The 576,716-nt window shown below is 38.3% G+C and overlaps 6 protein-coding genes and 1 pseudogene across 9 annotated transcripts in view; 4 read left to right on the forward strand and 3 right to left on the reverse strand.

Moving 5' to 3' along the window:
• Positions 1 to 8,317, reverse strand: part of Tmem64 (transmembrane protein 64) — a 21,820-nt gene extending 13,503 nt beyond the window's left edge. For both annotated transcript variants that reach the window (XM_045144208.1, XM_004656923.2), the window contains exon 1: positions 7,520 to 8,317. In XM_045144208.1, coding sequence (XP_045000143.1) covers positions 7,520 to 8,317 — 798 coding nt within the window. The remainder of the gene's footprint in view (positions 1 to 7,519) is intronic.
• A 136,739-nt stretch (positions 8,318 to 145,056) lies between these two features.
• Positions 145,057 to 310,659, forward strand: Necab1 (N-terminal EF-hand calcium binding protein 1). The gene is made up of 13 exons (XM_004656924.2): positions 145,057 to 145,224; positions 157,907 to 157,931; positions 185,058 to 185,166; positions 229,466 to 229,491; positions 237,870 to 237,967; positions 273,540 to 273,676; positions 281,784 to 281,905; positions 283,037 to 283,113; positions 286,559 to 286,612; positions 297,078 to 297,190; positions 302,418 to 302,495; positions 305,016 to 305,107; positions 309,212 to 310,659. The coding sequence occupies exons 1-13, from the start codon at positions 145,126 to 145,128 to the stop codon at positions 309,238 to 309,240; spliced, it is 1,059 nt and encodes a 352-aa protein (XP_004656981.1). The 5' UTR covers positions 145,057 to 145,125; the 3' UTR covers positions 309,241 to 310,659.
• LOC105943921 lies at positions 255,900 to 256,674 on the forward strand (annotated as a pseudogene).
• A 57-nt stretch (positions 310,660 to 310,716) lies between the features above and the next one.
• On the reverse strand, positions 310,717 to 335,382 carry C2H8orf88 (chromosome 2 C8orf88 homolog). Its single transcript, XM_004656925.2, has 6 exons — positions 335,283 to 335,382; positions 328,300 to 328,398; positions 325,498 to 325,571; positions 322,512 to 322,587; positions 316,847 to 316,953; positions 310,717 to 312,586 (listed from the first exon to the last, which is right to left on the reverse strand). The coding sequence occupies exons 2-6, from the start codon at positions 328,376 to 328,378 to the stop codon at positions 312,563 to 312,565; spliced, it is 360 nt and encodes a 119-aa protein (XP_004656982.2). The 5' UTR covers positions 328,379 to 328,398; positions 335,283 to 335,382; the 3' UTR covers positions 310,717 to 312,562.
• A 12,810-nt stretch (positions 335,383 to 348,192) lies between these two features.
• Positions 348,193 to 413,644, reverse strand: Pip4p2 (phosphatidylinositol-4,5-bisphosphate 4-phosphatase 2). The gene is made up of 7 exons (XM_004656926.2): positions 413,435 to 413,644; positions 385,675 to 385,823; positions 381,217 to 381,323; positions 380,028 to 380,151; positions 362,253 to 362,305; positions 351,397 to 351,487; positions 348,193 to 349,729 (listed from the first exon to the last, which is right to left on the reverse strand). Exons 1-7 carry the CDS (start codon positions 413,538 to 413,540, stop codon positions 349,586 to 349,588), a joined length of 774 nt encoding a protein of 257 aa, XP_004656983.1. The 5' UTR covers positions 413,541 to 413,644; the 3' UTR covers positions 348,193 to 349,585.
• Positions 413,645 to 441,216: 27,572 nt separating this feature from the next.
• On the forward strand, positions 441,217 to 459,994 carry Otud6b (OTU deubiquitinase 6B). 3 transcript variants are annotated; one of them, XM_012948453.2, is made up of 7 exons: positions 441,217 to 441,363; positions 442,271 to 442,422; positions 444,907 to 444,987; positions 450,967 to 451,279; positions 452,634 to 452,695; positions 456,870 to 456,976; positions 457,682 to 459,994. In XM_012948453.2, exons 1-7 carry the CDS (start codon positions 441,282 to 441,284, stop codon positions 457,764 to 457,766), a joined length of 882 nt encoding a protein of 293 aa, XP_012803907.2. In that variant the 5' UTR covers positions 441,217 to 441,281; the 3' UTR covers positions 457,767 to 459,994. The 3 variants fall into 3 exon arrangements, with proteins under 3 accessions (XP_012803907.2, XP_045000706.1, XP_045000707.1); XM_045144771.1 differs by having other exon boundaries at positions 452,637 to 452,695; XM_045144772.1 differs by lacking the exons at positions 441,217 to 441,363; positions 442,271 to 442,422; positions 444,907 to 444,987 and adding an exon at positions 448,049 to 448,233.
• A 19,618-nt stretch (positions 459,995 to 479,612) lies between these two features.
• Positions 479,613 to 564,818, forward strand: Lrrc69 (leucine rich repeat containing 69). Its single transcript, XM_004657027.2, has 8 exons — positions 479,613 to 479,795; positions 491,118 to 491,244; positions 495,088 to 495,160; positions 499,569 to 499,764; positions 500,745 to 500,816; positions 544,544 to 544,645; positions 549,285 to 549,464; positions 564,708 to 564,818. Exons 1-8 carry the CDS (start codon positions 479,613 to 479,615, stop codon positions 564,816 to 564,818), a joined length of 1,044 nt encoding a protein of 347 aa, XP_004657084.1.
• Positions 564,819 to 576,716: the final 11,898 nt, after the last annotated feature.

Raw genomic sequence — 576,716 nt, forward strand, 5'->3', positions numbered from 1 at the left:
CTGCTGTGAGCTACAGATAGAGACTTGTGAATTTTAGGCCTAAATTTGACAATGAGAAACCACAAAAGCAGATGAGATAACTTTAGAGCCAAGGGGGGAAATGGTTTCAAGAAAATAACTAATAGTATTCAGTGAGGAAGTGGGCTCAGATGACAGTTCTCAACTTGCTCATCCTATCAAGCCCTTCACTTGATAGACTGATTCAATGACAAGAATTATGACCCACTATCTTTATGTCAATCTGTGGATATAATACACAGAAAAAGCATTTTTACAAACCATACTATCACTTAGCTGCTTAGAAAAAAAGGCAACAATAAAGCATTTTTCAAAACATTTGCCTTTTAAAATTTTTTAAATTTTTATTTATTAGTGTCAGAAAGAAAGAGTGAGAGAGAATGGGCACGCCAGGGCTTCCAGCTACTGCAAAGGAACTCCAGACATGTGATCCCCCTTGTGCATCTGTCTAATGTGGATCCTGGGGAATTGAACCTGGGTCCTCTGGCTTCACGGGCAAGGACCTTAACTGCTAAGCCATCCCTTCAACCCAATATTTGCCTTTTAAAAAGCAAATTCTAGCACCTAGACTAACTCTTCCCATTTTACAAATAAGAACATAAGAGGCCAGACTCACTAAGTGACTTCATCACAGCCACCACGGTAGCTGACAGAGAACTGGAAGTCCGCAGAGCCCTCAAGCTAAGACTTCATCATACTATGACCTTACTCTCACTTGTCAAAAACCTTTTAATTAGTGGTAATAAACTTTAGTTCAATTCCGAATAAAATTACTAAAAGTAACAACTTCTTAATAGCTCAATCCTAACTCTAAGAAAATTTACTCAAGAGCAGTTATTTCTGCTTTAAGACAGAGCATCTTCAACTGTTGATACCTGAGTCAGTGCTAGTCTCGTACTCCTTAGCCCCTCACCCAAAATCAAACATAAAAACCTTTCTCCTGTTGCCTCTAACCTATTGGGGATTCATGCAAATAACCAAAGCTGGTAGCAGCAATTCTTACAGTGGATCTGCAGAGATCAGAGCTAGGGTGACAGGGGAGACCCTGCACTTTTATTTTTATTTGGCTTGCACTTCATACACAGTACACATGTGCTAGTTCAGATTTAAAATTTTTTGTTCAGAATATATGTGTCAGCTTTACTATGTATGGCAGGAGCTCAGGTTTTATGGTTATTTTGTTGTAGGAGGCACACTTTTTCCATGAAGCATAAGGCAGTAAATATTTAGGCTTTGCAGGATAAGGTCTGTCTCTACTGAACTATGGTACTTTACTTCAAAAGCTACAGATGACATGAGCATAACAGTGACATCATGATTTACAGATTCCAACATTTGACTTTCATATAATATTCATGTGCATGAACAAATCCTCTTCTGATATGTTTTCATAACCATTTGAAAATGTAACTATAAGAAAAGAAAAAACTCCTTAGCTTATATACTCCGTAACACTGGACTCTTACCCTTTTTGACAGCTAACCCAAACACAGAACCCTATACAGCTCCTGACAAGGGAGATCTGGGGCAATGCTTGATACATAGGTGCCCAAGACAAGTATTCAAATGGAACCAGCTGTTCGAGGACCAGCACTGCATGTGGATAAGTTACTGTCACTGATCATTTACTAACCATGTGATATTGGGCAAGTAACTTCAAGATTTTTTTATCTCCATTATTTCAACTTCATGAGGATTAAGGCTGGTTGTTATGAGTATTAAATAAATATGTTCCTGACAGAATAGTGCCCTGTCTGGCACTTAGTATGGGCAATGTATATATTTATTAATTTTTTAATTGAGCTTCAAAGCCCCCCCCCCCTTTTGGAATGCAGAGAATGGGAAGGAACACTTTAAACAGTGAGCAAACTACTTTATCACAACTTGACAACTGATGATATTGAATACAATTTACAACAGGAAGTATGGCTCAGAGAGTAACTACAGTACTAGGAATGGGATACCTTCCAGTGAGTTGCTGGCCAGGGGGGTCCCTGATGCCCCCAAAACATGATAGGCCATGGCCAATGCCCTTGGTTTCCCACCAGGAATAGATGGTAAGACCCTACTGCTTAAGACTCCACATACTTGGGCTACAAGGCCACTGAGAAATCCTGCTAGAAATGAGCTGATAACTTCCTCCATGTAGACCAGCTGACAGAAAGCTGGAAGAAGCCATTCTGCACGCAGTTCAATGGGAGAGAGAGAAATTATCAGTGAAGATATTCAACAGTGGACACTGCAAGCCTTATGATTGGCCAGCCAGGGCAAATGAGCCAACAGGTGCAATAGCAGCACTCTTATCATGGTGGAAACCAACTGCCCTCTAATTGGACTGGAGGCCCACTACATGGGATGGAATACATGCCTGTTATTGAAAACGTAAAACAGGTAGTAGTGAACCTCAGGGGTGTAACATCTGCTGTTGTCTGGCTAAATGTGTATACTATGCTTATCAAACTGCCCAGTAAGCACTTCTCTTAATGTTGATACCCTTATATTAATTCTACTCTCACTTTGGTAGAGAATCTTCTCTTTTTAGATGGCAGTGACCTTGGGATAACTCAGAAGGCATCATGGTGCTGGAAAGAAGTGATAGGAGTGCTCAGTACTCTCTATCACGCCTTCCAAGGCTCAGGGTCTATTGTGGAAGAGGTGATGGAAGGAATGTAAGAGCCAAAGAAAGGGTGGACTCCTTACAACGTGCTCCCCCCAGATACAAAATGGCCTGGATATCCATGACCTCACAGTTACTGACACTACCTACATAAGATCATCATAATAGGAGGAAAAGATCATGACATCAATATAAGAGAGAAACTGATTGAGAGGGGGAGGGGATATGATGGAGAATGGAGTTTCAAAGGGGAAAGTGGGGAGAAGGAGGGCATTACCATGGAGTACTTTTTGTAATCATGGAAGTTGTTAATAAAAAAAAAAAATTAAAGGAAAAAAAAAGAGGAACTACAACTACCTCAAGATAATGAAATAAATGTGAGAATCAACTCTGATTTAAAGAGGTATTTGTTTTCTATATAACTCTGCCACTTGAGACTGATACAGACTCAAAAGGAGCATGATGAGGGCACACATAAAGCTGCCTGCAAGTCACAAAGCAGTGTACATTACATGACAACGGGGACTTAGATACTGTCGTTTGGGCTGGTATTTTTAGTTTCAACAATTTAGAGTTGATGAAAATAAACTTACCATGTTTATTTGCTTAAGAAGGAATATGCCATATTTTATAAGTTTTTTTAAAATATGAATGTCATGACCTATATAACCATATTCTATTTTCAGATCAAAAAACATTTTACTGAATGTAACTTTACAATACAGTTCTCCAAGGGAGCATCACCTAGTGGACTTTACAAGGATGTTTTAATGAGCACTAAACACAGGGTGAGGTGTTACTTTTGTGAATGTTTCAATTGTTAACAAATTTCAAAAAATTTCTTTTAGATGTCTCTACTCTTTAAGTATGCCATCTTGTATACCCATGTCAGCAGTCTTTCCTTAGTGATTCAGAATTAGCTTTTCCCAGACACTGATAAAAAGTGAAACCTGACTTTTCAGACTACTTACAGGATTTCATTTGTACATTTAAGTCAAAAATATCATGCCTGGGCTGGAGAGATGGCTTAGCGGTTAAGTGCTTGCCTGTGAAGCCTAAGGACCCCGGTTCGAGGCTCGGTTCCCCAGGTCCCACGTTAGCCAGATGCACAAGGGGGCGCAGGCGTCTGGAGTTCGTTTGCAGAGGCTGGAAAGCCCTGGTGCGCCCATTCTCTCTCTCTCCCTCTATCTGTCTTTCCTTCTGTGTCTGTCGCTCTCAAATAAATAAATTAAAAAAAATAAAAATTAAAAAAAATATATCATGCCTATGTCTTGGGGTGCTGAGGAATGAATAAATTAATGGAACAAAGGACATATAGCAATTAATCATGGATTGGCAAGAAAGGAAGTACAGGAGTGGATGGAATCTATCCTGAAGGAAAAAGAAAATCCATCTGAGGATTTCATGCAAGGGAATAATAAAACCACATGTATATTTAAAGATCTGTTTTGGAGAAAGATGGGAGAGCTTAGGCCTGGAGGAGGGGGCAGGGAGGTTGAGGTGCCTGAACTAGGGCTGTTGGGTATGACTAATGTGTTCAGGTGGAAGAATCTACAGGTCTCAGGCAATGGTTCTACCCGAGGTTTGAGAGAGAGGGGTTGTCAAATGCCAAAAGTCACTAAGACTGCACCAAGTGTTTCACTTCCCTCTCTTTCTTGACATATTAATCACTCCTCTGAGGTTAATTATGGCCATGTAACTTGTTCAGGTCAGTAAAAAATGGGATGGCCTACAGGGGAAAGCTTCAAAAGCTAGTGTACAACTCACAATGTAATCAAGAGCAAGATGGTGGCTCTGTGAGCCTAGATCACAGAGTACAAAACACAGCCCTTCCCTCAAATGAAGTTTGGTCTATACCTGTATCAAGCAGAAGAAATCTTTGCTTTTCACCCACTGAGACTTGGGTGGTGTTGCTGCAGCATACTTGAGCCTATCTGGAATAATCTTGTATGAAAACAGTAACACTTGTCTTAGAGATGGGTTGGTTAAGAACAGTACACAGACCCTATGAGTTTAGAAACCCACTGTAATGGGCAGCAAGACATGTAGATACAAGATTTCACCAAGGACATTAAAGCAAAGGAAAGCTTTATCTATTTTCCAGAATAAATGATGGAAGTAGAAAATATAAATACATATATGAGAAATTATATTGCTTATGGATTTAGAAGCAATACTACAGTGTTATTTTCTGTTCTGTGAGTTTCAAAAATGGAGTTTCACATAAGACAGAAATAAAGAATTATAGTTAAGAATAGATTAGAAGCAAGGAGAAGCCACCTTCCTTCTTCCACATATTCAACTTTTACAATCAGCTCTTGCTACAAGAATGTAAACATCACTATACAGACCATTAACAAGAGTAGCTGGTAATTATTAAGAAGTGACTATGTGCCAAACAAAACAATGCCTTCACTGCATTACTCTATTTAGCACTCACAACTACTATGCTTTACAAATGAAGAAATATGCAGGTCATACAGCAGGAACCAAGCCTGGGACTATCTTCAAAGCTTATGTTTACCATATCCCCTGTACCTAACTTCCTCTTTGAGGTTAATTTTTGATTTGTGGAAACTGAGAAAATGCACTTTCATTAGGGAATGGGTAATAGGAAGATAATCCAAAGATTCAAAGACAGGGAAGACTATAGAAAACAAAAGTATGCCTGGATAAGGGGCAGCTGTGGGTACACAAAAGAGAAGAAGTAGAGAGGGTAGAGGTGGAATGAAATTCTGGGAGATAAAAGGAAAAAAAAACAGACTAAAACCAGTATCACCCTCAACTATACTTTCATTTTTTTCACATATTTTGGGAAAATTCAGGTAACTGTTTTTGTTGAAAGGGCCTCTTCTATAAGGAGAGAGTTTAACAGATTGAAGACACAACAGGCCATATCCAATGTCTTCACCAACCACTCCGCTTATGGCTATGCGTAATTCTGTAGTAACATGCACCATGTCCATTGATGACAGGATCAAACTCAAGTTCATTGGTGGTTGTAAATTAAATTTCTGGTTGATAATACCTACTTCAATACATTTTCCCTTTTTTTCTAGCCATCGAATACCAAATGAAAGTTGACTGTCCCTTGTCAAGCTCAATTTTAAGTATGTATCCAAAGTTCTTAAATAATTTCCAAGTACAAAGTACAGCTTGTTATAGATCTACTAGGTAAGAGATATTACAGAAAGAAGAGTAAATTTACTGTCAGTCAACAATATCTTACCAAATATCTATGTACTAAATATACCTCAAAGAAACAGAAGGGCTACTGGTTGAGGCCCCACCACCAGGTCACAGTTCAAAGTTTGACTCAACAGTTTACTTACTACCTACATGACCTTGGGCATTAACAGAAAGAACAAACATTGGACAAATAAAGACAAAGCTGAGTTTCTGCAAGCCAGATTCTGTTCATATAACTATCTTATAAAATCATCTCAGCAAGTTTCCAGGCCTGTTCCACTACTTTACACACAGAAACCAAACCACCAGAACGGGGTGGGGGTGGGGCACAACACTTTGACGACTTGACCAGGTCACCATATTCTACAACAGCAATACTCCATAGCACCAGCCTGTGCTCCCAACTAGTAGACAGCAGTCTACCAGAAGATGTGCCTAATCTTCTCTGCAGGGCTGACTCAAGGATTACAAATGATATGGGGAAACAGCCTAGGATAGCTGTTGGCACACAAAGGGTGGGCAAGAAAAGACACAAGTTAAACCACAGGAAAAACCTATTAGAATGAATCCATTCAGGTTTCTTAGCCCCAAGCATTTCTCAGTCTTAGGACACTTTATTAGTAACAAACTACTATTATAAGGTTTGGTCAAAATTCATGTTTATATTTCAACTGTGAACAGCTAAAAGTTTAAAAGCTGAGACCAAACTACACCTCCAACTACTGGTGGATACAGTTCCATACACAATTGTCTTGTGGTTGAAGGGTTGAATTCCTAGGAATCTCTATATGAACTTTACAGTTTAGAATTACTGAACTTGGGAAACTCAAGTCATCTAGCTCATTCATTTTGGAAAACTCAAGTGAGGTAAGTTTAGTAATTTGTTCAGTCACAATGTTTGTAAAGACCAGAACCCGTTCTTCCAATGGGATGGTCACCTTCTCTCTGGCAGGGTTTCTATCCTTAATTCAGCTACACGAAGATGCACACTAGCTAGCGAACCTTCCCAGTCAGCAGAACATGTGCAGAGGCAGAAAAGGGTCTAGGGAAGGTGTGTTTCAAAGAATAAAGAAAACAGATGCCCTATGAGCAAAAGGTTATCTGTCCTACTGTTTTGTTTACTTCCCAATTATTTCAAAGTCAAGTTCCTCTAAAGAAAGATACACAGTAAGATCTTCTCCTGTATGTCATATTACAGCAAATTACTTGAAGGAAAACGACCTATTACAAATTTAGGAAACTCCAAGTTCTGGGATCTACGGTTGTCCCTTCTAATGTTAAAGCCAAGAAGTGTCTCTTCAGTCCCAATGTTGCTAGAAATTCGAATGAAAACCCTGGGTGTATTTATGCAGGGTGCAGAGAAATCTCTGGATGTGAAGCCGTCAAAGCTGCTTCAGAAATAAGATGGAAAACATTTTCATTCGTGCACCCTCCCAAGTTAAAAAAGACTCATTTTTAATCAAATCCATATCCCACCCGGCCCTAAAAAAAAGGGGGAGGTTCTGCCAATCACCATATGTACTGAGAAGCCATCTCAAATTCATTCGTTGGATAGTATGAAAAGCCATTATAACTCCTATTGTCAATGTCACTTCCCTGCCTGCTATTTATCTGATGGAGCGCCCTCCCGGGGCCGTCACAAGACCTCTCAAAAGCAGATTTGGAGAGGGCTAGGCCAGCAGGACACACACTTACCGAAAACACTGCATTCTGAAGCCCAAAAGGTATGGGGGTGAGTCGGGCCAGGGCCACCACCTTCAGCCCGCTTCCTCCCTCCACGACGCGGATGACAGCGCTCAGCTTGTCGCTGCTCTGGATCCGGGCGGCCACCCAGGCGGTGAGCAGCCTCTTGCAGACCACATGGGCGATGAAGGTGCCGATGAGGACGCCCACCACCATGAGACCCATGCCCAGCACGAAGCCGTATAGGTAGCCGGCGGCCACGTTGAGCACGATGTATCCCCAGCCGCAGGGAAAGGAGACGACGATGAAACCCACGACGAAGAGCAGGACCCCGAGCAGCGAGTCGAGGCTCTCCACCCAGAGCAGGAGGTGCTGCAGGTAGCGGCGGACCAGGGCCAGGGAAGCGAAGCACAGGGCGGCCAGCACGCACACCAGCACGGCGCTCCGGCACCAACAGGTGCTGCCGAAGCAGCAGCAGCAGCGCCAGTTTCTCACCTCGGCCACGCCGACCACCGCGCCGCCGCCGCCGCTCCCGGGGCCGCCCGCCGCCGGCAACTCCGACGCCGAGGACGAGGCCGCGGGCGCTCCGGGGCGCTCCAGATAGGCTCCGAGCAGGGCGCCCGAGGCCGCAGCCGCCGCCGCCGCCGCCGCCGCGCTCGCCCCGCCCCCGCGAGGGAGGCGGTCCTCCGGGCCAGCCCCGCCCGCCGCCGACACCGCCCCGGCCGGGGCCCAGCGGCCCGGCAACTCCCGGACGGCGTAGTGCAGGACGCGGGGCAGCGCCTGGAGCAGGCAGCCGCCGGGACTCCGCATGCTTCCCGGGACGCCGCCTCAGCCAGCCAGCCAGTCCTCGGCCGCCGCCGCGACCGCCCGGAGACCGCCTTCCATGGCGCTGCCGCCCGCCCGGCCTCCACTTCCGGAGCGGGCCCGAGCAGCGCGCAGAGCCAAGATCCAGCTCCACGTCCCGCCACGGCGGGGGAGACTCTGGACCCCGCGCGGCCTGAGCCACGCCCCCTTCGGACACTGGGGCGGGGCGGGGGCGGGGCCTGAGCTCGCCGCGGCGCTGGGAGGGGCGGGGCCTGAGCTCGCCGCGGCGCTGGGAGGGGCGGGGCCTGGGGCGCGATGGGCGGGGTCAAAGTCCACCGGCCCCGCCCCGCGCGGCGCGCAGCCCTCGGGGCTGAGGGACCGCGTCGTCCTCGCGCGGGGGTTATCCGCGACCTGAGGCGGCTGACGGCGACCTCCGGGAGAACGCCCACGCGCGGGAGGAAGGCGGGAGAGGCCAGACCTAAGACCCGGGGCTGCGCGCTCCCGGCCTTCCACACACACGGGCGCGCGCGCGGGCCTGCGCGTCGCTCACCAGACCCCAGGGCAAGCTTCTGCAGGTTTCCGCCGTGGCCTCGGATGGGTCGGGCCGCTCCGGAACCCCGGCGTCCGCCGCTGGTCCGGATGATGTTATAGGAAAGAGCGCCTGGACAGTCAGGGAGTAGATAGACTTGCCTCCCCACTACGAAAGGGCTCCCGCTGGAGTTTTTAGGTAACTTGATCTTGTAGAAACCAGAGAAGTTGGATGTGAGGAGCCCCTCTTGGGGAGATGGCCGTTTCTCACTCCTGAGGTCCTTTATTGAATGCCAGGTGCACTGCTAGAGGCACGGGGAAAGATTCGTGGATAAGACATTTGTTTAGGGCCCCCGCTAATCATCTCTTGCCTTTCACTGCCTGGTTTTAGTTTTTGTGGTTACTGTTAGTGTTCCCCAGGTCCCCCCTTAGCCTGTGGACATATCCAGGTGTAATCTCTGTAGATTCCTTAAAATTGAGCATATCTTGATACAGGTACCTTGGCATCTGGCACAGAACAGGTTTTGCAACTATATAACCCACTGGTCACTAATCTCACTTTGTTTGAATGAAGCTAATAGTACCATTTTCTTTTTCTTTTAACTTAGTGCGTAAGTGTTCTAAGGAGTAAATAAAACAATACACATATACATATATTTTAACTGAGCAGGCACTGGTCAGTGAAAGGCAATGAAAGAAGTACAGCTTTGCTCCTCAGACATAGGGAACTGTTGATGGGCCAGGTGGGTGGCCAACTGGGTAGCAGGATACTGAGTTAAGGATAATATCTGGGGTTCTGATTTGAAATAGTAGTAGATGGATAGTGGAGCCATTGATTAAGAGAGACAATATGAAAACTGAAAAAGGACTTAGTCTTGGTGCTTAAGATTTCAGCTGTCTGTACTATCATCCAAATGTGACATTCCATTAGATGGTTGAAAATATGCATATGGCAATAAAATGGGTCATTACTCCTAGAAACTTTGACATTGATTTTAAGCCGCAAATGAAATTATGAAAGAGTGAATGGTGGTAGATGGGCCAAATACTTCCTTTTGTCTCTCAGGAAGTAAGTAGACTAGTGTGCCCTGGCTTCCTTATATTTGGATTCAACTAGGTGGCACATTTTCTCAAAGATTTGTGAGTATAGCTTTTAATTGCTGATGCAAGACCTTCCAGAACCTTCTATTCTTTGCCATGGCAATCATCAGTATTCCAGAGTATGTACTCTGTCATTCTTGGTCGTGGGATGAAAGATAATGCAGAATAAAATCCCAGTTATTTCATGATGGACATGGCAAATGAGTGAGAAGGAACCTTTACTTTTTTTTTTTTTTCAGCCATTGAACTTTGTATTTTTCACACTAAAGCACATCCTTGTCTCTTCAAACTGGAGTGACTGAAGACAAACCATATGTTTGACAATCAGACTAGAGTGACAGAAGACAAACAGAAGGATGAAACCTTGGACATCAAGGTGCTTCTTAGACTCTGTAAGGAGACTCCCAGAGACTGCCTAAATTAGAAGGAGGAACAAGCATTTCTATGTAATGATTATGAATCCAGGCACCTCTAAGGAATGAGCAATAAGCCACTCATATCTCATTGGTCTTGTTCTCTTGAGTCTGTTCCCACACTACCAGCTGCCTAGTCATTCCTTATCTTCCACATTTCAGAGGAGTATAACCCAGGTGCAGCGCCCTTAGCTTCAAACCACCTCATGGGCTGGCATCCAATTTGTGGGTGGGCCATTCTTGGCTCAGAAGCTCACCTTACTCTAAAGTGTCATGCCTACCCAATATACAGTGTATCTCCTTCAGGCATAAAGCTCCGGCCAGGGTAGATTAAACTACAGTGAGATATTCCCATTCTTGTCCCACTATATTCTGTACAGAAATGTGAAATATTTACAATTGGAAATGAGATATATTTCCATGGACAATTTTAAACGTGCATGCACTGGTTTAATTAGAGTCCCCTCCCATTACTTTCCCTTGACTCCCCTCTTCATTCCTCTTCCACTAGCCCCTTCCTATTTCCAAATAGTCCCACTATATTTTTGTTTTTTGTTTTTTGAGGTAGCGTTTCACTCTGGCCCAGGCTAACCTGGAATTAACTATGTAGTCTCAAGGTGGCCTCGAACTCACAGTAATCCTGCTACCTCTGCCTCCTGAGTGCTGGGAGTAAAGACGTGTGCCACCACTCCGGGCTCTAATCCCACTATACTTTTTTTACTGTGTCTCTGTTCTTCTCTCCCCCCCGCCAGTCTATTCTCATAACACACCAACTGGTTAGTTACTACTCATCTTGCTTTCCAGGCTGTATTTCTACTTAGATATCTTGTTTTCTTGTGTTTGGCTGTGACTCACTTGGGTTTAATTCGGGTTGTCTCTATGTGTGGGATTGTTAACCAGGGCACACAGGCCCTATCAGTGGCTATACCATTATGAAGATAATGAGACATATCTTTTTTTTGTCTTTGGTTTTTCAAGGTAGGGTTTTACTCTAGCTCAGGTGACCTGGAATTCACTATGTATTCTCAGGGTAGCCTCGAACTCATGGCGACCCTCCTACCTCTGCCTCCTGAGTTTTGGATTAAAGGCATGCACCACCACGCCCAGTTTTTGAGACATATCTTAACACACACACCAGCCTACTATGATCAGCCTAAAACTCTTTACCTCTTCACCTGGCTACAAAGTCTTTTTATGATCTCACTTCCTGCTGGCATTGCTACCTCACCACTTGCCCCCTGCTCTTTCACACACTGCAGACCCCAGGCCTCCTGTTTTTCTATAGCCTGAGCAAGTTTCCATATTATGATTTTATACTCTGGTTTTTGTACTCTTGTGTGTACAGTCTTTCATTGTCTCTCAGAAAACCCAGTTTCTCTCTTATTCATTTTAAGTTCTGCTATCCTCAGTGATGGCATCTTTAATTACCTTCATCTAAATGACTGCCTTGTCTACATCAGAGTTGTGGCACTCCTTGTTTTCTTTATAGCACTTACCACCCCTAATAGTGTGTTTCATATTGAATCCTTTACTGTCTCTTCCAAGTAGAAAGCACTATGAAAGTAGGGCTCTTTATCATCTTGTGAACCCCTGTATCACTGCTCTCTAGAATACCTGACATTTTTTCATTAATTCCTTAAGCTAACATACAAATAAATGGCCTTACAATCACATTTTCATACATACTTGGTTTATATTTGTTCCCCTCACCTTCACTTCTCTCTGACCCCTCTTACTGGTCCCTTTGCTCATCTCCACAGTTGCTACCATCTGCTTTCATGTCACAGGTCATGTATTCCATTACACTCTTTTTCCCCCTCCTCTTTCCCTAGAGAGCTATCCTCCCCTATTCGTAGCCTCCTTTCCAGCTTCATGACCTGCCCTTCCATGTGTGTGCGCACAAGCGTGCATGAACATGCTCACACAAGCTTATTTTAATCAGTTCCAAATACTGAAGAGCATGCGTTATTTGTCAATCTGAGTCTGGTTTATTTTACTTAACATAATTATTGCCAATTTAAAGCATGTTTCTGAAATGCCACAAATTCATTTCTACAGGCTGAATAAAATTCCATTATGTATATGAATCATATTTTCTTTACTCATAATCTGTTCATGTACACCAAGCTGGTTTCATTTCTTAGTTCTTGTGAATAGCACAGCATCAAACATGGATGTGCAAGTTACCACTGCATACATAAACCAGGCGTGGTATACATGGATCATACAGTAGTTTTATTTTTTGTTTAACTGTTTGTTTTTAACAGAAATTTCTTATATTAGTTATATTTCTTATTGTTGTGACAAAATAACTGATTAAGCAAAATTTGGCTGGCAGTTTGAGGATACGGTCCATCATGGTGAGGAAGGCATTGGGGTGGAGAAGCAGGCCACATCGCATCTGCAGCAAGGAATGAGAAAGCCGTGAATGCTAGTGCTCAGCTAGCTTTCTCCTCTTTATGTAGTCCAGGACTGCAGGATGCGTCTTTCTAGGTCAGTTAACCAAATCTAGAAAATCCTTCACCGACATGCCCAGAGATTTGTTTTAATTCTAAATCCTGTCAAGTTGACAACCAGGCTTAACCACAACACTTCCATAAATCCACAAAGGCTGAGTGAGATAGAATCTCAAAGCAGTTTTAGTTTGTAATTCACTGACAGTTAAGGATATTAATCCTTTTTCTGGCTATGTATGGCCACTTGAATGTTTTGAATTTGGAGAACTGTCTATTCAGATTATGAGTTCATTTTCTTTTGTTAGAAAGTGTAATTCATGTTTTTGGTATTTAATTTTTACAGTTCCTTACATATTATAGATATTAGCCTTCTGTGTGATGCAGTTTTCAAATATTTTTTTCTCTACTCTGTAGACTATCTTTTCATTCTACTACATGATTTCTTTGCTGTGCAGCAGTTTGTAAATTTTATGTAATACCATTTGTCAGATCTTGGGATTATTTCTTGTATTACTGGAGTCCTTTTTGGAAAGTTCATGTCTAAGCCTATAATTGAAATTTTACCTATGTTTTCCTCTAGCAGTTTTTTTTTTAATTTTATTTATTTATTTGAGAGCAACAGACACAGAGAGAAAGACAGATAGAGGGAGAGAGAGAGAATGGGCGCGCCAGGGCTTCCAGCCTCTGTAAACGAACTCCAGACGCGTGCGCCCCCTTGTGCATCTGGCTAACGTGGGACCTGGGGAACCGAGCCTCGAACCGGGGTCCTTAGGCTTCACAGGCAAGCGCTTAACCGCTAAGCCATCTCTCCAGCCTCTCCTCTAGCAGTTTTAAAATTTCAGATCTCATATCAATTATTTTTGTTTGTTTGTTTTTAGGCAGAATAAGGAAGAGAAATCTAATTTCATAGCTCATTTTCCCAGCACCATTTGTTGAAGAGGGTGTCATATTTTGGAGATATATATATATATATATATATATATATATATATATATATATATATATATATAAATATTGGTTTTTCGATGTAGTATCTCACTCTAGCTTAGGCTGATCTGGAATTCATTCTGTAGTCTCAGGGTGGCCTTGAACTCATGGCCACCCTGAGACAACATTCACTTGCTCTCAAATAAATAAAGAAAAATGAAAAAAATTTAAAAAAATATGTAGATCACTATTGGTAATATAGCTACTTTCACAGTATTAATTCTGTCAAAGTGTGAGCATGGGAAATTTGCTCCTAATATCTTCAATTTCTTTCTTCAGTATTTTAAAGTACAGATCTTTCACCTCCTTGGTTAGGTTTATTCCTAGGTATATTGTTAAGCTTTAAAAAAAAAAATAACTCCTTTCCTAACTTTTTTTTTACTCATATATAGGAAAGCTACTAATTGTATTGCGTTAATTTTGTATCCTGTTACTTTGCTGAAAGTGTTTAACAGATCTGTTTTCTGATGGAATCTTTAGGGTCTTTTAAATATAGGATTATGTTATGTGTAAATAAGGATAATTTGATTATTCTTTTCATTTTATTTGTATCCTCCTTATTACTTTCTTTTGCTTTCTTGCTCCGAGACTTCCAGCATTATACTAAAAATAGTGTAGAGATTATGCACCCTATCTCATTCCAGGTTTAATAAAAAAGTTTATATATTTAATATAAATATTAAATATTATTTGACTACAAATTTGTCAGTTATAGCTTTTATTATGCTGAAATGTATTCCTTATATTCTTAATTTCTTCTGAATTTTTATTATGCAGAAATGTTGAACTTTGTCAAATGCCTTTTTGTGCATATTGAGATGATCATATGATTTCTGTCCTTAAGTGTTGTATTATAAATTTATTATTTGCATATGTTGAATCAACCTGTGTCTCTGAGGTGATACCAATTTTGTCATGGAGGATGAATTCTGTGATTTGAATTTAAAAATAGAATCATTTTTTGACCACTTTTTCCCCTAACCTGTGGTGTTATTTGGAAAGGTTGTGAAACCTTTAGGAAGTGGGACCTCGCTGGAGGGAGTGTGTTACTGGCAGCAGGCCTTGAGGCGCTATGGCCTGGCCTCATTTGCTGTCTGCTTTCTGCTTCCAGATTGGGATAATAACGTGACCACCTCTGTTCACCAGCCTGCCAGGCTTTTCCTTCTGTGATGGGTGCTACTCTCAGAAACTGTAAGCCAAGATAAACTTCCATAAAGTTGCTTTTGGTCAAGGTGTTTTTTCACTGCAATGAGAAAGTAACAGATACAATGATTTTTGAGTTGGGGGTGGAGGGGTGGGGAGAGAATGGACTCCCCTGCACCTTTCAGGAGCTCTGAACGAACTCAAGATGCATGCGCCCCCTTGTGGACATGTGTGACATTGTATGTTTGTGTCACTATTGTGTCTGCCTATACTAGGATCTGGAGGATTCGAACAGTTCTTAGGCTTCACAGGCAAGCATCTTAACCACTAAACCGTCTCTCCAGCCCTTTAATTTTCTTAAATTCAGTTCTCAAGAATTTATTTCAGAACTTTTGCATGTATATTCATCAGGGAAGTGAGTCTATATAGCAGTACTCTTTCAATAGTATGCCTATCTAGTTTTGATTATCAGGGTAAAAATGGGCTTTGTAGAATGATTTTTTTCAGTGGGTCTTCCATTCATATTTTATGAAACAGTTTGGGAAATATTGGCATTATTTCTTAAGGTTTTGTAGAATTAAGCAGTGAATCTGGCTGACCTTGGGCTTTTCTTGTGGATAGACTTAATTATTGCATCATTCTTGTTATTTGTTAAGGGACTGATTAAGTAATTTAAATGATTAATTTCACTTTTCTACCAAGGTCATAACTGTTTAGGAATTTATATCTTAGGAATTATAATTTCCATCTTTTGGAATTCAAGTTTTTAATATATTTCCAAAGGATTCTCTTGATTTCAGTGAAGTCTGTTGTATCATCCCCCTTCCATCTTTAGTTTTGTTAATTTGAGTCTTCTTTTTCTTTATTTTTATTTTCTTTATTTTTATTTATTTGAGAGAAAGGCAGAGAGAGAAGAAGGGAGAAAGAAAGGATGAGAGAATGGGTGTGGCAGGGTCTCTAGCCACTGCAAACAAACTCCAGATGCATGCGCCACTTTGGGCATCTGATTTACATGGGTCCTAGGGAATTGAACTATGGTCATTTGGCTTTGCAGGTGAGCATCTCTAACCACTAAGTCATCTATCTAGCCCCTATCTCTTTCTTTTGGGTAGTTTAGTTAGAGATTTGTCAATGTTGTTTATCTTTTCAAAGAATCAACTCTTTGATTGATTCTATATATTATTCTTTTAGTCCAAATTTCATATTATTTATGCTGTTACATTGTAATATCATTGTTTTTGTAAATATGTGTATATAAGTTCAGATTGATGTGTGTGTGTACAGGTATGCATGTGCATGCATGCACGTGTGTGTGTGTGTGTATGTGTGTGTGTGTGTGTGTGTGTGAAGGCCAGAGGACAGGGTATCATCCTCAGAAATATCATCACCTCTTTCCTATTTTTAAAGACAGGGTCTGTTATTGGCCTGGAGCTCACCAATTAGGCTGGTCAGGGAGTCCCAGAGATTCTCCTTTCTCCATCTTCCCAGAGCTAAGATGAGAAGCATGAACTTCCATGGCCAGAATTTTTATAAGTGTACTGGGGATCTTTTAGGTCATCCTGCTTATTAGGTAAGAACTTTACCAATTGAACTGCTTTCTGGGCCCTAATATTTACTGTTGCTGCTGGTGGGTTATGGGTTGATCTTATTTTGGGTATGAGTTGATCTTGTTTTCATAAGACTATGAGTACATCATTAGATTATTCATTCAGGATCTGAGTTTTAAAAATGTGAGCACTTATAGCTATACTTTTACTCTTAGAACTATCTCAGTCATATCCCTGAGACTAGTTTTGTAGTTTCTGTGTGCTTTCTCTTACTATTCCACTATGATCTGTTAAAATACAAGAGAGTATTTTGATTCATTTGTATTTATTAAAGTTTGCTTTATAGTCTATAATATTAATTTTAGAGAAGGTTCCATGGACTGCTGACAAGGATCTTTATTCTATATCAGTTAAATCCAATTGATCAATGGTCTAGTTTAGCTCCTGAAGTTTCTCTGTTGATATTCACTTTGGGAGGTATATCTAAAGTTGATATTGAAGTATTAAAGTCATCTATTATTGTTGTGTTCAGATCTATTTGACCTTCCATGTCTTTTACTGTGTGTTTTATAAAACTGGGTGTCTAGCATTCGGTGCATACAGATTTGTGATTGGTATAGATTCTTGATGAACTATTTCCTTTATTCCTTTGCATAGGAATGTAATGGTCTTCTACATCTCTAATGATTACTTTAAGTCTGAAGTTTGTCAGACATCAGACTACCTATGCCAGCTTGTTTTCAGTTTCTGTGTGCTTAATAGAATGCCTTCATTCTTTGACTCCAAGTTTGTGGGCATCTTTGTTAGTGAGGTATGTTTCTCACAAATATCAGATGCTTGGATTTTGTTCTTTAATCCAGTCCTTTAGTCCTCATCTTTTAAATAGTGTGTTGAGACTACATACATTTGTGGTTACTAATGAGATTTATAATTCCTGTGGTTTTGTTTTCCTGGTTTACTGTGTTAAAGTTCTTTTTCTCATACCCTATTAGAATTAAGTGTTTGCCCATCTACTGTGTTGGAAATGGTAGATTCCTTCCTGCTTCTCCTTTGCTCAACACCTTCCTTCCTTCCTTCCTTTAACTTTTTTCCTGATCTCTTCTAAACAAGACTATCCTTTTCCTTTCTGTAAAGCATTCCTTTAAATATTCTCTGGATAGCCATTTCACTGTTGTGGATTGCCTTAATTTGTGCCTGTCTTATCAAATCACGTGTTGCCGATTTTAAACACTAGCTTTTTAAGATATAACCATCCTAGTTGCCATTAACTTATTTTTAGGGCTTGAAATGTATCATCCCATGTTTTCTTGGCTTTGGGCTGCTAAGGAGAGACCTGATGTGCTTGTAATGCATTTGCCTTTGTTAGTGAAGCACAATTTCTCCTTTGTAACATTTAATATTGGTTATTTTTTTATATTTTTGAAATCTTGACTATGATATGTCATGGAGTGGTTCTTTGTCTTTTCTACTTCAGGTTCTAAATATCCCCTGTGTTTCAATGTCCATTTCTTTCTCTAGGTCTGGGGAGTTTTTTATAATATCACTGAGTTGCCTGTGCCTTTGTACTTTATCTGAGCTCCTCCTTCCACGCCATGAATTCTTACTTAGGTTTGCTTTCGTAGATATGTCCAAAAGTTCTTTAAAGTCTTGGTCCTGTTCATTTTTCTTTATATATGTCTGAATGTATTATTGGCTCAACTACATTGTCAAGCCCTGGTATCCTTTCTTCTGCTTGGTTTTACCTTTGTGTTTATGCTATCTGCTGAGCTTTTTGATTGATAAACTTTCATTTTTAATATTTCTGTTTGGTTCTTTTTTAGTCTTAATTTCCTTTCTTCATTTTTCATCTTTACTCTTTATTTCTCCTCCAAAATACAAGATTTTCACCCACATTGCTGGATTTCTTAACCAGGTCTTGAATTTTTTACTTCCTTCAATTGCATATTTTATTCTTCTGTGTGTTCAGAATCCCTCTGGAGGATACTGAAACCCTTCTCTAGATTTCAGCTGTCTTACCATTGCTATTTTCACATACCAGGTGGTTTGAGCTTGTGGAAGTGACACAATGGTTTGTATCCTGTGTGTGTGTGTGTGTGTGTGTGTGTGTGTGTGTGTGTGTGTGTGTTGAGATTATTATGTTTGGCACATCAGTTGGGAGGGATGTGTCCTCCTCTTTTTATTTTTCTCTGTTTCACAATCTTTTCTGAAGACATTTTTAAGTGAGACCTCTTGATGAGTTACTGTCACCTGGGTATATATCTTACTACTATTTAGTGGGCTAGTCAATGACATGAGCATAACAATGATTTGACAGCAGCTCTGTTATCTTGTAGATGATACTTATGTACTTTACTTTTGTTGTGATAGGATTCAGAGACAATAGTCTTAGTATACTCATTGGGAAAAAAAAAGTTATTTATAGTTATCTTAGAGAGAGGGATATTGGTAATTGAGAAGCAAATGAATGAAGAAGGGGGAAAGCAGGAATAAAGTAAAAATTAGCAGAAAAATATATGGGTTAGAGTTATGAAACAGTCATAAAAATGGACTCAGGCCAGGCATATCGGTACACACCTTAGGAGGAATACCATGAGTTCAAGGCCACCCTGAAACTACATAATGAATTCCAGGTCAGCCTCAGCTAAAGTGACACCCTATCTAGAAAAAACAAAAAAACAAACAAGCAAAAAACCTATTCAGATGAGATACAATGTAGATCAGAACAAGTAAACACCTGAAGCATAAAATTAGATATATAGAAATCATAAAGACAAAAATAAAAATAAATAGAAAATATTTTTACTTCAATCATCAGGTCTCTTATAGTTGAGATGAATGTGAGTTCTCTTGCTCCTTCGGTTCTTATAGGAGGCTGAGGATGTGTTGCTAGATTTAGTTTTTCAAACAAGTTAAACTAGAATCGTTTTCTCCTATAGGAGTTATTGAGGAACTCCAGTTCCTGTAGGAATTCCCTAGTCAGAGACCCTTCTCCATGCCAGACATCACATTGTCTCTGGTATACAGGCATCATACTTTTCACACTGGGCTTTCTGGGACCCAGGCTCCACGGCCCACACACATTTGTATTTACCTTTGTCACTGGTGTTCTTTTCCTGGCTGTGCCTATCTCATCTTCTCTCTCTGTCACTTGCCCAAGCACTGGGCCATGGTGAAGTGTTCCCAGGCTACTCACTCTGAGGTCCTCCAGGAGAATCAGCCTCAGGTTCCCAGGCTGCTCATTTCCTGCAGTCTCCAAGGTAGCACTGGTCTGGCAGGCTCTCTGCCCATCATATAGCCAACCTCTGGTTTTATCTTCAGTCACATAGTTCCTCTTCATTCCCTGTTCTTATGATGACCATATCCAGGAGGCCGTAGTACTTTCCTGGCTGCCACCACTGAGGTTAGCTCTGTGGGAGCAGTGTGGAGGCAGATGAGTTCCAACTGGCCATGGCTTCTGGTTGTTTTTCCACAGAAGATTTTGCAGATTTTCCCTCAGCTTCCTCAGCTTCTTTTTGGATTTTTTGGTTGGGATTAAATGTGCTTTTTCAAATTCTGACTCTTCTTATCCAGAAGCATTTTCTTAATCATCTCTCCTGGAAGTAGCACACTGAATATTTTAAGTACATAAAGGAGGTGAGCAGTATGCTCATGTGCTGTCCGTTCTCTGGTGGCCCTCCACGCAGGTTCATTCTCTACCCTTGCCTGCCCTACTGTGTCTCTCAGTGGGTAGGCCTGTAGAGCATCAGCCAGTCTGTATCTCCCTCTCCATTTCCATGTAGGACTGAGTAGTAAGAGGCATCAGCAGAAGATGGGAGGAGAGCAGGATTGAAGGTAATAAAGATGCTTACCTCTTCATAATCCATTTTCTCTGTAGTTCCCAAGTTTCTAGCTCACTCCTAACTCGTGTAATGGTTTCCTCATGTTTCACCATCCTTGTAATACTTCCTTCATTGTTTTTTTTTTTTTTTTTTTTTGTATTAGTTAGGATTCCCCAGTGGAACAGAACCAATAGAATATGTGTAGGAGGATATATTAGACTAACTTATATAATCAGAGGCTAAGTAGACCCAGTTGGTTCTCTGCCAAGGAAGCCTGGAGAGACTTAGAAACCAGGAGTTGCTCAGTCCAAGAAGCTGGAAGCCCCTAAACAAGAGAGATGATGGTACAGTCCCAATCTAAGGGATCTTTAGCCTGATTTCCTCTGGGAACAGCAGCAGGAAAACCAGACAAGATCAAAGGGTTGTTGTTCCAGGGTTGAGTGTGCACATGTGCAGAATTCCCTCTTCTTGAGCATTGACCAAGTACATGTATGAACTTTCTTTCTGTCTACGCTGCAGCTGATGGGGTGGTACTCCCCACATTCAGAGTGGATCTTCCCTACACACCTGGCTGTCTCACATGCCAATCCTTTCTGCAAGCACCTTCATAGACATACCTAAAAGAAGCCTTACCACTTTTCTAGGCACCTCTCAATTCAGTTCAACTGACATTAATGATCATAACTGTACTGTTGCTTCTGTTGCCTACTGATACCCTGTCTGACTGAGAGAGGCATGTCAGTAGCTGGTAAGGCCAGTATAATCAGAACTTGTTTTCCACATAACTTACCCAAGGCGACTCAGACCAATTAGTAGAATCAGGTATCCACTTAAAACTAAACTCAGGAACTAAAAGAAAATCAAGAACCCTTCTGTTATGCTTAAAGCACAGGGAAAGAGAAGGCATTGTCCAAAGCAACAGAATGTTCAAAGTAAGAAAAGGACCAATGAAAACTAAGGCTGTTTCTCTCTATCTTTTTGAATTTTTAATTTTTTTTTAAATTTTTGACATTTTTATATGTGTATGTAATGTATTTTAATCTTAGTCTTCCCAATTATTCTGTCATCTTCCACTAACATCTTTCTTCTTCCCACTAATATCCCACCTTACTTTCATACTGTGTTTCTTAAACTGTTGAATTAAATTAGGGTTGCTTGCTTACATGATTGTGGGTGAAATTTTATTTGCTGGTGGCTTTAATAAAGGATAAATTTGAATGATTTGAGAGTGAATAAGATATAAATATAAGAGTGAATTCTAAAAACCCTTTTCATCATGTTGATTAGAAAGGGAGAATGACAGCTTAAAGATAATACAGAATGTGAAAGATAGGGGATACTATTAAGATACCCCAGTTGTTTATAATTTGAGGTTAAACAGCCAGTGGAGAAGACATGGTAAAGGGACCAATGGGAAGAAATAAATTAATAAGCCACATTCAAAAGGAGAAAATGGGACTCAGTTATGAGGAAAGAATTAGATGTGAGAGGGAAGATACTTCCTCTTGAGGTTCAAAGAAAGAATGAAAAGTGAAGGCAGTTTTCCAATGCCTGTATTTAATTGTATTGGGTTCTGTCATTTGAGGTTTCAGGAAATATGGTGAAAGGGAATGCAGATAGCTTTTTTCTCCTGTGAAAACCTGGTGCAGTGTTTCCATGAATTTTCAGCTCTTTCACTTGTCTGTCATACACTGGGTGAATGCTTCCTGCCTTCTTGATGGAGACTGTGCTGCACCTCAAATATGGTTCTTACTTTGTCAGCAACTGTGAAGAATAGGAAGGAGATGGAAGAAGGGAATCCAATCAAGCATTCTTAACTAAGCATATTGAAGTGCAAAACAAGAAGTTTCTGCAAAAAAAACCCACCAAATTCAATGGCAATTACTCTGCAAGCTCTACATTCTCTACTTCATGAATATGGATTCTATATACACTATTGCCTTTCATTAAATTTTAGTAAATCCATAATGATAGCTACATGTGCATATGTAAATATTGAAGCTAACTGTTGAAATCAGTTTCCTGTGATTTAGGGTTACTCAGCAAGTTGTTCTTCAAGCAACATAAGGAGGAGCTCCCTTCTTTTGGATTGATGGCATGCAAGTGTTTTCTTTCCTTTGCTGACCTTTAAAATGTTTGATTAGAGGAAATGTTAGGCTTTAAGGCTCAATTTCAAGGAAATTACAATCTGGCATATTTTATAGTAGGGTTCCAGCAACTTTGAATTCCTTAGCAATCTCTATATCAAATAAATACACAGGCCAGGTATCCCTGCCTTACTGCTTCTGTAGGCAGGGAAAGTTCAAAACACTGCATCAGATGGTAGCCTCTCAAGCCCAGTGCCACTCTTCAATGGCTCTCCAGCTCACAAGTTTTGTGCATTTTACAGAAGACAAGCACCCTTTCTTTTAAGGCTCAAGCTATATAATTTAAATAAGTGCTCCTGGACTCTGCACAAAGCTGCCTTCTGTGTTAGCAACTAATTCTTTCTGAGTGATGGATATTCAGTTTATTTGTTCAACAATAATATATTGAAGATATATGCTCTGGCAGACTTCTCTGGGACCAGAAAGATGAATTATAGGTACCTCTAACTTTTGTGTGGTGCAGTCCAATTATGAAAATGAGAACAGTGACTCCCCTGAAAAGTCCAAGTGATGAGAGCACCAGAGTGCTGCAGAAGGGCTTAGAATGCCAGACATGAGGGGTGTGAGGGGATGGGCCAGTTCAAATAGTGCTCTCAGGCCTGCTCCTTGTCTGTGTTTAGTAGGCACTTCAAATGGAAGGTTCTCTTCAGAGCGCAAACTAACTGAAGACAACCAGTCTTTAATAACTGCCGTCACTCATGTTACAGTGGTATAGGAACTACTGGAACTTCAGCCTTGATCTGCTGTCATTGTTTCCAAGCCTGCCCATGGTTGGCCAAGCATGTAACTTCCTGATGAGTATCTCCATCTCCTTCTTCCTACACTGGCCTCCACTACCTGTTGGACCCAAAAGAAGTAGACCTTGATGGAGATGACAGATAACTCATATCAGCTAAGTAAATGTTTGCCTAATGAATGAAAAACTACAGGTTTGACTCTAAAGATATAACTTCTAGTCCAGAAGAATCATGTGACTTGTTTTCAGATTCGATTGCTCTCAACTATGTGTAAAGCAGTACTTCAGGATTTCCTAACTAATATTGTTAAGACATTTCTGTTCTGTTCTGTTATGTTGTTATGTTATAACATTTATGACCATGGATGAAAATGCCAAATCTTTCAGTTATTTTAATCCTGCTACCATATAAGTGAGTTCATGTTCATACAAAGTGTTGTTTATTCTAGCCACAACATATTAAAATAAACACAAAATATTTCCTTTAAATTTTGTTTAAAGACATAAGTAAAAAGGGGTCAGATTATTCTAGTACAGATAAGAATTTGTTTCCTAGTATAGAAAACAAGATTGAGACTGATAAGAATAATTTCCACAGAAAAAATCCATCATGTTTTCACAATATATACAAAAGCAAAATTATAAATTTTTCAACTTATGATGTGCTTTTCAAGCTTCTCCAAATTGAAATAAATACCATAAGATTTAAGAAAAATTTTAAGGATGTGAACTTGATTGTTTCATTTATTACATATGAGTTAGAGATAAGGTGAACTCTGTTCTCTAGGTTTGATGTGGCTGATCTTAGTGACAGTTTTCACCTCATCTCTTCATGACATTATCCTTTAAATCTGTACTGTCCATTGAAGAAGAAGGGAACCTTCTCAGAGAGGACTTATCTTCAGTGAAAATAAAGAGGAGGAAAAGTAAGCACGAGAATATTAAATGGGACTGCCTATTATACCACCATACAAAATTTTATTCATTCATTTCTTCTAAGAGTTTGTACTATGGTCCTAGCACTTTAAAGGTGACTTTGGGGATGACACTCAAGAACTCATTTTCCATAAGATAAAACAACTATAGCACAAAGTGTTTATTAAGTGCAGCAACAATACAAACAAGAATAAATAACTGGAGCTAGAGAGACAACTTACCATTAAGACATTTGCCTGTAAGGCCTAATGACCCAGGTTCAGTTCTCCAGTACCCACATAAAGCCAGATACACGGGGTGGCACATGTATCTGGAGTTCATTTGTAGTGGCTGAAGGCTCCAGCATGCCCATTCTCTTTCTCTCCCTCCCTCATAAACAAAATACTTTTAAAAAAAGAATGAATGAATGAATGATTCTGGGAATCAGAGTTTTTCAGAAAGGTGATTATTGGGCTGAGCATTGAAGGAGGAGCATAAATACTAATTTGGACTCTACTTAAAGATTTTTGTGCCTTCTAGGATTTGACCACATAGGAGCAGAATACTATGTCAGACATAGAAAGTGCCAAAGTATGGAAGCATAAAGATGGGCCTGAGAAGTGATAAGATGTTCTGAGGCCAGATTCAAAGTATACCCATGAGCCTGGAGGACAAGAGATGAACTATTCTTAGCAGTAGTTTTCAAACTTGAGTATGCATCAGAATCCCCTGGAGAGATGGCCTCATCTCTAGAGATGTTGGTTCAGCTGGCTTACAGCTGTGGGAAGGGGATAAGAATGTGCATGGCTCACAAATTCCCTAATGATGTTGGTGCACCTGGCCCTAAGACCACATTTGTAGAACCACTTCTGAGCTGCTCAACTATATCCCACAGTTAATTAGGATTACATGGAATTTGTACAATTTAAGAAAGAACTGAATTACTTTTGATTTCAAAATTTTAGTGGAAGCAATGAGGAAAATCAGGAGAGAAAACTATGTCTAAGAGAAAGTAAATGAACCTGAGCCCATCTGTGGAAAGATAAAATGGACTTGAGAATTTCTTTAACCACATGAAAAGGACAAAGAAGCAAATGAGTGAAACAAAAATGTTAATTCTCTTTTGAGAAAGTAGATGGAAAGTACCCATTAGAATAAGAACTAAGTAATAACTCCCTGATGCCAGCTAGTCTTCTGAATAACCATCCAGAGGAAATGTTTGAGACTGCAGAGACACCCACTGCCTTAGACCAATAGCTGTCACCTACGTACCGGATTATTCATTTCACCACTGTGTAGAGGAGTAAGGTAGAGGGCAAGGAATCACGATAAACATTTCCTCATGGAAATAAGCAGATAAATTACTCAAGACAGATAGGTTATATAAAAGAATAGTAATGATAATTATAAGAAAATAATGACTTGCAATATCCTCTCTAAACAACAATTTCTGGAGTACATATAAAAAATATTTTCTCCCTTTATGGTAGTTAGTGGCAAACAGTACATTTTAAATGTTAGGGGACTATTTTCCAGGAAGTAAAGTTGAGTTGTGAAGTAATCAGATGCATAACTTAAATTGACCTCACCTATGACATAACTTAAATTGATCTCACCTATGACATATTTAATCTTAGAAAGCTACACAAAAAAGGTTTGAAAAGCTATCATATACTGTTACTATACCCCCTAATCAATTTCACCATAGTGTATAGTGTGGATTTTTTTTTTCTGGATATACCTAACTAGAGGCACTGCTGCCCAGCCTGACCTGCAGCTGGAGGATGGCACATGCACATGTTCTCACCAATGTACTGGCAGGTTTGAAGTGACGCATACACTTCAACCTGCATTGTGTACAAGGAATTTTCTTGTTCCTCACCATCTTTTTCTTACTGAACTGAGATAATGACATGCAGAGCTGGTGACCAGCCTAGCCTGAGTAGCTGCACAATGACAGAAATAAACGTTTAATCAGGCCACTAGTTATTTTGGATTTCTCTTGCTTCCTTCCTTATATCCCTCATTCCTTTTCCTTTCCTTCCCTTCCTGCCTGCTTGTCTCCATTCCCTTGCTACGTCCCCAAAGTTCCTTTTTGTATAAGCATGGCATTTTTATTGTACAATTATTCATAGTTTTTAAAAAGAGATTTGTTAAAATAGTCAATAGAGAGGATGAGGGCATATTTCAGATGTAGAGCACTTGCCTAGCATGCATGAGGCCATAGATTCAATCCCTACAAAACAAAAAAGAAAGGAGATAGATGAAAAAAAAAATCAACAGAAAGAAATCTGTAGCATTCTGTGCCAGATGAAATGGTGTTCCCTGAAGATGCCTACTAAGAAACTGAATTTGAAATTATTTGGAAAAAAGTTTATAGATATAATTAGATGAGCATCTTTAGTTAATATCATACTGGGTTTACCAGGTGGGCCATAAACGTAATAACACATAATTTAATTTTAATAAACAGAAGATAAGGATCTCCAGTTGACATTATAATGGATTATCCAGGTGGGCCATAAATCTAGTAACTCATAATGTTAGTAAACAGATGTAGAGAAGACAGAGCATAGAAGGCAGTATGTGAAGTAGGAAGCAGAGATGAAAGAAATGTACTCACAAGTTAATGAATGCTTAGAGGCACCAGAAGGTGGATGAATCAAGGAAGCATTGGATTTTGGAGCATCAAAGAAATTCTGAATTTTAGACTCCTGGACTTCATAACTATTAGAAGTAAATTTTTGTTGCTTTTTTTTTTTTTTCCTGATTTTTCAAGGTAGGATTTTGCTCTAGGCCAGGCTGACCAGGAATTTACTATGTAGTCTCAGGGTAGCCTGGAACTCATGGTGATCCTCCTACCTCTGCCTCCTGAGTGCTGGGATTAAAGGCATAAGCCACCACATCCGGCTAAATTGTGTTGCTTTTTAAGCCACACTGTTTATGGTGATTTGTGATGGCAGTCTTAGGAAAATAATATATTTTAAAAGGTGATAATAAAATGAAATAGCTGAGCATGGAGAAATAAAAAGAGAAATGTTCTTGTTTTCTGTGAATCACTGACAAGGGCACAGAACACATATAATATGCCAGTGACTGACTGGCAGAGGGCATGGAAAGATGCAGACACATTCCCAATCCTAACAGGCCCATCATCATCTTGAACACAGTGGCACAAACACTGATTCATTAAATGAAAGGAACTGCAACATTTCATGTAAGCACTAGAGGCTATTTGATCAACAGAAAATAATCTATAGAATTTGACAAACAAGTTTGACTAAGAAAATCAGCTATGCAATGTACCCTCAGTGATATTACTGGCTGATAACAAATACTGTGGGTTTTCTTTTAAATTAATGTATGTATGTATGTGTTTGAGAAAGAGAGGCATCAGGCCTGCAAATGAACTCCAGACACATGTGCCACATTTTGAATCTGTATGTGGATACTGGGAAATTGAACCCAAGCTAGTAGACTTTTAACCTTGAACCATCTCCCTAGCTTATGTATATTTCTAAAGATATTCACTTTATGAAAGAATTTTTAAAAATAAAATTCACAGGTTTAGGTCAATGCTTACAACAGTTAGTTGAGAAATAAACTAAAAAGAAAATAATTTGAAAGCTTAATTCCTTGGCAGTGATAAATATTTATCAAATGGGTCAAAATAGGATTATTGTTAAATATGCAAATTAGAGGAACTTTCTTAAAGGAATGAAAATTTTGTATAAATTTTAGTAATACCCATGATATTGAGTTAATGTGATTTTTGTGAATTCCTCGATGTTCATTAGATAAATGATATTATAAAAACTGATAAGAATGTGGCTTGAATGAGTTAGTAAGTAAAAAATAATATTTTAAACAAAAATTAGGTTAGTATTAAAAATACTATAGCTAAACATTTTTCTTCAGTTGGCCTCAAATAATCTGTCTAATTTCCTTTTCATATTTAATACACGTGAAGGAAAGTCAGTATTATTATGGATCAGGGCTCATGTTTCTGTGTCTTAATGTTTTGTAAGGGAGGTGATGAAATAATGTTCCCTGCTACTCAGTGAAAATGTCCAATCTGGAGCACATTTGAAAATCCATTTAGTAAATAGAAACTTCTAGATTAGTATTTGAGCATAATTCTTCCTCATATATGTAATTTCAAAACATTAAAAAAATTTTTGGCAGCCTATAAATTAAGCACCTATTTCAAAACTACCTTTGCACTAGACCTACTTCTCAATCAAAAAGCCAAAAAAACAAAAAAAATCCTGGTTCTGGGACCACACAGAAATTATGTATTATTCCTTGTAATGTATTATTCCTTGTAATGTATTATTCCTTGCAATACACTATGACTTTGGGATGAATAATCCAGTATTGTTACTGAGATTTATTCCATGTTGGTGCTGGACACTACAGCAATGCCCCGAAGAGCGTGTTTTCTGATACCACAGCTAAAATACAAAAGAGTGTGAATCTATTGTTTATGTTACCATAAGCACTATCCTAAAACCCCAAGCTTTAGCTGAATTCTCTCATTGTAAAGCGACATGTATTTTCAGACAACTTGAATGACTTTCCTCCTACTGAAATAATTTTGATATTATGCTACATATTAAAATCAAATGATAAATAGTGCAAGAGTAGACAAATGCTAAAGTAAAACATCTCTGAGAAGTAATCTTGGATAGATACTTTCATTTGTGTAAGTATTACATCTGAGTTTATGCCGAGGGGTCTGTTAATTCAATGGGATTAAGCATTCATACATTTCTAACTAGAATAAGGGGTTTTAGTGGTTTCCAAAGCACATAAGGCCCTTTATGACTTATCTTGAGCAGAGATTCCTGTTTCCTTGTCCTACTTCTCTGATGACTTAATTTTTTGAGATTTAATTTCATAAAAATGAGAGCATGATCACTATTTCTGTTGTAAAGCTTATCAGGTACTTTGAATATTTACATATTAGCAGATCACCAGATAACCTAAAGTCCTGTTTTGATAATGTCTGTGTACACATGCCATCTCTGAGAGGGCTAATACCTGCCACCATTCAACCCACGAGGGACTCTTGCATGGGTCATGCCTCTAGAAAATCATCTTGTGGGACTTGCTTAATGGTTTGTTTGACTGATTTTGGTGGGGAGGGGGGGTGGATGTTAAAGAACAAAAATAATTTGGGATAAAAAAAAAAAAACCACTATGGGGGATAGAGAGAAGGATCAGCAGTTACGGTGCCTGCCTACAAACCTAATAGTCAAGGTTTCAGTCCCCAGTACCCATGCATCTGCAGTTTGTTTGCAGTGGCTGGAGGCCCTGGTGCACCCATTCTCATCTCATCTCCTGTCCTGTCCTGTCCTGTCCTCTCCTCTCCTCTCCTCTCCTCTCCTCTCCTCTCCTCTCCTCTCCTCTCTTTTCCTCTCCTCTCCTCTCCTCTCCTCTCCTCTCCTCTCCTCTCCTCTCCTCTCCTCTCCTCTCCTCTCCTCTCCTCTCCTCTCTTTTCCTCTTCTCCCTTTTCCTCCCTCCCTTCTCCTCCTCTTCTTCCTCTCTCTCTCTCTCTTTTTCTCCTTGCAGATAAAAATACCTTATACAACTGTGTGGAGCTGGAGAGATGGCTCAGCAGTTAAGTCGCTTGCCTACAAAGCCCGAGGACCCAGGTTTGGTTCCCCAGTACCCATGTAAAGTCAGATGCACAAAGACCCACATGCATCTGGAATTCATTTGCAGTGGCTTGAAGCCTTAGCACACCCATTATCTCTGTCTCTCTTCTCTATTTCATTTTGCTTGCAAATAAGTAAATAAAATATAAAAAAATATGTTACCTTTCACAAACAAAAAAATGTGTTATGAAGCAGCAGTTTTAACACATCAGACTTGATGGGGGCCATCTGCTTTGGTGTCCACATAACCTGCCTTCTTTTTAGCTTGACTTTTTGAGTATGCTGCTGAAGAAACAGCCCATAACACTGGCCTCATTCATGGCTGGTGGCAACATGAGTCAAACAGGAATATTTTTCATTGAGTTGCTAAACAAATAAATATACAACTCAGAAGATGAAAAAGAAGTACAGCCTAGAGATACAAAAGTTAGGGAGTACCAGTATTTTGATATTTGCTCAAGTCGTGGTAATAAATGATATTTTCTAAGGACTAGGAATACGGTGGCTGGGGATATAGTTCAAGGGTAGTACACTGGCTTAACATGTACAAGGTCCCCAACTCTATCACAAGGAAACAGGGATATAGCATTTTTATCAGGTAGGTAAAACTGATGCACCTTTGAACAAAATAGCATCCTTTCCCACATCGTTATGGACAAAGCCTCAGCAGCTACATTGTTCCAGCTTTTATTTTTGTAATTTATAGTTCAGTTTCTTAAGCCACACATCATAACCTCATGGGGTGAAAGCCTACAAACATCAAAAATTAACTCATAGTCAAGTGTATAATGAATCCAGGGTGTTTCTGACAGCACTCATCTTTGTTTTATTACACGACTTCACTGTAGCCTTGGTTCTGAACACACAATGCGCACATGCTGCACTGCACCTGCCATGTAACACGAACAAACTGCCAGAAACACCTCAGGTGATATGAATTGCAGTCATTTTTCCATACACATAAAAGTTTTCTGTCTTTATAGAAACATTGGTTTAATTACAGAAAAGAATGACAATATTTTCCTATCAACATTGCCTCTGCATGTGTCTAATTAGTTATTTTGGATTGTATTGTGCTATAATATTTGATTTTTACAAATTGCTGTTTGAGTTGCTGACTTGAGTTTCACACACACAAAAAAATTACTAAATGAACTTTGGCATGGGATTAGGACAGCATTCCCAACAATTTCTGAAGTTGCCCTAAATATGCTGGTGACATTTTGTTCTATGTCCTTTTGTACTATGTATTCATGCAAGGTGATGATCCCAGTATTGACAATTATAAAACAAAAATACTGATCAACTCTAAAAACTGTTAAAGATACTGCAGTATCAAATATTCAGCCAAGATTTAATTCTTTATTCAAAAATTAAAATGTACATCCATCTCATTAATATGCAAATTGCATTAGTCTTTAATAGTAATTTTACATGTATAACAAATAATTATTTTAAAGTAAATTTCTCTATTATTTAGTAATAATAAATGTTTGATATTTGTAGTGATTTTATATACTTTTTTTGTAGTTCCCTACTCATTTCTGGAACAAACCACCTGACCAAAAGCAGCTACTGTCAGGGAAGATTTTAGTTTGGCTTCCAGTCTCAAGGGGAAGCTTCATGTGGCAAGAGAGAGCATGGCATAAGCATAGTCTGTACATCACTTCTGGCCACAGCAAGTGGAAGATAGCAGCAAGAGAAAGCTGAGCTAAACCCATACACAATAACATACCTCCTCCAGTAAGACTCCAAAATTTCCTCCACCTGAGGACCAAGCATTCAAAACACATGAGTTTATATGAGAAATCTGATTGATACCACTACATTCCATTCTTACCCCCATAACTTCACAACTGTCTTGATGTCAAATTCTTTGAGTCAAACTTTAAAAGTACCCATAATTTTTAAATCCCAACATGTCAAGCATCCTCATAGTGTAAAGTCTCTTAACTACGGTCTGTAAAACCAAAACACAAATTACATAACCATAATGTCACAAAGTAAACATTCACATGACAAAAGATGACACAACAAGAAAAGACTGAAGCAATGCAAGACCTAAAACAAACAGGACAACTACCAAGTCCTGCAGTTCTATATCCTTCTGGAACCTACAGTGGTGTCTCTGTGGTTCTAATTCCACCCCTCCAGTTGGGCCACCCATAGCCTGGAAAAAAACTATCCTGAGCAGGCAGCTTTTCGTGTTGTTTACAGCTCTAACATCACCAAAATCCTAGGGTTTCCACTGTATAATCCACGGTTCCATGACATAGCCTCAATTCAGACTTTGACCCAGGAACCATCTCCAAAACACCGCATTGCCACTCTAATAATGCCTTCCTTCCTACATTTGTTATAGTTCCCACTGTACCAGATGAGTTGAGGGGAAAGAAAGCTGGCTTTTAAAATATGAAAACTCAAGCCAGGCATGGTGATGCATGCCTTTAATCCCAGCACTCGGGAGGTAGAGGTAGGAGGATCGCCAAGAGTTCGGGGCCACCCTGAGACTACATAGTGAATTCCAGGTCAGCCTGAGCTAGAGTGAGACCCTACTTTAAAAAACCAAAAAAAAAAAAAAAAAAAAAAAAAGATATGAAAACTCCTTTAGCATTCTTCCTACTGTCCCAGTGCAGACCAACTATCCCAATGTCAATGGCAGTAATTTCTCAATTGCAGCTGAAGCTGGCTATAGTCTCCACCACAAAACTTCCATTTCTTTCTGTGCCATACCCTTCTGTGCACACCAATCTATTTCTTCTAAACTCAACCCTGCTCACTTTCTTAGGACAGGCAGAACACAGGAGGTCTCTCACACAAACTGCTTCTAACCCAGTCTGGTTAAAGCTCTTCCCAGCCTAAGACAAGCCTCACAGTCCACAGTTATTTTTGCATTTCTGTCTTTAACTCTTATAAGAATGGTCCATTGAACTCTGCTTAGAGCACTGCAAGGTGTCTCTTATTCCAAGGTTGAAAATCCTTCCACATTCTACAAATCAGCTCCAAAAGACCAGAAGCCACAGTCAGGTTTCTAGTAGAAATGATCCCATTCCTCTGGTACAAATTTTTAGTTGCAGTTGCCTTCACATTGCTGGGACAAAACACCTGGCCAAAAGCAGCTAACACCAGGAAAGATAATTTTGGTTTACAGTCTCAAGGGGAAGCTCCATGATGGCAGGAGAAAGCATGATATGAGCAGAGGCTAGACATTGCTCATGGCCATAGCAGGAGGAAGATAGCAACAAGAATGAGCCAAGCTCTGGCAAAGGGGAACTGGTGATAACACCCCAAAGCCCACCTCAATTAACACACCTCCTACACATCCCAAATTGCTATCAGTTGGGGATCAAGCATTCAGAACATTTGAGTTTATGGGAACTCATTCAAACCAACATAACTTAAATGAGGTTTTATAAAAATTTCTTAGATGAAAGGAGTCACAAGTAAAGAAAGTTAAGCTGTGGTCCATTATAAAACAAATTTTTTGGGTTTTTGGCTTCAATTTCAATCACAGTCAAGTGCAGCATAGTTATGTTTGAGTCAGTGGTGGACCATGTATATAACAGTGGTTTCCTAAAATTATAATGGGGCTGAAACACTTCGGTTACCCCATGGCTTCATTATACAACTCATGACTCACCTATATACAACAATGCAGATGTCAACACACCCACTGCATTGACAGTAACATAAAAGAATAGCACATATAATTATGTATAGTACATAAGACTTGGTAATGGTTATAAATGATGATGTTGCTGGTTTATATGGTTACTAAACTATACTTTTAATTATTATCTTAGTGTATTCTCTCTCTGCTAATAAAAGTTTACCATATAATGTGTCACATCAGCAGTGGCTGCATACACCTTGTGTTTTCTGTGTCCCTTGATCATGTCAAGAGGCCATGTTCACTGGTTGACCTATTGACCATCTAGATTTGTGCAAGAGCACTTTAAAATATTGGAACAAGACTTGTCTAACAATGCTTTTCTTCCAATGTACCTCAAATATTATGTGACATGTGACTTTACTGAAAACTTTAATATATATTTTCAATGATGCATGCAAGCCCCTAATGAATAAGAAAGAGTGACCCTGTGAACATGGGAAGTCTTCACAGGGGATAATCATAATGCCCTGCCCAATATAAAGGACATCTCAAAGCACCAAACAAAACCATGTAGGCAGAGATCTTTGAGACTCAGTATACAAAGCCAGAATTTATATGCTGCTTTGCTTGGAAACAAATACTTCTAAATATGTACAATAGAAGTCATTATACAATCATTTGCTCTGAGAAACTAAACATTATAAATTACCATCCTTGGTTCTGTTCACTGCCCCCATGGTTATAATGTGACTCATGGCAGATATATTTTCTTACCAGTGGTAGGATTTAGGAGAAAGGGAGCCCCCATTTTGTGTGCAGTTACTGAGGGTTAAATGAACAAAAATACCTTGACAAAGTAACATCCCGTGGAAATATCCTGTTGGGACAGCCCACAGTCAAGACAAAGACTCCAGATCCCCAAATGGAATCTCCTGAGAAGGAGGCTGTGGGAGGGCCACTTGCCAGCCCTGGATAAGGAAAATCTAGGAATGCAGATTATTTTGGGCAACAAAGATGACTACCTCTCATTCAGTGTGATATCTGCAAGGAGAAAAGGGATTAAAAAAATCCAGATCTAAAAAGAGGACCCTATCCTGACTGGTGAGGTCATCTTTAGGCCAATCAGACTAATTTCTTTGTTCTCCAACATATAACACAAAGAAGGTCTCCATGTAGGCAACCCTGTTTCTGTTTCTGAGGCCCTTTCTATCTCAGAGAGCTGTTACTTTTCCTTCTTCAGTAAAATTTTGCCTATTTGCCCTTCTTTTGTCTGAATTTGACATTCTTCACAATTGTAAGGCATGAATTCAACCACAGATGGAAAATTCGTGACATATTGTGGAGGGCCCAGTGAAATCTGAAGAAGGGTGGGGTAAACTTCTTTAAGTTTCTTAAACTTCTTCAGCCTTCAATCTTTTTTTTTTTTTCCTCTAGTCTCAGATTCTAAGTAGTTCCCTAAAACCTATCACTAGAATCCTGTACTCTGTTAGCCAGATAAAAGTGATTAGGATGGCTGCCAGGTTTTAAACTGCAGGGGCCATACTTACTGAGAAGGCCTGAATTGAGCACCCCACCACCACCACCACACAGTGCCTGTGGTGTTGGGAACATTGGTTCTGTACTAATTCAGTATCTTTTCATGGAGACCTGTCTGTTTCATGAAATTGGGGAATATTCTTAAGGTATCTGAGAGTTTCAGGCTAAGGCTACTCTCCAGTGCATTTTGGAGGCTTTCTGACATAACTCCATTTCTTTCTTAATTTCTTTTTTTTAAATTTAATTTATTAGTTTTCTTTTCAGCAAATACAGGCAATTTGGTACCATTTTTTAGGTTCATCCATGATCTACCCCCTCCCAATGGACCCTCCTTATTGATGTAAATGGGTCGTGCATTGTGGAGTTAGCCCACAGTTATTGGTACAATAAATGTCTCTGCATATCATGACCCAACATGTGACTCTGACATTCTTTCCGCCCCCTCTTCCACAAAAGTTTCCTGAGCCATGTTGGGTTCATGTTGGTCTGCTTCAGTGCTGAGGTGTTGGGGGCATCTGAGGCTCTGGCTCTCTGATTTGGTATGAGTTGATTTTTCTCTGTGTTGGTCTGCTTCCCCTTTGTGCTGGTATCTGGTTCATCAGGAAAACAGCACCCTTCCTTGTTTTACCAATTATCCTTAGTTTCAGTCAGGCCCCTTTTGAGGTATGTTGGGGCAGCTCTCTCCTTAGGATCTGCATCTATCTGAACAAGAGAAGCAGATTCTCCAATGGAGAGTAAGTTAGCACATGGAAAATTGAGATAACACTTACTTTCTTGATAAAGAGTTTAATAGGTGTATGCCCTCTTGTACCCCATGATTGATAGTAGCTTGATATTGGAGAGTGGGATTATGTTTGGGTATGGTTCTGAGTTGTTTCCCAGTTCCAGCTATGGGTCTCCTTCCACTGAGGGAATCAGTTAGCCAAATCAAGAGCAGTTGGTTACCCACCATGGCTGTGTGCCACTATTGCACTTGTGTGGGCATCACATCAGGTTATTTGTTGCTAATTAGGTTAGACCATGAGTTACTTAGACAGATATTGGTCATTTCCCCCAGTCACCCATGTAGCACCTTTTGGTACTAGACACGTTGACTGTCTGGGGACTGACTCTCTCCTGACTTCCAGCCATGCCGTTCCAATTTACGTGTCAGCTGTGTCTTCAGTAATAGGGTCTTACCACTGGACCTTTGGTGGGTCATCAAGTACTCTGACAGAAATCTGTCATTGTTTTGGGAAACCTTGTAGGTTTCTCTGATCAAAAGCTCATTGTGGGTGATAGCACTAATCTGGTACTGGGGGTTACAGGTCAGTGCCCACTAAGAAATTGAGGAAAAACATACCACATCTTAGTTATCCATTCTTCTAGTGATGGACATCTGGGTTGATTCCAGCTTTTAGCTATTACGAATTGAGCTGCTACAAACATGGTTGAGCAAATCTCTCTGGCCTGTGGTTTAAAGGTTTTAGGGTAGATGCCCAGTAAGGGTATAATTGGGTCTGTTGGTATCTCTATAGTCAGCTTTTTCAGGAGTCTACATATTGCTTTCCAAAGTGGTTGTACCATCCTACATTCCCACCAACAGTGAATGAGTGTTCCTGCTTCTCCACATCCTCGCAAGCATTTATTTTCATTTGATTTTTTGATGTTGGCTATTCTTATTGGGGTAAGGTGGAATCTCATAGTTATTTTAATTTGCATTTCTCTGATGATTATGGATGATGAACATTTTCTTAAGTGTGTGTTTGCCATTCGCATATCTTCCTCTGTGAACTGCCTGTTCAACTCTGCACCCCATTTTGTGAGTGGGGTATTTGTCTTCTTATTGTTTAGACTTTGAGTTGTTTGAAGATTCTAGAGATTAGGCCTCTATCAGTTGGATAAACCACAAATATTTTCTCCCATTCTGTGGGTATTCTATTGGCTTTGCTTATTATATGCTTGTCTGTAAAGAAACTCTTCAGCTTCATATGATCCCATTGGTTGAGTGACTGTTTAAGAACTTGAGCCACTGGGGTTTTGTTCAGGAAGTCTTTTTCCATTCCTATATCATGGAAAGTACTTCCTAAGTTTTCTTCCAGTAGTATTTGAGTTTCTGGTCTTATGTTGAGGTCTTTGGTCCATTTGGATTTGAGTATAGTGCATGGTGAAATGTGTGGATCAAGTTTTAGTTTCCTGCATATGGTTATCCAGTTTGTCCAGCACCATTTGTTGAAGATGCTATCTTTTTTCCAGCCTATATTGTTCGGGCCTTTGTCGAATATCAAGTAGCTATAGTTGCTTGACCCAAAATCCGGGTCCTCAAGTCTATTCCATTGGTTTATACTCCTGTTTTTATGCCAGTACCATGCTGTTTTTATTACTATGGCTTTGTAGTATAGCTTTAGATCAGGTATGGTGATGCCACCAGAGGTATTTCTTTTGCTGAGGATATGTTTGGATATGCAAGGCCTTCTGCCTTTCCATATGAAATTTGAGATCATTTTTTCTATCATGAAGTGATGTTGTATCTTGTCAAAGGCCTTTTATGCATGTATCGAAATGATCATGTGGTTTTTATGTTTAAGCTTGTTTATGCGGTGTATTACATTGACAGATTTTCATATGTTGAACCACCCTTGTCTTCCTGGGATAAATCCCACTTGGTCAAGGTGGATAATGCTTTTGATGTGTTGTTGGATTCTGTTTGCAAGTATTTTGTTCACGATCTTTGCATCTATGTTCATTAGGGAAATAGGCCGCTAGTTTTCTTTTCTTGTGGCATCTCTGCCTGGTTTGGGGATTAGGGTGATACTATGTTCATAGAAGGAGTTGGGTAACTTTCCCTGTTCTTCAATTGTGTGGCACAGTTTTAGAAAGATTAGTTTGAATTCTTCCATGAAGGTTTGATAAAATTCGGCTGGGAATCCATCTGGTCTTGGACTCTTCTTTTTTGGAAGGTTTTTTTTATTACTTTTTCAACCTCCATGAGTGTGATGGGTTCATTGAGGTGATTAATCTGCTCTGAGTTTAGCTTTGGTAGATGATATGTGTCCAGAAATTTATCCATCTCCTCCACATTTTCCAGTTTTGTGGAATAAAGATTTATGAAATAAGTCCTGATGATTCTCCAAATTTCACTTATGTCTGTTGTGATCTCTCTTTTGTCATTTTGAATTTTGTTAATTTGGAGTCTCTCCTTTTTTTGCTTGATCAAATTGGCCAGAGGTTTGTCAATCTTGTTTATTTTTTCAAAGAACCAGCTCTTTGGTTTGTCAATTGCCTTAATTGCTTCCTTGGTTTCCAATTCATTAATTTTTGCTCTGATTTTAATTAGTTCTTTTTTTTCTGGAGCTCTTTGGGTTGGATTTTTCTTGTTTTTCCAGTGCCTTTAGGCGGACGGTTAGGCAATTAATTTGGGATCTTTCTGTCTTTTTTATGAAGGCACTGTGTGCTATGAATTTTCCCCTGAGGACTGCCTTCATTGTGTCCCATAAGTTTTGGTATGATGTGTTTTCATTGTCATTCAATTCCAGGATGCACGATCGGAGCACAGCCGCTTGGGGCGTGGGGTACGGTGGCTCTATGGGGGGGGGTAGACTACCCGAGGGGATCCGCAATTCCCTGTTTTTCCCCACTTTGTGCCCTCCCACTGGCAAGAAGACCCTGATAACCCTTAATTTCTTGCCTTTCTTTCCCCTGTATTTGCAGCGCATTAAGCGGTCGCCATCTTGGCCGGAAGTCTCCATAACTCTATTTCTGACAGCCAAATTCAGTGTCAAAGAAATCCTACTGTTTTGGACCTTCTGGGGTGACCTGTTTGTCATGGTAGGTCAGACAAAGGCCTTATAGTCTCTAGTGTCTAACTGGAGCTTACAACACCAGTATTGCTCAAGGACTGATTGACCCCAAATCCACATACCATAGCCTGAATGAAAGGCAAATAGAAGTCTCATTATCTCTGACACTGACTTGCTGTTTCCAGGGCCTCTTTCCCTGTATAGCAGCAATGGCTGCCCTGTCCCTTCCCTCAGAGTTCTTCCATGCTTTGGTGAGAAGACCTTTTTCATTTCTAGGTTCTACCAGGTACCACGCTGTCTTTCAGGACGGCAAATTTCTCATTTTGACCTGCCTCTTCTTACTAATGATTTAAAAAATACATATTTATGTAGTTACTTATTGGAAGAGAGAGAAGATAGGTGTGCCAAGGCCTACTGGCACTGCCAAGGAACTCGAGACACATGCACCACTTTATGCATCTGTCTTTATGTGGGTACTGGGGAATCAAACTAGGACCATCAGTCTTTGCAAGCAAATGCATCTAGCTTCTGAGCAAACTCTCCAGTTCCTGATTCCTTCTTAGTCACTGGTCTTTCTATCAGTGTTTTCTGTCTCTGTGCTTCGTTGGCTCACCAACTGGATATTCATTTTCTAAGAGAATGGGGCTCCTGCATGGCTTGCAATCATATTCACAATGGGAACCGAATTCTCCATTTAGCAATTAGAGAGATGCTAGGAGGCTTGAGATGAATGGTGGTATTTGGGAGACACTAGTAGAGCCACCCCCATACCTATCCCCATTTGACAGGTTTGTGAAAGTCCTTCTGGTTAGAACCTAGGAATTGGCTCCCAAGAATAGAAACACAATCTCACCATCCTGCCTGGGATAAAGACCTGGTTAGAATATATACCTTCTCTGGCTTTTCTAATTTTAAAACATAGATAAGAAGGTTATTCTTTGTGGTAGTTTGAATAGATGACCCCCTAGATATTCAGTGTTTTATTAGTTTGTAGTTTGTATCTGCAGCCATCGGGCTGGAGGAGGTGGATCTTAGGGTCCAACCCTAAGGTGTGGTGGTGGATTTGAGATTCCAATCTAAAGATATGCAAAGTGCTTGAATTCCTCCTGGAGTTCCTGAAGGGTGCTGTGTGGCTTTTAGCTTTTGGCTTATAGCCTTTTTCTCTCACTGCTTGGACCTGTGAAAGCAGGCCAGTTTCTTCTGCCATTATGGAACTTCCCATGGATCTGTAAGCTTCAATAAATCCCTTCCTCCACAACTCTGCCTGTCTGGAAGTTCATCTTAGCCAACCTGAAGCTGTCTGCTACAGTCTCCAAGTTTAATTACTACTTCTTTAAGTACCTGCAATTATTCTCTAGCCAAATGTGTTAGGCATCCCAGTGTTGGCAGATTAATCATGGTGCAAGGGATTTAGAAAGGACAAAGCAAGTTTTAAGGCAAGGGTAAAAAAATGTCAGGCAACATTGCACCTGGATGCCCTGGTTTGTTTTTCTTCTTGAGTCACTAATGATTGCCAGGCATGCATCAGTTCATGGGCCCCAAAAGATAATAGAGAGCAGGTACTCACAGAGTGTCTCTTGTTGCCTCCCCTGTTTTTCAGTACAGATAATAAGGCCTCAGCAGCATGTACACATCTAGAGTGCAGCCTGAGAAACTGAACTCATCTGATGCCCAGAGACTAAAAAAAAGTATGTAATCTTTCTCTGTTCTATCACTTGGCCTGTCTTACAAATGAGAAGATGGGGAGACATGGACACCTGAGAAAAGTATAAAGTACAGCACTATTTTATACCTAGTTCTGTTCTGTCATACCAATATTGGTAAATGGTCAGAAGTCCCACATGTGCAAACCTTTTCCACTTTTAGAAAAAAAACAAGTCTTTGTCAAAACTGTAAGGTGAACTTGGCCCTGCTGGCCACCATGACTACAGCATGTACATGTCCCTTGAGGACAGGGCCTCTTCCAAAAGTACAAGACTATTTCCCATACCTCTAGGGCCACCTTGTAACCTTACCCAGAGTTAGAGCCTTCCTCTCTTCTTCTATTTCCTCCTTTAGGACCTCCTCCATCTGCAACCTCTCCATAAGAAGTGCTAGACTCTCTGCACCCTTTCTAAGAGATAGCAGGAGAACAATGGCCAATCAAAGTCCATGACCCACTCCAATTAGAGGACTACAAACAGATGAACAGACATAGGAGAGTTCGCTGATGACCACTACATTGAAACACTTCAGAATTTGACTGAAATCTATAGATTAACATGGGAAGGCAATTATACTGCTCCTAAGTTAGACCTTAACAATAACTGAGAAACATAATGCCCTATAGGCAGATGTAGATAAACAACATTCTTGGGATCTATGTGTGTTTTCTCTCTTGCTTTTTCTTGCTATGTTGTGGTAAAAAGTGTTGACATATAAAAAGCAGTGGTCCTTGTGTGTCCTCTCTCTTGCCTATAGTTATTTGCATGATAACTCAGCATCCAAAGTCACAAAAGTTCTGCTGTCTCTTGCTAAAATGTAGTTCTCAGAATTTTGTAAGACAGAATACAGCCACGTGTGTGTGCATGTGTGTGTGTGTGTGTGTGTGTGTGTGTGTGTACAACTAGGTCTGCCTAAGACAGCAGAAGGAGCTTTATAGGTTAATAACATTGAATAGGTAATCTTAATTTGTCATATAATGTTATAAATGTAATTCATATGGGTCTCTTTATTTGTTTATTTATTTGTTTGAGACAGAGAGAGAGAGAAAGAGAGAGAGAGAGAGAGAGAGAGAATGGGCGTGCAGAGCCTCTAGCCACTGCAAACAAACTCCAGATGCATGCATAATTATGCAGATGTACCTCTTTTCAATAAGTTGATAAATATGCTCATGTTGCCATGTCTCATGCTATTAAGGTTAAAATTCAGCTCACTGATACTGATCTGTTCATGATAATATTTACAAGAATTGAACTTAAAATGCTCAGAATCAAGATAACTTGCTTTCTCCTATGTCTGTCAGGTTTTTGAGTACTTGAGAAACTGAGTTTTAACAAAATCAAGACTAATTTGAACTATTTGTTTTCTTGTCTAAGCAGATAAAACTATCCTTCTGGGTGTTCAATCACCAAACCTTGGCAGCCAATACTAATGAGGATATAGAGTTCTAAAAGGACAGAAAATAGTTTGTTTCTTGCTCACCAAGGTCAGCCAGGACTCAGGGGATAATGAGACCTCTATCCAGGAGCTCTGCTACTTTGGTGAATTACCTATCCATTTGATTGGGAAAACCATGGAAACTCCAAAGATTAGACTCTTAGCTCTTACCTGTGCACATGCTGCAGATAGAGAGGTAAATTTTCCCTATGCTTCTGCAGGGAGTCATATGGTCAGCAAGACCCTGACACATTGTTGCAGGTGGCACAACTGATAGAATAAAACTGAAGGAGTCATGAGCCTCTAACTAACCCTTAAGGAGCCTCTGCTACCTTCAATAATAAAAGCAGCCCATTTCTGACTGTCTGAATGGCCTCAAACCGCCAAAAGCAACTAGAGCCAAAAGACATAATACTCCTAAAAGCAATCAGACAGGTCACCAGAACAAATGACTCTTCCCGAGAAAAAAATTCTTCAAGCATAAAGATTGAATCCATATAAAATGTTACATGTGTGGCCATTTATCACTGGTGATTTTCTTCATGACAAGGAAACTTCTGCTCAAATGGAGACATATCATACTGTTGTGATTACAACCAACAACACCTACACAGGGACTGCTACTGAGAATCAGAACCACTGCTGTTCCATCATAGAGATCACATAAATCAATTGCTGTTCAAATCTTTCTCATTTCTCTCTTAGAACCCAGCTGAGAGGGAACTCAAACTGCAATTTTAGCCACTCCAATGGGCCACCAAGGTACCTGTTTATGTCAAACCTTAAGCCTATAGCAAAACCCGGTAGGTCAGACACAAATAGGTGCTGCAGGCGCTCCTATGAGCCTGCTCAGGGACTGAAAGTTCCTCTTCAAAAAACACATAACTGGAGCCGGGCGTGGTGGCGCACGCCTTTAATCCCAGCACTCAGGAGGCAGAGGTAGGAGGATCACCATGAGTTCAAGGCCACCCTGAGACTACAGAGTTAATTCCAGGTCAGCCTGGACCAGAGTGAGACTCTACCTTGAAAAACCAAAAAAAAAAAAAAAAAAAAAAAAAAAACACATAACTGGGCTGGAGAGATAGCCTAGCAGTTAAGGCACATGCCCATGAATTCTAAGGACCCATGTTCCACTTTCCAGGTCCCACGTAAGCCAGACACACAAGGTGATGCAAGTACACAAGGAGGCACTTGCAAAGTGTTAAGTTGGGACAAAATGGAGTCATCAAAGACAGCAGGATGGCAAAAGACACAAGGAAGTGGGTCATCCCACTTTCATTCCTCAAATTCCTCAAAAAAATCCAGCCATTGTCCCTTCCTTGCCTAACAATGCCCCAGGTCTTGGTTTCCTGCCCCCTTATCTCCCAGGTCACCTAATCACAGTTCTGGTCTCCCAACCTAGCTAAGGGAAATGGCTAAAGTAAAGAACAAAGGAGTTCTTTTCCCTTCCTCACCTTCCCCCAACTGAAGACCTCTATATAGACTGCTATCTGCAATCTCAAACTTGACTGTGCTCCACTCTTGACAGTCAGTCCTGGCAGCTTGTGCTTTTCCAAATAAAAGCTTCCATCTTTGCCTCAGGGTGGTCTCTATGGTCTTGGTCACTCCTGAAGCTTACACACACAAGGTGGCATACGCATCTAGTTTGATGTGTATGTGTGTGGCTGGAGGCTCTGGTATGACAATTTTCTCTCTCTCATAAAAAATTACAAAAACAAACAAAAACCAGATAAGACATTGAATGTGACACTTTAAAACACACCTCTTGCTGGCTTCTTTTGGTCCTATGCTTAGGATTCATAATACTAAGTTTTTACTTAAACTTATGCCTGCTCCCATTGGTATATGGGCTGGATTGAGTTAGGTGTTCCCCATAAACTCATGTGTTTTGAATTCTTGGTTCCAGCTACTGGTAATTTTTGAGGCAAAACCTTGCTAGATGAGGTGTGTTGTCAGGGGCGAGCTTAGGGATCTTATATCAGGCTTCCCCTTGCTAGAACTTGGCTCATTCTCCTGCTGCTATTTTCCACCTGATATGGCAAAGGTGATGTCCAGCTTCCTGATCGTCCCATCTTTTGTCCATCATCATGGAGCTTTTCCTTACAAGTGTAAGCCAAAATTAATACTTTTCTTCCATAAGCTGCTTTTGGTTGAAGGTTTTGCACCAGCAACAAGAAGGTAACTACAACAGCACAGAATCATCTCCTACTGTCCACATAGCAATCATAATGTTCATACAATTTATTTTTTTGTGAAAGAAACCTTGGGTTGAAAAGAAAAGGACCAAAATCGTTGGGGAGGGAGTGCCTGCACACAGATGTTGAGAAGACCATTTTCACAAGAGAAAATGGAAAAGCCTTTCTGTCAAAGTCCTCTAGGAAGACTCCCTCCAAGGGAACACTAACTGCCACAATCTGTGACCCTATTGAACTTGAAGAGGTTACAGTGGTCATTACCTCATTTCCCTAAGTGGTAAGCAGGGTAACCTCTGAAGAGGGTGAAATTATAGGAATAAGGAGCCAAGCAACCCCCATTTCATGTACAATAAATCCAGGTCATAGGCCCAAATTCTGTGGAAATGTTCTAGAAAGATCACTCTAATGCCAGAATGAGTGAAAGTGGAGGAGTTTATTACCCAGGGCCTGGAGATTTTATTTCCATTTTATAGTTTTCATAACCATAGGGAGGGGGTAAGTAAACAAATAAGATGTGGCAATTTGCCTATCAGTCATTTCTGTAGTCAGGCCACCTTAACAATAAATCTTATTTTACTTTGTTTTAGCCTAAACTGTCTTTTTTTTTTTTTTTAAATCATACCTTTGGGCCATTTCTGGACAATTGCTTCTTTGTGATTTTTTCCATATGTTGACAAAGATAAGTTTTAGATCCTCAACAATGAATTCTTATAGTAACTCAGTAAATCAATTCAACTTTTAGCTTATTTTCTGCCACAAATGAGCAAAAATATCCCCATGCCTGACAAACACTATTAACATACCTTGGGCCAGACTGCAGTTAGTACACTGACCCAGGACTCCCAGCTGGAATCTCCTGAGAAGGAGGTCCTGGACACCACCTGCCTCAGGAATACAGACTACTTTAGGAAACACAGCTGACCCACTTCCTCCCTTTCAGTGTGATGCCTGAACTGGGGGGGGGGGGGTAGTGATGGAAAAAAACTCCAGACCTAATTGAGAGTCTTTCCCACACTGGAGGGCTCTCCTTTACACTAGTCAAACTACTTTTTTTTTTTTTTTAATTGTCCAACACATAAAAGCTCTCAATAAGATCTCTATCTTGGCAACCCAGTTTTGGGTTCCCTTTCTGTCTCAGAGAGTTGTTACTTTTCTTTCTTTAATAAAACTCTGCTTGCTTGCCCTTCTTCTGTGTTTAACAACTGTCACTTCTTCATGATTATATGACAAGAAGTTAATGACAAGAACTCAGCTGGAGGCACAAAATCAGTAATACCAGCATTCAAATAATTTCATTCTTCCAGTGTTCAGCGTTTTTCTAATTCCAAGCCTTGCAAATAAAGTGGAGTTGCAACAGTATATGCATCTTTTGATCAAGGTTGTGTTGTGCTCCACAGACTGGTTCTAAGAATCTTGCTTCTCTGTATACTGTACAGTTTACAGTCAATGTGGGGGTCTTTCCTGATGCCAAGATCAATACAAGATATTGTACTGTACGGGAATGGGGATCCTCAATCAGAATAGCTTCTCTTAGACCCTCTCCCTGGAGTGCTACACAGTCTCGGGAGACAGAGGTGCAACAGCTAGGGAGATTGAAGGAGAACTCTCCTACTCCTGGGACTATAGGATTAACTATAGATGACAAGAAAAGGCTGTGGATGACCCAGATGAACTGGAGTCATCTGGACAGGGGGGCATACACTAGAGATAAGTTTGAATTAGAGCAGTCACCCCCAAGTACAACTGACCAGCTCTCTGAGTTAAACTTTTAAATAACCAGGGACAGTCATAACTCCCCCTTTATACTGCCTTAGAAACTTGTAGCCCACCAACGATGTAAAAGACCCAAGGTGATGTCAATCTGCCTGCCAGAAAGTCTGTAAGGACACGGGCTTATCCTGATTTGTCATGGAAGACCTCTGAGAACATGGAGCTCACTTTAGCCCAGCAGTGTAAATAAATACTGAATTCTCCATCTCTCCAAGTGATGCTTAAATTTCTCACTGACTTGAACCCAGGTTTTTCTGAAACACTGCAAACAAAATCATTTATACTGTTTTCACACTTTTTTGCCTATGTACATAAGATTGAGATACTTCTTAAAGGTGATTTTTCTGGGAGTGCAAAGACTATCTCTCGACTTGCTTTAACTAACTATCTCCTCCTCCCTGGAGACCACTAAGAAGGAAAGTCTCACAAAGTGGGAGAAAAAAAAGCCAACAATGGTATCAACTTTATTGGCTAGGAATGTGGCTCCCAGCCACAGCACAAAGCTCTAGTAAACCTTGTTCACTACATGAAAGACTTGTTTTTCTTCAGCCTGTTGGCCTCAGGCTGAAGCATGCTTTTAAGATTCCTTTATCATCACTTAATATATTGCTGACTGTGACTCCAGGAGCCCCAAACAGAAATGGAGACAAAGACCAGTAAGAAACCCCTTGAGCTCTCCTGGGTTAGGCTGTAGTGGCCAAAACTGTGCTCCTATCTTAGCAAAAGGAACATCAGTCCTCTACCCCATTCATCACCTCCAACATACCCTTCTAGGCAGCTGGTGGGAAGGGAGGGAGGAGGTAGGGCTGCAGAGCTCTCTCTTGGCGGTGGAGTGGGGTGAGGGGGAAAGCTAGGTCCTCAGCAAAGGGAGCCTAACCAACACCCTGTGAGGTACCTAGCAAGCCTCCCTGAACTGGCAAGAAGTGTGGATGTGCAGTGGAGCTCTGTATTGTAAGGAGCAACACAAACATATTTCAAGGATTTGGGTTCATCTGCTAAAGAAAATGTAGATCTTGTTTCCTGTTTGGAAAGGAAAGGCTTTGTTGGAAAACACACATCCTTTTGATTCCTTGGACATTTTGAAAGAGGCTGAATGCACAACACATTCTTCACAGGATGTCTCTGGAGCTAAACCAGAGCCCTACTGAGCAAGGCTGAGTCCTGGAGTTCAACAAACATTCCTCTTCTACCCTTGGACCAAGGCCTGAAAGCAAAGAAAGCAGAGCTTTGACTCTTCTGCCCTACGCGCAAACTCTAGCTTTTGCTTTTACAATTTTGCTGCTCAAAAGTTAAAATTTAGAAAAAGAGAGAGGAACAAAAAGGTATTACTAGTTAAAACATCATTTCTCCTTTATACATAGAATTGATGAGTTACAGTCATTGGACATTGGTTTGGTTGGGGGCATGAAGAGAATTATAATATTAAAAATCAAGTGAAAGGTCACATTCTATGTGAGACGAAGAATAGAAAAGTCAGATCTCCAAATCATCATGTCAACACTGCATACTTATCTACTGATCTCCTGGAAACCGACAGCCAATGGCTGATCAGCTGAGCTTCCTTAGTGTGTCTCTCTTCAGCTTCTGGGTTTCCCTTCTTGAGCTATGTATCACCCTTTGTATTCTCCAGCTGCTGATTCTTACTGGAATGGCAGTTCCCCAAGGACTAACACATGCCTGTCTTCTTGCTCAGCCCTTAGCAGGCCCTCAGTAAAATTTTCTCCTTGAATGACGTTTCATCTTGCCCTGGACTAGAACCTTTATTTAGAATACCACTGGGGAGAGACAGCCTTTGGAAAGAGAGCATCTTCACTTCTCCCAAAGTACAGAGGAGTGTTTAGGCAGCATTAACTCTAGAAATATTTATTTTTCAACTACTTTTATCTATTCCTAGCTCTACTGATATCTTCTTTCACTAAGCATTATAAGGTCTTCCTAGGAGCCTATATTTCAGCTAACTGTAAACTACAGGAGTGTGGGTGGTATGATCCTAGCTGGATTCCTGGGGCCCACCACCCAGTTTAGCATATGCTGGCTGTTTAATACGCATTAATTAAGTGGATGAATGAAACATTCTTGAAGCCGGGAGTGGTGGCGCATGCCTTTAATCCCAGCACTCAGGAGGCAGAGGTAGGAGAATCGCCGTGAGTTCAAGGCCACCCTGAGACTACAGAGTTAATTCCAGGTCAACCCTACCTCAAAAACCAAAAAAAAAAAAAAAAAAAAAAAAAAGAAACCTTCGGCAGACAGTGATCATTAAGTGTAAAACTACTTTGCTCATTTGGCTCCCTCATGCTTTCATTCAAAGGTCATTAAAGGACAAATGTTCCTGGCTCCCAAGGAAATGACTGCAGATATTCACATTCAGTTTTAAGCTTATGCCTCAGTGATCTCTGACTCTACTAGAAAGGCAAAAAGGAAATAGTAGTGTTATTATGCTACCATATCTGAGATAAATTTAAGAACACATCTGAAATTTAACTTTAAAACACATTTTTCTAATTTCTTGAGATTATAAAAATGATACACATACCTACACATATCAGAGATGTACAATATAATTTTCTCTGCATCAAGTTCTGTATGTGCATTTATATGTAATTAAAAAACTACAAACAAGATCCATTTTTCTTTTCTTTTTGTGAGTGCTAAGAATAATCCATTTTTTGACTTTGTATTTACACATGTCTATAAGTAATTCTCTGTCCACAACAATGCCTGTGTTCATCCTTTCAATTCCACTTATTTAATTTGCCTTACATTGGGCAAGGTTCTTTTTTTTTTTTCGAAGCAAACCAACAGACTGGCCTTTTTTTTTAATGTGGTATTTGTGTGTGTGTGTGTGTGTGTTTGTGTGTGTGTGTGTGTGAGAGAGAGAGAGAGAGAGAGAGAGAGAGAGAGAGAGAGAGAGAAGAGGAGAGGAGAGGAGAGGAGAGGAGAGGAGAGGAGAGGAGAGGAGAGGAGAGGAGAGGGGAGGGGAGGAGAGGAGAGGAGAGGAGAGGAGAGAATTGGCATACCAGAGCCTCTAGCCATGACAATCAAACTCCAGACACATGCACCATCTTTCATGCACGTATGCAACCTTGTGTGCTTGCATCACCTTGTGCATCTGGCTTATATGAGATCTGAAGAGTCGAACATGGGTCCTTAGACTTTGCAGGCAAGTGCCTCAACCACTAAGCCATCTCTCCAGCCCTAGGAAAGTTTTAATATTTCACCTAAAGATAGGTACCAATAATGACTCTTCATTTCCTGAGTTACTGCATTTCCAACAGAGTATACCTTACATTTATATCTTTAAAAATTAAACAAAACTTAAAAAGCTAATTATAGATGCCAACTGATACCTAATAAGGAACACATTTTTCTTTATTCAAGTGGAAAATGAAGAAAGTAGACAACAGTGTCAAAAATCTTATTTACAGGAGCTGGAGAGATGGCTTGGCAGTTAAGGTGCTTGCCTGCTAAGCCTAAGGGCCCAGATTTGATTCCCCAGGTAAGCCAGATGCACAAGGTGGAACATGTTTCTGGAGTTTTTTTTTTTCAGTGGCTGGAGGTCCTTGCATGCCCATTCTCTCTATCAGCCTCTTCTCTCTCTCACTCTCTCCAATAAATAAATAAACAAAATATTTTAAAATTTTTATTTACAACCTATGTGCTTTTTATTCTTTTTATTTTGTTTATTGGGGCATGTGTGAGTGTAGGTGCATGCATGCCAAGGCTAGAGTGTTGAGGTCAGAGGACAACTTTCAGGTTGGTTCTCTCCTTCCTTGAGAGGGGCAGGGTCTTGCACTGTTGCTCGCTACTCTGCTCACGAGCTTCTGGAAAATTCAGCTTTCTCTGCCTCCCATCCACATGCTGAAATTAATGCAGCCTGCTGGAGTTTCCAGCTTACACATGAAGTCTGGAGATCCAAACTCAGGTACCCAGAGTTGTATAGCAAACACTTTATCCATTAAGCCATCTTCCCAGACGTTTATGTGATTTTCAAAAGAGAACTTCTATTTTTTTTTTGTTAGATATCTTTTAACTAACAGCATTAAATGAATAAGTTCTTTGGAAGTCAAAGCCATTCAGAGCAGTTTTGTTCTGAGAAACATTTTAAAACACAGAATTAAAATTCAGCTATTCAAATATATATATATATAAAATAAATATTTGAACAATTTTATTTCAATGATGAAACAGCTTTATAGAACAGCTTTATGGAGGAGGAATGACAAGTAGGATAAGGAAGAAAGAAACTATAACCTCCCCCCAAATCAGTACAAGTTTATACAAAATCAAAGCAATGGGAGGTGAGAAATAGATGTAAGTATTCTTCTGACAGCTTCTTACTTGTCAGTCACTTGTGCTGTAAGATGCAGCATATAGCACATCCAGTGTCCTTTAGACTATTTATTCCATGATTAAGTACCCTTAACCTTGATACTGGAAGTCCCTTAAGCTTTCATTTGATAGTAATTCATGGGACTTAGACTTTATACTATAGAGCTACAGAGATGACTAATTTTTTTTAAAGGAAAACACAGCAAATTAAAGGAGACTAACAGGTAACTGCAGCATCTACCATAGTCTAAAATGTTCAAAGTACTGATTTTTGTTTCTTTCCTTTGTGACAAAAACATGTTAAGAAAATGTGCTAAAATCTAATTTTAAAAGTCTCATATGTCAATACTGAACTCACATAGGCCTGGGTGACACAGAACATTATAGACAGAGCAGATGGAAGGGCAAGGCTGTTCTCATGGTGTCCAGGAAGGAGGGACTGTGTGAGGAAGGGACCGGGGCAAATTACAACCTTGGAAGACACATAACCTAGTGAAGTGCATCCTCCAACTAGGCCCTACATTTATTTTAATTAGCCATTAAGTTATGAATTTATCAGTGGAGATCAGATTCAGAAAGCTGAGGAAGAACAGAAAATGACATGAATTCACATAGTTTCTTTCAAGAAATTTATGGACAAATAATTCTATAGGAAGAAAAGGTCAGGGTTAAAGTAAGGAAAATTTTCTTTAAGATGGGAAAGATTTAACAATTTTTACTTGTGGAGGAGAAAACAGTGGAGAAAGATAAAAGAAAGGGGGAAACCAGATACAAAAGAAATTAGTGCAAACCAAGAGAGTATGTGTAGGTATCTAGAAGCATTGGTGAAGGGATTAGCTTTAGACTGGAAGGAAGGGCTGCTGGAAAATGTAAGATTTCAGATGCATTGTTCCTCATGGCTTGATTTCAGCCATGTACTTGACTTACTCATCCTTACACTTAGTAGGGGAAGGCATGCCTGGCTATCTCCTTCACTCACACCACCTCAGGAGAAAAGGAATAGATGCCTTGTTTGGTCAATTTGATTACACTGATTGAGCATCACTGAGTTTCAGCTATCCTTCCTTTTGGGAGCAATCTGCTGACACACAGCAAACGCTCTGTTTCCAAGGGCAAGCTCTTTCCAACCACACAGGAAGACTTACCTTGGTCCAGTGCTGCCTTGCCTTTGATTATATTTGTCTTATTCTGAGACTTAGTTTTAGGTTCTTGTGACCAGCAAACATAAAACCATGTCCTCTTTTAGTTTCCCCATTAGATCCATATTGGATGAGAGAGGGGAGTGTCATCGTGTATGTAAGTAGATCATTTATTCAAATGTAGCATCAATTATGAGGGCAAGGTAGATTGCATGTGTGCATGTGGGTTCCCAAAATCTGTCAGTTATTGATATACAGAGATTATATTCTTTAGCCTCCTTGCACAAAAGAAGTTGTCATGTGATGAGTGAAGCTTCTATCTCACTAGCTTAAAAGGAAGGTACTTTCTCTCTTCTTCCTGTGTACCAGGCCATGGATACGACTACAAGCTTGTCTGACTAAGCAGAAGATAAGTGAGTTCCTGGGTGACTAGTGCAGAAACATGCCAGTAATCTGCATTACTGAAAGTCCTAAAACAGCACTCGTAGTTACTAGGCTACCTGCACTACATGTAACAGAGAAATCTTTATGTCATCTAAGTCACTGGGCATTTGACATTCTTTATTGTATCAGCTTAGACTACCTGTGAAAAGCCAGGACTGAGTTGGCTTGGCCTTAAATAATCAATAAGATCTAACAAGTAGATGGAATTTGACTCACTAAAGTCTTAAGCCTAAAAACTAGACTTGTGGGTTATCATTATTATTTCTTAAAGCAATGAATGCTGTGTTTTGTAACATGAAAAGAAAGTGATGTTCATGGGCATATTATTAAGACACTGCAGGAAAAGTAAAAGAGGAAACTCCAGCATGATAAATAAACACAGGCTAACTTTAATCATGTTTACTTGAACCAGTTAGTTTTCAATTACCTCAAGAAAGCTTCACTGAGAACTTTTCTTAGGGCTCTTAGGAGAGGACGGTAAGCAGACAGGGACTAAGCTTATAATAAACTTGGCATGTTGGAGAGTCAAGGAGAGCTGGAAACCTAATATACAGTGGGCAGAGTGGGTGACAAAGAGTGACGGGAAATGACCTTGGGACAGAGGGCATTGATTTGATTAGGTAGGTTCTTCTAAATCAGAATTACAGGTATGATAAAAAGCCATTAGAGGGCTGGAGAGATGGCTTAGCGGTTAAGCGCTTGCATGTGAAGCCTAAGGACCCTGGTTCAAGGCTTGATTCCCCAGGACCCTCATAGCCAGATGCACAAGGGGGCACTCACATCTGGAGTTCGTTTGCAGTGGCTGGAGGCCCTGGCATGCCCATTCTCTCTATCTATCTGTCTCTTTCTCTCTGTCTGTTGCTCTCAAAAAAATAAATAAGAATAAACAAAAAAACTTTTTTTAAGCCATTGGAAACATTTAGGCAGCAGAATGAACCTGCCTTTCAATACCACTCCATATAAACATGGATGCAATGAATAAATAAATAAATAAATAAAAGTGGAGCAACTTACCCAGAGATTCTACAACATCCCAGGCACAGAGTATAGTGAGTGAATGATTTGTACCAGTATTCAGACCTTTTAGACATTTTGGAATTTATAAAAAAGTTCCCTAATTAATAAATATATTGGTTGAAGCTAAAGGAGGAATTAAAATATTAAAGTTTTTCTTTCAACTCGCACTCATCATTCAGATCATTCCTTCACTCTGAAGTTTTGATTCTACCCACAACTATCCAGATATGCCTTTGTTGTCTAAGAATGAACTTGTCTCAACTTAGCCAACCAGACCAGGGGCAGTCCTCAACCGCAGCTGCTTGTTTATGAGATCGTGGTCAGCAAAATGGATGTCACGATTTTAATCAAATCAAATTCTGGCTAGGACTTTTGGTTTAAGGCTTCCAAAGTACTAGTGCCAATCTCATTCAATATTCTTAGCTGTTTTTGACAGAGACTGTTTGACTCTCATGAAAATTTTACCCGCAAGGATACAGCCAACTCACAGATGGGAGAGTGCTCTATATTAGCTGATCCAATGTGTTAGTAGAAAGAAGATAACAAAATTGGCAAGTGACGGGTGTCTTCTGATTAGCATGGAAATGAAGCACAAGGAAACTGAAGCAGATGAGAAACTGGAGAAGATGAAGATGACTTAAAACTGTGGAAATTGGTAGTAGGTTGTTTCTTTTCTCTTGTAGAGCTAGTTTCCTCTCTCTAATCTTTATATCTGCTGCAAATTGGCCAACTCCTTGGGATATGGGAGCTCTAGCACCTGGGGTGCTCCAGCAGAACCCAGCGATGGACCAACAAGAAAACGGTGCCCTCCCCCATCATTTCAAAAGAAATGGCATATTCCATCCTAACTCTACTATTTCAAGACAAGTTATCTCAAACCAAGGAAAAATTATATTTATGTTCAGACATTCTCCCAATGAGAAGTTGTACATTTAATCTAGCTATGAATTTCAAGTTTGTGATCTCAGTGTCTGTGTCTGTCTGTCTGTGAATGGGCGACTGCCAGCAAAATTGTTGAGAATGAAGGCAGTAGAGAGGTGTCAAAGATTTTGAGTAGTAGGCTATTGAAATGCTGCTATAAGTGGCTGGAGAGGCAGCTGACCCAACATGTGAAAGAGCTGAAGGGTGATCCTGAGCACCCAGCTGAGGTGAGAAAACAAAACTGGAGAGATAGAATCTGTACTGTTTTATGATTTCTTCCACAGCACTCTGTAGTCCTGTGATAAGGCAAGAGAAAGCACGTGGTTGTTGTTATAGTTTAGATCTGAAATGTCCCCCAGCCTAATGAATTGAATGTTGTGTAAACTTTAAGAAGTGGGGCCTGTCTGCTGGGTATAGATCACTAGGGGAAAACTTTTATTGAAATTTTTAATAATTTATTTATTTACAAGCAGAGACAGAGAAAAAGAGAGAGATGGAGAGAATGGACACACCAGGGCCTCTAGCAACTGCAAACAAACTCCAGATGTATGTACCACCCTATGGACTCTTTTGAAAGGAGCTAACCAAAAGGAAGGAACCTGCTCTTCAAGGTCACAATTCATTTTGTCCCTGAATTAAGAACATGGGTGTGTCCTGTGCACCTGATATTGGTTTCAGGATCATGAAAAATGCATGGCATGGGTCATGAAGTACACATGGATGCAAAAGCTACTGCTGAGACTCAGCAAGTGATGCAGTATGTGATGACCCTAATGGGCCAGCAAAGTTATTGGAAGATGGGCCATGGTTTGCATGGAGACCAAGGATGTGTAGATATACTAGGACTGTGCAAGACCTACAATGGAACACTGTTGGCTTGAGATGGAAGTTTTCCCTGACTACTCAGCCCAGCTGCAGGGGTGTAATTGGAAAATCTAGAGACTGCGTTACTGGTTATGATATATATTTAAGTTCCCTTCATAACTTTCCCATGGGTTGATAGCTCGTGTCTTTCAGTAAGTAGTTAATAGTATTTCTTTATCTGCATGAATCAGTTTATCTATTCACCTATATCTTTATTGCTTCAAATTTTGACAATTGCAAATAAAGTTGGTGCAAATATCTGAATGCAAGTGTTTGTATGGGAATAAGTTTTTAACACCCTTAGGTAGATAAATATTACGAAACACAGTTGGTGGATCATTTGATAATCTCCATGCAACTTTCCGGTCATTAACTCCCAGTATATAGGAAGCAGCCTTCTGCAGTATGTCACAAAAACTCTTGGAGACAGAAATGAGCAGGTGTTACCACCCACTGAAGGAGCTTATCATGTCCAACAAGGGTTTAGTCAAGCATTACAAGAGGAAAACCTAGAATAGACACTAAGTATTTCTTGCCTATGGAAACTGGCAGGCTAGAATGCCAGGTAGGTTATGGGATCTCCTCCATGAATAATTAAGGGAGTTTCTTTTATTCCCTACTATTAAGTCATCACTTATAGGTTGACTCTAAATATCCTCCTCACTTATAAAATTTTGGGGCTGGAGAGATGGCTTAGCAGTTGAGTGCTTGCCTGTGAAGACTAAGGGGCGCACGCATCTGGAGTTCGTTTGCAGTGGCTGGAAGCCCTGACACGCCCATTCTCTCTCTCTCTCTCTCTCTCTCTCTCTCTCTCTCTCCCTCTGTCACTCTCAAATAAATAAATAAATAAATATAGACAAAAAAATTGGGTAACTCTTGATTTTGTGTACTGCAGAAAAGCATGGTGTGGTGAGAGAATGAGCTCTGTAGTAACATGAAGGTCTTACAGAGAACAAGTGTGGAGGGTGACAAGAGCTTCAAACAGAGCAAAGAGCAAGAATGGAAATCTTTGTGCCAATCCCAAGATGGGAAGTTATTTAGCCAAATCTCTAAAGTTGAATTTTCGCATCAATCTTATGAATAATGTGTGCATATCCGAGGGACACTGCCAAGAATGTATCAGTTAAAGAATGCATGGCCCTGGGGCAGGACTGCATGGTGAGGACCAACATCTTCCTCCATCAGAGTCACTTTTGTTTGCTATTTTTTTTTCTCTCTTGGTGTATGTAATATTGATGGTGTGTGTGTGCATGTGTGCGCGCACATATGCGTAGGTGTTTGTGCACTGTGCCTCGTTTTTCTTTGTTGCTTTTCTGCCATGTTTCCCTGAGACAGAGTCTCTCACAGAACCTGGAGCTTTCCCATTTGGTTAGACTAACTTGTGAGCCCTAGCAATAATCCTGTCTCTGCCCCTGCTCCCCAGTGCTACACTTAACAGGATTTTGACATGGATACTGGGGATCAAACTCAGGCCCTAATGTTTGCATATCAAGTGCTCCTACCCACTGAGCCATGGCCCCCATCCTCTCCATCATTGTCTTATTATTTGTATTGTGGGTGTAAACATACTTGTTTCCCCTGACTCACTTCATTTACATGCTCAGTCCTTTAGCAGTTAAATATTTAAATCGGAACATGTTTCCATTAAATGTTTTTGAATGCATTAGGTCATGTAGTAGGTGAGCTTGATAAAAGAGGAATAAATTAAAAGTTGATGTTCATAATTTTGTGAAGATAGAAAAAAAAAATCACAAGAGTTTTATCTCTGATTTTGTTGATAAGGAGGAAGAGGGTCCCAGTCAAAGAACGCTGAAGATTTTGGCAATAATAGTCACTACAAATTATGTTTGTGCTTTGAGTAGAAAGTTTCATTGTATGTTTTCACAACTCATATATGAAACAAAATGGGTAAGGTAGAAGCCACTATACTTGAATCAGTTTCAAGAATCACATTTCTGGTATGTGCCTAACTAGTGTGATCAAAGAACTTCCACATTCTTCAAAATGTGCTCACCATTCTGACTAGATGCCACACCTCCAATCACACTCAATGCCTTTAGGTACTATTTCCTGATTTTCCTCTGCTATTCTTTCCAGAGTTCGCTCTCTCTTTTTCTTTTTCTACTTTTTGTCATCTCAGGCTGCACTCCTGGTGAGGTGCATTCCAACTGCTTATTAGATTCCAATGGGGAATATAAAAACAAATAAAGTAAACCAAAGCAACAAAGGACCACCGCATAACTTCTGATCATTAAATAGAAACATGTTTGATGATGTGGCTTACCTTCTCATTGTAGACTCTTGCTTTGTGCTTGGAATCCACCCATGACATGGAAAAGAGAACTGATGCTTGAAGGGGGGATTATGAACGGGTACTGAGGATGACCTTTAAAATAGCAATTAAGGGTTGGAGAGATGGTTTAGCAGTTAAGGCATTTGCTTTTGAAGCCTAAGTACCCAGGTTCAATTCCCTAGATTCCATGTAAGCCAGATGCACATGGTGGCACATGCATCTGGAGTTCGTTTTCAATCGCTAGAGGCCCCGTTGTGCCCATTCTTTCTCTCTCTCTGTAATAAGTAAAAAAAAAAAAAAAAAATTGAAAGCAGCAATTAAAACAGCTTTCTTTTCTTAATCTCTTTATTCTAAGCTTTATTAACAATAAATCTAGAAAGCACACCCATAATTTTACTACTTCCAATGAAAAGAGAGAAATGGACATAGTGAGCCAAAAGAATCAATTCAGCTTATAAACAAAGTTTGAACAATTTCTTATATACAGACAATTATATCTTTGTGTGTATATATATAGTGTGTGTGTACACATGTGTGTGTATGTTCATGTGTATGAGTAGAGGCACACCCATGCTATGGATGTCAGAGGAAAACCTCCATTGTCTGTCCTCATCTTCCACCTTGTTTGAAGCAGGACTTCTCTTCACTGTTGGCTGTGTATGCCAAATTAGTTTTCCTGTGAACTTCTGGGAATTCTCCTGTCTCTACCTCTCTTCTTTCCACAGGAGGATACTATAACAGACTCTTACCACTGCATCCAGCCTACATGGATTCTGGAGATCTGATCTCAGGTCCTTATGCTTGCACAGCAATAATTTTTATTCTCAAGCCCAATAAAGAGTAGTTTTGACATTATATTAAATAATGTAGGCTTTCCTCTCTCTTTCTCCCTCTATTAAGTAACAAAATTGTAATATGTTAATGAAATTGACTATAACGATGACTATGAGAACACAAATTTGTAGAAATTAAAGCTCTTGAGTGATGCTCAGTTATAGACAAAACACCTGAAAGAATATTTCAGTACTATGCTAGAGAGTAAACTTTGACTTGCAGAGATCAAAACAATATGAGAAGAAATAATACAGAACAGCATGGTTTCCTCCCCTACTTGAGGCCAGCTTTAGCTTAATAGATGTCAGTGAACGTAAACCCGAAAGACGGGAAATAAATGGGGTGAAAAGCAAAGGTAATTCTAGAAATAAATGACACAGGAGTAATATACTGAAGCAAAAACAACTCCCTCCTCATTTTCCTTCAACACTCAAATGATAGTTATCTCAAAAAGAAGCTTGAAATGTGGGAAAAGAGAGACAGATACTGATATTATAAGAATTGGGGGCTGGAGAGATGGCTTAGTGGTTAAGCGCTTGTCTGTGAAGCCTAAGGACCTCGGTTCAAGGCTCGATTCCCCAGGACCCACATTAGCCAGATGCACAAGGGGGTGCATGCATCTGGAGTTCATTTGCAGTGGCTGGAAGCCCTGGCGCACCCATTCTCTCTCTCTCTCTCTCTCTCTCTCTCTCTCTCTCCCTCTTTCTCTATCTCACTCTCAAATAAATAAATAAAAATGAACAAAAAAATTCAAAAATATAAAAAAAAAAGAATTGGGTGTAAGTCAACTTGCTTCTATTTAGCAGGTTTAGGAAAGAAAGGCATACTTATTTCTTTAACAAATTCATTGATAGTTTTAATACATACCTAATTAATTTTTTTAGTAATATTATCTATTTCAATTAACAGATAAGCCCCATATCTTGCTTCTAACATACCATCTATCATCTATCTATCTATCATCTATCTATCTATCTATCTATCTATCTATCTATCTATCTATCTATCTATCTAATGTATATGTGCATTATATTTTATATCTATTGAATATAAACTCTGGTATGCTTAGTTATTTTCATCTATCACTATAGAATTAAGAATCTTAAATATTTCTTTAAAAATTACTTTGACAATTTTATCCATATATAATGTAATTTGATCAAATATGCCTCCGTTGCCCTCATATCCCTCTCCGACTCCCACTGTACCCCTTATTATCCTTCCATCACATGCTAGTGGATATATCCTTAAAGAGAATATACCTCCCTCTCACCCTGTAGCTATTAACTACCAATAACTCCTCAGGGAGAGGTGGGAACTCATAAGCCCTTTCCCCACCCATGACAGTATGGTGACTGGTATTATGGGTCTTTCACAGGTAACTGAAGCTTGCTGTAAGTTTATGAGTGCTACTCTCTAGCTCTTACTTTCTTTCTGCCCTCACTTCCACAATGTCCCCTGAGCCTTGAGGAAGAATGCAATAGCTGTCGCATATGGGGATGTGCACACAGCAGTCACTTATTTGCAGTACTTAGAGCACTTAGGAGATTCTGCCTTAACCACAGCCCACGAAAACAGCAAGCTTTTCCACGTAAGGTTGCAAGCAGCGCTAATCTCTGAGTATAACATGAATATTTAGAGGGTAGTTTAACAACACATCTGCTTTAAAACAACAGTAGTTTGCTCTCCCCAAGGACCTTTGACCTTTCATTTCAAAGGCTTTTGGCCTGGTTTACAGTATCAGAAATAAAGTCACTTTTGCGAAATAAGTCTCAAATCAAACCATAAAGCTGCTGGTTACCCTCGGGGTAGTTGTGCTGCTATAGTACCAATGATCACCTTTTGCCTGGCGGGTCAGTCGTGTACCACACACAGTCTACGGCTGGGTGAGGCCATTGGTGACTTTTCTCCCCCAGCAGATTCTACAGAACCTTCTGGCACTATGAGAGCTAGCTGGTAGGAGGATGTTTCTGGTCACTTTCAGCTACATTTCTCTATATCCTCTAACCAGAGCATATGGAGTCTTTAGCAACGGGGTCTTAATGTTCAGTCCTGGTGGGCAAACAAGAGCAATGCTAATAGCCTGGATTGGTTTTTTTTTGGGGGGGGGAACCTCTTTTCCAACAGTTATCTCTATTTCAAAAGACTGTATAATAATGTTATTTTATAAGTTGTTAAATCATAATTATTTTATAATTGATTCACAATTATTTCATATTTTAAAAATTTATCTATAAATTATTATATTTGTAATAATTATCATTGTATAATCTATTAAATTATTTTATAATTTTATTTTATTATAGTTATTATTTTATAATTTATTTAAAGTATTTTATAATTTATTGAGGCTTTATCTAAAGTACGACATTCATATTTGCTTTAGCACAAGGAGGAGGGAGATGAGAGTAGAATTAATATAATTTTTTACTTCTATATAATTATTTCTCATGTTTATGTGGAACTGATGGGGTTGGAGGTGGTTGGTTTACTTCTAGTCCCAATATTCATATAAATGGACAGTTGAAAACAAAACAAACAAAACTTTTGTTTTGGATTTTTGTTTTTCCAGGTAGAGTTTCATTCTAGTCTAAGCTGACATGGAATTAGCTCTGTATTCTCAGGGTGGCCTCGAACTCATGGCAATCCTCCTACCTCTGCCTCCTGAGTGCTGGGATTAAAGGCATGAGCAAAAATTTTAATTTAAATTTGGTCAGCAAAAAATTTCCCATTAGCCAACAAGTCAACAACTAAAAATAGCCAAATTTGAGAATGGGATTTCAACAATGTGTTGTCTGGTGTTTATTCCTAAACAATCTTCTAATTTTAACTAATATATATACTATTTCAAATATCCTTCCTTTTTAGAGTATTTGCTTTAAGTGTTAGGAAAAGTTTGTAGATATTCAAACTATGCGAAATATTGATGTTTTAAAATTTCATGCTGACACAAATGGACTCTGAATTATTTTGGCTAGAACACTTAGGTGAAGAAATTGCTTATCAACATTCCTGCCAAACTCTTCCCACACGTCCTCGTAGGCAGGGTTCTTACAGCTAAAAGAAGAAAATTCCAGCTTTTCATACCTCCAACTTTTCATTCTCACCCTTCTTTCTTGACTGGTTCCAATATGAAACATTACAACAGGGGGGTATTCTATGTTGGGATATGGTAACCATATTGAGAGAACAATAGTAGCCACAAGAATGACACTTTAAAAATGTTCCCCTCAATGTCCACAACATGCATGAAGTGTAGGGCTGCATCTGAAAGCCGGTGAAAGTAAGTTTTTTTTACACATAGAGTATTCTAACTGTTCTGGAATCTGCTTAGATATTAGAGAGCCCCCCCCCCCCGCCGCCACTCTCTGTGTGTGTATGGATGGATGGATGTGTATGATGCATGCATATGTGAACCATAGCACACATGTGTTTTCTCTTTCCTTTCTGCTTGAGACAGGGTCTCCCTTGTTATTTATTTATTTAATTTAAATTATGAGAGAGAGAAAAAATGGTCATGTCAGGGCCTCTTGCCACTGCAAACAAACTCCAGAAGCATGTACTACCTTGTGCATCTGTCTTTACATGAGTACTAGGGAATCAAACCCTGATCCTTAAGTTTTGCAGGCAAGCACCTTAACCACTCAGTGATTTCTCCAGTCATCCCTTGTTATCTTATATCCTCTCTCTTCAAATCCCATTTCTCTGACAGTCATCTTCAGTGAGGGTATTCACACTGTTGGTGACCATTATTTCCTAGCAGCTCAGATAGCACTATGAGGGTGTGGTGGCTTAAATAAGGTGTCCCCCATAAACTCATATCTTCTGAATGCTAGGTCCCTAGCTGATGGCAATTTGGAAATTAGAGCCTTCCAGATGACATGTGCTGTTGCAGAGGGGTAGGGGTTATAGCCAGCTTCCCCTTGCCAGTGTTTGGCACACTCTCCTGCTGCTGTTGTCCTTCTAATGTTGGCCAGGAGATGATGTCCAGCCTTTGCCTGTGTCATTCTTTCCCCTTGCCATCATGGACCTTCCCCTCCAGCCTGTAAGCCAAAAGAAACTTTTTCCTCCAACAAGCTGATTTGATTGGGTGCTTTGTGCCAGGAATGAGAAGGTAACTATAACAAAGAGCTAGCTAGCAGGGAGCTGGCTTCCTTCTAAGTTCTAGCATGATCTCTTGATGTACTGCTACAAACATCATTGAATAAAAAGTACAGAGTAGCTTGGCATTGTGGCCCACGCCTTTAATCCCAGCACTCGGGAGGCAGAGGTACGCGGATCACTGTGAGTTCGAGGCCACCCTGAGACTACATGGTCAGCCTGAGTAAGAGTTCGAGACCCTACCTCGAAAAACAAACAAACAAATGTGCAGAATAAGACTAGTGAGATGTGGGCACCCATGGTTTGGGGTAGGTTATTTGAATGTGTTTCAGAAAACAATAATCATCTAGATTCATTGAAAGGGATGATATTCTTAAACAATAATGAAGCAACTGTTGAATCTTTTTATAACTTGGCTATAGCCTTTTGCACTGACAAATAAAGACCAACGGCAGGAAATGGGAACAGAGGAGGGTTCATTAACTACAGCCTGGATAAATGATTCACCAGAGCCCGATGGAAAGGAAGCATTGAAAAGCTATTTCTGGGAGAGGCGGCATCCTACAATACCATTTTGAAGAGAAAAAGAACAGTAACATAATTAGGTTCTCTTCCTGTATTAAAAGATTCTTTTTCATTTTTCATTATTATAATTAGATATTAATTCTTTTCAAATAAGTACGAAGACTAAGGCAGTTTAAATATGAATATTGTATAATCTCAATTATGCATGTAATAATAATAAAAGTCCAAAATGTCATGATTTAAAAAATTTTTCTTTTGTTCATTTTAATTTACTTATTTAAGAGAGGGAGAGAAAAAGAGAAAAATGCAGATATATATATATATAGAAAGAATGGGAGTGCCAGGGCCTCCAACCACTGCAAACGAACTCCAGACGCGTGTACCCCCTTGTGCCTCTGGCTAACGTGGGTCCTGGGGAATCAAGCCTTGAACTAGGGTCCTTAGGCTTCACAGGCAAGCCCTTAACTGCTAACCCATCTCTCCAGTCCCTGTCATGATATTTTAACTTTAGAATGGTGTTTAATGCATAAAAATTCACAAGAACAGATGATTCCTGTAAATTTTATTTAGCCAAGATTAGTAGTGAAGTGTGTTTATATTTTTAAAAACACAAAGCAGGCATTCAAAAGATATTCTGGGGTGGGAGTTCAAAATACTGTTTTTAGGGAAAGATCAAAACAAAAATACTTTAAAGCTTTTCCCTGGAAAATAAACCCAAAAACTGAAAACCTAACAATTATACAAATGTGCAATAAGCACATTTAAAACGTATTGTTCTATTCCCTTTATTCATCACTTTCCAAGTACACACACTACTTGATAATCTTCCCAGAAAATAAAGGGATACAAAAGATATAAAATAGGTACTGGGGAGATTGCTCAATGGCTATAGGCACTTGTTTGCCAAGCATGCTGATTCAATTCTCTGTTACCAGTATAAACCCAGATGTAAAAAATAGTGCATACATCTGGAGTTCATTTACAGTAGCAAGAGACCCTGGAGCACCTATGTATTCTCTGTCTGTGTGTGCTCACAATAAATAAATAAAGATATTTTACCTGTGGGTGGTGGCACACTCCTTTAATCTCAGCACTCGGGAGGCAGAAGTAGAAGGATTACCATGAGTTTGAGAACACCCTGAGACTACATAGTAAATTCCAGATTAGCCTGGGCTAGAGCAAGACCTTACCTTGAAAAATGAATATGTATGTATTTAATATTTTATATATTTAAATATATAAAATGGTAAAGATTGAAATTAAAATCAATAAAATCATGAATAGTGAACTGATAGTATGCCCTTAAATCAAGGTGAATTATCTGAGCTATGAAATATTAAATGACTATCTAGGGAATTGAGTCCTAAAGGTGTTCCAAGATTTTTTGTTCCTTGAGTGTTTTTTTTTATGCTAATGAAAAGTAAATTGAAAATTTAAGTGGAAGAATGGCATAATCTCTTTTTGAACAGAGTTCTTCTACTGCTCCTTCTCAGCCAGCACTGGACTTGTAACTGCCTTTCTCCCTCACACAAAGGGAGCTCTGAAATTGTCAGTGGTAAGTACCAACTGAGGGGAGAGTTCAATCACATGGCCCATAACAAAACACTTTGAACATCTTCTCAGTTTCTTTCCCTGAGATGCCATTCACCTAGCTATGCCAAAATATTTTTTTGCCACTCTGTTCAATAACTTTCTTGTACAAAATTCCAAATGTGCTTGCATACCACACTAATCTAGGCAAAAACCAAGCAAAGTGGCACCAACCCAGATCCACAGACACCTGTCATCTCTCCAAGCCTGTGAGCTTGGAGGCTCCATTTACCCTGTTACCTAACACAAAATCCCAAACACACTGAAGGGAAGCAGTTGTTTCCCAAGCATCAGATACAAAGTAAAATGTTCTTCTCCCTTTCCCCTGCCCCATTCTATAACCAGCATTTCTTCCCTTTCTGTATTCATTTCACTTTCATGATTTGCCATAAGGTCACATACCACTCTATGTGTAACATTTTTTTTAATATGGAAAAGTATGTACCCACCAGCTGACTGACTACCCAAGAATCATTTTCACAGGTGCTGTGGAAAAATGAGGATCTAAATTTATAGGTCATAGATTCAGAAACTAGTTTGACTTGGAGTCAGTGTGTACACAGTTTGGAATTTTTATTATTATATAAATGTTTATTCAGCTGATGATCAGAAGATACTTCAGCAACAGCTGTTGGCAGTTGAAAAGCTTGTTTTGGAGAGAGCTGTGGGTTACCAGTGCAAATACTGTGCACAGTTCATAAGCGAAGGTGTAGTGTGATGCATGTGTAAAGAAAGGGTTCATGAATTTCAAATGTCTTCTTTTCTGTTTTTATAGCTGAATATTAAAAAAAATTCTCTGCTATTTTATTTTTTAAACATTTTTATTATTATGTATTAATTATATATAATAATAGATTTTGCTGGGGCAGAGAAAACTTTACTCTGAAGCCATGTGTTGTAGCAGGTGAGTAGTAATACAAGATAAGTCAATTCCCGACAGTGCGCTGTTAGTCAAGGAGGTCAATGAGGCTCCCTAAACAAAGCAGGCCATTGCCAAAGAACTGGTTCTTAACCAGAATGAGATGGTAAGATCCTGTTGCTGAAGATACTATGGCTGTGGTCACAAGACACTGAGACATCAAGCTGGGACTGAGATAGAAGCCACCTTCCTGCTGGATGGCTGCCATAGTTCTGGAAGGCGATGTGAGCTGCTTGGGGGAGAAAAGTCATCTACATCTGAACAAGCAGTGAATCCTGCAAGCTACAACATCACAACCATTCAGAGTCACAATCACCAGGATTCTCAGGATATGGATGGCAGGGGAGGAGGATAAGCAATAGATAAAGTGTTAGGCTATTAAAGTTTTCAGTTAAAAATGGGTTTCATTGTGACATTTTCATACATTCATACATGATGTACTTTTGTTCATATTCCCCAAACATTTTTTTGTCTCCTTTCCTTCCACCTCTCCATGATCCCTTTCCTCTTCCCATCTAGCTCCTCATGTCTTTGTGTGTGTGTGTGGGGGGGGTGGTGGGTGTGGTTTTTCGAGGTAGGGTCTCACTCTAGTCCAGCCTGACCTGGAATTCACTATGTAGTCTCAGGGTGGCCTCGAACTCATGGCATTCCTCCTACCTCTGCCTCCCTAGTGCTGGGAATAAATGTGTGCACCACCACGCCCTACTGCTCATGTCTTTTTATTTTAATTTTTTGTGACCCAATGAGCTTAACTAGGGTTTCTTCTATGAGCATGGATGGGGAGGTATTTATAGGAACATAGGCAACTTAGCAATGGCTACCCCACCGCATAAAATATCTTTTCCCTACCCCTAGCAACCATTAGCTGCCAGTCAACCTTCAGGGAGGGGTGAAGTGTTATGAACCTCTTATACACATTAATCACAGCTGCTGTTAGTTCCCGAATGCAAGGACCATGTCATGTGCAGGAATGAAAGTTCCACAGCATTCCCCTTTTCTTTAGCTCATCCATTCTCTCTGCATCCACTTCCATGATGTTCCCTGAACCTTGGGGGAGGGAGAAATGACATAGATGTCCCATATAGGGTTGAGTACTCAGTAGTCATTTATTCTTATGACTCTGACCAGTTATAAGACTCTACAGTAACTACCAACCACTATAAAAAAGATGCATCTCTGACTAAAGCGGACAGAAGCACTAATACATGGACATGAGTAGAAATATTTAGAAGCCATCATGACAGGTACTTCATGTCCATTTAGCAAAACAATAGCAGTAGTTTCCCCAATAGGGCCTATGGCTTCCTCAAACCTGGGCTTTTACAGTTTTAGGTTTAAATTCCCTCCTATGGGTGGATATCAAATCTTATCAGAGAGTGGTTGGTTACCATAATCATAGTCATGCCAATATCTTGCCTGATAGTGTCCACAATAGCTGAGTAAGACAAGTGATTAGTATTCTCTCCACTCTCTGTAGTACTTCCATCACTGTGAAAGCTAACCAGCAGGGAGGACACAGAATACCATTTGTGTTTAGGTGACAAACAACAAAGATATAGCAAAAATAAAAATGACATCAAATCACTTCAAATGTAAAATGGAGTTCAACTAAAATTAGTAGACATCTTACAATGTGAGCTTAGTTAATTGCTATGAAAACCAGTAAATTGATGAAATAATGTTATACTTACCAGTTATTATAAATGAATTAGTTTTGTGACAGAAATATTTGACCTTTAGTTAACACAATTATTCTTGGAAGAATATATTCTTGCCCTACTTTATTGTGATACTTGGTCTTTTAAGACAATACTGTCAGGGATCATTTCTATAGTCTGATACTTGAATGAAAGCAATTCCTACTAGTTTATAAGCACAGAGGACAAGAACTCACTTGCCAAGTACATCACAGAGCAGAGCCTTACATATAGCAGGCACAATAAAAATGTTTCTGAATCAACAATTATGTAGGCTATTTGTAGATGTGGCCTTCCCTGATCTGAAGGACCTTATAAATGTGCAATAATGAATAGCTGTGATTCACTGAATTCCTTCTTTAAGTCCGAAAGTGCACATAATTTACACATAATGTTCACATTTCATTTAGTCTAAGGTGTATAATTGTTACCTATTTATAAAGAGAAAACTGAGCTAAAGAGTTCAGACTAAACTCTATCCAGTGCAGCCTGATTTTAATGCCTTATCCCCTTCCTTCATCCCTCCCCTCCTCCCTTCCTCCCTTCCTTCCTTCCTTTCTTCCTTCTTTCCTTCCTTTCTTTCTTTCCTTCTTTATTTCTTTCTCTCTTTCTTTCTTTCTAGCAGGGTATTACTCTAGCACAGGCTGACCTAGAACTCACTCTGTAGTCTGGTCTAGCCTCAAACTCATGATAATCCTTCTAACTCAGCCATGTGTCATTACTCCCAGCTAGGCCTCAACTTTTTATTGAGCTTCTAGTGAACTCATTATGAGCATTGTGAACATAGAACTAGGTTAAGTACAATGGATTAGAAGCAATATGTGCTTATTATTAAAGACACTGTTAAATTTAAAGAACTATGTTGGAGGTAGTGGAAGACCAATTTGTAAGATTATTGGTATAGAAAAGAATTGCTATAATTTTTTAAAATTTTTATTTATTTATTTGTGAGAGGCAGATAGAGAAAGAGACAATTAGAGAGAAAGAGAATGGGCGCACCAGGGCCTCCAGCCACTACTTAAGAACTCCAGACACGTGCACCCCCTTATGCATCTGGCTAACATGGATCCTGGGGAATTGGGCCTTGAACCAGGGTCTTTAAGCTTCACAGGCAAGCGCTTAACCACTAAGCCATCTCTCCAGCCCAGAATTTCCATAAATTTCAGAGGGGAAAGAATTACAGTGTCTTACAGAACTTTGAAAAGTGCATCATGCAAAGGAACCTAAGACTGGATATCAAAATGTGATTAAAATTTGAATGGGAAGAAAGTGAGGGAAGAGATGTAAACTAAGTGTAGAAGCAAGGACACAGACCATACTTAGAAAACACCAGAGAGTCCACCATGGTTAGGCAACCTAGGGGACAGCATTCTCCTAGGAAAATTCTTGGTTCATAAATGCTAATATGTTGAATTAAAACATCTGAAATTTGCCTGAAAACTACAAGTTGTTCTAATAGTATCTTAATTAAATTTTTTAAATTTTCTATTTTAAAATCTTTTCGCACCTTGAATACTTTAGTTATCTTCTCACCATTCTTATTTCCATAAAGATATGCAGTATGTTGTGGTCACTTTCTGTATAATTTGGCACGCAATATATCAAAGTCAAAGTTGAGTCCATATCTCAGTAGTAGATGTGCCTCAGGAATCTTGGTCCAGGCCCTGAACATTTGAGTCAGCAGTGCACAGGTTCACAGCTCGTGGCTCACACTCATGTGCTCCAGCAAATGCTCTTCAGTGGAGGGCTTCATGAGGAAGTTCTAGAACTCCTGGGCTCCTAAAGGGCATCCCATAGTCTGCTACAGGGCAGAGGAGGGCTAAATCCTGCAGCACAGACCCTTTCCTCTCCTTCTTCACTACTGTGACATCGCATCTCGATGGTTATTCCACTCAACTTCCAACCACATTTTCACTGGAAAAATTAATTCTGCTGATAAAGTACAATTGGTGGAAATGTTTGCTTCCTGACAAGCACAACATTGGACCACCACTGCACGTTGCACAACCAAGCACACACTCCACAGGGACTGGCAGCCCATGTTCTGGCTTAATGCTTATGCTTTCTTATCTGCCTTCCTTATAGCTTTGGGGTTTTGATCACTGGTGAATTTCTAAACTATGGTGCATTCAAGTCTGATTTTTCCATTGTGATTTGTTCCTAAACTCTCCTTGGAGAAAATCCTTTCACTGGCAGGAGAAATGTCACCCATAAGTTCCATGAATTTGTGTGGCATCTTTTGTTCCCTGCCCTCTAAATTTAACTTCAATCTGTGTGAAAAACATTTAGAATACAATGTGAGGGCAACCATTTCACCTGTGTTGTTTGTTGAATAATTCATTTTAATCTTCATTCATGTGAGTAATTTGCTAACAAAGGCGTTTTCTTTTTTTAAATGCGGTATCCATTGAGTTTTATCAACCACTTTCTCATTGTTTATTTTGCTCACAGTGGTATCTGTCATACCTGTCCATAAATCTGTTTTGTAGAAAATAGCTTGCTGTTCCATTTTGTCTTTTCTTCAAATGAGTTTACTAATCAAATTGAAGTCTCTCAACTCTTATCTCTATCTCTGTCAGAGACTCAAGGTTGTGTTTTAGAAAAACAAGGAACTGCTTTGACACTTATGTGGAGGTTAGATCAGTGTGAGGAAAGTGGAGGAACAGTTATCTAGGTGTAGGATATGGGAACCTCCTTTTTAGGCAAGATTTTCAGGGTTTAAAAGTGCTAGTGGGGAGCTACAGGTATAAGTTGAGGATATTTCACACTCTAGACATAGAACAATAGCTGCTAAACAAAAGAGGTCCCAGTAACTCTATTCTCTCTCTCACTAAAAGAAAGAAAGAAATAAACAGGCAGGTATAATCTAGTTCAATTGCAGGTTTGAGAGTGGTTGTTTCAGATATTTATTTCTTTTGAGGTTGAAATTGAAAGCTTGGCCAAAAGAAGTGCCACTGTGATAATGGAAATATCAAATTGTCGATATGTCAGATATAATGAACTGTTAGGATTTCCAATCGTAAGTATCTACAAAATAGGTAATAATTTCACTTAGGTGAGAGAAGGCTGTAAGCAACAGAAGAACAGGGCTGGAGGAGGGGTTATTGGAGTGAAGTTGCAAACAGAGTTTGCCCTCACTGGTAACAGGGGCATGGGAGCAATGATGCATCCAGCTTTTCTTCTTACCAGCTAAGTCCTCTAAGCTTGTTTCATTCCATACTCACAGATGGGTGGTGGAAGCAGTGGCTGCTTGCGCAATGAAGAACCTGTTGGCTAGGATCATTTCTCCAATGGTGAGAGGAAAGAATGGAAAACAGAAGACAAAGGAGAGAGTCCTGAGACACACCCCCTAGAAAGGGTGGTAGAACATAGAGAAAGTGCCATAGGAATTGGAGAATGTGAATTTGGAAAACAGTAGTCTAGACTTACTAGTCCCCTCATCTCAGTTCCCTCCCAAACTGGGCTGTCTCAGAGCACAGGACTCCTTTAAATGTCATCCCTGGACAAAGTCCTGAGATGCTCTGGCTGAAATGGGAGCCACAAGCTGGGGGAGAGCAGGACCCAGGGCATTTATCTCCTCCCCTATCCCCCACAAGAAGAGCTCAGGATGGAGCACCAGGCAGTAGAGTGTAGTCAATGGAATCTCACTTTCTCTATAGAATAGCAAGCTGAACGGTAGTATACAAAACAGCCAGGAGGGAAGCTGATCTTGGGTGTGTTAGAGTCTGAGCTAGAGGGCTTGACAAAGCTGAGTTTGAAAGTCACAGCTTTGTGTCTGCTTTAAGTGCTTCAGGTGCTGAAACCACTTCACTGCACTTTACCACCAGTGAAAAAATGAGTTTGACTTAGTGCATTTATATCTTGCAAATGATAAAACATCATGGATAGTCATGCTATTTAATTAAAGTATTCATTATTCCAGTACTTTAGACAGTTGATTATAAAGGCCATGGAGAGAAATACAAGGCAAGAGCAAGTATTATAGAGGCACGTAGGAAGATTGTGGGAGTTTATCTTTTATGGCTCATTATATCTTTCTTTTCCACTTATCTACTACTTTGAGAAGAAATTCAAAATTTGACTAATGTATATTTTAAATATCTGCCAACATAATTTCTATTTCTATTTTGACGACTAGCTTTGATTGTTCCTTTGCTTCTGCATGGCTGCTCGTATTCTGAATTCTACTTCAGAAACACTTCTCCCATGGCTGAAAAAGATAACAATACAACCAACAATTTCCCTTTTAAGATTGATTCTGGCTTTTATGTTCTGGTCTCTTGAGGGCTGAAATTAGATTGCAAATTACTTTAATGAAGGGTGTGCAATCCTGCTAGGCAATAGCAACTTTCTGCAATTTTCTGAGACATAAGGATCATGTTGTATAATTGACATAGAAGGTCATATATTTTCTTGGCAAAATGAATACATTTAAAACTTGTGACACTGTGAAGTAGTTTTCCTAAGTATCAAGTTGTGCTTCTCAAATATTTGTGTGGATATCAGCCATGAAGGCCACCAATTAAAAGACAAATCCCCTGCCTGCCCCATCTGACATTTTGATTTTAGTAGGTATGGCATAGGGGCCAGGGTTCAGCCTTTAAAGAACTCCTCCAGGCGCCTCTTCTACATTTGTCCTCAGATCACCCTAAGAAATGCTGCAGTTGGAATGAATGAGGTTTGTGCCAAGGAAATTTTTTGAGGGGAACACTTGTTAGGTGTCAGGCAAATAGCTAAACTAAGGAAAATTTCCAGAACCCTTGCATTTTACACAGATGTAATGATCAACAATGTCAGATGGTGAGTGGGTGTAGTAGACTCACTTAAGTGGGGAATGAGGAAGTAAATAATTAGCAACAATATGATCCTACCATAGTTATTCAAGCTATACTATTGGAAAGTTTTGGTTATGCCTCCATGCTACAGTGTCCTCTGATGGTATCTTAACCAGCTCTCAGAAGACATGCTGACTCTTCTTTGAGTTTCATACTTTGGTTTATAATAAACAACAAGTTCTGAAACCCCACATGTTCAGAGGTATGTGTGTGTGTGAGAGAGATATATGGCAAACATGAAATATATATCATGTTTACCAAGCACAATACCAAGTAACCATGCTCCCTATTTTAATCACAGAAACTTCTTTTCATCATCAGCTGTTCCTTCAACAAATCACCACATGTTGAAATTTCCCTTCCAAGTATACTGAAAAAAATATAGCAAAGTTGTTTGAGTTTGAAACACCTTTTAAAATTATAAGAGCTTCTCTTGTAATGCTCAAACATAGACTTGCTTATGGAAAAGATTTTTAGACAGAAAACTGTAAAGAAAACATTATTGCTGCATTGGCCTCCATATAACTAGGAAAGTAGAAAGGCTTCCCTTTTCTTTCATTGATCTTAAATTGCCCATGACCCTAACCACTAGTTGTGATCAGTGAGTATTGCTGAAAAACACTGTCAAAAACTACAGTGCTGGTATCAGTATTTCTTAATGAAAAAACCAGAATAATTAGTGTGTCACTTTCTTCTGTTTCTGTTATTTCATCTTCCTTTGTTTGCTAAGTCAATCAATACATTTTGTTTCAGCTACTATATACTACATCCAGTACATTTTGTTTTATACCTCTATGTGCTAGAAGTATGCATGGAGACAAGAGTAGATAGAGTGACTTTGTTCTATTCTTTGGATATGATCCTTGAATTAATGGATGCATACAAAGTGATATCCAAATGTAAATTACGATTATATGTAGTGGTGATATTGGTTTTCCACTCATCTGTGGTAAACTGGATCCAAGTCCATTCTGAAACAAGTTCCCAGAATGCTTTAAGCAAAAGTCATTAACTTAAGTCATCAATAATACAAAAGTTCCATCCAATGTTTCTTTTCCCTAAGAATGTGTAGATGAATGTGAGAGTATGGGAACAGGCTTTTAATTCTATCACCAGAAATTGTAGCAATTGTCCAATCCATAACAGTCTGAAAATGCTAAAAGCAAAAACATGGTGTTCTATTTCAGATTGTAATTTTAAACAAGAACTGGTAGGACCTGAAGTACGAACTGGAATTAAAAAAATTTTTTTTAATTTATTTATGGAGAAGAATAGAAAGGGGGGAAACTTCTTTTCATTTCAAATGAAATCTAGATGCACCCATCCACTTTGTGTATCTGGCTTTATATTGAGCCATGAAATCTAATCCTAGGGCAGTAGACTTTGCAAGCAAGCAACTTTAATGGCTCAGCCATCGTCCAGCCCCAGGTACTGGGATTGTTGAGGTTATGGTTTCAGGATGAGTTTGGTTGCCAGGAAATATTGAGCTCAAAGCCAACAAGAGAATGATGAGTACAGACCATATCAAGAATCATTCATCAAAAGTCAGCAGAGTCCAAATTAATTTCCTTGTGAGATAAAAGTTTAAGAAACCAGAAAGAGGATTGGAGGGATGGATTAGTGGTTAAGGCATTTGCCTGCAAAGCAAAAGGACCCAGGTTCAATTCCTCAGCGTCCATGTTAGCCAGATGCACAAGGGGGCACATGCTTCTGGAGTTTGTCAGCAGTGGCTGGAGGCCCTGCCATGCCCATTCACTCTCTCCCTCTTTCTCTGTCAAATAAATGTTTAAAAAATCAGAAAGACATTCTGCATTTAAACATATAAAGGATGTGTCATAAATTATACCATCATTTCCCAATTTTCTCCATGCTTCCTATAAGAAGTTGTAATGCTGTGAATAGGCAGGTGTCTTATAGAAGTGATTTTCCTAAAGGGCGGATAGACTTCATCCCCATTTATATCAAGTTTTCCTAGTGACTTGCTGTGGTCAGGGGAACAGAGATGCCTGAGCAGAGGCTTGAGAGTGATCATGTAGTTTTGCCAAAGCTTGCTTTCCTATCTGCTTCTAGGTTGATATGTACCAACGAGAAACTGTGTTCAGCCTGGTATCTGGGAGAAGATTCTGAAAAAAAAAAAGTCCTTATCCCATAAAAAAGATTTGGTTGGTATAAGCAGGAAGATTTAAGAGGTGTTTGCTACTAGAGAAAAGCCCAGTGGAACTTGATTGATACAAAATGGTAAGTTGACCAGCCAGCTTGCTAGGGGAAAATTAAAAGTGAGGAAAGGTAGCAAAACCCAAACAACCCATTCCAGCAGTGTATCTGCCTTGGCCTGAGTGAAGAAGTTGGTGACCAGTGAGCAGCCAATTCAGGCATCTCACCTGTAGGCCAAACTGTCTCTGTCTTTCACCTCTGGATTTGTACAGGTGAACATCTGGAGCTCAGAACATGTTGAACCATCTGTATGACAGTCATCAAAGGGCTGTTATATGAGAGTGGATTTGGATTCCATGAGTCCCTGTGTAGAGGAAATAGATGTATTAAAGGCCAATATGAATAGCATTGGCAGGCTTCAGAGGCCACCTTCTTAGTATAGCCTGGGGATAGTTCACTCTTGTGAAAGTCATGAGACCTCAGGTTGTTGGAAACAAGTAGTACTTTGATATGTATCAAGAAAGAGACAGACAGTAAATAATTTAGGTTTTCTGAATTGCTCCATTTCTTTCACAACCACTCAACTACATTCCATTGAACTACATAGCAGTCACAGGTGATATGACATGAATTGTGTTGTCTTTATTCCAAGAACACTTAAAAAAATAAAACAAGGAGGGATGGATTTGGCCTGCAGGTCGTATCTTGTTGACCCTTGATCTAGAAAATAAATTGGAAATTCTTCCACCTATTCCATATTCAGGAATTTGATACCAAGGAAGTTGTATAGGTGTACACACTTCAGCCTTCACATGACCATTCTTATTCAAAGAGCCATCATGACTGTGAGGGGAATTGCCTTGAGAACTATTTAGAAAGATCAATGGCAAATGCTGTATCACTGAACCTAATAAAGGGTCGTTGGCATAGCTGATCCACAGACATGGAGTTTAAGGACTGTAGAAGTGTCCTATGAGAGGGTGAAGCAAACAGGGCAACTGCAAGTGCAGACTGAGTGCACAGAAAGGCAGTAGCTGAGGAATAAATGTCGCCAGGAAGTCATTACCCGGCTGTGCTTCACAGTGCAATGGGGACACCGATTCTGCATTGGGCTCCTCAGAGGGAACATGGGCTGTGAGTACCTAGCAGGAGAGTCACTGTACACTGATTTAGGAAAGGAACACAAAAACAGGGAGGGGTTTTTGTTGTTGTTTTTCCTTTCTTAGGGAAAAAAAAAACATTAAATATTTTAGGTAATTATTGTTATTTACTGAACTTTAAATCAATTTTAATATTTGGTTTCCTTTCCTCAAAGTCTAAAACATTCAAATGTAAGTTTCCTATAGAGCTTTGATTATGAGGTTTGTTGTAATGATATACAGAACTTTCTCCTTGGCCTCTACATAGAAAAGCCATTCTGATTCCTGGTGGGTGTGATATCCTGCCTATAATGCCAGCATGAAAGGCCAGAGATGCCCAAGCAAGCTGGCCAAAAACTAGCAGAATCAGAGAGTTTAAATGAGAGACTGATCGAGAGGGGGAGGGGATATGATGACAAGAGGAGTTTCAAAGGGGAAAGTGGGGGGAGGGAGGGAATTATCATGGGATATTGTTTACAATACGGAAGTTGTCAATAAAAAATAAAGAAATGAGAGACACTGTCTCAATAAGTAAAGAGGAGAGTGTGATAGAGAAAGACACCCAACATCAACCTCCGGTGTCCACATGGACATGCATATGCACACATGACCACATATACACATGCACACCCCACCACACACATACATATACCAAAAAGAATGCCAGTCTCTTGAATAAGGTAGTTGTCTTACGTTACTGCTATGAGATGAATGATGAACTAAGAAGTATTCAGATTGTGAAAAACAAATGCATAGGCTATAGAAATTTTGTTAATTCTGAGGTATGGCTCATTAATAATCACTTTTACTAAAAGTGGCACCTGGCAATGGAATGCAGGTAGGGGTGGGCCCTCCTTATTGTATGTGGTGGCAGCTCTGGGACAAAATGTGAACCACTGCTGAATTTCAGGTTCAAAAATCCCATAGCAACAGGATATACACCACTCACTTATTTGGCAGATTTTATGATCCCCCAGGGACCAAAACCATCATATTTAATTCAAGCAATTCTATTCATATGAGTACACATAAATAAATAAAGCAGGACATATTTTCCCAATTCATGTTGTAATAAAAAATTGTTTTAATGGAAATGCAATACCTCACAGGGATAGAGGTTATTTTCTAAGGGCATTTTTAATTAGAACTTTAGTGTATAAACATTGCAAATTGGTCATATTCCCATCAGGTTATACTTTTATGTTCCCTCTTCTCCTCCCTTATTCCACACAGGGCCCGCTTCAGTGGAATTATTGGTCTTCACCGTGGAGTCATGAGTGCACCAGTCTTTGTGAGTGGAACAATGCCTCAGAATACACCTTCCGTCCTGTAGCTCTTTATATTCTTCCCAACACTTCTTCTACAATGTTCCCTTAGCCTTGGAAGGTATCATAGGTGCCCATCAGTGTTTAGCTCTCAGCAGCCTCCATCTTTCTGCTTCAGTGAGTTTTGAATCTCCTCAGCATCCACTGTCATTTCCCTGGAGTGAACTAGCAGTGAGAACAGCATTACATATAATCTGCCACTTCCTCTGTAATGTTTCCTGGGCCCAGAAAGGTGTGATAGAAATGACTTGTCTCATGCTAGGAAGGCAGCTTTCCTTTCCTGTTGTACTTACTGGTCTTGGGTCCCCCAGTATTTGTTGCCATCTATAAAAAAGCCAAGAATAAGAACAGCATGGATCAATGGGGATAAACATACATGTAGAAAGCTTTTTGATGGGCATAACCTCTCCTTTTAGCCAAAGAACAGTGGAAGCTTCCCTCTGGGGTCTGTGAACTAAGCCATGGGCTTCTGTCTTCATTTTTAGTACCAGGTATGAGCTCTTTCCCACTGCACAGACCTCTTGTATAATCAGGGAGCAGTTGATTCTTCCCACAGTCTGTGTGCCACTATTTCCCTGGTGTGTACGTCTTGCCTGGCTAATTGATTTTGTTGCTTGCAGGATCCACTGCTTGTTGGCACTGTTGGTGATTATTATCTCCCAGCAGTTCACATGGTACTTTCCAGTTCTATGATGTTCTAGCCAGCAGGGAGCTGGTTTCCATCTCAGTTCTAGCATGATCTCTCAATATTCCATGACCACAGCCTGTGGTGTCTTTAGCAATAGGGTCTTACTCAGCTCTGGTGGGTAGCCAAGTGCTTGACAATGGCCTGCATTGTTTTGAGGGCTTCATAGGTCTCCCTGATCAACATCTCACTGTAGGGGTAACCCAATTCTGGCACTGGAAATTATCAGCAAAAGCCTATGGCTTTAGAGTAAAGCTTCTGTCTAAACTAACCCCCACTCTTATTCAGTTATATCTTTTAATTAGATAACCAAGAGGAAGGATTCTATGGTACTGATTCATGCATCATTGGTTTTGTGTATCTTCCTCCTCCTCTCCATTCCTTAGACCAGCCCTTCCAGACCCTTTGACTCTGTATTCTTTACTTCCACTTGCCTGTCAAGTATGCCCTCCTCTCCTCTCTCCCTGCTTCTCTTCTCTCCAGGCATCATTGTAGCTTTGTTACTAGTACTGCTGATGCTTACCACAAATTATAAAGAAATTATATTATTCCACATTATGATCCACATCTGAGAGAGATGTGATATTTGTCTTTCTGAGTCTGTGTAATCTCTCTTAGTATGATTTTTTTTCCAGTTCCACCCATTTTCCTGCCAATTTTATAATTCCTTACTGCTGAGTAGAATTCCATTGTGTACATATACCACATCTTCATTATTCATTCATCAGTTGATGGGCATCTTGGCTGATTCCTTTTACTAGCTATTATGAATAAAACAGCAACAAACATAGCTGAGTAAGTATCTCAGTAGTAGAGTCTTTAGGATATATGCTCAGGAACAGTATAGTTGGATCAAATAGTAGATCTGTTTTTATATTTGAGGAACCTCCATGCTGATTTCCAAAATGTATATGTAGGTACAACCCCCATACCCTGGCCAGCATTTGTTGTCATTTCATTAATTAATTAATTTATTTTTATTGTTTTATTTGGAGGTAGGGTGTCACTCTAGCCCAGGCTGACCTAGAATTCACTATATAGTCTCAGGATGGCCTTGAACTCACAGCAAACCTTGTACCTCTGCCTCCCAAATGCTGGGATTAAAGGCATGTGCCACCATGCCTGACCCATTTCATTTTTTGATGATAGCCATTCTGACCAGAGTAAGATGGAGTCTCAAAGTAACTTAATTTATAATTTCCTATTGTCTAAAGGTGTTGAATATAGTTTTACTTGTTCAAATGCTCAGTGGTTAAGGCACTCGCCTGCAAAGCCTAAGGACCCATGTTAAACTCTCCAGATCCCACATAAGCCAGAGGCACAAAGGTGAGGCAAGCACAAGGTCACACATGGCCACTAAGTGGTGCAAGCAACTGGAGCTCTATTACAGTGGCTGAGGCCCTGGCACGCCTCTCTCTCTCTTTCTCTCTCTCTTTCTCTCTCTCTCAAAAAAAAAAAAAAAAGAATTATTTATTTGAGAGACATAGGAAGAAGGGGGATGTGGTGGTTTGAATAGATGGCCCCCAATATATTCAGTTGTTTGTTTGTAGTTTGCATCTGTAGCCACCTGCTGGAGGCAATGTCACTGGGTGATCTTAAGGTGTGGTGGTGGGTTTCAGATTTCAATCTAAAGATATGCAAAGTATGCCTAGCTGGAGTTCCTGAAGTGTGCTGTGGCTTTTGATCTTTAGGCTTGTACTTTTTTCTCTCCACTTGGACCTGTGAAGGCAGGCCAGCTTCTTCTGCCATTATGGAACTTCCCCTGGATCTGTAAGCTTCAATAAATCCCTTCTTCTATAACTGTGCCTGGTCTGGAAGTTCATCTCAGTGAACCTAAATCTGTCTGATACAGGGGATATAGTTGCAGTAGGGCCTCCTGCAAACAAATTGAAAACTCATTTGACACTCTGTACATGGATTTATGCAGGTACTGGGGAATTAAACCTGGACCAGCAGGCTTTGCAAGCAAGTGCCATTAACCTCTGGTCCTTTCTTGAGTCTTTGAACATCTTTTAAGATGTTTCCTGGCCATTTGTGTTTCTTCTTTTGAGAAGTCTGTGTTCTGTTCAGTTCCAAAATTGAAGATATCAAAAAAATTTGAGTTATTAACATAAATGGTCTCTATGTCAAGAAAGGAAAAATATTTATTCCCAATGCATCTATGAGAAAGTCAGTTATGTGGAAAGGCCCAGAAAAACGAAGCATCAGATAGGTGGATCTTCCATTTGGTTTTGCTACTCAATGTGGCCTTCCTTAGGTCAGCTGTCTTCTCTGAGCTTCATGGCCCTCCTTTGTAAGGTAGGAAGAAAACTATCCACCATACTGAGTAGTCATAAGAATAGAACCAAACCATGTGCTAACTTGACAGTATAGAGATTGAGCCTGTCCATTTCAGTCCCTTAACATGACTAATATTATGCCTGAACTATGAACAGGAATGATTTTTCATTTGCTTTGGGAATTTAGAGATTTTATATCCCTTTCAGCAGTATTTTTCTCTAACAGTACATTTGTTTCTAGTAGATGAGAAAAGTCATATTCATTAAAATATTTTACTGCTACCTCAAGTCCTAATATTGAATGGAAATTAGCTATGCCTTACACTAAACATTTAACCAAATTAGATTTTTTTTGTTTTCGTGCAAATTTAAAGGTTAGTCTTTAGAATTACTTTGCTTTCATGAATATGAGAACAAAAATCAATTTACTACCTCAGTTCTGCAGCCTAGGTGAAATGAAATAGATACTTTTTTTGTTTTTTAAACTGTAACCACTTTTTATATTAACATTATGTATGCATTGTAATACCAGCAAAATCTAAAAATCATCATTTGCATTTTGATGCGAATTCTTTAAGACATCTTTTTATCTACATGGTTATATAAATAATAGCTTTTGAACCCTCTAAAGTAAATGAGGCCATTTCAGAATTAAATATATAATGAAACTGTTTTTCTCTAGCTAAAAAGTTCAAGCAACTGGTAATGAGGTATAGAAGTTGACTAGAGGCTAATATCACCTGAGGGTAATTGTGATTTCTCACATTCCCAAGCCTTCAGGCTTGTGAAATTAGGTGGGTGGTAGATCAAACTCTGCAGATACCTGTCTGCGATGAAATTCACTGCTAGATACTACAAGAACTCTGAGGCTCCAGCAGACTGTTTGTCATCTGCAAGCTCATCCTTCAGCAGGGTGTTTAATACTCAGCAGATCTTGAAAGCACAAAGGCAGGACTACCTCTACAGATTATGATGCTGTGGCTTTTTCCTCACTCTCAACACACTTTGGAGGTAACTCCTAGTTAAACTTTATGCCTAAGGGCCACTAGAGCATGGAACAATATGCAAGGCCTACAGATTACAAAGCTAAGTGTGGTGAGCAAGATCCCTTGGTACTCAAAGAACGGAAGCTGCTAAAATGATGATGTGTCTGGTGAACATATGACACTTGTCCAGTAAAATCCAATACCAGCATGAATCAGAAAAGATGAGTCTATAATTTCAACTGACATAACAACCCCCAACATCCACCTGTCAGATTCCCATTTTAGAGGACCCAGAAGAAGCCACCCCAATAATTTCTTTTTCTTTCTTCACTATACTTTAAGTAGCATCTTGACTATATCTTATTTTAAAAGGACTATTATGTTTTTTTCCTCTTTTTATATTTATCTAATTTTTGATTTATTTTTATTAGATATGGACATATTTAGTATGTAAACAACACATGTTGGTACCATCCTTTTCCTCCTCCCTGCCCTTTTTCTGAAGATGCCTTCCTCATTGGGGATGCAAGTCAACCCCATGGGGATTGTGGGTCATACAATATGGGGGCAGCAGCCAGCTATGGGGGAGAAGCAATGTCTCTGTGTTATCTTATTTTTTTAATATATTTTTTTCCCGGTGGGCAATGTTTTGTTTTAAATCTCTGCTCTTTCTTCTATCTCTTTATAACATTTTTTCCTAATTTTCCTTTTCCTGTTCTTTTATTTAAGCTTGCCTTTTCTCTCTATTTTCCATTACTCCTTGGTTTGTCTCGTTTATTTTACTATTTCTCCATTCACCTGAAATAATTGTCAACTTCATAGCACACACTATAATATCTGTTCTCTCATGCCAAGAGATTGATAATATTTTAGTATTTACATTCTTGGGCTACTTCTTCCCTGGAACTTGCTTTTCAGGTCTCTAGCTAAACCTTTTACTCTTTGACTTGACCTTTTAAATATGCATTCACTGGATACTAACATGGCTAGATGCCAGGTGAATAGCAATCAGGTAACAGAGCTAGCTTCTGTCCTCAGGGAGTTTACCGTCTTAGAGAGGATCCACCTTCTCTCACTACTGTATGTCCCCTAAACATTGATGGTTACAGTTAACGCAAACATACATCTACAACTGTCATACAATGCTAAATACCATGGAGATATAAGTACATGGAAGCAGCAAGGACACACAAATACTGAGGGGTGTATCTTCTGAACTGGGGACATCAAAGGACAACCTAATAATGAGGTGACATTTGAAATTCATCTGCAATAGGTAGACATATTGTAAGTAGATTGGTAAAAGAACATCATTGTCCCTCTCATGAGTGATGATGAAAAAACTAAAGTGAGAACATGGGTTCTGGTTCTACTTCTCCATCTTTACACACATTGGTCTAGTTTTGTCCTATATAAATAAGACACGTAGTACTGCCCTTACATTTCAGCAGAGCTGTGAGCTCAACATAAGGGCTTAAACTGTGTGGTGGTTTGATTCAGGTGTCCCCCATAAACTTAGGTGTTCTGAATGCTAGGTTCCCAGCTGATGGATATTTGGGAATTAATGCCTCCTGGAGGGAGTGTATTGTTGGGGGCGGGCTTAAGGGCTTTATAGCCAGTTTCCCCATGCCAGTGTTTGGCACACCCTCCTGTTGCTGTGTTCCACCTTAAGTTGGCCAGGGGGTGATGTCCACCCTCTGTTCATGCCATCGTTTTTCCCTGCCATCGTGGAGCTTCCCCTCGAGCCTGTAAGCCAAATAAACCTCTTTTTCCCAGAAGCTGCTCTTGGTTGGGTGATTTCTACCAGCAATGCGAACCGGACTGCAACAAACTGAAATATCTTTTATTTTATGGTTTATAGGTAATACTTTTATATCCCCTCTGCCCCACTCTCATTCCATTGAGAGCCGTATGCAGTGGGGTTATTGGTATCCACTTCAAGAGGTCTTGAAGGCTTCTGTCAGACTATGTGGGACTGGACTGTGTCTCGGGATATTCCTACGCACTCTATAACTATTACAATCTTTCCACCCCCACTTCTGCAATGTTCCATGAGACTTGGCAGGCTTGTTAGATTTAGTATTTGAGCTCTATGCAGCCTTTGGATTTCTGCTTTGATGAATCTTCAGTGACCATAGAATCTGTCAACATCTCCACAGAACTGGTTGTTTGGCTAAAAGCGAGAGCAGTACTTATAATAAGTGAAATATCTTTAAATTACGCAAAGGTTTGTTACTGTAAGAAACTAGATGTTAGTGGTAGCATTTTAGGAATTAAGGTAGTCATTCACAATGTTTAATTCTACCCCAATTGAAAAATAATATAGACAATAAAATATGCTATGATAAAATGACTTAATATAAGTGTAACTATTACCAAGTACTTTTTCAAAGAGAATGTTTGGAACAGTTTTTATTTATTGGTATAAATTATACTGCTAAGAATATAGCCTCATCAATGTATCTAGTACAGAAATAGATATTTAACATGTATTATTTCATTAATTCTTGTCCAAACTCAATAACTAGACCAGTCTACCCTTTTTATAGATAAGTGTATTAAGCCTTAGGAAAATGATAGGACTTTCTTAACTATATGCAACTGGTAAGTAACAAAATGAGAATTTAAAAACAAAGTTCAGTGACCTTGGTATGACTCAGAAGGCACCATGGTGCTAAGAAGAAGTGATAGAGGAGTGCTCAACACTGAAATATCTCTAGCACACCTTCCAAGTTCAGGGTCTATTGCAGAAGAGGTAGCAGAAAGAAAGTAAGAGGCAAAGGAAGGGTAAGAATTCTTACAACTTGCTCCTCCAGATACAAAATGGCCTGGATATCCATGACCTCACAGTGCCTGACACTACCTACACAAGACCATCATAATGGGAGGAAAAGATCATGACATTAAAATAAGAGATACTGATTGAGAGGGGGAAATTATATGATGGAGAGTGGAGTTCCAAAGGGGAAAGTGGGGGGGGGGGGGAGTTACCATGGGATATTGCTTACAATCATGGAAGTTGTCAATAACATAAATAAATAAATAAATAACAAAGCTCTAACAAAATATTTTAAAATGTACAAAATCTAATTTACAAACAGTACTCCATCTAATCATTTGTTTCCATCCTTTAAGAGCTATTTTATGCTAATGTTAGTGATTCAGATGTTGTGTTGACTACAGTGTTGAAGCTAGAAGAACTAAATAGATCCCCAAGGTTTCTATTACTGCCTAACACACTAACTTTAAGTTTATGACTGGAAACACTGATTTTATTTTGCTGTTTAGGGGTCAGGAATTTAGAAAGAATCTGTCTGGGTGTTGTGTCTCTGATTCACATATTGTTTGGGCCCATTGGGCTGGAGAAAACACTTTCAAGAGTTCTTTATTGCATGGCTGGCACTTGTTTCTTTGACCTAGCTCCTTCTCCATGTGATGCCCTGCCCTCCATGCTTGGTCTTGCCATTTGAGGTTCACATAGCACGCTAATTTCAGAATATTGCACTTCTTAAATAGCAGGTGCTCCACAGGACAAAAATAGGAATGCCAAGCCAATTAAGAGAATACCTGAGACAGGCATAACATCACTTCTTAGATTCCCTATTGATCACATGGTTAAGAGGCCCATAAATATTCAGGACTAGAGTTGTGAACTCCACCTTGTGGTGGGTTATGGCAAACTCATGACACTAAAGAAAACAAAGTTATCTTTGGGAAATAGTCTAACACACATACCTAATTTGTAGCTTGAGACCAGGTATCTAAAATCATAGAACAAGTTTTTTATACTTTTATTAACTGGAAACCTTGATGGCATATGAAGGCAATGGTCAATATCCTTTTTCCAAAAAAAAAAAAAAATCATTGATTAAGACATACTTCTGTTAATCAACTGGAATTAACATCTCCATTATTCTCCTTGGAATACAAATTCTTTTAAATATTTTATTTATTCATTTAAGAAAAAGAAATAGGTACATCAGGCCCTCTAGCCACTGCAAATGAGCTCCACATGCATGCACTACCTTGTGCATGTGACTTACATGTGTACGGGAGACTTGAACCTGAGTTTTCAGGCTTTGAAAACAAGCACTTTAACTGCTAAACCATCTCTCCAGCCTAGAAGAGAAGGTTTCTATGTCATTGAATAAGCTATGTTTCTATTACCACTTACTTGAAGTCTTGGTCTATGACTTTGTCGTTCCCTTTCTTTCCCCTTTCTTTCTCCCTCTCTTTTCATTTCTTCTCTTTTCCTTTACCCTTTCTTTCTTATTTATTTTCTTTTCTTTTCTTTTCTTCTGGTCCTGAGAATTGAACTCAGGGTCTGTGCATATAATGTACAGATTCTGCCCCTGGGTTACACACCCAGCCTTCTATGGAATTACTTTTAACCCTTGGAATTTTATATATTCTCCATAGTTATGGGACCTAATAACTCCCAAAACCTGGTTATAAAAGTTGGTTTTCTACTTAATAGCTATTTTTCTACCATCTATTTAAAGTCATACAATGAACAGAGTTGGAAAATGTGAAAAGAACTAATTCTCCTGTCATTTGTATATGTTAAATAATTTTAAGCTTAACTTCAAAAGCATACACACTATTCATATTGAAAAGGCTGAAAAGTAAAGTAGTATCTAAAACAGACACAATATAGCTATGCTTCTTGTTTCTTCAAAAGCATTAAAATAGCAGCATAATTCCAGTTTTATAATGATGATTTAATTCTTGATTCTTGAACTTTTGCCCTCCATGATATATACTTCAGTTCACATAAAGCCTGAATTCTGTTATTCATAAAGTATTTCCTGGATGCCTATCTGGTAAGATGCCAGATTTAGCAAACAAAATAAATAAAAGTTTAATATAAGTATAGTCTGTGAAATAGTTGGTGTAGACTTATTGTAAATATTGTTCAACATTTATGGCATTTGATTTATGACATTCAACTTCAAGCAGACATCTTTATTATGTCAATGCCAAAATCATGGTATAGGTCCTAGATGAAATGAAATGCTGAGACTATTATGAGTAAGTTGTATTTACAGACTCTTATACCCTTAAAAATTTGTGAAATAACATACCTAAGGGGCAATAGGGAAGACTGGGAGAAGTATCAGAAGAGTTGGAAGTAAAGGCTGGCAGGTAAGTTAAGGCTAGCTAGAACATGAGCTTTTTTTTTTTTTTTTTTTTTTGAGGTAGGGTCTCACTCTGGCCCAGGCTGACCTGGAATTCACTATGTAGTCTCAGGGTGGCCTTGAACTCATGGTGATGCTCCTACCTCTGCTTCGCAGGTGCTAGGATTAAAGGCATTAACCACCACATCCAGCGAATGACCTTTTTTTTTTTTAAATCGAGATTTTAGAAGACAATTTCTATTTACACATCCAAATTTTATGTGTAAATGTGTGTGGTGTGCATAGGTGTATGCATTTGAGCTAGACATACATTGAACATAAGCATATGCTCATATGTGTATGGAGGCCACAGGTAGACATCAGTAGTTTTCCTTAATTACCGTCCACCTTGTTTTCACTATTGTTTATATCTTCTCCTAATTGTTCTTTAACTTTTTGTTTGACTCGTGGACTATTTAGACATGTGCTGCTTAATTTATAAAGTTTGGGAATTTTTCCCCTTTAATTATATTATGGTTTTTTCTTCTATGTGTATAGATAGCAGGATTGGCATTGCTATTTCTTAAAACAAATAATATAACAAATAAAAATTTTACTTTAGAGTTGCTTTGGTTTACATAAATATCCCCCAAAGACCTATGTTTTAAGGACTGATCCCTAAATGAAAGTGTTGGAACCTTTAGGAGGTAGGACCTTTAAATCAGTCCTTGTAAGCATGATTTTCCAATGGTTATAGTATCCTGGTCTGTGTCTTCCCTGATAAATGAGGTGAATAGTTGATTGGATTGCATGATCCTCCCATGTGGTATTGCCCTTTCTAGAGGCCTAAAACACTGGAGACACTTGATCTTGAATTAGAACCTCCAAAACCATGAGCCAAAAGACGTCTTTCCTCTTTACAAGTTAATCACCTCACATATTTTATTGTGTCAAAACACTGACTGATAGGTGGTCGAACTGTCTGTGACTGTTCAATTCCTATTGCCAACTTAATCTAGTCAGGAAGCAAGTAAAAGACATACCTCTTGGGGAGGTCTGTGAGGGCATTTCCAGGATGAATTAACTCAGGAAAGCAGACACAGATGGGCAGTCCTTTTGGCAGCAGCCTATATAGAAAGAGTTTCTTGGAAAAAGCGCTGTGTTTTGCCTAGCTGTCCTTGCTGTTTACTGTTGAGTGCACCTGGCCAGTTGCTGTCTTCCTTTGTGTATACTGGAATCCAGCTTCTTCAGCCTTCCAATGTGGACTGAAGATCAGGGGATCCTCCAGGCATATTCCAGGCCTTCAACAATAAATTGTGACCATTGAGGCATCTACCATTGTGGACTAAGCAGCTAATGGGTTCACAGACTCTCCAGATTGCAGACAGCCATTGTTGGACTGTCCACATTGTGTAAGCCAATCTAATAAATCCCCATTATGATACATACTTATTTTGCAAGTTCTATTTATCAAGAAAACCCTGATAACACTCTGTCATTCTCACAACAACCCAAATCTGCTTTTGTAACAACTGTATTAGCTACTTGTCTCATCATTGTGACAAAAGCCCTTACAAGAAGCAACTTAAGAGAGAAGGATTTGTTTTGGTTCACATTTTCATCACAGCAGGAAAGGCATTGGTAGCAGGAGTGGCTCAGGCTGTGGTGGAAGGAGCATGCAGACAGCTGCTTGGTCAGATTTCAGGTAAACCATGAAGCAGAGAAAGAATAGGAAATAGGGCTTGTACGTATACTTCAAGGTGCAACACCAGTCACCCACAACCCCACATAAGGTTTCACTTTTTAAAGGTTTGGCAGTATCTCAAAATAATGCCTTTGGTTGGCAGGCATGTTTTAAACACATGAGTCTATGGATGGCATTTAATTCACATAAATGATATGTAAGCAAGTAAACATAGCTATGATCTCACAAAAATCTTAAAAAGAAACAGTAATGTACATGTTATATTTATTAGGTCTTTCCTACAGGTTATATTTGTTAGGTCTTGACATAGGACTAGTAGACCATTTTGTTGAATATAATTTTATCATTACAGAATTATCTTTAGTGTATTCCCTTTAGTTAAGTCTACATTAATTTGTTAATATAACTACTTCTTTCTGATGCATAAAGTTTTTCTGATATTTTGCATTCAGAATATCTGCATGTATATAGTTAAACTGCTTCCTTGTAAATGGCATGTAGCTGAGCATTGCTCTTATTCTCCCTTCACTTTCTCTTCTTATTAGTTGGTATATAAAGTTCATTTACCTTTAATATGATTTTCACCATGGTTGGATTCAAGAAAATTTTGTTTTTTATTCTTTGTTTGTCATATCTGTTCTCATCAATATCCATTATCCATTATTCCAACCTCTTTTTCCACCATCTTTCAGTAATCTAATTTTAGCTCTTTTTTTTTAAAAATTATGTATTTATTTGAGAGGGAGAAAGAGAGAAACTATGAGCATGCCAGGGTCTCAAGGTGCTGGAAACAAATTCCAGATGCATGCAACACCTTGTGCATCTGGCTTATATGAGTCTTGGGGAATTGAACCTGGGTCATATGGCTTTGCAGGCAAGCGCCTTAACCCCTAAGCCATCCCTCCAACCTTGTAAAAATATCTTAGGGCTGGAGAGATGGTTTGGATGCTAAGGTGCTTGCCTGCAGAGCTTAGGGACCCAGGTTTGATTCTTCAGGTCCCACTTAAGCCAGATGCATGAGGTGGAACATGTGTCTGGAGTTCATTTGCAGTGGCTAGAGGCCATGGAGTGCCCATTCTCTCTCTCTGTCAGTCTCAAATAAATAAATAAAATTTAAAAACTCTTTTAAAAAGCTACTAATAGTCCTATAGTTGTTACTCTTTTTATTATAGTAGTTTTCATTAATATATCATAGTATATTTAAAATGAGTGTTATAATACTTTCTTAATACGTAAGAATCTTCTAAATCATACTTTGATTTTTACTCTTTCTGAATTATGTGCAATTATTGTGATCTATTTAACATTTCCATATGACATAAACACTACAAAACATTGTTCATGTTGATGCTTTAAGCAGTGTATGCCTAAAATGTCACTGAATGTTCTGAACATTTCTTATATTATCTGTTGTTTCCCCTGGTTTCCATAACATTATTTTGTCTGTCTGTGTGCCTGATCTGTTCAGTTCACTGCCAGTTGTTACATATGAGAAATTATAGAGGCAATTTGATAAAGTTATCTTTATCCCTAATAAGACTGACATTTGTTTCTGCAGACTGCTGGGGCCAAAGAAACACTGGATAAACTTAATTCAATCACATACTGAGGTGATTAAAAAATTATCTTTAGTCTGTGTGAGAGCTGGGCTATGCCAGGTTTTTAACTATCGTGTGCGCAGCCCTGGAAAATGTCAGGGGCTCCTCTTGTGATGGCTTTAAATTTACTCTCTTAGACTCATAGTGCTGCTGGGAGTTCAGAGTTTTGTTTTTTTTTGTTTTTGTTTTTGTTTTTCTGTTTTTGCCTCTGAACTATTTCTTTTGCAACTTCTAATCAAAGGAAATGGTCTAAACACCAGGCTTGCTTTCCTGAATTTTTATCCCTGGAAATTTTTATCCAAGGAATTATATCTACATTGAAAGTTTTCCAGTGCTCATGTCTGTCTATCATCTATCTATCTATCTATCTATCTATCTATCTATCTATCTATCTATCTATCTTCATCATCATCATCACTTATAATCTATCTATCTATCATCCACCTATCTCTCTATCATCTGTTTACCTATTTTTCTATTTATTTATTTGTGTGTGTATGTGTGTGTGTGTGTGTGTGTGTGTGTGTATGTGCCCCAGGGTTTCTTGCTGCTGCAAATGAATGCCTATCCAGCTTTATGTGGGTGGCTGGGGAATTGAGCCAAGACCAGCGGCCTTTGTTAGTAAGCTCTTTTAATTGCTGAGCCATTTCCCCAGGCTATAATACTCACATATTTTAATCTAAATTTTCTAGTTCTTAACTGTAATGTTGGCTTAAATAAACTAATTAACTAAGCAAAGCACATATTTTCATCATTTAAAATTTGTTTATTATGCCTTGCTTGGGTTATACTTGCAATTAATTTTACACCTGACTATGCTTATTATAATATTAGTTTTGATTTTTTTCAAATTGTAAAACATGATTCTTTTGGAAAAAACTCATAGAACATATAAATTCAACTAATTATTATGAATTGGATATTCAATATAATTTTCACCAAGGCAAAGAGTTTTAAGAAAAATATGTGCCTCTAGAAATTTTGTTGCTGTTCTCAACAATGATTTTTATAAATCAACTACAGCACTCTTGATGAAAGACATATAAATTGCATAGGTGCTACATATGAAAATGTAACTCTGAGCTGGAGAAATGACTCAATAGTTAAAGGTGCTTGCTGAGTAAACCTTACAGATTTCAGATTTCCAGAATCTATATAAAGCCAGATGTAAATGGTGCACTTGTCTATAATTCCTGTGTCGCTACAGAAATGAGTCCAAAAACGGGAGAATCCCAGAGCTCATGAGCCAGCCACTCTGGTATTCACTATGGAAAAGAACAAGAGAGATCCTATCTCAAAACAAGGTGTATCCGGGCATGAAGGCACATGCCTGTACTACCAGCACTCAGGAAGCAGTGGTAGATCACTGTGAGTTTGAATTCACCCTGCGACTATATAGTGTATTCCAGGTCAGCCTGGGCTAGAATGAGACCCTATCCCCAACAACAACAACAAAAAAACAAGGTGTAAAGTGAAGACCAAACCCTGAGGTTGTCCTTTGACCTCCACATACATGCACATACCATATGCACATTCTCACAAATAAATAATAATAATAATAAAGGGGTACATTAATTTAAGACAGTTAAAAATTACAAGTAAAGTATGAAATTTTAGCTGAAGCAAAATAAGACTGTCCAAAAATTAACGAAGACTTAAAGTAAGCACATTTATGAATAATTTTAATAAGTGAGAAATTGATACTATTTTCCCACCAAAATTGAGGGTTTGCATAATACAATGTTGACCATTCTAAAGCACCTTTGAGTAGTAAATACCACTCATTAATTTCATATGTTCAAATTTTAATTTATCTGTGTGTGGCAATGAACAATAATCTTCTAACAATGTGGATTTATAACAGAATTACAAGGATAGGATAATGTGATAGGAAGAAACATAGTTATTTTTTTCATAGAAAGATGAGAATTAAGTGTAGTCTCATGAGGTGAGTCATAGTTATCCAGTACCTTGAGAAATTGATGTATTGAATATTATATAGATAAGACTAGGGAAACATGACTAGGGGAAAGAATAGAAATCCCTAAATAACTAAATGAAGAAATACAGGGAGGAAAGACATAGGAAGAAAGACTGATGATGAAGGAAAAGACCTAATGATACTGATTAAGATATATCACCGCATAATTAATGGGAAGCTGTTCAATGATTGAAAGCTAGACAGTGATAAAATTAGCTGGACTTTAGAAAGATTGTTCTAGTGTCAATGAGGAAGATGAGTTAGAAAGGGTTAACCTAAATCTAGGAAAAAGTATTAGAGGATATTGCAAACCTCCAGGGAGAAAATTATGACTGTCTAAGTTAAAGTAGTCATAACTACTTTATGTAATGATTAATTAGATATTGAAAATGAGAAAGAAAATTTCAGAGATATTCTTTTGGAATACAGTGAGGAAGGGTTTCACAAGTCACCCAGGAGATTATAAGGAATATTGGTCACTCAGGTTTTGAATGTGTTTTATTTGTGATGAGTATGGTACCATGAATGGAGCTGCATAACAGTCAATAAACTATACAGACTAGAGGTGTAAGAAAGAGGTCTGGACTAGAGAAATAAGATTATCACCATGGAGTTTCAGTAATGATCAAATTAACTTGATCTGTGAAAAAAATATATGGTGGAGGCGGGGGAGGGAAGAAACATGGATAAAGATGAATTATGGATAGTCAATAGATAGTAGATTATGTAGTAGACAGCTCCACAATGCTAAGGCATGTATTCCTTTCCTTGGAGGAGGCCTGATGGAGTCAGGTTCGCATTGCTGGTAGAAATCACCCAACCAAGAGCAGCTTGTGGGAAAAAAAAGAGGTTTATTTTGGTGTACAGGCACAAGAAGCTCCACAATGTCAGGGAAAATGATGGCATGAGCTGAGGTTGGACATTATCCCCATAAGTTTATGGAGGACACCTGAATCAAACCACCACAAGGCCTCCAGTACAATTAGAGTGTGGTTTATTTCACATAACAGACATGCCACTATTATACCTGTTGGCTCATTTGACCTGGCTGGCCAAACTTAAGGCTTACAGTGTCTACTGTTGTTTATCTCCACTGATGATTTCTCTGTCTCCCATAAAGATCCATACATCATAGCTTTTTCAAGCTTTCTGTCAGCTGGTCTACATTGAGGAGGTTCTCAGCTCAATCCAGCAAGATTTCTCAGTGAGCTTGCAGTACAAGCGTGTAGAGTCTTCAGAACTAGGGTCTTATCATCTATTCCTGGTGGGAAACTAAGAGCCTTGGCAATTGCTTATAAGGTTTTGGGGGCATCAGAGACCTCCATGGCCACCAACTCACTGAAACATATCCCATCCCTGGCACTGAAATTTTTCTAGTAATGATCCATGGCTTCTAGGTGCACCATTGGCCAAAAAAGTAGGTTTTCATATGTTTTATTCACACCCTCTTAGATTTTGATTAACCCTTCCCCATCCTTACTTTACTCAATTTCTTTCCCTCAACTCACTTAGGTCATCCCACTCCCAGTAATCTGTTCATCTACTTACATATATACAATATCATCCCCTTAAGTTCATCCCTCTTCTCCCTCCCTTGTAGCTCCTTTCTAACTTACTGGTTTCTGCTCCTGAGTTTTATTCAAAATCACATACAAGGCTAAAACATTTGTAGTTGGGATCCACATATGAGAGAGAACATGTGGCACTTGGCTTTCTGGGCCTGGGTTATCTCTAAGTATAATCCTTGCTAAATCCATCTATTTCCCTGCAATTTCATAATTTTGTTTTTCTTTCTTTTTAATTTTTTTAAATTTATTTTTATTTACTTATTTGAGAGTGACAGAGAGACAAAGAGGGAGAAAGAGAGAGAGAGAGAGAGAGAGAGAGAGAGAGAGAGAGAGAGAGAGAGAGAGAATGAGTGTGCCAGGGCCTCCAGCCACTTCAGATGAACTCCAGATGTATGTGCCTCCTTGTGCATCTGGCTAACTTGGGTCCTGGGGAATTGAGCCTTGAACTGGGGTCCTTAGGCTTCACAGACAAGTGTTTAACAGCTAAGCCATCTCTCCAGCCCAATTTTGTTTTTCTTTACCACTGAATAGAACTACATTGTATAAATGTACCACATCTTCATTATCCACTCATTCGTCTAGGAACATCTAGGCTGGTTCCATTTCCTAGCTATTGTGAATAAAGCATCAATAAACATGGATGTTCATTGGAATATTTTAACATATCAGCAAAGGTAGCCAATGTGAGAGGGTGTATACAGGTCTTAAGGGATGATAGTTTTATGAAATGCTTCTCAAAGTATCTTTCACAAATCACAAAGAAAATATTTTACCTTTCTGTTTTTCACACACAGAAAGAAGGGATTCATTTTTTATTTAGGAAAAAGTGGTGTTATTTATTATAATATGGGACTTTTTTCAAGATAGGGTCTTGCACTAGTCCAGGCTGACATGGAATTCACTATGTAATCTCAGAACACCTTAAACTTATGGTGCTCCTCCTACCTCTACCTCCCTAGTGCTGAGATTGAAGGTGTGTAACACCATGCCCACCTAAATAAGGGATTTATGACATAATTTGATCATTTTTAAATATCATCAAAGTAACTTCCAGCAGTAATAGTTATGGGTAATTCACAGAGGAGTATAGAAACACTTTGCCTTTTCAGTAATTACTCATTGAATAATGATAATCCATCTATAGTTTGTGGGCCTCTACAGCCATGGAGAAGGAAATATGGAGCCCAGAATAAAAGCTGCAAGAACTCTGGCCTGAAGAGGACAATGTGCAATAGAATGCTAAGAAGGTCTAGAACGCTAATTAAAGCACTAGGTTTAGGAAAGATACCACTTGTATGACTTGCCAGTTAACTTAAGCACTGCTAGATAAATCTGTGCTGGTACCCAGTTAAGCAAGTAATTCTTGCCTTTTTACCCCTACAGATTGTCTAAATAGTTCTATTTAATTGCTATAGAAATGAACTTACCTGGATACAGGTGGACTAGACCCTTGTTATAGGCTGGTACCATTATGATTATTTGCAAAGATTTCAGTTTGAAATGGATTTGATTCTATGCTTTATTGAAATCTACAAGTGATATGCCTTAAACATTTAAAAACACTAATCATTAATATGGTTATTTAATCTGATGACTTTTCAAGAAGTTCCTATCCTTTAGTCTATAGTTACTTATATAACTTTCAAAAAGTACTTTGGTTCATGTAGCATTTCAATTGAATGGACACATATGACACACATACAAGCACACACACATGTTTTAATTTTCCTCTAATGACAATTAAAACCTGGATTAAATTTAAGTCCTATTTCTTTGTTCAACAAATAATTAGTAAGTATTTATAACATATTGGAAATCCATGTTATAAAGCAGTTCAGAGCTAGAGGGATGGCTTAGTGGTCATGATGCTTGCCTTAAAAGCCAAAAGGCCAAAGGACCCAGATTTGATTCCCCAAGACTAACTTAAGCCAGATGCACAAGGGAGCTCATGCATTTGGAATTCATTTTCAGTGGCTAGAGGCCCTGGCATGTCCATTCTTGAGTTCTCTCTCTCTATCTATATCTCTCAATAATAATAAATAAAAATAATAAATAAACAAAAAATAAAAATAAAGTAGTTCAAAGTGTAGCTTTTAGGTTATGGAAATAAGATCTAATTAAGAAATTGTCATGGGAAACAGAAAAATAATGTGTGACATAGACATTCAGACCAATTTCCAATCTCTGGATCTAGAAGCATTAGAAGTAACAGAAGTATCACATGAAATCCTATCAGTTTCCTTATTGATGAGAATTATTGGTTCTCAGTGAAGGAATACCAAGAGTACAACTTTTGTCTTATGCGATCTATCAGTGCTAATAGTAGGTAGGGCTCATATTTGGAACAATTAGGATAAATTATGCAGGCTTTTAACAATATATTTATGTTGAATGAAATAAGTTTGATGTACATAGTGCCCAGGCATTACAAAAGGTGAACTGTCTGGGGTTCTCAAGAATATTCTAAGCAGGAGAAAACAGAATGTGGAAATATAGGAACAAATGAAAGAGAGAATGGGAAGAGAATGTGTGAGGGATATAGCATAGGTAGTAAGAAGTAATTCAATTAAATAGATAAAAATGGAGTACATCATTCAAACTCATTTATTTTTGTTTATTATGTATTCTACTTTCAAATATTGACAGGACATATCAGAGAAATCCACTTTATAAAAGTCTTGAAGTTAGAAGATCACAGCTATGGTGTGATGAAAATTTAAGAAGTCTCACATTCATCAGTAGTAATTAAAATGGCCAATGTTTATTAAGTGTTTATACTGTACAAAGAATTATGATTTTATCTTCTTTCTTTCTTTCTTTCTTTCTTTCTTTCTTTCTTTCTTGCTTTCTTTCTTTCTTTATTTCTCTTTGTATTATTTTTTAGAGGTAGCATCTCACTCTAGCCTGGCTGACCTGAAATTCACTATGTAGTCTCAAGGTGGCTTTGAACTCATGGTGATCCTCCTACCTCTGCCTCCTGAGTGCTAGGGTTAAAAGCATGTGCTACCATGTTCAGGTGCAAGAATTATTTTATTTTATTTATTTTATTTTATTTTTATTTGTTTTACAGAGAAAGGGAGACAGAGTGAGAGAATGGGTGTGCCCGGGCCTCCAGCCACTGCAAACAAACTCCAGATGTGTGCACCCCCTTCTGCATCTGGCTAATGTGGGTCCTGGGGAATCGAACCAAGGTCCTTTGGCTTTGCAGGCAAATGCCTTAACTGTTAAGCCATCCCTCCAGCCCTGTAAGAATTATTTTAAATATGATGAATCATTTTTATTTCAAAAATAAGAAACAACCTATCTGAGGAAGATGAGGGGCTTTCTCAAGTTCTCTGAGCTAGTCAGTGGTAGGGCTGGGATTAGAACATGGATAATCATTCCTGGGAATCCACATGATTCATGAACCTATAAGCAAAGCTCCCTTCCATTTGAAACAGAAAGTGTGTTAGTTGAAAGCAGCAGCTTACTGTCAGAGGCTTGAAAACTGCAAGTAGACAAGCGGCAGGAAAAGGATATATTTCTTAATTATTCTGACTGCACATACATTAATGGCTTCTATGTGCACACACAGCTCTTGTACAATTTTTATTTAAAAAATTAACATAGTTAGATATCAGGAGAATCTGTACTTGCCTAGTCACATCTACTGTTCCTTGTAACTAATCATATGAAGTGTTAAAACATTTGTTATACCCACACATTTATAAAAATAAACATTTTTATTTTGTAAACATCCATTATAATTTAGCATTTTTCAACAAGAAAAAGATGCTACTAACCTAAAAGATTTAGAAAATTAGTATAGTCATCATCATTTTCACTTCAGTGGTTTAAAAATCACTGTTCCATTCGGGAAATATTCCTTCATGCTTTGATGTATTTTTAATACAGAGTAGACTATGACATGAAAAGAATGAAAAATCGAGCCCTCAGTTTTGAAGTCATGGGCACACCAACCAAATGACTAGCTGAACATGAAAACTTTCAACTTCCTTCCTTCTCTCTCCTCTTCTATGAAGTCATTAAAATAATTTTTTTGTGAAGCTCTTAAAATCTTTAGTAAAAGTTAGTGGACTCCATGTGCTAAGAGTGTCCTTGATTCTTACATTTGGTTCTTGTTTCTTGGCTTCCACCTTCAACTCAACTTATCTGAGCAGGTTGCTTAGCCAACTTGGCATCAGTATCTGGAAAATATTCGTGTTCTTGAGTATCATTTCTGCCCAGTTCCTGGGGTTGTCTATCAGTATAAAGCCAAGCAAGGGAAGCAACTCTTTACTTCCCTTAGATACATGAGGCTTGTATTTGTCCTAAGTAAAGAATCAAAGGTAAGCCAAGCATGGTGACTTGTGTCTTTAATCCCAACACTCAGGAGGCTGAGGTAGGAAGATCACTGTGAGTTTGAGGCCACCCTGAGCCTACATAGTGAATTCCAGGTCAGCCTAGGCTGGAGTGAGACCCTACCTTAGAAAAACAAAACAAACAACAAACAGGAAGGGGTTAAAAATCAACATAAAGAAATAAGTAGGCATTATCATTGTGTAGGGCAGTTTGAACTCCTCAATAAGATGATACTTTCTAGTTATAAGCATGGAAAATAAAAGTGGAAATTATGGATAATCAGGTATAATAATAATATCAATCTTGAATTGAATTGGAAATATCTAACTTTTGGAAATTAATACTTTGCATATTTAGTAACTTGCTGTTTCTAATACTTCTTTTTGGGGGGCGATGCAATTTTATAGTCATTGAAGGAAATTCAGCAATTTGTGTAAACATCTAACAAAAGAACAGAAGATTGGAGACTTCTCAGAAAGATGATGGATTAGAAGCTGCATCTATGTGATTTTTTTTTTAAAAAAAGCTTAAGATAACAATGCAGTGAATCCTATTCATACAAGAAAAAGAAAATAGACATGCTGATGTGGGAATTCTCTGCAAAGGCTCCAAGCTGCCTGTGCCCAGCTGTAACTCATAACTCTGGCTAGCCAGAAACAACAGAAAGTGAATGAGTAGATGTCATGCGAGCCAGAAAGAGACACCAGCTGTGGACATGCAACCAGGGACTAGATAGACATGCACAGTGATGGGATCATGTGGTTCAGGTACCTGATCCCAAGACCAGAATCTTTGCCAGAAAAGATGATACCCTCTCTCCCACCACTGCTTGAGAGAACTGCAGGGGATAGCAGGAAGTGTGCTGATATCTCCATGGTGTACAGAGGTAAATTCTGGTGAGTGGGGGAGTTCTCTACACTCTCAGAACCACAATCATAGAAGCCCTGTATATGGAAATCCCTAAATCATCCCAATGTTGTAACTTGCAGATTGGAGAGGAGAGAGTGAACACAGGGGATTTCAGGCACCAAATAGTCTTTGGTCAAATCCTTCTCATTTGGAGACACATTGACTTAATTTATTGGATTTACTAAGAATAGAATTTACTAAGAATTTACTAAGAATAATAAGAATAATAATAATAAGATAATAATAATAATAATAATAATAATAATAAGAATAAGAATAAGAATAATAAGAATAGAATTTACTAAGAATTTACTAAGAATAGCAACCCTTCCCCAGCCTGAGTAGGTATTGTAAGAGCCTCTGAGATTATCAAGAAAGACAATCCTCTAGGTGTGGTGGCACACACATTTAATACCAGCACTTGGGCAACAGAGGTAGGAGGGTCACTGAGAGTTTGAGGCCACCCTGAGACTACATAGTGAATTCCAGATCAGCCTGGCTAAAGCAAGATCCTACCAATAAATAAATAAAGAAAGAAAATAAAGAAAGAAAGAAACCCATGGGGAGGGATAAACCAACCACATCACTCCAGTGAGGAATGAATACTGACTGGGGACATGATACCATTTATTTCATTTTACTGCTAATTTGAATTGTATTTTATGTTTTACTATTTTTTTAATTATTTATTTGCAAGGACACACACACACACACACACACACACACGGAGAGAGAGAGAGAGAGAGAGAGGGAACCAACTCCTCTAGCTGCTAAAAACTAATTCCAGATGCATGCACCACACTTTGTACAGTTGGCTTTATGTGCATACTGTGGAATTGAACCCAGGCCATTAGGCTTTGCAATCAGGCACATTGGCATGTTAACCACTGGGCTATTCTCCAGTTCTCATATTTTGTTAAAGCCAGGGTCTCACTCCAGCCCAGGCTAACCTGGAACATACTCTATAGCTCCAAGTTGGCCTCAAACTCATGTTGATTCTCCTACCTCAGCCTCCAAAGTGCTTAGATTAAAGACATGCATCACCACAAATGGTTACTAATTTTTTTTTATATTTGTTAGGTTGTTGTATTTGAACTAGCATCTTGTTAGAACAACTTTTCTTTTCTTTTCCTACACCTAACATATTTTGTCTGAACCTACAATAGTTTCTCTACTATTTCTCATATGTCTAACCCATATGTTTTTGTTCTCACTAGCACTTCAGTCCCTCTTCCCAACTTTTCCTATTCTTTTCTCATTTTGCTACTTAAATACTGATACCCTTAACTTTAAGAACTGTAACTTCCCCCCAGTATCCTAGTTCCACTAATGTGAACTTTACAGGGATGCAAGTTAAGTGCTCTGATGGCTTCTCTTTCAATCCAGGATTGGAGAAGCTGTTAAGCCATATCTGCTGCTTTAGCCATCTGCCCCTAAACCATAGCATGGAGCATAAGTCCATGTGAAGGAACCCAACAAGAACTTATATAAAACAAAACAAACATGAATAGGGGGAAATGGTACAATGTATAAAAACTGACCAGAAGATGTGTATGGAAAACAGACTGGGTGAATTTGGGATAAAGTAAGTTGACCCAAAGGAAAGTACTAAAATGACTCAAACTCTAATCATCCTATCTTAGCTTCATGTCTAATTCTCTCCTAATTGTCCCTTATTTTATTATCATATTGTAGCTCTTTACCTGTGAAATATCATCACTAAGGACATGGATACTCTAAAGAAATGATACTTCATTGATATCAAAAGACATTATTGAGCTTTAAGGATGGCTTAGTCATTAAGGTGTTTGCCTGCAAAGCCAAAGGATCCCAGTTCAATTCCTCTGGACCCGTGTAAGCAAGATGCACAAGGGGGCACATGTCTCTGGAGTTCATTTGCAGTGGCTGGAGGTATTGGCACACCCATTGTCTCTCTGTGTCTCTCTCTCTCTCACTCTCTCAAATAAATAAAAATATGTTTAAAAAGACATTATTATCTGGGTGCCCCTTCCAAAAAAAAGACATTATTTAAAAAAGCATTTTTATATAGCCTTTAACACAGGACAGCTAATAAAAGTAATGTGGTTTTACCAATTTTCTTCATATATCTTAAACAGAGACAGAAGGCATTTTATCACCATGACTTCCTTATTAAAGAGAATTTGGAAACATCTGAGGATCTTATTTAAATATTTTTTTTAAATTGTGTATATGCATGATGTGTGTGTGTCTATATTTATATGTGTTAATGTGGGCATGCATGTGCAAACACACATGAGGTCAGAGAACAACATGAGGTGTCAGTCCTCACATTCTTCTTGTTTAGTGCTGTGTATACCAGGTTAGCTGATCTTCAAACTTACAGGATTCTCCTGCCTCTCTCTATCTCACCATAGTAGTGCTGGGATTACAAATGCTGGTACTACTCCATTTGGCTTTATACAGGTTCTAGGGATCCAGTCTCAGGATATCACTCATGTGAGCCTTCTCATCAACCTCAGGATAGCATTTGTTATCCATGTAATATTACAGACATATAATACTTATTTAAAATCAAACTATTCCTAATGAATAATAATATAAAAGATACTTTCAGTGAGAAAATAAGATATAGCTGTATTCTATATAGATAGTTAGGTATTGTATTTTCAAAAATATATTTCTGAAAGATAAGTATCCATGAAAGCATTAAGCATAAGTGATTTTCTTATGTTTTATTAAGTAATTATTTCTGTCATTAGTTTATTATTTTAGCTATTATTTTAGGTTAGCATGGTCATGGCATCTTTATAATATGTATTATTATACTCTGTTCTCATTCTCCCACCTTCTCCTATTTTCCTATTACTTGTATTCCATTACAACCTCTGTTTCTGACTATAGGAGGATAGGAGAAAGCTAGCTTTTTTTAAAGTTGGTTTTTCGAGGTGGGTTTCACTCTAGACCAGGCTGACCTGGAATTCACTATGTAGTCTCAGGGTGGCCTTGAACTCATGATAATCCTACCTCTGCCTCCCAAGTGCTGAAATTAAAGGCGTGTACCACCGGGCCTGGCAAAAGCTGGCTTTCTTTAAGGAAGTTTCAATTAGAGATTGAGGCCTAAAGAGAACCAGGAAGATGCCACCTCACTTGCCAACTTGCCCTGGCATAAGAAATGAACTCTGCAGGAATAGAACTCCTATCTGACGGAGACTGATCTACAGCACCCGCTGCTGTCCACAGTCTAGCACACTAAATAAAATGGCCCAGGTGGGCTGGGTCTGAGATTCACTTTCTAAATTTACAAACCACCTGGGTCTTCCCCATGCATACCTGAATCTGATACTACAAAGGCTGCTGCCTTCCAGGCCCCGCCCTCTATCTTGATATGACCCTTGGTGTGTGTGTATGGGTCTTTCTGGATTACCTCTCATCTCTACTCAGACACAGTTTGGCCTCTACCCCCATGCAACCTGGTTAGGTTGTGGTGGGAGAGATTAACATTGTTTCTTGATCTGAACTTTTCTGCTTGCCTCTACTTTACAGTTTAGGGTAACTTCCCACTTGAATTACACTTTTGATTTTTCCTCTGGCTTCTAAATCTATCATGTGCATAGTTTCTTTACACTCCAGATCTGCCACGTGGCTTCTCTCACAACTCAAGCTCCTAAATTCTACTTTTAAAAAATTATTTATTTGTTTGGGGGGGGGGAGAGGAAGAAGAAGAAGGAGGAGGAGGAGGAAGAGGAGGAGGAGGAGAAGAAGAAGGAGAAGAAGCAGAGAGAATGAGAGAATGGGCGTGCCAGGGCCTCTAGCCACTGCAAACCAACTCCAGACGCATGTGTCTTCTTGTGCATCCGGCTAACGTGGGTCCTGGGGAACCGAATTGGGATCCTTAGGCTTCACAGACAAATGCCTTCACTGTTAAGCCATTTCCCCAGCCCAGATTTTACTTTTCATGTGCCAGCAGCTTTACCCTAATATCTCTTTAAAGGCCTCAGTTTCTCTTAAATCCCAATCCTCTAAATAAAGTCCCAAATTTGTGATTTTTCCCCTAATAAACTTAATAATTCATAGTTTATCTTTCTTGAGTTCATCTTTATTAATTCTTTCTTAAAGAAAGGAGAGACCCCAAACTTGAGGTACATAGGTTCTGGGAGACCCCTCCTAGCTCCCCAAATCCTGCATCACTACCACCTTTAAGATATTTTCTTACTCTCTTATGATGCTTTCTAGTTTTATGACATATACACATACACATGTAAATATATTACCATATATATATATATATATATATATATATATATATATATATATATTATACCATATATATCTGAATATGAGAGAAATATAATATTTGTCTTTAAGAGTCTGGCTTGTTTAACATAATGATTTTTAGTTGCACTCTATTTGTAGTTACCTTTGTGTTGATAAAACAAAACACCTGACCAAAAGTAGCTGATGGGAGAAAAGTATTTATTTTGGCTTAAAGTCTCAAGGGGAAGCTTCATGATGGGAGGGAAAATCATGGCATGAGCACAGGCTAGACATCACCTCTGTCACAAAAGGTGGAAAACAGCAGCAAGAGAGTGAGGTGAACTGACACTGGCAAGCTAGGGGCTAATAAACCTCAAGTTTCACCCCCAGTGACACACCTCCTTCAGAAATTCTCCACCTCCCAAGCTGCCATCAGCTGAGGATGAAGCATTCAGAACACATGAGTTTATGGAGGACATTGGACTCAAAGCACCACATCCCTTTTCTTTTTTCTTTTTTTTTTTTAACTCTTATATGTATTTATTGTAGCTTTTCTTTTTTTTAAAATTTAATTTATTAGTTTTCTTTTCAGTAAATACAGGCAGTTTGGTACCATTATTTAGGTTCATCTGTGATCTACCCCCTCCCATTGGACCCTCCTTGTTAATGAAAATGGGTCGTGCATTGTGGAGTTAGCCCCCAGTTATTGGTATGATAAATGTCTCTGCAAATCATGACCCAACATGTGACTCTGACATTCTTTCCACCCCCTCTTCCGCAAGATTTCCCTGAGCCATGTTGGGTTCATTTTTGGTCTGCTTCAGTGCTGAGGTGTTGGGGGCCTCTGAGGCTCTGGTTCTCTGATTTGGTAGGAGTTGATTTTTCTCTGCGTTGATCTCCTTACCCTTTGTGCTGGTATCCGGTTCACAGGAAAACATCACCCTTGCTTATTTCGCCAGTTGTCCTTAATTTCAGTTGAGCCCCTTTTGAGGTATGTTGGGGCAGCTCTCTTCTTAGGATCTGCATCTATCTGGAAAAGAGAAGCAGATTCTCCAACTGAGAGTAAGTTAGCATCTGGAAAATTGAGATAACACTTACTTTTTTGATAGTCAGTATGATAGGTTTAGGCGCTCTTATACCCCGTGATTGATGGTAGCTTGATATTGTAGAGTGGGCTTGTGTTTGGGTATGGTTCTGACTTGTTTCCCATCTCCAGCTATGGGTCTAGTACCACTGAGTGGATCAGTTAGCCAAATCAAGAGCAATTGATTCCTCACCATGGCTGTGTACCACTATTGCACTTGTGTGGGCATCACATCTGGTTTTTTGTTGCTAATTAGGTTAAACAACGTGTTGCTTGGACACATCTTGGTCATTTCCCCCAGTCGCCTATGTAGCGCCTTCTGGCACTAGACATGCTGACTGTCTGGGGTCTGACTCTCTCCTGGTTTCCAGCCATGTCATTCCATTTTGTCAGCTGCGTATGGAGTCTTTAGCAATAGGGTGTTACCACTGGCCTTTGGTGGGTCATCAAGTACTCTGACAGAAGTCTGTCATTGTTTTGGGAAACCTTGTAGGTTTCTCTGATCAAAAGCTCATTGTGAATGGTAGGCCCAAGCTGGAAGTAGGGGTTACAGGTCAGTGTCCACTAAGAAATTGAGGAAAAAGATAACTAATATACAAGAGTTAGAGAGGAGAGAGATAGAGGGGAGAGGAGGAGAGGGAGGGAGGGAAGATGTAGGAGATTTAGGTCAGCCTTGACCTTACCCTCTCCAGTGTCTTGTGGTTCAGGTGTTTCCTGTAAGGGTCTATTGAAGGTTCAGCCATTTGGTCTGTCTTTTAGGAAGTAGAATTTTATGGTACCATTGCCGTTTGGGTCCGGATTACTGTTTTCCACCCTTTGATTCCCTCCCCGCCCTCCCATCCATCTTATTATCTAGTCCATGAGGTGCTTGCTGAGTATGTAAGGCATCTTGGGCAGATTCAGGTTAGGTGTTGCAGATGAGTGAGACTATGTGTCAATTTTTTTTCTGACCACATCCCTTTTCTATGAATGTCATGGTTTCATTTTTTATGACTGCATAGAATTTGTGTATATATAACACATTCTCTTTGCCCATTTATCTGGTGATGAACATCTAGGCTGGTTCTATTTCCTGACTACTGTGTGTACTGCATCCATAAATAAGGATGTGCAAGCATTTCTGTGATATGTTAAATTAGATCCTTCAAGTATATACCCATAGATGTAGGCATATACTCATGAATGCATATTTAAACTCTAGGTTGCCAAGTGACTTTCAACAACTGTTTTCTACTATGGAAATATATCAGATTATCTTTTTATTTTTAATTTGTAGTGTGTATATGCACATATATGACATATGCTTTATTTTTAGTGTATGTATGACATGTATGTGCATGTGATGTGTGTGTATTTGTGTGTGTGAGAGTGGGTTCACATGTTTGTGGGCACATGTGTGTCTCTGCATGCCTGTGGAGGTTATAGGACAAATTTCCAGGGTTGATCCTCATCCTTCCACCTTATCTTGAGGCAATGTTTCTCATTGTCATTGTTCACTGCTACCACTACCTTTGCCATACTAGTTGTGAGCTTCTGGGAAATTCTCTTGTCACTGGCTCCTGTCTCATTGTCAATGTGCTAGGATTAAAGAAGCCTACCACAGCTTTGGGCTTTATTACATGAAGCTGGGGGATATGAACGAAGGTACTCAGGCTTGCATGGTAAGCACTTTATCCACTGAGTCCCGAAGCTAAGATATCTTCTTATATCGTTATTGTACAGCCAGAAATATATTCTAATTTACAGGATTTTAGAAATTCAAAAATAATGAAGGAAAATAGTTTGAGGTCATTAAAAAAGGCAGACATGATAATTTTCATTAAATAGTGATGCAATACAGTAAATAAAAAGATAAAATTAGCTTATGAAGATTATAGAATAAATTAGCAGCTAAGATGAAATTATAACCTGGACTATGATTCCAAGTCCTATGATTTACTATAATTCACCTAAACCACTGTTTAGAACTGCCTTAATATTGTATTTTATATCTATGTTGATTTAATCAAGAATGTTTTTTCCTCAGTCTACTTATGATGTTACATATTGGTAAGATTTGCCAATGTTTTCTTCTTGTTACCCTATACCTTGCTTTGCATAATCACAAAATTTTAAGTTTCCAACTTAAGTATTTATACTATGTTTAATATGCAAAGAGAAAGAGATGTTATGAAGCAGACAAAATAAGTGAGCCATCTGAAGTAGCAGAAAAGTACAAACCACTGGTGCCAGACATTCTCAAATCACTGGATTATATTTAGACCAGAAGATGGCATAAGAGGTATAGCAATAGAACATTGCACACAATGGACTATGGATATCTTTAAGCTTTGCATTGTAAGCCAGGGCTGATATTATATAATTCCTTTTATTCTGGTAAAATAAGCCTCCATACCCCTGCAGGAATGTTTTTCTCTAAACTTACATAATAATTGCAAAAAATAACACACATGCCTAACACAAAGCTAAAATTAAAATATCTAAATTTCACAATCTACAGACAACAGAACTAATAACGTGATGTTTATATATCCACACATCAGCTAATAGGATCAACTGTATAAACTTCTATGTGAATGGCCACTTCCACTTAGAACACCAGGGCCTCTGGAGTTAATATTGTTTAAATAACCACTACCTGGTAGCAGTGCTTCAGTGCACTCTGAGCCGTGTTCATTTCATTTCATTACTCCTCTGTTATGAGGTCAATAAACTCCAGGATGTTACTTGATACGGACTTTGTAATAAAGATCCTTGAATACATATCACCTTACTCACCTTCCTTAACTAAATATCCTGTGATTTATTCTAGAAGCAAAATGGCTAGAAGATTGGAGTTTTAACGTATTTTTGATGTGCCATTAAATGTTTCCAAGAGCTTTATGAACCTCGGCTTTTCTCATAAGTCTTACATATTTATTAGTGTAATAAAATACTTGAGTTAGCCTAGCTGTATATAAAAGATGTTTCGTAAGTTCTTGATTTTGGAGACTCAAAGGCATGATAACAGTATTATCTTGATTTGATAAGGACCTTACAGTTAATGGGAAGAAAACAGGGAAACTGTGAGGAAGAGAGATTATATGAGATAGGAAACAAGGGAGAGGTTTTGAGGTTGGACTTACTTTTATACTAAGATATTTTCTAAAATTTATTTATCCATTTATTTGCACATCTGTGTGCATGCCTGAGTCTCTTGTTATAGCAAATGAATGCCTGCCCATGTTTATGTGGATGGTTGGAAAATTGAACTCTGTCCAGTAGGCTTTGCAAGAAAGCATCTTTCACAACTGAGCAATCTTCCCAGGTCCAACGACTTGTTCTTGACAATTATTCAATCATCTCTGATGCTGAGGACAGCATTCTTAGTGAGCTCAGGACCTTCCAGTAGACCTCTTAAAGGGAATACAACCTCTTACCATGACACTCTCAGAACAAAACTTCCAACATATAAATTCATGGTAAATAGACTAAACCATTTCAAAACATCACCCTGATACCAATTTCTAAAAAAGTAATTTATTATAGAGCTTCTAACATAATTCACTTCTCTATGGCTATACATGAAAGTAGAGAACAATATATTCTTACGAATGATGATTAAACACTTTTCTCATACTAATGGATAAGGAATTTTGGGATTAATAAAACTGGAGCTCTATGTGTGTTAACTTGTTCATTTTATGAATGAAAGATTACGTTCATAAGTTACTCAGAAATACGAAAGAAACACAAATAGTATTTCCAAGGGCTTACTCTGAATGAGGCATTGTTATAACAGCATTGCCCAAATTTGCTTATCAATTCCATTTTTTTGTAAAGTCTTTAAATTAATTTTTTTTCTGGCTGAAAGTTGTTTTTTTCTTTTTTATATTAATTACTTTTGTACTCAGAAAATACAGTCAATTTGGTACCATTATTAGGCTCATTCATTACTTATCCCCTCCACTTGGCATCTCCTTGTTGAAGTATATGGATCATGCATTGTGGAGTTACCCCACAGATATGGGTAGAATAAATGTGTGCATATCATGACCCAACATGTGGCTCTGACATTCTTTATGCCCCCTCTTCCACAAAATTTCCCTAAGCCATGTTGGGTTTCATTTTTGGTCTGCTTCAGTGATGAGATGTTGGGGGACTCTGGGTTTCTGGCTCTTTGATTTGGTAGGAGTTGATTTTTCTCTGTGTTGATCTCCTTCACCCTTGTGCTGGTACCTGGTTCACCAAGAAAACAGCACCCTTGCTTGTTTCTCCAATTGTTGTTAGTTTCAGCTGGGGCCCTTTTGAGCTATGATGGGGTGGCTCTCCCCTTAGGATCTACATCTATCTGAAAAAAAGTAAGCACATTCTCCAATGGAGAGGGAGTTAGCACCAGACAAATGAGATAACCCTTACTTTTTTGTAGAGAATTTAATAGGTGTAGGCCCTATTGTAGCCCATGATTTGTGGTTGCTTGATAGTGGAGAGCAGCCTTATGTTTGGATATGGTTCTGACTTGTTTCCCAGATCCAGATATGGGTCCTGTACCACTGAGGGGGTCAGTAAGCTAAATCAAGAGCAGTTGGTTTCCCACCATGGCTGTGCACCACTATTGCACTTGTGTGAGCATCACTACAGGTTATTTGCTGATAAGTAGGTGAGACCATGAGTTGCTTGGACAGATATTGGTCATTTTGCTCCATTTTCCCATGTAGCACCTTCTGGCACTAGATGCACTGACTGGGGACTGACTTTCTTTCAGCTTCCATCCATGCCATTACATTTTGTGGGTCAACAGCATAAGGTGTCTTCAGCAATAGGGTCTTACCACTAACCTTTGGTGGGTCATCAAGTACTCTGACAGAAATCAGTCATTTTTTTAGGGAATTTTGTAGGTCTCTCTGATCAAAAGCTCATTGTGGATGATAGCCACATGCTGGTACTGGGAGTTGCAGATCAGTCCCCACTAAGAAAAGGAAGAAAAAGATAACTAATATAAAAGAGATAGAGAGAAGAGAGAGAGAGAGACTGTAGAAGATTAAGGTCAGTCTTCATCATACCTTCTCCAGTGTCTTATGGTTCAGATGTTCCCTCTAAGGGCCTGGTGAAGGTTCAGCCATTTGGTCTGCCTTTTAGGTTGTAGAATTTTCTGGTACCATTGCCATGTGGGTCCAGATATGTGTTTCCCACCCCTTCCCTTCCCTCCCCACTCATCCTATTGTCTAGTCCATGAGAAGCTTGCTGGGTATGTAAGGCATCTTGGGTAGATTCAGGTTAGGTGCTGTAGATGAGTGAGACTATGTGGCGATTTTTTTTTTCTTCTGTGATTGGGTAAGTTCACTAAGAATGATATGTTCTAAGTTCAACCATTTTTCCTCAAATTTCATTGTGTCATTTTTTCTTACTGCTTTATAGAATTCCATTATGTAGATATACCACATCTTAGTTATCCATTCTTCTAGTGATGGACATCTGGGTTGATTCCAGCTCTTAGCTATTATGAATTGAGCCACTACAAACATGATTGAGCAAATCTCTCTAGCTTGCAGTTTAAAGATTTTAGGGTAGAAGCCCAGTAAGGGAATAACTGGGTCTGTGGGTATCTCTATAGTCAGCTTTTTCAGGAGTCTCCAGATTGCTTTAAAAAGTGGTTGTACCATCTTACATTCCCACCAACAGTGGATGAGTGTTCCTACTTCTCCACATCCTCATCAGCATTTATTTTCATTCGATTTTTTTGATGTTTGCTATCCTTACTTGGGTAAGGTGGATTCTCATTGTTGTTTTTAGTTACATTTCCCTGATGAATAGCGATGATGAACATTTTCTTAAGTGTGTGTTTGCCATTTGTATTTCTTCCTCTGTGAACAGCCTGTTGAGCTTTTTGGCCCATTTTGTGAGTGGGGTGTATGACTTGTGACTGCTTAGAATTTTGAGTTCTTTGTAGATTCTAAGGATTAGGCCTCTGTCAGTTGGATAACCAGCAAATATTTTTTTTTCCCATTCTGTGGATAATCTATTGCCTTTGCTTATTGTATGCTTGTCTGTAAAGAAACTCTTCAGCTTCATGTGATCCCATTGGTTGAGTGACTGTTTAAGATCATGAGCTACTGGGGTTTTGTTCAGGAAGTCTTTTTCCATTCCTATATCATGGAAAGTACTTCCTAAATTTCTTTCCAGTAGTTTTCGAGTTTCTGGCCTAATGTTGAGATCTTTGATCCATTTGGACTTGAGTGTAGTGCATGGCGAAATGTGTGGATCAAGTTTCAATTTCCTGCATATGGTTATCCAGTTTGTCCAGCACCATTTGTTGAAGATTCTCTTTTTTCCAGCCTATATTGTTAGGGCCTTTGTCAAATATGCCCTCAAGCCTATTCCACTGGTCTATACTCCTGTTTTTATGCCAATACCATGCTGTTTTTATTACTATGGTTTGTAATATAGCTTTAGATCATGTATGGTGATGCCTCCAGAGGTTTTTCTTTTGCTGAGAATATGTCTGGATATACAAGGCCTTCTGCCTTTCCATATGAAATTTGAGATCATTTTTTCTATCTCTGTGAAGAATACCATTGGGATTTTAATTGGAATGGTCTTAAATCTGTATATTGCCTTTGGTAGGATTGCCATCTTCAGAATGTGAATTTTGCTGATCCAGAAGCATGGAAGGTCTTTCCATTTTCTCAAGTCCTTCTCAATTTCTTTTTTGAGTGTTTTTATGTTTCCATTGTATAGATCTTTCATTTCCTTGGATAACATTATTCCAAGGTATTTTATCTTTTTGTTGCTATTGAAAAATGGGACCATTTTCCTTATTTCTTTCTCTGTATCTTTGTCATTTGCATATAGAAAGGCTACTGATTTTTGTGCATTGTTTTTGTATCCTGCTACTTTGCTATAGGAGTTAATCACCTTCAGGAGTTTTGGGATGGAGTCTCTCAGATCTCTTACATATACAATCATGTCATTAGCGAATAGAGCTAACTTAACTTCTCCTTTTATTTCCTTCTCCTGTCTAATTGCTTGAGCAAGGACTTCCAGTACTATATTGACAAGCAGAGGTGAGAGTAGACAACCCTGTCTTGTTCCTGATCTTAATGGGAATTCCTCCAGTCTCTCTCCATTAAGTATTATCTGGGCCTTTGGAGCTTTGTATATTGCCCTTATTATTTTAAGATATGAACTAACCATGCCAATTCTCTCCAATGTTTTGATCAGGAAGTGATGTTGTATCTTGTCAAAGACCTTTTCAGCATCTATTGAAATGATCATGTGGTTTTTATGTTTAACCATGTTTATGTGGTGTATTACATTGACAGATTTCCATATGTTGAACCACCCCTGTGTTCCTAGGATGAATCCCACTTGGTCAAGGTGGATAATGCTTTTGATGTGTTGTTGGATTTGGTTTGTGAGGATTTAGTGCAGGATCTTTGCATCTAAGTTCATTAGGGAAATAGGTCGGTAGTTTTCTTTTCTTGTGGCATCTCTGCCTGGTATTGTAATAATTAGGGTGATGCTAGCTTCACATACGCAAATCTATAAATGTAATACATTACATAAATGGGTTGAAGGACAAAAATCACATGATCATCTCATTAGACGCAGAGAAAGCATTTGACAAAATCCAACATCCCTTCATGATAAAAATCCTATAGAGACTGGGAATAGAAGGAACATATCTCAATATAATAAAGGCTATTTATGACAAGCCTACAGCCAACATATTAATAAATGGAGAAAAACTGGAAGCTTTTCCACTAAAATCAGGAACAAGACAAGGGTGTCCACTGTCCCCACTTTTATTTAATATAGTTTTGGAAGTCTTAGCCATAGCAATAAGGCAAGAGACACACATAAAAGGATACAAACTGGAAGGGAAGAGATCAAGTTATCATTATTTGCATATGACATGATTCTATACATAAAGGACCCTAAAGACTCTACTAGCAAACTGTTAGAGCTGATCAAAACCTACAGCAATGTAGCAGGATACAAAATAAATACACAGAAATCAGTAGCCTTCATATATGCTAACAACAAACACACAGAGGATGAAATCAGAGAATCATTCCCATTCACAATTGCATCAAAAAAAAAAATAAATAAAGTACCTTGGAATAAACCTAACCAAGGAAGTAAAGAATCTCTACAATGAGAACTTTAAAACACTCATGCGAGAAATTGCAGAAGACACTAGAAAGTGGAGAAACATCCCTTGTTCCTGGATTGGAAGAATCAATATTGTGAAAATGGCAATCTTACCTAAAGCAATCTACACATTTAATGCAATCCCTATCAAAATTCCAAAGGCTTTCTTCATGGAAATAGAAAAAACAGTCCAAAAATTCATTTGGAATCACAAAAAACCTCGAATATCTAAAATAATACTGAGCAACAAAAATGAGGCTGGTGGTATCACCATACCTGATTTTAACCTATACTACAGATCCATAGTAACAAAAACAGCATGGTACTGGCACAAAAACAGACATGTAGATCAGCGGGACAGAATAGAGGACCCAGATGTAAGCCCAAGTAGCTATAGCCACCAGATATTCAATAAAAATGCTTAAAATACTCATTGGAGAAGAGACAGCCTCTTCAGCAAATGATGTTTTGAAAACTGGATATATATCTGCAGAAGGATGAAAATAGATTCTTCTCTCTCTCCATGCACAAGAATTAAGTCCAAATGGATTAAAGACCTTAATATCAGACCTAAAACTCTGAAACCGCTAGAGGAAAAAGTAGGGGAAACCCTTCAACATATTGGTCTTGGCAAAGACTTTCTGAATACAACCCCAATTGGTCAGGCAATAAAACCACAGATTAATCACTGGGACCTCATGAAATTACCAAGATTTTGCGCTGCAAAGGACACAGTAAAAAAAGCAAAGAGGCAGCCTACAGAATGGGAAAAAATCATCGCCAGCTATATATCTGATAGAGGATTAATATCTAGGATATACAAAGAACTCAAAAAGTTAAATAATAAGGAATCAAACAAGCCAAACAAAAATGGGCTATGGAGCTAAATAGAGCATTCTCAAAGGAAGAAATCCAAAAGGCATATAAGCATCTAAAAAAAGGTTCTACGTCACTAGTCATCAGGGAAATGCAGATTAAAACTACATTGAGATTCCATCTCTCTCCTGTCAGATTGTCCACCATCATGAAAACAAATGATCATAAATGTTGGCGGGGATGTGGAAAAAAAGAAACCCTTCTACACTGCTGGTGGGAATGCAATCTGGTCCAGCCATTGTGGAAAACAGTGTGGAGGTTCCTAAAACAGCTAAAGATTGATCTTCCATATGACCCAGCTATAGCACTCCTAGGCATATATCCAAAAGACTCATCTCATTTCCTTAGAAGTACATGCTCAACCATGTTTATTGCTGCTCAATTTATAATAGCTGGGAAATGGAACCAGACTAGATGTCCCTCAACAGATGAGTGGAAAATGAAGATGTGGCACATTTATACAATGGAGTTATACTCAGTGGTAAAGATAAATGAAGTTATGAAATTTGCAGAAAAATGGACAGACCTGGAAAGGATTATACTAATCTTAATGATTGTGATAGGTTCATTTAGGTGATTAATCTGCTCTGAGTTTAGCTTTGATAGATGGTATGCATCCAGGAATTTATTCACCTCCTCCACATTATCCAGTTTTGTGGAGTAGAGGTTTTGAAATAAGTCCTGATGATTCTTCCAATTTCACTTATGTCTGTTGTGATCTCTCCTTTTTCATCTTGAATTTTGTTAATTTGAAGCTTCTCCTTTTTTTTGCTTGATCGAATTGGCTAGAGAATGGTCAATCTTGTTTATTTTTTTCAAAGAACCAGCTCTTTGTTTTTTCAATTGTCTTAATTGTTTTCTTAGTTTCCAATTCATTAATTTCTGCTCTGATTTTAATTATTTCTTTCCTTCTGGAGCTCTTTGGGTTGGACTTTTCTTGCTTTTCCAGTGCCTTTAGGTGAATGGTTAGGTTATTGATTTGGGATCTCTCTGTCTTTTTTAGGAAGTCATTGAGTGCTATGAACTTTCCCCTGAGGACCACTGTTGCAGTCCGGTTCGCATTGCTGGTAGAAATCACCCAACCAAAAGCAGCTTCTGGGAAAAAGAGATTTATTTTGGCTTACAGGCTCGAGGGGAAGCTCCACGATGGCAGGGAAAAATGATGGCATGAGCAGAGGGTGGACATCACCCCCTGGCCAACAGAAGGTGGACCACAGCAACAGGAGGGTGTGCCAAACACTGGCATGGGGAAACTGGCTATAAAGCCCATAAGCCCACCCCCAACAAAACACTCCCTCCAGGAGGCCTTCATTCCCAAATATCCATTACCTGGGAACCTAGCATTCAGAACACCTAAGTTTATGGGGGACACCTGAATCAAACCACCACAACCACCTTTATTGTGTCCCATAAGTTTTGGTACAATGTGTTCTCATCATCATTCAGTTCTAGAAATTTTGCAATTTCATTTTTCATTTCATCCACTATTCATTTATTGTTTAAAAGTATGCTGTTCAGTATCCATGTATGTTGGGATTCCTGGTGGATCTTTTGTTGTTAATTTCTAGCAATATAGCATTGTGATCTGATATCATTCAAGGAAATATGTCAATCCTCCTAAATATGTGGAGGCAGGCTTTGTGACCCAGTATATGGTCTATTTTAGAGAATGTTCCATGGGCTGCTGAGAAGAATGTGTAGTCTGTGGATTTGGGATGGAAGTTCTGTAGATGTCCATTAGGTCTAAGTGATCTATTGTTTTGTTGAGCTCTCTTACTTCCCTGTTTGGATAATCTGTCTATTTCTGATAATGGTGTATTGAAATCCCCAACTATGATGGTGTTGGTTCTTATTTCTGTTTTATTGTCAAATAGGTTTTAGTTTATGAACTGTGGTGCCCCTGTCTTTGGTGCATACAGATTTATGATTGTAATATCCTCTTGAGGGATCTTTCCCTTGATAAGAAGGAAGTGGCCTTCTTTGTCTTTTTTGATTATTTTTGGTTTGAAGTATATTTTATCCAATATTAATATAGCTACAGCTGCTTGCTTCTTATTCCTATTTGCTTGGAATGTTGTTTTCTACCCTTTTACCCTGAGGAGGTGTCTGTCTTTAGTGGTGAGGTGGGTTTCTTGAAGACAACATATTGAGGTGTCTAATTTTTTGATCCATCCTGTTAGCTTATGTCTCTTGATGGGTGAAGTAAGACCATTGATATTTAGGGTAATAACTGTGAGATTTGATTTGATCCCTGCCATATTGTGATGATATATGTGGTTGGTGGTTTCTTGGACTTTGAAGTTTTTTGTGCCTATTCTGTGTTTGGTTATTGTGATCTGCTTCTTGTAGGCATTTGAGGTTGATTATTTGTTTTGTCTCTCTCAAGAATTTACTGAAATACTCTGTGGGTTAGGTTTTGTGTTCATGTAATTGTAAAGCTGAGTTTGTCATGGAAAGTTTTTCTTTTGCCATCTATTATGAGGGATACTTTTGCTGGGTAGATTAGTTTGTGTTGGAAGCCATAGATTCTTATACTTTGCAGTGTTTCATACCAGGCCCTTCTTGCTTTTAGGGTTTCCATTGAGAAGTCTGGAGTAATTCTGATGGGGTTACCTTTGAAAGCGTTGTGCTGTTTTTCCCTAGCTGCTTTTATGATTTTATCTTTGATGTCAATGTTTAGAGTCTTAATGACAATATGTTTTGGAGAGTTTCTTCTTTGGTCCAGTCTGTTTGGAGTTCTGTTAGCTGCTTGCATCTTGATGGGCCTTTCTTTTAAGAGACTGGGGAAGAAGTTTTCTTCAATTATTTTGTTAAATAAGTTCTCCATGCCTTTAGTCTGAATTTCTTCTCCTTCTGGTATTCCAATGATCGTAATATTTGGACTTTTAAGTGTATCCCACAATTCCCTCATGTTCTGTTCACAGGAACTTTTGAACTTAATGAAATTTTTGAACTCTCGAACTATTTCTTCCATCTTGTGTTCTAGATCAGAGTTTCTATCCTCCACATGGCTAACTCTATTCTTGAGAGCTTCTAGAGAGTTTTGGACTTGTTCGATTAGGTTTGCATGTTCTACTACTTTTCTATGTATGAGTTCCATCCCTCTTTCAAGCTCCCTTTTCACATCATTTTATGATTTTCTTGATGCTTCTTGGAATTCATCCTTGCATTTCTTTATGTCTTCATTTAGTCTCACCAGCTGATTTTTGAGGACTTCTTTTTTTTCACTTGCCTTCATAGCTCTTAACTGTCCTTAAACTCTTCCATTTTCTTATCTATTTGGTCTAGTATAATGATGGCAGCACCCTCATGATTATTGGTCCTTTGTTGCTTTTCTGCATGTTCTACCAGTAGCTTAGTCAGGGTGGCATTGCTCATAGCTTCACTTTGGTGTTTTGATCCTAGTGACTCTTCTATGTTTTGATTAGAGATGTTCATTGTAGGACTGGGTGATCTAACTGGATTTTCTTGCATTTGATTTCTCATGTTATTTCTTGACTGTGGTCTTCCCATTGCAGTGTATGGGCATGTAGGTGGGTGGAACAGGCTTTGGCCCTCACTTGATAAAGCTGCCTGGCCGGGGCACCAATGTTGCTTGAGCTCTCATGGGGTAATGTGCCAAAGCTGCCTGCACTCACACTGGCAGGGACACAGAGGCACCAACACTGAAGCAGCCCAAACTCTGGTATGGCAGAACACTGGGATCTGTAAGCAGTCTATGCTCTCCTGCAACAGGACAATGGTGGTCGGCCAGTGTAGGAGACAGGTAGTGGATGGCACCTGAGCTAGCGTAAGCAATAGACACAGTCTGAGCTCATGTTTAGAGTTGGAAATTGGCCTGGGCTTGTGCGTGTGAATGTGAGGCAGCCAGAACAGTAAGTGGGAAAGTGGGCAGGGCAGACTAAACTTCCACAAGTGGGATCAGAGCGGTGGTGGGTGCCATTTAAGTTGATCAAGTGATCCTGAGCTCCAATGGGCCAGCAAGCATATCCTGGCCAAGGTCACTTGTGGGCAGAGGTAGCAGGGTGATTGCCCCTGTGCAGTGAGGCAAGTGGAAATAGGTTAGCCTTGGACCCTTTTCCTGCAGTAAGTGCAGGAGTTTCCTGAAGCTGGGAGTGGGAATGGCAGCTGCTTGGGGAAAGGGGTGGGCTACCCATCTACCTGCGAGGGAATCAGCAATTCCCTACTTTTTACCCTCTGTGCCCTCCCACTGGCAATCTATTGGAGATTTCTCTTCCCAGAAAGACCCAGGGAACCCTTAAAAGATCCAGTGAACCCTTAATGTCTTGCCTTTCTTACCCGAGAATGTGCTGCACAGTTAGGCAGTAGCCATCTTGGCCAGAAGTCTTTAAATCAATTTTTAAACAGCATATGACATTATGGGTCTCATTGTGGCATTTTTACACATATATGTTGTAATAATTTTTTAATTTGTATTTATCTTACACACACACACACACAGAGAGAGAGAGAGAGAGAGAGAGAGAGAGAGGGAGAGAGGGAGAAAGTGAGTATGGGTACACTAGGGCCATTTGCTGCTATAAACAGACTCCAGACAAATGTGACACTTTGTGTGTCTGGCTTTACATGGGTACTAGGGAATTGAAACTAGGCCACAGTATTTGCAAGCATGTGCCTTTATCCACTGAACCATGTCCCAGACCAGTATAATTTCTTTTAAAAAAACACATTATAAGAAAAAAAATTTCTTAAAACCCACAAAATTTTGCCTAGTTGTGTTTATTCATCTTTCTCTCTCTCCTTCCCCCCTTATACACACAAACACATGAATTTTCCTATGTTGCAAGCAAGCTACTCATGTTACTTCTACCATGGTGCCACCTAATATTCTGTTTTTCCTTCCATTATGGCCTTACTCTATCCAAACTAGGTCTAAAATAAATCCTTCCTCCTTTAAGTTGCTTCTTGTCAGTTCCTTATTTTGTCATGGAGATTACAATGAGGAAAGAAAGGAAAACTCCATATTTTATAGGTTTGTTTCTATACCATCAAGTCCAGGGTTCAAAGCCACATTTATTCCTGAATGTTTAGTATACAATATTGGGTCAACATTTTCATGATTGAAACTACAGTCCATATTTGGATTTTCTAGTTTTATCATGATGCATGTCTGAGGAAGCCAACTTCTAGGACTTCAATGAATGCATGGAGATTTAGTCTCCTTCTATAGTGGACACAGTTCCAGGCTAGAAGTCTAAGACCAAATAACTAGAACATTCATCTTTACTGAGGTCTCTTCCCCTGACTTGAGGTCTGGGGATGGAACTCATGTACAGGTGCATGTTTGGGAAGTGCTGTGCCTCTGAGTTCTAGCCCCAGACCTTGTCTTAGAGACAGGATCTCACTAGGTAGCTCAGGCATGGCCAGATGTTCCTGCATCTTCCTCCATGTGCTGAGATTATAGGAGTACACCTGGTGTTCTCTCTTCCTAGTTTAAAAATTAACCTTTGTTTTTTTCTTTACTGTGCTCTCTGTGTGGGCATGCAGGTAAAAGCACACAGAGACATTTTGGTGTTTTTCTTCTTATAAGGATATTAGTCTTATGAGATTAGAGCACCACCTTAAGATCATCATATAATTTTAATGATATCCTTAAAGGCTCTATCTCTAAAATATAGCTAAATTGGTGTTTGAATTTCAATAAATGAATTTTGAGGGTTACAAAATATATAGGGTGGCATTTATCATTTTGGGGCAGCAGTTTCTAGGTTTTGGAGCCAATGCCTGTGACAGATATAGCAGTTGCTATATTTGGAATCCCAGATTTCAGGAATTATCTGTCCACATTTAATGTTTATAACCCACACTTGAAGCACTCCATACTTGGAAGTTGGCATTTTAGATATATGAAGTCAGCTTCTGAATTTTCAAGGCTGTATTCCACTAATTTCCTGGTCCAAAATACTGCATTCTATATAAAAAGAGCCAAAAGTCTATGAAAAACACTGGCTCATAGATCTTGGGTGATAAGATGCTGTGAGGTTTGTGTTTGGAGATTGAGAATCTATACCTGTAATTCCAATATATATCTGTAGAAGGGAGGCTCAGTTTGCCCATGGAAACTATATATGTCATATTTATAATTTATATGTGTATATTAATAACAGGATAACATATATAAAAGAAAGCAGCAAATAATATAAAAATATAAAGGAAATTACCTTTAATATAAACCAGTTATATGCTTTCTTCTAGTCTTTCTGTGCATATAAATATGTTAGTAATATATATAGTTTTGAAATATTGTATGTTACTTTAAATTTTTTATTTGATCTTTTTAATACCTTAAGCATTTTACTCTTATTAAATATGTTAAAATTCCAATGTTAGTAGTTACATAATACCCTATTATGTGAGTACCCCTGATTAACTGTTCCCATATTATCCAAACAAAAAATGAGTCCATGACTAGAAGACCGATTGTTAAGATTTTAGAGAGCTCCTGTGTATGACTTAATTATACTTATATATGTGAAGCATCATGACCAATATTTATGGAGCCAAGTTCCATGATTATTTTGACATTCCATATAAGAAACACCAGGTCCTAAGCTTGAGAAACCCTCCTTTTGCAAAAATTTGACAATGTACATAAAGAAAACTAAATGCTATGTTCATTTGGCCTGTTTCCATGTTTGTGTATTGATCATGCATTAATGTAGAACTTCTGTGCCTCAGAGATATGGAACCACATCTGAGAGATACAACTTCTCTTACTCAGATTATAAGCCTGGGAAACTTTATTTACCCTAGATAAACCCATATTAACCTCATGGAGATTCAGGAACCATATAATAAATGCCAAATCACACATTTGTAGGGCCAGGATTTATGGCTGGAGATTATGTTTCCACATGGAGTGAAATGTAGGGCGACATACTCTGAAACTGAGATTCCATACATGACAAATTTCATGATGATAGTGCAATGCTACATGTTGGATAATGAAATTACATATATGTAGTGCAAAGCAGAAGAGGTTCCTTGTGTCTGATAATCAACATCTGCCTATGGCCATATAACCCTGAATGTGCCTGATAGTCAACATCTATTCCACATCTACGTGTCTGAGTCACATGGATTCTCCCAAGTTCTACACTTACAGGGCCAACTTTAGGCTTGGATAATCAGGATTTGCATTTTATGCCATTTTCTATATCTGGGAAGCTTTATTCCATACTTACATGGCAGTATATTTGAAGAGACACATTCCATACACAGAGAGCCCAGATTTCCTTGCCTGAAGGGCTACTTGCTACCCTTGGAGGTTGAGATCCATGTTAATCAGGCCAAACCCTAAGGGAAAAAATAGATTTTGTATCTGAACAGATTCATATATAAACAACACCAACAACAAGGTCTGAAGGATGAAATTTTGCACTTGGTGGATCAGGTTAAATTCCCTTTAGCCCATGTTTCATAGCTGTAGTTAAAGTTCCTCATTCATGGGCTCATACTCTATGCTTACAGCCATTCCTGATTGCCAAGATTCATATATGGATGATTATCTTTTATGCCACAACATCCGGTCAATGTATTTGTCCATTTTTCATTACTATAATGAAATAACAAAGGATAGATACTTATAAATACTCAAAACTTTAGAAACTGAAAGCCAAGGTAGCATGATTTTGGCTCTTATATTGCCTCATAGTGGATGATAACACAATGGTAGGAACATGTGTGAAAGAGAGATTATGTGGCCAGACAGGAAGCTAAAGAGCAGGAGGAACCTCTTTTAAAACCAACCCCTGTTTTTTGGAATCCTATGAAAAGTACCTTAATCTTATTTTGAGGACAGCACCCCTAATAAGTTCCCACAACCAAACTCTAAAAAGCACTACATTGAGAAATAAGCTTTAAGCAGATTAACCATTGGGTGATAAACTACTTCCATGCTATATCTCTGGGTTATGTGTCTGGTGTTCTAACATGCAATCAAGCACCATCATTGCATAGAACAAAGTTAAGTTATATGACATCAGCAACATCAAGGCATCTTTTCCTACTTGGAGGAACAGGTTTCATTCCCGGGTGACAGAGTCCATGTCAGGAGGGTGTGTTCCACCATTGTTAACAAGCTTCTATGTCTGGATGGTCCATTTCTATTCTGGGGAGTTACATTCAATCCAAAAACCAGGTATCATGCCTAGAGTGGGAGTACTCATTCCATGATTTCATGCCTCCAGAACCAGGTTCCTGTACATGGAAATCCATTTTCAAGCCTGATAAAAGCTGAAGTCTAGATTGCCTAGTCTCATGGCTATAAGGCTAAAGCCCATTCTCACATTACATTTATGCTCTAGCTGTGATAGATGACTTACCTCCAAACTCATTGATACAGAACTGACTGTTCTAATTGCCATATTGTAACTACATTGTAACATAAGTGACTCAAAAGTAGGCTGAAGAATTATGAGTTCTGTGGATGCAATGGTACAGTCAAAAAGTGTCTGTGATGGACAAATTTCAGGTGAGTAGTTGGAGACAAAATAAATTATGTTGGATACACACTGGCAGTTACTGAGTACCAACGATAAAGTAACTACTTTGCTAATTCTCCATCTATGCTGTGTGATTTAATTCCACAGGCTATCACATTATTTGACAAATGAGAGTTTTACTGGTTTCTCAAAGACTCCTTCTATAGTTAATGCATTTTAAATAATGATAAGCTATGTCTATGTTATTAAGTGAGCCCCAAATGAGAACTAGTGCAAATTGCTTGAGTGATCATCCAGATTCAGTTGGCTCTCTGATCTTGAACTCACAAACCTAGATTTTGCACTGCAAAGTAATCTAAGTGGTATAAGAAAGCTGCAGTGTATCAATTCCAGCAAATATTCCTTATGCCAATTGCAAACAAATTCCACTCAACTTCAGAGGTATGAATTTATAGCATGAACACTTTGTAATATTCATAATTAGTTTGTGTAAAGAAATTTCATCCATAAAGCATTTTATCAAATTAGCTAATTCATCTTCACCATATCCTATTGAGAGAGATAACTGCATCCTGTCTACAAAGAGGCTCTGACATGGAACTCAAAATGCTTTCTGAATATTATCCATAGTGATAAACAGGCTCCAGGCTCTTTGTGAACCACAGACACTGATGTTGAGGGTATTAGGATTCATTCTGGTACTGCAAAAATGGGAATATACAAGCATGGTGCCCATGTCCTTAGCAAGGAGATATTTTCTGCCTGACTAAATGCAGTAGAGTATATGAGGGTAGGGCCACGAATCCCTCTTGACTTCCTTAACCCAAGTGTAAAATTTATCATGAAGGTATTTCACCCAAGGTCAGAGGATTTTTGTTCCTCCTACTCATGTTTTCTAGTCTAAAGGGGTTATTTGGCTCAGATGGAGAATACAGATTGCTATGAAATTGTAGTGCAACACACCAGTCTTTGTATTCTGCACTCTTCATAGATAGTAATACTTCACACTGCCCCACCTTCCTGTTTGTTTTTAGCTCTGTTCTTGTCCACAGCACCATCCCAAATTTAGTCTGAAAGAACAAGGGATGCCCAGCCCAGATTCTGAGGTATTTAATATTCAATCATCTGAAACGTTACCTAGCACCAGATTTCCAAGGCTCTGTTGAAAACCAGACTTGTTCCTTTAGTTTCCACATGTCTACCAGGAGGCATTTTTGCAAAAGATTTATAGAGTAAATGGTCTTTGGAGAAATGAGCCAGGGGTTGAGAAATTCAGCATACTACACAGGACAGAGCTATGTAGTTAGAGAAGAAACCTGATCTCATCCTGGTCTCCTGGCCTCATTCTGGAGGTGAGGGGATATGCCACGTGGTTTTTGGTTACTGTGATAAGCTTCTAGAAAAAATTAAATGAGGAAAGACATATTGGTTTATGGTTTCAGTCCATCGTCATCTGGTTCCATTGGTTCTCGGCCTCTGTGAGGTAGGACGTCATGGCAGAAAGTTATTGCAGAGCAAAGTTGCTCACTGCATGGTGACCAGGAAGCAGAACAAGACAGAAGAAAGAGTTGGCACCAACATATGGCCCCTGTGGATATTGACATGTTTTATGGACATACTTCCTCCAGTTAGGCTTTACCTCTGAACATTTCTACCACCTTGTAGTAAGGCCATCAAATTCTTAACCCACCTATTATTGATAAGTGTTGCAGTCAGGTTTGTATTGCTGGCAGAAATCATGTGACCAAGAGCAGCTTTTGGGGAAATAAGAAGGGTTTATTTTGGCTTATAGACTCGAGGTTCCCCTCCATGATGTCTGGGAAAATGATGGCATGTGCAGAGGGTGGACATGACTCCCTGGCCTACATAAGGTGGACAACAGGAACAGAAGAGTATGCCAAACACTGGCAAGGGGAAATTAGCTATAATACCTATAATCCCACTCCTAATGACACACTACCTCCAGGAAGCATTAATTCCCAAATTTCCATCAGCTGGGACCCTAGCATTAAGAACACCTAATCTTATGGGGGAAACCTGAATCAAACCACCACATTGTGCCTCTGGCCTCCATAAACTGATAACCATACGTAATGTAACATGCAATACATTCATCCAACTTTAAAAGTCCCCACAGTATTTATTATTTCCAATGATGTTCATACATACCCATAGTCCAAGATCTTTTTTTTAAATTTTTTTATTCATTTTTTATTTATTTATTTGAGAGCGACAGACACAGAGAGAAAGACAGATAGAGGGAGAGGGAGAGAATGGGCGCACCAGGGCAAATGAACTCCAGATGCGTGTGCCCCTTGTGCATCTGGCTAACGTGGGACCTGGGGAACCGAGCCTCGAACCGGAGTCCTTAGGCTTCACAGGCAAGCACTTAACCGCTAAGCCATCTCTCCAGCCCAGTCCAAGATCTTTTAACTGAGCCATAATACCAAAAATTCCCCCCAAATCCCATAATGGCCCAGAATAAACATTCACACTGCAAAAGATGGCATTGGACATAGCAAAAAAATATCCATCCAATACAAAATTTAAAACCAGGGCAAACATCAAAGTCTGTAGCTTCAAGTCCAACAATACTAGTCAGTGACAAATCTCTAAGTCTGATAATCCTAACCAGCAACAGGTCTCTCGTGTTACAATTTCGCCCCTCCAGCTAGGCTACTCAAAGTCCTGGAAAACTTCATTTGGGCCTGGCAGCTGTCCTCAGCAGCCATCTTGTGGTCCCACCATCTCCACTGGATCTCCAGTGCAAGTCACAGTTCATCCTCATGGTTCCATGGGGTCTCCAGGTAGGTGTCCAGCAAACCTGCTTCACATTGCTCATGCTGTTTCCAAAACCTAGGACTGTGTTGCAAATTCAATGACCCTCTCTCTCCTGCATGTCGTATACTCCACAATACCAGGCAGGGTTCCAGTTTGTTAACACAGAGGGGAATAAAGCAGACTTTGATGAACATAACACTCCTTGAGCACTCAGGCCCTTCTACATTCTTCCTGTTGCCCGAGTGCAGGTCATCTGGCCCAATCTCAAAGGTTGTAATATCTCATATAATTGCAGGTAAAGGGGCAGAAGTTCCAGTGCAAAGATTTCATTTCTATGTCATATCCTTCTGATCATACCAGTCCATTTCTACACAATGCAACCATGCACAACTTCTCAGGACATGGCCATGAACAGCAAGCCTCTAGACTGCCTCGAGCCTACTCCAGGCAAAGAACTCACCTTCACAAGCCAAACCTCACAGTCCATAGTTCTTATTGCATTCAGATCTTTTAACTCTGACCAGAATAGTCCATCAAGGTGTACTTATAGCACTGCAGGGCATCTCTTAGGCCAAGATTTCAAATCCTTCCACATTCCTCTTGAAAATCAACTCCAAAAGGCAAAAGCCACACAGTCAGGTGTCTAGCAGTAATCCTCCTCCTCGGTACCAACATTACTGTTGCAGTCAGGTTCACATTGCTGGTATAAATCTCCCATCCAAGAGAAGCTTGTGGGATAAAGAGCTTTATTTTGGCTTACAGGCTTGAGGGGAAGCTCCATGCTGGTAGGGAAAGCAATGGCATGAGCAGAGGGTGGACATCACCCCATAGCCAATGTAAGATGGACAATAGCAACAGGAGAGTGTGCCCAACACTGGCAAGGGGAAGCTAGCTATAATACTCATAAGCTTGCCCCCAACAATACACTGTCTCCAGGAAGCATTAATTCCCTAATCTCCATCAACTGGGAACCTAGCATTCAGAACACCTAAATTTATGGGGGACACTTGAATCAACCCACCACAGTAATCTAGAAAAGCTATCTTCATGATTCAGTCACTCCTCATTGATTTAACCCATCAACTAGGGACCAAAACTACTACACTTGAGCCTTGATGTGCAATTGAAGAAGAGCATTCTCTATATCCAAACTGTACCATAACAGGAAGGTTTTCCATTATATAGCCATGGTGTCAGTCATTGGATATGAGTTACTTTGGATGAGAGAATAGGTTTGCAACAGAGACATCTCTAGGTGAAGGTTTTTCATGAATGGAGCTTGTCAACATTAACACCGATGGTACCTGGGACACAGGTGCCCTCATATGGTAAGGGGAATCTGTTACATACACAACTGTGACTGTAGCTCACCTTTTACCATTCAGACCTTTTCCTTATATGATTTGCTGGGCACCCTCACAGCTTCTTCTGGCCTTTATTTAGTTGCAATTTCTGGATAAACTTGCAAGCAGAAGTTGAGTGAGACAAACTACACAGCCTTGTTGATTCTGTTGGTCCTAAAAAAATCAGCTGGAACTCATTCTCACCCTTTTATACCACTATTTCTCATTACCTCATGTCAGCTTACTCTTCTAATGGTCTAGGTGGCTTGCCTGCCAGCTAACATAGTCTCACATCCCCAGTGGCTCTGACCCTTTGATTACCATGTCTCTTTCAGGCCATAGTTGGATTTTTACATTTTAATTAAAATTTGACATGGGACTATTCCTAGAGGATAAGGTATGTCCTTAGCATATTTCTTCTTGCCTCTATTATAAAATAACAGCCCTATCTCTTCTCAATTATTGACACATTATCTCTTTTTGTCTACTATTTCATAAGGGTAATGCTTATGGAAACCTTTGGTAGAGCATTTTCCTATATGAGATCTAAGACCTTTATGCCCACATAACCTAGTTGCAGAGATAGGAGACACAAATTTCCATGCAAGTCATTGGTAATGATTGCAACTAGGGTTATTTCTTCTTCTGGGCCTTAGTTCCTAAACTTGTGTGTTCTGTTTGCTGGGAATACAATATCATAAAAGTAATGTTGGTTTAGTACCTACATTGGATCCTGAATAAATGTGCTGCACATCAGCAGAATGCCATATTTATAAGATGATATGTTTCAGGAGCCTGGATTCTTATCATCAATAGCCCACTGCACCTCCTTAACTGCACAGTGAGCCTTGTGGTTGAGGTAATGTCATGTAGCATCCCACCAGAACTACAGTCTTCTTGTAACAGTGCTGATTAAGACACTGTTTTATACAAATGTAAGCCTCTACTGCTGCCTCATAATATATACCGTTCAGTGGCAAAAATTATATAATCAACTTACTACAAAGTCTTTTTAAGGTTATATAAATATCCAGAGCTCAAGAAAAATTAATCTTCTATGTTTATATTCATGTGTTTATATATGTATGTGTGAGGGCATGTTCATGTGAACATGTATGTTCATATACATGTGTGTGCAGGTATGCATATCATGTGCACTACTATGTGTAGATGTGTCATCATTAGGCATGCTGATCACCATTTTGGAGACAGGATCTCTCAACGGGCTGGAGCCCACCAATTAAATTAGTTTAGCTAGCCACTGATCTCCAGAGATCCTGTTTTCTCTGCTTCCCAGTGCCAGGATTACAGGTGCATACAATTATACCTGGCATTTAAAAATTTTTTGTTTATTTTTTAAAATTTATTTATTTGAGAGATACAGGCAGAGAGAGAAAGAGTCAGAGAGAGAGAGAATGGGCATGGCAGGGCTTCCAGCCACTGCAAATGAACTCTAGATGCATGCACCCCCTTGTGCATCTGGCTAACGTGGGTCCTGGGGAATCAAGCCTCGAACCAGGGTCCTTAGGCTTCACAGGCAGGTGCTTAACTGCTAAGCCATCTCTCCAGCCCATACCTGGCATTTTAGATGGGTACTGGGTATTGAATTTGGGTTCTCATCTTATAAAAGCAATTTTCTGACTGAGCTATTTTATTTCCACAGTGCCCTAAATATCTTATTATACAAATATTTAGTAATGACATTAATTACTTCAGCCATAAGGAATAGGACACTGTGTTTTCTAGCTCATGAATGTTCTCTGCTTTTACAACCATTACTAATCCGCTGATGAGCCCAGTGTACAAGCACAACAATGGGCAAGGAGAAGGGCCAAGAGGAAAGCTAGCTTCTCTGCTTGGTTGTTAATGTTTTATCTGCACTAAATGACTTCAGGTGGCCATCAGTGTAGATAAAAATATATTCACACTTACCCACTTGTCTAGGCCTTTCCCTGAGCCTCTTTCCTAGACAGTCTTGCCTATAATCTCATTTGCTTCTCTTAGGCTTCTGACTAATCAATCAAACCATTCCCCACTACTTAAATTGTATACATAATCATTTTCTTAATTCAGTTCTATTTTCTTTATATATAAATAGAAAACAAGACTCTGGCACACTCATTCTCTCACTCACTCTGTATGCCTCTTTCTCTCCCTCACTGTCTCTCAAATAAATACTAAAAAATAAAAATAAATAACAAAATATTTTTAAAAGTACCTCACCACTATCTTTCAAGGTAATCTTTGAGTTAGGATAATCATTGGCACACCTTTAACCAACAGACCACATGGAGCCCTCAACTGTGAACCCAGCTTGAAGTTTTCTCTTTCATTATTTGACTTTGGAGCCCCATTAATCTGTAGAAGGAGTGAGCATCAGGTATTGGCACAATAGTGCTTGGAACTGTTCTTATAAATTATTCTTGCCTCTGCATGTGCTAAACCCAACCCCACTTCCACTTTATGATGTATGGTTTTTTTTTTTTTTTTTTTTTTTTTTTTTACTCATGTGAAATGAGTTTGATAGAGCATATCATATATTAGATAGTTCTAAGTATACTTATTTAATTTTTCATGATTGAAAGCTTCATACTCACTAGTGTCCATGAAGCATGCCAAAAGGTACAGTCATTTTGTTATATATGCCTCTCCTTTGTATAACTTGGACTTCTTACCAGCACTCTGCTTCTACTTTTTGATGCTTGGAGGAAGATGCACTTGTCACATCAATAGCCATGTATTATGTGTGAGAAGCTACATAGGTTTCTCTTAGCAATGACTGTATTGTACACAGATGGTTATTTGTCTACAATTTCAGTACATCTCTTTCCACCATAATTTATTCAGCTCTTACAGGCACTAGCCTGATGAAATAAATGGAGATATGATGTACTCCACAATTTTGTATGCTTTAAGTCTTTGTTAATACTAATCTCTGTCATTATGACTCATGTGATATTGCTTGTGGTTTATTATTTTGGTATAAAGAGGGAACTGTTCAAGAATTGCTCTAGGTCTGTCCCATTCCAATAAATCTTCTTCTTTAGGACAAGTAACTGATGTGAAGATTCTGTAAGCTTCTAAACACATTATTTCTTATTTTACCCTGAGGAGTTGTACAAATGACCACTGGTCGTGTTTATAGACCCATTAGTCCAACCATGACCCTTTGCAAGACATTTATCTGTTTATTATCTGACTCAGAATTCATTGATGCTGCAATGTCAGCAGAGGGAAATATGATCTCACTTAGAGTCTCCATGTGTCAAAGTCAGCTCAGAGTCAATGTCAAACAACCCTCAGAAGATATAAGTGCCTTTAGTATTCAATTACACCATAGCCATTTGTCAGACTCTGAGGGAAGATTGGAAGTGGTGACTTTCAATGGCATTATTGGGTTCTTTATTCAAGAAGACTCTTTTAATGGCTTCTGAGAGCTGTCACAGTCTAAAAACTGGACAACGATCATATATTTCCATTTGTGCAGTGTGTGTGTGTGTGTGTGTGTGTGTGTGTGTGTACGCACACTCACACTCACAGGCACAAATTCCCGTGTATACTGTAGATTATGTAAAAACATGCACTTCTTTTGATTCCTGCCTAGTCTGCTCCAAGTATTCTTAACTACTATATCATCAAACCTCTTTAGCAACTCTTTAAGCTTTACATTGGCATTTAGTACAGCAGAGGGATGACATGTGATTTAAAGTGTCCTAATTGGTTTGGTCAGGTTCATAAACTTGGAGTCATATGTAAATGCTGTTTCTGGAACATGCCCATGATCCTCTGACCTGGTGCCCTTTACCAGGCTGTGTGCCAGATACTCAACTTCTGTGGTACTTGGCTGCTTTTGGTAAAACTAGAATCCTTACTAGAGAATTTCTCTGGCTGAGGGAAACCACTTTTCTACCTTATCTCTCCTCTGAACCCTATAAGCAGTGATTATCTACTGAGGAGTATTACAATATGGTCACATCTCCATAGGGATGACTGACAAAGCCACAGAGAGAGAGTGTGGGGCTGCACCTGAGAGTACTTCTGGAGCTTCTGGCTGTGGGAAAAATATGAAGGAAAAACTAGATTAGAATAATTTGTTTATATGGAGAACTATTTCAATAGGCATGTGTTCTAATATGCCCCTGAGATAGTGCTCAAGAGCTTGGAAATAGCAGTGGCTTACATTAAATCCAACAGAGAGCAGAATCACTGTGGCTGCAATTACCAAGCCTCTTATATGTTGTACAAACTGGAGATTAGTTAAATTTTTGAGTCTCAATTTCATCATAAATATAGATAATAATGATATTGACCTCATAGTATATGAGTGGTACATGCATTTTGAGAAATACAATTTGTTGTGAATAGTAATTTCTATTGTTTTTAACTGTAATTTGATGTGAGATGTTGACTTGGACCTCTGACATAGCCTCTTTTAACATTCTCCACTGATTTCCTCAACTGTCATGTTGGGAAATAGTAATTTCCTACCTCAACCCTACTTGACATTGGTGTCCCCTGACATGAGATACTTCATGCTTCCTGGATGCCCAGTTAATGGCTTCCATTTCCAGTGGACAGATCTTGTGCCAAATTCTGGCCCCTTTGATCTGCTTCTCGCTTCTACACAGTAGGTGTTGGCTGAAATGCTCTTGCCCCGGAGAAGTACCACTGGGTATGCTGTGCTTTCTGTGCTTTGGGACTGCTGTAGTTAGGATCTTGAATACCTCCCAAAGGTCCATATGCTGATTGCTTGAACACCACCCTGCAGTGCTATTCATAGATAGTAGAACATATAAGGGTTGGTACCTAGTGGAAGGAAGTTAGGCCACTGAGAGCATGTCCTTGAAAAGGACTTAGGGAGGGGTCTTAGCCTCTTCCTTTCCCTCTTTGATTTCTGGCTGTCATGAATCAGGAAGTTCATCTGCCATTTACTTCTGCCACAATGCACTGTGCAACAGTACCCAGAGACCATGAGGCTAAATCACCATAGACAGAAACCACATAACCTAGGAGTCAGATAAATCTTTCTTAGTTTATTTGATTACCTCTGCTGCAGTAATAGAAAACTAACACTGAAATGAATAGATACCAGAGCTGGCTTAAGAGTAAGAGTCTTCAAAACCACTATGTTATATAATTTCTTCAAATTTTGGGCTTTGGAATATCTTTTTATTATCTCACTATTTCTTTTTGAAACTTATCATTTTCAAGGCTGTTGCTGTCTCAGAACATGAAAAAAGTGTTCATTTAGAACTGCAGACCCTGCAATTCATGCTTTATGCAAGGAAATTAAATTTCTCTTTTAGACTGTTGACAATATTTAATGGTATGAATTCTATTGAATTTTGATAAAGAACACATGAATTTTAAGAATCATAGTAAGTTGCAAAATGTGTCCATTGATCTGTAAATGTTTTAGAGAAAGGATGACATGTAATATTAATATCATCAAGATTCATAGGTGCAGACGCAGATAAGAGAAAGCAGACAAAAGGGATACTAGAGAAGTGGTGGAGTGAGAAAAGTCTAAGAATGAGGAAGGACGAGACTAGTGAAAGGAAGACTTACTGATAGCTTTATTTTATTTATTTATTCATTTATTAGAGAAAGAGAGAGAGAGAAAGAGAGGGAGAGAGAAGAAAAGAAAGAAAATCGACATGCCAGTACCTCTTACCACTGCAAACAAACTCCAAATGCATGTGCCAGTGTGTGTCTGGCTTTATGTGGGTACTGGAGAGTCAAACATGGGTCCTTAAGCTTTGCAGGCAGGCACCTTAACCACTGAGACATCTCTCCAGCCCAACTTACTGATACATTTTAATGCAGATGTTCATGATATGTGGAGGGTAGGGTGTAGAAGGGAAACTGACTAAGAAAAGGTGTGAGTGGAAAGTGCTTTCTTCACTCAAGAGTATTCCCTCAGTGCAGTGGAATTGCATAGTTGACCAATGACGTCTTGTATGATGCAGTGATAACTACAATTTCCTATAAAAAATGTGACCATCTGGATAGGTATGCTTTTCTCCTTTTTCCTTCATGGATTCACCTTTTAATTCATTTTTTCTTCTTTGGCTCTATCCATCATCTATCTATCTATTATCTGTCTATCTATCTATCTATCTATCTATCTATCTATCTATCTATCTATCTATCTATCTACATACCTATCTACCTATCTATCCCAATGAAGCTTTACCATGAAAATTTTGCCTCAATCTCCATTCCTAGGAAATATGGACTAAGACATCACCTCTGAAGTTTTTGCTTAGCTCCTTAGAGAAAGACCTAGAAATAAAACCGTTGGGCCAAAGGGCCTAAATTTAACATAAACTTCTGCATGGGTTTGTTCAAAGCTTAATTTATTCCCTTTCTACCCACCAACTAGATGCTGATTTCTCTTTGATACAGAAAATGATAAACTCTGAAATAAATTCTTCTGTGTTCACTCTTAGTCTAGTTATTTTTGCTATTGAAAAACATTTGTGGCTGGGTAAAAAAAGTTACAAAGAGATTTATTTGTATTCATGGCCTTGTAAGCAGGGAAGGCACTGGTATCTTCCTAGCTTCTGGTGAGGACTGCATGCTGCTTCAACTCATGACAGAAAGGCAAGAATACAAACAGGTAAGTGGGTAAGGTAGGTGTGTGTGTGTGTGTGTGTGTGTGTTTGTGCATTTTCACATGCATGCAGCAGAGACTCAAGGGATGTTCCTGGATCACTTTGTAGCAATCTGTGTTCATAATAACCACTCCCATGAGAACTATGTAGTTTCAAGAAAACTAACAAACTTTTGAGGGAATTATATTAATCACTTCATGAAGATAGAGGCCCCATAAAGCTCCTACTGCCTTTCAATACCACCACACTGGTAATTAAACTTCACTGAGTTTTGGCAGAATATATAATACACATAGCATTCAACTTTAATGCTTTTGGTCTTTTATTCAAACTAACATTAAATTAATAATTGCTTCTGAGAACAAATTTAATTATCTCACTACATTTTAGCCAAGGGAAAATTGTTTAATGCTACGTCAAAGCATTTAGTTTGTAAGGTTTTCTCATGCATTGTTCCCATGAAACAAACTACTGTATAGATCACCCATTCCTGTTTCTATTGATACTTATTTGATTAATACTGATTTGCTGAATTTAAGTTTCTAAGAGGAGAGTATGAATACAGTAATTTCTAAAGTAAGAGATGTTTTTCTTCCACATTGCTTGCCAAGCCACTACAACAAATCATATGCTTAATACACAGTAGAAAGATTGCAAGGAACACCAACTTCTGCCTTTCTAATACTGTAGTCCACAGATGTGACAACAGATAGTTCAAGTGTTTTTTTTAAAACATTTATTAATTTATTTATGAGAAGGAAAGAGAAAGAGAGAGAGAATATAGGTATATCAGGACCACCAGCCACTGTAAACGAACTCCAGATGCATGTGGCCCCTTGTGCATCTGGCTTACGTGGGTCCTGGAGAATAGAACCAGGGTCCATTGGCTTTGCAGCCAGATGCTGGAACCACTAAGCCATGTCTCCAGCCCAGTTCAAGTGTTTTGACAGGAACAGAATGGAGTCTAGAAAGGGCTTCCTGGAGCTTCCCAGAAGAAACAAGCTTCAATCTAACATATAAAGAATGAATGGAAATTGGAGTGATAAGCCATGAGGTAAAGAACTGAAGTAGGCATGTGTATGTTTAAGTGTCTGTGCACATAAATGTATGTGCAGATAGATGATAGATAGATAGATATATAGATAGATAGATAGAAGGCTTTGGTATCTTCCTAGCTTCTGGTGAGGACTTCATGCTGCTTTAACTCATGACAGAAAGGCAAGAAGACAAACATATCTATATCTATATCTATATCTATATCTATATCTATATCTATATCTATATCTATATCTATATCTATATCTATAGCTATAGCTATATCTATCTATATCATCTCTATCTCTATCTCTATCTCTATCTATCAATCTATCAATCTATCTATCTATCTATCTATCTATCTATCTATCTATCTATCTATCTATCTAACTATCTATCTATCTACATGTGAAGGCAAGCAGGGTGTAAGTAGGGGTATAAGGATGCATTTGCATGTATATGTCTGGAAGGTAGGCTCAAGCAGGAGAGATGAAGCTGGATTTTAGAGATTCTTGGAGCATTACAAAGAGTATTTGTACTCACAGCTATGCTGGTCCATACCATTTGTAAAAAAGGAAAGTTTTCAAGGTCTATGTTCTTAATGGATTCAAGCATGGATAGAGAATGTGAATAAGAAAATATAAGCATTGAGTATCCCACAAAGAGGAGATAGTACCAGAGATGAGCTAGAACAGAAAGACAGACACTTTCAGAATTATTTATGTGTCAGAATTCACAAGACCTGGTGGATCACTGGATTTGTTGAGAGGTATATAGGGGTAGTCTTATTCTTTAAAAAGAAAACTTAAAATGTTCAATCAGAGCATGTCTTGTTCAGGAAATTTCTTATAGTATACATTAATGATAGCTTTATTGAGCAATCACTTTGAACCAGAAATGAGATGCTTCACTCGCAACCCTCCCTGAGGTAAGTGCTGTTATCATTGCTGTTTCAGATGCAGGCACCAAGGCACAAATAGGCTAAGCAATGCAGCACATAGTTTGTGTATGCTCTCTATTCCTCTCCATCTTCTCTCTCTCCTCCTTCCTCTCTACCTCTCAGTGCCACACATAAATATAATGACTTTTATTACCCATGCGCTTCCAAATTCATATAGCCTCAACTCCTAGCATTACTGAGTTGGAGGCAGAGTCCATGGGGGAGGTTGGGTGAGTCATAAGGGTTAGCACTTTATTTGAAAGAGCTGAGGTCTTTATCAGAAGAGGAGACACAACAGGTTTTCTCTTTGCATGAATGTTGAGGCAGTGCCATGTAAGTATACAGTAAGACACAATTCTCTACAAGACAGAGAGAGCTCTCTGGGAAAAAAAAACTGGCCATCACTTACTCAGCATGTGCTATTTTTTAAATATATATGTGAAATTGTATTTATTTATGAAAGAGGCAGAGGCAGATAGATAGAAACATAGAAACATAGATAGATAGATAGATGATATGTAGATGATAGATGGATGGATAAATAGATAGGTAGATAGGTGGATAGATAGATAGATAGATAGAAGGATGATAGAAAATGTGAATACCAGGGTCTCCTAGCCACTGCAAACGAACTGCAGACACATATGCCACCTTTTGCGTCTACCTTTATATGGATACTGGGGAATCGAACATGGGTTCCTTGGCTTTGCCAGCAAGCACAGCAAACACTTTAACTCCTAAACCATCTCTCCAGCCAAGTATGTAATATTTTGGTATGGCATCTGGAACTAGTATAATGACTTTGAATAGATAGTCCATTGAAGTAAGGGAATTCTTTTAGATCTACAGCAATTTTGCCAATTAGAAGATGGGCAACTCAGTAAAAAAAAATTAGTGGGCTGTGGAGATAGCTCAGCAAGTAAAAGGCACTTGCTTGCAAAGCTTGCCACCTTGGGTTCAATTCCCCAGTACCCATGTAAAACCATATGCACAAAGTGGTTCATACATCTGGAGTTCATTCACAGTTTTTTTTTAATTTTTTTTAATTTTTTATTTATTTGAGAGCGACAGACACAGAGAGAAAGACAGATGGAGAGAGAATGGGCGCGCCAGGGCTTCCAGCCTCTGCAAACGAACTCCAGACGCGTGCGCCCCCTTGTGCATCTGGCTAACGTGGGACCTGGAGAACCGAGCCTCGAACCGGGGTCCTTAGGCTTCACAGGCAAGCACTTAACCGCTAAGCCATCTCTCCAGCCCTCATTCACAGTTTTAAGAGGCCCTGCCACACCCATACTTTCTCCCTCTATTCGTCAAATGATGAATACATAAATAAATAAATATTTAAAACATTAAAAGCTGAGTGTTTTTTTTATAAATTAGATGTTAAACAGTGCTATTATAATAGAAATTTAAAACTTTTACTATTTCTTTTCTTTTGAAATGATGACCATTGCCGATTTTAAGGTGATTGTCCTTGGCTAATTTGTATTTTAGCTTTGGTGTGTATCTATTGTATGTATATTTTGAATGATGCATGTCTGTGTTTTCATGCTCATATGTGCTTCCACCTCCTGCGAGGTAGAGTCTCATATGACTGTTCACTGCTGTTTTTTCTCCAGGCTAGCTTGGGTTCTGAACTTGAGCATCCATGTATGCACAGCATGCCCTTGATCAATTGAACCATCTCCCCAGCACTAGTGATTGTACTTTAATAAGCCTATTCTTGCCATCTTGCCATGCTTTAGAGCTAGGAAAGAAACTGGAAGAAAGATATCATACTTGTTGTTAAACTATAAGAATTTTCCCAAGTGTAATTGGGTTTGGAAATTTCTACTATAAATTTAGACTCCTTTGAAAAATTCCCCTAAGAGGAAATAAAATGGCTTGTTTTACATGGTACTTATGTAGGATTGAAAGTCCTTACCTCAAGATTGTACTATGATCTAAAGTACTAGTTTATTTTCATTAAAAATATTATAAGAGGCTTTTGTTGTGGGTTCTGAAATGTCTGCCAGAAAAACATAGTTGACTGGTTAGAATATGGCTTCCAAATTTTGTGCAGTGAAAAGTAGCTTAATTTAAAAAAACAGCATAATATCACTTTTGAAAAGTTGTTTAAGATGTCACTAAATAACGTATTTTAACTTTAGGCCATTGTGGTTAGAATAACTCCTAAGTGGCTGAGCCATATCTTTAGCCCCAACTTATACTTTATATTTTTATATTTATTTGACAGATAAATAGAAAGAGAGAGAGAGAGAGAGAGAGAGAGAGAGAGAGAGAGAGAGAGAGATTGATTAATGGGCATGCCAGGGCCTCCAGCCACTGCAAATGAATTCCAGACATGTACGGGCCCCTTGTGCATCTGGCTAACATGGGTCCTGGGGAACCAAACCTGGGTCCTTTGGCTCTATAGGTAAACACCATAGCTGCTAAGCCTCCAGCTCCCAACTTACATTTTAAATGCACTGCAAAATACCCCTTTCATACACAAAGGAGCAACCAACATGCAACATGCTAGGCACAGCGCAACTGGGTCCATTTGCCCTTCTATGGTGGCAGGTATATTGTGGAAGTCATTGCTTTAACAGTATTTGCCAGGTGAGCAGGGGGCACATTCATAGCACTCACACTATTATGCATCTTCTTCTTGTCATGTCTTTTTTCAGTGAATTAAGCTTGAAGTGTTGACATATGATGATATGATGATGACCCTACAATGCACTGTTCTGATTGGTCAATCAGCATTCACCAAAACAGCTAGAGGTGCAACTATGAGCAAAACAGACAGGGATTGCCCTTCAGGTTCCCATAGCCAAATCTGTTTTTTCTTAATAATCTGATAAAAATCTTGTGAAGTGATTCTATATGATCCTTAGAGATGAGAAAGTTAAGGGTTGGGTGAGTGGTTTGCATGCACTGTCATAGCCAGTGAGTCTCTAGTAAATCTTCCTTCAGATGCTGAGCCCTTCTGTTTTGCTGTGTATCTTTGCATCATCAATGCATGGAACTGAACACTAAAAAGGAGTCAGTTATCACTTATTCTACCACTTTCATTACTACAGTCAGGAGGAGATTTATTTAGTCTTTCTTACTCATTCATTATTTCACAATAGTTGAGTGTCTATCATGTGTGTAGCAATTTGCCAGGAACAGCATACAGATGAAAAAATAGAATGCCTACTCTCTGGCATCTCCAGATTAGCTGAGAATATAGTAAAATCTGAATTTTTGAAGATGTAATTAGGGACATGAGCTGGGTCTTAACTGAAAGCTATAGAAAAAGGAAAGAGAGCTCAACCATTCCATAGACACTGGTGGAGTTGGGGGTAGGAAACTCTTTTGGAGAGGAAATGGTGTCTGGAACAGCTTTAACTCTCAACTAAATGATTGGTAAGCTGATTAAGGGAGACATGTATTATAGGCAAGTAATAAAAAAGGCAATGGTCCATGGGGAAGCAATACAAATTTAGGTATTTGCACATCATGATAAATGGTACCTTTTTTCATGCCATTATTTTTGTGCAAGTTACCATGCTGTCTTCACGCATTATTTAACTGAATCCTTGTATAAACTCCATGCAGTAGGTATCATTCCTATTTTCATTTGAGAGTTGAGAAAAATAGAAATAGAAATAAATTACATGCTTTGGTATTATTCAATGATAATAATAAACTAAGCTGGGCTTTGAGCCCAGCTCATTTGGATATCATAACCCATCTTCTTTGCACTCTGCTGCACTCCAGAAATCCTATGTGGCCAGAATCACTGTGAGTCTAGGGAGGATGTGTCAGGGGAGGGATGGTTGATGCAGTAAGGTGGTTTTATTTTACAGGCTCCAGCTAGCCTCTGAAGGATTTTAAGCAGATGTACATATGCTTAGATATGCATTATAAAAATCCTCAGTCTGGAAAGTATGAAACATAGATTGAAATGTCAGATTGGTGACAAGGAAACCATGCAGGTAACAAAGAAGTTGCTCCCTGGTGAGAGATTACAGGCTTGGATTGCATGCAGTCGTGCAGAGATGGAGATGAGAGAGAGTAGATCTCAAAGATGACTCCTTTACCTGACTGGATGGGTAAAGATTGGGTAGAGATAGGGTGAAAAAAGTGAAGGAAGTAGTCTAAGATGACTCCTGGTTTTCATTTAGATGAATTGGTGAAGGATAGTATTCTTCAACAAAAGATGGAATCTAATATAATTAGGAGAAAATGATGAATTTAATTTCAAACATTCTGAATTCAAGAATGTGTAAAAAACATGCATTAGTAGATGCTACCCTTGCCAGGCTGAAATATGAATCTACATATCCATCAGCCTAGAGACCTGTGGGAATTTTGTGGTTGACACTATTAGCATGTGGAGGAAAGAAAGAGTAAGAACTAGGGCAAGAGGGTAGAAACAATGAAGCAGGAACACAATTTAGAAAACATTTAGAAGGCTAGATGAACCAGTGAGTTCTGTGATGAAGGCTGAGAAGAACAACAGAAACATGACCAGAAAGCCAGGCTCAAAGTTTGAAGAGGGAGGCAGGAAGAATAGTGTTTGAGGTCACAGACAAAAATATCACGGTAGCAGACCATGGTAAGCAGTGCTTATTGGATTCTGAGTGCAGAAACTACGTGGAAAGTTTTATGTAACCTTTCATTTGTCTTTACAATGTAGTTGAGGGATTAGTAGTGACTAACTTTGTTGAACACTTTAAGACTAATGTCTGTGGAACCTTGATTACACAATACCTCACCTTTGCTTCTATGGATGACAGACCTTGCCAATCTGGCATGCTTAATCTCTTTATGATAGAATTTGTTGTACTCAATTCTTGATGCTTTCTGAAAAAGGAAAATAGATTTTCCAATGAAGAGTGAGATCATCATAGGTTAAAGTGGATAGGCATTGTTACTTTAGAGATATTTTGATGAGTGTAGCATCCCTTTGGCCAAAGACTAGTAGGAGCTTCTTAATGGAGTCCATAATCTTTCTCTCCATAGGATTCTGACTTGGTTCCCAGTTCCAGTTATGAGTTCCTTTCCACTGAGCAGATGTCAAATATATATATATATATGATTTTTAAAAATATTCTCTTTTTATTTACTTATTTATTTGACAGAGAGAAAGAGGGGGGTAGAGAGAGACAAAGAGAATGGGCATGCCAGGGCCTCTAGCCACAGCAAACAAATTTAAGATGCATGCCCCATCTTGTGCATCTGGTTAAAGTGGGTTCTGGGGAATCAAACCTGTGTCCTTTGGCTTTGCAGGCAAGTGCCTTAACCACTAAGCAATCCCTCCAGCACAAGGTAAATTACTTTTTTGAGGTAGGGTCTTGCTCTAGTCTAGGCTGACCTGGAATTCACTATGTAGTCTCAGAGTGTCCTTAAACTCATGGTGACCCTCCTAATTCTGCCTCCCAAGTTCTGGGATTAAATGCATGTGCCACTATGCCCATTCCAACGTTTTTAATTCTTGAAGCTAGTATACAAAGTAAGAGATTCCATCATGCACTTTCACATATATGTGTCATATTTTGTTTGAATTCATCCCTCTCCCCCATTACCCTCCTCTTGCTGCTCCCCTTCTTACCTCTAAAGAGTCCCCTCTTTATTTTTGATGTTGCATCTCTTCCATTACTGTTAGTCTTTCCCCCATCTCCTGTAAGATTTCCTCCTCTTTCATAGTCCATTTTCAAGTTTCTTCACATGCACCTACATATATGTACAGACACACACACACACACACACACACACACACACACACCATACCACACCACACATAGGCTCTTCATGTGAAAGAAAACATGCAGTATTTATCTTCCCAAATCTGGCTTATTTTGTTTGACATAATGATTTCCAGTTCCACCATTTCCATGAAAATGTCATAGTTTCATTTTGTTTTACGGCTGAATTAAATTACAATATCCATATGTGCAATTTCTTTATTCATCTATTGATAAGTATCTAGGCTAGTTCAATTGCTAAGCTCTTGTACATAACATAGCAGTAAACATGAGTAGACAAGTATCTGTATGCTGATTTATAGACCTTCATGGTTGAACCCAGAACCAGGGTAGTTCAGCTGGGCCATATGGTGGTTATGGTATGAATTAGGGACAAGGAATATTTTTCCTGATAGACAGTTAACTAGCCCACAGAAACAGGGGTGCTGCCTTGCCTACCCTGACAGGAGGAGAATCATATCTGATTCAGTCTCATTTAAGATAGTTGAAGGCAACAACTTCCTGTTTCTTCCCCAAATTTGTGGGCCTATCCTCAGTGAGTGATCCTTTGTAAGTAAACATTCCTCTGGGGCTACCAGCCAATCAGGTCTCTGGCTACACACTTAAGCCTTGTGATGAAAATCATTATATTTGGATATATGGTTCACATAAATGCACCTGAAACACATGTGTAAGCTTCTCTTCCTCCCTTCCCCTAGAAGCTTGAGAGGGCAGTTCTGCACTAGTCTTTTTCTCTCCCCTCTGGACAATGCTGGGAGGGGAGGAATTCCTCTTTCCTAATTTTTCTGCTGGCCTGTTTCCACACCATTGTTAAATTTTCATAATCTACCCTTTTCTGTGTCCATGTTTTTCGGTTCTTCAATAACCTGGACCTAAATTTGGAGCTGAGGAGTTTCCTGAATCTATACAGGGTTCTAATCCCTCACAAGATTCCAAACCCACTTTATTTATTTATTTATTTATTTACTTATTTATTTATTTGTCTGTTTGTTTGTTTGTTTCGAGGGATCTCAATACTGATTCCTGTGATGGCTACACAAATTTATATTCCCATTAGCAGCGAATAAGGATTCTGCTTTCCCTAGATCTTCACTAGCATTTCTTATCATCTGTTTTCTCAATGATAGCCATTATGACTTGGATGAAATGGAATTAACAGAAGTTTCAATTTGTATTTCTCTGATGACCAAAGATGTTGAACTCTTTTTCAAATACGTATTGGGCTTTTTAATTTTTTTGACAACTGTCTAGTCATTTCATTAATCTTTTGTATTGACTAGAGGTGTGGCTTTATGATGTTACAATTTTTGTAGCTGTTTGTATAGGCTAGATATTAGTCCTCTGCTGTACTTTTTGGCCCATTCTGTAGACTGCTTCTTTAGTCCAGAAATTGTTTCCATTGCCATACAGACACCTTGTAATTTCATGGAATTCCTTTACTCAATTCTTGGACTTGTTTTCTGTGCTAGCATAGTCCTTTTGAGAAAGTCCATGCCTGTGCCTATACCTTGAAGTATTTTACATGTTTTCCTCTAGCAGTTTCAGGTGTCATATTAAGGTGTTTGATCCTCTGTCAATTAATTTTGTGCAGGGTGTGATATATGAATCTAGTTTTAATCTACTAAATATGGTTATCCAGTTTTCCAAGCATGATTTATTTGTATTGCAATATGTTTGTGACAAGTTTGTTAAAAATTAAGTGACTATAGCAGTGTAGGTTTAATTCTGATTTCTCTATTTCATTCCATACGTCCATATGTTGATTTTGTGTCAAATCATGCTGTTTTTATCGTCACTATTGCTCTAAAATATAATTTGAGGTATTGTATTTGAGGTATCAGGTATTGTGATACTTTCAGCATGCCTTTTCTACTTAAGATTGTTTTGGCTATTTGCGGTCTTTTATGCTTCACTTTATATAAGTTTTAGAATAGTTTTCTGTTATTTGAATTCTGTGAAGCATGTCATTGGCATTTTAACAAAGATGGCACTAAAGCTGTAATTCTGCTAAACCATCAGCATGAGAGTCACATTTCAGTATCCAGTTTATTTCTTCAGTATTTAAAATTTTGTTGTAAAGGTCTTTTATTTACTTGGTTTGGTTGATTTCTAGATACTGAATCTTTTAAACTTTCATGAAAGAACATTATCAAACCCCTAGCCAAACTACCTTGAAGAAAGGGAGAAGATGCTTTCTTTAGGGAGTTTGGCTTGGTGCTTAAGGGCACTTACTTGTAAAGCTTGCTGGTCTAGGTTAAATTATCTAGTATGAATGTAAAACCAGATGCACAAAGAGGCACATATGCTTGGAATTCATTTAAGCATGAAGAGGCTATGGTGTACCCATACTCATCTCTCTCTGTACTCTATCATAAAAACATCTAAAGGTAAATACATGAAATTGTAGATAAAAAGGGATTATTACAAGATAGTCTAATGAAATTCAGAGTAACATTAGGGAATTCTTTGAAAACTTATATTCCAAAACGTGAAAAAGCTAGAATTGATTAAATTCATAGATATACATAACCTACCAAGATTAATTCAAGAGGATATAAACAACTTAAACAGGTTGATACCAAACTACAAGAGCCACAAAATTGGAGCAATAATTAAAAGTATCCCAGCTAACAAAAGCACAGGACTGGGTAGATTCTACTGTACCTTTAAAGAAAAGCCAATACTTTTAAGATGATTCCACAAAAAAGGGAAGAAATACTACAAAATTCATTCTATGAAGCCAGTATTACTAGATATTAAAATAGGGTAAAAAACAACAGATAAAGGAAACTATAGACCAATTTTTATGATAAACATAGACGTGAAAATTCCCAATTAAGTCCTGTCAATTTGTACTCAAGAATACATTAAAAAGGTCATACAATATGACCAAGTTAATTTAATCTCAAGGATACAAGGATGATTCAATCTATGCAAATTCATTAATATAATATAGCACATAAATAGTTAATGATACAAATCACTTGATCATCACAATAGGTGGAAAAGGTTTTTATCAAAGGTCACTATTCCTTTTTATTTTTAAAATATGTTATTTGTTTATTTGAGAAAGAGGCAGAGAGAGAGAGAGAGAGAGAGAGAGAGAGAGAGAGAGAGAGAGAGGGAGAGAATGAGCATTGCAGGGTCTGTAGCCACTGCAAGCTAACTCCAGATGCATGTGCCACCTTGTGGATAAGGCTTGCATGGGTACTGAGGAATTGGACCTGGGTACATAGGTTTTGAAGGTAAGTGCCTTAAGCTCTCAGCCATCTCTCCAGCCTGTCATTATCCTTTCTTGATGGAACACTTAAAAAAATTAGGAATAAAATAGGCATTCCTCAACATAATAAAGCTATATATGAACTGCTGCATAGTAAAACCATCATACTAAATACAGAAAAGGTGAAAGAATTTGTTTCTAAAGATAATGCTTGAAGTCTTAACTAGAGCAATAAGGCAAAAGTAAGAAATAGGATTTGAAGACAAACTATCACTTTGTAAATGACATGACCCTATATTTACAAAATCCCAATGACTCCATTATAAAACTCTTAGACTTGGTTAACACATTCACCAAAACAGTGGGATACTAAATCCACACAGTAAAATGAATAAATTTGCTGTATACAAATAATTCACTTACCACAAAGGAATTCAGCTAACAAAACAGCAAAAACAAACAAACAGAAAAGTCTGTGCACAACGTTTCTTTTTTGAATTGCTTGGGTTATCTGCAGGAGCTGCAAGTGTCCACTGGCATATGGGCACTCCACATTCCCTCCTGTGTGGCCACCTCTATTAACAAATGTCTCTTCCTGCTTTACATACAGATTTAAGTATCCTGTTCACTAAGCCTAAATCTCAGGCTATGCTCTAGGTACTACAGTATACTGGTAGTGGAACCATATTCCTTTGCACAAATGAGGTGGATCCTGCCTGTATTTAGAACATACATCCCGGTAACAGACTCCAGAGAAAGAAGAAAAGGGCTTGGATCTGATGTTACCAAAGCAACAGAAACCTGACTGAAAGGATTCTGAGTCATTACTCTCAAGGGCACCTCCCCCCGCTACACATTTGAATTTATATAAATAAGACAGATTCCTGGCTGTCTGAAATGATTTAGATAATAGTTCCTCCATGAAGATGTGATGGATTGGAATCCAGTCCATTCCCACAAGGCTATCATCTCCTGAAATGCTACAAACACTTCCTCATCAGTCTTATCATAAGATGTCTGGGAGCTGTAATCTACAACCACTTTTCTTTCTTGCTTTCCAGGCCTTCACTACAAATAAGTTGGTAAGATGTATTTCCTCCCTCTAGTCAGCTGTCTCCTGTTTGCAACTGATACTATACACAGCAATATGGCATCTGTGTTCCAGGGAAACGATGTGTGAAAAGTTTTGAAAAAATTCATGCTGTCTAGATAAAAAGAAAACTAAAAATATGTCTGGTTACCACTTTGTAGAGTCTGTGGAATTTGGCTGTGAATGAGAATCTAATTGTCATCCATTTCTAGTGGAACTTTCCATAAACATTACGTTTCTATCATGAAAATTATAACATCATGGGGTTCATGCAGAATTGATTGAAAAGAAATAATGAGCAGGAGATTGCTTAATACTTTACATTATTTTTCTTGACAGACCATTAGAAGAAATAAACAAAGATGCAGGTATAGAAAATGGCATGCACTGTCAGTAAAGGGAAAAGGAATGCTTTCATTGGAGTGTTACAAATACCTCCCTAGTTTTGAATGATGACTGCTGATTATTTTCCTGTTCTTTGTTTATTATCGAACAAAGCCTTCTTTATCACCTGTGTGTGTTACCATGGGAGTAGCATTAAAAGAAATGTCACCACCACTAATCTTCAGGGCTGAGGAAGTCACACAGGTTGGAACAGCAAAACTTAATCTGCACTTGTTACCAAACGTGTATTCCTCAGTCAATAGTGAGAGCAAATATGACATTTTTGTAAACTCAGTACCATTTATGATCTGCACTCCTCTTGCTTCTCTCTGATCTCAATGACAGGTACCCATTTAATGCATTGACCAGTCTTTTAAACAATTTTTGTTTTTATTTTCATGATCAAATGTTAAAGCTGTCCAGATAAAGAAACTTGCAGGTGCTATAATAAACATACACCAATATACAAGAATAACTGTCCCTAAGGCACAGCTACAATCAGTGTCCCTCTGGTCAAGTCTAATGTCTGTAACCCTTTACCTAATGGAGCTGGGCATTCTGTCTCTGGACTTCACTGGTCTTCATTTGCGAGACACTGCCTATCTTCGGAAATCTTACTCTACTTTTCTCCTCTGCCATATTTATATGGTGGCTCACTGCTTCGTAGTCCTGCATACATGAGAATTATACACTCAGGGACTATCTTAAGTCCAGGACTGAAGCATAAATATTAATTTATTGTTCTAATTTTGTGAGGACTTTTTATTTCAGTTACCTGCTGTTATAAATCAAACCCCAAAACTTATTTGTATAGAGCAGTGAACATTTTACTATGCTCCCAATTCCTGTAGAGCAAAATTTCTAACAGGAACCACCAGCAGTCATCTTGGGAACCATTCACGTATCTAGGATAGATCTTGGCTGGGGCAATTCATATGGGTAAAGGTGATACAAGGAGTTGGGGGCTGGAATGAACTCAGTGCTTCTTCACGGATATTACTTCTAGTCATGCTAGGATGATGTAAAGGTCCTACTCAGCTAGACCTGTCAGCCAGGCGCCTGCTTGTATGGGGCCTCAAGGGCATCAAACTTCCTCTTTAGAAGTTTTCAACCCCAGAAGCAAATAACTATAACGTGGGAAAAGGTGCGGTAGTAAGGCTTGTTATGTACCCAGTCTCAGAAAGTGCAGTTTTGTGATTTAAGGATGGAGAGATTTCCCCTAAACGAAGAGCGGCGCTGAATTTGTGGCAACATTTTAAAAGTTGACACATCAGTGTGCAGCAAGAGTTGAGAACGGCCAGATTCAAGCCATGGCTGGGGATTGGGGAAGAAAGGGAGGCTTAGGATGTATAACGTAAGAATGTAGTCACTGAGTCACTGCCAAGATTATGCACCACGTGCAGGCCATCTCCCTGCATTCTGCGGTCTGTGTGCCTGCTTTGCACTAGACACTAGACCTGGTAACACTCGGAGGTATGACCATTTCATTAAGAAGAATTGAAGTTTAAAGATTCGACAGCGTGCTAGATGACAAGATAATAAAGTAAGTAGGGCAAATCTGACAGACCCTCAAGTTCACTGCGTCAGTCCCCAAGTCACACCAGCTACTCCTTCCTTGGTGCAGTGCAGGAACCTTGGGGTGGGTCAGGCTCAGTCCCTCCTCAGCCCTGCCAGGCACAGTAGTCAAAAGTTGGATTTCTTGGGCTGCTCAGGACAAAGCCTTTGCGTATGTCTCCTTATTTGTTCTGGAGGACTGGGCCTCGGGGTTCTCTCTCCTCGGAGGTGGCTCACGACGTGCCCTGGGCACAGCCTGCCCCCGGTCGAGGGGAGCTGCTCGTTGCTAAGTGCCGCGGTGAATCCGAGCCCCTTCGCTGTGCTGGCAGTGGTGTGAAGTCGGCGGAGCCGAGCGGGGAGGAGCGAGAGGAGGAGACCCGGCGCAGCGCGGAGGGAGGCGCGGGAGCGGACGCCCACTCGCGGCCTGAGCCGGGCAGCGCTGCTCCGCGCCGCCTGGCAGCAGCTACCACCGCGCCGGGTCCCAGCGCAGCATCCGCCCAGTCCCGGTCCCACCCGCCCGCCGGAGTCCAGGCTTGTGAGGATGGAGGAGTCCCAGGAGACGTCGCCGTCCTCCAACAACTCCACTGAAGAGCTCAGCTCTGCCCTGCAGCTATCCAAGGGCATGTCGATCTTCCTCGACGTAAGTACAGACGGAGTTAGGTGGGCACCCTCCAGCATCCCTCCTCTTCCTCGGCGGGGGTGGGGGTGGGGTCGAGTCCTGTCCCAGCCAGCCCCTGATCTGCCTTCATCTCCATCGCAACTACCTGCTATGCCCTAGTCCCCAGACCACCCCAGCAGATGCAGAAGAGGGGACTCCACTCAACTTGTAAAGAAGGCTGCCTTAGACCCTTAAGGAAATCCTGAAATTGGTTATGACTTCCCAGCAGCCAGGGTTTCTCCGTTGGTTGGACTGGAAATGCAGAGGTCTTCACTGAGCTGTGTAAGGCGTTTTTTAAAGAGGTGTCATTCAGGACCCATCCCTTCCTGCCCTATTTGTTGATAGGCAACCTCGCTCAGACCCAGCACCGGTGGAAGCCACAGAAATTGTGATGCCCTCCTAGCTCTCTCCGAAAATAATTACTTTGAAATCATTTGCTTCTCATTTTACAGCGGTGGCCAAAAATCTCTTTTATGAGCATTCTTTTTTTTCCACTTTCTATTGTTTCTTTCATTTCTCCCCTCCCATTTCCCATTACTCTAAGCCTCCTCTGTGCCTCTTCAAGGTGCAATTGCTGTCATTATCTTCAATTCCAACTTATGATTGTTTCCCCTGTGGTCTGGTCCCTTGCTTCATCATTGACTTTTTCCCCTTGGTGTTTCTGCTATGGTCGTTCTTTTTCGGGTGTGCTGTTTTCCTGTCCTCACGGTGTGGCTTCTATCTTTATAGCAGCTTAGATCTTACTGCCTTTTTTTTTGAATTCTGCTTCCCTGTTTCACCCTGCTGTTCAGCTTCTCTTTATTTCTCACCCTGTTCCCCAGCTCTCACTGCCCTTTTAGGTTTCATGGTGCTCCTCTCCACGATTCCTGTCCCTCTCCCCTGTCGCCTCTCTGAGGGGCTATGGCTCTCAGTTGTCACATTCATGTTGTTCCCCAAGGTAAGGTCTGGCTCAGTGGGGACAGCTTGAATTGCTGCTTGTTTAGCCTGATGGGAAAAATAGACAAAGCACATCAACAATTTCCCTCGTAGCCATCACTTCTTATTATCATCTAAGCAAGTCTGAGGTGGGCCAGAGGCCAAATACATTTATTTGTGAGAAGATGAGAATATGAGGAAATCCAATGACTAGCATAATAATGGTGAGGCAGAGACAATGGAGATATGGGGAGGAGTCCTTCTGACTTCTGATTAGATTACTTGGGTTCTTTACTTGGTAGAGCAAGTTCTAGTGATAATTAAAACTCTTACAAGGCCCTTGATAGAGATATTCAACCTGGTGTCCTGGGCAGCCTTGCCCTTTATCAATGTGTAGCTACAACTGGGGATTCAGGCTGGTGGGGCCAACCATTTTCTTCTCACCAAGACATTAAATAGCTGATTCTTACTCATTTGCTCCATCAGAGTATAGCATACCTTCCTGTAAAATCATCTTTGCACAGTTTAGGATAATCATATGATATTACTGGTGCTAACATTTTAGCTAATATTATTTCTTCATGCTCTGACATCCAGGACTACATAGTCTTTGATGAATGGAACAGTGGAAAAGGAAAGAGAAGACAGCACACCTAGGAGGGGATTCTTTGGGTCAGAAGGAAGTCAGTATCCCTGTACATCATGGCAGTTACAAGGATAGAAACTAGGCTGCCAAAAAGTTAACTTAAAGGATAAAAGTGGTCTCCATTTATTCTGGCCTGGTGTGTACTCTGCTCACAAAAGATAACTGCATGCTCCCTTGGTTTTAGTGTTGGGATGACAAGGAATGTACTGAAAGTATATTAATGGAAAGTTAGCCATCCAGAGAGATACTTCAACCTTGGCTCAAGTGTTCAAATGCAATTTTTAAAAGCAGCACTGAAATCTCACTTGTTATATATGCACAGTTGTTTCCAAGTTCTATAAGCAAACAACATAAGGTCTCTGCCCTGAAAGAATTTGTCATCTATGAACAGGACTCCCTTGACTTTTTACATCTATTTCTAGAACTTAAAAATAAAAATATGAAACTGATTCTACATAAGAGGTGTTGACATGCTTGTTTTTGAGTGAAATGTAGAGTCTCCTAAAAATATAACTGCAGTTGGATTTTGTATCACATAGAAAATATGGTGTTTACACATTTCTGAGTTATTTTGTAAAAAAAATTAACACTCTGATGAATTATGTGACATAAAAAAGGATTTCTTATTTAGGAGTCTTTGAATCTTTCATTTCTGGATGGTGTTGCTTTTAGCAAAACAAAATGTGAAATACAAATACATCATTTTATTTGATTAGATTTAATACATTCTAGTAACACTACTAAGAATGATGCTTCTTGAATTCTATTCAGGTCATAATTAATGATAGATAAGTTGCTTATTCCACACTGGAACAGAAATAAAACCATTGGGGGCTTCTATACCTCACTAACTAATTTACAAATCAGAGGAAAACTGATTTCCAGTGTTTGCATTGTCCTATCTTTGGAATAATCAATCTTCTAAAAGAAGATTTCAACTGGTATGGAAAGTGCTGTTGATGACATAATTGTCCAGAAAATGGATTTCAGACTAGTATTATCTTTTGTCTAATTTATCTTCAAATCAGCAATACTAATGAGTCTGATTCTTACTTGCCAAAGTTGATTGTGAGTTTGTAGTGTAGAAAAATGAGGAGAAAAGGTTATGTACTATGTAAATTTGAAGTACTGTGGTTATGTCAGTATTCAATGTTCTAGAATAAATGTGTAAATAGCAGTAGCTAAGCTTACAAATTAAGATGGAGACTATATAAATCAAATCTATATGGGTTTCTTTCTTAAATGTGGCAGAATTAAGTACACTCCTAGTGGGCAAGGCTTAGAAATCCTAGTGCTGGTACACAGGCATGCTGGCACGCCAACACTGATGGGCACATTTATGCAGCACACACTTGCTTGCCACAGGATTGGTCAGGACAGGTTCAATGTGTGGTGACAAAGAAGAACTAGAAGGAGAGCAATGGCTTTCCCTGCAGTCTACTGTACTATCCTGCCTAAAGTTGCTGCATTCTAGATAACTGGGAATAAGTTCTCACTTAGAACATTAGTCCCTGGAATGTGTAGACACAAGTGAGTCATCAGTCTACTCTGCTACTGTGGCGAGAGAGAATGACACATCTTCAACTGAACTCCTAAAGCAAGAGGACACCTAAAATAAATTAGATGCATCTCCACCCATCCAATGGCACTTTGCTCTTATAGATTTCCTTTTTTTTTTTTTTTTTTTTTCCTGTGGTGGTTACCTAACTCAGGGCCTTGTGCTTTCCAGGAAGATGCTCTACCACTGAACCACACCACCCGCCATCCATTTACTATTAAATGGGAAGGAAGAGGCCATTCTCCATTTTACTAGGGAGGTGGTAGTATGGCAGGAAAATTGAAAAGGAGATACTTTACTTTTCTTTCCTTCTGCTTCCAAGTATTCAATCCCATGAACACAAGGTACATAGCCTGGACAGTCAGGAACTTGGTAGATATGGGTAATAATTTCTCCTCCAAAAGATATTTAATTGGGAATCCCCATCCATTCTCATCTGTATGAGAAGTAAGATGGTTGGAAAACAGTCTTAAGAATTTTCTGGCATCATGGTAATGCAACTGAATTCTGCTATAGCTATGCATTTCCTCTCTTTCCAAGTGGCACGTGAACTCTTGATTATTTGAGTGAGAGTATCCATTTGGCAGTAAATATTGTCATTGTCTACCCTAATTGAAAAAAAAATAAGGTGGATATTTGCTGTGTTTTTCCATATAGGACCTAGCCTAGACAAAACTGAGAAGAGACAAAGACATGCACTACTTACATATTAATCATGCACTTTCCACTGCTCATCTCCCTGCATTCTATCTGAAGGTAACCAGTTGCCTAATGCCAATCTGCCTGCTGGATCTCCAAGCCCATGCACCAGCTCACCTCTTAGCCCTTCCCTGCTGGATCGCAGTCCATGCTTTGAATGTGAGCCAGCACACCACCTTACATCCCAGCAGTCTTTACCAAGCGACCAAGTGATGATCGTATCTTGAATTTTAACCTGTGCCATAGTCTGAGGCAGTAATGAAAATATTAGTTCAGTGAATTGTGATTATACTTATTTTTTATGCTTCCAAGACAACATTTACTTTTAGTATTTACATTTAACAACTATCTTCAATAAAGTGAGGACCAAGTAATTTCAGTGAAGGCTTTCAAAGAATATTATCAAATATTGTAGGGATTTGATAACACATTGTAGTAAATATTGTATTTAAACTTTTTTGTCTCACCATAATATTTTTAAAATTTTACTGTATTTCCAGTGGTAGCAATTGTAAGCTTATCTGGTGAAGATGACTGTGTTAAAGAGCTTAATGAACTCAATTCTTATCTGCAGTGAATTTTCATTAGCTTGTGGGCTCAGAGGCAAAATTTTCAGCACAGACAGTTCTGTTCATATTTAATTACTACAATCATTCTAATAACAGAAGCTACTGAGGTAATTTCATCTCTGAGAGCCTGATTGCTACCTGTGGTTGTTCTTATTGAGATGAAATGATGGAAGTCCTGGATTCAACTCCCTGGTGTATGACTATTTCTATTCCAGTCGGTTCACATTCTTCAGGACACAATAGAACTTGAAATATAATCTAGAATGCATCAAATATAAGAGACAGATTGTCCTTCATGCTTCTTAGTTTTAGAAGAGAGAAAGTAGCTGGTCATAATGTATGCATGGCTCCTTAAAGCCCCCACAAGCAATTATCTTTAAGGGGTAAAAAGAAAGTGTGGTCATTTTGCTGTAAGCATAGCTCTAAGCATTTCTTCTTGTAATAATTAAGTGAGTTTCATAAAATGGAGGACCAATTTCTTATGCATTATGGATATAGTGATACTTCTCTGTTGCTGAGAAAGTTTCATGATAAGTTCTTTCTGTAAAAGTCTTAGAATTTTTATAGATGCACATTGTAGTGATGATTACAATTAACCATACCACATTTCTGTGACAACAACATGATGAAAGGGGGATGGTGTTCTCGTGATAATACAGTGAAATAGATAAATTAGTATGAAAACCATTGTGCATGTTTTAAGCTTGTTACTATAAACGTATCCTGATATTAATATAAGAATAGTTCTTGTTGTTTTACTGTAACTAAAAGTTACTCAGGAAAAAATTCTTCAAGAAATCTTTCCAAATATTTAAAGCTTGCTTTTGTGATATGGTACAGGGTCATTTTCTTGCTACATATGCTGCATATTTTATCATCCAGTTGATTTTCTGTCAGTATCTAAGTTATATAGCATTAATTTCATTGCAGATAATAGAAAAATGTCTTATGATTAAAAAATGTGATAATATGCTGACATCTCCTTTTCAGGGGCTTGACAAGAGAGTGCCACCTAAGTTAGATTGCTATGTGTCTCTGAACACTGCTTTCTTGGGTGATAGTTCTTTTCGAGTTTTGGATGGTATTAATTTTCAATGACTGACATAATAACTATCACAGAGTAGCTTCAACGTCAGAACTTACAAGATCTAAGAGTTCTATAGCCAGAGGATGAGGTGAAAAGTGTTGGTAGGTTATGATGCTGCAGAAGGCTGTAGACAGAAGCTCTCTTCTAGCCTCTGATGGCAGCAATCAGCCCCTGCTGTCCCTGGAATATGTTACTCTGTGATAATTCTAACTTTTTTTGGTCTGGGAAACTAATCTTTCTCTACTTCTGGATGGAGCACTTAAGACTGGAAAACAGGGCATCGCGTTCCTCTAACCTAGAGGTCAGCTGCATCACTCCAACACCTAGTTCTGTCATGTCCTCTTCCCTCCATTTCTATACCTAAATTTCTGTCTCTTTATATAATCACCAGTCACCAGATTAGCCCCACTCCAACCCAATAGAACCTCTTCATTTAATTGCACCAACAAAAGACCCATTTCCAAATAATATCACATTCATAAGTACTAAGACTAGAATTTCAATACCTTTTGCTATTGGCATGGGGGGCATTCAAACAAAAACACAATGTTCAATGGCAGCTCCATACCTATGTCTTCCCAAGCTCAAAACCAGGAGATAGGCAATAAAGAGCATCTTCTACTTAAGTGTTCAAGCATAGCTTATCATTCCTAGGCCATAATGAGCTCCTGGCTCACCAATCACCATGGGTCAGAAGGATATAACATCCTCTTTGCTAGTCATAAGTGCTCCACTCAGGAGTAGAGGAAAGATCTATGTCCCAGAAATAAAAGTGAAAATTGTTTTCACAGAATAATGGACACCTAATAGCCAAACAGTTCCTGTACATCAAAAGTGATTTAAAACAGATCCAAGGTAATATAATGGGTATATCCAAGTAAGACACGTAGGCACATAGACTCCTATTTACCACAATTTATTACTTTTCTGCTTTATTTATTTGTTTCTAAAAAATATTTTTAGTTATTTATTTGCAAGCACAGAGAGACAGAGAGAGAAAATTGGCATGCCAGAGCCTCCAGCCACTGCAAATGGATTCCAGGTGCTTGAGCCACTTTGTGAATCTGGCTGTATGTGGATACTGGGGAATTGAACCAGGGTCATTAGGCTTTGAGGGAAAATGCCTTAAACAGTGAGTAATCTCCCTAGCTTCTATTTCTCATTTTTAACACTTTACTGTTTTGTCCAATTATATTAGATAACCATAAATTTATATTAAAGTGCATTCATTTGAGATAAAAATTGTTAGGCTTTGGTATGTATGGAACCATTACCATAGTCTCCATATCCTTTCTATAACTTATCCCCATCAATCCACCCATTATTAAATCACCCTTGCTTTCTGTCATTATAGCTTATATTTTTAAATTTATTTTTATTAGATATGGACATACTTAGTATGTAAACAACACATGTTGGTGCCATCATTTCTCTCATCCTTGCTCCATTTCCAAAGAGGTCCTCCTCTTTGGGCATGTAGGTCAACCTCATGGGGATTGTGGGTCATATGTTCTGGGGCAGCAGTCAGTTATGTGGGAGAGGCAATTATTCTGCATAATGTCTCAACTTGTGGCTCTAACAATCTTTCTGCCCCCTCTTCTGCAAAATTCCCTGAGCCATGTTGGGTGCATTTTAAGTGTACTTCAGTGATGGGCTCTTAGGAGCCTATGGATCTCTGGTTTGGTAGGTGTTGAGTATTGTTGGTGTCTATCTCCTTCACCCGTGTGCTGATATCAGGTTCATAGAGAAAGTGGCACTCTTTCTCATTTCCCAGTTCCTCTGTGGCCAGGCTGAAGTGTGCTGGGTTGTTTATGTCCTCAGGTCCTGCTCCCATCTGAAAAAGAGAAGTATATTAGGTTAAATAGGATAACCATTATTAATTTAGAGAGAATTTAAAGGGTGTAGACCCTCCTATAGCCAAAGATTAGTGCGAGCTTGCAATGGAAATCAAAATCATTATCTGGATATGATTCATCCTTGTTTCCAAGTTCCAGATATGGTTTCCTTCCCAGTGAGTGATCTGTTAGCCAATACAAAAGCAGCTGGTTACCCACCGTGGCTGTGTGCTGAGTTGCCCAGACAGATGTTAGCAACTTTTCCCTGTAGCTCATGTAGTGCCTTCCAGCACTAGATGGGCTAATTGTCTGGGGACTTGATCTCTTTCTGAATTCCAACCAGGTCTCTCCATGGTCCATGACAACAGTGTATGGTGATTTTAGCAGTACAGTCTTAGCGTTAGCCTCTGATGTATAATCAAGTGCTCTGACAGAAGTCTGTCTTGTTTGTTTTGGGAGACCTTGTAGGTCTCTCCCATAAATAGCTCATTGTAGGTGTTAACTGAATCCTGGTACAGGGAATTAGTCTAGCGCCAAGGGAAAAGGAAAAAGAAAAAGACATAAAAAAAGAGAAACAGAAGAAATTTAATGTTAGGCTTTGTCTTGCCTTCTATAGCCCTTCGATTCAGGTGTTCCCCCTAAGGTTCTCCTGAGGGTTCTAGCTTTTAGTCTAACGTCCAGGATATAGGTTTCTGTAGTGCCAGTTCAATTTGGGTTCAGTTTTGAATCCTCCTTTCTCTTCCCCCAAACCCTACTCTCCCTATTGTCCAAGCCTCGAGATGGCATTCAGGTATGTCAGCAACTCAGGCTGATGCAGGTTAGGAACTGCAGAGGAGTGAGACCATGTGATGATTGTCTTTCTGTGATAGTGTAAGTTCACTTAGTATGATCTGTTCCAAGTTTGACCATTTTTCTACAAATGTCAATGTGTCATTTTTTTCTATGACTAAATAGCATTCTATCCTGTAGATATAGCACATCTTGGTTATCCATTCATCTAATGATGGGCACCTGGGTTGATTCCAGTTTTTAGCTATTATGAATTGAGCAGCTATTAACATTGTTGAGCAAATATCTCTGAACTGTGATGTGTAACTTTTAGGGAAAATGCACAGTAAGGGAATGGCAGGGTCTGTTGATAACTCTATATTCATCCTTTTCAACACTCTCCATATTGATTTCCATAGTGCATATACCAACTTACATTCCCACCAACAGTGGATGAGGGTCCCTATTTGTCCACATCCTCACCAACATTTGTTTTCATTTGATATTTTAATGCTTGCTATCTTTATTGAGGTAAGGTAGAATCTCACAGTTGTTTTAATTTGCATTTCCCTAATGGTCAGGGATGTTGAAAATTTTCTTAGGTGAGTGTTAGCCATTTGTAATTCTTCCTCTGAGAACTCCCTATTCTGTTCTCTGCCTCACTTTTTGCAGTAGATTGTTTGATTTTTTTATTGTTTAGGTTTTCTTTTTTTTTTTTTAGTTCTTTGTGGATTCTATATATTAGGCTTCTGTCTGTGGTATAGCTGGCAATGATTTTTCTGCCACTCGGTGGGCAATCTATTCTCTCTGATTATGGTATGTTTGTCTGTGCAGAAGCTTTTTGGCTTCATGAGATCCCTTTGGTTGAGTGCTTGTTTAACTTCCTGGGCTACTGGGGTTTTGTTTAGGAAGTCTTTTCCAAGTCCTGTATAATGGAGAGTACCTCCTATTTTTAATTCCAGTAGTTCAAGAGTTTCTGGTCTTATATTGAGATCTTTAACCCATTTGGACTTGGAGAAATGAGTGGGTCTAATGTCATTTTTGTATATCTGGTCATCTAATTTGTCCAACACCATTTGTTGAATATGCTGTCTTTTCTCCAGTCTACATTAATCAAACCTTTGTTAAACATCAAGCATCTGTAGTTACTTGACCTAAGGTCTGGGTCTTCAATTCTGTTCCATTGGTCTTTGTTTTTGTTTTCATTCCAGTACCATGATATTTTTGTTGCTATAGATTTGTAATATAGCTTTGTAGCTTTAGGTAAACTGTGATATCTCCAGAGGTGTGTGTGTGTGTGTGTGCGTGTGTGTGTGTGTGTGTGTGTATTGTTGTTGTTGTTGTTTTGTTTTTGCTGAGGATATGAGGCTTGCTGCTATTCTGTATGAATTTTGAGATACATTTTTCAATCTCTGTGAATTTTGTGGCAATTTTATTGGTATTGTGTTTAATCTGGATATTGCTTTTGATAGAATTGCTATTTTCAAAATATTAATTCTACCTATACAGGAGCATGGGAGGTCTTTCCTTCTCAAGTCCTCCTCAATTTCTTTCTCCAGTTATTTTTTTATGTTTTCGTTATATAGGTCTTTCACATTCTTAGTATTATTCTAAGGTATTTAATTTTCTTGTTGCTACTGAAATTGAGATGGCCTCACTGATTTCTTTCTCTGTATATTTGTCCTTTGCATATAGAAAAGCTACTAATTTTGTGCATTGATTTTATATCCTGCTAATTTAGTAAAGGAATTAATCACCTTTCGAAGTTTTGAGATGGAGACTTTCGGGTCACTTATATAGGATCATGTCATCAGCAAATTGGTCTAACTTGACTTCTTCCTTTCCAATTTTAATCCCTTTTATTTCTTTCTCCTGTCTTATTGCTTGGGCTAGTACTTCTAGTGCTATGTTGAAGAGCAGTGGTGAGAGCAGGCACTCCTGACTTGTTCCTGGTCTCATTGGTAACTTTTTGAGTTTTTCTCCATTAAATATTACTTGGACTTTAGGTATTTTATATGTAGCCTTTAATGTGTTGAGATATATACCCTCCATGCCTATTCTTTCCAGTGTTTTGATCATAAAGTGGTGTTGTATTTTGCCAAAGGCCTTCTCTGCATCAATTGAGATGATTATGTGGTTCTTATGGTTAAATTTATTTATGTAGTGTATTACATTGACCAGTTTCCATATGTTGAACCATCCCTGTATCCCTGGGATGGAGCCTAATTTTTCAAGGTGGATAATGCTTCTGATGTATTGTTAAATTTAGTTTGCAAGGGTTTTGTTAAGGTTCTTTGCATCTAAGTTCATTAGAGATATAGCCCTACAGTTTTCTTTCCTTGTTATTTCTATCCCTAGCTTTGATATTAAGGTGATGCTAGCTTCATAAAAGGAGTCAGGGAGGATTTCCTGATCTCCAATTATGTGAAACAGTCTGAAAAAAATTGGTTTCAGCTCTTCAATGAAAGTTTGATAATATTCAACTGAGAAGCCATCTGGTCCTGGACTTTTCTTTTTGGGGAGGTTTTTGGTTAACTTTTCAATTTCCATGGACATGATTGGTTTGTTTAGGAGATTAATCTGCTCTGAGCTTAGTTTTGTTAGGTGCTATGTGTCTAGGAATTCATCCATTTCTTTGAGATTATTAAGTTTTGTGGAGTTTTAGGGGTTTTGACAGTATGCCCTGATGTTTTTTCCATTCCCTCAAGTAGTCTTTGTAGGTTTGGCTTTGTGTTCATATAATCATGGAATTGACTTTTTTTTTCATGGAAAGTTTTCCTTTGAACATCTATAATGAGGGATACTTTTGGCAGGTAGAGTAGGTTGGATTAGAAGCCATAGTTTTTTGGACTTTGAAGTGTTCCATTCCAGTCCTTTCTGACATTCAGGGTTTCCGTTGAGCAATCAGACATAATTCTGATATAATTGCCTTTGTATGTTGTGAGTTGTTTCTCTCTTGCTGCTTCTAACACTCTATCTTTGTTTTCATTGTTAAGAGTTTCAACTACGGTGTGCCTTGGAGAGTTTCTTCTTTTGTCCTGTCTGTTCAGTGTTCTGTAGGCTTCTTATATCTGAATGGGGCAGATATAAAATTCAGAAAATTTTCTTTAAAAATTATGATGAATATGTTCTGTATGCATCTGGCCTGGATTTCTTCTTCTTCTAGTATACCCATGATCCAGGTATTCCATAATTCCCTTGTATTCTGTTCTCTTGATTTTTTGAAAGTAGTGAAGTTTTAGGCTTTCCAATGAACTTTTTCTGTCTTGTCTCCCAGGTCAGATGTTCTGTCTTCCATAGGAGTAATTCTGTTGGTGAGGGGTTCTAGAGAGGTTTTTATAATTTCTATTTGATTTTTGTTTTCTGTTGTGTTATTTTGCATTATGTCCATCTCCTTTTTGAGGTACAATTTCACTTCGAATTCTGATTTTTTTGATGCTTACTGCAATTCATTCTTGCATTGGATTAAGTCTTCATTAATCTTAATCAACTGGTTGTTGAAATTTTCATTTCTTGACTCATCTTTGACTCGTTCATATCTATTTTGAGGGTTTTAATGTTTTCTTCAGTTGAGTTAAGTCTACTGTCAAAAGGTGAATGCTCTAAGAGACAATTCTGTTCAATTTCATTGATATGATTGTTGTTTTTTGTATGGTTTGCTTCCAATTCAGTGACTTGTTTGATTAGGGTATCATTGGTTATTGTGTTTTCATTTTGGGAATGAATTTCTATTAATTTATCTATGATTTCATTGAAGGATTACATTGTAGGACTAGGCATCATTGGTGGAGATCACTCAGTTTTCTGACTCAGTTTTCTTTTTTTCTTTTTTTTTTGGCATTGTTGTCTGCCCAATTTAGGGAGACTCTTTATTGCACTGAGGAGGAAATAAGGTTTTGTCTTTTGTTCCATGCACCCTCTGGATCAGTTAAACAGGGACTTTGGTACCCAGTGGAAAGTCAGGATACCAGAGCATTAAGCCTGATTCCATAGCTCACACCGGGACCAGCCTTCCCCAAGCAAGGCACAATGGGACCCACCAAGACCAAGGAGTTGTGAGGAGCCAGGAAACAGGGTTCTGTCCTACTCACTCCAAGCCGTGCCCACCCACAGACTGTCTAATGCAGGGAACCTGGACCAGGACCCTGGGAGAAGCTGGAAAACAGGATTCTGGCCGACTCATTCCAGGCCTTGCCTGCCCACCATCTAACCTATAGCTTAGTTTTTACTTTAAAAAATGATATGCATGAACTTATATATTAAGTATTATTTTCTGTCTAGGTCTTCTATTCAGCTGTTCTGAAATCTATTCAAGTATTCATATGTACTGATTGCTGGCTCTTTTATAATTGTCTTTTGCATTACACCACATGGATAAATCTCAGTTGGTTTATTTGTTCACCAGTTGATTGACATTTGAGGGATTTTTAGAGTTTGGGTTATTATAAAGAATGATCTTAGTTGGAAAATATTTACTTAGAATTGGAATTTTTGTAATGATAGATGAATTGTGTATAAGTATAATTTTCATCACAATACTTACCAAAAATTAAAAGCTGATAAATTTTTTCTTTTTTTGCTTTCCAGATACTGAGGAGGGCAGACAAAAATGGTAAGACCATAATTGTTCAATTTCTATTTAATTTATTACATTTTAGATTGCCTCACTAAGAATATTGTGGCCAGGTGTGGTGGCACATGCCTTTAATCCTAGCACTTGGGAGGCAGAGGTAGGAGGATCAATGTGAGTTTGAGGCCATCCTGAGAATTTCAGGTCAGCCTGAGCTAGAGTGAGACCCTACCCTGAAAAACAAACAAACAAACAAACAAACAACAAACCAAAAAACAAAACAAAAAAAGAGAATAATGTGAAGAAGAAAGCCATAGATATTGACCTACAACATGTCAGATTTTGTGATTAGTTACAACTTTCATCAAATTTATGGCTCCAAGTATTCATGAGATGTTGGCAGAGTAATTTACATTTAACAGTAAGATAGAAATGGTGAGTGCCTTTGAAGTGAGGAGTGCAGTCATATTTGTGCTATAGTTTTCACCTCTAATACTTGAAAGAATTATAACAATGACAGGTTCAATTCATCGAGAATATTGGGCTGTGCACTTTGTCTTTATTATGTCTTATAATTCTAAGCTACAAATCCACTTAAACAAGAGTCTGTTTGGTCACAAAGTCTAGTTTCTTCACTTGTAACTTCACAGTTGCCTTGGGTGGTTACAAGGTTCTGTAGCATGGCTGTCTGGTAACCATAAAGTATACACCATCTCCTATTTGAGGTGTAGGCATGAGGAGTTATCATCTATACAGATATAGACATGATGTATGACAGGCCAAAAGTAAAACTTTGTCCTGGATGGTAAATGACAGCTGCACCAAGTGTAGTCATGAGTTCAGAAACAATATCTTTTGCTACTTTATTGCGCTAGAATATTTTTGTGTATGTATGCATGCATGTATGTGTGCATGCTCACATGCATTTGGGCATACATATGCAGTTGTATGTTCACTTGTGTGCACATATATGTGGAGGACAGAGGTTGATAATCAAATGTCTTTGTCTTTTTAAGTGTTTGTTATTAGTTATGTACACAGTGTGGATACAACCATGTTGGTACCATCATTAACCTCCTCCCTGTCCCCTCCCTGGTCACTGGAGAATGTGGGTCATGCATTGTGGATTTAGCCATAGGTTATGGGTAAAAGGCAATGTCTCTGTGCATAATGTACCAACATGTGGCTCTATCAATCCTTACATCCTTCTTCCACAAATTTCCCTGAGCCATACTGGGTTCATTTTAGGTCTACTTCAGTGATGAGGTCTTGGGAGCCTCTGTGTCTCTTAATCTCTGGTTTGGTAGGAGTTGAGTGTTTTCTGTGTCTATCACCTTTGTCCTTGTGCTGGTACCAGGTTTACCAAAAAAGCAGCACTCTTGTTCATTTCCCCAATTACTCTATGATTTCTACTGGGTCCTGATGAGGTGTGATGGCTGATTCTCTCCTCAGGCTCTGCACCCATCTGAAAAAGAGAGTGAATTCAGCACCAGATACATTGGATAACCATTATTATTTTAGAGAGAATTTAATAGATGTAGGCCCTCTTGTTGCCCACAGTTGGTGGGAGCTTGATATTGGAGAATGGGATCATTTTGGGGTATGGTTCTGACATGTTTCTCAGCTCTAGCTATGGGTTCCTTTCCACTGAGCAGATCAGCCAGCCAAATCAAGAGCAGTTGGTTACACACAATGGCTGTGTATTACTATTGCACTTGTGTGAGCATCACATTAGGTTGTTTGCTGATGAGTAGCTTAGACCACAAGTTGCTTGGACAGATGTTGGTCATTTTCCCCCAGTCACTCATGTAATACCTTCTGTCACTAGAAAAGCTAACTGTCTGGGGACTGACTCGCTTCCAGATTCCAGCCAAGTCATTTCATGTTCCATACCAACTGTATATGGTGTCTTCAGCAGTAGTGTCTTACCACTAACCCTTGGTGGGTCATCAAGTACTCTGACAGAAATCAATGTACTTTGGGGAAACCTTGTAGGTCTCTGATCAACAGCTCATTGTGGTTGTTAACCACATGCTGGTACTGGAAGTTACAGGCTGGTGTCAAGGAAAAGAAGGAAGAAAAAAGATAGGTAGTATATTTAGATATTTAGAGGAGGGGGGGAAACAAAAGAAGATTAGGGTTTGTCTTCATTATATACTTTGCCCCATTTTGTAACTGGGTTGTTGGACATTTTATTGTTTAGGTTTTTGAGTTCTTTATAGATTTTATAAATTGGGACTCTCTCAGTTGTATAGTCAGCAAAAATTTTTCTCTCATTCTGTGGGTAATCTATTGGCTCTGCTTAATGCATGTTTGTCTGTGAAGAAACATTTAAGCTTCATGAGATCCCATTGATTGAGTGATTGCTTAAGTTCCTGAGTTACTAGGGTTCTGTTCAGAGAGTCTTTTCCCATTCCTATATCATGGAAAGTTCTTCCTATTTTTTCTTCCAGTAGTAGCAGACTTCTCAGTCTTATATTGAGGTCTTTGATCCAGATGGACTTGATTTTTATGCATGGAAAGATGCATGGATCAAGTTTCATTTACCTGCATATGTTTATCCAGTGTTTCAGCACCTTTGGTTGAAGATGCTTTCTTTTTTTCCAGCCTACATTGTTAGGGCCTTTGTCAAATATCACATAGCTGTAGTTGCATGACTCAATGTTCAGGTCCTCGATTCTGTTCCATTGATCTATAGTCCTGTTTTTATGACAGTACCATGCTCCAGTTCTATGTTAAAGAGCAGAGGTGAGAGTGGACACTGCTGTCTTGTTCCTGATGTCAATGGTAATTCCTCCAGTCTCTCCCCATTAAGTATTATTTGGCCTTTAGGGGTTTTATATATAGCTTTTATTCAGATATAAACTGTCCATGCACATTCTCTCCAATGTTTTGATCATGAAATGATATTGTATTTTGTCAAAGGTCTTTTCTGATGCTATCAAGACAATCATGTGGTTTTTGTGTTTAAGCTTATATATATGGTATATTACATCAACAGATCTCCATATGTTGAACCACCCCTGCATTCCTGGGATGAAGCCTACTTGATCAAGATGGATATTGCTTTTGATGTGTTGTTAAATTTGGTTTGCAAGGATTTTGTCCAGGATCTTTGCATCTAAATTCATCAGGGAAGTAGGCCAGTAGTTTTCTTTTCTTGTGGTATCTCTGCCTGGTTTTGGTATCAGGGTGATACTAGCTTCATAGAAGGAATTGGGGAGCTTTCCCTGTTCTCTGATTGTGTGGCACAGTCTGAGAAAAATTGTTTTCAGTTTTTCCATGAAAGTTTGATAGAATTCAGCTGAGAAGCCATCTGGCCCTAGACTGTCCTTTTGGGGGAGTATTTTGATTACCTTTTCAATCTTGATGGGTGTGATAAGTATGTTTAGGAGATTAATCTGCTCTCAGGTTAGCTTTGGTAGGTGGTATATATCTAGGAATTCATCCATTTCTTCCATATTATCCAGTTTTGTGGAGTGAAGGTTTTTGAAATAAGTTCTGATGATTCTCCCAATTTCACTTATGTCTATTGTGACCTCTCCTTTTTCATTTCTAATTTTGTTAATTTGAAACATGTGTTTTTTTTTTTCTTGATCAAATTGGCCAGGGGTTTATCAATCTTGTTTATTTTTTCAAAGAACCTGTTCTTTGTTTCATCAATTTTCTGAATTGTTTTCTTAGTTTCCAATTCATTAATTTCTTTTCTGATCTTAATTATTTCTTTCTATCTAGCTTGTTGGGTTTAATTCTTTTTGCTTTTCCAGTGCCTTTAGGTGGATAGTTAGGTTGTTGATTTGGGATCTCTTGGTCTTTGTTATGAAGGCACTTAGTGCTATGAGTTTTCCTGATGATGGCCTCCATTGTGTCCCATAAGTTTTGCTATTATGTGTTCTCATTGGCATTCATTGCTAGAAATTATGCAATTTTGTGTTTTTTTTTCTAAATTTTGTCCACTACACAATTATTTTTTAAAAGTATGTTTCCCGGAGCTGATGGGATTCATGGTACATCTTTTGTTGTTAATTTCTAGCAATACAGCATTGTGATCTCATATCAAGAAGGAAATTGTGTCGTTCTTCCTAAATATATGGAGGGAGGCTTTATAACCCAGTATATGATCTATTTTTGAGAAGCTTCCATAGGCTGCTGAGAAGAATGTGTAGTCTGTGTATTTGGGGTAGAATGTTCTGGAGATGTCCATTAGATCTAATTGATCTATGGTTTTATTGAGCTCTCTCATTTCCCTGTTAATTTTCTGTTTGGATGATATATCTATTGCTCATAGTGGAGTATTGAAGACACAAGTATCATGGTGTTGGTGGTTATTTCTATTTTGTTATCAAGTAGGTTTTGTTTTATGAATTGTGGTATACCTGTGTTTGGTGCATAAAGACTGGTGATTGTGATACCCTCTTGTTGGATTGTTCCCTCGATAACTAAGAAGTGGCATTATTTATCCTTTCGATTACTTTTGGTTTGAAGTCTATTTTATCCAAAGTAAGTATAGCTATGCCTGCTTGTGTCTTATTTCCACATGCTTGGAATATTGCTTTCCACCTTTTCACCCTAAGGGGGTGTCTGTCTTTAGTGGTGAGGTGGGTTTCTTGAAAACAACAGATTTGAGGGGTCTAATTTTCTTATCTACCCTGTTAGCTTAGGTCTCTTGATGGGTGAATTAATGCCATTAATATTTAGGATAATGACTGTGAGGTTTGATTTAATCTCTATAATATTGGGGTGACATATGTGGTTTGGTGTTTTCTTGGGCTATATAGTTTTTTGCTCCTCTTTGAGTCTGATTATTGTGATCTGCTTCTTAGGCAATTGAGGTTGGTTATTTGATTCTTCTGTGTGGAGAATTCCTTGAAGTACTCTCTGGAGGTTTGGCTTTGTGTTCTTGTAGTTGTAAAGCTGAGTTTTATCGTTCAGAGGTTTTCTTTCACCATCTAGTAGGACGAGTAGTTTGTGTTGGAAGCTGTAGGTTCTCGGGCTTTGCAGCATTCCATTCCAGGCCCTTGTGGCTTTCAAGGTTTCCATTGAGAAGTCTGAAGTAATTATGATGGGGTTATCTTTATATGTAGTGAGTTATTTCTTCCTAGCTGCCTTTAGGACTTTGTCTTTGGTATTAATGTTTAGAATCTTAATGATACTATGTCTTGGAGAATTTCTCCTTTGTTCCAGTCTGTTTGGAGTTCCATTACCTTCTTGTAATTTGGTGGGACTTCCTTTTGAGAGAATGGGAAAGTTTTCTTCAATAATCTTGTTGAATAAGTTCTCCATGCCTTTTATCTAAATTTCTTTCCCATCTGGTATTCCCATGATATGAATGTTGGGACATTTAATGGTATCCCACAGTTCCCTCATGTTCTGTTCTCAAAAATTTTTGAACTTATTGAAACTTTTGGACTTACAAACTGTTTCTTTTGTTTTGTCTTCCAGTTCTGAGTTTCTATCCTCCACATGGCTGACTGTATTCTTGAGAGCTTCTGTAAAGTTTTGGGTTTGATAAATTTGTATTTTCTACTGTTTTTTTTTTTAATGTATATTTTACAACCCTCTGTCAAGTTCCCTTTTCACATCATCTTATGATTTTCTTAATGCTTCTTGGAATTCATCCTTGCATTTCTTTATGACTTGATTGAGCTTAGCCAGCTTCTTATTAAAGTCCTCTTTTCTTCAGTGCCCTTCATATTATTTAACTGTTTTTGGAACCCTTCCTTGTTCTTATCTATTAGGTCTAATCGAGTGAGGACTTCATTCATACAATTATTGGCCCTTTGTTGCTTTTCTTCTATTCTGCTATTTGTTTGGTTAGTTCTGCTATTTGCTTGGTCAGGGTTGCATATCTTCATTTTGGGGTTTTGATACTCTTGGCTCTTCTATGTTTTGATTAGAGACATCCATTGTGGTCCTGGGCAATCTTATTGTATTTACTTGTATTTGATTTAAAAAAAAATTCAATTTACTTATTTGAGAACAACAGAGAGAGAAATAGGCAGATATATATATAGAGAGAATGGGCACACCAGGGCCTCCAGCCACTGCAAACAAACTCCAGACATGTGCACCCATAATTATGCATCTGGCTAATGTGGGTCCTGGGGAATCAAGCCTCGAACCTGGGTCCTAAGGCTTCACCGGCAAGCGCTTAACTGCTAAGCTATCTCTCCAGTCCTTGTATTTGATTTTTCATGTTATTCCTTTTTTTGTTGTGGTCTGCCCATCACAGTATATGGGCCTTATTTAATTTTGGAGGAAGCTGTATTCTACCCTTGAAGTGTCTTCAGTGATTATTCCCTTTTATGTTTGTTGCCACTAGGCTCTGATGGCAATGGGGTCTGCCTGCTCAGAGGGAAGGAGCCCATGAGGCTCTGGTGGGGGCCCAGGGACCTGATGTTGGGGTTTGTTGTTCCCTTATTGAGGTACAGGACTGCGGTGATCAGGTGGCCTGAGAGGGCAGGGGGAATGGGACAAAGCAGACTGATGTTGCAGCCGGGCTGCGGGGATAGGAAGGAAGGATGGGAATGCATGGTGATTCTGCCATATTGAAGACTGAATTGATGGGACAACAGGTCCCTTGGAACCCTGCAGTGTATGGATGGGAGTGTGAGCCTTGGTCTGTGCTTGGAGGGCAGTGGATAGTGGAGGTCCCTGGGGGATGGTGGGGGAGGCGCTAGCCTGCTGACCTGGGTCCATGTAGGGAGGTGGAGGGTGGTGTGAGTGGGAAAGAGGGGAGGTTCCCTGCAGGAACACAGCCTGCTGGCCTGGTTTGGTGCACCGGGGTGAGGTATGGTGGCAGTGTGGTGGTCCAGCAGTCCCCTGGTGGAATGCTAGCCAGCTGGCCTGGGCCCGTGCACAGGGTTGGGGTTCTGTGGCAAGTGGGATGGTGTTCATGCATGGAGGTCTTTGAGGGAATGCTAGCCTGCTGGCCTGGGTCTGCATGTGGAGTGGGGTGCACTGGAGAGTGGCACAGAGTTCACAAGCATAGGGGCACTCATGGATCTATACTGGCCTGCTGGCCTGGGTCGCCTTGCTTGCAGTTAGTGCAGGAGGAACCCATGACTGGGACTATGGGTAAGACGGCTGTCTGAGGTGATTGGGGGACTGGTGAGCTACCCAAGAGTGTGGAAATAAGTGGAGTCCCTGCTTTTCTCTTCCACACCTTCCCACTGGAGGTCTGTTAGAGTCTGCTCACCCCTAAATATCTTGCCTTTTCTTCCCTGGGAGATATGGTGCAGTTTGGCAGATGCCATCTTGAATGGAAGTCCCCTCAGGTGTCTTTCTTGAACTCCACTTTATTTTAGTGAGGTAGGGTCTCTCATCTGAGCTAAGCACTAACTGATTCAGCTAGTCTATCTTGCTATCTGGAGAACCCTTGTTTCTTCCTCTGGACCACTGGGATACCAAGTGGGCTGCTATGCCCACTTCAGCAATCATGTATGTGCTGAGTGTCCAAACTCAGGTCCTTATACTTGCACACTAAACATTTTAGCTAGCACTAGGTGCTCAGGATATTTGTTTAATTCATCAATAATGCTGGAAGATGCTCTGCTCTGTGATCAGTCTCCCTTCTATCTCTCCACTCTTTTCTGTCTTTTACTCCATCTTAAATAATAGTCTGTACACCTAGTAACTCTATGGATGTCAGAAGTTCTGAATAATAAATGACATGATATGTGGAAGGCCTCCAGGGACATACTTGACACTCAGCAACAATACTGCATGCTTGAGTTGCTTTTGTACCATGATGCCTTAGCTACATGAGACAATTGGTGACATTTCAGTTATGTCTGTTATGGTGGAGAGAAAACATGCAGAACTGAAAAGAGAAAAGGAGAGTGGATTATCCAAAATAAATGAGAATAAGCAGTAGATGTCTTTCTGCACCATGTGTACATCACATTCTGTATGTGCAAATAAGCAGATGTTACATGTATTTTGATCTTTTAGTGATACATATCTGTGGTGGTTTGATTCAGGTGTCCCCCATAAACTTAGGTGTTCTGAATGCTAGGTTCCCAGCTAATGGAAATTTGGGAATTAATGCCTCCTGGAGGCAGTGTATTATTGGGGGCAGCTTATGGGTGCTATAGCCAGTTTCCCCATGCCAATATCTGGCACACTCTCCTGTTGCTATGGTCCACCTTATGTTGGTCAGGGGGTGATGTCCACCCTCTGCTCATGCCATCATTTTCCCTGCCATCATGGAGCTTACCCCTTGAGCCGGTAAGCCAAAATAAACCTCTTTTTCCTACAAGCTGCTTTTGGTTGGGTGATTTCTACTAGCACTGCGAACCTGACTGCCACAACCTTCATATGATAGGTTCTCTTGTGGATGGCTTAATTGGTGGTGGAATAATGAAAGGAATAAGTGGCAATAAAGTGGCTGAGAGTTAGCCTGCCAGAGTACAGATTTAGCATTTGGACTCTGTCTGGCATAATGAAAGAGAAACTGCTGGATAAATGGGGATGAATATATGATTACTGATTAACTACAGTAATAGTGTGTTACAGAGGTGTCTTTTTGTTTTGTTTTGTTTTTTGTTTTTTTGTCTGCTTCTTTTTAAACCACAGACTAAGATACTAGGATTGAAGATATACCTGAAAATAGTATTGTTTAGGGCAGACTCTAGTGCTTTGATCTAAAGAGCCCAGAATTAAACCCATAAGTAGAAAGCTTACATAAACATGTATTGAATAAAAATGAAAACAGAACATGGATTTTTTAATTTGCTAAGAAAATAGTTTTAACTTGTATACTTTTAAGATATTTACTAAGTAGATAAAAATTGTATCTATTCTAGGTATACAGCATGATGACTTGGAGAATATGTTCACTGTATAAGCAGTTACTAAAATCAAAGTAATTAATGCACCCATCACCATCACCACCCACATTATACAGTAGATCCCCAGAACTTACTCATTTTACAACTAGAAGCCTGTACCCTTTGAATGATATCTCCCTATTTCTCCTACCTGCAGTTCTTGGCAACCATCACTATACTCTCTTCTTCTATGAGTTTGACATTTTCCATATTCTACAGATAAGTGAGATCATAATGTTTACCTCTTTTTGGGCAATAGGTTTTCTTAGCCTTAGTGAAAGAAAAAATGGAAAGGCCCATGGTTGTGAGTATACCACTGAATTCCTTTTGTTACTTTGCACTTGTTCAAACCCTCTGCAGTTCATATCAGCAAATGAGTAGGGAGTGGGTGCATTTGTGAACTACATAACAGCTGATCTCTGACTAAACTACCCTATGAGCTAGGTCACCTTGGGCTTTGGCCACTCTAAGTCTGTGAAGGCAGAGATTTCTGATGACTGTGAAAATGAGGCAAGTGCCTGCCATGAGTTAGGTGCTCAGTAAGTCTTGATGGAGGGCATCATCAACTATTTGACCTTAAAAACTGAAGAAATCTTGGTGTGGTGGCACATGTCTTTTATTCTATCACTTTGGAGGCAGAGACTACATAGGGAATTCCAGGTCAGCCTGTACTAGAGTGAGAGCCTACCTCAAAAAACAAATAAACATACAAAACCCAAAGAAGAAACGCAGTCATATATATCAATTGCTTAAGCACACACTGTCCTATATCTTTTATTAATAACATTGGCTAAAATTTATGGAGGGTACATTTGGTCTAGTTTCAATCTTTGACTCTTAATTTGCATTGGCCTTAAACATTATGAAGTCAACAGAGTGGACTTTTTAAAACATTGAGAAGAACAAAAGATTTGAGGTCAAATGCATTCCCGTGTCCTGGCTGTGCCTCTTCCTAGTTTCTTGATATTAAACAATTTATTTACCTTTCCTATGCTTCTGTTTTCTGATCTGTGAAATGCAGGTAATGATAGTTTTGTTATAAAGTTATCTTGATAATTAAATGAAGCTATGGTTCTGAAGCATTTATTCTGATCTTATTAATAATATGTCAGTATTTATAGTTATTTTTATTACCTTTGTTTTATGAAATGGAACAGAGGAAGCTAGAAAGGTTAAGTCGCTTGCTTTGGATTGCATCCTAGGTTAATGGTATATCCAAGATTGTTCTATTTGACTCCAAACAAACTTTAGACTTTGTTCTATATGCACATATATATGTTGTATTTCAGTATATAAACACATGATTCTGGGCTGGAGAGATGGCTTAGTGGTTAAGCGCTTGCCTGCAAAGCCTAAGGACCCCGGTTCAAGGCTTGATTCCTCAGGACCCACGTTATCCAGATGCACAAGGGGGAGCACACATCTGGAGTTCATTTACAGTGGCTGGAGGACCTGTTGCGCCCATTCTCTCTCCCTCTCTCTCTCTCTGTCTCTCTGTCTCTCTGTCTCTCTCTCTCTCTCTCTCTCTCTCTCTCTCTCTCTCTCTCTGTGTGTGTGTGTGTGTGTATGTGTCCATTGCTTTCAAATAAATAAATAAAAATAAACAAAAAATTTTTAAAAACCACATGATTCTCATTTTAGTTATATCCTGAACTTATAAAGGTCTTGACCTTTTATTTCCTTATGGAAGTTACATTGATTTAATGTGTATAATGCTTCATTTGTGAAGGAATTGTGACAGAATGACGAGTACATTTCTAGAAATAATACTAGTAATGAAAATTCTTGACAGAAATAATAGTTGATTACCATTTGTGCATTTTGAGATGTTTTGAAGACTTCATTGAATTAGAATCAATGAGTATTGAATTGACTATAAGAGAATTGATTTTAAAAAGACCTTTCAACTTGTTTACCAAAGCTTTGTTTCTTCTCTTCTCATATAAAATAAGATAGCTTGATAGCTTGAGGCTGAAACAAAGGTTTGTAAGTATGACTACTTTTCTAGCAGGTTGGATTTTCCAGTAGCAATTGCAGAGTCACACAGAGGTCTATGGGATTCTATTTCCCTCACCTTGGTAATGTTGTCCTTTCATGTGAGGGTCATAACCAGTCATGTCTTGGCCACCCCTACTGGGCCCCTAAGCCTTTCCTATCTTGAAATCAGAGCTTCTGAAATAAAATGGAAGATTAGGGGGTATGACATGAAATTAAGATTATTTGCACAAGGTTGATTGTTATTTCATCATTTCCCATTATTTCTCAAAATTAGATGTGAAACTGAGAATTGGGTAACTTATTACAGCTCAGAATGGCTCCCAAATAACTCTGACTCAAAATTTATCTTGGGAATATGAAAACTCAACTTTAAACCTACCACCTAGAAAGTTAAAGCAAGCCTATTAGCAGTGACTCACTTAAAAAAATAATCTGTGCCCTAAGAAGGACCTGGTTAGGAGAGAGAGAGCAAACTGCAGTGTGTGTGGGAAACCCATGAGTGTAAATTTGACACTAGTGATTTTTTTGACAAAATAAAAGAAAAACAAATGTTCTATTTCCATAGTGCCTTTTATTCCCTAAAATGTAAAGTGGTTTCACACTCATGAATGTGTTACTTTCCTGTCAGAAGCAGAAAACTCTGAACATTCTATTCTTTACATATCTGGGCCTATTATACAAACATAAAGTCTATATTCAAACTCCTGAGTCCAATATATGACTGTTCAAGTCTCAGATATCAAGCCAGGCTCTGACAGCAGATCCTGCCGCGTACAGAGCATACATTTACCATAAGCCTGCCTCCAACCTTACCTGCTGTCTTGCACTGAGATGGATGGGTGTCAGTCTGTTCTCTCCTGTTCCTGCTCTTCAGTCAGGTCCTACACTCCTTTTGGATCTCAGAAGCATGAGGCATTGTGGATATGCTTATAACTTGGATTAACTGGATTCAACCCTGGGCATGGTGACACATGCCTTTAATCTCAGCCCTCGGGAGGTAGAGGTAGATGGATCGCCACCCTAAAAGTACATAGTGAATTCCAGGTCAGCCTAAGCAAGAGCAAGACCCTACCTTGGAAAAACACACTCACAAAAAAATTAACTGGATTCAAATCCTTGTTCTACTTTCCAGGTGACCTGTATATTTTACTTAGTTTCATTGTCTGTAAAATGGAGATAAAGAGTGCTTGTGTCAAAAGGTTCTTAAAAGATTAAATGAGACAACACACAAAAACATCTTGGTGTAGTACTGGAAACATAGAAAGTATTTAATAGCTGTTATCTATTTTTATTTTTCATTCTAACTTTTTTATTAGATATGGACATATTTTATATGTAAACATGTTGGTATCATCCTTTCCCTCTTCCTTGCCCCTTTTCTGAAGAGGGCCTCTTCATTGGGGATACAGGTCAACCCCATGGGGGTTGTGGATCATGCATTATGGGGGCAGCAATCAGTTACACAGGAGAGGCAGTGTGTGTGCCAAAGGTCCCAACCTGTGCCTCTAAAAATCTTTCCGCTCCTTCTTCCACAAAATTCCCTTAGCCCTGCTGGGAGCATTTTAAGTCTACATCAGTGAGGGACACTTAGGAGCATCTGGCTGTCTGGTTTGGTAGGTGTTGAGTGTCCTCAGTATCTTTTTTCATCACCCTTGTGCTGATATCACCCTTGTCTTTATCCTGGTCATTTAACTTTTCCAATTGTTTTCAATTAATTAATTTCAAGCAGAAAGTGATAGAAGAGAGACAGACAGAATGAGCATACCTAGGCTTTCAGCCACTGCAAATGGCCTCCAGAGGCATGCATGCATCACTTTGTGCATCTGGCTTTACATGGGTACTGGGGAATCAAACTTGTGTCATTAGGCTCTGTAGGCAAGTTCCTTAATAGTTGAGCCATCTCTCTAGCCCTAACTTTTCCTACTGTTTGCATACCAATAATTCTTATAGATAGATAGATAGATAGATAGATAGATAGATAGATAGATAGATAGACAGACAGATAGATAGATTTTTTTGGGGGGGGGCTTTTTGAGGTAGGGTCTCACTCTAGCCCAGGCTGACCTGGAATTCATTATGGAGTCTCAGGGTGGCCTCGAACTCATGGCAATCCTGCTACCTCTGCCTCCCAAGTGCTGGGATTAAAGGCATATGCCACCAGGCCAAGGTGAATAATTCTTATTTATAATGCATGCCCTTGAAGTTGATACTTTATGCCTAAAAAACACTTATGGATTTTTTGTTCTATACTGTAACCTAAAGAAATTGCATTATGGGGCTGGAGATATGGATTAGTGGTTAAGGTGCTTTCCTGTAAAGCAAAATGACTAAGTTCAATTACCCAGGACCAACATAAGCACAGGGTGGCACATGCATCTGAGGTTTGGTTGCAGCAGCTAGAGGTCCTGGCATGCCCATTCACTTTCTTTCTATCTGTTTATTTCTCTCTCTCTCTTTCAAATAAATAAATTGAATAAATGTTTAAAAAGAAATTGTATAATCTTTATTTTTTATAAATAAAAGAATTAAAGAAATGGGAAAACTGAAATATTTGATATATCATGTATTGTAAATTTATCTGGCACAAACATCAGTGCCATGTTGGATAAACTTGGTTATATTTCCACAGTACCCAAATAATCAGTGTGTTAGTATATTCTTTAAAGATAAATATATATTCACAAAATAGTTCAATCTGTCATTACACAGATCTTTTAAAATTATTGCTTAAAGTTAATGAGAACTATGCATCAATAGGGTTTAAAATGGAAAGATCTTAAATTCAAGTCTCATCCCTTTCTCCTTCCACTTTTTAAAATTTATTTATTTATTTATTTGAGATCGACAGACATAGAGAGAAAGACAGATAGAGGGAGAGAGAGAATGGGTGCGCCAGGGCCTCCAGCCACTGCAAATGAACTCCAGACGCGTGCGCCCCCTTGTGCATCTGGCTAACGTGGGACCTGGGGAACCGAGCCTCGAACCGGGGTCCTTAGGCTTCACAGGCAAGCGCTTAACCGCTACACCATCTCTCCAGCCCTCCTTCCACTTTTTTTAATGTCATAATTTTTCATCTTCTGTTATGCATTGCTATACATATACTGTGTTCCAGACCCCATGTTAGACACTAAAAATGATATAAAAAAAGAAAGCAAAATTAATGTCAAACACACACACACACGAGGAAATTGAATAGAGTTCCATTAAAATGAACTTCACACATTTAAGGCTATATGATATAAAATAATTAGATGTGAAATGTATATTGTGGTAATGCTGTGGCAGACATGTTTACTGGGTACTATAATAAGAGTAATCTTTCTGCAGTGTAAATCTGATCTTGTTACTTTATGGTCAAAATTCTTCATTTTATACCATTTCCCACAGGTAAAATCCATACTCCTCAGCTGTGTATTTCCAGTCCACCCCAACTTTCCTTTTTGGAGCTTTAGACACTGAACTCCAGATCCCCAACTGTTCTCTTTAAAGGCTCTGCTTTCAATCATAGTCATCACTCCTTGTAAGCCTTTTCTGGATTCTGATTGGCAGAGGAGTGGCTTGGGGTTGATTTTGAGATAACTTTGGAAAGCTGCTTATACACTTATGCTTACCTCATAGGACTATTGTAATTAAAATAAATGCTTCTCTTGTGACAAATATAAATTTAATAAATATTAATATCTTTGCTAGGTTACCTGACATTTATCCATATATAGCATTGTCTATACCAGACATGTAACCACATTGTACTATTTTATAGATGTGTTTCCTTAGCCTCTGTTAAGTTCTATAGTCTTTGGGGACAGGGACTATATATCTTTGTATAACTATTGGTGAGAGTAATGTCTGACCATGTCAGCTTTGTGATGCTGTCAGAAAACACCTGCCTGACCAAGAGCAGCTTGTGGGAGGAAAGGGTTTATTTTGGCTTACAGACTCAAGAGAAAGCTCCGTGATGGCAGAGGAAAGTTATGGCATGAGGAGAGGGTGGACATGACCTAAAAGTCAGCATCAGGTCAACAGTAGCAGCAGGAGTATGTGTCAGACGCTGGCAAGGGGGAGCTGGCTGTAACACCCACAGGCCCACCCCCAATAGTACACTGCATCCAGGAGACTTCAGTTCCCAAAGTGCCACCAGCTGGGGACCTAGCATTCAGAATACCTTAGTTTATGGGGGACATGTGACTCGAACCTCCACGTTCTGCCCCTAGCCTCCATAAATTGATAACCATCCATGATGTAAAATGCAATGCATTCAGTCCATCTTTAAAAGTTCCCATAGTTTTTATCAGTCCCACTGATGTTCAAGTATCCCCATAGTCCAAGCAAGGTCTTTTCACTGGTCTATAATACAAAAAAGAAAATCCTGATGCACAGAATAAACATTCACACTGAAAAATATGGCATTGGGCTAGAAAAGAAATATTCAACCAAATACAAGATTTAAAACAAACAGGGAAGACATCAAACTCTATTGCTCCAACTCTGATAACTTTAGGCAGCAGTAGGTCTCGAAATTTGATAACTCTAACTAGTGACAAGTCTCTGGAGTTCCAATTCTACCTCTCAAGCTAGGCTACTCACAGTTCTGGAAAACTTTATCTGATACTGGTAGCTGTCCTTGGTAGCCATCTAATATTTCTGGCATCTCCACTGGGTCTCCAACTGCAACCCGTGGTCCATCCCCTGGGCTCACTGGGCCTCCATGCAGGTAATCCAAAAAACCTCTCCCCCAACAATACATTGCTTCCAGGAGTTGTCAGTTCACCAGTTGCCACCAGCTGGGGACCTAGAATTCAGAACACATAAGTTAATTGGAGAAAGATGAATCAAACTACCACTCATGATTAGTATTGTAGTCAGCTCCAAGTTGCTGGGACAAACATCCAATTTGACATGTTTTATTTGAGGAAGGGATTTATTTCAATCTTATATATCCAGGGGAAGTTTTATCAATGGTGGAGGAAACTGGCTCCCTTTCATAGGTCCAAGCAGAGAGTAACCCATAAAATATACAGCAAACACCGAAAGCAGCCAGCATAAGCCACCAGAGCCCAAACTGCTCTCACATACCTTTTGGCTGGAATGAAGATCCATTCCAAGTACACCTTAGGGCTGGACTCAGATCCACTCCCCATAACATGTTCCCTTGTAATAGGAATCTGTCTGGTAGAAAGTTTAAAAAAAAATCCTGAGTCTTAAACATTAGTCACTAAATGGCTATGCAACCCTGGAGGGAGATAAGGTAATTCCAGAGAAAAGGAGACACGAGATGAAAGGTATAGAACTTGAAAAAGTAGAAGTTGAGTTTCACAATTTGTAAAAAAGTTATTGAACACTTAGCATGCTCATGTCTGGAATTTAACACCTAATCCCAGAGCCCTACCTTATTCCTCAGCAGCCATGTCTCATCCGAGGACCTAGGCCATCAGTCAGCAGTAACTCCAATCAAAAGTTTCAGACACTCCCATCTTCCTTCTCTAGAAACTCTTCATTGCAATCCATTAAGATTATTGGCTCCATTAGCAATGCATCTTCATAATGAAATCTCTTCTCACTTCCTCCAAATGTCTTACTCTAGCCCCATACCTCCTCAATATTCTTATCATACTCAGAATACTGAAAAAAAAAAACACCCAAAATAAAAGGCACAAGAGTAGAGCTACTAAAGGCATTGATAAGTCAGTAGTTGAGGGGAAAAAAATGGCAATAAGAAAGTGGATATGGTGTTTTTGATGCATAATTAATAAAGAATTGGTGATTAACTAGGGTTAGTAAGAGGGACTAGGATATTTAATGGCACATCCTGATGCACAGTGGGAGTGGGGAACAGATTTCTTTCTGGTCTGGGTAACTGGGTAAGTAACGAGAGTGTTTAGGAAAGTGTCTTACATATTAAAAGCTTAATTTGGGCTATAATATTGTTATTGTTTTCTCATGAGAAATATAAATATCTGTGATATTTCTGTGCTTTTATGATATTCTAAATCATTCCAAAATTGTTTTAAAAAACTTGAAATTTAATAGTCTGTGTATTAAGAGGTCATATATGGCCATGGTGACATTATTTAAAATCATCAAATGATAATAATTTAGTAGTAATAGTAACCTTATAAAGTATTATATTATGTCAGATGTTACACTAGACACATTCTCCTCAATTCCTATGGGAATCCACAAAGAAGATAACTGTCAGTTTTCCAATTTTATCAACCTGAATAACCTGTGACATGAGTAACTTATTCAAAGGTATGGAGGAAGTAAACAAATTTTGTAATTAGATTCCCTTTGAATGCCAGAGTACTCACACTTACCCAGGACACTTCACTTGCTACAACTCATCTCTGAACAAAGGTACTCTGCTCAGTTCTTGAAATACTGATCTTTCTATCTGAATAATACTGAGTAATTAAAAGTAATTTAAAAACAAAGTCCAAAAAATGTGAAATCATTCTGGCTGTGATAGTACTTGAAGATGTACAGTGTAATGGAGTTATGGATTCCCAAAGAGCAAGCTTTGATCTTGGCTCTGCTCTTTTGCATTCATTCATTCACCAGATATTTTATGTATGCCCTTGGCCTATCCAATCCTATGCTAGGCACAGGAAAGTATATAGAAACTACAGGGTACATTTACTAGAGTGTAGTCTTGGATGAATTAATCTTTCTAATCTTTCTTCATTGCTTTTTAAGTAGGAATAATAAGGCTTAATTTGCAAGGTAACCGAAAAGGACGAGCAAGGTAAATGTACATAACCCCCCAAGGGTGGTGGTTAGCCATACTAGCAAAATCAAAGCATGTGAGCTTTCTCCACTAGGTCCTAAAAATACGGCTTGTTCATTTGTGGATTTTTTTTGTGAGGCACTGACTGTGCAAACTGTGGGCTCTTGCCAGGTTTTTTCATCCTTGAGCCCATTATGTATTTGTGAAGCAAACAGAACTCCCCTTTAATTTTTACACATAAATCTGAGGAAATCTGGGCTGGAGAGATGGCTTAGCGGTTAAGCGCTTGCCTGTGAAGCCTAAGGACCCCGGTTCGAGGCTCGGTTCCCCAGGTCCCACGTTAGCCAGATGCACAAGGGGGTGCACACGTCTGGAGTTCGTTTGCAGAGGCTGGAAGCCCTGGCGCGCCCATTCTCTCTCTCTCCCTACCTGTCTTTCTCTCTCAAATAAATAAATAAAAAATTTAAAAAAAAAATCTGAGGAAATCTAAGCCACTCTAAACTCCTAAGACTTGAGAAAAGGATGAACATTAGATGATGGTATGCCACAGGAATGTTATATTATTGATGAATTTATCATGAGCACAGAGAAAATTGAATATTAATAATCTCAACAATATAAGAGATATCCTAAAGCTAAAATGAATAATAAACATAGTAAAGAGAGAAATCAAGACACTAGGGATTGAGGTGGCCTAGGAAGGCTCATGGAGTAATTGCTCTCCATTAAATCTCTGAGAAAGCAAGAAAAGTCAGAAAGCAAAAACAAACAAAAAGAGATGGGTATAAATCAGTTTAAATTACAAAAAGAGCATATTTGACCAGTTTAAATAAAGTTGAAAATCTGCCTATTCTTATCATTGAAATACTAAAGAATTGGTATAGTTTCAGGCATAACTGTATCCAGGTGTTTAGAATTCATCTATATCCTTCCTTATCTCTACTTCTCAGCTGTGGCTTTCCTCTGGTTCATTTTCTGTTTAGGAAGGCTCTCTTACAAGGGCAATAAGATAGCTCCTGGAGCACATGCTATCAGTTCAATAGGTCAGAAAAAGAAAACTTTCTCTTTCACAACAATTTTGCAAAAAAACTCTCGATTTTCTCCAATTTACTAACTAGTCTCATGCTCACCAATGTTCACATTTGAAACAATGATACTATATAATCCACTATTTTTTGAGCTTGAACTTTACACATACACACACACACACACACACACACACACACACACACAAACATACACACAGAGTGAGATAGAGTTAGACAATGCTGTGTCTGAAAGATTCAGAGTCAGAAAAAGCAGATAGTCTTGGAGGGAAAATAATGATTATGTGCTGGAAATGAAGATTCAGAGGTGGGGGAAAGAAAACAATTCAATTATGGATCACAGTTCTGTGTTTCTAATGCCTGTGCAAAAATTTTAGCTTTCATTATCAGTGAAATGTCCCTATAAATGCAGTGTTTGAATCTATGTCCACCACACATAACTGAATGTTCCTCTAGTGGATGTTACCTCTCTCATGGTGTGAAAGTCTCAGTACCTGGGGATGTAATTTTGTTGCTTTAGCTTATAGAATCCTCTCATTTCCTAGGTCTCTTTTGGTATTCACAAATCCATCATTGAATTTTCTGAAATTTTAAATGATTTTTTAAACTAATTTTTATAAATTAAAATCCATTTTAGTGTGCACATCCATGCTTTAAAGTTGTAAGATAAACTTCACGTGCTAAAGTCATATATCCACATACTGCATCATCCATATGAAATAGTTTCCTCATCCTAAAAAGTCCCCTGTGCTTTTCCTATTCGTCCTTTCTTCTGACCTGTTGAAATACCTGTAAACTACCTGAATTTTTTGTTCTTTATGAATTTTTATTCCCTAACATGCATTATTAGATTGCTATAATAATACCACTATAGGGTGGAGTTTGTTCTAAATTCTTTTCTCACTTCTATAAGCTTTGCCTTATGTGTTTTGATTTTGTTATTAAGTGCAAAAAAGTTTAGGACTGTTGTCTTCTGAGAGAACTTACTTCACAAGTAAATAATGCTGTTCTTTATCCTTGATAAGTTTCCTATGTATTGAAATCCTTTAAAAATATTTACTTACTTATTTATTTTTATTAAAAAATTATTGACAACTTCCATAATTTTAGACAATAATCTATGGTAATTCCTTCCTTTCCCCCACTTTCCCCTTTGAAACTCCACTCTCCATCATATCCCCTCCCCTTCTCAATCAATCTTTTATTTTGATGCCATTATCTTTTCCTGCTTTTTGATGGTCTTGTGTGGGTAGTGTTAGGCACTGTGAGGTCATAGATATCCAGGCTATTTTGTTTCTGGAGGTCCACCTTGTATGGAGTTCTACCCTTCCTTTAGCTCTTACATTCTTTCCGCCACCTTGTCGTCAAAGGACCCTGAACCTTAGAAGGTGTGACAGAGATATTTCCGTGCTGAACACACTTCTATCACTTCTTTTCAGCCCCATCATGTCTTCTGAGTCATTCCAAGGTCATTTCCATCTGAAAACAGAAGCTTCTCCAACCAAAAGTGAGAGTAACATTAATATGGATATTAACATTAAGAGAAGTTCTAACCAGGCAGCTTGGTGAACATAGTATGTACATTTAACCAGACACCAGCAGACATTATACCCGCAGGACTCATGACTACTCCTGTTGTAGGTTTCCAGTGTTAGGGATGAATTCCCTCCTATGGAGTAGGCCTCCAGTCCAATTAGAGAGTTGTTGTTTCCCCCATAACAGACATGCCACTGTTGCACCCATTGTCTCTTTTGTCCTGGCTGGCCAAATTTAAGTCTTGCAGTGTGCACTATTGTTTATCTCCACTGGTGATTTATCTTTGTCCCATTGAACTACACGCAGCATAGCTTTTTCCAGCTTTCTGTAAGCTGGTGTACATGGAGGAGGTTTTCAGCTCAGCTCCAGTAAGATTTCTCAGTGACCATGCAGACTAAGTATGTGGAGTCTTCAGCAGTAGAGTCTTACCATCTATTCCTGGTGGGAAATCAGGACCCTCGGTAAAGGCCTGTAATGGTTTAGGGCATCAGTGACCGCCCTGGCCAACAACTCACTGGAAGGTATTCCATCCCTGGCACTGAAAATTTTCTAGTAACAATCTATAGCTTCTGGGTGTTTCATTGTCAAAAAAGTAGGCTTCTATGTGACTTATTTATATTCTCTTAGATTAAATATTTTTTAAGTAACATTGCTACATTACCCTTATTTTCATCAGCATTGTTATGGCATATTTGTCTCCATCCCTTTAGATTTAATCAATCCTAGTGTATGCATTTAAAGTGGATTTCTTATAGACAACACATAAGTTACCTGTTTACTTTTTATTTTATTTTATTTTTTTTAATTTTTTTTTAAATTTATTTATTTGAGAGCAACAGACACAGAGAGAAAGACAGATAGAGGGAGAGAGAGAGAATGGGCGTGCCAGGGCTTCCAGCCTCTGCAAACGAACTCCAGACGTGTGCGCCCCCTTGTGCATCTGGCTAACGTGGGACCTGGGGAACCGAGCCTCAAACCAGGGTCCTTAGGCTTCACAGGCAAGCGCTTAACCGCTAAGCCATCTCTCCAGCCCTTACTTTTTATCTTAATTTGCTCTGTCACTCTCTATCTCTTGTTTATGTACACACTTGTGTAAAGTGTTCATTGATATTGTTAATGGTGTTAATAATACATTTATCATTATTTTCTAATGATTGCATGTGTTCTTTCTACTTTTGTACTTTAATCTATGTTTTATATTTATATTTTATCACTTTCTCTAATAAATTATTTTGTATTTCTTTTTTTTTTTAATTTTTTATGTTTTATTTTTATTTATTTGAGCAGGATAGAGAGAGAGAGAGAGAGAGAGAGAGAGAGAGAGGGAAAGAGGCAGAGAGCGATGGGCGTGCGAGGGCTTCCAGCCACTGCAAAGGAGCACCAGACGCGTGCGTTTCCTTGTGCGTATGGCTAACGTGGGTCCTGGGGAATCAAGCCTCGAACCAAGGTCCTTAGGCTTCACAGGCAAGTGCTTAACCGCTAAGCCATCTCTCCAGCCCCCTTGTATTTCTTTTTTGAAAATATTTGTCAGCCATATATATTTTTAACTAAGAAAAGTTTGCAATATACAATTTCATTTATTTTTGTATCTTTGAGTCAGGGTTTCATGTAGCCTAGGCTGGTCTTGAATTTCTCATACTCCTGCTTCCCCCTCCCAAGTGCTGGGATTATAGGACAGGCATTTCCTGACAAACTTGGATTGTAATATACACTTAAAAATAATCTAAATCTGCATTCACTCTACCTCTATCATTTCTTGCAGGGTAGCTCTGCTGATAATAAATTCCTTCAGTTTTGTTTGTCTGAGAAAAATCTTTATTTTACCTTCACTCTTGAAGAGTGATTTCTGTAAAAACTTGAATATTTCCCATGCATATATTATTGCTTGAATGGCTGTTGTCAAGTCTGCCATTCTGTAATTCTTGCCTTTCATTCTTGGAAGACATATTTTCATTATTTTCTTTCCTCTCCTTTATATATTCTGCAATAAGTATGATATGCCTCTGAGTGAGTTATGATTTTGTTTTTTTAGAGGACTGGGTTGGGGGTGGGTGGAATTTATCTTTCATATTCGCTCATCATCCTGAATCTGTGGTATGGTTTCGGTCATGGATTTGTAAAATCTTGGCTGTTATAATTTCAAATATTTCCTCTGCAGTGGACTTTCTTTCTTGTTCTGATAAACTAATTATGTATAAATAACACATTTTGAAATTTGCCCAACTTCATGGAAATTCTGTTCTATTCTATTCTCAGTTTGGGTTTCATTACTTTCTCCTCCATACAATGTTGTTTCAGAAAAAAACATTTTGAAGGGATAAACATTTGAAGAGTCTCATGCTCAACTGACTAAGCCAGTTGGGCACTGTAAGGAAAAGTTTTTTTTTTAATTTTTTTTATATTCATTGTTTATTTATTTATTTGAGAGCGAGAGACACAGAGAGAAAGACAGATAGAGGGAGAGAGAGAGAATGGGCGTGCCAGGGCTTCCAGCCTCTGCAAACGAACTCCAGACGTGTGCGCCCCCTTGTGCATCTGGCTAACGTGGGACCTGGGGAACCGAGCCTCGAACCGGGATCCTTAGGCTTCACAGGCAAGCGCTTAACCGCTAAGCCATCTCTCCAGCCCCCCCCCTTTTTTTTTTAAGGTAGGATCTCCCTCTAGCCCAGGCTGATCTGAAATTCACTATGTAGTCTCTGGGTGGACTTTATGGACCCTCCTACCCCTGTCCCCCAAGTGCTGGGATTAAAGGCATGTGCCACCACACCTGGCAGGAAAATTATTTCCACTGAGGAAGAGACTGCTGGTGTTTCTTTTGATCTGTCCTTTATTCCATGAGCCTTACCTCAGCTATGGATGGTCCACTGATGAGCTCTAAGTGGCGTCCTTCATTTCCGTTAGTTTTTTTAATGTCTAGAATTTCTGTTATTTTCTTCTTAAAATTTTTATTTGTCTTTTTTCCTTCTTGTATTTTCTGCCATTAAAGCCCTTAACACATTAATTTTAACTATATTTATGGTTTGTTTATTCCAATATCTGGATCATATCTTCATCTGTTCCTAATGTGGCTTTGTCTCCTCTGATTGTGCTGCTTCTTGCATTTTAACATAGCCTGTAGAAGGTCAGACATGATATATCAGGTAATCAGAACTGAGATTTGAAAAGGCCTACATTAGTGTGAGAACTTATGTTAGTCTTACTAGGATTCAGGTTGTGCTTAATATTTGCTCTAGCTGTAGGCATAGATACTTCAAATTCCCGTGTGTGTGTGTGTGTGTGTGTGTGTGTGTGCGCGCGTGTGTGTGTGTGTGTGTGTGTCCTGGATCTGGCATTTGTAAGCTACTATCTCATAGGAAAGTCCTAGTAAAAGGAGGGGTGCATGAAACAGATACATTCCATAATCTATGATTAAATTTCAGTCCTTTAATGGGTCTATATCCCTAGGCTGAAACCTTTGCATGTGTTTCTTAGCTCTCCCCACCCTTAATTGAGATAGGAAGTTTTATGGGAAGGGTAGAGTAATTGCCTTTCTTCTGGGTACATAGGGTTGTGGGAAATCCTTCGCCCAGGAAAGTGAACTTTGCTATGGAGAACATCTGATGTATTTCATGATTACTTTCTCTCCACCTGCCAGAGCCACAGAGATATTTCTGTCTTGATTCCTCATTGTGAGGAACCACTGAAACAAAATTCATCCAGATTTGGAGGCTTCACCAAGACTGATGCCCAAGGGGGTGGCACTCTCAGGACAGTCCACCGCAGCCTTCTTCCACTCTTAGCCATTGTTTCCCTTCAAGTAGATTCTGTTCCCTGTAAGCAGATTCCAGCTGTGTTTTCCTGCTTCCTCCCACCTCCAGTTCTTGGATAGCAGTTTGCCTCATGATCTCAGTTCTCTGCTGGGTCCATGAAAAATCAATGAATTTCAGTTTGTCCAAACTTTTATTCTGAGGAGAGGAATGAAACTATCTAAAGTGTTTACATGTTTGCTCTTTGACTCTAAAGGGTTTCTTTTTAATTTTATTGATTTTTATCTACATACAGCTGTTGAAATACTTTAAGAGGAGTTCAGAAGACAAAGGGGTTTTCACTTGGTAATAAAGAGGTTGATGTATGGTGACATTCACTATTCTTATATCATATGACCTATTTGATAGAAAGTGTTTATTTAAGTTAATAAGTTTTGAATATTTATTACTATTATTTGAATTTAAAACCTAACTTCACTTCAGAAACAAGGTTGCTGCTTTTTTTATTGATTTATGCTTCTACAATTTGCAATCTCAAGCAGTGCATAACTACTCCTTTTGGAATAGGGCCCGGCATGCTTTCCAGGTGTTTATTTTATAGCAACGCTTCAGTTCTTATTGACAATTATCATGTGTTGGCGTGTTGACTGTGATGAACTATAGTATTTAAAGTCTTCAAAATGTTAAAGTACCACATGAATGAAAAGCCAGTATTATGGAAGCATAATCATTTTCAAAGCTCATAGAAACTAGAATTAAATTACCACAGAGGAGCTATAATACTGAGCTGAGGTGCCATCATTGGCATGTTTGTGAATGCAATTTAAAGGAGGCACTGAATAACTGTTTAAATAACTTTTTTGGTAAAAGATAAATCATTTTGGTAAAGCACCAGTTTTTAAATGTATAATACCTGGGTGTTTAAGAAATCGATCATGTGAAATAACCATTTTCTACCTGTACTAAATAAGTACTTTTCAAACAACAGTAAAATATGATCATTAAAGTCACACACACAATCCTCCATTATCCTTATCAAGACTGAATTCTTAAAGCCTTATCTACCTGCATGAAGTATTTCCTAAGTAGTCTCACAATTAGTTCTGGTAATAATAGTGTAGCATTTATGAAATATGGAATTTAGAGAATTTATCTCTCCTTTCCAAAGTCTGTTCTGGGCCCTTTGCTTTACTACTGCTGGCAATCTCAGACTAACTTACCCCCGGACCCCCAGTTACAATGTGTCAGTAACTCTCAAGGCTCAGCCTTTCCTTATCCTTCCTGGAGCCATATGATCCTTTTGTCCACCAATGTCTCTGGCTTAATCCACAGGCACTTCTAACTTCAACATGTCCATGAGATTGCTTTACCTTCACCATGATTTCTGTCTACTATTCTCCATTGTAGTGAACAAGATAAACTCTCTTTCATAGAAAAATATAAAGAAGAACAGTATTTTTTCAAAATGCTACATTCTTTGCAGCAATACTCTGCTTCTTCCCCTTCAAAATTAATAGAATGGAGAATACAAGGACAGGATCATTAAAAATAAGCATTCAGTGACCAAATACATATAGGAAATACTTTAAGATCAAGCATTCAGCTCTAATAGAAAAGTTTAAAAGCCCTTTATGCATCGGTGGTAAAAGTTAAGATTTATATCTCCATGGGTAATCAGACCTCATAAAATTTGTCTATTCTGTGAGCCAAGCCAATATAAATCTGGATTTGACTGTACTGTTCCAGTGCAAAAAAAAAAAAAAAATACCAGCAGGAAAGTTGAAGTTGAAATGTAATAACAACAATTATAATTTCTTTAGTACTATAGAATTATGCTACAAAGAAAATATGTTCACCCTTTCTGTTAAAAAATGTAGAACTTTTGTTTAACATTTCAGCACTCACTACAATTCAAAAGAAACCCTTTGCAATGACTTGCTCAAAAGTATGACAGCCTGACAAAAAGACTTTTAGGAATGCTGCATGTGGTAAAAACACCCTTCAACCAAACCAGGGTTGTAATTCAGGACTTACTTTCTCTTTTCATATTTTTTCTACTAAGAATTTTAGAATTTTACTTTTTCTTGTTTAATCAGAGCACTTGCTGGCCAATGCTTTGATTTGGTAGCATGTGCATTATTTCTTAAATCCTTTACCATAATGATAAAGCAGAATTACAGAGATGTGCCTTGTCCACAGGTGCACAGGCTGCCACAGTTCTACAACAGCATTATTCAGCTAAACTCAGAACTATTCAATGAATAGGAACATGCATGTAAACAGTACTGCATGCAATCTGTACCATCTTATGAGAAGAAAATGCTCTAAATAATCTTGAGGGTCTAATTCTATTAAATAATGCATTCTCCTACTCAAAGAAAAAAATCTGTTTTGTTCCTATAGTATTTTTAGTACAACCACATTATAGGAGTTTTGTGAGCCTGGGTAAATTCATTCTTATAGCTGAGTGCCCACTTTGTAAATAAAGGCTCATTATATATTACTTGGAGACCTTTAGAAGTGCATCTGAGAAAACTGACTGCACACACCCTTTCATGCCTGTAGTGCCACTTCTGTGCCTTCAAACATGTGATTCTGCTATATACACTTATCCGGAGCTTTTGTTCAAAGCTAGGTGTAAATGCTACTGAACCCCTTCATTCTCTTAAATGCAAAGAATCTATTACCCAAATTCCTACACATGTGCTGAAGCTACTGTTTCTAACTGTATATAATTTTTACACCTATGTTCATATACTCTATCTGACTCTAATTGTACCCCAAATAAGGAAAATGTGTTTGACTTTAAAACTTCTCACTAGGGCTGGAGAGATGGTTTAGCGGATAAGTCTAGGTCATTAGGCTTTTTAAGCAAGAGCCTTTGACTGCTAAACCATCTCTCTAGCCCAGGGAGTGTGTGTGTATGTGTGTGTATATATATATATATATATATATATATCTGTCTGTCTATCTGTCTGTCTGTCTGTCTGTCTGTCTGGGTAAATGACTCCTTAAATATTAATATTTTCATGGATCCAAATGAACAAAAATATTTTAAACTGTATGGAGTTTCATTTCATCAACATGTAATAACTGGCTTTTCTATGTCCAGTAAAGATACCTTATTTTTCATTATTAATGCTTTAAATTTGTCTTTCTTTTTAAATATGCATGTGTCACATACACAGTTAAGCAAGACCAGACATTATGATGAAGTTTAAAAAGTCAAATGATAAACCAATGTAGAAAATTGAAGTATCTGTCTTCCATTTGTGTTGTCATTTCAGATGATGGAAAATTATCCTTTGAGGAATTCAAAGCATATTTTGCAGATGGAGTTCTCAGTGGAGAAGAACTGCACGAGCTCTTCCACACCATTGATACGCACAACACTAAGTAAGGAGTCTCTCCTATCTGTAGACTCTAAATGAGGTAAAGAGAGTGAGAATGTGTGAATGAGTACCCACTCATGAAGAAGTAGAGTATGCGCTATAATTCTCACTATGGTTAATTCTGAGATACCATTTCTGTAAAAGTTGAAATGTTCTGGAAAATGGAATGATCTTTAAAGAGTTTTTTTTCTATATAAATTTTAGATTATGATCTTTTTATAGCATGTAAAATAGAGCATACATAGTTCTAATCTTGTCATTAATAAGCAAGTATAGTTTGCCTTCTTACTTTGGTTTAACATGAATTTTCTTTGCTTTAAAATGTTATTAGATAATTCTTTTATTAGTATGTTGAAATGATTCTGAAATAGATGGATAATTTGGTATGCTAACCTGAATATCCCTGTTACTTAAGAAAGACAAGCACTGTAGGGTAAAGAATTAACTCTGAATAGTTGATGTATCTAGTAATCTATGGATTTTAGTTATTTTACATATGGAGATCTCTGTTTTGCATTAGTAGAACTTTTTGAGAATTATACTTATATTCCCACTGTGCTCAAAAGTGTAAGCTAATAGGGCTTTGAGGGTCTAAATGCATGTGCTGCTTGTTTAGGGTTATTGAACCAAATCACATTATTTGTGACAGTCACAATTATAACATGCTCATGTGCCTGAGCACTGTTTCAGACATGCTTGGAGATCCACCACTGTGCCTACTACCTGAAAAATTACTAGTCTGCTTTAGGTAAAGGATTGACATGGTTCCTGGCAGTAAGCCAGCACATTAAGAAAATGCTCTTGGGCTATATATATGAACCGAGCCTTGAGGCAAATTATCAAGAAAAAATTAAATTCACTTTACTCAAGTGCTAGATGATTTTTACCTCAGTAAGTTTTTAAATTTCTCAAACCCAGCCAAGTTTTACATTGTATAGGCAATAGATTCAGGATTTCTTTTTTTTGTCAAAATTAAACTAATGGGTTCTTAATCAGAAAATTCCATTCTGTTCATTAGATCTAGCATAGTGAGTCTCTGGTAGGCATTGGGGGTATGAAGAGTCAGTTTATGCTCCAGTGGAGAACCTATATTCACTAAGAGGTAATTTCAATGAGCATCAAAAAGGCTGTGATAGATTTTTGTGACATTTTGGAATTACAAAGGAGGGCATTTTGGCACAGGTTGGAAAGCTCAAAGACTGTTCACAGAGACTAAGTGGAAATTGCTTAAGTGAAGAAAGGCAAGGAGAGTGGAGCAGGGAGAAGTACATTATAGCCAGGAGATAGCATGGGGCAAGTTCTGGATGCATAAGGTGAATAGGAGTGATAAGTACTTTCTAATTCTGAAAGGGTCAACTATAAGGGGGAAAAAGGGAAGGGGGATTATTTGGAGAGTAAATAATGTGTTGTTCATGAGAGAAATTACATTCTGTGCTTACAAAAATGCTGTAACTTTATCCTATAGGGCAGGGACTATTATTCTATTAAAGAGCCTGAGCAGCATCTTTGTAGCCCATTGTGGTTCCAGTGAAGGACAAGTTGAAAGTAGAGATGGGGGAAGATTATACGAAATTGTAGTTAAATCCTTATTGCTACTGGGGTATGATGATCATGCATGGAAGGAAGCAATGCTCTACCATTCTGAGAAATGATACTCCATAGAAGACAGGACAGGGGCTCCGTCTGTGGCTCAAGGGTTGAGAGCTGGGTGCTAACATTTTACCAGTATGCTGATTATTTCCTCCGTTATATTCATTAGGGAAGTTTTAGCAGTATTTTAATTTACATCATTCCTAGTTTAAATTTTATCATGAAAATTTTTTATTACATATCTCTAATGTTGATGAAAAAATAGTTTTCCATTGATCTTACTGGCTTGATTTGCGATTTTATTTCATAGTCAGGATTACCTCCTGTAAGTTTAAGGTTACTTAGTACTAAAAATATATATGTAACGACTTATGTAGTAAGTGTAAATGAATAATTATTTCTAGTATTTACTCTCAGTTATACTAGTAACAACACTATGTACTTTCTGACATAATGGGACTCACTTTGAAGTGAAAACATGGGAGACTTCTGAATTATATTCACGAAATTCCTTGTTAATAAACATTGTCAGTGTTTGATCTTTTATGAAGGTCAATTCCACTTTGACAAAGAAATCTGAGAGCTTTATTTGAGGCAAGTATTAACTTTTACCTTTGTATGATCCCAAGATTTAATTATTTTAATGATTTGACTATGTATGTCAATTATATTCCTTTCCACACACATCCTGAGAATGTATGCTACTCTCCCCAATCCTGCCACTGCTCAACATCCCCAGCCACTCTTATCAAGAGCTCAGCTTGATCAATAGGACCAATTCAAATGTAGATAGGATAAAACAAATAAAATTTCCTGCCTCTCCATGCATCACAGATGTCTGGTTTGCTACCTTTTCTAATGACTGGGTTTATCTATACCCTGGAGTTCACTAAATCAGTATCTGCTCTATATATTACATTTTCTTGAGTTTAGTTGAGTAATAGTCCATTTGGGAGTAGGGAGGTAGCTGAATGCATAAAGCACTTGCCAGACAAGCATGAGGGCCTGTGTGCAGATTCCCCAGTACCTACATAAATGCCAGGAGGGCATGGCAAACAACTTGCTGGCCCAGCCCTCCAGAGGCAAGACAAGAGCTCCCCTGAGTGAGCCAGTTACCAAGACTAGCTGAAACAGAATCTCTGATTTCAAGTAAGAGATCCTGCTTCAGTAGGTTAATGGGAGAAACTGAGGAAAGCATCCATCATTAGCTTCTTACCTCCATACACATGCAGCCTCACCTTTCCCCACACATATATAATCACATATATATAAACACACATATATGCAGACACAACACACACAAAAATATGCACCTATAAACACATACAAATGAGTATATTCTTGCAAAACATATATTTGAACACCATTCTACCTCAGCTCACTTCTGTCATTTGTGGAAATCCAAGTCATTTTGCTATAGGCATTACACTTTTCATGTTTTGAAAGTAATATATACAGGCCAGGTGTGGTGGTGCACATATTTAATGCCAACCCTTGGGAGGCAAAGGTAGGAGGATTGCCATGAGTTCAAAGCCAGCCTGAGACTACATAGTGAATTCCAGGTCAACCTGAGCTAGAGTAAGACCATACCTCCAAAAACAAAACAAAACTAAACAAAAAAGTAGTATTCAAATTATCAAAATATTTATAGAAAGAAGGGAAATACTGATAACATGAGTTTCTAATTAAATTTTCTTCTTTTGCATAATGAAGAATATTCTTAGAATATTTATTTGGTCATAAGAAGCAGTATTTTTCAGAAGTTTAATCATGGGTGGTGTGTACAATGAAGTGTAATTAAAGTATATTAAATATCAAAATTAAGAAAGTTATTCTTTACAAAATGACAAAAACCATCCAGTGATCCTTTCTTATAGGTAGCTTTTCAATGAACAAAGGGTAAGTATAATCACTGTTGTATTTTAAACGTTTCCTTTCCACAAATACGGATGTTTGAAATCTCAACTTCCATACCCAACTCCACTGTTCTTTAATTTGTTTATTCATTTTAAAACCATGAGTGTCACCATTGGAGACATTATCCTGAAGACTTCCTTGCAGCCTTCATTTTCTATGCTCTGGGGATACTGGTATGATTTTTATCTTCGTCATTTTTTTTTTCACTGAAACAAGAAAACTAAAGCAAGCAGAAAAACCAAACCACATCTGTCTATACTATAAAGATTTCTGTAAATGAATATAACCATGGTTGAAAACATCTCAAATATGAAGAAAGAGAATGTTTTCAGTGTGTTTCAAAACCTAATTGCCCTACCATGAAGGAGAATGTCTCAATGACCCTCCAACCTATGTGGCACATGCATGAGCTCAATATACAGAAAAATAAAAACACCAAAATCTCATCCTCAGGAGAATTTCAAGTACCATTCTTCTTGTCTGAGGTGATATTAGTCTTAGTACTGTGAATGACTTATCAAAAATCTGCTAATCTATGCAATACGAACATTTTTTTTTCAAGGGAATGGCTCTAAAAGTGAAAAGAACCCTTACTGAAGGAGGAAAAATTTGAAGGTCTCTCAACACTAACTTTCTATCACTTTTTAAAATTATTATTTTACTAGATCTTTTCCATTATGTGTAGGCACTTGGGATGTTTTCCTAAGGGGTCATTTTCCCCCTTTTTTTGTATAGAGTAATTGACTGAGAGTGGGGGGGAAAAGTTTGGTTTATTTCTGTATGTGATATTTGAAATATATAAGGTGGCGAAAGAGAAGATGATGAAATATATATATATGTTAACCAAGAAAAACATTTTTGGAAATTTTAAACTTTAAAGCAACTGTAAATAAGTCAGTATTTTAGAATAGTCTGAAAATGTCATGTCCATCTGTATTAGTTATTTTACTCATTCATATGACTAAATACCTAACAATAAGCAACTTAAGATAGGAAAATTTTATTTTGACTTACTATTCCAGGGTATATATTTTATTTTATTTGCTTATTTACTTATTTATTTGAGAGAGATGGGGGAGAGAGAAAGAGAGAGACAGAGAAATATGAGTGCATACCCCAGAGCTTCTTGCCACTTCACTTGCAAAAGAACTCAAGGTACACACACCACTCTGTGCATCTGGCTTTACATAGGTCCTGTCAATCAATCCTGTTTCATCAGGCTTTGCAAGCATGCATCTTTAACTGCTGAGCTATCTCTCCATCACCCCAGGGAATACATCTCATCTTAGAAGAGAAGGAATAATAGCAGGAGCAAGACAGTTGGTCACATTGCACTAGCAGTCAACAAGCAGACAGGGAAAAAGAAGTGGGGCTAGGCTATAACACCTCAAAGCAAGTCTCCAGAAGTCTCCAGTGCGGGGCTCAACCTCCTAAAGGTTCGACCATCTTCTCAGTCGTGCTGCTAGCTGTGTACCAGATCCTCAAAACATGAGCCTATATGGGACATTTCATTTTCAAACCACACCACCATCTTACTAAAGCTCCTATTATGTTAATGTCAATACCTCATCATAATACTATTTCTGGTCCAAATATTCCTACTCTTTTATTATTTAAAAATTAAAATGAGAGCTGTCATATCTTCTAGTCACTCTAGTTAATCTTCTTCATTGCAGATCTTCAAGTTCCATTAAAGGTCTCTCACATATATTTTTCCTTCAACTTTTGTAAATTACTTTTCTGAAAAGAATACTTAGAGCTATTATGAGTTCAGTTTGTATCTAAAATAATACTGAGCAACAAAAATAAGGCTGGTGCTATCACTATACCTGATTTTAACCTATACTACAGATCCATAGCAACAAAAACAGCGTGGTAGTGGCACAAAAGTAGACATGTAGATCAGTGGAACAGAATAGAGGACCCAGTTGTAAGTCCAGGTAGCTATAGCCACCTGATATTCGATAAAAATGCCAAAAATACTCACGGGAGAAAAGACAGCCTCTTCAGCAAATGGTGTTGGGAAAACTGGATATGTATCTGCAGAAGGATGAAAATAGATTCTTCTCTCTCTCCATGCACAAGAATTAAGTCCAAATGGATTAAAAACCTTCACATCAGACCTGAAACTCTGAAACTGCTAGAGGAAAAAGTAGGGGAAACCTTTCAACATATTGGTCTTGACAAATACTTTCTGAATACAACCCCAATTGCTCAGGCAATAAAACCACAGATTAATCACTGGGACCTCATGAAATTACAAAGATTTTACACTGCAAAGGACACCGTGAATAAAGCAAACAGGCAACCTACAGGATGGGAAAAAAAAATCTTCACTAGCTATGGATCTGATAGAGGATTAATATCTAGGATATACAAAGGACTCAAAAAGTTAAATAATAAGGAAGCATAAAAGCCAATCAAAAAATGGGCTATGGAGCTAAATAGAGAGTTCTCAAAGGAATAAATATGAATGGCATATAAGCGTCTAAAAAAATGTTCTACGTCATTAGTTATCAGGGAAATGCAGATTAAAACTACATTGAGAGTCCATCTCACTCCTGTCAGATTGGCTACCATCATGAAAACAAATGATCATAAATGTTGGCAGGGATGTGGAAAAAGAGGAATCCTTCTACACTGTTGGAGGGAATGCAATCTGGTCCAGCCATTGTGGAAATCAGTGTGGAGGTTCCTAAAACAGCTAAAGCTTGATCTACCATATGACCCAGCTATAGCACTCCTAGGCATATATCCTAAGGACTCATCTCATTTCCTTAGAAGTATGTGCTCAACCATGTTTATTGCTGCTCAATTTATTATAGCTGGGAAATGGAACCTGCCTAGATATCCCTCAACTGATGAGTGGATAATGAAGATTTGGCACATTTATACAATGGAGTTATACTCAGCGGTAAAGAAAAATGAAGTTATGAAATTTGCAAGAAAATGGATGGATCTGGAAAGGATTATACTAAGTGAGGTAACCCAGGCCCAGAAAGCCAAGCACCACATGTTCTCCCTCATATGTGGATCCTAGCTTCAGATGATTGGGCTTCTGTGTGAGAAGGAAAAAACTCAGTAGCAGAGGTCAGTAAGTTAACAAGGAGATATAAAGGGAAGAGAAAGGAAGGGAAGAGGGTACTCAATAGGTTGGTACTGTGTATATGTAAGTAGAATGATTGAGATGGGGAGGGGATATGATGGAGATGGAATTTCAAAGGGGAAGGTGGGGGGAAGGGTATTACCATGGGATATTTTTTATTTATTTATTTTTTTCATGGGATATTTTTTATAGTTACGGAAATTGTTAATGAAAATTGAGGAAAAAAAAGAGTTCAGTTTTGAGCTGGGCATGGTGGCACACACCTTTAATCACAGCACTTTGGAAGCAGAGGTAGGAGGTTCTCCATGAGTTCAAGGCCACTCTAAGACTACATAGTGAATTCCAGGTCAGCCTGGGCTACAGTGAAACCCTACTTTGAAAACCCAAAGGGAAAAGAAGGCCTAAGTTTTTGGGCAGGGTGTGGAAATACTAGCAAAAATTAAATCTACAGTTAGGTAGATCACAAAGGGGATCACCATAACAGTAAAAAAATGAGACTAGAGGTAGGTTCATTAGGTCAACAGTAAACTTTCCTATCTCATAGAAAGCAATTACACTCTTTAGAAAGCCATCCATATACATTTTTCAGCATGTTCCTGGCAAGCACGAACATTTTAGCATAAGTCCTTATGCTATTAATCATAGCAGAGGCATAGGGGGGTGGGGAAATCCCTAGCAATCCAAAGTCATTCTACTACTGTGCTGCAGTTGGGAGATCCAGATTGCAGGGTAGACCAAATGGTCAACCAGATGGCAGTTTAACTCATAGGGGTAAGAGTGAATATACAGAAATGTGTTCCAGGACTCACGAAGCAGGAAGGGGTGACTAGAACCTTATGAAACCAAATCAAGTGATTTTTTTTTTTTTTGGTTCCAGACTAAAATAATATTTTGAGTGCTGAGTAAAGAGATTTCAACCCCATGATTTTTAAGTCATCTAAGCTCACTACAGTAACAGAAATATCATCATCTACTTCAAAGAGGCATCCCTAGAAGTTGAAAAAGTTCTTTCCTCTAGAAACTGGAATTTTCTCCTTCTAAATTTCCACTTAGTTTTGCTCCTTAGGCCCATTCAGAATATGAATATTTTATGACATATTTCTTGAATATTTCAAGACAGTATTCATGCACCAATGATGAGAAAAATATCCCTTAGTAATTGGAGAGTAATTATATCAGAGGATTTGTTTCAGATGGCAAAGTTTTGCTCTTTTGAAATAGGAAAGTTGTTTATCCTATATTTGTGCATGACAGCTAATTCCTAAAGCATGATGAGTTGGTTGATACAGCTACTTTTTCCTTGAGTTATTCATCAACAAAGTTGACAGATGTTGTGAACAGAGGGGAAATATGGCAAGGTTACAATCATCCAAAAAGTATTAAGTTAGTCAGAAGAGAATACCATGTAGTCTGTATGGCACTGTAACTAAAAGTTTGCAGTAAGATAGATCTCCCTATTAACATATACCATACCATATTTAATTAGAACTAAAGATGTGGGAAATAATGCTAAGAATTTGGTGGCTGGAAAATATAGCTTGCTAAAATTCCATACATCAGTTAAACAACTTTAGCATGTTTGAAAATTAGATAAGCAAGAAATCAGACAGTGGGAAGTGGTATAGCTTTATGCCATGAGAGCAAATGAACATCAAAGTCCACAGTACATCTGGTTAAAGTGAGGTAGTTTGTGAGGGTTGTTTCAATAATTCAGACTTGGCTGAATAGCCCTGGAAGAGGACAACTCAAGACCCAAATTGGCCATGAGGATCTAACAGCAGTCCCCAAAACATACCTCTTTCTACTAATAACCAAAACTTCCTATAGAAACTAAGCAGAGAGCTGAATTTTGAACTTTGTCCAAACTTGAAGTAGCCTCTTTGGAACAAGCTAACAAAGGGCAATGTAAGATAGAAGTTGCAATGTCCATCTTACAATGTAAGATGTAAGCAAGAGAAAAAAGATGTTTTCAGAATGCTTTGTATGAGAGATAGAGGCAGAGTATATTCAAAGGTTCAGAGTTTGAGAAAAACATTTTTGACAGATTTTCTTGACTTTTCCTTGGCTCACCTTGGCAAAAATATGGAAAATAATACCACAGAAGATGGACTTTGTGATTTACAGAAACATTTTAAACTGACTTAGGAAAATATATTTGCTAAAACAATGGGTTTGTGGTGGTTTGATTCAGGTGCCCCCCCCCCATAAACTTAGGTGTGCTGAATGCTAGATTCCCAGCTGATAGAGAGTTGGGAATTAATGCCTTCTGGAAGGAGTGTATTGTTGGGGGCGGACTTATGGGTGTTATACCCAGTTTCCCCTTGCCAGTGTTTGGCACACTCTCCTTTTGCTATTGTCCACCTTACGTTGGCCAGGGGTGATGTCCACCCTCTGCCCATGCGATAGTTTTCCCCTGACATCATGGAGCTTCCCCTTGAGCCTGTAAGCCAAAATAAATCTTTTTTTTTTTTTTTTTTCCCAGAGCTGCTCTTGGTTGGGTGATTTATACCAACAATGTGAACCAGACTGCAACAGGGTTGCTATTAGGTGTGTTGGGACCACTTACTAAAATGATGGTGCTGGGAATCTGCCTTCTGTCATTCACCTCTTCTTTTCTGTCTGTTTGCTCTGCTCTTGTGAGGATCCTCTTATTGAGAGGTCAAGAGAGATACTAAAAGTTCAAAGCTTATATTGTCAATAGCCTAGAAAAAATGCCAGAGATTACTTTTCTTTTTCAATGGTCATAGCAAAATCCTAACCTTGAATTTTGTTAGCTTCTATTTCTCTTCTTAGATCCATGAACATGTCACCGCTCCAAGGAAAACAGTGTAAAATGAAACCAAGATGCTGTTTCCGAAAAAAAAAAAAAAAAAAAAAGGTAGATTTGGCTTCACTACCATTTTTAGCAGAGAAAATTGGTGCCAATTTATTTTCTCTATCTATGAGTCTCTCACAGATCAAAGAATTGCTTTCTTTGCCTCAAACACCTTTACCATCTCATGTTTCAGTGAAAGGTAATATTTCCTTTGGAAGAGTATAAGAGACATGGTAGAGTTTGAATTCCAGAGCACTCTCTTTGAGAGTGAGATCTATAGGAAAATCTGAAGTTACCTGAAATAGAAAATTCTAAAGTGAGGAAGATCTTTTTGTTCTAATGTATCCTGGTCCTAGTGAGTTGTCCAAGGACATAGTTCCTCCACACTCCCTTTCCTGCACATTTTCATAGTGTCCAGCCTGTAGCTGTGCTTTGCATAATCTAATAACTTGAACCATTGTGGCATCATGTCTGTATCATCAGGAATTGCCAAAATTTAGACTTAGAAACACCTGTTATTTACTTGTGTGGCCCTTATTTGACCATTCCTTCTGTGGTAGTTCCTGAATTTTATATTAACTTTATTTCTTAAGAATTTAACAAGTAGGGTTGAGAAGATGTCTCAATGGGTAAAGGGTTTTCATACAAGAATATGGACCTAAGCTCAGAACCGCAGTAGCCACATAAATGCTCGATGTGGCAGTGCATGCTGTAATCCCAGCACTGGGGAAGTAGAGACAAGAGGATCCTGAAGATTTTCTGGGTTAGGTGAGAGGTCCTGCCTCCAAAAAGAAAAAAAAAACAAACAAACAAACAGGTAGAATAGTGATTAATGAAGACATATGATGGTGACCTCTGGGCAACACACACACATACACACATGTGTATATGTACATGCATATATACCTCTACAAACACTTGTACCTGTACACATTTGAACACATATACACACATGTGCTTGCACCCCATACATATATACACATATAAAATGAAAATATTCACATATATAGATAAGAGAAACACTTAAACCACAATTTTAGAAGCTGAAAATCATGATTCTAAGTCACTGCCAAGTCTTCAGATACGTGTCTTAGAACTAGCCTTATCCACGTTCAGATTTATTTTTCACTTTCCCTCTTACTTACATGAAAAATTGTTTTCTTAGTTCACAAAGATAGAAAGAAAGTAAATGTGCTTTCCGAGAGCTACTTTTTAAAAAACATTTTTTGTTCCTATGTGGGTAGCTTATTGGCACTATCACCATTCTTCCTAAATCAAGCAAGTCCACACTCTGAGGTGCAAAAGGAGCAGAGGTACTTCCCTGGGAAGAGCTTGTGAAATCAACAAAAACAACATTCTGTTTTATCATTAAGTTTAACATCATAAATGAGAAACCTTTAAGGATTATTTTTACAAATGCCTTGAAAATGATTTTTCCTAAATAACAGTTTTAGAAAATAAATTTTAGAAATAAATTGGGCTGGGGAAATGGCTTAGTGGTTAAGGTGTTTGCCTGTGAGGCCTAAGGACACCGGTTCAATTCCTCAGGACCCACATAAGCCAGATGCACAAGGGGGTACACACATCTAGAAATAAATTGGTACCAATTTTCTCTGCTAACTATGGTAGTGAAGCCAAATGTTGTGACAAGCAAGTTCATGTAAAACTTCAAAAACCTTCTTTATGGGCTGGAGAGATGGCTTAGCAATTAAGCACTTGCCTATGAAGCCTAAAGACCTCGGTTTGAGGCTCAATTCCCCAGGATCCATGTAAGCCATATGCACAAGGTGGTGCATGCATCTGGAGTTCATTTGCAGGGGCTGTAGGCCCTGGCACACCCATTCTGTATCTGCCTCTTTTTTCTCTGTCTGTCAGTCTCAAATAAATAAATAAAAATAAACAAAAAAATTAAAGACTTCTTTATTTCTAAATGAAGTATGCAAATAATAACTAAATATAGATACATTTATTGGATGACTACAAGTTGTCTGAATCCTTTTATATAATCTTCATAAAACCATATAAGAAGGAATTGTGATTCACAGCCTGCAGCTATGCACTCTCACACAAAGCAGTAAATAATGTACCAAAGTTTCTTGGAAAGTTATGTGTAGATGCCTGGATTTCACAAGGTCTGCTTCAAAACATAACAAACTCTTAGTTGCTATGCCACTTATGCCACTTCAATGAAATTTTATACTTTGAGTTATCTATTCTGAATATCAGAAATCAAAATATTCCCAAGGCCAGTCTTAAAAAGTTATTTTATTCTGATGAAAAGATGGTTATTTCTCCCCAGACATAGAATATATTTAGATGTACAGTATAGAGGTAATTACTTTAATTGCTGCCTTTATCTCCTCTCTTTTTATATCTATTATGTAGGGATTTTACAGAGTGGGAGTTGCTACAATGTAGAAATGTTATTCTTTTCTCTGTGGACATTAATTCTATTCTCTGCGCATTTACCCTCTTTGTACCTGGAAATCATCTTCTACTTTTAGACTTTGTATCCTCATCGCCCTCCTTTCTATCTCTTTTTGTTTGCATTATTTTTCCCATTGTTCCCCATATTTCTCAGAGCACTAGTGTTTTCTTTAACCACTTGTATCAGAAGACTGTACTTTCACACTTTTTTAGTATCTTTTATTTTTACTCTTACCTGACAATTTTCTTCTGGCTGTCATCCATTCCTCCTAGAGCTTTTGGATTCTCTATTATCCTTGACTGAACTCTTTCCTCTCATCAGCCACTACCCAGTTGCTAATGATAAAATCAAATCAATCACTGCTCCAAATAAAGATCACCCACAGAGGAATGTAAACAAATCATTTATTCACATGCAGTGTGCTTTCTAATATCACCATTACCCATTAAATAGATGAAAGCAATTCAGTAAAAGTATAACACTCATCTCTTTAAGGTACATGTTACTCATTTCTTAGGAAGTTTCTCTTCCCATATCTCATGCACCAACGCATTCTGTCAAACAAACAAAAAGGCACTCCAAAAACTTCATTGCTAGAACTACATACATATAAGCTTTCTCTCATTATAATCACAACATTCTTTGTCAGAATAGTTGTAATCATCTTCCTCTAAGACTCCTCAGGATTTCCGATCTCTGAAATAAATGGAGATGTATTGTGAAACCTAAGTCATTATTTTTGATGTGAAAGTTCTCATGAAAAATAATTTTTAAGAAAATAATTTCTGCAGCAAGCATCTTCACATTTCTGTCTCTCAAAATTCATGTTGAAACATGATCTACAAGGTGAAGGTACTGGACAATAGGGCTTTAGGCAAGGGAATAGGTTATGAAGCCCCTTAAATGGGATTCAGGACCCTTTTAAGAAAGACCCAAGTGATCTTGTTGATTCCTTCAGCAAGAGAAAAACATAGAAGGTATCATCCATGAAGAACATTTCTCAACAGATACTTACCCAACTTGGACTTCACAGCTGTCAAAACTATGAGAAATAAATTTCTGTTGTCCATTATTCAGCCCAAGATATGTCTAGAGAACTGTAAAGGACAAGATACTCACCAATAATGTAATATAAATGATACTTGATTATTGTGAAAAGAATTGATACAACTAGGAAAATGCTGAGAAAAGAGATGTATATAATTAATAAAGAAAAACACTAAAATCCCCTCATCTTCAGATACTCTCCAATAGCATTTGTTCACTATAAATTCTAATGTATACTCTCTTCTCTAATCAACATCAATTTTGGCTTTATTTCTCTCTTCTACTACCTACCCTACTTCTGCTCCTTTAACCAATCAACCACCTAAAGTGAGGTCTTATGTAGCAATTCTCCCAAGTTGATGTGTTTATACACATCTCTGTGTCTTAAAAAAGTCTATGCTGACTTTCCTTTTTAGGTTACCTTTTCTCTTCTGTGTATTCATGGTAACATGAAATTTTGTCTGTAGCACATGTATCAGTGATAATGTTGTTTTTGTGCTCACCTCCCCTGGCCTAAGCTCCATAAAGATGGAGGTGAAGACTTATTTTATTTTTCATTAACTTTCCAGCATGATATCCAGCACATATTGTAAGCTCAATAAATATTTGAGACAAGAAAGGGTATAAATTCCTGCTCCCATATCCTATTCTGTTTACTTGAGTAGCCTTGCTTCTCTGCCCTGCATAGTGAATTTTCTGGGTATAGAAGTCTATCTAACTTGAGAAAGAGCAATATTGCAATGTGTGAAGAACTCATGAAAATGATAGCTTTGGGCTTAAATCTCTCCATTGTCTACTGTGAGGAGTTTGAGTCATGATTTCTCTTCACTGAATTTTAATTTGTTTTCCTGGAATTGGAACAGACATAAGAACACAGTTTTCAAAATTTCATGATATATAAATACCTGTCCCAAACAATATCAAAATAAATATTGTTAAAATGTATTTATTAACTTTTTGGGTTTCCCTGGGTCATCTGTCCTAAACTTTAAAATGATAACTTATGCCTTCTCAAGGTACTATGTGATTATGTAATATACTTGTTTCTTTGCTAATTGTTTCATTCGCTTGTTAATATTGTCTGCAAGTGTAATTATAAATTGCTTTCAATAAAGGACCATTATTTTCTATTATATCATTTTATTAAAATATTGTATTTAATAAATACTTGTTTAGTTGATTGGTTGACATAGAAATATAATATTTCTATCAGGTACAAAAAAAGCTCATAAAGGTATATTTTAATGATTTAGACTTTACATACTGGTTGACAGTATAGAAAGAGAAATGAGGGAGCCAAGCAAGGTGGCTTATACCTGGAATCCCAGCACTTGGGAATCTAAGGTAGGAAGACTGCTATGAATTCAAGGTTAGCCTGAGCTATAAAGTGAGTGTCAACCTTGGCTAGAATAAGTAAAGAACTTGTCTCAAAATCAAAAACAAACAAACAACAAAGAAGAGTGCTACCCTTGGTAGTCTATCAGGTAAAGGAGGAAGACAACTTTGAGGCTAAGGAAATGATATATTTGGTTTTAGACTCTGATAAGCTTAATGGTTTCAAAGGTTATTTGTCTTCTATTTCCATCCATTAAAACCTATGACACATAAGTTCAAATATAAATGTATATTATTTCCATATTTAGCAGACATAAAATATGTCCAAATGAATTTTATTTTGCCTAATGTAATTAGTGGCCTTACATTTATATGTAAAAATAGTTGGTATTGCTTAGTAGGGGCTTACAACATAGAATATTATATTCTCTGGTCTTAAAAGGTTTCTAGTGAGAAAATACATAGCAAGAGTTTTTAACACTTAACTCCAAATGTAATGAGAAGAAAGCTGAACTCTTGTATCAGATGAATGTCATTGTTCTTGCATTCACTAATGGGTTAATGACTTAATTTTTATTTTTAAGTTTTTCTGGAAATTTGTTTTTAATCAGCTTTAGATTAGATATGTTTGTTCAGAATAATTGAATATCAGCCTCTATTGGGACATAGGATTTGACAATTTGTAGAACTAATTTTCTCCATCTTCCCATTCTCATTGCCATCCAATTGACATGACGAGACTAGAACAAAGAATTTACTTTCCTAGCTATTTTCTTTTTTGTTATGAATAATTTCTGAGTGAAAATTCAGATTGTCAAATCTGATAACCATATTTCTAGTTAAATACAAACAGCTTCCAAGAAATTAGTCATTCATTCCTTAGCCATCCATATATTTTATTCAATAAGGATTTAATAATCACCCACAATAGATGTCATGCACCATGTGTTATGAATACATGAATAAACATTATTTGTACTCAAGGGAAGGTGACATAATGACACCCAGAAAATTGTTTCCCAGATTGTTCAAGGAGGTTGACCTTTGCCAAGGAGGACTTGGTAGCTGTTGCTTCCTGTGGCTGAGTGGCATAGGAACATGCTGTCATCCATTTCTGATTCCACGCACGCCTGCCTTTGGCCCATGATCATTACAGTATTTAATTCTTACGATAAGACATAATTTAGCATAGTTGGTTTTGCTCTCTTACAAATAATCATTACATTCAAACCTATCTTTTAACAAAAATGCTGTACAATGTGGTCACCTCAGGGAAATCACTTGCCTTACTTTGGCCAAAGGTCAAACATTTAAAAAAAAAATACACAAGGAAATAAAATCCAGTTACTTGAAAATGATCAAATCTTCTTCTATGGATATAGAAATAAATGGGGAGAGTGACCATTTATTTGAATTTAAAATTTATTTTAAATATGTAAATGGAAATTTAAAACTGTGTCTAATGTGTCAACCTCCCCCCCCCCAAATCCACATATCATTCCACAGCTTGAAGTTGATAACTTGTATGCCAGATTCACTTAAATTAGAAAAGATTGAAAAGAACTGTCCATAGTAAAATATTCTGTTGGCTGTTTAATCTAATTTCTCTTTTCATTTCTACCTATATTCTGAATTCTCCATCTTGGATTTGGGGCAATTATATTGTACTTTCAAAATCTCTGTATTGTCTTTTGTGTCTATACCCTTGTTGGTGAATGATTAAAAACTCATAGGGATTATCTCCTTACAATAGAGTATATCCAAAGAGATATGCTCCAATGAAAAGATCAAGCTATATTATTAACTCACTTTGTTCAATGCAAAAAATGTGTTTTCTTAACTTTTTTTTTTTACTTATTTGTAAGTAAAGAGAAATAGAGAGAAGAGAGACAGGGAAAATGGGCTTGTCGGGGCCTCCAGCCACTACAAACAAACTCCAGTTGTATGTGTTACTTTGTGCATCTGGCTTAACTTGGTTACTGGGGAATATAATTTGGGTTGTTAGGGTTTTGCAGGCAAGTGCCTTAACCATTGAGCAATCTGTCTAACCACACAAAATATTCATGTTCATTTTATTTTACTACAGTTTTCTTTAAGGTGCAGAAAGTAACTTGGATTTTAAACCTGGGACAGCAATATCCCTTCCACCATCATAGACTACATAGGAAATATATTCCATTTACTTATTTGTTTGTTTAAATTTTACTGACAACTGTACACATGTACATTTCTTTTGTACTTTTACAATATTAATCACCATTACTTTCTGTTGTCCCCATCCCACTCCTGCTAAGCCTTTTTCTTTTTCCAACTAGTCTCACTTCTACTTTGATACCTTCTTTTGTGACCCACTGAGTTTAAATAAGGGTTGTTTTTATGAGTATGAATGAGGCATTTACAGGAGTATGGAAAACTTACCCGTGGATATACCACTGAATAAAATATCTCCCCCTCCTCTAGAAAGCATTAACTGCCAATGGACTCTCAGAAAAGGTAAGGTCTCGGGAGCACTCCATCACCCATGAAAGAATTATCTAGAGACTTTCACACAAACTTTCTTAACCTAAGCAGCATCAATTCTGGACCTTTGCAATAAAATATAATAAATATTATATTTTTATATTTTAGTGGGAATTTAGAATGGTTTATGTGTCCTATTAGACTTTTAATATTCTATGTCCATACAGAGTAAAGACAATACCTATCTTCCAAAGCTATTATTCATCAACCTTTTATAAATCATTTTATATTAAGCCTGCTTTTGCAAAAATTGTTGAGATTCTATGTTGTAAGAGGCTGTCACAAAAGAAGTGAATTTCCTTGAAAATTCCGGAGGAGAGGATCCAAGTGATTAAGGAGAAGGAAAGTAACTTAATATGAATTTGGATGTCTAGGTTCATCAATGTCTCACTCAAACATTAGATTGCTTCTGTTTTTCCAGTACAAGCTGAGCTTAACATCCCAGTAATGGGGTATGGAGTATTTCCTATGTGCTGGATATCGTGCTAGGTACTGGGAATGAAATGATGAATAAGAGGACTATGATTTAGCAGAAAACAAACCCATGGTTTATTATGACAGAGAAAGGCAATGTCTTGCATGGTATATTGACCTACTCTAGAGAGTTAGTGAAAATGCTCATGAAGGTCCAGGGAGATGGCTCAATGTCACACAGTAAGGAACAAGATTCAGATTACCAATTTCTGCATACATGCTGAGAATTGGCAAACCCTGGGTTCAAGTGAGATACCCTGTTTCAGTAAATAATGTGTAGAACAATTGCCATTTGGTGTCAACCTCTGGACTCCAAATGCTCACAAGTACACATATACACATATGCCCACACACATACAAAAAGGTATATATACACATACATATAACCAAAAAAAAAACATCTTAGGAGATGAGATTTCATGGCTGAGTTATGAAATATTAACAAGGAAAGACATAAATATGGATATGAAAGAGATTAGAGGTCTGTTCAGTAAAAATGGAAGGCATATGTGGAAACATGAGAGTGTGGCATGTTGCGGAGATAAAAGGCACATGTCATGAGAAACATCAAGCTCAAGAAAAGTCTAGACAGAAAACAGAATGTTGACACTGAAAGACCTGAGGAATCAGTCAGTGGGACATTCAGACTTCTCTCTTTGGGCCAGTGCAAAGCACTGGAAGGCCATATATTTTTGATGATAATTATTCTGAGTTATAGGAAAATAATAATGGTTAATAATTGTGGAGCTTACTAGTTGCCCAATTTAGGCAATTTTCTTTATTAATTTATTTAATCATTTCAACCAATCTGCAATGAATCACGTCTTGCATAGGAGAACAAATGAGCCCCAGTAAGATTGATAAATTTTCCAAAGACACATAAGGAGTAGTTTTAAGGTTGGACAATATGGCTTTGCTCTTAATCCTTACCACCATCCTCCATGTAGTGCAACCTTCCCTGAATTTATTTATTTTATGCATGTACTTATTCATTTTGATGTGTTACATGTGTAATATATGTGGTGTGCATTTGGTATATGCATGTATGTTTACAGAATCATGTATCCTGTGCCCATGCATGCAGAGACCAGAGTACAACCTTGGGTTTCCTCTGTAATAATTCCATCTTATCTTGTTTCCCTGAGAAAAATCCTCTCACTGAACCTGGAACATTTTAGTTTTTGGTTAGACTAGTTGACCCACAAGCTCCAGGAGTCCTCTTGTCTCTGGTTATCTTAGCACTGAGGTTACAGGAATATGCAGGCACACCTGGCTTTTTACATGGGTTCTGGGGATTGAACTCAGGGCCTCATGCTTGCCCAGCCAGTACTCTTACCTGCTGGTCCATCTCCTCAGGATCCTCAGCCTTTTAAAAACCTACCTTTGTACACTGCCTTGCAGTCTGACAGAGCAGCTATCTTCATCCCATTTCTGGCCAAGAAAAATTTCCCATGCTTTACTATCTTTGAATATTAAGTGGAGCTAATAATATGTTCTGGAAGGAAAATTAGGAAAGCCTAGAGAAAATGTTAAGTAGCAGTTTGGTCTATCAGCCAAGGAGAGTGCTACATAAATATAAGAAGTTTGTTTAACAGAGTTAAGAACACTTGTGAGACAGAAACACATGACACCCAGATTCATAGCTCATCCCTGCTTCCTGATTCAGGATAGGGAAAGGGTCATGGCTGTAAAGTCAGATCACTTAGTTCTCTGCACACAAACTGTCCTTTGAGGGATATGACTGGTATTTGGGGGCTCACAGATCTCCTAGATCAACAGAAATCTAATGTTTCAAGAGGTGTTATCAAAATGAGAAGTGGGCTTATTGAAAAGTGACTAAGTAGTTGAAGTATATAGAAATAACCCATTTTAGGCAGAGAAGCCTTCAGGATTAGTATCTCCTTTTATAAAGGATTTACAAATGAGAAGTTCAGTGGACAGAAATTGATTTTTCCTCATTATATCCTCTGGTGCAATAGTTCATTTAAATGGATATTCATTAAAAGTAAAAATTTACATAGTAAAGCAGTGTATGAAGATTTAAGGGATCTTAACTTCATTAGAAATTTGAGAAGTCTGATGACTTCTTAAGTATCTGTATGTCCTCTGAGAAAGAGTTCAGTTTGGGATTCTGCCTCCATCTATCTCTTCTTGGTGTTTAGTTTAGCCATGATGACAACAGCATTGGGACTCATTTACAAAGACAGCAAGGAAAGAGTCACTGAGCATACTGGGTTTCATCATGGAGAGAAATATATCCCTTTTGGTATGCAAGGAGGAGGTAGTAGGTTGAGAATTGAAGAAAGTGATCCGAATCCTGGTGGAGAGGGTGGTATGGAGGCAGCTGGGCCTCTGCTGTAATATGAAGACTTAATAGTCAGGAGTTCATGCTATTCTCTAGGGATAGGCTGGGAGTTCCACAGGTTGTCCACAGGGAGTCTCCTGAAAGATCCATTTACCTTCAACCCCAATAGCCTACCTTTGTCCTGGGACTTGAATTGTATCTAGTACATATCTGCATGTCTACTAAGTAAAGTTGCTCTTTCTTCTTAAACTTTCCATTGTTTCTCATCCATTAAAGATAAGCTCTGGGTAGCAGGAGGGTGGGTTAAGCTGCATCTTACATTGAAAATGAAAACTGCAGAAGAAAATCCTCAGCAGGCTCTCAAGGGCTGGGCTGTGTGGGCGAGCTTATTGGTGGCTGTTCCCTGTTTGTTTTGTGGGGGCTGGAACAGTTTGTCTCTTAGAGATCTTTGCTCTTTAAATGAGTGCTGGGCTGTCTAGCCCTTCACTGTGGATCCTCAAGGCTTCTTTTTACCTGCACTCAGAGGTTTTTCTAAAACCCTTCAGAGTACCAAGATAACGCTGCCATTTATATGAGCAGAGGGCTCCTTTATTGTCTTTCTCATTAGCTCTCAGGACAGGGTCTTTCAGGTGTGTTATGAGTTTAATTCACCTTGATGTGGATAATGTAAGATTATGGTGGAGGGTGATTGTAGTTGCTAGGGCAGGGTGCCTTGGACTGTAACAACAAGAATTGATAGAACTGGCAAAGTTTGCTCCACAGGTGTGCAGTCCTTCCAGCATCACTCCTTTGGTTAGAATAATTACTCATGTCTTTCCTCAGTGATAGGCCACAGGGTTAAGGTTACATCCTTTCTTAGAGAAAGGGAAACGTCTCTTTGTGCTTTTCTTTCTGTTCTTTTCTTCAACTTCTGAAAGCAGCTGTGATTCGCAGGGTTACGAATGGAAGATTTTCAGGGTAGTCTGGCATGTAGCACAGAAATGCATTTCATTAGTGCTTCCCCACAGGCCTGTAGTTTATTACTAGAATTGTGACTGTATGCTCACCAGAGTACTGAGATGTAAGTAGATGGTAAGACTACAAGGTCAATGTCCACACAAACTTCTGGGATTTGCTTCATTTCACCTAAACAGATAGATGTCTACTCACCCTTGGCCGTGGGCTAGAAATGAACACATACAAAATCCAGATGAACATCAGAACTTTCTACTATATGGATGATTCCCTTTATATTTATAGACTATGGACAGGGTAGACCAAGGAAGAGAAAAGCCTTGCTTGGGAAGGAAATTTCTAGTTTAAATCATTTATTTTACATTTAAGTAAATGAGTTTAAAGAGGCAATATTACTTCAAAAATCAAAACTGACTGAGCCTAGGTGAGAAACGCTGTTATGTATTCCTCCCTCCTTCTTTCCTTTATGTTATTCTGAGATTTTATTTCTAATATAGCAGTCCATGAGACTCAGGGGCAATAAAAAATATAAAAGTTTTCCCTCTATAACATTTCTACTTTCCTCTATAACACATATAGCATAAGTACAGAGTGATAATTTAATAGGAGTTGATTCCAGGTTGCTCTCATACATGCTTGGATATTTGTACAAGTCTGGATTATTATCTCATGCAAAACCATGGGACAGGCAGCACACTTTTCTGTATCTGTGCTCAGCTCCCCACCATGCATCTACAGTGCTATCTTCATTCCTACCTGAGCTTTCACAGTAGCTCAGGCAGCTCTATACATTATTTGTTCTTATCCTCCTGCCTTTCTTGGGCCTCCCATCTCTCTGGTACTCCCACCTTCTATGAGTTCTTATAGTCTTTTAAAACCAGCTCTTGATTAAAGTAACTCTGGAAAGTTCTCTTAGATCTTCCTACCCAGACCCACTATGCAGACAGTCTACTCTTTGCCCTTCATACCACATCATGCCCATGGAGAACACAGTTGTTTTTACATAAATGGGTACATATGCCCCCTATTGCCAGATGTTCCATATTGTCTTGTCACTATATCTAAACTCTGGAGTTATACCACCTGCAGCTCCATCTCCATGACTGTTTCTACCTTATGGACTTGCTTTAGGTGAAGACCATGTGAGGGACAGAGTTTCCCTTGAATCAGACCTCTCTTTGTATCCTTGTCTCTCTCTCTTCTACTCTTGCAGCCCTTTAGTTGGAAGATTGGAACATTTGCTTACTTGGTTGTATTTTACTAAATTTTGAAATTCAAAAGTCAATAACATTGAGATTGTGCCTATATGGGAAGAGATGTGTTTTAAATAATTGGCTCATGAGTATAAAAGTTAACAAGTCCAAAACTACAAGAAGGTGGGTACTGCTAAGTTTGAGAGTTGGGAAAGGGCTGGTGTCATTTCTAGTCAGAGGACACCTGTCAGAATATTCCCTCTTATTCAGCACAAGTCAGTCTCTTTTGATGTCAGGGTTCACACTGATTGAACAAAGTACACACACATTGAGGACACTGACTGTACTCAGTCTCCTGATGAGTCTCCTGTCATCTTCACTTTTAATTTTTAAAGTATATTTTCTGAGCAAATTTTAAAAGTCAGCAGAGCAGTGCATCTTCTGGGACTGGCCGTTATAGCACAGGGTTTTACAAAATAAAGGGCCACCTGGTTCATACTAAAGTCTGTGAATCAGGGAGCTAGCTGGGTTAAGTGAATAAAAGTGGAATATCCTTAATTACCACAGAATGATACCTAATTATCTTCGTGGCAGCTTTAATGTTCCCTGAAGATAGCCAAGATGTTTCATTTTCAAGTGTGTTACATAAGACAACCTTTTAGCACTGGAACAACTCCCTCCCCACCACTACCAAAGACTCCTTGCATTTTAACAGGTATCTTATTTGGGGTGCACATGTTACCAGAGCAGAGAGCCATATTTTGGACAGTGATATGTAATGTTTTCTCTGGCTTCTTGTTCTCATAAAATGGCTATCATATTAAAATTACAGAACCAACTATTTCACTGCCTCTTTATTACTTCAAGAAGAAATTAAAAAAAATTATAGGCATGTTATTGTCATCAAGATGGAAACTGCAGTAATTATGTCATAATAGATTTAATCTGTGAACTTTACTTGATCTCTATTTTGATGAAAGTGTGATAGTTCTACAAGCTCCAAGAACTACATCATTAAGTGTTTTAAAATCAGACTTTTAGAGCAAAAGGTTCACAGGTGGAACTTTAATTTTAAGTATATTCAGTAACAAAACTTTACCACACAATAAATAAGCTTTATTGTTTTTGTTATTTCTAATCATTCTCCAGTTATTATTGAGTGTTTATTATATGTGGAACTGTCCAAAATAAGATAAACCAAGAGCTTTAAAAAGAAACTAGTTTTAATGATTTTCCTAATTTAGTATCATTACCACAGAAGATTAGAAAATAGTCAGTGCTGGGCTGGAGAGATGGCTTAGCGGTTAAGCGCTTGCCTGTGAAGCCTAAGGACCCCGGTTCGAGGCTCGGTTCCCCAGGTCCCACGTTAGCCAGATGCACAAGGGGGCGCACGCATCTGGAGTTCGTTTGCAGAGGCTGGAAGCCCTGGCGCGCCCATTCTCTCTCTCTCTCTATCTGTCTTTCTCTCTGTGTCTGTCTCTCTCAAATAAATAAATAAATAAAAATTTTACAAAAAAAAAATAGTCAGTGTATTTTGATTATCTACACTATTATTTCTAATAAAACTTTAAATTGCTTTAGTTAGTCATTGGGCTTATAATTTCCATTTTTATAATAAAATTATTTCCTTTTGTACTTGAATTGTCCAAGTCAGAAAGATAACGTACTATAGTCTAACACTACTTTAAGATGCCAAAAATTACTAAGAAGAAAATAACTGAATTTAATCCATCAGATAATTTAGAAATTAATTTTAAATCCCTTAAATATCTTTTGGTTGTCCACAAGAAACAGAGAGAGGAAGATGAAAAGGTAGGTTTGGAAAAGTGAAATTATAGGGCTAAGAGAAAAACGTATAAGGTGAAAGGTAAGGAAACTGTCTTATTTGGTTTCATGTTTTTTTTTTTAAGGCAAAGTAATAGTATTACTGATGAAGTTTTTTAGAAGTCAAAGACTATGTTATTGACAGCAATGTGCATTTGTATTCATTTCCATGATTTACAAATGGCTATGTACACCTTATTTTCCCAGTTTTATCTTATATATACAGTCAGTAAAATTAATGAAAAGCAGAAAGAAAACTTAGGAATGAAGAGGGTGAGTGGACTTAATGGCAGAGAAGCCTGGAGAGCCCACAGTCCAGAACAGATAGCAGCCTAGAGAGAAGAGGAAGACAAATCACTGTTAGAAAACATCAGTTGTCCAGAACACAAAATGCTGAGCAGTGTGCAGCACATGTACAGAGAGCCATGGGAAACAGCATAGCTTCACTGACCTTGTGGGCAGGAAGAAAGCTGGATTCAGAAATAGAAAAGGTAGGGATTGTAGTGCTTTGCCTATGTCTGTGTCTTTTTAGTATATTAAAATCTCCTTCCATTTAAATCATAAATTCTTCATGATCTTGTAGAATGATAAGAAATTTATATTGGGTTTTCATTCAAGGTTCCTAGAACAGAGTTCTGAAACCTTTCAGCATATCCTGAGAGATACAGGTGAGAGTATGATCTTTTGATATCCAGAACAACCCTCTTTCAAGCATGCTGGGGTTAATAACAAGGAAGGATTCCAGAAAAATGGGAGTTGGCTGTCAGAGGCACCACCGTGAGATCACAGGGAAGAGATTTTAGCCCAAGACTCCAGGTAGGGGAGAATGGTTGGAGATTGCCTCAATAAACAATGGTCAACGATATCAGTAATAATTTCTAAAATAGAGGCTTTCCTAGAACTCCTAATCAAATGGAGTTCAGAGAACTTCCAGGTTGGTGACTACATGGGGATTCTGCATTTCCAAGGGAGGCGGACATCAGGATAGGGCATGGAAACTATGCAATCTCCATACATTACTCTGTGAAATTTCCACTTGAGTGTTCCTGAAATATATGTCTATAATAATAAGTTAACTGGTTTCCTGAGTTCTGTGTGTCATTGTAGAAAATTATCAAACATAAGAACAGGTTGAAAGAATCTGTGTTTTCTTAGCCAAATTCAACAAAAATTGGGGATAACCTAGAAACCTACTATTTCTTACTGGCTTCTGAAATGAGAAAAGTTATACTTTTGCAGGACTGTCTTTCCTCCAGCTGTTCCATGCTAACTTCTGGTAGACAGAATCATAACTGACTCAAGTGGGACCAGGGGGTTAGATAATTGCTGAGGGGGAGGAGCTTCCCCAGGTACAAGAAGGAATAAGAAATGAGGTATGGAGGTAGAAAGATGCCCATTGATGTGAGAGAAATAATTGAAGTTTATCCTTTGAGCTTCTTGGGGAAGTTTTTAGTTTAGTTTAGTCCATTTTTATATTTTTTTGAGAAAGATCCTCAAACTCTCTATGTAACCAACAACAACTTTAAATTCTTGATTCTGCTGCCTCTATCTCTTAAGTGCAGGGAATACAGGCATGCTTCCCCCTCAGCTTCTTTGGGATTATTGAAAATTATTTATTTATGTATGTGTTTATTTTTAATTAACTAGAAACTTTGTATGGACACATCATGTGTTGGTACCATCACAGCTCTCCTCCCTACCCCATTCCTCTGAGGGCTCTTATCAGTGGCATTCTGGGAATTCACCATGGAGTGGTAGGTTATGAGTTGTGAAAGCAGCTATTGTGAATTGAGCAGCTATAAACATGGTTGAGCAAATATCTCTTCAGTGAAGAGTGAAGCCTTTAGGGTAGATAGGATTTTTTTAATTGAACATCAAGGGATAATTTTTCTGTCAGATCTTATACTCATTAATAAGTCATAAGGCTGTTAGTAAAATTTTCATTATCCTAAGATATCATTAGCCCTAGTGGTTCTACAAATTGCTTTATTTTCAATTTAAGGTAACATTCAATAGCAATCAAATACCAACGTAACTGGATCCTCAGAGTTTTTTCATATATGGTCTTAGTTAGAACTATGTATATATGAAAGAAAAATTTAAGACATACCCCTGAAATTTCTCTAGATAGTCTTGAAGCAGCCAAGATCAAGTTGATCTATTTGGTACTCCTTATAATCAGAATCTTTTCTCCTTTAAGATGATCCAACAGGACTAGCAACGATGATGCACAGTTCCATCTTTCCATTTTCTACTTAGATTTTGTAAAAACAAGTAGGCATGAAGAGTTTTCTTGGGACATAGTAAAATATAAAGACTAAAGAGAACCTCATGCTTTTATCATCTTTTTCTTATGTACAGATTACTAGTTAAAATAGACTTGTCACACTCTCCCATGCAGATGACAGGTAGCCATTCCTTAAAGTTAAGGGTAATGAAAAGGTATGGCACATAACTAAGGATTCTTCTTTATCTGATGAAGGATAATTATCTAGTGACACTTGGAATAAAAGCTCCAAACTTTGAGGTAGATATAATGGGAGGAAAACAGACATTTTACTGAAGGTGATGTTACCTTTTGAATACTATACCATGTATATTTGCTCCTTGTTCTAGCAGACAGGTACACTGTTTGGTGATGAAAACACAATTATCAATGGCAATGGTGAATACAAATAAAATATTTTATTTTAGAAACCTTAGTAACATGAGGTACTTTGTGAAGAAAACCAATAAGACAGGTCCATTTATAGTCATGGAAGGTAATGTACAGACTGTTGAAGAAATATATTGTTAAACGTGTATGCAGTCATTTGTATTTATGTTTGAATTTATGTGGCTTTTCTTTGAGGCTGGTTTTTTAAAAATATTTTTATTGATTTATTTGAGAGAGAGAGAGAGAAAATGGGCATGCCAGGGCCTCTAGCCACTTCAAGAGTACACCAGATACATGCATCACCATGTTCATTTGGCTTATGTGGGTTTGGGGGAGTCAATCCCTCGGTATAGCAGGAAAGCACCTTAACTTCTAAGCCATCTTTCCATCCTAGGACTGACTTTTTAAAATATAACATCACAATCCAGAAAGATTTTAAGTAAATAAATCAATAAGTAAAACTTCACTGATCATTTGAGATATAAATATACACAAATTCCACAGTGTTGTCACACAGTGTTTTTCTTAGATCCTCATCTCCAATTCACATACAGTTTCTGACATTTCTGAACATTTACTGTTAGTCTATAAGGAAGCTGAGATAAACAAGTAGTAATTTCCCTCTCCTTCCTTTATAATTGTCATACTGTACTCTTAAACCTTAGCAGTGCTTTAGTGTTATTACCTTGTCTTTATCCAATAACTGCCAAAAGTATGCGCACCGGGGAATTCTCCATTGCCCTTGTACCCACTACAAGAACTCAGGTGGATGGAAGTGAAAACGTGATACTTCTTTTAAAAGAAAGAGCAAAAAGGAAGAATTTATTTCTTACTGAAAATTGCTTTTTTTTCCCTGCTACATATTGGACAATTTCTGTGATGTTTTATTTGCCTTTCTTATATTGCATGCATGGTGACAAAGATTGAGTTCCCAAAGGAAACTGATATTTGAAATAAGCCACAAGATTGAATCTTGGAAATATCAGGAGAAAGAAAAATCAAGTATTTTATGACGAGTGCCAGATTCAGAATTCTACATAGCCATTTTTCATTATATGAAAATAAAAAGCATAAAAATGCTCAAAATCTCTCCTTTTCCTGCTCACCAAAGCAATCTTTTCATTTCTTAGTTCTTTTCATAATTTTGAAAAGATTTAAACACTCCTAATTATATCAAGCTTTCAAATTAGGACAATTTTCTGATGCTTTTTGTATGTTCACAAAATTGTGTGCAGTTTTCTGCCATTCATTTTTTCCATCCATCCATTTTACGGAAGCTCTTTATTAGTGAAGCATTTTCACATGGTGCTATTTCAGACTATTTTATTTAGTAGCTACATTAAATTGTAAAAGGATGGGAGAATATTTCTATCTGCCTTCTTGATATTACTTTCTAAGTCTTTAACAACAGGGCCATTAACTTTTCACTTTTTAGTTAAAATTGGTCTTTAAAACCCAGTCATTTTAGATTAGACAATAGAGATGGAAGCTATTCATGGCAGACCCAGAGATAAGAACAAGATTTTATTCTGCATTGTGCTGATGCAAATGACACTACTCAGAAATAATTCAGAGCAGGAGTATCAAAACCCACGTGAATTGCAGCCACTATCCATACGGGTGTTACTCGAAGTCTGGGCTGCTGTTATACCAGTCCGGCTACAGTAACCCTATCTACTATGAGCTAAACAGAAAACATGAGAATTTTTTAGAGACCAATTTAGAGCAATCTGTTACCACTAGGACATCCAAGTACATAATCTATTCTTGCATTTTTATGGTTTCTACAAAAATATTAGTCTAGCAGACATTGAGGATCTAAGCTATTGATCCTTCACCATAGATTTTGAGCTGCTCTGCTTGGGAGATGTTTGAGCCCCTGAAAAGCTCCAGGTAGAAAAGGATCTCTACAGAGGAAAAGGAAAAAAAATGAAGGAGGAACTTAAATGCCAAACAATAGACGCAGCTAAACCAAGTATAATGACCCCCATGAAGGAAAGAGTAATTTTTCCTTCAGTAGTACTCTTGTTGGTTATGAATTTTCTGTTTAAGTCAGCCTTCTTTCAGTCACATGTGATTCAAGTTAAACTCAAAATAGCTTGAGTAGGAGAGAAGTGAGGTGAGCAGATCACTGATTTCCTGAAGTAGAGAAAATGGAAAGCTTGTCACAGAGATTCAAGGACTTGGAGTTGCCAATGCCACCTTTCCTATTTTACATTAATTCTGCCCCATTCCCTTGCTTACCTCTCTCTCATAGCTTTTCACTTAGAATTGTTCTTTTCTATGACAGACTTATTTCTGTCATGTGGGGGCAGATGGAGAATGGATTTACAGGGAGAAATGTTTATATCATCTTACCTCAGCCACTTCAGAGGTGACAGGAGTCCTTCTCTTGGGACCATACATAAAATAACAAAGGAGTACTCAACAGACCTTACAACTGTAATGTGCCCAATTTGACACCCCTTCTCACAACCAGGGAAAAAGAACACTTCTGTGTTGTGCATAAACCTGCAGCCACGGTATGCTGGGCTGAAGTAGAATTAATTGGAAGTTATGCAGAGGTTATTGTCCATTGTCAACATGATTGGATTGAAGTGCCTAAAAGATTAGTAACTGAGTGTGTATAGAAGGTCATTTACAAAGAATTAGCTAGGAGGAGATGACCTGGCATGAATGTGGGTGGCTTGGATGGAGTAAAATGGGGTGAAGAAACAAGCTCACTAGTGCCAGTGTTCTTACTGTCTCTTACCACCCAGCCATTGTACAAGCTCATCTGCTCTAGCATGCCCTTCCTCCTATGATGGGCTGAACTCCTGAAACCAGGAGTTATTATCAAATCTCCCTTCCTTTTAAGTTGTTTATATCAGATATGCTGTCATAATGGCATAAAAATACCATCTGGATACTATGATCAGCAGTTCCACATAGTTGAGAGCAAACTACCCAAGGACAGATAGATGGTGTTTCAGAAAACTAGAAGAAGGGAGTGAGTAAAACAAGTAAGAGAGATCCACTGCACCTTAAAATATGTTTTCTCATAATAAACAAGATGTATGGGAAGTGGAAGTAGAAAAAGAGAAAGGAAGATAATGAGAAAAGTGAAAGGAGAGGAGCTCCCCAGCAGTTACTGGAAGCTGATGCAGGTCGGGTGGGAGGTATGGTGCAAACAGAAAAGAAGCAGAGGGTGGGTTCACAGAGTCGTATGTTATTTGTCCTCTGAGGACAGCATCCCTGGAACAGCTTTGTCATCTCTGGAAGAAAATAGCTGTCAATCAGCCAATTAGAGCTCAAAATTCCTCACAGAGTTACAACAGCAGTGATAAGCTAAAGTTTTCTATTATTTTCTGCTTTAGCAGCTGGATAGCCCATATTGATAAAATAGTGTCTGGTAATTTTTTTTTTCCTTGTTTCTGTCTGCTACCTCTCTACTACCAACTTACTGTGCAACTATAAACTCAGACTACTTGTTTTTGCTTTCTGAATGTGAAATAACATTATGAAAGAATTTCCTTAAGTGACATTTTACTAGCCTCAACTACAACTTTTAAACAGGTTAAACTATCAAGATGCAATGTTTAACCTTGCTCCTAGCATGCTGCTCAGCATCAAAGCCTTACAGAAAACTCCATCTTGACTTCTGGCTTAAGAAGATTCTCTCTGGCCAGGTCTGGTGGCACACACCTTTAGTCCCAGCCCTCAGGAGGCAGAGGTGAGAGGATTGCTGAGTTGGAGGCCAGCCTGAGATTACATAGTAAATAGGTCAGCCTGGGCTAGAGTGAGAAACTACCTCAGAAAAAAGAAAAAGGACTGGGCTGGAGAGATGGCTTAGCATTTAAGCGCTTGCCTATGAAGCCTAAGGACCCCGGTTCGAGGCTCGATTCCCCAGGACCCACATTAGCCAGATGCACAAGGGGGTGCACGCATCTGGAGTTTGTTTGCAGTGGCTGGAGGCCCTGGCGCATCCATTCTCTCTCTCTATCTCTGCCTCTTTCTCTGTCTGTCACTCTAAAATAAATAAAAATAACAACAAAAAAGAAAAAAGAAAAAGACGGTCCTCTCTGACAGGCTATGGGTGAATGATTGCAACTGAGGCAGGAGATGTGCAGTCTGACAAGTGGTGCTTCTACTTGAGCCAAAAATTTTAAAAAAATATTTTTTTTAAAAAAAAGGTGAGCACCTATGCACCTGTTGAAGTGTCAATCACTGCTGCTTAAACTGTGTTTCTGGAGTTAGCAGCAGTAGCAAGGGAAGCTTGAGAGAAATCCACCAATGGAGAAGCTCTGGTAGTGGGGCCAAGGAACCTCTGTCTTAACAAGCTCTCCATGTGACTCTTACATTAAGGAGGGGGGGTGCTTGTGTAAATGTTAGCATAATATTCAAGTGGCAAAGCTCAAACTGTGGTCACACAAGCTAGACCAGAGTCTGAGAGAAGACAGAACCTGAGATCAAAGATGTAAGAATTAGTGCCAGCAATTGGTACCTGAAGAAATGGGGATAGCAAACTCTAGGGGAAGAGATACCATGTTCTGTTATACAAGTCCTTAGGAGGAATTTCATAAAAGCCAGGTGTCTCTGGTAGGCATAATGCTTGCTTATAGAGCCGCAAGGTCAAATATTTATTGTCACTTAGAGACTGACCTTTTAAATAAGCAGGTTTTGTCTGACTCTGAACATGAGGTCTCCATGGAGCTCAACAGAGAAGTAACAGAGTATATTATTGTGTATATTATTATTAAACTGAGATTAACACAGAGTATATAATTATAATGAATTTAAGCTGCCACATACAGTGCAGCAAATATTCTTTACAGATTATGTTCAATTGCTAGGAAATGCTTTATTTGCCTTGAGAGAGTGCAGAGTGATAGTGTTGAGAGGTAGAGGCTGAAGAATAATATCTCCTTTTATGTTATTAAGAAATTCTTGAGCCTCACCTTGAATTTCTGAAGCATAATCTCTGAAGGGGAAATATATATACATAAATTCCCCAGGTGTTTCTTATGCTTTGCCAGATTTAGAAACCTCAAATCTAGAAAACAGGCTAAAGTACAAACAAATTAGTTTTTTGTCTTGAGAAAAATAAATTCAGAAAGAAATAGGCCTCTTCTGAGCTACATGTCTGTTTCAGGTTCCTCATATCCCATGGTCTCTCTATTGCCCTTTCCTCAAATTAGTGCCTCTTTCTCTGTATATTTTTAGTCTCATGCCTTCAGAGGTAAGAGTCTAAACCTGCCTCGCTCCCTTGTTCTTATTAGTCATACCTTATATCTAGTCTACGAGAGGCAGCACCTTTAGTGGCAAGCTCCTATATAAATACACTTTCATAGTATCCTTTGCTTGATTTCCAGCTAAACTTTATGATTCAAGCTGAGCATAGCCAAAGGCATGCTTGTGCACTTCTTGGATCTCTTAAGTATGTGTTCCATGACTATAAGCTAAGCATGCCTAAAAATCTGTCATTTTTCTTTCTTTCTTAAACTAGGATTTCAAACTAAGTATACACAGGAATATACTGCTTAACTGATGGGCTTGTTTTGCTCATAAGTAACACCAAGCAATAAATCTTTCTCTGCTTTTTTATGCCTTGGCTATACTTGTTTTGGCTTTATGCTCATTAAGATGCAGACATTGTGTTTAGCTATTTTCATGCCTCATTTCTCAGCCATGAGTATATTCCACTGGTATTTCCAAGGCTCCAAATATCAGAGAAGAATTGAAACTATTGTTTCAAAAACTGCCAAAGGGACTACATGTGAATCACAATTGTTCTTCAGGCCTTACTGTTCCTTTTCTTCAATGTTCTGAACTCTCACAGCTACCCAACTTCTGGCCATTTATACAACTTTGCAATCCTTCTCCCCCCACTTGTGTCTGAGATGGTGGATTCAATCTAAAAGAACATCATTACGTTTTCTATAGATATCAACAATCAACAGAGAAGTTTCAGAGTCCCTAGTGCCAGTTACGCTATTCGGTATTAGTTTATCCAGTTAATAACACCTACTCCCAACTCTGGGATAGTTTGTGGTTCCATGGATGCCAAGAAAATCAGAGAGTTCACTATACTAACCTTAGTAAGTCTGAAGACATGATGTTGTGGCATGAACAGCCCCAGTGAAAAAAATTTCCATTGCTCCTTCTTCATTACTACATAGCTTACTCCTGTGGCTTGAGCACCCCTTAGACTACTGACTCCAAATATCTATCCTGAAGTTTGATTTCCTATATGAGACTATAAGAAGAATTTCAGATCACCAGAACTGGGTTTGGATATTGGCCCTAAAACTTGTTGGAAGTGTGACTTCAAACAAATGACTTAACATTACTCAAGGTTTGGGTCATCAAGTCCTTGGGATTCTATTTGTTCATATTTCCCCCATAATTGACTCTGTAGGGTATTATGAGTTTTCATTATTGAATTCATTGTTGAATCCCTAAACTTTACTTGGTCTAATACAGTAAGTATAGCAACTTTGAACTTTTTTTTTAAACATTTTATTTATTTATTTGAGAGCAACAGACACAGAGAGAAAGACAGATAGAGGGAGAGAGAGAGAATGGGCGCGCCAGGGCTTCTAGCCTCTGCAAATGAACTCCAGACGCGTGAGCCCCCTTGTGCATCTGGCTAAAGTGGGACCTGGGGAACCAAGCCTCGAACTGGGGTCCTTAGGCTTCACAGGCAAGCGCTTAACTGCTAAGCCATCTCTCCAGCCCAACTTTGAACTTTTTAACCAGCTGTTTAGATTGTCAATTGCACAAAGGACAGTGAGATAACACACAACCCAAAACAAGGATGCTATTTTGTGTATATGGCTGATCAACTCTCCCACAACACATAGCAATCTACCTAACTGTGGTTTTTCAGAGCTGACATGGCAAATGCCATAAACAGGTATTTCTTTTCTAATAGCTCTTTATGCTGGAAGTAGAACATAAATATCTAGCTGGACCATGCTTTTTCCAAAGTACTCAAGGGAGAAATATATTCTTTCTAACTTCTGCTTAGAGACCACTGGGATTGCTTGGCTTGTGACAACACAATTGCAGTCTCTGCCTGCCTCTTTTAATGTCCTTCTTCTCCCTGTGTATGTGTCTCTGGATCTACATCCCCCTGTCTTTATACAGAGAGAAAGTCATGAATTAGGGCACATACTAAAGCAGCATGACCTCATTGTAACTTGATCATATCTATAATAAATCCCTATGTTGCATATTAAGCCTAAGATTAAGAAAATCCTTTGATGGGGGTGTGGGATACAAGTCAGTCCACTAAAATGTACACAGAATTTTAGTTAATATGTCATGATTGAGTAAATGAGCAACTTTTTATGTGAGAGAGCAAGAGTAACAGAGAAAATTGGTGTGCCAGGCCTCAGCCACTGCATTTGAACTCTAGATGCATACACCTCCTTTTGTACATGTGTGACCTTGCACACTTGCATCACTGTGTGTTGGCTTATGTGGGACCTGGAAAATTGAACGTGAGTCCTTAGGCTTCACAGGCAAGCACCTTAACTGCTAAGCCATCTCTCCATCCCTAAATGAGCAACTTTTAGCATAAGAACTATGTTATTTCTAATTCAAGTTTGTCTCTCATGTATAAGAAATTGTGTTCATGTGTGAAAAGTGGAGTGATTTTTATGGGTCTTGGTGTGAAGAAGGTTTATTGCTTTGCACATGAGTTTTCCAATAGTCTGTACAATTCCCACAATTCTTTAAAAGGAGAAACAACAAAGAATGTAGGAAGATCACTTCTGTGTTTATGGGATCCATAGTCCACACTGTCAACCAACTGGGGTGTCCATTTTGTCTGAATAAAGTCTCTGTAGCTCCCTTCTCCGTGTACTTGGACCATTTAGCCTGTGACTCATATGTCCTCTGGGTTTCAGGAATAACTATGGTCATCACAGAATACATACCAGGATTTACTCTTATTATGAAACCCATCAAGCCACATTGTGTCTTATAGCTGGGTACTTATCCTGATGATCAGAACCAATCTCTCTTGTGCTGACACTGGCTTTCTCACCTAATATCATGTTCAAAGTCCCTATTTGATAATCTCTATAATATCCCCATACCAAAGAAGCAAGGTCTTTACCTGTCCTACACCCTGCTGTTCAAATGAATATGCAGAGACTCTAGTGATTAAAATAATTGGTACCTGCCTGTGAGAATATCTGAATAACATCTGCTCTTACAGTCTTGTGCCCCAATGTCTATAATGTTCCCATATTCCTTGAGGTGAAATTCTCTACAGTCATAGAACTCAGCTCAGTTTTACTGGTATTTGTAACATCTTCTAATGCAAGGGGGCCTCCATTCATAAGTCTCAGCTTTTCCCACAATTGGCTCTATCCTCCTGCTTTTAATCTGATTCTTTTTTTAAAATATATTTTATTTTTCTCCACTTATTAAATTATACATTTTTTTTTCAATTAGTTTTGTATTCAGCAAATGCTGTCAGTTTGGTACCATTATTAGGCTCACCCATGACCTACCCCTCCCCTTTCGCCCCTCCTTGTTGAGGTATATGGGTTGTGCATTGTGGAGTTAGCCCACAGTTTATGGGTAAGATAGATGTCTCTGCATATCATGACCCAGCATGCGGCTCTGACATTCTTTCCTCCCCCTCTTCCACAAAATTTCCCTGAGCCATGTTGGGTTTATTTTTGGTCTGCTTCAGTGATGAGGTGTTAGGGGCCTGTGGGGCTCTGGCTCTCTGATATGATAGAAGTAGAATTTTCTCTGTGTTGGTCTCCTTCCCCTTTGTGCTGGTATCTAGTTCATCAGGAAAACATCACACTTGCTTGTTTCGCCAACTGTCCTTAGTTTCATTGGGCCCCTTTTGGGGTATGTTGGGGCAGCTCTCTCCTTATGATCTGCATCTATTTGAAAAAGAGAAGCAGATTCTCCAACGGAGAGTAAATTGGCACCCGGAAAATTGAGATAACAATTACTTTTTTGATAGAGAGTTTGATAGGTGTAGGCCCTCTTGTACCCCATGATTGATGGTAGCTTGATATTGGAGAGTGGGCTTATGTTTGGGTATGGTTCTGACTTGTTTCCCAGCTCCACTTATGGGTCCTGTACCACTGAGGGGATCAGTAAGCAAAATTAAGAGAAGTTGGTTCCCCACCATGGCTGTGTGCCACTATTGGACTTGTGTGGGCATCACAACAGGCTATTTGCTACTAAGTAGGTTAGACCATGAGTTGCTTGGGCAGATATTGGTCATTTTCCCCCAGTCGCCCATGTAGAACTTTCTGGCACTAGATGTGCTGACTGTCTGGGGACTGACTCTCTTCTAGCTTCCAGCTCTGTCATTCCATTTTACATGTCAACTGCATATGCTGTCTTCAGCAGTAGGGTCTTACCACTAACCTTTGGTGGGTCATCAAGAACTCGGACAGAAATATGTCTGTCTTTTAGGAAACCTGGTAGGTCTCTCTGATCAAAAGCTCATTGTCTAATCTGATTCTTATATGATCAGCTGAAAATATATTTCATGGAATTCAATGGTATAGAAAAAATATATATACTCTTATTCATCTAGTTTTCCTGTATTGGTCTTCATTAGTACTTTCTTGTTTGGGGTGCCTGGTCTACCTCAACACGTGTGCCCTGAGATAAATATTGTGGTAGACTATGAAATGACGAACACAGTGATGGCTGCATCTTCCCATAAACCAATGTAGCCGTTGCTACAATAATTCCATCCACACAAAAGAGCATGTTGCTCTCTGAATCAGATTCTCCTTGCTTCAAGTTCTGTTGAGAAGTAACTATGTTTGTAAGCCAAATTTAACTGGCTGTTAAGAAATCTAGCAGTATTTTCCTTTTCTATTCATTTCTTTTTAACTTTAATTTTACTATTTTTATTGGTGTATAGTCATTGTGCATAAAGATGAATTTAATAAAGATTGTCATTTAAGTATATCATGTATTTTGTTCATTTTCACCTACCATAGTCTTCCCTGATTCTCCTACAACTGCACCCCTTTGTTTCCCAGTTAGCTTCATTCCTAATGAGTTAAGGGGGGGTATAATATGCATCATATGGTTATATATGTATAGTATATGCATTGTGTGCAAATATGGGTTCATACTGTGTGAATGCCAGAGAACATCAGGTTTCTTTCTCTGTCACTCCTCTCCATTGTTTCTCTTAACGACGTGAGTTTCTCTTAATGCAGAGTTGCTATGTTCAGTCATACTGGATGACTAGTGAGACCCTGTCTCCTGTCTCCCTCCACCTCTGCAGAATAGTGGTTATAGGAGTCCATGGTCAGGTGCAGATTTCTTTTCAAGGTAGGGTTTCAAGCTATCCCAGGCTTACCTGGAATTCACTATGTAGCCTCAAACTCCTGGTGATTCTCCTACCTCTGCATCCCAAGTGCTGTGATTAAAGATGTGCACCACCATGCCCAGCTTCAGGTCCAGATTTTTATGTGGGTGCAAAACTCATGCCCTCATGCTTGCACAGCAAGCACTCTTACCTGCTGAGCCATATCCAAAGCCCTCACTTATACTTTCATCATATACATTTAAAGTTGATTTTATGGGTCTATATAAAATCAGAGATTCACAAATGAGATAAAATATGTGATATTTGTCTTTCTGAGTCTGGCTGATTTTTCTTAATATGTTCTCCAGCTGCATATATTTTTTCTGCAAGTTGCATAATTTTATTCTTTGTGGTGGAATAAAACTCCATTAGTCTATCTGTCACATTTTCTTTTTCATGCATTCATCTGTTGATAGGTACATAGGTTGATTCCATAACTTTGCTGTTGTATATATTGCTACCATAAACAAGGATGCCCAAGCATCTCTTGATGTATTACTTGGAGACCTTTGGGTATATACCCAGAAGAAATTAAGTTAAGTCTAGATATGACCATTCTTATTTTAGATTTTAAGAACCTCCATGTTGATTTGTATAGTGTCTACACTGTTACATTCCATTCTGCCAACAGAAAGGGAAAAAGATTCTTTCAGCAAGAATGTTCAGACTGGTGGATAATGATTCAGAAGCTTAATAAAACATTAGGAAAGTACCTGGGATTTAGAGATTCCAGCAAAGATAAATAATATGTGGAAATGTTAATTAAAAAAAAAGACTACAAAGGAATGAGGATAGAAGCAGCAAAGAGATTTAAAATGGTCATTTGGTAAGAAAGTCACAATTTTTTTCCTTTTGTCTATGAGCCAGAATGCATCAAAATTTGTAGAAAAAATATTTCAAAGAATGTTAACCTGAATATAAAATTGTTTTGAGTTAGCAAACTTGAATTGAGAGCTGGGTAACTTGGATTACCACCAGAGATCAGACTGCATATCCCCAATATCCTCTCTTTTCTGCATAATAAACATATTTGTTAGGATGTAAGTATGTATTCATTAGAATTTAGAGTGCCCAACACAGAAGAGTAAAGTCAAAACTGCTTCAAGTATCTCAGCATTTTAAATGAATGGTGTGACATTATGTCTGTTTTGTCAGTATTATTATATTTAAAATGTTGAAGTGGTATACTTGGGGAAAACTGAGTTCTGAGTCCAGCCAGACAGATTGAATACAACCTACACCATGCAGTTAAGTATCATGAACAAAGCAATATTAAGCTTTACTACATGTTATCCTTCCTACTTCTTCTGGTTTCATTCATGTTAACCACAAAGTTTATTTTTCCCATTAAGGGAGAAATCTAATAATTGCAGCAACACTTATTTGAAAAGTTGGTAATGGAGAGTGAACCTGCCCAAACTCCCAGCATCTGAGCAAAGAGGCTCATGACCATGGCTGCTTGTTTTCCTGATAGTTCAAACTATTAAGAACTTTGCATGCATTATGTGAATCTATACTAAAACATAATTTACTCAGCTATTCATCCAATGAACTTTTACTTTCTTCTTCTTCATTTTTTTTAGCTGTGTCCATCATGTTGCAATGAATATCCACAATCTTTCCCTTCTCTGGCAACTTAATGAGGATGTACTACTCCAGTGACATCCCTTTGGTCTTGTTTCGATAATCACATATCTGCAATTTAGTAGCAGTCTTTCTTTTTTTTATTTTTTTTTAATTTTTATTTATTTATTTGAGAGTGACAAACACAGAGAGAAAGACAGATAGAGGGAGAGAGAGAGAATGGGCATGCCAGGGCTTCCAGCCTCTGCAAGCGAACTCCAGACGCGTGCGCCCCCTTGTGCATCTGGCTAACGTGGGACCTGGGGAACTGAGCCTCGAACCGGGGTCCTTAGGCTTCACAGGCAAGCACTTAACCGCTAAGCCATCTCTCCAGCCCTAGTAGCATTCTTTCTTTTCATTTGACTCTCCTTCCTCATCTGCTGTACTCTTTTTCTCCCTCAGCTTAATATTATAGCATTGTTAAGTAATATTGTGAGGTTTTTTTTGCTTATAAACATGAAAAAATCATGGAAACCTTTTTACACAGTATAAGATATACTCCAGACTTATCTATAGCTTACTATTTCTTTAAACCCCATGTTACAACAGGACAGAATAGATCTCATGTGACATCAGTTCTACTATAATTCATCGTTGTGAATTACACTGGAAAGAGAATCATGTCTTACTACCTACCACTAGTAGCAGAGCACAGAACAACTGAATACAGGCCTGTTTGAGGCCACGGGCACCATGCAGCTCTTGACAAACAAGGCCTGTTAGTCAGGAACAAGCAGGGCTATTATGTTGCACATTGTTCTGAACTGCTATATTTCTGCTATATTCCAAATAATTTAATTTTCAATAATACACTGGGGCTGTTCATTCTTTCAGAAATTCAAAATAAATCTGATCATGAACCTGTGAACCATTCTGACGAAAATAAATACAAAATAAAGTGCTCTTTAATGTTTAAGACAGGAGTTCTATTAAAAATCCACTAAGATCTCAGGGGAAAAGCATGTATTTTAAGGAGAAAGAAATGTTTACAATGGCATTACAAATAGTCTGAGTAACGAATCATGAACATTTTAAGGTTTTATTGATTATAGCTCAAAACTGTTCACATACATATTTTATTTTTTGCTCCTCTTCCCATTTCTGCCTGTCATTAGTAAACAGAATTGTTAATGACTATACTATACTCTCTTCTTGGCTGCCATGGAAGATCTGAAAAGGTGGAAAGTGCTTTCAAGGAATATATCTTACAAGAGAATGGGTTTATAGTTTATAGAAAGGTTTATAGTCCAAATATAGGTTCATAGAATTGCTGATATATAAGTGTATTAAAATTTAATATTATAAATAGATACAAAAGTAATTTTTTATTTTTTAATTTAATTTAATTTTTTTAATTTACTTTTATTAGATGTGGACATACTTACTGTGTAAACAACACATGTTGGTACCATCCTTTCACTCTTCCCTGCCCATTTTCTTTCTTTTTTTTTGTTCATTTTTTATTTATTTATTTGAGAACAAGACACAGAGAGAAAGGCAGAGAGAGAGAATGGGTGCTCCAGGGGCTCCAGCCACTGCAAATGAACTCCAGATGTGTGCGCCCCCTTGTGCATCTGGCTAACGTGGGTCCTGGGGAATCGAGCCTTGAACTAGGGTCCTTAGGCTTCACAGGCAAGTGCTTAACCACTAAGCCATCTCTCCAGCCCATCCCTGCCCATTTTCCAAAGAAGCCATCCTCCTTGGGGATGCAGGTCAACCCCATGGAGATTGTGGGTCATGTATTGTGGAGGTCTCTGTGTATAATGTGTATAATGTCCCAACTTGTGGCTCTAACAATCTTTCCACCCCCTCTTCCTCAAAGTCCCTTGAGCCATATTGGGTGTATTTTAAGTTTACTTAGGTGATGGCCTCTTAGGATCCTCTGTATCTCTGCTTTGGTAGATGTTGAGTGTCAGTGTCTATCTCCTTCATCCTTGTGCTGATGTCAGGTTCACCAAGAAAGCAGCACTCTTCCTCATCTCCCCAATTCCTCTGTGATTTCAGCTCATGTTGAGCTGAAGTGTGACAGGTTGTTTATCTCTTCAAGTCCCATTTCTGTCTAAAAAAAAGAAGTAGATTCTGCAAGAAAGAGTGAAGTCAGCACAGGTTAAATGGTATAAGCAGTATTAATTTAGAGGGAATTCAATGGGTATAGTCCCTTTTATAGTCCAAGATTAGTGGGAACTTGATATTAGAGAGCAAAATCATTGTCTGGATATGATTCTGACTTGTTTCCCAGTTCCAGATATGGGTTTCTCTCCACTGAGTGGATCTGTTAGTCAATCAAAGAGCAGCTGGATACTCACCGTGGCAGTGTGCCACTATTGCAGTTCTATGAGCATCAAGTCAGGTTGTTTGCTTCTGAGTAGCTTAGACCTCAAGTTGCTCAGACAGATGTTAGCCACTTTCCCTTGGTATCTTGTATAGCACCTTCTGGCACTGGATGATCTAACTGCCAGGGGCTGGCACTATTTGGGTTTTAGCAAGGCCTCTTCATGTTCTGTGCCAACAACCTGTGGTGTTTTCAGCAGTAGGGTCTTTACCTCTGTTACATAGTCAAGTTCTCTGACAGAAGTCTGTCTTGTTTGGGGGGACCTTGTAGGTCTCTCCAATCAACAGCTCATTGTGGGTCTTAACTGAAACCTGGTACTGGGAGTTACAGGCAAGAGCCAAGGGAAAAGATAAAGAAAGAGAGAAAGAAAGAATGAATGAATGAACAAAAGAAAGAGAGAGAGAGAGAGAGAGAAAGGAAGGAAGGGAGGGAGGGAGGAAGGAAGGAAGGAAGAAAGAAAGAAAGAAAGAAAGAAAGAAAGAAAGAAAGAAAGAAAGAAAGAAAGAAAGAAAGAAAGAAAGAGAAGCAATATAAATTTAAGGTTACGCTTCATTCCACGCTCTCCAGGGCTCTTCTTTACAGCTGCTTCCCCCTAAGGTCCTGGTGAGGGTCAACCTTTTAGTCTAATCTCCAGAATATAGGATTCTATGGTACCAGTTCAATTTGGGTTCAGTTTCATGTCCTTCCCCATCCTACCCCTCTCCTCAAGCCCTAACCTTCCTATTGTCCAAGCCTTGCAATGCGAGTCAGATATGTCAGCAACTTGGGCTGATCCAGGATAGGAACCTCAGATGAGTGAGACCATGTGATGTTCCTCTTTCTGTGATTGTGTAAGTTCACTTAGTATGATCTGTTCCACGTTCAATCATTTTTCTACAAATTGCATTGTGTCTTTTTTTTTTTTTTGTACTGCTGAGTAGAATTCCATCAAGTAGATATCCCACATCTTAGTTATCCATTCATCCAATGATGGGCACCTGGATTGATTCCAGTTCTTAGCTATTATGAATTGAGCAGCTATTAACAGGATTGAGCAAATATCTCTGTACTGACGCATGGGTCTTTGAGGGTGAGTGCCCAGTAAGGGAATAACAGGGACTGTTGGCAATTCTATATTCATCCTTTTCAGGAATCTCCATATTGATTTCCTTAGTAGTTGTGCCAGTTTACATTTCCACCAATAGTGAATGAAGGTTCCTATTTCACTGCATCCTCACCAACATTTGTTTTCATTTGATTTCTTAATGCTTGCTAACCTTACTGGGGTAAGGTAGAATCACATAGTTGTTTTGATTTGCATTTCCCCAAGGGTTAGGGATGTTGAACATTTTCTTAAGTGTGTGTTTGCAGTTTGTATTTCTTCCTCTGAGAACTCCCTATTAAGTTCTCTGCCCCAATTTTAGAGCAGGTTGTTTGATTTTTTTATTGTGTTCTTTGTAGATTCTAGATATTAGGCTACTGTCAGTGGTATAGCTGGCAAAAATTTTCTTCCATTAGGCAGGTAATCTATTGTCTCTGCTTATGGTATGTTTGTCTGACAAAAGCTTTTTACCTTCATGAGATCCCATGCATTGAGTGTTTGTTTAATTTCCTGGGCTACTGGGGTTTTGTTTAGGAGTCTTTCCCCAGTCCTAATGTGGAATGTGCTTCCTATTTTTTCTTCTAGGAGTAAAAGAGTTTCAGGTCTTATACTGATGTCTTTAATCCATTTGGACTTGATTTGGGTATATTGAGAAATGAGTGTGTCTAATTTCATTTTTCTGCATCTGGTTATTCAATTTGTCTGACATCATTTGATGAAGATACTGTCTTTTTACTAGTCTAGATTATTGGCATCTTTGTCAAAGATTGAGTAGTTGTAGTTACTTGAGCTAATGGATCTTCAATTCTGTTCCATTGGTCTATGTTTCTGTTTTTATTCCAGTACCATGGCATATTTCTTACTATGGCATTGTAATATAGCTTTATATCAGGTATAATGATACAGCCAGAGGTTTGTGTCTGCCTGCACACCCTCAGGTGCAGGGAACTACTATTTTTTTTAATTTTTAATATTTTCTTATTTGTTTTGGGAGAGCGAGAAACACAGACAGAGAATGAATAAAGGACCACTAGGGCCTCCTGCTGCTGTAAAAAATAAATAAATAAATAAATAAATAAATAAATAAATAAATAAATAAATAAATAAATAATAAATAACTCCAGATGCATGTGCCACGTTGTGCATCTGGCTTTATGTATGTATTTTTGCATTAAACTGGGACATCAGGATTTGCAAGTGAGTTCTTTGAACCACTAAGTCATCTCTGCAAACCACTGAAAGAAATTTTTTTAAAGTTTATAATTAAATATAAATCAAGCAGAAGTGCAAATGCATCTCTCCAGCTCCCTAGCCCCTTGGTCTTGCCTACCCATTAGTTTATACACTTCATGAAGAGTAACTGGCCCAGATTAGACATTGAATACATTCATTTGACTATCAACTTTGCAATGCCATGTATCAGTGGCACTTAGAGTAACATATAAGCTAGTAATAAGTGTTTCTTGGATCAACACATGAAAATCAGTGAACTAAAACCAACAACAATGAAGACCACCCATCTGGGAAAATAGTTTCATTTCCAAAAGAGTCATTGAAGTGTGGAGATACCAGTTATCCAAGACTGAATATTAAGTGTCATATAATGAAATCTTGAGTTTAAGATTATATAACAAAGGAGTGATGGAGCTGGTAATGGAATGTTTTACCACTGTTTCTCCTGTTCAGGAATCTTTAGTAAAGAAGACTGGCTGAGGAAAGTTATTTAGACTGAATCTTTATATGACACCTTTACAGAGATTTACAAGCTGATATTAGCAGTTGATTTTAATATATGTGACAATTATCTTCAGAGGTTTATTTCTATTCCTGTTTTCTTTAAGCCTTATATATATAACATGAAAATATCAACTAAATCATTAAATTTTCATTTAGCACTGGATATTTTGAAATTTTTCCTTTCTGCTGTGATGTAATTATTTTGATTTTTAGCTAATACTGAACTATATTTTAATTCCTCTTATATAATTTCCTTGGTTAATGGCATTATACTTCTCATAAGAATTATATTACTCAGTTCTTCTCTAGGTATTTTGTATTTGTCTTCATAATAGTAATGCTTTTCTCTTGCATATACTCAATGAATTATGTAATTCTTATTATGCTTAAGAAATCATTTGAATGAAACAACTCTAACTTTGAATTTAGGTGTAAAAGTTTTAACAGTTTTACCAACCTTGAGTAACATGATAGTTACCATTTTTTTAAATGACCACTTTGTAGCAGTGATACTTTTAAATGGTTTATGTGTGCCAACTCAGGTAAACACTGTGAAGTAGAAATTATGATTATCCATATCTTGAGACAGAGATGCAAACTTAATAAGAAAAAGTACTTGGGACCACAAATAGTCAAGGCTTGAACTCAGCCATTCTGGCCCCAGAGTTTATATTCTTTGCTATTATTTATTATTTCTGTAGAGTTTGAGGAAGAAAAGCACAAATATGGAACTAGTTGTCTAAAGACAGAATCTGATAGAGTCATTTTTAGTAGCATATGACTACCTAAATAATGTAGAACTTATGAGAAATATGTTATCTGCATACAATGATATGAATTAAATGGAAACTTTTTAACATTTGAAAACTTAAATAAAGGTCTACAGCAGTAACACAGATGTATATCACTTTCTTACCATGTTTGAGGTGCTCTGGGTTCAATCCTCAGCAGAGAAAACAAGTAAAATGAAAAAATTTTAAAAAACGTAATATCTCTTTTCTCATTTTTTTTTCAGCAATCTTGACACAGAAGAACTATGTGGTAAGTTTTTAGGCATCAAACAGTACTCTTTTTAGAAGTAAAATGTCTGATATATTTCTATAAACCTTGGAATTAAAAGCTCTAGAACAAAGTAAAAGCTCAGTGAAGGTCTTCAGAGATTTATCTTTATTTATGAGTTTTTCTTAATTGTGTATTTTGCTTAAAGAGTTGGGCCTCATTAATTTTGGTCATGAAAAAATTGCTACTGTAATCAAAGCATTAGATTCATAAGAGCTAACTCTCCATTAGTTTACTATAGCAGCATTGTTTTCTTCTTGTGTCCAACCCACTAGTATTTCACAAATCTGTATCTTTGAAATGTAAAAATAATTATGTCCCATAACTGCCTAAACCATTACAGAATTTTAAATGCCACTTTGAAAACAAATGCTTCAGGTGGAAAAAGGGGAGTCTTTTCCAACACCTAGTCTAATGACTTCTCCATTTATTTCTGTTATCTTTGTGTTTGGGAACAGAAGTAAGAGATTACAAATATGGAAAAGAAAATATATCTGAAATTGAAAAGTAGAGCATTATGAGACCACTCAAATTGAAGCAGACATATTTCCCTGATTATGGGGATATTTTATATTTTGCATTTTGATACACATTTATGAAATAGCACCTTTGCTCAAGTTTGATCTTATTGTCTAGGCAATTTGAAACATTTTAATGGAGATGGGGATGTTTTTCTATAACTCCTAATTGGAAGCACACTTATTTCCTGCATATCTTATAATTCTTAATATTGTAGAGTTTATCAAAATCATCACCAAAGATATTTTAAGACTGGTGACCTTCAATTTCATAAACTGCTGGAGCAATACCTAGAGATATGATGTCAGAATAAAGTGGCAGAATACAAGGTTTCAAAGCAATTATTGAACTAAATAAGATTATCATCAACTCTGAGCTTGTACAATTTCCAATGGCCATTTCACTTGTGCTCTGTCCTGAATAATGTCCATCCTAGTTTGGAGAGAAGAATCCAACTGAAAAAGCAAGATACAACACTTAAGCAAGGTAATTTGGTATCAAAGCAAACAAAGATACAATGCAGAAGTAAGTACTATGGTATCAAAGCAGATCAAGCTTTTGTTGGTCATGAAACACCATCAGGGAAAGTCCTGTCATGCTTTCACACACAACCATAGGTTGCTCAACCTGCATGTGGTGATTACCATGCTCAGTAGTCTAAAAGGTCCATGTGAACAGTGACCCCAGGCATTTAGTAACTTGCATGAGGGTCACACTGCGTACCATTCTCATGTGTAGACTCCCCTAAGAGTGACATGGAAAGCACATGGAGAATTAGAATATTTATCTTGATAATTTCCTGATGATGGAAAATCATGTGCCTCAAATGTCCAGACATGTCAGGACAAAATGATCAGATAACTTCTTTTATAAAACTTAGCCTAGTTAGGAAGATCATATAAAAAATATAACTCTTATAAAAGTCTTTTTAATAAGCACTTAAATGTGCCCTCCTCCTTTAAAACTGCTTCAAATGTTAAAGTATCACAATGCATCTTTACTTAGTTATTTATAGTTATGTTTTTAATTTTGTTTTGTTCATTTTTTATTTATTTATTTGAGAGTAACAGAGAGAGAGAGAAAGAGGCAGAGAGAGAGAGATTGAGAACAGAGCGCCAGGGCTTCCAGCCACTGCAAATGAAATCCAGATGAGTGCACCTCCTTGTGCATCTGGCTAACGTGGGTCCTGGGGAACCAAGCCTCGAACTGGGGTCCTTAGGCTTCACAGGCAAGCGCTTAACTGCTAAGCCATCTCTCCAGCCCTATTTATAGTTATTTTTTAAAACAGTCTGTCTTTTATGATAAAGGAACTTTATTAGGAACTTGCTCTTTATTGAAATCATATTGGTATCATCAATATTCCCCAAGGGCACTTTAGTTTACATTTTTTTTCCTGCCTCATAATTTTATCTTGAGAACTGATGGCGTTTTAACTCAACAGAATGGCTTTATATATACTTTTAATTTATTTTATTTCTGTCTGCTTACATGCTCACCAAGGCCTCTTGCCACTATAAACAAACACTATAATTTTTGTACTACTTTCTCTGTCTGACACATGTGAGTGGATTTGGATTTGAACTCTGGCCAACAGGCTTTGCAAGCAACCTCCTTTAGCTACTTAGTCATCTTCTCAGACCCACTTCATGCATATTTTTAAATGTAGTGATGTATTCCTAACTGTGTGATAATCTCCCCCTTCTCTGTGCAAGAGAATGCATGTAAATTTTTATATTGTAGTTCTATTTCTCATTATTTTGTGAATACAAAATAAGTATTTTAGTTGGATTTTAATCAAATCCAATTGTTTCCATGTTAGCTAGTGAAATGTGTAGATTCACATCTCTCAGAAGTCCCTGTGTGTGTGGGCACAGTGGAGCTTGATTGGCACAGAGAAGAATTTCATGTATTTTTCCTAGAAACCAATTATAAATCCCAGGTAACTAAAATTTATATTCTCCTGCTTTTGCTTAATTCATCAGTTTACTCAAGTATGGTCCTAAAATTCAAAAACCTATTAAAATAGTAATTTTAAAAAATCTTTGCAGACTGGAGAAATGGCTTAATATGTTAAAGCATTTGACCCATAAAGACCTATGTTTGACTCTCCAGATCCCACATAAGACAGATACACAAGGTGATGCATGCTCAAAGGTCACACATGCATACAAGGGGATGCACAGGTCTAGAATTTACAGCTATTAGGGGCCCTGGCATGCCAATTCTTCCCTGTCCCGCTCTCTCTCTCTCATAAAAAAAAAATCATTGCAATTTAAACTGTGAAGGAGATATCTAACTACTATTAAAATTAAAAAAAAAAAACATGGGTCTTGGGAAATGGCTTGAAGCCTAAGGACCCCTGTTCAATTCCCCAGGACCCACGTCAGCCAGATGCACAAGGGAGCACATGCATCAGGAGTTCATTTGCAGTGGCTAGAGGCATGCCCATTCTCTTTTTCTCTACCTGCGTCTCTCTCTCTCTCTCTCTCTCTCTCTCTCTCTCTCTCTCTAATAAATAAATAAATATTAAAAAAAATAACAATATAGAATCATGTGAATATTTAAACTAAAGTGCCCTTGGGGAATATTGATGATACCAATATGATTCTGTATGGTAATTCCTTAAAGTATATTTCCTCTGTCAAGAATTTTCTAGACTGCACATGCACTGACAGTTTTTATGCATGTCAGCAAATCCTCACACATAACTGTGAATGCCTTCTTAGATGAAGTTTTTAATCACATCTTACCACTATCAGTCAATGCACACCTCAATTTTACTTTTACAATTGTGCTTAAACTCTATCATGGAGGCTTCAGTTTTAAATTTTTGCCTTCTTTAGCTGAAATCTGAAATAATTAGAGGTATAAGTATTACTTTCTCAACCATGTCCAGTTTATAACTTTACTATTACGTTAAACATTTTAATGACAACTTCTATAAATAATATAAACAATATACCATTGTCATAATCCCCTCCCACAACTCTCACTTGCCCTCATGCCAAATCTTCCCTACACTGAATTTCTTCTTCTTTCCAACTAGTTTATCTTCTATTTTGATGGCTTCATTCTTTCCTTCATATTATGCAGGTCTTGCGTAGGTAGCCTCAGCCACTGTGAGATCATGAATGTCAAGGCCATTCATTCTGTGTCTGGAAGACAGTATTGTAAGCACTCCTCTCCTTCCTTTGGCTTTTAAATTCTTCCTGCCACCTATTCTGTATTGGTCCCTGAGCTGTGGAGGGTGTGATAGAGATCTCTTTAAAGGGTTGAACACTCTACTATTGCTTTTTCAGCACTTTGATGAGCTTTGAGTCACCTCAGTAGTCACCACCATCTGAAAAGAGAAATTTCTCTAACCAAAGGTGAGAGTAGCATTGATATCTTGGCATCAACATAAGTATTTAGAGAGCAGTTTTGTGGGCACAATTTAGCCAGACAACAGTAGCAGCAGCCCTCCTGCCCCCAGAGCTTATGATCTCCTAAGCAATAGGCTTTTGATTAGGTTTTCAGTATCAGTCATGTATTCTTTCCCAGGCAGTGGGCATAAAGTCCAGTTAGAGAGCATTTGCTTTCCCCTTTAACAGATATGCCACCATTTCACCAGTTGGTACATTTAGCTTGGTTGGTCAGCCATAAAGTTTGCAGGGGCCACACCATTGATGACTTTCTCCCCCAACAGATTGCATAGGCCTTTACAGCCTCCTGACAGCTAGGATAAAGGGAGGAGGCTTTTAGCTCAGCCCAGGATTGATTTCCAGTGTCCTGCAGCCTCAGCACATGGTGTCTTCAGCAATTAGGTCTTACTTTCTAGTACTGATGGGCACCAAGACCCTTGGCAATAGCCTGTAATATTTCGTGGGCGTCAAGGGCCTCTTTGGCCAGCCACTCACTGGTATCACGGTCTTGGCACTAAAATTTTGCTAATAACAGTCTATAGCTTTTGGGCACAGCAAATCAGTTATTTCATTTCCTGTCCAGTCTATTGCTTGAGAAGTTCTACAAAGGTTCTTATTGTGAGAGTTATTTAAATTCACAAGAATACTTGTGAGATCATCTACTCTGAAATTTCTGTCATCCCTGGCTCCTTTGGTTCTGATTTGCAAATTTTTAAGGCAGACCTAAACATTCAACAACTTGGAGGATATAGTTGCAGAATAAAAACATGTCACTTGGTGATGCAACACCACTGATTAGGTACAGTAGGGAAGGGAGAAACTAACCTCTAATTAGCATTTGATTAATGAAGGTACTACATTGAATATTCATGAGGATATAACTTGCTTTCTGACAGACAACTGACTCAGTACCTCTGTCTATAAATTTCATATAGGGACTTTACCCCCTCCTGTCTACTCATGGACAGAAGCTCTTCATACTCTCTCCTCTTTCCTTCTCTTAATCTAACAATCTCTCTAAACTTTAAAAATAAATTAATCAATTGCATCTAAATCTCATTACTCCCAATGTCCAGACTACTTTTCAGATTTTTCACCTGAACTGATAAAAGCTGGTTCTAATGTTTTCACGAGTGCCCTATGACAATTTTTCCAAATACATGAAGCCCACTGTGGATTTCAGTCAAATTGGGAATCTTCTGCAGGAAGTAATTCTTGTTACCCACAGACATGATTTTTAAGAAACCAGTACTTGTTTCAAATCTATTTCTCTTTCATGACATGACTTAATGGCAAAATATATTTGTTTAGCACATAGTGGCAAGGAAGAATGTCAATCACAATAACAGGAATAAAGTATCAGCCCTAGGTTGGCGATTTCCAAAGCTGTCGCTGACCTCTCCCTCTTTGCCACGTGGTGGGTTATGCTGAACTTCTAGACTGCTGCCCTCTTTTTCTTCACATCTTAGTAGATTTACAGTGCTTGTCCTGAGATGAACCTCAAACATGTCCTCTCCCCCACCCCAAAATTGTTGCTGCCCTTGTCTCTCTAAATGGTTTCACCACCATTCTCTATGTCAATTAATTTGCATCCAAGATAATGTTCCAAAAACATGTTCTTTTAAAAATGTTTCACAGCTTCTTGTTGACTATAACAGTTTCAAATTTAATTTTCACCTCATTATCTCTTAGAGAACCTGGAGAAAATGATGATGATTCTTGGGCCCCAACCCAAAGCTTTTTATTTAATAGATGAGATCTTAATAATAATTTTAATTTCAAATGAGTATCCTAAAACAGCGTTTTCCCAAATGAAATGTACCCACATACCATGAGGATCCTTAGTAAGATGCACACTGTGATTCCTGAGGTCTGGACTGGGCCTGACATGCTATGTTCTAACAAGATCCAAGGTGAACTATCCTGCTTTGAACAGTGAGGCCCCACAGGGCTCTGAGGTGGATGGACAAGAGCACTGACTTAGGCATGAGGACAAAAGGGAGAACACCAAAGAAGCCATGATTCCAGCTCAGCTAGCTTCCTCTCTTGCCAGTGATCTTAGCATCCTATCTCCTTGCTATTACTCATCCTTCAGTACTCCCCAGTCCTGTCCTGTCTTTGTCTCTTGTCTCAGAATTATGTTCTTTGTAATCTAGTTTGCTGTTTGGAGTGTGATTGTTTCCCTGAAGTACTTAGAGAGTTGAAATGGGCAAAAGTGTGAATAAGGGACAACAAGAATGAATGAAGGGCTGGAGAGATGGCTTAGCGGTTAAGCGCTTGCCTGAGAAGCCTAAGGACCCCGGTTCAAGGCTCGGTTCCCCAGGTCCCACGTTAGCCAGATGCACAAGAGGGCGCACGCGTCTGGAGTTCGTTTGCAGAGGCTGGAAGCCCTGGCGCGCCCATTCTCTCTCTCTCCCTCTGTCTTTCTCTCTGTGTCTGTCGCTCTCAAATAAATAAATAATTAAAAAAGTATTTAAAAAAAAAAAAAAAAAAGAATGAATGAAACCCAGAGAGGTGTCAGCCTGAAGCCTCCAAGCATTGTTTTCTTGTGTTCTTTATTGGTCTGTGCCTGCACATCTAGACACACATGATTTCGGAATGGAAATGACACCATAATTTCTGTCCAGTAACGTCCTCTTATTAAGGCTTTAAAAACGCTTTTGTCATCCATTTTAAGGCTGTGCAGATATTAAATTTTAATCTTTTTTTAAAATTAAAATTTTATTTTATTTATTTGAGAGAGATAGAAAGCAGGGGGAGAGAATGAGCATACCAGGGCATTCAGCCATTGCAAATGAGCTCCAGACACATGTGCCACCTTGTGCATCTGCCTTATGTGGGTCCTGGAGAGTTGAACCTGGTTTCCTTGGCTTTGCCGGCAAAAATGCCTTAACTGCTAAGCCAACTCTCTCTCCAGCCCACGTGCAGATACTGAAATAAAAATGTACTAGCTTCCTGTTTTGCATTTTCTTTACACATTTTGTTTATTTCAATTTAATATGGACTCTGTTCTTATACATATTATTTTTATCTCATGCATATTCTACAGCAACATTAACTGCATGTTAGCTCATAAAGAGTGTTGTCCACAGGGATTATATTGATTATAAATATTCCAAAGATATGGCCAAATACCATTGTTAATGCTTTCAGAAAGTCAATAACATAACCAAGAATTAAAATGAATAAAATTAAAATGAAATTAAAAGAAATAAAATTGTTTTGAAGCAGGCAATTAGGGAGTATTTTCTTACTTATCTTTCAACTAATTCCTCCCTAAAATAATTTTTATAAGGGATATATAACACTGCAATGATTTCATAATCAAGATTGAATTTTGTTTTCTTTGGAAAAAATACATAGCTTATTTTTAACTTATGTATGCATAGGCTATATTTTAACCACAATAATCTAGACCTTTATATGGATCACCTGTTTTTATTCTTCACAGTAAAGTCTGCACATTGGCTACTTTATCAGTCAATGACACTCTATGCTTTTTATTAATATCAATATCAACAAAATTTTCTTTCCAGAGTGTTAAATATATTAATCAAGGAAATTTGCATCAAACATACTACATAGTATCCCAATGATATCAAGAGTTCTGCATATGAGTTTATATCATTTTAATATAATTTTATGAATGCTTATGGCACAATAATAGTGTACTAATAAGCATTAGCTGATCAATAGAAGACTTCACAGGTGAAAAGGATTATTGGTTTTCCACTACGTAATACATGAAAGTTCTTGCTTCTTTCAACATAGGAATTTCTGTTAAGATTGGATCATTCTCAGTTTAGAAATGAGAAAGGCAAGTAGTTATAAGGGCTTCTATTTATCTCTATTATTATATATTAACATATTAGTTTGAGACTAGTTCACTTTCCATATTTTCACTTTAGGCATCATATCTAATGCATTGTTTATTGCTAACAACTTAAAAATATGATAAAACACAACTTTGCCTCTTTGAAAATAGGTTGAAATTATTAGAATTAGTGACAATAGCAAGTTCATGAATGGGACCACAGAGGGCCTCCCTTGTGTTTTCCAGCATCTCAGTTTGTGGCTTTGGAGAAAGCGAGTGTGCCTTCCTTTAACATTTTCCAGAAGAGAAAATAGCATATTACATAGCTGTTTTTTCCAAAATTGCTCTCCTACTTGAATCTATAATGTGCTGTATTGAATCCACCTTGTTGATAGATCCAGATTCATTGTTTGTAGGAAGGAACATTGCATTGTAGATAGTAGTAATTTGCCTTTTTAAAAGTGAAATTAGAATTTTGGTACCTTAGCCTTGTTTAAAACTTTTCTAGTTTTCAGTTATAGCCAATATTTTGTTTATTAATTTATGAAGTAAATTATCAGTGAATTGTTTGTGTTATGATTACCTAAGCTCAAGTATAAATTTATTTTAATATTTTCACATTTCAGAATATTTTTCTCAGCATTTGGGCGAGTATGAAAATGTACTGGCAGCACTTGAAGACTTAAATCTCTCCATCTTGAAAGCAATGGGAAAAACAAAGAAAGTAAGAAAAGTGTGATGTTTGTTTTCTATAACAATTTATTCCTTGAAAATTATTTTTGAAAATTATACTTACATCAATGTATCATGAAATATAGATTGCTTTTGTCAGTGACAATTGACTTTTCTTGGTAGTATATGAGCTATACTATTCACTCAGTTCAACTATAAACACTTTGTGCCAGAGGCTGTGCTCTATACTGAGAAGACAAGAATACCAAAAGATTTTCAGGCAGTGCTTAGTTTGGTGGGAACTTATGATTGTTAAGTCATAAGTAGTCTGCAACAGAGAGGATCATCAGAATGTATGTCTAGTGCATGCTGGAAGAGGTGTCACCTGGGGATTTAGAAGGAAAAGAACTAACTGTAGCTCTACAAAGAAGGATACACAGGAAACGACATGTGCAGAAGGTCTGTGTCAGAAGCACTGGGCTTTCAAGGAAATAAAGCTTGACAAGACTAATGTGCAGAGACCCAAAAGATGGCACATTGTGAGAAGAAACTGGGATAGAAAAGACCACACATCCTTTTCGATGTTGTCAGCAAAGTTAAGGAATGACATTCATTAGGGTGGGGAAGTTTATAACAACAGAATGTGGAAACTAAAAAGCAGATGAGCAAGTGGTAATTGGCAAAAGTGACATTAAGCTACTTGACTGGAGGAAGCAAAACAGCTATCATTTTAGCTCAAGAAAGAAAGGTGCACATACACACATGCACACACGTAAGCACACATGCACATCACATATAACCTTGCTTATTGACATATAAAAAAGTACTAAAATCCTGTGTTTCTCTTATCAGTACCATGATGATTGTGTGATTTAAAGTGATACTAACATTTCTTTTCACCTCTTAACTTTAAGCTCTTTTCTTGGCACTGACCCTTCAGAGATATTTTATTCATGCATATCAACATACTGCTTAATCAAGAAAACATATGCCTTTGACTTTTTTTGAAACGCAAAATGAAAATCAGCAGAAAATAAAATTAGAAACAGAGTCTTACATGAGTGAAATGCAGTTTTGATGTGTTCCCAGCCACTGGTCAACTTCCATCTTCTCTATACTGTCTGGCTCCAGCACAAAGTGGTCTTGTGTGTGCGACAGCCAGAATCTCTCTTTCAGCATTTCAGTATATTTTTACTCAAATGAAAAATCCTGTCTCAGTGGGAAGAGCTGACTACCTCAGGCTTTTATGAAAAATGAAATATAAAGCCATTTGTGGTCTATCTTGTCAGGCAGTACATCTAATTGCCATGTCAGAAAATAGATAAAATGGGTTCTAACTTCTTAACTCAAACCCCAGGAAGTGACTCAGGACAGATGCAGTGTGCCATCATTATTACTGATTGCCTCCTCCCTAATCCAAACTTTCCACAGATCCTCAGGTATGGCATTGATTTACTTTGCTTATTGTCTGGAGCAAAGCACAGTAGGTCAAATCCCAAATCACTCAAAAGGCCTAAAGATAGCTAAAACCAGAACCTCATCTAATTTAGGAATTTCTCACATTTTTATATTAGGCTTCTCAATTGAATTTTCTTTTCACGGGGTAGGTGATAAGGTACCTTACATTATCAGTATGTGATGGGATTGCAACACCAAGCAAAGGTAGAATTCTGATGGTCAAGCCAAAATTCATTATGTGTTATGTTATGCTATAGAAATAAAAATGGTATTCCCTGTTGGATTATTACACAGTAAAGTGAAGAAGATTATCAATGAAATTATTATTTAGGGTTTAGTAGTCACTTTATAGAATGTAGCTATAGTAGTTTTCAAAATTAAAATATGTATATGTAATTTTTTCTCGGTTTTATTTTTCAAACATGCACATCTTACAATATATCTTCAATGACATTTAAGGATAAAGGGCTTGATTTCTACACTACAGGATCTCTATCATTCTTGGTTTTTATATTTGCCTTTGGAATCTATCTTTCTTTCTTCCTTTCCCTTACCTCTCTCTCTTTCTCTCTTTCTCGCTCGCGTGTGCGCGCGCACACACACACACACACACACACACACACACACACACACACACTTCCAAACTCCTTCATGTTAAACCTTCCTTATATTTAGTGTCTTTGCCTCTTTGGACTCTATATTTAAATTTTTCTTCTGTGTATCTTACTATAAAAAGAAAGAAATAGCAATGACTGTTACTATTTCTACATAATGAGCAATTTATTAATTACTATAACTGTATGTAGAATTTATTATGAAAAATGCCCTCCTTCCAGACAAAATATAAGAACTAAGAGATGTTACATGTACAATACTGAAATTTCCTTTTTAGGATTAAGAGAACAGATATTACATTTTTATTATACTTTCATTTTAATCCTTTAAATATTCATTAAAATAAAATGGAAAATTACTCATGGACTTCAGGGAAACCATAAGAAAATATTGTCCAAAAAGCTTACTTGACATCTCTCTATTCCTTGAAATGATCTGCCTTATGTGAGTGTGTTCAGGGAGTAGGAGATAGAGACTAGCAGTGTAGGACATTGGAGAGAAGCTTCTTGGGGTTGTAAATTCAGTCTAGTATGAGAGAATCTGTGACTGAGCCCCAAGCCTTGCATCTCTCTGTGCAGTCTTGGCTAGACTTCACCCAGTGCTTTGTCAAAAGTAAACCCTGCTCTCCAGTTACGTCTGCTCAGTTCAGTCGTGAAGGTCATGATCTACTCATAGCAGGCCCTTGCATTCCTCAAGGACTGTGTGGTGACCGCTACTCAGAAACTCAGGTCTCTTGGGTAGAGTACTATACACTCTTTGACTGGAAAAAGAGGAACCTAAACTTAAATGAGCACTCCAAACTAACATGAACTTGACTTTTGGAGTGATGTAAGGGTGAGAACTTTGATTTATGATCCCATTTATAAGGAGACATGGGTGATTAGCTCTAGTAAAGATAGCCAGCATGGTGGTGGCTGAAAAGATAGAGAATCGTCCTCATAACAAAGTCTGGACCAGTCCAGGACTTGGCATCACTCTCACCTGACAACCACACCATTGGTACTTTCCAGCCATTGCCACAAACTCTTCATACTCCTGTGTCTGGCCTGGTTTCCTCTAGCCAACTTACCTCAAAAAGCCCAGAGGCTCTTCCTTCCTGACAGCTCAGGGCTTCAATATTGTGAACAAAACAGAGATGAGGAGTAACAGTCTATACCAACTAGCATGTATGTAGTTCCTTAAGAGTTTTCCATGTTCTTTAATGTCATTTATTATTCTTTTTTATTTTTAATATATTTTTATTTATTTATGAGAGAGAGAGAGAGAGAGAGAGAGAGAGAGAGAGGGAAAGAAGCAGAGAGAGAAAGATATATAATGGATAGGCCAGGGCTTTCAGCAGCTGCAGATGAACTCCAGACATATGTGCCACTTTGTGCATCTGATTTATATGGGTCTTGGGGAATCAAACCTGGGTCCTTTGGCTTTGCAGAAAAGTGCTTCAATTGCCAACCCATCTCTCCAGTCCCTTTTCTTCTTTTTAATTAACCTTTTAAGTTGGCATAGAAGATAATGGTCTGCTTAATGACATTTAATATATATATGATGCTATTCTTGGATTGCAGCAGAAGAGTCTAGGGAAAGAGACTAAAAACTGGCTGGTGCTATACTTCTATACTTGTTAGATGTGTAAGTCATCAATTATTATTATGTGGATGTTATACTTTCTTTATTGTCTTTTTATTACAGACCAGAAACTCTAAATATTATCTGAGTATTGATTAAATTTTCCAAAGTCATTATATTAATGATACATTAGAAAATAAAATGGATGTTTGCAAAAATTCATTGTCAGTGTCCTCTGGTGCTACAGGATAAGAAAGTTCATGTCCACATACTTTTATGTGATGACACTCTTAGAATGATTCATTCAGGGACTCTCCTTTGTGTAATAACATGTGGCATGTAGCTCCTCCAACAGCAGTGAGGTGTTGTTAAATAATCTACAATTTCTGGGACATGTTTTTTGTGTCTCCTTGTTCTTGAACAAACTTGAGTTTAAATTTTAATAATGATTCCTTTTTACTTCTCAAGGCCACCAATTGTTCTGCAGGTAGCCTGTCTTCCAAATACTTGGAAAGGAAATATTGTGATTCTAAGTGTCAGAGTACTGATTAAATGTTGTTATTCTGTGAGAGCAAATATCTGCCTGGAAGATCTCAACATTCTCATTTAACATAATAATAATGATGCAAAAATATGTAACTTTTAAAAGTCATTCTTCAATTACCAAGCACACCAAGCAGTTTAATTTTGCTATAAGGTTTTGCCTCCATCTTTTATTAGGTTCTATAACCATTCCAAAAATAAATTAGATAAATCACTCTATGCCACATGGCTAAGTTGTAGATAACAATTTAAAGTTGGTGCCTGGTGAATTGCTGTCCATTGCTTTTTGGCTATAGGACCATGGATTCAAAACAATTTCTTCAGATGAAAAGAAAATATTTAGGTTGGTCAGCTGTAATGCTTATCTAATGGTTTGTAACAAAACTTCCAAAAACCTTATAGTGTCAAAAGACTAACATGAATTATTTCATACAGCTTCTTGGGGCCTAAAATCCAGAAATAGATTAAATGAATGATTCTAATAGAAATTTTCCAAGTTGCGAGTTGGGGCTCTGTTTATCAGATGGGACTTAAGGAATTGCTTAAAAATTTAGTCATGTAGCCATTGGCACATTCCAGAGGCACAGAGAGTAGACATATGGCTTCAATTTATCACCATTTGGGCCTGTTCATTTCCAAGCTCATGTGCTATGGCAACTGGTTGTCTCCATAGATGTGAGGAAGAGACAGAAAGAGACTGAAATGAGAGAAAAATATTATAACATAATTTTGGCAATAGCATCACATCTCTTCTGCCATATTTTATATAGAAGCAAGTCAAAAAGTCCATCCCACACTTAGGAATAGGGAATTAAATTCATCTTTTGGGTATAAATCTTTAAAACTATCATAGAAATCAAGTTTTATCTCTCTTCTTTCTTTCTTTTCTTCCTTCCTTCCTTCCTTCCTTCCTTCCTTCCTTCCTTCCTTCCTTCCTTTCTTTCTTTCTTTCTTATGTCTCTCTCATATTTTATTCTTAGGACTAAATTCAAACTACTTATACAATACATATGACTGATATTAGTAGAAACAAAACATATATAATAAGATATAAAATAGATTTTCCTAAGTTTAAATTCAGTTAATATTAAAGGTTCAAATTATAAAGCAAGCTTTGAAAGAAGTACTTCAGGGATATCTGCTTTCAAAGGAGGTTCCAGCTTTTCAGTGACTGGAAGTCTGTGTCCTTGAGGAAGGGTTCAATTCACTTGCTGGTTCAGTGGGATCACCAAATTAGGAAGTGAACAGGAGTGAATCTTCTGCAACTGAATACTTTGGAAAAGCTTAACATAGAAAAGGATAACAGAGGACTGTCTAAAATGATAAAATTTAATGTTTCAATGAAACATAATAAAGTAAAATAGGAAAGCATCCTTGTCCAACTAGTCTAGAAAGTTATGGAGCACAAATAAAGGAAAAATGGTTTATGAATAAGTATTTTTGAGACACAGTAAGGTTAGAAATATGTTAAAGAAAAAAGTAACAGAACATGCAAGAAACACAATGCATTTTCATGAAATTTGTGGATACAGTATACTTAAGCATGCAGCAATTTTGTAGGTGTTTATGTTGAAAGGAAAATCATCTGGGGTATTAACATTTACTATTAGGTAGCAGAGGGACAAAGAATATTTTCAACAGAAGAGCAAGAAAACATTGGTCACATGGAGATAAGGTAGAACTTTCATTTTTCTCACAGGTCCTTGCTTCTTTATTGTCACCTTTAAAGTGAGCATAATATTTATTTCTGTGATAGTGTGTATATCTCTTTTCTTTTAGAGAAAATTTATTATGCATACATTTATATATGCTATTCTAGGCATGTTCATGAATTCTAGAAAATTTTTAATTATTTTGTATCAATAATTACTTATTCTTACATAGAAATTTTTTTTTAAATGATGATATTTTCTGTAAAAACATGTCACTCTTTGCTTGATTTATTATATTCAGTTAACAGACATACAATGAACCAAGAAATACAAAGCCAAGGTTATTGCCAACTGAGTATTTCTATGTTCAAGTATCTTTTCATATAATCTGAACATAATGGATAAAACGCAAGAATTCTTGGCTTATAACAACAAATAAAATAGCATCTTTTTTTTCTTTTTTCTTTTTTTTTTTTTTTTTTTTGGTTTCTTGAGGTAAAGTTTCACTCCAGCTCAGGCTGACCTGGAATTCCTACTATGTAGTCTCAGGGTGATCTCAAACTTATGGTGATCTTCCTACCTCTGCCTCCCAAGTCCTGGAATTAAAGGCATGTACCACCATGCCTGGTTACAAAATAGCAATTTTTATAAAATGTTCAGAAACTGTTTGTATAAGGACTTTTCTCTATTTTTTAGGACATTTTGGTATACATAGCTTATCAGTATGTCTCTCATAGCAGAATCATTTTTCTATTACTCTTAATACTGGTATTTCAGTTATAGCTTATTTAACTGCATTCAATATTTACTCCTGGACATTATCTATATTTTGGAAAAGAGATATATTACTTTCTACTGTGTTTTAAATTTGAAAGGTCCCTAACAGACTCATAACATCAGCTGGTATTGCTATTTTGGAAAGTTCTGGACTCTTTAGACCCATAACATAGCAAGAAGAAGTAGGTAAATGGAAGTGGGTCTCTGAAGAATCTACTATCACTTGTTCCTTCTGGTGACATTCTCTCTGCTTGAAGGTATATCTATGATGTGAACAGCTCTACTCTGCCACTCTCTCCCCAACATGATGGACTGAAATTTATGAATCCACAGATATTTTGGTTGTAGTAATACAAAAGCTAAATGATATAGAATATGAGTACTAGAGAAGTCTAGCTTAGTGAGTCAATGAGTTTATGGTGTTAGTTACAGGAGTATGGGTGAGGGTTACTTACAGAAGCATGGACGACTCAAAGGCAACTGCATTACCAAAAGCCCACGTCTGCATGGTGATGATACACAAAGTGGATCTCTGGACTTCACTGCAGGACCTCAGACATCCATTTCCTCACTTGGTTTCATCTAGATGTTCCTTTAATATGCTTGGGGATACTAACACAGGTGGTGTAAACATATATTTTCCTTAGAAGTCTTTCTCTATATCCAACTAAGTGACGGCTATTGGCTTATAAAGCACTTCATACATATTCTCATCCTAGCTTCCTTCTGGAAAAGAACTAAATGAGATTTATTTCAAAGGCCAGGCATGGTGGCTCATGCCTTTAATCTCAGCACTTGGGAGGCAGAGGTAGAAGGATCGCTGTGAGTTCAAGGCCATCCTGAGAGCAAAGAGTGAATTCCCAGTCAGCCTGGGCTAGAGTGAGACCCTACCTCAACCCCACCCCACCCCAAAATTAAAAAGCCCTGTTGGATAGAAATAAATGTTCAAAAATTATTTCTTTGGGAAGGGGAGTACAGTCATAATTCAAAGTTGCCTCAGCCCAAAGTGAAGGGTACTCCTGCCTGACTGTTCCCAAGCAGCAATTGAAATCAAGGTGATGACCATATCAATGTCCTAACACTTTCATTTTCTGCCTGTCATCTCAATTGTCTTAACATATGCTATTGTTTAGATCTGGACTATTCCCCAAACACCTACATTTTAAACATCTGTTCCCCAGTCTGCAGTGTTTTAGGAAGTAGTGAACATAATTTTGATAAAGTGAGGCCTAGTGAGGTCTGTTGGCCATTGGCAATGCTCTTAAAGGTAATAATGGGATCCCAGCTCCTTCTTGTTCCTGCATTTTCTCTCCCAGCCAGGATCTGAGTGGCTTTGTGCCTCTGTCACCCTGTTTTTTTTTTAATATTTTGTTTTTATTTATTTATTAGAGAGAGGGAGAGATTGAAAGAAGGAGGGAGAGAATGAGAATCAATATGGCTGTGCCAGGGCCTCCAGCCACTGCAAACGAACTCCAGACACATGTGCCAACTTGTGCATCTGGCTTACATGGGTCCTGGGGAATTGAACTGGTTTCCTTTGGCTTTGCAAGCAAACACCTTAACAGCTAAGCCATATCTCCAGCCCCTCTCTTTTTTTTTTTAGTTATTGGTTTAATTTCTTGTTAAAATTATTATTACAACATATTTCATATGAGTGCATCATGTGCTGGTACCCTCTTTTCCCTCGTCTCTGCCCCCATTCCATTGGGGACACTACTCAGTGGGGCTGCAGGTATTCCCCATGGGGTTGTGGTGCTGTCCTCTTTCTGCTCCTCCCATAATGCCCTACCACCTCACCAGACACAAGTCTAGAGGCAGTGCACCTGACCAGCTATGGGCAGTAACTCTACAACTGTGAGCCAGATAAACCATTTCCCTTTCTTAGTCTAGTATCTCAAGTTTTTGTTGTAATCACTAACACAGTGTCACATCTCCTTCTATCCCAGATGATCACTGCCAGGAAAGGTAAGGCAGTCATGTCATCTTAAAAACAGACATATTGGCTTTTGAGTGAACTGATTGTGTTCTGCTGCAGACCACAAGTAACCATGCATCAGCTGGAAGGAAACAGGGGTTCAATGACCACAATGCAATTCTACTATGCAGTAAGAAGGCTGAGGAGTCAAGACTGTGTGTCAATTCCAAGGACCCACAGAAATGGCAAGAAGGGAACAGATTCATAGAATTTCTCCTAGGACAGACTGAAAGTTTTGGAATGATTGTATGGCTAGAGGAATAAAACATTCTTTCTGAATTCACCAACTCATGGAGTAAAAATTGTCTTGCCTCATCTACCTAGATCTTTCTGGTGCTGACCCCTTCAGAAGGAATGCAGTGCATTTTTTAGAGGGCTGACAAAGTCTGGGAAAAGAATGAGATTAGCAGCTTCAACTATAGCACTCATACAATTTAATATTTTTTGTGATGGATGTTATTTTAAAAATTGTAGGTCAGCATCAAGTTTTCTCACAGTTGGATTTTTCCTCAGTCTATTGTGTTGAGTTTGTCTTTGAGATGGTTTTGATGACTTCAGCCCAGGATCTTCTGTTCTAATATTTTGAGAGCTGTAACCAAGATTATAATGTGGCAGAACGTGGTAGGCACAGGTGGATGGTATTTTTAGATGCCTCATATCTTCATGCTGATAATTTAAATAGCAAAGAGAAAAAGGAGAGAGGCAATATATACATATATGTGTGTGTGTGTGTGTATGTATGTATATATATCTGAATAGATTGATATATTTACTTGTTCATTCTTACCACTGGCACACGTGTATGTGCGTAGACATGCATCTGTGGTTGCGTATGCATATGAGGCCAGAGTACAACCTTGAGTATCATTTGTCAGAGGCTATCTACTTTTTTTGAGACAGGTTTTCTCAGTGGGCTGGAACTTTTACATTTAGGCTGGAGTGGATGGTATGTGATCCCTGGTGTTCCACTGGTCTTTATCTCCCTAGTTCTTAGATTGTCTGCTTACATAACAGCCCCGTACTACTTTTCTTTTTCAATGTGGGTTCTGAGTTTGAACTCATGCTTGTGAGAAAGCACTTTACCAAGTGAACTGTCTTCCTAGCTCCTTGATTACACATTTAATTTTCCTAGGTACAAATGTTAATGATGGTGTTAAACAGCCCAATTTTCTTAGTATGTAAGGATTTTATTGCATAATGATAAAATGTACTTCCTGTCAACATCAGATCTGTATAGATTCCATCTACTATGCAGCAAAATAGGGAAAATCAGTCCCCAACAATGTAAGTAGATACATTGGATGCATGCAGAGATGGCTCTGGAAATGAGGAGTCACAATGCTGAAGGGCAATCACCACTATTATCACCTCCAGCCCACGGAGTAGCAGAGCACAAAGCAGGTGGTGGTGGTACCAGGCCCAGATAGGAGGTGCGCTGCCCTCACCAGGAGCTTAGCATCCTACTGCCGGGGGGCGAGGGGGGGAACCACAGCCGCCATCGGGGCATGAGGATGTCCGTGGGCTCCACAATGCAGCAGTGTATAAGAGTCTGAATCTGGCCTCAATGGCTACAATGGACACTACCTTCACAATTCACAAGTGGAAGCAGGAGCATCAACCTGTGGAGGAAGCAGAGCACCCAGGAGGCAGAATCTAGGGCAACTGGGTGGGCTCGTGGGGCAAGCACATGGTGGGTCTGCCCTGGAAGCATCATGTGATGTCTGGAATTTGCAGAGGTGGAAGAAGGGGCATCCTGCTACCAGACTTTCCAGGGGAGAGCCAGCTTCCTCTCCCTATCCATGTACCTGAAGAAATGAGGTGGGGGGGGGTGTCAAGGAAGCCACCCAGTGTTAGGCTACTATGCTGACCAGAAGAAAGGGAAAAACCCCTTGACAGAAGGACCAATGAGAAGAACTGGAACCAGATCCATCATTAGCATAATGGGAGGGAAGAGAGAAGTGGGTGACCCTATAAAAGCCGGATGCTAGAGTCCACTCAGATGGATTCTGAGCACTGAGGCTCCTCCATCCCTATGGGAAATTTTGCATATCAGTTTTCTCAGTGTCAGAGTTTCTGTCCATCCAATCCTTTGTCTGCCTTAATAAATGAATAGAAATAGGCCCCTTATTCATATAAAAATTGATTTAAATGTTCTTTCTGCTACTTGCTCCTTATGTATGTCCATTTCTTCCTTTGTCTGATATGGTAATTACACTCATTCAGATAATGAGATGATAAAAATGAGACAAGGTGTGTAAGAAATCTAGGGCTGCAGATAACCCTTTAATAGGCATCAAGACATACGAGTTATCTTTTTTACCTTCAAGATCACTCCAAATTTTTAGTCTTTGTAACCAGAAACAATTGCTGAACATGTATCTTGATGTTTTTATACAGACATGATGTGATGTGCTATTTCTTACAACAACCCAAATATTTTTGTTTCTACAAAGTAGAGAATTCAAAAAGCCATTAATTGCCTAAATGTTTGGAATACTGATCTTCTAGAGGGGAAAAAAATTAACTTTAAGCCAGGCATGGTGGAACATGCCTTTAATCCTAGCACTCAGTTAGGAGTTAGGAGGATCACCATGAGTTCGAGGCCACCCTGAGACTCCATAGTGAATTCCAGGTCAGCCTGGGCTAGAGTGAGACCCTACCTCAAAAAAAAAAAAAACAAACAAAAAAATAATAATTCAACTTTTCCTCTGCTGTAAAGATACATACTACAGCACCAAATCAGTAGTAGAATCATATGAGTTTATTTCTGGTGTAATAACCAGCCAGGTGAATATGTAGAGATATAAGCATTTCCTTGAGAGACTGACCAAGCTAGTACTTGGGTGCAGAGACAGAGAATTGTGTGGAGACACATATCTGTCCATAACAAATTATCAAAATTCAACACAAATTAGTTCACAAAAATATAGAGGCACCATTGAGCAGGAAACACAGCATCCTAGTCAGCCATTTTCTACTCAGGTGATCATAGCAGATCATCTGCATGGACAGAGCTATGTTCCCACGGTGCACTTGTGAGCATGTAGGTGGTAGGTGGGACAGCCTCCACAGCTACAAATAGCTCCTCAAAACAGAAGCCATTGCTTCTGAATTCCAAGAAGAAAACAGAAAAAATAATCTCAACCCTGAGAAAGCACAGGTGTCTTTTGAAAAGCAAGAAACAACCAAAGGTTGTGTATATGGAGGGTGAGTTTCCTCAAGGAGCATCAGCCATGGTGTAGTGATGCCTGTTTTCAGGCATCCAGAGATGCAGTGGTGAATAAACCTTGGCCTCTACCTTCTAATTTAATGATATGATAATAATAAAAGTGTTTTAGCAGTGGTTGCTATGCTGTCTTGATCACTTTGTTACAGCTTTTCAGCTGATACAGCAAGGGACTATCTATTTGAAGCAAAGAAACAGACTAAAAAGTTATGGGAAACTTCCCTGTCCAAGGAAGTTTAATGTAAAATGGTTGGGCCTTCCGTCTCTTTGCAGAGAGAAGCCCCAGCCAGGATCAGTATGTATGCTCCATTCCATTTATATTTTCTCATGCTAATCAACACACAGTGAAAGCTCAGTGAGCTCTGGCAAGAAGATAAATTTTACAAGCTGTTCATTGTAGACACAGTATTATGAGTTTTGTATTTTTTTTTAATTTATTTGAGAGCGACAGACAGAGAGAGTGAGAGAGAGAATGGGCACGCCAGGGCCTCCAGCCACTGCAAACAAACTCCAGACGCGTGTGCCCCCTTGTGCATCTGGCTAACGTGGGTCCTGGAGAATCGAGCCTCAAACCGGGGTCCTTAGGCTTCACAGGCAAGCGCTTAACTGCTAAGCCATCTCTCCAGCCCTAGTTCTGTATTTTATAGAGCCTAAGAACTACTTTGTGGAAGACTCTTAAACAATTAAAAGGAAGAAAGTAGCAAGAAAAATGTCCTATGTTGGACTAGAGAGATAGCTTAGCAGTTAAGGTACTTGCCGGAAAAGCCAAAGAACCCAGGTTCAATTCCCTGGTACCTATATAAAGCCAGATGTACAAGGTGGTACATGCATCTGGCGTTTATTTGCAGTGGCTACAAGCCCTTGTGGGCCCATTCTCTCTCTCTCTCTCAAATATAATATTATTTTAAAAAATTAAAATCTCCTATGTCAATTTCTTACTAAATTTTTAGCATCTCTCTAATTTCCATAATCTATATAAGTTAACTATAGTTCTACAACTCCTTATCTATAATTCCAGACTACAAAACTTCTAAACCAGTACACTTTGATTTTGCTACTGTTTAATAAACAACACTAAAATTGACTTGGCAGCAAAACCCATTTTGAGTATTTAGGATTTTGCTGCAAGAAAAAAGTCTATATAGTCATGACAGGGTACTGCAGTGCACACTGGGTGTTACCTCTGTACATCCTGAAAAATCCTAAACCTTTAAGTATATCTGGCCTCAATGATTTTTGTAAATTGAATTATAATGATCATCTCTTTTTATATGGTGTGGTAATAGATCATCTGATTGTTTTGTGTCTATGTGTGTGCAGATGTATGTATCCATGCACATGTATGAAGAGGCCAGAAGAGCATGTCAGGAGTCCTCCTGTGTCGTTCTTAAGTTTTGTTCCCTTGGCATGGAGTCTCTCAGTGAGCCTGAAGTTCACCATCTTTTGCTCAGAGTGGCTGATCTGTGAGCTCCAGAGATTTTCCTACCACAGTCTGCCTGAGGTCATAGGTGTGAATAGCCACACCTGGCTTTTTACATAGGTGATGAGAATTGAACTCAGGTCTTCAATTCTGTGCAGTATGTGATTTTACCTGTTGAGCTATCTGTCCAGACCCTTATATTTGTTTTGGGGATCATCTGGTAAAACATCTCAGCAATGAAGAAATTCAGGGCTAGCCAGTGTTTAAGAAGCAAAACAAATCAAAGAAAACTGTCAATTCTTCTAGGAACTTCATTGCATTTCAAAGAGCAGTTGAATCGCATTATGCATAGATAAGTAAAAATTAACCCCTCATCATCTGGGGAAAATATGGATGGATAAAAATGGCACTCTTATGAAACAACTAAGTATGTTCCTTGTATCTGTACTGGCATACTGCCATGTGGTGAATTAGAAAAGCTTATATTTGTAGTTTTAATTTACAAAGAGAAACCAGTTGCTGCTTCTATAAGTTATATCTGACAGATAGTTGTAAGAGCTTTGATAATAACCAATTAGCTTCAAGAATAACTTATTTTATATTTGCTGTTGCTATAGGTTAAGATTATTTATTTTCTTTGTACAAGCACTCTATATTCTATAATTCTCTATAGAAATTTGCCTAGTTTTAGCCTGTGTCTTATGAGGTAAGTAGTATGTCCTCAAAGTTGTCTCAAACTTGTAGAAAATCTATAATCCAATTATAATTAAGAAAAACTTGTCACCACATGCCTCACTAATATATGGAAACACTGCCAAGCCTAATTAATCCCTGTGAGACTAACTTCAAATAAGAAGGAAGTTAAAGCATCACTCTATGGTCCTATCTGCTCTTACCTTATACTTTTAGCCACTATAACTTGGTCCCCAATGCAAATGAAAAATATAGCCTTCCATTTGCACTTGAAGTAGGATAACTTATGGATAGATATCACTATTTTCCCATTTCACTGAGGCCAGAAATTATATTAACCATTTAAAGGCATGTATAACCACAAAGCCTAAGAAAAACAACTAAATAAATAAAAATTTTAAAATGTATATATTTGGCAACACTTAGATCTGGAAGTCTCCAACAAGTCCTAACATTTCAAAGAAAAAAATGACATTCATCAGAATTCCTGGCTGATATGCACAAACAAAGCTCCTTGGTTTGAAACTCCTGAGCTGTTCTCTGGCCTGATTGTTTATATCTTTCATGACTCTCTGTATCTTGTATCCAGATGCTTATAATTCAATATAATTATTAATACATAGAGCTGATATTTATTGAACTTTTAACACATGTCAGCCATGGAACATATATTGTCTTCATACCTTTTGGCCCAATGCCAATGATTCACCTTCCCAGTCAAGCACCTGGTATGTGGTAAGTACAGTATCAGGTTTCCTTACTTGTTTCATCATATCCACTAATATTTGACTTGTCTCATCTCAACATCTTCATTTGGCATACTGTGATGGTTTGAATGTGTGGCCCCAAAAACTCAGGCTAACAGTTTGAGTGTCTAGTGGGCAGGTCCTTACTGGGGAGATGTGTGTATCATTGGGAGCAGATTTGGTACTCCAATCCCAAGATCTGTTCAGAGCCAGGTTGAATTCTGGATCTTCTTGGTGCTGTTTTGTGGTGTTGGCTGTTGATGATGTCTCACTGCTTGGATCTGTGAAAGCGAGCCAGCTTCTTCCACCATTGATGGTGTTTCCCTGGAATTTTTAAGCCTGAAATAAACCTTTTCCTCCTATAAACTGCTTGTGGTGGGGTGTTTGTCCCAGCAACAAACTGCAACACATACCAAACATTTATGGAATTTCATGCCTGCTCAATCCCAATGGTGCACAGAAGACGATGGAAATAATGGATTTGAAGAGAAGCCTGTGGCATGGAGAGAGTAGGAAGCCAGGATCAAGACGCTTCAGACTGTGGTGCTTGTCTGCTGTCTAGAGGTAAAATGAGATGGTTGCATGGCTGAAAGGAAGTGCCTCATAGAATCTTTTGGCTAGGCCATAAGAGGAGTACTTCCTTAGGCAAAAATGATGCAGGGCCAGAAGCTCCATGTGCCTCAGTTACTGGTGAGGTTTATCTTGAAGAGAACAAAGCTTCAACCTGAATATTGAAGAGGAACCCACAGTATAGCAACTTCAGACTGTCCTTATAAGATCATGTGGCTACTTCTCTTGGGCCATTTCTGTGGCTGATGCAAATACTTATACCAGAGTGTGATTTGTCTTAAAAGGGAAAATATTCAAGAATTCTTGAAGTTTACCTTTAAAGATCCATTTCTCTTACCTCAATTTTCAGCCTTAAAAGCTTTGTCTTTATGAGTTTTTCAAAGCAAGTGTCCCTGGAAAATGAAAGAGCTGAAGTTTATTGTATAATAACTGGTCAGTCTCTCAGCTGTTTTCTATTAATATAACAAAGTATGCAAGTCTGAGTAATTTATAAAGAATAGAAGTTAACATGACTCTTATTTCTGGAGTCAAGAAGGGCTCAATGCATAGTGCCAGAAACTGTTCTATATCTGGAACAACTTTCTAGCTGCATCAGAACATAAAAGAGGGCATCAAATGGCATGGCAAAATAAGTGTGTTTCTGTGGGTCTCTCTTCCTCTTTTATAAAGTCACTAATTCCATCACAATGCCCTTGCCCCCAGAACCTCATCTAATCATAATTACCTCCCAAAGTCCCACCTCCAAATACCATAAGCCTCTGATTTTAATAATTTATCTTCTAGACTGGAGAGATGGATCAGCAGTTAAGGTACTGCTTGCAAAGTCTAAGGACCAAGGTTCATTTTCCCAACATCCATGTAAAGCAGATGCACAAGGTGGTACATGCATCTGGAGTTCATTTGCAGTGGGTAGAGGTGCTGGCATGACCCTTCTCTCTCTCTCTCTCTCTCTCTCTCTCTCTCTCTCTCTCTCTCTCTGCATAAATGAATAAAATATTTTTTTAGAGAATTAAACTTCCAACACATGAAATTCTAGGAAATACATTCAATTCATATCACAAGAGACAGATGAAAGCATGCTAAGAGTAAAAAAAAAAATGGGGCTCAAGTTTACCTGAACTGGAGGAGAGTGAGAAATTCTGGGAGAGGTATAGAAGGAAGAATAATAAACCCATTACACAGCACTTTGATGCAACCTTGCCACAGTTGGGCTATGCTCAAATCGTGTCCCTAATAAGTTAATGAAGAATCTATTGAAGGTAGTTTTGCTTATATTTGTAAAAACTTAAAATTAATAACACACACATACAACTTTGACTTTAGATATCTAGATGCTGTATCCTACTTTCATCCAGAAAGGCTTATTGCATTTTCTTCCTCATTATAGGAAACTTATTATTTAAGTGGGTTCTTATGCCTGATACTAACATTGTAATGAAGCTAAACATGATAGTTTGCATGATAGATGAACAATATATCAAAGGTATCCCAGCATTTCCTTCCTCCCTAAAGTCTGTTACACAAGTAAAGATAACAAGCATTTCTAAGTAAACACTGGGCATTTAAGGAGCTGCTAAGGGGACAATGTTATTTAATGCAGTGCCACAAAAGCATCCTCAATGTGCAAGGTAATTAGGCATTTCTCCTACTGTCCCCCAGGAGTCTATGTACTGTATCTTCATGGCTTTCTTAGAATTACCATCCTCATGTTTGTAGTGGTTTGAATGAGAGGTGCCCCATGGCCTCACATGTTTTCCATACTTGGCGCTAAGGTCAAGCCTTGCTGGAAGTGATGTGTGGCTGGGGGCAGACTTTGGGGTGTTATGGCCTAGCTTCCCCCTTGCCAGAGCTCAGCTCACTCTCTTGTTGCTTCCTGCTAGCTCCTGTGGAAAGATGTGACGCCCAGCCTCTGCTCTGCCACGACATGATGAAACTGCCCTTCAAGACTATAGGCCCAGAACTGGAGACCTACATTGCTTAGTGGTTAACACAATTGCTTGTGAAGCCAAAGGATTCAGGTCAATTCCCCAGGATCCATGTAAGCCAGATGCATAAGGTGGCACATGCATCTGGAGTTCATTTCTCTCTCTCCCAAAAGAAATAAAATACATTTTAAAAAATTAAAAAGACTATAGGCCAAAATAAACCCATTCTTTCTATATGCTATTTGTGGTCAGATGTTTTTTTTTTTTTTTTTTTTTTTTTTTTTTTTCCCAACAATGAGAAGGTTACTGCGGCAATTTCATTACAAGTAGTTGCTCAAAAGTAAAGTAGCTGACAGAGGGGTCACACATTGAAATGGGAAATTCCAAGGGTTCTGTGACATGGCAGGATGCTACAATAGAATGACCATCATTCTTTGTGATACACACACCCTTCCTTGCTGCTCTTTGGTGAAGCCCTTTAGTAGCCAGAGCAGAGTGGTTCATACTAGACAGAACAGAGTAGGTTCAGTTAAGTTTTCATAAATGGTTCTCCCCTCTCTATCCCCAAAACTCTAGTTGACCAGTGAACACAGACTCAGCTTGTGCTGGAATGAAAACTGGACCCAGTGTTCCCCTTTCATAGATTTGAGGAAACAGGCACCGAGAGACTGATAGACTTCCCTGAATTCTCCCTATGAGCTAATGGTCAAGCCCATCACCCAAATTAATATCTTCTCCCCCATGACGACCAGAAAATACTCTTCAGCACTGGATAGAAACACAGATTTTCCCGACTTTCTCTCCTTGCCCGCGTACCTGCCATGGACCAGGCTGAGGAGTCGACCTCGGGCGACAAAGGCGAAGAGGCGGGGGGAATCCGGAGAGACGACCGCTGCTCCTGGGGACCCGGCGACCACGACGAGGAGGGGATCCCGGAGGGGATCGCGGAGGAGACGGACAGGGATGGAGATGCGGACGCGAGGGAAGTGGCGGTCGAGGAAGGCGAGCTCAAGAGTCAGGATGTCTCGGATTTAACAGCAGCTGAAAGGGAAGACACATCACTACTTACTCCTGCAGCAAAAAAACTGAAAATCGATACCAAAGAAAAGAAGGAGAAGAAACAGAAAGTGGATGAAGACGAGATTCAGAAGATGCAAATCCTGGTTTCTTCCTTTTCCGAGCAGCAGCTGAACCGTTCCAAGGCTGCCATTAAAAGGCTGATCCAGTCCATCACCGGCACCTCCCGTGTCCCAGAATGTGGTGCTTGCCATGTCTGGTATTTCCAAGGTTTTCGTCAGGGAGGTGGTGGAAGAAGCCCTAGATGTGTGTGAGAAGTGGGGAGAGATGCCACCGTTGCAGCCCAAACACATGAGGGAGGCTGTCCGGAGGTTGAAGTCGGAAGGGCAAATCCCCAACTCAAAGCACAAAAAAAAAAAAAAAAAATCATCTTCTTCTATTCCCGCACCTCCGAAGGACGGTTTCACATGGAGCCTAGAATTGCTGAGACTTAGCTTGTTTCTTATCTCTGGTTTCAAGTGGAAGAAACAGCCAGAAACTATTACTAGTGATAGTCTACCGGGACAGACGCAGTGGTAACAGTAGTGGAATAAACGGTCCTGTGGACCTTGGCAAGTGATCATTCAAAAAAAAAAAAAAAAAAAAAATGAAGAAAAGAAACACAGATTTTTCTATTCCAGCCCAATCACTAATGTTGCAAGGCCTTTTCTGAGATAATGAAGATTATCATGGAAGTCTTCAACATACAGGATTACATAGCTGTTGCCATGACAAAGGAGCAAAATCTAAGCCTCTGATTAAAATAAATACTTTTGTATGAAATAATCAAGATCCCTATCAGAGATTCTTCATGGTCTCAGTTTTTTCCACTGTCCATCGTTCCCAAACCTGGAGCTCAGAGCTGGGAATACATTCTTTGTTGTTAACATAATAACAGAATTTAGTTTGTTCCATTAGTTTCTTATGTTTTTCAATAACATAAATCTTTAATCATTATGAATATTTACAATTTTTGAGTTCAGTGATAAAAAGTGGACTGGTAGAGAATAAGGGTTTAAGATACCTTTGCTTCTTTTAGGATATAAGGTTTACCTTACAACACTAATCATTTTTAGGGCTTAGTTCAGCACAGAACAAAGAAAGCCAATCTAAATTATGAAATAAGGAAGTCAAGTTATTAATGAAATATGTGGTACCCCAGAGATATTCATTTTAGCATAGATTTTGATAAATCTTTACTTAAAAGCCATAACTTTTCTGAGAGCTTCAAAGACTATTATTTATTTAAGTCTCCTCAAGAAAAAAAAAAATCAGAAATTATGCTGGCTGTCTCAGAAATTGAGTTGGAATCCAGATGATGCTTCCCTCCCATTTAATTACTCATTTTTAGCACTAGGAAGCTTTCTTTGAAGCATGCCTTTACTGTCATAGTTTTCTAGTCTTTGCCCCTCATTGCTTCATGAGACTGGAACTGCTATTTCTCCAGAAATATTTAGAAATACCTTATTTTGTGTTTCAAGCATCTTCTGAAAAAAGGCAGCAGAGAAAGGATGTCTGTCCTCTCATCCAGCGTGAGACAGCTGAGCTAGTGCCCTTCATATGCTCACTGTGGAAATGAAGAATTTGCACGCAGTTCTCCCTTCTTGCTGGTTGCATATAGAATTTAGAGACTGTTTTTCCTGCTCCTAAATTCTGATTTCCTGTTGAAGAGACTGTATGTTAGTGGCATATATGATGCCACAATAATGTTTCATTTTATAACTAATAGCATTCTATAGTAAATGAAATATGGTATTCTGACATTTTCAAAGCCCTGTAAGAACAACTTCCTGGATACTTATTATTTTGTGTACTCTGTTGGGGAGGGGCACACATGTGTGTGCAGGTGCACATGTGTGCACGTCTGTGTGGATGCTAGAGAAAAGCTTTGGATATCATTCCTCAGGTCTCAGGTGCCATGTACCTTTGTTTGAGATAGGCTCTCTCACTGGCCTGAAGCTCACCAATTAGAGTAGACTAGCTGGCCAGCAAGTCCCGGGGACCTGTCTGTGTCTGCCTTCTGGCACTGGGGTTATAAGTGCACCCCAGAATACCCAGCTTTTCTCACGTGGATTTTTCAAGTCAATCTCCTTTCCTCATGCTTGTGAGATAAGCACCTTGCCAATTGATCTATTTACCCAGCCCTCTTCTATTTACTATTTTAAGGAAGTTCATCATTCCCAGAACTTTTATTTTTGTGAATAGAAAATTAGTGAATTATATTGATATTCTATTCATAAGTGAGCCATAAAACCAAATTAAGTTAAAAAATTGTTAGTGCTCATATATATAATATACATTTTCCATACACTATGATGCATGAAAATGAGAATAATTGTTTAAAAATAATTTTCCTTTCTGTCTCAAAATTTGTTTAGATCACTGAAAAAGGAAAACTTGTTTTTTGAAAATGAAAACATTCAACATGGTATTTTAAAAATTTACTTGTCTGTAACAAATTCAGTAACTTGGACATATTAATAACATATCATATAACTGTGATTAGAACAGCAGTCTCCTGACACCTTTGCTGACTGGGAGTACATTATAAGAGACTTTTGCCCTTAGAATAGCATTTACTTCAACTCTGCCTTATATCTGTTCTGTGAGCTTAAAAAAAAAATGCTTTTTAACAAATGTGTGCTCAATGTGATATAAAAGTTGTTGAGAAACAACTTGGTGATATTTTATTTTCAAAATCAACAAATGTAAATTAAGTCCAATTTATGTAGCAATATAGCTCTGTGCAACTTACGTTGAAAAAAGAATGTGCCATTTGCTTCTGTTATACTCCAAAGAATTGCAGGCGAGCAACTGAGAAAACAGTATGTGAGGAGTGATAACAATTACTAATTTTGAAGTGTTAACACACTTTCTTGCCCTACTGCCTGCCAAGGAGTTCCATATTTTACAGTGCATATCTGTCTACTGCCACCGCTGCCTAGGCACATAGGATGGTGGTATATTTGTACCAGACTCTCCTACCTTGTCATTGTAAAATGAAGCAAAAACAGAAAAGCTGTGCTAATCAAGTAATGAGCCTCGTGATTATAAAGTAGCACTCATGAAGCAGCCCCCTGATCCAGATACCAAATGTACCAGTGACACCCAAGAGCTTCTTTTCCACATACCGTGTGTCACAGTTACAATCCAGCATTCTCTGGAACATACCAGTAGACTACTGATCCTTCTGGTCACCAATTCCTCGCATTTTACTGTGGCTTTATCTCGCAGATGGTTGTTAACTATAGAAGCTAGAGTTACAACTTACTTAATTTGCATGCTACCTCACAGGCCATTTTATTTTTTTGAATTGGCCAGCTACAGATCAGCTGAATTATGTTCACAATTCAAGTATTACTAACTCCCTAAGCAGGGCATAATTCATCATGTTCCTCTCAACTCTGTTTTAGCTGCAGATTCTCGCCAGAGTTCAGTTTCTTTGATGACTGTGCCTGGGGCAGTAGTGTTCTTTCTTTGGGGGATCACATAGTATTTGGTCATCTCTGTTTGGATATTGGCAACTTTTGACACTAGAAGCCTCAATCAAGGTGAGCAAACTCCAGCCACTGGCACAGCACTGCTAATCATCTACTTAGTATGGTCTACAAACATAGCCAGACCTTATTTTTTTTTTTAAATCTGAGAAGGTTTCAAGCCTGTTTGCTTACTCCAATGGCAGGATATGTGGCCCAAATTCACAACACCTAAACTGTGTACTCTTTAAGATATGTGCCTTACTTCCATAAACATCTTTCTCTGCTTAGAACCTAGTTCACCAGTCTGTTAAAGCCTCTAGTTATTTTGGTTGTCTATAGATCACCCTCTAATGGATCCCTAAGAATGGTTCATAGTAACATTATTTGAGTTCTACACAACTGACAACTTGAGGGAACAGAAGAAAGAGGCATTTCCACCTTAAAAAATCATGTTTTCAGGTGGCTTACCAGCTAAAGTGCTTGCCTGTGAAGCCTAAAGAGCCCATGCTTGACTCTCCCAATCCCATGTAAGCCAGACACACAAGGTGATGCAAGTGCAAGGCTGCAAATGAGCACATGCATCTGAAGTTTAGTTGCAGTGGATGGAGCCCTGGTGTAACAATTGTCTCTCTCATAAAATAATTAAGAAAAGAAAAACAAGGGCTGGGAGAATTGCTTAGTAGCTAAGGCGTTTGCCTGTGAAGCCTAAGGACCCTGGTTTGATTCCCCAGGATCCACATAAGCCAGATGCAGAAGGTGGCACATGCGTCTGGAGTTTGTTTGCAGTGGCTAGAGGGCCTGGTACACCCATTCTGTATTTCTCTCTGCCTTCTTTCTCTCTCTCTCTCTCTCTCTCTCTCTCTCTCTCTCTCTCTCTATGTCTCTTAAGTAAATAAAAACATTACTAAAATATTTAAAGAAAAAAATTAAAATTAATTTTCTGATATAAAATCTTGGATCCGCCGGGCATGGTGGCGCACGCCTTTAATCCCAGCACTCGGGAGGCAGAGGTAGGAGGATAGCCATGAGTTCGAGGCCACCCTGAGACTCTATAGTGAATTCCAGGTCAGCCTGGGCTAGAGTGAAACCCTACCTCGAAAAACCAAAAAAAAAAAATCTTGGATCCATTTTAATTTTAAAAGCATAAAGGTATATTCTTTCTGACATACAAGTGTTGCTTTGAGAAAATTTCGTGATTATCTACTGTTTGTTTTGCTTTGTACTTTATCTCATAAGTTATATGTCTCTATGTCTGAATACACAAAGAAGTTTTGCTTTGGGGTGTGTGTGTGTGTGTGTGTGTGTGTGTGTGTGTGTGTGTGTGTGTGACAGAATCTTGCTATGATCTACTGCTTCAGCCTCCAAAACACTTGGATTATAGGTGGGCACCATGATGACACAGCTAAAATCTGAAGGAAAAGAAGATTAAAACCAGGGGCTGGGAAGAAATTATGAAGAAACTCTGAACTATGAGGTACTATGTATAATGATACGGAGCAGAAACTCTCAGGAAGAAAACATATAGGGAACTAATCCTAAGGTTGAAAACCATAAAAGTGACTAATGAAGGCTGAAAGCTCCATATTCAGAGGATGTCAAGGCAAATTTGACAGATTTTACCTCATTGACAAGTTTTAACTTAATGAAAAGCAAATAATGAATAAAAAAAAAAAAAACCTTTTACTTAGCTTTGGCTTTGCAATTGAACTCTATATTTTAAACTTGACACTCCTAAAAGACAAGTCCATGAATCACAGTTTCAATGCAGTAGCAAATATGTAAATACAAAGGATATATTTAGAGAAATCAAGGTAGCAAATGTGTGATAGAAAATATTATGTGAGGGTTGGAGAGATTCCCTAGTGGTTAAGTTGCTTGTCTCAGCTAGCTACACATTGCTGGGATAAACTTCCAAAGCTAGTACAAATTGCAGGAAGAAGGCATTTATTGAACATCATAGACCAAGGGGAAGTTTCATAACTGCAAAAGAAGCTGGCCCTCTTTCACGGGTCCATGCAGAGAGGGAAAAACAACCACCACCAACACAAGTAAGCATACTGCAAGAACCCCACGCAGAACTCCTGTACTTTACATATATATCCTAGGTTGGACTTCAGAAGAATCTACCCACAGTGACACCTTCTCTAGCCAGGTAGCTGGAGATCTAAATTACAAGCTTTACTAAAACTTCTGAATCTATCAGGGGACATCTACTCAAACTGCCACATTCTGCTCCTGACCACTAATAGATTCATAACCATGTCACACTGTATATTGTATCTGGTCCATCTTCACAGGGCCCCATAATCTTTACCAACTTAAGATAGTCCCAAAGTCCCAAGTCTCTGAGATTTAAGACTCTTAACTGTGAGTTCTGTAAAATCAAAACAGGTTATATATTTTCCACATACAAAGACACAGAGTAAACATTTCCACTGCTATAAGGCATAACAGATACAGGACCAATGCAAATTCAATAGCCATCAAGCAAAAATAAAACATCTGCAGTTTAAGTCCAATATTATAACCAGTGACTGTCTGAAGAGTTTGTAATTCTGACCCTCCATCTGGGCTGAATAACCAGGGGAAACTTCTATCCAACCGCACTACATGGTAGCCCTTGCACAGTCATGGTATATCCAAACATCTTCAGGTCTTCACTGCAAACCATGGCCCATCTTCCAATGACTACCAGGTCATCATGTCCCACCTCATGTTGCATCTCAGCTGTGGCTCTTGGAACTGTATGCACTTCGTGACCCATTCCAGGCAATTTTCCTGCTTCTAAAACCAATACCAGGTGTGCAGGACACAGCCATATTATTAACTCAGGGACAAAATAAATCATGGCATTGAAGAGCAGATTTCTTCCTTTTAGATCTCCTTTCAAAAGAGTGCATTCCTACCATTCATTCTTTCTGGAGTGGAATCACCTGACACATCTCCTTCATTGTTTTAATGTAAAGCAGTTGGTCTATTTTCCTTACAATTGCTAATGTGTTTGACAATAGCAGCTTCAGTAACCTAAAACATGTCTCTGTGACAGTAAATTTAATTTGCTTGAGTTTTCCAGCTTTAAATCTTAAATTTCTCAGTCCCAAGTCTTTAGAGAAGTACATTAGCTCATTACTAATTTAACTTTGATCAAACTCTCTGGGCATGGGAAGAAGAACACAGTCAGCCCTTGTGCCAGTATATAAGTTCCAACAAAATTTTCTGCCACCTTTTCTCCCCATTAGAAAGTTCATAAGCCAAGTCCAACTTGATAATCCAAGCCTCCAGATACAATTCTCTCTACACTAGCATTTTCAAGCTCTCACAATAACAGTCCAAAACACTTGGATTATCACTTTGGAAGGTATCTTCCATTGAAAGTACCAAGTCCATGCCCATTCTTCCAAAACAAAAGTTTCAAAAGATCAAAATCCACATGGTCAGATTCATCATGTAGTAACACCCCAGTCTCTGTACCAGTTCTGTTGCAGTCAGCTATACATTGTTGAATAGACTTCCAAACCATGCACAAGGTATGGGAGGAAGGAAGTTATTAAAGCTTATATGTCAAGGGAATGTTCCATAATAGCTAAAGAAGCTAGCCCTCTTTCACAGGTCCATGCAGAGAAGGAAAAGCAACCACCACTAACACAAGCAAGCACATTCCAGGAACCTCAAGCAGAACTCCTCTGGCTATTTGCATACTGTAGGTTGGAATTCAGATCTGCTTTAGGTCTTGACCAAAGGATCTGCCCACAGAGATACCTCCTCCAGAAAGGTGGCTGGAGATATAAATTACAAGCTTTAATAAATTCCTGAATATATTGGGGGACATCCATTCAAACTGACACATCATCATCTCACTGTGCAAATTGTATTCAGTTCACCTTCAAAGGTCCCCTTTACCACCTTTAATATTGTCCAAAGTCAAAAGTCTCATCTGAAATTCAGAAATGTCTCATAACTATGAGCCCTGTAAGATCAAAACACAAATTACGTATTGCTAATACATAATAATAGCACAGAGTAAACATTTCTATTACAAAAGGGCCTACTAACAAGGAGAAACTGGACCAATGCAAAATAAATAACCAACAGGCAGACATCAAACAACTGAAGTTCAAGTACAACACCCATAACCAGTGACAAAACTATTTGGATTTTTCAATCCATCTGGGCTTAGAGCTGCCTTGGGAAAATTCATCTCAAGCCAGCATTGGTCTATGGCAGACATGTTCCACAATCCTCATTCACTCAAAACATGTTGGGGTATACACTGCAAACCATGGTTCTTCTTCATAGCTCCATACATTGGCCTCACTTAGCCTACACAGGGACTTCAACCTTGTTTCCCATTGCCACATCTCAGCAGAACCAATTCATCCTCATACAACAGCCTTACTGGGACTCCACACAGTGATTTAAACAACCTGCTTCACATGCAGCATCTCAGCAGCAACTTCTAGAACCATTTAACTCTTCATGACCCATTTCCCTCCATTTTTTTTCATGCTTTCAAAATCAGTACCAGGTATGCAGCATAGTCATATTTGAGAATCTGGGATGAAATAGGCTTGATTTTAAAAAGAAACTTTATTCCAATTGAATTCCTATAGAATTCTTCCTTCAAGCCTTCCTTCAAACCTTCTCCTTGTTTAAAAAAAAAAAAAAAAGTATTCCTATTAGCTTGAGCCCTCCCTGGCTTACTCTCAGTGCATTATTTCCATTGTTTCAATGCAAAAGAGTTGGCCTACCCTTAATGTTAATCATCTGCTTAACAATTGTAATATAAGCAACCTAAAAGCAGTCTCTATACCAATAATTTTAAACTCCTTAGAATCTTTCCAGTAATAAACTGTGTGGGTTTCATATCTTTGTGATTTACACCTTCTGCCAAGCATGCAAGTCCGTTAGTTTTAAATTCAACCTTGATCAAACTATCAGAGCATAAGTGGATGAATGCAGCCTACTTTTCCTCCAGTAGCTCAGTTTCAGCAAACTTTTCTCCTTTAAAAGCTCAGAAGCCAAGCCCTCACAGCCCACAATTATCTTCAAATTTAGAATGTTTACACTTTCACTAGAATAGCCCATAAAGCTCTGCTTGTAGCACTGCTTCTCCAGTCCAAAGTACCAAATCCTTTTTCCATTCATTCAACAAATGAGTCCCAAGACCAAAACCCACATGGTCAGATTCATTGCAGCAACAAACTCACTCTCAGTACCAATTTTCCTTTTGCAGTTATTTTCTTGTTTTGGGGACAAAATTAATGGAAGTTTGGGGGCTCCTTGCCAATATACCAATATGCCAGTGCACCAACAAATTTCTTGACACAGCAAAGCTGAGATGAGGGGGTTTTCATAGCAGGAACCTGGAAGTTCATAAAATGTGAAAAGCCAAAAAGAAGACTACATACCTGGTAAGCATCTACTTATAATCTTATTGTTGTAGGCTTTACCTTTAGATGCACATGAGACTGGGAGAGAGCTAATTGGTCTGGGCTCAAGGGTCTGGCTCAGAAAGAGATCAGCACACCTGAATAGGAGGTAAGATAGCTGATTGGATCAAATGCTGATTTCCAGTTCTGCTGGAGTGGGCATGCAGTGTTACATCATTTTGTTTCCCCATAATTTGCTACCTGACTAATTCCCATCCACAAACACCCAACCAGATACAGTTTATGGAATGAAAGGGTTTATTTCAAGCTTACAGAATCCAAGGGAAGCATGATCATGGTGGAAGATGCTGGCTCACTGCTGTAGATCCACACCACAAAGACACCACCAGCAGCCAGCAAGCACAAATAGCCAGAACTCTAACCAACTCTCCAACACACCTTAAGGCCAGACTTAAGATCTTCTCCCAGTGATACCTCCTCCAGCAGGCTGCTGAAGACTTAACTAGGAATCAACCTTAACCAAACACCCGTGAGTCCGAGGAGTACATCCATTAATACTCAAACCACCATAATGCCAAAAAGAAACCTGCATATTTTCTTAGCAACAATTCTGATATAGCCTATTGATGCAGGAAACAAACTCAGGTCTTATGAATTTAAGCTAATAACCTTCCTCACTTAGATTAATAGAATAAACATTTCTCAAAATTTATGACTTAGATACCACACACATACTTGGATGACACATATCATTTAATCTCTAAAGCAATCTAATATAACTATTTTCATTCACAGTTAGGAAATAAGGACTTTGAAAAGTAGAGCATTGTTTTTAAATTCACATGGCTATTAAGTGAGTAAAAGTGCATATCAGAACTCAAGTGTGACCATCATAAAGATTTGTAACTGCCACATTGTATGTGAGTAGATGTTGTGAAAGTGACTTATAATCTCGTCTGGTAGCTACTAATCAGATATGGGCTGACGCTGCAGGTGTTCCCATCCAATTCCACTTGTTTAAGGAACATTGCTTCTCAGCATCATGGAGTTACTCATTAGTCAATGAAGTCTAGGAAGTCAGAGAAAATAGAAGGTGCCAGGAAAAAGAAACCTATACAAAGTAAGTCCTTTAGTAGAAGCCTGCAATGAGCCCTTTGTAGAGGGTTCCAATACCAAACTTTGTCTTAGATCATGTAATTTATCTCCAAACTATTATCTCATTTCAAAATCTAGAATGTTTGAATAAAATTTTAATTCCCTGATTTCTTAAATGTATATGTTACACATACACATGCATGCATGCACATGGTGAGACAGACTCTCATTTAGTCCAGCCTGACTTTAAACATGCTATGTAGTTGAGGATAACCCTGAACTTCTGATCCTTCTGTCTCCACCTTCTTAGAGCTGGGACTATAGACATGGGCCACCACATCCAATTTATGTACTACTAGAGAGCAAATGCAATGCCTCCTGCATGCTAGACAAGCACTCTACAGACTGAGCTACACCTTTATTCCCAGTTTAATAATAGTTTATTCCAGAATTATAATCTTGTCTCATTCCTCATTAACCTCAGGGTATGTAATTTTCTTAATTGCTGGGAATCTATAGCCTGAAATTATTTTGTTCTCTTGTTTTGTCATCTAATATTTCCTAAGATGTGTCTGGAATTTACCTCAGTCCATTGTAAAGATACTCCATTAAGGAAGAATTCTTCATTTTTCAAGTCTTACCTTTGTTTTACAGTTCTTCAAGTTTAAAAAAGAAAGTGGTATTTTAAAAGAAAGCATATTAATACTTAAAAGAAATAAAAGTCACGTATGTCATCCAGTATTTTTTAAGTGATAGCTTGAGGAAGAGTAGAAAAATCTAAAGGATAACCTTATCCTTGCAGAGTGATTTGTTTCTGGTATGGAATCTGTTGCAGATATCTCAAATGAGTGCAGCGAGCCACAGGGACTTGGCTCAAAAGGAAGTTATAAGCAATATGCCTTGCCAAATATGATTATATCTGACCTCCTAATCCGGAAGACCCTCAGACTGCATGTCACTCACTTGATTAATTTTCAAACAGGGCAAATACAAACAAGGCAGTCTGACACTTTGATTTTTCTAATTATCTCAGATGACTTGTATAGGACTGAAAACTAAGTTATACAATCCTCTATTGTCCAGACTGGCAGAGTTCATTTATAGAAAAGTGATCTCACAATTGGGATGCACAAGCAGTCCCCTAAGAAACACCATTTTTATTTATTTATTTTTTATTTTATTTATTTATTTTTTTTTTTGGTTTTTTGAGGTAGGGTCTCACTCTGGTCCAGACTGACCTGGAATTACCTCTGTAGTCTCAGGGTGGCCTTGAACTCACGGCGATCCTCCTACCTCTGCCTCCCAAGTGCTGGGATTAAAGGCGTGCGCCACCACGCCTGGCTGAAACGCCATTTTTAAAGTAAACTTCAAATTCTCACAAACTTGATTGAATGGAAGCCCTGTTCCATCTCCACAAAAAGAAAACTGAAATGAAATGTTTGCTTTCTGACTTTCCAAAGGCAAATGCAAAAGTATTAATGGCTTTTGGTTAACAACTTCCACCTACAATTCATGTAATCGGGAATAATCAATGACTTGAAACAATGGGATCTGAGAAGTATAAAGTTAGCTTTCATTTGTGTATATATCTTTCTAATAGACACAAAGGACTACACTGTCTAAACAAGAGGAAGAATCTGAATTTTGAGTACAGTCTGCACATTCACTTCTCGGTGCTTTATTGGATCAGTAGAAGTGCTTGCCAGCCAGTGTCAAATGCTAGGCTGTGCTCAAATGAACATGTGCTGTATACCAACAGAACAATCTTCTAGAGATCTTAGAATGCAAAGACCCCTTTTTGTATCTTCCCAACCAATACATTTGTTGAGGATGAAAAGGTCCAGGCTTTGACATTTTCCAGCTTGTTATCTATTTAATTTTCCATCTGCTTCTTTTGCCACTGCCTTCCAAAGGAACATCTGCTGCCTATGTGGGAGAAGGGAAGGAAGCTGGATCTGTGCCAGCTGGGTCTGCAGTCCCAGAGCTCAAGATCCAGAGGAAGGGAAGGGAAGAAGACTAGCAAATGGCCCAGAAAATGAAATGAGGACAAACAGTCTGCTAAGAGCAAAGCTGTGTTTCCCTTTATAGCAGACCACATGGCCAGGCAAGCAGGCAGCAGGATCTACAAACAGCAAGAGTTAAATGCAGCACTAGATGGAGACTATGAGGAGCAAGAGTACCCAGGGCTCAGACATTACCTCCAGTACCTGAATCTCTATGCAGTGCGTCTTTCCATACATACCTTTGAACACTTACAGGACAGCTGCTGTGAGCCAGGCACTGGTATGGTCATTAAAGGAGACAGAGACAAAGAAGACACAGTTTTACTCCTTAAAGTCCCAGTATAATATGTAAGACAGAAAGCTAAACAAGAGATCACATTATAAAATGACAAATCCTATGCCTTAGGTATAGTAAAGATGTTATAGGAACATAGATAAGAGGAAACAATTTCACAGTACTGTGAAATACATGGTGGTTCTAAGGAATGTGAGGCAATGAAAGACCATTCTGTGAGCTGAGCCTGGGAGCATAGTAGAAATGGCAGAAAGCAACTGTTTACTTCACTTAACCAATGATTTCCAGCTATATTTGTTTCACTGCAAATGTCATGATTTTATATTTCCCCATTGCTGAATGAAATCCTACTGCATACATGGACCACATTTTTATCCATGCATCTCTTGATGGACATCTAGGCTGGTTAAACATTTTAGCTATTGTGAATAGAGCAGCAATGAACATGGATATGCAAGTATCTTTAGTGGAGTATATAGAGTCTTTTTGTATATACAGGAATTATATAGCCAGGTCACATGGAAGTTCTGTTTTAAAACAAATGAAATATCTTCTCTGTTATATGCATAACATAGATTTAAATCTGTACAAATAGGTGTGTGCATATTTGTCATTAAACTACAGAAGAGAACATAAGATGCAAGAAGAAATATTAAAGAGAAAGAATAGTAAAAAGAGAGGGTAACTGAATGCATGTGATATGAGAAGGCTACTGTACACTAAAAAAGGAACCAGTAAAAGGGAGACAAGGAGACAGAAGGAGACATCATGGGGCAATTAAGAACAAAGTATGAATAAAAATTCCATAATGAAACCCATTACTGTAGAAGGTAGCTTAAAGAATTTTCTGGTTTTTCTCTCCTTCTCCTAAGGGGTAGCATATAAAACAGCAAATTTTTGTAATTCATTTAAAATCTTAATCCTCCAAAGACTCATTCCACCTACTATCTCATTGTCAAGGCATCAACATTTATGTCAAATATATTATCCCAATTTGGTTTAATCAATTCATAATGTTATCACAAGCTCTCAGCAGAGTGAAGTGGAAGAGTGAGCCTTATAAGCATTCCTGCATTGAGATGATGTGGCAACAATGGAGCAACAATGTCATCTGATCTTAACTTCTGCTTCATTCAAGACTTAAAGAATAGCACAAGACCAAAACAATAAACTCTTAGGGTGGGAGCTTACCTGGAAAACAATTAGGTATTGAATTCATATTTTGCATTGGGCATTGCAATAGACATAGAAATATCAGACAAGAACTATATGCCTAAAAAGCCAAAAATTATAGCTAAAGATGGATTAGTAGTTAAGGCAAAAAGCCAAAAATTGTGGCTAGAGAGATGGCTTAGTAGTTAAGGTACTTGCCAGTAAAGCCTAATGACCTGGGTTTGAATCCCTAGTACCCTTGTAAAACCTGATGCACAAAGTGGCACATTCATCTAGAGTTTGCCTGCAGTGGAGCAAGGTCCTGGAGCACCCTTTCTCTATCTTTCTCTCTCTCTCGGCTTGAAAATAAATTTTAAAAAACCAAAATCAAAAGGATAGAATGTTTAAAATTGGCAACTTAAATTCTAAGTTCTCTAGTTCTGAAATGGCAATAACAAATATTTAATATTTAAATGAGACTAAAATAAGGGCAGTATTATGCTTCATGCTCAGAGAGTATATATTTCCTTAACTTTCTAGTGTTGTCTATAAACAGCTTTAACACTTTTTATCATGTTCTTTGGATTAGTCATAATGTAGACTGTGATGTAAATGTACTTGGCACAATATCTGACTTGCAATGATGTTTTGTATTCATGCTAATAAATTTCATTTTAAAAATATGTGTTGGAAAAATGGAAATAGCTGTAAGGGAAGACTCAAACACAGTCATTCTATCAACACATTTACTTTGCATCTCAAAGGAAAACTTCATGATTTACAAAAACATATTTGAAAAATAATTCAGTGAAGCCAAAAGAAAATATGATGTATTTTATATATTTTACATTTATATTTATATCTTATCTGCAGTCCTTATTATTATTATAAGCATGTAATATTTTCTTAAATAAAGTAAAATAAAAATTTAAATTTTTTATGATTTTATTTGCACATATTTATTATATATAATATGTTTAATTATGAAAGTTTTGTACATGTAATACAAGGCATTTTGATGATATTCACCCCATATGAACTCACTTGTCCACCTCCCTTTCCACTGATTCCCTTCTTCTAAACTAGCTCCACTTCTATTTTCACGTCTTTTTGTTAATGATCCAGTGAGGTTCACTGGAATTGCTTACAGGAGCATGGGTGAAGACTTACCACTGAAGAAAATCCTTCTCCCACTCATATCAACTATTAACTGCCTATAGGTCCTTAGAGAGCAGTGGAGCCACATAAGCCCCTTTGCCCCACCCATGATGGCATATTAATGTGTCCAGTCTTGTGCAAGGAATCACAGCTTCTGTGTTCAGGAGAGCAAGAGCCATGCCATGCCAGGAGGTCAGCATTCCACACGACTCCCTAACACTTTCTCTGGCTCTTACATGCTTTGCAGCCCTTCTTCCACAATGTTCCTTGACCCTTGGAGGGAGTTATACACATGTCCTATTTATGGATGACCACTCAACATGCATTTATTCTCATCACTTTGACCAGTATGAGTCCTGAAGTTACTGTTGCCCAGGGCAAAAAGAAGCTTCTCTGACTAAATCTAACAGCAGCATTGATCTGCAGGCATAAATATGGTTATTTTTAAAAGTTTGACAGATATATCATATCCACTTAGCAAAACAACAGCAGTAGCTTTAATAGGGCCTATGACTCTCCTCCAAGTCACAGGCTTTTGAGAAGGTTTACAATACCAGATGTGAAATCCTTCCTGTAGGATGGGCCTCAAAACCAATCAGAAAAGGGTTGATTAACACCTTAACAGACTTTCTACTATTACACATCTTGCCTGTAGTGTTTCATGCAGGCTCCACAGTTGAGTAATACTGTTAATGACCATTCTCCCCTAGCAGCCTGCATAGCACCTTCAGCAGTATGAGAGTACAATATTGTACTTTTTAAATAGGACTGTTAGATATGGTCAATAAGGATATTCCCTATGTTGGTCATTTATAATGAATAGGCTTTTTAAAAGGTTGATGATTGAAACCTTACACTAGATGTGGTTTTCAATGATGATCTATGGATAGAAAAAATGCACAGTAACTTATATCAGAAGATCACCAACAAGTATATTATAATTTATATTTAATAGAGTCACAGAACAGTTTTGAGTTGGAGTATATTCTAGAGTTAATTAGTCTGATATTTAAGTGAGAAAAATGATATCCAGAAAAATTAAATAACTAAATTTTGTTTTGTTTGGATTCACAATGCTCTAATTTTCCACTGAATACTATGACTTGCAGTAATATCTTGTCAGCATCATTCCTTTCAGTTTTATACCTTCAACCATGAAGAACATTTTACTCAGGAACAGAATCAACTAAATCTTTCCTTGGATGAACTAGAATATAGAATATACTCTTGTGTGGTAGCTTGAATTTATATCCCCCAACTGGCTCAAATGTTTTAGTAAAGCTTGTAACTTGGATTTCTAGTTTCTTGGGTGGGGGAGGTGTCACTGTTGGCTGATCCTTGGGTCCATACCTAAGGAGTTACTTCAGGTCAATTTCCAGCCTAAGGTATGCAGAGAATTTGAGCTCAGTCAGGGCTTCCTGGAGTGTGCTTGCTTGTAGTCCTGGTGGTGGTTTCTTTCTCTGTGTGGATTTGTGAAATGGCAACAGCTTCTTTAGCCATTATGGAACTTCCTTTGGATCTGTAAAGCTTCAAATAAATCCCTTCCTCCCATAAACTGTGTGTGGTTTGGAGGTTCATTGCAGCAGCTTGGAGCTGATGACTATACCTTCCCATCCAAATTAGGTATGTCTATATCACTATGACCCAAATTCTTTATAGAAACAACATCAGAAAAGAAAGACTTATTTTGGCACATAGATTCAAGGAAATTCATTCTATTATAGTGTTTAATAAGTTGCCATGAAGCTCAGCCCATCACAGCAAGAGCATGAGGCAATGTGATCACATCAGTGAATCAAGAAACAGAGTGGCCAGAACCAGAAGCAGAGTAAACCCTTTAAAGGTCCCCCTCAGAAACAAAGTTCTTTTGGCTTGGTCTTTTACCATATCTCTTAAAAGTTCCACATCCTCCCAAAATAACCATGACTGCAAAACAAGCATGCAAAACATGCCTGTGAGCATGTTTTAGATTCAAACCACAACAATGTTCAAGACACCAGAAAACCAGAGTCAACTGGATGGCCTTATGATCTGAAAGGGTGATTCAGGTGCTAATTGATTTTTGCCAACCTGTTTCCCCCCGACACATGGGTCCACCCTGAGACTTTATACAATGACAGTAGCATATAGAGCTCACCCACCTACCATAAGAAGCTCAGTAAGTGCAACTACTAACTCTGAAATGACCTTGATTCATGTCAGCTGGTAGCCAGCAGCATGAGGTTGAGAAGTACCAAAACTTCAGTTGTGAACAATCTATAGGAAAAGTGACTCAGAGAGGGACATAAGAAGATTTAGTAAACTGTTTAAATATTCTAAGCCTAACATTTTCTAAATTTTAAAATAACTGCACATAATTTCCTTTGGCTTCAGCATAATTCAAATCAAGCATAATAAATGCATCATGAGGGAATTAAGTCAATTGTTGGAACATGCCTGCATTTTGTGCTAGGAAAAATTCATGATGGCATGGTCATCATTAAAATGGAACACAGAACATACTCTGAGTTAGTCATACTCCAATGTGTTTTTTTTTTTTTCTAATTTCCCAATTTGTTTTTGCTTTTCTACCAATGTCTCTCCCATAATGATGCTAGAGTTTGTGCTTTTTCCTAAACTTGAAGCAGGTGCAATGAGTATATTGTAATCAATTCTAACTTGACCTTTGGTAGGTGGATAGAGCTCTCTTCAGACCCCCCAGGCCAACACATCTCTTCTCTTCTTTTTTCTATCACTTCCTGAGATTAGTTTGACATTAAAGAGTACTTGGGAATATATTTCTGGGTATTTGTTTTGACCATATTCCTAATTGCATTTATTTTGTGACCTTTAGGACTACCAAGAAGCCTCCAACTTGGAACAATTTGTCACTCGATTTTTACTGAAGGAAACATTAAATCAGTTGCAGTCTCTCCAGAATTCTCTTGAATGTGCCATGGAAACAACTGAGGAGCAAACCCGTCAAGAAAGGTAAGTAAAAGTTTTCATATAATATTTCTATATTTATGGAGAACCCATGCCGGGTCATCTTACTTGATTTTCAAAAGCTAAAAATGAGAATTAATAGATTGAAAAAGCATGCCAGTGACTAAAATTGGGTAATTGCCTTGTTATTTGCCTCTAAGAAGACAATCTCACCATTTGTCATAACTGTCCATCATTTATTCAACAAATTTAAGTTGACAACTTAGGATGTAGGGAAGAATTTAAGGAACATATTGATGATATTAATATACATTCAACATGATATTAATCCTTAAGGAAACTAAAGTCTCTACATAAACAAAACATGGATACTAAAATAATACTACAAGGTAGAAAAGGATATAGAGAAAGGGAAAAAAAGTTGCCAATGTGTTTCAGAAGAACAAAAGATTCCATATGAACAGAGTAAAAGTCAGTCTCATGGAGCTTCTCTAAGAGATTTGACCTTAGCTTGGTAATCAGTACAATTTTAAATGAATGTAAATGTTAGGAGCCTTATAGACCTAGTGATCCTAGTTATATAGAGGAAAATTCTGCATTTAATGAGTACAATTATCTAATAAATGGGGAAAGTAAATGATGGGAAAGATTTCAAGTCCAATACCATCAGTATATATCACTGCAAAGAAAAGTAATAGTATGGGCTGGGGAGATGGCTTAGCGGTTAAGTGCTTGCCTATGAAGCCTAAGGATCCCGGTTCGAGGCTCATTCCCCAGGTCCCACGTTAGCCAGATGCACAAGGGGGCACACGTGTCTGGAGTTCGTTTGCAGAGGCTGGAAGCCCTGGTGCGCCCATTCTCTCTCTCTCCCTCCATCTGTCTTTCTCTCTCTGTCTGTCGCTCTCAAATAAATAAATAAATAAATAAATTTAAAAAAAAAAGAAAAGTAATAGTATTATAAAACTATATACATTAAGGTCATAATGATAAAAAATACTTATTTTATTAAGGTGTAAGGTATACATCAATGTAATTCTAGCCAACTAATATTCTATTGTTTTCATTGTTAATGCCTTGCAAGATAGAACAGGGCAGAACTCTTGCTCATGTGACATATTTTGGGTGATACATCATATTAAGACTATAGATATTCCTTGTCTGACATTTGCATATTTTAGACCACAAAATAAGCTTTCTAAGTAAGCTAATAATAGCCTACTCTGTGGGACCAATTTTTCTGAACAAATTGGTGAATCATAATTACCAAGATAGCATTCAATAAGAATTGTGGAATTTTCAGCTGCATGTTTATAGTGTCAAAATGAATGAGTACCACTCAGCTCTACCAAGCTATAGTTTAGAATTCAATGTGCTTGTATAACTCATGAATTTAGGGTGCAGCTGATAGACACTGGACCCCAGGTCTTCAGTGGATGTGAGCATCATTCCTCAGTGGTCGAACTTGACTTTCCCTGTGTTGATTGATTCCCTGTAAATGATAAAGTATAACAATTAACTTTATGAAAGTAAGAAACCACCTCATTTTTTGAGGGGAAGAAAATTGAATGCCTTGATGCACAGTAGAGTTGCTTTAATGATCTTAATGGGAAAATGATACCCTTTTTGTTAGTTTTGTATAGATTTTCTAGATACAAAATGAATTGTCCCTTTTTAGGATCAGTTGTTTGCCACATGAGACTTAAAGACTCTCCTCTTCCTCATCACCTGTACGTTGGGGTTGTTTTCCCTCTGTAGTTACCATCTACAATCTTGTGCTATGCCTTTACCACCATATAGTAAATGTGAAATGAACTGCTTTGGTGTGTCAAGGTTGCCTTCAATCCTATGTTGCTGCCAGTAGCTGCATGGCAGCTATGTTTAATAATAAGGAGTACAATAATGCAGAATTTAAACAAAGAAGTCTATGCTCCTGAAGGATGGATGAACTTGTGACTTCTATATTGCTAGAGCAACAGCAGCTCAAAAAAATGATGATTGCAGGTCTGACACCAGAATGGAGAGTGATGTTGAATGGAAGTTGACTAAGCAACATAGAAATGTCCATGTTTTAGCTCAACTCTGAGATGCACTTTCCTGGAAGTTTCTAAATAAATTCATTGAAAAGGAAATACAACCAGTTGTGTTGGCACACACGTTTAATCCCAGCACTTTCACTTGAGAGGCAGAGGTAGGAGAATTGCCATGAATTTGAGGCCAGCCTAGGAATACAAAGTGAGTTCCAGTTCAGCCTGGACTACTGTGAGACCCTACCTCAAAAGAAGTAAAAGAAAATAGGGGAAAAAGTGAAGTATGATGGGTTTGTGCCTGTAATACTCAGTGTGAAGTCTCTCATGATCCAAATTGAAACATGTATTATCCCCAATCGAAAGGGCTATATCTCCTTTCCCATTGCCATACTATCCTACCTGTATCACCAAAGACCAAATGGAGGAGAACCCCAAAGCCAGCTCCAGTGAAGGAAAATTACAGAGAGGAAGACTGTCTTATGATGTCAATCAAGAAGCCATTGAAAAAGTCTGTTGGAGAGACAAGACTAGAACTGGACCCTTCACGTGAATTTGAGTGGCAAAATGGTATTCTCTTAGGGATCTGTGTCTATGGCCAACCCATCCTGGCCACCTCATATATGGCTGACTTTTCTAAACTTGTTTGTTCATTCTATAATATTTTGTTTAGGAAGCCTTCAGTGCTTCCCAAGTAGGATGTCATACTTCGCATTTACTCATCAAGTATTCTCATTGTACCCACATGCCCACTTTCTTATTATGCCTATTATTCATTCTCCCCATCAGACTTCATGTTTCTAAATGGCAGGTACTTTGCACTGTTCTCCTTTACTCAGTAAAACTTCATGTTAAACATCTTCAACTGAATGAAAGAATGAATGAAAGTGAAACTTAGAGAGAAGCAGGTCATGGTGGACAGTGGGGAGGCCAGGTGACCTGGTATCTAGTGTCAAGGAAGATTTTAAAAACAAAACAGGGGCTGGGGCTCAGTGGGTAGGAGTGCTTATTGCATAAATATGAGGACGTGAGCTTAATCCCCAGCACTCACATAAAAAGCCTGGCAAGGCCATATACCCTTAGATTCCCAGCACTGAGGGAGGCAGAGACAGGAGGACCTTTGGGGCTTACTGATCAGCCAATCTAACCAAAACACAGCAAGCTAAAGAGACTCTGCCTCAAAGAAATAAAGCAGAAGAATGGCAGAGGAGGACACCTGAAATTCTCCTCAGGCCTCAACATATGTGTGAATGGTCCAAATGCATTTGTACACAAACATGCACATACCACATGTATTACACACTAAAACATAAACAATTAAACAGATGTAGTAGAAATTTGAATTCTATCATAGACTATTATTGGTAATAATAAACAAAAAGAGCAATATAATTAAACAAATATTTAAGAAACACTAGTCTAATAATTATACGTAGTCCATATTTGAGAAAGATTTAATAAGGAGAGGATAAATTAGTGTATCAACTCACCAGCTATAAAAGAAGATTCCACAACATCTACCCAATCCAGAATTATTAACTGCAGGCTTCACTAAAATTCCCAGGGTTGTAATAATTTGCTTTTCCTTCAACATTACTTTGGGATTTAATATTTGTGAAACCAAGGGATAAAGATTCAATGGGATAGAGTAAATCTAGAGAAAACATTTATTTCATCTATCAGCCCCAGGCAGAATCACACAGCCTCGTTCATCCTGCAGTAATAAGTGAGGCATGCTGTGTTGGGCAAAATGTCTATGTCCATTCATGTGAAAATAGCAATTTCAGATAAAGGGAATATATACAGCTGGGATGCCACTGAGGTGAGATTCTCAGATGGTATTCTATGAAATCATTGTATCTGCTTTGGCAAATTGACTAAATGGAAGCCACTTTAATTTCATGTCTTTTGAATGAACCTAACAGTAAATGACAAGAATAGTCATTATGTGATATCAAAGCTTCTCTCTTGGGAACCTCTGTCCTCCTGTGTAAGCCTCTCTTCTTCACCAACTAGATTGCTGGGAACATAGTTTAATTATATGTGGATACCCTTTGTATAATGGAGTCTTCAAGTTTGATCCATTGTCCAAGGTTCTTACATATTCAGTGATACAAATGATTCCCTTTGGGTTTGGAAGTTATCTTTTGCTTTTTGATGGATGCTATAGAAGAAAAAGGAGGCTTTAATTTCACTCCCAAGGAATTATAAAACCTCAGACAGCTTATGGTCCATTATCTTGATCATAGAGAAGTACTACCCTTGAGGTTTATATGCTATAGGAAAATCCATAGGAGAATTAGGTATTGGAGAACAGATATATCTTATTTCTTTTGATCCCTGCCTCAGCATTTCAAACACTGGCATTAGAAGTGCCTGGGTAAATATGGAAGCATTCACCCACAGAAGCAGAAGAGAAGAAAGGCCAAAGAAATGGAGACTTGAAACCTAGGAGGAAGGTGAATGTGGTTGATACTGACATATAAAATGCTGTCATGGTCTGCTTTGCCCTGCTAGAATGAACTTCTAAACCAGACACAGTTATGGGAGGAAGGGAAATTATTTGATGCTTACGGATCCATGGGAAGTTCCACAGTGGCAGAAGAAGCTGCCTCCTTTCACAGGTCCACACAGAGAGAAAAACCATGACCAGTACCATAAGCAAGCACACTCCAGGAACCCCAGGAAGAGCTCAAGCATTCTGCATAGTTAGGCTGAAATTCAGATCCACCCCCAAACACACCTTAGGGCTGAACACTAAGATCCACCCACAATGACACCTCTTCTATCCAGACCACTGGAAATCCAAGAAGCTTTAATAATACTCCTGAACCTATCGTGGTACATCCATTCAAAGTACCACAAGCCCTGACAGGCAATATAGGAGCCAAGATATGAAGCAGTGTCAGAGAACCTCCAAACCATTCAAGAAATAATTGACTGAACCATGTGCTACTACTAATAAGGCAAAAGGAGCACTAGTATGTTGTTGAAATCTGCATGCAGTACTATGTAGAGCCTGTCCCATCCCACTCTTTGAAGAACCCGAAAGGTGTGCTGTCGGGAGGAAGTGAGCAGATGTAAACCTAACACAACTGGAGGTCAGAACTCAATGCTAAAAAAGGAAAACTCCTCATTGACTAGTAAATCTAAAAGTATCCCTTGCCTACTTCCAATCATTGACAAGCATGTTCAAAGCTTCCAGGAGAGGGAAGCTTCACTGAAGTTTCTGATTCCTCTAAGAGCAAAGGGGCAATGGTACTTTGGATAGTCCCAGCTGGTCCACTCCCCACTGGAGGCTGTTATGGGGAGCTCTGCACCATGTTTGCAGAGCTTCCAACCTGCCCTATGCACAGTGGAGGCAGGAAAGGGGTGCCCAAAGGAACAAAACAAACACAGAAGAAACAGAAATAAACCAGAGAACAAAAGAAGTGTGGTGGTTTGATCTAGGAGTCCCCCATAAACTTAGGTGTTCTGAATGCTAGGTTACCAGCTGATGGAGATTTGGGAATTAACACCTTCTGGAGGCAGTGTATTGTTGAGGGTGGGCTTATGAGTTTTCTAGCCAGTGTCCCCTTGCAATGTTTGGCACACTCTCCTGCTGCTATTGTCCACCTGATGTTGGTCATAGGGTAATGTCCACTCTATGCTCATGCCATCATTTTCCCCTGCCACCATGGAGCTTCCCCTTGAGTTTGTAAGTCAAAATAAACCTCTTTTACCCACAGCTGCTCTTGGTTGGGTGATTTCTACCAGCAATGCGAACCTGACTGCAACAAGAAGACTTTTGAAAGAAAAGTACAGATCTCTCCAGAAGGTTGAAAAGACATTTATGAATGAAGGGCAATGTTATTCTAATGGAAAGAATACTCAAAGCAGACAAAAGAGTTCTTGTCCTTCAAGAATATACTTATGAGGGCAAAAATGAAATTTTATGAGCAAGATTTCAGAATAAATTTATAATGAAATTTCAACAAAGCAATGAAAAATAGAAAAGATATGAAAAAACTAGAGAGCCAATATGAGGCCTCGTAGTTGTAAAGAAAGAACAAAAGAAATTAATTATTGAAAGAATAATTCAAGAAAAATTCTCAGAATAGGAACATGAATTTCCAGTTTAGTAGTTCACACTAAGAGCCCATTGAAATGAATTTCATTTCAAAGTCCAATATTAAGGAATACCAGTCTGACATTTCAGCACACTTAAAACAAAATGTGCCAAGAAATTCCTAGAAAGGAGAAACCAGCTTATTTGAAAGCATTAAGAAATGAAATTCTGGAGCTGGAGAGATGGCTTAGCCGTTAAGCGCTTGCCTGTGAAGCCTAAGTACCCTGGTTCGAGGCTCGGTTCACCAGGTCCCATGTTAGCCAGATGCACAAGGGGGCGCACGCGTCTGGAGTTCATTTGCAGAGGCTGGAAGCCCTGGCGCACCCATTCTCTCTCTCCCTCTATCTGTCTTTCTCTCCGTGTCTGTCGCTCTCAAATAAATAAAAATTAAAAAAAAAAAAAAAACAAACAAAAACGAAGGAGTTTGGCTGGAGACACGGCTTAGTGGCTAAGGCACTTGCTTGCAAAGCCCAAGGACCAATACATGTTTGACTTTCCAGATCCCATGTAAGCCAGATGCACAAAGGTGAGGCAAGGGCAAGGTTGCACATGCACACTAGGTGGTGCAGGAATCTGGAGTTCGACTGCAGTGGCTGAGGCCCTGGTGTGCCAATTCCCCCCCCCCTTTCTTTCTCTCTTTCTTTCTAAAATAAATAAAAAGTAAAACTAATAAATAAATAAAAAACAAAGGAATTAAGAGGAAAATAGTACCCAGTTAAGCAGGAAAAGTAATTGAACACAGGAGAAAAACTAAAGATTTTTCCCTAGCTGAAAAAATAAAAATAAAATAAAGGTTTTCCCATGAATAAATAAGTATTAGATTTGTTTGCCTGTAATAGAAAACAAAAATATAGAGCAAAGTGGTTCAAACACCTAGGGGTTTTCCCCCATTAAAGAAATCTTATAGGGTGGCATGTGCGTCTGGAGTTTGTTTGCAGTGGTTGGATGTCCTGGTGTGCCCATTCTCTCTTTCTCTCTCTCTCTCTCTCTCTCTCTCTTTCTCTTGCCCTCTCTCTGACTCTAATAAATAACTTAAAAAATAAAAATAATAAAAAAATTTAAAAAAATTTAAAAAACTACATGAGACACAAAAATAGGCAGCTTAATGTACATAGTGATCCTCATCTCATCAAGCTTTGAAAATACACATAGAAATCCCAGTACTCATGAGGCAGAGGTAGGAGGATTGCCATGAGTTCGAGGCCACCCTGAGACTACATAGTGAATTCCAGGTCAGCCTGAGATAGAGTGAGACCCTACCTTGAAAAACAAAAACAAAACAAAACAAACAACAACAACAAAAACACACACACACACACACACACACAGATAGAATTGTATAATCTGGAAGTTTATAATATAAAGCTAAAAAGAGGATTTGGGGTTCCACAAAGAGGACTGTATCACACAATCAACATATACTAATTAAACAATTAACTGTCCACAGAGAAGACACATTTCACAGGCTGGCCCAAACTGGCCTGGAATTCACTATGGAGTCTCAGGGTGGCCTCAAACTCACGGTGATCCTCCTACCTCTGCCTCCTGAGTGCTAGGATTAAAGGCGTGCGCCACCATGCCCGGTTTAGGATTTTTAAAATTAACATTTTACCCCGACCAAATTATTCACCCTTTAAAGACAAGACTACCTTTAGGCAGAAGGATACAATATAACTTTTCTTTTTCCAGTATTAAAATGGCCAAGGGTGTTGTTCAAAACATTATCTGATGTGCTTTAAGTAAGTGCAATTGTAATTGGAGTAAAAATTAAATAAATATAAATAGGTTCAATAAGTAGGTCATTGCAAAAAGAAAAAGAAAAAAAAAAAAGAAATCTTACAGGGGTAGCTTAAGGCTAGTATGATGTCTCTACAGATTTACCGCAGACTGTCCCATTTTAAGTATATGTGTTCCATTCTCAAGTTTGCCACATAGTTCAATATAGCCGAGATTATAGCTATACTGTTTGCATTCCAACCAAAGATGATATTAAAGTTCAATGTTGTCTCTTTGGTTCTAGGCAGGGCCCAGCCAAACCAGAAGTCCTGTCCATCCAATGGCCTGGAAAGCGATCAAGCCGACGAGTTCAGAGACACAACAGCTTTTCTCCCAACAGCCCTCAATTTAATGTCAGCAGTCCAGGTAATTAATGTATCTTATTATGTTTCATATGAATAATTTGACAAACAGTAGCTAAGACTGTAGTAGTAATGGAACACTGTTCTTCTACCAGGTAAGTGTGAAGCAGAAGAGAGGCAGAGGACTGAACATGGGGAGGTGATGCTTCCCACCAGTCCTGTCAATAGCCTAGCAGCTGTGTCTGGTCAGCTCATAAGGAGATGGGAGGTAGGAAAGGAGAAAAACTCTCCATTGCCTATTACACAAGACATACCTAGCACTTCCTGAAACAAAGAGCTTTTCTAGACCCCATGAATTATACCTAAATTCTCTTGGGAAAAATCTTAGAATTAGTTTTGGTAGGGATTCTTGAAGCTTGTGATACAATTAATATTATCCTCATTTCAAGATATTTTGAGAAATATATATTAAATGCAACAGATACCTCTGAAGACATCTTGAGTCAGCTGAAGTGAGGACACACAGGATACCTAAATGATCATTCATGGTCTTGGGCCAAACTCTTTCCATTACACGTTTGCATAATAACAACAACAACCACAACAATAAGAATAAAACTAGCAGAGAACTTATATAGTACCTGATACTAAATACACATGTATATTCTGTATGTTTATAAATACATTTTGCAAATGAGATATATACTGTGTGTGTGTGTGTATCACATGTATTCAGCAACAGGCTCCAGTCTGTATTCTGGTCTATTATGTGCTCATGTTACTCAATGAAAAAGGCAACACCAGCTATTTTACTCTTGTGTGGTTTTTTGTATGGTAGCTATATCAGAGGTAGAATTTCACTTGCTTTTACAACTACCTAGCAGGTAAGTTTAGAAACATTAATTGATTCATTCCTGTTTTTGATGGAAAGACAACTACCTTCTAGGAGAGTAAAAATAGCTCAGCAGGATCTGATGTCTTGGGTTTCAAAGGCCTATACAGAAAGAAACATTAAAATACCAGGCCTATGGACATGAGCCCAGTGAGATATGGGAATCTCTGTTAATTAGTGACTTAGAAAGCACTTGTGGGAATACATTTTAAGAAAGTTTCTTCCTTTGGGGGAAAAGGAGAAATTACAAGCTTTCTTACATGTTTAAAAATTTAACATGCTACCTTGTAATTTTCTTCCAAGCCTTATTGGAAGAAGACAACCAGTGGATGACCCAGATAAACAGACTCCAGAAATTAATTGATAGACTAGAAAAGAAGGTAGGGGCTTCATTTTCTTTCTTTTCTTCTTTTCAGGATCTTCTGACCCAGTTTTCCTCGTTGCTTAAATATCCATAGCACATCCAAGGATAGAATAATGACCAGCACACAAGTGACCCTAGGAATGCAGCTTGGTGGCTACGTGAAGTGTTTTTTGTTTGCTTGCTTACTTGTGAAAACAAGTAGAAAAGCTCACACTGATTCTCCTCCTACTTCATCCCCACTCCTAGTCATATTTAACATAAGGCACAGGTTTGAAGATTAAATAAATCAACTGCACTTCCTGACTCTTAGGTTATGAAATTATATAGGTTGCTGAGCATTTGAACCTATAAGAGACTATGAACAGAAATAAGAAAGACAAGTGTGAAGTGCTTTCTAAGGTGAGATGAGAAAGGAAGCTGGCTTTTTAAGATATGTAATTTTCAAGGTATAATAGGACAGTAGGCAGAAATCCCACTAAGGATGTCAGTAGGAAAAAAAAAAATTCTGGCTGACAGGTTGAGGTTCAAACATTAGCACTACAAAAATGAACCTTCAAGTCCTAATATTGGGCAAGATTTCTGAAAAAGAGATACTGTAATAGAAAAGCCAAGTCAAGGGGAAGAACTCTTAGTAAATGCAGCCCCCCCCTGCCAGGATATCTTCATGTGTTCACTAGGAATGTCCTCTTTTTGCAGCAAACATGTAAACTAAGCTTGATGCAAATCAACTTCCCTTCTTTCTTCTCCAATAATGAAAACATAAGCTGGGACTAAATTGATTCATAGGAAAAATAGTAATGAAAGTTATTTGTTTCAATGTCAAAAATTCTGTAAATTCAGGATTCCTTTTCAAAAATAAAACCCTGTTAAACATACAGGCTTCACTGGTAAATTTGGATCCAATTGAAGAACATGAATACTTCTTTCTAAAGTGGGTGTAAAGTTCCTAGCAAAACTATCTCTTCTGGGGGTCAGAAATGTATGTGGTTATTTCTTAGAGAATGGCTTAAACTTTAAGAATCATTTTTTTTCCCTCAATTTTAAATCAAAGTATTGTCACATCTCCTTTTGTGTCCCTCTCCTCTGATGAAAAGGTTTCGCTGTGAGAATGGTGTCTAAACCGTTTGCTGCAAGTATGAAGCAGTGGCTTTCAACATGGGTCTCCCACTGTGTGGAGCTCAGCAGGAGCTGTCTTAACAAGTAGTGAAGCAGTGCAGGTTCTGATTTCTCCTGAAACTTACTCTGTAAGGTGCTAAAATGGGTGTTCAGAAGGAAACTACCCAATTGCCAAACAGTTGCTAAGTACATGTCATTTCAGTGCTGACTGCCCGGTTTCCTGCAGTTGTTAGCCCTAGGTTTGACCTCCCTGTTTTTAGGAAGTGTTCCTCATGAGGAACATGGGTTGTCTTTTCTGTCCATTATGTATTTCTGACAAATCCTTTCTGCACTGTCAATCAAGCCAAAATGCCTTCATGCAGGGGTGGGTGGTTAGGGAGGGATAACAATTGCAACTTCTACTAGTTTTTTTAGGTTTACTTTCTCACTTTTTCAGTCTCAGTGAGTATTTATTTATGGGAATATGCTGAAGTTATTACCATATTTTGCTTGAACCCCATAGAAAACCTGCTGTAATGTTAAACAAAACAATAAGGGCAAAAATAAAGCTTCCTCATTCTTCATGAAGGCCTCATTGCACACCCCCATTGGAAGAGGAGGAAGTAAGGATGTCACCCTCATACACTTGAAGCTTTTCTTACCTTACTTCAAAGAAGGTAGAGCTGAAAAGTGATGACAGGGAAATACGACAAGGAGATTACTAAATTATAGCTTCTATCTGTAGATTACATCTTAATATTCAATGCACACCTATATTTGTTATATAATCTTGCCTTCATGGAATAGCTATGCTTTAGACAGGCCAGCCATCCAGCCATTCATTTATTCCATATTGATTACCTTCTGCAACTCTGGCACTATGCTGGCAATGGCAATCCAATAGTAATCAAAACAGATAAAATCATTGGTCTCCAGAAAGACCAAGAAAAATCATACAAAATAAATCTAAGGAACAAAACGAAATCAGATAGTGGGAGGTACCATGGAAAAAAGTGGAGCAATGTGATTGAGATGAAAGAACTGCACACGTGAACTGAGTGGGCTTGGGAAAGTCTGTCTAGAGAGACATGTGAGTTGAGGGGTAAATGACAAGGAGCTGGAGAGAGACCTTGGAACAGAGAATTTAAACCAGAAGGGACCCTAAGGATGAACCCCAGAGAAGGGAAATGACTTGCCTCAAATCCCACCACCCAGCAGCATAGCTGGGGTACTTCATTCTGCAACCACCAGTTGTAGCAGTAACTTTTTGGTTGCTGGGACAAATCACGGGACCAGAAGCTGCTTATGGGAGAAAAAGTTTAACTCAAGCTTACAGTTTCGAAGGAAAGTTTCATCAGGGCAGAGAAAAGCGTGGCAACTGGCTCACACTTCACATCTCTATAGCAGAAAGAGAGACAGAGAGAAAGAGACAGAGAGAGAGAACAAAGAGAACAGTAAGCAAGAGCTTGCTTTGAGAACCTACTGGGGTAGGCTAGATTCATCAACCACAAGGTCTGGACCCAAGGAGCACACCTCTTCCAGTAAGACTCCATCTTCCAAAGGCTCCACCAACTGAGAAATAAGTAAGAAGCTTAGTCACAAACACCTGAGGCTGTGAGGGACAGTTTACATTCATATCACATCAATTTTATGTTATTTCACATAATCTGGATTCCTACAATCTTCAGTTAATTTCCTAGGTATTTAAGGGAATACTACACTTATTCCTCACTTGAAAGAAATGCTCAGATACCTATTCACAGATTGACATTTTTAGAGATTACCCACTTGGATTCATTAGGGAGAGTGGGTTAACTATTGATCATAGTATAAGACATCAAAAAATACTTAGACAATATTCAATTGAGAAAATATCAGTAGCATCTTCCATTACTTTTAAATTCACTTTCTTTTTAGTAAAGCAAAATTGGTGATGGAGTGTAAACATACCATAACAGTAGACTAATGTCTATAAAGGACCTCCCGAGGAACATGGAAACATGGCACTACACACAGCAAAATAAATCTGTCCATTATCCCTATTCATTCTTACTCCTGTCTTTTTTACCATTCTGCCTTCCCCTCTCTGTTTTAATGTGCCTCAATTTTCCCCTTTCACCCTAATGACATCAGTCAAGTAAGCCAGAGCAGTGACAAATTTAACATATCTTAAATGGCTCCTTAAAACCAACAAAGGGCATAAAATGTCTTTATTGGAACAGTTCAATTTCAATTTAGGATTATTTCATCTCCTTTCAAATAAGGTTGTTCAGGTTCAATTTTAGCCATGAAAAATTATATTTATTGTTTGTTTTAATTATGTAACTTACTGGATTTTTTTCTGATATTTCTTCCTACAACTGAAGGATCTGAAACTTGAACCTTTGGAAGAAGAAGTTATTGAAGAAACTACTAAACCTGTACGTATATTTCCATATCAAAGTTTTAGAGATTCATATTTTAAAACATGACATATTTTTTCAGAAAGCAGTAATACATGGGAAGTTATCTTACTTCACTAACTTTGGATTATAGAAACCTAATGCCTACTTCCCATTAGGCATTCAGCTTATTGTGGAAACATTAGTATGTAATAGGTAAAACATGAAACTTTCATGTATATGAGACAATGAGTCATTGAATAATTGAATTTGATGAGAGAATTATCCTGATTTTTATTGATCATAAATGTATTTTGTAAGCACTACTTAGCTGAGTATTGTAAAAATCTGAGCTGAAACCTAGTCATATTTATTACTGTGTTTCCAGGCTTTAGCCTAAAGCCAGGAACCTTAAAATGATCACAAGTAATTTTTCAAAGAATAAATTGTTTAGTCAAAAGGCAACATTTCCTGCCAGGCATGGTGGCACACATCTTTAATCCCAGTACTCAGGAGGCAAAAATAGGAGGATTGCCATGAGTTCAAGGCCACCCTGAGACTCCATAGTGAATTCCAGGTCAGCCTGGAGCTAGAGTGAGAGACTCTGCCTTGCAAAAAAAAAAAAAAAGGGCAACATTTTCTAAACAAAAATGGTGCCCATCCTAAAGTGGTGAAAATTTATGGAAATTGGAAGAAAACAGACAGTTTTCCTACAAGGTAAACAAAATTGCAACAACAACAACAACAACAAAAAAAAAAAACAGTGAATATATTAATTGAAAAACAGCACATAAAATGTCTTATCTTTTTATCTAAATAATACATGTTTTGGGTACAGTTTGCTTTGAGAAACTGGGTCTTTGCATTTACATTTAGTGAGAATCTGAATTTTAAAGTCTTGGATGCCTATAGATTTTAATATCTTGGGTACCCTATTTTTGTCACTATTTCACATTTACTATATACTTTTTAGATGTTGAAGGATCAGTTGTATTTACAAGAAACAAAGACAGGAAATGCCTTTCATCTCCAAACCATGTACTTGTGCCAAGGTGATGGTCACCCATATGCCAGGTCCCTGCACATCTGTTCAAACCCATAACACAAAAGGAGTTGTCAGAAGAGCCCGGGGCTCAGCAGAGTTTAATAATAACCAATGCCATTAGAATCCTGTAGCTGTGCATGCTTCCCCCATTTTAACCTTTATTTTTTTTATTAAGGCCAGCTCTTTCATTTCTCTAAAGGCAAGGCTGTGATATATGTGAGTTCATGAATAAACTCAGTTTTTTTAAAGTGGTTGACTTCAATGGGAAAGTGAGAGGACAGGGCATGGAGCCCCCATGCTAGGAATATCTGGGATTGTTAATGCTATGATCAATCTTATAGCAGTTACCATCTCTCTTGTTTGCAGGTAGGGGAAACTATCATTATGAGAGATGATTGTTTAATTTTGAATAATTTCCTAAGGTAATTATCTATGAAGGTCAAAGTCATGTCAGGGCTGTTTGTGAAAGATGGCAACCATGTCATTTGCTAGTCCACAAAAAAAGAGACAGGTCAGTGTCAATTGTCAACGATAAATGTACCCAATATCACTAATCAAATAATGAATATAAACACTTTGATAAAATAGGACTAGACAAGGTCATTTAGGTATCAAAATTGCTTAAAATAAAATATTTTCAAATGTAGAGAGGTAAAAATCATTGTTTTTTAGAGCATACAAATAATACTTGTTTTAGCCAATTCTTTTGCCTACAATTTAAAAGATATTTGTCATTAAAAGTTGGGCTTTTCACTATTTTTTTTCATTAATTTCATATAGTACTACTAATTCCTACAAAAAAATTCTTTTGTTCAGAATGAGCAAAACCATTTTCTTCACTGTTACCTTCTCTTACTCTAGTGCTTTTATACCACCATATTCCTCCCAAAACCAGTTTTGGGATTCATTGACTAATAAGGTATTTTTCCTTTTTCATCACTGAAAGCAGGAAAAGTTTGGAAAATATGCTCTATTTCAGAAATTTGTATTGCACTTTGATTTTAAAAGCTAATCTTGACTGAGTCTTCATTATCTGCCAAGTGTGAGGCCAAGCACCCATACACATACCTCACTTAACCTTCAAAATAGCCAAATAAAGGGGTGCCATCATTGGCCTTATTTCACAGGTGAATAAAACAAGATGCTGAAAGGATCAAAAGTTATATTTGAATCCACAGAAGGTAAACACCAGATCTACATTCATCACCAAACTGTCAACCCTATGTTTACCAGCTTTCACACTAAAGTGCAGTGCTTTTTCCAAGCAAAGCTGAATATTTCATCAGATTTCCTATCAGGAGAACAAAAACTAATCTGTAGATTTATATAACCACAAAAGAATTCCTGAACCCTAGACAATGCTACCTTTAGTTTCTGTGTACCAAATCATTTTAAAAATATTTTAAGCTGGGCGTGGTGGTGCACATCTTTAATCCCAGCACTCAGGAGGCAGAGGTAGAAGGATTGCCATGAGTTTGAGGCCACCCTGAGACTACATAGTTAATTCCAGGTCAATCTGGACCAGAGTGAGACGCTACCTCGAAAAAAAAAAAAAAAAAAACATATATATATATATATATATATATATATATATATATATATATATATATAATTTATTTGTGTGGGGGGGGAGTGAATGGGCACACAGGCCATCCAGCCACTGTGAACAAGCTCCAGACACATGCACCACCTTGTGAATCTGGCTTATGTAGGTCCTGGGAAACTGACCCTGGATCCTTTGGCTTTGCAGGCAAGTGTTTTAATCACTAAGCCATCTCTCTTTTATGATGAGTTCAGTATGTGATCTCTTTCCTGAAGTCAATTTCCTTTGATCAACCCAAAGTAACAAAGGTATCACTTATTGCATGGCTATCATATTAACATTTTTTATAAAATTATTCAATTTAATCTTTCTCCAAGCTCTGTGACATAAATGCTAATTTTTAAATTTTATATATCAGAAGATTTAAGGAAGATTAAAGAACTTGTTCAAAGCATCATGTAGCTCATAAGAGTAAAGCCATTTATTTTTCAATGTGTCCCTTGCTTTTGAGAAAGAAAAAGAAGGAAAGGGAAAGATGATGGAGATATTTGTTTTAAAAATAATCTGACCATGGTTCAGAGCCCTAGAGTTTTCAGTGCCATCTCAAATCTATTATGGAATGAATAAAAACATAAAATCCATTAAAAGCCTTTGTCAGCTTCACATTGCTGGGACAAACACCCAACCAGAAGAAAGTTATGGGAGAAAGGGTTTTTTTTTTTTTTTTTTCAGGTTTACAAATCTAGAAGAACATTATGAATGGTGGGAGATGCTGGCTCCCTTTCATAGCTCCAAGTAGAAAGATACCACCAATAGCCAGTACCACAAAACTGCCAGAGCTTCAGCTGCTTTCCACATAGCTAATAGGACTGCACTCAGTATCTGTCCCCAAATATAACTTTGGGTTTGACTCCAAGATCCACCCCCAGTGATACACCCCCAACAGCAGGGATCTGCCTGCTAAGTGCTCAGGTAGGAAGTTTAATCAAAAATGCCTGAGTCAGGGAGAAGAACTTAGATGTGGAAAAGCCTCATGCTCCTGATTTTCACAGCCTAGCCACAGAGAGTGATGCCTGTGTGACAAAAGCCAGGTCTGCTAAAGCCTAGGTGGAGTGCACTGTGGTGGGGCAGGATGAGGCCCCTCATGCAGCTGAACTGGACCAGGAAGAGGCTCAGGCAGTTGGGATGCTGGGTGTAAAGGATGGGACCTCTGAGGCTTTAGCAGACTCTGTCAGCTCTGAACATTAGCAGTTAAGAAAAGAAAAGAAAAGAGAATAAAAATACAGACAAACCAGCAAACAAAAAAGAACATTGCCTGAGTCAGGATGGACAGATGGCTTACCATTAGCAATTAAGGCACTTGCCTGTAAAGTCTAAGGATCCAGGTTCAATTCCCCAGGATCCACATAAGCCAGATGCACAAGGTAGTGCATGCATCTAGAATTCACTTACAGTCGTTGGATGCCCTGGAGCACCCATTCTGTTTCTCTACCTGCCTCTCTCCCTCTCCCTCTCTCTCCTTCTCTCTCAGTCTCTCTAAAATAAATAAATGTAAATGAAATATATTTTTAAATGCCTGAATCTATGAGGCCATACATTCAAACTATCACATTCTGTCCCTGACCCCCAAAGGCTCATGACCATCTCACAATACAAATTTCATTCAGTCCATATTCAAAGGTCCCATAAGCTTTACCACCTTTAGACTGTTTCAAAGTTCCAATTGCCATCTAAGATTCAAGACTATCTCTTAACTGGGAGTCCTACAAAATCAAAACAAGCTGCATACTTCTAATACATCAAACATATCCAACATATGCAGTTAAAGTCTGACATCCATAACCAGTGAAAACAGTGTCTGGATTTTCTATTCTCCTACTCCAGCTGGGCTGAGTAACTGGTAAAAACTTTCATCCTGAGCCAACAGTGCTCCATGGTAACCTTTGCACAGTCCTGGTATATCGAAACATCATCAAGTCTCCATTGCAAATCAGCTAGCTCCATATAGTAGCCTTATTTGTTATTCAATATGGGGACCTTACCCTGTTTCACAATGCTGCATCTCTGCAGCTGGTTCCTGGAAATGGTTTTCTTCATACAGTGGCCTTACATTTTCCTTATCTTGCAAATAATTGAAAAAGAAATCTCTGTGCTAGACCTGGAGAAATGGGAACTATCATATACTAAAAAGCAGGCAAAGGAAATGTAAGTAATTAAACTATAATCTATAATAAAATGAGATAATGATTACATTTGTATAGCTAGGGGATAAAATCTAATATGGTGGAATAAAGAATGCTTCCAGAATCACATATTTAAGACAATATGAGAAATAATGATGTAATAATGAGTTTAAAAATAGCAACTTTCATATATGAACACTGAATTATTCTAACATTATACTAAAAGAAAACTATCACATATTCTAAATGATGTATAACAAACATTATGAAAAATGTCAACCTTCAGAATTCAAAACTTCATTCTTACTATAATACAAACAAAAATATGTGCACATAGGGACAAATAACATAAGATCTGCATTCCAAGACCATGATGATTTTACAACCTGTTGACAATCTATGTGGATAATCAGTGGACTTCTAAGTAGCAGTAGTAGACAATGAATGAAATGTGAATTTTGAAAGGGAACATTTTACTAGAGCATACATTCACACATCCTGGGTCCAGCCAAGTGTACTGATCCATATATATATGAATATATATATATATATATATATTCATATATATATATATATATATTTGCTGGTGCTAGATGTTCTTTGTATATTAGTCTACTTAACAAAATGATCACCTTAAAGATATTTACTATATTCAAAAAGGAGTATTTAAAAATCATTATAATTTTACATATGCTTCAATACATACTTGTATTCTTTACAAAACCATGAAGTTCTTCTCAGTATGGTTGTTTATGCTGAAATAGTTTATCATGTATTCAGATTCCATAAATCTAATGTCTTCTTCTGTGCCCTCAAGCCTATGAATACTATTTTATGAAGTCAAGAAATTCTGCCTCAAGTGACTGGAAGTTTTCACCACATAATACCTTGCATCAAGGGCTATCATAACATGGTCTTTCTATGATATTTGTTTAAAAAAATAAGCTAGTGTGTACCAGAAAAGTTATATAACCTCTAAAGCCATACTTTGAACACAATTGTAAATGCAGTAAATAGAATGAGAGAACATGGAACATAAGTTGCACTCAGAAAATATCTATTATAAATGCAATCTTAGTAAACACTTGGGCTGCACTATTAACAAAACATGTCTAGGGGCTGAGAGAAAGCCACAGTAGTTAAGGGCACTTACCACAAAGCTGGCTGACCCAACTTCAATGATCTCAGAACCTTGGCAAAGCTGGACACAACACACCTGTAACATTGGGAGGAAGAGCCAGGAGACTCTGAAGCTCATAAGCCAACTACACTGGCAATCTTTTACAGGGGCAAGAAATTCTGACTCATTAGAGTAAAAGGAGCATAGACATTTTACCATTGTCCTCTGACCTCCATATCTGTACCATGAAACACACATGCAAATAATATTTTTTTAAAAGTTATCTCTCAGTCGGGCATGGTGGCACATGCCTTTAATCCCAGCACTTGGGAGGCAGAGGTAGGATTGCTGTGAGTTCGAGGCCACCCTGAGAATCCACAGTGAATTCCACTGGGCTAGAGTGACACTACCTTGAAAACAAACAAAAGAAAGTTATCTCTCCTAAAACTAAGAATGCTGACATTTCTTGAAGTGTTCCAAGAACTCAAAGGAAGATACAACTCTAGTCTAATGTCATCAGCAAGCATAATTCTGAAAATTCAGATTGACTACTCATAGGAACACAGCACTTTCTTTTAAGAAATTCCAAATATTCTACTTAAGTTCCTTGTAACCAAACCCCCATTTGGTAAACAATAGAAGTAATGTTAACTAAGCCACAGGAAAGACACAAAAATACAATACCAATGAAACAATATTCTACCATGAAAGAATGTTCTAGACTAGTTATTCATGCTGTGGGATATAAGATTTTGGTAATATTTCAGACTGTATATTGACAGAAAATACATAAAGATGCCTAGGAAATGCAAAGACATCATTTCCACCTCTCCCAATTTCATATCCCATGTTTTTAAAAATTCTACTTTCAGAAGAGTCAAATTTAGGCACATTGTACCTCATAAGTTGATTTCATCTCATCTGAGGATAGGAGAGAGAAAATATGTCTTACTTGGTTGGCAAAGTGAATCTAGAAGCCAACAGTTTAATTTTTCCAAATCACATTCACATTAATGTATTAAGTGAATAAAGCATTTGCAATTGCTTAATGACTCATCTCAAACTTCAGTGGCTTAATACAGTCACTTCAGCTTTGCAGGTAGGAAACAGGCTAGCATGGAGGGACTGGCTCTTGTGATAGCCAATGGCCTCCTTTGGGTGTCTATGGTCAGCTGCATGTCAGCTTTGCTGATCTTGGCCTAGTTTTCTCATAAATCCAGAAGTCATAGCAGTTCTATGTGGCCTTTCAGTCTCTAGCTGGGAGGCTATGCAAACACCAGCCTACCTCCTTTTTGTTTTTACACGAAGTTGTATCTGAACGCAGCCATTAATGTTTGCTCACATATCATCTGTGACTGTTTTTACACAACAACAGATTTGAGTAGTTATGACAGGAATCAGACAGCACACAAAGCTTCAATTATTTATTCTCTGTTTACAGAAATCATCTGCTGACCCCTAATCTTCTAGGTCTTGTTCACATAGAAATCTCAGGGACCTGAGTGGAAAAAAATGAAAATTAACAAGTCTCTTGGGCTCTAAACTTGAAACTGACACACTGCCACTTTTGATCTGACAGAGCCAGGCAGAGGCTAGGAAAGGTCACAAGAAAGGGAAAACAAAACCCGTGCCTTGATGACAGGGGAACAGAAGTCATAATTCAAAGGGCCTGGGTTTAGGGGGAAGTAGATGATTCTGGGCATTTTTAGTATCCAGCCTACTAGATCATGCAAGAATTGCATTTACACTGAAAGAATAACAGAATAGGTGGGCTAAGTAGGTAGCTCAAAGAACCCTTGAGATTCATCTGAATCGTCATGCATCACAGGTGCCTGACCAAGAAGTTCCCACAGATGTATGTGCAAGGTATGTACCATAATTTTATCAGATATTATTACTACTTTGCCATTAAGATAAAATCAGTTTCCAGGGAGAGTCATAGAGGGAGCCCATTGGTCATCGTAAAAACTTAGGAGATAGTCATATGTTTGAATCTTCTGATTCTTGGTCCCTGATCCAGAGAAGGAATAAAATGAAGCTCTATTTAGCTATTAAACTCAAAGTAGCTAGCTTGTGGAGATGTATTTATGAACAATGTAGAGCTCAAGAGATGGCTTAGCCCAGCTCAGGTTCAACTCTCTAGTACCCATGGAAAGCAGGTACACAAAGTGTTACATGCATCTGAAGTTTGTTTGCAGTGGCAAAATGTACTGGAGTGCCCATAATCTCTCTCCTCTCTCTCTAATAAACAATAAATATATATATTTAAAATGGATAACTGTTCCAATATAATAAAAATATGTTCTTTGTCCAGCAAACAGTCCACACAGTAATTCAGGGGCCCACTGTCCTCTTATCTTGTGACTCTCCCTTTCCTAAGGTAGGTCTTCATCCTACCAACAGAAAGAAAACAAAATGTAGATGCTTGCATCCTTCTTAAGTCTTGGCTCAAATGTAGTACCCAGTATTTCGGTTAATATCTGCTGATATGAAATCCTCAAGGAATCACACACAACTGTAAGGGAGGATGTGATCCAGAGTGTAGCCACTGGTATCCAGTGGTGTTCCTGGAAAGAAGAAGAATGAATATCTTGGGGTCTGACATAGAACACCTTCTGATCAAGACATCTTCACTTGCATTTCTCTTTATATAAATAGAGTGAAAACAGAGAGAGAGAGAGAGAGAGAGACCCCTCCACAAAGGAGATCATATAAATTTTCTATAAGTAGTGCTTTTAGCTCAAAATGTAGGATCAGTGAACATCACTCAGTTTTCCCTATAAGATTAGGAATTACTCTATTGAGGTCTGAAAAATTTAGGAATAACAAAGTAAGGAAAGAAAAAATACCATGAGAAAACTGAACCAGAATAAAAAGGTATAAATGGAGGATAGGACACAGCATTGGCTGTTTGATTGTAACAATGAAGCCAAGCTGAGAAGTATTTTTCAGTGAGGGAGTTCTGCAATTTGACATCTTGTCTCCATTCTTGGAGGAAGCCTGCCCCCATTGTTTAATGGAAAATTGTGTCCTAGTCCATTATCCTCTGTGATCATATGAAGCAGCTCATTGGAGACCACTACTTTCCTGGGGTGGAGTTATGTATTATCCATAGCTAGCTGACTGCTCATAGAGTCGTGTGGGCTCAAATCTAATTCTAAGAGTTAAACAGCCAAGCAAATTTAAGACAGAGGTCATGATTTCATTGCCAATACTGTTCCCCAAAAAATATGGTAGCCATATGATCAATTTAAATATAGTCAGCATCATTATGTGTGAGTAACCTTACCAAGGTCACCACTTAGACATAGTTTCAATACCTACACATAGTTTTTAGCCTTACTATTATAAGACTTTTTTTTTTTTTACATTATTGAATCCATGACTTTATGCATTCTAGGCAGGTACTCTACCACCAAACTACATCCCTGGCCCAAGTAGTTTACCTTAACTTGTCACTGCCTACACAGAATCCAACACCTAGTGTTTATAATTACAAAATTAAAACATTTGAGCTGGATGCGTTGGCTCACATTTTAAACTCAGCTGAGGTGGGAGGACTGTTGTGAGTTTAAAGTTGGCCTGGCTTTCAACAGAATGAGCTCTAGGTCAGCCCGGCCTAGAGTGAGACTCTCCTCAAAAAAATTAATTAATTAATTTTAAAAAGCATTTGTTGAATGTATTAACTTCCTAACACAGTGCCTCCAATGTAATCACTGTTCAATAAATCATAGCTCTTAACAGAAATTGAGAAATGTGATAATGGGGAAATTGAGCATAGATCTTATACTACATGACAATACAGAAATATTGTGAAAGTTTCTTTATATTCCAGATCATCCTTATAGTGGTATGCTTTGTTTGTTAACTTTGATGATTCTCATGCGCTTTTGGACTTTAATTTGTCTCCCAATCCTTGAAGAAGAGTAAAGGATTGACACTGATACCTAAACTTCCATAAGACACACAAAGGAAGATTTCTAGGGAAGTCTTCAAATCACAATGCTTACAATAGTAATAGGATTTATTACAAAAGCAGTTGGCAGTCAGCCCAGCATGATCATTAAGCAGTAGCAACCTTTTACACCGTGTATTACTATACAGTCTACTGTAAGCAGGTGATGTGTTTGAAAAACCACTAGTAGTTGATGCACGGTGAAAATACACCAGTGACCACATATTTTTTAAATACCATGCAGATTGACACAATATATCTAATATCACAAAATATCCAAGAAGCTGAAGCTGTGCAGGGCACAATCAGACTTCTCTTTAATACTTGGTGACTTTAGGGGAGTGACTGGGACACCATAGAGACATTTAGGAAGGTTTTGTAAGATACCAGTGCCTGAATCCCACTCCCAAGGACTGTGATATAAGTGTAATCTTCAAAGTTTCTCCCCAAATTGAACTGAATCTAGGTTTTAAAATGGGGTATGTGTCATTGACAAGGACATGCTCTTTAGCTTCTCCAGCTAGAAGCAAGAAGAATGTCCCACATATCTTGTAGCTTTTGGATAACTTTAGACTGGAATAGTCTTGGCTGCCTTCAGTGAAATTTTTGGCTGACAGTCCAGCATTTCCAAAGCAGTGAGCTCCCCTTTCCTCCACAGCACATCATGCTCGTGCAACGCCAAATGTCTGTCATAGAAGAGGACTTGGAAGAATTCCAGCTTGCTCTGAAGCACTATGTGGACAGTGCTTCCGCCCAAAGTGGATGCTTGCGGTAAGTGCTCCAGGGTAAGGCCTGAGCCAGCCCTTGGGAGCTGGTGAATTTAACCCTTTGGAAGAGGGTGCGACTCTAGGAGAGAGGTAGTCATGGATCTTCTTGTTAAATGCAGCAATCCTGCCCTCTGGGTTATGGTGTTTTCAGAGTTTATCTGGTTGTTTTCTATTTGATCCTTGAACCAGAGTTGCTTTAATCATTGAGATCATGGTGGGAAATAAAATGGAGAACTATCTGAATGAGAAGAGTTTCAAAGAGATTGAAATGTTCCCTTTTGCCCCTAGGCAATAAGCTTTCATGAGCAATCATCTCCATAGGTGAGGTGTCCACACTCAGGCAGCTAGCCTACAGCCCCATGGCCATTTCCACTATTATCAAAATTGCAGGTTCTCTGAAGTCCTGATTTCAGATCTTGATTATTTCATTAATGTAACAATGTCTGTTCCATGGCCACCACCTAGCTGAAGCTTCCATTATATAAAAGCTCCCAAAATATACTATTCCTCATCTTCACTTTACTCATTACAAATGGTCCCACAAGCAGATGCTTCAGTAGTTTTTCAGAAACAATGATAGAATCCCCTTAATGAGGATTCTGCAGGAACTAGTCTACGAGTGTCCCGTGTCCCCGTCTAGGCTGATCCTCCTGACTGTGCCTCAGTCCTGGCCATTCTCTCTTCCAGAACTGTGTACACAACTGTAGGACTCTGCCAACTCATGCACTGTCTGAAGCCCAAGCCTAGACCCAAACTCACCTGCATTCAGTAAACTTCCACAGCCCCACTCTAGCCCTTCCTTGCTACCTTGTTTCAACTATGTTTCACAATGCTCTTTGAATATGGTTACAGGAAAATTTTTTTTTCAGGAAAACTTTTTAGAGATGTGGGGTTTTGTGGCTATATGTCTGTGTGTGCCTACAAACACATGCTTCATGTCTAAGGGTTAGGCTTTTCTTCTGCTGGTGAATTATGTTTTATTAATGCTATAGCCTGTTCTTACAGCTCTAGAGCTGTAGGATTAAGCTGGGACTAAAATTAAGGTTATGTTAGCTTGGTGTTTAAAAGATTCTTATTGGTTCTGAGGCTCAGTATTCCTCAAGAACCTCACATATATAGGCATAGTGACAGAGACCTCAAATCCTTGCTAGTCAGGAAGTTAAAGCAGGAAGATCACAAGTTCAAGGCTTCTCTAGGCTACAGAATAAATTTAAGGTCACCTGGACAACTTAGTGAGACCATGTCTAATACCAAAAAAAGCTGAGAATATCTTAGAGGTAGAGTGCATGCTTAACATTCTTAAAGCTCTGGGTTCAATCTCCAATACTACCAAAAACAAAAAAGAACCCCATCAGAACCTTCTGAACATTGAGATAATCTGTGATGTGACTGCTCAGCACAGTGTCTTCTATCCACTAAAGACCATGAAATGGGAGCTCTTAGAGTCACTGTTCATGTCTTCATTCTTGCTTCCTGGCTGTAACAGTCACCTTCTCAATGCTGGTACAAAACACCTGACAAGAAGCAGTGTATGGAAAGAAAGGCTTTATTTCTGAATTACAATTTTGAAGGGAAATTTCATCATACTTGTGAGAGCATAGTAAGAACAGATAGCCAAATGTCACATTAGCTAGGAGGAAGCAGAAAGAGTGAGTTAGCTCTAGTAAGATGGGCTGGAGTATATAATCCAAAAACCTGCCCAAACTTCCTCTAGCGAGGCTCCAACTCCCAAAGGCTCCATCATCTGAGAATCAAGTACGAGGCCTGATGACAAACACATGGCTATGTGGAACACTGTACTTAAACTACCACACTGACTGACATCTCTCTGTGGTGTATTTACTTAGTATCACTGATGGCTCACATCTTCCTAGTGCTGCCCTTGTAAGAGGTGGACAGGAAATGCTGCACTCTCATGATTATATTATTGTACTTCCTATCAGGCTCAGAGGGACACAAATAAAAACTCCATTTTAATCCTTATAAGTACTAGCTAGACAGAGATTTTCCAAGATAGGAATGTATGTAGGTTTAAAAGGCTCACTGACTTAAAAATAATATCCAGCATTTGGAAAATGCAAATGGAACCTTTATGTACCTGCATAAAGTTGAACTTTTTACGAGTTAGAAAAGATATAAAGAAGATAAATTCTGCTTCGATGTATGAGAATATCTGGGGATTGGTTAGATGTTTTACATTTATTAAAAGGGCACACAATATTTTTAAGGTTCAGAAACACTAGTATAGCCAGAGAAAAAGAAGAAGGCTGTGGGAGTGTCAGAGTTTGTAGATCAAGAACTCCACTAGACAGAGTGATCCTCAGAACACACAGGTGGAACACACGTGGGAGAGACACCCATCTGCATTGTTTTTCAGATGTGCCCATTAACCCATTTCCATTCTCTACCAACATCAATTGATGAATAATCAAATGCCATTCTAGCACAAGCTGTGCTTCATGGAACCCACCACAACAACCTTGTGCTTGATTTATAAAGTTCTGTGAATTACCAAAACTTTTTGTACCTTCTCCAAAAATGTTACTAAATGCTCACCATGTTAGATACAGAATGATGCTGTCACATAATGATCTATTTTGCATCCAGTTTCTTATTTACTCTTCAAAGGAATAATTTAACACAGATATTGAATCCAACTTAGAAAGAAACAGGTTCAGACTGGTTAAGTAGCTTTGTGCAAGTTTGACTCTAACCTCATGTTTAACCTTTCTTGTCAATATTTGATGATTGTTTAATTAAATGTCCCTTGACATTTTATGACTAGCCAGAGAAGAAATGGTCAAGTTCTTTCCAATTCGAATTACAATAGTCATAACATTTTCAAATTCAGGTAACTAAATTAGAATTTTTGCCCTCTGAGCATTTGATTAGGAAATTTGGAAGTTTGAGGACTGACAAAGGTTATGCCATAGTCAATTGTGTTTAAAGAGATTAATGAGGGCTGGAGAGATGGCTGAGTGGTAAGCCAGATGCCCGTGGTGGCGCATGCATCTGAAGTTTGTTTGCAGTGTCTAGAGGCCCTGGCAGTCCATTCTAACTCTTTCTCTCTCTCTCTCTCCTCCTTTCCATCTCTAAATCACTCTCTGTGTCTCTAGTAAGTAAATAAATAAATAAATAAATAAATAAATAAATAAATAAATAAATAAAAATAAGTATTTAAAAAAATAAAGAGATTAAGGAAATACTCAAGGAGATGATTTGTGGGGATCAGTGTGTAACACACACATGATACTATTATTTACTTATTTTCAAATCACAAAGGCTCATTAATATCTGTTTGATGAAAAGAGCTACCATAAATAAACCTTGAGCGGGGTGTGGTGGCACATGCCTTTAATCCCAGCACTCAGGTGGTAGAGGTAGGAGGATCACTGTGAGTTCGAGGCTAGCCTGAGACTACATAGTGAATTCTAGGTCAGCCTGGGTTAGAGCAAGGCCCTACCTAGAAAAACTAAAAAAATAAAACTTAAAGATAAAAGGATACCTTGAGACTTCCTTAGGAACTGATTGTGAAGGTGAATTGAAGCATTAATCATTTTTAATAGGTATATAAATAAAATATACTGGTGGCTAGAAGTCTGAGTAGACGAATGTGGAAAGAGTATCTCACCTGGTCTGACTTTACTCCACTGGTTGGGCCCTATACAGGAGTTAGGAAGAATACACATGCACGGAATAAAGGAAGCTAGGTATAAGGAGAGTCCTCTCCAATCCTCAGAAAACTAGTATAGCACCAATTCACAGGCAGAAAACTAAAGTTCAGCACACAGCTAATGAACAAGTGGAGAATAAGTGCAGTTGTCTTGGGCCGTTCTTTAAACCCCTGATACATCACACTATGATATCCTTCCCCTTTAAACCTCTGCTTTAGTCCTTCAAAAGCTTGCACATTCTGCTAAAATTTCTGGTAACTTCATTGGAGGGTGCTAGGAATAAAACAAAGGTGCTTGCACAAGCTATGCCAGAGCTCTTCCACGAAGCTACACCTCCTATGCTTGATTTTTTTTTTGAGACAGCATATCTCTCCACATAGCCCAGGCTGGCTTCAAAGTCAAGATCTTCCAGTATCCACCTTCCAAATGCTGAGATTGAAAGTTTATAAGATTTTCTGGCCTAGTCCAGAAAATGGAAACTTTGGATAGTTCAGCAAGTGGTTTTTAATGTTACAAGTGAAACAAATTTGTTTGCACAGGATACTTGATGATGAGCCTTAAATGCTAGTTGAGTATTTTAAGTTTCATCTTAAAGAAAACAGACATAGGTGGAATTTGCTCTTTGCACTATCAGGTGATGTTGGGTACTACTTCCAGACAGTGGTAGAAGGTGTATAATTCTTTACATACACATGAATTTGCAGATCATTTTCTGAGATTTCTTCTCAAAGTTATCCATAAACTTCTGGGATGAGATAATTAAACTCCACTTTCCATTCAACTGCTATTCTATTGTATTATTTTACTCAGAGAAATCTAAAGTTGAGCTAATAATACTTGGTACATCATACTGAGTGCCCCAAATTATATAAACAACTATGCTAAACTCCAAATTGCAAAGAGAAAAAGGGGGAAAAAAAAATGTTGAATTTCTTTTGTGTGGTTACTGCCATCTGCTGGTCAGTCTTTTTAAATCTTTACTTTCTATTAGTTCAAAATCCATATTTTCTAATCCCTTATTTTGCTTCCTAATCTGAACTTGTCATGAAAACATGAGGCTGGACATGATTACTTTCAGAATTAAGTTCTTAAAGGGCATTTTTATTTTTGTCTGTCCTTTCATATGTCTATAAGTGCCTCTTCTTCATTCTTTTTTTTTTTTTTTCCAGTGTTGACTTGGATATTCATTATTATCTCTCACCTAAACTATTTCACTACCTTTGCCACCTTCCTTACTGTCTTGCACGACTGTCCTCCTTTCACAGCCCACACCATTAGCAGGATCTTTCAAAGAATCTTTAAAATGAATGCAGACACAACAAATGCTCAGTAAAACTTTGAAATTAAATTTTGCAAAGGTAAACTAAAATCTGTTGTAACAAACATTAAACTAGCAAGTTCTTGAGAAAGCCACTGATGTTCTGCAGGTACCATAGCTTATCTGTTTCCTACACATATTGGTAAGATTGGGTCTTCCCACACCTACAGATGGTTCGAAGAAATAGGTGGCTGCCTTAACTTCCAAGGGTTAATTATGCCTTTCGTTTTCTATTTCAGTATTTCTATACAGAAGCTGTCTAATGAATCCCGCTACATGATTTATGAGTTCTGGGAGAATAGCAGTGTGTGGAATCGGTAAGGTGTAAGGCTGATAAGGGATGTGGCAATATGCATGATGATATTTTCAGACTTTTGGAAAAAAAGATTTTGATTCTTTTTTTTTTCTTCCTTTTTTCCCTCCCCTTCTCTCCCCTCTCTTCTCCTTCCCTTCCCTCCCTCCCCTTTCTTGTCCTTCCTTCCTCCATCCCTCCCTTCCTTCCTTCCTTTCTATAAAAATTTTGGGGGGAGAGAACAGGTACACCTTGGCTCTAGCTACCATGTGCATCTGGCTTATGTGATTACTGGGGAACTGAACCTGGGTCTTTAGGCTTCAAGGGCAAGCACCTTAACTACTAAATAATTTCCCCAGCCCCTTTCCTTCCTCCCTGTCTCCCTTCTTTCCTTTCTTCCTTCCCTCCCTCTCTGATTTGGGCAGTGATGTGGCTTAAAACTCAGAGCTTCCTGCATACTAGAAAATTTGGGATAATATATTATCCTAGCTTTGTTTATTCATTTTTTGAGGCCACATCTCACTGAATTGCCCAGCCTGACCTTAAATTTAGTCCAGTTGTTATTGTTTGGGGGCCACTTGCCAATGCCAATGAACCAATAAATTTAGTGTATCCCAAATTCTTGTCTTATGAATTTAAAGAATTAACTCAATAAACTGGAGGGTAAGGCTTAAAGATATTTTATTAGATTAAGAGAATATTAAAAAATAAAAACAGTACAAACAGTTCCTGTCCTGTGGAAGGCTGGAGGGCTAGAGAGCACACACAGGACAGCAGGGACCTGGAGGTTCCTGAAAAGTAAAAAGCCAAAAAGAGGTCTACCCAACCACCTGGGTAGCATGTACTTATTATCTTATTGTGGTAGGCTCTACCCTCAGTTCAGGTGAGTTCTGGGCTAGGGGCTAGCTCCAGAGTAGGGGCGAGAGCTTACTGGATGGCTCCATCAGATGCTGAACTCTGAGAGGCAAGGTGTGTTCTTTCAGTCCTTTCTCCTGACTGGCTACCTAATCCCCCCCCCACACACACACACACACAATTAAGCCTTTAATTTGCAGTCCTCTTTCCTCAGACTGCTGGGTGGTTAGGATTACAGACATGTCTAGAGTGTTTACTTCACCGTAAAAGTTACCTTCCCTATTTTTCTGAGTCCTATGTTTTTAGGACTTGATTTCATAGATTTGAAACCACTTCCCTGTTGTAGCAGAGATGTTTTGGGTATGATCCCACTTAGTGCCTTAACCTTTTCCTGATGATTTCAGACAAGCAGAATTAGGTAGGGGTCATGTTTGTTTCAGGAAGGTGGAATAGTGGGGATATAGAGTGTTGTGATTATTAGTTTATCTTATAGTAAAACTATACACAGTGGCCAAGATCATAACATTTAAAGGACATTGTTGGGCAGCAGAGATGGCTTAGCAGTTAAGGCACTCACAGGCAAAGCCTGAGGACCCAGGTTTGATTCTCCAGAACCCATGTAAGCCAGATGCACATGGTGAATATGTGTCTGGAGTTCCTTTGTGGTGGCTAGAGGCCCTGGCATGCCCATTCTCTCTCCCTCTTTCTCTCTAATAAATAAAAGAATAAAAATAAAGTATTTTTAGAAATATTTCTTTAAAAAAGACATTGCCAAAGATTTAAAACAAGTCAACTTTGAAAGTAAAAATGATTACTAACAAATAAGTAGGCAATTCAAAACTATGGGATGAGACAACATTTTGCCCTTGATTGTATAAATACTTCATATTTTTAAATAGCACAGAAAAGAGCTCTCCAATAATTCGACATTTTTAGAGTGTAAACTATGGTAACATAACTAAGGAAACTCCTGGAAATCCAGCTAATGCATATTTGACCTTAAATGTTTATATTTGTGGCTTCAAAAGAAGGTATTTTGAGGCCCTTGGGCTTTAGCTTCATGTGATAGTGCTTGCCTGGTAGGCATGAGGCCTTCATTTCGACACCCATAGCTGTTAAATAATGGCAGCTTACTGTGCTATCAAAAAGACAAATGACTTACTCAAGCCTAGGCTTCTAGACCTACATTTTAAGGTAGATTTCTTTTTATTTCATTGCATTCTGTAGTAATGGACCATCTACACACCCTCCTCTTACCTAGCCTATATTTTAAACAACTAGGTTTCTGTGAAATTTTCTTGTTTAAACTTCTGGCCAAATTAAAGCTTGCCTCTTATGTTTTATGTCTTGTATGCATTAATGTTCTCCTGTCTCAAATGCCTTTTTTTTCCTAAATTTCTTTTAATATTTTATTTGAAAAAGAGAGTATGAGTGTGTCAGGGCCTCCCACCACTGCAAACAAACCAGATGCATGCAAGCAAGCAAGACCTTTTGCCACTGAGCCATCTCTCCAGGCTCTTTCTTCTAAATTTGTGATAATAATGATTATTCTTCAATCATCATTAAAAGGGATATGCACCCAGGCATTTCATCAAAGTCAAACAAAACCTGCTACATTCTTCTTAGAAATGTTGTAAATTAAAATGCATGAATTAAAATGTGTAACTTTAACCTGTCAACATTTACACAGCCATCTTCAGATGAATTACAGCAAGACATTCCAAAGAAGTAACGTGGATTTCTTGGAAACTCCAGAACTCACATCTACTATGCTAGTCCCTGGTAATTATCTTGGGATCAAAATGCTTCTCTATGTTTATGCTTTTTTGTGTGAGTTTTGAAAAATACTGTGTTCTTTCCCCATATTACCAGTGGTACTTTCTCTATAGTTTCTTTATATATCGTATATATTAAGGTGAAGGTATAAAGAAAGTATTTCTTCTAATGCCTTTAGTTCTCAGTTGAGTCTATTTATATTCTTGGCTATAGTAAATCTACGAGTGGTAGGTTGGCCACTTTTTAAAATTTAGTGGAATTGAAGTACAAGTAAAGTCATGATATTTCAAAAACTATTCAAATGCATTACTATAACACTGTATGCTAAATGCAGTTGAAATAAGTGACCATATGCTAGAGATTAGAATTTTGTTAGAAATGTTTATTATATTCATTGCTTAAACATTTTTAACTGAGATAAGGAAAGACATTTTAAATAAAGTTGTCTAAGAAGTCTGGCCCTAGTCATAGCTTATTTAAGAGTATTGAGAACCAAAATTCACTTGTCATCTACCCATACCCTCAGTCACTGACCATAATGATATTTACTGAGTGGTAATGTGTTTGTGTTTATCACTAGGGCTACTAGGACAAAGGCTAGTTATTGGCACGCTTCTAAATAAGTCCACAGCAGAGCACAAATTCTTCAAGACTAACTTATTATCTTTGTACATAGAATGAAGGAAAATGAGACTGGCATTTGTCTTATACCATTCCAATGCACTGTGTAGCACCAAATAGTAAATGCTTCCTAAGTGGAGGACTTAGGGCATTGACACCATAAAGTACCAGTCTTCAGTCATGAACACTTCCTAGTGTTCTATTTATAAGTTTTGTGTCTACTAAAATACACTCATTTTCAAATCCCTTACCCTAAAACCACTGTCTCAACAAGCTGAAGGATAATGTTTGCTCTTACTGGGGTCTTGAGTCTGCCAAGTCAGAATACACCTGAAAAAGTAGACTAGATAAAGAATAAAGAAGGGGATTGATGGGATAACAGCAGGGGTGGGAGGTAGGGGAAATGCCAAACGCAACCTGTCCAGTTTTCTACCCTAATCTTAAGTCCTCATTATCTTATATTGAGCTTCAGAATGCATTAGTGTCACAGTACTTGTGTAACTCCCCAACCCGCCATCATCTCTCACCATTTCCTTATTTAGAGAGAAAATATGAGCACAAATAACTGGATCAATTCTTGTTCTGTGGCCCTAAACTCAATGCAACTTGATGCTTTTTTTAATTGATGCCCTACTTTTCATTGATTCCATCACTTCTAATGTTAACAATAATAAATTGAATTTGATATGGCATAAAGAAAGGTTAGGCTTGGCTTCTAACACAACTTAAATTAACCCCAAACAAAATTATAACATTTATTGGGGCATCCCATTATACTTTAAAGTTTTATAAGCATTGTAAGAACACCTCTCTGAGCAAAAAGCCAGAATTAATATATTTATAGGTTTCACTGGCCATATAACTTTAACTTCTAGTATTTTTTTTTTTTTTTTTTTTTTTGGTTCTCTGAAGTAGGGTTTCACTCTAGCCTAGATTGACCTGGAAATGACTATGAGCTCTCAGGGTCATCTTAAGCTCACAGCAATCCTCCAACTAAGTACTACTTTTAATAAAAAAAAAAAAAGTTAAAACCTAAAAGAGAGACTGATTGAGATGGGGAGAGGATATGATGGAAAATGGAATTTCAAAGGGAAAGTTTGAGGGGGGGAATGGAGGGTATGCCATGGGATACTTTTTATAATCACGGAAAATGTTAATAAAAATTGAGAGAAAAAAAAGAATGAGCCTTCAAAGCAGAGGCCACATGGTATGCGGAGGGCGCAACATGCTGCTGCCTTCAGGCACATCTGTCCAATAGCCCATGTCCATCAATTGGGTCAGGTACCTAAGTAAGGGCCTATGTGATACTACGCAGTTCCACAGACTGTTCAGTGAGGTCACCATCCAGGGCACATTGCGAGAGGTGGCTGGAATGGAGCTGAACCCAAGTGGTATGAGTTAATAGTCTAGGGCCTGGCCATGGCATCCTCTTAAAATGGGCCTGGAATCCCACTGCAGGGCCACCTCATGGACAGAACAGCTGCTTGTTAGACTTAATGTCACCTCCCACTCCCACTGATCACCTCTGCATGAATTCTTCCACCAAGGAACCCTCAGGGCAGGCTGAAGCTTATCTGTTCCTTGGCCCTTCTTTGCTCCCAGAACTGTCAAGGTCCCCATCATTTGAATGCTTTCCTAGGGCAAGTGACAACATGCAGTCTAGGACATGCCAGTAGGACAGAAAAGAGGTTAAGTACATAGGTTCTGGGATAGAGGCAGATATTGGTCATATGATCCAGATGAGTGCTTTGGGCTTCCAGTTCACCTGTGCAAGGGGGCCATTAGTCTTCAGGGAATGCACATCAAAACCAGAAATGCCACTTCACCACCACTAGGGTGGCTGTGATGGTGAGAGACAAAGGAGAAGTAATGTGCTATGTCTGGCTGCTGTGACCTCACTTAGGGGCTGGACAATTGTGCTGCCATTTTAAATCAGACAGCCATTTTGAGTAAATAAAGAGCCCAGGAGCTGGGCGTGGTGGTGGTGCATGCCTTTAATCCCAGCACTCGGGAGGCAGAGGTAGGAGGATCGCCGAGAGTTCAAGGCCATCCTGAGACTACATAGTGAATTCCAGGTCAGCCTGAGCCAGAGTGAGACCCTACCTCGAAAAACCAAAAAAAAAAAAAAAAAAAAAAAAAAAGAGCCCAGGACCAGCTCAGATGAGGAACTAGCTGACTAATGTGCTATTTTTGCTTCTGTATCAGTACTTGCTTAGCTATAGTCCTGCCCCCTCGATTCCTGGGTAGCCTCTACCCAAGAACATTCCAGAGATACCTAGCCATGGAGGCCCTGGCCTCTTGCAAAAGATAAGGTCTGCAAACAGCTCTTGCAAAAGATAGGTTCTGCAAACAAGTTACTGACCTAAGATAAGTAGGCTGGAGTTCCCACATGTGCCCTCTTAGAACCAATCATTTTAAAAGTCGTAATATGATGTAACCTCAGTGATTGTTTTCTTTATAAACCCCTTCCCTCTGAGTGTCAGGGCTCTCTCCCATACTACCGCTGTGCCGGACTGTGTGGATGGAGCCCAGGCCTAGACTTGCAATAACGCAACCTGATGATTTAAAAAAAAAAAAAAAAACAGCTAAAACCGTGGTAAAATCCACAGTACCTTCACATATTTAGGCCTAAAATAAAATTTGAAAAAAACAAACAAACAAACACATGCTCTTATGTTAAAAAACACAGAATGAGTAAGATTTTATTTTTAATTCAAAAATTATGATTTCTAGTAAGATTATTTTTATTGAAGGAAAGTAATTTAACTGAAATACATTTTAAAGATAAAGCAATGAGGCCTGGTGCCATCTGGATATAAATATACAAACTAAAATATATTCTTATGAACTTATTAAAATACAAAAATCAGTCAAATGCAGCATACCCAAATTCAGCAAACCAGGTCCATTAACTATCATAAACCACTTAGACAGAAACAATTTAAGTGATTGGTTTATGGGGCAGAACATTCCTTTGCACAAGAAAAAGCCTATGGCTATGGAAAGGAGGGTGCATGAGAAAGCTAGATCCTACTGCCAGCAAAACACAACACTAAGGGTGAACTTTGTTCTTTTCCATTGGTCTTTCTCCCATCATTCCACCAATCACACTTCTTCATCATAGGTTTGTGAAGAGATATTATTCATTTGGAAAATTTTTCAATGTTAAAATCTAGACATACTAAAAATATTGCTTAAAAATATCCACTTACTTGAATTTAATCTTTCTAAAATCTGTATGTGGAAGTATCTAATATATTTCTTAACTACTGGTACTGGGGATTACAACAACAATATAATTTTATCATCACTATTTATAATACTTCAAAGACAAGTAGGAATAATTCATTTTCATCTCAAATAGTTTAAAATGCTGACTAGAAAAATAATTTTGCAGAGTAAATATGAGGAAAATGATCTCTTTACAATTTGAACTTTCATTGCTCTAAAAATTGTTTTCATTATATAAAAATATTTTATCTCTTTCAGCATCATGGTGGATCCTCAACAACAATTAGACATTTTCTTCATTGTTCCAAGTGAAAAACAAGTGTTTTTACCTAAACTGTTGACTAGAAAATTCTCTGTCATTGCTGATCTGCTGTATACTTCATTTAATGTATTTAAGTGTATTCTCCTAAAGTATATGCTACAAAAAGTTTCAAAGTTTGTTGATACTCTTAACATTAGACACTAATTGTTTTGCTCCATTGTAATCTAATTATTGTGGCAAAATCCTAATATGTGATAAAAGGTACATACATAAAGTAATAAAATGTGAAAATTATAGTAAGAAAAATTTAAGGTGAAACTTTTAGACTATTGCTTCATAGGACAGATTTTGTAGATCACCACATTGAATCAATGTCTTGTAATCTTTTTATTATTGTACTTTTCTGTTAATGAAATATTCTTCAATAATGTTGACTCCATTTCCATCACATGCTCCTACAACTCTTTTCTTTATATTACTTTTAAAATTAGTATATAAGCAATCCTGGATATAACCTGTAGAATCTCTATCCATATGTTAGATCATAAACTGATAAATTACAAGTGCACAATTTTGTGAATAGGTGGTGTGCCATTCACTAATGTAGCACTGTTATATCACTTAATAGCATTGTAATTCTCCATATGTAAGTTAAACATTATTAAGAAAGTTTTACTTTGGGGAAATACAACTTAAACTTCATGGCATATGGCTATGATATATGATACAGACAGCTAACTTTTCTTGTGAAAATAGAAATTTGCATTTAGGTAGATTTTAAAATACAGTACTACTTTAACAATAAAGTTTAAACCCAATGAATAAAGAGGAAACAGAAAGTAAGCACAAAACTTCAAGGCAGAAGATACCTATTTTATAGTTTTACACTTAGATAATTAATAATTTATATCTTATCTACTCTTCTCTACAAATCCATAAGCTAAATATTTTCAGTAAAAACTTCTGGTTATAGATGCTGCTATGATAATACAACACAGGTGACAGTGTGATCCATGTTATCCTCTTGTCCACATTCCTTTGAGATGCTAGGCCTTCAGGAAAAAAATGTTAAGTTTTCCTATCTTCATGTTGGAAAACTCAGGAAAAGGGTAGGATTGAATGAAATTTTTATTTCATAAATATAAGGTTTGACCTGGAATACTTTTCTCAAACCAATTTACAGAATACTAACTTTTATGAAATACGTTTTTATACTTCACTCCTCCATCAATCTAATTAAAATTCTTACAGTTTCTGTTAGACATTAAGTAGCAAATTTTAACATACATTTACACAAAAGTTATGTGTGTGTGTGTGTGTGTGTGTGTGTGTGTCCAACTTCAAAGATGCCAAGCACTAAGAAAATGTTTGGCTGAACTCTTTTAATAGAAACATATACAAAGCCAGGAGCATTGATTGAGCTGTTGTTCAGCAATTATTCTGATAATGTGTGTGTATATATATATATATATATATATATATATATATATATATATATATATATATATATATATATATATGCACGAAGCAAAGAGATAACAAAACAGTCTTGTGGGTCTCCCTGGTTATATACACCAAGAAAGAATCAAACAACTTAGGTGTCAAAAAAACTTTGACACCCAAGGGAATGTGTACATACAAACTCTTCTTGAAAATGCAGTTACAAATGTTTCAAAAAATGCAACGTATAACCAATCTAAACACTGTCTGCAGTGTTTGATTTCTGCATCCAAATCCAATGCATCTCAAGTCTTTTGGACACTAGGGAGTTTCCAAAGTACCATAGTTGGATATGTAAAGAGGGTTTCACCCAGTGACAGAGCTTGTGCAAAGGCTATCTGGATTGCCAATTAAAACAGTTGTCAACATTTTAAAATTAGAAAAACAAAAGGGCTTGAGAAAATCTAATAATTATCCAATTCTATAGTAACTGTAACCCTGGCTATTATATACATATTTTTCTGTATGTTGCTAACATACAGAAACACTTATACTGGAACCAATACTATAAAAGTGTAGAGGACAAAACATGAATGAAAAAACAGAGCTTTAAATATAAATATCTCACTTTAAGTAAACAATAAGTTTGTGCTTAATGAAGGGGTGTTTTTCCTATTTTAAAAAAGGCCTTTCTCTGAGGAACAAATTAATATCGAATAAGGTGCTAAAAGACCAAGATGGGAAACTACTATATACAAAATAAGTAAATTTGGACAAGCCCTAAAAAATAATGAATCAAATAGTGCTGGTTTTACAAATTCATATTCTGAGAAATATGAACTTCCTGCCAATTAATAGCCTTGAATGTCTTGCCAACATACCCAGGAATCGGAGAGAGCAGAAGCAGAGAGTTTATACTTATCTTTCTGTCCGTGATGCTTTTAACACTCTGCTAGATGAAACTACTTTTTTTTTTTATAATAGTAACCTCCAGAGTAAAAAACTGTAAGAGGCTTACTGTATTAAATTTCTCGTAATAAATAAAGTTAAAATCCAAAATTATTCATCCACATATGTTTCTGTTATAAGAAATTATAGAATTAAAACTTATTGCACCTCAATTATTTACAAATGCCTCAGTGGTTCCTCTTCTGAAAACAAGAAATACCAACTTTACTTTTCAGTGCTCAAGTTCTAATCATACAGTCGGATTACTGACATAAGTACAGCTACTTTTCAACTTTGGTTTCATTCAGTACCCTTGTTTTCAAATTTTTCATCTCTGCTAGTTATCATGAATGTAAAACAATGTCATTACTAAAAACCTACAGGTCAATCAACCACAAATATAAAGATAAATGTCTATTAGAAAACCTTCTCTTGCCATTGCTAACCATCCTTGGAACATTCTGAATCATTCTGCACTTCTGGAGCAGTCATAATGATCTGGTCAATGCTGGTGAAATCAGTGGGAAAAATAACAAAAACAACCTTCAATACAACAAGAAGTTATGTACTATATGTACATTGTAGCAATTTCTTTATATTTGAGAATCTTTACAGCTTACATTTCCATTCCATTATTACAAGTGATGAAAGAAGAAAACTGCAAGTAGCATGAAAAGTATAAATACAGTCCTCCCACTTCAAAAAAATTTCTACTTTTGGGTGTTGCTTCTCAATGTTTGCAGGAAACTGCCTGCAAAGCCAAAACTGATTAGAAAAATTCTTTATAGTTTAAAATATCTTTCTCACTTTATGAAAGGCCAAACAGCCAACCATCAAAATTAAAAATAAATTGAATTGTCACAGTCCATTACAGTTATTGTTCCTGATCCACTTCGTTTGCAGGTGTCCAAATATAAAATGAGTAATTCTTTATCTTCAAGTTCATCTGTTCTCAAATGCTACTTATAATTTTGGTTGTTTTCCTGTAATAAAGAAGAAAGAGCTAATTTGCCAATTAGACTAAATAAAGTTTTTACAAATTAATTTATTAAACCAAATATTGTGAACCCACTTAGATCTTAAGTGCATGTTACTATAGAATCTATTAAAGTAAATGCAGTTGTCAAATATAAAGCAGTCCTTTGTTTCAATAAGCTTATGGCTCTGTTTCTGTGGTATCCAGTTTTATAAGTGTTATAAATGCATAATGTAAAAGCTTAATTTTAATGTATTTATTCAAAATAAATTTGTCAAACACTTATTAACAAAATAAAGTATTATTAAGTTAGAAAGTCTAAAAGTGAAAAGTGATTTTATTTTTTAATTATTTATTTATTTGCAAGCAGAGAGAGAAATAGAGAGGAGAAGACAGATAGAGAGAAAATGGTCATGCCAAGGCCTCCAGCCACTGCAAAGGAACTCCAGATGCATGTGCCCCTTGTGCTTCTGACTTACATGGGTCGTGGGGAATTGAACCTGGGTTCTTTGGCTTCACAAGCAAATGCCTTAACCATTAAGACATCTCTCTAGCCCAAAAGTGATTTTATTTTAGGTAGAAGTGAAATTTATATTTATTCATACAAAGCAAGAATTATATGTTCCCAATGAGCTTAAAATGAGTGACAAAAATACAAACAGCAGGTAGATTTTTCCTTGCTAAACATAGCCTTTATAGGAGGTATTATGATAACCTTTTAATAGAAAACCTGGGCTGGAGAGATTTGTTAGTCATTAAGGCACTTGCCTGCAAAGCCAAAGGACCCAGGTTCAGTTCCCTATCACTCACGTAAGACAGATGCACAAAGGGGCATGCATCTGGAGTTCCTTTGCAGTGACTGGAGGCCCTGATGTGCCCACTGTCTCTATCTGTCTCTCTCTCTCCCTGCCTGCCTACTTCTGTATCTCTCTCTCAAATAAAAAAAAAATGTTAAAAACAAGAAAAGCTAACTGAAGCCCTCTAAGTTGTTATAAACTTTAAATATGGTATACTAATATAAACAATGATCAACATATAAATTTATAACTTATAACTGAAAATAAATGGTATGGAGTTCCAAAATTTAGAATTCCCAAACTAGAAATATACTTGAGCTTTTCTTGGCATACCAATATTTAGAGCCTCATCTTAAAATACCTGACAGACAACTTGAGGGATAGATAAGAGATATGGAAGGGTTTGGGGGATAGGAAAGCAGGAGGGAGGGGGAAGGAATACACAAAGCCAAATCCAAAATTAATTGGTGCCATATAAATCTTTGTCCTGGACAGTGGACTAAAAGATAGAACCCTCAATAGAAGCATGGAGGGGTCATCTGGTAAGAAGGGCCTTGGAGAGGGTGGGATGAAGCCTAACCCTGAAACATTTGGCTCTGACTACCAAGTCCTAGTACCAGAAATTGGTTATAATCCACATTGAGCTGTTATCTGAGAAGCCTACAAGGTCCCCAAAACAAAACAGGGTTCTATCAAAACACTTGATTACCTGCCTGAGGTAAAAGGTAAGACCCTATTACTGAAGACACCACATGCTGCTGATACAGAACATTGAGAGATCCAGCTGAATCTGTAAGGAAGCCAGTTCCCAGATGGTTAGCCTGTACAGGGCTAAAAAGTGATCCATGAGCTGCTGGGGGAAAATGGCCAACAATGTTGTGAGCAATTAGGGGGTACTGCTATACAAAAGCAACCACAGATGGACACACCTGTGAAATAGTTGTACCCAGCCTAGGTGGGTAATCAATGACTCTTTGATTGGCTATGAGATGTGCTCAGTGGAAAGGAACCCAGAACTGGAACTAGGAACCAAGTCAGAACCCTACAGAGACCAAGATAATGAACTCCATTGAGAAGCACCCACTAGTCTTTGTCCAAAAGTGAGGCAACACCCATCAAAATCTCTCTAAATTAACAATGCTTATACTCTTAACCTATCCTAATCTCACTCTCCATTGGAGAATCTGTTTTTCTTTTTAAGATAATTGAGATAATCTGTCATCAAGAAAAAATAGATAGCTGACTCCCTGGCAGAGGACGAACTACCCCTCACAAAGCAGACAGGAACCAAGTAAAACTACAGAGGAATTGGTGAGATAAGCAGGCATACTGCTTTCACAGTGAGCTTGACAACCTGGGTCAGGGTGATGGAGATAGACATTGAGGATACCCAAAATGCACCAAAGCAGAAATCTAGAAGCTGATGAGAGCTCAACACTAAAAGAGACTTAAAGACATCCAAAGCTCGTGGAATTGTGTGGAAGAGTAAGCAGAAAGAATTTAAGAGCCAATATGTGGTAGGGAATATCCACAGACATAGCTCTCCCCACAATGACGGCTGCTCTCATAATTCATAACCTACAACTCCATGGTGAATACCAGAAATCCAATTTAGGAGAAGTCTCAGAGTGGGGGCAAAGATGATCAATATAAAGTTTCTACTCAATAATAATAAAAAGGAAATATGGCTGGGGAGATGGCTTAGCAGTTAAGGCACTTGCCTGCAAAAGCCAAATGACCCAGGTTCAATTCCCCAAGACCCACATAAGCCAGATGCACAAGGTAGTGAATGCATCTGGAGCTCATTTCCAGTGGCTGAAGATCTTGGCACACCCATTCTCTCTCTCTCTCTGTCTCTCTCTCTCTAATAAATAAAATTTTAAAAATGAAATAAGGGCTGGAGAGATAGTTTAGCGGTTCAGTGCTTGCCTGTGAAGCCTAAGGACCCCGGTTCAAGGCTCAATTCCCCAGGACCCATGTTAGCCAGATGCACAAGGGGGCGCACATGTCTGGAGTTTGTTTGCAGTGGCTGGAGGCCCTGGCATGCCCATTCATATTCATTCTCTCTCTCTCTCTCTCTCTCTCTCTCTCTCTCTCTCTCTCTCTGCCCCTTTCTCTGTCTGTCACTCTCAAATAAATAAATAAATAAAAATAAACAAGAAAACTTAAAAAAAGAAGTAAAAAAATTTCTAATTGCTTTAACTTAAAACTATAAAATATAAGTCAAATGTTAGCAGAAAGCAGGAAATCACAAAATCTGAATGTATGATGACTGATAGGCACTTTCATATTATTTTATTTAGCCCAGAGGTTATTGTCATTATTTACAGTTGTAAAATAAGCTCAAGTTTAAGCAAGATGTCCAAGTTACAATATACAGAGTAGAGTTACAATTTGTATTATGTCAAAACCCATTACATTCCAATAAATATCCTAAAAGATAATAATATCATTTGTGTATATTTATTTGATGTATTTAATAGATTTACACATAAATAAGGACTACACAAGACTAAGGAGCAATGCCATGAAGACTGATAACTAGAATGGTTTGTTGGACAGTTTAACAGGAATAATTGAGTGCTAGTTTTAATTGAATGTGTATATTGTTCAGTTGAATTTTAGAATTTGCCTGTATTTTGCTCCACACTGCCTAATGGAATACTTGCATGGAAGGCAAACCCAACACCTAGGGTCACTTTTTCTGTTACTCTGAGAGTAATTTAAGAGCCACACCTGGCACCTTAAGCTCCTACCTGGAGGATATATAACATCAAACCAGTGCATCTAAGAATACTGCAGATAATTAGAAAACCCAACCATCAATATTGATATCCATGGCCTAGCACTACCTTCACAAGACTTTCATAATAGGAAGAAAAGATGATGACATCAAAATAAGACAGACTAATGGAGAGAGGGAGGGGATATGATGGAATGTGGATTTGTGAAGTAGAAAGTTGGGGGGATAGGGAATTTGCATGGTTTGTTGTCTCTTAAGTATAGAAGCTGTCAATAAAAAAATGTTTAAAAAAGAAATAATTGAACAGAATACAGAACCCCCAAATAGGACATACATACATTGCCATGGAGTGTCAGAGTACTATCCTTACCTAGGATGACTGAAGATCCATACAGCAAAAATAAAACTTAACCTCAACTTAACATCATGCAGTAAAATAAATTCTAGGTGAATTATGGAACTTAACTGACAAAAAGTAGAGCATTTTAGATTAATAGTATATTTTCACGACCTTTTACATAAAAATATTTTATAAACAAAATATAATTATTCCATGATGTCTCTTGAGTGGTGTAATAATTATTTTATAATGATGAGTTATATATTTATTTTTGAGGGTTTTTGTATTGATACTAATTTATGATATAAAATGTAAAAATCTTCAGGTACAGTTAAGAGCAAATATTTGGAATTTAATTTTCTACAACAAAGTTTGGAAACTACTTACTGGTTTTTGAAGTACAATGGGATGATCAGGCAGAAAGTCTGGCTTTTTTCTGCAGATGGAAACACTTGAGAGCTTCAACAAGAAATCTCTGCTGTATTTAATTCTCTCTGTTGGTATTACAAATTAAATATGATGTTATAAAACACAATACTTTTCTAGATCACATTTTGCTTCATTTGCCCAGATATCTTTAACTTATACTTTATTTTATAAAATGATTATTAGTATTTATAAGAGAGAAGAACTAAGAAGCTTTGAAAAATAGCTACTGCCTTAGATTTTCCTTTCATATGAAAAGAAAACCAGGTTATTAAGAAAAGGAAAAAAAGGAAGATTGTTTGAAGAAACTGATAATGCATGGCTTTTCACATCTGGTTATTAAAATCTACAAGTATGATCCAACAGTGTAAAGTATAGCCACAGTAATATCAGTAATTTCAGATCCTGCCAAAATGAAACCCTAATGAGCCTATTGAATCTCAATCATAGTACATATTAATTCTATAACCATAATTCAAGAAACATAATTCAAGACATACTATCAGAACTATATGATGGGTAATGGAAACAGTATCCAAGGCGCCTATCTTTCAAGTGAGCAACTATTTCAATGCCTCCACTTTCTAATCAGGAATGGCCATCAGAAGCTCTCACTTCTAAGATTGACTGTATTCTGGATCAGAAGACGAAGAGTATAATGTTCTTAATGTGCTAAAAGAAAAGAACAGGAAGTCTCAAACTCCATTTCCTACAGGAAATCCTACAGGAATACTACTGACATTTTTCACTGAATGAAAGCTAAGACTTCATCATCATCTGACCTGATCCACAAGAAATAATTTTAAAGGACTTATTCAAGTGGGAGGAAAAAGAAAGATGGAAACTTAACAAAAGAAACAGAAAGAGCCACAAAAGTAGAAAAGAACCCTAACCCCTTCTCTAAATTTTACTAAGGTATGTGCTGCTGTGGAAAGTAAAAACTTTAAAATGGTCTGGTATGGTTTTTAAAGTATGGATATAAAGGATGGGGAAAGAAAATGACCTGCATATGGTTCCCAAGTTGTATCATCATCACCACAAGTAAAAAGATTAGATGCTCTAATTCCTAGATTATAGCTAGGAAAGAAAAATAGATAAAATCCAATGAATAAACAAAAATGAAATCCAAAAGTATTTAAAAGAAAATAGTAAAGGGTAAAAGAAAAAATCATACAAGACCAACAGAAATCAAATAATAAAATAGTAGGCTAAATCTATCAACAGTCACTTTGAATTTTAATAATCTAAAGATCAGTAAACTTCTTTTGTACAGGGTCATATAGCAAATATTTGTTGGGTTATACAATCTATGTTACAACAATTTAATTCTGCCATACAGCACAAAAGCAGTGATAGATAATATAAAATGACAGATCGGAGCTGGAGAGGTGTCTTAGCAGTTAGGCACTTGCATGCGAAGCCTAAGAACTCATGTTCAAATCTACCAGTCTCATGTAGCCAGATACACAATGACACAAGCATGCTATGTCACACATATACCACAAGGGGGCACATGCATTTGGGGTTTGTTCACAGTAGGCTGAAGGTCCTGGCATGCCCATTCTCTCTCTCTCTCTCGAAAGATGAATAAATAAATTAGATAGAAGATAGATAGATAGATAGATAGATGGATGGATGGATGGATGGATGGATGGATAGATAGATAGATAGGAGACAGACAGATAGATGATAGATAGATAAAACAAAATTCAAACAAAATTTTTGTTTATAAAAATAGATATTGGGGTGCTGGAGATAGGGCTCACAAGTTAATGTGCTTGCTTGCAAAGCCCAAAGACCTGGGCTTGATTCCCCAGTACCCACATGAAGCCAAATGCACAAGAAAAGTTAGAATGGCTGTCTTACTGTCAGAAAAAGATAATTATCAACATGTTCTGTTTGATAACAGAATTTTTAAATAAATGAGGCAAAACTTAACAGAAACAAAGGGGGAATAAATAATTCCATAATGTCTACTAATAAAATAATTCTTCCTTCATCAACCAGTAAAATTAGACATGAAAAATCAATAGATAAATCTGAGTAATACTATCAAACACTTCAGTCAACTATAATTTTATAAATGACAAAAACTACAAAATATCTGTTCTTTTGAAGTACACTTGGTCTAGTCAACAGATAAAATGATACACTAGGCCACAATACAAGCCTTAATAAGGGCAAAGACTTAAAATCATTTAATTGTATGTGCTGATAAAATTAAATTAGAATACATAGTAATAACATGCATAGAAAAAACACATATCTTGTAAAGCAAACAGCAAATTTCAAAAAATGTATAACAGAAAATAGTAAGGGAATGAAAAGTAGCTTAAAGTGAGCAATTCAAATACATCAGGTTATAACATATCTGCAAATTAGCTTTAGGGAAGACAAATTCTGCATAAAAAGTTTAAGTCTGTTTTTTGTTGCTATATTTACTTATAGTAATCTGTAGTACATTTATTTATTTGTTATTATATTCATATATAATATACATATTTCTGGGTCATCTAGACAGAAAAAGAAAGTTTATTTGGGGCTGGAGAGATTGCTTAGTGGTTAAGCGCTTGCCTGTGAAGCCTTAGGGCCCTGGTTCGAGGCTCAATTCCCCAGGACCCAGGTTAGCCAGATGCACAAGGGGGCGCACGCGTCTGGAGTTCATTTACAGTGGCTGGAAGCCCTGGCGTGCCCACCCCCCCTCCTTCTCTCTGTTGCTCTCAAATAAATAAGTAATAATAAACAAAAAAATTAAAAAGTTTATTTGCTTATAATTCTGGTGACTAAAATCTCCAAGCAGCACAGAACCTAGCAAGGAATGTTTGGCTTCATCTTATTATGCAGGTGGCATCACACAGTGGGGGTACTTGTATTAGAGGAATTCAAGAGACGTACCAGACTCTATTGAGTAGTACTAGAGTCCATTAGGAGCTATAACTCAACCATCTTAAAAAGTTAGTCAACCCTTTTACGATTACTACATAAAATTGAGCCACAACAAATATTTTGTCAGGGATAATACACACTTGACCCATGGCAATAAGAAAATAAAATCTATAATAAAATGAAGTGGAAAGAGGGAACCAATACCCCCAGGTTATCCTCTGACTTCTGCAAGCATACTATAGGATATGTATGCCCTCAAACACATATATCCATATACACATAAATTAAACAAGTTGAGGAAAACTATTAAATTCTTTTTAGAAGTTAAGAAAATGAAAAATGAGGAAGAAATTTTAAGAGAAATAGAGAGTCGGAGCTGTGGAGATAGCTCAGTAAATAATATTCTTGCCTTACAAGTATGAAGACCTGAGTTCAATCTCTAGAAGCTGTGTAAAAGTACTAGATGTGGTGGCATTTGCTTGTTATTCTAATACCGGCAAGGCAGAGACAGGAGGACTCATGGTGTTCTTGGTCAGCTAGTCTAGCCTAATTGGCAAGCACTACAGGCCAGTGAAAGACCTTGTCTCAAAAAAAAAAAAAAAAAAGTGGATTGTTCCTTAGGAGCGACACTTGAAATTGTCCGTCCTTCACATGCATGTGCACATATGCGCACAGGTAGCCATACTCAGAAAAACGCACATGTACAAAAATGAAGTAAACTAAAAGAAAATTAAATTAAATTAGTCAATTCTAGTAAATTATGCCACCAACAACAAATTAAAATAGGAGCTTTGGGAAATGAGCAGAGGAATTCTGTATCAAAGGAAGAAACAACAAAATATTCCACATTGGACAATCCTAAGTCTTTATATAAAATATGTTTACCTTTTATTTAATTTGTTTCTATAGACTTGTCTTTTCTAGATGTTTCCTAAATTAAACTCAAAATAGGTCAAATCTTATGTCTATCTTCTTTCCCATAACATAAAATGTTTGAGGCTCATCTTCAGTTGGAAATTTCTCTGTTGTCACACTATCAATCAAGTGTGAGAATAGAATACTACACTTTCAAATAGACAAACTTGAAAAACTACTCTATACAGCATTCTTCTCTATGAATCTCCTAAAGAATACACAAGCAAAATGAAAAAGTAGATCAAGAAAGACAAAAATACAAGAATCTAAGAACAGACATGATTGATATTAGAAAATATCACTATTAGAACCAAGTAGTACAAAGAGGTGGTTTAAAAAAAATGGTAGAATTACCTTTCTGTGAACATTGTAATCCAATTAAAAGCTTACAAAAACCAGGTGTATCCTTGGTGAGAAACCGAAACCACTAAGTTTTGGGGGGAATTGTGGCACTAAACCCACACTACACTGCTATGTTGACCTTGAAGCCAACAGCCATCATCAACATATGGGCTTCCTGTCCTGAAGAGGGCAGCACAGACTAATCTCAAAGAATAAAAGTCACTTGCTTTGACATTCTGCTGGCCTCCTAACGAATCATCTCAAAGCACTTGCCCACATTCTGCCTCAGAATTTTACATGATATATAAAACACAGAAATAAACATCTGGTGTCTTCTTTATGGCAGTTAAAACAATAGAAAAGGAGGGTTAGGGAGATTGCTCAGTGGTTAAGGCACTTGCCGGCACAGCCTAATGACCTGGGTTTGATTTCCTAGTGCCAATATAAAGACAGATGCACAAAGTGGCACATGTATCTGCAGTTCATTTGCAGCGGCTAGAGGCCCTGGCGTGCACATTTTCTCTCCCTCCCTCTCTCACTCTCTGTCTCTCTTTGCTTGCAAGCTTGCCAGCTTTCAAATACCTAAATTAAAAGTATAAAAATAGACTTAAAAACAATATAAAAAATTAACCTAGGGGCTGGAGAGATGGCTTAGTGGTTAAGCCATTTGCCTACAAAGCCAAAGGAAGCCGGTTCAACTCTCCAGGACCCACGTTAGCCAGATGCACAGGGGACGCATGCATCTGGAGTTCATCTGCAGTGGCTGGAGGCCCTGGCACACTCATTTTCTCTCTCTCTCTCTCTTTTTCTCTCTCTCTCCCCCTCTCCCTCTCTCTCTCTCAAATAAACAAATAAAATATATTTTTAAAAAATTAACCTGCCAGATATGGTGTTGCATGCCTTTAATCCCAGAATTTGGGAGGCTCAGATAGGAAGATCACTGTGAGATCAAGGTCAGCCTGAGACTACATAATGAATTCAGGCCAGCCTGGACTAGAACTAGATACTACCTTGAAATCCCCAAACCCCCGCCTAAAAAAGGAAGAAACCTAAAAGAGTATGAACTGGAGAGATGGCTCAGTGGATAAGTGTTTGTCGCACAATTCTAAGTACCTGATTTCTGATCCCCAGGCCCCAAATAAAAAGCTGAAAGCTGTGGTATGATGCTATAATCCCAGTGTGCATACACAGTGAGAAGGGTGGCAGAGATAGGAGAATTTCCCAAAAATGCATGAATGGAGTTGCAAACAAAGAGACACCCTCCTTTAAAACAAGGTAGAAGGCAAGGACCAACCTGAAAGTTGTCCTCTGACCTCCACACTGCACTGTGGTATGCACATACTTGCATTCACATGCACTAACTATATAATAAAACTTAAAATAAAAATTGACTACGTACATAGCCAAGCGACAAAGTAAATTAGCCTTATATGAGTAATAAGGTACTCTGGAATAAAATCTGTCACTGATGGTAACATGTTACCTTTTTTAACTGGGGTCTGATGCTGCTGTTGTTCATTAAGACCTTGAGAAAAGGCTTGCATTCCATTCGTCTTACACTGTTAAGAAAGAAGAAAAGGCACTTTTAAACTTGAGTTTCAAACTTTTATGTAACAGATTCTTTTTACCACCCAAAGATAGTTTCCTATTAATTAAAATAACTATCAGGAATGCTTTGAACCAAAAGATAAACCACCATTGTAGTTTGCTGATTAAAAAAAAAAACAACAACAGAGGGCTGGAAAGATGGCTGGCTTATCAGTTAGGATGCTTGCTTGCAAAGTCTGATGACCAGGGTTCAATTTCCCAGTACCCACATAAAAGTCAGAAATTCACAAAGTGATTCATGCATCTGGAGTTTGTACTCAGTAGCAAAATGTTCTGGTGTGCCCATTCCCTCCCTCCCTCCCTCCCTCCCTCCCTCCCTCCCTCCCTCCCTCCCCCTTCTCCTCCTCTCCCTCCTTGCAAATAAATAAATAAAAAGATGTAAAATATTAAAATCTTATTAACAATAATGGACAACTGAAAGCTAGGTGGCATGCTGCAAGCTCATAATCTCAGTACTCAGGTGGTAGAAACAGAAGGCAAGAGGATTTCAAATTTGTCCAATATGGGCTATACAGGGAGTTCCAGGTCAGTCTTAGCTACACAGTGAGAACCTTTCTCAAGAAAAAGCATAAAAATAGTGTCTTTCAAAACAGATTCATAAACCACATATAATATTTTTTAGATTGTAACTTGTGAAAGTGATTTTGAGACCATAGATAAATCATGTGGGCCCAAAGTCACTATTTGTTTCATACATGCATGTCTGTGTGGTGTGTATGTGTGTATATGCATATGTGTACACATGCACTTGAAGGGCAAAAGACAACCTTGGATATCATTCTCAAGTATGCTATCCATCTCTGTCTAAAACAGAGTCTCTCACTGGCATGAAGCTCACTAATTAGGCTAGATTAGTTGACCAGTGAACTACAGGATCCAACTATCTCCATTTCCACAGTACTGGGATTCTATGTATATACTATCACCACATCTAATATCTCCCAAAGTCATTTTTAAATATTTTATTTTTTATTTTTTGGTTTTTCGAGGAAGGTCTTGATCTAGCCCAAGCTGACCTGGAATTCACTATGTAGTCTCAGGGTGGCCTGGAACTTAAATATTTTATTTTTATTTATATATTTACTAGAGAGAGAGAATGGCACCAAGGCTTCCAGCCATGGCAAATAAACTTCAGAAGCATGTGCCACCATGTGCTTCTGGCTTATGTGTGTTCTAGAGAATCAAACCTGGGTCCTTAGGCTTCACAGGCAAGTGCTTTTAACTACTAAGCCATCTCTCCAGCCCCCAAGGTCATTTTTAATTGCATAAAACATTTTTCATAAAAGTCTGGAAATATTACAGTATCTACTATTTAAATCTCATAAGAGGATCTATATGCCAGTTTATAAGAAAGATTATGGGCTGCTTTACCAAGCATCTGGAAAACAGAAAATCAAACTTAAGTCAAACAACAGACAAAAAAAAAAAAACTCAGAAAAACTGGCTGTCTCAATGTCCTAAAAAGGAAAATTTTACAATCTTATTCGAAGGACTATCATTTTATTGTGCAATTGGCTAAACTAATCTGATAACAGATTAGTTGAAAATTAGTTTAAGATCCATTTTTTACTCAACCTCCCTATAAGCAGAAAATATGCCAATAATGCCAATTAGAGCATCCAGTGAACAAAGCAGCAAGATTTCTCAACATCAAATGCATGGTTTTCTGATTTTATATATTAACTTCAAGAACATAATATTTTATATATTAGATTTAAGGTCATAATAAATCTAGACTTAAAAATGATCTGCTCTTGTACTGACAAAAATGAGGTTGCAAACTTAACTACCACCATAATTCACTAAAGTAGATTTCTTTGGAAAAAGCTATCTTAAAATTAATATTATTGCTAAATCAGCTGTCACTCTTTCTGAAGTTTCTATAAAAGCTACTCAGAAACATGCCTGAAGTCAGAGGGACTATCTGACTCTAGGAACAATAAAAATAAAAGCTAATTCTCCACTACAAAGACATAAAAATAAATGATCAAAAGTTCAAGTATTAGCACTTTTAAGTAGAAAGTTTTAAACATTAAAGAAAAGGTAGGAAATGTTAAAGTTTTTTCCTTTATACTGAATTAATAATAAAGCATTCAGAGAAGTATGGAAATTTCTCATATCTAAAACTTTATCAGAAGAACACTTCATTCGCTTTGTAATAAGTACTGAAATGCCAAGACCCCCCCAAAAAGTCAAAAGATGAAATTATACTTTACCATGTCTATTTATATTAAAAGTAATGTGATGATTAACTCAAACCCTTCATAACATGTGAAAGTATACTTACTAAAAGTTTTATAAAGTGATTAGTCATATATCTCATTTAGTTACAAGAATAATATCAAGGTAAATATGATCCCTAGGAATTTCTAGTTGGCTAGCCTTGATGGAGCAGCAAACTCTACAATTATTGCTGTCTCAAAAACATCGGGGGGAGAGGGACTAAAGAAGATACTTGACACTGACTTCTGGACACACATACACACACACACACACACACACACATACACTCTCACACACATTTACCCACATTTACATACCACATATGCATATATATGCAAAATATTATGACAACAAATATATAAAAATTCTTAGAGTTTTAAATGCTGGGTGAAATGGGAAATAGGCAATATAATATTTTAATATATATCTGAAATATAATTTTTTAGAAAATATATAATAAATTTATAGCAAAGGAATTTGCATGCAATACCCATCTAATAAATGATATCTCTGTGTTTTATTTATACATATAAATATGCATAAGTATGCACATATTCACACATATACATATATATTCCAGGCAAGCATGCACTGAGCTACTCCCCCAGATATGTTTTGTTTTAGTTTCAATCACTTACTCTGCCAACTCCACTTTGTAAACACTGAGTGTTGCATGGATATTCATTTTGAAAGTTGAAAGGGAACACTGGTCCTTTTAAAAGAGGAAATAGCTATTTTAAATATTCATGTGTTCAATAAATGCCATTACATCACCTAAAAAGCATACATGTATGTGATATCCTTTGCACTGCTATGTTTTATAACAGTTCATTTATTCAACAAATAATTATTCAACCCTCTGAAATATTAGCTTGTGTTAGGACATGGGTATACAATCATTAAAAAGAGTTCACAGTATACTTTTAAAGACAAACTCATACATAATGACTGTAATACAATTTTATACAGAGTAAGCTACAATCTTATGGTGACACGTGTGTGTGTGTGTGTGTGTGTGTGTGTGTGTGTTATATGCATGCGTATGTGTCCTTGTGACATCTCATGTACTTACTTGCAGCAGAATGTGCTTGCAGATGCACCTAAAGTGGCCAGAACATAATGTTGGGTGTCCTGCTCCTTAATTTTCCACCAGTTCTTATTTGAGCCAGTGTCTCTCCTGATCTTGGAGCTTGCAAGTGTTCATGAGCTATGGAGATCTTTCTAAGCTCCACAGGACAAGGGTTTCCAGACATGTCACCCAGCTGTTTGTATAGGTCCTGAGGATCAAACTTGAGTAGTCTCTCAGGACTTCTCAGCCCTCAAGCTTGCACAGGAAGTGTTCTTAACTGAGATTTTCTCTAAACTGAGATTTTGAGAAGTTACTGGGTGAAGCAGAGCTGGTTTGTGTGGGGGAGTAATATCAGGAAGGCTTCACAAAGGAAGTCATTCTGTCTTAGTACTGGAGAAAGGAAGATTCTTTCTGGAGGCCAGAGTTAGTCAGAGAGCATGAAAGTGTGTTGAGAAAGGCCAAAATTATTGTTCATTCACTAAACCTTTCTATCTAACAAACTTCTATTTTTCTGTCTACATCTTGAGAGGATCAGAACTAAATAAGAGACCAAGGTTACTTGTCCACCTTGTATCCCTCCCATTCACCTATGTGACAGCCATGGAAGGAGAGGTCAGTGAAAATGTGGACCTGCAGAAATGAAGGGAGGAGGGATGCTGGCAAAAAGCTAGTAATAGCTGACAGCTTTACATATTTCCCTTTACGATAAGATATCAGATATAACTCACCATAATTGCCACCGGGGCACTAGGACAGGGCATCCACAGTGCTAAACTGTGAACCAGGAGGGTCCATTCATATGTGTCTGCTCTAACTCCCAATGACCAATGTGCAGACACCTTCCCTTGTAGGGACCAAGCATGGGAGTAAGAACAGAGAGCAGGAATTTGTAGCATTTCTACTTTTTCTGCTTTATTTTTGTATCAATACAAGTTCTGTGTTTTCCATTTTCCATATACTCAGTTAATTCATGAAACAAATAGACTAAAGAAATTTAAGCAGGTTTATAAATGTAAGTTAAATAATAAGCCATTCTGGAAACAAGCAATGACTATGTTCAAAAGTTATTATTCCAATTTAAGAGTTAAATGTAAAATGTTTTGAGAATATATACAGATAATAATTTTGTGGACAAAAAAAAGATACTCAACTTTATTATTATTACTTTTTGTCTGGTGGTTGAACCTAGGGTCTTGCACATACTAGGAAAGCCCTCTACCACTGAGATCCTCAGCCTTTTCCTATATTTTATTTTGAGGTAGGGTCTTAAGTTGCTCAGGCTGGCTTTAATTCTCTCTGTAGCCCAGGCAGAACCTGACTTTACAATCCCCCTTCCTTAGCATCCCAATTAGCTAGATTACAGGCTTGAGCCAAGAGACCAAGCTTAATTTTAGAACTTTAGTTTGTTTAGATTTTCTGAAGTTAGACAGGTTACAGCTCAAGTACATCCACAACTTCATTTGGAGTAGAGAACAATGTAACCACCACACAGCCTGTGTCGCCTGATGTTAAAATTGTTGTTTTATGCTTTGCATGGAGGCATGTTGTTTAGAAGGCTCATTCCATAGCATGACTGCTGTGCAGTGATAATAATCACAGGCTACAACTGATATTGTGAATATCATTCTCACAAGAAGTCAGTTAATTACAAAATGTAATGAGAAATAAAATATGATTTCTCTCCATTAAGGGATACTCTTCCTACCCTTGTTGGTTGGACAGACTTTGGACTGGTGGATTACTAATAACCTTTGTTTATAGATAATATTTGTAAAGCCTTCAAATAGAAGAGGTCATTAATTTTTATTGTTTCTTTAAAACATCCAACTCAAACATGCTATATCCTACTATGAGATGCCTGTGCATCCATGTTGATTGCTGTTCTCTTCACAATAAGGAACTAGAATAACCTAAAGGTCCATTAGCAGATGATTAGATATGAAAGTGGGCACATTTGCCTAGTGGAATTTAATTCAACTATTAAAAAATGAAAGGGATGGGATGGCTCAGAAAGACATAGTGCAAGTTCTCTCTCATATGTGGAATATGTGTATTTAAGTGAGAATGTAAATCAAAGGTAGGGAACTGGAAAGGGGTCTAATGGGATAGAAAAGGGAAAGGGAGACTTAGATGGGATTAAAGGTGCAGTGGGGAAAGGGAACAGGGAGTTGGGAGGAAGAGAGGAACTATAGTTGAACATGTACATGTTCGGAATTATTTCTTCAATACTGATGTGCATATATAGTGCTTGCATTTTGTTATATATTATAGATAGAACTACAACAAATACTCTATAAAACATTTACCTTGTCAAATACTGATTAGCCATTAACAAATTAATATATAAAGAATTATACACTATGCTACTCACCTGGGGGAGAAGAGAGATGACGAACAGGTCTTGCCGGTTGAAGTGGCTTACCAATCAATTTTTTGGTTTCCATTGTCATAAAGACCTTGAGGTTCCATACTTTAATAGGGAAAAATAGTTTTATTTTTTAGATAAGATGTTTTACATTTATACGAATGACTACAACATTCACTTGAAAAAAATATGTGTGTGTGTGTGTGTAAAAACAAGTAATGATATGCAACCACTTCAGATTTCTTTGTAGCTTTGATACAGCTGTATAGTCTTCATTTAAAATATTTTCCTCCTGAAAAGATGATGACATCAAAATAAAAGAGAGACTGATTGAGATGGGGAGGAGATATGATGGAGAATAGAATTTCAAAGGGGAAAATGGGGGGAGGGAGGATATTACCATGGGATATTTTTTATAATCATGGAAAATGTTTAAAAAATTGAGAAAAAAATAAAATAAAATAAAAATTATTTTCCTCCTTTAACTGCTATAACTATTCTTTTGTCTTATTTCCTATTTCTCTGGTTGCCTTTTCTCACCACTTTAACTGATTCATCTTTTCTCTAATAACAAAGTTAGAGATTTGACTAAATTTAGCTTTAGTCTCTTAGACAATTTCATCTAGTATTAAAGCTACAACTACCTATGTACATGGATAAATATGGTGGAATATATACCTGTAGCATTCACCTCTAATCCCAGTTTTCTAATTGCCTGATATTTCAGTTGACATAGACTCGTATCCTAAGTGCTTCATTTAAATATATACAAAATGAGATTTAAAACTTAGATATTATAGACTGCCATCTTCTTGGATTCTTTAAAGCTAATATCAATTCCCTTAGACCACCCTGGTTAAAGCCAATTTGATGACTGAAAATCTAGCCACCATCAATTGGTCTCTAGTTCTTATTTATTTTTCCTCCAAAAGTTATTTCATTTACATTTTTTTCATTACCGCAATTGCTGTCTTAATTCCAAAGTGGTTCTTAATTCACATCTCTGATAACCTTTACAAATACTTCTCATCTATGATCTTGGGAACCAAGAAACACTGCACTGCATGTAGCTGTTGTATTAATTGTGAGGAGCAGGTTCTTCTTAATTAGGACACAATATCTATTCACTCTGTATCCTCTGTACCTGACATTATACATGGATTGACAATGATAGCCTTACAAATTATGACCTCTTTGCATACATTTATACTTTAAAAAGGTCAAGTTGGGCCTGTTGTTATAGGTCTATAATCACAGCTACTACACAGGCTGCGATAAGAAGATCATATAGCCAGCCTTACAAATTAGTAAGACCTTGTCTCTAAAATTAAAAAAGAAACATAAAAAGACTAAGAATATATTTTAATGATAATCCCTGACTAGCATGTGCAAGGATCTAGGTTAAAAACCCAGCATCAGCAAAAAAAAATAAAAAAGAATTTTCGTTCAACATCTCTTTATTAATACTAGAAACAGGAGCTAATATACATGGCATACATAATAAAACACATATGCACGTTACATTACTCAGGATAACTCTAGAATGAGGCACTATTAACAGAGTTCAGACATAGTGATATGAACCTGTATCTCAAGACTTGGGAAGCTAAAGCAGGAAGATTGCCAAGTTGAAGGCCAGTATAGGCTACATGGATGATGTCTAATAATAATAATAATACCTATTATTATTTTCATGTCAGCCTACTCATGTTTATATCATGGCTCTACCATCTAGTTATGTAACGATGCATAATAATAGTCTCTACTTTGTAGACTTAATATGGAGAATAAATAGCACATGTAATTTACATAAATCTTTTAGACTAACACCTGCAACATAATGAGATTTGGTAGACTTTAGTTAATATCTTCATTTTACCGACAATGCTTAGAGAATTAAGGAACTTTACATAAGTTCAAGAGTCAAGGAAATGATGAATATGCTCACGCCTATACGGATGTACAACATTCTAACATATAGCTGGTGCCTCAATCTCTCTTTCTAATTTGCATTGAGACTAACATGCCCCCCCATCTTTTTCTTTTTTTTTACTCTTATTTTATTTTATTTTTTCTCAATTTTTAAAAACATTTTCCATGATTATAAAAAATATCCCATGGTTATACCCTCCCCTTCCCCACTTTCCCCTTTGAAATTCCATTCTCCATTATATCCCCTCCCCATCTCAATAAGTCTCTCTTTTATTTTGATGTCTTGATCTTTCCCTCCTCTTACGATGGTCTTGTGTAGGTAGTGTCGGGCGCTATGAGGTCATGGATATTGAGGCCATTTTATGTCTGGAGGGAGCACATTGTTGTAAGGAGTCCAACCCTTCCTTTGGTTTAAAAGGCTTTTTACATATTCACCAAACAGCCTTGTATCCTCTCCCAACCTGGTAATTATCACCCACCTTCCAATTACCTATTAGCTGACTGTTAAATCACAATTCTCTTTCAAATATGTCTCTAGTGTGATCACAATACGTAGTAGACTTTGTATATGTTCACTATGTTGTTGAATTAATGTTATTTTGTTTCACCATGTATCTAGAAATTCAGATCCTCTGTCTAGAGTCCCCTTCTGCTCTTCTCCAGAAGAGCCTGTTCAACTTACAAAAGCAAGATCAAGCTTTTGTTACTTACTTACAAATTATCTTCATGTATCAATGGGTAGCATTAAAATAGTTTACGTAAAGCCGGTTGTGGTGGCACACGCCTTTAATCCCAGCACTTGGGAGGCAGAGGTAGGAGGATTGCCATGAGTTTGAGGCCACCATGAGACTCCATAGTGAATTCCAGGTCAGCCTGGGCTGGAGTGAGACCCTATCTCAAAAAAAATAAAATAAAATAAAATAAAATAAAAATAAATAGTTTACATAAAGTTTTCTAATTTCTAATAAGTAGTCAACAGTAAAGTGATAGTAATAGTTCCTCTTTCCTTATCTTCCTGCTTCAATGATCTTCAGTCTATTTTGTCTATATTTTTTTAAAAATATATCAAAGTAAATATAATGCATGCCCACTTAAATACCCTAAATTATATAAAGCCACAAAACCAGGTATTACTGATCTTTTTCTCATAATACTTGCAACATAACTAGTTTTTAGTTTATTTTACTAAATAAAAATCTAAGCACCTCCTCATAATATCTAAAATTTTCTGTCATGTGCACAGGAAATAATCTTTCTAAATTCTGATATACATCAAGATAAATCAAATGCAACATATCACTTAGTCTTGCATTGGTTACCCCCCAAAATTATAACCATGTAATCTTAAGAAAACTGTTTGCTGAAGAGATGGCTTAGTGGTTAAGATATTTGCCTGTGAAGCCAAAGAACCCAGGTTCAATTCCCAGAGCCCACATAAGCCAGATGCACAAGGAGTGCATGCATCTAGAATTCGTTTGCACTGGCTAGAGGCCCTGGTGTGCCCATTCTCTCTCTCTGTCTGTCTCTCTTCTATCTCTCTCTGCTTTCAAACAAATAAATGAAATTTTAAAAAGAAGATTGTTTAGTCCAAGTTACTGTTTCCTCAAGTATAAGAAATGGTTAATAACTACTTTTTAGAACCAAGAAATGCTTTCTCCTACTTAAAAACCTTTATAGATATCTAATTCAAATATCAAAATCATAAACATAATCCAAGTTAACAATGGTAACTAAGATCAGAATTACTTTTTCCTGGAATTTGGGAATAAGCCAACTAGTATTCCAAGTTAGTAACTATCTTGATTTGTAATTTCTCTCTTGACTAGTTGCACTACAAAATAGCACTTCACCCTCTAAACAAATCAATGTGTCTATAGTTATTGACAATACAACTTTGACATGAAAAAAGCAGCAACTGTTGTAAATAGTAGAAAATAGTTTCAAATGTTATTGAATATTAAATATACTCACTATATTGGCTGTGGACTGGAATTTTTAAAACAAGAGCCAGAAAAGCACACTATGTTAATTATGAATTCATTATAGTTCTAATGTCACTCTGTTTAATGTTAATCCTAAATAATTTTGATGATGACCTTAATACTAGTGCACAGTAACTTTCCATCCTGTTTCACATATGAAACTAGTGAATCAGAATACAAAAGAATAGAAAACTTTGACACACAGTTCCTTTTTTTTCATTGCTCAGCTGAAATTGAGTTGTAGATTGTAAAGTCTTTTCCAGTTGCTGAGCAAGGCAAATCCATAGTATTCAAACTGGGGATTTTCAAGAGCTAGGGAGTTACAGAACTCCATTATATGATTTTGCAAAACAAATAAATAAAATTTATAGCTTTTTCTGCTATAATCTACCAGTTGGTAGTACGAAAGAAAATAGTTATATCTTTCCATATAAAAATCCACACCAGTCAAGAAAATAAGCAAAGATGTTCCCATGCAGTGCTATTAATGTTTTTATTTTTAATTAAACTGTCTACAAAGAAATATGACATTAAAGGCAATGAGTTAGAAATTATATACTATCTATTATCATCACCTTATTTATAATAAATAATTATGAAGTTGATCTATAAGATTATAATAACACAGAGCATTACAATCCACAATCCAATTTTCCATTCAGGTAAAAATTACAAAGGCTTAACTACAAAGTCATTATATATAGTAACAAGTCCTGGGGTGGAGTGAGGGCAGCAGTTAAAGCTGCTTGCTTTCAATGCCTGATGTCCCAGGTTTTATTGCCCAGTATCCATATAAAGCCAGATGCAAAAAGTGGCACATGTGTCTGGAGCTCATGTACAGTGGCCAGAGGCCCTGGCATGCCCATTCTCTTTTCTTGTTGTTTCTCTCTTTCTCAAACAAATAAACCTTTAACATATATTTATCCTCAGAGTTTAAATTTTCTCTTGAAGCTAATACCACCTAGAGTAGATGTTTACATCATCAACTCTTACATAGGACAAAAATTGCCAAAGAAACAAAATCCCACCTATAGCAGTGTGTAGCAAGTAGAGGGACTATTAGAATGCTCTTCTAAAATTGAAATGAACAGTTTTGTAGCATAAATGTTTTTAAAAGAACAATCTGATCCAATGTTGCAAAGACACTCATTCTACTAATATATCCTGAAATGGCTGCTAAATACAGCTTATTAGTTCACCTTGAAAGTTAAATTGCTTTAGAAGGGAATACTGGCTAAGGATTTTTAGTCTGTTAGTCAAGAAACAAGCTGCAGTTTCTATTCCATATAACTATATCCTTGGTTGTTTTTTTCTGTTTTGGAAAAGTTAGCCCCATTAATTCTAAACGAACCTACAATTTTTTAATATGTTAAAATGGGGTTGGGGGGGGGGCTAGGAGAGAGCTCATCAGTTAAAATTGCTTGCTTGCAAACTCCTGCCCTGGGTTCAACTCCCCAGTGCCCATAAAAAGTCAGATGCACAAAGTGGTGCATGAATCTGGAGTATTTGTGATAGTAAGAGGCCCTAGTGCACCCATTCACTCTAACTTCTTAGAAATATCAATAAATTAAAAAAAGTTAAATATGGTAGAATGGAAAAATAAGCATAAACACAGACAAATTTGGATGCAATCAATACTGATAACAAACTTTTATTCAAAAAATTAAAACACCATTTTTTATATTCCTGCATGCTAAATACTTTACACTTATTATCTTATTTAACTTTGAGCTATTTAGCAACTGTTGGAAAAATTATTAGTCCCGCCTTACAGATGAGAAACATAGAACTCAGAAAAAAAATCAGAAACATTCCACAAAGTGTAATAGTGAGCATTATATTTCAAAGCTCCTATCCTGTCTCTAATATCGTCTATTTGGTAAGATAACTGAATCCCCACTGCTCCATGTAAGTATTTATGTATAAATGAAAATTTTAAAAAAATACCTAGGAGAAGACATATTTATGTTTAAAGTCTGATGAAAATATCTTATATATTAATACCTTCTTCCTCAATTTATTATTTTGCTTAGAATACTAAATTAGAGCATTAGGATATTCTTTCTACATCGTGGACTATAGTAATCATAGTTCACAGCATAAGAAGTAGAAAGCTGGGGATGTAGTTCGGCTGGTAGAGTGCTTGCTTAGCATGCTTGAAGCCGTGGGTTTGATCCCCAACACCACATAACACCCAGAATGGTGGCACATTTCTCTTATTCCAGTATTCAGGAGTTGGAGGCAGAAGAAATACCCTATATTGCACACAGTTCAAGGCCAGCCTGGGTTACATCAAGACACATGTGCGTGTGCACACACATAGATTTTATATATACATGCACAAGTGTGTGTGTGTATATATATATATATACATATATATGTATATGCACACACACATATATATACATATATACATACATACATACATACATACATACATACATATATAGAGAGAGAGAGAGAAAGGGGGGAAGGAGGGAGAGGGAGGGACAGAGAGAGGATGATGATGATGATTAGATATAGATGTAAGATTAGTTATATATGTATTCTCTTTATCTAATTAGACATTTGCTATTTAACCTTTTTACCTATAACCTTGACAGTGCTTTCCCTGAGAGGCGCTCAATTTAAATTCCTCAGTCACCTGTTATTTGAACATTTTACTTATAACCTTGACAACAGATATAGTGTCCCTAATAAAATACAAGTGCCCCTATAGGATTCTCTGCCTGGATCCAGTTTCCACCCTGCAAGGTAGCTGAAAGACAATTTTGTTTGAGAGATCTTTTCTTTCTACGACTCTGTCAACTTTCAAAAAAAAAAGAGAGAGAGAGAGAGGTTTTTATAAACATCGTTCCATTAAAAATCAAAACATCTGGCTGATCTGAAAGCGGCTACCTCCGTGGGGAAACGGGTTGGAGCCAGGTACCGCAGTCCGGGACAGAGACCGGCGGTACTCCCGGCGGTGGCCCGCCGCCCCCCTGCAGCGCGACCCTCCCTCGCCTCCCCACACTTCCCGGGAGGCCGTCCCGCCGCCGCGGTCCCGCTCCTCCTAGCCGCTCCTAGCGCTCCTACCGCCTCAAGATCCCGAGGGTTTCGGCCGCAGCGTCCGTCCGTCCGTCCCGGCGCTCCGCAGACTCGGTGGCCCGGCTCGGCGCCCCGCTGCCCGTCGGGGAACGGCTCCCGCGTCTCTGCTCGCGGGCCGAGGGCGGCGCCGCGGGACTGCGCGGGGCGGGGCGGGGCGGGGCGGCGGGGTCCGTCCCGAGGCGGCGCGGCCCGCGGGGGCGCAGCCGTTAAACTGGCGGCGCGAGCTCCCAGAGGCGGGGCGGGGAGCTCGCCCCGGACCGGGCGCGGGCCGCCCGCAGCCGGTTCCGAGGCCGCGGCTCCACGTGTCCCAAGTCCACCAGGCACGAGGCCGGCCAACTGCGCTGCGCGGACCTGGCGGGATCCACGCCCCCCCCCCCCGTGACAAGCACGTCGCTTCCGTGAGGGAGACCGCGTCCGCGCGACGGACGGACGGGATCCTGTGAGGAGGACCACACACGTCCGCGCGACGCACGGGGCTCGTGTGAGGAGGACCACGCACGTCCGCGCGACGCACGGGGCTCGTGTGAGGAGGACCACGCACGTCCGCGCGACGCACGGGGCTCGTGTGAGGAGGACCACGCACGTCCGCGCGACGCACGGGGCGCGTGTGAGGAGGACCACACACGTCCGCGCGACGCACGGGGCTCGTGTGAGGAGGACCACGCACGTCCGCGCGACGCACGGGGCGCGTGTGAGGAGGACCACACACGTCCGCGCGACGCACGGGGCTCTTGTGAGGAGGACCACGCACGTCCGCGCGACGCACGGGGCGCGTGTGAGGAGACCACGCACGTCCGCGCGACGCACGGGGCTCGTGTGAGGAGGACCACGCACGTCCGCGCGACGCACGGGGCGCGTGTGAGGAGACCACGCACGTCCGCGCGACGCACGGGGCTCGTGTGAGGAGGACCACGCACGTCCGCGCGACGCACGGGGCTCCGGTGTGACAGGGGCCACCTCCGCTTGATAGTCGTGTGTCCTGTGTGAGGGAAGCCACATCCATGAGAGGGGTCTCCCATGAGAGGGAGGCCACCTCCACATGACAGAGGGCTATTCCGTGTGAGCGGGGCCACCTCTGCGTGACAGAGGGGTCTCCTGTACGAGGGGGGACCACCTCCGCGTGAAAGACGGGTGTCCAATGTGAGGGAGGCCACTTCCATGTGACCAACGGGTCTTCTGTGTGAAGGAGGCCACCTCCATGTAAAAGACAGGTGTTCCATATGAGGTAGGCCACCTCCGCATGACAGACAGGACTCCTGGGGGGCGGGGCGGCTACCTCCACATAACAGACAAGTCTACCTGTTAGGAGGCCCACCTCCTCATGACAGAGGAGTCTCTCGTGTGAGGTGGGCCACCTCTGCATGACAGACAAGTCTCCCATGTGAGGGGGGCCACCTCCACGAGACAGATGGGTCTTTCATGTGAGGGCAGACACCTCTGCATGACAAACGGGTCTCCTGAGTGAGGGAGACCACCTCAGTGTGACAGAGGGGTCTCCCGTGTGAGGGACACAACCTCAGTGTGACAGAGGGGTCTCCCGTGTGAGGGGAGCCACCTCCATGTGACAGGTCGCGTCTCCTGTGTGAGGAAAGCTACCTCTGCATGACAGGCCTTCCATATGAGGGCAGCAGCTTCTGCGTGATAGATGGGTCTCTCCTGTGAGGGAGGCTCCCCTCCAAGTGACAGAGGGGTCACCTGCATGATTGGGGCTACTTCCGTGTGACAGGTCTGTCTCCTGTGTGAAGGAAGCCACCTCTGCCTGACAGATGTCCCGTGTGAAGGAGGACACCTCTGTGTGACACATGGGTCTCCCATGTGAGGGTGGCCATTTCTGCATGACAGACGGGTCTCCCGTGTGAAGGAGACCACCTCAGTGTGACACAGGTGTCTCCCTGTGTGAGGGAAGCCACCTCCAAGTGACAGAGGGGTCTTCCATGTGATGGAGGCCACCTCTGCGGAACAGGTCATGTCTCCCATGAGCGGGAAGCCACCTCCAAGTGACAGATGGGTATCCTTTGTGAGGAAGTCCGCCACCACTTGATAGATGGGTCCCCCATGTGAGGGAAATCACCTCTTGCGACAGTTGGGTCTCTGGTGTGTAGAGTGCCACCTGCGTGTGACAGGTCATATCTCCCGTGAGGAGACATGTGAGGGAGGCCACCTCCGCATGTCAGAGGGGTCTTAAGTGTGAGGGGGCCACCTTCGCATGACAATCGGGTCTCCTGTGTGAGGAAGGATACTTCCACATGACAGATGGGTGTCTTGTTTGAGGGGGGCCACCTCCACATGACAGACAGGGCTCCTGTGTGAGGGGTGCCACCTCCACTTGACAGACCAGTCTCTTGTGTGAAGGAGGCCACCTCAGTAAGGAGGAGCACCTCAGTAACCCAAGCCCCCACTATAACCACCAAATCTATTCACGGCTAGAAAGGCCTCCTGGCCTCTTGTGAGCCTTTATTGACAGTACAAGGATTCCAACTGGCAACAAAAATGGTAGTGGAGAAGCAGATAAAGCAGGAATACATAATCCCACACAGATTACAGTCTTGAAAGAAACATCATTAGTTGAAACAACTCCATATGAAACCAAACCCTTTATTTTCCACATTCATTTTTATTTTCTTAAACAGTTATTCATTGAATGTCCCCTCTGAGGACACTCATACTCAGAGCACTTCAGGAAGGCATGTGAGTGAAAAGGATAGCTCTGCCATTGCAGGGCTATAAGAGTTGCCTTCTCATTTCTGGGACAAAGACCAGGCCACAAGCAGTTTATGGGATGAAAGGGTTTATTTCAGGTATACAGTTCCAAGGGGAAGCTTCATCATGATGGAGGAGGCTGGTTCACTTCATTATACATCAACAGCAGAAAGACAATAGCCAGCATCATCAAGAATGACCTGACTCTCAACACACAGAGCCAGACCCAACTCCAAGGTTCACCCTGGTGACACACTTCCTCCAACAGGGCTCTACTAGGAGGTGACCAAGTAGGAAACTTATTGCAAAACACCTGAAGCTATAGGACATTACATTCAAAACTGCTGGCCCCATAGATTCATGACCATCTCACTATTCAAACTGCATTCATTCCAACTTGAAAAGTTCCTGTAGTTTTTGCTAATTTTAACACTGTTCAAAATTCCAAAGTCTCATCTGAGATTTAAGTCTGTATCTTACTTCCATCACATAAGGTCACTGAGTAAATATTCCCACTGGGTGGCGGGGGGAGCTTAATAGAGACAACCAATGCAAGATCAGTGGCCACCAGGCAAACATCAAATATCTGCAGTTAGAAGTCTGACATCTGTAACCCATGAAGAAGTCTCTGGGGTTCCAATTCTACCCATCCATCTGGGCTGCACACAACCTGAAGAAAACTCCACACCAAGCCCACAGCTCTTCTGGACAGCAGTCTCATAGTTCTGGCATCTCCACATTCCTTGGATACTGCCCATGGTTCATGTTCATCGTTCCATGCAATGCCCTTATGGGCCTCTCCATACAGGGATTTCACCCTGTTTCACATTACTGCATCTTAGCAGCTCCTCCTGTTGTGTGCACACCATAACCCTCTTTTCTGCATATCTCACACTTCCAGATCCAGTATCAGATGGGTGGCATAGCCAGATTTGTAAATCCCACTGGGAATGAAGCTTAATCTTAGAGCAGCACACTCCACCAATCTTTCTTCAAACCACCTCTTTTCTTTTTTATATATATATTGTTTTGTTATGGAATTATTTATTTATTTATTTGTTAATTAGTTTTGTACTCAGTGAATACAGTCAAGCTGGTACCATTGTTAGGCTCGTCCATGTCCTAACCCCCTCCCCCTGACCCCTCATTGTTGAGGTATATGGGTCATGCATTGCGGAGTTAGCCCACAGTTATGGGTAGGAGAAATGTCTCTGCATATCATGACCCAACGTGAGACTCTGACATTCTTTCCACCCCCTCTTCCACAAAATTTCCCTGAGCCATGTTGGGTTCATTTTTGGTCAGCTTCAGGGATGTTGTTAGGAGCCTCTGTGTCTCTGGATATCTGATATGGTAGGAGTTGATTGTTCTCTGTGCCGATCTCCATCACCCTTGTGCTGGTACCAGGTTCACCAAGAAAACAGCATGCTTGCTTGTTTTGCCAATTATTCTTAATTTCAGCTGGGGTCCTTTTGAGGTATGACGGAGTGGTTCTCTCCTTAGGATCTGTATCTATCTGAAAAAGAGAAGCAAATCTCCAACAGAGAGTAAACAAACCACCTCAATGGTGAGAAATTCCTTAACAGTTGCATTTTAAGTCTAAAGCCAATCTCTGTGCTGGCAACTAAACTTGCTTACACTTCTTTCTATGGTAAACCTTACATCTCGAATATCTTTCTGTTTTATACTTTCTGCTAACCATACCAGTCCATTAATTCTCAAGACATGGGCAGAATACAGCCAGCCTTTCCACCAGTAGCCAAGTACTAACAAAGTTCTTTCCTTCCCTTTTGAAAGTAATAAGCCTATCCTCCATAGTCACAATTCTCTCTGCATTTAACACTTTCCAGACTCTCACCAAATTGGCCCATTAAGCCCTGCCTGCAACACTGTAGGGTTTATACAGTCCAAAGTACCAAATCCTTCCACATTCCTCTCTCGAAACCACATAGTCAGATTCATGACAGCCACAACCCTACTTTCAGAATCAATTTCTCTATAATAGTTATGTTCTTGTTGCCAGGAGAAACAGCTTATGGGAAGAACAGGGATTATTTCAGGCTTACAGTTTCCAGGGGAAGCCTCAGCATGGTGGAAGAAGCTGGCTCACTTCATCACACATCCACAACAGAGAGTGAACTCAGCAAACATGAACTGACTGACCCTGAACACACAGGACTGTATTCAACCCAAAGGCCTTCCCCTATGGTATAAGACTTCAGAAAGCTGAGAGAAGTGCAGCCAATATATCCTTAGAACTACTAGACATTAAAAAAATATATATATGGGGACTGGAGAGATGGCTTAGCGGTTAAGTGCTTGCCTGTGAAGCCTAAGGACCCTGGTTCGAGGCTCGATTCCCCAGGACCCACGTTAGCCAGATGCACAAGGGGGTACACACATCTGGAGATCGTTTGCAGTGGCTGGAAGCCCTGGCATGCCCATTCTCGCTCTCTATCTCTCTGCGCCTCTCTCTCTCTCTCTCTCTCTCTCTCTCTCTCTCTCTCTCTCACTCACTCTCAAATAAATAAATAAAAATGAACAACAACAAAAATATATGGTAGGTGCAGGATGCAACTCAAATAAATCCAGTCAAAATAGATATTTTTCTCCTTAGGAATATAGTAAGCAACCCAATATATCTAAATTTATATGCACTTTACAGTAAAAATATTTTGTTAGTTATTGCATGAAACAATAGAAATCATTTTGACAAATTATTAATTGGAAGACAATTTCAAGTAAAACTAAAATCAGTGATTTATTAAAGATAAAATATTACATTTCAAATAGAGCTAATAGACTTCTAAATTTCTGATAACTGACAAAAAATAAACCATATAATAATGATACTGAACATTTTCTATGTGATCAATTATTTGCAATAATCTCTGTACTCAGACAAACTTGTACCTTTTTTTTGTTGTTGTTTCATGGTTTTTGTTTTTTTTTTTTTTTTCTGAGATAAGGTCTCACTTTAGCCCAAACTAACCTGGATCTCACTCTGTATAGTTCCAGACTGACTTCAGGATCTTTCTACCTCTGTCTCTTGAGTGCTGGGATTAAATACATGTGCCAACATTCCCAGTTCCTGAACGTTTCTTAAAAGGAGAAAAATATTTGCTGTTGTTGAATAGAATTAGATAATCTAAAATTTATATTTTTCTACCATAAAATTTGACAACAAACCAATGAATGAAATAACCAATTGAAAGTTTTACCATTATTCACTGCATAATAAAACTTGAAGTACACTGGGTGGGATGGCACACATCGACAATCCCAGGACTTGGGAGGCTAAGGCAGGAGATTGTAAATTTGGGCCCAGGTTGGGCTACATAGGAAGACTGTATCTCAAAAACAAAATAAAAAAACAGAGACTGAATAGATAGCTTGCCAATAAAACCTCACAAGCATGAAGACCTGAGTTCAAATTCAATCCCCACAAAAAAGTGCCAGGTGGGCTGGAGAGATGGATTAGCGGTTAAGGTGCTTGCCTGCAAAGCCAAAGGACCCATGTTCAATTCCTCAGGACACATGTAAGCCAGATGCACAAGGTGGTACATGCATCTGGAGTTCGTTTGCAGTGGTTAGAGGCCCTAGCACACCCATTCTCTCTCCCTCTTTCTCTCTGTCTCAGAATTTTTAAAAAGTTCCATGTGTGTTGGAGCACATTTGTAATCCCAGTACTGGGGAGACAAAGACAGGACTCATTAGCCAACCAGTCTAGCCTAATTGCCAATTTCCAATCCAATAAGAGAAGCTATTTTTAGCTATTTTTATTTTGTATTTTATTTTTATTTACTTGAAACTGAGAGTGACAAGAAGAGAGAGAGGGAAAGGGGAGAGAGAAAGAGAGAGAGAGAGAGAGAGAGAGAAAGAGAGAGAGAGAGAGAATGTGCATACCAGGGCTCCCAGGCATTGCAGATAAACTCCAGGTATATGTGCAACCTTGTGTATCTGGCTTACATGGGTCCTGGGGAATCAAACCTGGGTCCTTTGACTTGACAGGCAAGCTTCCTTAACCACTAAGGCATCACTCCAGTCCAAGGAAACCTATCTTAAAAGATAAAAAAACAAGGTTGTTCTCTGGCCTGCACATGCATGTGAATTATATACATACATACACACACATGTTAAAGTACTCTTACATGACACAGAGCTTATATAAGAAATAGCAGGTTTCAGTGAATTTAGCAGTATTAAGACATAACATGCCATTACAATTAACAAGCTGTAGAGCTTAAATGAACTTTTCTAAACTCACAATAATAATAATAATAAAAACCTATTCTTGCAAGAAATACCAAATTTTTCACTCTTATTATACACAATATGTTACCACCTTGCTGTGAAATGATAAAACTATAAAAAAATATATCATGGTAAGTATATAAGGAAAATCACTGTGGTTTAGGCAGTAATTAATTTTTTCTGAATTTTATTTGTAGTACTTGTCAGCATTCCAACAGAATTGTTTCTATTGGTTTTCTTTTCTAAACAAAATCTTCTTTGCTCCTTAATTTCCTAATAGGCTTAGAGAATCAGTTGCCAATAGCAAAAATAGAAATAGGAATCCAATTACATAATAATGTATAGCTAATGTGAGACTGGAAGGGCATGAGGCTGCACCTCTTCCTCATAATTACCTTTGGACCACACCACTCTGGTAAAGTGAGGGGAGTGGAGGTAGGAGTGTTTTGTTGCCAGCCATTAAGGGAAAGCTACTTCTAATGGCCAAAGGACAGAATCTGCATTCTGTCTTTGGACCTGGGTGGAGACTTGAAATCCTAAACCACTCAAAACATGAGATTACAAAGATATCCTATGGTTCTCTCCTATAAAAGTAAATCAAAGCCAGCCATGGTGGCACATGCCTTTAATCCCAGCACTCAGGAGCCAGAGGTAGGAGGATCAGGAGTTCAAAGCCTCCCTGGGACTACATAGTGAATTCCATGTCATCTTGGGCTAGAGTGAGAGCCTACCTCAAACCACCCCCCCCAAAAAAAAGAGTTAATCCAACTAAGCCTATCAAATACATGGCCCAGAGAACACCCCTCAAGCAAGCAGATACAACTGAAGACATATTGAGATAGATGGAATGGGTAGAATAATTTTCCTGTTAATGAGATAAGGCATTGCCTGGCGGGGGGTGGGGGGGGAGGCATGGTGGCACAATCCTTTAATCCCAGCACTCAGGAGGCAGAGGTAGGAGGATCACTGTGAGTTTGAGGCCACCTTGAGACTACATAGTGAATTCCAGATCAGCCTAGACTAGGGTGAAACCCTACCTTGAAAAACCAAGAAACAAACAAAAAAGAGAGAGAGAGAGAGAGAGAGAGATAAGTTATTATACCCAGAGAGGTCCCACCCTTGATACTGCTAAACCTGCCTGTTTTTCTGAGTTGTAATGCAAACAAAAAGCATAATCTTTGTTTTTTCCCCTTTCTATCTCTTAGCACACTAGCCAAAGTCCTAAGCACGCTCTATGTTCACCTAGCACTGAGAATATGCTCGTAAGCACAAACTGAGTCTAAAGTCTCAAATTTTAATTTATTAACAATGATGGTAATTTGGGTTGGAGAGATGGCCCAGCAGTTAAGGTGCTTTCCTGCAAAGCCAAAGGACATAGGTTCAACTTCCCAGTACCCACATAAAGCCAGAGGTACAAGGTGGCACATGCACCTGGAGTTCATTTGCAGTGGCTAGAGGCTCTGGTGTGCCCATTCTCACTCTCTACTTGCCTTTATCTCTCTCTCTCTCTTTCTCTCAAATAAATAATTTAAGTTGTTTTATTTATTTATTTTTTAATTGTGGCTGGAGAAATAGCTTAGCAGTTAAAGCATTTGCCTGCAAAGCCAAAGGATCCCGGTTCAATTCTCCAGGACCCACGTAAGCTAGATGCACAGGGGCCACATGTGTCTGGAGTTCCTTTGCAGTGGCTAGAGGCCCTAGTGCAGCCCCCTCCCAGCCTTTTTCTTTTCTCAAGTAAGTAAACGAATAAATAAATAAAATATTTATAAAAAAAAATCATGGTAACTTATGTAATACCATTATGCTTTAATATGTGTTTGTGAACTTTAAAACTTAAGATTTTGTCATTAAAATTTATTGGTTTGGATTTTACAAAGTTTATTAATTTTTAAAATATTTTTATTTGTGAGAAAGAGAGAGAACATATGGGCATGCCATAGCCTCTTGCCACTGCAAATGAACTCCAGAGGTATGTGCTATTTTATGCATCTGGCATTGCATGAGTACTCAAAAATTGAACCCAGGTCATCAGGTTTGCAAGAAAGATTTGTAACCACTGAGAAATCTCTCCAGAAAGAAAATTTATTTTTAAACATCAAAAACTTAAATATGGGGCTGAGTTGTTCCTTTACAGCAGCAAGAGAGCATGGTATGCAATACATGCATACAGCGCGCGTGCACACACACACACACACACACACACACACACATTTTTTGACATTTTTTAAAAAATATAAATAAAAGCATATTGACATGATATTGACATGATCACCACATAAAATTAGTATTTATTATCAAAAGGAAAACCTAAACTTTCCAACTACTAATGGCTTCAAATGTTTATTCATTTATCTATGATCATTTCATTATTAATACATACATAAAATATTTCCCCCAAAGTGGGTTATTCTGAATTATTTGTTTATGCTTTGACACATATTTTGTGAACCATTTCCCATTTAATAGATGAACATTTCATTATATTCTTAGAGACTGCTTGTTATTTAATAAGTGTGATGAGTTTGTTTTATACATACTATACTATTGTTTGGTTTTCTTTTTCTAGTCAATATTAAAAAAATGTGATAAACATCATCATGAATACTTATATGCTCCTACAGAATCACTAGTTAGAAGTTACTAGAAATAGAATTACTATGCCAAAGAATATAGGAAGGGACTACCTTGAAAGAGGAAGGCCCTCAGAGAATAAAAGGTAGGGGGAGAGGGAGGATACTAAAGAAGAAAACAGACAGGAACATGATCAAATTACTATATTCATATATTCATATATGCACATATTAAAGTTCCCAAAATTAAAAATAAAAAATACAGGAGGAAGGGAAGGAAGGAGGGATTGAGTCTCTTATCATCAAAATTATTTGGCTACATCAACATTTTGACACAGAGGACAGAGGATAACAAAGGAAATGAGAGAGAAAAAAAAAAAAGAGAAAGGACAATCCTTGAAAGAGGAAGGAGCTCAGTGGAAAGGGGCAGGGTAGAGGGGACAAAAGAAAATATCCTCCCTGGGACATGGTCAAATTATAGTAGATTCATATATTAAAGTTCTAAATCTTAATTCCTAGGATATTACTGGCCTTTTTCATTATTTCTTAATATGGTAGGTGAAAAATATGTTATAACTTACATTCTTTTCAAGTTTCATTCATTTTAAAATTACTTACATTTCCTCTTTTATGATTTATCTTGCCTCATGTTTCAAACATTATGCTTTGAACACATCTTCATTAGTTTGCCTTTGGTTTTGTTTATTATTTGTGAGGTATTTGTTTTGCTTCTAATCATACACTATATCATTTCCTTTATGAGTTTTTATGTTTTCTGCTTGGATACTGCTTTCTTAGCCTAAGATAATAATATTGATTCATATGTTCTGGCACAATATATGAAGTATTGATCCAGGTTTAAATAAGGACTAAAAATACCAATCCAATCATTTACTTATTCATGAATATTCATTTTTTTCATTCCTCATGGGCACATGCATACCAGGCAGTGCTCTAAATAGGGATAAAACTGTGAACAAGGCTGCTATGTTTTCTGCTCTTAGAGTTATATTCCTCACAAAATATTATGGGGTAGTTTTGTGCTTTGAATCAGGTGTGCCCCATAAGCTTGTGTGTTCTGAATGCTAGAGTCTCCAATTGGGGCATTTTGGAGCCTTCTGGAGGCAGTGTTCCTCTTGCCAATTTGGCACGGTCTCCTGCAGCTGTTGTCCACCTTAAGTTGGCCAGGAGGTAAGGTCAATGTTCTCTCCTGTCATCATGAAGCTCCCCATTAAGTCTATATGCCAAAACAAACCCTTTCCTCCACAAGCTGCTTTTGTTTGGGTCCTTTGTGCCAGCACTGAGAAGATGACTATACTAGCAAATTGGCATCAAGAAGTGAGGTTTGGGGCTGGAGAAATGGCTTAGTGGTTAAGCGCTTGCCTGTGAAGCCTAAGGACCCCGGTTCGAGGCTCGATTCCCCAGGACCCATGTTAGCCAGATGCACAAGGGGGCGCATGCATCTGGAGTTTGTTTGCAGTGGCTGGAAGCCCTGGCACGTCCACTCTCTCTCTTCCCCTGTCTCTCTCTCTCTCTTTCCCTCTCTCGCTCTCACTCTCAAATAAATAAATGAAGATAAAAAAAAAAAAAAAGAGGTTCTTGCTACTAGAAATCTGAGTCTGTGGCTTTGCCCTTTTGGAACTGATTTGCAGGACAAATGTGGATAGATTTGAAATCTTGGCCTAAAAGACACCTTGCAGATCTATAAGTATTGCTTCATGGACCACTTGGTCAGAAAGATCTGAATGCAATAACAACTATGAACTGTGAGGTTTGGTTTATGAAAATGAGAAACAACTTTGTAGGGACTGGTCAAGCAGCAGTTTATGTGAGAGGCTTGCTGCGTTCTGCCTGTCTGTATCCTGGGAACTTGTGCAAGGCTGCATTGTGCATAAATGGATTGGAGTAAGCAGAAGGACATAGCACACAGAAAGAAATCCTGGGCTGGAACTACTGCCTGCTCAGCTGAAATTGCTTAGATTACAACCACTGAGATTTGGCCAGCTGACCTACATTGGGAAACCAGGAAGAATGTAGGCTTCTTGAAGTAAGGGGCTAAATGCTGAAGGAGTGTTCTGCTTTGCAAAGTTGGATTTATTTTCTCCCAGTATTAGCAAGTTGGTAGCTCACCTGCTACTATGGAGTCTAACAAATGCAGGAAAGAGAGGGTCATTGAATTTGCAACATGGTTTTGGTTTTTTTGAAACAGTCATAGGCAGTGTGAAGCAGGCTTGTTGGACTACCTGCATGGAGACCCACTAGAGCCATGAGGATGAACTGTGGATTGCATCTAATGGAGATGCCAGGACTATGAGATGGCTGGCAAGGAGATCTGCTAACATTGGATGGAATATACCTTGGGGCATGAGCAGCTGAGCTCGATGGGTGTAATTGGAACTCCAGAGATCTGTAACTGGTTAGAATTATTGTACTTGCAGACGTGTTCCTGGTCACAGTTGTCAAACTTGGAGTTGGATTTTGATGTTTGCCCTATTTAAATCTTATGTTGGTTCAATCTTTCTTTGCTATATCGAATGCAATCTTTGGAAGAAGTGTGAATAGTTATTCTGGGCCATTAATGTTGGGTGCTTCCTGCCAGCAATGAGACGTTGATTACAACAGGCATAATACGAGATTTCAAATCAAAGTGGAAAAGAATGGGTTGAGAATTCATTATACAATGCTGCTGCAAATAACTCATTAAGAAACATCATTTTATATTGAACACAAGTGTACTACAAATGTACATAAAATATGAATTTTTGAAATATATCCATAGCTTTCCCTGCTGCCAACAAGTGATCCCATAACCCACCACCATGACAAAGAAGGCATTGTGCTGGAGGTACAATGCTTTATACGAGGTGTTGAAGACCACCCTAATGCACGATGGCCTAGGACAAGAACTTCGTGAAGCCACCAAAGTCTTAAACACATGCCATCCCATCTCTCTGTGTGTGTACATCATTGTGATAAGCTGATTTATATCAAGCTCGTGAAGCTCTTCATGCTGAGCACCATATCAACCTAGTTAAGGTTGATGACTACAGGAAGAAGGGGGAAAGAATGGGTAGGCATTTGAAAATTATGGAAAGGGAAACCTAGAAAAGTGTCAGTCACAGGTCTGTAGTCAGTCGTTAAGGATGGTGGCAAAAGCAGCTCAGGCCAAGGATGCCATCAGAGAATATGTCAAATGCAAGAAATGAACTCATAAAAATTTGTATTTTTTAGAAAAATATATAGCCATGGAACTAGCAGAAAAGTATAGACATTATATAAAATTACATATCTTATGTAATGCAAGCATTTTAAAACAAGATCTCAAAGAAAATTTTGGACATGACATCTTACTCTTTTAATGGAAAAGAACAAAGTAATTTTTGAATAATAACCTTTATTAGTGTACTTTCAAAGATACAGATTATCCTGAGCTACTGCATTCATACACTTATCATTTACTCTTTGAAGTTTACATGGATTTTGCTTAAACTCTCTGGTGAGCACATTTTTTACGTGAGTCAGGAACATAAGTAACTTGAGATAATTAGCCTTATTCCCAGAATTACCTATTGATTTATTCCAACCATCTCCTGATCTAATTCTGCAATGTAATAGAGTTTAGAACATTCATTCTCAAATGATTTCTTCTTCTAAAATGCAAAAAGGGCAGTGCAAAAGCTGAGTCCACAAATCCCAAGTGAATTCTCAAAAAAACTATGCTGTTCTTTGCCCTTAATCTATCTTCTTGAATCAACAGTAATTAACTGACCAGTTGAAGAATGGTGAGAATATCACTAATCTTAACATTTCAGCTATTGCAAAAAGTCATGGTTTCTGTCTACGTATATGTGGTACATCCAAATAAGAAAACTTTACCATGATCTAATGAAAAGGAGTGCAACCCAGTGCAAAGATATCTTTGATTAAATGATGAAGTATTACAAAACATGTGATCTGAAATAGACCCTCCAGTCTCTAAAGGAATACATTTAGCCAATTAGTATTAAAATTCCATAAAATCAGATTAGATTATGTAACTGGTAAATAAAAAGACAAGAACAAAAGGCAAGAAGTCCTGTGATCTCAGGGAACAGACATTTATCCAACATCTTCAACTGTGAACAAATATTTTCATTCTTATATTTTAAATTACTATCAAAATATTGTATCTTTCTACAAACAACAACAACAAAAAACAAGCATACAGTATCTATAAATGATTCTCTGACAAGAATGTCAAGATTTTGAAAGTATACTCAATTTCTTTTTTCCTGAATATGGTCACTGTAATCTTAGGTTAGAATTACTGTAAGCAGTTCAAGCAAAAATGCATATTGCTAGATTTTAAAGCAAGCAATGTTGATACTATTTAATTAAAATATAAGTATAAATGTAAAACTATTATAGAAACATTTATAAACAATTCTTGGGAATAGTCACAGATTAGCAAGTAGTGGAATAATTGAGCTGAACACAGTAACAGACTGGCATATGTAATGTTTGATGACAAATTCAAAAATATCTTTAATTGATTTAAAAGAAATAAAACACAACATTTATTATTCCAATTTTGAAAACCTAGCAGCAAAATGAGCTTGCATATAATGTAGTGCAGTGAGACTTTGTTCAGAAAAGACTCACAAAGTCTTAAAACTATGATACATAAGCAGAATGGAATCTATTAGGATATATGATTTCAAGATGTCCAGAATAGCTTATCAAGAACTGCTAGACACTTAACCCTGCATCAGTGCATCATTAGTAAACTTATGCAAAACTGTGTTCTGGGTAACTGACTCTGATGGCTCCCCAGTAACAGGCTCGGATAAGGCAGATCAAGCCTAAGAGGTAAGCAATGGCCCAGGAAACGTAGGTTGCATGAAATCTCCTTGCAAAGTCTTGGGTGCCAACCTAAAACAAAAAGCAATATAAAAATAAAACATTACAGCATGAACTGTCTGCTTGGGGATTTGTATAGGCACACATGTGTGTCTGTGTGTGTGTGTCTGTGGGTATGTGTGTGTGATTTGTCTGAAATACATCAAACTGATGTCAATAAGGTATGGGTAGCTCAGTCTCTTGAGTAAAAGTGACTGATGGTATTGCTGACTTATATTAACTACAGACTTTATGAGCTAAATAAGAAAGCACTCTGCCAGCCATGGTGGTATACTCCTTCAATCCCAGCAGTTAGAAAAAGAAGGGAGAGAGAGAAATAAAGAGAAGAAGATAGAAAGCAGAGAAGGAGTGGAAAAAAAAGGAGAGAGTAAAGAAGGGAAGGAAAGAGGAAAGGAGAAAGAAAAAAAAAGGATAAATAAAAGGAGAAAAAAAAAAGAGTCAGTTCGATGGCTCATGCCTTAAATCTCAGCATTCAGGAAGCCGAGGTAAGGAAAAAGAGAAAGTGAAGGGGAGGAAGGGGAAAGGGAGGAAGGGAAAGAGTAAAAAGAAGAATGGGGGAAAGAGGTAAAGGAAATTTAAAAATGAAAATTCATATTAAGTTACCTTTGCAAGGATTTAATCCACATGACCCCTTACCATCAAGTGTCCCAGTAATAATACAGGACTAAGTATGTTAACTCAGGAACACAGAAACAAAATAAGCTAACAACAGATAGTGATCCCCAAGTCAGCTGCTCACTGTCAATCTTTAATATGAAGCTGTCCTCCGACCAGCCATAAATCTGTTTGGCACGAATAAAGAGAATGATTTTTCAGAGCTCCATATCTGAACTAGTGTTATTTTGCATAGAGAATGCTCAGTGGCCATGCAAAATTGGTTCTGCACCACTAAACAAAAACTAGTATGGACTATGTATAAGTACAAGCATGTATGTGCCACAGCATGCATGTGAGATCAGAGGACAGCTTTGGGCGTCAGTCCCTGGCCTTCTACCTCATCTGAGATGAGGTCTCTTGTTCTTCATAGCGATGTTTGCTAACATACCTTACCTAAAAGCTTCCAAGGGATTCTCCTGTCTCTGCCTCCCATCTTGCCAAAGGTGGACAGGGATTACAGCCACTGTGCTACTGTGTCCAGCTTTATGAAGGGTTCTGAACCAGGTACTCATGCTAGCATGGCAAGCACTTTATTCACTGAGCCATCTCCCGAATGCTAAGGCTTCCATTAAATGAATGGTAAATTCATCAGGTATATCCTTTTACATGGGCAAACTCCATTAAATATATTCCATATGCAAAGACAGTGATTATTTTGTCCAATTAATATATGTTGTTAAACTCTTTTAAAAATTAACTAAGAGAAAGTATAAATCCAAGGACTGGAATTCTGATTGTCCATAGTTCTTCAAAGAATATTATGAGCCTGCCATGTTGGAAGACAGTCTTTTCAGGGATCAGGGGTGGTTGCCCCAGGTCACACCACTGATTAAAGCTAATAAAGTTGAAAGAGAAGAGACTTAGTAAAGCAGTATCCATAGTCTATGGCACAGCAGGTGCATACCTATCCTCCTTGTACTCTAAGGTCAGTTACTGCTACACAGTGAATTTGGGGCCATCCTAGGATACATGGGATGCTGTCACACACACACACACACACACACACACACAGCAATACTCACAGTTAACCCAACACCAATAAAAATGCATATCATTCCAATGGTGATGTATGCACAGCAGCGTCTTCGGGGAAGTGCACTACCTACAGAAGAGCTGGGAATTCATGAGAGCAAGAGAGAACATTATTAACATGAGGGATCTCTGTATCAGCTCCATATGTTCTTACCTATGACCCGAGTAAGCTTTTTTTACATGCTTTTATTTATTTCTTCAATATGGTAGGCAAAATGCATAAGATATCAGTTTTCAATGAGAAATAAAAATCACAATTGGTGAATTTGTAGCCTTAAATAAAGTTCAATATCTGTAAAGGCCCACTATAGTCCCTGATTGTCTTCAAACCTGAAAGTCTGTATCTAAAATGGAAAATAAATGAATGCTAGCTTACAAGTAGCATTTACCTTATATGCAATTATAACAGTTGATGTCTGTTGCAGAAATATGGATGATAAAACATGAATTTTAAAAGAAATGAAAAATTACCTATAACACCATTATCATAAAATAATCACTCAATATTTTCTCATGTCTTCTTTTGTGTGCTTACAATACAGCATGGGCATTTTTTCTGTGATAGTAAGTATTCTGAACCTGGAATTCTGATGAATAAATACAAGCCCCTCCCTACTAATATACACATAAAGTGTTTTATTATAAATAGTGCTCACTATGCACCATTGAAAAGCACTGTACCTATTTTCATCATTTTCTTCATGTTTTATAGTTAGAATTACAAAAATACAGGTGATATTTTAAGTGTTTAAAACATACACCAAAATCCTCTAAGAAATTGAGAAAAAAAAAGCATACACTGCTATTGCACTTCTCAAGACAAAAATGAGTGTTCTGATCTCAGTGTGTGAATTCTACTTCAAAAATCCATGTTATTTTTTTTCTAGCCCTCAAAACAGTGACTACCACTGAGAGGTCTTTCAGAATAGAAAGTTCCTCTAGTCACTCCACAACACAAGAGTTGTCCCACCGCAGTGATGAGACCATGACCAGGTGTGTACTGTTCAGATTACAAAACGTCTTCACACAAACCATATGCGATGCTGTATTATATAATACACAAGGCCATTTTGCATGTCAAGTGTGTAAATTAGTTCTATTCTGTGATTTGACCATGTTATTTAATCAATTTCTCTATAGGATACTTCTATTTTTATATGACAAAATATGCCAGTCCGTTTTCATAATTATCTTTAATTATATGACTGGAATGATTTCCCTATTGATATTCAGATTTCTTATTACATTTTGTTTTTTAATTATTATGAAATAATAAAAAAGATAAAGTCACATTATACATACCTTAAAAAAATAATTGATATGAACTCTAGCCATCAGGTTTGCACTGAAAGCGCTTTTAACCATTAAACCATCTTCCCCAGCCCATAGGCATCTCTTTAACTTTAATAAGTATGTCCACAGAAAAATTAATGAGCAGTATCATTGCTCCACTTATGTTCTTTTTAAAAAAAATTAATGCATTTATTGGCAAGAAGAGAGAGATAGAAAGAGAGAAAACAGGTGCTTCAAGGCCTCCAGCCACTGTATGAACTCCAGATGCATGCACCCCAGTGCATCTGGCTTTATATGGGTACTGGGGAATCAAATTCAGGTCATTAGGCTTTGTAGGCAAACACTAAAACTTCTAAGCCATCTCTCCAGCCCCTCCACCTAAGTTCTCAACAGCACATCAACATTTTGCATGGTTCTCATTTACCATGGGTGAGATAGTGCTTTTTTTTAAAATTTTTTTGAGTTAGGGTCTCACACTAGCCTTTGCTGATCTGGAACTCACTCTGTGGGTCCAGGCTGGCTTCAAACTCATGGAAATCTTCCCTCCTACCTCCATCTCCCAAGTGCTGGGATTAAAGGCACACACCACCATACCCAGCTTTATTTTGGTTTCTCTATCATCCTAGTTTCTAGAAAGTTTGAACATCTCTACAAATGCTATCCAACTAGTTAACAACCTTTCTGACTCAATGCATGTTGATCTTTGTCATGGGCTATCTTTTGCTTATGATTCCCATATCATACTTATAGGTGCTACTTCTAGCAGTTATATAGATTTTGCATATTATCTTATCAAGTTTGATTAAAAAGCATTTTAATAATACCCCTTTTTAAGGTAGGGTCTCACTCTAGTCTAAACTGGCTGAAAATTCATGGTGATTATTCTATGTCAGCCTCCTGAGTGCTAGAATTAAAGGCATGAGCCACTATGCCCACCTTTAATAACATTTTTTGATGGAGTTTGTATTAATAAATCAATATAAGATAATGCTATATAGTTAAAATTGTCAATCTTTTCCTTTAAGGGAACTAATCTTGGAAATTCTTACCCATTGTAAAAGTACATTTCTATCTTTTAAATGTATTAAAAATTACCTTTTTTCTTTATATCTTCTTCCACAAGAATACAGTCCCTACCCATTTTTGTTTTACATATTTTGAAGTTATAACATTTGGCATATAGTAGCACAAAATTTATGTTTCAGATAAAGTGATTACAATAGTATAGCCAGTTTTACACCAAACAGTATAAATTAGGACACATGCTAATAGAGCAATAGAGAAACTCAGGTCATAATAGACACATCCCAGCAACAGTAGCTTAAAAGGAAGCTTGTTTCTCTAGCACATAAAATTAAAATGTGAATGTTGTACAGAACAGGGTTGACAAACACTTCTGCTCTGTAAATAATCGGCATTGTCAGTCTGAGCATGGTAACAAGGGTCCTGCAGTTGCCTTTTTCAGTCAATTGGCAGAGGGAAAACCAAATCAAGCAATGCTGTATTTGAGGAGATATGTGGGAAGATATACACCCAACTTCTCTCCACATTCCATTAGCCCTAAACTAAATGCATGCATATCCCACCTGTGAGGAAATGGCCTCTCTAGGCAGGGCCAGTTTAACAGAGAGTATTATTACTACAAGGACAATAAGAACATCAGTTCCTGCTATTTAAACTGATAGGAATGCTGCTGTTTTTAAACTTTGCCTAGTGTAGAACTTGTATGAATTTTCCTTTGGCTAGTGTTTCATGATTTTATCTTTTTTTGTTATTTTGCTTTTATTACATGGTATCATATTGGATGATGCTTCTTCTTTAAATTTTATCTATTTTTAAATCTAGCCCAATCATTTCTGATGAATTTGACTGGCAAGGTGAGTTTGATATATAAGTTGATCACTTCCTCCATCTTAGCATGTATTTTGTAGTTTTGGTATTTTCTGTGAACGTCTATCCTGTTTTCCAGACTTCCTTGAGAATGACTACAATCTTTTATCTCATGGTCATAAGAGCGAGTATTTACTCTTTTGAAAGTTTTACAGCTGCTCCATTCATTACATGACATTTTCAATTTTAGTGTACATATCTTCTAAACACTAAAACCATCGAGAAAGTGACCTTTACACTAATACAAGGCTTTTAGAAAACTAAACCCCTAGCATTTCAACCCCTCTTACAGGTTGTCATCATTTGAATGTAAATTGTCCCCCACAGGCTCAGATGTTTAACAGCATGGTCTCGAGTTGGTGGCATGGTTTGTAGACTCTTTAGAGGGTAGAGAGATGCTACTCATCCCCTGTTTCCTGACTCTGGCTGCAATGTGATTAGCTGGCTTCCTGCTCTTGATGTCATCTGTACTTTCCCCACCATGATGGAATGTGCCCTTGCCAAACTGTGAAGACAGAATGAAACTTCTCCTTTCTTACCTCGTTCCTCTCAGGATATGGTCACAACAATGAGTACAGTAACTAATTCATATGTTATTATTCTCCAACATGTCAGGAGTGAGTGTTGAACACTTACTTATCCAAGTTTTCAATATTATATTTAATGCTGTTGTTTTTCCTATTTTATATATTCAGAGTTATCACTAAATATAAGTTTCTGGTTTACTTTTGTCTTTGGACTGCAGAAAGAAATTTCTTTTGAAAATTTTTCCCTATTTTCCTTGGTTCATCTTTTAGTGGTTTTTATAGTTAAGAGTATAAATCAAGATGGCAAGCTTTTAAAGAGTTGTTTGTTTTAACTAATCAGTTGATTTTGCATTAAAATGTTTTTATTTTACTTTCATTATTCTGTGGTGGTTCAGAAATATCTATTATACTTGCTTGAAAGTGTTTTGTAGTTTGGATTTGTTTGTTTGTCTTTTTTGTGAGACAACATCTCAGTGAGTAGCCCAGCCTGTAGCAGAACCCTTTACAAAGTTGTTGAAATATCTTTAAACTTGATTTTTCTATTAAGATGTTTGCCAACCTAAGTTATCATTTTCATGTCTTCCTTTTTGGGTGGGTTATTTTTCCCTGATTTTTTCTTGGAGAATACTACTTCAGGGACTGTGTTGGATAGAGGCAGTACTTCAGCAATTCCATTTTCTACAAAGCCAAGGATGTCTTTCCTTCTTTTTAAATTTTCCTAAAGATTTATTTTTATTTATTATAGACAAAGAGAAAGGGAGAGAGAGAGACAGAGAGAGTGGGTTCATCAGGGCCTCTTAGCTACTGCAAACAAACTCCAGATGCGGGCACCACCTTGTGCATCTGGCTTACATGGAAAAATCGAACCTGGGTCCTTAGGCTTTGTAGGCATGTGCCTTAAGTGCTAGGACATCTCTCCAGCCCAGTCTTTTTTTACCTGAACACTAAAGTATCAAGACAGCCCCAGTTATTGCTATGTCTTCATTTTGGGTCCCTGGGTACTTTTTAAATTTTCCTATCTATGGAGATATGCATTTCAGAGGTTTTGCCCTTGCTGTAGTTAGTTGTTTGTCCATATTACTAGATGGGAAATGCAAAGGCATATGAAACTCAGTTTCAAAGAAAAAAGGTCATTCAGTGTTCCCAAATAGCTACTTATTCACTTTTTTTTTTTTTTTTTTTGGTTGGTTGTTTGTTTTTCAAGGTAGCCTTTCACTCTAGCTCAGGCTCTCCTGGAATTCACTATGTAGTCTCAGGGTGGCCTCAAACTCACAGCGATCCTCCTACCTCTGCCTCCCAAGTCCTGGGATTAAAATCCATCATGCCCGACCTTATTCACTTTTAATGTTACTAACACTCCCATTCACAACACCACCTTTTGTAAAACTAGAATTATGGTGGACACTTGAAAAGTACTTGGGTGGCTAGAACTACCACATGTGTCAGGGAAAAATGCTCAGAGAGTAAAACCAGTTGTCATGCAAGTATGATAACCTGAGTATGGATCTCCAGAACACAGGTTAAGCTGGACACAGTAATGCAAGTATTTGTTATCACAGCATACCTAAAGCAAAGATAGAGGTGAAACAGGAGACTCCATGTTCAGGGGCCATAGAGTAGTGCCCAAGAAGAGAGCCTGACTCAAAATCTCCAACAAGGTAAAAGATGAGACTAAGTCCTGAAGTTGTCCTTTGATCCATGTATGTACCATGGCCAGTGCTCACCCACACACATACACATATATACATCATGCACATATATACATAGGTAAAATATATATGTGGATATGTATATGTGTGTGTGTGTGTGTGTTCCTAGCAATGTTCTTTATATTTTCATCATGAGGTAAGAGGAAAGGTGAATATTATGGTATGAATATGTTTATTCCTCTGAAGTTTATGTTGAAGGTTTTAGAAGGGTAAAAATTCAATCATAATGGTGAATAGAAGTATAATCTTTGGAAGGTGATCAGAATTAAAGTGACCTTGATTTAACTTCACAATTTTTCTGTTCATTTTTTATTTATTTATTTGAGAGCAACATACAGAGCCAGAAAGTCAGATACAGAAAGAGAGAGAGAGAGAGAATGAGTGCACCAGGGCCTCCCACCAATGGAAATGAACTCCAAATGTGTGCGCCCCCTGTGCATCTGGCTAATGTGGGTCCTGGGGAATCGAGCCTCGAACTGGGACCCTTAGGCTTCAGAGGCAAACACTTAACTGCTAAGCTATCTCTCCAGCCCTAGCTTCATAATTTTTTAAAAGAGGAATAAAGACCAGAGAGATAGACACTGTCCCTTGCATTGAGAAACTCTGTGCCATCTCCAAATACTGCCAATAAGAAGAACAGACTTTTCATTTTCTTTATAAAGCATGGTTTGTAAAGTCTTAGATGTATGAGAACAGTTATGGAAAATTAACTAATATAGTATATGTTATACTATAGTGACAGGCTGAGATGTGAACCGAAGGAAGGGTAAGTTACTTTAGCTCCTAGTAATAGCATGTCTCAAGTATGAGAAAAAAGGAACAAATAAAATGTCTGCCAAAAGGTTCCATAGGCAAACAGTAGAAGTAAAGAATATTTCAGTTAATTTGTGAAGATAAATATTTTCTACTGATGAACAAATGAGTTATCACTGGCCCTACTCAGCTGGTAATAAGGGAACGACTCAGGAAAATGAATAGTATGTTTATGGAAGCAAAAGAACTTTTATTGAGGCTCAAACTTGGAGAGTATGTATAGGCACAGAGGAAACAAAGATATGACTAGAAAAGTTCAGTAAAGACCTAAACCTGGATAATTACATATGCCTTACTAAGAAATTAGTAATCAAAACTAAGTTGTGTATTCAATAAGATATGTACATGACATATAGGTAACCTATGTTATATTAGAGAAGACTAAACCTATATTATATTAAAGAAGACTAAAATAGAAAACAATATTAGGTTATGGCATAAACATTTTAGTATGTTATACTGTCAAATTGTTCTCCAGAAAGACTTGTTATCCAGAGTGTATAATCTGCAAATGTCTTTGCCATATGGTTACTTTGCTAAATACATGTAGAACCACTATCCATACATTTTGTTCAATCCAATTTATAAAACTGACTTTTAAATATGAAAAAAAAATTCTAAAAAATCAGTAATTTGATTTTAGATTTTAGATAATGGGCCTATAGTAAACCATGTGGTGCATTTCTGCCAAAAAGCAAACAAAATTTTTTAATTTTTTTAGTTTTTATTTTTATTTATTTGAGAGAGAGAGAGAGAAAGAAAGGCAAAGAGAGGGAGAGGGAGAAAGAGAATGAGCGTGCCAGGGCCTCCAGCTACTACAAACAAACTCCAGATGCAAGTGCCCCCTTGTGCATCTGCCTTACATGGGTCCTGGGGAATCGAACCTGGGTCCTTAGGCTTCATAGGCATGCACCTTAACCGCTAAGCGATCTCCCTAGGCCCCAATCAAATACTTTTTAACATTTTAGTTTATTTTTATGTTTTTGTGTGTATGCACATGAGGGGAGGTATGGAAGCCAGACAGCTATGACAGGTGTCTTTCTCAACTGCTCTCTACTTTACTTGATGAGATAGGATGTCTCACTGAACCTGGAGCTTGCCAACAATTTGGCTAGACAAGCTAGTTAGCAACACCCAGGCATATTCCTGTCTCTACCTTTCCAGCATTAGAAATAGAAGTTGCTGTTTATCCAGCTTTTATGTGAGTACTGGAGGGTCTGAATTCAGGTCCACATGCCTACACAGCAAGCACTTTCCTAAGCCATCTTGCTAGTACCAAAATATTTTCCTCAAAACAACTTATATACCATTAAATAGTAAACCTAGGAAAACAGTACAAATGATCCATCCTTGGATGATGTAGCATGCAAACTGCAGAACTGTATGCCACAGCCAGAAATTTGTGATCTGTGGAAATATCTGAGTTTAAAATCACAAATGGACTTGCACACCATTTTTCTGGGAAATGGACTGAGAACTGCAAGCCTGGAAATGTATGTGAAAACCACTATAATGGTTTTAGTGAGAGATGCTAAATGCATGAAGCAACGTTGGAATAATGAGAATGAGAGAGAAAATAGAACATCAATACACAGACTCGATAAAATATTACCATCTCAATATGGAGACTGAAGACAAGATATATACAGTTTTCAGACTGGGTCACTGAGATAGTATCCATTCATTCATTCATATAATTCTGTGCTCTGTAACCAACACATCTGCACTGTGACTGCCTTCTGCCTTTGCATAGGCAGCTACTTCTCAGTGGGACCTCCTGCTTTCTTTGTTACAAACATCCTCTTGTCTTTCATAACTTAGGTCAGATTTTATTCATTCCTCAAATCCTTCTGTCATGGTGCTGTTATCTCCAATCTTGAAAGGAGAATGTGCTGGCCACAAAAGCACGGAAAACTTCACCGCAATTATCTGTTCTCTCACCCAATCTACCTTACTTCTAAAACAAGGTCTGTCATAGCAAGGTGTTATCTTCTATTTCAGACACCCAATACCTAGGACAGCACTATCTATTGAATGAATAAATAAGTATAAAAGATAGGACTAAAATAACAAATTGAAGGGATAGCATTTAAGAGTAAGAATTCGTCTGATATAATTTTAAATAGTAGAAGGTGATTCATAAAAGAGTATATCAATGTTAAAGAACACTAGCATTCAATGAGAATTAACGTGAACAATCAATGTCTCTATTAGTCTTGGGTCCATTGTAACCTGTGTGTGGAACTATAAAGTCCAAGTTGTATTTCAGAACACTAGAAATGAATATCCAATTGGGTGGTGGTCATATGCTGCCAATTAAAATTTAAAAAAAAATCATGTTCACTCGCTATAGGCCCATCTGCATGGATAAGGAATGAGGACCAGAGAAAAAATTTCTTTACCCATGGAATTCAGGAGGAAAATTTCCCACATAATTGTGAGAAAAATGCGTGACACACGAGTTTCATAGTAATGAGTTAGTCAAATATTACTAAAAAGGAATTTAGTATATTTATGTGTAAAGAAGTAAAAGCTTGTTTCAGAATCTTACTACAACATACTCATCATTTTGCTATAAAGAAAAACATGCAAACAGGAATCTAGGAACCAGCTAGGAGTGTTCATGTGACAACAACGTTTGCCCTCAAAGAAGTAACAAATGCTCCGTAATTTCTCCTTCCCATGGTTGGCATGTGATTCCAACTCTACAAGCCTCCCTCTTAGAAATGACGTCTAAGCTCCTTTATTCCACATGAGTCTCTAGGCATGTTCTTCTCTGAGTTACACAAGTTCTTCTCTGTATTAATACAGTCTGGGGATCTGAGAGTCAATACAATTTTATCATCAGCAAAAATGCTACCATTGTTCTAAAACAGTTAGCCAAACAAGCTTCTTACACAAATTTTGTTTTTGCATTTTTCAAGGTAGGGTCTTGCTCTAGTCCAGGGTGATCTGGAGTTCACTAGTCTCAGGCTACATAGTGAATTTTGAACTCACAGATATTCTCTGACCTCTGCCCCCTGTGCTGGGATTAAAAGTGTTCACCAAATATTTAACCTGTCTTCACAGCTTCTTGTTTGCAAATGAGGGTAATAATTTCTGCATTCTAGGCTGTTGTAAGAGTTTCAGCTTGGTGTGTGCACATGTGTAGTATAGATAATTTATAGAAATATGTATTAATCACATAACTTTTCATGTATGATAAAAGATATCTCAAATATACATTTTTTCCATGTACATTCTTGAGGTTATTCACTTTCCTTCTTCATGTACCAGATTCAATAATAGTAAGAACTTGGATGATTAATTTCATGAATTTAAAAAGGAAATATCTATTCTTTTGAAGCTAAAAATATATGATAAAGAAAATTATCCCAAGATTATATTTAACACAGATAAATGGAGACATTTCATTAATATTCTCTACTTTTCAGACACTTTAATTATTTTCTCCTAAAAACCAGTTTTAGGATTTTTCTACTCCCAAAATAGATGAAGTTAATTATATCATACCAAAGGTCATATAAATTAAAGGAAGAATCCACATTCTTGTTTTTTTTAATTAAAATGTCAAAACATTCCCTTTCATTTACTTTGCTTAAATTATAATTTGCACACCTAAGTACAGATTATTTTTCAAATTAAAATTTTGTTGTCAAAATAACTTAGCAGACTGGAGGTTACTATCTCTAAAAAGCCCTTCTTATGAGATAAGCCTTTAGCTGGTATTGGGACCTTTGGTTTTGGGAGAGTTCTCAACTGATGGGAGTGGCTTACTGGATGTAAATTGTTTGTGAACATGGCTTATTATACTGAAAACCCACTGGATGGTTCGAAAGTTGAAAAGTGTTTGAGAGGAGGTGTCTGACCAGCTATGTGTCTACACTTGGAAAGGCCTCTCCAAGCTTATGTCTGTTTTCCCCCATTTGCCTTTTTCGTTGCCTGGGTTTGCTTGGATTCTTTTGCTTCAATAAATCATATCTGTGAGTACAACTATATACTGATTCCTAATGACTCATGATAGAAAATGAATCCTGGCCTAGTCTTGAGGACACCCAACACAGATGTCATAAAATATCTTACATCAAAACAACTATTGCTATTTCTCATTTTATACCATCTTTTGTTATTTTCCTTAGATAAAACATTTAGAAATAAAGATATGCTGGCTGAATAGTTAAACCAGACAAGTGTATTAACTGTGTCTTATTAGGCAATGAGAAAAGCTAACAATAAACTAATTACAAGTTGTACAACAATTTTGGTTTTATCAGATTATAGTCCTTTTATGTACACATTAGATTACTAACAATAGATTATCATCTCTTAGAACATGTGAAAACCTTTAACAGGTAACTGAAAATTTTATCAATTTTCTTTCTTTAGAATTAATCTCTGTTTAGAGGATAATAATCAAACTGAATTATTCTGATTTCTAAATGGAATATATTAGCTTGAAGATGTCTTAGATTCAGTTTTCAATATAATAGATCTCATAAGCATACATTGATTTCATGGCATGTCATAAAGTCAAAAATCTACTTGTGAAAATTCTAAACCCTATAAATTGTTCTCAAGTACTTTTCACTAGCATTTCTGCAGTGGGGAACTTACATTTTTTTGCAGTGTGGGCATTTTGCCAGAGTGTTGAACCTCAGTTCCATCCACTGTAAAACAAATAAAGAGAGGGATTTAAAAGAAAAACAACTGAAAACTAGCCAATCTGATAAGATGTTTATTTTAGTCTAAATGTCATCAGTGATCACAGAAGAAATAATCCATTGCCTTTTCATGGTTACATGATTGTTTCACCTCCAATAATTCTCTTATCTCCTGTAAATACGGTTTGGGATCTCCACCTGAGACAGTTCCCATGACTTTTCCAAGGCTCTGATGCTATCTAGATTTGCTTTCAGTGAAAACAGAACACAATGCCATATATATGGCATCTTTGCCTTACATATGTCAGTTCACTTGCAGGGCACTTCACAAACTCTCAGTCTGCATTTTCCTTTAGGTTTTGAGGACCAATCATCTAAATATTTGAATATGTATGTTCATAAGTATAAATGTCACTATTTTTCAAGGGTGCACAAAGCTTCAAAGCACATAAATTAACTAAATGAAACGTAGGCAGAAAAATTAGGAAATAGCCTCCTGTTCCCTCATTGCTTGTATAAGGTAATGAAAACACATTACTCCCATGTAACAATTTTCCTCTCAAATTTCTTCCTTGTAAATGTAGGTAACAGAATGTGCTACCATCATCCCAAGAATGTTATTCAAATACTTAAATTGGTTTATAGATAGCAGGTTAAATTTTCTGAAAGTATGTGCATATAAATTTTAAACTTTACCAAGAAAATGTATTTTTAAAATAGGTGGGACTCAAAGTTATAATTCATGTTAAATGTGCACAGGCCCTGGGTTAAATCCTCAATATCCACCAATAATTGGCTTTCTAATCTTACCTCTTACTTTAGGTAATATAGTGGCTTATGTACTTTACAGTTTTAGGAGAATTTAAGTATATCAGTAGTTTTGGTGTCAGAGTAACTTTTCCTATATAAAATTTAATTCTCATTTAGTATTCTAGGTCACCAGTTTTTATTTTCAAAAGGTTCAAATTCTAGTAGCAGAGAGGGTTCAATAACTTAGATATATTCAAGTATTTTCCAACCACCAAAATATAATTTTTAGAAAATAACAGATATATATGTCTTTCTTCTACATTTTTTTCATGGCTACATTAAGAAAAGAAGAAATTTGGACTTCCTGGACTCCCTTTCTTCATTTTTAAGCCATACTCAATGACCTTGAGTTAATTTTTATATGCTTTGTTCAATCACAGTAGGCTATGTAGTCCCAAGGTAAATAAACTAGGAACAACACTGTCATTTGATTTCTTGATAATGGCCATTCTGACAGGAGTGAGATGGAACACCAAAGTAGTTTTAATTTGCATTGCCCTGATGAATAAGGATGTAGAACATTTTTGAGATGGTTATATCTGTAATTCTTCTTTTGAGAATGTTCTATTTATTTCCTAAGTCCATTTTTTATTGGATTGTTTGATTTCGTATTATTTAGTTTTTTGACTTCTTTGTATATCCTGGAGATAAACCCTCTGTCGGATGCATAAATAATTGCTGGCAAGGATGTGGAAAAAGAGGAACCCTTCTACACTGTTGGTAGGAAAGTAATCTGGTACAGCCATTGTGGAAATCAGGCAGGGGTTCCCGAGACAGCTAAAAACAGATTTACCATATGACCCAGGCATACCACTCCTAGGCATATATTCTATGGATTCATTGCACAACCTTAGAGATACTTGTTGAACTATGTATATTGCTGCTCTGTTCACAATTGCTAGGAAATGGAAACAGCCTAGATGTCCCTCAACTGATGAGTGGATCATGAAGATATAGCACATTTATACAATGGAGTTCTATTCAGTAGCAAAGAACAACGAAATCATGAAATTTGCAGGGAAATGGATGGATGTGGAAAGGATTATAGTTAGTGAGGTAATCCAGATCCAGAAAGCCAAGCATGTTCTCTCTCATATGCGGATCCTAACTACAAATGTTTGGAGTTATATGTGTGGTGGAATAAAATTCAGTAGCAGAGGCCCATAAGCTAGAAAGGTGGTAAAAGGGAGAGAGGAGAGGGAGGACTTAAGGGATGGTATTGTGTATATGTAAGTAGAGGAACAGATTACTGGGGTGGGAAGGCCTAAGTGAAGTCAGAGGAAGAGATTGAGTAAAAGTAGTTATTGTAGTTTAATTCAGGTGTCCCGTGTAAACCTAGGTGTTCTGAATGCTAGGTTCCCAACTGATGGCAATTTGGGAATCAATGCCTCTTGGAGGTAGTATATTGTTTGGGGTGGGCTTACAGGTATTATAGCCAGCTTCCTCTTGCCAGTGTTTTACATACTCTCCTATTGCTGTTGTCCATCTGGCCAGGAGGTATTGTTCACCTTCTGCCCATGCCATCATTTCCCCTACCATCATGGAGCTTCTCCTCGAGTTTATAAGCAAAAATAAACCATTTTTTTTCCCCACAAGCTGTTCTTGGTCAGGTGTTTTCTGCCAACAATGCAAACCTGAGAGCAACAGAAAAGGTGGGGGAGGGGGCAATCAAAATTGAAGAAGATATGAATAAGTCATATGGAAATCTGCTTTTTTGAACAATGGCAAATCCAGAAGCCATACGTTATTACTAGAAAATTTTCAGTGCCAATGATGAAATACTTTCCAGTGAGCTGCTGGCCAGGAAGGTACCTGATGCCCCCAAAACATTATAACATTATAGGCCACTGCCAAGGTTCTTGGTTTCCTACCAGGAATTGATGGCAAAATCCTACTGCTGAACACTCCACATACTCGGGCTGCAAGATCAATGAGAAATCTTGCTGGAACTGAGCTCAAAACTTCCTCCCTGTAGACCAGCTGTCAGAAAGCTGGAAAAAGTTATGCTGCATGCAGTTCCATGGGAGAGGAGTCATCAGTGGAGAAAAAAGTCAACAGTGGAAACTACAAGCCTTAAGTTAGATCAACCAGGCCAAATGAGCCAATGGGTACAATAGTGTCATTTCTGTTATGGAGGAAACCAACTGCTTTCTAAGTGGACTGGAGGCCCACTCCAGGGGAGGCAATACATGATACTGAAAAACCTATGACAGGGGAAGACATGAGCAAAAGGGGTGTAATGTCTTCTGGTATCTGGCTAAATACAAATATTATGCTCACCAAACTGCCTAGTAAGCACTTCTTTTAATGTTTATACCCATATGTTAATGTTCCTCTCACTTTTGGTTAGAGACAATTCTCTTTTCAGACGATGATGACTTCTGGAATGATTCAAAAGGCATCATAGTGCTAAGAAGTGACAGAGGAGTGCTCAGCACTGAAACATCTCTATCACACTTTCCAAGACTCACGGTCCATTGGGCAAGAGGTGGTGGAAAGAACATAGGAGCCAAAGGAAGGGTACAACTCTTTACAATACATTCTTCCAGACACAAAATGGCCGGGATATCCATGACCTTGCAGTGCCTGGCACTACAACACAATACCATTATAATAGGAGGAAAAGATGATGACATCAAAATAAAAGAGAGACTGACTGAGAGAGGGAAGGGATATGATGAAGAGTGGAGTTGCAAAGGGAAAAGTGGCAGGGAGGGAATTATGGATTGTCTATAATTACAGAAGTTGGGCTGGAGAGATGGCTTAGCAGTTAAGTGCTTGCCTGTGAAGACTAAGGACCCTGGTTCAAGGCTCGATTCCCCAGGACCCACGTCAGCCAGATGCACAAGGGGGCGCATGCGTCTGGAGTTCGTTTGCAGTGGCTAGAAGTCCTGGCGTGCCCATTCTCCTCTCTTTCTCTCTGCTTCTTTCTCACTCTGTCTGTCACTCTCAAATAAATAAATAAAGTAAACAAAAAATTAATGACAGAACTTGTAATAATAAGAAAATAAAATAAATTAGGAAAGACACTGAACATTCACTCTTTTTATTCAGTGACTTTTTTTTTTTTTTTCAACATCTGAGAATGTAAGGGCCAAGGTAAAATTCTTTAAGCAACCACAAAATATCCTCTCATTACTTAAACTTGGTAACAAGTAGGTTTACTTCAGTTACTCTAATAGACCATGGGTTTTGGGGAGGGGGAGCTAAAATTAATGTGTCATACAGAGATATACACAGATTTCTTCAGAAATTGGAAAAAATATTTTTTTAAAAAAGTGTATTGCTTGCTCTCTTATATTTTTTTTTCTTTTTTGTTTTTCTTGAGTAGGGTCTCACTGCAGCACAGAATGACCAGGATTTCACTCTGTAGTTCCAGGCTGTCCTCAACTCGCAGCAATCCTCCTACTACTGCCTCCTGAGTACTGGGATTAAAGGCAAGAACAATTACACCCAGCTGTCTGTACTATATCTTCATAATAAGATTAGAATAATTGGGCTGGAGAGATGGCTTGAATCCTAAGGACCCCGGTTCGAGGCTTGTTTCCCCAGGACCCACGTTAGCCAGATGCACAAGGGGGCGCATGTGTCTGGAGTTCGTTTGCAGTGGCTGGAGGCCCTGGCGTGCCCATTCTCTCTCTCTATCTGCCTCTTTCTCTGTCTGTTGCTGTCAAGTAAGTAAGTAAAAATAAAAAAAAATCAAAGATTAGAATAATTGATGAATTTATAATACTATTTTAAATGTTATTTGTAAATGAAAATTTTAGTTCTCTATATTTAAAGCAGGCAAAATGGCTTGAAAGGCATTTGCAAAACCCTTAAGCCAAGAGTAACTCAAAATCCAAGACTTAAAAATTTGATATAGTGATAAAGTGTATTTTAACTGACCAGCCAAAAAGGACGATTTGGGTTGGGAAAATAACTCAGTGCTTAAAGGTGCTTGCTTGCAAAGCCCATTGGCCCTGGTTCAATTCCCAAGATACCCACATAAGCAAGTTGTAAAAAGTTGTGTAAGCATCTGGTGTTCATCTGCAGCAACAAGAAGCTCTATGTCATGCCCATATACACTAGCACATACACATGTGCCAAAGTAAGTAAAATAAACTTAAAGGGATGATTTATCTCAACATTATAATTTTACAGTGTTCATTATTCCACAGGTTGTTGGTGAATTCAATTATAATAAACCTCTGAGACTTGTTTGTAAATTACACAAGTAGTAGCTAACACATCGAGCAGCGGTATTCACTCCAAATATGTCAATGAATGCAGCAAATGCCAAGCATTTATCATAAAAGTGATTCTGTCTTAATCTCCTTAATGAAGAACATAAAAGTATTTATCACGGGAAGCAGTTCTCATTTAAGCTATTTAAATCAAGGAAAATACTTTTTAAAAGAAGTTGATTTTCTATGATCTCCCTGTCTGTAATGCTGTCCCTGCACTGTGGAACTCTTTAAAAAACATTTATTTATTTACTTATTTATTTATGAGAGAGAGGGAGAGAATTGGGCACACTAGGGCCTCTAGCCACTGCAAACAAAGTACAGATGGATGCACTACCTTATATATCTGGCTTTATGGGGGCACTGGGGAATTAGTCTAGGATCCTTAGGCTTTTCAGGTAAGTACCTTAGTGGCTGAACCACCTCTCCAGCCCCACTCTTGAAATATTGATGAAATATTGATGGGGCTACTTATACCTCAGTGGACAAATTGCCTGCCTCACAAGAATTAAGACCAGAAGCCAAATCCCAATATGCACATTAAAAAAAAATGCCGTATGTTGCTGTGCATGCCTGTAATTCCAGTGACGGGCAGGTGGAGACAGGATGAACTCTGGGGCTTACTGGCTAACCAGTCTAACCTAATTGGTGTGCTTTCTGGCCAACAAGAGAGCCAATTTTAAAGAAAAAAAAAAATGAACATCCAGGTGGAATGGGAATCTCACCAATGACCTCTGGGAAGTAAAAGAGGCAAAATAATATATAATATGCTCTTTCTGGACAGGAGGCAACATAGGTAGATAAATTTATTAAGCCAGAGGAGAGCCCCATGGAAAAGCAGGGGCAGCTCTGCTGCTGCTATGCAGTTGATGAGGTCAGGCCGGCAGCCAGAAAGTGCTTCTTCCTCACAAGTGTGATATGTGACAGCATCATCAAGAGTCACAGAAAGTGCAGAGAATATGTACAACTCACCCATGTGCTCACAGGCCAATCTTACAAACTCAGAACCTGAAAGGGACACAGGTAAGATCCTCCCCAAGAACATCACCAAGGGAAGATTCCACAGTCACCTTCCCCATGCCAGCACCTGACCCCCAGCACTGCAGGAAACACTGGCTCTCACTCTTCCCCCACAAAGCTCAGACCCCAGCTGAGTCAACCCCATGCCCAACTTTTGTTGTTTGAATTTGTTGTCTCCCATAAACTCACATATTTTAAATACTTGATTGCCAGCTGAAGATAATTTGGGAGGTGGAGCCTTGATAAAGCAGCATTGTTTTGGGGGGTACGCTTATGGATGTTAACACCAGCTCCCCTTTGCCAGAACTTGGCTCACTCACTTGCAGCTGATTTTGGCAAGGAGATGATGTCCAGCCTCTGCTCATGCCATGCTTTCCATCATGGAGCCTCCCCTCAAGAATGTAAGCCAATATAAACAACTTTCCTGCTCCCATAAGCTGCTTCTGGTTAGGTGCTTTATTCCAACAACTAGCTGTTAACCACACCAGGAAACCAATGGAACCAGCCAAGACAAGCTGGAAGTACATCCAGGAGGGAATCACCTTCATAACTCAGTGTACATGAGACAATACACTCACTCTAGCCCGGGTGTGTAGCTGAGTGTGCATGGCCCTGTGTTTGATCTCTAGCTTCCCAAAATAGTAAATAAACAAATAAGAAAAGAAAGAAACTCATCCCAAAAACTAACTGGGCTTATCTACATACATACTCCAAATCTAGTACTATAGGTTTGAACTGAAAGTGTAACCACACCTCCCAGTTTGCTAAAGGAAAACTCACAAGGACAAAAAGAATTCAAAGCCATCATACCAAGGCAGAAATCAGATTTGATTTACCTCCAGTATACTTGGTATTTTTCGTCATTTGAGTGCCATGGTTAACTTTTGTCACTTTTTGACAATTTTAATCTTTTAGGGCTACTTTTAAAATCTCCTTTCTGGCTCATATACTTCATTGTGATTTTATTTGTGGTTGCACATTTCTCATTTGGATCTTAGCCTTGTACTCCTAATATTAGGCCAGACAGCTACTGTTGCAGAAATTACTACATACTTTTCAATAATAATTCTGAATATAAAGAATTTCAATTCTCTAATCAAATGACACATGCTAACAGAATGTATTAGAAGGCAGTATCTTTTTTGTCTTATGCCTCCAAGAAACAAACCTCTTCATCAAAGGTAGATGATATTATAGGGTGAAAAGATGGAAAATAATGCCAAGTAAATGGGGCTAGGAAACAAGTAGGTGTCTCTATTCTAATACCTAACAAGATATTAGAACCACCATTAGTCAGAATAGAGAAATAATGTCTCTTTATGTTGATTGTGGTAGTTTGAATACATGCCCCCCATAGAGTAAGGTATTTTATTAAAGCTTGTAACTTGGTTTCCAGCCACCTGGCTGGAAAAAGCATGAGTAGGGGAAGGTCCTGGGTGGAGACCTAAGGTGTGTTTAGGGGCAGATCTGATTTCCATCCTAAAGGGGTATCTCTCTGCTTGGATTCATGAATGGGAGCCAACTTAGTCCCCATTTGATGGGGCTTCCTCAGAATCTACAAGCTTGAAATAAACCCCTTCCTCCCCTAAACTTTGCCTGGTTTAGATGTTCATTCCAGAAATGTGAAGCTGACTACAATATTGACTAAGAGAACAACTGAGCATGAGGACTGATGCACCCAACTTCACTAAACAAACACTACTAGATATAAGGACACAGTTTGACCTCACAGCACAATATCTGTGGGAGAATCCAATGAAATAATCTCACCATTGACAGACCATCCTGGCAAAATAAATAAATAAGCATCTAGATTATATAGCATCATGAAACAAATAGAGATGGACCTAAAAGACTTCTACAGGATATTATACCCAAATACTACAGAATATACATTGTGTTCAGCAGTGTAGGCAGCTGTATCTAAAACAGATCATATATTAGGACACAAAGCAAACCTTAACAAATACAGGAAAACTGAAATAATTTCTTGTATTATATGTGACCACAATGATATAATACTACTATTCAACAGCAAGAGAGATGAGAGAACATACAACAAAATTATGAAAATTAAACAATACAATATTGAATGATGAATCTATCAATGAAAAAACCCAAGAAGTAAATTTTAAAAACTTCTAGACTCAAATGATAATGAAAATACAGCATGCCAAAACTTATGAAGTATAATTAAGGCAGTCCTAAGAAGGAATTTCATTGCTCTGAGTTCCTTTATTAAGAAAATAGAGGCCAGGAGTGGTGGCACACACTTTTTTGGTATATGTGCTGCCAAAGCAAGCACAAGTGGCACACACTTCTAATCCCAGCATGTGGGAGGTTGGGGTAGGAGGATTGCTGTGAATTCAAGGCCAGCCTGAGTCTAATTCCAGGTCAGCCTGGGTTAAAGTAAAAATGTAGCTCAAAAATACATAACTAGGGCTGGGGGGATGGTTTAGCAGTTAAGTCATTTGCCTGCAAAGCCAAAGGACTCAGGTTTGATTCCCCAGGACCCACGTTAGCCAGATGCACACAGGTCACACGTGTCTGGAGTTCGTTTGCAGTGGCTAGAGGCCCTGGGGTACCCATTCTCTCTCTTTCTCTCTCTCCCTCTTTCTCTGTCAAATAAATAAATGTAAAATATTTTTAAAAAATACTTAACAAAACAAAATGAAACAGAGAGCTCATATATTAATAACTCAATGATACACAATAGTATCTTGGAACAAGAACAAGCCAAGCCAAATATCAGTACATGTAACAATGGTCATCTTACCAAAAACAGTTTACCAATTTTAGGTAGTCTCTATCAAAACCCATTGTCATTTTTAACTAAAATAGAAAAAAAGACATAATTAATTTGGAAGTACAACAGACCTCCAATAACCAAAGAATTCCTTAATCAAAATCATAAATTAATAATAAATACATAAATAAATGTATCATCAGACCTAATTTCAAAGTATATTACAGAGGAAGATTAACAAAAACAGCACAGTATTGGCACAAAAACAGACATGTAAATCAATGGAACAGAGTAGGAGGTACAGACGTAAACCCATGCACAACAGCCACCTGATCTTACACAAAAATAGTAAAACCTAGAGAAAAGTCAGTCTCTAACAACTGATGCTAGAAAAACTGGGTATCTATATGTAGAAGAACGAAACTACATCTTTATTTTACACTGTGCACAAGGACCAACTGCCCATCCATCAAAGACCTGAAACTCTTGATACTGCTAGTGAAAACTCTGAAACTGCTAGAGGAAAAAGAAGAAAAAAAAATTCAAGATCTAGGCATAGGTTAGGATTTTCTGACTAGGACTCCAGTTGCTCAGGAAATAAGGCCATTAATCATCAAGTGAACATTAAATAAACAACAAATGAAATTAAACAGTTTTTGTACAGCAAAGGAAACTGTTAATCAAGTGATGAGGCAGGCTACAGAATGGGAGCAAAACAATTGCCAGCTACATATGAAACAGAGATCTAACATCTAGAACATACAAACAGTTTAAAACACTAAATAATAAGAAATCAAACAACACAATCAAATAATGACAATGGAACTGAACAGAGAGTTTGCAAAATAAATCTATAAATGCAAGTAAATAATAAATATTTTAAAATTTGTTCAGGATTCTTAGCCATCATATAAATGAAAATTAAAGCTATTTTTGAAATTCCATCCCACTCCAGTCAGAATGGCTATCAAGAAATCAGATGAAGGGCTGGAGAGATAGCTTAGCAGTTAAGCACTCGCCTGTGAAGCCTAAGGACCCTGGTTAGAGGTTCAATTCCCCAGGACCCACGTTAGTCAGAGGCACAAGGGGCTGCACATGTCTGGAGTTCATTTGCAGTGTCTGGAGGCCCTGGCATGCCCATTCTCTCTCTCTATCATCTGCTTCTTTATCTCTCTGTCTGCCACTTTCAAATAAATAAATAAAATAAAAAGAAAAGAAAATCAGATGAAGCCAGGTGCAGTGGTGCACATCTTTACTCCCAACACTAGGGAGGCAAAGGTAGGAAATCACTATGACTTTGAGGCCAGCCTGAGACTACATACTGAATTCCAGGTCAGACTAGGCTGGAGCGAGACCCTACCTCGAAAAACAAAATAAACAAAACACAAATGAAATCATATGGCAAAAAAAAAAAAGAAAAAAAAATGCTAAGAAGGGTGTGGGGACAGAGGGCCCTCATTTACTGCTGGTGGGAGTGAAATTGGATACAGCCATTATGAAATTAGTGTGAAGGTTTTTCAAAAAGATACATTAGGTTAAAAAAAAATGAGGGTTGGAGAGATGGCTTAGTGGTTAAGCGCTTGCCTGTGAAGCCTAAGGACCCTGGTTCGAGGCTCGGTTGCCCAGGTCCCACGTTAGCCAGATGCACAAGGGGGCGCACGTGTCTGGAGTTCGTTTGCAGTGGCTGGAAGCCCTGGCGCGCCCATTCTCTCTCTCTCCCTCTATCTGTCTTTCTCTCTGTGTCTGTCGCTCTCAAATAAATAAATAAAAAACAAAAACAAAAACCAAAAAAAAAAAAAAAAGAAACAGGATTGCCCTATGACCTCACTAAACCACTCTTGGGCATACACTCTTAAGGTCTCTATACGTTTTACTACAGTGATAGTTGCTAGCTCATGTTTATTGTTCTATTAACAATAGATGAGAAATGGAATCATCCTAGATGTCCATCAACAGATTGAAGGTGTGGTACATATAGACAATGGAGTTTTATTCACTTGTAAAGAAAGATGAAATTATGACATTCAAGGGAAAATAGATGGATTTGGATAATTTTATACTAAGTGATGTAAACCAGGTTCTGAAAGAAAGGAACTATGAGTTGTCTCTCATGTTTAGTCCTTAGGTTCAAAGTTCAAGATTTGTATTTAAGTTGGAATAAGAGTTAGTAGGGGGGGCAATAAGCTAGAAATGGTGCATAGAAGTAAGAGAGAGAGAGGAGGGCTTATGGAGAGGGGATAATAGATTTGGGTGCAAAGTGGAAATTGAAGAGGAGAATTGAGGGGAGAAGGAAGTGGAGGGAATGTTCAACAAAACCAAAGAGGTATGAACAACCATATGAAAACCTATTTCTTAGTTACCTAATTTTAAAAAGTATATGAGTTAGTAAAAATAATTTGAGCAGAAGTACTCTCCATTGGGTGGATAATGCTGCTTCCAGAAGCCCTAGGTTGTTGTAGGAAAATCTGTGTGACAGGAATGGGATTCCTCTCAGAGTTTCTGGTCAAGCAAGCTCCTAAGGCTCTTGGTTGCCCACCAAAAATAGAAAGTAGACCCCACTTTGTTGCAGGACACTGAAAAAACCAAGCGAGGACTTCATAAGGAAAATTTCTCCCTGATGCTGTCAGTCATAGTGGATGAGAAAGAACAAGTGGTGAACATCTATTCTAAGTTGAATGTGACTACTTTGGCAACAGAAAAAACCTAGATGTGTCTGTGAACAAAGTCATACAACACTGACCACACTACTTTGAGAGTGTCTTCAGGCGCAACTTGCTTTAAGACTGGAAACCATTATCAACAAGATAGTGAAAGCAGAGCCTTGAAGTGCTGGATAAAACTTATGTGGTCAAGGGAATTGTATTCCACTTTGACATCCTCCGGGTACTGGTTCTTACAGATGAAGAGAACTCCAGATGTATGTGCCACTTTGTGAATCTGGTTTTATGTGGGTACTGGGAATTGAATCCAGGTCCTTGGGCTTTTCAGGCAAACAACTTAACTACTGAGCCATCTCTCTAACCCTCGCTTTTCTCTTTGACTCACTATCTTTTCTCTCCTATATTAATGGTATCTCATAAATTCTATGCTATTCATAAGAATCACTATCATTTTTTCTAAATAATAGTAAATTATCATCTCTTCTTATACCTGTCTTTCAGTTTGGCCCTGTGTAATTCATTCTGTGCAGAGCATTCATCTACACTAACCTAAGCATAAAGTATTTCTACAGCTCTCCGTTACTCCTACCTCCGTGAAGTGCCTTCTACGTTAAGTGTTTCTGTGTGTGTTTCTACTGTTCTCTAAATCCACTTCATATGATTCTTGTTTTAATTGTCTTTCTCCTCCTATTAGATTAGAAAACTATAAAAACAGAGACCTCATTGCCTGGTACACTTAATACATGTTTTTAAATATAGTAAATCAGTTTGTGGTAGTGTGGCTACAAAGCTGATCCATGGAAGGATTTAGAATATAAAACATGAAGAAAAATGCAAGGTCACTGCAGAAGAAGAATGTCGAGGATGCTGAAAACAAATCTATTCTGCAGATTTTGAAATGGTATTACTCCCACAACTTCTTCACATATAATATAAATAACAAATGAATTTAATATATATTTAGTCTCATCAATGCATATTTATTTATTTATTTATTTATTTAAGAAAGAGAAAAAGAGGCAGAGAGAGAGTAAGAGAGAGAATGGGGCCTCTAGCTACTGCAAACAAACTTCAGAAGCATGTACCACCTGTGCGTATGGCTTTATATGGGTACTAGGGAATCAAACCTGTGTCCTTTGGCTTTGCCTGCAAGCACCTTAACTGCTAAGCCATCTCTTCAGCCCTCATCAATGCACTTTATATGTCTATTGATTCTATAGAGCATTGATCTAAATTGAATCAATATGAAGTGACTGTAAATAGAAATCTGTAGTTTATTCCACAAGTATATTCTCTGATTTATGAAGTCAATGATTTAGTCAATAAAATATAAATCTAAAAAGTGTTATATTTTGTTTGACTAGATCAGAAAAGTTCTGACTAGATACATGCGAGCAAATAAATTCCTATATCCTTCTCCAAATAAGTGAATTTAAAAATATAGGACACCATAAGGACAAGGAAAAATGACTTCCAATTTGTACACAGTAGGCAGCAGACAATGTCTTGACTTGGTGATAGATGCTCAGTGACTACAGAAAGGCATGCTAGGGCAGGCAGCAGGGGAAAGAAAGTGGGAATTAACAGGAGGGAAAAGAGCAAGGAACACAACACTCTGATGTTCACTGCAGCATTAGTCACAATAACCAAAACATGAATGAGCTTCTAAATCCACTGATAAATCAAAAAAGTATAGTACAGGGGACTTGCTTTCAAAGCTGGTGGCCTGGGTTCAAATCCACAGGACTCACATTAAAGCCAGAGCCACAAGGTGGCACAAGCATTTGGAGTTCCTTTGTAGTGACAAGAGCCCCTGGCTATCCATTCTGACCACCCCACTCAAAAAAAAAAAATTCATTCACTCTCTCTCTACTCGCAAAAACTTAAAATTAAAAAAAAAAAAATTCCGGTACAGACATGCAATAACATTATTTAGTCTTACAAAAGTAGTTAGTCCTGCCATTTGTAACAATGTAAATGTAGAGAGGACTGTGTAGTTTGAATGTATATCCCCTCTAGGAGTTTGGATAAATGTCCCTCAATAGATTCCAGAGTTTTATTAAAGCTTTTTGTGTTTCCAGCTAGCTGGCCAGAGGACAGGTCACTGGGGACAGATCTGAATTCCAGTCTAAGATATTCAAAGTGCCTGAGTTCTGCTGGGGTTTCTGAAGTCTGCTTGCTGGTATACTGGTGGTGGCTTTTTGCTTTTCTCTTCAGCCATGGACTGGTGAAAATGGGCCAGCTTCTGCCATTTTACGAACCTTCCCCTCAATTTGCAAGATTCAAATAAATTTCCTTCCTCCATTACTGTGCCTGGTTTGGAAGTTCATGTCAGCAAACTGAAGCTGTCTGCAACATCCCCCAATAGACTCAGCTGCTTTATTAAAACTTGGATTTCCATCCACTTGGCTGAAAGAGGTCACTGGGGACAGATCCTGGGGTCCAGCTTAAGGTGTGTTTGAGGGAGGATCAAATTTCCAGCCTAAAGGTATGCAGAATAAGTAGTCCAAGCTTGGCCTGGGCCCCTGTTGCTTGGATTTTGGTGTGTGCTGGCAGCAGTGGTTTCTCTCTTCTTGGATCTGTGAAAGGAGACCATTCTCTCTTGCCACTATGGAACTTACCCTGGATCTATAAGCTTCAAATGAATCCCTTCCTCCAGTAAACTGTGTCTGGTTTGCAAGTCTAACTCAGCAACATAAAAAATGACTACAACAAAGACACTATGACAAACGAAATAAGCCAAATGCAGAAAAAACAAATACTATATAATCATATTCTTATGTGAATCTAAAGCAGTCAAACTCATAAAGATAGAAAGGAGAATCACTGTTGTAGAAGATGGAAAAGGGAGAGATAAATGGGGAGATATGGACCAGAGTACAAAGTTTCAGTTCAGCAAGATGAATGAATTCTGAGATCTTACGTTTAGCATGGAAGTATAGTTAAAAATGCTGTCACATACTTAAAATTACAAACTAGATGTTTCAAGTGTTCTTACTATACATACACAAAGTCAAGCATATGAAATAATCAAAATGTTAATTAATTTAATTGTGATCATTTCATAATGTAACATGTCACAATACCAAGTCAAGGCTCTTAAATATATACAATTTCTTATTGTCAACTATATCACAACAAAACTTAAAAAAAAAAAACAAGTATTTGGTATAAACTCTCCCTTCATAGCACAAAATCAGAAATACTCCTCATCCAACACATGCAAGATAAGAGTGATTTCTTTTGAAATGAAAAGAAAGTGGGCTAGAAAGCCTGTGGCTTTGGGAACACATGACACAGAAAGGATAAGAATAAAATACTATTCTGAAAATAAAGGTGTTGAAGTCTAAGAGTGCACAGTGAGTAAACATGTTACTCTATATCACCTCTCTCAGCACCTAGAATGTTGTCCCCCAAGAGTGTTTTCATGAGAGATTAGAGGGACCTTCCCCTGAGACTTGTGGATCTTCAAAGAGAAAAGAGGAAGAGGAGGAAGAAAGGAAGTAGTGTAGCCACTATCCACATATTTAGAGATTCCTATCAGAAATTTATTGTCAAATATAAATGAACATTTGAGTAAAACTGCTATTATAAAAAAATTAAAACTGGGACAAACGAGATAAGACATAAGAACACTTCAGGAAAAATATAATATTTTCTTAAACATGTCATAAAAAAGAGAACAATATAAAAAGGAAAATGTAATTGAAACACTATAGCTCTTTGATATTAAAATTTAAGTTTTATTGCCTATTAATTAAATTTAAAAACATAGTTGGTGACTTTTTCCAGCAAATGAAACTAAAAGCCAAACTGAAAAAAAAAAAAAATTTAAAAATCAGTCGACTCAGGTGCACTAAGAAATTCTAGAGAACAAATAAACTGAAGTGAGATAAAACGGCCCACTGAGTACCAGACAATGAGCTCCAAGGAACCCGCCCGAAGAGACATCATCATGAAATTTCAGACCATGAAAGAACATGAAAGAACAGAAAGAATAATGAGAAGATGCAAATAGAAAAAATAGGTCAGATTCAAGGAACCAGAGCCATAAAAGCAACTCCTCTCATTGACAATGGTCAAAAGTATAATAGTTTCTGAAGGGGAACCTCAAATGTAACATGTGGAGAAGTCATTATGAGTTCGTCATTAGATTTAAAACTACCTAATCCATAAAAGGGCTCAAATTACTCCCTTTGCCTAAGAAAGCAAAAAGACTGTGTCCCAACACCATGAAAGGCTAAACCAGGAACCATGAAGGAGGCACAGGATCCAGACCTGCCAGGAGTGGAATGAAGTGTCAAGAGGAGGTCCCAGGATGCCAACTGCATGGCGTGAAGCTGGCACAACAGATTACCTGACATGTCTGCTTACATATACCAATCTTATAGATCTGTAAGGGTGTGGGAAGTACTAATGATTTGTACATGGAAAACTAAACAAACCTAAAACATAGGGGCAAGTATTTATGAAAACAACAAACTACTAATAACCATATGAGAAAAATGTACCACATTATTTGGCTTGGCTGACAAAACAGTTTTATTAAATAGTGTCATAACTACTGAGCACGAGGAATTCAGGACATGAATCTGAGTAGGAAAGTGGGATGAGCACTAAATTCTCATGTGTGTGTGTAGATACTCATGTGTGCGTGTGAACACGTGTAAGCGTGTGTGAGGATGCCAGAAACTGATGTTGCATATCTTCCTCTATCACTCTCTCCCTTATTTATGGAGATAGGGTCTCTCTCGTAAAACAAAGAATTCACCAATTTGGCTAGTGTAGCAAGCCAGTTTAACCCTAGAATCCCTGGGATTATAGGCAAGTGACCAAACCTGCCCTGCATTTACATGGGTCCCAGAGATATGAACTCTGGTCCTCAATTTGTACAACAAATTCTTTATTCACTGAGCTTTCATCCCACCCTTTATATTCTTAACTTTCACTTGATAAATTAGTGGCTTATGTCCAAATTTTATATATTAAAAAGACAAAAAAGATGAGTAAATACTTTGAGCACAGAAAAGTAATGTCAGCTGAATAGCTGGAAGAGTTGAAAACGTTATAGAGATGCTGATTGGTGGATCATCCAGGGGAAGAGGCTGAACTCAGATTTGAGATTTAAATGTATACATATGATTTGTTTTAATTCAAGGGAAATTTTAACAGAAAAAAAAGCAAATACACTTCTTAAGCTCAAATATTTCTTAATGACAGCATTTATTGTTTACGACATACATGTTCAGATTCTGGAAAGTATTTTTTTTAATACTGATGACCTATAGAAACTCTTTTTTTCTTATAAATGTTGCATAGCAAAAGTAAAACTTCTCTTACTCTTCCTGACAGAGCAAGTCAAAAGTCAATATGATATGATGGAGAATGGAATTTCAAAGGGGAAAGTGTGGGGGGTGAGGGAAGGAATTATCATGGGATTTTTTTTATAATCATGGAAAATGCTAATAAATTTTTAAAAAATAAATAAATAAATAAATTTTTAAAAGTCAATATGACATTAACTTTTTAAAAGTAAAAATTGTAAGGTGAAATTAGAAGTCATAAAAAATTTCTGTAACTGTGGTGATATCAAATTACTTGTACTTTATTTTTATCTAGTGCTTTATCTAATTATGGGTAACATAACTGATTTCCTTTACTGCAACAGTAACTTAAAAGTCAGAAAAAAATTCATAAACTATATTAAGATTTAGTATTGAATCTAGAAGCCACAAAGCAGGACTGAAAATGTGCACGTTGTTACTGAGTAATGATTTGCTCACCAAGTCAACTTAAAACTGAATGCACCTTTTTTTTTTTAATTTTTTTTGTACATTTTTTATTTATTTATTTGAGAGCGACAGACATAGAGAGAAAGACAGATAGAGGGAGAGAGAGAGAGAATGGGCGCGCCAGGGCTTCCAGCCTCTGCAAACGAACTCCAGACGTGTGCGCCCCCTTGTGCATCTGGCTAACGTAGGATCTGGGGAACCAAGCCTCGAACCGGGGTCCTTAGGCTTCACAGGCAAGCGCTTAACCGCTAAGCCATCTCTCCAGCCCCTGAATGCACCTTTTATATAATGCCACAGAGAATTCTGTATATGTTAGCTAGACTTCTGACTATCTCCCTAAGTAAAGCTCTCTTTTCATATATTGATCAATTTTTACTTGAACCAAACTCTAAGCCTATAAGTAGTCATCAAATCTATGAGATTGTGACCAAGATTTATAGACTGAAGTTTCATGGTCAATGGGCAATGACTTACCAGAAATGTGTTTCCACAGTGCCCACAAACCACCCTCGTTCCTTCTGGTTGGACTGGCAATGCAGGCTGAGCTGGTTGTTCTTCAGAAATCAGCATTACTGGGCCAAGGTTAATTATTCGTCTACTGTGGAAAGTAAAGCAAACAATTTCACTAACTCACAAATGGACCCAGGGCAAAAACAAAAACAAAACAAAAAAAGCTTTATAATATGGCCCCAAAGCATGAGGATGTATTAATAAAAATATATTGGACTTGATTTATGAATTAAGGAAATCAAGCATCAAATTTTGGAAAATCACAGATAGGAGCAGTAGTCTTTCAAAGGCAAGAAAATTATATTTGAAATATATAAACCATATTATTGTACAAATTCTGAGTTCAAATTAGTGACTTTGGGACCAATTTAACTGCTATATCTAAGTTTCTACAAGTTCAAATAAAAAATAGATCTTACTCATTTTCTATAAAGATAACTTGAGTTTGGGAGGAAACTGAATAAATTAAATCTTTTTCACCTAAATAAGCATGCACGAATCATGAAATGAAGCTACTCAACTGATGAGTTGCAACCCAGTTTCTCAGAGTAGTCTAGATTTCCTGGATGACTTTTTAGTCAAAGATGGAAAGAAAGTAAAATGGGAACCACCATTTTCCTTTATTCTCCAATCTATATCATCAGATAGGTCTATGATGATTCATATAATGGTCAAAACAAAAACAAACAAAAATCACAAGAAACTAAACAGTTATGTCTTTTAATATACTTGTATCTTAGCACATACATAATTGAATTTGGCAGAGAAAAGTAATTCCAAAAATTAATTGCATATGTTATGTTCACCAAAGACTAGTGTAGTTCATAATGAGATACACAGTGATAACTTCTTCTGGATTAAAATTACCTACATCAAATGTAAACTAACTCTTTATTTTTAAATAAGTTCAATGAGCCATTAATTAACTATAGTGCAGCAAGTACTAACATAAGATAAAAAAATCCACTGCTCATTCAACAATATTATATCCTATAAATACTTATGACTGTCAAGTTCTAACTATACCATAACTTTACAAACAACATAAATCTAAATGCTATAAAGGCAAACATTATCTAGAACAAATCCTGGTACACAATGTACAAAATGAGCCTTTAATAAATACTTGAATGAACAAATCTTTCTCTCTTACCAGTTGGGTCTCGGACATCCTATTCGCCGAGATGTATCCTTACAAATGAGGAGACAATTACAAGGGCATCTAACATATTTCTTCCCTGATGGGGGGGTTTTGATTGGCTAGATAAGGGAAGAAAATGCAAACACAGCAAATTAACCAAACTGTAGGTTGTTTGTGTTTAAAACAGAAATGAGTTCTTGAAAATTAAAGCACCCGCAGTGCTACTGAAGTAGAGTAAGAAAAAGTGCAAGGCAAGTGGTTTCAAACCACATACATGATGGAAAGCACTCTGAAATTTGGAGGAAGCTGTAGAAATTTGATTGGCAGGGGCATATTTCAAAATAAGTTGGTACAGGTCTGGTAACATGGGAGGAATATTTAGTGCACACCAAGAGTTGTTTCATCTTCACTTCCAAAGACAAGGTCATTACCAGCCTAGTTAGGTGCACACAAGGAGGATTCCTGCCCAATCCAGAGATAATGACTTCACCCACAGTGGGAGAAGGCAGCTTATGAGCCATTTGGCCTTTCCTTAAACTACTCAGGAGAATAAGAAATTGATCTTGTGATATTCTCTATTTAAAACTTGAAATTGCTCTTCACTCTAGCATTTCTTTAAAAAAGAACTCTACAGTAAATTTCAAAGCAAGAATAAACACCATCAAAAAAGCACTCCTTGAGCTCACTAAAAATCACCTTGAAAAGAACAGAGCATCAATTCTGAGGCACTCTGGCCATCTGTGTGGCAAGAAGTTAACTGTGAGGAACATTAAACAACCTTAGATTAGGAGACATTCTGCAAAGTACCTTACATGTGTTCTTCAACATATAAAAGGTAATTAAAAAAAAAAAAAAACTAAAAGAAAGAAAACTTTTGTTTAGAAAGCATGAGAAGGACATGGCAACCAAATGGGATGTACAATTCTGGTTTGATTCCTGAAATGTTTGTTTTTCTAAAGGACACTAATGGAACAAGTGGGGAAACATAAGTTAGGTCAAAAGACGCTGTGACAAAGTATCAACACTAGTTTCCTACATCTGATAACTATAAGACGACTAAGAATGAATGAATATAATTAAATGTGTACTGTGATAAATAAGTCAATGTCCTACTGTAGTAAAATTTACACATGTATTTTATTCCCATCTCACATTTAGCATCACTGCTTCCTTGTGATTTCTTAGAATTTCCATTAGCTTAGCCTAACAATTGCTTGTCTTTAACTTTACATTCAGTAGGTAATTCAGAATTTTGTTCACACATATACATGCACAAATAATTCTCAATTCAATCTATTTTTGAAAGAGCAATTTGATTCTTTGTTCTTTGGATTTGTTGTGTTTCTAAATCTTCACATACCTATCAGATTCCTAGCTGAGTGGCTTCCCAGGAGGACAGAGACTTGGATACCCTAGGTGACATGAGAATGAATCACAGTGAAAAGTAAAAGTATGATAACAGGGACAAAGATAGTGGGCAGAAGGAATTGCACCAGGGCCCCTAGGACATCACAGCTGCTATTTTCAATCTATATTTCCTTTGAAGGAATGCCCAGTTGCCTAACACTTTTTCCACATAAATTTAAGATCAAGTTGTAACTTTAGACATTATCAGTCATATGTGAACCCGTGCTTCAAAGACTTTTCACCTTTTTGTATCCTTTGTAATGTTCCAGATATCAGACAAGACAATATGATTATTGCCTATTAACTCTAGGGTCTTCACAAACATTCACCTGTCTTTACTCCACAGGGCAGTGATCATGTAAAAACTCAGCATAATTTCCAATATGGTCAGAAGTAGTTTTTACAGACATATCCCAATGATTTTGTATAAACTTATTATTTCTAAGTAGAAAGATTGACTATGGTTGCTAAATCTTTAGGAACCTTATGATTCCTACAAGAATCATCTAATTTGCTTTCTTTTCTTTATAACTCATGATTTTCTATTCATTAGAGAGCAATCTCCAGATATGGCAACACATTCTGGCAATACCAGCATTCCCAGGGGCTGAGGCAGGAAGAGCTTAACCTGGGCAATGGAGGAAGATAATGTCAAAAATATTACGAAGATGATGGTGGGAAAATTGGGAGGATGGCTCAATGGTTAAGAGCACTTGCTACCTTAACTGTAATAGCCTTTCCATCCAGAGACAGCCAAATTCAAATTCCCAGAACCCATAAAAAGAAGTCTGGACACGACCATGTATCTCTGTAACCACAGACCATGGGGGACAGAGACTGGAGAATCTCTAGGGCTTGCTGATGGAAAGCAACTCCAGTTGAGGAAGAGATCCTGTCTCAAGTAAATATGCATATGAATAATAAGAGAGAGAAACCTGATAATCTCTTCTGGCCTCCACACGTATGAACGCAGAGAGAGAAAATTAAATTTAAAATGGGAAAGAAAAAAAGGAAGGAAGGAAGGGAGGGAGGAAGAGAAGGAAGGAAGGAAGATAGAAAGAGAAAGGGAAGAAGGGAGGGAGCAAGGAGGAAGGATATGAATATAAAAGAATAAGAGAAAATATTAACACATCAAATGCAAGGAAACTTTTAAAGCAGTGACTTATATTTTGTGGACTTATTTGAGAGAGAAAGGAAGGGAGGGAGAAAGGGTATGGGCATGGCAAGGACTCTGCAACAGCAAACTCCAGACACATGTACCATTATGCACCTGGCTTTACATGGGCACTAGGGAATTGAACCTGGGCATGAAGGCTTTGCAAGCAAGCACCATTAACCACTGAACCATCTCCTCAGAAAAATGCAGTGCATTTTAAAGTTGATAATTTTGTCCTACCACTTTTATTTGTTTGCCAACTGTGCACATAGCACAAAAAATGTTGATGCCAATTAAGTTTATTAGCTAATTGTCAACCTACAAAGAAACTAGCTACTTTTGTAGCTATGATTAATTAACATGATATGCTGTCCCTTGTAGACAAAAAATATTTACAATGACATGTATTGCTTTATGACTTAGGTTTTTATCTTTTTACTTTCTGTACAATGTATAAAGGCCAATATAGAAAATATTAGAAATAATAATTAGAAATATAATGATTACTACTTGACTCATTTATACATTTCTAAAGAAAAGAAACTACAAACTCCAAGATTATATAAATATTTAAGGATAGATTTTGAGAGAGATTTAAATTTTAAAAAGAAGTATAACTATGAAAGTAGTAGCAACCTAGTTCATCTAAGCCAATATATGCCTTGCCAATTATTTATTTGAAACTATAAAAATTTTACTTATATTTCATTACCCTCCACACAGATCAGTCTTTAAAAGTGCTTTCCAAATTGTTTTTTATTTCACTGCATTAATTAAAAAATAAATCAGACAAATGTACTTAATGAAATGCTATGCTACTTATAAACAGTTTGGTATTGATGTCAACAATAAATTCATAACCACAAAAAAATGATATTAACATCTTGTAGACATAAAAAAGTATAGAAAGCCAGGCATGGTGGCACATGTCTTTAATCCCAGCACTCGGGAGGCAGAGGTAGGAGGATCACCGTGAGTTCAAGGTTCCCTGAGACTCCATAGTGAATTCCAGGTCAGTCTGGGCTAGAGTGAGACCCTACCAGGAAAAACAAACAAAAAACTATATAAAAATAAAATTGACATCATATATATATATATATATATATATATATAGAGAGAGAGAGAGAGAGAGAGAGAGAGAGAGAGAGAGAGAGAGAGAGAATAGCTGGGTATGGTGGTGCATGCCTTTAATCCCAGCACTCTGAAAGCAGAGAAGTAGAAAGATTGTCATGAGTTACATGCCAACCTGAGACTACATAGTGAATTCCAGGTCAGCACTGCTACAGTGAGATACTACATTGAAAAACTAACTAACAATAATAATAATAACAATAACAAAAAGGGGCTGGAGAGATGCCTTAGCAGTTAAGGCATTTGTCTGCAGAGCCAAAGGATCCCATTTCAGTTCTCCAGAACCCATGTAAGCCAGATGCATAAGGGGCACATGCATATGGAGTTCATTTGCAGTGGCTGAAGGTCCTGGCATACACATTCTCTCTCTCTCTCTCTCTCTCTCTCTCTCTCTCTCCTTCTTTCTCTCTCCCAAAAATAAATAAGTAAAATATATTTGAAAAAAAGTGTAAATAATTTCCTACATAATACTGTAAAGCAGTAAAGCTCAGTACTTTCATTTTAGTAAAAATCAAGATAGATAGACAGGGAAGGCCATTATAAATACCTTTCATTCTCATTCTCATTCAGAGCATCAAGAATACAAACACATTATATTTAAATTCAACATGAAAACATTGTAATGATGCTAGCTTTAACATGCACAGGCATAATGAGAAAGATCATCAGATCTGTCCACAGCCTACATTTGCCCTAAAGTTGCATTAAGGAAGAACTTCCTTCAGAAATAAGACACCAGATAATAATATGTACTTTTATTGAAAATTTCCACTTACCGTAGCTTCATTGCAAACTGTGCACTTAACCACATGCTGGTGAAGTTTGCCATCCAAATTGATTAGAGATTGGCACACGCTGCAGTTGATTACGGGAATACCACTGGAATCTGGACTGGCGATGGCTGTATATGGAGGTGGGAGCTCCGCTGAAATGATTTCACAGAGTTAGTGTCTCTGAGAATCTACGTGTGGCTTGTCTGAGCATAAACACAATAGAAGTCAAGTAGAAACTTTTAACATTTCCTCCCATTTTTTTTTTAATTTTTATTTATTTATTTGAGAGCGACAGACACAGAAAGAAAGACAGATAGAGGGAGAGAGAGAGAATGGACGCGCCAGGGCTTCCAGCCTCTGCAAACGAACTCCAGACGCGTGCGCCCCCTTGTGCATCTGGCTAACGTGGGACCTGGGGAACCGAGCCTCGAACCGGGGTCCTTAGGCTTCACAGGCAAGCGCTTAACTGCTAAGCCATCTCTCCAGCCCTCCTTCCATTTTTTTAAAAAATACTTTATTTATTTGACAGAGGGAGAGGGAGAGAGAGAGAATGGATGTGCCAGGGCCTCCAGCCACTGGAAATGAACTTCAGATGCATGTGCCCCCTTGTGCATCTGGCTAACACGGGGCCTGGGGAATCGAACCTGGTCCTTTGGCTTTGCAGGCAAACACCTTAACAGCTAAGCCATCCCTCCAGCTTCCATATTTATGTTTTTAAAGCTAGCTGACTTACCCATATTTCAGAGTATAAACATGCATGGGTCTATGTTGTTAATTGGAATAATTATTAACTGATATCGCTGGTATAAGTCTTCCCCAATGTGCCAGTTTCCTTTTACTAGCTGACACTCAAAATATCCACTCTATTCCTTTGTGTACACTTACCACCTATAGTAGGAGGGTGGTGCTGTATGCTTAAACTAAAGCATCTTACATTTGAACAGCTACAATTCAAGTAGGTGGCTGAAACAGTAGGATTTGATTTCAAGGTTAAGGGTAGCCTAGGACACACAAGTCAAACATAAAAGTGAAATTTCCTCACTGAAGCAGCCAGGCTAAGACTACCTGGAGTCTGATGTCAGTGACTTATGATGTCTTAGACAAATATCTGGAGCCTAACTGCTAATGATCCTTGCCCTATCCAAGTGGCTAGTCTTCAGAAAATTTGAACTACAGAATTTGACACTTGAGTTTTACCTACATTTTCTCACTTTTTTATATATACATGTAAAAACTACAAGCTAGACTCTGCATATGAAAGAGAACATGTGGTTTGGGGCTTTCTGAGTTTGGGTCACCTCCTGTAATAAAATTCTTTCCAAGTCTGTCCACTTTCTTGCAAATTTCATAATTTAATTTTTCTCTAATAATGAGTAAAGTTCTATTGTATATATGGACCCAAATTTCAAGATTCCTTTACCTATGATGGGCATCTAGGTTTGTTTCATTTTCTAGCTATTGTGAATAGAGCAACAATAATCATGGATATCTTAGTGTCTTTGTGGCAGGATACAAAATCCTTTGTGTATATTCTCCTCAGGAGCGATACACCTGGGCCACACAGAAAAACATTCTATTTTTAGCTTTTTGAGGAAACTCAACACTGATTTCAAAAGTGGCTCTACCAGTTTACATTCTCAATAACTCTGTAGAAGGGTTCCTGTTTCCTCATATACTCTAGTCACCATTTGTTGTCAGTTTTTGCAGTTAAGTCCCAAGAAAGCTACAATGGTGCCCAAAAATGTGTAATAAGAGATGAAAAAGAAGGGGAGGGGGGAATGGCAAAGGGCACATGTGACATGTAAACAGAAAAGAGGGAAGACATAAAGGGGAATAGAGGATGGTGGAGATGGGGAAATAAACTAAACAAATTGCATTTGAAAATACCCTAATTATACCTAAAATGATGTGCTAACTAAACAATAAAATAAAATAAATTTACTACTTGACAAGATAGTGAGATGCCCAATAATCAATCCATATGTGAGCCCTCAAAAATGACCCAGCAGATAAGACAAATAACATTTTTACTTGTTATTAAAAAAAAAAATCTGGGCTGGAGAGATGGCTTAGCAGTTAAGCACTTTCCTGTGAAGCCTAAGGATCCTGGTTCGAGGCTCGTTTCCCCAGGACCCACGTTAGCCAGATGCACAAGGGGGCACACGCATCTGGAGTTTGTTTGCAGTGGCTGGAAGCCCTGACACGCCCATTCCCTCTCTGTCTATTTCTCTCCCTCTCTTTCTGTCACTTTCAAATAAGTAAATAAAAAATGGACAACAACAACAAAGAAAATCCCCCACTCCCACAAGATCTCACCAGCTATCTCCTCTCAGGAAACTCACCCTGCCACTCTTGAAGTTTATTTCAGTAAACTCTTATCCTTCTCTCCTTCCTCATCCTCATCCTTCTCTCTTTCTATTTCTCCCCTTCATAAACTCTATTTTAACCCTCCCACAATAGCAGTCTTTCAGATACTGTTTCAAACAGTTACAAGGAGACTCTGACTAAAAATATAAACAATAAATAAATAAAATCCAAAGCTTGACTGACTATTAATCTAAAAAGTAAAATGATGAACAAAAGTTAAATATTAGAATCATTTACATATAGCATAAATTACATACTGTCAAGCACTTTACTCTGTGCCAGTTAACTGATTGGCTATAATAAGAATAAAAGAAGGTTTTGTAACTAGTAAAGGAGGGAGAGAAATGAACCTGGGCAAACTAAACATAACAATGGAACAAAGATGGTGATCATATTAATTTCAGACATAAATAAGATAAATTAACTTTTAGTCTCAAATGTTTACTTGTCACTAAAGACTTTTAAAGATGTCAACTATTTATAGGTCAAACAAAATGGGACTGGAGAGATGGCTTAGTGGTTAATGCATTTGCCTGCAAAGCTGAAGGGTCCAAGTTCAATTCCCCAGGACCCAAGTAAGCCTGATGCATAAAGTAGCAGATGTGTATGGAGGCTAGAGGCCCTGATGCCCCTCTTTTATCTCTCTCTATCTGCCTCTTTTCTTTCTCTCTCTCAAATAAATATATAAATACAAAATATAATTATGTGATTAAGTATTTCAACAATATTCACAACCTAAAGAATGGGGAAATGAATTATACCAGGGTAGCAATGCTGATAACTGATGAAAACAATGGTATGGAAGGACATACAGTTCATACTACTTTTGTAACCATAACCTTATACCAAGGCCCTAGCAGGGAAGTGGACATTTTAAAGAGGGACTCTTGTTATCTTATATAACAACAACAAAAAAATTTCTTTCTCTTGAACAAAAAAAGGTAGCAACTTTAAAATCCTAATTTTCCTTGGCCAGGACTTAAGTACAAAACTGACTTTGTAGCAGAAAGTAGAGATAACCTGGATCTCAGGTCCCCCTTTTCCAGGAAAGGACTAATTAGCCAATTTCTCAGTTAAATTTAGCTATGCTCGAGCCTTTTTCTCATAAGATGGTAACAAGCAAGATGAGGAGGAAATTAGACTTGTCCCCTCAATCCTTGACCAAAGTATAAATGAATCCATTTTCTTTAACCAGTTTTTGTTTCTAGATTTATTTAAAAATACAGGTAATAGGCAGCATGTTTATGGACGTAAGTATCCCCAAAAGTAACACTTTTGAAAACTTTGAAAATGTCCATAACTCAAGGACATACATAAGCGAGTACATACTATTTTTTGTTGTTTTTGAGATGTGTAAATATGACTGGATAGATAAGGGCCAATGCCTAGTTTCACAAACAAATATGATGTACTAGTAGTATAGGAAAGTATAGACAAAACAATTAGCAGAGCCTAAAAAACCCACAGAAAATCATAAAGCAGAATTTAAACAGAGAGAAAAAGAGAGAGGAAGATTAATAAAAAGGAAGAAATATGTTTAAAATGTTGGAGAAGGAGTCCTGATATCCCATTGTAGACTGAAATTTCTATAGGGAATTCTTAATCCCTTTCTGAATGTTTGTTGTTTGTTGTTGTGTTATATGCTTTGAAGATAGGTCTCTCTATATACCCTAGGCTGCCCTTGAACTTGTGATTCTCTTGCCTGAGCCTTTCAAATTTTGAGACTACAAAACTAAGCAAACACTTCGGACTCCTATGGATGGTTTGTTGTTTGCAATGCTAGGTATCAAACTATTGTGCAGCAAAGTAAACAGGATAGCACTTTGTCACTGAGCTATATCCTCTTTTGGTAGCTATCTCAATTACAGACCTAGAAAGCCCTTGCATGTCAGAAATTATCTTAGGACACTTAGAAAAGGGTCATCACCTAAAATGACTGAGTTCCACAAAGGAGAACTGAGGCTTATCTCAAGGGTTATGTAACACTGCAAAACAGAACCCCTGTAGCTACTCATGAATGAGCTATTTTTGACATAGAGGCTTTCCTAGCCACTCACTAGATCCTTGATTCTGTGATATTTCTAAAAGTGTCAGAGCATAATACATTAGAACATATTTACAATCTACTTGTTCTTGAGGGTTACTAGGTAGATTCTTTTTCAGACTGCAAAGGATTAGCATCAAGTGTTCTTCCCACCAATGATTCAAACACTGAAGATCTGCAGAAGCCAAGGTTTCAAGAAAGAGACCACTTTTAAAATAACAATTGCTTACATTTCTGGGAAATTTATACTCAAACACTGAATGTGAAAATAAGTTCATTCAGAGTATCTTAAATTCTAAAAATAATTTTAAATTCTTGAAAGAAGGTGAAGTTACTGTAGACTGACCTACAATGTATTAAGAAGACAAAAGTAGGTTCAAGGAACAATGAGTCAAGAGTACATGCTAGGCCTTGCAATTTATGAACTGCTTTATCAGATCTCAATAAAGACATTATAGGGAAAAGAATACTCACCTCACTAGAAATTCAAGATACTGCCTTGTTTTTAATATGTATTAACAAGAATATTATTTATAAAAGCTGATCTCTCTTGTCTTTCCTTTTAGTTATAAAGAGGAATTAGTTCCCCTGAATACCCAACTGTCTCTGCTTTACAAAGAATGAAGGAAAGACCTTTAAAGACAATTTCATTCATCAATCTTACCTAAAGCAATCTACACATTTAATGCAATCCCTATCAAAATTCCAAAGGCTTTCTTCATGGAAATAGAAAAAACAATCCAAAAATTCATTTGGAATCACAAAAAACCTCGAATATCTAAAATAATACTGAGCAACAAAAATAAGGCTGGTGGTATCACCATACCTGATTTTAACCTATACTACAGAGCCATAGTAACAAAAACAGTGTGGTACTGGCACAAAAACAGACATGTAGATCAGTGGAACAGAATAGAGGACCCAGATGTAAGCCCAAGTAGCTATAGCCACCTGATATTCAATAAAAATGCCAAACATACTCAGTGGAGAAGAGACAGCCTCTTCAGCAAATGGTGTTGGGAAAACTGGATATATATCTGCAGAAGGATGAAAATAGATTCTTCTCTCTTGCCGTGCACAAGAATTAAGTCCAAATAGATTAAAGACTTTAACAACAGACCTGAAATTCTGAAACTGCTAGAGGAAAAAGTAGGGGAAACCCTTCAACATACTGGTCTTGGCAAAGACTTACAACCCCAATTGCTCAGGCAATAAAACCACAGATTAATCACTGGGACCTCATGAAATTACCAAGATTTTGCACTGCAAAGGACACAGTGAAAAAAGCAAAGAGGCAACCTACAGGATGGGAAAAAAATCATCGCCAGCTATATATCTGATAGAGGATTAATATCTAGGATATACAAAGAACTCAAAAAGTTAAATAATAAGGAATCAAACAAGCCAATCAAAAAATGGGCTATGGGGCTAAATCGAGAGTTCTCAAAGGAAGAAATACGAATGGCATATAAGCATCTAAAAAAATGTTCTACGTCACTAGTCATCAGGGAAATGCAGATTAAAACTACATTGAGATTCCATCTCACTCCTGTCAGATTGGCCACCATCATGAAAACAAATGATCATAAATGTTGGTGGGGATGTGGAAAAAAGGAACCCTTCTACACTGCTGGTGGGAATGCAATCTAGTCCAGCCATTGTGGAAAACAGTGTGGAGGTTCCTAAAACAGCTAAAGATTGATCTACCATATGACCCAGCTATAGCACTCCTAGGCATATATCCAAAGGACTCATCTCATTTCCTTAGAAGTACATGCTCAACCATGTTTATTGTTGCTCAATTTATAATAGCTGGGGAATGGAACCAGCCTAGATGTCCCTCAACAGATGAGTGGATAAAGATAATTTCATTCAAAATACATGAACAAAAATGGATGGATCTAGAAAGAACCATACTACGTGAAGTGATATGAACTCAGATAGAACAAAATCACATGTTCTTTCTGATATGTAATCTTAGCTTGTATTATCTTTTAAATATTCATATGGAGGGGAGTGGATAAAACCTATGAACATAGAACTACAACCACAAGTGAATATAAAGATGACCTGGAAGACGGGGATGGACAAAAGGATAGCTGTAATATGTAAACAGAAATAAGAAAAATATAATGGAAAGGGAGCTGGAAAGATGGCTCAGTGGTTGAAGGCACTTGCTTTCGAAGCCTGATGAGCTGAGTTTGATTCCCTAGTATCTATGTGTGGTAGTTTGAATGAATCACCCCCAATATATTCAAGATTTTATTAAAGTTTGAGGTTTGTAAATTAGATCAGTAGCTACCTGGCTGAAGGAGGTGTCACTGTGGGTGTATCCAAGGGTCCAGCCCTAAGGTATGGGGGTATATTTGGAATTCCATTCTAAAGATATGCAAAGTTCTTGAGCTTTGCCTGGAGTTCCTAAAATGTGCTTGCTTGTGGTGCTGGTGATATGGCTTGTAGTGTTTTCTCTCTCCACTTGGACCTGTGAAAGTGGGTTACCTTCTTTTGCCATTAGGGAACTTCCCTTGCTTCAATAAATCTCTTCCTCCCATAACCGGAAGTTTATCCCAGCAACCTGAGCCTGACTGCTACAGAATTGGTACCAGGAGTGGAGTGTGGATGAGATGAATCTAACCATGTGATTTTGGTCTTTTGGAAGTTTTTTGTTTTTTGGAGGAATAGGCATGCAGTTGGCACTTGCATCTGAGAACACCTTCTGGAGCAGTAAGCCAAGTTTTATGGACTATTCTTGTGAGAGTCTGAAAATGCTAAGTGTACAGAAAATTGTATTTGAAGGTTTGACTTATGAACTTATGAGATTAGCTCATGAAGTTTCTAAGGCAAAGAAAAGACTGCAGAAAACCTTATTAGAACTTGGCTACTGGTATAAGGGCTGGTTTATTTCTGATGTGCAGGCCCAGAGAGTTTGATCAAGGTTAAATTTGTAATGAACTGATGTGCTTGACTAAAGATATGGGAGATTTAAGATTTTAAGTTGGAAAAATTCAAGCAAGTTTAAAAGTTACTGGCATAGGGACTGGCTTTAGATTATTGAAGTTGCTATTTTCAAATACATTAGCATTTGGAAGGAAGATGGCCCCAGTACTTGACATTACAACAATGAAAAGGATGCCTGAGGAAACACTATGATAGAAATGCCAACTCTTTTTACTCGAGAAGGAATCTGGTTTTCAAGAACACAATTTATATCATCTGTGAATTAAGAATATGGCTAGGTCCTGAACACCTGGTATTAGTTTCAGAAACATGAAAAATGTGTGGAGTGGTAATGAAGTACACACTATTTCAGGAGCTGCTGCTGAGATCAAAATCACATGTTCTTTCTGATATGTAATCTTAACTTGTAATATCTCTTAAGTATTCATATGGAGGGGAGTGGATAAAACCTATGAACATAGAACTACAACCACAAGTGAATATACAGATGACCTGGAAGTGTATAGGCAGCATATCATGACCATCATGAAGAGGCCAGCAAAGCCATTGGAAGATGGACTGTAGTTTGCATGGTGATCCAAAGATGTTTAGATATACCAGGACTATGCAAGGGCTACCATGCAGTGGTGTTGGCTCAGGATGGAAGGTTTCCCTGACTATTCAGCCCAGCTGGAGGGGAAGAATTGGACAATCCAGAGACATTTAGTCACTGGTGATATCACACTTGAACTGCAGAAGTTTGATGTTTGCTTAATGGTTATTAAGTTTGCCTTTTTACAGTCTCACCTTGTCATGCCTTATAGCAGTTGGAAATGTTTACTGTATGCCTTTATATGTTGAACATGCATAACTTGTTTGATTTTGCAAGAGTCTCACTGAAGAGATAATCTTAAATTTCATATGAGACTTAGGACTTTGGAACTATTTTAAAGTTGGTACAGACTATGGGGACCTTTGAATTTGATGATATACAAAGTGATATAGTTATGAATCTATTGGAGGCCAGGGGTGAAATGTGGCAGTTTGAATGGATGGCCCCCAATATATCCAGAATTTTATTAAAGGTTGTAATTTAGATCTGGAGCCCTCTGTCTGGTTACAGGAGGTATCACTGTGGGTGGATCCTACGGTCCAGCCCTAAGGTGTGGGACTGGAATTGGAATTCCATTCTAAAGATATTCACATTTCTTGAGCTTTGCCTAGAGTTCTTAAAGTGTGCTTGCTATGGTGTTAGTGGTGTGGCTTGTGGGTTTTTCTCTCTTTGCTTGCACTTGTGAAAGCAAGCAACCTTCTGCTGTTATTATGGAACCTACCTTGCTCTAATAAATCCCTTCCTTCCAAAACTTGCCTGATCTGGAAGTCCATCCCAGCAAACTGACCCTAACTACTACACTATGTAAAGGCAGATGCACAGAGTGGCACATTAGCAATGGCAGGAGGATTTGGTATGTCTATGCTCTCTCCTCCCCCCACTCTCTCTGAAATTAATAAAGAAATATTATTTAAGAAAGAAAATAAAGATATATGGAGGAAATGGAAACGGAACAAGAGAAGTACCCAGAATCAACCAAAAAAAAAAATTGTACTTGTAAAATATATATATATATATATATAAATTCTGGAAAACACACACATACATGCACACACACTAACAAACATGCATACATACAAAGCAAGTACACTGGTGGTCAGGGTAGGAAATGACAGTTGCAAACTATGATAATGGGCCACTCTAACAAATAGCTTATTGCTAAATGTCAATGGGTGATCTTAGGAATCATATAAGTGCATCAAGGTGTCCAAAGCCTTCAGATATACCTGCTAAGATTTGTACTACTGAATTTTGAATTTGTTCAACAAGAAGACTTTAGATGACAAAAACATTTTCAGATCAACTCTTAGATTAGAAGTTAAAAATGGAACAGACAGCAAGTTCGATGATCCCAAAGGAACTTCTGGTTTGTCCATGATGATTCCCTAGAACTCCTCATTGTGTGTGCTCTGTGACTACTGTTTACTGAATAGTTACAATGAAGAAGTGAATCACTGAAATTTATCAGATACAACTCCTCTTAGAAAAATAGCTCTGAATTTATCACTATGAATCTCCCTATTGAGGAGGATGGGATCCTTGGGAAAGAACATAACTTCTAGGGGAAAAAAATGTTCTTTTTTCATTGAAAACAGTATTTCCAAATCATATCCTGAGAGATGATATAGCCAGACAGATGGGCCTAACCCACCAAATAAATGGAATGAATCCGAGAAATCAATAGAATGACAGATGCTGTAGCCTAATTGCTCCACTAACCAGTGTTTGCAGGCCTTTCATGTCCATTACTTTAGCCCTAAGATAATTTAAAGAAGTTTCTTGTACTTTTGGACATCCTACCCATCACTCAAATTTTACCCCGACGAAATCTTGACTTACAGCTCTACCTTTACTTGTAAGGGACTTGTATTTAGTCCACAGTTTTTCCTATAATACTTCACAACTTAGATTTGTTCATTTTGTTTCTTTTGACTTTTAAAACAGTCAACAGATCACTACTAATGTTAAATTTTTGTACTAGATTTTAAAAAAGTCCACTGGTATCTCAGAATTAGAAATCATTCAAATTCTTCATTTTGTAACAGTCTTATTTATTTAACATAGAAGCATTTTCTCTCCACAATGTGTTAAATAAACAACTTTTTCTCCATGTAAGTGCTATTCACTAGGCTAGTGGTCCTTAATTCTAAAACGACAACAACAAAAAATTTAAAAATTTCCAGAAGTGTACAATGTTAGAAATGTTTAACACATTTACAAAAAAAGGTATGGGACATTCCATTATAGGAGGGGGAAACACAACATGAGCAGAAGCTGGACTTCACCTCAGCCACAGAAGGTGGCAAACACCAGCAGGAGGTAAAGTGCCAATAGAGTGAGCTGAACCCCAGCAAAGGGGAGCTGGGTATAGCATCCGTAAAGTCCTCCCCCCAGCAACACACCTCCTCCAGCAAGACTCCACTTCCTAAACTGCCATCCGCTGGAAACCAAGCATTCAACACACAAGAGTTTATGAGGGATACCTAAGTCAAATCACCACATAAACTTGGGAATTACATAATCTAGTTTCTTCATCTTATTGCAAGGAAAATTAAAGCCTGAAGATACATGCTTTTGACAGGTTATAGAGAACTTCAGCAATCTATTCTGATTCCTGGTGCAGACTGCTACACAATATGCATACACATACACATACACATGTCTTAACGTAAGGAAAAGATGAGGGACTAGTGAGGTGACAATGAGGAAACAGACAGGCCTCTCTGGAAAATCATATCTTGGTTAAATCAAACTAAGAAAAAGATAAGGGCTAGAGAGATGGCTCGGCGGTTAAGGAACTTGCCTACAAAGTGTAAGGTCAGAGGTTGATTCCCCAGTACCCACATAAAATCAGACACACAAAGTGGCACATGCATTTGGAATTTGGTTATGATGGCTAGAGGCCCTAGTGTGCCCATTCTCTCTCTCTCTCCCTCCCTCCCTCCCTCTCTCTCTCTCTCTCTCTCTCTCTCTCTTTATCTCTCTCACCCTCTGGCTCTTTCTCTCTCAAATAAATCAATTAAATAATTTTTTAAAAAAGAAAAAGATGAATCAACTTTAAGAAAATGAATCAGTATTGAAAAAATCATTTCATGATAAGAAAAAAGTTCATAAAAAACGAACCAAGACTCATAAAACGAAAGCACGTGGATCTAGAAGCATACATAATGGTGTTCCTGAAACACTCAAAAGGAAACATTATTATTCTGTAAACCCACAAGTGATCAGATTACATTTTCCCATCATAAGCATCAACATAATTTATCTATTTTATGACAAACAGCCCTTCAGTCTTGCTAATTCAGACTGGTATATGCTTCCTGTTTTGTTTTTCTTTTTTTTTTTAAATTTTTTATTTATTTATTTGAGAGCGACAGACACAGAGAGAAAGACAGATAGAGGGAGAGAGAGAGAATGGGCGCGCCAGGGCTTCCAGCCTCTGCAAACAAACTCCAGACGCGTGCGCCCCCTTGTGCATCTGGCTAATGTGGGACCTGGGGAACCGAGCCTCGAACCGGGGTCCTTAGGGTTCACAGGCAAGCGCTTAACCGCTAAGCCATCTCTCCAGCCCTGTTTTTCTTTATTTGTGCTGTGTTCATCTCAGATACATCATCCAACATTTTAAAGGTTGACACTTTTGCTGGGTGGCTCTGACCCTCACTGTCTCTAGTACTGCTTTACATATCTCATCAGTGGCAATGTCTGTCAGTTTAATTCACCTACCTCGCTTATGCGATCTTTACATCAAGCCCTACAAGCCCTTGATATAAATGTATGAACACTAAAATCTGACATCAGATTAAAATAAGAGATATTTTAGGATTCTATTTTAGAAAAAGCAGTCTGTAAGGAAGGCCTAGGTTGTTTTTTTTTTTCTTTCTTTCTCTCTCTCTTTTCTTTTTTTTTTTTTTTTTTCCCTATCCTTTAATTTACATGGGAAGGATGGATTTTCCTTTAGGATCTTTGGAAGAATTAAGGACAAAATCAGCTTGGCCACTCTGTATGGCATTACAGCTTTTAATGTCAACCCTCTCCAGTTTAGCTTAGTGCAGGGAAAAGGCATGACCACTTTCCTGTCCTGCCCTTTTCTTAAACCAAGTAATGAAACTATTTCAAGAGTCTCTTGGGGGTCTCCCAGAGCCATACATTGGAGGATGCATCTGCCACAAATTGCATTAGAATTTTAGTGGTCAGTTTCCTGACCTCGAATCCCAAGTCACCCTTCTCAGCTCTGTGCTGCAGAGCTGGAGCACTGCACAGCATGCTGACTTTGACAGTTGCAATGAGGTTTTCTGTTAACAAAGATGATGCAAAAAGCCTGTGAGGCTGGAGAAGGAAGGAGCTTATCTCATCTATGTGTTACCTGTGTGCTTCTATGAGCTCCCTATGTACCTGCTGATTTTCTAAACCATTACCCCAAAAGCACTCCTTCACCCTGACAAGAGCAGTTCTTTTCCATGGAAACAAATAATGCAGTTTTTGCCAGAACCAATTTGTATTTCCTCCTGCCAGTTAGCCACTATCCCACACTCAGATGGACAAGGTCTTTCTCCAGAGTTGAGAGAATGAAGTACCAGCAGCTTGGTGCCTCCTCAGAAGTCATGATGTTTCAGCCTTATTTCAAGACCTCCTCCTCTAAGTTGCTAAGCTTCCCAATGCCAGTCTTTCCCCCTTTGGCCCTGAGCCCTAACAGTCATAGTTGCATTTTGTTATTTCCTGGATAGCTTAGAGTAAAAATGTTTACTGTTTAAACCAGGTATGGTGGCGCATGCCTGTAATCCCAGCACTTGGGATGCAGTAGAAGGATTGCTATGAGTTTGAGGCCACCCTGAGACTACATACTGAATTCCAGGTTAGACTGGGCTAGAGCGAGACCTTGCCTTGATTAAAAAAAAAAAAAAAAAAAAATGATTTACCTTATAATTACCTAGTTAACCACTCTAGTTAGCAATTATATCTATGAAATTTTATTGAGTATTTTCATCTTCCGATGAGGTCTTGCCTGACACTCATCTAGGAAGTTACCCCAGGACGCATACGGATAGAAGTAGAGGCGCAGTTGGGCGAGCTGGGACTGGACTGGCATGTTGAGCTTCTTATCAGTGGGAAACAGGATGGCATAAGGTAGCACCCTGATGAATGGGATTAACCATTGTTTAAAGTATGGTGTTTGTGGCTAATTCACTTGATTGCTTTGGCAATAACAATCACTATTTGAACCGTGGCAGATAGATTTACGTGAATCAACTGAGCTCTTGAAGAGTAAAGTTGAGGAGAGAGAAAATAAATAAATTAAATAAATAAATAAATAAAAATCTTTGTTTGAACTCAATTCAAGTCAGAGAAGCAGAGAATGACCACAACCTTAAAACTATAATGTATTTGTAAGAAACAGATAATACTTCTAGATGTTAAACACAAAATTTCACTGTGGCACTTGTAAAAATATAATGACAGGTAAATTCAGAGCTTTACTGAAAGCCAGGGCCTTGAATGAAGAGGAATGGAATTCTGGAATGTAGCCATCTCTTTGTTCCCAAACACCTGAGAATCTTAAACCTCTGCATCTTAGAATGACTCCTTGCAAGCAAACAGCTTTCCCTCTATAGCTGCAAAGACCAGCTTTATCTCTGGAATTAGCTCATGTGAGGTAGTGGCCTCACAAGAAGATTGCCATTTTTCTGAAGGTCTACCATCAAAACTTACTGCCTCTATGGGCTGGAGAGATGGCTTAGCAGTTAAGCACTTGTCTGTGAAGCCTAAGGACCCCAGCTCAAGGCTCGATTCCCCAGGACCCACATTAGATAGATGCACAAGGGGGTGTATGCATCTGTAGTTTGTTTGCAGTGGCTAGAAGCCCTGGCGCACCCACTCTCTCTCTCTCTGTCTGTTGGTATCAAATAAATAAATAAAAATAAACAAAAAAAATTTAAAAAAACTTACTGCCTCTAGATGCAGGATAATCTCAACTGGTCCAGGAGACCAAATCCACAGAAAGCTTAAGAAAGAAGCACCATATGCATTAAGAGCACTGTAAACTGGGTGATACATACTGCACAAATATGGAAATATTTGTAACGTTTGTATAAGGGGGACAAAGCAAACAAAATGGAACTTAATGCTGAACTGGGTCAGATTTTATGGACTCCTTGCTTGTTTTAAAGACAGAGTGGCTCTAAGAATTTTCTTTTTGGTTGTTAAGTCTTGGTATATGCATTTAATGATACTGAGATGCCAAAAGAAATGTATTTCTAGTATAATTCAGAAGGAATTGCAGATTTCAAGCTGAGAATATTGGAGTGGAATTCTCATATGAAAGCTCTATACCCACACCTACATTCCCTGGGACAGCCTATATCAAGCTCCCTTCACAAAGACAACCAAAATTACCCTGTCTATAGGAAATAAGGCATCCTGCCATGGTGTTCTCCCACATACAGCAGTTATTATAAGTGATGACTCTACTGAAATGGGCTGCTGGGTGTCCATGGGATTATAAAATTACAGAATAATGTGCCAGCTATCAGCAATTCAACAGCAAAGGCAAAGTGGGTGCATCTATAATAAATGAAAGCAGTGGGTTTTAAAATACTAAAATACTTTACCCTACAAAGATATTAGTCTAGGATGGAAATGTATGAAGAATCAGCAAAATTTAAAAAAAAAAAAATACTTGGTTGTATATTAAAAACAAAAAAGTGCATCCAGATGTGGTGGAACACGCCTTTAATCCCAGCACTGGGAGGCAGAGGTAGGAGGATCACAGTGAGTTCACGACTGCCCTGAGACTACATAGTGAATTCCAGGTCAGCTAGAGTGAGATCCTACCTTGAAAACACAAACAAACAAACAAAAAATCATTTAGATATGTTAACTAGCAAAGTAATGCATAAGTACAATAGAATCTCAATGTCTCAATCAGTTCCTGACAAAAACAGGTTCAAAGAACCATAACACCTTTACAGAAGAGGTGGCTGAGGATCTTGATAAAGCATCCAGGAGCAACTGACTTGTTACCTAAGAATTCTTCCTTAGAGCCTTCTGCAAAGAAACCTGATGCCACTAACTAGTGTTCACTGGTGAAGAGAAAATTCCCTGATTTTTCACTAATTAAACTGATTTAAACAGTGCTCATATTAAAAAAAAATGGCCATCAAGTGACAGTCAATGTCTTAGGTCAGGTCTAATTAACAGTGGCTCCAGTATACCCGGAGAACATTCTGAAGTTATTTTTCCAGTTTCTGAAAACACAATTTGAGAAAACTTTCTTGGCAACCATGTAGGTGCCAACTGTGCTCTCTGGTTAAGAAGGCCACGAGGAAGTTACTGGAATTTATAAAGAAAGCAACACCATATCCCTGGGAGAATAGCAGGTCATCATGAAAAATAAAAGATGCAGGGGTGGTAATGCATGTTATAGATCTCTTAAACTCATTCATTTTAGGTTTCACTGCTGCTCAAGGGCATCCTAGTTTCTCAGCTAAAAACGTATCATAAGGAGCTGGAGATGGCTTTGCAGATAAGGGGCTGACAGTAAAACGGAATTCTGCAGTACCCGCGTAAAGCCAGATGCACAAGGTAGTCCATGCATCTGGAGTTTGTCGCAGCTAGAGGCCCTGATGTACCCATTCTGTCTATTTGCATACCCACCCCCTCTTTCAAGTAAGTAAATAAATATTTTTTAAGAAGTATGATAAAGCCTCTCCTTGAGTTCTGATGTAAGATAAAGAGAAGAAGGCTTTAGCATAGGCAGGTGAAAGACAGCCATATGCTATTGAGGATGCCTAGGAGTCAGTCAGCACCCAGGTACTCAACATGTGCTGTGTGCCCAGCCCTGTGTGGTCACATATTGAGCATACAGTGGATAATGGAGCATGTTCTTGGATTCAAAGAGCTCAGATTTCACATTCTAAAAATGTAGTAAGCCAGTGAAAGTATGATGATATTTTTGTATAAATTTCCTCATAACTTGAAACACTGGTGACTTAATGAGTGCACACATATTTTTACCTGATAAAGTAGAATGATATAAAATAAAAACACAAAAGTCAACGATTCCATGTACCAATAAGAAACAAGTGGGCTGGAGAGATGGCTTAGCGGTTAAGCGCTTGCCTGTGAAGCCTAAGGACCCCGGTTCGAGGCTCAGTTCCCCAGGTCCCACGTTAGCCAGATGCACAAGGGGGCGCACGCGTCTGGAGTTCATTTGCAGAGGCTGGAAGCCCTGGCGCGCCCATTCTCTCTCTCTCCCTCTATCTGTCTTTCTCTCTGTGTCTGTCACTCTCAAATAAATAAATAAAAATTTAAAAAAAAAAAGAATGTAAAACACTGACTTGCATAGAAATAGCAGTCATAAAAAAAAAGAAACAAGTAATAAGGAAAAAGTCACAATAGATACTTAAGACCCCTAAGGGTATGAGAAAGACCTTTAAAATGAAAACTGTAAGTCACTGAAAAATTAAATTGAAGAAGACATTAGACTAGATAATAGATGATGATAGATGATAGAAAGATTTTCCATTTATATAGATTTGCAGAACTAGTATATGAAGATGGGTGTTTTACCAAAAGAAATCTCCAGATTCAACACAATCCTCATCAAAATTCTAATGGCATTCTTCACAGAACTAAAAAAAAAAAAAAAAATCCTAAAATTTAGATGGAAATACAAAAGAGCTAACAGAAACAGCCAAAGCAAGCCTAAGCAGAAAGATCAGTGCTAGAGGTACCACAATATCTGATCTCAAGTTATACAATAGAACCATAATCATAAAAACAGTATGCTAGTGGCAAAAAGGACACATAAACCTATGGATAGAATAAAGGACCAAGAAATAAACCCACACAGCTAAAGCCAACTAATCTTTGACAAAGATTTCAAAAATATACATTAGAAAAATGATAAATGATGCTGGGAAAACTGGATAGTCACATGTAGAGGAATGGGGCTAGGTCCATGTGTTTCAGGCTACACAAACATCAATTGAAAATAAATCAAAACCTTAATGTAAGTGTTGAAACACTAACTGCTAGAGAACACCACAGGAAAAACACTTCAAGATAAGGGCATAGGCAAAAACTTAATGAAAAGTACTCTCATGGTGATGGGAGTGAAGGCTGAACTTTTAAAAATATATGTTTATTTATTTATTCATTCAAGATAGAGAAAGAAAGAGAATGGGTGCGCCAGAGCCTCTAGCTACTGCACACAAACTCCAGATGCATGGGCCACCTTGTTCATCTGGCTTACATGGGCACTAGGGAACCAAACCTGGGTCCTTAGTCTTCACAGGCAAGTACCTTAATCACTAAGCTATCTCTCCAGCCCAAAGTTAAACTTTTAGTACACTGTGCACCTGTCTGTCTCACTGGCACAGTAACAATCTAGCGCAGTAGATACATTTTATTAATCTTATATATGCTGTCTTCATATATTATCAGTTTTTCTGTCTGTTTAAGAAGATTGACATGTAGGCCACATTTTTTTTTTTTTTTGCCTCCCCTGCACACAGGACCAGCAACCCTAATTCTAACTTCTCCCTATCCTCTTTTCAGATAGGAAAAGTGCATAGTCAAGTATAAACTCCTTTGGTGATCAGCTTTTAGAAACAATCCCCAAATATACTTTCTTTGAACTCACTTATTAGTTGCCTACCTTTGGCCTACAACCTTGATAGTAGAAAGATCTGCCTTTCCTGAGATGTATTCACTTCAAATTAAGTAGCTACTGCTTCTTGAACCTCACCTACTACCTTGCAAATTACTTTTCCTAACAAAAAGACAAGCTCCCCTCTGGGTTGTGTGATTCTTGCAGCCTGGAGTTTCCAACCTGCAAGACAGCTCAAAGACAATGCTGTTTATCTGAGATCTCTTATCTGTGATTCCATAACTAGCAGCACCAGGAAATAATCCCAGGAATTGACATCTGGGACTGCATGAAATTAAAAGAAGAGTCAGAGATAGAAAGAGAGAATGGCTGTTCCAGGGCCGTCAGCTGCTGTAAACTAGCTCCAGACATGTGTGCTCCCTTGTGCACATGTGCGTCATTGCAAGCTTGTGGATTGTGGGTCTAGCTTATGTGGGACCTGAAGATTCACAACATGACTGCTTAGGCTTAGCAGGCAAGCACCTTAACCATTAAGCCATCTATCCAGCCCTAAAAAGCTTTAAGACAGCTAAGGGAACAATGACCAGAGTGAAGAAACTGCCTATAGAACAGGAGAAAAATATTTCCCTACAATTCATCCCATAGGTGATTAATATCTACAATCTACATAGAACTCCAAATATTGAAAATCCTCTTTGCAGAAGTCACTCAATCAATCAATAAAATAATACTTTGAATATACAGTTTTCAAAGGAAGAAATAAAAATGGGGGTTGGAGAGATGTCTTAGCAATTAAGGCGCTTGCCTGCAAGGCCAAGAGACCCAGGTTTCATTCTCCAGGACCGACATAAAGCCAGATGCACAAGGTAGTACATGTGTCTGAAGTTTATTTACAGTGGCTAGAGTTCCTGGTGCACCCATTCTCTTTCTATCTTCCTCTGTATATCTAATAAATAAATAAGTAAATAATTTTTAAGAAAGAAATACAAATGGTCAACAATATGTGAAAAATATTCAACATCTTTAAGCCATCAGGGTAAATTAAAATCACTTCACAATTTTTTATCTTATCCTAATGAACGGGTTATCATCAAGAAAACAAGCAACAAATGCTGGAGAGGATGTGGAGGGAAAAGTACCCTTATTCACTGCTGGTGGAAACATTAACTGATAGGTTGATTTCCAAGCAAATCAATATGGAGGTTTCTCCACAAACTAAAATTAGACCTGCCATATGATCCAATTATACCCCTCCTGAAAGTATACCTAAAGGATTAAATCAACACGCCATAGAGATACTTACACATCCATGCTTACTGCTGCACTATTCTCAACTGCTAAGTAATACATGAGCATCAACACAAGAATGTGTAAAGAAAATGTGCATGTAAATAACAGATTTTTTTCTGGCCATTAGGAATAATGAAATTATGATATTTGCAGGATAATGGAATGGGGTCAATATTAAAGTAATTGGGTTAAATAAAATAAACCAGGCTCACAAAGACAAATATCATATTTTCTCTCATATTTGGAAATTAGATTTAAATATAAATGATAATTAATAGATGACTGATAGATAAAACAGATAGACATAGCATGAAAGTAAAAAAGGGGACTAGGAGAGGGGACGAACAGGATTAAAGAATATATAAGAATATATATCACATGAAAGTAAAAGGCAAAAATGGTACTATTTGCAGGGAAGAGGAGGGCCATTATGAGCAGAGCTGGTCAGTGGGCAAACAAAGAAGAAAGTAAAATAATGTACGTGTATAAAATGCCACAAAACAACCACTACTTTACATATCACTTAAAAATAATTATTTTAAGTTTTGTATTTTAATTAATTAATTTATTTACTTGCAAAGAGACTGATTGGCTGGTGCAGAGCCTCTTGTCACTACAAATGAATTCCAGATACGTGTGCTACTCTGTATCTGGCTCTATGTGGTTACTGGGGAAATGAATCCAAGCCAGCAAACTTTGCAAGCAAGCACCTTTCACTGCTGAGCCATCTTTCAAGTACCCCCAAAAATAACTTTTATAAAATGTGGAGGCTGGGGAGAAGGATCAGTGGTTAAAGACACAACTTCAAAGCTTGCCTAATTAAGTTCAACTTCCCAGCCACCCATATAAAGCCAGATAGGCATTCATTTGCAGCATCAAGAGACCCTGATGTATGTGGGTGTGCACCCAAGAGTAAATCATTGACTACCTATCCCCACTTGAGAGGTCTCAGGCATTTAGACTATGTCAAAGAATGGCCATGTAACTGGAGAATAGACAAAAAATAGCCAATGACCATTCAGTGACTACTTCCTGGATGGTAACAGCTTCTACTCTGACTTTTCTATTTGTCTTATGGCAAGCCCTATCTTATTCTGACTGTGGTACTGGTATATATTTAAATAATGATGGTCTATAGATTATAGACTTTATATCCCTTTATTAATTACTGCATTTGTTTCTATTTTAAGGAAGTGCAAAATGTTTTGGTTTTGATTCATGTGAAATCATATGACTTATTTACTTGGCTTCATTCTTAGTGTGAGGCTTACAATACTGCTTTCAAGAACATTTACATTTCATTAAAAAAGTAGAAAGATGTTCATTTGTAGTATAGAACAAACAATTGCTTCCATGACCAAAAAAAAAAAACAAAAAAGAAACAGTAAGAAAGACCCTTATAGCCTAAGCAGTGTAAAGAATTCCCTGTTCTGCTGCTCATCTCACCCAGCTTGTTTCACTGACAATCACAAACCAAGTGCATTTTCTAAGAGAAAGCAAGATAGTCCTTTGCAAATAAGTACATATGTAGATATATATTAACTAACTCAAGTACTCATAAATAGTATAAAAGATGCGCTAGCCGGGCGTGGTGGCACACACCTTTAATCCCAGCACTCAGGAGGCAGAGGTAGGTGGATCACCGTGAGTTCGAGGCCACCCTGGACAACATAGTGAATTCCAGGTTAACCTGAGCTAAAGTGAGACCCTACCTCAAGAAAACCACAACAACAAAAAGATGCACTTCTATATGCTTGAACCCAGAACTTCTTTAATGACATTTCAGATGAGAAGATGAAATGGAGGACATGAATTCAGTAAATGGGGAGGGAAAACAGATTAATTGCATTTGCAACCTTTTATTTGCTTAAGTACATAAAACAGTATGATACAATGTTAAGGCTTGACAGTGTTAGGTGATAAAAAAGTATAAAACAGGTCTCGAAAGATTGCTTAGTGGTTATAGCATTTGTCCTCAAAGCCAAAGGACACAGGTTTGATGGCCCAGGACCCACCTAAGCCCAATGCACAAGGTGGTATATGCAAATGGAGTTCGTTTACAGAAGCTGGAAGCCCTGGTATGCCCAGTCTCTTGCCCTTTCTTTCTCTCTCTCATCCCCTGCCTCTTTCTCTCTCTCTCTCAAATATTTTTTTTTAAATGAGAGATTTATGACTTCTTTTCCCAATTCAAGCCTTAATCAAGTGTCAGTGTTCTATGTTTAATACCACCTGAGGCAGATGTGGTACACACTGGTAATCTCGGTCCTCAAGAGGTACAGGGAGGAGAATCACAATTTCCAAGCCAGCCTGGGTTACTTAAGAAGAAACTATCTCCAAACACTGACAAAAATAAGTAAGTAAAATGATGAATCCAACCATATCCCAGTGCTTCCTTCATGCCTCCCCTGGTTCTGACCACCATCATCCACAGTCCCATTCCATAATGACAAACTACTAAATACAATCATATTCGACTACTTTCTTCTTATCTTCCCTCCAGTATCCATTTTCTATTTACAAATTAGAATAATCTTTAAAAAGCAAATATTTTAGGTTTCTCCTTTGTTCCAAAAGCACCATAGCTTCTCATTACCTTCTAACATAACCCCATCTCCACACAGTGACCTATCAAGCTCCGTAATCTCTCTTAGTCAACAACTCTGACCTCTTCTACCACACTTTTCCTAATTCCTATCCTCTAGACTATGATACTCCCTGCCTTTCAAACAGCAAGTGATATATGTGCTATTCCAATTATCTGGAAAGTGCTTCCTTTCCCTAGAATTCCATTAGTGGATTCTGATTTGTGTCTCACGTCTCTGCGTAACTGTTATCCCTATGATCTCTTTCCTATTGAACATTCTGAGCATTCGTTCCTACCAGAACACATATGCTCTATCTTTGCATGCTGTTTTACATCTGAGATTACAATGCTTACTACACGTACTTCACTGGAAGGAAGGCTCCACTGCATATAGAATAGTGTAATAGTCACTCAAATATCTAAAAGGATGGCTGAACAAATGAATGGCATGTTATTTAAAAGATGCTGGATAGAGTCAGAGGAAATGTGAGAATTATAAAACAGGATAAAGGAATCCTGGAGCCTGGTGCCTATTGGTGATTTTAGTAGGAAATAAGAGTGGCATCACATGGGGAAGCTGGATGCTGATATATTTCATCAATGTTTGGGCTCTGTTTTCTTAGTACATGCCTGAGTGAAGAAAATTTAAGGACATTTTGTAAATATTCTCTTAAGTAGAGCTGATGGATTAGCTTAGCAAAAAAGTCAAGCTCCCACAAATCATGGGCTACAAGAGGGTGTACACATACTACATTCTCTCTTTTAAAAAACGGGGCAGGGGTTATACCATTTATCTGGTGCTAACTTTACCCTCCGTCAGAGAATTTGCTTCTCTTTTTCAGATAGACACAGATCCTAAGAAGAGAACCGCTCCATCATACCTTAAAAGGGCTCCAGCTGAAACTAACAATTATTGGGGAAACAAACAAGAGAGCTGTTTTTGAGGTGAAACCTGGTACCAGCACAAGGGTGAAGGAGGAAGGAGATCGACAGAGAACAAACAACTCCTACCAAACCAGAGATCCAGAGACACAGAGGCTCCCAAGACCTCATCACTGAAGCAGACCTAAAATGAACCCAGCATGGCTCAGGAAAACTTGTGGAAAAGGGGACGGAAAGAATGTCAGAGCCACATGTTGGCTCATGATACACAGAGACATTGATTCCTACCCATAAGATGGCTTACCAGTTAAGCACTTGCCTGTGAAGCCTAAGGACCCCAGTTCAAAGCTCGATTCCCCAGGACCCATGTTAGCCAGATGCACCAAGGGGCACATGCATCTGGAGTTCATTTGCAGTGGCTGGAAGCCCTGGGGTGCCCATTCTCTCCCTCTCTCTCTCTCTCTCTCTCTCTCTCTGCCTCTTTCTCTGTCTGTCACTCTTAAATAAATAAATAAAAATGAACAAAAAAAATTTTTTAAAGAATCCCAGCAGGAGTGCACCCTACCAGGCCCTGAAGAAGCTGCAGGAAACTGCATCTTTCTTGCTCATCATGAGAGTCTAGCTTTCAGTGGGTCTTTGAATCCTTGGCAAGTGAAGGGAGAATTTAAACTATCCTCACCCTGGGTTGTGCATGTGGAATGGGGATGTTCCATTTCTTGTTATCAACCCTAAACCAATCTTTAGTTCCTCAAGGCTTCAGAAATTTAAGGCTGCCAAAATATACTACAGAAGCCAGGCATGGTGGTGCATGCCTTTAATCCCAGCACTCGGGAGGCAGAAGTAGGAGGATCGCTGTGAGTTTGAGGCCATCCTGAAACTACATAGTGAATTTCAGGTCAGCCTGGGCTAGAGTGAGACCCTACCTTGGAAAACCAAATATATATATATGTATTATATACGTGTGTGTGTGTGTGTGTATGTGTGTGTGTATACACACACACACATACATACACACTACAGGAAATTTAATTCAGCAAAAATATCATCTAACATTCACCTATGGCACAATCCCTGAGCTCAGACTTTACCACATATGGGACATATGAAGGTCACTGACAAGCTGGAAGATAGTTCTGTGGTTAAAGGTGCTTGCTTGCACAGCCTGATGGCCCAGGAATCAATTCTCAAGCTACTCATGTAAACTGGATGCAAAGAGGCAGAAGTAGCTGGGTGTGGTGGTGCATCCATTTAATCATCCCAGCAGAGGATTGGGAGGTAGAGGTAGGAAGACTGCTGTGGGTTTGAGGCCACCTTGAGACTACATAGTGAATTCCAAGTAAGCTGGGCTACTGTGAGGACCTACCTTAAAAAAACAAAACAAAACAAACAAAAAAGAGGCAGAAGTATCTGATGTTTGTATTTCACAGCAAAAGACCCTGATGTGCCTTCCCCACCGCACCCACACACACAAAAGGGACCTGAATGTCTGAAAACAGTTCTTTGGAGAGGAGAGAGTCCTTGAGAACATCAACCACATCTACCTCTTCCGTCTCTTTTCATAGCACATTCCTTGAGCCTGTTTCCACATTAGTCTCATTGGATTCTACCTCCTAGAACTTATCATATTCCATCCTGCTAGATAGAGGCTTTGAAACATACCACCTTCTTTATCTAGAATGTTCATCCACTACCCTGTTTGTCTCTTTATTTCCATCCACAGATCTCTCCAGTCTCCCTTAAACAGGTTAACTCATAATACATGCTGTCAAGTAGACATGCTTCCAACATGCTCCTCATCACCATTACATTTGTATTTAGGTGGGTGATTATGCAATTTACCCTCACGATGCTGAAAATTTCCCCTCCAGCTAGAGCTTGGCTAGTACTCCAATATTTGTTTGCTGAACAGATGCAAAAAAATTTAAAAAATCTAACTGGGCAAGGGAAATGGCTCAGAGGTTAAAGGAGCTTGCTTTCAAAGCTTGCCAGCCTGTGTGTCATTCCTCAGTACCCACAGAAAGCCAGATGCACAAAATGGCACATGCAACTGGAGTTTGTTTGCACTGGTAAGAGGCTCTGGAACACCCATTCTCTCTCCATTTCTGTCTCTGTCTCTCTCTGCTCACAAATAATTATTAATTAAACAAACTAAAATAAATCTAGGGCTAAGGAGATTAAAGGTGCTTGCTTATGAAACCTGCCTGCCTAAGTTGGCCCAGATTCGATTTTCTAATACCCACATAAAGCCAGATGTAAAAAGTGCACTTACATCTGGAGGTTGTTTTTTTTTTTTTTTTAGCGGCAAGAGGACCTGGCACACCCATTCTTTCATAATTCATTTATATTCTTTCTTTCTTTGTCTCTCCTTCTCCCCTTGTAAATAAACAAATACAAATTTTAAAAATCTAACTACTTCTCTCTATGTAGCAAAGTATCTTCTTTTACATATTATAGTGAAGTATATGATTACATTCCTATCCTAGTACTGTGTATAGACAATTAGAAAACCGCAAACAGAAAACATTGTTTTCATATAGAACATTTTACAAATGGGAATGTCTTATTATTTTGCCATATCTTATCTGTAGTATTTGCAGATTTATATGGGAGTCAATTAATTTGCCTAAACCATGAAAGTGTATGATATATATTTTTTCTACTCTCCTTTCAAATGAGCTATTTTATTTTAATTTCTATGTCTAACTTCTATACATAAGCAAATTGTACATTATTTGCATATTGGTGGCACACCAAATAGAGCAGTATAATCATGAGGAAAGTTTTCCTACTCTATGGAGTTATCTAGTACTGACAGTGATGACCACAAACACTCCACTCAGAAATCCAGAGTGGACAGTTAAATGGACTACACATGATTCTTCTTGGTCAAAAACCTGACACATAATCCTACATGCTCTCCACTACTTTACCAATAACCTGCCTAAAATAAACATACCACAACTTAAATCCCAAAATGGATTAGTTCTTGTTGGGCATGGGATCTAATACTCGTGTTCCTTAGAGGGAGACACAAAGAGCAATAGGTTGGAGACAATATTCAGTATTTAAGCATTTTTCTTTTCTATTAAATTTCAAAGTATTGTGGTCAGGGTACATTGTGTATATGCAAGGATATTACCAATGTAATGTTAAAAATAAATAAATAAAAATAAAATAAGAGTGAAATTATAAATGGCATCATAAACTAAAGCTCATTATGACAACATATAACCCATTTTTGGAGTTTGAATTCCAACTATGCCGCTTACTGTTTTCAACTACTAACAACATCTGGTCTAATGACAGAAATCTTCTGAGATCCTGAACTAATTAAACTAAGAGCTTACTTATTTTTTTCTCCCCACTACAGCATGAGCTTCAAGCAGGTATGGTCTGGGTGAATCTCATGCACCTATAGTAGTGTGTGGCTCACCATAGTGCCCAATAAATTACTGACAAAAAGAACAGCAAAGGTATAAGGTTTAGATTTGGTCATTACTTAGAACATTTATGATAATGCTTACTTGTTACTAAACAAGAAATTCTGTTAAATACAAATTATATGACTTTATTTCTCTTATGCTTCTTGCTTATAAAAGTAGTTTGTAAATATCGAACCTATCTCATTCATCAGTTAAATAATTATCCCACCATAATGTTGAATGAGTTTTTTCCCTAATCACTGTATTTCTCTGGTTGTTATCAGTATTTTGTAGTGAGGGGCTGTGGAGATGGATCAGCCATTAATGACATTTTCTTTCTGGTGTCTCTATCTCTCTCAAGTAAATAAAATGACTTTTTAAAGCATTCTGTAATGAAATCCCTTTTCTTTAGGGGCTGACCTGGAACTTCCTTTGTAGGTTCAGATATAATCTGATAAAGTTAAAAAAAAAAAATCTATGGAAACAATGTAGTCTGTTTATGAGTGTCAACCATTTTTTCAATAGTTTAGCCATTGGTTGACTATAAGTAGAAAAAATGTACATCCAAGACACAGGGCATAAAATAGATTAGTTATTTAAATCCAAAGTCAACCACTTAATAAATCATCTGATATCTTTAAAAATGACTTATGACATTGAAATATCCATCACATAATTAGTGAATAAAGCTTGGATAACAGTACATATTGATATCAAATTTGCCCACGGGAGGAACTCCCCCTACTTGGTTACTGTTGATATGTTTAATTAATATTGACCAGCAAACATAACTTGTGGGTTCTCTGTGGATGAGTTTCAGTTCTATTTTGCACCTTACCTCCCAAGCTATTTATCAGTCTGAATTATTCACAGCTAAACATATTTTTCTTCTATTCTGACTCCCTGGGCTAGGATACAGATAGATGATTTCTAGGTTATAAAATATTCACAGGAAATTCTAAACACTAGACGATTTCAACCTGCTCTATGGTTATTTCAGACTTGAACTTGGAAAAAAGTTGTGTTCCCAGACACATGATTTGTTTATATTTTCAAAAACATTAACTTTGGCCTCCTTTAATGTTCAAACTTCATTCATCTTGAGCCAAAAGAGACAGAGATGCATGTAAGGGAAATCTGCAAGTGCCATATTTGATGATTTCTGCAAGCCTTGTCTCGCCTTCCCGTTAAGTGCTGGCTCCACCTTATTTCTACTCTAGTAATCATCCAAAAGGCTCAGAACAAAGACAGCTCTTTGAATAAGTTGTGTCCTTTGGTAAAGAGCCACCCCCCCCCACCGCCTTCTTTCTCCACACCCTTCAGTCAAATTTATTTTGATTCTATATTGACAAAAACTAAGTAAAAATATGTATAGCATTAACTTGTACCACTCTTTAGAAGTTAATTTTAACCTTACGCAGATATGCATACGATATCCCACCTTCCCTTTTATCAGAAGGTTCTCTTTTCACTCACTGCTGAAGTTAACCCTTCCTTACAAGTAATACACGCGGGAGGGGATTTTAGACATACTGGGAATATTGATTAACAAGATTCCTTTTGGTAAGGCACTTCCGTGATTGATCGGGGCGCTGGGGGAGGGGAGAGGCGTGAATGGAAGATGTGTATTTTTCAAGCTGAAGTCCTCTCAAGGACAGATGACAAGGTGAGCAGAAGTAGGGGTTTGTCAGCAACCAGTAAGCATTTGTGAATGACTCAAGATTTGCGCCACTTCCCAGCTGCACTCAGGGGCTGCTTTGAAACAGCAACACACAGATCGGGGAAATCCATGTCACATCCTGTAGTCCTGGCAAGAAGTACAACACACTCTCCACCACCAAGAGCCGCAGCGGCCAAGCCCCGCAGCGGAGCTACCCGGCCCGCAGGCAGTGCTCGGAAAGGCACGGTCAGCACCCTCCTCCCCCAGCCCGCGGGAGAAGCTCGCCTCCATCTCTATGCTAGAGCTCCCGGGTTTTTATCCTGCCTGGCGGAAGCAGGGAGGTCTAGCTGGCCTTACCTCTGGGGCTGCTTTCCTGCAAGTACGGCGGGGCGGTGGGAGTGACATTGCCGGAGTGGGATGCGGACAGCAGGGGCGAGCGTTCGTCCACACCATCAGCAGCCATGACTGCAGCCAGGTGGAGCAGGGCTGCGGCTTCCGAGGAGGCGGCGGCGGTGTGCGCGGCCGCTGCTGATGATGCTGCTGCTGCTGCTGCTGCTGCTGCTCCGGCCGCCGCGGCCGCTGCCTCCCGGAGGCCCAGGATGTGTCACAAGGCAGGAGGCGGGGGAGGGGAGGGTGCGGGACCGAGAGGCGGGGGAAGGGAAGCAGGCTGGGAGGCATGTTGGGGGAGGGGAGAGGGAAAGAGAGCCCAGGAGAGGGGGCGCTAGGAAGAAGTGGTGGAACCCAGCCAGTCTGAGGGGGGAAAAAAAAAAGGAACAAATTAGGAATGCCTAGGAAATGGGGGGGGGGGGGGGAGGAAGCAGCCCGGAGGAGGGGTAAAGGGGACTAGGAGGTGACAAGTGCTTTTCACTAAGGAAAAAGTAGATAAAGAGTAGCTTTGAAAGGGGGAGTAAGGAAAAGGGGCTATGACTTGATCAGACTACAGCTAACACTGATAACTAGTTCAGCCCCTCTAGGAAGGAAGAAGGTCTGACTTGGCCGTCAAACTTTGCAACAATTACACAAAGAAGGGTTATTTCTAGACTTACCAATTGCTTCCTGAAGATTTCTTCTTTGTTATGGACTGCTGTTCACTATTTGTTCTCTAAGAGGAAGTAGAGTTTTGCATGTGCATTGGAATTCTTTTCCTTGTGGTTATGAATGTTGTTATTGGAGTCTACCACTCTAGTAGGAGTTAAATGTATGTGTACATGTAGACTTTCACAAGTTTCATTTTGCAAAATAGTTTGTCATTTTAGTATGGTTTTGTGCTGTATTTCCCCGATATACATATGTACATGCATACGTACTAAGGTTTATATACAACATAAAACAATTTTTAAAACTCTTTATTTTAATAATATTTTTAAATAATTTTTACTTGTAAAAGCTAACTTGGGCTGGAGAGATGGCTTAGCGGTTAAGCGCTTGCCTGTGAAGCCTAAGGACCTCGGTTCGAGGCTGGGTTCCCCAGGTCCCACGTTAGCCAGATGCACAAGGGGGCGCACGCGTCTGGAGTTCGTTTGCAGAGGCTGGAAGCCCTGGCGCGCCCATTCTCTCTCTCTCTCTCTCTCTCTCTCTCTCTCTCTCTCTCTGTGTCTTTCTCTCTGTGTCTGTCTCTCTCAAATAAATAAATAAATAAATTTTAAAAAAAAAGATAACTTGTATTTTACTTAAAAAGCTCAGCACATTTCTTCCCTTATTTTCTGTTTATGTTTTTCTTTTTTGTTTGCTGTTTGTTCCTTTTTGGTGTTTGCCATATTATTCTAAAGTGGTTTACATGAGAATAAACAAGTCAAAGTTTTGAACATGATCAATTAAAAATGCAATAGGAAAATAGGCATGACCTAAAATAATAATTTTCCTGCAAGGACACTTTTAAATCAAGTGGGAAGTATTTATTACTCAATTACTGTGTCCACCCAGATACCTAGGACATGGTCTCTGTCTCCAAGATGCTTAAGAGGCACCCTGGTCAAAAACAAGGCATCCAGAAGGCCTGTGATTCCACTTACAGGTTTCAGTGGGTATGAACAGCAGCCTTCAGATATCAGAAAACAATGCTCCTTTTATATTAAGAAGCATCTTCATTTTGCTCTCTTAATACATATTCTTTCTTTCAGAAAATTCATTTAGGCACCAGTTAGAAATCCTAAGGGGAGACAAAAATGGTACTTTATCTCACTCAGCATGATTTAAGGGTCAGCAGCATCAGGACATAATACAATATAAAGAGCCCCACATACTATAACCCAAGGATATGGATAGGCCTCCAGGAACCTGAACCATGCAGAGTAGAAATGTAGTATTCCCTTCAAAAATGCCTACAGTTTAGTTACATACTGGAGTATATACTGTGTTAAATAAGTTGAGTTAAAGGAAATTAAAAAAAAAATATAAATGGGGCTAAAGAGATTGCTCAGTGGTTAAGACACTTACCTGCAAAGCCTAATGACTGAAATTCAGCTCCCCAGTATCTATGTAAGCCAGATGCACAAAGCACCATATGTATGTGGAGTTTGCTTGTACTGTGTGTGTGGAGGGGAAGTATTTGAGACCTTTTAGATCCATCAAAGTCCTTTTGTATATATTGAAGGAAATTTCCATTTCACAGCTTTGGTTCTCTCAGAGGTCTTCAGGTTTTCTTTCCATACTGTTTATATGAAATTTTCAACTAAATGTAAAGATTCTCTCCTTGGGGGATAAAGGAAGCTAAGCAGCCTCAGGAAGCCAACAAGCCTGGCAAAGACTGCAAGACCTCACCTTAAAGATATAAAAAGGGGGCTGGGCGTGGTGGCGCAAGCCTTTAATCCCAGCACCTGGGAGGCAGAGGTAGGAGGATCCCTGTGAGTTTGAGGCCATCCTGAGACTACATAGTGAATTCCAGGTCAGCCTGGACCAGAGCAAGATCCTACCTTGAAAAACCACAAGAAAAAAAAAGAAAGAAAGGAAGGAAGGAAGGAAGGAAGGAAGGAAGGAAGGAAGGAAGGAAGGAAGGAAGGAAAGAAAGGAAAAGAAAGGAAAGGAAAGGAAAGGAAAGGAAAGGAAAGGAAAGGAAAGGAAAGGAAAGGAAAGGAAAGGAAAGGAAAGGAAAGGAAAGGGAAGGGAAGGGAAGGGAAGGGAAGGGAAGGGAAGGGAAGGGAAGGGAAGGGAAGGAAAGGAAAGGAAAGGAAAAGATATAAAAACGGGAGAAGAACTGCTTAGGAAGAGACTTTCTGAGCAGTAAAACTGTTGTGCAGTATGCCCAGAGGTGTAGCTTCCATAAGCCATCACCTATGCTGGGTGGGCTTTTTGGTGAAACAGTTGTCTTTGAGTCATCCATGTTCCTGTAAGCATCCCCTCACCGTGCTCTATAAATAATTCCAATAAACTCATTCGTTCACCAAAACTTGTTTTGTTGTAATCATACTTTAGTCTGTCTTCTGTGCCCTATATGGGAAGAATAGATATGTGTTTGCATCACCCCGAGGAAAAAGTTCCCTCAAGGGCTCTCTAAAAACGTACACAATCTAATCTCCAGAGCATGTGAATATTTCACCTTACAAAAGGGACTTTGCACTTGTGATTCCATAATACAATCCCATGAGTAAAAAGAATGTCACAGATGTTCCATGTGAGCTTTTAAAATAGGAAAGCCTTCTCCAGCTGTGCTCAGATAGTCACAGAAGAAGAGATATGAAGTATGAGAGGACTCATCCTACCAAGATGATGGAAGATGGAAGAACAAATTGGAATATAGGGTTTGCCCTCACCAGCTACCCATATGGAAAATCTAAGGATCTTTGGTGGACGGTAGCAAGGATAGAGGCTCTATAATCACAGCAGTACCCAAATGAGCAAGAGGAGAGTTCTCCCCTCAGCCCTCTTAACATTGGATTTTATGGTGAGAGACATACTCGATTTCTGACTTTCAGACATGGGGTAAACTTGTTATTTAAATTACTAAATTCTTGGTAATTTTTAAGAGCATTAATAGGAAATGCAAAATAAAAACCTGCATACTTTCCCTTGCAATAACTTAGTAAGTGTACCTAAAAGAAGAAAATTTGTCACTTTTTATATTCCCCATGGAAATTATCTTAGTGAAACCAACCTTTTGGTCCATTTTCTGCACTCCAAGTTACCACAGGCAACAATTAACTGATATTCTGTTCTCTAGTCCTGACAGCAACTCCCCAACCCTGGCTGCTTACTATCTCCTATCCATTCCTTCAAGCCCGCTGCTCAGCCACAAAGACAGCATCATAGATTATTTGGACTTTGTTAAGAAAATACCATTTTCTGGGACATTTATCTATTAGTTTACAATTTACTTTCAATACCAACTTCTGTTAAGTTAATCTTTACTTTGTACTTCCAGTACCACATTTCTTCATGAATTGCTCTATAAGAATGTGCTGTTCTAGAACGTAACAACATATTACTATCTTAAGGACCAACCAGGTGGTTTTCTGCCCATTCTCACAGATACAGTTAGTTGGTGGTTCAGGGGGACTTGGCTCAGTTGAGACAACTGGCTGGCTAATCCTCTCTTTCCAGGTAAATTTTCATTCTAGGTTTTTCTTTCTTTCTTTTTTTTTTTTTTTAATTGCAAGGCATTCCCAGAATAGAGGTCCCTAGAGAACAAAATAACAGATGCTACAAAACCTCTGCTGTACCCAGTTCTGTTCCTGGCATGGTCATATTTTCACAAAATTATAACTGTCTGTTCAAGCAGTAAATGAAATCATAAGGTTACATTTGCCAGACTCTCAAGGTCAGAATAAATCATACAATCAGTCCATATTCAAGTGACTGAAGGATAAATTCAGTCTCTTGATGAAAGGTTTGACAGATGCACATATAGGGATACCAGTGTTGTGAGGTGTGATTAAGGGCCTAATAGTGATCTATAGCAGCTACAAATAACATTTCATGTAAGAAAGGGAAAGATTAAGGAGAGTTGTGATAGGAGATAGCAACTGGCTAGGCAGCATAGGGGTGATGGAACCCAAAGTGAATGTTTCAATTAAGGGGATATTGCTACACAACATTCCACCCCTTCCTAGGCTGGAACATTCTTTCTATCCCTTATTATAGAATGTTCCCTGAGACTTGGCAGGCTTTATGAGTATGTTCTCCCACCTATGGCTAATTATTAGGGCTTTATGCACAGCAAGATTTTTCAAGAGTTTAAAGTATTAGTCTCTGAAGGACACCCATTGTAAAAGAAAAAAAAAAAGTATCCTTCCATAATATATTGAGGCAGACACCTAAAGTAATTGATGAGCATAAACCCAAATGTTTAGAAGACAATTTGTTAGGCACATTCCATGTATTTAACAAACCATTTACCATCAGCAATGACAATGTACCCACTGAGGGCTATGACCTCTCTATCCCTGGCATACAGAGCTAAATGTATTAGTGGGACTTAAATCCAATTAGAAAGCAGCTAGTTGCACCACAACAGTTGTCCCACTACTCTGCCACTTGGCATATCTTGCTAGCCATATTAATATTGTACCACGACGATGCAGGGACCATAGCTAAGCAAGACCATCTTCCTCCAGAACCCTGCATGGTGACTTCCCGCAATATGAAGGCCAGCCAGCTGGGAGAGAATTTCCAGTTCCATCCCTGCTTGATTTCTCTCTGACCTGGTGGTTGCAATTGGTTGCATCTTGTTCTGGCAATCAACTACAACCACCACCAGCAGCAATAGACTTTATGATTTGTGAAGCCTCAGGGGCCTACCTGGCCAGCAGCTCATACAAGTTAGCCTACTGGTGGGGCAGTGGGATTTGCATCCCACAACCATATAGCTCATGTTAGTGTCCATCCCCACTCATGCAGAGTGCCTTCCTTTAGATTCCCTAACTGCTGTCTTTAGTGTCTTCAGATGCTATTACAAATCTGTAATACACTCAAGAGTTAGCATTTCACATTCCCCGATTTACTGGGACATGATGAGCATGTCTATCAGCTGCTGTCCGACCCTCCTTATCCAAATTTAAAAAATTTAAAGTATATAGTGCTAAGGAAACCCTAACCTTCGGAGACTGGCCGTGGCCAATTCCCCCTTTTTGTTTTTGCAAACATTCTTTTAAAGTCCTATTAGTTCTTTCAATGATACCTTGACCCTGTGGATTATAGGGAAGTCCATGCTTAATCTGTACTGCCATGTGTTGGCAGAAATTATTAAAGGAATGTGCAGTATAAAAAAAAAAGAGAGAGTTAGCATTTCATAAAGAGATCTTGTATAGAGGCTGGGCAGTATGGAGGGATGCCCACTTGTAAGAAATCAGAAAATGGAGCAGAATCCCACAAGTATAGTTTAGGAATCCCAAACTGCTAACTGAGGAATGTTGTAAACTGACACCACAGAGAGACAGCAAGCTTCCTGTGACCCTGGTCACCCTTTCACCTGAACTGTCCTTATTTGCAGAACCATGATGTACATGGCAGAGACTGCACAACTGGAAATTCAACTAGAACTTGTATGCACAGCAGCTTATGCAAACCTGCCAGAACTGTGCACTGGCGAATTAGAGCTACTTCACACGGTGAGAAGAAAACTGCACACAATAAAGTTCACCCTATCTGTAAAAGGACTCCTCCCGAATGGAGATTCTCAAAGCAAAACACAGCTGAGATTGAGCTAAGAATTGGTAGAGGGGAGATGGAGCCCTGTGGATTGGGAAGACTCTTGGGAGAATTCACAGTCACTATTAAGCACATCCTACCTAGAGAATACTGTCAATGTGACACAGGAATTTTGGTCTGTTTTGAGAGTGATGGAGCCTTTCTCGTCACTCAACAGTCGCATAGAACTTCCACTGAGTCAGAGGCCTCTGGATGAGTGAAATCCACAGACCAGAGGATAAGGTTCAGAAAGATTTATCAGATTATAGACCGAATTTAAGAAAAGGAAGGAATACAAAGTTCTTGCCCAGCAAGGCAAGATGGGGTTTGAGAAGCCTCCCTCAAGGCTCAGATTGGGGATTTATGTGCACCCCTTGGATGGACATCTGGTTTAGCCAATCCAGTCCTAACTGCAGTTGGGGGTCAGGGTCTTCTCAGGAGAGGGTATGGAGGGTGTATCTCAATGGTAGAGCTTTTGACAGCAGAAGAGGACAGATGTGCCACCCTCCCCCCCAGGAGGCAGAGACAAGCAAAAGCCAGATTTCCCCCCTACAGTCACTGAGGATTTATTTATTTATTTATTTATTTATTTATTTATTTATTTAATTAGGTTTTTTGTGGTAGGGTCTCACTCTAGCCCAGGCTGACCTGGAATTCATTATGGAGTCTCAGGGTGGCCTTGAACTTACGGCAATCCTCCTATGTCTGCCTCCTGAGTGCTGGGATTAAAGGTGTGCACCACCATGCCCAGCTTGAGGATTTTTTTTTTTTTTAATTTGGTGTTCCCATCACCCCTAATCAAATGGACAGTGAGCATTGGCCAAGTACTTGTTTCAAATGGCAGAAAGATAATTCAAATAGGGATATAATCTAGTATATCCATGTCTCCTCCTATGTCTTCCCATTCAAGAAGCTAGAATCTACAAGGAAGTTAGTAAGGCTAACAGGCACACTGTACTCATATACCCAATACAGGGAATGGGGAAGAGATTACAAAGAAGCTGACAGTCTTCATGCAATATCTTTCAAGCCACATTGCTCACAGATGACCAAGTGGATCTGAGTCTCATTCAGGAAATTGTGGCAACATTTCCTGGAGGACCCAGCTAATTCAGACTGCCAGAACCCACCTTCTTCTCCAGGTATTTCTCCTTTTCTTTGGGTGCATATACAAAGAAATCCAGCTATAGTGCTGGCCACATGAACCACTAAACCAGAAGAGAAACCCCTGATTCATCAGGCTTCTGAACAGAACACTGAGCCTCTCCTGAATCTCCCACCTGTGAACACATCCCCTCCTGCAACCATTCTGGGACCAGAGGTGCCAATGCCGTCCATTTCTCCAGCCCTTCTGTGGGGAGAGAACCAGGGTCTTTCTCTGCCAGCAGCACCCCCTTCCAGCTGAGAAATGGGGAAGATCCCCAAACCCAGGCCACCTAACAACTGGGGGGGGGCTGGTGCCCCTCTAGCCACTGTGTCAAATCCCAGGCCAGTCCCTCCCCAAGGCAGATGGAACTTATAAGACTGGCCCTATACAATATACCTATTGGCCCTTCACCAATACCAACCTCCTGAACTGGCATCACCATATTCCACCATACTCAGCAGCCCCAAGCCATGATATATCTTTTAGCCACTATCTTGCATAGTCCCCAGCCAACTTGGGATGATTGCCAACAGCTGCTATCCACACTATTCATCTCTGATCAGAGAAGACACATTTATCAAGCTGTCTGGGCCTGGTTGATTACTCAGCAATCCCCCCCCCCCCAACAATGCTCCACAAACCCTGAACAACTTGCAGACACTGCCTTCCCAAATGAATGCCCGAACTGGGACCCCAACACCCGAGAAGGAATAGAATCCCTCATGCAAATGAAGCAGGCTATCTTAGAAGAAGCAGGAACGGGTGCATGGGGAGCCACCAATCTGACCAAAGAGAGTGGTATGACTCAGAGTCCAAACAAGTTGCCCAGTCAATTCTATGAGACACTCTGGGATGCATACAGATCCTTCACTGCATTTGGCCCCGAGGAATGGCAGCACCCTTCTATTATAAACACAGCCTTTGTCCAGCAGTCAGCTTTAGATGTGTCCAGAAAATTACAGAAGCTAGAAGGCTTTGCTGGAATGTATATTGATCAACTCATTGATATCACAGCCAGGGTGAGAGCTACCTGGGAGAAAAATGCACACAAAGAAAAGGAGAAATACCTGGAGAAAAAGGCAAAAATTATCGCAGTAGCCCTCAGAGATGCGAGGGTCGCTGGAAGACTGAGGCTGCCATATGCCAGTAGGAGAAACCACTGCAGGTTCAAAAGAGACCACCAATGTGTGGGAGGGGTGCTATTGGAAGAGTGAGTGACCTGAGAGGGTAGAAAAACCAATGAACTCAAGGTTATGAAGAGACTAGGCCTACCACAATTGCAGTTTCCAAGCAGGCCCATCCATACAAAGTCAAAGACCCAGGGTGGAAGACTGAATCTGACTGAGGGTAACTGGGCTCAATCACAACTGGCTCCCAAGAGCCCAAGATCAAAATAAACGTGGGAGTGCCAAGCTGTGGATTTTATTTTAGAGATTGGTGCAGCTACAGTGACATCTCCCACTGGAAGGCTCACTAAGGATTCTATAGCAATTATTGGGGCTATAGGAACCACCAAAAAGTACCAATTTTGGGATTGCTTGGTACGAGGCCACGGAGTTTGCCACAGGTTCCCGTATGTGCCTGAAGCTTTGGTCCCCCTTTTAGGAAGAAACCTGATATCTAAGCTAGGCACCACAGTAACGATGGACTTGGGCTCTACCACCAACTCTGGTGCCCTGCCAGTGCTTACTTTGGAAGTCCACCCCCAGGAAAAGTGGGATGCCCTGGTGGGAAACATTAAAAGTTCAGGACAACTTAACTGCTATTTGGAGTGCTATCCCAAGGTGTAGAACATGCATAAGAAGATTGGCCTTGCTAAAAGCCAACACTTGTGATGGTGACCCTCAAGCCTAGGGATACCCCCATAAGACAAAGGCAATATCCAATCCCCCTGGAAGCATGGCTTAGGATATACCCCCACATCAAAAGGCTCAAAGGAGGAGGAATTCTGTGAGAAATTCAATCTCCATGGAACACTCCCCTGATCCCAGTAAAGAAAGAGACCAATGACTATTGGCCCGTGCAGGACCTCCACTGAGTCAGTTATGCTACTGAGGCTCTACAGCTGGTGGTCCCCAATCTATACACCCTGCCGAGCTTGATGCCTCCCACAGTGGCAGTTTTCACTTGTCTGAACTTAAAGGATGCTGTCTTCTGCTTGCAGTCAGCAGAAGCAAGTCAACCCTTGTTTGCCTTCGAGTGGGGAGATCCAGAAATGGGCACAAAAAGCCAGCTAACTTGGACAAAGATACCCCAGCATTACAAAAACTCCCTCACCATCTTTGGGGAAGCATTGACAAAAGACCAAGAGAACTGCCAACCAGCAGGGTGCACTATAGTGCAATATGTAGATGACCTGCTGCTGGCTGCCCTCTCCAGACAGACCTGTGAAAAGGGTACCAATGAACTACTGAAATTTCAACAAGAGACAAGATATAAAATATCCAAGAAGAAGACCCAAATCTACCAGGAGGACGTCATCCACTTAGGGTATCATCTTAGCTAGGGAAAGAGGAAATTGGGGAAAGGACAGAAACAGGTGGTTACCCAGTACTAAAAGGCAACTCCAGGAATTTCTGGAAGCAGCCAGGTTCCGCACGGTTTGGATTCGAGAATTTCGAGAATTCCCTGCCATAGTAGGGCCCCTCCACTGTGCCCTCCATGGATCTGCAATGGATCCCTTACAGTGGAAACAGGAAGAAGAAACCGCTTTTAGTCAACTTAAAGAAAGACTGAGTAAAGTGCTCATATTAGCCCTCCCAGACATCACCCATCCTTTCATCCTGTATGTACATGAAAAGAAGGGAATCAGCCTAGGGGTGCTGACCCAACAAATGGGATCATGGAATAGGCCGATGGCATAATTGTCCAAATAGCTGAACCCTGTGGCAGCAGGATGGCCACCCTGCTCAAAGCATTGATGATTATGGTACTGATGGTACAGGAAGCAGATAAACTGACATTAGGACAGGGCATTACAGCCAGAGTTCCCCACCACATTACTTCCCTACTCAATGGGACAGCTAACCACTGGAGGAATGGGGAGCTAGTGGCCTGATATCAGGCTATGCTGGGAGAAAATCGCCAGGTATAGATCAAGGTAGTGTGAACTCTGAATCTGGCAACATATCTACCAGAAGAGAATGGGGGGCCTTGCCATTTCTTTTCTTCCAGGCCTGATTTGAAAGATGAACCACTCCCTAACTCGCATTTAGAACTCTTTGCAGATGAGAGCCAAAATTTACAACAGGAAGAATACTGCACTAGGTATGTGGTAGTTACTGCTAATGAGATTTTGGAGGAAGGGGAAACTTCCCAATTATTGGTTGGCACACACTTACCAGAGCCCTCTTTCTTGCAGAAGTAAGTAAGCTACAATCTATACTGACCCCACACTCAATATCCACAGATCCATTTACAAGACAAGAGGACTATTAACTCTAGGGGGAAGAATTTTAAAACAGTGACCAGATCCTCCATCTTCTGGAGGCAATGTGGGTCCACAAGGCTATAGCAGTATTTCACTGCCAAGCTCACACTTGGAACCAAGATAAAGTAAGCCAAGGAAACGGGCTTGCATATTATGGAATAGGCCAGGCAGGCAAGCAGGGAGCCCTCCTTGAGAAAGTGAGTCATGGACCCTCCTTTGGGACTAAAGAAAGTGCATTTTGCCCTGTAGTCCTCCCAGGGCAGTCCAAATAATGCCCCAGGAGGAGGAAGCATTGATGGGATGAGCAACTGAAAATTCAAAGGGCTGGCTAATTGCCCAAGATGACAGAATAATAGTGCAGCACCTGGTTTAGTCAAACAGGCCCATGAGGTGACCCACCTGGGAAAAACAGCCGTACAGACCCTGCTACAGAGGCCCTTGTTGGTCCCAAGGCTAGCAATGCTAGTTAAACAAGCTTGCAGAGCATGTCTTCAAGGTGCATAGCGTAATGCCAAGCAAGGGCCCTGAGCCCCATTGCTGCCTCAGAAGCAGGGATTGTGTGTGTTCGAACATTTGGAAGTGGATTTCACAGACATTCATTTTAGTAAGGGCTACTGATACTTACTGGTCATAGCCTGCACTTTCTTGGGCTACAGAGAAAACCCTGAAAATGTCCTGTGCTCTAACCAGAGAAATCATTCCGTGCTTCGGTGACCCAATGAGTATAAGATCAGATAACGGTCCTGCTTTTGTCAGCAGAATTGTCCTGCAAATGTCAAAGGCAGTAGGGCTAACTTGGGATCTGCACCCATGGTAGCATCCCCAGTCCTCAGGCAGAGTTGAAAGGATGGACAGAACCCTGACAACTGCCATGGCTAAACACTGCCAGGAGACACACCCCGACTTGGCCAGAAATCTCATGCTGACCTTGTCCAGATGACGTGGAGATGACTCTCAGGAATCCAATCCAGCTGTGGATGACCCTGCTGATCCTGAACCTGAACTGGCTGAACAACCTCCACTCAGCCCCTCTACTGGTGCCTTGGACTCACAAGCTAGTCTGAGAGATGTCCCTGTACCATGGACTGGCACTGATCAACAAGACTAAATGTCCCCTTCAAGGCCTTGGGGCGCTTACAAAGGAAAGCTGAGGTCTGTGGGTTGGGGCATATTGGTGACATCGCAGGTTGGTCCTGTGTGGACTTTGCCATTCCAGGGGCTTGGAATGGAGCCCTTATAAACAGGGAAGGAGTTTCAGTGTCTGGTAGAAATGTCTGTCCAGAGCTAGGGAAAAGATACAGAGTAAATTGAAAACTGACTATAGAGAGGCCCCCAAAATGGGGCTCTGGAAACATTGGAATTGGTTGGTGTCTCAAAATCCATCGGCAGAGAGCTAACTCACTGGTCACAGTCAGGTTAATTACCAACCCTGCCAATATGTTGCTACCTGTGAGCAGAGTCAACACACTGGATCTCTGCCCCCCCCAACCAAACCCCAACCCAGAAGAGGAACACTAACCCTTCCTGGGTTAAACCAAGATGCCTGCTGACACAAATGCTTCAACTGGCAAACACCAGCCATGAGTTAATGAGGCAAGAAGACCCAGAGCTTGGGAAAGATTGCTGGATCTGCTTAAGAATTAGACAGATGGTCTGGAGAGATGGCTTAGCAGTTAAGCACTTGCCTGTGAAGCCTATGGAACCCTGTTCAAGGCTCAATTCCCCAGGACCCACGTTAGCCAGATGCACAAGGGGGCGCACACGTCTGGAGTTCATTTGCAGTGGCTAGAAGCCCTGGCACACCTACTCTCCTCTCTCTCTGCCTCTTTCTCTATCTGTCACTCTCAAATAAAAAAAAAAAATTAAGAATTAGACAGATGAACTACACTGGGGTAGGAATTACAACTTAACTTTGTTCAACATGACCTGAGACAATCCAGCCATCAAAGATGGCACCTTGTGGCAGGACCCTTGGTATAAACTCTGAAGGAAGCAAAGTGTGTATGAGAAAAGGACAACTGCACCACGTTGGCTCTTAAGACTAGAGTACCAGATGGTACCTCTTTTGCCTATCAGGATGGTACTTATACTTGCTACCCAGGGGGTGACTGCACCTGAGTCTCCTTTATTCCTATCTTAGAATACACCCAGGAAATGAGGTCTCCCAATACCTGTCTAGTCACTCCAGACAAAGAGGTCCCCAGTCCTGCTCTCCATCCTCCTGGCCATAACCTCAACAGAGTTAATGGCCATTGGGGCTACCTCCATAGGAGGATTAATGGTGTGGAGCAATACACATCCTTACGGACTGTGACTTTGTTAGAGGATCTGCTTGTCATACTTACTCTTTCATAAATACTCTGTGCTGTTCATCATTGAATATGTATATTGTTTACTTAAGTTTTAGAATTTGCATGTGTTTTGTCCCACCTAGCCTATAAGAATACTCACATAGCAGGAAAACCCAACACCTAGGGTCACATTTGTGACTCAGAGTCTTAAGAGACACACCTAGCACCTTAAGCTACTACCCTGAAGATGTGTAACACCAGATTGATTGATAAATATAATAATGCAGATAATTAGAAGATGCAAGCATTAAATTAATTCAAGATGCAAAAATATCTACATTATAATACAAGAAACACAAAAAAATCAGACTATGTAAATCCACCAAAAAGTAAAAACCCATCAGAAATGACCTCCAGTGAGACTGATTTAGATGAAATGCCTGAGTAAGATTTCAAAAGAATGATTATAAACATGCTCAAAGAAGTCAAAGATGAAATCAAAGAAGACACAGAAAACCAATTTGATGAAATAAGGAGCTCAATACAAGATATGAATAAGGAAATAGAAATAATAAAGAAAAATCAGTCAGAACACAGTCAGTGAAGTAAAAATCTCTATAGAAAATCTCACCAAGCCGGGCGTGGTGGCACATGCCTTTAATCCAAGCACTCAGGAGGCAGAGGTAGGAGGATTGCCATGAGTTCAAGGCCACCCTGAGATGACAGAGTTAATTCCAGGTCAGCCTGGACCAGAGTGAGACCCTACCTCGAAAAACCAACAACAACAACAAAAAAAGAAAATCTCACCAGTAGAATGGATGAAGAAGAGAAAAGAATATCAAAACTATAAGACCGGGTGGCAGATCTAATACAGTCCAACAAAGAGAAATACAAACTAATAGGAAGATATAAATGGGAATTTCAAGATATTTGGGACACTGAAAAGATCAAACATATCAGAAGCTGGGTGTGGTGCTGTACGCCTTTAATCCCCACACTCGGGAGACAGAGGTAGGAGGATCAACATGAGTTTGAGGCCACCCTGAGACTACATGGTGAATTCCAGGTCAGCCTGTACTAGAGTGAGACCCTATCTTGAAAACAAACAAACAAAAAAGTATTCCGGTATAGTAGAAGGTGAAGAATTTCATCCCAAAGGCATAGTAGGCATTTTCAACAAATTCATAGAAGAAAACTTCCCCAAATTTGGAAAGAGATGCCAATGCAGATACAGGAAGCCTTTATAACACCAAATAGACAAAACCTTGAAAGAATCTTACCTTGCTATAGTATGATCAAATTACCAAATGCACAAACCAAAGAAAATATATTGAAAGCAGTTAGAAAAATCAAGTCACATACAAAGGCAAGCTCATCAGGATCACAGAAGACTACTCAACACAAACTTTTAAAGCCAGAAGGGCTTGGAATGATGTATTCCAAGTTCTGAAAGATAACAACTGTCCATCAAGGTCACTTTATGCTGCAAGCTATATCATCAAATAGGTGGAGAAATAAGGACATTCCACAACCAAAGCAGGGCAAAGGAATATTTGAAGACAAAACCAGCTAGACAGAAAATACTTGAAAGGATCTTCCATGCCAAAGTGAAACAAAAGCATACATGTAAGTAACCTGGCAAAAACAAACAATACTCAAATACTAGTTAATACAAGAGGGCAAAGGTAAAACCAGAAGAACTACAAAACAAGATAAAAATGGCAAAAATAAACACCTTTCAATAATATTTCTTAATATCAATGGCCTCAATGTCCCAACCAAAAGACATAGGTTTGCAGACTGAGTTAAAAAGCAGGGTCCTTCAATTCGTTGCCTCCAAGAAACTCATCTTTCTACAAAGGATGGACATTATCTTAGGGTGAAAGGTTGGAAAACGGTGTTTCACGCAAATGGACATAGAAAACAAGCAGGGGTCGCTATCCTAATATCTGACAAGGTAGACTTCAGACCAAGATTAGTTAGAAAAGATAAGGAAGGTCACTTTATATTGATTAATGGAACACTCCAACAGGACATTACAATCCTAAACATATATGTACCTAACATGGGGGTTCCAAATTTCATCAAACAAATGCTATTAGAATTAAGGTCAAAAAAAAAAAAAAAAACAGAAAAAAGAACTAAGGGCACAGATAACACCAAACGCATTTGTAGTGGGTGACTTCAACATCCCACTCTCATCAATTGACAGGTCATTCTGGCAAAAAATAAATAGAGATGTATCTTGATTAAATGAGGTCATAGAACAAATGAACCTAACAGATATATACAGAATATTTCATCCAAATGCTGCAGAATACACATTCTTTTCAGCAGCAAATGGGACATTCTGTAAACCATATATTAGGACACAAAGCAAATCTTAACAAATACAGGAAAATTGAAATAATTCCCTGCACTGTATATTATCACAATGGAATCAAACTACAAATCAATAGCAAGAAAAGCTATAGCTTTAAGTACCTATATTAAGAAATAAGAAAGCTTGCAAGTAAACCATGTAATGCTTCACTTAAAGGCCTTGGAAAAAGAAGAACAAAGCAAACCGAAAATCAGTAGATGGGAAGAAATATAAAGATTAGGGCAGAAATTAATGAAATACAAACCAAAAAAGAAATCCAAAGAATCAGTGAAACAAAAAGTTGTTTTGAAAGGGTAAGCAAGATTGATAAACCCTTAGCACATCTGACCTAAGGAAAGAGAAGAGACACAGATAGATAAAATTAGACATGAATAAGGCACCATCACAACAGATGCCAGAGAAATTCCGGCCTCCCCCAGTGGGTAGTGCTGAGGAAGGACCAGGCCTACTGGTTCCTCCCAAGGGGTTGAGGAAGAGGGTGAACGTCGGACGACTCAGAACCGGAGAAAAACCACACTGAGTCGGGAGTCTTGTCGAAGCAGGAACTCACTTTATTGTTACAGGCAGTTGCCTATATAACATTGAGAACGAAGGTGGGGATTCTAGGATGGGGGGAGAGGTAAGGGCCAATAGTAAACTGTGACTATTGAAATGATAATTCCAACTCCTGGGTGGAAATAGCAGGCAAGAAGCCATTAGGCGTCTTGCTGAGTCCTAGCTGGCCAGAGACAGGTCGCTAAACTTTAGCTAGGCTCAGCAAGTTCCACTAGGCCTCGCGTCCAGGCCTCTCAAGGCCCAACAGAGAAATTCAAAGAAATCACAGGGACATATTTTAAGAACATATACCCCACTAAGTTTGAAAATCTGAAAGGAATAGATGATTTCCTTGATTTATATGACCTATCTAAATTAAATCCAGATGAGATTAACCACTTAAATAGACCTTTAACAAGTATGAGGATCCAAGCAGTTAAAAAAACCTCCCAACTAAAAACTGTCCAGGCCTATATGGAGTCATTGGTGAATTTTGCCATACCTTTATATAAAGAACTAACACTAATGCTTCTCAAACTTTCCCATAAAATAGAAAAGGAAGGAATCCTACCAAAGTCCTTCTATGAAGCCAGCATCACTTTGATACCAAAACCAGCCAATGATGGAACAACAAAAAAGAAAATTACAGACCATTCTCCCTCATGAACATAGATGCAAAAATTCTGAACCAAATATTGGTAAACAGAATACAAGAATATGTCAGAAAGATCATTTATCCTGACCAAGTTGGCTTTATCCAAGAGATACAGGGATGGTTTAATATATACAAATCCTTAAGTGTAATACATCATATAAATGGACCTAAGGACAAAAATCACATGATCATCTCATTAGATGCAGAAAAAGCATGTGACAAAATCCAACATCCCTTCATGATAACAGTCTTACAGAGACTGGGAATAGGAGGAACACATCTCGACATAATAAAGGCTATTTATGACAAACCTACAGCAACATAATACTAAATGAAGAAAAACTTGAAGCTTTTCCACTAAAATCAGGAAAAAGGCAAGGGTGTCCACTGTGCTCACTTTTATTTAATATAGTACTAGAAGTTTAGCTTGCTGTAAGGCAAGAAACACACATAAAAGGGATGAAAATTGGAAAGACAGAGATCAAATTATCATTATTTGCAGATGATATGATTCTATACATAAAGGATCCTAAAGACTCTACCAGCAAACTGTTAGAGCTGATAAACACCTATAGCCATGCAGCAGGATACAAAATAAACACACAGAAATCAGTAGCCTTCCTATATGCTAACAACAAGTACACAGAGGATAAAAATCATAGAATCAGTTCCCATTCACAATTGCACCAAAAAAATAGTAATAATAAAGTCCCCTGGAATAAACCTAACCAAGGAAGTGAGAATCTCTACAATGAAAACTTTAAAACACTCAATCAAGAACTTTCAGAAGACACTAGGAAATGGAAAGAGATCCTTGTTCTTGGATTAGAAAAATATGAAAATGGCAATCTTGCCAAAAGAAATCTACACATTTAATGTAATCCCCATCAAAATTCCAATGACATTCTTCACAGAAATAGAAAAAACAATCCAAAAATTCATTTGGAAGCACAAAAATCCTTAAATGTCTAAAACAATTTTAAGCAACAAAAATAAAGCTGGTAGCATCACCATACCTGATTTTACTGTATATTACAGAGCCATAGTAACAAAAATAACATGGTACTGGCACAAAAACAGACATGTAGATCCATGTGACAAAATGGAGGACCCAGATGTAAGTCTAGGTAGCTACAGCTACTTGATCTTCGACAAAAATGCCAAAAATACTCACTGGATAAAAGACAACCTCTTCAGAAAATGGTGCTGGGAAAACTGGATATGTATTTGTGGAAGGATGACAATAGATCTTTATTTCTCACCATGCACAAGAATTAAGTACAAATGGATTGAAGACCATAAGAGCAGAACTGAAAATTTAAAACTGCTTGAGGAAAAAGTAGAGTAAATCCTTCAACACATTGGTCTTAGAAAAGACTTCCTGAATATAATCCCAATTGCTCAGGAAATAAAACCACAGATCAACCACTGGGATCTCATGGAATTACAAAGATTTTGTACAGCAAAGGACACTGTGAATAGAGCAAAGAGGCAACCTACACAATGGGATTAAATATTCGCCAGCTATACATCTGACAGAGGAGTAATATCCAAAATATAGAAAGAACTCAAAAAGCTAAATAATAAGAAATCAAACAACCCAATCAAAAATGGTTTATGGAACTAAATAGAGAACTCTCAAAAGAAGAAATACAGAGGGCATATAAACATTTCAAAAAATGTTCTATATTCCTAACCATCAGGGAAATGCAGACTAAAACTATGTTGAGATTCCATCTCACTCCTGTCAGGTTGACTACAATCATGAAAACAAATGACCATAAATGCTGGTGAGGATGCAGAAAAATAGAAAAATTTCTACACTGTTTGTGGGAATGCAATCTTGTCCAGCCATTGTAGAAAGCAGTGTGAAGGTTCCTGAGACAGCTAAAAATAGATTTACCCAGCTATAGCACTCCTAAGCATATATCCTAAGGACTCATATCACTACCTTCGAGATATCTGCTCAACCATGTTTATTTCCTCTCTATTCACAATAGCTAGGAAATGGAACTAGCCTAGATGTCCTTCAACTGATGAGTGGATAATGAAGATGTGGCACATTTACACAATGGAGTTCTACTCAGTGGTAAAGAGAAATGAAGTTATGAAATTTGCAGGAAAATGGATGGACCTGGAAAGGATTATACTAAGCGAGGTAACCCAGGCCCAGAAAGCCAAATGCCACATGTTCTCTCTCATATGTGGATACTTGCTACAAATGATTGGACTCCTATGTGAATGGGTATAAAACTCAGTAGCAGAGGCCAGTAAGCAAGAAATAAAATATAAAGGGAATAGAAAGTGAGGGAAGGGTGACTTAATAGGATGGTATTGTGTGTGTGTGTGTGTGTATACACATATGTAGAAGAATAGATTAATGGGGGTGAAAAGATTGAGTAAAGGAAAGGTGGAGGGAGAGCTAACCAAAATCTAAGAGAGTATAAATAAGTCATATGGAAACCTACTTTTTTGGACAATGAAATACTCAAAAGGCATTGATTGTTACTAGAAAATTTTCAGTGACAGGGATGGAATTCCTTCCAGGGAGTTGTTGGCCAGGAAGGTCACTGAAACCCCAGAAAACATTAGAGGCCATTCCTGAAGCTTTTGGGTTCCCACCAGGAAGTGATGGAAAGACCCTATTGCTGAAGACTCCACATACTTGGGCTATAAGGTCACTGAGAAATCCTGCTGGAGCTGAGCTGAAAACCTCCTCCTTGTATACAAGCTGAAAGAAAGCTGGAAAAAGATATGCTGCATGCAGTTCAATGGCAGAGAGAGAAATTACCAGTGGAGATAATCAATAGTCGATACTGCAAGCCTTAAATTTGGCCAGTGAGGCCAAATGAGCCAATGGGTACAATAGTGGCAGATCTGTTATAGGGGAAACCAGCTGCTCTCTAATTGGACTGGAGGCCTGCTCCATGGGAGGGACTACATCCCTAACAGTGAAAATATATAACAGACATAATCATGAGCTGTACAGGTATAACATCTGCTGGTGTCTGTCTAAATGTATATATTATGCTCACCACACTGCCTAGTATGCCCTTCTCTTAATGTTCATACCCATATGTTAATGTTACTTTCATTTTTGGATAGAGAAGCTTCTCTTTTCAGATGGCAGTGACATTCGGATGACTCAGAGAGCACCATGGAGCTGAGAAAAAGTGACTGAGGATTGATCAGCACTGAAATATCTGTATCACATCTTCCAAGGCTCAGGGTCTATTGCAGAAGAGGTGGTGGAAAGAATGTAAGAGCCAAAGGTAGGGTAGGACTCCTTTAAATGTGCTCCTCCAAGTACAAAATGGCCTGGATATCCATGACCTCACAGTGACTGACACTACCTACACAAGACTATCATAAGAGAAGGAAAAGATGATGACATCAAAATAAAAGAGAGACTGATTGAGAGGGGGAGGGGATATGATGAAGAGTGGAGTTTTAAAGGGGAAGTGGGGAGGGGGAGGGAATTACCATGGGTTATTGTCTACAATTATGGAAGTTGTTAAAGAAAAAATTAATTAAAAAATAAATTGGATAAAAAATATCATTTTCATAAAAACATTTGGAAACCTATGACATGACATTAAAGTACTTTACCCATAGCATATTTTTGTTGTTGTTGTTTGGGTTTTGAAGGTATGGTTTCACTCTAGCTCAGGCTGACCTGGAATTCACTATGTAGTCTCAGGGTGGCCTCAAACTCATAGCGACCTTCCTACCTCTGCTTTTGGAGTGCTGGGATTAAAGGTGTGTGCCACCATGCCTAGCTTCACACATAGCATTTTAATCACACTGAAATTGGGAGTTAGTGGTGCCTATTTTGGGTAACATGGTTAAATTAAGAATGGGAAAAATAGTGCTGGAGAGATGGCTTAGCGGTTAAGTGCTTGCCTGTGAAGCCTAAGGACTCTGGTTCGAGGCTTGATTCTCCAGGACCCACGTTAGCCAGATGTACAAGGGGGCGCACGCATCTGGAGTTCATTTGTAGTGGCTGGAGGCCCTGGCATGCCCATTCTTTCTCTGTCTTATCTGCCTCTCTCTTTCTCTCTCTGTGTCCATCGCTTTCAAATAAATTAATAAAAATAAACAACAACAACAAAAAAAGGATGGGGAAAGTAATGGAAAGCCCTGTGGGAATGAAAAGCAAAAGCACATCAAGTGATTTCAACTTTATTAAATTCATTTTATAAACACATGCTACAAATTATGACATTTCATTTCTTAGTACAAGTTATGAATTAAACACAAGACTAATATATATTCTCATTTTAAACAATTAGTTTTATTCATAATCACTTCCATCTCTCCATCACAGAGGCTGTGGTTCTTATTGTGGCTCTGAGATTTTGGCGATTTGTTAATATTTTAATGGAGAAGTAGGAAGGAATGTAAAATGCATTTATATTTCCAAATTAAAAAGCAATTATTCCACCTATTTATTGAATATACTTCCTACTCCTTAATATAAAAGCAAAGTTCCCGCATTGCCTTTTATTGGTAGCAATCATCATACCTATGTGCCCACATCATTTCAAGAAATATGTGAAGCATCAGAGATCCAATGGGATGCAAGACTAAATTATTTACTTCGTAAAACTGAAATTAGTGAGAGTTGACTTTGAGTTTTGCATAATAACCTCTTAAGTTGTATTTTTCACTTTTCTGTTTTTTCTCGGTGAATATTCTGTATAATATGTCCCACAAATATGCTACCTATGCAAAGGGCTATAATAAGACTAATAGAGAACAGGGGTATGGTAACCCTAATAGCATCATTTGGGGAGTTGTTGCCTGAGTTCAATGTTAATGAACCAATAGCCCATATTAAATAAAGTACTACAAAACAAATTATATACTGATAACTTTGCAAAAAACACACTATCAAAAGTTGTCAGGAACTGAATTCTATATTTTTTCCAGGGGCAATGATTTGTCAGTTACTAATTCCATTTTTTTGAGTGGTTCTGCAGAAGAATACCACAGTAAGAAATTAACTTTATACAGATATTTGACCAATAACATAACCATGGATATTCCATTATAGATTTTTAAATAATGTTCAAACTATAAATTCAAAAATCTGGCACAGTAGCAGCTGGAGAGATTGCTAAGTGGTTAAAGGCACTTGCTTATAAAACATTGACAGCCAGGGTTCAAATCCCAGTAACCACGTAAATCTAGAGGCACAAAGAGACACATGCATCTGGAGTTTGCTTACAGTTGTTGGAGGTCCTGGGGTGATTTCTCTCTCTCTCTTTCTCTCTCTCTCTCTCTCACATAATAAATCAATAAAATAAAATATCTGGCACAAACATAAAAGTGTCATGCTTTTTATCACTCTTTGTACCAGGCTGAGCACTGTGTTTGTTTGTTTGTTTGTTTTAATTTAAAAATATTTTATGTATTTGAGAGAGAAAAAGAGGCGGGGGGGGGGGTGCGAGGGGACAAGAATGGGCATACAAGGGCCTCTAGCCACTGCAGAAGAACTCTAAATGTATGCACTACCTTGTGCATCTGGTTTACGTGGGTCCTAGGGAATAGGAACTGGGTCCCCTAGGCTTCATAGGCAAGTGCCTTAACCTCTAAGCCATCACTCCAGCACCATTGCATTGTTTTTTATGCATAACTAAGTTGGAGGGGCAAATCTAAATCTTTTACTATTTGTTCATGCCTACTCATAAAATGTGTTTCTTCAAGCTTAGTCTTTCTTGTTTTGTTTTTTTTTTTTAATTTTCCACAAGCTTTTATAGGGTGATTTCTTATGGCCTCAAATCCCACATTCAATTCAAACTCACTTGTAAATTCATGATCTATGTATCATTTTGGTTCTGTACTTGAATCTGCATGTGTCTTCCTAACGTCACAAAATATGCTTAACATATTACAACAAATTCACTTTCCTTTGACGTTATTTTTAGTGTACCAGCTTTCTTTCTTGTCATACAAATTAATGCATGCCACCTTTTCATGACCTTTGAGTATGAGTAATAGTATGGATGAAAGACAAAAATTAGTTTTGAGGGCTGGAGAGATGGCTTAGCGGTTAAGCGCTTGCCTGTGAAGCTTAAGGACCCCGGTTCGAGGCTCGGTTCCCCAGGTCCCACGTTAGCCAGATGCACAAGGGGGCGCATGCATCTGGAGTTCGTTTGCAGAGGCTGGAAGCCCTGGCGCGCCCATTCTCTCTCTCTCCCTCTATCTGTCTTTCTGTGTCTGTCGCTCTCAAATAAATAAAGAAAAAATTAAAAAAAAATTAGTTTTGAAAGCAGATTGAACTTATCATGTGCTCTTAGGCTAAGTACTGTTTTGAGCCTCATTTTCAGGTTAACAGACGCAATGTAGATTTTTATTGTTGTTCTACTTTCAAGTGTGGTGGCCAACAGGAAGCATCAGTAAGTAACATAAGAAATCTGATTTCACTAAAACAAAATGAATCAATATGTGAATCCCAACCTAACCTTCAGGCAATTGAATCAAAGTTGAGAAACCACTGTTTAGCCCACACTAAAAAAAAAAAAAAAAGGTAGTATTAGCATTAAGAGAGATCAATGCATAGTTTCAAAAGCTGTGTGTGCAACTAACTAGAGATGTATTTCAATTATTGACAATATTTCCATGTATGTACCCACAGACAATTAAATGTTTAGATCAGACCTTTGCTCGATTGTATAGTTGGATCTTTGGTTGATTCAAAGGGCGCTGTGGCAATAGTCTAGATTAGAATATTAGAAAATAGATTAGAATATTAGAAAATATCTTACACCATAACACGACCTAAACAAAATTTGTTTCTGAATTTTAAAAACAATGCTAATTAAAACTTATTGAGTTTTAACATGCAACATGTAATGAGCTGTATTAAGGGAACAGATTTTTAGATGCTTAGCAATATTTTATCTAATGCCATAGTCATTGATCTGGTATATTTCATATCTGAGAAGTTCCTGTGCAATGAGTAATGCTGCCAATCTTCTGAGGCCCAGACTTTTCAGTAAAGACTGTAAGTCAAGAAGCATTATATGTAGATAGAAAAAAGTGACAAACAGGCAGGAAAGGGCAGATATGTCATCAAACTCCAGTTTCTTTTGCTTTGAGAATAGGTTGTTGTCCAATGTTCAGAATCTATTTTGCTACATTAAGACTCAATTTAGAGAAATTTATTACAAAGATAACTGCAATACTTAAAAAGTGTCCACTTGTAGTAAATCCACTACCTAGGCAGACTATTTTCTTATTTGTAAGGCAGCACAATTTAAATTTTTCAGTCACTAAGTTTTTCCTATGTTCACATCCCACTCTTCACTATTTTATTCTGTTCCTTGAATTTTCCAAATTCATCCCATAACTACATAAAGCATGGGTTCATTATTATATTATTAGCATACTACAATTTCCTCTTTGATATAAAGCTATATAAGAAAAGTTAAAAGCCGGCGAGGTGGCACATGCCTTTAATCCCAGCACTCGGGAGGCAGGGGTAGGAGGATCACAAGAGTTCGAGTCCACCCTGAGAATACATAGTGAATTCCAGGTCAGCCTGAGCTAGAATGAGACCCTACCTTAGAAAACAAACAAACAAAAAAAAAAAAAAAAAGAAAGAAAGAAAGAGAGGAAAGTTAAAATCCCAAGTATGTGACTTTTGTCAGTGTTTAAAGCTAATACTTTCTAGATTTTTTTTTTGCAATGTGGTAACATGCTTTCTAGAACATTTTAAAGTTTTCACTGTATCATCATCTAAAATCATTTCAGAATGCTCTAGGATATTCTGAAAAGAATGCAAATAAATTTAACAAAATAATATATATCATATAAACCCTCTTTAGCTATTAGCTTTACATTCACACAATTCATTAAAGACTAAACATTGAAGTCAGAGTCCAAACATTTTTGCTTCATCTATATTATCTTTAGACAGTGAATAGTTTGTTTTCTTGAGATAGGGTCTCAGTAGTTACCTTGGGCCAACATTGAGCTCAGTAGGTAGGCCAGATTGGCCTGTAACTCAAATTCCTCCAACTTCAGCCTCACATGAGTGCTGGAATTATGGTTGTGATTATGTTTGAGTACTCAATGAATTGTCAGTGATTGAAATACACTAATTTAAAAGTGCATTTAAACTGTACTAGCAAGCATATCAAGATATGGAACATCAGTGCCATGGTAAACATCACTAATCCCACCAGTGGAAGACTGAAGTAGGAGGACTGCCATGAGTTCAAGGCCAGTTTGGCCAACACAATGAGTTATAGGTCAGCCTGGGCTAGAGTGATATTGTTCTTCAAAAACAGGCAACAGAAAAGATATGGAATGCTGAGCACATGAATGCCATATTACCTACCATATAAAGTCTCTTAAAGTAAAAATCTTGCTATATCCTTGAATTCTGCCCAATTCAGGTTTTGTTATACTCTTGGTATTAATACTTTAGACAAACCTGTTATTCTTCCTCTAATGGAACATACAGGAAATCACTGCAATTTTCAAATTTTGTTAGATTAACATTTAGAATATCTTCACTGTACTTGCCCTGTCCAGTGATAAAACCCTTTCATTTTACCTATCTATGACATACAATATGCATCTTTATTTACACTACTACATGGCAATATTTGGCAAGCTTTTACTGTCTAAAACTATATAGAATAAAAATTTTGGATTCATATTATATAGTTTTGCATTTAGTTTTACTATTCTATATATAACTTAATGCTCATTAACTAGTACTCATTATTTTCATATGCAATTTCCTCCATAAAGTAAGATTTTTCTGAGTTTGCTCTTCATTTACATATTTCAACCTCTGAACATCTGAGAACATTTTCCATATCTTTGTTGCAGCAGCTGTGGAGGGAAGCCTCCACTCCAGGGAGTTCTTACCCAGGACACAGTAAAAGAATTACTGGCCCAGGGGAGCAAATAACACTGGTGGTGAGAGAGGAGGGGAGAACTGCAGGATGAGGGGGAAAAGGAGAAAGCAGAGCGGAGAGGAAAGGGAAATATGTCTCAGGCTGTATCATGTGGGAATATAACAGATAGCAAGCAAGCAAGCAAACAGAAGTTGGACAAAGCATCCTCTCACAGGAGTGGATAGTAGTCCCATAAACGGGAACTTGTCTTTCAAAAATTCTGACAGAATACATTTTAGGACTGTTCCTGATTATTTATTAACAGTTTAACCAAGAAAGCTGGTCAATTGTCCTTGAGGTGACTGCTGTTAACTCAAAACTTATCTATGGTTGGTTGATTGCCCTCTAGGTGGTTGTAACTCAAGCTTAAAGTTTATGGCCCTCTGTCCAGGTATCCCTAGCTTGCCCATCAGCTGTCAGGTGTGTTTACATTCCTTTACATTCCTGGAGCCCTGTCTTGTCACCTGTAGTTAACCCTATAGTTTCTAGGAGCAGGAGAATTCTTCAATCTCCCTGGCTGAGTTTCTGATGCCACTTGCCCACCCCTTCTTTCCCCTGATTGTTTGAATTAACCCTTCTCTCCCTCACCTCCACACAGAAATTGTAACTTGTCAAGACAGAGACTTTTTGGCTCAAACTTATTTTCTCACTTATATTGTTCCATCATTTTCTAGCCATAAGTATTGTAATCAAAAACTCTGAGGTCAAAAGTTGATTTCTGTCTGAATACTTGTACATTTCTCTTTATTATTGAAATGTAAAAATCAGAATATATGTAGGTGTTATTTTTTTCACTAAAATTTAAAATCATCCTTCTTAGCCTTTTCCACGTGCAGACAGTCAGTCATTCTTAACTCTGGAAAACTGAACTGACTTCAGATTCTTTATTTTTATTTATTTATTTATTCATTCATTTATTTATTTATTTATTCATTTGAGAGCGACAGACACAGAGAGAAAGACAGAGGGAGAGAGAGAATGGGCGCGCCAGGGACTCCAGCCTCTGCAAACGAACTCCAGACGCGTGCGCCCCCTTGTGCATCTGGCTAACGTGGGACCTGGGGAACCGAGCCTCGAACCGGGGTTCTTAGGCTTCACAGGCAAGCACTTAACCGCTAAGCCATCTCTCCAGCCCCAGATTCTTTATTTTTATGGTAGCTTTATTTGCTTTGTTCTCTGTATCAACTATTCCTCTTAAACATAGATTTCATCTCCCAGTCAGTCCTCTCGGTCTTTTCTCTGCACTGTGAGAATTTTGTTCTTTTGAGAATTCCTCTTCTTAGGCATTTACTTAAGTAATTTTTGTTTTGTTGGTGTGTGTGTGGGGGGGGGGGAGTAATATGGCTTATGCCTGTTAATTCTCAACTCCCTGAAGCCTTAGAAATTAACTTGTCATTGAGTTACACTTTTTGAGCCTCTGAATTCAATCATGATTAATCCTTTCTTCATCCTATACTTCCACCTGCAATCCGTTTCAAGGAGGTATCTTCTTGTTTCCACAGCTCGGTTGCTTTCTCAACTGCAGTGTTACAACCTTGAAAACTGAAAGCAGAACTGATTGATTATCCTTATGGCTGATGCGATCCAAAGATCTCCATTGACGCTAATCGAGTTTTGTTTTTTTTTTTCCTTGTGTATGCATGTGTGCACAAGTGTATGGGCACTCCAGGGCCTCGGTCATTGCAAATGATGCTGGCGCCTCTATTTGCATTCAGTTTCCATGAGGGGCTTGGGAATCAAACCTGCGCTGGCGGGCAAATGCCTTTAAACACTGAGCCCTTTTCCCAGCCCCAATAATCGAATTTTTACGGAAAACTTTTTTTCCCTTAACTCTGAACAAAACACAAAACTTGAAAAGCATACTAGCCACTTTTCGTTATGTCATCTCTGCGCGTCTCACCTCTGGACCAATAGGTTGGCGCGCAGCCTCCGGCTAAAGACGCTCTAGCCCTTCAAGCCGCGCTCAGCGGCTGCCTTACACGCCGAATTTTCTCCTTCCAGCCCCACCCCTGCCCGTCCCGCCGGCGTCAGGGCACTGCGCATGTGCGCTCCCCTTTCCGCTTACTCCCAGCGCCATTGGCCAGGCTGCGGCCGGGTACCGCCTCCGCGGCGGGGCGGGGCTTCACGGTGGCCAATGGCGGCTGTGGGTGAGGGTTGAAGGGTCGAAGGTTGCTCGCCGCGGCCCCGGCGTGTTTCCTCCAGCGTGTGTTCCCAGCGACCTGGTGGCTATGGAGGCCGTCTTGACGGAGGAGCTGGACCGTGAGGAGCAGCTGGCCAGACGGCATCGCAAGGAGAAGAAAGAGCTGCAAGGTGAACGGGGAGAAGGGGTCAAGAACGGGGCGGGAAGCGTAGCGGGTCTCTTCCCGGGCATCTGCCGAGGCCGCTGCCGGTATCCGTCCGTGCTCCGGCGCCCCGCTCGGAGGGCGTCTTCCGAGGCCTGCCGCACCCCCAACCCTGGTGTCTCCAGGCCGTGGTCCTGGACCCCTAGTGGTCCCCTCTAGCCCTCTTCTAGAAGCCTCGCCTTTCCATTCCTGCCCCCATTCCTGACTTTCCCCCCCTCCAAGGTAAGATCTCACTCTAGTCTAGGCTGACCTGGAATTCACTCTGTAGTCTCAGGGTGGCCTCGAACTCATGGTGATCCTCCTACCTCTTCCTCCCGAGAGCTGAGATTAAAGGCGTGCGCCACCACGCCCGGCTTTACCTTTTTTTTTTTTTTTTTTTTTTTTTTGCGGTCGGGTGTGGGGGGTTGTCCCTGACTCTTTTAAGTGGCCATTCTCTGAATGATTCACTAAGTTGGAAGGCTCAGAAGGGATACTTGAAAGATTGAAAACACTCATTCCTGCGACCCGTTGTCCTATGAAACTAAACAAGTTCAATGTTATTTCAACGAGACTTCATCTGACTTCTTAAATCCTTTTTGTTTGGAAATGGTCTCATATAGCACAGCCTGATTTTGAACTTGCCATGCTGCTGAGGATGACCTTGAACATCTGCTTCTCAGGTGTCTGCCTCCTGAGTGCTGGGACGACAGTACTACTACCTACTTTATGTACTTCTGGGCCTGGAACGCAAGGCTTTGGGCATGCACCACCCACAGAGCTGTATCTCTAGTCCTATAAATACTTTTTCTATGCATTTCCCATTTCCTTGTTGGTTCCGGTTTCTCCCTTGCTTTTATTCCTGGGGTTCTCACCTGGTGTTTTTGGTGGCTTTTTAGCCAAAATTCAAGGAATGAAGAATGCTGTTCCCAAGAATGACAAAAAGAGGAGGAAGCAACTCACCGAAGATGTTGCTAAGTTGGAAAAAGAAATGGAGCAGAAACATAGAGAAGAAATGGAGGAATTGAAGCAGGCTTCCAAGGAGAACAAGGTATGTGGAATAATGTTTGTCCTTGCTTATTGACTTTGCAAACAACTGTCTACAACTGTTAAGCTGCTTTTTTTTTTTTTGTAAACTCATGAAATTGGAAAATTAAGTCACATAAGCTGTTCATCACATGTCAATATTTTCATCTGTTTGTAAGGTAAGTGTGTGTGTATGTAAGCCAGATGAGGACATTGGGTACTTTTCCCCACTCTTCCTTTTGTTTCCTTGAGACAGAGTCACACTGAACATGGAACTGCCAGCTGGCTGACCAGCAAAACCCTGTCTGCTCCTCACAGGACTGGGCTTAGGTGGGTGCTGGGCATTGAATACATGCCCTCTCAGGCCCCCATGCTTGCATAGCAAGCACTCTTAGTACTGATCCGTTTCCCCAGCCCATCATTCATATTTTATAACTGTATGTTTTCTTTTTTGTTGTTGTTGTTCATTTATATTTATTTATTTAAGAGTGACAGAGAAAGAGGCAGAGAGAGAGAGAGAGAGAGAGAGAGAATGGGCGCACCAGCGCTTCCAGCCACTGCCAACGAACTCCAGATGCGTGTGCTCCCTTGTGCATCTGGCTAACGTGGGTCCTGGGGAATCGATCCTCGAACTGGGCTTCTTAGACTTCACAGGCAAGCACTTAACCGCTAAGCCATCTCTTCAGCCCTAACTGTATGTTTTCTAAGGAAGATCAGCAAAGTACAAGTATTTTTACCTACTCACTTGCCTAAAAGATGAACAAATGTACTTGAGAAAAATTTATTTCAGTGATTTGGAAAACAGAATTCTTGTCCCAGAACCAACAGTGAATATGATTATTACCTCTGCATTATGCCATCCTCCTGAGCACAGATTTCTTCACATATGGTGACACAAATGTGTAGTCATAAGTTCTTGTAAGAATCAAATGGATCAGCAAATGTCAAGTAATTTTGAAATTACAAATGGACTGTGTGGATGAGTTATAAATGTTTTACCAGTGCTTCCTAGGTAAATGGACATCATTTTGATGTTTGTTGTATCATTGTAGCAAATAGGTGTGCCACTTACTTTGATATGTGATGTGTGTGTGTATACATGTTCTCATTTAGTACTCAGTAATACTTTAAGTTAATACCTATGAAGTAAATAATCACATGGTTTCAATGGTAAATACAGTTAGAGAAAGAAAGATCTTTGTCCTGTTGTTGGAGAGATGGCTCTGTGGGTAAAGTGTTGTCCATAAAGGTGAGTTTGGTTCCCCAGCAACTACATAATGCCAGGAATGGTGGCATGTACCTATAATTCAAGCACGGAAGAGGTGGAGACAGTGAATCCCTGGGTTTGCTCTCTGGGTAGTGAATTGATGAGCTCTGGTTTCAGTGAGAGACCCTGTTTCAGAAAATAAAGTGGTAGGTGGTTGAGCAAGACAACTGATATTTAAATGTTATATACTCCAAGGGCTGTGGCTGGATTCAGTTCCCCACTACCTATGTAATGCCAAATGCACAATGTGGCACATGTCTCCATTCATTTTCAGCAACAAGAAGCCTTGTTGTGAAGATTCTCTCTCTCTCTCAAATAAATTAAAAAAATTATATTCTAAGAGTCATAGTTCTAGTGTACTTTTAAGCCTATCTGATTGTGATTTTGTTTTGTTTTGTTTTTTGTTTTTCAAGGTAGGGTCTCACTGTGGTCCAGGCTGACCTAGAATTAACTATGTAGTCTCAGGGTGGCCTCAAACTCATGGGATCCTCCTACCACTGCCTCCTGATTAAAGGCATACTCCACCATGCCCAGCCTGATTGTGATATTTTTAATCACTTGAGATGTAGCCTTTGGAGAATGCTGTTTCAGAGGTTTTGAGTAGTTTCATATATATGTGCCATACTAAAAATGAGTTTCTCTTAAAGTTATAGTAATAAAATACTATACTGTAATAAAAAGGTACTCACTGTAATACAAGTATGGTTATTTTGTTTTTTATTCAACAAATACCAATTATTGTTTGTAATACTTAAATGACATAGGAGTTGAACTTATTAGTTTGAAGTAGGAAGGACAAGAAAATTTTGGTTGTTCCTAGGATCAAGAGTCAGTGCTCATCAAATTCTGGCTAATTATGATAGTGAAGTGACTCATCTGCTACACTTACTGTTAAGGTGGGAGTAATGAGCTGAGGGAGCACAAGGCTTATATTTTATACAAACTGTCAACATTCACAGATGAAAAGAGGGCAGTGCTGAGTGATTTGGCACTTTTAGAAAATAAGACAATTAGATCAATAGATTACATATTCCAAGAAGGAAAGAAGGTATGCAGGAATGAGCAGTGTTTTTGAAGAGATGTAAAGGGGAGGAGGGGAACAGACTATACTGTCTGCAACACTGTGTCTAGTCAGTTGGATACATTTGTCATTTCAGTAATTTAATAGCTTGAAACTTAAACCATAATTTAAAAGTACTTTGTATTGACATTTTAAAAATGTTTTTTTCTTGTTCTCTTCAGATAGATTCTGTTGCTGCTAACATTTCAGACTTGGTGCTTGAGACTCAACCACCTCGGATTTCAAAAGCACAAAAGAGACGGGTATGAAAGTCATGTCACCAAGTATATGAGTTAGTGCCATATGCCCAGTATTGCCTTGGGTAGGATACATATTAAAAAATGGTGGCTGTATTAGTCAGGGTTCTCTAGAGGAACAGAACCAATAATATGAATTGCATTAAAAGGGAATTTAATGTCTTAGCTTACAACAAGCCAACAATATCAGTTTGCATGCTCAAGAGTCAGGGAACCTGGTCACTGCTCAGTCCATGAGCCTGGATTCCTCAGCAGTTCCAATCCCGCACTGAAAGCCTGGAGGCTTCCTGGAGAGCTGCTGGTCTTCAGTGCATTTTGGAAGGCAGCAAGCAGCACTGGCGGTCAGCGGGGAGGAAGGGATTCTTGTTTCCCAGAGGTTCTTTAGGTCAAGTCCCAGTCTGAGCAGGGCTCACTCTGGGGGAAGGACTTTCTCTTTCAGTTAATTCTTCCTGGAAGCAACCTCAGAGGCTTCCTCAAGAGGAATGCCTGTGGATTCCTAAACAGATCAAGTTGACCACAAAACGTAACTATCACAGTGGCTTTCCTTGTCAAGGGATCTGAACTGGCATCAGCTAAGCACTGGGTGTGTGTTAGATATCATGCCAAGCTATTTACATAAAATATCATAGAGTCTTGACAAGAATTTGTGCAGTATGGCTTGTTCCCCATTTTCTAGAGAAGAAAATAGGTCCAGGTAGTTAAAAAGAAAAGGTTCTGTGAGGTTGGGGGAAAAAAGAAGAGTAATGGGAAGTGATTATGATCAAAGTGATTATACATACACATGTATAAAAATGGTAAATAAGTAAAATTAAAAATGAAACGAAAAAATAGATTTTAAGACAATCACAAAACTTTTCAGTTCTCATAGGAGGGTAGGCCTGAGGAGGGCAAAGAACTTTTTTTCTTTTTATACAAATTATCCTAGACTTAGAGTTTTCACTTGAGACTCAGGTGAGTCTTAACACACAACCCTCCTTAAAAACTGGTATTCACTAATGAAACAAGGATTGGAACCTAGAATTAATAAGATGTTGGTGTACCACATTCTCAGGGAATTATTTTATTTTTAAATAAACTAAAAATTGAGAATAAGAAAAGTTCATTATGTCCAGTGTTAAGTGATGGTTTAGAATTTGAAGGAAATACAGTTTGTAAAACACTCTTAAGAGAAATAGGATGAATAAAAACAAACATGGGAATGAAATGTTTCATTATTAGAAGAGGATAAGGAAAACAAGTGATAGGAAGTAGCATGTTAATGATCTTAACATAATGAGAGTGGCATTAGGCAAAGCCTTTTCACCCTGGCAAAAGAAGTTTAAATCCCATCTTTATTGTGAAGTGCTATTTTATGAAGTCCTATCATGTAGGATCTGAATGTATATTTCAGAGCCGGCCTCATTTAGAAGTATGTGATTTAATAGAGTATGGAGTAGAGTTTAGGGTCAGACAAAACAGGTGGTTTTTCTTTGTTGTATTGTTGGGGATTGAACTTAGGATATGCATGCCCTGCAGTTATTAGAAGTGAACTATTCCCCAACTCCATATGAGGTTTTAATTTGGCTTACTATCATGAGATTACAGAAGGTTCTTTATTTTGGGGGGCTTCAGTTTCATTTGTATAAAATAATAAAATTGGAGAAAATGATACCAGTTTCGTACTGTGGTGGGTATTAAGTAGTATACTGTTCCAGACATCTGAACACAGGCCTGGAGAACTAGAGAGTCGGCAGTGGAAGTATTCATTGTGCTAAGTGCTGTTTTAAGTCTTCACAAATGAAACCCAAGAGCAGTATTGTGTGTGCGTGTGTTTGGTGACAGTTGTTAAGTTACAGTGATACAAAAATTATCATTTGTATGGAATTTTATTCTTTAGTAATACTATGAGTGTGGTTTTCAAATAATCACGAAATAAGGACCCCATGCCTTCTTGAAGATTATCTAGTTGAGTTCCATGTTCAAGGTGAACATAGTTTTTGCAATGGCCTCACAATTTTGTACTATCTCCTGTAGATCAAAATGGTTTCTTTGTCAGTAATGCCATTTGTTTTGAAATTGCTTGTAATTAATACAGTTTATGAAAGCATACTTAATCATTAAAAATATGAGGTTACAACTTTTCTGGACCCTTACACAGCAAAAAAAAAACAAAAAAAGATGTGTCTTTCATGAAAATTTTGTTATTTTTCTTCTCACTAAACTTAATACCTTGTTTACCTATACTCAGAAAATTATAATAATGATCTGAAAGTAGTATACCCAGCTTTTTTCTTTGTTATACTATGAGATTATAGAGCAGACAACATTAAATGTTTATGAACTTAAGAAAATGAAATTCAGAATCAAGAAGGACAATTGGGAATCAGGTTATTTTGAACCTCATTCTTTGCCAGAGCCCCATGGGGGGGGGGGATCCTGGTTAATGAGTGGTGGTTATCGACAAAGAGACAGCTCTGGAAGAAAAACATAACAGAATTATATGATTTATTGTAAGATTGTTGTGAAACCTTGGAGCTCATATCTCATTTGATTCTGAATTTGATTTATACTTTGGTTGTATTTGATTGTACTTTATTTACTTCAGGAACTTGGAAGCTTTTTGATGTAGTGGAAAGAGTCTAAAGTAGAATTTAGAACTGGGCTCCAAAAACACTAAATTTGACAGGTAGACTTGTTTTTTTACAGATGAGAGAAATGAGACCCAAGTTACATAACCACAATGGCATAAGGAAGGCTTAATAACAAACCAAGCTAGTCCCCGGCTTTCATGATTCTGGTTTGTGTAGTATTGCTGTATCAACATGTCTCTAGCTTTACAGCTTTATTAGCAGTGGTTTTATGCATTCCTCACATGTGTGCATTCATTTGTGCATATTTTATATTAGATCTCATTGGTGCCATTCTATCCTAGTACTATATTAGTAGAAAAGAAAGTGCCTTATGTTGGAAATGCATCACAGAGAAAAAAAAAATGTCAAATGGATTTCCCAGAAAAACATTAAAGAGGAATTTGAAATTAATATTTTAGAGATTTTCAGGATCAAGATAGAATAAAGTTCCGCTTTGCCAATAAAAGAGTATATGACATTAACCCCAGCTCCCATCTGCTCCAACTTTTATTCTGATTCAGGTGCCTGGATAAAAGGAGCTCTGTGTTGTCCCTGGTCCAGCTGTATGGCCTTTGGAACTCTTTCTGCGAGCTGTTTCCTCAGAAGAGGAAAATGAGGGGTTTTGGATTAGATGATGTCTCAGGTGCTTATTCTCCCCTCTACAATTGTTTTTAGTCTTTTATGTAGAGAGCAACAGTGCCATCTTGTGTTTTAAGATTTTATACCTAGGATCCACAGCTGTAGGTATGTGGTGAAGTAAATTTGTTCATTTACTTCTTTCATGGTTAAAGCTGGAAGGAAAGTCCTAAGTTAGGGGGTTATTGGTTTTGATTCAGGTATTAAAAAAAAAAGTTTCAAATTCATGTAACAGGGCACATAACAGGTAATAATACAGTATGTGGTAGTCAGTTTACTGAAGTTTGCCCTCTTTGTTCACTTTTGCCAGAACAGGACTTATGGTGTGACAATCTCTTTTACTTATTTTGGTTTAATGACTCCTCTTTAATTTGCTATTATTATCAAGATTTGTTGAATTTACTTTGACTTATTTTTTCTCTTTTTTAAAAAAAATGTTTTTTATTTGACAGAGAAGGAGGGAGGGAGAGGGAGAATGGGGCACACCAGGGCCTCCAGCCACTGCAAATGAACTCTAGACATGTACACCCCCTTGTGTATCTGGCTAACGTGGGTCCTGGGGAATTGAACCTGGGTCCTCTGGCTTTGCAGGCAAACACCTTAACCACTAAGCCATCCCTCCAGCCTTTTTCTCTTTTTTAAAAGAAACTTTTTATAAATATTTCATTTACAAATACACTTGTGGTAGAGATTAGAAAGAATGAAAAAAAAAGCCCAAAGACATACTACCCCCAGTAAAATGTATTTTATAATTCTGCCATCCAGAAAAAAAGTACATCAAACATATTTATTGTATCTATCCTTCTGATTTTTTTTTTTTATTTTTTTTATTTTTTGAGGTAGGGTCTCACTCTAGCCCAGGCTGACCTGGAATTCACCATGTAGTCTCAGGGTGGCCTTGAAATCATGGTGATCTTCCTACCTCTGCCTCCTGGGTGCTGGGATTAAAGGCATGCACCACCACGCCTGGCTTTATCCTGATTTTTATGCGGAATTGGCAGAGAGTTAATAGATAATTAACAACATACCTATCTTTTTAGCCTCAACCCTGTCTTTTGACACTTCTCTGGTATACTAGTTCTATGAGCTGTTTTTAGCTGTGAAACATAGTGCTCTGTGCTTATGATCCTATTTCAGCTGTCAGGAATGTTTTCTCTGCCCTCAAACATCACACTTCACTCATGTCACAGTCTTATGACCTCACTGTAACCCTACCCTTGGATATGCTTCACTGAGATGATCTCTTAAAACACTTGGATAATGAGAACAAATTGTAGAATGCAAAGGATAATGTCATTTTTGCTTAAAAGTATGTGATGCACATTTTCTCTGATTATGAAGTATCCATTAAAATGCTTAGAATATCAGTCTGGAAGGATCTATACCAAAGCCCTAGAGAGAACTAGGATGGCAATAGAACGTAGGGGGACTTTATTATGTCTGTAATATTTTACTTGTTTGCAAAGAATGCTTTTCTGTATTCATTAAATACCAGTATAGGTTTGTATTTACTGTTATTTTCAAAATAATCATTTGGGGGGTATGGGTATGCCTGAGCCTCCTGCCACTGCAAACAAACTCCAGAAGCAATTATGTGGGTACTAGGGACTTGAACCCAGGCTGCCAAGCTTTGCAGCAAGCTCCTTTAACCACTGAGCCATCGCTTCAGCAGCCCTCCCTCCCCTACTCTAGCTAAGGCTGACCTGGAATTCACTATGTAGTCTCAAGGTGGCCTCGAACTCACGGTGATCCTCCTACTTCTGCCTCCTAAGTGCTAGTGCTGATATTAAAGGCATGCACCACCACACCTAGCTAGCCCCATTTTTTGTAAGCTAGATACAAAGAATGTTTGCACTCTTCTAATGGCTTTATCATATTAGTGCCATTGTTGTGGAGTGATCAAAAAGCTTGGATTAGTGTGGGTTTAAATATGATGATAATATACTTTAAAGCTGTCTTAAGATAGTACTTTGAAACCAACCAAATGTTTTTAGAAACATTTTGGAATGCTGTTTTTAAATAGATTTTTTTTTTTTTTTTTTTTTTTTTGAGGTAGGCTGTCACTCTGGCCCAGGCTGACATGGAATTCACTGTGTAGTCTCAGGGTGGCCTCCAACTCACAGTGATCCTCCTACCTCTGCCTCCTAAGTGGTGGGATTAAAAGGCGTGAGCCACCACGCCCGGCTTTAGATAGACATTTTGAGGCCAGATGTGGCAATGTCTATAATATAGTCTCGGTGTCCGGGAAGCATTGTGAGTTACAGGCTAGCCTCAGCTGTCATAGCATGTCTGTCTCAAAACTAAGTAAATAAATAAGCAAACAAATTGCATAAAAGCGCTTCCTTCCCCATATTTATTAATATTTTTTGAGACAGTGTAGGCTAGACTAGTCTAGAATATGAATAATCCAGATTGTCCTCAAATTTCTGGTCCTCCTGTCACAGCCCCCCAAGTGCTGGAATTATAAGCATGTGCCCCATACTCAGCTGCAAGAAGGCTTTCTTCATTGCCAGGACAGAGCTCCGTGTTATAAACTTAAGAGATGAGATGAGTAAGATAGTTTGACCTTAAAAGTTGAACTGTAGAAAATTCTACAAATGATTAAATAATCAGTATAGTAGTGCTTGTAAGAGGGAAGACAATAGCAAAACCCCTCTGAGACTCTTCGATCTCCATCCCCTTATTAAATGAAGATTAACCTTAATTATTATATGTTAACTTTCCTATATTCTCATCACAGGAAAAAAAAGCTGCATTGGAAAAGGAGCGAGAAGAAAGGATAGCTGAAGCTGAAATTGAGAACTTATCTGGAGCCAGACATATAGAAAGTGAAAAGCTTGCTCAAATACTATCAGCTAGAGAGTTGCAAATTAAGCAGATTCCATCTGATGGCCACTGTATGTACAGAGCCATTGAGGACCAACTGAAGGAGCAGGACTGTGCCCTGACCGTGGTGGCCTTACGAAGGCAGACTGCTGAATACATGCAAAGCCATGCAGAGGACTTCCTGCCATTTCTAACGAACCCTAACACAGGGGAGATGTACACACCAGGTAATTTGGTTTTCTTTCCCACATGTTTTCAGTGGTTCTGGTTGTTTTAAGTAAAATCTTTTCCTCATACAGCAACTAACAGAAACCTTTGCAGCCCTTTTTAAGAAACGAAGTCCATAAAACTTAGGCAGGATTATTCTCTAATTTTAATAGACCCTGGTACAGTTTACTTTGGCCACATCTCCTAAATACTTTAACATGTTATAGTTAAAATATAAATTGCTTTATATAAGATGAAACTAGGAATGGGATTATTACTGTTGAAAAGAATGTGTTAGGTTCACATGTAACAAAGTAAAAGGAATGAGAGTTTTAATCAGTCTGAGTGAGTATGTATAGGGCTTCATGAGCAGAGAGTGATTATGAAAACTCATTTGTTCTTTATTTCATATTAATATTTCAAAATATTTATAGTAAAGTTAAAAATGCATGATTTACAGATGAGGGTGAGGGGAAATGGAAATCTGAAAAGCTAGTCTTTGAGGAAGGTGGCAGGTGCAGTAATATCAAATGGGAGCAAGTGATGTGGTCAAGAGTGCTTAGAAAGGGCATGGCTCATGATGACTTTCTTTAATGGAGTCCGTTTTCCATGGAAGATAGTAGAGTTTGAATGAACCCTGGCAATGGAGTAGGTCGTCTGTAGTGAGTCTAGTGTCAGGGTTTTTCCAAAACTCTGCTAGTGATAGGGCATTCATTATGCTGATCCAGAGAAAAAGGGTAAACTATGTTTTTATCCATTCAGTTAGTATTTATTGAAGGCCTCAGTGTACAGGACACCGTCCTAGGCAGTATTGAAACACTGAGAATTTAATATTGAATGAGAGAAACATTAGGCATATTTTCTTCTGGTTTCCTGTAACTTCTATCTGGACAAAAAGGTTGTGTTAGCCCATCTTAATATGCCATATGTAAAGGTAGGTCTAAACTAACAACTAGAGAGAGTATTTGGTAGTATGGAAAAGGAACTTAGCACTCATTTTGTAGCCCACGTTTGCCTTGGACTCATAGCCATCTTCCTTCAGCCTACTGAGTGCTGGCATTATAGGTGTGAGCTAGCCCGCATGCCCAACTTGTTGGTAGTTTTGAGAGTTTTGAGAGAAGTAAGTAGGTTGTTAGGCAAGTCCCTGAGCCTTGAGCTCAAGAACAGAAGCAAAAACACATTTCTTTGCTCTTGGATGGAAAGGTAGTTGATAGCTGGGGTGAATTAAGTGTGGATCTGAGAAGTAGATTTAGCTTCCAAAGGAAGGTGATAGAGAAGAGAAATGTTCACGACTTGGAGCATTTTCATCAGGAATTGTGGGAGTTCTAATGGGATCTTGTAAGAATTACAGTTAATCTGATCTGTTCTCAACAGAAGAGTTTGGAAAGTACTGTGAAGATATTGTAAACACAGCTGCATGGGGAGGTCAGCTTGAGGTAAGTTTGTAATTGTTCACAGTGATCCTGGGATCCTGGGCTCTTAAGTTGTTTCTGAATCCTGCCTGTGGTTGTCAGGGAGTTTCCCCCATTCCACCTCCTCCTTTTTTTTTTTTTTTTTTGTTTGTTTTTCAAGGTAGGGTCTCACTCTAGCTCAAGCTGACCTGGAATTCACTGTGTAGTAGTCTCAGGGTGGCTTGGAACTCAGGAGGATCCTCCTACCTCTTGCTCCCAAGTGCTGGGATTAAAGGCATGCACCACCACATCCAACTTCCACCTTCTCTTTTTGTTCGTGTGTGTGTGTGTGTGTGTGTGTGTGTGTGTGTGTGTGTGTAGATGTGCATGCATGCAGAAGCCAGAGGAGAATGTCAGGTGGCCCAGTCTTTATCACTTACCTGAATACTTTTCTTGAGACGGGGTTTCTCCCTCAATCTGGAGCTACTGTCTTTCAGAGAACCCCAGTGATTTTTCCATGACTTCCGCCCGCCCGCCAGCTATGGATTGGGGATATAAACCAATGTGGACATGGCCAGGTTTTTTCCCCCCTACTACTTATTTTAAGCAAGAAAGTGACACACAGAGAGAATAGACACTTTTTTTATTGCCACTGCAAACATGCTCCAGATACATGTACCACTTTGTGTATCTGGCTTTATGTGGGTATGGGGAATTGAACCAGGGTCATTGGCTTTGCAGGCAAGCACCTTAACTACTGGGCAACCTCTCAGCCCTAAATGTCAACCTTTAAAAAAAAATTATTTATTTGAGAAAGAAAGGAAGATAGAGAATGGGTGTGCCAGGACCTTCAGCTGCCGTGAATGAACTCCAGATGCATGTCCCACCTGTGTATCTGGCTTATGTGGGTCTTGCGGAATCAAACCGGGGTCCTTTGGCTTTGTAGGCAGCCACCTTAACCTCTCTCCTAGCCATCTCTCCAGGCCAATGTCAGTTTTTTTTTTTTAACATAAATTCCTTTGTGTTTTCTCCCACACTAAAGAGTTGAACTTGGTCTCTGGCCTTAGAGGCCCTCAACCTTAAGTGGCAAGCACTTTTAATTGCCAAGTTATCTCATTAGCCTCATTTTTTTTTCTTTATATAGTTGCTGCTTCTTTCCTGACAAAGAAATAGGTTAAAACATTCTTAGGGCTTTACTTAAATAATGTACCTGGGGTAAGTGAAACCTGACTTTATTTTTAAGGTAGTACTTAATGAAAGTGGATTTTACACTAGTGGCTTAACAGATGAAAATCAGTATTGGAAATGTAATAAACCCTTCTACATACTCAGAAACTGAACATGAATGAGCTAGCGTTTTTGGCACATGCCTATAATCCCAGCACTGGGAGACTGAGGCATGAGGATTAAACAGGCTAGGCTATATAAGAAGAAAATTTAAGAGCTTTTTAAATTGGAAAATTTTACTTTATGTGAATTCAGGTCAGTTTTTACTATAATACATCTATTACATTAAATTGTGATTTAAATGCCTAGTTGATAATAACTTATTTGAAACCAGTAATGGATACATTAAAATTGAATATGATAAAATGGAATATTCAGATACATGTAGGGTGTTTATGAGGTATTTCTTTTTAGCTGTAGTTTTGAAAACCTTACTGTTAAGTAACAATTGGATAAGCACCTAATTGGACCTAATATTAATGAGCAGTTTGAGAGTGACAGAGGAAGAGGCAGAGAGAGAGAATGGGTGCACCAGGGCTTCCAGCCACTGCAAAGGAACTCCAGACGCGTGCGCCCCCTTGTGCATCTGGCTAACATGGGTCCTGGGGAATCGAGCCACGAACCGGGGTCCTTAGGCTTCACAGGCAAGCGCTTAACCGCTAAGCCATCTCTCCAGCCCTAGTTTTTCTTTATATGTTCTGTGACCATGGATCATCCAGCTTACTGACTTCGAGTTTCTTTATTATTGAATGCTAATAAGAAGACCCTTGCCTGTATGTACTCAGTCAAGGATTTTTGAGCATTTAAATAAAGCAGAGTTTGTAAGCTAATATTCCATATGGATAATTCTAGCAGTAATACTGTTGGTATTGTGTGAAGGTGATTGCTCATCTTGAATAATTTATGGCTCCTCAGACTTCTGTTAAGAACTGTTTGAATATGATAACATGAAGTATTCCCTCTTAATCTTAACAATGCAATAATTGTACCTCTCCACCAGAGGGAACTATGTCCATTAGTTTTGTTTTGAATGCCTGGCTCTCAAAACTCAGGAACTGTTCATTATAGCTTTGTGACTACATTAAATTGTGACTACATTAGAAATAAAGATGCTTAAGCTTTCTGTAGGTTCACAAGGTAATAGTAGTTCTGGAGACCTAAATAATTTGGTTTAGATTGAGATAGATTAAAAAAAAATTTAAGCAGCCTTGGAGGATATTTACTCAAAATTTGTGAATTCATTTGAAGTGACAGTTGATTTCTAGTGGGATACATTTACATTATTAATCAAATGCAAAAGGAAAATCTGCACATGATTCTTCTTTGTTTATTTTTTCAAGATAGGGTCTAGTTCTAGCCCAGGCTGACCTAGGAATCTCTATGTAGTCTCAGGCTGGCCTTGAACTCACAGTGATCCTCTTTCCTCCTTCCTCTGCTTCCTGAGTGCTGGCATTAAATGTGTGTGCCACCACGCCTGGCTCTTCACTTGACTTTTGAAGAATCTGATTTCGAGAGATTTTATTTTATACTCCATTCTGTGCTAGTTTTTTTTTTTAACATACATTAATTATGACAAAAATATTTCAAAGAAACATTTTATAAAGGGTATGGAATTTCAGTTTTCTCTGTTACATAGAATCTTTTCTATATTCCTAAAGTAAATTTTTATATTCTTGCAGAACCTCTTAGAAGTACTATGTTTTTGATAGAATATTCTTGTGATGGGAAAAATGTACTGATTAAGATACCATGATGGGAGGCTGGTAATAAGGTTTTTTAATGAGTCAGCTTTTTCAGTTCAACAGAGATATTTAATTTAATGCTCTAATGTTTGACTTTGACAAGTACCTTAACTTTCATCTACAACTCTGAGTGTTTAAAATAACACTAATGGTCAGGCACGGTGGTGCATGCCTTTGATCCCAGCACTTGGGAGACAGAGATGGAAGGATCACTGAGTTTGAGGCCAGCCTGAGATTACATAGAGAATTCCAGGTCAGCCTGAGATTACATAGTGATTTCCAGGTCAGCCTGGGCTAGAGTGAGGCCTTACCTTGGCAACAACAACAACAACAAAAAAAACCTGAAAATAACACTAGTGACCAGTGGTAGCTCTTGCTTGTAAGCCCAGTACTTGGGAAGTCAAAACAGAAAGATTACTTCAAGTTCAAGGCCAACATTTTGAGTTCCAGTCCAGCCAGGAGTACCTAGTTAGTTTTTGTCTCCACACAACAAAAACAAACATCCCACCCCTCCTTCACATCCCATTGATACGTATTCGATAAAGTTTTGAGGACTGAATAGTTTAATACATGTAAAGTGCATAAGTACTCTATCTACCCATTTCCCATTTTATTAACTTGACATTGATTTTTTTTTTTTTTACAAAGCTTTTAAATATTTAGGACTTGGTACACTTCTGCATAGATGTAATATGTATTATATTATTTAGTTTTTAAAGCAAATGTTTATTAAGCATTTACTCTTTGTCAGAGTTTTTAAAAATAGTCTTTTTATATGTATGCTGTGCGTGTATGGGTAAGTATATATGTATATCTATGTCGTGTGTGTGAGTGTACTATAGTGTGTATAGAGGTCAGGACAACCCCAGTGTCTGTCTTTACCTTCCATCCTGTTTGAGGCAGGTCTCTGTTCACTGCTGCAAACTCCAGGCTGACTAGCCCACAAGCTTCCAGGATTCTCCTGTCTCTGCTTCTCATTGCTCCCTAGGAGTGCTGAAAGTACAGATGCTCAGTACTGTGGCTGCCCTTACCTGGCTCTGAGCATGCAAACTCAGGTTATCACCCTCTGCAGCAAATACTTTTATCCACTGAGCCTCTCAGGTACCCCTCCTCTCAAAGTCTTGATAATTATAATCAGGTACATCTTTGCTTTAGCTGGTTGCTGTGTTTGTATGTATATACTTTGTTTATGACCTGCAAATTTATGTTTTGTTTTCTTGACTGATCCATGTTTTTTTTTCCCCCCATAGCTAAGAGCTCTGTCTCATATTTTAAGAACACCAATAGAGATAATACAGGCAGACTCTCCTCCTATTGTAGTTGGCGAAGAATATCCAAAAAATCCTTTAGTACTTGTGTAAGTACCTAGACTTTTTTACTGTTTCATTTTACATGAGTAAGACAAAAAGGTCTATGAAAAGATCTTAGGTTATGTTTATGAATAAGAAAGCTATCATCTGAATAAATTCTGCTTTGCTTATGTTGAAGACCATTATAGAACTAGTAAGTATCATAATATGTGATTTTGGTAATTATTTAAACCTCTACTAATTTAATGTTTTGTTGGAGTTAAGAATAAAGTCCTTTAAAAAGGCTACAAAGTTTTAGAACTATATCATCACCCTGGATTGGCATTAATAGTGCTAAAAATTTTGTCCAATATAAAAGGTTAAATTTTTATACTATTTTTTCCTTTCAATTTTTTTTTTCCTTTCAAACTGTGGAAGTGTTTTTGTATGATTGAAAATTGGCTTCTGAGATGCAGCATGAAGGTTAAGTGTTTATTAGCTATTCCTACTAAAATAGTCATTCCTGGCCTTAGGTAAAAACTGAGGCTCATTAAATCCTCAGCATCTCAGCATTCCTGTTTCCCTCCAGTGATTGAGCCACTTGCTGACTACTGACACTTGTCATACGGTGTTGAACTCTTAATATGCTCATGTAATAATCAAATGGTACCCTGTGGGCTAACTTATGGAGAGTACTTGGTTATATATGTAGGTATTTGTATACAGTAAGTCACTTTCATCAGAAGTACTTTTTTTCTTCTTTTTCGTTTCAGATATATGAGACATGCGTATGGCTTAGGAGAACATTATAATTCTGTTACACAGTTGGTGCACACAGCTACTGAAAATTGCAGCTAGTGCACAGAGTGTTACACAGTTATGTTTTGCACTGTATACCAGGCTGTATATACCTACCAAATGCTATATTGTTCTGACTGCTACTGAAAAACACAACTACCTTAAATCAGTTTATGAATAATGGGGCTTTTTAGAAATATATCAGAGATAAACTTTAACCAGTGCCCTCATAGAACTTTTAGAACTTGTAACTATTGTGAAAAACATCATTCACTGACCAAGATGTTACCTTATTCACTGATACTTTTATTTATTTAGCATCCTAACCAATCTGTTTAAGTTTTAAGATACTTCCAAGGTAATCATTTCAGTGTAATTTTTCTTAAGACGTGAAATGATCCAGTCATTGCAGTAATGTGGTTGAGTGACAGCAAACTTAATGAGTGTTTTCAAAATTAATTGGTGGGGTGAAGGGGGTGGAAGCTTCTTATGTGACACATCAAGGTGCAGCCATGAAGCTGGCTTCAACAAACAAGAATTTTTGAAAATTTACTCAGATGGGAATTAGCTAAGTTTTCAGAAGCAAAGCAGAGTCAAAGGTGCACAGGTGCTAGTAGCTGTTAGTTTTACATTTCTAATGAATTAGGGACTTGCCTTTTGTTTGTAACTTTAAAAGGAGGCATGGATTTCTATCTTTCCAATTCCTTCATTTTCCTTCAACTGCAGACTGGAGTTAGCCCTGGTATAGCTTGACTCTCTCCACAACTATGAGTTCTTATGTTTTCTAGAGTTGCCTATACCACAGCTTATCTTCCTGTAGCCGTTCCCACTGAAGCACGCTATGTGGTCTCTCACTATTCACCTCATATGAGGTGATGATTTAGTATTGCAAGGGGCCAAAGCCACATGTACTTTTAGTTCTTTTCTGGTTTGTCTTAACAGGCTCTCCCATTTTGCTCATGTTCCAGGATTAGAAGAAAGCCCCTGTTAAATATTATTTTGTGAGTAATAGCAATGTCACTTTTTCTTCAACTTAGGCATTTGAGGGGTTTTTTTTGTTTTGTTTTGTTTTGTTTTGTTTTGTTTTGTTTTGTTTTGTTTTCCCGAGGTCGGGTCTCACTCTAGCTCAGGCTGACCTGGAATTCACTATGTAGTCTCAGGGGGACCTTGAACTCACGGTGATCCTTCTACCTCTGCCTCCCAAGGACTGGGATTAAAGGCGTGCACCATCACACCCAGCATATTTGATTATTCTTATGTAATGTATATGGGTAAAATTAAAAGCCACTATTCGGAAGCCAAGAGCTGCATAGTAAAACCAGTATAAAGTAATTTTCTGTGGAATAATTTCCTAATTCAGATTTCAGATCACCCCTGTTTTTTTTTCTAAGAGAAAAAAAAACATATATATGTATATAATAATTTGTTATATAAAGAAATACTATGAAAATGAGACCTTTTTGGTTTGATCTGTTTTTCCCAAGTTGGAAATGTGATTAGTAAGACTGATCATCGAGTTTATAACATTTGGATATTTGATCCATATATAATTTTTATGAGTAAATAATGGATTAATAATAAAAGTGGAGACAGTCTCCTGAGCCTAGCAGGTGACAGTGTTGCAGGTGGCTTGGAATGGGTCAACTAGAACAAGCCAGCACTTCCATGCATCATTCCACTTCAACTGATGAAAAGCCATTCTGTATGCTATAAACAATACATTCTTGAGGTTACCTGTTTTTCGTAACCTTTGACCTGGATGTTTTGGGGGTTCTGAAATTTACAAAAGTATGAAACTTTAAAATAAATGTTCAAGGTTATTTTGAAGTATTGTTACTTCAAAGTTAAGATTTAAGGAATAACAAAATATTATGAAACTTAATTATTGTAAATTCAATTTTTAACAAAAATATTCTTACATAACAGTGTCTTAACAAGAAGAATTAAAATATCCTTAGTTATATATTTCTTTTTCTTTTTAATTTTAAAATGGCCAGCATAGTTATAAGGAAAATATCTGGTCAGTTTCTCTTTCATAAAACTGCAGTGTCATTGTGGATGTAACTGAGGAAAAAAAATTTTAAAATGGCAAATGTTCATTTTAAAACAACTGGTGAATTAAGCTTGCTGTCTGATGATGGTCTAATGGAAATTAATAAGCTTTATTTAGTCCAAATTTGAAAAAGTACATGTCAAAGAGTTCTGGAATGTCTTCAGCCAAGAATTTTATTCACTTAAATATGTTTACAACTTGTATAAAGTAAAAAAAAAAAAAAACAAAAACAAATGTTATCTCTAACTATAATGACATATTTCTTGTATTATCAAATGTTTGCCAAAAGAAGAATAAATGATAAATGGATTAATTGAGCATTTGTGTGTCAAGTTGCCATTCTTTTAACAATTTGAGAATTTAGAAATACAGAAAACACATTTTTCTTTCAAATTCTATCAGCTTTTATTTTGTCTTCACAGAGAATTGATAATACAGTCACAAATAATTACATTTAAGGCCGTGTGGATGAATGTGTCAACATAAGATGTCCCAAGTAAAGGGATGTGGTTCTTCAGGAGGAAGCTTAGCACTATTTTGAATAATCAAGGTTTATTTTTGGATAAATGAATTCCAAGAATATATTAGTATATAAACATTTGTGGCAAGAATATAAGTTGATTAGAAGAGAGTTTGTATAAGTTGTAGGCCCACTATTATCAGTTCAGTGTTTGTCAGTACACGTTGTCATGAACTAGCTAAAGGAGCAAGTCAGTTGACTTGCTAAGAAAATAATTGCTGATTTCAAATTGTTTTTGGCCTTTATTGAGCACATATGAGTGGGTTTTCTCACATTTAAAAAAAATCACTTTACTTGTGTTTGTGAGGGGTAGGACATGCCAGCACCTCTTGCCACTGCAAGTAGAACCCGAACACTTGATCCACTTTGTGTGTCTGCCTTACGTGTGGTTAGGGAATTGAACCTGGGGTGAGAGGCTTTTTAAGCAAGCATCCTTAACCACTGAACCATCTCTCCATTCCCCACTTCTTATGTTTTCATATGCATTTATTCTTTTGTTTTGACTTATTTACAGTAATTGTCCATCTTAAGCTAATGGTCTTTGTAATGCTTGTTATATGTTAGCCTTAAGCCCCTTTGAGCTGCTCTTCCAAGGTGAGTGTTTTGCTTTTTGGTCCCAACTTAAATTTTACTTGTGCACTTATCTATCCCTAGACTCCCTATGTGGGTTGGGTAGGTAATGCATGATTTTGTTTGTACTACCTATATATTAATAGTTAGTTACTTGTGTTTATTTCTGCTCTTTTACTCAGTGCCTCGAACAGGTTGTCCAATGTCGAAATATTTAACACATTAGGTATTTAATAAACGTTTGTCAGCTGTCTAAGGATGTCATTCAAGAGGAGTGGCTGTGACGGAGGAGTTGACATTGAGCTAATTGACAGCTGGGAATGGAGATTTGATCCAGAATTGTGCTTGTTCACCAAGGCCTACTTTGTATTTGCCTTGCCTTAGATGTATTACTTTATGTATAAATTACTGTGTGGTGGTGTTTTTAAAATTTTTGGGAGATTGTGTATTGTTTATTTGGTTGCAGATTTATGTGTACATATATCTAGAGGCTAGAGGTTGACAAGATGTCCATCTTAACGTTTTACTTTAAAAAAAAAAAAAAGCACTTTTCTTGACAACTTTTTTTTTTTTTTTTTGCTGCAAAAGCATGAGGCTTTATTCGGGAAACCAGAGCTCTGGAGTCGACACATATCTCATGCAGGAGACAAAGGAGTCTTGACAACTTTTATACATACACACAATATAACCTGGTCATATTCCCCCCAATACCCTCCTATGCCATTCCTTCCTTTCCCCCTCCACTGAACCGCTTCTTTTCAAGGCCCCTCTTCTATTTTGGTGTCATCATTTTACCTCCTTATATTATACAAGTCTTGTATCAGTAGCATCAGCCACTGTGAGGTCATGAATGCAATGGCAACTTTGTGTCTGGAAAAAATCACGCTGAAGAACCTCTTCTCTACCCTTGGCTCTTATTCTTTATTTTTTAAAAAAATATTTTATTTATTTAAGAGATAGGAAGACATAGAGAAAGAGAGAATGGGTGTGCCAGGGCCTTTAGCTACTGCGAACGAACTCCAGATGCCTGTACCCCTTTGTGCATCTGGCTTATGTGGGTCCTGGGGAATCGAACTGGGGTCCTTAGGCTTTGTAGACGAGCACCTTAACTGCTAAGACATTTCACCAGCCCTTGGCTCTTAGTCTTTTTGTCACCATTACCACAATGCTACTTGAGCCTTGGAGAGTGTGATGGAGATGTCTCCAAGCTTAACACTGCTGTCACTTATTCTCAGCACTTTGATGAGTATTGAGTTTCCTCAGTATTCAGTGCTATCTAGAAAGAGGAGCTTTTCTAATCAAAAGTGAGAATAGCATTAATAAACATAAATATTTATAAGGCAGTTTGATGGGCACAATATATCCATTTAGCCAAACTACAGTAATAGCTTCCCCGCAGGGCTTATGACTGCTCCGGTTACTGGCTTTTGACTATGTTTTTAGAACCAGACATTGAGTTTCCTCCTGTGGAACTGGCCTCAAATCCAGTGATAGCAGTTGGGTACCTCATAATAGACTTGCCACCATTGTGTCAGTTGGTACTTTTGGCCTGGCTAGCCAGCTGTGTAGTTTGCAGGGTCCACTGCTGGTTATGACCTTTCCCCCCCAGCAGCTTGCATAGCACTTTCCAGCACTATGACATCTAGTTAATGAGAGATTTTAAGCTCAAATCCAGCTTGATTGCTTAGTGTCCTGAAGCCAATCTACCTTATTTTTGAGACAAACATGCTGGACCTAGAATTTAGCAGTCTGCCTAGACTAGCTATTGAGCAACCCAAGGGATCCTCCTATGTCCTCTTGCCCGGTGCTGGAATTACTGGAATGCTTCACCACACCTGGCTTTTATATTGGGTGCTGGGGATCCAAACTCAGGTCCTCAAACCTGTATGGCAAACATTTTACTCACTGAGCCATATTCTTAGCCCAGTAATATCTGATCTTATTAAAGTATTTAAAATACAAAGATTATCTAGGTCTAAAATAAGTGTGTAGATAAAAAACATTTAATGCTTTGTTAATGGACAATGAAAGTTTATAGTTATGTTATTTCAGTATAATTCTCATAAAGTATTGCTTTTCTCCAAGGCTGCTGAACTGATTACTGAATTAGGGTGACTTAGAATCAGTCTGTAGCTGTTTCTTTGGTCACCCTTGCTTATAATTTCAACCAATACATTGTCAGCTTGGGGATTAATCGGAGCTCTAGTGTTGAGTTTATATGGAAAATAATGATATGTTAAAAAGTTAATTGTTTGAATCTGACGTTCTTCATCCCTACTCCTTAAAATTGGAAAGGCTTTTTACACCTAAGTCACTGTTTCTCAACAGTGGATGATTCCTTGTGGGAGTCCTGTGGGCTATAAGAAGTTTAGGAGCATACATATCCCCTAGTCACTAAATGTAATTAGTGCCCTCTCTTGAGTTGTAAGAGTGTCTTACTGCAGACAAAGCAATCCCCAGCTAACAACTAGTACTTGGGTCAAAAGTGTTACTGTTAATATGTTTCAGTTGAAGGAAAATGAGAGCAAACAAAAGTTTACTTTAAGGAGTTTGAACAGCTCAGTGGGACTTTATTTTTCTTTCCATATCTTCACTCACTGAAATGTACTTATTTGACTGTTGAGATCACTAGTGATCGCATTCAAATTAGACTAGGTTGTATTTTTCTTACAACTTGAAATTCTTGGAGTCTTTTACCAATAAAGGAGTACTTCTTGTCGGTACTACAGCTTGCAAGTTGACTTGGGACTCCATGTTTTTGTAGGACCACATTATTGCAGTTGTCACTGTTAGCTGACTTGAGGATCTATTGCAGCAGATAAATTTTGCAGCTTAAGAAAGTCATCTCGCTTCTCTTCATTCGTTGGAGTTAATCATGGCCTCAGACAAACAGGAGAGGACCCCAAAAGCATTTTATCTGTGATGTATACTGAAAGGAGAGGATTTTTAGTTGACTGGAATATTGGGTGAGCATTATGAAACTTTGCCACATGTACTGGAAACTCATTTGGGATCAGACTTTCACTTTAATCTTGATCTTAGCACTTATTTCCTAATCCTTCAGACTTCTAGTTTGCTTACTATAAAAAAGAAATGTTAACCCCAGTAAGAACTGTATTAGCTACTTTTCTCATTGCTGTGACAAAATCCCTGACCAAAAGCAACTTAAGTAATGAAGGGTTTGTGTGGTTCACAGTTCAAGAGGATACAATCCAGCATGGCAGTGGAGGCTTGGTGGCGGCACCTTGGGACACCTGATTCAAGTCACCACATTCACCAATTTGGCAAAACAGGAAGTCCTAGGAATTTCCTGTCTGCCTCCCCAGGACTGGGATTACAGGCATGTGCCACCACACCTGGTATGAATCAGGGTCCTTATCTGTACCCAGCAAGCACTTTCCTCACTGATCCATCCTTAGCCCTTGATTGGTACACTTAAATGAGTTCTTAAACTCATATTTTGGGTCAATAAACATAAATTTGACAAATACCTTTCCTACATTTATAAAGAATATTCAAGTGCTTTTAAGAATTTTTTATATAGGTTTTAATTATTTTTTTTAAGGTAGGGTCTCACTCTAGCCCAAGCTGACCTAGACTTCTATGTAGTCTCAGATTGGCCTTGAATTCACAGTGATTCTCCTACTTTTGCCTCCAAGTGCTGGGATTAAAGGCATATGCCACCAAATCTGACTGTGTTTTAGAAATATTTTTGTATATGCTATAATAAGTTAACAGAGCTTATTATTGATGAATAGTAATACTAATTGTACATAGATCAATTTGACCTTATGGCTTTGATTTTGTGTTTTTGTATAATTTCCAGCACAGTCTGGAGGTAGCTACTACCATAACACTGAAGCTATTTCTAAGAACAGTACCTGTGATCTACCTTTGGTCCTTACCTTAGTGGAAATTTCTCCTGCATTTACTCTCATAGACTATCCCTTCCTTGAAATGCTTTCTTCCCATAACCCTGTCTTTGCTGATTCTTCCTCTGTGGCCTCTTTTCTGGGCTTAGCCTTTTCTTAATGATAATTTCCAGTATATTGTCCCCCACCCTCTTTCTCACACCACTTCAGACCCACCAAACTTGGTGCTGAATATGGTTCACAGTTACATTTCTGCCTGACCCATGTATTGATTTAATAACAAAAAGAATTGGTTGGTACCATTTAAGAACAAGTAGATTTCCCTTTTCAAACAACAACAACAACAAAAGTGCAGAGTTGCCAGTCCCAAGCCTGAATTTCCTGGCAGTACCCAAAGAGCTGTACAAGGACATGTGTAACTCCTGTTCATGGTCTGCTGTTTTTTGTTTTTTTTTTTCTTTCTACAGTCAAAAAAGCCCAGTTTCTAAGCCATAATCTTGGCATTGTCTTATACCATTTCCCTTTCTGTTCCCTGCTTTGTGTATTCCTCTCCCGTTTAGACCTTGGTTGGAGATACTCTAGCAATGTATTGGTTTTGGCTTTAGTTATTATTTTACTTTCTATTTTATTTATTTTTTAAGGGTTTGGATAGGCTTATGATTTCTATGTATTGAATATTTAGTAAAAAGTAAACATGTTGCATATTTGTGTATTTTTAAAAAATAGAATCTCACCGGGCATGGTGGCGCATACCTTTAATTCCAGTACTCGGGAGGCAGAAGTAGGCGGATCGTCATGAGTTCAAGGCTACCCTGAGACTACATAATGAATTCCAGGTCAGCCTGAGCTAGAGTGAGACCCTGCCTCAGAAAACAAAAACAAAACAAAAAACAAACAAAAAAAAAAAATAGAATCTCAGCCGGGCGTGGTGGCACACGCCTTTAATCCCAGCACTCAGGAGGCAGAGGTAGGAGGATCGCGGTGAGTTCGAGGCAACCCTGAGATTCCATAGTGAATTCCCAGTCAGCCTGGACCAGAGTGAGGGAGACCCTACCTCAAAAAACCAAAAAAAAAAGAATCTCCAGCCATTCTAAGGGAAAGGAAATTAAAACTTGCCTGTAATCTGTTCCCAGTAGCAAAAAAACAAAACTTAGCGAGTTGATAATGCTACAGTTCTCACAAACTACTTACCTTTTAAAATTTTGTGAACTGGTAGTAGATTTCTCATCCATAACCAATGTAAGGATGCTTTATAGGAAAGCTGTGACACACTCATGTGACCCCTCTGATAAATTACTGGAACACTCAGCTACCTAAGGAATAAATTGAAGTAGTGATGGGTAAAGAGGAGGATAGTGATACAGGTGGCAGTGGAGAAACAGCCATTGACAAAGTGTGAATATATTCCATGTGTCATCCCCAGGGGAGTACTTACACATCCAAGATTTGTTAGGAAAACATGGAGATGTTGTTTTTATTGTGAATATGAGATTGCACAAAAGAAGATACAACTACCTTTCATCAACAACTCACAATGTGCCAGTGAACCTGTGATTTTATACATGGGTTGTCTACTCAAGAATGCAGGAGTTCGTGTTTTCATCCTTCCTTTATAGGTAATGGATTAAGACTTGAAGAGACATCAATAATTCAATCATCTGACCTGATTAGGACTTACTAAGGTTAGCAGTAGAAGATGGGCCTAAGACCATCCTAAAGTTTTAAAAATATTTATTTGTAAGGATAAAGAAAGAATGGAGCAAAGAGGAGAAGAGGGAAAAAGGAAGGGGGTGGGTAACCAGGGCCTCTTGCTGCTGAAAATGAACTCCAGATGCATGAGCCACTTTGTTCATAGGGTTTTATGTGGATACTGGAGAATTGAACCCCAGGCCAAACATGCTTTTCAAGCAAGTATAAACTGCTGAGCTTTCTTCCCAGCTCCAAACATCTTAAATGAAGCTCCTAGCATATTTAAAAAGCTAATGGGAGATGGCTCACTGAATCAAGTACTTGCTGTGCAAGCATGAGAACCAGCACCCAAATTACATCTGGGTGCAGTGGTGCACTTCTGTAATCCCAGCGTCAGAAAGGTGGAAACAGAGGATCGCAGGGGCTAGCTGAATCAGTTCTGGCTTCAGTGAGAGACTGTCTCAAAAAATAAAAGTGTAGGATGATTAAGACATCCAACATTGATGACTGGCTTCTACACATGCACACACATGCACACACACACACACACACACACACACACACACACACATGCACATTCATATAGGGATTCACAAACATACCACACATACATAATGCAAAAAACAAAAACAAAACATGCACGTGAACCAAGAGAAACCAGTGGCCTTTCCTACAGGCCGGAAAGTATCTACGGCTGTTCTGAGCACATGAAGCATCTGCTCATGTTTGAAAACTTTATGCAAAGTCTCAGACCATACTTTAATCACCAAACAGGCTTGCCAAAGCAAGCCCAGTAAGTGCATTAGTTTCTGCCATAACCTATATTTACGAACTCCTGTTTTTTTGTGCAGTTTCCAGCTTTCAGAAATCCTTTAATTTGTCACAGGGGCCTTTGTTACAGTCAGACTTAGCCAGGTTCTTTTGTATTACAGAGTTTTCGTAAGTGGAACAAGCCTTCTCTGTATTATTAAAGTGAATGATTGTTTTAGCTTTAAAAGTCCATGAAGTTCTAGGATATATAATTTAACATTCCCACGATGCTTTCTACTTCCAAAGTCATTTATAATCATTAGTTAGCTATTTCCCATGCATCTCAGTGGAATAGACTGGTATTCTCTCTTGTTGTTTTACTGATGAAAGGAGAGATACAGCTGGTCCGACTGACTTGGTAAAGTTCACATAATAAGTTATTAACTCTGGTCTGGATTAGTATCCAACTTTAGGTTCCTGGTCCTATATTGGGTTCACAGGCTAGTATTTTAAAAAGCTGATGATTGTTCAATTTTCATGCCAAATGGTTTGATTTCTGGTTGCTGGGAAAGCTTTGCATGCCGACATTCCATGAGGCTATACAGCAGCCGGTTCAAACCCTTCATTTGTAGCTGCCCACACATAGAGATGTACTTAACATGCAGGTCCAGATGCAAGTCTGAAATTACAAATTCCATGCCTTTATGTACATCCCTCTTCATAGGTTTCAATGTCGTAGTAAATCTGTACTGCTACTACAGCCCTACCCTGTCAAATACCACTTATTTCATCTCAACTGTAGTTTGTGTTGTCTGATGTATCCTGAGGATAATCAATTCTAGTCAGTCTTGCTGACACATACACCTAACATATCCAAAAGCCTAATAGCCAAGGACATGGATGTTCCTGTCTGCTTGCCCTGTGTACATGAATCCTTGTCTAGTAAGCAGGTAACTAAGAGAAGTGTTTCTCCAGTGTTGTGAACCACCCTAGCAAATCCATCAACTCCATGGTGGCATTGTGGGAACTCCCTGTGGATAGCTGGTTGGTCAGAAATATAGGTTACAACTTGTAATTTGGAATTGGCATCTGAAATGAGCTCAGCCTGTGGGATTGAGCTTCACTTGTGACTTCTCAAACCTACTATTTACTTACGCTAATTTCACCCATAAGTATTTTTGCATGTATGTCTTAGAAACTTTTTTAACATTACCACAATATCACAACCCACAAATTAATAAAAACATTCTTAATCTAAAAAAAGTCTCCTAATCACTGTTTTTGCCTCTTTCATTCTTGCTGCCACAGTGACTGTCAGAAATGCAAATCTAACCAGCCTTTCCATACTATATAAAAATTTTGAAGTTTTCTGTATTACAATGTTTTGACACTCAAAAGTGATTGTGCATGGGGAGTTACTGCCCCTCTTGGGATAAAGCAAATCACAGAGATAACAGAGTACAGCTAGGAGCAGACCTGTGATTTGTTTCACCAGTCCTGACCCATGTCTTCCACCTGGTCCCATCAATCAGTAGGAAATAGTCCCCTACTTTAAGCATTCCAGGGATGAATAACAATGAGGGACTTCTTCTGATAGTCCAAAACCAAAGAAAATTATTCAAACTAATGAGTTTATCTGTTTATCTTGCCTTGTTTGATTTTTTTTTTTTTTTTGTATAAAAATCCCAGTAAAGTCAGGCATGGGGTCATACACCTTTGATCCCAGCACTTGGGAGGCAGAGGTAGAAGGTTTGTCCTGAGTTCAAGGCCACCCTGAGACTGCATAGTGAATTCCAGGTCTGCCTGGACTAGAGTGAGAACCCTTCCATTAAAAAAAAAAAAAAAAAAAAATCTCAGTAAAAGCTCTGGTCTAGAATTACTTTTCCCACCTCATCTACCTCCTGTCCCCTGTTGGATTTTTCCAATGGGACTATGCATGGCATGCTATACCTCCTATTTATATGCATTTAAGTATAAACTTAATATCACTTTTGTCCCTCCCCCTTGCAAAAAAGAAACAGTATATGTAAAGAAAGGTGAAGCTGGAAGTATGACTTTAGGAGGCTTTGTTAGGCTTCAGGAAGATTAAAGATGCCAACAAATGCCTAAGACTCTTAAAGATGGTTCCATAGCAGTTTCACATGGGGTCCTAAGTAGAGATGGGCAATCCCAAAGCGATCTGTACATGTGGATCTTGCAGGATGAAGTGAATTATAAACTGTTTCAAAAGAGACCCATGGATTGATTCTGGCTGTGGAGATTGCTTACCTGTCTGTCATAGACCTTCAGGTGAAGATGTGCTATACTGGAGCTGGACTCATGGAATTGCCCCTCAGTAGCAGTGCTGTGTCTACCTTTGGACCTGATAAAGGAAACAGGATCTTTGAGCCTAGTGCTCTAAATAGATGGGACATTTGGAGTAGGAGAGTTCATAGTATACTGTGTCTAGTTCAATGTGGAAGGAATGTAAATAGCCCAAAGCCACAGGATAGATTGATAGGCTTTAAAATACGTCCACAGTTATTTTTGTCACTTGCCATCAAGAGGTTGAATCTAATTTATCTCCCTTGAAATATGGTTAGACTACAGTGACTTGTAACTTTTTAAAAAATGTTTTTATTAATTTATTTGCAAGGGGAGAGAGAAAGAGAGAGAGAGAATGAATGGGCATGCCAAAGCCTAGTGATGCTGCAAAGTTTTCAGACACATGTGCCACTTTGTGCATCTGGATCTACGTGGGTATTGGGGAATCAAACCTACTCCATCAGGTTTTGCAAGCAAGTGCCTTTACAGCTGAGCCATCTCCCAAGTCCTCTTTTTTTGATTTGCAATTTTATAATCAAAACTTTGTGGTAGAAGTGATGTTGTAGGATTTCTGAAGCTAGATTATAGAAGTAATACAGCTCCCAATCCACCTTCTGTTTTGAGATGCTCGCTTTAGTGCCAAGCCACCACGTTGGGAAGAAGCCCAGTAACATGTCCAACCTGACAACTGAAGGTCCTAGTGAGCAGCCAGTACCTACCACAAGATGAGTTTGCTTTTTGAGATGGCTTCTGCTGCTCCACCTCCTGAGCTGCCACAGCTGCCTCCAAAGAGAGCAACCATAAGCTTCACCCAAATTAAGATTTGTGAATAAAAATCAGTGTGTTAAGCCTTTTTGCACTGGAGTGTATCCCAGCAATTGATAATTGGAACATGATGTGTTCATAGTAATTGATTGCACTCCAGAGGTAAGGCAGAAGGAGGAATCATGGTTTATATGGTTAGGGAAATTAATAGAAATCAGGCTCAGGTTGCAGAGTCCTCTGTTCCCACTTTGAGTGGTCAACAAATTGCCAGTGCAGGGTAATGTCAGCTAGGCTCTGGGGTGCACTGTAGTCACTTCAGTGGCAAGGAGTGTATAGATTCTTAACAAGTAAAATGGTCATTTTTGTTTCGACAGTAACATTTTGATTTTTGTTATGAAAGTGACTTTGGAAGAGAGAAGGCAAAGTGTAGTGCTTTTGTAGCTGAAAATGACTTCATTAGCTCTAGAATTTGAAGTCAGCTGTAATCAGCAGGTCTTATGTTACATAATACCCATTCATCATTCCTTCAGGGACTCAGTATTCCTTTGCAAGAACTTTGGTGCCTGCCTTACTCTGGCTGAAAAGGCCTTCCCTCAATAGCATCTGTCAGTGAGACTTTGCTCCTATTTAAACATCAATAACAAAGAGAAAGTCCTAAAAGCAGCTATGGAGAAACAACACATTATATATAAAGGCAACCCCATCAGAAATACTTCAGAATTCTCAATGGAAAACCCTGAAAGCTAAAAGGGCCTGGAATGGAACACTGCAAAGTATAAGAACCTATGGCTTCCAACCCAAGCTACACTGCTGAGCAAAAGTATCCTTCTTTTTTAAAAAAATATGTTATTATTTATTTATTTATTAGAGACAGACAGAGGGAGAGAGTGAGAGATAGAGAAAGTGAGAATGGGGACACCAGGGCCTCTAGTCACTGCAAATGAACTCCAGATGCATGAGCTACTGTGTGCATCCGGCTTACGTGGGACCTGGAGAATCGAACCTGGGTCCTTAGGCTTCACAGGCATGTGCCTTAACCACTAAGCTATCTCTCCAGCTCAAAACTATCCCTCTTAATAGATGGTAAAAGAAAAACTTTCCATGATAAAAGTCAGCTTTACAATTATATGAACACAAAGACAAACCTACAGAGAGTAGGTAAGGGAATTCTCCACAGAGAAGAGTCAAATAACTAACCTCAAGTACCTACAAGAAGCAGATCACAATAACCAAACTCAGAGAAGGTGCAAAAACCTACAAAGCACAATAAAACACCAAACCACATTAACCACCACAATATGGACGGGATTAAATCAAACCTCACAGTTATTACCCTAAACATTAATGCCCTTAATTCACCCATCAAGAGACATAAACTAACATGGTGGATCAGAAAATTAGATCCCTCAATCTGCTTCACCACACCACTAAGGAAAGACACCTCTTGAGGATGAAAAGTGTGGATAATGATATTCCAAGCAAATGAAAATAAGACACATGCAGGTGTAACTATACTAATATTGAATAAAATAGACTTCAAACCAACAGTAATCAAAAGAGACAAAGAAGGCCACTTCTTACTTACCAAGAGCATGATCCAACAAGAGGATATCACAATCATTAATCTTTATGCACCAAGCACAGGTGCACCTCCATTCATAAAACAAAACCTACTTGACAACAAAACAGAAATAAACACCAACACACCATCATAGTCAGGGACTTCAATATTCAGAAACAGATAAATTATCCAAACAGAAAATTAACAGGGAAGTAAGAGAGTTCAACACCACCATAGATCAATTAGGCCTAACAGAAATTTACAGAACATTCTACCCCAAATCTACAGAACACACATTCTTCTCAGCATCCTATGGAACCCTATCTAAAATAGATCACACACTGGGCCATAAAGCCTGCCTCCAAATATTTAGGAAAATCAACAAAATTTCCTGCATAATATTGGATCATAATGCTGTAATGCTAGAAATTAACAATGAGATGTTCCAGGAATCCCACCAGGTCACGGAAACTTAACAAAACAATTTTAAACAATAAATTAAATAAAAAATGGAATTTCAAAGTTTCTAGAAATGAATGATAAAGAGAACACATCATACCAAAACTTAGGGGACAAAATGAAGGGGGAAATTCATAGCACTAAATGCCTTCATAACAAAGACAGAGAGATCCCAAAGAGCACTTTCTTTGAAAAAATAATGAAGATTGATAAACCCCTGGCCAATTTGATCAAGCAAAAAGAAGAGACACTTCAAATTAACAAAATTAGAAATGAAAAAGGAGAGATCACAACAGATGTGAGTGAAATTGGGAGAATCATCAGGACTTATTTCAAAAACCTCTACTCCACAAAACTCATAATATGGAGGATATGGATGGATTCCTGGACACATACCACCTACCAAAGCTTAACTCAGAGCAGAATAATCTCCTAATCTCACACCCATTGAGATTGAAAAAATTAATCAAAAATTTCCCAAAAAGAAGAGTCCAGGACCAGATGGCTTCTCTGCTGAATTCTATCAAACCTTCATGGAAGAACTGAAACCATTTATTGAAGATGCTGCCTTTTTTCCAGTCTACACTGTTAGGGCCTTTGTCAAATGTTGCTGGACAAACTAGATAACCATATGCAGGAAACTGAAACTCAATCCACACATCTTGCTATGCACAAAAATCAAGTCCAAATGGATCAATGACCTTAATATAAATCCAGAAACTATGCTACTACTGTAATTAAAAAAAATAGGAAGAACTTTCCACTATAGAGGAGTCAGAAAAGACTTCCTACAAAAATCCCCAGTAGCTCAGGAACTTAAAAAATCACTCAACCACTGGGGTCTCATGAAGCTGTAAAGTTTTTTTTCCCCCCCCCACAAATGAATATATGATAAGCTGAGCCAATAGACTGCCCACAGAATGGGAGAAATTTTTTTCTGGCCATACAGCTGACTGACAGAGGCCTAATTTCTAGAATCTAAAAAGAACTCAAAAACCTAACTATAAAGAATCAAACAATTCACAAAGTGGGGCAGAAAACTGAACAGGGAGTTCTCAGAAGAAGAAATACAAATGGCAAACACACACTTAAGAACTTGTTCAACATCCCTAACCATTAGGGAAATGCAAATTAAAACAACTAAGAGATTCCACTTTATCCCATAAGGATAGCAAATATCAAAAACTCTAATGAAAACAAATGTTGGCGAGGATGTGGAGAAGTAAGAACCATCATTCACTGTTGGTGGTAATGTAATATGGTACAACCACTATGAAAAGCAATATGGAGACTCCTAAAAAGGTTGACTATAGAGTTACCAGACCCAGTTATTCCGTTACTGGGCATTTACCTTAAAAATCTCCATGTATCACTTCCAAGAGATTTGCTCAACCATGTTTATAGCTGCTTGATTCATAATAGCTAAGAACTGGAATCAACCCAGATGTCCATCACTAGACAAATGGATAACCAATATGTGGTATATCTACACAAAAGAATTCTACACAGCAACAAGAAAAATGACACAATAAAATCTGTAGAAAAATGGTCAAATTGGAACAGATGATTCTCAGTGAACTCACCCAATCACAGAAAGACAATCATGGTCTCACTCATCTGTGGCTCCTAACCTGGATCTTCCCAAGATGCTGACATACTAATAGGCATCTCAAAGACTGGACAATAGGGAGGGTGGGGCTGGAGGGGAGGGTAAGGATGTGTATGTGTGGGGGGAAACAAAACTCAACCCAAATGGAACTGGTACCATAAAATCTATATCCTGAAAGGTGAACTAAAAGGTTGAACCATCATCAGGTCCTTAGAGAAAACAACTGAATCAAAGGGCCCTGGAAAGGGTATGATGAAGACTAACCTTCATTTTCTCCTGTTTATGTTTTCTCTCTTACTCCTTTATATTACCTATCTTTTTCTTCCTACTATTCACTTGGTGCTGGCCTATAACTCCCAGTACCAGGATGTGGTTAACATCCACACTGAGCTGTTGATCAGTGAGATCTACTATGTTTCCCAACAGAAGGCAGACTTCTGTCAGAGCACTTGATTAGCCACTAAAGGTTAATGGTCAGACCCTACTGCCCAAGACACCATATGTTGTTGGTATAGAACATGGAGAGACCTGGAAGGAATCTGGAAGAGAGCCAGTCCACAGCTTGTCTAGTGCCAGAAGGAGCTACATGGGCTACTAGTGGAAAATGCTTAACATCAGTTCAAGCAGTTCATGGTCTAAGCTACTCAGCAGCAAACAAGCTGACATGATGCTCACACAAATGAAATAGTGGCACACAGCCACTTTGGGTAACCAATTGCTCTTGGGTTGACTAATGGATCCACTCAGTCAAATTGTACCCATAGCTGGAACTGGGAAATCAAGTCAGAATCATATCCAAAATATGTGATTGCTCTCCCATATAAAGCTCCCACCAATCGTGGGCTACAAGAGGGCCTACACCTAAATTCTCTCTAAACTAATAATGATATCACATTTATCTGGTGCTGACTTCATTCACTATTGGAGAATCTGCTTCTCTTTTTCAGATGGATGTAGAACCTGAGGAGTGAATCAGCCCATTATGCCTTACCAGAGCCCTAGATGAAACCAAGAGTAATTGGAGAAATAAGCAACAGTGCTGTTTCTTGGTGCTCCTGGTATTAGCACCGGCAAGGAGATAGACGCAGAGAACACTCAACTCCTATCTAACCAGATATCCAGAGACACAGAAGCTCCCAAGATCTCATCACTGAAGCATACCTAAAACAATCCCAACATGGCTCAGGGAAATTTGTGGAATTGGGGGTGGAAAGATTCTTAGAGCCACAAGTTGGGACATTATGTACAGAGACATTGCCTCTTCCCTATAACTGATGGCTACCCCCACAATTCATGACCCACAATCCCCATGGGGATAAATGGAATCCCCAACCAGGAGGGTCCCTGCGGAGAGGGGAGGGCAGGGATGAGGGTAAGGATGGTACCAACATGTGCTGTTTACATACCGAGTATGTACGTAACTGATAAAGAAAAAAATTGGTATAAAATGAAAAAAGTGATGTCTGAATTCCAAAAGAAGGATTGGCTTGCTTTCACAAATGTTCATTGCATAATGAAATTTATAATATTTAATTATTTGGAGCCAGCCATCTTAAACATTGGGCATTTGTAACCCAACTGCCTCCAGATCTCCTAATATTTGTGTGCAAATGATGTTCTGATAATCAAATATCACTGCTCCAGCTTCCTCTTCTTTTCGTCTTTCTGAACTCCTCAAAATAATAGCAAGATTAAAATAATGAACTTCTGTGTGTCTATTACTCACCATCAATAGTTATCAACATTTTGTCCATCTTAATTAGTTTCTCCCCCATGCTCACCCCAGATTAACAAATGTATATGTATATATGTATATGTATTGTTGCAGGGTTTTGCTATAGTCTAGTCTGACGTGGAACTCACTCTGTAGCCTCAAACTGGTCTTGAACTCACAATTTTCCTCTTACCTCTATCTCCTGAGTGTTGGGATTACACCATGCTCAGCTTCATATTATTTTAAAGACAAAGATCTTGTCTTACTTCACCTGAAAGTTTCAGTATGCATTTATAAATGTTAGGCAAGTATAAATGAAGTGCTCTTACCATACAACAGAATTACTAATTCTTATCTTCTAGTATTCAGCACATATGTTTATTTCCCTAATTGACTCATACATCCTTTAGAAGTAGTGATTCAGTCCATGTACAGATAATTCCATTAGCTGTTATTTAAGGCTTATTATTATTATTATTATTATTATTATTATTATTATTATTATTTGAGGTAGAGTCTTCTTTTAGCCCAGGCTGACCTGGAATTATTCACTATGTAGTCTCAAGGTGTCCTCAAACTCACTGCATTCCTCCTATCTCAGCCTCTTTAGTGTTTGGAATAAAGGTGTGCACTACCACATCTGGCTTCATTTAAGATTTAGGTTCACAACATTTTTAAAAAAAAATGAATTTCATTTTTTTTTGTTTACTTTTTTTTTTCTTTGTGTTTTTTGAGGCTGTGTCTTATTCTGGCCCAGACTAGCTAGGAACTCACTCTGTAGGCCTAGGCTGGCCTCAGACATCTCAGGGATTTTCTAGCCTCAGCTTCCTGAGTGTTGGAACTAAAGCCATGCATCATGAAGCCTGGTTTGCCATTGATTTTTTTTTTTAATGAAATCTTATGCGATTTTCCCTATAAAATTTTCCCTGTTCTAGGTTTTTATTTAATTTATTTTTTTACTAATTTTCTATTCAGCAAATACAGGCAGTTTGGTACCATTATTAGGCTCATCTGTGATGTATCCCCTCCCCAATGGCCCCTCCTTGTTGATGTATATGGGTTGTGCATTGTGGAGTTAGCCCACAGTTATTGGCACGATAAATGTCTTTGCCTTTCATGACCCAACATGTGGCTCTGACATACTTTCCACCCCCTCTTCCACAAAATCCCCCTGAGCCATGTTGGGTTCATTCTTGGTCTGCTTCAGTGATGAGGTGTTGGGAGCCTCTGAGGCTCTGGCTCTCTGATTAGGTTGGAGTTGATTTTTCTCTGTGTTGATCTCCTAACCCCCCTCCCCCATGCTGGCATCCGGTTCATCAGAAAAACAGCACCTTTGCTTGTTTTCCCAATTTTCCTTAGTTTCAGTCTGGGCCTTTTTGAGGTATGATGGGGTGGCTCTCTCCTTAGGATCCGCATCTATTTGAAAAAGAGAAGCAGAATTTCTAAAGGAGAGTAAGTTAGCAACAGGACAAATGAGATAACCCTTACTTTTTTTATAGACAGTTTAATAGGTGTAGGCCCTCTTGTACCCCATGATTGATGGTAGCTTGATATTATAGAGTGGGCTTATGTTTGAATATGGTTCTGACTTGCTTCTCACCTCCAGCTATGGGTCCTGCATCACTGAGGGGATCAGTTAGCCAAATCAAGAGCAGATGGATCCCCACCATGGCTGTATGCCACTATTGCACTTGTATGGGCATCACAACAGGTTATTTGTTGCTAAGTAGGTTAGACCATGATTTTCTTGGACAGATATTGGTCATTTCCCCCAGTCACCCATGTAGCGCCTTCTGGCACTAGACACGCTGACTGTCTGGGGACTGACTCTCTCCTGGCTTCCAGCCATGCCATTCCATTATACGTGTCAGCTTCATATGGAGTCTTCAGCAATAGGGTGTTACCACTGATCTTTGGTGGGTCATCAAGTACTCTGACAGAAATCTGTCATTCTTTTAGGAAACCTTGTAGGTTTCTCTGATCAAAAGCTCATTGTGGATGATAGCCCCATGCTGGTACTGGTAGTTACAGGTCAGTGCGCACTAAGAAAATGAGGAAAAAGATAACTAATATACAAGAGTTAGGGAGGGGGGGGGGAGAGGGAGGGAGGGAAGATGTAGAAGATTTAGGTTAGACTTGATCCTACCCTCTCCAGTGTCTTGTGGTTTAGGTGTTTCCTGTAAGGGCCTGGTGAAGGTTCAGCCATTTGGTTTGCCTTTTAGGAAGTAGAATTTTATGATACCATTGCCATTTGGGTCTAGATTAGTGTTTCCCACCCCTTCAATACCCTCTCTTCCCTCCCCCTCCATCCTAGTGTCTAGTCCATGAGATGCTTGCTGGGTATGTAAGGTATCTTGGGTAGATTAAGGTTAGGTGCTGTAGATGAGTGAGACTATGTGGTGATTTTTTTTCTGTGATTGGGTAAGTTCACTGAGAATGATCTGTTCTAGGCTCATTGACTGATGCTTCCCTGCAAGTTTCAACTCTGGCTGATCCTCACATTTTCCTGTATGGTTGTTTAGATCCCAAAGCAATGACTCAGTGATTAGACTCAGGTTGTTTTTATTTTTTGTTATATTTTTATTTACTTGTGAGGAGACAGAGAGAGAAAGAGAAGAGAGAGGGAATATGAATGGGCACAGGCCAGGTCTTACTTACCACTACTAATGAACTTCAGATACATGAACCACTTTGTACGTCTTGATTTATGTGGTTTTTGCAAAATCAAACATGGGCATCAGGCTCTACAAACAAGTGCCTTTAACTGCTGAGCCATATCCCCAGTGCAGAGTCAGCTTTTAGACATGAACATGTCATAGGTGATAATGTGTACTTCTTGTTGTATCCCTTCCCAGCCCATTCCATACTATGATTGTTTCAGTTTTAAGTGAGGGTGAAATTCAATTAGTAGTTTTGCATAAGTTATTAACATAATTCCTATCAACCTTTCATGTACTTTTAGCATTCAATTAAAATCTTTGCGTAGGTCCTTTGTTTCATTAGAACTTGTAGAAATCATGAATTTTCCTAAGGCTATTTTTCTCTTTATTAGCTTCAATTTCTTTTCTTTTATGCTTTATTGACAACCTCCATACATATACACAATACCCTTATTGTAATATCCCTACAACCCTTGTTTGTCCCCCCTTCTTTGTCTCCCTTCCATTGAACACGTTTCCAATGAGTCACTGTTCTATTTTGATTTTTTTTTATATTCTCATATTGTACAAGTCTTGTGTCGGTAGCAACAGCCACTATGAGGTCATAAATGTAGAGGCCACTCTGCTTTTGAAAGCATTCTAGAGCATTCCTTCCTACCCTTTGGCTCTTACATTCTTTATACCACCTCTTCCTCTATGATTCTGAGCCATTGTAAGGAGGCTATGAGAGAGATATTACAGTGTTAAGTGACTGTTCAGCACTGAACAGTCCACTGTTACTTCTCAGCAATTTGATGAATTTTGAGTCTCCTCAGTAACCACCATCTGAAAAGAGAAACTTTAGTTTCTTTATGACTAAGAACTTTATCAACTATTTGGCTATACTGAAATGCATTTTGTCCTCAAAGAACATAATAAATGCTTGCCTTTCCCCCTCCCCCTTATCAGCTTTCAGACTATGTAGATGTCCCAGGAACTTCAAGTATGATTACTTTTTTTTAAAGGTCACAATGAACTTTTACTTTCTAATATTTGAATATGTTTCTGTCTACTCTAGATTTTTCCCCTGATACTAAAAATTTCTTATTAAATGTGGAAGATCCAAAAATTTGGCTCTGTGCCCTGATGTGATCTCACTGGTATTTGATAACATCCATGTGTCTGGCATATGATATCCAAGGTCTTTCTTGTACACTTCCTGCTTCAACCTGCACCATTTTCCATCTCTCCATTGTACATAGAAAACCTTCTAATGCCTCCCACTTTCACCATAGTGAATCTCAGAATGTTTTGTTTCCATGACACACCAAATCAGCAAATAGAGATTCCAAAGATGATAATAAAGAACTCTACTCTCTCATAGTAACCTCTTCAAAGATCATGGCTGAGAGATTGCTGGTAAGAGCATTGAAGGGTGGTGAAAGCACTAAGATCATTACTTTGAGTGGGAAGAAGATATCGAAGATGCCCTCAACATTAGGGAAACTGACTGGCCTGAAGACTTTAAACCTTCAAAACAACCAAATCTCTAACATGTGTCCAGAGATAATCTTCTTGACCCAGGTGAGGAGACTCATGATTGAGGAGAGAAAAATAGAGATAAAGGCAGTAAGAGGACAATAAAACTTTGATCTATGGAGACTTAGCTCTCTGGAGACCATGTGGAGTAGTGTTGGAGAGGTATGGGTAGGATTTCCTGCTCAGGGCATTACACGAGGAGGAAAAGATGTTGCAATTTATTCCTGTGCTCTTTGGCCCACATCTGGAATCGGGATTAAGTCCCTGCCAGATGCATCTTCCTGGAGGCTGTCATCTGGAAAGGGGTTGGAAGCCTGGGTTTGTGGGTATACTTTGGGGCTTACATCTGGAAGTGGGCTTGAGGATCCAGGCAAGCCACCCCCTACCCCACAGGACTGTCCTGAAGCTTTTGCATATGGAATAAAGACAGAGTGTGCAGGAAGGGAGTTCCTTCCTGGCATCCTAGAGCTGGCTGCAGCCTTGAAATGGAGCGCTTCTGGGGACAAGGAAGAGGGCAGCCATTTCTTTTCTAAAATAGCTTTTAAAAGAAGGTTAATATTTTTAATAAAAAATACCCTTCTTAAAGAGCAAATTACATAAATGAATCCCAGATGCTTTTCTGCCTGAGCATGTGAAACTCCAGCTGCTAAGGATCTTGAGGTTGAGAGAGGGTAAGGGATCTTCATGACAGTTTTCTTCCTGTTTGATTCCATACTGTAATCAGCATGAAAAGCGTGTATGGGCACCCAATTCATTGCAGCTTATGATGACTGAAAATACAAGATACAGAAATTACAATGTAAACCTATTTTCTTTTTTTTAAATTTAATTATTTGAGAGTGAAAGGGAGGAATAGAGAGAAAGAGGGAGGGAGGGAGGGGGGGGAGGGAGGGAGGGAGACAGAGAGAGAGAGAGAGAGAGAGAGAGAGAGAGAGAGAGAGAGAAAGAGAAAGAGAAAGAGAAAGAGAAAGAGAAAGAGAAAGAGAAAGAGAAAGAGAAAGAGAAAGAGAAAGAGAAAGAGAAAGAGAAAGAGAAAGAGAAAGAGAAAGAATGGGTGTGTGAGGGCCTCCAGTCACTGCAAATGAACCCCAGATGCATGAGCCCCCTTATGCATCTGTCCTAAGTGGGTCCTCAGGAATTGAACTGAGGTTCTTTGGCTTTGCAGGCAAGTGCCTTAACTGCTAAGCTGTCTCTCCAGCCCCATATTATTTTTTCAAGGTAGGATCTTGCTCTAGCCCAGGCTGACCTGTAATTCAGCATGTAATCTCAGGGTGGCCTCAAACTCAAGGGGATCCTCCTACCTCTGCCTCCCAATTACTGGGATTAAGGGCGTGGGCCACCACGCCTGGCTAAACCTACTTTCTTATCTTCTTCCTACTTTCCTTTTTCTTGTACGAAGTTATTTAAGCTTTCTATCTCCAAGTACATATTTACAAGAAATAGTAGCAGTAGTCACATGTTCCTCACTTAGTAGTAGCTTCAAAAAATACAGTGATAGCTAAAAGACAACAGGGTTTATATTTTTATAATGGTGAGTTGAGTTTATGTGCAAATGAATTTAAGATCTGATAAAATTGATTTTTTTCTTCTGCTTGAATTTATTTCTATTAAAATAACACTGCATGTTGTGTTAAGAAAAAGTAGTTTTATGAAAGCTTATACCATGGGCTATAGAGGTGCTCAGAGGTTAAAGACATTTACTTACAATGCCTGATGGCTCTGGTTCGATTCCTCAGTACCCACATAAAGCCAGATGCACAGTGGCTCATGCATCTGGAGTTTGTTTGCAGTGTCAGAAGGTCCTGGAATGCCCATTCCTTCTCTTATTCTTTCTTTGTCTCTTTGCTTGCAAGTAAAAAAAAAATTAAAGATTCATGCTAAAAATCTGTTTTAGTTTTTTGGTATCAGTTTTGGTCCCAGTCCTGCGTTTCATGAGCCTTGACTTATACAATTTAGCTATCATTCTTTTTCATTGCAAACAAAGTTACAAGGGTGTCTTGAGTTTCTTCATAATTACCTTTTAAACTTACTTTGATTGCAGAGGTTTGTTGAGTTTCATTGTAGCTACCTTTGAAACTTACTATGATTATACCTTCAGGACTTCTTTTGACAGCCATAGCTCTTCTTTGCTCCCATGTTGTAGGAAGATCATGTCAATTGCCAGACATGGTGGCACATATCTTTAATCCTAGTACTTGGGAGGCAGAGGTAGAAGGATGGCTGTTAGTTCAAGGCCAGTCTGGAACTACATATTGAATTCCAGGTCAGCCTGGGCTAGAGTGAGACCCTACCTCAAAAAAAAAAAAAAAAAAAAAAAAAAAAAAGATAGTATCAGCATGTCTCCCACTTCGACCTTCCTTTTTCCTTGTCTCTTTCATGTTACTTTTATGATTTGTAAAATTCACATTCTATACAGCTAAAACCACAATTGAATTCTTGTTTTTCTTTAGATGTCATCAGTTCATCTATTGTGACTATTTTCTCATCCAAATACTAGTTCCATTCCCTTTGAGGCTCCTTCTTGTCCTTTGCATCATCATGATTTCATTTTATTTGAACCTCAATTATGCTATACATTTTATCAAATGTGCTTGTTCCCTGAGACTTTTCTCCAGGATACTCCATCCTCCTGACCTGATCTAAGCTGATTGTGATCTAGGTTTGTTGGGCACTGTAAATCTAGGACATCTGTCCCCTACTACCCTCCTGTATTGGAGTCAGTGTTTTCCATGTCTACATTTCAGTTTATTTTTTGTTCCTCCTTTCTCACTCCTTTACTCTCTTTCTGTATTCAAACCCATGATCAGCCTACCCTGATTGCTGCAATTACAGGCATGTGCCTCCTTGACTCTTGTGAGTAATGTCCCCATGTATCATGCTAGTATGAGTGTGTGGTAGTTATATGTTTAAATCCTTTACATATCTGAAAATGTTTGCATTCTCCTCTCACATTTGATTAATACAAAGACTGCAGTCCATTGAACCTATATTTTACAATTCAAAGGCACTAGTGGGCCCTAAGATGCCTAACCACATATCTCATTTGAAATAAAAAAAAAAAAATCACATGTCTTTTTCAATAGGTGTTAAATTAGAGTATGAGTGAGTTATTAGAATTAAATAAATCAAATTTAGAAAGAAGTAGAAGAGACAGATAGCTGAAAGTGTACAAAGAACAACAAAGAACAAAAAAGGTTATCTGGAAGTTGAAGCACATAGAATTTATTGAGCAGGAAAGTAACTCACGAATTATTTGGCATCTGTTTTGATGTAATCTGGTAGGATTTGGTAAGAATTTAATATCACAGCTCATTCTTTGGAACCATAAGTTATGCTATCTTATAGGCAGACAGTAATAAGAAGTTATAAGAAGAGTGATTTTAATGAAATGTGAAAGAAGTAATTTTGACACTAGGAATTGATGAATGGTTGAATTAAGGAGGAAGTAAAGAAAAATGTTTATGAGAATAGTGAGTATATTACCAGAAATAAGGAAGGAAAAACAGATCTAGTCTGTTTGGGGTATTGCTCAGTTTTAGACCTTCAACCTACAGGGATCCAATGGAGATGCATTCTGAGCCAAAACCAACAAGATGCAGTTGTTACAGGAATAAATGTAAATTCCTTAATTTAAGTTAAAGGAATCCATTGCACAAGCCCAGGATGTGGGTTATATGCTTGACAGTTAATTAACTTTTTGTTGTTGGTGGCAACCACAGAAAAAAATAATTTTGCACCAACAATTTGCAGTTTTGGCAAAAGGGTGCATGCTTTGTTGGGTTATATTAATAAGAGCAATCATTTGCTCAACAGAAGCACTGTAATTCCCCAATATCTGTGCTATGAACTCTCATTACCTATGTCACCATAGGCTCCATGTCCTCTGAGAAGCAGAGGGTTCACAAGGATCAGGGAACAGCTAGTGTGGTCAGGGGTCCAAAATCTGTCCCAAGGGAAATGGTTAAAGGAAAAAAAAAATGGAGTAAATAGGAAGACTATAACAATCTTCAAAAATTGAGAGGAGTGGGAAGGAAACTATTGTTTATGGTTATTGTGGGAAGAATTAGGTAGAAGTTATAGTAAGCATAATAATTAAAAAAAATGTTTAAATCTGGAGAGATGGCTTAGCAGTTAAAGCATTTGCCCAAAAAGCCTAAGGACCTGGGTTCGATTCCCCAGTACCCATGTAAGCCAAATGCACAAAGTGGCACATGTGTCTGGAGTTCTTTGCAGTAGCTAGAGGCCCTGGGGTGCCCATTCTCTCTCTCTCAAATAAATAATAATATTAAAAATAGATGCATAGATAGATCTTGATAAAAAATGAGCTATAATTACTGGTGTATTCATGAGGAAGGTATATAATGCCCACCTGCATTTTCCTTTGTGGAGTGTGTGTGTGTGTGTGTGTGTGTGTGTGTGTGGTGTGTGTGCATGAATGTGGTGTATTCATGTGTTCACTGTGCACGTATGTGTGGAGGCTAGAAGATGACACTGGGTGTCCTTTATTGATCCTTTACCTTATTTCCTTGAGACAAAGTGTCTCACTGAAACTGAAGTACTCCAATTTTCAGTTAGACTAGCTGATCAGACAGCACCAGTGATCCTCTTGTCTCCTTCCCTTTGAGCACTAGGGTTATGGCTATTCGTGACCATGCTAGGCTTTTTACATTTGTGCTGAGGATTGAATTCAGGTTCTCATATTTTGCACAAGCATTCTTTTTTTTAATTTTTTTTTAAATTTATTTATTTGAGAGCGACAGACACAGAGAGAAAGACAGATAGAGGGAGAGAGAGAGAATGGGTGCGCCAGGGCTTCTAGCCTCTGCAAACGAACTCCAGATGCGTGCGCCCCCTTGTGCATCTGGCTAACGTGGGACCTGGGGAACCGAGCCTCGAACCGGGGTCCTTAGGCTTCACAGGCAAGTGCTTAACCGCTAAGCCATCTCTCCATCCTTGCACAAGCATTCTTAACATTTGGGCTATCTCCCTCACCTACATTTCATATATTTTGCTAAGTCACTTATAAAATTCTTTCTGATTTCTAAAAGGGTTCTAATTCCCACATCTTGGGTTTATGAGAAACCCATAGCAATAGTGTGATATGGTATATGGTGACAGAAAGTGTTGCTCTGAGCATAATAGCAGAACTTCATGCTATTGATATGATTGAAGTAATTCAATTGTCTTCTATGTAACTGAAACCTTTTCTGCACAAACTATCCATCATCATGGTGTTACTAATACAATATGGAAAATGCTTTCTGGGGCTCTGCTACTTCTCAAAACCTTTGTTAGTAAAGCACCCTTTGAAAAAGGAAGGAGAAATCAAAAGGAGAGATGACGACATGAATAAATAGGTCCACTGGAATTGAGTTGGGGAAGGGAAGACTGGTCAGAGTAATGGAGGGCATCATGGTCAACTCACAGTATATTTGTGTAGTAAAATTTCAATAAAATGTATTGAGGGGGCTGAGGAAATGGCTCAGCAGCTAAAGATGCTTGCTTGAAAAGCCTGCTCCCCTTAATTTGATTCTCCAGTACCCATGGAAAGACAGATGCACAAAACAATGAGCACGTGTGTCTGGAGCTGGTTTGCAGTGGCAGAGGCTCTGGTGAAACATCTCTCTCTCCCCTGTTCCTCTCCCTCAGAAGTAAAAATATATTTAAATTTTTTTTTGTTTATTTATTTATTTGATGGGGAGAGAGAGAGAGAGAGAGAGAGAGAGAGAGAGAGAGAGAGAGAGAGAGAGAGAGAGAGAAAGAGGGAGGGAGGGAGGGGGAGAGGGAGAGAATTGGCACACCAGGGCCTCTAGCCACTGCAAACGAACTCCAGACATGTGTGCTCCCTTGTGCATTTGGCTAATATGGGTCCTGGGGAATTTAATCTGGGTCCTTTGGTTTTGCAGGCAAATGCCTTAACCACTAAACAATCCCTCCAGCCACAAATGAAAATATTTTTAAAAATACCTGGTAAAAAACAAACATCATTGGGTCAGCCTTGTCAAAAAACAAACAAACAAACAAAATTTTCACCTCAAACATCTCTGCAGAAACCCTTCCTAGTATGCACCTAAGTTATGTAGCATTCAATTATTTTCTTTATTCCCTCTCATATCTAGCATGTAACCCTAACAGGAATTATTTACTTCTTTGCTTGTTGTTGACATTAATTTTCTCAAGGTTGTGGTCAAATACTTGGCAAGAAGCCACTTAAGAGAAGGGTGAATTTTGGCTTACCATGTGAGGAGATACAGTCCATGATGGTGGTAAAAGCATCACAGCAGGAGTGGGAGGTGGCTTGTCACACTGAATCCAGTAAGGAGGCCAAGAGTGATGAATGGTTGTGTTCAGTTTCCATTTCCCTTTTTATTTATTCATTTTTAAACATTTTATTTATTTGAGAGAGAGAGAGAAACAAAGAGAGAATGGATGTGCTTGGGCCTCCAGAGATTGCAAACAAACTCCAGACACATGTGCCACCTTCTACATCTAGCTTATGTGAGAACTGGGGCATCAAACCTGGGTCCTTAGGTTTCACAGGCCAGAGTCTTAATGGATAAGCCATCTCTCCAGCTCCTGTTTTCCTTTTTTTAATTCAGTCTAGGACCCCAGCATAATGGACCCTGTGTCACCCACTGAAGAGTGGGTCTTTTAATTCCTTATAGGCAGGCCTGAAGACTTGTTTGTCTCTTAGCTAATTCTAGATCCAATCAAGTTGACAATATAGATTAACTGGCACCTTGTCTGTTTCACTTAGCAACATAGAAACAATTATGAGAAGGAAATCATAAGTGTTTTATTCATGGTAGTGTTTCTGGCATGGAAAAGAGTAGCCAATATGCAATAGGTACATAAAGACAAGTGAATCAATGAAACATCTAGGGTAGGAAACTTCTTAAAGATACCCCTTGTCTTTGTGTCTTGATCCTTACTGTATAATTTGAGTAATTTATGCTGAACCTTAACATATTTCTGGTGACAATGACTAGTACCACCTGGTCTTTAAGAGAATATAAAGAATTGAAGGACAATTAGCAAACTTCTTTTTGGCTGACCATCTTGGGTGGCTCACACCTATAATCTACACTTGTGGGGTCAACGCAGGAGGAGTGCCTCAAGTTCAAGACCAGCCTGATGTTCATAGTTACAGGCCAGCCTAGGATTACAAAGTGGAGCCCTGTTTCCAAAAATAAAACAATCAATAACAAACTTCACTTTATTTTCTTAAACTTTTCTAGGAAGAAAAACCTGACTTCTATTTTCTTTGTCTTGGTATCAGCTTTGAAAATCCTATACAGTTTTAACTTTTCAGCTAAACTCTTTTTATTTTTCTACATGTCACATTCTTAGTTGTATAGTCCAGAAGCTTTTAGCTTTTTCATTTTATACCATCTTCATAGTCATCACATTGATCAAAACCTAACTGTTACTAGAATCCTTATCACACTTCACTAGATTGCTCTTTAACCTTTCTTGTTTTAATTTTTGTTTGTTTGTTTTTCGAGGTATAGTCTCGACCTAACTCAGGCTGAACTGAAATTCACTATGTAGTCTCAGGGTGGCCTTGAACTCATGACGATCTTCCTACCTCTACCTCCTGAGTGCTGGGATTAAAGGCATGCACCACCGTGCTCAGCTGCTACTTTTCTTTTTGTTACAAAGCATGTATACTTCTCTCAGCAGATGACTTTATTTCATATTTCATTCACTGTCAGTCAGGATCTCCATTGTTCCATCACTAACCTTTCCACTTTCCTGTCTTCCCCTTCCTTCTCTTTCTCTATCTTCCTCCGTACCTACCACTGGGGTGATGATTCCCACTAGTGTCTAAGGCAGCACTTGTGCTTTGAGTCCTACCCTCTCTTACACACTAAGCATTTTGATTCTATGAGTATTTCATTGCAGGATTTTTTTCTCCCATATATAAAAATGATTTTTTTTATTTTATCCTTCTTCATTTTCTAGTTTTTCATCATTAACAAAGTTTTATTAGTCATTTTATCCACAGCTCACTTCATTTAGACTTCCTTCCCTAGCTGTTCATCCCATCTGTCAAGGTCATTAATGGTTTTCAGGTTGCTAAATCCAGTGGTTATTTCTGGGTCTTTGTTTTACTTAACCTTCCCCTGGGATTTGACTCACATCTTCCTTCTTAGCATATTTTCTTTTTAATTCTCTGACACTGTAAAGTTTGGAAAGTCTTAGACATAGACTTCTGGCAGTGCTTTCAGGCAAGCCAGTGGGGTAGGACCGGGGTTGTGCAAGGCAGGGAGGAGCCCAGGTAGAAATGTTGGTTCAGTTGTGGCAGTATGTTATAGCAGCAACATGAAACCAACTTACCAGCAGTCTCTGGATTTGAGTGAGAAGATCTTCTCACTCAAATGCTACATAATTTGTTAAACTTTTCCTCCACAATATAATAAGGCCTCTAAGATGGTAGTCACACTTTTTGAAAAAAAAGCAAATATTTTTTATGAGTTTTCTCATGGTTAGGGTTATAAGAAAATTTATTGTAAGAATCTCTGTATGCTTCTATATATCTATTTTATGACAAAGATTGGCATCAAATATTAGGTAGTTTATAGAAGTTATAAATTGCTTAACTTTGCTTATTTTTCTTGTTCTACAATTTTGTTTTGTTAAAACTGTCACTATTCCTCCTCATTTATTCTTACTACTAAAATTCTAAAATCTGAAGTTGGTGTTTATATCTAAATATTAAATTATGTTTGAGAGTGAAGAAAATACTTTTGTATGTTAGAAAGTATAAGTAGATTTTACATCAAAGAAAATTACCATGTTATAGAAAACAGTATGTCATTGACTATTGAACTAGAAGACTAAGAAGAAACTTACAAGATTCTAAAATTTACTCTTCCTATGTCTGACCAATCTGACACTGGTAGGGTAGGTACATATAGGATAGCTCTTCTCTGTTCTATATGCAGCATTTCAATCATTGCCTAGGCTGTTTGAATTATGAATGGATCATTAGCCTTTGGAATGGTTGAAATTATGGAGCTGAGGATATGGCTTGGTGGTCAAAGGCTCTTGCCTTTATTACCTTTTGGTCTGGGTTCAGTTCTCTGGTATCCACATAAAGCCAGATGCACAAAAGCTGCACAAATCTAGAATTCACCCGGCATGCCCATTCACTCTTTTTCTTTTTCTCTCTCCCCTTATAAGTAAATAAAAATATTAAAAAGAAAATGAAATTATGATTTAATTTATGTGAGCAGGAAGCTAAGGTGACTGTTATAAAGACAATTTGTAAATAATTCAAGGTTATTTTGGTGACAAGAAGTATTGAAAATCATGACAGAAATTATGACATGTAGAATAAAAAATAATACATAGAGTGAATCAAATCAAAAGCTAGTTCTTTGAGAAGATAAACCAACTGACAAGCATCCAGCTTATCTAACCAAAAGAAAGAGAAAGATCTGGATTTTGGGGCACACACCTTTAATCCTAGTACTCTTGGGGCAGAGGTAGGAAGATCACTGTGAGTTCTAGGTCAGCCTGAGACTGAAGAGTGAGTTCTAGGTCATCCTGGTCTGGAATGAGACCCTATCTCAATAAACTCCCCATGCCAAAAAGAGAGAAAGAAAGAGGTAAACAAAGATACAGAACAAAGTTCCAAATTGATAAACTTAGAGATGAAAAGGGGCTGGCACAAAAATTTCCAATGAACTTCATTGGATTATTAGGAAGCACTTTCAAAATTCATATCCTAAAACATTAACCTGGAAAATTTAGAACTTCATAAATTTCTAGGCACACAAGATCCACCCAAATTACATCAAGAATATGTGACCAAACATAGCAATAATATGCACTGATATTGAAGCAGGAAATTAGAGGATATCTAAAGCCACCCCCTCCATGACTAAGGGAACTTCAGAGAAGAGGGAGTGGAAGAAATGTAAGAGCAGGAGGATGGGAGGAGGGCTGTGAAATGCTGTCTTCTATATTAAACATGGCTATTACATTCATAAATCCATAACAGCTATGCTCTCCTGCCAATATTTCACTATCAAGGACTCACAAAAACCTATATATTCAAGAATAGCTAATGGCAGCTAATGGTTGCTGGAAGGAGACTATCACATTATCAGAGTAGCCACCAATAAGTTTCCCATTTCGTAGTAAGTAACCTTTCATCCATGATCTTGTAAGCAACCCTAGTTTAACTTAATGGATAAAAAATATAATGGTATGAGGGGCTGCAGAGATGGCTCAGTGGTTAAGGTGCTATCCTGCAAAACCTAACTCACCTGGGTTCGATTCCCCAGTACCCATGTAAAGCCAGATGCACAGTGGCTGGAGGGCCTTCTGTTCTCTCTCTCTCTCTCTCTCTCTCTCTCTCTCTCTCTCTCTCTCTGTATGCCTTTCTCTCTATGCTTACAAATGAATAAATCAATATTTAACAAAATAGTGGCATGAAAGCAAGATAGAGGCTAATGGGGAAGGGGAAAGATATTACTGGGAGGGGAGGGGAATAAGAGGGTAATTGGGAGAATAATATCGAAATACATTATATACATGTATGAAAGTGTAAAATAAAATAAAATAAAACATTATATAAAACAAAAAGTCTCCCAGTAAGAAAGGCCCAGGTCCAGATGAATTCTATCAAACCTTTAGGAAAGAGCTAACAGTAATAGCCCTAAAGCTGTTCCACAAATTACAGAGCTACTGGCACAGCCATATTTATTTCTGCACTGTTGATGGTAGCTAAACATGAAACTATGCTGGATATTCATCAACCGGGATGAAGAAAAGGTGGCACATGCAAACAATGAAATGGAACTTAGTCGTAAACATAAAATCATAATTTGCAGGAAAGTGGATGGAATTAGTGATCATTATATTAAGTGCAATAAACCATCTTCAGATATATGAATACCCTGTGATTTCTCTCATATTCAGAATATAGTTTAAATTTATGAGAGAGAGAGAGAAAGAGAGAGAGAGAGAGAGAGAGAGAGAGAGATCAAAAAAGGAGGGAGAAAGATATAAGGAAAGAAAGAGGGAGGAAAAGAGGATAATAGAATTCATATGGCATGGAAGCAGAAGGGGAGACTATTTGGAGGGAGAAAAGATACCACAAATGGGAAGGTATAGAGGGATAGGGAAAATGAGGGAGGGGATGAATAAGATCAAATTACAATGGAATATATGTATGAAAATGCCATAATGAAGCACAATACTTTGTATACTAACTTAAGAGAATTAATTGAAATAGAAAAACCATCTTGAAATTTTCTTAAGTTATATAGATCTTAGCAGAGGTGCTTTAAATATTTCTTTTCCCATTTGGTGGTAGATAATGTATGAGTACCTTCTGTCTCTATATGTTTGCAGTTGTCATTACTAAATCTTGGAAATAACCTTTTAAAAGAAGTTCCAGAAGAAATGAAATACCTTACTTCCCTGAAGTGGCTTCATCTATTTGGAAATCAGATTTGTAGCTTTGCATCTGGAACATGTGGTAAGTTGGCTAAAAATCACTGTAGAAACACATTTAATCCCTTATGTTTAATAATATGAGATGGCCATGAAAAAGAATTTCACTACCCTGAAATTAAGACATTTTTGAGACAATACTTCTTTCCAACTTTTATATCAAATCTTTATATGTTGTATTAGTTACTTTTCCCATTGCTGTCATTAAAGACCTGACAAGAAATACCTTACAGAATGAAGAGTTTATTTTGGCTTATAGTTTAAAGGGCTACAGTATATCATAGCAGGGAGTACATGCTGGCATATGTGGGAGAGGAAGCTAGTACTATTGCATCTATAGTCAGGAAGCAGAGAGAAATTAATATACACACCTACCTCACTTTTTCATTTTTGTTCAGGCTAGAACCCCAACCAAAGGTATGGTGCCTGATGCCATCTGCATTCAAAGAGGATCTTTCCTTTTCAGTTAAACCATTCTGGAAACAACTTCACAGACATACCCAGAGGTTCATCCTTATGGTGATTGTAAATCCAGAAAGGCTGACAAGCAAGACTAGCCATTACAACTCTGCCCCTTGTCAACCTGATGGAGTCATCTGGCTCCAGAGGGCTTTGGTAGCCCTGCCTCTAACTCTGCCTCCTACAGCCCATCTAGCTTCTCTCTGGATGGCTTACTCTGTGCCTGTAGCTTTCCTCAGCAAATGTCCTATGGTCCTGGCATCTCCAACCTCCAGTGCGACTTACACTTTCTCCTCCACAGCATCATGCAGAGGCTTCTCAGAGCCTACATGAAGGACTCCAATTGTCAGTGGCCTTCTGGAACCCTGACACATATGTCCATGACCCTGTTCGTTCTTGGCATCATCCATTCTTGGAAAATCATGTGCATGATTCTGCCAAGTTCTCTTGCCAGCTCAAGATGTCATCTGGCCTCTTTAACTGCAGTTTCAGTGGCCTCTGTTTGCTAGGCTATTATTGTCAAAGAAGTAATCCCCTTCACCAGCATTCTTAGTTCAATCTTCTTTTAAGTGAATTTGCACTGTCACAAATTGCAAGGTTAGGTCTTGTCCTTAGGATGCCTTCATTCTTGTCCCAGTGAAGAGAGTAAGGTTTCTCTGCAAAGCTTCTTATCTCTTTATCACTTATGTATATTTTGCCTGTACTTTCTTTGTGTACAACTTTACATTTGCTCCTGTGCTCTTCCTCACCAAACATCCCATATGTAGAGCTAAGAGAATAAACAAGAATTACTGTTGATGAGTTCTACCTTCTCATTTTAAAATCAATGTAAGTTTATGAGCCATAAAGAAAACCTTTTGAAAATCAAAAATAAAGTTTTCTATGACTTCCCTTTTCACCTTTATTCTGTCACAGGTATTAAGTCCAAGCTCTGGTCAATGTGCTCAATTTAAGTCAATTGGGGAGAATTTTAAAGTTCTAATAAGTAACATTAATTTTTTTGTGTTTGCCTTAATCTCATAGTTTCTCCATTCAATGGTCTCCTTTTAGTTAACACAGTTCACATACATGACAAAGAGGTCCAGATGATTTCTGTAACTTTCATAACCCATAAAGATATTTCATTCCTCCTTGTGTTCCTTGATAAATCAGCTTTCTGTTGCTGGGATGGATTGCCCATGTTAAAAACTTAAAAGGATGAAAGATTTACTTTGGCTCACAATTTTAGAGAATTCAGCCTGTAGCCACATGACCTTGTTGACTTGGTTATATGGCACAGGATAGGGATAAAGGGTAGATCAAAGCTGCTATTTTATGATGGGTAGGAAGTAAGAAGAGGAAGGTATCAAAGTCCCAATGAGCCTATATAGGGGCCACGTCCTCAATAAGCTAACTTTCTGCCTCTAGCTCCTGCCTCCCTCATCAAGGTTCTTGTACCCCTAAATAGTGCCATCATCTAAACCATAACAACCCCCCAGTGATAAAGTAGAAATACTTTAAAGAATTTATACATTTCAGTGAAATTTTGGCATAGGAGTGGCATTTCTAATCATGCTGTCTTCAAACAGTATTTAAGAACATTTTTTCAGTAGCCTTAAATTAATAGTATTTAGAATATAACAAAAATCAGCTCTCATACGATCTTGTTCAAATAATGTCATTTATATAACTTTTAAAAATTTTGTGGTGCTAGGGATCAAACTCAGAGTCTTGAACATGCTAGGCAGATACTCTTTTGTTGAGCTACATCTGCTCACTTTTGCTTTATCTGCCTCTCTGTCTCTTCCTCCTTACTTCTCTCACATGTTTGCTCTTCTTTCCCAGTTCTCGATCTATCTAAATCTCTGTTTCTAAGAAGCTAGAGAGAAGGAAATGTAAAATCTATATCTGCATGAATCTGAAAAACATTTATTTATTTATTTCTTGATTTTGGGTTCTTGAACTTGGAAAATTTGTTGCATTTTGTGGATCTCATATGATTGACTGAAATGATGTTGTGTCAGGTTCTGATTATCCAGGGATAGAAGTGATTTGGTATCAGGGTGATGCATGTGGGCCAGGATCTGGAGACCCTTGCTGTGTTCTCTAACCCTATCCCCACTGAGCAGAGCATATTCATCAAGGCTAGATATGCTTTTCCAGATGGAGACAGTCATGAGCTCTCTTTCTTGAGGTTTTATAATAGAGTCTAAGAAATCACATGACCCAAGACAAATTGGTAGCCCATGGGCTCTATCTGATTCACGTACATCTGACTCATATATAAACTAGTTTTATTGGACGTTTTAGTGTTTTTAATTAGGTGACTTTTTTTTTTTTTAAACTGGAACATCCACAAAAAATAAAACTAGCTTTTGGGGCCTTTATTTTCTTTACTTTTTTTTTGAGGTAGGGTCTCACTCTATCCTAGGCTTAACTGGAACTCACTCTGTAGCCCACTCTAGCCTTGAACTCCTCATGTGGTGGTTTCAATCACATGTCCCCTAGTAATTCAGGTGTTCACAATGCTTGGTTCTCAGATCACAGCAATTTGGGATGTAGAGCCTTGCTGGAAGAGATGTGATATTGGGGTTGGCTTAGGGGTGTTAAAGCCAGTTCCCCCTTGCCAGAGTTCAGCTCACTGTCCCGCTGCTGTTTTCCACCTGATGTGGCAGAGGTTATGCTCAGCCTTTCTTCATGTCATGCTCTCCTCTGTCAACGTGAAGCTTTTCCTTGAGACTGTAAGCCAAAATTAAAACTTTTCTTTCATCAGTTGCTTTTAGTTAGGGGCTTTGTTATAGCAAGAGAAGGTAAGTGCTCCTCGACTTCAGTCTCCGAAGTGCTGAGATTAATGGCATGTGCCACCACACCTGGCTATTTGCTTTAAGTAAATATTAGGCAAATGTGTAGTCATATTCCTATATGACAACAATTTTCAGGAGCTGGTTGATGGTGGTGGCCCTGGATGATAAAGCACTGGGACATCGTCTTAATCCTGTAGTAATTTGACGTTGAGGACTGTTTCAAGTCTGTCACAGGAGTTGTGGGATGGCTATAAGTATGTAAAGAAATAGATTAAATCTGTTCAAAAGAAAGAAGGTTTATGATGAGGCAGGATGTAAATGTGAGGCTGGGAGAAGCTTTAAGGAGAAAAGTTTACATTCATGATTCTGAGTGTCTTTTCATTTCTGGGTCTAGACTGTGGTAAGCCTGGTTGTATTCTTTGTCCTTAGAAGTCATGAGTTGGCTCTGTAACTGTGAAATAAATTCCCCTATTTTGTCTTAGCTAGTTCATGAAGATATTTGTAATCAACATTCAACAGAGCCTTGGCTAAGGCAAGAATGCATAAGGAAGGCAAAGGTGTATAGAAAAGTGACAAAACTTCTTTCCTAACAGGTAGCTAAAGTGACTAAAATTATTTTCTAACAGATGGATTACAAAACTTGATTCTGCTTAATCTGAATAACAATCAGCTTACAAGGCTTCCTGAAGAAATTGGCAGGTAATTTTATTTGTACTAAGATTGTCTAAATATTGCATAACCTCCTCTTTCCTGACCATATCCAATTCAAGTGAAAGTACTGTGGCTGACATTAGGTCCTTAGGAGATTTACACATAGCATGGGAGGATTGGATAAAGTATAGCTAGCCTAATTCTAAGCTGATTATTCCTCAAACACTTCAGAGAAATGAGAATGGTAGTCCAAGTGTAAAAGTATGAGTTTGAAACATAAAATTCTCAAGCTGATGTTATGTCAGTTTGGGTGTTCTTGGGCATGCACAGCCACAGAATGGGGAATCTTAAATTTTATCTCACAAATGTAAATCATTTTGTCCTCTGGGGTAAAGTAAAACCTGGATATCATTTTCATTAAATGAACAATACACATTTTATTATCATTAGTAATGACCAAAATGCTGTTTCCTGTTTTTCTGAACATCTGTATATTCAGGCTGCCATTACAATGACTTTCTGGAGCCAGCTGAAGGCAAACACACTATCTTGGACTTTTCTTCTGCTAGATGGAAGGAACCCTGCACAGGTTTTCTTTGGAGACTGTCTTTATGGCCCCATGAGCAAAAACAGATATATGACCAAATAAGAGCATCCGGATATTTAAAGGGCACACAACTGTCAAATTCCTCATCTCAGGACTGCTGCAGCCCATGGCCTATTCCAATTTACTTGTCCAGATATCTAGCCATCACTATCCAAATGGATTTGGTGCTATCACTTCCAAATAGGAATGGTATGGGGATGTTATAGGGATGTTAATATTTTAAGTCAGGTTAACTAGAATATAATTAAAACAATTTAATTTCTTTAGAAGATAAATACAATAATGAAAATGTCAATCATTGTCTGCTTGCTTTTTCACTATTTTGACTTGTGTCTCAATCAATTAGGTCATGTATGAAATACAGGAGATGATCTGGTGAATCAGTTTCAGGTCCTCATATCTTTGAGCAACTAGCCAGTTACCTTGGGCACAAAAGTTTGCTTTCATCTTTCTCCCTTCTCAAGGGGAAGATTTTGAATAGATGGACTTCAAAGTCCTTGCAGCTACAGTATTTTGTGACTTCATGGTTTGCTGAGGTTATGTCTGCTTTGAGTAGGATGTATAATATTTAAGAAATCCTAAAATTAAAGAAAGGAAAGCTTTCACTAGAAAAGGTAGGATGGTGAAGTACATGGATCCATGTATTTGTACAGCTCACTCTGAGTTGTCTGTTTTCTGTGGGGATTCTCAGACATACCCTGATTCATGATCTCCTCTGGTAGAATTCACTTCCTCACCCTGGGGAAGTGTCTTTACCTTCCCACTTCTTACTGTGTCCATCTGTACAAGGTTGACAATATTACCTCATTTATAGGATTGTTTTGTGGTTCAAACAAGTATTCTTTTTATTTATTTTTATTGGTTATGGACATACTTAGTATGTAAATGACACATATGGGTACCATCCTTTCCCTCATCCCTGCCCCTTTTCTGAAGGGGCTCTCCTTATTGGGGATGCAGGTTATCCCATGGAGATTGTGGTTCATGCATTATGGGGGCAGCAGTCAGTCATGGGGACAGGCAATGCCTCTGTGCATAATGCCCCAATTTGTGGCTCTAACTTTTCCACATCTTCTTCAACAAAATTCCCTGAGCCATGTTGCATGTTTTTCAGTCTACTTCAGTGATGGGCTCTTAGGAGCTTATGGATTTCTGGCTTGGTAGGTGTTTAGTGTCCTCAGTGTCTATCTCCTTCACCCTTGAGCTGACTATCAGGTGCACTGAGAAAGCAGCACTCTTGCTCATCTCTCCAATTCTTCTGTAATTTCAGCTGGTACCTGGCTGTAGTGAACTGGGTAATTTATGTCCTCAGGTCCCACTCACATCTGAAAAAGAGAAGCAGATTATCCAACAGATCCAACAGATAGTGAAGTCAGCACAGGTTAAATGGGATAAACACCATTAATTTACAGAGAACTTAATGTATGTGGACCCTCTTATAGCCCATGATTAGTGGGAGCTTGATATTGGAAAGCAAAATCAATGTCTGGATAAGATTCTGACTTGTTTCCCAGTTCCAGATATGATTTCCTTTCCACTGAGTGGATCTTTTAGCCAATCAAAGAGCAGTTGGTAACCACCATGGCTGTGTGCCACTACTGCACTTGTGTGAGCTTCATGTCAGGTTTGCTTCTGAGTAGCTTAGACCTCAACTTACTCAGACAGATGTTGGCCATCTTCCCCTGATAGCTCATGTAGCACCTTCCAGCAGTAGACAGGATGTCTGTGGATTGGATCTCTTCCTGGTTCTAGCCAGTTCTCTCCATGTTCCATGCTGAAAGCATATGGTATCTTCAGCAATAGAGTCTTACCATTAACCTCTGGTGTGTAATCAAGTGCTCTGACAGAACGGCCTTGTAGGTATCTCTAATCAACATCTTATTGTGGGTCTTAACTGCAACCTGGTTATGGGAGTTACAGGCTAAGGGAAAAGAAAAAGAAAGAAAGAGAAACAAGAGAAATAATTTAAGGTTAGGTTTCATCCTACTCTCTCCAGGGCCCTTATTTTCAGCTTCTTTGCCCCAAGGTCCTGTTGAGTGTTCAACCTTTTAGTCTATCTTCCATGATATAGGTTTCTATGGTACCAGTTCAATTTGGATTCAGTTTTGTGTCCCCTCCCCCATTCTTTCCCTCCCATCAAGCCCTACCCTCCCTATTTTATAGGCTTTGTGATGCCTATCAGGTATGTCAGCAACTCAGGCTGATCCAGGATAGGAATGACAGATGAGTGAGACCATGTGATGATTGTCTTTTTGTGATTGGGTGAGTTTGCTTAGTATGATCTGTTTCAAGATTGACCATTTTTCTGTAAATTTCCTCATGTTATTTTTTCTTTACTGTTGAGTAGAATTTCATCATGTAGATATAACACATCTTGATTATCCATTCATTCAAAGATGGACACCTTGGTTGATTCCAGTTCTTAGCTATTATGAATTGAGCAGCTATCAACATGTTTGAGTAAATATCTCTGTACTGAGGCATGGGGTTTTTAGAGCAAATGCCTAGTAAGAGAATAACTGGGTCTGTTGGTAACTCTATATTCATCCTTTTCAGGAATCTCCATATTGATTTCCACAATGGTTATACCAGCTTACATTCCCACCAACAGTGAATGATGGTTCCTGTTTCTGCACATACTCACCAATATTTGTTTTCATTTTTTTTTTTTAATGCTTTCTATCCTTACTGGGGTAAGGTGGATTCTCATATTTGTTTTAATTTTCATTTTCCTGATGGTTAAGGATGTTGAACATTTTCTTAAGTGTTGATTTGCTATTTGTATTTCTTCCTCTGAGAACTTCCTATTCAGTTCCCTGCCCCATTTTGTGAGTGGGTTGTTTGCTTTTTTTATTGTTTAGATTTTTGAGTTCTTTGTAGATTCTAGATATTAGGCCTCTGTCAGTTGTATAGCTGGCAAAATTTTTCTACCATTTTTGTGGGTAATCTCTTAGCTCTGCATATGGTATGTTTGTACAAAAACTTTTCAACTTCATGAGATACCATTGTTTGAGTGATTGTCTAAGTTCCTGAGCTACTGGAGTTTTGTTTAGAAAGTCTTCCCCCATTCCTATATTATGGAGAGATCCTTCTATTTTTTTTTTCCAGCTCCTTCTTTGACCAAGCCTAGTATTTTAAACATAAAATGGCCTCATAGACTATGATTAAGCATTCTACTTTTCCCCCACCTGGTGGAGCCTTGCTGTTGGAGGTGTGTTGCTAAAGGTGAACTTGAGGTTGATTAGTCTAATCTACTGTGTGTTCAGAGATCTACTGTGGAAAAAATGACAAAGTGAGACAGCTTTCTCTGACATGATGAAACTTCCCCTTGAAACCTTGAACATGAAATAAATCCTTTCCTAACATTATCTTCTTCTGCTTGAGTGTTTGATCCCAGTAACAAGAAGTTAACTGCTACATATGGCCAATGAATATTTGTATAAAAAGAAAATAGCATTCTCTCTTTTTAAAATTTAGATAAGATGTAGCTATCTAATTAGAAGAGATCTTTACAAAATGAAGTTTTAGCAAAGAAATTTTATGCTCAAAAAATGCAGAGTAGTTGTAAATACGTGAAGAAGTTTCAGAGGAGCTATAAAAATGGATTCTGGGGAGTAGAGAGATAGCTCAGAAGTTAATGTGCTTGCCTGCAAAGCCTAGGGACATGGGTTCTATTCTCTGGTATCCAAGTAAAACCAGATGTACAAGGGGGCACATAGGTCTGGAGTTTGTTTTCAGTGGCCAAAGATCTTGTTATGCCCATTTTCTCTCTCTCAAGTGGTGCTTATATAATATTTTTTGTTGTTGTTCTGGTGAGTTTGGTTCATAAGCCTTGTTTATGTTTTTCAGGTTAAAAAGTCTTATGTATCTAAGTTTAAGTTACAACAAGCTAACCATCATTCCTATAGAACTTTGCTCCCTTACGGATCTTTCTGAACTTAACCTAAACTACAATCAACTTGTGTGCCTACCTGAAGAGATTAGATTCTTGAAGAAACTTCGTCAGCTCTTTCTGGTCAGCAACAATATTGAAGTTTTGCCAGAGGTAAGCTAAACAAGGTTCATCATTTTTGTTGTTGGTGAAGAACTCATTCAACACAATGGGAAGTGATTATAGATTAAACTTGCACACCATTATTTGCATTCTCTGAGGTTATATGGAGTCAGTCCCCAAATCATCTATCACAGAAAATAGTTCTAGTCAGGATCATTTCAGGAGTTGCTATATGTAGTAAATAAAAATACAAGGTACTCACTTAAATTTGAATTTCAGATGAAGCAATGAATGTTTTGATTTTTTTTTTGTATAAGTATGTCCCAAATATGTTGCATATACTTGTGATAAAATTATTTACTGGCTATCTCAAATTTAAATTTACGTATTGCATGTTATCTATAACCCTCTAGGCAGAACAAAATACAAATTCATTTTGGCTTTGGAATTGGTGCTGCATGTTTTCTGTTTTCTCTCTTTTCCAGTCTGCCCTGCAACTATGGGCCTTAGTAGGCTCCTCTGCTCACCAGAGTCCACAGGGATAGGTCCAGTGAGAGGCACTGGAAAGAAGAAAAGGGGCCTGAGGAAAAGGAATACTGGACAGTGCATACATGCTGTTGCAGTTAGGTTCACATTGCTGGTAGAAATCACCCAACCAAGAGCAGCTTATAGGGGAAAAAAAAGAGGTTTATTTTGGTCAGTTCTTTATGTATAGTCAACCTCCATCAGTTTTGACCTAAAATATAATGCTTATGGAGGATGGAGATATGGCTAAGTGGTTAAGGTACTTGCCTTCAGAGCCTAAGGGCTTGGGTTCAGTTCCCCACTACCCATGTAAGCCAGATTCACAAAGTGGAGCATACATCTGGAGTTCCTTTGTAGTGGCTAGAGGCCCTGATGTACCCATTCTCACTCTGTATCTGTCTTTCTCAGTTTGTATCTCTCTGCTTGCAAATAAATAAATATTAAAAATAATGCTTATGATTTTATCCATTAGGTTAAAAATCTTTTTTTTTTTTTTTCTGACACAGGGAATTTGTGATCTTAAACAACTAAGAATCCTTGACATAGCAGGAAATGTTATCCAGATATTTCCACAAGGAGTAAGTAGCATCAACCCCTTGAAAGACAATTTTGTTTATGCTATTGGGAATAGAAAAATAAGGGCAGCCAATAAAAGCTGTAGTAATTGGAACCTTGATTTATACAAATGACTCAAAGATTTGCTTTGTTATAAAACTTTAAAACCTGTTCATTATTATTCTTTTCCTTGTGTTCTGTGCATGTTGAACTTGTTTGAACTAAACAAACTCTGTTTGCTATCATAAATATTTTAATGTATTAGTTATGATTAAATTTTTTCATTATTACACAATGCTTTTGGTCAACTCAGACCATTTCAAAATATTGCTTTCTAGTGCATAAAAATTTATTCCATATAATTAATCCAAAGGTGATATTTTTGTTAGTTGCTTTAAGTCATAAACTATGAAAATACATTTTTTTCATTTGTGAATTTTCACATTGTTTTATTTCAAATACCTGAGAAATAGATCGTTTTGGCAACTTGTAACTTTTGGAAAGCAATATCAGTTTTCATATTTTGTTTTTATATCTATGTGAACATGCTTGTGCACTCAGCCTAATAAATTATTACAAATCCATTTGGTACTCAGTAAATAGCTGTTGATCTATTTAATTAGTATTTTTCTTATTGACAGACTAAAAACTGACATTTCAGAAAAATTTAACCCATAATAGCATTTTATATTTAAGGTGACTTAAATGTGTAAAATGAGCTAAGTCTTTGCTTTAGAAAATTATATGTATTATCTTAATGGGTAAAATGTATATAACACAAACTTAACTTTTTTTTTGGGGGGGGTTATCGAGGAAGCATCTCACTCTTGCCCAGGCTGACCTGGAATTAACTATGTAGTCCCAGGGTAGCCTTGATCCACCTACCTCTGCCTCCTGAGTGTTGGGATTAAAGGCATGTGCTGCCATGCTTGGCCAAACTTAACCTTTTAAACTATTTTAAGTATACTGTATTGACATTATCTTTTTGACACTATCCATCATGCTATCTACTTCTAGGACTGTTATTTTTTATTTTTCACTAGATAAATCTATATTATCAGATAAATTTCAATTCACTTGTTAGCATCTACTGTAGTATTTTAAAATATTTTCTTCCCTTTTGGCAACCACCATTCTAATTTCTGATTCTATGAATTTGACAACTTAGTAGAATTACTAAACATTCATATAAGTGTTTAATTGATATGAATGTTTACTAATTATCATATAAATGGGATTATTAAACATTTGTCCTTTTATGATTGGCTTTTTTTTATTAGTTATAAACACAGTGTGTAAACAGGCATGTTGGTACCATTGTTAGCCTCCTCCCTGTCCTCCCCCCTCTGAAGGAACCCTCCTCATTGGGGAATGTGGGTCATGCATAGTGGGGGTAGCACTCAGTTATGGGGAAGAGGAAATGATTCTGTGCATAATGTCCCAACTTGTGGCTCTAACAATCTTTCTGACTCCTCTTCTGCTTTTGCAATCAAGTTTTCATTGTTGGTAGAAATCACCCAACTAAGAGCAACTTGTGGGAAAAAAGGTTTATTTTGGTTTACAGGTTCCAGGGGGGAGGGATTCCATGTTGACATGAGCAGAAGGTGGATATCACTCCCTGGCCAACATCAAGTAGACAACAGGAACAGGAGGGTATGCCAAACACTGGCACAAGGAAACTGGCTATAACAACCATAAACCTGCCCCCAACAATAACACTACCTCCAGGAGGCATGAAATCTCAAACCTCTATCAGCTGGGAACCTAGCATTCAGAACACCTAGGTTTATGGGGGACACCTGAATCAAACCAACACATTCTCAAATTTCCTTGAGCCATGTTGGGTTTCTTTTGGGTCTACTTCAGTGATGACGTCCTGGGAGCTTCTGTGTCTCTGGATAATTGATTTGGAGTTGAGTGTTCTCTGTGTTTATCTCCGTCACCCTTGTGCTGGTACCAGGTTTACCCAGAAAGCAGAACTCTTGCTTATTTCCCTAGGGCACTCATGAGGTATGATGGGCTGATTCTCTCAAGTTCTGTGTCCATCTGAAAAAGAGAAGCAAATTCTCCAATGTAAAGTGAAGTCAACACCAGATAAATGGAATAACCATTGTTATTTCAGAGAGAATTTAATAGGCGTAGGCCCTCTTATTGCCCATGATTGGTGGGAGCTGGATGTTAGAGAGTGGGCTCATTTCTTGGACATGGTTCTGTCATGTTTGCCAGCTCCAGCTATGGGTTATGTTCCACTGAGTGGATCCTTTAGCAAAATCAAAAGCAGTTTAGGTCCAGAGAGATGGCTTAGCAGTTGGAGTGCTTGCCTGTGAAGCCAAAGGACTTTAGTTTGATTCCCCAGGACCCACATAAGCCAGATGCACAAGGTGGTACATGCATCTGGAGTTCATTTTCAGTAACTGGAATCCCTGTTGCACCCATTCTCTCTCTCTTTCTCCCTCTCTCTCTCTTTCAAATAAATAAATAAAAATAAAAATAAAGCCGTTGGTTACCCACCATGGCTGTGTGCCACTATTGCACTTGGGTGAGCATCACATCAGGTTGTTCGCCTCTGAGTAGCTTACACCATGAGTTTCTTAGACAAGTGTTGGCCATTTTCTCTCAGTCACTCACATAACACCTTCTGACACTAGATAAGGTAACTGTCTGGGGGACTGACTCTTCCAGATTCCAGCCAAGGTTACTCCATGTTCCATACAAATAGCATATGGTGTCTTCTGTAATAGGGTCTTACTATAAACCTTTGGTGGGTCATCAAGTACTCTGACCGAAATCTGTCTTCTTTTGGGAAACCTTGTAGGTCTCTCTGATCAATAGCTGTTTTTAGGCTAGTGCCAGTTGTTTTTATTGCTATGGCTTTTTATTAATATAGCTTTAGATCAGGTATGGTGATGCCTCCGGAGGTGTCTCTTCTGCTGCCATTCCATATGAATTTTTGATATAATTTTTTCTATCTCTGTGAAGAAAAATGTTGGGATGTTTATTGGTATTTCATTAAATCTGTATATTGCTTTTGGTAAGATTGCCATTTTCACAATGTTAATTCTGCCTATCCAGGAGCATGGGAGGTCTTTCCATTTTCTCAAGTCATCCTCAATTTTGTTTTTGAGTGTTTTCATTGTATAGTTCTTTGACATGCTTAATGTTATTCCAAGGTTTTCTTTTTTTTTTTATTAATTTTTTATTTATTTATTTGAGAGCGACAGACACAGAGAGAAAGACAGATAGAGGGAGAGAGAGAGAATGGGAGCGCCAGGGCTTCCAGCCTCTGCAAAAGAACTCCAGACGCGTGCGCCCCCTTGTGCATCTGGCTAACGTGGGACCTGGGGAACCGAGCCTCGAACCGGGGTCCTTAGGCTTCACAGGCAAGCGCTTAACCACTAAGCCATCTCTCCAGCCCCAAGGTTTTATTTTTTAATTTTAATTTTTATTTATTTATTTGAGAGCAAGAGACAGAGAGAGAGAGAGAGAGAGAGAGAGAGAGAGAGAGAGAGAGAGGGAGACGTAGGTAAGAGAGGGAGAGAATGGGCACACCAGGGCCTCCAGCCACTACAAACAAACTCCAGACATGTGTGCCCCCTTGTGCACCTGGCCAACGTGGGTCCTGGGGAGTTGAGCCTCGAACTGGTGTTCTTAGGCTTCACAGGCAAGAGCTTAATGGCTAAGCCATCTCTCCAGCCCTTCCAAGGTATTTTATGTTATTTTTTTTGGTTGCTATTGAAAATAGGACAATGTCGCTTATTTCTTTCTCTGTAACTTTGTCTTTTGCATATAGAAAGGCTACTGATTTTTTTGCATTGATTTTGTATTTTTCTGAAGGCATTAATCACCTTTAAAGAGTTTTGAGATGGAGGTTCTTGGGTCACTTATTTATAAAATCATGTCATCTGTGAATAGGGCTACCTTAACTTCTTTCTTTCCAATTTGTATCCTTTTTTTGATTTATTTTTATTTATTTTTTTGAGAGCAACAGATAGAGAAAGCGGTAGATAGAGAGAGAATGGGCAGGGCCTTCAGCCACTGCAAATGAACTCCAGATGCGGGCACCCCCTTGTGCATCTGACTAATGTGGGTCCTGTGGAATTGAGCCCCAAACCAGAGTCCATAGCCTTCACAGGCAAGTGCTTAACCACTAAGCCATCTCTCCAGCCCTTGTATTCCTTTTTATTTCTTTTCTTCTGTTTTATTGCTTGAGCTAGGGCTTCCAGTACTATGTTGAAGGGCATAGGTGAGAGTGGACACCCCTGTCTTATTCCTGATATAAATGGAATTCCTTCAGTCTCTCCCCATTTAGTATTATTTATGCTTTAGGAACTTTATATATGGACTTTATTATGTTGCGATATAAACCATCCATGCCTATTTTCTTCAATGTTTTGATCATTAAGTGATGTTGTATTTTGTCAAGGGCCTTTTCTGCATCTATCGAAATGATCATGAGGGTTTTTGTGTTTAAGCTTATTTATGAGGTATATTATATTGACAGATTTCACTATGTTGAACCTCCCCTGCATTCCTGGGATGAAGCTTACTTGATCAAGGTGAAGGTGGATAATGCTTTTGATGTGTTTCTGAATTTTGTTTGTGCAGATTTTGTTCAGGATCTTTGCATCTAAGTTCATCAGGGAAATAGGGCTATAGTTTTCTTTTCTGTGGCATCTCTGCCTAGTTTTGGTATTAAGGTGATACCAGGCTGAGTCATTGTCAATTATATACACATACACCACATTTGCCTATCCATTCATCTGTGGATAGATACTTAGGTTGTTTTCATGTTTTGGTTATTGTGAACCAAATAAACTATGAATATTGTTATACAAATATTTGTTCTAGTTTTCACTATCAACTTCTCTGAGTCCAGACAAAGAGAATCATTACTTGAATTTTGTAGTACTTCTATATTTAATTTTAAAAGGATTCACTACCCTGTTTTCAAAATTGAAAGTTCTCAATGTTTTAGAATTGGTTGCCATCACTTTTGATTTGGTAAATATTCTGTGATTTTTTTATTCATATGATGGGTCTTAATTAAATTCCATACTCCTTGTTGTACAGTCTTCCTGTCCACTTCTCCTATAGTACCACTGCAGCAAGGACCAGCTAGTGGAATGATTCTTTTCAAGTCCATCTAGGCATTATAATGTAAGCTTCCAAAGGTAATTTATGCTTCTAGCAGAAGCATGTTGAATTTCAACTCAATAAATATTTAAATGAGTAAACCTGAATAAAGTTCCTGATGACACTCAGCATTCACCCTATTATTGCTGTTAACTGACTGTTTCCTCTAAAAAGTGTTTTGTATTTACAGTCTTTTAAAAACATCAAATTACTTTGGCTCCCATAACTTGGAGTGCCTTTGACATGATGTGTCTCTACATGATTTGCTTTAGCATCCATTCAGAATTTTCTATAGACATTATAGAATAAGATAGCATGTGGCTTAACTGAGCTTTAGCTCAAAGTTTTTGGCTTCAAATATTTCAAAATGTTTTTTCCTTTAACCACATTATTTGCTTCCAATTAATTTGGGCCAACTGGTGAAAGATGTTTTCTACATTTGAGCACTTCTTTCTGCCTTTTTTCCCATTGGATTTCTCCATTTTTAAGAAAAGCCTAAGAAAACATTTTTACATTATACTATGTTTGTTTCATTGTATTAAATTGCACAAAGTGATTTTATTTTTATAAAAAGAAGTAACTGGAAATTTCAAAAAGTTCTTGTCAGAGTAGAAAGATAAAGAGGACCAGCAAAACTTAAGAAAATTTGCTTATTATTGAACAATTTGAGTGAATTCTCAGCTCCAAAGATGAGAGTATTTGGAACCTACCTGAAACATCACATTCCTCCTTTTAATAGATTGGCAAAGTGTTCTTTGTGCAGATGAATAGGTGTTACATTTCATTTTGAGATAGCTGCTTTCTTTCTCTATGTAGCCTATATATCTTTTTGTAAGAACATATCTCTTTTCTTTTCTTTCTTTTTCTCTCTCCTTTACAGAGGGTCTTTATATGTAACTCAGGAAGCTACAAATTCATGGTAACATTTCTGCCTCAACCTCTCTAATACTGAGATTAAAGAAATGTTCCACCAGGTCTGGACCAGTATTTTTCTGTATGTATAAATAACTCAGGAATAAGGGTGTAGCTCAACTGTACTTGCCTAACATGAAAAAGCCCTGGATTTGATCTCCCACACCATACAAACCATGTGTGGTAGTGGACACCTACAATTCCAGCACTTAGGAGGCAAAGGCAGGAGAATCTGAAGCTCAAGGCCATTCTATGCCACATAGCAAACTTGAAGCAAGCAAGGGATGAATGAGACCCTGACTAGAGAAAGAGAGAGAGAGAGAGAGAGAGAGAGAGAGAGAGAGAGGGAGGGAGGGAAAAGAATTCATTCATACTGTCTGTACAAATAAGAACTGAAAGAGTTGTCTTTTACTTTGACTTTCAGAAATACCTTATTTTTAAAATTATCTCATTTTTATATATTCACTTTAAAAATAAAATTGGAAGGGCACAAAAGTATGCTTTTAAACTTAAAATTATATATATATATATATATATATATATATATATATATATATATATATATATATGATATGCTTATTCAAGTAATATATTTCAAGTATTTGATTTTTTTCAATCAGAATACACTTCTACCCTTTTTAAAATCACGTGTTCACTTTTTCTTTTTTAATTGATGGTGAAAGGGGAGCAGAGATTGCGGGGGGGGGGGGGTGGTCATGCCAGGACTTTCAGCCACTGTATACAAACTCCAGACACATGTGCTACCTTGAGCATCTGGCTTACATGGGTCATGGGGAATTGCACTATAGTCCTTTGGCTTTACAAGAAAGCATCTTATCCACTAAGCAATCTATCTCTCCAGCTCACATGTTCACTTTTTCTTATACCTTCATTTATTGCTATAATTGGGTTAGATTTTGAATGAGTAAACCTCTGAGGACAATTGTCTGAAATGAAGTAACATTTTTAAATGGGAGAGTATTTCCAAAGTATGGGTTTTGTAAATGATGGAAATGGAAATCTATGGAAATGTTGCTATTATTTAGCTATACAGAAACTAGTAATGGCTTGTGTAATAACATCCTATGGCTTCCAAAACAAAGTGTCATAAACTGGTACCTAGAGTGACATGCCACTATTTTTCTTTTTTTCTTTTTTCTTTTTAAGGAAGCAAGTCCTTGGGTTGCAGTTCTAGTTCTGTATGATTTCATCTTAGCAAACTTTGTCAGCAAAGATTCTGTTTCAAAATAAATTTACATCTTTAGTTTCTGTGTGGACATAAAGTTTGGGGTGGGTATTATTCAACCCAGCCCACTTTGGTTGAATATTAAGGTTTTTACTTTTTAGCATCTGTCTTTGTAATAGCTATAACTCTCCTAGTAAAGGGAATTCAATTCAACAGAGATTTGTTGGGTAATTCCTTAGTGGTGAGCTTTCTTCCAAGTGCTGGGCTTGAAGGCTGGATGTATTTTGATCCTCATAAAATTTTGTGGAGACAAATGAAAAACAGTGGCTGCTGCCTATGTGAATTTTGGAATTCATGTTGGAGGAAATATTTAGAAATTGAAGTGGACTCTGTGAGATACTATGAGAAAGAAAGGAATACAGACACTTAAAATAAGAAATATTGGCCGGGTGTTGAGGCACACCCCTTTAATCCCAGCACTCCTGAGGTAGAAGGTAGAGGTGGGAGGATCCCTGTGAGTTTGATGCCACTTTGAGACTACAGAGTGAGTTCCAGGTCAGCCTGGCTTAAAGCAAGACCCTATCTCAAAACAAACAAACAAACAAACAAACAAAACAAAACAGCCAGAAATAATTCCCCCCAAACCCACAAAACCCCCAAACATTAAAGAATTGTGTTAATTAACTTGGGAGTGGGGCAGGTAGGTAGTGAGTCATCATGGAGTTCAAACTCTAAAGGGAAAAAGTGAACAATTGTCCTCATGACTTTTGATAACTGGGAAAGAAAAACATTGCTGCTATTTGCTGCGGAGATCATAGGGTAGGGAATCAGTGACATTTCTGGGAGGCAAGGGTTACCAGGATTATTTTCCAGATTCTAAAAGAAAAAGTAGAAGATTCTATTTCTCAAGTAGCCATGATTCAGGCCTTTTAACGGGGAGGAAAGTGAGCCAGACACTGAGCTCTTTAGTTCCTTTGAAAGTTGTAAAAAGTCTTTTAAATACGATCATCTTTCTATGCCTGACTGCCCCACCCCAAGGAACCCAGTTTCTTTCTAAACTACAGACATTTCAAGATAAAATTAATCTCAAAGTTAATCTAAAAGTGAGAATACATTATACAGATCATCACCAGAGTACATCTCTGTCTTTGATGAGAAGTTCCTAGCAAAATGTCATCTATAAAACACTGCAGGGCCGCAAGAAAATATCACGTTTCAGCAACACTCTTGGTCAAGTCCATTAACAATCTGTCCATTCACCTGAACTATTGTGATTAAATTTTAGATTGAGAAATAAGAAGAAAAGTTAGTTTTCTGGATCAATTCCTTTAAAAAGTTGTCTAGTAATTTAAAAGTTTGCAGAGACATTTGGTATGCTATAAAATTTGTTGGATATTACATAATCCTTTGAAGATGGCAGACTCAGTATTATCACTCCTATTTGGAGCTGAATCTTTTGAGGTTGTTTAGGAGGAATTGGCCTGAACATTTTGCCATAAAGTTTGTGTGCACAGTAGAATCTGTTGGATGGTTTATTAAAACCCAGAAGGCTGGGCCTCTCTCCCAGAGTTTCTGACTCAGCAGTTTGGGAAGCCCAAGAATTAAGTTCTCAGGTGGTGCTGATACTGCAAGTCTGGGACCACACTTGGAGAATCACTGGCCTGAATTACAGACTTGTAGTGGGCAAGACCTTGCATTCAAGACTTTTGGCTAAAATCTCAAGACTTCCTTTATTAGTATACTGCCTCTGAAGAATTTATTCTTTGTTTCAAAAGTAACAAACAGGAGCTGTCCCTCCGATTTCACACAAATAAATAAGACATTTATTTTTCTTTTCTGGCACTGGGAAATTGGGCTACCTTGAGTAAAGTGATACTTAAGGAGCATTCCTTGAACAATAGAATTCTTGTATATTCTGAACATGCTTCACCTGGAAACAAGAGCTTGGTATGTGAGCACAAGGAATGCTGTGCCATTGGCACTTGAGACTTTTATGTGTAGTAGCTTAGTGTAGTTAACCTTGTCTGAGTCATACTGTGGAGGTAATGTGTTACATATATGCCACTGTTAAAATTTTTAAGCATTTATTCACATTCTGATTTAAAAATGGTCTAGTTTTCTGGCATGTGACCTTAATGCTAAATTTTATTTTTCAGACATTTAGAAGAAGCCAAATCATCACCATGTAATTTATTTATTTTTAAAATTATGTGTGTGTCTGTGTTTGTATGTGCATGTACTTGTATGTGTGCACATATGTGTGGGTGTACATGTGTGGCATTGGAAGCCAGAGGACAACTTCAGATGTCATTCCTCAGTGGCCTCCGCTATTTTGGAGCCAGGGTCTCTGATTAGCCTGAAACTTGCAAAGTGATCTGTGATGGCTGGCCATCAATCCTCAGGGATCTGCCTGTCTCTGCCTCTCTAGTGATGGAATTACAAGTGTGGACCACCACAAAGGCATTTATTAATTTATTTATGTGGATTCTGGAAATCAAACTCAAAGGCAAGCACTTTACCAACTGAACTATCTTCCCATCCCTGGGGGACAGTTTAGAGAGTACTTTTAATATAATCAAAAGAAGGCTGAGATGTTACTGTACTTAGAGTATAGAACAGATAATCTGCATCAAATTACTTTGTACTCTTCAGACCATTGTTTATGACTTTTATGAGTATGAAATTCCCCATTTACATTGCCTGGTTACAATTTGGAAATGAAGCTCAGAATTGGCAGAAACATTTACATGGATGTAGGTCGATGTTACAGGTTATGAGGAAAATGCTTTGCTAAGAGTAGATACTGAAGAAATGTGCTTCAAACCATCTAAGTCATAGCCAACACTACATTTTCTATAATTGCTGGTTTCTTTCAATTTTAAATTCATTACACTGACATTCATTCATCTCTGTAGCTCCCATAAACGGATTCTGTGTCAAAGTTAATTTTAAGTATTTGTATATCCCTAATGCTTATGGGCACATAGTAGTCTCATAAAAACATGAAAGTAGGAAAAGCCTCAAGTTGCAGAGTTGTCATGATAAAAATTATGCTTGAACTACATATGGTGGGGGGAGAGGATCGTTATAGCACCTATTCCATTTCTTCAATGCCATTGTTTCCTTGAAGAATTATTTAGTGTTATGACAAATCAAATTTGAGAATAGTGAAAGCTTTCCCCCCTTTACAGTATGCAAGATAGGAAGAAATAAATGTATCAGCTTTCCCAGAAACACCAATCATTTAAAGAGTGAAGAAAAGATGTGATTCCATTATTCCCAAGAAGTACTTTTTCTGAGCTTAGCAATTTACTAGTTTGTGACTTTGGGCATAAGTCAATTACATTATGTGTCATCCTTTTTGCCTCTACTTTTATGCCATAATATTGTTGGGATAGTATTTGACACAAAGTTCATTGGCAAAAAAATAAATAAAATGAATGATTATTTTATTGCATTAGTGCATGATATGCATTTTCTTTGTTGTTGTGCTGAAGAATGAACACAGATCTTCATGTGTGTGAGGCAAGTATGGTGCTCTACCCAGGAGTCCCTTCTTTTCATTGTAAGAATTGGTGTGAGGCATATCCCAAATTCAGGGATGTGTTTTCAAAATCATACCACCAGTGGCAGGGCGATATAGCTCAGTGATAGACTGCTTGCCTGGTATATGCAAGGCCCTGGGTTCAATGTCCTGTATCATAAACAACAAAACAACAAACCCATGTGATGGCCAAAGAGACTAAGAACAGCATGATCTCAGCTACACACCTGCTTCAGATTCCCCATGGCTGTTTGCCCAAATAATTGTCCCTCATGATTTTTCCTCTGCAGATCTATTTATATTCTTCTTAAATATGTTGGATGTATAAAAAAAAAATAAAAGCAGTCAGCCATCTCCATGAAGAGGTCTTCCAGTTTCAGAATTTTCACCTTTGATTCTGTTTATCATACCTCTCCTTTCTGTCTTAATTTGTTTCTGTTTGTCTGACCTTTCTCTGCAAGTAGGACTCCTTGTCATTGAACTCCATTTTCTTAGACCTTTTACTCAGCTTGTTTCCCTTTAGTTATCTTGATGTCCCTGTTCTGGTTACTTTGTTTAAATGATGTTTCTATGCATGTCCAGTGCTGACTGATTTGTGTCTACCCTGGCCTGAGGAAACATTGTTCTGGTATTATTGGCTTCAGATTCTGGCCTGACTTTAGCATGGTGTAGAAGGGCATGCTATAATCTCTGCCTGATCCTTGTCTAACTCATGAACCCTAAATATTTCAAGAATGCTTTCAATGTCTCTTGTTGTTTTTCATTTTTGTGCTTATACAAAGTCAAGTAATGACATCCATTTTATCTTTAAATGACGCTTACCATTTCCAAACGATCTCTTTTGCCTTCTGTAATTTCCATATTTGAACAGCTTTACACAAATATGTACATGAACACACATGCATTCCTACTGAGACCATTTACTTTTGGATTAAGAGAAATATTTCTGTGAAAAAGAATGCTTGGAGAATGACTGTTACCCACTTTAGCATGTCCATGGTCAAGCATGTCTTTTAAGGAGCCTAAAAACACAATGTAATTATTGTGGGAGATTCCTTGGGAAAGTGAAATTATGATGTTTGCCTCATATCAAAACTTCTATTTGAAGCTTAAAATCTTCTTTGCAAGATGGTTAACAAAAAGCCTCAAAATTTCAAACACTGTGTCCAAGGAAATATCCATAAAGCATGGTCAAGAACGTCTCCAAGCCTCTGTCTCCACAACGTAGTGGTTTGGGTTGTAACATTCATTTTGCTCTAAGAGACATGATAATCTCCAGTCAGTCACCTACCTCATCAATGCCCTTTCTATTCTGCCATTCTGAAATAATAGCATTAGAGACCCATTTGTTTCATGTTTTCGTATGGATAGATTATTTTTTATCTCTTGAATATTAAGGAACAGTATATCCTATCCTTGAAACTCATTAAATGTTTCTCTAAAATTTGACCTTTGGAAAAAAAAAAAAACACCTATTTTTCTTTGGTTGCAAATGCTGCCTTCAGTGGCTCAATTTATTGGGAGACATACATTTAAAACAACATGCAGTGACCTTTAAAAAAGTGGGACTCAAGCCAGTGCTTTCCTAATGGAAACCCCTTGTGGGCTCTGGTTTTATGTAAGTGATGTAAACTCAGCTAATATAGAATTAGTGAGTTCCAAAACTTGGCTAAATGCTTTCCTTGTCACTACTTTTACGAGAATGAGATCATGTTTTCTGCTGTTTCTTGTTTGGGGGTAGGTGAAGAGGAGAGTGTGGAATTATATGCTATTGCTTATTTTACTACTCTAATTCTAAAATTTCACAAGAGAGACTTTAGAGATGAAAAACATAGAGAAAATTTATAAAATATTACTCCTGAGGCAACGATCATCTTGTGAAAATTTAGGTTTAAAATTGAGTGCTCATTTAAGGTTGGTGGTATAACTGTTTTTCTCTGTTTAACTAAATTTAGTAATCTGGGTTCTAACTTTCCAACATCTATTTGTGATTTTGTTGTAACCAAAGATTGGTGCTGGATGCCTATAAAATTTAAATGGTGTGAAAGAACCCTATTCCACATGATATGGCTGGTGGCAGGCAGTGTTAGGTTACCATTATCTAAACATGTATAAATTTTTGCTTTCTCACTAGGTAGTAGTGAACTAATTAAGGAGATTAAAGGGACATGTCTTCCTTATGACCAAAATGAAGACTTCAAATTTAACTAGAATCTTTCTCAATCAAATGAAGATAGGATATTTACTTAGACAAGCCGAAAGTCATGGTTTCTACCTTTTTGGGCTGGAGAGATGGCTTAGTGATTAAGGCACTTGCCTATGAAGTTTAAGGACCCATGTTTGGTCTCTTTGATTCAAATCCCAAGTAAGCCAGATGCATAAACGTGAGGCAAGAACAAGGTCACACATGTGCACTAGGTGGTACAAGCATCTGGAGTTCAATTGTGGTACCTGAGGTCCTGGCATGCCAATTCTCTTTCTCTTCAGCTCTCTCTCTCTGTCTCAAAAATAAAGTGGATTTCAAATGTTTTCAGATTGGGGTTAGTAAGAATTTTTGGAGAATAAATGTAGTCATAATTGTGAAATATTTTAAAGAGAGGCTCTGGGGACTGGAGGTGTGTAGCTCAGTGATAAGATACTTGCTTCACATGTATATGCCCTTGTGTTTGATCCTCAGAATAGCAAAACAAAGCAAAACAAAATAAAAATAAAAGGAGAAATGATTCTGACTAAAATCAGATGTGTGTGTGGATGTATATACATATGCATATGATGACCAGAGGAAGTCCTTAGGCGGTGTTCCTCAGAAGTGCCACTATCTATCTCTCCTTCTCTCTCTCTCCTCTCTCTATCTCTCTGTGTGAGAGAGAAGGGGAGAGAGAGAGAAAGAGAAGGAGAGAGAGAGAGAGAGAGAGAGGGTCTCTGATTAGCTCAGGGCTCACCAAGTAGGCTAGACTGTCTGACAATTCAGACCCAGGTTTCTCCCAGTCTCTGCCTCCCCAGGCTTTCTCAACTACTACTCCCCACATGTTTGTTTTGTTTCTGGAAACAGGGTCTTGCACTGAACCTAGAGATCACTGATTCGTCTAGACTAGACTTCTAGCAAGCACAGAGATCCCCTTGTTTCTTTCTCCCCAGTGTTGGGATTATAGACATGTACTTCATAATGGCTTTTACATGGGTGCTGGGGATCCAAACTCAGATCCTCATGTTTGCTCAGAAAGCCATCTGCTCAGCTTTAAGTACTTTGGAATATTCCTCTAGCCCTAATCATTATATTTCCGATTGCCTCCAAAACATAAATGCCTTTCTTCAGCCTACGCATGCTTTTACAAGGGCATGGGACAGACTGCTACCATGAAAGCGCAGTCCCACATTCATTGCACTAAAACATTTAGTTATTGTTTCTTCCCCACTTTCTCCCCTAGGTTACCCATTAAATATCTAGGAGCCTTCTGGGGTGATATGACCTAAAACTGAGAGACAATGAATGTATGAAGGGGGTTAGAAAGTGGTAAACTGAAAAAGCACAATCTATGTATATCTTAATTGTCATTGGAAATCTAATTAATATTAACAAGTTTAAAAAACTATGTGACAGGAAGAATTATAATTTGTATTTCTGTATCAAATATCTAATCTATAAAGCAATAACAGGAATAAAGACACATAACATCTTAAATTCTACAGTAGAAGGCTACTTCATACAAATATCTTACAGTACACAGAGCTGCCATTCAGGTATTGGAATTTTCCTTATTTTTAAAAGTTTTATTTGTTAATTAACAGAAGGAGAGGAAGGGGAGAGAGAGAGAGAGAGAGAGAGAGAGAGAGAGAGAGAGAAATGGGTACTCCAGTACAAATACATGTGCAACTTTGTGTATCTGGCTTTAGGTGGGTACTGGGGAATCAAACATTGGCTGATAGTCATGACAAGCAAGCACATTTAATCAGTGGGCCATCTCCCCAGCCTTAAGTACTAGAATTTTAGGGTACATGTTTCACTGGGGAACAAGTAGTAAAGTTGGCTCAGAACTACCTATTCTCATATAAAGAGCACAAGGGGGATGGAGAGATGGCTTAGCAGTTAAGGTGTTTGCCTGCAAAGCCAAAGGGTCCTGGTTTGATTCTCCAGTACCCATGTAAGCCATATGTACAAGGAATGCATGCATCTGGAGTTCGTTTGCAGTGGATGGAGGACCTGGTGCATACATTCTCTCTCTCTCTCTCTCCCTCCCTCTGCCTCTTTCTCTCTCTCAAATAAATAAATAAATAATAAAGAGCACAAGGGTATTTTACGCGTCTGTGGAGCAAGCTCAGGCCACTTACACAAGTGCTTCTTTTGAACACACACTCTGTGCTAGCTGATGTGCATAAGCATGGGGCTGGGAATAAATTTTGTTCTTTCCCCCTACCTATACTTTTATGATGCTATCTGACTTGTTTGAATAATAGGCATTATTTTTTCTTTTCCTTTCTTAAATTGATTGTTATTTATTTATTAGAGAGACAATAAGAGAGAGAGAGAGAGACTAGCCCGGTGTGGTGGTGCACACCTTGAATCCCAGCACTCGGGAGGCAGAGGTAGGAGGATCACCATGAATTTGAGGCCACCCTGAGACTCCATAGTGAATTCCAGGTCAGCCTGGGCTAGAGTGAGACCCTACCTCAAAAAATCAAAGAGAGAGAGAGGGAGGGAGAGAGAGAGAGAGAGAGAGAGAGAGAGAGAGAGAGAGAGAGAGAGAGTTAGAGAGAGAATGGGTGTTTCAGGGCCTCTAGCCACTGCAAATGAACTCCAGACACATGTGCCACCATGTGCATCTGATTTATGTAGGACTTGGAGCATTGAACCTGCGTTCTTAGGCTTCACAAGGCAAGTGCCTTACCCGCTAAGCCGTTTCTTCAGCCCCTTCATAACTTTTTCTTCTTTGGATATTCAAGACGGGCTTATTATGTAGTCTGAGCTGGTCTTCGAAGTGGGATTGATCCTCCTACCTCAGCCTCCTATGTGCTGGGATCACAGGTGTATGCCACCATGTCCAGCTATGGTCACAATTTTTGGTTTCTGTTTTGCCCCTACCTCAACCTGGCTGTGATGCATACTCAATGAAGATATAGAGAATAGAGAAGGTAAGAGGAAGGCTCCAAGTTGAAAACACATTAACTACCACAGAAATGGTCACCTAGGGACTGCTTCTAGGAAGTAGAGAAACCTGGGGAACTCACACGAGTGCTTCCAGCGTTATAATGCAGACAAGGAAGGTAGAGGGTGTGGATATTCAATCAATCGCTGGCAAATACATTTAGGGTTCGAGCTTAAGTTGTGATGGTAATCTTGTTAATAACATCTGCTGGTTCCATGGTATAAATACATTCATTGATGTATTTCAAGCCACCACTCTAATGTCCCAAAGAACCAAGCCTGATATTGATGTTTGGTATACTTTCCTAAGCTGGTACTGTTGAGCATGCCTGAGACAACAACTTCAACAGCACTGATGGAGATTGGAAGGATATGGCACATAATTTGATGTTGTCTTTGTTTGGAGCCAGAAATTCTAAGATATTAATTTGGCCAGTACTAGCTACAGTAAGACTCACATACTAACTCGTGTATCTGTGTATGTTTAATTAAAAATTGATCAATACTGAAGATCTTTACAACCTAAAGAGGTAGTGGGTACAAAACAATTTGAATTTTATACTCCCATAGGTGATCCAGAGATTTTATTAGTCCCTACTCCCCACTCTAATCCTTGTCAGATTTTGAAAAATCTAATAACTCCTTATATTCCCCTGGAAATTTTAGTATCAGAGGTATTTGGTAACTATGTTTATATTTTTAGGTAGGATTGAATTTTGAAGTATTATAAGCCATTGTTAATACCTTAATAAAAATTTTACCTGAATCAAACTAATTTCACATCTATACTAATATTTTCACTCCTCCATGAAAATGTATGTTATTAGCACAGACCTTGAAAAATATTTCCTATGCTTTAAACATATGGAAGACTTAAAAATATTTTATTTATTTATTTATTTATTTTTTGTCTTTTTAAAAAATTTATTTAGTTGAGAGAGAGAGAGAGAGAGAGAGAGAGAGAGAGAGAGAGAGAGAGAGAGAATGGTCATGCCAGGGCCTCCAGCCACTGCAAATGAACTCCAGACGCGTGTGCCCCCTTGTGCATCTGGCTAACATGGGTCCTGGGGAATCAAGCCTTGAACCAGGGTCCTTAGGCTTCACAGGCAAGCGCTTAACCACTAAGCCATCTCTCCAGCCTATATTGATTTATTTATGAGAGAGAGAGAGAGAAAGGGAAAAAGGCAGAGAAAAAGAAAGAAAATGGGCACACTAGGGCCTCTAGACACTGCACAAGAACTCCAGATGCATGCGCCCCCTTGTGCATCTGGCTTACAAGGGTCCTGGGGAATCTATCTGGGGTCCTTAGGCTTTGTAGGCAAATGTTTTAACCACTAAGCCATTTCCCTAGCCTGTTTTTTTTTTTTTTTTTTGGAGGTAAGGTCTCACTCTAGCTCAGGCTGACCTGGAATTCACTATGTAGCCTCAGGGTGGCCTCAAACTCGTGGTGATCTTCCTACCTCTGCCTCCTGAGTGCTGAGGTTAAAGGCGTGCACCACCATGCCTGGCCCCAGCCCTTTTTTTTTTAAAAAGAAAATATATTTTGTTTACTTATTTGAAAGAGAGAGAATGGGCATGCCAGGGCCTCTAGTCACTGCAAATAAACGCCAGATGCATGTGCCAAAATGTGCATCTGGTTTACTTGGGAACTGGGGAATAGAACCTGGGTCCTTAGTCTTTGCAAGCAAGTGCCTTAACCGCTAAGCCATCTCTCCAGCCCAATATGGGAACTTATTAAGCTTCTGGGAAAACCTTAGCATCAACACAGATGTTTAAACTCTGAAAATATTTTTAGGCTTGGAAAGTTATCTATTATGAGAAGTTGTGTCTTCACTGCTTCAACTCATCTTTGGAAGAATCTAGATCACAATGTTCTCTCTCAAATCTGTCTTATGAAAGTTTACATATTGGTAATCATAGCTAAGGTGGCATAAATATAATTATTCCTGGAAAATCTTACAGTTTCTCTTCTACTGTGGATTATCTGGGAAATACAGATAAGAGAAAAAGACAAATGAAAATTACCTGTAATCTAACCATTATGGGCATCCAGGGCAGGATCCATACTACCACTATATTGCCTTATTTATTTACTATTATTTCAATTAACAATATGCTAGTATGACAGCATGTATAACATACACATGTGTTTTGTAATTCATATTATTCATACATATTGTATTAGTCATACATATATGCTTCAAAATGTGTGTTTGAAAATGTTTATGAACATAAGGATCCCTCTGATTCATTGACTTACATCACTACTTCTTTAAAATTTTTTTTGTTTATTTTATTTATTTGAGAGTGACAGACAGAGAGAAAAAAGAGACAGATAGAGAGAATGAAACAGAGAATGGGTGCGCCAGAGCCTCCAGCCACTGCAAACAAACTCCAGACGTGTGTGCCCCCTTGTGCATCTGGCTAACGTGGGTCCTGGGGAATATGGCCTCGAACTGGGTCCTTAGGCTTCACAGGCAAGCACTTAACCACTAAGCCATTTCTCTAGTCCCTACATCACTACTTCTAATCATATGTATTATATATTTTAGATAATACTATATGTTTCATAAAATAATAATGTGAATACAATATACTTTTATTTTATTTATCATTATTCATATTGTACAAATGATATAAATATAATTATATAACTAAATACATATGCTACATATATATAACATATATAACTAATACATTAGTGTATATAATGTTAAATATCTTCTTTTTGTAGTTATTGATTTTCAGACCTCTTAACATAACAAAAATATTTCCATAAATTCCAGTGTAGTTAATTTTTATATATACCATTACCCATTCCCTTAGGAAAGATTTCTAGATGTGTAGTTGCTGAGTCAAAAATTATGCATACTTACTGATTATATTATTTTCCTGTTAATTTTATTTCTGCTGGAATGAATTCTTTTGTTTCTCTAATGACGTTGGTATTCAGTGACAATCCAGTAACTTCATTTCAAAAAGTCAGTGTAATGTTTAATTTGGAGCTTTTGAAAATCCCTGAAAAACTGGCAGGGTTTATTTTGTTTGTTTGTTTGTTTTGTTTTGCAGTTCATCATGCAGGAGAGGACTAAGATGAGTGAGAGGATCTAAGTGAGTGAGAAAAAACTTGAAATATGCCAGCATGCATAATATATTCTGGTTATTCCCTTGGGTTGTCAACCACTAGGTCCACTCAGTTACAGTTCGTTCTTTCTCTCTCTCTCTCTCTCTCTCTCTCTCTCTCTCTGTGTGTGTGTGTGTGTGTGTGTGTGTCTTCCTGTTCAAACATGGCGCAGATTCCACTAGCCTATGGATACATGGGATTCAAAGCTTAAAGGGAGTAGGTTTTCCAGAAGGGCTATAGGTTAAGTGTGGGTCCTTAATTTCTAATGCTGCCTGCTCCTTAGGAAGTATGTCAATCTCACCGTCCACTCTTTCCCTACCACTTTCTTCTCTGAAGGCCTCATTGCCTCTGTGCATAGATTTCTCTTGGTTATTTTTTAAAAATAATATTTTTTTTAAAATGTAAATTTTAAAAAAATATTTTTTAAAAATATTTATTTTCAAGCTGAGAGCAAGAGAGAAAGAATGAGAGAATGGGCACATTAGGGCCTCCAGCCATGTAAGTGAACTCCAGGTGCATGCACCACATTATGCATCTGGCTTTACATGGGTACTGGGGAATCAGACCCAGGTCTTTAGGCTTGGCAGGCAAGTGTCTCAACTGCTGAACCATCTCTCCAGTGAAGCTCTCTGTCATTGTTTTTTTCTGGACAGGAACTCTTCCCTGACATTCCATATTTATTTTGCATTGAGGCTTCTTCCTTTACTTGATTATGTACACTTGATATGTACTTGCTCCCATGGTCTATATTCTTGTGACAATTTCTCTGTGCCTTTAAGTGGACAAGTACTATGTTTATCCTCCTCTTGTCATTTCTAGGATTCAGCACAGAAGAGGAAAACTGCAAAATGTGCTTAATATTTCTGTTTTGAAATGGAAAAAAAACTCCTATCTTTTTAAAATTAATTATTTTTTATTTTATTTTATTTTTTTTTTAAATTTTTAATTTATTTGTTTGAGAGCGACAGACACAGAGAGAAAGACAGATAGAGGGAGAGAGAGAGAATGGGCGCGCCAGGGCTTCCAGCCTCTGCAAACGAACTCCAGATGCGTGTGCCCCCTTGTGCATCTGGCTAACGTGGGACCTGGGGAACCGAGCCTCGAACCGGGGTCCTTAGGCTTCATAGGCAAGCGCTTAACCGCTAAGCCATCTCTCCAGGCCTAATTATTTTTTTATTAGTTTTCTATTCTGCAAATACAGGCAGTTTGGTACCATTATTAGGCTCATCTGTGACCTACCCCTCCTTGTTGAGGTACATGGCTTGTGTATTGTGGAGTTAGCCTACAGTTATGGGTAGGATAAATGTCTCTGCATATCATGACCCAGCATGTGGCTCTGACATTCTTTCCGTCCCCTCTTCCACAAAATTTCCCTGAGCCATGTTGGGTTCATTTTTGGTCTGCTTCAGTGATGAGGTGTTGGAGACCTCTGGGGCTCTGGCTCTCTGATTTGGTAAGAGTTGACTTTTCTCTGTGTTGGTCTCCTTCCCCCTTGTGCTGGTATCCAGTTCATCAGGAAAACAGCACCCTTGCTTGTTTTGCCAATTTTCCTTAGTTTCAGCTGGGGCCCTTTTGAGGTATGATGGGGTGACTCTCTCCTTAGGATCTGCATCTATCTGAAAAAGAGAAGCAGAATTTCTAAAGGAGAGTAAGTTAGCAACAGGACAAATGAGATAACCCTTACTTTTTTTATAGAGAGTTTAATAGGTGTAGACCCTCTTGTAGCCCATGATTGATGGTAGCTTGATATTGGAAAGTGGGCTTATGTTTGGATATGGTTCTGACTTGTTTCCCAGATCTAGCTATGGGTCCATACCACTGAGGGGATCAGTTAGCCAAATCAAGAGCAGTTGGTTCCCCACCATGGCTGTGTGCCACTATTGCTTTTGTGTGGGCATCATGACAGGTTATTTGCTGCTACATAAGTTGCACCATGAGTTGCTTCAACAGATATTGGTCGAAAAACTCCTATCATATTATTAATACACTTGGAGTATTTGAAATTACCTTCACCCTTGTTCAGTAGTAATGAATTGGAACAGAGTAATTTTCTTAGTCTTTTCATCCTGTGATAAAATGCTGAGATAAAATGCATTACTGTGGTTGATTTATAAAGCATATATTGTTTATAAAGTCAACATTTCCTGGATCAAGACATCAGTATATCTGATTATCTGATTACTATCATCTAAAGGTAGTGCTGACTAGTTGTGTCCTTTTGTGGTAAGAAGGTGATACATGTCCCTGAGAAGAGCTCTTGTAAAGAACATTTATCCTGTTTATGAGTACAAAGCCATCATGGTCAACCACCTCTCAAAGGCTTCAGTCTCAATGCTATCAAATTGGGGATTAACTTTCCATATGTAAGTTTTTTATTTCTCAATTTTAATTAACATTTTCCATGATTATAAAAAAACTATCCCATGGTAATACCCTCTCTCCCCCCAATTTCCCCTTTGAAATTCCAATCTCTATCATATCCCCTCCCCATCTCAATCAGTCTCTATTTTATTTTGATGTCATGATCTTTTCCTCCTCTTATACTGGTCTGGTGTAGGTAGTGTCAGGCACTATGAGGTCATGGATATTGAGGCCATTTTGTGTCTGGAGGGAGCACGTTGTAAGGAGTCCTACCCTTCCTTTGGCTCTTACATTCTTTCTGCCACCTCTTCTGCATTATACCCGGAGCCTTGGAAGGTGTGATCAAGATGTTACTCGGAACTCTAGTCACTTCTTTCTAGCACCATGATACCTTCTGAGTTGTCCCAAGGTCACTGCCATCTGAAAACAGAAGATTCTCTACCCAAAGTGAGAATAGCATTAATATAAGTGTATGAATATTAAGAGAAGTGCTTACTGGGCAGTTTGATAAGCATAGTATATACATTTATCTAGACATCAGCAGATGTTACACCCCTAGGGCTCATGACTACCCCTGTTTTAAGTTTTCATTATCAGGGATGTATTCCCTCCCATGGAGTGGGCCTCCAGTCCAATTGGAGGCCAGTTAGTTTCCACCATGATAGATGTGCCACTATTGCACCCATTGGCTCATTTGGCTTGGCTGGCCAATTATAAGACTTGGAGTGTCCACTGTTGAGTATCTTCACTGGTGGGATCTCTTTTTCCCATTGAACTACATGTAGAATGGCTTCTTTCAGCTTTCTGTCAGCTGGTCTACATGGAGAAGGTTGTCAGCTCATTTCCAGCAGGATTTCCCAGTGGCCTTGGAGCTCAAGTATGTGGAGTCTTCAGCAACAGGGTCTTACCATTGATTCCTGGTGGGAAACCAAGGGCCTTGGCAATGGCCTATAATGTTTTGGAGGCATCAGGGGCCTCCTTGGCCAACAACTCACTGGAAGGTATCCCATCCCTGGCACTGAAAATTTTCTAGCAATGATCTATGGCTTCTGAGTGTTCCATTGTCCAAAACTGGAGGGTTCCATATGATTTACTTATATCCTCTTAGATTTTGATTAGCCCTCCCTCTACCTTTCCTTTACTCAATCTCTTCCCCTGACCTCACTTTGGGCCTTTTCATCCTGCTAATCTATTCTTCTACTTGCATATATACAATACCAACTATTAAGTATCCTCCTCCCTTCCTTTCTCTTCCCTTTCTATCTCTTTTTTAGCTTACTGGCCTCTGCTACTGAGACTTTTCCTTCTCAAACAGAAGCCCAATCATCTGTAGCTAGTATCCACATATGAGAGAGAACATATGGTTCTTGGCTTTCTGGGCCTGTGTTACCTCACTTAGTATAATCCTTTCCAGATCCATGCATTTTCCTGCAAATTTCATAACTTCATTTTTCTTTACTGCTGAGTAGAACTCCATTGTATAAATGTGCCATATCTTCATTATCCACTAATCAGTTGAGGGACATCTAGGCTGGTTCCATTTCCCAGATATTATGAATTGTGTGGCAATAAACATGTTTGAGCATGTACGTCTAAGGAAATGAGATGAGTCCTTAAGATATATGCCTAGGAGTGCTATAACTGGGTCATATGGTTGATCAATTTTCAGCTGTCTTAGGAACCTCCACATTGATTTCCACAATGGCTGGACCAGATTGCATTCCCACCAACAGTGTAAAAGGGTTCTTCTTTTTCCACATCCCCGCCAGCATTTATGATCATTTGTTTTCATGATGGTAGCCGATCTGACAGGAGTGAGATGGAATCTCAATGTAGTTTTAATCTGCATTTCCCTGATGACTAGGGATGTAGAACATTTTCTTAGATGCTTATATGCCATCCATATTTCTTCTTTTGAGAACTCTCTATTTAGCTCCATAGCCCATTTTTAAAATTGGCTTGTTTGATTTCTTATTATTTAACTTTTTGAGTTCTTTGATATCCTAGATGTTATTCCTCTATCAGTTATATAGCTGGCAAAGTTTTTTTCCCATTTTGTAGGTTGCCTCTTTGCATTTGCTGTACAAAATCTCTGTAATTTCATGAGGTCTCAGTGGTTAATCTGTGGTTTTATTGCATGGGAAATTGGGGTTATATTCAGAAAGTTTTTGTCAAGATCAATGTGTTGAAGGGTTTCCTCTACTTTTTCCTCTAGCAGTTTCAGAGTTTCAGGTCTGATGTTAAGGTCTTTAATCCATTTGGATCTAATTGATGTGCATGGACAAAGAGAAGAATTTACTTTCGTCCTTCTACAGATACATATCCAGTTTTCCCAACACCACGTGCTGAAGAGGCTGTCTTTTCTCCAATGAGTATTTTTGGCATTTTTATCAAATATCAGGTGGTTATAACTACCTGGACTTGCATCTGGGTCCTCTATTCTGTTCCACTGATCTACATGTCTGTTTTTGTGCCAGTACCATGCTGTTTTTGTTACTATGGCTCTGTAGTATAGGTTAAAATCAGGTATGGTGATACCACCAGCCTTATTTTTGTTGCTCAGTATTATTTTAGATATTCGAGGTTTTCTGTGATTCCAAATGAATTTTTGGGTTGTTTTTTCTATTTCTGTGAAGAATACCATTGGAATTTTGATGGGGATTGCATTAAATGTGTAGATTGATTTTGGTAAGATTGCCATTTTCACAATATTGATCCTTCCAATCCAAGAACAAAGGCTGTTTTTCCATTTCTTAGTGTCTTATGCAATTTCTTGAGTGTTTTATATTTTTCGTTGTAGAGATCCTTTACTTCCTTGGTTAGGTTTATTCCAAGGTACTTTATTTTCTTTGATGTATTTGTGAATGGGAGTTATTCTCTGATTTCATCCTCTGTGTCTTTGTTGCTAGAATATAGGAAGGCTACTGATTTCTGTGTATTTATTTTGTATCCTGCAACATGGCTGTAGGTGTTTATCAGCTCTAACAGTTTTCTGGTAGAGTCTTTAGGGTCCTTTATAAATAGAATCATGCCATATGCAAATAATCATAACTTGATCTCTTCCTTTCCAATTTGTATCCCTTTTATGTGCATCTCTTGCCTTATTGCTCTGGCTAAGACTTCCAATACTATATTAAATAAAAGTGGGGACAGTGGACACCTTTGTATTGTTCCTGATTTTAGTGGAAAAGCTTCTAGTTTTTCACCATTTAATAATATGTTGGCTGTAGGCTTGTCATAAATAGCCTTTATTATATAGAGATATGTTCCTTCTATTCTAAGTCTCTGTATGACTTTTATCATGAAGGGATGTTGGATTTTGTCAAACACTTTCTCTGTGTCTAATGAGATGATCATGTGATTTTTGTCCTTCAGTCCATTTATATAATGTATTATATTTATTGATTTGCTTATGTTGAACCCTCCCTGCATCTCTGGGATAAAGCCTACATGGTCTGGATGAATGATATTTCTGATATATTCTTGTATTCTGTTTGCCACTATTTTGTTGAGAATTTTTGCATCTATGTTCATGAGGGAGATTGGTCTGTAATTTTCTTTTTTTGTTCTATCTTTGCCTGGTTTTGGTATTAGAGTGATGCTGGCTTCATAGAATGAGTTTGGTAGTGTTCCTTTTCCTATTTTATGGAAAAGCTTAAGAAGCAATGGTGTTAGGTCTTCCCTGAAGGTCTGGTAAAATTCAGCAGTGAATCCATTTGTCTGGACTTTTTTCAGTTGGGAGATTATTGATAACTGTTCAGATCTCCATGCTTGTTATAGGTCCATTTATGTGATTAATTTCATCTTGATTTAATTTAGGTAGGTCATATAAATCAAGAAAATCATCCATTTCTTTCAGATTTTCATACTTTATGGAATATATGCTTTTATAGTATGTCCCTATGATTTTTTGAATTTCTCTGGGATCTGTTGTGATGTTACCTTTTTCATCTCTAATTTTATTAATTTGTGTCTCTTCTATCTCTATCTCTTTCTCTCTCTCTCTCTTTCTCTCTTTTTTTTTTTGGTCAGATTTGCTAAGGACTTATCAATCGTGTTTATCCTTTCAAAGAACCAACTCTTTGTTTCATTGATTCTTTGGATTTTTTTTTTGTTTGTTTGTTTCTATGTCATTAATTTCTGCCCTAATCTTTATTCTTTCTAGCTGCCTACTCATTTTTGGTTTGCCTTGTTCTTCTTTTTCTAAGGCTTTAAGGTGAAGCATTATGTCATTTACTTAATATAAGCACTTAAAGCTATAAATTTACCTCTTAAGACTGCCTTCATTGTGTCCCAGAGATTTTGGTATGTTGTGTTCTCATTATTGTTTGACTCTATAATAACTTTTTGATTTCTTTCTTGATTTCTTCATTGCCCCATTCATCATTTAGTAGTGTTGTTTGATTTCCATGATTTTGTGTATACTGTATAGCTTTTCTTGCTATTGATTTGTAGTTTGATTCCATTGTGTCAGATAGAAAGCAAATAATTATTTCAATTTTCCTGTATTTGTTAAGATTTGCTTTGTGTCCTAATATATGGTTTATTTTAGAGAATGTTCCATGTGCTGCTGTAAATAATGTATATTCTGCAGCATTTGGATGAAATGTCCTGTATATATTTGTTAGGTCCATTCCTCCTATGATCTCATTTAGTCTAGATGCCTCTCTGGTTATTTTTTCCCGGGATGACCTTTCAATTGATGAGAGTAGGGTGTTGAAGTCAACCACTTCCACTTCCTACACTGTGTTTGATATTATCTGTGACCTTAGTTCTAATAGTGTTTGTTTGATGAATTTGGGGGTCCCTATGTTAGGTGCATATGTATTTAGGATTGTAATGTCCTCCTGTTGGAGGGTGCCTTTAATCAATATAAAGTGGCCTTCCTTATCTTTCTCAACTAATGTTGGACTGAAGTATACCTTGTCAGATATTAGGATAGCAACCCCATCTTGTTTTCTTGGCCCATTTTCTTGAAACACCGTTTTCTAACCTTTCACCCTAAGATAGTGTTCATCCTTTGTAAAAAGGTGGGTTTCTTAGAGGCAACAAATTGAAGAATACTGCTTTTTAACCCAGTCTGGAAACCTATGTCTTTTGGTTGGGCCATTGAGGCCATTGATATTAAGAGATACTATTGAAAGGTATGTATTCATTTTTGCCATTTTTATGTAGTTCTTCAGTTTTACCTTTTCTCTCTTGTGTTAAATAGTATTTTTGTATTGTTTGTTTTTTCCCAGTTCCTTATATGTGTGCTTTTCTTTTTCTTCAGCATGGAGGATTCTTTTAAGTATTTTTTGTAGAGCTGGTTTTATATTCAAGTACTCCTTTAGCTTGCTTTTGTAATAGAATGTCCTTATTTCTCTGTTTATTTGAATGGATAGCTTTGAAGGATAAAGTAACCTTGGTTGACAGTTGTTATCTTTCAGAACTTGGACTACATCACTCCACATCCTTCTGGCTTTTAAAGTTTGTATTGAGTAATATGCTGTAATCCTGATAGGCTTGCCTTTGTATGTAAATTTATTTTTTTTCTGACTCCTTTCAATATTTTTTCTTTGGTTTGTGTGTTTGGTAGTATGATTATAATATGGCCAGGAGAGGTTCTTTCCAGGTTTTGTCTGGCTGGTGTTCTAAAGGATTCCTGTATCTGCAATGGCTCCTCTTTCCCAATTTGCGGGAATTTTTCTTCTATGATTTTGTTGAAGATGCGTACTATGCCTTTGGAGTGAAATTCTTTTCCTTCTACTATGCTCTGAATTATTATGTTTTCATAGTGTTCAAATCTTTTCATAGTTTCCCGAATATCTTGAAATTCCCACTCATACTTTTCTATTAGTTTGTCTTTCTCTTTGTTGGAGTGTTTTAGATCTACCATCTGGTCTTCTAACTTAGATATTCTGTCCTCTCCTTCATCCATTTTAGTGGTGAAATTTTCTACAGAGTTTTTAAAATTTCATTAACTGTGTTCATCATTGCTAGTAATTCTGACTGGTTTTTCTTTATTATTTCTATTTCCTTATTTATTTATGTCTAGTATTGACTCTTGATTTCATTAATGTATCTTCTTCAATTCCTTTGATTTCTTCTTTCACTCCTTTGATTTCTTCTTTGACTTCTTTGAACATAATTATAATCATTCTTTTGAAATCTGTCTCAGGCATTTCCTGTAACTCGTTCTCACTGGAGGTCAGTTTGCATGCATTAACACTTTTTGGTGGATTTATATTGTCTTGATTTTTTGGGTGTTTTTTGTGTTATAATGTATATATTTTTGTATCCTGGATTATTTAATGATTGGATTTTCTAGTTCGCTGGGTATTATTAGATGTATCAATCAATCTGATGTTACATATCTTCAGGGTAGGAGCTTAAAACACTAGGTGTGGCTCTTAAAACTCTCAGAATAACTCCAAAAGTGTCCCTAGGGGTTCAGTGTGCCTGCTATGACAGTATTAAAGTAGGCTAAGTGGAACCAAATGCAGATAGTTTCTAAAATTTAACAAAGTAATGTACACTTTCAATGAAAAACAGTACAGAGTATTTATCCAAGAGTAGGTACTATGACAACCAGATCCTCTGTCTGTTCCTTAGGCTGTGTGGTGCCTCACCCATTCCCTTAATCCTGACAACAAGGAAGTTTAGATTTTTGGTCTATTTTGGACAATGGAACACTCAGGAGCCATAGATCATTGCCAGAAAATTTTCAATGCCAGGGATGGGATACCGTCCAGTGAGTTGTTGGCCAGGGAGGCCCCTGATGCCCCCAAACATTATAGGCCATTGCCAAGGACCTTGGTTTCCCATCAGGAATCAATGGTAAGACCCTATTGCTGAAGACTCCACATACTTGAGCTCCAAGGCCACTGGGAAATCCTGCTGGAAATGAGCTGATAACTTCCTCCATGTAGACCAGCTGACAGAAAGCTGGAAGAAGCCATTCTACATGCATTTCAATGGGAGAAAGAGATACCACCAGTGAAAATACTCAAATACTCAACAGTGGACACTGCAAGTCTTATAATTGGACAGCCAGGCCAAATGAACCAATGGGTGCAATAGTGGCACATCTGTCATGGTGGAAACCAACTACCCTCCAATTGGATTGGAGGCCCACTCCATGGGAGGGAATACATCCCTGATAATGAAAACTTAAAACAGGGGTAGTCATGAGCCCTAGGGGTGTAACATCTGCTGATGTCTAGATAAATGTATATACTATGTTTATCAAACTGCCCAGTAAGCACTTCTCTTAATATTCATACACTTATATTAATGCTATTCTCACTTTGGGTAGAGAATCTTCTCTTTTCAGATGGCACTGACCTTGGGATGACTCAGAAGGTATCATGGTGCTAGAAAGGAGTGACTAGAGTTCCGAGTAACATCTTGATCACACCTTCCAAGGCTCCGGGTATAATGCAGAAGAGGTGGCGGAAAGAATGTAAGAGCCAAAGGAATGGTAGAACTCCTTACAACGTGCTCCCTCCAGACACAAAATTGCCTCAATATCCATGACCTCATAGTGCCTGACACTACCTACACAAGATCATCATAATAGGAGGGAAAGATCACGACATCAAAATAAAAGAGAGACTTATTGAGATGGATAGGGAATATGATGGAGAATGGAATTTCAAGGGGGAAAATTGGGGTAGGGAGGGTATAACCATGGGATATTTTTTATAATCATGGAAAACGTTTTTAAAAAAATTGAGAAAAAATAAGATAAGATTTTAAAAAAAAAGATTTCTTGTCTATTGAGGGTTCCAATTCAGCTTGTGACCAGGTGAGACCCTTCCGTAATGTTTAAAAGAAGAGGAAACAAACCCACTATAAATCAAGAAGCAATAAATATCAAGCCCAAAATACAGCTTATTTAAGAATGGCAAATATGACCATCTATCACATTTTACATATAATTTATTCTGATGTGGAAGGTGCAATTAGCACTTCTGGTTCAGGCCTATATACCAGGTTTATTAGGCAGGTACTGACCTGCTGTAATTCCAGTTACCTTTGGGATGAGTTTGATCTCAGTTATGCTACTCCTGCTGGGGTCCCACTGTTGGTTCAAGTAGGCGTGGCTGGGTCCCTGGACCACTGCTCTGTTGGCTGGAGCTGGTCGCTGGCAGTGGAGGAGGGGAGGCTGCTGATGCTGCTCTAGTTCTCTCGCTGTTCCACATGTTCTTCTACCTTGTGATCTGTTCCTCTGTTGTTCTTTGCTGTTCTCCCTTCACATTTCTTGAGTTTGTGGAGAGCTCTGGTATGAGTAGAAAATCCCCTCTCCTGGCTTTTCCCTTGGGCCAAGCTGAGCCTGGTGACTGGCTGGCTGGCATGTTGCTGCTGCGGTCCGGTGGACCTGCTGGAGCTGCTTTCGCTGGCCTGTGTGGGCTCTGGATGCTCTAGATCTCTCCTACTTCTCCTCTGCCATTTCATTTTCCTATATACCTCACTTTTTAGTAAAAGTGCATATTTTGCTTGTTTTTTGGCTTTTTCTCCCCTAGGCTGCTTTGGCATGGTACCTACAGTGCCATCTTAACCAGAAGTCCACATGTAAGTTTTGATGGAGGAATATAAGATCATTCAGATCAGAACAGTAATAAAAACAGAAGAAAAATAATAGCTAATAATAACAAAATTTTTCTTATTAAGAATAAAAAGAAATACTTTTTTTGCTTTAGACAATGGGCTTCATAGATTACCTTATTTTTTCTAGAATAATTGAAGTTTTTGATGTACTTTAAGTATTCCTCATTTGACTTTTGCAGCTCAATACAATAGCTATTATTTTTATAGAGAGGAGTAGGCTCAGATACTTTATACAACACATACAGAGAGTGTATGTGGAGAAATTGGATCTGAACCCAGTCTTTGCTTTTAAGCCCAGGACTTTTTTAAGTCTATACCACATATATAGTTATGTAAAAAGCTAAAAGACAATTTAAAATAAAATCATTTTTGTTTTTTATGTGTTTTGTTGTATTAAAATTTCAATAACAAAAAAAGATCAATAACAAGAGGAATACCACCAGAGATCTTTTGAAACATTGACATCTAGTGTGAATGAAGAACAAAACTATACTGAATGAAAATGAAAGTGCTATGCCCTTGAGAGACTTTATTTAAATCATTGGGGCTTGTGTGGTGGAAACAAATTTAGAAGCTACAGACTGACTCTTTTTTCCCATGTACTTTCTATTGTGAATCTGGCTACTCAAGTTTTAATTTCCTGTCAGGATAAGAAAAATGGAAAAGCAAAGATTCCACTATGAGTTTTCAACTTGAAACAGCTTCCAAAAGCCTCTCTTCTGTATTGTTAGCAGACTGAAAAAAATATTTAAGGTGGGATTCTCCAGTTTTAATTGCATGCTATCCCAGTCAGTGGTCGAGAAACCTTATTCATCTTCCTCTTCCTCGTCTTCCTCTTTCTTTTGGCATCCCCTGAAGAAAGTGCTCCTAGAACCTGATTATGGCTTCTTCCCACGTTTCTGTGCATCTGCGTATAGGAGGCTTAGCAATTTGGATGAGATTATCTCTAAGAATATGGCTCCTTTCTCTAGTGGGGAGTTATGAGCTGTATAATCAATTTGCAAAATTTTAAAAGATGGCTTTCTCAAGAGCAATGCATGAAAGGAAGTCTAATTTACGTAAGGGCATGTAGAAGTAGAGCTTTATACATTTTAGGAGAAATCACAAGAAAGCACCTACACAAGTGATGGAGAAACTTGCCTGCTTGCTGTGGGTGAGGAAAGAGTGCCTTATCACTTATTGCACATGTTTTCACTTGGTTCTTTGCTTCTAACAAAATGTAATTTAATTAAACTTTCAGAAGGTGGAATAAGGCAACTCTCACAGGGACTTGACATGTGTGGTAAAGCAGACAAAGCTCAAGTATCCTGAGCCACTGTGTGGTTCTCAGTTCAGGTAGGTTCTGGCATTCTCGGCTGCATGAAAGTTCAAGTCATGTTATTTGTTACACTCCTGAGAAGCACAGCTACGTGCTAAACGACTCCACTGTGTCTGCTTTGTTTCTTTGCCCACGCAGCTTCAACATGCATATAGCCCACTGTGGACTTTCGCACCCCTGACATAAGAACCGTTGTATGCCAGCTTCTAGAACTAAATGGAAAATTGTTTCCATATTTCATGGTTCAAATTCCTTTAAAATTTATATAGTTAGACCAGTCCTTTGTACTCAAGATGATTGGCTTTTTTTTGACTCAAAAGTTAAGGCGTTGCTCACTGAGCTCAGTTTCCAGGTAGAAGAACCACATGGTATAAACCCTGTAGGTGACAGGGTCACTAGGTGAGCATCTGCATTTAGAAGTAGTAAATAAAGTTATGGCTTTATAAGAGAGGACTGGCCTTGATTTCCCTACGTAGCTAAGAATGGTCTTGAACTCCTAATTCTCCTATTTCTACCTCCCAAGTACCAGGTTTAGAAGTGTGTCACCATACTTGTCCTCCTTGGCTAATTTTTAAGTATCTGTGAAAGCCAAGTCCAAGTTCTGAGTGATACATGGTATCACTAGAGGACTTTGAAGAAAGTCTTATAGGATCAGAAATGCTCAAAGGACCAATATAGGTGTTTATTGGAGATGAATAGTATTCACATTCTGATGTTTCTCTTTCTTGCCTAGTGCAACATCTCTTTATGAATCTTTTCTGAGTCTTTGTATGATTGATTAATATCTGTGGGTATTTGTATTATAGCATATAAATAAATTTTTACCTATCAATTGTCATCACATTTACAAAATATTTATTTATGTATAAGCAGGAGGAGGGGGTACACCAGGGCATTTAGGCACAGCAAATGAACTCCAGATGCATCTGACTTTTCCCTGGGCATTGGGGACTAGAACCTGGGTCATTAGCCTTTGCAGCAAGTTCCCCCAACCACTGAGCAATCTTTCCAGCCCAGTGATCACAATGGACTGACTCCTTGATAAATTTGGTACTAATTACCTGGCCTGAGGGTTTCTTAACTCTACCTGGATAAGAATTTGTGTACAAGCTCTTCAAACGCTGACTCTGGCAGCTTGTTTCTCAGTGTTTGACAGCAGTGGGTAGCAACAGTGTGGCAAGTGGCCCTCTGTTACAGTTCCCTTACCACATTCCTTGCAGTTATCATGCATTGAAATGCTTGGATCTTAGCAGTCCTAATGCTACAGGCTTCAGCCTGAGATCTGAGACTCTTGGCTGTGAAGACTGGACAGCTTCCTGGACTTCTTCTGGCTACCAGGACCTACAGGTTCTTTTCTCTAGCTCCTAATACTTTTTATCAGTTTTCTGCTGTCTCCCCTCATCACTCATGTTCCTGCCCTGGCTCCTCTCAGACCCAACTGTCCAGCTGCTTCTTCAGATGTCTTCTTTAAGTTAATGGTCACTGCCAAGAAATTGAGGACACTGGCGTGTGTGGATACTGTGTCCAGGATTCAAGGTGTGGCTGGGGGGTCCCAGCTCTTGCTTGGAAGCCAGGTTACTGGTAGACAGCAAAGGAACTGGACACTGGGCTTGGATGGATCACCCAAACATCATTTTCTCCTTGCTCTGGGCAGAGATCCTGGGAGGTGGACAGGCTTGCCAGCTGTCATGCAGCAGCTGCTGAGGCCTAACCCTTAGCGTGTCAGTACAAGCAAACGGTGCTGTTTGGGACCCAGTACTGAGAATTATAAGCTGGATGTGAGCTTCCCAGCCAATAGAACCTCTGTATCTGGGAAAATGCTACCTTGCCTATGGCTTTTTTGGGTGTCAAGCTGCCACCAGGGCAGCAAGTTTTTAGCTACTGAGCCACCTTCTCACCCCTGGCCCATTCCTGATACAATTCCTTGATGTCCCTACTCTTTTATCACTTCCTGTTACTAGCTCTGCCCATGCTTGTTTTGTTTCCCTACTTTAACATAGAGTCCTGTTTTTAGTATATGCTTGGATTTGGATTTATCATTGTGTTTGTTAATTTGCTATAGTAAACTTGTGTTACCTATTGCTGTGTAGCTACTTGTAACAAGTTATAGCACTTTAAAGCATCATCTATTTATATCACTCAAGTTCCGAGTGCTAGGAAACTGGCATATGTTTCTCATGAGCTGCAGTCAAGTCATCACCTGGATTGAAGGCACCTTAAGACTTGGCTGAGTTGGAAGGCTGTTTGCAAGATGGTTCACTTGCATTGCTTTTGGTAGAAAACCTAGGTTTTCTCTCATGTTGACTGTCTAAATGTACTTATGTCACAGCAGTTAGCTTTCTCTCAAAGTGACCCAGGTCCAAGAGAGGACAAAGAGGAATTGCAGTAATTTAATTTCTGAAGCTATGCACATTTTTGTATATTATTTACTACTTATATATGAGTTATGATGAGTTGGAGAGATGATGGCTGAGTGGATGCAGGCACACGTTTGAAAGCCTGATAGTCTGGGTTGGATACTTCAATACCCATGAAAAGCTAGGTGCAGAAAGTGCTGCATGCATTGGGAATTTGTTTACAGGACAAGAGGTCCAGCCATACTTATTCTTTCTCTCTCTTTGAAAACAATAAAATATTTTTGAAAAAGAAGTGAGAAATGAAGTTCAGGGCATAGTAAAGAGGAAGATGATTAAAATCTCTCTCTTAAAAAGGGAATATGAAATAGCTGATGATCCTGCATTAAAATTTACACAATGTACCAACTTCAAAAAATGTGTTCTATCATGTTTCTTGAGCATTGGGTACTAATGGCTCAATGTTATAAAATATATGGAATGCCAGAGGCAGAATAAACAAATGTGGAGAATTGAGAAAAAGCATGAGAATTTAGAAAAACAGGAGCCTGTCACAGAGGACACATAATGCTCACAGCCTGTGCTAATGGTTTTAGCAATCATAAGAAAGAAAGCAGAGAGATTGATAGGGAAAGAGAAAAGACAAATAGTATTGTTATGTCTTTGTAAAAGACAGGAAATCAAGGGAAGGAACAAAACAAAAATACCTCAGAGGAAAGGGCTGTGAAAGAAATCAGTTGGCTGCCCAGTTATCAATGAAGAAAACTTATTGGGACTCTGCAAAGAGGATTTATTTTTGAAGTCTTGAATGTGTGATATCTGAGCAAGACTACTTTAAGACATATTTGCTGTGATCCAGGTATCAGTGCTGAACATACAGAACTGAGATTAAAGGCTAGAATAATTTATGATCAAAGTAAGTATCTGAGGAAAAATAAGGAGTACTATAATAATTTTGGATGAATTATTTAGAAACAAAATAGTTAACAGAGACAAAGTAATTAAATCAGAAGTCATTAACAATAAAATCATGAACAGAAATAGTTATGAAATGTAGATTACAAATATACAACATTAAAGCAAGACAGAGTTCAAATGATATTCCCCTTACTCCTCTGTGAATTACTTAATTTTCTTTTCTAGAATCAAAATATAGAAATATTTTATTACAATCTTATGCTAAGTATAGATACCAGGGATATAATCACTTATGAGACTTACATAAGATATATAAACTAAGTGATAAGATGGATATGTTGTCTTGGTATAGATCAGAACAAGTATAAAGAAAAAGATAATATATATTATATATTATCATTGGTTAAAGGCACTTACTTGCAAAGCCTGCTAGTCCCGCATTGTTCCCCAGTACCTAACTAAAACCAGATTCATGAAGTGGTAAGTGCATCTGGATTTTCTTTGCAGTGGTAAGAGACCTCAGCATTCTCTAAATCTCTCTCTGTTTCTCTTTCTCTCTGTCTCACTATCAAATAAGTAAAAAAGGTTTTATTTCTTTTAAAGGGTCCATAGTCATTCAAATAAACTGGCAAGACTTTGTTAATAAAGGATGAAGAGAAACATGTTAGTGTTTAGACAATGTGAAACATAAGTATAAAGAGGGGTATCGTAGGACTATCAGTAGGAGAAAGAAGCAGTTGAATGGGCCAGGTATGTGTTAAATTGTGCCACAAGAAAGCACTATTTAAGGGAAAGTGAGGGGTGTGAAGCATGCTGTAAAAAGTGGAGTATAGTCTTTAGAGAAAAATAGTGGATATGAAAAATGGGAAGTTTGCCTTACTCAAGATTAACCTATAGAATAAAAAAGAATAATGATGGCCTTTCCCACAAGGTAAAAAACCACTACCGTTTAAGATTATAGGGATTACTAGCCCATTGTGGCTTACTTTCCACCACTTGAGTAAAGGCAGGATCTTCTGTATGTCATTGGGTTGTGAAAGTAGTTTTCTATAGAAAAATGTGGAAGGTTTAAGAAAACATAAAAACATATAAGAAGTTATTCACTGTGGGCTGGGCATGTAACTCAGAGGGAAAACAATTGCTTAGCATGGGAAAGGCCTGAGTTCAATCTCCAGCACCAAAAAATCCAAAACTTATCAAAATTATAAAAATTTTACACAGATCTCTATGCTTTTTTTAATGAGAGGGAGAGGGAGAGGGAAAAGGTTAGGGGGAGGGAGAGAGAGAGAGAGAGAGAATTGGTGAACCAGGGCCTCTAGCCACTGCATTTAAACTTCAGACACGTGTGCCACCTTGTGCACATGTACAACCTTGTATGCTTGCATTACCTTGCTTACATGGGATCTGGAGAGTCAAACATGGGTCCCTAGCCCTCACAGGCAAGCACCTTGACTGCTAAGCCATCTTCCCAGCCCTATGCTTTGTTTTAATATTTATGAAGTTCCTTCAAAAACACCTTGTTAAAGCAATTTTATACATTGCTTACTTTAATTAATATGGCATTACGAAAATTTTGTTATTAAATATACTTTTAAATTAAATATACTCATTAGATTTAAATTAAATATACTCATTAGATTTAGCAAGTTAAATTCTGAAGGTATTTGAAGGAGAATATATGATATTTAATCTAAATATTTACTAAAATAGGGGCTGGAGAGGTGGCTTAGTGGTTAAGCATTTTCCTGTGAAGCCCAAGGACCCCAGTTTGAGGCTCGATTCCCCAGGACTCATGTAAGCCAGATGCACAAGGGGGCACATGCGTCTGTAGTTCATTTGCAGTGGCTGGAGGCCCTGGTGCGCCCATTCTCTCTCTCTTTGCCTCTTTCTCTCTCTGTCTGTCACTCTCAAATAAATAAATAAAAGTAACAAAAAATTATATTTACTAAAATATATTATAATACAAAATGTGAAATAAATAATACATATCTAAATTATTCATGCTTAAAAATACTTGTTGACTCCCTGCAATATAATTAATATTATTTATTCAGTCACAGCCATTGTTCTAGAAACTTTACATAGATGATATACTACTTAATCACACACAACCATAGAAGTGACTTTTATTATTACCACTTAATTTAAGGAGTTCTGTTAATATGGCTTAAGGTCTCATAGCCATCAAGTGTGGCGATGGAATTCAAACAACTGTCTCCAAAGACCATTTTCCTAAATCCTTCCTGCACTGGAAAAGGAGATATAATGGGAAGGAAAACAGCCAGTCTCCAATCTCTCTAAGCTGTAGTGTAACAAGAAAACCTGTATGAATCAGGCAATGAATATCATGAATAGATACTGACAAACTGAAGTCAGTGCACTAAAAGACAGGGACAGATAATAGACATTGACTCAAAACACAGGGGAAGGCTTACTGGATGAGATGACACACCCTGAGATCTGAAGAATGAGTAATAATAGGATTGTGAGAAGGGGAAAATAATGTTCCAGATACAGTGAATAGCATGGGGAAAGGTGCAGACAGGGTAAGAAAAGGGATGCTCAGAGTCTGAAATGAATTCAGTGTACTGGAACTGAGATTGGATGGGTTGGGCTGAGGCAGAACACGTAAGGTATGCTGAGGGTTTTGATCCTCATTTCAAAGAAATTGGAACTCTTGCAGGGTTTTAGACAGAAGGTAACATAATCAGATTTGTACTTCATAAAGTCTTCCTTTCTGAAATGTGACAGATATTCTTGTGAAGTCTCAGGGTGGACTTGAACTCATGATGATCCTCCGACCTCTGCCTCCCAAGTGTTAGGATTAAAGGCATGCCCCACCATGCCTAGCTGTGGCAGATTTTTTTTTCTTTTGAGGTAGGATTTCACTTTAGCTCAGACTGACCTGGAATTCACTGTGTAGTCTCAGGATGGCCTCAAACTCATGGTTATTCTCCTACCTCTGCCTCCCGAGTGCTGGGATTAAAAGGCATGCACCACTGCCTGGCTCTGAGGCAAATATTCTTGATTGAGCACATGAGGTGGAATTGTGGGAGATGTTTGGTAAAGTTATGTAAGAAATGATGACGGTTTGGTCTCATGAGGGGCAGAGGGTGTAGAAAGACCTGAGGCAATTTAATAGGCAAATTTGGAAATGGTGATAAACCCATGACATAAGCTTTCTAGGGACTGATATGGTAAGCATCAGAAAAGACTAACACAAAGGAAGACAGATCATGAGTTCTGTTTTGGATCGGAGAGTTTGATGTGTATTCTCATACCCATGTGAATATTCTGAATACACACTTGGCTCTAGGATGTGGAACTGTAGTTGTCGCCATAAAGATAATCATAGGTATGGGTAAAACTGCCCTGGGAAAGAAGTGAGAAAAGAATGTGTTAGGCTCTGGGTAGCAATGATTGGGTAAACGATTATGAGTCATCAAATAAAATGTTTAGGATAGCCTGCTATCTATAATAAGCTTGCCAGTGACACTGAGGACACACTGGAATCTGCAGGTGAAATTTATGGGATGTTCTTTTTGTTGGGAGGTGGCTCTCTGCAAATATCACCTGTTTGGTGGCCTGCTCAGTAAGGAGATGCTGATGGTAGTGATGACCTTTGTTTCTGTTTTCAAGACATAGAGTGAAAAGGCAGAGTGCCAGAGGATTCAGGGTCATAATTCAATTTAACATACCATTGTTAATTTATTAAAAGGTTTTCACTTTTAAAAAATTCTTAGATGGCCTGGAGAGATGACTTAAAGGTATTTGCCTGTGAAGCCTCAGGACCCAGGTTCAATTCCCCAGTACCTATATAAGCCAGATACACAAGGTGGTACATACATCTGGAGTTCATTTGGACTGGCTGGAGGTCCTGGTGTGCCCATTCTCTTTCTCTCTCTCTCTTCTTGTTACTCAAATAAATAAATAAATTAATTAATTAAATTTAAAAAATTCCTTGAGATATACTTTGTGCATAAATATTTGCTTCCATTTCAACTATTTCTTTTGGATGGCTTCCTAGAAAAATTATTCAGTCACAAGAAGACTAACTTTCAAGCTTTTAATTGACATAGCTATGTTTCTTTTTTCCACAGGGATCTCTCTAGGCAGAGGGTGTCTAATTTCTAATTTCATTTTGGCAACAAAAAGAATGTATCCCTTAAGTTATATGTGACTCTTTTTCAGTTGCTGTGTGTCTTGAGCAGTTTTCCTTGGTAAGAACCAAATCTCATGCACATCTGAAAGATCTTCCCTTTGATTTTACAAAATGAAATCTTATCTGGTTTTTAAATTTGGTGGTCAGAAACACTTCCTCTTGCAAACTGCTGAAGATCTTATTCCATTATATTCTGATTTTAAAAATATGGGCAACATGATGATGAACCTGGTGTCATTCAGTTATTATCAGCCAGTATGAGGTCAGGAGCATTTTTCTGGACAGAACAAAGAAATGTGTGTGTGTGTGTGTGTGTGTGTGTGTGTGTGTGTGTGTGTGTGTATTGATAGTCTGGAAGCCAAAGATCTTACTGCCAGGCTTAGAACATAGCCTTCCTCTGCATTCCCTCAAAGTGAAATATGTGACAGATACAAAGAATTATGACCTTGCCTCACTTTCTCCCCATTTTACTTTTATTCATACAGAGTTGTTGGCATTCTTTCATTCAAATTATGCCATTATCTTATTCATGCTACAGTTCTGATTTGATATCAATTTTATCATTTGTTGTGTCTAATTTCCAAATGGCCACAAATCTTACTCATATGCTTTTAAAGAAGAATGGATTGCTCCCACATTTAAGTCATACTCTCCGCCCTACTCAGCCTGTTTAGAAACCCCAGTTCTCACAAAGGGTAACCCCATGGGCTTCTGTGATAGTTTGAAGAGTGCAAAGTAATTTGACGTACATTACATATCAATTCTATTTTTGAGTCCATGTGAAATTTCAGCTTCCTTTTCTCTTGTTTATAATAAAAATACTATTTTTGAACTCTTCCCTGGTGCCGATGAGATATCGAAGTTAGAGAAGTGCTTGACTTGCAAGAATGATGACCTTAGTTCAATCCCCAGAACCCACATGAAAATAAAGTCGGGAGAGGGGCTGGTTTTGGGTGGATGGCTGAGTGAAAAGCCCTGTGTGTAACTCTGAGTATGAAAGTTCTGATCCCCAGTTCTTACATAAAAGTTGGAAGCAGTGGTGGTCTTTGGTAATCAGTGTGCCTGAAGTGTTTTGGGACACCCACAAATGAAGCAGTGAAAAATGACCCTGCCTCAAGATAAGGTAGAAGGTGATGACTGACCCTAACTAAGGTTGTCCTCTGACCTCTACATGTATATTGTGGCCTGTGTGAACCTGAACTCAGACACATGAACATGTACATGCGTATACATATGCTAAACACATTTTAAAAAGAAATTATTTTTGGGCTGGAGAGATGGCTGAGTGGTTAAGCACTTGCCCGTGAAGCCTAAGGACTCTGGTTCGAGGCTCGATTCTCCAGGACCCATGTTAGTCAGATGCACAAGGGGGCGCATGCATCTGGAGTTCATTTGCAGTGGCTGGAGGCCCTGGTGCACCCATTCTCGCTCTCTCTCTCTGCCTGTAGAAGTCAGAGAAAACTGATAGCATCCTTTTCCATTTTGTCTCAAATATCTATCTATCTTTCTACCTATGTATCATCTATCTTTCTAATATATATGTACAGCACACCAGGACTTTAAAAAATTTATTCTGTGGACAAACAGAGCTACAAGAAGTTTTAAACAAGGATATATTATAACTATATTTCAATTTTAAAAGACTGCCTAAGGAACAGAAGTCTGTACTGAGGCCCTGTTGCTATTCAAATCATCTATATGAGAGAAGGCCTTCACCACAGCTGAGGTGCACAATGGTGGGGATAAGGGAGTAAAGGAGATCATGCAGAGATGGTGAGATGGTGTGCAAAGAAAGGATAGATTTCAAAAGTACTAACTCCAGTTTATAGGATGTAGACACATTAGATGTGGATGACAAAGAAAAGGAAACACAAAATGTAGAAGTTTTAGAATGTTGCAATTTCAGGTGTTGTGAATCTTACATTTATAGATTTTCCCTGAATAACCAAAGTTTCTAAGACTATTGTTGCTGAAAGTAATTGATACCTATATCTCAGCCTCAAAGTTCCTTGAATCCTTGGTGTAATGAATTTCTCAGGCTTCCCTTCCTTAGAATATACTGACAGTACTACCCAGGTCTGACGTCATGTTCACCTGATCTGAATTGGGGAACTTAAATCTAGTAAGGCAATCTCTTAAATTTTTACTGTGTGCAAGCTCTCATTAAGTCACTGAGGTTTCATGTTCTTTTCCTGTTTATACTCCTAGCTGTCATTTTCTTACCAGTCTAGAACACAAAAGACTTGTCTTAGATTTTATTCCTTAGTATATTCGATATTCTTTTTTTATTTGAGAACCTTAATATATGAACATTTGGCAAATTAGTCTTATGTCCTTTGGGCTATGCTCCTATGCCACCTCTTCTCCTACCCCCATTTTACTGAAGGCCTTTCTCAGTGGAGTTATAGATATTCACCTTGGAGTCATAAATGGACCAGTCTCTTTGAGTATGTATGGGGGTGGAGGGTGGGCAGGAAGGCAATGCCTCAGAGTACATCATTCCATCCTGTGGCTCTTTTATTCTTTACCTCTTCTACCATGTTACCTGAACCTTGAGGGGTGTGAAGTCTCTTTTAGTGTTGAGCTCTCAGTAGCCTCTGCTTTTTTGCTTTGATGAGCTTTGAGTCTCCCCTACAGGAGGTTCTCAGGCTAACAGTGAGAGCAGCACTCATATGTAATCCATCCCTTCCTCTGTAAAGTTTTATGGCCCCTGACAGGTGTGATAGAGGTGACTTGTCTAGTGTTAGGCAGTTGGCTTTCTTTTCTTGTCATTCTAAAAAATCTTAGTCCTTACACATGTTCACTGTCATTGTGAAAGTAGATTCTCTAACCAAGTGAGGGGGGGTGTAGATCAAAGGTGCTGAAAACCTCAAGCAATATTCTGTTGTCAGGGGTAAATGTAGTTGATTTTCCTACTAGAGTAACCATGAAAAGTAAGGGTAATAGGACATCTTATAATGTATAAAGAGACTATAAGGGAGTTTATTTTGAAGAAAAGTGTATATGAAGAGATTGACTTTAGGTTTATGCTACTGAATTTCGTTTCTATCGAGATAACCTATTTCTGATCTATTATATATAGTAGGATAGCAAGCTGGAGCACTTTTATGTTTAATTAACCACATGTTATGGAAGCATAGTGATAGAACCTGAAGAGAATTCTTGTCATTTGAACTATGGTCAGTTTGTAAAGAGGTTTGCATATATTAATGATATATACATATGCCAAGACATTCACATTTGAATCAATTATTTTTTTAATAAAATGATTATAAGTTTAGGTAAAGATTATGGATTTATACTAGGACAGGAAGAAAAAGACAACAGTTACATAGGAAATTAAATACAATGGCTCTGTTGTTAAAGAGTCTTAATTCCAAAGCCTGCCGGCCCAGTACCCACATGATCCCCCAGTACCCACATGAAGCCAGATGCACCAAGTAACACATGCATCTTGAGTTTGTTTGCAGCGACAAGAGACTCTGGTACCTTCATACATTCTTCTTCTGGCTTCTCTTTCTGTCTCATAAATAACATATTTCATAAAAAGAAAATTTAGTATAACTGGTAGTCCTGTTCTTCACCTTCAACACTGACTTCTGGCTGCCATTGGCTCCAACTCTCTAACTGGTTCCCTCCAGACAGATAACATAGGAGACTGAATTAACAACGATATAATGTATCCTATGTGACCAGGATAAAGCATGATACCAAAAGGTCTTGAACTCTATTTTTATATTTTAATTTTCTTTTGTGGTATATTTTATACTGTAATTTCTTTTTTTCCTTTTTTTTTTTTTGTTTTTTCGAGGTAGGGTCTCACTCTAACCCAGGCTAACCTGGAATTCACTATGGAGTCTCAGGGTGGCCTCGAACTCACAGCGATCCTCCTACCTCTGCCTCCCAAGTGCTGGGATTAAAGGCATGCGCCACCACACCTGGCTTTAATTTTTGAAATCTAATGACATAATACACCATAAAAATGTTTTAAATTAATTAGTTTTTAATTTCTTGCTTAACTTTCAAACCCCTGGCTGAAATAACTAAAATCTCTATTCCTCCTAGAAATTTTGTGAGGAGGTATGGTGAGACTGAGCAGCTCATTCTGGCTCTTAGACTGATTTTATACATTCCTTTCCAACTACATTCATTGATTTAAAGAGGATCTGGTGGAAGTGTTTATACTTAGCATATACTCAGTATACCACTGATCACACACCCTCTCCTCCTCTTCCTTTTTCATCTTATTTATCAGCACAATACTGAAGATATGTTCTTGTGCCAGTTTTTTAGGTAACATCTAGGTTCGGAGAAATAACTCTGAAATATTTTAATTTTAAAAGTTATGGAGAGCGTTATCTATATAAGGGAGTTTCTTGTTTGTACTTGAGTATCAGGCTTAAGTAGGGTTTGAATTTTCTTCATAGAAGATTAAATGTTCTTGTGAGCAATACATTTCCCTAGTGTTTGTTTTCTCCCAAGGCTCAGTCTTAGGGCCTCACACATGCTAGGCAAGCCCTTTACCACTAATTAATACACCTAGCCTTCTGACTCCATTTTCATTGTACATAACAATTTGTAATGAGAATATTTTGATGTTCTTATATTACCTTTGCCTTCCTCATTAAATATAAATTGATCTTTAAAAAGTCTTTCACATTTACAGTATAGTATATTTCAGAATATTTTTCTTCATGCTTTGTTGCTTTAAGAAATATTTGCAAAATGTGCCCATCATTTGATTTGTTTAACCCTATTATATTGCTACCCATTTTGTAACTTTAAGTAGGCATTTCAGTATGAAGGATGTGACTAGTGAGTTCTAAGGTTATGGCCTGTTATGCTTCTCAGAATTAGAATGCACCCTTTTATAATGCTCATGCAGAATGCACATCCTAAATAAATTATAGTCTAACTCTGTTGATAATGAAACTCTAAAAGTGAAGCATATTTTTACTTTTTTATTTTTGGTTTGTAATAAAGGTCTGCTTTTGTTTGACAAGTTTCAGGATCTGAAGTTGACCGAATTCTACTGTGAGGGAAACCCACTCTTCCTGAAGCTGCCAGTTATTGCTAAGCAACCCAAAGACATTTGGACCCTACGGGTAAAGGTTTAGCTCCTCAGCATGAATCTTTGTACTAAAAACCATGGTTTAAAGTTTCAACATTTCTCTTAAAGCCTTTCTGATTAGTCAGCTAATGTGTAACCCTCATCCATTGACAATGTGAATCCCACACATCCTATTTTGACATGCTTACCAAATTAATTTTAATGCCATCTGATTTCCAGGGTGACTAAACATGGAGAGGTGAAAATGTCTTATTGGATGCAAAGAAAGAGGAATTTACTTTTACATTAGTCTCCTAAACAAATTTCAGCATTATCTAAAGATGCCTTCAGTTTGTTGTTGGTTGGATCTTTATGTCTTATACCCCCTTTTTATTTATCTTCATCCCTAATGAATGAATGAATGAATAAATATGAACCAGAACTCACATTCAGCTTAGTGAAACAAGTTGATATTAAGAAAAGGAACAGGAAATCAAATGGGAGGATTCCTATCATAATAGGTAAGTTAAAGATCCCAGGCCCTCTGGCATTTCAGTGTGATTCTTCTACATGAGCTTGGCTTTACCAGATTTGCTTGGGTCTAAAGCTGAACATGCATGATTTATATAAACTGAAAATTAGTTATACTGATTTGTAATTTTTTTAACCATGAATGCAATGCAAGCTCATTTAGAAATAGTGTAAAAGATTAGTCAATAGAAGTTAACAAAAGCACTCAGAAATCCAGTCTGCAGTTATATAACTATCCTCCTCTGTGACAGACATTATTTTCCTATGCATCCAGGCTATGTTTAAAATTAAAAATAAATCAAACTCTAAATTCTATTTAGAGACTTGATTTTTTTCTCTCAAAATATATGAATTTCTAATCAGAATAAAACTTATTAAGGTATCTTTTTAGTTACATGCATGGTTATGTCATAATATTTAAACTACTTCACCATGAAGTGATTTTATTAGTTTTTATTATTCTTTTTTGGCTTTCAGAAGCAAGGCTACACTGAGTATATTCATAGTAAATTCATTTTTCAAATCATATTATCTTAATTAATTAAATTGTGGAGCCAAAGAGCTAATTTCAAATTTCTTTCCAGAGACTATTTCTACAAAGAGCTTTATTTTATACTTCTGTATGAAAAAGTATTTGACATTTAATCATAAATCATTTAAAACTATGTTGTTTAATTTATTTAAGCCTTGTAATTTATTTTTTCTCTTGCATCAATGATTTAAGAATAATAATGTAGCTAATACCATTTTAAGCTCCCTGTGGGCTGAATATTATTCTAGTGAACTAATGGAATTATTTGAGAACCCTCAAGAGGTAGGCACCATTATCATCCTTTCCTTTAAAAAAAAATTGTTTACTTATGAGAAAGAGAAAGAGAGAGGGTGAAGGAGACAAGGAGAGAATGGGCCCATCAGGGCCTCCTGACACTGCAAATGAACTCCAGACAAATGTGCCACTTTGTGCATGTAGCTTTACTGGAGAATCAAAACCAGGCCACCAGGATTTGAAAGCGAGCACCTTTTAGTCACCAAACCACAACTCCAGCTCCTTTTCTTCTTCTTCTTTTTTAATTGAGAAATTGAGACCCAGTATAGTTAATGACTTGTTTCAAGTCACAGAGATACTGTTGGGATATTGATGGAAATTGCGACAGTTGGACTGCAGTCACCATGCTGCAGTCATGCCTCAGAACGGGAGGCCAAGGTTCTCCTGGCCTCAGAAAAATTTGCTTTGTGGAGAAAGCTAGATGAAATGTAATGTAGTGTGGAAACTATCTTTTAGAGGACGCTTGAGTGTGACAGAATGCTTCTGTCTTTTGATTTTCAAAATTGTATGGTTCATAAGTATAACAGCTTCGTTTATGTAAGTAATCATAATGACTATATAAAAATGGCTTTATTGTAGAAATAACTATTTTACTTGTGATAGGAAAATGGACTCTCCCATTCTTTTTTTTCCCCCCTTTTTTTCAAGGTAAAGTATTGCTGTAGCTCAGGCTGACCTGGAATTCACTATGTGTCCCAGGTTATCCTCAGACTCACAGTGATCCTCCTACCTCTCCCTCCTGAGTGCCGGGATTAAAGGCAGGCGTCACCATGCCTGACTGCAAATGGAATCTGTATGTAAATACAGTGTGAATAACTCATTTTGTTTGTAATAGGTAAATGAGTGAGATATTTTTGAAAGTATCTAAGAATTTTAATTAGAAAAATGATTCAAATTCATTGCCTATCTTTAACCTTGAGTACCAACAAAACAAGTTTAAGAATGCATTTTTAAAAACATTTTATTTACTTATTTGCACGTGTGTATTTGCACATGTATGAGGTCCCTTGCTGTGTAAACAAATATCAGACACTTGTGCCACTTTTTGCTGCTGGCTTTATGTGGGTGGGTTGGGAATTGAACACAAGCTGGCAGGCTTTTTGCCTGCATATATGTGCAGGTGCATGTGGAGGCCAGAGACTGCTATTGAGTATCTTCCTTGATCCCTCTCCATCTCACTTAGCACAACAAGGTCTATCCCTTAGAACCAGCCCTTGCTGATTTTGCTAGTCTAGCTAGCCATCTTGCCCCCAGCATCTTGCCTCTGCCTTCCTAATCTGTGCTGGGATTACAGCCAGGCTGCCACATCCACTTGCCATTTCTTCCATTTGCATAGGTGTTATGGACCTGAATTCTAGTCCCCACACTTGCTTGGAAAGATTTTTATCTATTGTATCATCTCTCCAGCCCCTTAAATAAAATTTAGTGATAGCAGTTCACTGTGTTTGCAGATAACATGCCAGAAATCACAAGTAGAAAAAGCCATCCACCCAATTCTGTTGATAGGTCCCACGTAGCTCCAAAAAATTCTTCTGTATTCTGCCTGGGGGTGGGGTGTGAGTCGTTGTCTATGAGTTTTCTGATATTTTATAGTGAGAGCTAGCCACTAAATTCATCTAATTTGTAAACAACCTCAAAATGAGTATTTCATTTAGAATTGCAAATGACTCTCTGCTTCATCATCAAAGGAAGGGCAGTAGCACACATGTGATGTAGAAATCCCGATAATCTCAGTATTTTCGAACCATCCCTTAGCTGACCCTGGCCGTTTCCCATCCAGGGGAATGAGCTTCAGAGTCAGGAGGCAGTGCTGCTGGAGGGTCAGACATGCAGGGCACCTGTGCTCACGATGGTGTACTTTTCCAGGCTACTTTCCCAGGTGTAGTTCACTAGGAAGGGCAAGGTTATATTCTTTAAATCTTTAATTCATCGGGGTGAATTAGTGAGAGATTAGGTAGCTATTTATATATGCGCATATAACCAGTAATTCCTAAGAGAGCCCGATTTATACTATTTTCATAGTATTGGATCATCTTTCACTTTGGCTAAGAAAAAAATGAAAAGAAAACAATGTCACAAAAAAAAACTATCACCATATGTTCCTAAAATTTCAAGTAGTGTTTTTGTAACATTTATACAGGACTTCCATGCTACAGACACATAACATTACTACAATGACACAAACATGATGACATACGCAAGGGGAGAACTTTCAGAGAGAAAGACAAGTGTTTGTTTTCTTTCCTTGAACAGTAAATATTTATTTTTATATATGAAATATTATATATACATATGGTGTTAATAGCCCAAGTGAAAGGCAACTTCTGTTTCCTCACTGCCCCTTTTATTATGCAATACTATATTATTATTATTGCACAAAGTCCACTTTCTGTCCATGTAAGTAGACTAATACTAATGCAGACTGGAAGCTGAGGTTTAGCTCACAGAAGTTAGCACTCTTTATTTTATTTTATTTTATTTTTTTAAATTATTTATTTATTTATTTATTTGAGAACGACAGACACAGAGAGAAAGATAGAGGGAGAGAGAGAGAATGGGCGCGCCAGGGCTTCCAGCCTCTGCAATCGAACTCCAGACGCGTGCGCCCCCTTGTGCATCTGGCTAACGTGGGACCTGGGGAACCGAGCCTCGAACCGGGGTCCTTAGGCTTCACAGGCAAGCGCTTAACCGCTAAGCTATCTCTCCAGCCCAGAAGTTAGCACTCTTGAACAAGGTGGCACTATTATTCTTCTACCCTGAATGCCAGCAATTCAGACAAATCCTTCTGAAGCATTAAATATATGCAGAAATCCCTGTTAACTTGATTTTTTTTTTTTTGTTTCCTTTACCTATTTAGCTAGTGCATGTGGTCTTCATAGTTCTGGGGCTCATCTAAAGTGCCCTTTCCTTTAAGCTCCTGGGGGATATAGATTCTACAAATTTGTGTGGCACAGTTTATACAGTAAGAACTGAAACTTTAGTGAATATGATTGAATCAGGTTTTGAGTACAGTTTGATTGTTTGTAAGTCCCTCCTTATTGCAATGAAATGTATTGAATTGAGCCTAAATAGTATTTTATCTTATTAAGTAGATAAAGTAAATTTATTTTGACTTAGATTCACATATACAAGACACATAAATATAGTAGGAGCCATTAAGTTTTCTTGTATTCATGAAAGGAAAACTTTCAAGCCTGGCGTTTTGAACATAACTCATTATATATGATTGTTGCATAATAAAAGCAAATGAATCAGTTTTGAATTAATGACATAGGAATCATGCATTATATGTTTTTGAAATTAATCTAAGGAATAATATTCTTGTCCTTTATTTTAGGAAATAACAGCAAGATTTATCATCAGTAAGCTAGAAGTAGAAGATCCTTTCCTAGTGCAAGCCATAGAAAGTTATCCAGAGATCAAGGACAAAATCTCTCAGGCAAAGAGTTGTGCAATATGTGGAAATCCTTTTCTATCTGAATGGCTGGAATGTGTTCAGTTTGTTCCTCCATCAAAGGTAAATGGTGGTGTGTGTCTCTGTGTGTGTGTGTGTGTGTGTGTGTGTGTGTGTGTGTGTGAATAATAACAAAAGACATACTCCTACTTTTTGTCCTTATCTTGAGTCGAATCATATGTTAGCTAGATTTGTATCACAAAGGATTGACTTCGATAACCATATTTTCTTTTTTTTAAATCAAGAACATACTTTATATGGATACATCATGTGATAGTACCATGTTTTCCCTCCTCCTTGTCCCTATTCAACTAGGGGCCTTCCTCAGTGGGGTTTCTGGTACTCCCCAAGGGGTTGTGTGTTATGTGTTACAGGAGCAGCAGTCAGTTATTAGGGGGAGATGATGTCTCTGGGCTGACATCTCAACCTGTGACTCTTATAGTCTTTCCACATCCTCTTCCAGAAAATGTCCTGATCCTTGGTGGGTGTGTTTTAAATCTACTTCAGTGGTAAACTCTTAAGAGTCTCAGGATTTCTGCTTTGGTATGTGTTGAGTATCCTCAGGAGCTGTCTTTCACCCTGGCACTGATTGCCAGGCTCACCATGGAAGCAGTACTCTTGCTCATCTCTCCAATTCCGCTATGGTTTCCCCTGGGCCTTGACTGAGATATGAGGGGTAATTTATCTCCTTGGGTCTCACTACCTTCTGAAAAAGACCAACAGACTTTCCAATGGAGTGTGAAGTCAGCATTGGTTAAATTGGATAAGCATTATTAACTTAGGAAGAACTTGATGGATGTTGTCCCTCTTTTAGCTAAACACTAGTGGGAACTTTACGTTAGAGAGCATAATCTTTGTTTCCATGGGATTCTGACCTGGTTCTCAGTTCCAGATATGGGTTCCTTTACACTGAGTGGATCTCTTAGCCAATCAGAAAGCCATTGGTTACCCACCAAGGTTGTGTGCCACCATTACCCTGGTGCGTACTTTTTGTCCAGCTGGTTGCTTCTGAGCAGCTCAGACCCCTAGTTATTGACACCAGTGTTGGCCACTTTCCCCTAGTAGCTCACATGGTGCTTTCCAGCACTATGTGGGCTAATTGGTGACTGGCTCTTTCTTGGACTCCAGCCAGGTTTGCCCATATTCTGTGCCAACAGCATATAGTTTCTTCAGCAACAGGGTCTTATCTTTTACTTTCAGGCAGATAATCAAGTGCTTTGACAGATGCTTGCCTTATTTTGGGGACCTCATAGGTCTCTCTGATCAACAGCTCAATTTGGTTAGCACCAGTTTTCTGTACTGGGAGTGACAGTCCAGAGCCATTGTTTTAAGGGTGCTTCTTTTGAGACACTATCCACATTTTCCTGTTGAGGGTTACATCTTTTAGTCTACCCTCAAGAATAAAGTTGTCTATGGTAATAGTTCATTTTGGGTTTAGTTTTGTGTTTATTTCCCTCAAATGTCCACTTCTCATACACCCAAACCCTTCCATCCCTATTGCCTGGACCTCAAGTTGCCTATCCTATATGCTAGCAATTCAAGCTGATTCAGGTTAGGAACTGGAGATGAGTTAGAGAGAGAATGGACCAGCCAGGGCCTCCAGTCACTGCAAATGATCTCCAGACACGTGCGCCCCCTTGTGCACTTGGCTAACATTGGTCCTGGAAAATCGAACCTGGGTCCTTTGGGTTTGCAGCCAAACACCTCAACCACTAAGCCATCCTTCCAGCCCTTTTGTGTGATTGTTTTTTAATGATTGCCATCCTTACTGGAGTGTGTTTAGTTTCATAGTTGTTTTAATTTGCATTTCCTTGATGGCTGGGGATGTTGAACATTTTCTTAAGTGTGTATTAGCCATTTGTATTTCTTCCTCTGAGAACTCCTTATTTGGTTTTCTACCCCGGTTTTTGGGTGGTTTGTTTGATGTTTTATTGTTTAGTGTTTTTTAGTTCTTTGTAGATTATAGACATTAGGCCTCTGTCACTGGTATATCTGGCAAAATTTTTCTCCCATTCTGTGGGTAATCTATTGGCTTTGCTTGTGGTATGTTTGTGCAAATACGCTTTAGCTTCATTAGATCCCATTGGTTGAGTCATTGTTTAATTTCTTGGGCTACTTGGGTATTGTTCAGAAAGTCCTCCCTACTCCTATATTGTGGAGAGTCTCTCTTACTTTTTCTTCCAGGAGTTGAAAAGTTTCAGGTCTTATATTGAGGTCTTTGATCCATTTGGAATTGATTTTTGTATATGATGAGATGTGTGGGTCTAGTTTCATTTTTCTACATGTGGTTATCCAATTTGTCAAGCACCATTTGTTGAAGATGCTGTCTTTTCTCTGGCCTACATTATTGTCATCTTTGTCAAGGATCAGGTAGTTGTAGTCACTTGACCTAAGGTCCAGTCTTCAGTTCTATTCCACTGGTCTACATTTCTGTTTTTAGGCCAGTACCATGCCAATTTTCTTACTATGGCTTTGTAGTTTAGCTTTATATTGGGTATGGTAATACCTCCAGAGTTGTTTCTTTTGCTTAAGAAATGTTCAGTCATCTGAGGCCTGTTGCCATTTCATATGAATTTTGAGAACATTTTTTTATATCTCTGTGAAGAATCCTGCTGGAATTTTTATTGGTATTATATTAAATCTGTATATTGCTTTTGGTAGACTTGCCATTTTCAAAATATTACTTCTACCTATTTAGGCGAATGGGAGGTCTTTCCATCTTCTCATGTTTTCCTTTATTTCTTTCTTGTGTGTTTTGGGTTTTTATTTTTTTAAATTTAATTTATTAGTTTTCTTTTCAGCAAATACAGGCAGTTTGGTACCATTGTTTAGGCTCATCTATGATCTACCCCCTCCCATTGGACCCTCCTTGTTGATGTAAATGGGTCGTGCATTGTGGAGTTAGCCCCCAGTTATTGGTATGATAAATGTCTCTGCAAATTATGACCCAACATGTGACTCTAACATTCTTTCCGCCCCCTCTTCCGCAAAATTTCCCTGAGCCATGTTGGGTTCATTTTTGGTCTGCTTCAGTGCTGAGGTGTTGGGGGCCTCTGAGGCTCTGGCTCTTTGATTTGGTAGGAGTTGATTTTTCTCTGCGTTGGTCTCCTTCCCCTTTGTGCTGGTATCCGGTTCACAGGAAAACATCACCCTTGCTTGTTTCGCCAGTTGTCCTTAGTTTCAGTTGGGCCCCTTTTGAGGTATGTTGGGGCAGCTCTCTCCTTAGGATCTGCATCTATCTTTCTTTCCCCGGTATCGGCAGTGCAGCTAGGTGGTCGCCATCTTGGCCGGATGTCTGGGTTTTTATTATATAGGTCTTCAACATCCTTGGTTTGTGCTATACCAAGGTATTTGGTTTTGTTTTGTGTGACTATTGAAAATGGGGAGGTCTTGTTGATTTCTTTCTCTGTAAATTTTTCCTTTGCATATAGACAGGCTATTGATTTTTGTGTCTTGATTTTGTATCCTGCCACTTTGCTAATGGAATTAATCTCCTTTACAAGTATTGAGGTGGAGACTTTTGGGTCACTTATGTCTAGGATCACGTCATCTGGTGCTCAAGGGATGGCTTAGTAGTTAAGGCTTTTGTTTCTTTTCTGGTGTGTTTTTGTGCATCAAGCTCATCACTTTTTTGAGGTACAATTTTAGTTTGAGGTCTGATTTTCTTGATGCTTCCAGGAATTCATAATAATAAGAGATAATAACAAGCTCTAGTTTTGAAATCAGAGATAAGGGAAGTCCTCGCTGAGGAAAGGATATTTTAACTGATACATAAGTGAGAAGAGTTGGTCAGGTCAAGAGCAGAAAAGAATTTCCAGGTAGTGGGGATGGTATATGAAGACGAGGAGAAATAATTCATCATGTGCTGCTTATGACTGAGTAATGGCATTAATGACATTTGGCTTTTTTCCTCCCACCAACATTACACCCTGAAAAACTTAATATAACACATTTAAGTGAGTAGTATAAGAAACACTTGTTTACCATTTACCTAGAGTTGCAAATTTTTAATACTTTTTTTCTATTGGCTTTGTTGCTTACTTTTTTGACTTGAAAAATACATACTGTAGGTCTAGGGCTCTATGAATAAAGCACTTGCTGTGAAACTCTGAGTACCAACGTTTGGACCCCAGGCACAAATAAGAGACAGAAGTTATGGTGTGCTTCTGTGACCTGTTGCACCTACTGCAAAAAGGGAGCCAGAGAGAAGAGACATTCTTAGATGTTCACAAAAGGAGTAATGAACAATAAGATACTATGTCTCAAAAGAGGTAAAAGGCAAGGATCAGTCTGAAGGTTATCCTCTGATTTCCATATGCACACTATGGTACATGCCCATACACACACAAACACAAACACACACACACACACACACACACACACACACACACACCCCAAATAGACAAATTAATTAAGTATATTTTAGAAATCTATGTGCTTATATAAAATAATTTTATATTGATAAAAACCAAGGGCATGGCTTCCCTGAGAAATAATGTCACTTTCCATTTTTTAAAATTAAAAAAAATATTAAAAAAAAATAAAAAAACAGAATATAATTGACCAAACAATAAATAAATAAATAAGTAAATACATGAACAAATGGTTATTCTTTGAATCTAGTGGAGAGCTTTCATAAGAGCCACTACAAATGGTACCGTCGTTCTGGCCTAGAAAATATGCAGGGTGTTTTATATACTCCAAGTTGTTCCTAGATTTCTTAGCTGAGCTTCCATAACTTCCCTGCTAACTTCCAGAAGGTAAAGCCCAGGTTGTTCCTGAGAAATTTGTAGTATCTCATCTCTGGTTCTTCAGAATAAATTCTGAGAACTGTCCCTGGTATCCACATCATGTAATGTCAGGCATTACCTCAATGTGCTATGCAGGAGGCCTTCAAGATTCCCAGATCAGATGATGTGTAAGAGATACAAGTCACCTGTGGTTGTGGTACAGATTCTACAATTTTTCTCATGTCTTTTGCCAGAACTTTTGGAACCCAAAAACATTTGAAAATATTACGTGGTTACACATTTCTTCATAAACCAGCTTTCTATCACCACAAGAGACTGATGCTAGCCTAATTAAGCTCTTCTTCCTCACACAGATCATTTTTAAGAAATTCATACTACCACCATCATTGAGCTTGCCACCAGGTTTACATAAATTCTTCTTTTGAGGAGTTTAGAGTCTAAAAGGGAGGCCATTGTTTTCTTTCTTGATCCAGCCATAAACAAATTATATTTGTACTGGGCATATCCATTTATACTTAAGAATAAAAACAAATTTAAAAGGCAGAATTTTTATCAGAGAAAGTGTCATCAACCCAGATACATTTATATTAGGCTCTACTATCAAGCAGTATTTGCCTATAAAAACATCTTTGAATAAGAAATAGCGGGGAGGAGGGTACTTAATAGGTTGATATTGTATATATGTACGTACGATGATTGTGATGGGGAGGTAATATGATGGAGAATGGAATTTCAAAGGAGAAAGTGTTGCGGGGGGGAGGGAACTAACATGGGATTTTTTTTATAATCATGGAAAATGCTAATAAAAATTAAAAAAAAAAGAACAAAAAAGAAAAATGCCTTGAAGCCGGGCGTGGTGGCGTACATCTTTAACCCCAGCACTTGGGAGGCAGAGGTAGGAGGTTCACAGTGAGTTTGAGATCACTCTGAGACTGCATAGTGAATTCCACATCAGCCTGGACTAGAGTGAAACTCTATTTCAAAAAACCGAGCCCCCCAAAAATAAATAAATAAAAATTACCCTAGCCTTTAGCCGGGTGTGGTGGTGTATGCCTTTAGTCCCAGCACTTGGGAGGCAGATGTAGGAGGATCCCTGTGAGTTCGAGGCTACCCTGAAACTACATAGTACATTTCAGGTCAGCCTGGGCTAGAGTGATACCCCACCTCGGAAAAAATAAAATGCCTTTATTTGTGTCTTTATTTTTGTAACTATAAAATCTTCATGAAATAGTTAACATGTTAGAACCTAGAATTGGGGTAACCTAAATCTGTGTTCCCAGGCCATTATCATTCATATTTGGTTCCAGAATAAACTATCTCTTAGTACCTTTGAAAAAAAAAAGAAATAGCTATTTCAGTTAAGTCAATGTTTATATAAGAAAAATTTGAAAAATTCGTAGCACTTAGAAAAATGTGAAGTTACTTATTTTTGATGATGTTTCCTTTCAAACTCTCTAATGAAACCTAAACTCAAGCATTCAAGGGCCATTTTGTTTTCAGATACCATCATATGGAGAGAGCTCAGCACAGTGCCTGATGTATGTTTGATTTCTAGTGAATGAGTGAGTGAGTGATGAATCAGATGGTCTTCACTTTATACTGGCTCCTTGTTTGGTTTTTATTAGGTTACTAATGCATTACATCAAATGTACCCACAGAGAAAAATCTGGCTGAGCTCCTGCCAATGAATGCTAATGTCAAGAATTTGAAAACATTCTGGCCTAGTACTAACCATGTAGAAAAAAGAACATTGACATAATGCTGAGGGACATTTCAAAGCCCAAACATGGTTGTTAAAACCTCAAGGAAATAGAGTGATCATTATGTGAAAATAGTGACAGAAATCTGTAAAGGTATTTGAGATAAGGGTAAATATATTATCTTGATCACATATGTAACCTATCTGTACAATTTTTCATAGTAACATCTGGAATGGATTATGGTAGGCGAGACTTATAATAAGTGAAACATGTCAGATTAGTTGGCAAAAGTTACCTAAACAGCCTCCTTTCAACAGTCCATATTCTGAACACCTCAGACAACTTGCTGCATCCATTTTTCTGAGATTGTTTCTCAAGATTACTTGATGAACTGTTAGTACCAAGTCCTTGGGGACATCACACCCTAATAAAAATCACTATAGCCCATAACTACTGGTACTGCCTGATGTTATGTTGCCACCTGGAATTCCTCAACTCATATCAAAAACACCCCAGGACACTGATCCCAAGCTCAGAAAAGCCAAAGAAATTTGCCAAGTTCTCAAAGCTTCCAAGTAGACTTTAGGAAGAAAATTCATGTGGACATTCCTTGTCCTTAGCCTGACAGGCTAGGCTGTCTTTCTTGTACTTTTCAACTTAGTTATTCTTCACTTACTTTAAGTGAGTTTAAAACATTTATGTTGGAAAGCCTTCTTTTGCCATCATTTACTTACTCAAATATATATATATATATATATATATATTGCTTTTACTATCATGTCAGGTCCTTCTCTAGCAGGATAGGAACACAGAATCTTAGTCTTAGGAAAATAATATATACCCAGGAACACAGTCTAGGCTTAGTGATGAGCCCCACTGCTTGCTCCCTGTTTTCTTACTTACCTCCTTGAAGCTAAACAACCCCACTTATTAATCTGTAACAATAACAGCATTTGTTTCAGGGCTATGGCAAGGGACACATGAGGACACCAAGAGAAACTTGTTAGCATAGAGGGTTCCTACGAATGGAAGTACATAGTGGATGATTAATAAAAATAGTGCAAGAATATTGAACAGAGTTCTGTGAGGAGGCAGCATCTCAGTGGAATGTACTGCTCATCTGTCTATCCCCGAAACCTAGCACAGTGCTGTATTAGGGACTTGAAGAATAATATGTAAATAGATGAATAGGAAGTACTTCATGGGTATTTACACGCTTTCCCTTTCAGTGTCTTTATTTTGTGCTTAATATATGCAAGTTACTGTATTACACTTTGGAAACAAGACACTTTCTATGCTATTGAAGAGATTACATATTTATTTTATGAACCATCTTATAAGCATGATACACCTGTGCTACAGAATCATGGAGAGAACAACTACTTAGGATGCTTAAAGGACAATTTCTTTAGGGCATAAAATTTGAGTAACACAGAGTTCTCAATCTTATCTCCCTGCCTGCTAGCCTTGTGACTTCTTTTCACTGTTTCCATTCACAGATGGGATAATAAGACTAAGTCAGGGAAGTCATTTCTAACATTGAAGTCTAACAAATAGCAGACATAGGACGTCCACTTGCCTGATTTCTAGTAATATCATCTTCAAGCTTCTTTTTACTTCATGCGCAGTGACCAATACCCATTGAAAGAGAATACACACACACACACACACACACACACACACACACACACTCCATACATACTGTGTGTGTGTACTCAGTACTGAATCCAGACAAAAATGAAATAATATGTTCAAAGCACAAGAAAAAAATAAGTTAAAATCTAGAAATATTATTATTATTATTTTGAGACAATGCTTTGCTTTGTAGCCCTGGATAGATTGATATTTTACTATGTAACTAGGCTCATCTTGATTTCCCCAGTAATCTCTCTGCGTTATCCTCACTGATGGGCCACTATACTCACATAAAATCTAGAATTGTTTAGCTAGAATAGATGACATAAGGGAATTTATGGAAATTTAACAAAATTACTATAATAGAGGTTTTGAGAAGAAAATTGTATTGCTCTGAAACAACCATTGAATCTCATTAAAAATTAAAGAGTGGGCCAATGCAGTTCAGCAAAAGTAACCTTGGCTAGATTGTGGAAGGCCCCAGTTTCAACCTCCAACACGACACAACAAAATTTAAACAGTTAAACTAGAATATTTAGTAAGGGTATAATCATTAAGAATGTATATGACAATCCTATTAGGATATCCAGTATGAAATTATCAATCATTATAACCAAACTTAAAGATGTTTGATGTTATTTAAAGTGATATAGAAAAGTGAGATTTGACAGCATGTGTTCAGAAGGACAATTATAGGCATGCACAAAATACTTGGGGCTGAAAATGAGGTGAGGCATATCAGTAAGCAGTTACCGCCATCCATCGATAAGGTTTTATGTTGCTTATACACTTAAGGAGAAAGGAAAACTACAAAAATTAGTTAACCTGAATTCCCACTTTCCATTAAAAATTCAATTCTTTCATTATCTCTTCAGGAGCTACACTTAGGAATTGTAGAGTAAATATGGATTACAAGTGGAGAACCTTTTGTTAATGCTGCCATCTGCTTGCCCTTTTTTTTCTGCCTTAAGCAGGGTTTTCACTCAAAGCAGTGAGATGAGACATAACACATAGAAAAACCCAAATATAAAAATGTAATGGTTTCTACTCACACAAATGTGAAGTTATATCACGCTGGCCTTCTGAAATAGTGATATTACAAGTGGAAAAGAATTGTTGAAAAGTGTTACACAACCTCTATTATTAATCCTTGCCATAATTCATCTCCATGCTTTTGGCTTTTGTCAAATGTTGTAGCTCTGCCATCTGACTTGTTAGCCATAGGCAATTGCAGAATCATCAATAATTCCAATATAATTGATATCTTAGCATTAATAATTAAAGGTATTAATCTTTGAAATAGCAATAAAAATAAATACTTTTTAGTTACTACTAACTTGGACCACATTTAAACTAGTATCTTAAATATTCTCATAAAGCTATTTCTAAATGCTTGAGTGATCCTGTGCCCAAGATATGCATTTGAGAGTTTTCATTTCTTATAGTTTCGTTAGTTGAACTTAACATTTCCCCAGATTCCTTTAAAATTGAAGTTTAGGGCAGAAACAGCTTGTAACATGAACTCTCAACCCCATATTGAATGATGTAATGTAATTAAAACTACTCTCAAAAGAGGCTAGAGTGAGTAGGTCTCAGCACAAATGAGTGAAAATGTTCATCTACTTTATGAAAATAAATGGAAATTTGTAACCTTAATTCCTTTATTTGACAAGCTGCCAGTAAATGAAACATAATACAATATTACATTTAATAACTTTACTCATTACTTATAGAGCAAAATCTTACTTTGCAGTAAAAAGTTATTACTGTTAAGATACTACTGACATTCATTTATGAAGCTGATCATTTTAACCAGCCAACTGTGAAAATGAATGTAGGTTTTAAATCATTTATGCAGTGGTCAGGCAATTTAATGTATATTAGGCACTAAGAGGAGCAGAAGGCATCCCATTTTAAATTCTAAATAGTCAGGAAAGTAATATGTATTTATTGTTCAGAGAAATTGAAATGGTAATGTATGTTTCTTAGTATTTTATTCACAGAATAGCAAGAGACAATTACAGGATAGATAAATCCACATACTATGTGTTGATTATGTCTATTCCTATGAGAACTCCCTGAATCCTCTTTTCCTTTTCATAAAACTCTGTTTTGCTTGTAAACTGATGAAAAGTAGTTATATGCAGCAGCTCTAATTTTTTTCCTTCCAGAAATTGCAGATTGTATTCACCTTCAGTTCATTTATCCAAACTGGTGCATCACCAAAACCTTTGAAAGCATAAAATTCAAAAGATGCTATTTATGTGGGGACAGCAATGGAGAGAGGCAACTGAGTGGGGAGAGAATGCTGCTTAGCGCCATGGATGGCTGGCTCATGAGGAGGATTTTCTTCTCAGTTTCCACTCTTACCACAGTTCAAAATGTCCTAAGGGTGGAATTGCCTTAACTGTGTTGTCTACGACAAGATGGGGGGAGAGTGAAAGTGAACATTTTACACACACACACATACCCACATACACACACATATTTGTGTGTGGCACTATTTTGCCTACTGTGATACTTTTTCTTCAGAAAATGGATATGATTTTACTCTTTTTCCTATTCCTTGTGGTTCTCATACCATCTAAACCTAATCCTAACTTTATTTTATACTTATAAATATATCTTCCAATAAATTTTGGTTTCTTGGCTTAAAATATGGCAGTGGATATCACCAAGCCACATGTTGAGAGCTTGTTAAAAATGTCCTAATGCAACTCATCAATGAACAAAAAAACTTAACAAACATGCTTATTTAAATTAAAAGTGAAAAACTTAACTTTCATAAAATAGAATGGGATATAATTGTATTTATTGGCTTTAGGAAGCAGTACATTTCATTATAAACAGTAAAGAGTGAAAAATTAAATGTAATTATAGTGTTACACTTTTAAAAGCCTTTTTACTAAAATTACATCCTTTCAAAATAATGCCATGTCTATTCATAGACAAATTTTGTCCTCGTCTCTGGCTTTGGTTTATTAAAAGGGTACTTTTGTTCTCTGCTTCTTTCTAGCTATAACTACTAAAGCAATAACTGTCTTGACAGTTTCCAGAGGTTTGGTAACTAATGTTTTTCAAGAGGTCCTTTCTAGGAGGGAGTGTAACTATTCTTTTGTAATATGGTCATTTCAAATGGACATATATTATGTGAGTAAAAAGGGTTGAGACAATGTCATAAATGAAAGTAGACCACACTGAGCCCATCTGTCCTTTTCATATAAGCAGCAATCCAGTCTTGAGAAATGTTGCATCACAAATAGAAATTATTAAATTAGAGGATAATCCTCAACAAAGTTTCATGTTCACTGTCAAACCGATCATGGACTTTTCCAAATAAACTTTTGAGAAGCTAAGCAAAACATCCATTTTATTATAAATAAAAAAAAAATAATAATGTCCTCAAAGAAGGAGAGAGAACTAGACACTTTGCATTTCTTTTGTGAAAAAAGCCAATCCAAACTCTGCCCATTAAAATTTTTAATGACATAAGAGAAATAGCAAATTCACAGTAAAAAATAGAAAAGTTTCTATTATACACTTTTCCGGTCGTAGGGAAATGAGCAATTATGTTGCATAGCATTGGGCCTCCACTTGCTTACTTGGTTATGTTTGTTTCTGTCTTTCATCTTTTCCTCTTGGGTCATGAGTTTGTTCTAATTTCCAAGTAAGAGTTGAAAATTGATGGTCATATGGTTTATTTTCAATAGTACCTTAGTTCTAGCTGAGGTGTATTATCTAAATGGGCAGAAAAGGTTAGTCTTGATGACCAACTTCACTACTACATGGAAAGGGAAAAGAAGACATTTAGCATTTATATTTGTCATCAGTTTTCCCAACATAATTTTATCATGTAGCTATTATAATATAAGGTAATCAATCTCCTGTGAAGCATGCCTTTATTCCCAGCGCTTGGGAGGCAGAGGTAGGAGGATTGCCATAAGTTCGAGGTCATCCTGAGACTACATAGTAAATTCCAGGTCAGCCAGGGCTAGAGTGAGACCCTACTGCAATGCATGTATATGTATATGTATGTATGTATATATATATATATATATATATATATATATATATATATATATATATATATGTATGTATCAGAAAAAGAATTATTTTTACTGCTGAGTTAGCATGTTTATTGATGAAATAGTTCAACCTTTAATGATTTAGTTTTCCTGTATTCTTTTTCCAATATGCATTCTTATATTTCTGTTGTCACATTTGTCATTTCTGAAATAAATATCTTTGTGTCTCTTGTACAGGTAGTCACATTCAGCCATCTTTTCAAAACCAGCTCACCTTTTTCTTATGTTGTGAATTCTTGCTTTAACATGCAACCTGTGGTGTTCTCTCTCTCTCTCTCTTTTTTTTTTTCCCTGCACTTATCCAGAAGTTATCACTGGGTTAAAACATTTGCTTCTAGTTATTTTTATTTATTTATTTTTGCATTTTTGAGGTAGAGTCTCACTCTATCTCAGGCTGACCTGGAACTCACTATGTAGTCTTAGGGTGGCCTCAAACTCATGGAAATCCTCTTACCTCTGCCTCTGAGTGCTGGGGATTAAAGGTATGCACAACCACTCCTGGCCCTCTAGTTAGTGTGTGTGTGTGTGCATTTATTTTATTTTATTTTGTTTTTTTGAGGTAGGTTCTCTGGCCCCAGCTGACCTGGAATTCATTATGGAGTCTCAGGGTGCCTTGAACTCACAGTGATCCTCCTGCCTCTGCCTCCCAAGTGCTGGGATTAAAGGCGTGTCCCACCACACCCAGCTTGTGTGTTTATTTTTTGTCTTTCCAACGAGAATCTAAAAAGATTCTTCAAGACAGGGATTGTCTGCTACATATTTTTCTATCCTTGGTACTTTGCCTAATGTCGTGCCAATTATAGGTTGCTTATAATTTGTCAATATTCTTGGCCTCAAGTTTTAGAAACCAAGTCCACATACTGATTCATAAAATGGGTCTGGTTGAATATTTATTCATGATTAGATCAGATTCCCTAAGTTATTGTTGGGAATCTGCCCTTTGCTATTTATCAATGTAGTTTTTTTATAGTCTTAGCTTCACTCACTTGTAGGATCTTCTTAACTTGTGCCCTTCAAGAGAAGAGGGGGAGCACATTGCTTAATTGGTGCCCACAGATGCCAGAGTTGATGTCCGCTGCTTTATTGGGCCCTTCTGTGCCTTATGCTTACTTACCTCAGACTAATCACAGTTTCAGAGTGTTGAATCATTTTGAGGGTTGAGCCCGTGATTACATGCAGTGGTGTTCTAGCTTCCCAACATAAGAGCTGAAACTGGAGGAAGGCTGGCGATTTACAGGAGAAAAATAAAATGGACTTTTGTGTTGTGAGTATGGGAAATATGCATTGAATAAATAAAACCAAGCTGCTCATCAGTGAATTCAGGAAATGCTTCTGGTTGATCAATGAACAACTTTATAGGAAGAAATAGGTCTTTCTTTATTAGCTTTGCACATCCCTCTGTGCATTTAATTAAATTAATTAATTTATTTCTTTTTGGTTTCTCGAGGTAGGGTCTCACTCTAGCCCCGGCTGACCTGGAAATCACTATGGAGTCTCAGGGTAAAATAAAATAAAATAAAATAAACACAGGGATGGATGTGACCATGCTATGATGTTTAACTTTGGTTTCCCATTGATATATCTACAGGGTTAAAAAGCTGTTCCTCTCTGAAGACTGTTCCTTTGTCAAGTGTGTTCCTCACTTAAGGAGCAATTGCTCAAATCTGTAAATGGGAATCTAAATTTCTATTTTGGAAGAATGAATACAGCATCAATCATATGTCTCACGTAGTTTGAGATCATGTTGGGCATATGATTTCATGATAAAAGTAAGGAGCATTAGGACTGGAGAGATGGCTCAACAGTTAATACCTTGCCTGCTGAGGCTAATGAGACTGGAGTTTGATTCCTCAGTACTCATGTAGAGCCAGATGCACATAGTAGTGCATGCATCTGGAGTCCATTTGTAGCATCTTGAGGCCCTGGCATGCCCATTTTCCATGCCTGTCTCTCTTCTGTATTTCTTTTCTTGCAATTATATATGTAATTAAAAAAGTAAGGAGCATTATGAATCAACTAAATTACTTGCTGTTAGTCTTCATTTTAGAGACCTCATTGAGGGCTATGTTAACCTTAAAGGTTGTGGATATATTCCTTGTCTTTGCCATTATGAAGATCTACCCTAGGCTTTGTGCATACTATTTGGTTATTTCTAGTGTTAGTATTTAGAATAAGTCCACTAAATTGGCCAGCAAGAGTTTTGATTACCTATTTTGTTCATGGAGAAGGAAGACCAGAGATATTTGCACTGAATTGAATAATTTGATGGAAACTCAGCCATTGAAGATTTTACCAAATATTATAGACAATGAGCAAAGACCATTGTGAAGATTAATGTCCTATACAAAATGGGTGCAGGACAGGCAAATCCAAGAGGTCAGTAAGTGCTTGCTGATCGATAATTTAACAACCCTATTAAACAGGAGTCAAGTTCATGTAGAATTCATAAAAAAATTTCACCTTCATTCCAAAACATTGTATGTTTATATTATGTACTAGCATTTGTATAAAAGCACATATAAATATTTATAATTTGAACTTTGTTTGGTGTTGGATATGCCTTTCTCAGCTGGTGAAACTTGTTCATTTTGTGTGGGAGAAGAATAAATCAAGCATAAATGGAATATGTGTCCTTCAGAAGTTAATGTTCTGAAACCTCTGAGAAGGAGAATATTTACTTTAGTTAGGTAAACTGTCTATGCTGGCACACAGCTGTAATCCCAGGACTTGAGACACAGGAGGATTAGTAGTTCAAGGGCAGCCTTGGCTACAGGGCAAGTTTAAGGTCATCCTGGGACATATGAGACCATGTCGTAAAAAATAAAAATATAGGGCTGGAGAGATGGCTTAGCGGTTAAGCGCTTGCCTGTGAAGCCTAAGGACCCCGGTTCGAGGCTCGGTTCCCCAGGTCCCACGTTAGCCAGATGTACAAGGGGGCGCATGTGTCTGGAGTTCGTTTACAGAGGCTGGAAGCCCTGGCGTGCCCATTCTCTCTCTCCCTCTGTCTTTCTGTGTCTGTCGCTCTCAAATAAATAAATTAATTAATTAAAAAAAATTTAAAAAAAAATAAAAATAAAAAAATAAAAATATAATTATTGTAACTGCTATAAATTAATTATTTATCTTAATTTTTAGACCTGGAAGACAAGCAAAAATCTAGACCTGGTGCCTCTTCGAGTATTACTTTGTTCTCATCAATGTTTTGATCAGCGTAGCCCTGACCTCTTTGGAATTGTTAATGAGTAAGGCAGGTGAGACTGCCTTTTGAAGACATAGACACTGCTTATCCACACTGCACGAGGTCAGCTTATGCTTTACTTACAACAGCATGTGGCGGCTGGTCACCTTGTGACTTCAGTAAGCAAAGGAAGACAAGGACTCGGTTACAAAGATCCTGGTGTAAGCACTGCCATCTGCCTCTGGAGTGCCCAGCTTCCAAGTGTGCTGATTGTTCCTTTGGGTTAAAAGCAAAATAAACCATGGAATAAAACTCAAGGTTGGTGTGGCACATGAGTGTTAAGTTTTTCCCCATCCCTTAATGAGTTTCATATTCCTTTTTTTTTTTTTTTTGGAATATGCTAAGAGAATTTGATGGTGAAGTGGTTCTTCAATGAATATCATGCAATTGTAAAAGAGTCACATTTTCAGTGCTTGAAGGTTGTGTTATAGATGCAGGATTTCATTTAAGGCACTAACATTTCTTTTTTATTTTTATTAAGTAAAAACTTTATTGTATGGACAAGTCGTATGTTGGTTCCAGTTCCCTCCTCTTCACCTCCATTTCACTGAGGACTCGCTTCAGTGGAATTACTGGTATTCACCCTGTGATTACGGGTTATGAGTTACGGGAGTAGAAGTTATTCGTGGGTGGGGGGCAATGCCTCTGGATACTTTGACCTACCTCTGTAGCTCTTACAACCTGTCCACCCCCTCTTCTGCCATGTTCCCTAAGCCTCAGAGGTGTCTAGTGTGAAGCTCTCAGCAACTTCTGGTTTTCTGATTAGATATGTTTCCTCAGTGTCCCCAGTGCCTATTGTCTACCTTCTTGGCACAGGTGGTCAGGGTCAACTAACATCTCTTGAATGCCGGAAATACAGGCATGGTAACTCCTAACATTTGCTGTTTCTAAAGCTTCTATCTTTTAAAGTATTTATTTATTTATTTGTGTATTTATTCATTCATTCATTTTAGAGAGACAGAGAGAATGAAGGAATGAATGAATGAATGAATGAGTATGGGTATGGCTTCTTGCCCCTGAAAATGAACTTGAGATGCATATCTTTCTTTCTGCACCTGGCTTTATGTGGGTATGGCAGAAGTGAACATGGACTAGCAGGCTTTGCAAACAAGTGCCTATACTTGTTGAACTATTTCCCCAGTCATCTCCCTTTTCTCCCTCTCTCTCTTTCTTTCATCTATCTTTCTTATTTTTATTTATTTGTTTATTTTTTGACAAGAGAGCATGATAAAAAAAAAAGCTGGTTAAAAATGCTGTAATGAGAATTTGCTTGAGGTACTTTGAGAGCCAACAGAAAACTAGGAAAAGAAGTTTTGAAAATATATAGAGCATTTTGTGTAGACCAGTGGTTCATGAAAGTGTGGTTTTTTTCAAGCCCCATCCACATCACTTTAGATTATATTTAGAAGTGCAAATTTTCTTCTAGGACTGTGAGTCAAAAATCTAGCTCAATAACCCCTGGGGGTGATGAGTTTGTAAGCTTAAGTTTGAGTGCCCTACTTAAGTTTAGTTTGCTATGTGCAGAACAGCAAGAGGTTTAATCATCATGTTTGTTTAAACTCTGCTGGAAATTTTTTTTTTTCATATGACTATTTGATTGTTGTTCTGTAGGATAACAGAGTGGAGGATCTTCTTCCTTCTATTAGTCCTGCGGTTACCTTCCCAGCCAGGCCTTTATGAGTTCAGTAGAGGACATGCTCCTTCATGTGAGAGTTGCCTTCTGGCATTATTGGGAATCTTCACATCAGAGATCTCAGTCTTCTCAGGCCCCAGTAAGACAAAGTGACTTCAAGTTAACTTTTGAAAGGCTCCATTAAACAAGAATGTACCTTAAGCAAAAACAACAGTGTGCAAATAAAAGACACAGGGTCCATTAAAAATGAGTTACCCAAACATACTGCATGCTTACTGAAGGAAAACTGTTCAGTGAATTGACTTTGATTAGGGAAGTACTTTTATTCAACGTATGCCCTTTGAAAATGTTTGTTTGCCATTTTAGTCCTGTAACTTCAGCCAGAATGTATTCCATCCATGCATGCATGTATACACTTATTTATTCAGCAAATGGTTTAGGAAGTTTCCCAGAGCTCAGGTGACATGTGAGTGAATCTTGGCTCTCTCTTTCTCCATCTCTCCACTCTTGTTTTTTCATGTGAAGTACTGTGGCCTGGCTTCTGCTCACCATTCCATAGCGACTGGGCTTTGAGAGGTCCTCAGTGACTTCCTTCCAACTTACCTGCTTCTCACAGCACTGCTACGCCATGCAGAGTTAGGCTCCATTGGCCATCTGTTTCCTTGGAATGATATGCTTAGGTTTGTGTCTCTTCCATACCATTTCAGTTGAATTCTCTTCTGTACCACTTTCAAAAACAGGTGTTCTGTGAATTTCTCAGCAAAGTCCCACTTTCCTTTCTTAGCACTTTCCATACTGAATGTGTTCACCTGTTCCCACCAGCTTCACCTGTTATCATCTGTCACACCAGACTCGTTTGTGCCCCAGTCTTTTCCCCCATTTGTAACTTACCTTTCCAAGGACCCTAAAGTCAGTATATTTATTGAGGGGCTTCTACCTGCCAAGAACTGTTGTTTTGTGCTTTAAATAGTAACACTGCTTAAGACTGACAAAGCTCCTTCCCTAATAGAACTTATGGAATCAGCTAGTAAACAATATGGAAATAATATGGTGCTAGACCTTTATTTATTTATGAGAGTGAGAGAGAGAAAGAGGCAGATAGAGAGAAAGAGAGAGAGAGAATAGGCACACCAGGGACTCCAGCCACTGCAAACAAACGGGATGTATGTGCCACCTTCTGTATTTGCCTTTATGTGGGTACTGGGGAATTAAACTTGGGTCCTTAGGCTTTGCAGGTGAGTGCCTTAACCATTGAGCAATCTGTTCAGCCTTGGTGCTAGTCTTTTAATATGAAGTAAAATGATGGACATAGTATTTATGTGGAGTGTTGTGCTATTAGATAGTGTGATATTAAAGCCAGGCACAGTGGCTCACCCCTTTAATCTCAAGAACCTGAGGTAAAACGATTGTTATTAGTTCAAGGTCACCTGAGTTAGAAACTGACTAAAAATAACAAGGTAATATAATCTTAGATCAGAGATAGGAAATGAAAAGGTGAGCATTACAGATGTAGTAAATAGAAACTACTGGAATATGTGAAAGGCTAACAGCCTGAATGTTACTAAAAAAAAAAAAATCAAATAATTGACAGTATGTTAAAGCAAAAATCACGGCTTGCGCAAGCATCCAAGTGTGAAGACTGGAGTTCAGATCCTTGGTACCCATGAAATGGCAGGTGGGTGTGGTGACCCACCTATAATCCCAGAGTTCGAGATGTAGAGGCAGGAGACCCTGGGGCAAACTGGCTGGCGAGGCTAGCTGATTCAGTGAATACAATGGCGAGCAATCCAGAGAGACACCCCACATCAACTTCTTACCTCCAAGCATATACATACACACACACACCACCACCACTGCGGCCACCACCACCACCCAGAAAGGAAAAATATGGCTCCTACGTTAGAGAATTTAGTGCCTATTAGGTGACTGGATGCGGTTATGTATCGTTCTGGGAAGCGTTTATCTCTGCCTGCCCTGTGGGGCTGCCCCATGTACTGAATCGCTGATTAAATCAGGAACTTATTCTTACCACATAGGCATGTTCAGGGTGTGTTCTTGCCAATTTGTAACCTATCAAAAATGCTGTTGGGATTTGAAACACTGAAAAATATTTTTATTTTCTACCAATTATAGCCAGACTTTATTTATGTAAAGTTGAAGCAATTGGAACATTAACTTTTCGTAAATTATCTAGATTCAATTTTTCGCTTTATCTGTCTCTCTCATGGGTGCTCACTAAAATTTTCATCTTCACTCACATTTGCCTCAGAAGGGGAATAAAACAGAGAAATAAGTCTCTTTTCTGTGTGTTATAAATGCTTATCACTAGTGTTATAAGAGAGTTGTTTTGAACAGAAGACTACTTAAGGATCATTAATGAATTGTACTTCTGTCCCTAGTGATAATGACTAATTCAAATATTCCTTCTGATTCTCTATGTTGTGTATCTACATACACAGCCCATCCAGAAGGAGTGCCTCCATTAATTTCTCTTCTCCCCACCCATCCCCTTCCTTCCCTTCACTACCTTCTCTTCTTTTCTTCCCTTTCTCCCTTGCCTCTTTCCCCTCCTTTAGTCTTCCTTTTATTTCCCTCCCTATTTTTCTTCTTTTCCCCTTCCCTTCCCTTCCCTTTGTTCTTTATTTTTCCTCCCTTTTTCCCTTCTCTCTCTCGCTCTCTTTCTTTTATTTATTCTCTTGCTTGACAAGATCCCCTCATGTAGGATAGGCTACATCCTGCCCCACCTGAGCCACCCCAGTGCCGGGCTTAGAAGTTTGTAACATTATGCCTGCTCATGCTTAATGTTTCTAACAAGTTTTCACAATAGCATTAGATGGTTAAACAGTCAATTGATACTATTTTTATATTATCAAAGCAATAAGCCATTAAGTAGAATTGCTGATTTAGGACTGTTACATTTTATAACACTACATTTTATAGTAACATTTACAGAAAAGATATCTCACTTAAAACTAAGGCAGTTTTAATGAAGGGAGATTTACTTATTATTTTAAGTAATTGTTTTTTCTGTTCATTTTTATTTATTTATTTGAGAGTGACAGAGAGAGAGAGAGAGAGAGAGAGAGAGAGAGAGAGAGAGAGAGAGAGAGAGAGAGAGAGAGAGAGAGAGAGACAGATAGAGTGACAGAGAGAGAATGGGCACATCAGGGCCTCCAGCCACTGCAAACGAACTCCAGATGCGTGTGCCCCCTTGTCCATCTGGCTAACGTGGGTCCTGGGGAATCGAGCCTCGAACTGGGGTCCTTAGGCTTCACAGGCAAGTGCTTAACCCCTAAACCATCTCTCCAGCCCCTATTTTACTTATTTTAAGGTACTGGCTTGCATTATAAGGAGCATCTTTTTTCATATAGAGCAAATATTTATTTACCACAGGGTTTATTTTTGTGAATTTTCTTCACCAATTTTTAAGCTGTTTAAGCTTATTGACAACTTCCTTACATAAACACAATGTATCCTGATAGTAATCCCCTTTTTCCTACCTCCTTTGTTTCTTCTTCCGTACTCCTCCTCCGCTGAACCCTGGCTTTGTTCTCACTAGTTCCTCTTCTATTTTGGTATCATTATTTTTGCTTTCATTTTATACAGGTCTTTTGAAGATAGGGACAGGCCCTGCAAGGTCATAAATGCTTGTAGGACCCACTGCTACTTAAGGCTGATAGTATTTCAAAGCATTTCTTCCCATCTTTTGGCTCTTACATTCTTTATATTACCTTTTTCTCCATAGTCCCCGAGCCTTGCTAGAGATGTCTCATTGAGTACTGAATGCTCTGCTGTCACTTTTTCTCATCACTCTCATGAGTACTGAGTCTCCCTGGTGGCTGTCATCATCTGCAAAGAGAAGTTTCTCTAACCAAAAGTGAGAAGAGTGTTAATATGTGGACATAAATATTTAAGAGGGTAATTTGGTGTGCTTAATAGATCTGTTCAGCCAAACAACAGCAGTAGCTTCATCCCTAGGGTTTATGGCCTCCACAGCTATAGGCTTTTGACTAGGTTTGCAAAATCAGGCATGAATTCTCTCACACGGGGTGAGCTTCAAGTACAATCAGAGATTGAATTAGTGGCTACCTCTTGTCTGGCTGGCCATTTGTGTGGCTTGCAGGGCCACTACTATTTAAGACTGTTGCCTTTCTACTCCAGTAAGCTGCATAGCACTTTCCAGGACTATGACAGCCAGTCACCAGTTCAATGCTTGCTTGATTTCTCAATGTCCTGAGGCTGAAGCATGTGGTATCTTCAGCAACACAAGGGCTATAGTAGCAGGAAATCATTACCTGTTATTCCCATGAATGGATCAGTATTGGAGAAAGGAGGAAAGTGAGTACATGTGGGAGTGGCCAAGCTGCATATAGCCATAACTTTGCTAGTTCAATGAAAAAAAGAAAAAGACTTCAGTCACTTTATAATTATCATAAAGCCTGTGATTTCTTCCTAGCATCACAAGAAATGAGCAGTTACACGTGCCTTTTTGTTTTATCATTCCATGTAGAGGACCAAAAATGCATTACAGTGTTTAAGACTGTCCAAATGCCTCCATCCATGAAATACTAGCTTGAGAAAGTATTTTAAAGGAATATCCATTTTCCATGAAAATGTTTCCCTATTGGATGTTGACACTCAATAAAAATTCGTTGATGCCTTCCAAAGTGAAGACTTTACCCAAACTTACAAATGGACGGGCATCTCAGAGAGCCACTGCCCATTCCAGAAAAATTCTATGAGTCAAGCAATCTCTTCTCTGTTCAAAGCTTGCACATCTTACTCTTTCCATTTTTAATTTTTGATTTGTACCAATTTGGCAATCATGCTTATTAATGGAAACAATGTGATTTTTTTGATGCTTTCACCTTTCTGTCCCTTTAGATCTGCATGCATTTCTCCCCACACTCTTTAAGGAATCCTTTCCCTCCATTTTATTTAAAATTATGGGTCTCACCAGCCCACCAAAGTTCTTCACTTCTGTTTCCATTTCACCCTGTAATTTGTTCAATCACACTTATTGTGTATTACCCTCTGTTGGGATGTTTCTCTTCCTTAATACTCTATTATAAAAAATTTCAAAATTATAAAAATATTGAATACTCTGTTCATCACTGTTTCTATGAAATAACATCTTACCATATTTGTCTTATACATGCTTTCCTCTATCTACTCATTTATTAGATCATCTTATTTTTACTTTTGCTTATTATTTTTAATTAATACATACTAATTTTATATAATGTTGGGTTTTATTTTTTTCAAATATATCATGCATTTGAACATATTTACCAGTTCTATTTCTTCCTTACTCACAACTCCCTTTTTTATGTATCTATAAAGAATTCAAGACACACACATAAGAGAAAACATATAATATATTTTTGGCCTATTTAGTATAATATGAGATGTGTTGCATCCACATTCCAGCAAGAAACATAATTCTATTCTTCTTAATGGATGAATAGAATGACATTGTGCAGATATGCTCTACTTTTATCTCCTCTTCTTATGCCAGACACCTAGGCAGATCCTGTAACTTCATACACAGTGCTGCGTTAAACATGGGGGTGCAGGCATTCTTATGCTGTGTTGACATAGAAGTCTTACGGTTGAAAACAGATGTGGTTCACCGGAGACATATGGTAGTTCTATTTTTAAATGTTTATTTATTTATTTTGAGAGAGAGAGAGCTATACAGAGAATGGGCACACCAGAGCCACCAGCTACTGCAAACAAACTCCAGATCCAGGAACCATCTTGTGCATCTGGCTTGTATGGGAACTGGGAATCAAACTTGGGTTCTTAGGCTTTATAGGCAAATGCCCCAACCACTAAGCCATCTCTCCAGCCCTAAAAGTTCTATTTTTAGTTGCTTAAGGACCCTCCAAAATATCTTAAAATAGTTTAATTAAGTGTCTCCGTTGGGCTGGAGAGATGGCTTAGTGGTTAAGGCACTTGCCTGAGAAGCCTGAGAACTCAGTTTCAATTCCCCAGTACCCACATAAACCAGATGCACAAGATGGTGCATGTGTCTGGAGTTTGTTTGCAGCTGCTAGATGCTCTGGCACACTCTCTTTTCCTGTTTCTCTCTCAAATGAATAAATAAAACAGAATATTTTAAAAATGTTTCCTTCAAGTAATATATATATATATATATATATATATATATATCCCAAGTTTTGTCTCTGTCCTCCCACCACTGACCTAGAATTATTCCTTAGGACAAGTTTCAAGGTATAGTTCCTGGACACATGCTGTGGTTCCCAGCCAGTGATTCAGAGGACTTTTGTCTCTAGCATCACCAAGTTGCTAAGTCAGAAGGTTCCTTTTTTATGACTTCTGACCACTCCTATCCAGTGCCTCCAGCCCATTTGTGGTGCAGGTTCCATGTACCACGTTTGAGCCTTCTCTGCCTCTTTCTCTTTGTCTTTTTCTCTCCTCTTTAAAATATCTGTCACTGAAATCCAATACATTAGTAGCATGGCTCTCATCCTCTCCAGTCCAACTGAATTCCTCTCTGGGATGCTGATGCTCCCTGGTTGGTGCTGTGGAATGGGCTCTGGACTTTCCTTCCTTCTAACCTACTTTTCAAGATTTCCTATTTAATTTTGCTGCTGATACTACTGTTTTCTCACCATCATCTACTTTCTTGGGATAGCTCCTCTCCAACCATCCCTAGTTTATTCATGCATGGGTTTCTTTTCCAATGTATTTTATTTTTTATGCAAAGTGAAGTCACTTTCAGGTATCAGATGATTTCCTCTCTAATAGCTCTGCAAGTATATTACTAACTGTAGCTCAGTTATTGAATTAATAAATTTATATCTTTCACAAATACTTTTCAAAACATCAAAGTGTAGAGCATGACCATTATCTTAGAAAGTTCTATAATAATCCATTCCCATAGGATGTATTGGTTCCATAAGTGAAATGGCATGAAGCATATTTAAATTAAAAATTCTATTTTGATCTGAAATTGAATTTAACCCAGAATCCTATTTATAGTAAATTCTATTTTATAGTAAATTTCTACTCCGTCCATCACAGTTAACCATCATTCTGACTCTGCCTGTGGGGGACATTTCACATTTGAACTACAACACCTTTCTTTCAGGTATCTGAAGTTTTCAATATACTTCCACCTGTGACTATGGTATGCAAGCCACCCTGATTGAACCATTGATTCTTTCTGTTATTCCTGGTATATTTTGCTCATATCCCACCATTATGGTTGTAGGCACAATACCTGACTGCTCTGGGCTTCAGTCTACAATCTCTGTATCTGTAACAGAGAACAGCCAGGTGTGGTAGCACACACCTTTAATCCCAGCACTTGGAAGACAGAGGTAGGAAGATTGCTGTGAGTTCAAGGACAGTCTGATACTACATAGTGAATTCCAGGTCATCATGGGCTAGGGAACGTCCCTACCTCAGAAAAAGAATATCAAACCTGTCACGGAGAAGAAATTTAACTTTCTCAGAGTGTTGTGATAATGGACTAAATGAATTAACAGACAGAAGAACTTTGCTTGGCAGCATAGTGAGGGCTCAGTCAGTGCTTATAATTGCTCTTGTGAGCACTTTGAATGTCTAGATGCTTATGCTGGTTGACTTATACTGCCTTCCAAAGAAGCAGAAAGATTATAGTATGGGAGATTCAAAAAAATTAAAAAAGAAGTGAGGATGAAAAAGCCTAACAATAGCCCCACAAGTGCAAGATATGCAATTGGAAATAAAGGTAGTAGAAATTGCACATGGGAGACAGATTCAAAGACCCATTATTTCAGAAGTAGAAGGGACTGCATGGACACCTAAGATGGTGAAGGTGGAGACACATAGCTGAGTTTTGTGTCTTGGGGATCTGGAAGAATATGGGTGTCAAGTAACAAGGTATGGATTTGGTAGGAAATGTTGAATCAGTTTTAGATATGAAAAATTGATATTAATGGAAAAGTCTGACAGGCTATTAGAAGGAAAAATACATTGGAAGGCATGGAATCAGTAAGAGTGAATTACTTCCTTCATCACCTGATGACTGCTTTCAAGGAAATACAAAGATGATGCTTTGATTGTTCTCCCCTATAATGCTAAGTCCTCTTTCATACTACTCCTGGATAGGATTCTCACAAGTAAAATTCTTTCCTCACATTCTACACCCCAGGAAGATGACTTTCAAGGCCATTCACAGGCAGCAGAAAACCAGGGAGAGAAAGAGAGAGAGAGAGAGAGAGAGAGAGAGAGAGAGAGAGAGAGAGAGAGAGAGAGAGAGAGAGAGAATGGGTGTACCAGGGCCTCTAGCCAGATGCTTGCACCACCTTATGCATTTAGCTTATGTGGGACATGGGACCTGGAGAATCAAACCTGGGTCCTTAGACTTTCCATGCAAGTGCCTAAGCTGCTGAGGCATATTTCCAGTCCCAGAACTGAATTTATTATGAAATGAATACTATGTATTTTACTACTGGCTTCAATCTTCAAAATGCTAGCAAAGTTCTTTTCTTCTATGTTATGTTGCTTACTGTACCAAAGTTATTCCATGGTGCTTTGTATTAATGAATTTTCCACACACAAGTCCAGTGATCATTAATTTTCATTTTGCTAAAATTCAGAAACATCTTAGGAAAGTAAGGTGGCTCATTTAGGAGATAAGAGTGCCAGAATTCTCGAGGAGGTGAAGGAAGGGGGAGAGCTCATGAAGATGCTTCCAGACATCCTTGATTGAATCATTCTGTGATGCTACAAATGTGATATTTGTGGGTAAACACTCACAGGCCTCTCAGTGTTGCATAAAAGAATCAGGCACTGCTTATGCCCATCAGGCTTACAACATACCTCTATGAAACTTCACTCTAAACAAAATGCTGATTTTTCTCAGGAAAAGACATTTAGAAGATACTGATGATTGAATGAGATGAATCTCTTGGGGCTCTTTTTAGTCCCATGATTCCAAAAGAGGCTATGCATTTCTGAAAGCTGATCATTAGCAACAAATTAAAACTTGGTGATTCTAGCCAAAAATCCTGCTAAATGTTCACTGGGAAAACTGAAGAATTTGGAGAATAATTGCATGTTGGTGGAGAACGCCTGGGTTTACAAGATGCTTCCATAGTCTCACTGATTGTACTTTTTTTTTAATGTGCATCGTTGTGGGACCTTAATGGTGGTGAAACCATCAAACAGAGGCTAATTTATTTCAGCCTAGTTAAGATTCATCAGGCTCGTCCTTGCCATAATTGAACACAGGATGAGCCCAGAAGGGGAGATGAGGAAACATAAGAGAAAAGGGTCTGCAGGAGGTAGCAGCTGAAGGATGGATGGTGTGACAGAGCAGTAAGGAGGCAGCTTCTATTTAGAATTTGTGGGAGAAGAGGTTCTAACTAGAACTAGTCATCTCTCTTTTCAGATCCAGTTCCTGTAGCTCTCAAAGGCAAAGCAAAATGTGGCAAATCATATACCATGTCAGTGACAAAGTGAAAACTCAAATGTGTCTCTGTGGTCCTCAGAGATTTCCACAGGGTGTCCAAATCTGAAGCTCTTTGAACTTCCTCTTTGCCCCACAAAGAACAGAGTTTCAGTTGCTCTTCACTCTGTCCTTCAACTTCTCTCTTCCCCAATACTCAAAAATGATATTCTTTTGTTTTTGGTTTTCGAGGTAGGAATTTACTATGTAGTCTCAGGGTGGCCTTGAACTCACGGCAATCCTCCTACCTCTGCCTCCCAAGTGCTGGGATTAAAGATGTGTGCCACCACACCCGGCAAAAATGATATTCTAAATAAGAGTTCTCCAAAACATCTGCTTTGCAAAATATATTAGACATTAGATGACAGGTATAAAAGACTGGGCAGTGATGGGAATGGATGTTGTACTGGTTTATTGTAAAAGATGAATCCATTTTCTTTCTTTCTTTTCATATTTCATTTATTTATTTATTTATGAGAGAGAGAGGGAGAGAGAGAGGGAGAGAATGGTCATGTCAGGGTTTGTAGCCACTGCAATTGAAATGCCTGCGCCATCTTGCGCAATCTGGCTTATGTGGGTACTGGGAAACTGAACTTGGGTCCTTTGGCTTCACAGACAAATGCCCTAACTGCTAGGCAATCTCTCCAGCACTTGAATCCATTTTCATACTTATTTTAATTTTTATCCCACATAATATGTAATATTCTGAAAGTTCTGATGCTTATTCGTTTCCTTGCTCTACAAAAAGTGATGACCAAGGGTGGGAAGTTTGCTCAGCAGTTAAAAGCACGTCCTTGCAAGCTTGGGTTA

Source organism: Jaculus jaculus, chromosome 2 (assembly GCF_020740685.1).
Source record: "Jaculus jaculus isolate mJacJac1 chromosome 2, mJacJac1.mat.Y.cur, whole genome shotgun sequence".
NCBI classification, from domain to species: Eukaryota; Metazoa; Chordata; class Mammalia; order Rodentia; family Dipodidae; genus Jaculus; species Jaculus jaculus.

What these genes read in the sequence shown, in the direction of transcription:
- Necab1 (XM_004656924.2), top strand. Translation starts at nt 145,126, where the DNA reads ATGGAGGAGTCCCAGGAGACGTCGCCGTCCTCCAACAACTCCACTGAA. An exon ending in ATTGATACGCACAACACTAA is followed by an intron (nt 185,167 to 229,465) that starts GTAAGGAGTCTC and finishes TTTTTTTTTCAG; the next exon opens with CAATCTTGACACAGAAGAAC. An exon ending in GAGCAAACCCGTCAAGAAAG is followed by an intron (nt 273,677 to 281,783) that starts GTAAGTAAAAGT and finishes CTTTGGTTCTAG; the next exon opens with GCAGGGCCCAGCCAAACCAG.
- C2H8orf88 (XM_004656925.2), bottom strand. Translation starts at nt 328,378, where the DNA reads ATGACAATGGAAACCAAAAAATTGATTGGTAAGCCACTTCAACCGGCA. An exon ending in TACAAAGTGGAGTTGGCAGA is followed by an intron (nt 322,588 to 325,497) that starts GTAAGTGATTGA and finishes CTTTCTTAACAG; the next exon opens with TGTAAGACGAATGGAATGCA. An exon ending in CCATTGTACTTCAAAAACCA is followed by an intron (nt 312,587 to 316,846) that starts GTAAGTAGTTTC and finishes TCTTTATTACAG; the next exon opens with GAAAACAACCAAAATTATAA.
- Pip4p2 (XM_004656926.2), bottom strand. Translation starts at nt 413,540, where the DNA reads ATGGCTGCTGATGGTGTGGACGAACGCTCGCCCCTGCTGTCCGCATCC. An exon ending in GCAGGAAAGCAGCCCCAGAG is followed by an intron (nt 385,824 to 413,434) that starts GTAAGGCCAGCT and finishes AAATCATTTCAG; the next exon opens with CGGAGCTCCCACCTCCATAT. An exon ending in CAGTTTGCAATGAAGCTACG is followed by an intron (nt 381,324 to 385,674) that starts GTAAGTGGAAAT and finishes TCCCTTATCTAG; the next exon opens with CCAATCAAAACCCCCCCATC.
- Otud6b (XM_012948453.2), top strand. Translation starts at nt 441,282, where the DNA reads ATGGAGGCCGTCTTGACGGAGGAGCTGGACCGTGAGGAGCAGCTGGCC. An exon ending in AGGCTTCCAAGGAGAACAAG is followed by an intron (nt 442,423 to 444,906) that starts GTATGTGGAATA and finishes TGTTCTCTTCAG; the next exon opens with ATAGATTCTGTTGCTGCTAA. An exon ending in AGGGGAGATGTACACACCAG is followed by an intron (nt 451,280 to 452,633) that starts GTAATTTGGTTT and finishes TGTTCTCAACAG; the next exon opens with AAGAGTTTGGAAAGTACTGT.
- Lrrc69 (XM_004657027.2), top strand. Translation starts at nt 479,613, where the DNA reads ATGGCTGAGAGATTGCTGGTAAGAGCATTGAAGGGTGGTGAAAGCACT. An exon ending in CTTTGCATCTGGAACATGTG is followed by an intron (nt 491,245 to 495,087) that starts GTAAGTTGGCTA and finishes ATTTTCTAACAG; the next exon opens with ATGGATTACAAAACTTGATT. An exon ending in AGTTTGTTCCTCCATCAAAG is followed by an intron (nt 549,465 to 564,707) that starts GTAAATGGTGGT and finishes CTTAATTTTTAG; the next exon opens with ACCTGGAAGACAAGCAAAAA.